Here is a 576,716-nt window from a genome sequence, read left to right on the forward strand (position 1 = left end):
CACTACACTAAGCACCTTAGAAAAACAGTTTTGAATCATATCTGTCCACATGCAAAGCTCTGGGAAGGAAGGAGGCAAATACCCATAAAAACCTGACACCAAAACACTTCAAATGCCGACAAAGACCTTTCAAAAAGTGCCTGGACTACAAAGGCTAGGAGATTATAAAACATTAAACATAACTGTGTATCTGACACCCAGTTTGTGATAATATATGGAATAACTAGATAGTTTTAACCTCTATGGCTAACCCCATTTCTAAATTCATAGAGACAAAGAGCTAGCACTGCTGTATTAACAACCAAAATCAATATATATATATATATATTTTTTTTTTTGAGGGTTCTTTAGGGGAGTACATAGTTAAGTCATTACAAAGAAACACTTGATGGGGTAGGGTGATGAGGTGAGTGTCAGAGATACTAAAGAGACACTTAATAAGTTGTGATTAATTTACTCTGAATAATGCATCAAAGTGAGGACATTTTCAAAGCATCATTTGGATTAAATTACTTACCATCCCAAGGCTCATCTCCCTAACTAGAAAGTGTGGTTCTGTGAGCCCATCTTTTCCAGGAAATGTTTAGTCATTAACATATATCTCTCCCAGCCAGTGCTCTAGCAATCAAGTTAAGGTGCTGCATGAGGAGCTCGTGCCTTTGCTTCATTGTCTTCTATCTCTATAGCTGTTAAGATGTGTACCAGTCAGAATAGGATAGATTTATGCTGTGGCAACAACAAAAAATTTCAGCAGCTTAAAACAATAGAGTATTTCTTGTTCATGACACAGGTACATCATGAGAAGGACAATATTCATCAAAGTCACCGAGGGACTAGGCTGACAGAGGCTTCATCTCAACATGCTTCCAAGATCACAGGGATAGGGAAAAGAAAGCATGGAAAGCCACATGCTGGGCCTGGATGCTTCTGCCTGGAAATTACCCATCAGGCTACTCATATTTCATTGGTCAAGGCAAGTCACCTTGCCATCCCTGAGTTTAAAAGGGGGAACATGTACAATTTTCCTGCAGAGAAGTGCCCTGAATACTTGGGGACAATAATACAGGCTATCATCAAAAGGAATACCTGAAAATTAGCAGAATACCCATCTAAAAGCAGCTTAAACAATCAAGAAGTTATTCTCTCCCATAATAAGTTTGGAGGTGGAACAGGGCTGAAGTCAGTAAATTCGGCAGCTCAAGTGTGTCTTCAAGGACCCATTTTATTTCCATCCTTTTACTTTGCCTCCTTAGGGTCTCAGCAATATTTCCTCTCATGGTCACAAGATGGTTGCAGCCATACCAGGCATCACAAACAAACCAAAAACAGCCGAAGAAGAATAGAGGTGTTTCCCATACATCCAGTATTATTGAGAAAATCGTTTATCCAGAATGCCAGGTTTACTTCCCCAGAGGTCCCGCTGGCCAGAATTAAATCATGTGGCCATGACTCAACCAATCACTGGCAAGATGAATGAGAACACTATGATGGGCCCACACCTCCTGGGGCAAGAAATGACCTACCTTCCCATTGCACAAACAACTCTGGTTTCTATAAGAAATATGCCATTGTGCATAAGCAATCAGGAAAATGTAACTGGTTTCACCAATTATGGTAAGCTCCTTTATTCAGAGTGTAAATAAAGATAGATCACAAGGTCCCTTCAAGAAAAGTCTTCATTTGTGCTTACGTAATTACTCACAGTGGAGTAACTATGAGCAAATAAAGCAAGCAAAACAGGCATTTAATAGGAGAGGATCACTTACCTAAGGGTCAGGGAAAGAAGAAACTACTTTGGATTGATATTACATCCGTCTCAAAAGAGTTGACCAAAAGAATTCACCACTCCCTTCTTTGTGCCCCCCACTGTAGTCTAAACAGCGTTCTCATTTCACCCACCATACTTACTGCCTTTATCTCTATACCTGGCTGTCTCCACCTGCGAGACGGTAAGCTCCTTGGTCTGCTTCATCTTTTTATTCCTGGGCATGATAAAAACAATTATGGCTAAAATCAACTGCTCGCTTACCATTTTCCAGACCCCATTTTCAGTTCTCAATGACTTAACTCATGTAATACAACAATCCTCTAAGGCATGTATTATTATTATTATCTGTGTTTTATAGATAAGAGGTGGAGGGTCAAACGGTTAAGTCACTTGACCAAATGTGCACAAACAACTATTAAGTGTGAGAGTTGGATTTCAAACGCAGTCAGCCTAACTGGATTATGCCGAGCACATTTACCCAGCAAATGGATAAACTTAATATGCTTTAATATGTAATAGGAAGCTGATATATAATGAGTGTGGCACATAGTAGGTACAGAAGTATTCCTAGAAGGAATGGAGGGAGGGAGAAAAGAAGAGGGGGAGGGAATAGAAAGTCAATGAATAAACACAACTAATGCTCTCTTTCTCTCTCCTGAGTGTTTCTACCTTCTCTTTATTATTTCCATGGGTAATGTTGCTTCTGACAACTGCACAATAACAACTGTTATCTAGGGTAGGAGATATTGTTAGTGTTTCCAAGTATTAAAATTTCTAAAAGGGAAGGTTTTAAATGTAACATCATTATAGAATAACAAGGTCTTTCTCCTGCCCAACAATTGTTTTGAAACAATGTGTCTTGTGTAAAGTAGTTTCCCTCAAACTGAAACATTTTTTAAGAATTCAGACTCTTCCTTTTTCCTCTAATTGTGTGCTACTTGAAATGGCAAGGCCAGGCAGGGATGCCAATTCTGATATCATGGATCATATGATTTATTTTTTAAAAATCAATGCGAGGCCATAAGCAAATCAAGGAAAAGGTCACTGCCAGTTGATGAAAACAGTACTTCAACAGCCCCTCCACCAGCAACATGTTACATTGGAGTAGACAGACAATCTCCTGCAAACACTAAAAGCACTATTTTTCTTCTTGCTTTCAGCACCATTGGCACGGGAATATGTTTGTTCCCAACAGCCATATGAATTAACATATCAGACCTAATATCTTCAGACCATAAACTTCCTACTCTAATTTTAATGAGCAAAATAACACCATAGTGAAAGTGAAGCATAGGTCTTTCGCCACAAGTATCTTTTGTGTTCTTATTCCTAAAGGGTGTCCAAGTTTCTATTATTTATTTTGTTGTTTTGATCCTATCCAGAGAGCTAATTTCAAAAAGTGTCTCTTGGGTCTAGCCTTGAACTCAAACTTCACAAGTCTCTGGGTATACTCAAATGTTTGGTTTGTTTGTTCTTCAATATCAGATTACTTTCATTTCTTTCAGTTATTGAGATTTTTCCAGGTGCCCTCTTCAATTTCAACAGATCCAAAAATGAATTCATTGAATTCTCCCCAATCTGGCTTTCTCCCCCTGTATTCTCCCTCTTGGTTGACAGCACTATCATCCACTCTCTGATTCAACCTAACACCTTAGCCACCTTCATTCAAGTAGCTGTCAAGTCCCATCATCCAATCTCTAGATTCATCCTTTCCTTTCCTTTCCTACATCCAGTACCCTAAGTCAGTCCCTCCTTATCTTGTCCTAGAATATTGCAGTGACACACTAACTGGTTTCCCTTCTTTGTCTGTTACCCTTCCAACCCATCTTTGATCATTCAATTCAATTATTTTCCTGAGAGAAGTGTATCATATTTCTCCCATGCTCAAAACTCTACAAGGACTCATTATTGTCCCCCCAAATCCCAAACTCTTTAATGACATTCAAGACTCTTTTCTTAGCCCCACCCTACCTTAGCAGCCTCATCTCTTATCACTTCCATTACCATCATTATCCCTGCACATGTAGGTATTTTCCTCAGATTTATCATGCTGTTTCTCAATTCCATCTCTCTGGCAAAATCCAAACTACCCTTTAAGACCTAGCTTGAATATTCCTTCTTTTTTGGAAACTTCCTTGATTTCCACTCAGAATTAATTACTCCTTGCCTGCCTTCAAACCATGTTGTGTATACTCTTATTATGCCCCTTGTCTTAGGTCAGCTTCCCAAAAGTGGACCTTAAGGCAAGAAATGTGCAGAGAAGTGTTTTGTTAAGGAAATACTCCCAGAAGAAACTGGCAAGTAAACAAGGGAAGTAGAATAAGGAAGGGAAAGAGACTAAGCAAGGGTGAGAATTTAGGCAAAGTGCCACACAGAGTAGCTCAGCCTGATCCCCTAGGGAAGCTCTGGATATCAACTTACGCCCTGCTCTAAGGTTAGGGAGCTGGGCTTTCTTCTGCCTCACCGAGCAGCCACTGGCTGAGCAGCCACTGGCTGGAGACTCAGCTCCCGTGTCCTTGCAGTTTCAGCATATGTCAACAAAGTGGCTCCCGTAGCCCAAGGGCAGCTGCTGAAGGAGAAGCGTAGGTGCAGGCCCTGAAAGACAGCACATCAGAGCTGAGGGGGGACACCCAGAAAAGGTAAAGGGGACCAAAGAGGACATGCAGCAGGAGGCAGACAGTGCCAGCCACACTCCTTAGGAGGGTGCGCCCGTGTTCCACCTGATGATCATGGTTGTTATTCACACCACTGCCCTGACTAGCCACTAGTGTGCCCCTTGGGGACAAACCCTTTCTTACTCAACCTTGTATCCCAACAGCAGGTAGGCTACCTCTTTGTACCTGGTACCTTGATTTGAGTTGAATAATCCTTTCCTAGGTCTTGGGCCATTTTTGCTGCTATTAATCTTTTTTTCCCCCCCTAGCTGGTTTCAGCTCAATAATAAAAGAGAGGGCTTCTGGGAGTTCAAAACCCCTCACCTTTTCACCTCTCACTTTTCTTCCTTAGGCAACAACTTGCTCAGCACATCTCTTCCTGAATTCCAAGACAGGCTGCTTGTTCTGTTCAGTCAAGACTGCCAACCTAAGAAACATTTTCAAAGATCACAGTCAACGTCATTGCCAAGAGAAGAAGTTCTTGGCATACAAAGAACCTGGTTCAATATGAGATGCCAGATGGTGATTTCAACTTCAGCTAAATTCCTGCTGAAAAGTGTTTGAACTGCAGATGAGAAAAGCTTCTATGACAAATTTCCAAGCGTTAGAAGCTTTAGAGGAAAATGGCAAGTGTTAATACATCCCCTTCCCCCTACCAACCACATGTGCACATACCACAACTACTGCCGCATCTGGCAAAGATGCATTTGCTTTTTAAGAAGACTGTAGACCCTGATTTAATTTTTCTGATTTTAAGGGGTAGTCACCAAGTCATTAGAAAGCAAGAACTATTTGATTATATGCAGTGTTTTTTCAAAGGGTGTGTCCCCTTAGCATCTGCTATGAGCTGTTTTTGGTTTCTAGAGATAACTCTTCTCTACCAGAAACTCCATTGTTAAACTATTTGATAATCAGTGTGTTTCCTCTGCCTAAATATCTTCAAGTTACACGGGATATATCTGAAGCACAAGCTCTGCTCAGATGCCCTTAGATCCCTTTCACTGGTTCACGACATCCACGCCCCTGCTTCGTGGGCTTTCCTCCGTAATGACTCACTCCCACGATCTTCTTCAGAGGATGCCCTTGGACTAGAATCTTCCCTGTCTGCACAGAGAACTGGAAGTGCCTGGTAGTTTCTTGCAGCCCTGGGATGACTTACTGGTGCAGGAGATTGAGAACCTTTTCTCAGGTCAAGACACATTCTGAGGCATAATTGATGCTACAGATCTCTACTCACGATCTGGCTGAGGCTGGGATTTTGCCCAAAATTTCACCCTTCATTCACTTCTTCCCCTTCCTAGTCTGCCCCATGCCTCCACACCCCTCTCTACACCTGCACCTTGCAGGTTTCTCTTGGAAGTACTTCTTTAATAAATCCTTTGCCCATAAAGCCCATCTACTCAGCTCAGGGTCTGATTCTGGGGAACGGACATAAACTTCAGTGCAATGACAAAATGCAAGGTATTTCATCCTAACAGAGAGAAAGGGAATTCCTTTTGAGGTAACACATATGTGCAAACCTACTTCATCAGTAGTGGTCCTAGAAAGAAACGGTATAAACTCAAATGAGGTATTTCGAGGGTTAAGAAAGGGACTATTTACAAAGGCATGGTCAGGTGCAGAGAAGCCAGGAGGAGAGTGCCTGCCTGAAAGCTGGTAATGGGCCTGTCAGGCCTCAGGGACAAGAAGAGGAAGTGGTTCTGAGAAATGGAGATGGAGTTGTATGAGAGGGCACTGGGACAGGAGCTGTGGTTTTACCTCTGAGGGATTTAGCAAGCCTACAAGGACCCTACAGGGAGCAAACTGTGACCGCACTCTCCTTCCTCCTTCCAACTTTTTGCCAGGGGCCCCATCAGTTGAACAGGGTACAAGGGATGTCATTGATATAGTGCATCTAGTTTGGCCTCCTAGGGCATAGAGCAAGTGGAGAAAGAGAGAGGATCTGGAGGAGCAAACAGAAACTAATACCTACCTACATACCTCTATAGGTACAGTCCAACTTGTTCTTGGCTTTAGCCTATGACCAGATATTCATAAAAAAGCACTAATGTTGCTTTCTGCTGATCTTGTTTCCTTCTATCTTATTTGTACTTTGGGGGACCTAAAGACAGGCTGTATGATGTGAATGATCTCTTTTCTACGGGAGTGCCAAATATCTGGAAAGCACTTGCCTGCTCAACCCATGAAATCCAGAAGGCACATGTTCAGGAGAGCCACAATAATCAAGAGCTGGACAAAACACATTCTCATTAAAGTCTGAGTATGGCATCTGGGCATCAAACCCAAAGCCTCTGAGTCCCCAAACCCAAGCCTCTGAGATGGAATTTTATGTAAATAGAAATAAGACTCACAGAGCCCACTATTGTAAGATATATTAGCACTTTGACCTCAGTATTTTGGTGCAAGGAGGTCTAAATTATATCCTTAGAGAACCATACCAATGCTTTCTCAGTTCAAAACAAAATGTAAATCAAAGATCTTTCTGTTGGTTTTTATAATGCCCTATAGAATTGCTTTCTCATCGGTCTAGGTGCAAAGATGCCCTCATTATTCAATTTACTCCCAAATGTCCTCATTATTGGAAGCAATACTCTCTTCCTATTGGCCTCATTTTCTGTGTTTGAAATGGTCATTTTCCCTGCTTTCAGCTTTGGCTTGGTTACAAATACAAAGCACTGCAAAATGGGCAGTGTCAAGGAAAAAAGGTTACTCAGTTATTTCAAGGCTTTGGACATTAATCATGGAAAACAACATGGGTCCTCAGGTCCCAGCAGAAGCTGAGGCAGGTGGCATGGAGGATGGGGAAGCACCTCTCCCACGCATCCCTAGACAAAGTCAAAGCGCAGCAGGTCTGCCTTCTTGGCCTCCAGCTCTCTGCCGGGTGGCCAGACCAGCTGAGTAGAAGACAGGCTGGCTATGGTGCAAACATTAACCTATGTCATTTCCAAGCATTGGAAAACATATTTTGGGCTGTCTTCTCCTGAAATTTAACTTAAAAATTATTTTAAGGGTCCAAAGCTTTTGGAGGGTGGCAGCTTATTTTTAAATGTTTTTAAAGCTTGTTCTCACTCTGAGGCAACTATTTGCACGCCCCATGCACCTTCACAGGAGGCCATGCTGGGGTGGGGTGGGGAGGACCCAGGCCTAGGAATCTGATCCGTGTGCTCTTGAGCAAAGCACCAAACCTTTCTGAACCCTGGTTCATTTCAGCAATAAGAGAATTGGACTTGAGGAACTCCTTGTTCTAGCACTGTACTGTCCATTACTGTAGACACTAACCATACACAGCTAGTCTGAATCGAGGTGTGTTGCAAATGTAAAATGCATACGAGATGTCAAAGACCAAATGCAAAAAGGAATGTAAATTAGTTCACTAATAATCTTTATATTGCTTACATATTGGGGTATATTGGGCTTAATAAAATATATGCAAATATTAATTTCACTTTTTAAAAAACTTTTAAAATGTGGCTACAGATTTCGTTTCATATTGACTAAGTGCTTAAGAGTGTGTGAGGAGAAGGAATATCGAGATGCTTCTTAAACTGAAATGTCCTCCCCTACTTTGCACTATAGTGGCAATCTTTTGGCACTTATAGCCTTTATGATAGTATATTTCCAGATTCCAGCATCATTAAAAGGAAAGACTGATCCAAAGGAAAGATCAGTCCTCTCTCCCTAGCTGCCCATGCACATACAACATTGCTTCTCCACGCAAGTGCCAAGTATCTGGAAAGCATGCCAATCCCTCAACCCCTGAGATCCAGAAGGCACATACTTAATAACCTCTTCCTGCCATGCTTTAAGTACTGGACCAATAAAGAACAGTAGACAGAGACAAGGTACCCCATTATGCCCCACGACTGACGATCCAGGCAGAGAGAGAGGCAGAGGGAAGATTCACAGGCACACATGAGCAGAGCAGAGGGACGCATGGGCTGGCTGGGGAGGTTGGGGATCTCTATATTTACATAGAAAAAGAATGGCTTTGAATGCCAGGAAGGGGTTTTAGGATCTGATATGAAAGCAGTGGGCAGAATGACTGATGAAATCCCTGTTTTAGGGAAACCTTCGTTCTCTTCCCTGCCATCTATGTCATCCCACAATGGAAGGCCTGATTAGAATCCAATGGCACCCAACTTTATTCCCTTACTCTCTCATGTTTGCATACTTTTTTTAAGATTTATTTTTTATTTATTTCTCTCCCCTTCCCCCCTCCCCCAACCTGGTTGTCTGCTCTCTGTGTCCATTCGCTGTATGTTCTTCTGGGACTACTTCTATCCTTATCAGAGGCACCGGGAATCTGTGTTTCTTTTTGTTGCATCATCTTGTTGTGTCAGCTCTCAGTGTGTGTGGTGCCATTCTTGGGCAGGCTGAACTTTCTTTTGCACTGGGTGGTTCTCTTTACAGGGCACACTCCTTGCACGTGGGGCTCCCCTACGCAAGGGACACCCCTGCGTGGCAGGGCACTCCTTGTGCGCATCAGCACTGCTCATGGGCCAGCTCCACACGGGTCAAGAAGGCCCCGGGTTTGAACCACGGACCTCCCATGTGGTAGACGGATACCCTAACCACTGGGCCAAGTCCGCTTCCCATGTTTGCATATTTTTGCTTCCCCAAGGGATGATGCTGGATTCTTCAACAACAAGAAACAAGGTTTTGTTTTCTTTCAACATCTTATAGCTGCTGGAACAATACGAAGCACAGAGTAGGTTAGGGGAAGTCCAAAATCAAGGCGTCAGCAAGGCCATGCTTTGTCCTCAAAGACTGTGGCATTTGGGGGCTGGCTGCCGCTGATCTCTGGGGCCTCTTTACCATGGGGTCACGCCCACAGGAGCAGATTTCTGGGGGACATAATTCAACCTACCACAGGGTCCTATAGATGTCTGGAACCCAAATTTCCTTTCCCCTTCCTCCTTCCTCCGCTGATCTTACTCAGGGCCTAGGAAAGCACATGATGTCCCCTTCCTTAACCCAAACTGTCCCCAGGCTAGACCATAACTGAAACCTGCTTTGACCTGTGACTCACTTCCTGATGCATCTCCACGATTTACCTGAACACCGATCTGCTTAGTTCAAATGGTCAGAGAAATAAGAAAGACGACGTCTGTCAAAGAGGCTTAGAAGGAGCTGAGGGTTGCTATGGAAGTAACAGAAGAGATGTGCGATAATGTGTGAGAAAAAACATACCAAACTGTGATCCTGAAACAGGTGGTGGTGGGGGGACAGGGAACCAAAGGGGCACTGCAGACTGAGTCATTACAAGTTTGGTTAGTGCTGTAGCCCCTTTTTGATCAGAAAAAAAAAGATAACCCTGCAGAGCCCAGGAAATTTACAAAGCCTGAATTTTCTCTTTTCTTTTTTTTTTTTTTGTGTGTTGTTGTTGTTCTGACTCTAAACTGACAGATAATTACAAAGTTACTTTGGGAAGAAACAAAAAGGAGCTGTCTCTTCTCTGGATTATTCTTTAATTAACTTTTTAGGGCTTGTAACCATCTGACAAAGTCCATCCAATACTGTGAAATGTAGCAAAAAGCTACACAAAAAATGTCATGTATGAGTACTTTAAGGTTTCTGAATCCCTGAACAAGGCTCTCTGTAAACTAAGAGCTAAAATCAGAAGCAGATATACTACAACAGATAAAAGTGATCATTGGTTTTAGACAAACATTTACATTTCAGTTTTTCTTATAATGCATCTAATATAGAGTTTGGCTGCTATTTCTGTTGTTATTTTAATTTTTGTTTAGCTAAAAAAGCTCAAGTGATGAAGTAATAAGTGAAATCTCTTTCTTCCAATACCTCTGGCCTGGACCAAGCCTAACCATTTGTCCTATGCAACCTAAATTGCAAGCACACTGTGCTAAAAGGAATGACCAGCTTTGGTAGAATTACCCTTGCAAAGCCAAACCACAAAACAGCCATGCTCCACATTTTCCCCACCTTTGTAGTAAGGCTGGATAGTGTGTGTAAATCCAGTTTCTAGTCCTAGCACTAATGCCACAATCCTCTCCTCTCGAAAAAACCATATCTTTGTGTTTTTCAAAGTATGCCATCCTGGCCAATTCTGATCTTCCTCCATAAGAAGTGACTGCTAACTTCAACACCCCATGTCCCCCAAGAATCACTGCTTTAAATAATGTGCAATTCCACCCTCAAGGATTCTTTGAGTTTAAAAGGGATATTTGGAAAGATAACCTGTAGGATAAGGCACTCTGAGACATTTCCTAGCTTCTCAAAACACATCACTTGATTTTCTCAATTCTAAGGATGTTTTATTTCTTGGGCAAAAACCTAAAAAATCCAAACTGTATGTACTGAGTTCCTGTGCAATTCACAGAGTGGCCATGATGGACAAGTAACAGTAATACTTGACATTTATTGAACTCATTTATTGAACATTTATTGAGCCAGGAATTGTGCTAAGCATTTGACATGGGTCAGTTCCTTGGATCTTTACACTAGTCCTTTGGGGTGGGGTACTAGTATCATCACCAAGGCTTAGGAACTGAAAAGTTTAAGACAAAATGGATACTTCTTCTTACCTCCTGAGACAGTTGGCTGCAATGGTGGTTTGGAGCTGTATGTATCCCAGAAAAACATGTTCTTAAACTTAATCCATTCCTGTGGGTATGGATTCATTTTAAGTAGGATCTTAAGGTATGGTCCGACTCAGTCAGGATGGGTCTTAATCCTACTACTGGAGTCCTTTATAAATGGAATGAAATTCAAACAGATGGAGAAAAAACCACAGGGAGCAGACAGAAGCTAAAATTTAATAGAACAGGGAGGAGAATGGAGAGGCTAGGAGAGGTTGCCATGTGCACTGCCATGTGACAGAGGAGCCAAAGACCAAGGACCACTGACAGCTAGCCCCTGAAAGCCAGTCTTTTGGGAAGAAAAAGCATTGTCTTGATGACTCCTAGATTTGAACTTTGTTTTATCCTCAAAACAGTGAACTAATATATTCTCATTGTGTAAGCCAACACATTACATGGTATTTGCTTCAGCAGCCAAGGAAACCAAAACAGCTGCTTTAGTCGCCAATGAATATTATTCTCTTATTTATAAGATGACACCTATGTAAGTATTTTGGTAATGGGTTCGCTATCTTGTTGATGAACTGTGTGTGTGTGAGTGATATAGTTATTATTGGACTGAACAGCCCTGCATAAATGAGTTACTGTGCCTGTGCATGTGTGTGTTTACTGTGGAGTGTTAAAAAGAGAGGAATATGCATCAACAAGCACACTGTGATGAAGAGAGTATGGGTTTTAAAATAGGGCTATCCTACTTTTTTAGAAAAACTTTTCTATTCTGAGATGATTGTAGAGTCACAGAAAGTGGCACGAAAGGATACATAGAAATCCTGTATACCCTTCAGTTTTCCCAATGATTATATCTGGCATAACTGTAGTACACTACCACTGTCACAACTGACCTTAAAACAATTCACTGAACTTAACAGATTTCACCAGGTTTACATGCACTCATTTGTTGATGTATATTTAGCACTATGCAATTTTATCACATGTGTGATCTGCTTTTAAATCTCCACTCTCCCAAGCGCTAGCTGTGTGGCCCTGAGCAAGTTCCTTAACTTCTCTGAGTTTCGGTTTCCTCATTTGCAAAATGGAGGTAAAAATGTCTGCCTCCTAAAGGCGGTGTGAGAATTAGGAGATAATTTCCAGCACACCGGCTAATGGCAGATTCTCAATAATGCTGTTCCTTCCTGTCTCCTTGTTCTTCCAATAATTAGGGAGTTTTTTCCCCCAGACTTGTGAGTTATAATAAATAGGCTGGCTCCTTTTTCAAGTGCAACACATATAAGCCTGCAGCTCAAAAAGAGAACTCCAGATGTTTCCTTCAGCCCACAGCCACCCGCTCCTCTAGGCCTGGACTTGGGATCCAGTTTGCCTTGAGATCGCAAGTGTAGGATGGGGAAGTGAGAAAGTTGAGACCTTGGGGACCTGTCGGGGTATGGGCAGGAGGAGGCGGTAAATAAGCAGCAACCGTCGGCCCAGAAACACCAACTCCAAGGAGTTTGCGTCCCGTGTGGCGGGTGACTGAGTGTCAGATGCTCGCGCAGAAGCCTGCCCAGGGGTTGGGAGCCGGTGAGGCGGTGGGGGGGGGGGGGGGGGCCGATGCGGAAACTAGCCTGGAACCGGTAGCGGGGTCGCATCGCTCGGGGGGCTTAGAGTCAAGCCGAGGGGCCCTTCGGCCTCCTGAACTCTACTTCCCCTGACGGCCAGTGGTGCCCGAGGGCTGGGAAATCGAGGGCGGCCCGGGGTAAGAGAGGCACGTGAATCCCCACGTTGAAGTCCCACTGGCTCGGAGCGGGGATCTTTCCTCCCCGCAAAGTCCTGGCGGGCCTGGTGTTTCTGGGTGCGGGGTGCGTGCGGACGCGTTTGGAGGAAAAGGGAGGAGGCGGGCAGCTGGGGGGCAGCCGGGGCGGCCTCACCCGACGACGACCTCGGCGCCAGGCCGCCTCCCACCCGCCCCACAGCCCTGACGTTTCCAAGTTCAAATCGGAGGCGGCCGCCCGGCGTCACGCGGCAACCGAGCGGGGGCGCGCGCCTCGGGGCTCCAGCCGGGCGAGCCATCCCCGCGGCCCGGGGCGCTGCGCTTTCCCCCGGCAGGGGTGTGTGTGGAGAGCCCCGCCGGCACCCGGGAGGGCCCCCGCGCGCCCGCCGCGGCGGCCGGGGCGGCGCGAGCCGCGGGGGAGGAGCCGCACCCGGGCCGCGTCGCCCTGGCTCCTCCCCGCGCGGGCCCGGCGCTTCCTCCCCCGCGGCCAGAGCTCCGGGAGGCCGCGGTCGAGCCGGGAGCCGAGCGCGCTGGGCGCGGCTGTCCCGCTGCTGCCGCCGCGCCCCAAGGGAGCCCGCGGTCAGGATGCCCGCGGCGGGGCCGGGCGCCTGAGCCCCGGGACGCGGTAAGCGAGGGCGCGCCTTCCGGGATCCCTGGGGGCGCCCCGAGGCCTCGGGCTGCCCCCGCGCCGTCAGCGAGGCCCTGAGCGCCGGGGGAGCTCCCGGGCACCGGCGGGGGCTTAGCTGCGGGGGCCTGGTGCCCGGGCGGGCGCTGTCCCCGCGCGGGACGCAGGGGCCAGCCGGGAGGAAGCGGGGTACCTGGTGGCCGGGGCGCTCGCGGGGGCCGAGGCGGGGAGGGGGCGGCCTCGGAGGCGGGAGGAGGGGCCGGCGGCGCGGGCGCGGGGCGGGCCGGCGGGGGCGGGAGGCTGCGCGCGGCTGCCCGCGGCCCCCGAGAGCCGCGCTTTTGTACGCGCTGGCCCCTTACATATGGAAATGACGCTCGCGCGTCCTTTTGAAGGACGCCCGCCCGGAACCCGGGCGCCGGCTGCGAAGTATTGTCGCGCTTCTCGAGCCCTAACAAAGCGTCCTCCGTGGTTTTGCAGAGCGCTGGAGGCAGGCGGCCGGCTGTGCGGGCGCTCCGGAGAGGCCGACAGAAGGTAGGCGAGGGCGGCGGGGGCCGAGAGAGCGTGCTGCCGGGTGACACAATGGACTATCTGCGGTTCCTGGCGGTGGCAAGGAGCGGGTCGGTCGGGGACGCATCGCAGGTGGCCAGGGACCCGGGAGGCGCGCGCGCCCTGCGGCCGCACCTCAGCTCCCCGCCTGGCAGCTCCGCCGGCCCCGCGGCTCCAGCCCTCAATCCCGAGCTGAAAGCGGCGACTGTGTGTTGGTCCAGGAGCGGACTTGGGTCCGGGAGGGAGCAGAACGGGTGGTGGTTCTTTTGGTTTGTGCCACCCACGCAGCCTTGTGATTGAGAAGCTCCTGGAAAGAAACCTGACCGGGGCGCCCCAGCCTGCTCTGAGCAGCGGCGAGCTGTTTGGAGCACTTAAAGCGGCGATTTTAGGTGCGTGGGATCAGTGCACAGAGACACACCTTCCCAGTGCAATTGCTGAGGAAGAGGAAAGAATGACATTCTAGGCTATTTCCTAAAAGCTCTGGCTGCCACGCCGGAGGAATGGATGCGTGGAGTGTCGCCAGGGGCTGATGAGCTTCTGCGGCTTCCCTGACGAAAGGACAAAGCTAAGGGCTCTTCCAGCTAAAGGGGCAGGCGGGCAGAGAGAGAGGCCGGCGTTATTTCTGGCCTCAGTCCTGATAGACCCGGTTAGCTGGAAGGCTTGTCCTACCATGTACCCTGTTTCTAGGCAACTTCGCTATTATAAGATCGTCTGCTCTCTTCGCTTAACTGTGAGAGCTCCCCTCTTGGTGCTGAGGAATTCCTGGGATGGGATGACCATACAACTCAACTCCTGAATGTATTAAGTCAAAGCAGAGTGGTGGTGGTCTTTTGTGACTGACTTGGTAGCTTTTAGGATGAGACTCTTAATGGATGAAGCTCCTGGGATCGTGGAAGATTTCTCGGTAGGGTTTCCTGATCAAGTTAACCAAAATGTGTAACAGTTTCCTGAGGCCTGACAATCTGCAAGGAAATGTATTTTTTCCTGTGTCAGCTAAATTTTATCTTGAATCTTCTCTAGGGAACGGTACATGGTGGCCGACCTGGAGTGTTGGTAGTATTTGCTCTGGAGTTGAAGGAGGTTGCGGAAATTCCCTGACTGAGGGTCCAAGTGGTATTGCAGGCTGGCAGTAGAGGAGTTTGTTGTGATCTCTTCAGCTGTTGTCAGGGTCCTTGGGGAGGCAAAGTGAACTCCTGTGGAGTTTGTTTGCAGATCTGTTTGTTCATTTTCACCTGCTCTCTGATGGTTCTTTAGAGAGAAGCTTTCTGAACTGCAGTGTAGATTAGGGCAGGACTTACAGATGTTCCGAATGGGCCGGATGGCAGCAAAGATATTGACAGTGCAGGAAAAAAGGTTTTTACAGGAGGCAACAGAGGATCAGCGGTCATTGGCACAGTCTCCATCAAAATGTCAAAGATCGGTCACTTTAATAGGCATGTGCTCAGAACGGCTTGAGTTTCTTTTCTCTGTGTCATTTTTCATTTTAGATATGTATTGACCCTGAATATCAAAAGATGTTAACTCTCACAGAGGAAGAGAATAGGCCTTCAATGAATTCTGAGCAGCCAGTCATAATTTAATAGGCAGGCAATATTCTTATCGTGAGTCAAATGTTGTTCAAATAAATTGTTTTAAATGTCACTGCAAATTACTTTCTAAATCTAAACCAACATTTCACCAATCTTGATGCTTCCGTTTTCTTACGTTGATAAAGGGTTGTCAAGTTTAGCCAGAGCATTTTAGAAGAATTCAAACAGCGTTAAACCTTTTCAGAAGATGTATATTTTATGATGCCAATTCATTCATAAGCTAATAAATAATATGGTTTGAATTTTGGCTACTGAACTTGCATCTCTTGGGCAGGGGCTTGTGGAGAGATTTAACAGAAGCTTTCAAACAGATATTTTTATTCTATTTATAAATAAAGCAGAATTTACCAAAAAAAAAAAAAAAGGGGGGGATTACACAAGTAAAACTTGGCCTAAAATCAGAACGTTTCTTTATTGCAATTTATATCAGCAATTGATCATCCATTCTGGCTTTTGGATGGAAAAAAAATTACAAAGCATCTATAGCAGGGGTTTGTAATCAGGGGCCTGTGAAAAAATTTCAGGGGGGTCCATGAACTTGAATTGAAAAAAATCAATTTATTATCTTTATTTTTCTCTGATCCTCCGATGTTGAGTATCATAAAACTATCTGCTGCTACATTCTGAGAAGGGGTCTGCGGTTTTCACCTGATTGCCAGAGGGGTCCATGGAACAAAGAAGGTTAAGAACCCCTGATCTGTACCTTCATTCTCACTGAACAAATAAAGTTGGAAAAATATTGTTTATCGATGTAAGAAGAGACGCTCTTTTCTTATACCTGAGGGAAATGCACTCATAGCAGCAGGCATCTTAAATTGAGTAAAAATGGCTTTAGAAGTGAGAGTTATTAGGAGCAGTCCCTTTGAGAAAAAAATATCAAACCCACAGCTCTGTTTTCTGCTTCTCTAATTTTACTTAGTAGCTAAGTACAGGTTTTTGAATCTACATTGTACTAAGTTAATGATTTTATTCCCCTACCTACCCTGAGTAAACTACTTGATTGGGGAATCCACCTAATTATTAGGTTTAACAAAGCATGTGTTTGTGACATTCAGAGTACTAAAATTTTAAAAGTTATTTATATTTTAGAATAAAGGCTAGTAGAATACTCAGTTAAATTTTCTAACTAGCAAAGGTTATTTTCCTTAAGATTCATTTAATATGACTTTTTTTTTTTCCCCTGTGTAGGGAATTTCAGCTCTCAGGTTCTATTTTTATACCAATATTTTATTCATGGTGAATACTCTTGTGCTTTGTTCAGCTAGAAGTGAGGTGCTATCTGAGCAGAGAGGAGCCTACCTGACAGTACTCAATTTGCCAAGCAGCAGTAGTTTTTGGCAGAAATAGTCTCCTAAATAAACATGTAAATGGGGTCTAGTGCTTTATATGTTAAGCATTTGCTAAAATTGAATTTATTCTCATCACTACTTCTTATTTTATTGAAATTAGTCCAAAATGGTAAGCCTAGAAGTCTTTGCAGCAGATTTAAAGTGTTTGCAGAAAGAGAAGGAAAAGAAACATTTTTATTTGATCACTGGCATTATTAGGCTCTGACTTGCCAAATGCTGAAAGCTAAAGGCGTGACTAAAAAGCTTTGCCAGAGCAGGGTTTACCCATTTTCATCACTTCAGTTATAAATAGCTAAATTAGTCACTTGGTGGTCACTGCCTGGTCTGTGGACCCCCGACAGCTACGTCTGCACACAGGTCCGAAAACATCTATTGTGATGCCCTCGCAAGGAGAGCGGCTGAGCTGAGAGGCACATCCAGACATTCCGTGTAGCTGTTCAGCTGCTGGACCATCTGGAGGGGAAATAAAAGGCCTGGGCTAGGAGCTCTGGCATTGTGCTCATGTATTATTTGGTTTTCCCTTGCCAGACTTTGTCCCCTTTTCACTCTGGCCCAGAACAGACGCCCACTTTGGACTGGGGTGCCATTCTCACCCGCTCCTTTCTATACCTTCGATGCTGGAAAGTTCGTAAGTTCGTGCATCCACATTCATGCTGGCTTTATGTTGGTGACTTCATTACTCCAGCTGCACCTACACCTATTTCTTTTACAGTCCCAGGTGGCTCTGTGATTTCATCAGCCGGGGACTGGCGAGTGGTGCACAGTAACACAGATCTGTAATGGACCTCCTTTCAGGGTTTGCAGCATTTTGGCAGCCTCATTTTGAGTTATTTGGAAGGAAAATGCTCTGAATAGTTCTCATTATGGGTAGTTATTGGGTGGCAAATGTTTTGATTAATGGCTCTTTGCATCTGCCTCCTATTTAACCATCCCTAGGTAGTACTCCAAAATATTGCCCACACTGGCTTTTTTATTCCAAAGGAGTCATAAAGGCTCCTGAAAATGAGGTTGTGGAGGTAGCTGGTAAGGACAGGCCCAGGTCTGTGACAGGCATTATAAAACTGGAATTGTCCTTCACAGTTTGAAGGAGTATTTATCACACCAGCACCCAATTTATTTAACCACTGAGAAGGTCTCCTGCCAGTGCTCATTAGCCTTTTAGTCTGAAAAGAATAGAATTGTACCAATTTGACATAAATAAATATATATTTTGGGGAAGTAACTTAATGATGATCAATTTCTGGGCTGTATCCATTGATGAAGATATGGGATTCCTCATGGTCGCTTTTATATAAAAATGTATTTCTTCCATGCCCTAAGTCCCAAGGCTCCTTAAGGAAAAAGAGAATACCTGTTCTATCTTTATATCCCTAGTGTCTCGTAGGCTGTAACTATTCAATAAACAGATCAAGGAAAGTAGAGAGGAAAGAAGATGGATAGACCACCTCCCCCCTCATCTCTCCTTCCAACTTGGAAGGATTTACAGCCCTAAAACATTCCATAGCGATTTCTGGTATTAAGTACTCTTCTGCTGGGTGACACACAAAGGTGTTTTTAAAAAACAAATTAGATAACACATAAGTGATTTGTTGATAATGTAATTTCAACTGTCCCATTTGTGTGTTCTATGTACATACCAAGGTTTAGGAATAGTACAATTTAGAGTTGGAAAAACCAAAGTTTGACTCTTACCTTTGCCCCCATATTAGTACCCTTGGACAAATTGCTTAATTCTGATAGGTCCCAATGTCCACATTTCATATAGGAATGTGATAATATCTACTTCAAAGAATTGGGAGCATTAAATGAGACAATATATGTAAAGTTTTCAGCGTAGATCAGACTCGTTGTAAATACTCAGAAGTAAAAAATTATTTCTTCTGGACTCCAAACTACTTTTCAGCCTTTCTGCCTTTGTTTGACATTAAATTTACCAACAATCTGCCTTTAAAGACCTATAAAGCACTGAATATTAACTGCTGCTATTGTAATTGAATGATACAATTTTATTTTTCATATACATAATACATTCCCCATCTGCTGTCACTCTCTGCATGATGGCATTTCACATCTCCTGCTGCCTCTAAGGTAGATCTGTGGCTGAAAGACTTAAGATAGCCTGTTCAGATTACCCCTGCTTTGTAAACCACAGGTCTTTTATGGTTGTTTTCTCAATTCCCCTCCTGAATCATCTTTCTCTGGAATTAGCCATTCTGGTCTGGTTGCTGTATTGAGCCCCCAGAACAGCCTTTCCAGATGGGTATTGTTACTCTGGTTCTCTAAATGAGAGGATTTGTTGGAAAACTTTTAGTACAGATTCTCCTCCAAGGTTACATCCCATACCAAAAAGATGCAGCTTAAGTTTGTGCTCCATTGACCTTATTACCTAACTTCTTGAGTTAAACTTCAGCTAGCTCTGTACAGTACATTTTAGCAGTTGATGTTGACTTTCTTCTGTTGTTTGGTTTTTATCTAAAACTGAAAATGCCTTTGAAAGGGGCTGGGGGGTGGGGCAAGTGAAGGGGTTTGTGTAAGAAATAGGAATTACAAAGTTTTCATGCGCTCATTTCTTTAGCTTTCATTCAGGGGAAGTTTCCTCTCAAGGAGTATCTCTGCATTTATTTACTCCATGATGTTTACTGAGTACCTGGTGTGAGGAGTGGAATGCACTATGCATTTGGGGGAAGACATAAAAGAAATAGAAGGTATGAACATTGCCCTTAAAGACATTTCCACCAAGTGGGAAGGAAAAAAAATTCTTGCACATAAAATTACTGGTGAACATTTGGGGAATAATATAAACCCACAGAAGTGCTTCTGTGTGCCAGAAGAGTACTGACAACTTATCACCATGCATAGCATCTTCTGGATGCTTCACTGTGAGCATGTTTCACAGAGGTGGGGCTTTGTTTTTCTTGTCAGTCAAAAGAATGTTTTCTTAAGCACGGTGTATTGGGAGGGAAGGAGGACATGAACTTAAGAGATAAAAATGGAAAGCTGCTATAAAATCAAAGAAGTTTGATTTAATTAAGATCCAGTAACTCAGCAGAGTTGCGACACCTACTCTCTAGTTCGTTGGACTTATCCAGGTCAGTTAGCAAGGAGGTGAGGATGGTCAGCCACCACACCAAGGAACCAAGAGAATCTACAACTGCAAGCAGGAGAATCCCATCCATCAGCCATGTGGGACCTAAGGCCCCTCTCAATTTAGAGGTGGAGTGGGCATCACCATCCCAGAGTACTCAGGATGGAGGAATAAAATATGTATTAGAGTGGACTTCCTGGTATTCTACTATAGAATTACTGTGACTCTAGCAAAGGAAGAAATTATATCATCGATGTGGAGACAGTGGCCACGGGAGTTGCTGAGGGCAGGGAGAGGGAAGAAGAGGTGTGATTTGGGGGCATTTTTGGGACTTAGAGTTGTCCTGAATGATATTGCAGGGACAGATGCAGGACATATTATATCCTGCCATAATCCCCTAAATGGACTGGGAGAGAGTGTAAACTCTCATTGTAAACCAAAATCCATGCTGTGTAGCAATGCTCCAAAATGTATTCACCAAATGCGATGAATGTACCACCGAAAAAAAAAAAACAAGAAAAAAACCAAAACCAATGGTGGATTTTGTAGTGCTTCCCCAAGGCTGTGGGCATAGCCCAGCCATTTGTCTTGGCCTGGTGGCAAAGATTCTGGCTGCATGGAAAAACCCTGTGGTTATAACCCTATTGATGATATGTTAACCAGTAATCCTTTTTTTCAGAATTAAAAAAAGCATCAGAGACTGATATCTTAAGAACCTGGGATGAGCAAACAATTGGGACAAGCTACAAAGTCCTGGATGTCTATCAAATTCTTAAATGATGTTTAGTTGAGAAAAAAAAAAAATTGTACCCTCTGCTGTATTGGTAAAGTACAGAGTTTTCTCATATTAAAAAATAAACAAAAAACAAAACTTTTGCTTGGAGGAAAAAAATAATAAAAGATCCAGTGACTTCCTGAAGGATGGTGCAGGATAGCTTACCAAATTCAAAGCAGTAAGATCGGAACTTCTCAGTATGTTGTGATATTATCACCCTTTTTCATGTGGTTTAGATGGAAAAGTCTCCACCTCTTGAGCATGATTTAAAAAAAGGGAAGTGTTTGAATTCTTTCACTTTTGAATTTTTTTTTTTTTTAGTATGCAAAATCAAGCGAAAGCAGTGTAGTCTGGCTTTTATGAAGTTGTTCAGATAACAGCCTAGTGGCTTGGAAAACTTATGGAGAGTAAGCCTGAAAACTGTGGCAACACTGAAAAGTCCAGAGCATCTTGGGGGTTCTCAGCAGGTCTTGGTTGACAATTAACTGTTGACTTGAATGAAGTGAATCTCATTAGCCAGACTTTGGCCTTGTCTGAATTCCTAATTCTTTGGCTTTGCTTAGCACCTTGGTGTTTGTTTTCTGATGCTTCAATGTTTACATAGCACTTTCAAGATATTTTGAAAACATTTACATGGTGATTAGTTAACCCAACAGACCAACCCTGGGAAAGCAGCCAGAGCCAGCAGCCCCTTAGTAATAGAAACACTGATAATTAAAAGACACCTGTCCAAGACCAGGAGCCTGGACCAAAACTTTGCCACTTCACTTTAATGAGTGACCCTAGTAAAAATCCAAACTACATGGCAGAGCTGTTCGGATTCATCTGAATTTGCCTAGTTCTGCTAAAAACTTTAGGAAAGATTGTGGTTCTTTGGTTTTACATGTTTTGAACTGTTGTCTAAGGGAAGAAATGAAATGCAGCCTAGAGCAACGTGATCATTTTGTTCTAGAAGCCCAGAGTTTACATGTTTCCCATCTTGCAATGATCTACCCTGTGGAGCATCACCTCTAGGTTAGAGGGTTTTCTGACCCAGGGTTTGTTTTCGTTAAAGGTGCAGCTTTTATAGTCAAGGGGCTATTCTGAGAGGCTTGTTTCAGATAGTGAGCTCACCATCTCAAGGGCATATGTCGTGACTGGCGTCCATTGCATCATGGTGAAGGTACTGCCACATGTGCAAATTTCAGGCTTTCACTGAAAGTCCTAACACATTAAAATGAATTCTTGTACAAGGAAAAAAAAAACAGATTTCACTTTAAAAATAGAATGTGCAATCTCTGGAGTCATATGATATTTTTAGCAAAAAAAGATTCTAAGAGTTATTGATGACTCCCATGTTTTTCCAGATCCTAGGAAGGTTGGCAAAATGAATGGCCTGAGGCTGGGGTGGGTCTGAGAGATGGAAACAGATTAACCAGCCTTAAAGCCCTGGGCCAGTCTGTGGCTCATTCAAACCTTACCTGCTGAAGGGTTGGAGTAGTGTTTTTCCTTTCTCTAGGCAACTAAGCATTACCTAAAACTCTCTGGGACTAAAGCGATCTTCAGGGAATACTGTTCCTGTCACACCTCATGTAATTGCACCAAGGAAGCTAATTGAGTTGCTTTTTGAGGAGCTTGTTTCAAAGGTGTTGGGTCTCACGTAAACAGCGAGGTGGCTTTGTATCAGACGTGCTCATCCAGTGCCTCTCGCTGCAGCCTTCCCGTCTGTTATGGGTGGTGTCTATGCTGAACCAAGTGGAACTAAACAGGTTGGCCAGGCCGGCAGATGGTGACATCTGGGCTCACCAACTTGAATGGAAGCCCTGGCAGGGCACGGTTGGCACCAACACTTCGTTCATTTGAATGGTCTAGAGGTCACAATGGTCCTTCACCTCTCCTAAGGCCTGGGCCAGGTGAGCTGACGGAGAGCACTGCTCTCAGTCTTGAATTTGAAGGACTGGCCACCCAGGGCCAGGCAGAAGAGGAAGGTGTCGTTCTGCCTCCTGGGAGCCAGGTTTTCACAGACTCCCTCATTCTGGTAACATTATCCTCACTTGTGGCTCACCCTGTGGACCCCCCTGGTGTGTGTATATAGGGGGCTCCGCTGACCAGGGAGGGGTGCGGGCCAGCTGGTGGCCTCCTGTGGGATGTGCAGTGTTTCAGTGTTGCCTGCTGGACCTCACAAGGATCCTGACCAGGGGACCTGGGGCAGGCAGGGCGTTCCTAAGGAGCTGGCAGGGGACTGGGCCGAGTGCTGAGGGGTGCCGCGGTAGCATCCGAGGGCCTGCCACAACCTGTCCTTGTCTCTGTCCTGCACAGGTGAGCGCTGTGGGCTATGGGATGGATGAGGTGGAGCAGGACCAGCATGAGGCCCGACTCAAGGAGCTGTTTGACAGTTTTGACACGACGGGCACTGGGTCCCTGGGACAGGAGGAACTCACAGACCTTTGCCACATGTTGAGCTTGGAGGAGGTGACCCCAGTGCTGCAACAGACGCTGCTTCAGGACAACCTCTTGGGCAGGGTAAGGTCTGGGGAAGAATGCAGAGTCAGTGGGAGCTGGGTGTGGTTTCTTTTGGGGCGCTGGGGGTGGGGCAAACCACACGTGTTGCAACTTGTTTCTGCCTTCCTGGCTGTGCATGCCCTTTGCTGTTAACCTGAAAAAGAAAAAGTGATGTGGGCCTGAAACAACAGTGCCCTTTGCTCAGGTGATAGGGGCCTCCTTCTCTCTGGGCTCTGGAATCACAAACGTGCACAGAGCTTCTTAGATGAAAGGGGGCAACAAGAGGAGGTTTTCCAACTTTTTTCTGAGAGTGAAGAAGAAGAGAAGCCTGAAATCTGTAACGGGATTTCTCTTGTTCTTTGTACATCATTTTATCATCTCCACCTTCATCATTGGGAGGGAAGGGTGAGGGCAGGTGAGACTTCCATTAAAGAGAAGGTAGGTGCAGTAAGAAAACTGCCATTCAAAGGAAGAACAGGTTTCTGTTATGACTTTTACTCCCAAGAAATCTGTGCCTTGTGTGGATTGTTTCTGGGATAAAGCATGAATTAAACCTTCCCCCTAGGAAATAAGGGGAGGATAAAGAAGCATAGCACAGGTTTGTTTGAAACCCAGCATGGCCTTGCCTCCAGCAGAAATGTGTACATGTGATAGTGTTAATTTCTATGTTTGACAACAAATAGTTATGTTCTCTCTGTAGATCAAGTTGCAGACATGAGGAAGAGATGAGTAGGGGTCGTTTTGTTCTCTTGCTGAAAGTGGGGAGGATGTTAGCTCTGCATTGACCTGAGAGTACCTGCAGTTCTCCTATTGGAATTAATAGCACGATTTGTATGGCTTTGGTTTGAGTCTCTTGCTTTTGGTTCCTGGAATGGATGAGGGGAAAAATATTTTTTGAGCTCTGTTGCTATCTTTGCTGACACTTTTGTAGACAGTGGTTTTTAACATATGGTATAAATTGAGGAAGCAGTCATGATGTTTAACTTTATCTCAGTGCCTGAACTTCCTTTTTTTTTTTTTTTTTAAATTTTATTTCATTTTCCCTGTTTCCTAGCTGACAAGTTGATGAGCAGCCTCAGATACAGTAGGATATATTGGCTTTCTGTAACCTGAGATACACAGGAGTAGTTATCATCCTGAAATTAATACCCACAGGTTGATCTCCTCAGGGGCTTGCCACCGTGAATGTGGTACTAACACTTAAAGGAAAGAAGAGGAATTCTTTTCAAAAACTGGGGCCACACTTGGTCATTTTTTTTGGAGGATAAGCTACTTGTGAATACGTGGGGTCCCTATAAAATTCTGAAAATCTTGCTTTGAGAGCAGTAAAAATGGGAACTTTGAGGATGGAACCGCCTTACCATGTCATGCATTTGTCTGTTTTTGCATTCTGACTTCATCCCAGACGCTGCAGGGAGAGAAAGAGTGGGGCGTTTCCCAACATGATCTCAGGCGTTTCAGTGTCTGAAGAATAGTATCAAAGGGTGGCTCTGGTTTAATCCTTATTAAAGCCTGAGAAGACATAATACAACTTACGGTTTCCTTGGGAAGTTGTCTTAGAGTCAGTGTAAATTTGGAATCCTCTGCTGTAAACAGACTGCACCTTAGCAGCAGGTTAACAGTCTCCTCTCCATCTGTTACACATTTTCATTTTCAGCAGACTAAAACCGGGGAACAGTTATCGATTGATTTGTTAATGACTTGACAAAACCAGCCTGCTTTTTATATTTGTCACTTGCCTGTGAATAATGAATACGTAAGTGGTCCATGGCTTGCTATTTACTTTGTGAACCAGTGATAAAAGTTAAATAGACGTGTGCATATTGATTTCATGTGGGAGGTCTCTGGTGGTTGTCTTGAGAGCAGGGTTGGCATGAATTAATACACTACTGTTAAATTTGCATTTTTTATGAAACAGACATTCTCCTCAGATTATCACATAAACTTGGCCATATGCTGTTGTGTTGCTCTATATGGTCTTTAATTTTAAATTATAAGGATAAAATTCCTTAGGATTCAGTAGGATTCTTGATATATTGAGTAGAGAGTCATAAATTTTATAATTATAAATTGTTTTTAATGCCAGTCATCTGTCTTATCTTTAGAAGGTCTTTATTTATAGAAAAGGGTTTGTAAATAATAAAGAGAAAGAACAGGTAGTATGACAAACCTAAATATTCATTGAGTTATTTCATGTTAGCCTTATGGTATGAGTGAACTTACTCATATTTATGTTCTTTTTTAATGCTTTTTTAAAAAATTAATTAATTTATTTCTCTCCCCTTCCCCCCACCCTGGTTGTCTGTTCTTTGTGTCTATTCTCTGTGTCTATTTGCTGCGTCGTCTTTGTCTGCTTCTGTTGTTGTCAGCGGCACGGATACTTGTGTTTCTTTTTGTTGCGTCATCTTGCTATGTCAACTCTACATGTGTGTGGCACCATTCCTGGGCAGGCTGCACTTTCTTTCATGCTGGGTGGCTCTCCTTACGGGGCGCACTCCTTGCGCGTGGGGCTCCCCTACGCAGGGACACCCCTGCGTGGCAGGGCACTCCTTGTGCACATCAGCACTGCGATGGGCCAGCTCCACATGGGTCAAGGAGGCCCGGAGTTTGAACCGCGGACCTCCCATCTGGTCAACGGACGCCCTAACCACTGGGCCAAGTCTGCCGCCATATTTATGTTTTTTAAAGTCAAATTTTCCATTTAATTGGCTTTTATGCATTAGTATCCATCAGCTTCCTGGATGCTTGGTTTATGGCTTCAATTTTTACTTTCAAGAGTACAATTTTTAAACAAAACAAAGCCTCCAGGTTTTACCTCCTTTGGAATTAGGCTAAATTAATCATTTTTTTCTTGAAAAAGAAATAAGGTAAAAAGCATTGTCCCCCTCAACCAAGAATATGAATATTGTCTATTAATTTTTTTCTGATAAAATACACATTTATTAGAATCTTAGCAGCAGCAGCATTTCCAGTTGCTTTTTAAATCACAGTTGTCTGTTAATTTTTTATGTTAAAATCAATCTTTTTTTTTTTTTAAAGATTTATTTTTATTTATTTAATTCCTCTCCCCTCCCCCCGGTTGTCTGTTTTCTGTGTCTTTTTGCTGCGTCTTGTTTCTTGTTTCTTTGTCCGCTTCTGTTGTCGTCAGCGGCACGGGAAGTGTGGGCGGCGCCATTCCTGGGCAGGCTGCTCCCTCCTTCGCGCTGGGCGGCTCTCCTTATGGGTGCACTCCTTGCGCGTGGGGTTCCCCTACGCGGGGGACACCCTGCGTGGCGCGGCACTCCTTGCGCGCATCAGCACTGCGCATGGGCCAGCTCCACACGGGTCAAGGAGGCCGGGGGCTTGAACCGCCGGCCTCCCATGTGGTAGACGGACGCCCTAACCACTGGGCCAAAGTCCGTTTCCCAAAATCAATCTTTAATAACTTTTCTTTAAAGCCTTATTTTTAGGGGGCTGTTGTAAGGGGAAGTAACTTAAATCAATATGCCATTTTTGTGCATTTTACTAGTAGGCCATTTTCTTCCCAAAATATGTTGTGAGGCATCTGTCTGATTTTGCTTTATAACTTGAAGTTATAATCCCATGAGCATGTCATTACTATACAAGTGTTTGAAATGCCTGAAGATTGTAGACCCCTGATGTGGAGGAAAGAGGACACTGCTGATGTGTTTCCTACTTAGTTATTAAAAGAGCTCCATATCTCTGTCATCAGTTAGGAACCTCTCAGGTGGGGGGGCCTCAAAACATTGCAGAGCTTATAGTCTAGTCAGGAATGGGTGCCATACCTGCAGGTGAAAATAGTCCTGGGAGCAAATATAGGAATTTAAGAAAGGGAACCACGTTAACCCTTTTACTGACCCAAGTTTGCATCCAAGCACCCCATATCAATTTTAAGTGCTTCCGGTTTTCTGTGTCTTTTAAACAAAGTGTTTCCATATGGCTCTCTATCTCTTTTATTAGAAATCAGCACGTAAGGGACATAATTACCATGATTTTGTTGAGGCGTTTCGTTATATCCAGTGTTTAAAGTGTGCTTTCCTTTCATATGGAATACACCAACTTTGAGACAAAACAGCCCCCAGAGGTTCTACATTTTCACTCTTACATGCTGAAATAGGAATCTGGATGCTGAAGTAGCCCATGTCTGTGGCACACTTTAGAATCAGAACAAGCCTTCTGGCAGCAGAGCTCACCATTGCCTTTCAAAGAGTCCCAAAGGTTGCTTGGACTTTGGTCATCAAAGACACTTTGAAATTTTTAGTATTAAAATTTGATAGCTGGCCCTGGATGGTGCTTCAGAGGTAATCACCGGACATTGTAAATCCTCACAGGGCCCACTGGATGGAATGGAGGAGAGTATGGGCCATGATGTGAACCATTGTCTGTGAGGTGCAGAGGTGCCCAAAGATGTACTTACCAAATCCAATGGATGTGTCATGATGATGGGAACGAGTGTTGTTGGGGGGGGGAGAGGGGGGGTGGGGGGGTGGGGTTGAATGGGACCTCACATATATATTTTTAATGTAATATTATTACAAAGTCAATAAAAAAAAATTTGATAGCTGTAAAATTTGTATAATTAAGCTCAAGCTTTCAAACCTTTCATTTTAAGGTGTTTGGGGTTCTTTTCATGTCATAATTCATTTCATTCGTGGATTTTTGTTTGTTTCCACATCATTAAATCTCAAGTTTTTTTTCTCTTATACATATTTTAATCGTTTGAGAGTAGATCAAAAACAGATAAATACTTTTTGGCCATGATTATTTGGATGTGTTCTCTAAGTACCATATCATACCTGAACATCAAATAATACCTGTTTATAACCAACCTGTGATTGTGTTCCTATTTCATATAGTTGTTCTGAGGCCCTTTGATTATGTTGGAGGGGATGGTGGGAATACTTCTCATTGTGTCTCTCAAATGTCTGTACCTTTGCTTATCCTCCTATTTAACCTCCATAGTTTAGCCTGTTATTGTGAGAGTTATTTTTCTGATTCCCAGTTTGGTCTGTTGTTTTTTTTTAAGTAACTTCAAAAGAAATAAAATAATAGACAAAAGGCAGCTTAGCAAATTATGGAAGCATTACTTTAAAAATTCTGTCCAGGCACATTTATCCTGTTTAATCCTAAAAACAAACTCTAGTTTTTTATCTGTGTTTGGAAAGATACATAAATGAGTACAGATAGGTTAAATGACATGGCCAAAGTCTCCTTGTTAATAAAAAAAAATGAGGGAAAAAATGCTTGCTCAAATTCCTGTCTCATAAAACTAAATCTCCTGTTCTTTTTTTTACCTTTAGCATTGATTTAGTACTTTCATCATTGCTACAAAAATGTTACAACATTACTATAATATTACTGTAACTATAGTCTATAATTTACATTAGTTGTATTTTCCCATGTATTACCATATTCTTAACACCCTGTAATAGAAAAACATTCTTGTATTTACATTACAGTCCTCATCTACCCCAAAATCACTATGCTGTACAGTCCCTAGGTTATCCTCTAGCTGTCTTTCAGTTAACATTACCCTGTATTGGTCTTGTGACTCGGTGTAAACCTCCCTTCCTCTACAAAAATCTCATTTGGGTTTGGTTTGAACTCCTAAGGGTCTGTGGTTTCCCATTTATAGACAAAGAGAACTTCTGATGACACTTGCTCAATTAATAGTTTCTTGTCAAACTCCCAGCAAAATTTATTTTGATTTGGTATGTTGTAAATTCTTGAACTCTCAGTGCTATTTCATGTGACAGGAAGCAAGGGCATAGGGGAAAGTTGTTGGGAAAATCCTGTACTCAACCAGAAGTAGGAGCAAGTGCTAAATGACCGTTTTCTTCTCCCTACTTCATTTCAGTGATGACTGTCTCAGGAGTGCTCATTAGATGTCTCAGATAGTCCACCAATATTTTTATGATGGCTTCTTGTCCGGATGGAGGGGACTTAGTGTTTCTCAGTGTCCATCACAGATTTTAGACTTCAGAGTTCATCTTTATGATGGAGAAATCCAGAATATGGAAAGATACAGTTGCTTGTCCAAGGTCAGACAACTTATTTGAGGCAGTTCCAGGTTGGAATCTTGGGCTTCCCACTCCTGCACCTGAAGGCATGTCTCCACAGCCTCCTCACCTTCCAAATATACAAAAATGAGTCTCACCCTCCTCCCTACCTGCCCCCACCAGCCGAGACAGGAAACTGTTAGAGCACAATCTTGAAGTCAGATCTTTATTCAAGTACTAGCTCTTGCCATTTTAAAATTTGACTTTGAGCATGTTGTCTTAAGAACTCTTCACCTTGGCTTCTTCATCTGTATAGTGGGAAAAATAATGCCCAATAATACATTACTGGTTGTGCTCAGTGTTGGCTGAGCATGTACTAAGGCTTTGCATAATAGAGCCGGGCACACAGTTTTCCATTGTGCTTTATCTCTATATGCTCCTCTCCTTCTTCCCCTGCATGTCCGGAGTGGGTCTTTGATAAATGGTCTCTTCTCAGTAATGATTTTCTGAGAAAGCCCATTAGAGTGGAGTTCAGATTTGTTAGAAGCTCTCTTTTGTGTTTGTGATTTGCATCCATCTCCATCTGTAGGCACTTTAGGTCTGGAAAACCTACCTTTTTAAAATGGCCTTTACCTCTTTCTACATCATCTGCAGTGAGTGACTACTAAGGTGCAGTAACCTGAACGCTTCATTTACAATAAAGCATTTCATAACTGTGTCTTTCATTATGTAACTACATTTCCTTGTGGGCCCTTTCTCTTTCCGTAGTGCTATAAACATTAATTTCTGGCATTTTGACCTCAAAGTCCATATTTCTATTCCCATTTCAAATAAGACTCTATATTTTTAGTTTTCAGTGATTTTTAATCAGTTTTCCTTTGTGTTATTAGATACAAACCTACTAGGTTTGATGACAGTCCCTTGATAACAAGCTTTGATAATGAAGGTTATTACTAGGTACAAACCTACTGGGTTTGATGACAGTGACACAGGGCCTTGTCTTGTTTAATGTGTTCACCCTGTTGAGCACTGTCGTGAGTGCTCTCATCTTGGTTCTCTTTGAAGAACTGCCTGAACACACTTGGAAACTGTATGGATTTGATCTCCATGCTTGCACAATTTTATGCAATGTTAGGTTCCTTATTCTACTTCCTGTTGCAGATTTCTTGTAGTTTGCAGTAGCACTAGTTTCTTGTGTAGTGCTTAAATTCCATTTTCAGAAAGGTGAACTGTGTTTCTGAAAAAGGATTCATGTGAAATATGGCGAGGAAAAGTGATGAGGTGAATTCTATTGAGTGGCAGTGACACGTGACAAACAATATCAGACTTGACTGGTCTTCCTGCTAATTTCGTTTAAATGTCATGTGTGTTTTTAGTCAGTCATGTAATTTTCCCATTGCTGCAAATGGCCCTTTGAGGCATGCAAGATATAGGAACGATTGTAAAATGAATGGCAGCAATTATTATTCAAATGAGGAGGTACTAGCTAGATAGGTGCAGCTCAGAAGCTTGTTACTGTGAGATTTAATTGCCTTGCATGTTTGTGAAGATTTTAAAATTTTAACATGATGCGATAGTAAAGTTGCCATGTAGCAGAAAAATAGTACTTAAAAATCCCAGTAACTCAACTCAGCCGGTGGATGTACATTTCTTCACAATAGAGGGCAGTTATTAACATTTCCATTCTGGGTTGCCTCCTAAGGGGCGTCTCCGCCACATCGGTATTCATGAGCATTGATGGAAAATAGCAGCCACCTGCCTTCAGGACAGAACTATCTTCTGAAGGATGTGGAATTTACTGCTATTTACAGCCAAGGGTGGTGTCCACAAGACCTTGCAAGAAGGAAAATAAAGATCAATTTAGGACTTAATTCTACTCCAATTGTTTTGATCAGCTGGCCAGGTTTTTGTTTTTGTTTGTGTTTTTTGCAGGGGTCAAAGGGATTTACTAGAGAGATTTTGTTGGTTTATGAAGAATGACGACACATCCTCTGAGTAATTATGTTTAGTGTATTTTGGAACTTTTTTTCCCCCTAAATGTGACTGATTTAGCACTTTCATTTTGGAAACCTTTAACCTCTGCCTGTATCTTGGACAGAATTGAAATTCACAGAACTGTCCCTATTTTCCTGCCTGCAAGTAAGCTAAGCTCTTTGAGGATACTTAAGCCATATTCTGCCTTGCAGTTTTTTACTAACAGACTTCCTCTCTTCATCCTATTCTACCCTCCCACTCTTTAGAATCTAGAGTGAGTTGATCAATTCTTTGAGGGCAGAGGTGATGTACCATCTTGACCTTGTAGCCCCTGAAGCCCCAGTGTCCTACTTTCACCAGATGGGAACCTTTCACGTAGCGGCTTTCTATAAAGTTGATGATTTGACTTGGAACAGCAGAGGAAGTTCCCTGAGAGCAAAAGTAAAGCGAACCCCAGCAGGCTGGGCTGCTGAGCTTTAGTGAGTCCAGTTAGAAGGCCTGGGTTTTCCCGTGACCCCCTTCACCTCCAAGACATGCGACCTTGGCAAGGTGCCTTCCCTGAGCCCCCCTCTCCTTCCTTCTAAGGGAGGTACCTGCCTTATGTGCATGTTATGAGATTCAAATGGCAAATGTATAGGAGAGAATAAATCTACAATAATGCCCCATTTATTAGCATTACCCAGGACCCACATTAATAGTTTTCTAATAAATGAATCTCTTACCCCTTTTATTGACAAACTGAAAAGAAGGGGTCAAATCATAGGTGACTGGATTTTTTTTTTACGTTTTTGCCTTAATGAGAGTATATTAAACAGTCAAGCTATTCTTGATTATTTAAAATCTTGATCTATCCGTTACTTTTTTGTATCATAACAGAATTATATCCTCAGGATTTATTTAATAGGGCACATGCCCCAACAGTAAATGACTCCTGTTAGGTTTTTGAAGCACATATGTCTTCTTTTATAATTTTAAAAATGGTTTTTAATACTTTTTTTAAAGTATAAAAAATTTTATATTTTATTTTTGTTGGGGAAGGTGATTATGTCTTTCCTCAAATCTAATATATCAGGAGTTACTTCCTTTTACCTGTGAAAAGGAATGAAGTTCTGATCCATGAAACAACACAGATGAACCTTGAAAGACCACATGTTGAGTGAAATAAGCCAGACACATAAGGACAAACATTGTATGATCTTACTGGTATGAAAGAATTAGAATAAGCAAATTCATTGAGACAGAAACTAGAATACAGCTCACCAGGGGTTGGTGTGTGGGTAGGGATGGGAAGTTTATACAAAAGTACAGAGTTTCTTTTGGGGTGATGGAAAAGTTTTGATAATGGGTGGTAGTGACAGTAGCACAACGTTGTGAATGTAATTAACAACACTGAATTATATATTTGAATGTGGTTAAAAGGGGAAATTTTAGGTTTATATATATTGACTAGATTTAAAAATTTAAAAACAAATATAGAATTGTACAACACAAACAGTGGACCCTAATATAAACCATGGACTACAGTTAACAGTACAATTATAATAATATAATAATATTCTTTCATTTATAACAAATGTACTACACTAATGCAAGATGTTAATAATAGAGGAGGGATAAGGGCACTCTATTTTCTGTATGCTTTTTCTATAACCTACAACTTCTCTCTAAAAAAAAAAAGGTTACTTTTTGTACTCATTTTGGAGAGTGTTCCCTCCATTTTGTGTGTGTAAGAACGTATATATATAACAGAAAATGTACCATTTCAGCCATTTTTAAGTGTACTCTTCAGTGGCAATAATTATATTACAGTGCTGTGCTACCATCATCACTACTTCTGTCTTTTTTTTTCCTCCCCCCTCCCTCCATTGTCAGCTCTCTGCATCCATTTGCTGTGTGTTCTTTGGTGTCTGCTTGTATTCTCATTGGGTGGCTCTGGGAACGATCCTGGGACCTTTCAGAGTGGGAGAGAGCTGATCATTCTCTTGTGCCACCTTAGCTCCCTGGTCTTCTGCGTCTCTTCTGTGTCTCTTTTTGTTGCCTCATCTTGCTGCGCCAGCTTTCCACGTGGGCGAGCACTCCAGGCAGGCCAGCTCTCCACGCAGGCCAGCACTCTGTGTGGGCCAGCTTGCCACACGGGCCAGTTTGCCTTCACCAGGAGGCCCTGGGTATCATATTCTGGACCTCATATATAGAAGACAGGAGCCCAATTGCTTGAGCCACATCTGCTTCCCACTACCCCTGTCTTTTATTTGCTTCTTCTAACCAGTAAGGGATTGGGATAATGAAGCTTATAATATGCCAGATAGAGTATGAATAACTTGGTCATGAGTTAGGTCTGTGGCATTTTGCTGTGACGAGAGTACCTGGGCTTTGTGTTACATCTGTCAGATTTGACCTCACTTGTGTTTGTTTCCTGAGTGTCTCTGTGCTCCAGATAACTGAGGTTTTGAAAGAAGCAACCTCCATAGAAATGGAGTTTTACTAGCTCAACATTTTGTGCATTTATTATATCCTAATGAAGGAATACATGGCTTCCTGGAAAGCCTTAGAAGTGGAAGTAGATATCTTTCTCATTTTTCAGAGAAAGTAAAATTGAACGGCACCAAAAAAAAAAAAAATTGAGTTGCACAAAAGAGCCCTAGGTGACCTTCATGGCTGACACTGGATTTACTATGTCAGGACCAAATTCAGGGGAAGGGCTCTTTCCAGTTACCTCTATCAAAACACATACCTTTATACTTTCAGAAGACCTGATGGAAACCCACAAAGTCAAATAAAATGGATTCGACATTCTCAAGGCAAGTGCCTCCCTTTTGAAACAGGAGCTTCCTCTGTTCAGTTCTTAAGGGGAAACTTAGGTTGCATTCAGATCCCTTCCATTATTTTCCTGAGAGAGAGGATAAATTCAGGGTTGAGGTTTATAAACACAGCAAACTGGATCAGTTTCCCCGATGCTGGAGAAGGCAGGCACCTGGCCCTCCATGCTGCCACCCCCTTGACGCCCGCTGGAGTCGCTTGGTTTCCTCCATGACTAACGAGTTGCTTTGCTGAAACCATGGCCCTGCTTCTCTGTGGAAGTGGTGGGAGCAATCACCCACGTTGGCTATGAACTACTCCTTGCTGGGTAACTGTTAAGTTAAGGACTCCGGGACATAATTCTCATTTTGGCCCACTAATATCCCTAGGAGGAGGTAGTATTATATACATAACATAAAATGCATGCAGTGCTCTTAGCACAGTACTGGCCTGTCTCACCATAGTATTTCCCAAGAGTAGGAGCTCCCTGATGGCAGGGATTTTTGTCAGTTTCATTTACCATTCTATCACCAGGACCTAGGACAATGCCTAGCACATAGCAGGTACTCAATAAATATTTGTTGCATGGATAATAAATATCAGTTGTTAGTTACCCCTGTTTTTATAGATGAGCTAACTTGGAGAGATCTAGTACTTTAGCTAAATCACAAGCAGGAAGTAAGAGGGGGAGCCATGATTAGAACCTGGATCCAGAGCTGGCTCCTAACCCCTCTACTGCCATCCCTGAGAAGGATTGACTCCTGTAGGAATTAGTAGATGCCTGTCAAGTGCCATCTGGGAAGGGCCTTTGGGCACGTGATGTCTGTGCACTGGCGGGGATGGCTGTGCCAATGTGAGCAGGAGCTGGGATGTCACAACCCTAAAGCCCATCTCAGACTCGAGGACAATAACAGGACCTGCCATCTCTTTCTCCCCCGGCTTTTCAGTGAATTGTCAGCTGTGAAAGCTAATTAGCACTGCTTACATTTCAACAATCCTTTAAGCCTTTCATTGATTGTATGCCCTGGCCCTATAGCAGATGCCCTGCCTCTGGGACAGACTTCTGCTCTGGCTCTGTATATTATGTTGATTTTTAAAGTTTACACAATCTAAAAGGAAGATGATTTTGAAAAGTAACTTCAATTAATCAAAACTAATGTGGGAGAGAAATCATAGATGTTTTGGGAGAGTGTGCTAAATTGCAGCATATGTAATTTTAGGACATGAATCTTAATGGATTCCTCTCCTTTGCTTTGATTTGCATGGATAAGACATAAAAGGATTTTTTCTTCCATTGTTAATATAACTAATTAGGTTTGCTACTTTTCTGAATTTAGTTTGGAAGTGGTTTATATTTGTCACCTATATTTAAGCTTGTAGACAGTGTTCTAGAATGACTTCCAAGGAGACCTATGGCAGTGCAAATTATGTATTTGCCAACTTTGTATTTAGGTATGTACTTAGAATACTGTGTAAATAGAATTAAGATGAGAAAAAATACTCTCTCCTGTCGCATGGTAAGATCACAAAACTTTTAAGTTTATGGAATAGTATACTTGGCCATAAACAAAAATGCTTTGCTCTTTTAGCAAAAGGAATATCTCAGTTCTGACCAAGTATTTAAATAAACATAGCCAAAGTAATTTTATTTTTAAGATTTCAGGAAAATGCCTTCCAACATTCTTTTATCTTTTGTGTCTGCAATTGATTTTTGCTTGTTGATAAAATCATAAAGATTTTGAAGGGGCCTTGGGAAATAAATATTACATACCTGCCCCAGGCAAAGCTATATTCAATTCATCCTCAAAAGATAGCTTACTCCCTTCTAGAATATCTTAAGAGATGAAAGCATCCTTGATGCACTGTTTCAGTGGTTCATTTACTTGGGAAGTGTGTCTTAATTCCTCACCTAACATCTTTCTCTTCTAGTCTTATTCAGAAAAACAAAAGGAGCTGAGTTCAAAACGTATGTATTGTCTGTATTTACAAAAAGGATTTTGCTGTATAGCTTTTCCCCTCTGGGGTTGATATTAGTGTTTATGACACTGAGGTGTCAAAAAATTATCTACCCATTTTTCCCTTCTGTGCTTTAGAGAAATAACGAAAAAAGAAAACAAAAACAGGTTATAACTCACTTCGATGTGACAATAATTCTTGTGCACCTTATGGCTGGAGCTGCATGTTTAAATTTCTTTTTAACTGTTCATTTTCAGGTGCATTTTGACCAATTTAAAGAAGCATTAATACTTATCTTGTCTAGAACTCTGTCAAATGAAGAACACTTTCAAGAACCAGGTAAGAACACTGACTTTTCTTTTTTATGTTTCTCTGTGAAAGTTTTCCAGGGAAGAATTTGGGGACCTTGAAGCATGTCTGTGAAAGATTTTGGGTCATCTCCCTTTCACAGACTGAATAGTTATTCTCAGTGACTTTTCTTTGGCTATCGTCATAGAAGGCTTGCAGATGTTGAGCAATAAAATGAGACTTCCCTAATACAGAAGCGTGTCATAGAAGAAATAATTGGGTTGTTCCTAGGCAATGTGTCAGATGGTGTGGCAATAACTCATTCTTCGAATAAGTGGAGTGCAGCTTAATGGTGCTGCCTTCATCTTCAGTCCTATGTGAGCTAAATGAGATTTGGGGATGTCAGGGAAGGATGTGATTTGGGGAAATGCCTGAAAGGAAAGAGGTGGACAATCTTGAGATAATTTTATTTATTCCTAGTGAGAGGATATCCCTCTGTTATAGACATTATCTCATTATAATTGTCTCAAGTGACAGTGCCTTGAGGACCAAACGTTCATTTTTGTATTTCCAGTGCCCAGCAGACGACTTAGCACATAGTAAATATTCAATGAATCTTATGAAATAAAAGACTTAATGTTGTACTTCATTGATTTTTTTTAAAGATTTATTATTATTATTATTTATTTTCTCCCCTTCCCTGTCCCTCCCTACCCCCCCATTGTCTGCTCTCTCTGTCCATTCGCTGTGTGTTCTTCCGTGTCCGCTTGTATTCTTGTCAGCGGCACCTGGAATCTGTTTTGTTGCGTCATCTTACTGAGTCAGCTCTCCGTGCATGTGGCGCCTCTCCTGGGCAGGCTGCACTTTTTTCGTGCTGGGTGGCTATCCTTACTGGGTGCACTCCTTGTGCGTGGGGCTCCCCTACACGGGGGACACCCCTGCGTGGCACGGCACTCCTTGTGCGCATCAGCACTGTGCGTGGGCCAGCTCATCACATGGGTTAGGAGGCCCTGGGTTTGAACCCTGGACCTCCTATGTGGTAGGCGGACACCCTATCCGTTGGGCCAAATCCATTTCCCTCATTGATTTTTTTTAAGGCACTCTCAAATATAAGATATGATGTTACTTTACATTTCTCTAAAAAGAAAAATTTTTGCCAGTTATTAAGGTAAAATGTCCTGGATTATAAGACACATCCTGATTTCAGAGTTCAAAATTGGCAGGGGGGTGAGGTGGGGAAAGGTGTGGAGGTGATGAATATTTAAGGGGATGTGGAAATTTATATTTTAGTATAGTCTAATTTTATCAGATCGGTAGTTGTCAGGGGCTGGAAGTAGAGTGAACTATGAAGGGGCATGAGGGAATTTTGCAGGTGATGAAACTATTTTATGTCCTGATTGTGGTTGTGGTCACGCAATTGTATTAGTTTGTCCAACCTGTAGAAGTATGTACTAAAAGGGTGAGATATACGGTATGTAAATTATATTTCAATAAACTCAACTTTCAAAAAAAGAGTACACCAGAAAATATAGTCTGGTTTTGAGCCTGAGGAGAAATCATTAACATTTTGTACTACAAGGAGTCATTCAATGTGACCTATTTAGAGGGAGCACAGATGGGAACTCATTTCTTATCCTGGCTGGTGATCTAATTCTTCCTCTGAGCTTCTCAGATGCTCCAGATTGTGCCATGTGGATGAACATTGCATTTAGCAGTGTTGGGGATTCTGGACTGAGTCTCCCCCCTTCTGCTAATGGCAACCACCTCTAGGAAGGGGAGTCTCAACTCTGAGGCTTGACACAGCTCTCTGGAAGCCCCCAGGGAGCCCCAGAGGGTTGTTAATTGAGTTCTCAACATATTCTATCCTAAAAGTACAATTTATATAAGTGACCATTGCTGGGAAATGGACTTTTGTTCTAATAGGTTTTCATTTTATTGGTGTTTTTACTTTTTTTTTTTAGGTTGTCTGTTATCTTGATAAGAATAGCATGAGATCTGAGGACCCTGCATAGAGCTTTGGTGGTATCACCACTAGGGTACATTTTAGTTGACATAGCATAGGTAATATAAGCTTAAGTTCAGTATTCTTCTGTGGACTGATACGTGTGTTTGGAAGTGGGCAGTCCTGTCCTTAGTCCACATGATCCCTTTACTGCCATTTCTTCAAGACATTTACTATCACCTGCCAGAAAATTGTCATTATAAATATGCAGATTTATGATGACCACAAATGTGAACAGTGCCCCCTAGATTTGTGCAGTGTTGGGATCTAAACAGTAGGATGGTAGACAGTGGCTGCTGTATTAGTCAGTCAAAGGGGTGCTGATGCAAAATACCAGAAATTGGTTGCTTTTTATAAAGGGTATTTATTTGGGGTAGGAGCTTACAGATACCAGGCCATAAAGCATAAGTTACTCCCTCACCAAAGTCTGTTTCCACATGTTGGAGCAAGATGGCTGCCGGTATCTGCAAGGGTTCAGGCTTCCTGGGTTCCTCTGGACTCAGCTCCTCTGTTTTCTCCACAAGGTCAACTGTAGACTATCAGGTGAACAGCTCTGTCTCTCTCCCTGGGGCTCCAGCTTCAGCATCAAACTCCAACATCAAAACTCCAACATTAAAAACCCTCCAACTCTGTTCTTTGCCATGCCTTTTGTCCACCAAGGGGTGGGGACTCAACGCCCTAATGACATGGCCCAATCAAAGCCCCAGTCATAACTCAATCACACCCAGGTATAGGCCAGATTACAAACATAGTCCAGTATCTATATTTGGAATTCATAACCATATCAAATTGCTTGGTACAGTCAGAAAATAAAAGTTTATAAATCTAGCTCCACATGCTAGCTTCATAGTCATGGGTGTGCATTACTGCTGTGCTGGTAGAGAGTGCCATTTGGACAAGTCTTCCAGGGCCACTCACAGAAGGGATTGTTATAATTTTGCTGGACCTTTCATCCTTATTTCTGGAACTGCCCCAAGCTAGTATAATGAGGCAGTGGAGTACTTTTCAATAACAGTTGCTTCTAGAATTTACATGCCTGGCAGGGTAAAATCTAGGACCGTGTTGACCTGAGCCTTAAGAGTATGTGCAACAGTGAGTCAGGCCTTCCTCCCACATTCCCCGCTTCATTCCCGAGCATCTGTGTCTTTTCTTTTTTGTCTCTCTCTCCTTGGCCCCTCCAGTTGTTCATGGGGATCATAAATACTTTCTACCCCCACCCACTCTAAAATGTGACCCCGCCCGCACAGGCTGTCTGACTTGGCTGGCAAGAGACAGAAGAACAGGCAGAACTCAAAAAGTCTCTCAAGAGGCCACTGAGTTCACCCCTTTACAGAAATAACCATTCCTTAAATCATAGACCATGGCGTTTTAGAGCTGGAGAGAATGCTGTGGGGTTTTTAAATTTGTTTTTTAATCAATGAGCAAATTGAGGCCCAAAGAGGAAAGTAACAGATAGGATAGTGGCAGAGGAAGATGGGAATCGAAAAGGCTTTCACTTGAGGATTTTAGCCCTTAAGTGGATGAGCTGGGGGTAAGCTCTGGTCTTGGTCAGTGCAGCCTGGCCTAGAGACTCTAACAAGTGGCCAGAGGCAGCAGGAAGGGGTAGGTTTCACCTGATGGTGTGGGATATGAATGCTGGTATCCTCAGCTTTGTTTGGCTGCTCAGTACTAACTTTGTCTTTACCACAAGGGGCCAGGTCTGTGATATTTTTGTGGAGGGCAGCAGGGGTCTTAGGATTTTTAGAAGTTAAAAATATCAGATGTCATTCCAGACTGTAATATAGAAAAGCCAGCTTGATATGGTGAAAAGACCCTAGAGCCAGGAGTCAGGCCTGTCCAAGTGGGTGACCTCTTACTCGTCACCTCAAATGCAAAGTTAGTTGTGCTGGAAAATACTTTAGATCACCTTAAGCTCCAAGATTTGACTGTCTGAGAGACATTGTCCAAAACTATGAAAAAAGCTGACCTTGTATTTCTGTAAGATTTTACCTACCATAAATTGATCCATAAAGTTTTGTTTCCTAAGGATGAATGCCCAGCATATTTCATATTTTCCTATTCTTCTAATTTAAAAAGCAGCTGTATATAAGTAACATGAAAAACAAAGCTCTAATGGGATTTGACCAAAGGTTGAATTAAGTCAATTATTTCCCTAGCCTTGGGCTCTGACATTTATATCTTCTCTGGGACATGGTTTCTTTATTCTTAAAATTAGGAAATGTGAACAGCTTACTTTCAGCATCCTTTTTATCTCTGATATTCATGGTTTTGCGACTATTGAGTTTTTTCCCCTGAAAAGCAAAATTAATAATAATACAATGAAAAATACAGAAATTGAGATAAGGGCAGAAAAAAGGATTGGGCATGCCTTGTAAATTCCAAACTGATTAGCATTGCCAGTGGCATACCTCCCTCAGATCAACATGTACAATTTAATTTTTAAATTATTTTTCTGGAGTAAGAGAGAGACAATTTAATTATTAGTTATTTCTTCAGTTTGTTGTGGTTTTGCATTATAGGATTTTTTGTAATGGAAATGCTGGCGCAGGCTCCAAGCTACATGGCATCAACATGCCGTCTGGATCCACTCTCCAGAGATTTTGTCCTCGTTTGATTCATCTTGCATTAGGTTTCTGTTCTGTAGTAGATGTTAGCATAATGCAGGAAACCCTTTCTTGCCCCAATCTGGTTCACACAAAAGGTCTTTCCTTTGTTTATCCATGAAGAAAATCTTCAATTTGGAAAAGCCAAATCATCAGAAAAATTGACTAGACATTTTTTTGGTGCAAATGATTGTTGTTTTTTTCTACATCCAGGAACCAACCTAATTTTAATTATTTTTTTTATACTTTGAAAAAACCGTAAATATAATAAGCAGATCATTTCATTCACTTAGCAGATGTGCATTGAAGCAGGTCCAGTGATTGGGCATTGGGTTAGACCCTGATTGCAGCGACACTCTCATCAGAGGTCTGGGTTCCAAGAGACACAATCTGCATTAGGAGGTTTTATTCACAGATAGCTCAAGAGGCTTATTTTGCTCTTCTGTCTTTAGAGATAAGAACCTAATCCCCTTGGGCCCTATTGTCTTTGTGATATTAACAGTGAAGGCCAGGAAATTTCTTCAAAAGAGAAAAACAAAAACAAACCACTACTACCACAAACAACAGCAAAAGAGAGTGTAAGGAGTGTGTTTAAATGGTCATGGAGAATTGGGGGCGCCCATACCCCTATTGGTGGTCATGTAAAATGATAGAACTTTTCTGGAATTACATAAAACAGTAGGTATCAGGAACTATAAACATCTGTATGGCCAACCTATACCACTATCAGATTTTATGCTACACATATAATTATGGGTATGCATAAAGATGTGTGTGTAAGGATAGCCATTTAAAATTTTGTGGATATATAAAATAGTGCATATATAAATATACATAAGCTGGAGTAAAACATACAGTGCGTAAGCATGCATACTTAAATCATGTGTAAGTATATTACAGTATATTGGTTAGGGATGTGATGGTGTATCTTTGCAATTGAAGACTCAGCAGTTTTTAAACTGTGGTATAGAAGAATGTTTATTATTATAATTTTACTGAGAGCAAAATGGCCATCTTTTAAAAACCTATGTATAGGTTGTCGAATCGGAATGACAGAGCGAGGCACTACAGGGCTCTGTCCTCTCACAGAGGCTCTGAACAACCAGCAAGAACTGGCAGAAACATCCTTCTCAAAGTTCCAGAAAACGGTTAAAGGACTGCAGTAACAGGGCAAGTGCCAAATCAAGAAAAAGGCAACGTGAAAGTGGTAGGATCTGGTGGTGCCCCAGCTGGCCCCACCCTCATCCCTCACCTGCTCGGCTTGGATCCCACCCATATTCCCAGTGTGGTCCCTGGTCTCTGTTCTGGAGAGAGCAGAGTAACCCTCATGCATATACTGGGAGCATGTAAGTCTGGCCCAGTCTGTCTGGTGGTGGCCTGAGGGACTTGCCATCTCAGAACTTGCCCTGCATGTAGGAGACAGCTCACTAAGCTCTCCTATAGACTGCTGTGGTAGAGCAGAAAAGTAGTTGCCTGGGCAAGGGATTGCTGGCTGTAGGACATATGGTACAGTACATATGGTAGATATGCCTGGACTGTGAAACAAGTGTTTTCTAGGGAAGAGGGCACATTTGTATCCATGTAAATGGGAAAATTGTATATGCACAAAGAATCAGGGATGCCCTAACAGGGTTGGCCTGGAGCTATTCTCTAAACTGGGTTATATGGATAAGCCCTGGAGGAAAGGTCAATTGGCAAAGACTGGGAAATGTGTTTTGTTTCCTTTTTTTGTTTGTTTGTTTGTTCATTCAAGGAAAGCTCTATCATAACACTAGCTGGAGACACAATTTTTTTTTTTTAAAGATTTATTTATGTCTCTCCCCCCCACCCCCCACCCCCCACCCCGGTTGTCTGTTCTCTGTGTCTATTTGCTGCGTCGTCTTTGTCCGCTTCTGTTGTTGTCAGTGGCACCAGGAATCTGTGTTTCTTTTTGTTGCATCATCTTGTTGTGTCAGCTCTCCGTGTGTGTGGCACCATTCCTGGACAGGCTGCACTTTCTTTCACGCTGGGCGGTTCTCTTTACGGGGCGCACTCCTTGCGCCTGGGGCTCCCCTGCGTGGGGACACCCCTGCGTGGCACGGTACTCCTTACACGCATCAGCACTGTGCGTGGGCCAGCTGCACACGAGTCAAGGAGGCCCAGGGTTTGAACCGCAGACCTCCCATGTGGTAGACGGACGCCCTAACCACTGGGCCAAGTCCGCTTCCCTGGATATACGCTTAAGGAACAGATATCTCAGAGTCTAAATTCCAGCAGTAATACTTTAAAATATCAAAATGTCCATGTTTCAACAAAAGATTACAAAACATACAAAGAAATAGGAAATGGTGGCCTAGACAAAGAAAATTAAAGCATTAGAAACCATCCATGATGAGGACCAGACCTGGGACATACCAGAAAAGGACTTTTAAAAAATATACCAGGGGGGAGCAGATGTAGCTCAGTGGTTGAGTGCTTGCTTCCCATGTATGAGGTCCTGGGTTCAATGTTCCACAGTATGCTCAAAGAGGTAAAGGAAAACACGGACAAAGAACTAAAGGAAATCAGGAAAACAATAGATGAACACAAAGAGAATACCAATAAGGAGATGGTAATTATGAAAAAGAACCAAACAAAACTAAAGACCACAGTAATAGATATTAAAAATTCCCTTAAGAGAGGAGTTTCGTGAGAGTACACAAGGATGGATATAAAACATGTAATATTACACCCAAAACATATAGGGGACGACAGACTAATAATGTAAACCATAATGTAAAACATAGGATAACTAAAAATTTAGAAAACTGTATATCCTAAAGTATGGACCACAATGTAAGCACAGATGTCATCTTGTTTGAAAGCTATTGTCTCAGTCTGTACATCAGTTTAAGTAAATATGATAATGAATAAGTTATAAGAATATCGCTGTGGAAGGGAAAAGGTTTTATGGTGGATGTGTGGGAGTACTGTATATTGTATATATGAATTACTGTGATCTAAGGCTCTTGTGAAGAGAAGCTCAATAATTAGGAAAAAAGAAAAAGAAAAAGATAGGATGTAGAATTTTTCCAAATCAATACGTATTCTATATCTAACCTTTAAACCCATCGCTATATTCCATTTTACTAGTAAGGGATCCTGACATTATATTGGGCTTCACTTTTCAGGAAGTTTTGGATCACAGAGTGGTTCAACAATGGCAGTGGAGGAATATTGGTATAGGATGTTATTGACAGGTGATATATGGTTGACAGGGAGTTATACAGGGCATATGTCCAGGGTGCATGGTAATGTTTGGATATACTCATAGTGGCAACAATTAAAAACAACAGCTGGGGGGGTACTGGGTTCCTGGCCAGGGGTACTCTGTCGTGGTCCCTAGGGGAGCAGCGGCAGTCCCCCAGGTGTAATGGTAAGGACCAGGAAGGAATGAGGGTCCAACAGTGAGCCCCTGATACTAATGACTATGCTTGTGAGCCTATATGCCTGAAATAAGAACAAGGCCTAGAGCAGCACTGTGCCTAGGAGTTTCCTCCTGACAGCCTTCAGGTTACTCAAATGTGGCCACTCTCGAAGCCAAACTCAGCATGTAAATGCAATGCCTTCCCCCCAGCGTGGGACATGACACCCAGGGATGAGCCTCCCTGGCACTGAGGGATCACTACCAAGTACCAGCTGATGATGCAACTAGAAAATGACCTTGAATTAAAGGTTCAACACGGACCAGCAGAATATCCCTGTCTACATATAATAACAGGAGTTTAAAATGCTGTTTGACTTAATGTAAGGGGGAAATGGAAAGAAGAAATGAGTTTATATGGCTATGAGTCTCTAAAAAAGAGTCTGGAGGTTGTCAGAAGGATTGCCCTTATGCACACCTGAGCAGAGTCTCAGAGACAGATAAAGTAGATACAACCCCAGGTATTGGTTCTTTTGAGGGCTAAAGAGACCCACAGGTTCTATGGTCATGGCAGATGGGGTTCACTGCCATGTCAGTTGGCCCTTCTTTGGAGCTGGTGTTTCTGCATGATGGAGCTGGACACAGATGGGATCTCTTTTCACAAGACTTTCATGCTACTTTACTGAAATTGTAGTCGGTGCTGGGGTTTAAGATATATCTAGGGGATTTGAATCTCTGGACTGACAATATGATAGCCAGGCCCTGAGCCTCAACAGACTTCAACTCCTACACTCTGATTTATTGGACTTACTCCACTCAGCTAACATGGAGTTGAAGAAATGTCGACCACCACACCATGGAGCCTAGAGTGCCTACAACTGAAAGCAGGAGGATTGCATCCAGTATCCATGTGGAATCTAAGCCTCCTTTTGACATAGATGTGCAATGGACACAACCAGTCCAAGGTCCACAGAGAAGATGTGGCATTGGTGTGGGAAAAGTGGCCATGGTGGCTGCTGGGTGCGGGGAATGGGAGGAAGAGATGAGATGCGGAGGCATTTTCGGGACTTGGAGTTGTCCTGGGTGGTGCTTCAGGGACAATAACCGGACATTGTAGATCCTCCCAGGGCCCACTGGATGGAACGTGGCAGAGTATGGGCTATGATGTGGACCATTGACCATGAGGAGCAGCGATGCCCAGAGATATACTTACCAAATGCAATGGCTATGTCATGATGATGGGAGAGAGTGTTGCTGTGGGGGGAGTGGTGGGGTGGGGGCGGTGGGGTTGAATGGGACCTCATATTTTTTTAATGTAATATTTTTAAAAAATGAATAAAAAAATTAAAAAAAAAAATTCCCTACAAGGGTTCCACAGCAGACTGGAGCTGACACAAAAAGAATCAGTGACATTGAAGACAATTGAAATGTCCGGTCTAAAGAGCAGAAAGAAGAAAGAATGGAAAAAAGTGAACAGAGCATGAGGAACCTGTGGGATACCATCAAGCATTCAGATCCATACATTGTAGAAGTCCCAGAAGGAGAAGGAAGAGAGGAAGTGGTAGAATACTCAAAGAATTAATGGTGAAATCTTCCCAAATTTAATGAAAGACATACATATATACAAATCCAAGTTGCTAAACCAACTCCAAACAGGATAAACTCTAATAGACTTATACCATGACATACTATAATCAAACTGTTGAATGCCAAGATAGAGAATTCTGAGATCTCCAAGAGAGAAGCAATGTGTCACATACAAAGGACCCTCAATAAGAGTAAGTGCTGATTTCTCATCAAAATCATGGAGACATGAAGGCAGGGGATGGCATATTAGTGCTGAAAGCAAAAGCTGCCAATCAAGAATTTTATTTCTGGAAAAACTGTCTTTCAAAAATGAGGAAACAAGACATCCACAGATAAACAAAAGCGGAAGGAGTTTGTCACCATTAGACTGACCCTACAAGAGATGCTAAAGAGAGTTCTGCAGGTTGAAAGGAAAGGTCAACAGACCATAAATCGAAGCTGCATGAAGAAATAAAGCTCTCTGGTAGCGGTAATGACGGGTAAATATAAATGCCAGCACTACTGTATATATGGTTCATAACTCCACTTTTTACTTCCTAACAGGATCCAAAAGGAAAATGCATAAAATGTAATGATGGTAGTTTTGGTCTCGTAATGTATAAATATGTAATCTGTGATAACTACATAAAGGTGGGGGGCCAAGGGATATTGAAGTTAAGCAAATGAGATTATTACAGATTTAGGATGTTAAATTCAAACCCCATGGTAACTACAAAGAAAATATCAGAGAATATGCATGCTCACAGAGACAAGAGTATAGGTTGCCAGGGATGGTGGTTGGGGGAGCAGGGAGAGCAAGGGGATTGGGAAATTAATGCAAAATGAGTACAGGTTTCTGTTAGGGGAAATGGAAAAGGTTTAGTAATGGAAGATTGTGAATCTGTCACAACATTGTGAATGTTATTAATCCCTCTGTATGGTATGCTTGGGAGAGGTTGAAATTGGAAAGCTTATGTTGTATATATGTTCCCACAATTTGAAAAAAAGAGCAACTAAAGAGACTAACAGTTAAAGACAATACATGATCCTGGATGTGATCTAGCAAGGAAGGAGAGAAGGCTCAAAAGGACATTATTGGGACATGTGAAAAAGTTGGAATATTGACTGTAAACTTTATATCAATGTTAAATTTTTTTAACTCAATTACACTTAAGATGGGTGCATAAGTGAATAATGTTTTTGCTGTTATGAAATGTGCACAGCAGTATTAAGTGTTCAAGGAACAGGAGTACGCAACCTACTCTCATTCAGACATTCAGAAAATGGATTGATAAATAGATGGATAGAAGAGATTGATAGATCGATGGATAGATAGAATTATACAGCAGAGATGGCAAAATGTCAAAATTGGTGGATCTGGTTATCTAGAAGGAAAGGGGTATGTTGGAGTTCTCTGTATGGCCTTAGTATTATTTTTGTGTAACTGTCCTCTAAGTTTGAAAGTATTTCAAAATAATAAAGTTTAAATAAAACAAAATATATGTACATATGCAAAATATTGTTTTTACTTAAAATTAAATGAATAGAACTGTGATGAGAATTTTGATGAAGGAAAGAGTTTACTAGGGGGTTGTGCAAATATGTTACGTTTATTTCAACTCCAGCCAGTGTACAAGAAGGTTTCCCAATGGGGGTGGGGTGGGGAGGTATGGGAGGGTGGGTAATGAATATAATAGTTTTCTACAGGAAGTCTTTGAGAATTAGTGTGCTCCTCTCACACTAGCCCAGTGAAGGGAAAGGAGCTGGACAAGGAAGAAAAAATTGGGACAAGAATGAGATCAGGGTAACTCCAATTTCTGAGATGATAGACTGGATAACATCATTATGAATTTGTCACCAATCTTACCCACTACTGAAAAAAAAAGAAGAAGAAAAAAACACAAAAAACCAAGGTTGAGGAAACTTCCTGAGGGACTGATCACTTTGTTTCTCCCAGGCTCCATGCTAGGCGTCTCTCCCCGGCTGGGTGGTAGCCCCACAGGAGTAGGTTGGAAGGGCCGGGTGATGGGCTGAAGGTCCCCGTGTGTGCTTGTGGGGCAGGAGCTGCCAGGCAGGGTACAGGGAGCTCTTGTCTGAGATCCGCACACCCACTCTGCAGAGCTCATATTGTTTTTTTCCCCTCTTGATGAGGAAACCAAGCCTTAGAAAGCTTGAATATTCCTGACCCTGACAACAACTGAGGGTCCAGGTCATGTTCTTTTGATTCCAAAGCCCAGGCTGTTTCCATGAAGCTGTGCTGCCCAGGAAAGTGTTACAGTCTACCTGGGTAAGTAACTACATAAAATACTTCTGGGAGAATCTGAACGTGGTCATCATTAAATTGGGAGCTGTAGAAAGTACAAGTTGCACTAAACTCATAGGAGAAAGGGCTCCATAAACATGTTAAACATGTGCCAAGAGGTTACTTGAAAGAAATTAGTTTGGACCTGAGAGGATACAACATGCATCTCTGCCTTCTTCAGTGACTTGAGATGCAGGGCCTACTAACAAGGATTGGCCAGCTGATTCTCCCTAACAAGACTTGGAAAATAATCATAAAATGATTATCAACCAGAAATTTTTTTTTCTGTTGACTCAACTTTAGCTTCTTTAGGGCTTAGATTGACCAGTCAACCCTGGGAGCTGCCATATCACACTTGTCCACCGTCTTCAGCACCTTTGGGGGTGCTAGCCTTCTCCCCTAGGTCTCCCTCCCAGGCAGGGCTGATCAGAGGCACCCCTGTTAGCTTTGTGCCCAGAAGCTCCTGTGTTCCACCAAGAGGCATCGTTCAGAGACTGGTAAGAACTGATGTGGACACTGTTCCTAAAATTCTGTCACAAATAGGACCCAAAAGCCCAAACTGAACATCTGAATCTTGTGTGGAATTTCCAGAAGAGAGGAATAGTGGGGGGGCATGGTGCTAGTGACCCCTGGAAGCCAGCCGCCTTGGCCAGGGCTGTCTGCACACAGAGGCTGGATGCTGCTGCTGGCAGAAGGTTTCCTGTCAGAGCAGGAGCACACTGGGAAGCAAAAGGAATGGCCGGCCATGCACAGTGCTGATGCACACAAGGAGTGCTGTGCCATGTAGGGGTGTCCCCCGTGTAGGGGAGCCCCATGTGCAAGGAGTGCACCCCATAAGGAGAGCCGCCCCACGGAAAAAAAGTGCAGCCTGCCCAAGAATGGCGCCACACACACGCACACACGGAGAACTGATGCAGCAAGATGACACAACAGAAAGAGACACAGATTCCTGGTGCCACTGACAAGAAGAGAAGCAGACACAGAAGAACACACAGTGAATGGACACAGAGAGCAGACAACTGGCGGGCAGGGAGGGGAAGAGAAATAAATAAAAAAACCTTAAAAAAAAAAAGGAATGGCCAGGGGAGCAGATGTGGCTTGAGCAGTTGAGCTCCTGCCTCCCACACAAGAGGTCCCTGGTGTAGTTCCTGGTGCCTCCTAAAAAAGTAACCCGAAACAAACAACAAGCAAAACAAATGATAAAACCAACTCAGGGAAGCCGATGTGGCTCAGTGGTTGAGTGCCAGCTTCCCACATACGAGGTTCTGGGTTCAATCCAAAAGCCAAAAATCTTTGGTGTCTTTTTTTTAACTTTTTAAAAATTATTTTTAAAATATGTTTTTATTACAGAAATAGTGAACTTACAAAACAATTCTACACACATGTAGAATTCCCGTGCAATGCCTCTTCACCAACACACCACACTGTTGTCGAACATTTGTTACCAAATATGAGATAATATCAGATAATGAGATAATTACCACTAACTTTGGTCCATAGTGTACATTTGTCATATTTTTTCCATATCCCCCTATCATTAACATAGTACATCTTTGGCATTGATGCAAGAATATTACAGTATTGCTGTTAGCTATAGTCCATAGGTTACATTACTTGTATTTTCCCCATGCTTCTCCACATTCCCATAAACTCCGCATTAGTGACATACACCCGTTTTAGATCACAGAGGATTTTCTTACATTTGTACTATTAACCACAATTCTTACCCATCTCTGGATTCACTCTGTTATTCAGTTCCTAGATTTTTCTCTAGCTTTCTGTCAGTTGACATTTATACCTCTGAGGTCTTTTTGATGTTATTCATTTTTTCTTGGTGGCTCTTCTTCCCAACTCCTCCCCCAGACTTCCTCCTTCCCCCCATGGCCTCTACCCCTTCCTCTCCTCCTAAGTCGATCCCCATCTCTTGACCCTTTCTCCTCCCTTTTTTGGTCTCTCCATCTCTGCCTATCTCCTGTTCCCTCCCCCCCGCCCCCGTCTCTTGGTCTCAGTCTCTCTCTCCATCTCTATTTCCCTCCTGGCCTCCTGGTCTCTGTCAGTTTTTCTCTAGGTCTCTTAGTCTCTAGATCTCTTTCTCTCTCCGTTTCCCCTTCAATTCTTTCTCACCCTTTCTTAGTCAGAATAGCTGGTGTATGGGTCTGCACTCTAACTGGAATTCCTCCATGTGTGATGGTGTGTTCAGAATAGGCAAGAAAGTGAGGCCGTGCACTGTTGGTGTGGGTCTGTGCGGTGTTGGGGGGCGATGCTGTGTTGGAGTGGGGCCATGTAGTGGGGGTGCTGTGCAGTGTCGGGGTGGGACTGGGCAAGGCTCATTTGCTACGGGTCTGCCTTCTGCCAAGAAAGCTCCCTGGAGGCGCTTGTTTCGAGTTTTGCACATGCTTCGTTTTCGACCCCTTCCTGTCTTCAAATGGATGTCAGGAATTCTGTGAGCCTGGCAGAAATGTAGTCTGGAGGGCCTCCGACAGGCATTACCGCTCTGTAGTGGTCCTTTGGAGGGTAGTGGTGATTTATCAGGCTGAATAAATGGTCAGGAAAGGGAGTAGAAAGCAAGGAGCAGTTCAAAAGTACCATAAGGGTGGGACTTTCTTTATCATCCTTTGAAGTGTCCTCAGGTCGTTTTGGGAACAAGGAAATTTGAATTAATGTTAAAGTATCTGATCCCTCAACAGGTATAATACATTGCTTTGCCCATGGCAGGTGTTCAGTAAACAGCTTTCAGTGAACCTGCCTGACACTGGGGTGCATCTCTGACAATCTCCTCTCACTTCCCATGTATGAGCTCTGAATGCCGCTTCACTCCACACCCTAAGCTTGTGTTTTTGCAAAGATAGAATTTGATGGAATATATCGTGTTTAGGCTTTTGGGTAACTCTTTCAGCTTTCTCCGGGCTCCTCATTGCTTTGCCTTTTTGCCATCCATCTTGTGGATTTAGGAGAGCTGAGAGTCCCCCATGGCTACCACACAGGGGTTTGTGGTCATTTTTAGGAAGGAGTAAAAAGCAGACTCTGCACAGCTCAGTTGAGAGTTGGGGAAGCTGCGTTTCCACCATCCACACTGCTGTTGGAAAGGGAGCTGGGAGAGCTATGGGATAGGTGGGCATTGGGTATTTCTGTGCCCACAGCTGGCTAGTCTCTTCAGAGTGCCCATTCGCCCTGACATTGTATTTCAGTTTTCCTTTTATTATAAGTACAAGACCTTCTGGTCAAAATTCATTTGCATGGTGGCTCACTCTAGTGCTGGAACCTTAGCACCATTCTGGAACTATTTTTTTTCTTTTTTTAAAAAAATAAACCAGATGTGGAGCTAAGAGTGTGGTGTCTGAGCATCAACTTTGCTTTACTTCTAGGGCAAGAAGGAATAACTTTTTTTCTTCTTCTTCTTTTGAACTCCTTTAGGGGAATATTATCCATCTCTTCTGTAGACAAGACTGTTTGGTGCTTCCACCTTACTCTTTAACAGTCTTTAGGAGATTGAATCAAGGTTTCTGTATGGTCCCCTGCTCGGAACCAAGCGTTTTGTTTATGGACAAAACATCGACCCCCTAGACTTGGTCAGGTGGGACTTCTAGAAAGCCACCTTGCTATGACTGCTGTATCTCAGAGTAGACTCCCCAGGGCTGGAGTCCAGGACTCCTCTAGGCTCATCTGCTTTCCTTCAAAGCCCATTTTAATTTTTCTGTAGTGATGCTAAATAGGAGAAATGGAAAATGGGAAAGAAGGGGGAAAGACTCAGAAACTTGACAACTTAGGGAAGGAGAATCATAAATATACTTTCAAGGAAATAAAACATTGAAGGCAGGTGGTTCTTCATACCTTATCCACCTGGCATTTCATGTTCCTCCTTGGGGCTCATGACTGGAACCGTTATTTTCACCTATGTTAAAAAGCTATATGATGTAAATAATTTTACTTCTAAATTAACCGAATAACCCCGTATTATTTAGCATTGACAAAATTGCTCCAGAATGGAACCCTGAAATGTGTAAGCTACATCTGGATGTGCTGATAAGGTAAATAAGCTTTGCCGTAGGACCTGCAGTTTTGCACATCTGCTGAAGGACATGATAAGTCGGGCTGAGGCACTCATTAGTTTAACTGTGTAAGCGTATCTTAAAATCCCCACTGTGACCTCCCATTTGGGGATCTGATGCTGTGACCTCTAAAACCTTGAGTGAGATTGATATCGGAATCATAGACTTTTCAAATACTCAACAAAACAGTGGCTGATGACCGTGGATGTCCTCTCTGGCCCTTTACACCTTTACATCCTCCTTCTTCACCATCTGCTCATGTAAGTTCAATGAGGCTAAAAGGTGACTGTTTTTAAATGGTGTGGTTAATCTAATGCCTTATTAGTCATTCATGCATGGTTAGGAAGATTCAGGAATGAGGAAACCATAAAACCCCATGCTTCCTTTTTGCATGTGCTAATATCTTTATTCCAAAAAGATAATACCATTTAATAGATTGCTCTAGAAATTGACTTTGTGATGAATGCACATTCTGTGAACGATATTAACTTAAAGACTGCTCAAAATTGGTTATCAATGGCATTTAGAAGGAGAGAAGACACCCTAAGAGATTTCACCTTATCCCAATTCAGGTGTCGGGGTTGGCAGCAAAAGCATGACCCACAAAGGCTCTTGAGAGAAATACAGAGCAAAGTCAGCATCCCGAGTGGGCATCGGTTCCCCCTAGCCAGTGGGCCTCAACCTGGGGCCGCCGCAGGGAGATGCTTTACACACAGCACCCCTCTCTTGTGTTTGTGTGCCATGGTGAGGGAACCCCACTTCCACCCTGTCAGGGACAGATAAACCACCAGGGAGTGCGCTGGATGCCCACCCCAGTCAGACCATTCCGGTGAATCTCCCTCTGCTCGGGGCAGTAGGGGAAGGAACGTACTGGCGATGCCCTTGTGTATCCAGGATGGTGTTTCATCCTGCCAGGCTGACACACCTGTCCTGAGCACAGGATGTATTTGTGGGCCCCAGGGAACGTTGCAGGCTCTGCAGTAGGAAGGTACTCCACCAGTTAGCATGCAGCAAAAAAGTTTTCATTAAAAGCATTGTAGTTACTATAGTTCCTGGCAATGCAAAAATAAGGAAAGAAACCAAAAACCCAGAGGGTCCTTCATGGTCCGCTGTCAATTACCTTTCCTTGCTTAGAAAAAAGAATGTTTTAAACCACCGCTGTTCCATTACATGTGTGGGGGGTATTTAGTAGTAAATAACTAGATAACCATTTTGTACACTGGTGGGCATTGGATCACAGTGTATTTTTTCAGAGAGGGGCTTTCACACTTTTCTCCCCTGAAAAAGTACAGCATGTGCGATAAACTCCTTTGCCCCTGCCATCCCCAGACCATGATTGTGTTCTCACCCAGTGAAAATCCCACATTCTATTTTCTGGGGTTAGAAGTTTCGCTTTTAATCTTTTCTAAGCTTCCAGAGTCACTAAGAGTGTATCTTGAGATCTTCCACTAAAACTTAAGAATATGCAGTAAATTAAGGATGGTTCTGCATTGCCTCTTGTCTGACTAGCATCTGTGGGTGTCAGCTGCCAACAAGTAGCTCGGGTGTCTGGGTCGCTCCTGAATACTCACAAGTTGACACACTCTCTTCTGATAAAAGGTACCTTCAAATATGCATGCGGTTTTCAATATAAGTGTTGTATGCTTAAATGCTTCCTGTAGGAGAATCCTTTAACCTAATCCAATAACTTGGCTTCCACTCTTAAAAAACTGGATATAAATATCGCTAGAAACTGCGTAGCTAGCATAAATACTTCACTCTGAGCTTTGCTGAGCATTTTCAGAATGCTTCTGGCCACATTTGTGAATATAGTGAAATCTGAGCTTTCGCCAAAGGAAGGAGGTTTGGGAGAGAGGGGGCTGTTAGTTAAACATGGTCACCCAGTCCTCCCTCCCAGGGAAGCGAGAAAGGAATGGCTGGTCCCTAACGTGGTTTCAGTGGTGATAAGGAAGGGTTCGTCCTTTTAGTGCATCTCTGGTCAGCCACCCTCATTTTGATGATCTGTGTACAACCCTCATCCAGAAGTCTACATGTCCGAGTTCAGGCACATCTCATTAAGACTGTTATGTTCAACTGAAACACGTATTGTCTTCTCTAGAGAGACAGTATGTCTGGACAGTGAGACGACTGAGATCAAAGCATCACCAGTCATTTGTATTTTAATGGAATATTTTATTCTCCTAATAACATGGAAGGAGCTAAAAATTTGTATCTAGGATGACATTTGAATAGAGTGAAGTATTTATTTTATTGCTTTAAAGCTAGCCACTGTAGAGAAAGCGTAGTCAGTAGTTGTAGTGGTGCTGATGGCAGTGGCAGTGCTGATGGCAGTGGCGGTGGTGTGATGGCAGTGACGTGGTGATGGCAGTGACGGCGGTGATGGCTGAAACGGTGGTGGTGATGGTGGTGGCAAATGCTGAACCAAAGACGCTTTATGTCAGAATGCTGACATCCTATTAGTCATCAAGAGATAACTCTTCCCTTCTGCACACTCCTTTTTGTTTTGTACAACACTGAAGTTCATGAACAGAGAGAAAAGCAGAATGCACCATTTTCCCATTTATTATTTTATTCTTCAGCTTCCTAATTTTATGATGAGATCTTGAGGCCAGGTTTCATATAAAGGATTAACTCTTATGAATTGATTAGAATCCATCAAATTCTATCACTCTGTTTGTCTGATAGATCAGAAAGTGGGATGGTTGACAATGGAGTCATTCAGGTAAGAAGGGGCATGCTTCACACTAATTCTGGTTGTGTGGATACTGACTTTACAGTGCTCATGTGATGTTGGTTTTAGCATCATTTTCCAAGACTTCCCCCAAGGTTTCTCTTTGGTGATGTGATCTCTCTCCCTCTCTCTTGCTTTCTTTTACCCTCTCTGCATAATGCCAATTTAATAAACAGAAGCACAAATATGACCCTTTGCTTTGTCCTGATCTGAATTCTGCAATTTTTGAGCCAAGCCCCTCCATGATGCCTTTGCCTCTCTCCCATTATATGCAGATCTATACTCGAGAGTCTGTAAATCTTTGAGATAGAAGCTGCACTGCGCCTGACCTGATGGCTCATACACGCCCACTCCCACCACAACTGGCAAGTGGTGGGGGGTTATTTTGGGACAGGTATAAGAGGCTGTGTCTGGCAGCTGTGAGTGTCAGTTAAGGGCTGAGATTGTCATATAATGTGGCCTCAACTCTTGTCTCCTTGCCCAGGCTGCTCACCAGAAGCTCAGCCCAAATATGTTAGGGGTGGTAAGCGTTATGGACGAAGGTCCTTACCTGAGTTTCAAGAATCAGTGGAGGAGTTTGCAGAGGTGACAGTGATAGAGCCTCACGATGAAGAAGCGCGGCCTTCACACACCCCAGCTCATGACTGCAATGAGGTAAGACTGGACAGGCGCACTCTCCTTGGTCACATGTGTGGATACCCACCTCCCTGTGGTGCAGAGACGAGAAAGTACAGGGAGGTTTATGGGATGCGATGGACTTTTCTCAGGTCCCAAGTACTTGCTATAATATTATTACTTTTCTTTTGGACATGTATGCCTGATCTTTCTGTTGTTTGAGTGTATTTATCTCTGTGTCAGTTTTTGGAGATCTCGTATCTGTGCACAGGCTTTGGGTTTATTGTATTTTGAATTCAGTTGTTTTCATGAGATCTTGCTGAGATCTGCTTCTTCTTACCCTTCTTGGGAAGAGCTCTCTCTCCTCCATGGCACTGTCATTTTTACTTATGCATAATCCTAACCAACTACTGACCCCACCCCCATACTATTACAGTGTCCATGGCAGTTTGAAAATGAAGGCACACACAGGACATTTTGAAAGCCTGCACTTTGTCTTTTGTGGTGGGGCAAAGCTTTAAATTTAGGTTCTTGCCTTAAGATACTGAGCATGGGTGGCACTGGTTCTCTCCAGCATTCGGAGATTCGCCTACCTCCCTCATTTCCATTTCTCCCACTCCACACATGGCCATAATCTTCTAATAAAGGAGAGACAGTAACATTTTCTTTATTCTTTCTTTATGGCTCATTCACCAGCATCCCATTTATAGAACATGATTGAAAGTGCCATGCTGAGCAAGCTCTCAATATTTCTTACAAATCCCAGCTTATTAGACTGGGGGCTGCAAATATTTCAGATAGTAATTTAAATTGGAAAAAGACAGAGTGCCTCAAATTTCTTACAGTGTCTCAGGTTGTGGGTTGATCAGGGTGTGTGTGTGTGTGTGTGTGTGTGTGGTCGCTGCTGTCTAACTCCCATGCTCAGCTCACTGAAGCTAGCTCCCAGTGCTGTCCCTGCAGTCAGACATCTAGCATCCTCAACTTTCCAGAACAGCCACGAGCCCAAAGGTAACTGGATCGATCCCAAGACTTGAGCAGAAAGGGAACTGGTAAGTAAGTACTGAAAATTAGAACAACACATGGCTGGCTTGCTCATCAGGAGAAGTTTGCACTTATTTTTTTACAGAAAAGTGGTATAAGAGCAGTGTGTGGGTGGAAGTGAGCATGAAAACAAATGGCCATAAGAAGGAGGAAAATGCTGCCTAAAGCACCACACACTGCCGCTTCAGGCAGTCTGGGGCAGTTTCAGTGAGCGTCCAGTACCTACCTTGGGTCCCAAGAAGGAATGCCTATATGCACGTGCACAAAAAATTTCACATTTTGAATTTCAGGGAGGTAATTTGCATTTTTCAGTTAGTTCAGTGTAATATTTATCTTGCTGTCAGGATAGAGTATCATTTTATTACATAAAATCTGTTTCATAACCCTGACTAGTGTTGAGTGCATTTGAGACACTTCTCTATGAAAACTGATTAAAATATGTTTAGACACTTCAGGGGGTATGTTTTTGTTATCTGGAAGATACTTGTAAGTCTGATACCTCATTTCTCCAACCATTTTCAATATCCAGGGCATTATATGTGGTGCTAACAAATTAAATGATCACTTATTTATTTTAATTTCTTTTTTATTATGGTAATAAGTATATAACATAAAATTTTCCAATTTAGACATTTTAAGTGTACAATTCAATGACATTAATTATATTTACAGTATTTTGCTACCATCACTATCACCCATTACCAAAATTTTTTTCATTACCCAAAACAGAAACTCTGTAGATTAAAGCAATAATTACTTTCTTTTGGATACTATAGTTTCTAGTCACCACATGCTCAGAAAGTTCTTGGGCAAAGCTGACTTTGTTACATTTTTCTTGTAACTTTTTTTTTCTTCTAATTTCCACTCCCCCCCTTCCCCCCAGTTGTCTGTTCTCTTTGTCCATTTTGCTGTGTTTTGTCCGCTTCTGTTGTCATCAGCGGCACAGGAATCTGTGTTTCTTTTGGTTGCGTCATCTTGTTGTGTCCGCTCTCCGTGTGTGCGGCACCGTTCCTGGGCAGGCTGAACTTTCTTTCGCCCTGGGCGGCTCTCCTTACGGGGCGCACTCCTTGCGCGTGGGGCTCCCCTGCATGGGGGACACCCCTGCGTGGCAGGGCACTCCTTGCGCGCATCAGCACTGTGCATGGGCCAGCTCCACACGGGTCAAGGAGGCCCAGGGTTTGAACTGCGGACCTCTCATGTGGTAGACAGACACCCTAACCCCTGGGCCACGTCCACTTCCCTTATAACTTGTTTTTATCTACTGACTCCCAGTGAGACTTAACTGTTTAAAAAGTGAGACTTTGGTTTCAGGTATAAATAAAGGTAAGAGTTGAGACCTGGGAAGCAGATGTGGCTCAAGCGTTTGGACACCCATCTACCATATAGGAGGTCCAGGGTTCAATGCCTGGGGCCTCCTGGTGGGGGCAAGCTGGCCCACGTGGACTGCTGGCCTGCACAGAGAGTGCGTGCAGCAAGATGGTGCAATGGGAAGAGACAGAGGAGAGACAATGGGGGGCACAGCGGATCAGGGAGCTGGGGTGGCGCAGGAGAATGATCGCCTCTCTCCCACTCTGGAGGGTCCCAGGATCAGTTCCCAGAGCCACCTGGTGGGAGTGTAAACAGACACGGAGGAGCATATAGTGGGTGGACACAGAAAGCAGATGACGGGGGACAGATGATGGGGGGAGAGAAATAATAAGTAAGTCTTTAATAAAAACAGAGTTGAGACCTGACTCTGGGCAAAATCTTGCTGTTGATATCATGAAAAGGGTATGTTGAGATAACCATTTCAGCCCTGATGTTCTACAGCTTTCCTTAACTCCTCCAGAATGTCTAGATAGAACCTCTTCCCACTCTGTTCAGAAACTTTACTGTTCAACCACCCACTGTCAACAGAACTGCAATAGAGTCCTGCAGAGGATTGTCTATTTCTGTTCTCCCCGAGGATTCCTACTTTGTTAGTCTGTTATATCCCACCCCAGAAAACCTACAGAAGTACCATATAACTCCTTTATACCCTATATGTATGTATGTATACGTGTGTGTATTATGAAAATGGACTTAAACCAAAGCTCATCCAATGGCTCTCTTGCCTGAAAATGAAGAGTTTTGTAAGCCGAATTGAGCCTGTCAATTTTTCAAATTGATACACATCTTTCAAAAGTTAATAACATTTTCTTTGTGATGGTTTCGATATTCCTGTTGGCAATAAAAAGGGCAAATCCCACCTTTTGTGCAGGAGCCATGGTGGCAGCCCTCCCTGCTGCTCCGTGGATGGGTACTGTCTGGGGTGTCATTTTGTCGGTGTGCAGGTCTTGTGGCAAACCCTTTGGTCAAGATAGGACTTCTGTCCCCTTGCCTGTTTCCTTAGCAGCCTCAGCCATTTAGGGCTGCTCAGTTGGCAAACAGCACTTCACGTGCCGGGCAGCATGGGCTTGTCGAGAAACCCTCCTACTGCAGCTGTCCAGGCCTCGTTGGGTGCCACATGAGCTTCCCTATTCTGGAGGAGAGGAGTGTACTCTGCTCCCCAGCTGGGCGGTGTGGGCATGAGAAAATAGGCAATGACGTGGAGTTCAGAAGGAGTTCACAATCTGTCAGAAGTTCTATATCATACTGTTAGTTTCTCCCCCCTCCCCGCCTTTGCTTGTCAGGGTCCCATTTGTCTTCTACCCTTGGGTGTTAAGAACCAATTCTGTGGGCGTGTGGTTTGTTGGTGGTGGCTCACACTTCAGCTCAGTGCCCCCAGGCAAGACTGAAGGAGGGACTGGGCTGGGTCTCCCCGTGTGGCTCTTTTCATGACTAGTCAGATGGGGAGCTGGCGGCTGACCTTCTGAGTTTCAATTGCGAGTTTGCTGTGGATTCCTGGATCTTGGCTTTAGGGGAATGTGGGATTCCTGCTGTCCTGGACTCCAGTTTCTTCTGCTCACAGACGTGACTGATTTTTCCTAAAGTGATGTGGAGTTTCTTTTTACGAAGACATTAAGAGTACCTGAGTCTGTTGTTGGAAGTCAAACAGATGAGAAGTACGCTTGTTGCCACAAACTGGAGCCTAATTATCCCTCTAGGAGGAATTAAATAATCATTTTATTTGAGGACTTGGTAGGCAGTGGAATGGAAGTGTGTCGCAAGCAACATTAAAAGCTCCCCCCCAGCGTGGCTCCCTGTCCTCTATGAACGAATCCTGTAGTCATCTGAAGAGCTAGAATAAGAATTCCTCCCCACTTTCCCTCTAGGGTTATTCCTTAGTAGGGAAGGAAGCTCCGTGGATTGACAAAAGTTCATTCCTAGGCTCCTGGGTTAGTGGTTCATGTTGTTTTTATTTCGTCCTTGTTTGGGAGGCCCACTTCTATAAATATAACTAAAATAATAGGCATTTCCTAGCAGTCTTAATTGACTGCAGCCTATCTGGAATTTATACCCTTCTTCTTGCACTCAAGAAAACACTGAAATGTAGGCAGGTGAGCGAGGGCGATGCTATTATAGAAATACTTTAAAAAGCAACAAAATTTATTTTTAATGTAATCCCATGTCAAGCTTCAGGCTTCATTTCTCACCAGCAAGGGGAGCTCATCTTGTGACCAAGCACCGGGCACTGTTGCTATGGGCTGCGGTGGGCGGGAGCGCACGTGGTTACTATGAGGTAACAAATGCCCTCTAACCTAGTCCCTTGGAATAAAATGTGTAACAATCAACCTTGTTATGAAGTAGTTTTGCTTTTGTTTTTGTTTCTGTCATGTTCGACTTTTGTTTCAGTTCATATATGTTAAAGCCCTAACATAAACTATAAGCATTTTAGTAGTCTCATCCTACTGTCACTCCCAGTGGTTTTCTCTGGCAATTTAATTCTTTCACACAGAAATCTAACCTAGCTGTTGAGCACGTCTCCTGCACCAACTTTAGTTTACAAGGCAGTAAAGCCATTCTGTAGGGAGAGAACAATGTCACACTAAAATGTGTATTTCAGAAATTCATTTGGAAACACTGAAGCGGAATGTGGTTATTCACAGGAGATAGGTAGAGTCCACTGTCAGACTGAAATGTGCATTCACCTTTCCAATTTCGTGTGTTATCTAGCAATGGATCCCTTGGGAGTCTGACCTCTCATCTAGGGTAGTATTGGGGGAAAAAAAGGTGTTTTTTCTTTTTTCTTGGGATCTTTTCCACCCATGGCAAGTCAGTTAGACATTCTATTCTGAATTAATCCACTGTAACAAAGGGCACATTCTGGATTCAACCTAATGTTTGATTGATGAGAAAGTTTGGGTGGTGGCGGTTCTTGCTTTGCTTAGTGAATAAACAAGTGAGATTTTAGGCTCAGAGAAGTAAGTTTCCCCCCTTTTTATGTAATGGCTGCTGAACTGACCTTGAATTTTATGCTTATGGGTTTTTTTTGGGCGGGGAGCAGTTCTCAAGCCTCTCCTCTGTTACTCAGATCTGGTCGGATAGATTATACAATCAATTCAATTGGGGCAAGGCCACTTTGCTTTCTGCCCTCGTTGCAAACAGGGGACACCTTGTTAACTGTTTTCCTCTACAGGGAATAAATTGGGTTTAGTAAGATTCTTATCAAGAACAGGGGACTTTAAACACTTATTTCTTCAACTCTAAACAATAGTAGTGTAAACCAAAACTGTTGGCTTTCACATTGCAGTTTGAGAATATGAGAGAAAAGTTAAAGCCTATTGTTATGTTAGCTCAAGAATAGACAAGCAAATCAAGTCTTTGTGTTGGGACTTTGGGGGTAGAGAGATGAGTGGTGGTGATTGTTTAAAAGCTTAAAAAAATCAGAAAACTTACTACAAATCAAAGTTTTTCAAGAAGTGTAACTGCCTTATCTCCACTTACGTTCATTTTCATGTATGTATTACTTGACAGTTAAACTTTGTGAATTACTCATTTGCATTGTATAGAGTCAATATTTAATTCTAGAGCAAACTTTTTAATAATTGAAAGTTCTACTAAGACCTTTTGTCATTGAAATGTACCTATCTTCTTGTTACTTCCCTTTCGCTTTTTGTACCAATCTCTGATTTTGAAAAAGAAAGCAATTTCATTACCATTGCCATTTGTTTCCATCAATTGATATGACGTCATCAGGACGAGTTTTTTTTTTCCAGTGGAATTCCACTTTTTTTCCTTTATATATATATATATTTTTAAGATTTATTTATTTTTCTCCCATTCCTTGCCCCCCCCCCCCAGTTGTGTGTACTGTGTCCATTTGCTATGTGTTCTTCTGTGTCTGCTTGTATTCTTGTCGGCGGCACCGGGAGTCTGTGTCTCTTTTTTGTTGTGTCATCTTGCTGCATCAGCTCTCCATGTGTGCGGCGCCACTCCTGGGCAGACTGCACTTTTTTCGTGCTGGGCAGCTCTCCTTGCAGGGCACACTCCTTGTGCATGGGGCTCCCCTACACAGGGGACACCCCCGCATGGCACAGCACTCCTTGCGCGCATTACCACTGCGTGTGGGCCAGCTCATCACACAGGTCAGGAGGCCCTGGGTTTGAACCCTGGACCTCCCATGTGGTAGGCAGATGCCCCATCCATTGGGCCAAATCTGCTTCCCTTTTAAATTTCTTAAGTCTTATTAGGTCATCTGGCTATTTCCAGAAATGACACATTCATTCAAGATGTAATTTTAGATCACTTTTAAGTGATATAAAGAAGCCCTGTCAAATTAATAAGATAACTCTGATTCTATCACAGATGATTTCAGACTTTCAGGCTTTTGTATCCTAGTAAATCTCCCTGATTTGATCCAGAGGGAGATTTGCTGGGAGTCCACCCTCCACTCCATCTTCTTCCTGGCCATCAATCTCTGGTAGTGTCAGGAAGTAAACCAGAAAATAAAACAGATAACTAATCAAAAATCAAGTTAATTTTAATGATAGTAGTAACATTTTCCAATGTTAACATTAAATATTTTCCAAGTAGAAAAGCAGTAATATACTAGTTTAATCAACAGATATCCATCGAGAAACCAATAAGCAGGACACCATGAGCAGATGCATTTTTTAAAATCCCTTTCCTTTGAGGACTTTAAAATCCAGTGAACCAAAGCCAGGTGCCAGCCTTTGGTAGAAGAGGCTTAAAGCCCAGCCTCTTAAATTCAGCGTTTCCTCACCCAGCAGTACCAAAGGCTTCTTAGCAGGGTAGCAGGACTCATCTAAACGTGTGTGCACCTAAAAATCATAATGAATTGCTATCATCCCCAGCACTTGTAGCCTTTAATTGCTTTCAAAGAAGAAGGAACTGATTTGCATTCTAGTCATGACAGCAGCCGTGGAGTCTCGGAGCAGCTTGCCCCTGGATTCGGAATGGAGCTTTTTTCTTTCCAGGTCAGGCAGCCAGGCCTTCCATTGCCGTGAGGGTGGAATAGCCGGGAAATGAACCGCAGTCCACGGAAGTTTGTCCCCTCAGAGGCAGCAGGCAGCCCTGCGGGGCACACTTTGCTTCCTATACTGGGCTCAGAGCTATGAGTGAAATAGACCATGGATACATTGTTTTTTAAAGTACTGAAGTTTTCTGTTTCATGTGGATGTGAGTGTATTTTAACACAAAAGTTTTGATCTAAGCATTTTCCTTAAACTGGTTTCTGTTTTTCTTCAGAGACTTTCTTGCTTAGCAAAGCGTACTGCTCTTTCAAAATGGACAGTACAGCTCAGTTTGTTGGAGGGATCTTTTTTCCCCATAAATTTCCTTCCTCTTCTCTCCAGCTTGCAAGGCTTTTCCCCCTTTCAAAAAAAAAAAAATCTGCTTCAGGGTCTGAGGCCACCGAAGTCACTTCAGCAACCTCTGCTGGGAAAGAACGACCCCGGTGTGTACCCCCAGAATCATTTTAATTAGCTGTACATTCTTCGAGGCACAAAGGTCTGCGCTGGAGCAGATGGCCGGTGGGGGCGGAGGCTGCGCTATTGTGGCAGGGGCCCCGCCACGCCCGCGGGCCGCAGGTGCTGGCCCCGGCGCCAGGCTGCAAGCCCGGGACCCGAGGGGCTCTGGCCATCTGCTCTGTAGTCCAGCGAAGCAGATGTCCCTGCAAAGAACGCATTCCCGAAAGTGGTGCTGCCCCAGGCCCGACGTGGGCAGGACCCCCGTCCAGCTGTAGGACAACTGGAGCACAGACCACCGGCCGCTGTGGCCGGCCTGGCATTTGGGGCCACCAGTTTGGGGCCGGGCAGCCTCTGCCCCTCTCCTCTCCGCTCTCACTGGTAATGAGGAACCGGGGACACCTGCCCTGCTCCTAAATTGTATCAGAAGTTGATTCCTTCATCACAACCACCAGTGCTCAAAGCTGTGGTTTTTAAGGAGTCTCTTCCAGGTTTGTTCTTAAAACGGACATTGGTCTGTCTGTCCTCTCTTCTGCCCGGTCCTCGTTTTGAACACCCAAGTGGTAGGAAGAGTCATTGTAATTTTTAGTTAACAAACACTTAGCACGTAGTTTGTGGCGGGCCCTATTGCAAGTGCTTTACAAATATTAAACACACCCTGGGAGGTAGGCAGTGTTATTATTATTCAGGTACCCATGGGGAAACTGAGGCATGCAGAAATGAGGAAATTTGCCTCAGGTCGCACAGACAGTAAGTGGTGCAGCTGAAATTGACTTCAGGGAGTCGGGCTCCAGAATCCAGACCCTTCACCACATCATTGTTCTGGCTGAAGTAACAGCTCGCAGTCCCTAAGCGCCAGCCCTGGGCCCCACTGCATGGAAGGCACATCGTCCCCACTGTGCCCATGAGGCTCACGGGAAGTGGCAGTCTCCCTGCAAAGCCCTGGTGCTTTTAATCACTCTGCCTCCAGAGTCTGGAGTCAGAGTGCTGAAGCCCCGTAGATTGAACTGATTTCTTTAGTTTGTCACTATCCATTCTTCCTCCAGTAAGAGGCTACTTAAAGATTTCAAGAGAAAAATTAAAATTTCTTTCTCACGATTGAAGTTTTGGAACCCGTTCCAGCAATTGTTCTTCCTCTCCCCTCCCCCTCTTTTCTAAAGGTTTGCCCGATTATCTCTCTTTCAGTGCTCCTGGTCGCTCTGTGTCTAGAGGCCGCCTGCCAGGCTTTCACTATGCTGGCTAAACCAGCAGCAATTAAGCGACCCTGTTCCAGAATGATGCCGCCTCTTATTGGTGTCACAGAACCCGAGCCAAGTGATCTAATCCCCCTGATCTTCTCCCCATTCCCTTGCTTTTTAATTGGAACTACTGCTCCGGGCAGTCAGAATGAAAATAAATGAGCTGTGAATAAACTGAATATTCCCTTCCCGGACCACCCCTCCCCACCCCGTTTCAATTTAAGAACCTGCATTCAGGTGCCTTGTGCTTGCTTCCCTGTTATTACAGGAACGGATCCTTGGAGGAGACTGGGGAGAAGCACAGTACCTATCTGGGCAGTAAACTCCATCTGAAATTGAGGTGGTCTTGGGATGAAAATGTCATCATTAGCGTGAACTTGCTCTTGGTTGCAGAGTGCTGGTCCCAGCTGGGGCCTGGCTGCTTACAAATTGTCACTGGAGAAATGCTCGGGAAATTGTTACCCCCGGAGATTTTTAAAGCATGGTTATCTCTTACCCCGCCACCCCTGCTTGTGTGGGTGCTACCTGGGATTTAGAAGGCTGTGCCATGCGTGATGCATGGGTCAGGCTGACTTGAGACTGCCTCTTTGGGATGGTCTCAGTCCCCAATGCAGGTCTCAGGCGAGTGTCCCTGGTCTGTCTACACTCTGCTAAGCTTTGGAGGCCTTGGCACTGGCAAGGTTCACCCACCGCGGCAACACCTAGGCTTTCCACCAAGCCGTCTCCATCTGAGCCTTCGCTCAGGAGGATGTTGCAGACATTGCAGCATGGGACATACCAAAGGGAGAGAACAACCCCCTTCCCCTCCCCCAGGTCACGAGGAAATTAATGTATTGAAGGGAGGTGGGCAAAAGAAAGATCGAAAGGTGGAGCTCTTTATATTGCATAAGCAACATTTACAACAGTAAAAGAAAATTGTTTTTCCTAGCCCCTCAATCAAAATGTATCCCTTTTATTATCTCTTTCCTTCCAGCCTTTGTTTAGTTGTATAAATATTTGCCAGTGGTGCCAGCAGTATTCATAGTGTAGATAAGCGTTTTTGTTATTGTCTTTCATTTAACATTTCCTAAGATGTTTTTCCATGTTCCTTAATGATTTTATAATTATACTTTTAATGACTACATTGTAATGTATCATTATACTTTATGCCCCATTGTTGACTATTTCAATTGTTTTCAATGTTTTACTATTAAGAAAGTGCTACAATGTCTGAATTTATGTATATAGCCTGTTTTCTTTCTTTGACTTTATTGCCTTTGGAAATAAAGTGAAGTTACTGAATAGAATATGAACATTTTTATGGCTTTTGATACATAAAGCCAGTTTCTTTACTAAAAAGGCATGTTCATTCACAGTGATACCAGTAATACATGATCAGTCCTATTTTAAACCATAACCTTGATGATAGTAGGAGTGGTATTTTAAATACTTTGCTAATTTGCAAATTTAATGGGAAGAAAATTACTTCTTGGTTCTAATTTATACACTTCATTCATTTCTGTTGAGATGAACCTTCCCCCATATTTATGTTGCCTTTTAGATAGATTGTGTTCTTTGCATATCTGCCAGAGACTTGGTATCTTTCTTATATATTTATATGAATGACTCATATCTCCCCAGGCGTACCCAGATTAATGCTTTAAATTTAAGCATGGTAATGAAAAAAAAACTTCAATTAGGAAGTTAAAATGTTTCATAAACACATATTCAATAAAATTAAAATTTTATAGTGCTTATGTGTCAGACACAATTCTAAGCACTTTACTGCAGCTTTATGAAATATGTACTACTTTATTCCCATTCTGTAGATGGAAAAAGTGAAGCAAAAGAGGTTAAAAACCTCCTCAGGCCCAACTTAGGTAAGTAAGCCAGAATTCATAGCCAGTCTGGCTGCAAATCTGTGCTATAACCTCCACACAATCTCTGTCACTTAAGGGTGAGAACTAGGGGTAAGAATACTGTCCTGGGAGTAAAATCAGGAATATGTACAGTCCATAAGACCCATGAGAAAATGGAAATAGTGTATTGGAGCTTCTTGTTTCTTTGACTTTAATTGTTCACTGCTTTATACGAATTGAGGATTGAGTAAGCAAGTATAAGAAATAAACTTTCATATAGCATGGTACATGCTATGCTGCTTTATGAATTGTTACCAAGGATTTTTTTGAAGTTATATGTTTATGTTAAATTTTTATAACTATTTGCAGCAGCTGGGCCTCTCCTTAGTGTTTGTGTCCCATGATACATATTCTCCTGCCATTTCTGCCATCATTTTTTGCTGTTAAAAATTGTCCCCTGCTTCTAATTTTGTAGGTTTTATATTGATGAATCAGTCATAGATGATAAAAAATCATTTTACTTGTTTTAAATTGTTTTAGTGTTTAATTTTAATATGTTTCCAACTTAAATGCTGAATAGTAAATTTTCACAACTTTGGTTAACAAAGTAGTATGGTCATTTAAATTGTTTGCTCTGTTGGATGAGTAAATAAATGTGGAGGGACAGACAGTGAGGTGTTACTGATTTAATTTTTAAAAAATAATAAAACAGTTAAATTGATCACAGGAACAACAGTGTGAGAGAATCCATGGAGCACTGTTAATTCTACCCTGCCCTCCCCATCCCCACTGTTCCCCATACAGCTGCAGTTTAGAGACTATGTCTTTATGCAGCAGTGTGAGCTGAGTGAACTGATAAAACTGTAATCACAAACACATAAGCAAAAAGAAATCACACTGTACCCTAATCCGTTTTCTATAGATAACACATATATTAATGACTGTTGTACTCTGAGTGGGTTGTATTGAACTGACCTATCTTGAATGTTTTCTGAGTGTCTTTTGGTGTCTTGTGTGTGACAAGAAAATCCATCTCAGTATGGCCGTTTTGGAGTTTCAATTTAGTGTGGCAAAATTTGGTGAACTCCCTGGATTGGTGCTGTCTTCAGTATCTTTCTAATTAAAATGTAGACCTGTGAAATCATGGTAGATGATTGTTTCTCATTTTAAGATGAGAAAACAAATGTCAGTGAGTGTGGAGGTGTGGAGAACAAAGCTGAGGTGTTTGGGTTGCCTGAAAGAACAACTCATGTCAAGTTGAACAAACTACTATAAGACAACGTTTAAACTACTTAAGAATTTTAGGTGGCACGCTCTTCCCCAAAACACACTAGCTCATTCTTGCCTCTGTGCTTCAGCAAATCATTGCTCCCTTCTTTTCACAGCTTGTCCTCCAGGTCTCAGTGTAGCCATTGTTTCTTCCAGGAAGACTTTACCGTCCTAGCAGTGTACAGTGCACTCTACTTCCTGTTGTCTGGACTGAATGTCTTCATTAGCATGTGAACGTCTTGACGGCAGGAACCTTGTTTGTCCTGTTCACAGCCGTATTCCCAGGACCTAGTACTGTGCCTTGCACAAAAGTGAGCACTCATTAAACATATATTAAAGAACAAATTCACAAATGCATGTGTACAAACCTCTGTGAGTTGATGGATTCTCAGTATTTGCTTTAGGCTTGGTTTTATTGGTCGTGCTAGGCTTTGCTGTTGAATAAGTGACTTACAAATGTGAGGGGCCAGTCCTTGGTGAGATCCTGCAGAAAACTGTGGTGATCTCAGGAGTCTCAGCCGGTTTGGCTGGTAGGTTGAGAAGAACCCACCTGGATGAAAGCACTGATGTGTCTGGGATATCACGTTCTGAAGATGACTTCACAGCCCAAGCAATCTGCAATAGTTCTTCTTGAATAAGCTCTTAAGCATCTTTTTCTCTTGTCTTTTTTTAGCACTGGAAGACTCAGCGCAGTGAGGAGTATGAAGCAGAAGGTAAGATACATTTACTTAAGATACGTCTGTGTTGGGGCCTGCCAAAGATGGAAGGAACACCGCTCCCAGGGCACGGTCCACACCTGGCCTTGGGAGCGGTGTTCCTTCCATCTTTGGCAGGCCCCAACACAGACGTATCTTAAGCCATCCTCCTAACCGCCTTGCACCCTGGGGCCAGCTGGGAATTGATGTTTCAAACAGCAACTGAAAAATCGTTCTCAATCGATAGCTCATAGTTTTAAAATCCTAACATTTAACACTGTAAGAGGTGGCAACCCATTTAAGGGTTAATCACTCTCTTCTATAGACTTTCAGATTAATTTGTCAAGAGGACTAAACTAGATAGGAACCTATTAAAATATATCTCATCCTCCCTTGACAAGTTTTAGGTGCCTCCAAGTGGCATCAGAACAGTTTGGTCGTCTGGCCACCAGATGGCAGTGTGGTTCAGCTAACAGAGTCTTGCCCTGGTTTAACTGTTCTGTTAATTGCAGCGTGTTTCCTGGGTCTCGAACCTGGAAAGACATAGCAATAATGGACTTAATTTCTGTTGCTACATGCTAGAGGTAGCATTAAATGCTCTTCTCAACCCTCCAAGATTCTTCCAGGCATGTGAAAAGTCCAATAATTCTGTAAAGTGAAGACTTCACAGAATCTCTAATATGTAAGTGGAAGATTTAAGTAGAAGTGGGAACTTTAAATAGAGGATAAATAAGCAGTTTTAATTTTTAAATAAGTAGTTTGATCCTTAAATCTTTAAATAGAATTTACCCTTAATATATAGATAATTAGGAAAATGCAGTTTGCAATGATTTATTCTTTCAAGGTGTGGGTTGTTTGGTTTATATAGGTTGGAATATTTGTATGTATAAAGATTTGGAAGCAGGATAATCTTCAGACTTTTATCATGAAATTGTTTCCTTCTCACTTTCCACCAGGAAGAAAATGGCACTAATTCACTCTGATAGCTATAGTTGAGGCAGGGCTTATAAAGCTCTCAGCCAGCTTTCTTTGATGATCATCCTAAAGCCTCAAATTTGTGCATTTTTTTCAGTTGGAGTAAAATAAGCCTAGACCCTTGTGCGGCATTGCATGAAAGATGATATTTCTTAAACAGATATTACTGCCAGTGAGCAAAAAGCTGCCAATTTTGCATTAGTTGTAGCCTAAGAAACAATGGTTCCACTTCATTTGAACTTCGAGATCAAATCAAAATGGAATTGACACTTATAGTCTTTTTCTTATAATATTTTCAAAAAGCACATTTTTCTTTGAGGTTGGACTGGCTCTGTCTTTGGAATTCCTTTGGGCCAACACAATATATGCCTTTGTTTCAGGCCAGTTACGATTTTGGAACCCAGATGATCTGAACGCCTCTCAAACTGGGCCTTCCCCTCCCCAAGATTGGATAGAAGAGAAACTGCAGGAGGTTTGTGAAGATTTGGGGATCACCCGCGATGGCCACCTGAATCGAAAGAAGCTGATCTCCATCTGCGAGCAGTACGGTTTGCAGAATGTGGATGGAGAGGTAAACCCTGCAGCATACTTTTATTCAGGGAGTAATAATCATGCTAATGGCTCAACTGGCCACAGGTGAGGAAGAGCCTGGTAACCTCCTGCAAGCCTGTTAGAGGGATTTTTTTTCTTTTTTCCCCCAGGCAGTCAGCAATGAGGATTCTGTCTTTGAGGAACTCATGTTGTGTCATGGAAAAGAAAAAAATGGCAATAGCTGTCACTTACTGTGCCCATAGGATGTGTCCCTCACTGTGCTGAGCACGGTCGCCTGCGTGAAACCAGCAGGCACTAGCTCAGGCAGTCCTGATGCCTGAGATATTTGTGGAGGTGACGCTCACAGAGCGAAAGCTGGGAAAGGCGTGGAGGTGTAGGATCAGCAGGGAGTTCACTAGAGTTGAATGGGGGCAATTTTTTTGAGGGCCTGGCTAACGATAGAAAATCTCAATATCATCTCTGGTTCTTAAGCAGCGTGAGCAGCATAGGAAAATCTCGCTGAGGATGAACTCAGCGTTTACAGGGCACGATGGTGTGAAGGGAGCCTTGGGTGAGGTAGGCGAGCTGGGCACCAGCCTAATATTCCGGTCGTGAGGAAATGGAAAAGGGTAGGTTGGTAGTTTTGAAAATATGAAGAAGTGTCTGAAGAAGCCCCTAAAAGTCTCTGGTGAAACTCTTGAGCCTGACATTTTCTGAAAAATCGAGGGGTGGGGCGGGACTGGCAGGACGCGGTGCATGAATAGCTGTGAAACATAAGAATGTAAATAATCCCATGATATATGCCTTTCAAAAAGCTGGAAATAAGGACTCGAGAAAGTTAGAGGTTAGAAGAGTGGAGCCTTGGGAATCTTTGATCATAATGATATTTAAAACCATGCTGGCTGCTTGCTCAGGGTCTAAGTGGGGCTGTTTTCCAGAACAAGGAAGACTTTATCATCATCAACTTCCAAGTAGCCTGGCTTGCAGAAGTTTTGTTTCTTTCCCCCTGTATAAGAGACCATTATATACCTTTGATTACCTTTTTAATGACTCAGTGATTATTTTTCAGTGGTGGTTGTTGAGTCATAAATTAAATTCATCCTCCTAAATTATAAATGAGTGAAGTATGCAGAGTCTTGGGTCATTTTGCCAAGAAATAGTGCACAAACTTGGATTATTTATCTGGAAACAATTCTTGGAACAGAAACTGTAGCCATTTGTGGGGAGTTGTATTTTCTTCTGTGCTGGAGTTTCCAAAACATGGGATATGAAGTAGCACATTTAGTTATTTTCCTTTGGTCTGAGGATGAGTATAAAGGATTGCTTATTAAATATTAGATTTTACCTCATTTTTTTTCCTCCAAAAAAAAATTTTTTTAAATACTACAGACTCTAGCCTGAGGAAGAGCTGAAAGTTCAAAATGATCTCATCAGCTAAAACTTGGAATCCTAGAATTTTACAACTGAACGCCATTTTAGATTTTGCCACCCCCTCACTTTACAGATAAAGAAATCTCCTTGCCACTTTCATGAAGGGGATCCAGGTTCACCATCTTGTGGCTATAACTAGTATTCTCCTTTCCAGAAGAGAGGACCACAGTACAGCAGGAAAGACAAATTAGGGCCCTGGAAGCTAAATCCAGTTAAAGTCTATTTATTCAGACCATTCAAAGTTTTTAGAAATTGAGCTTCTTGCTATACGTTTTTAAAATTCAGAAGATTTTTCTAATACAGCAGGTAATTTGACTCCTGTTGGCAGGTAGTGAGAAGCAGCTAGCTTCTGTGGTCAGGGAGTGTACTCGTGCTCCGTTCACCAGAACTTTCTGCTTTCTAGAGCAGTGAATCCATCCTGCTGCTCTCACTTGCATCACCTTGCTGCCCTTTCTGGGCATTTGGGTTTGTGACCCCTATTCTGTGCATTATTTCCCAGCTTATCCATTGAGAAACCAAACATCCAGATACCTGGCTATTGTATATATCACGAGGGTTGTGAGAATCTCCTCAAAGTTCTAGATGAGACTCCTGCACAGACTGCAGTGGATACCTCAGTTGCCCAATTAATCAGCATTCTTTCAGCTCAACCCTGCCCATCCACTGTCTTCTGAATCCATGTACTTTCCCTGCCCACTTCCCCATCTGAAATAACTGGCAGGACTCACCTGTTCCCCCAACTTTGAATGGATGAGGTGATTGCTGTTTAGGTAATCTAGAAGCCATGCATTGATTTGGTCAAGGTCACAAGGCCAAGCAGTGTGGATCTAAGATTATACTCCAGAGATTGCCATATTAACCTCAGTCATTGCACCTGGATTTTATTGTACCTTCTGGTCTCATGGCCCTGAAAGCCCATTTCTCTAAGAAAGTATTCTCTTGGTTGATAAAAATACATCAAAGAGGCTAAGGGATTTTAGAAACCTCAGAATATTTTTGAGTATTACGCAAAAGACCGTTCCTTTGGCTTGATCATAAGATTCTCTGTTAGGAACGGTTGCTTCTTCCAAAGACTTCCACTCTTTAAAATGGTTTTCTTACAATGTAAACTATAATCCATGCTTAGTGGCAATGCCCCAAAAATGTGTTCATCGATTATAGCAAATGTACCACACTAATGAAGGATGTTGTTAATGTGGGAAAATGTGCCAGGGGTAGGGAGTGGGGCATATGGGAATCCGCCATATTTTTCATATAACATTTATGTAATCTAAGTATCTTTAAAAACATATTAAAAAGTATATTATTTTTAAAAAATGGTTTTCTTGTCTCAGAATATCCAAAAATACTCTTCAAAAGAAGCAGTATAAACGCAAGAACAGAGAGAGATGTTTTCTACTAGATGTGAATTGGAAAATTATTTGAGATAAAAGAAATGCCTCAAGCACTTAAATGAAGGAGAAAAATCAACAATTGTGACGTGACAGGAATCCTACCAATAGTCCAGATTTATGTAATTAATATTGAAAACTTGAGACTGTGTGACAGTAAATTTAGGCATATTTTTCAATGAGCCCATTGGTAGGTTCTAGTGCAGGGGCTCTTAACCTTTTTTGTTTCACGGACCCCTTTGCCAGTCAGGTGAAAACCATGGACTCATTACTAAGTCCACACTCTACTGTGTATTATTTAATTAATATATCACACCCACACCAACATGTCCCCACAACAATAATGTTTTGTTTTTTTTTTAATTTCATTTCAAGCTGAGGGAACTCTGGTTAAGAACCCTGCTCTAATGCAACAAGAGTAAGCTTGTTGCTTATCCCATCCCCTTGCTACTATCACCTGGGAGCTTATTAGAAGTCCGGAGTCTCAGGTTCCATCCCTAGACTTAACTGTATCAGTCTGCCTTTTACAGATCCCTAGGGGATTTGGTTCATACACTAGTGGCTCTTCCTAGAGGAAAATGTAACTTCCGAAACAAAGGAGTCTGCCTGCTGTAGGAAGTCTTTGCCTTGGTTACTGTCAGAGGATGCAAATAGCCAGTCAAAATTCCCTTCTCATTACATCTCTTGAAACCTCTCTATTGCATAGATGCAAAATCTTTCTCTTCCAATCTTCATTTCTCCTGTGATAAAGCACTAAAGCAAATAAAAACCCAACACAAAAAGTGTTATTCTTAGTAAGGTTCTAAATCTCATGTCATGGGTTTCACACTCAAAACTCTTAGATCATTGCAATCTGTCCCAGGACAATTTTGCTCTGCTGGCATACCAATTTCAGAAATTCAAATAAGCAAATTATCACTTATATCACCATAGTATAAAGGCTTAATGAGTGTCTAATTTCTAGTCTTACAAAACTGGAAAGCTATATCTTTCTGTTTTTAAAATATTTTTTTTTAATTTATAAGAATAATGCCTAACAGCCTTAAAGATTTGCCTTTCCTAGGAGTGTGAGTAAAAGAGAAAACAGTTCCATGCTAAATTGCATAAGAGTATGAAGACACAGAAAATGGATGTTTATTCAGTTTGTATGAGGGGAGGACACGTCATTACTAGAAAGAGAAATTAATTCAGTGAAATGAGAATGTAGGGGCATAACTGTCTCTCTGGAGTCCCTGGCATCAAGAAGGTGCTGGTTCCTATTGGCCCGATCGGGCTTTGTGTTATTTCAAGGGCAGGATTTAATAGGTGGTCACCCTTTTCTAGATGCTTGAGGATGTCTTCCATAACCTTGATCCTGACGGTACAATGAGTGTAGAAGATTTTTTCTATGGTTTGTTCAAAACTGGAAAATCCCTTACACCATCAGCATCTACTCCATACAGACAATTAAAAAGGCACCTCTCAATGCAGGTAAGACATAAGGAGGATGTAGTTCCTTAGTGGGTAGAAATTCGATTCCATTTGAATATTTTTTAATGAATTAATTTGTTGTCTGAAGAAAAATACAAAGGAGAGAGAGAGAGAGAAGCAAAAAAGAAGAATAAGAAAGACAGACTAAACCATTGGGAAGGAAAAGGTGGTTGGAGAAATAACCATAAATTGCAGAGTGGGAAGTCTACTAATTATACCTCTTCATGTCAGCTTTGGGTCGGAAGAAACTTGATGTTAAGTTAAGATACATCTCATTTATGTCAAAGGACTCTACTAGACCAATTGTGGTTTTTGTGGGGTGTGGGGGTCCATTTCATTCCTTTATTTTAGATCACTTGGGGAATGAGGTGTGGGAAGGGCTCACCTCTGCCTGGCTTTGAGAGGACTCAGGTTCTGCAGAAGCATATGCAGAGTGGGGACCTTTGGGGGACTGGGAGGTAAAGGGCCATGGCTACCAGGGCTACATAGTACACATGGGTGTGGGCAGATGAGTGCCACCCTTCAGACCCCATGTCCAGGCCAGCAGGCCCATGGCCACCCATTGTGCTTTGGCTAGGGCCCTATACCCATAAGATCAAGCCTCCCACGCAGACATGGTCTAAGGCCCTAGCCCCTGCTACAGAAGCCAGGAGGGGGTCTATCCGGAGGATCTGGACAGTGGGCGGCCCATCCTGCGCTCCCTGATCAGATCGGTTTTTGATAAGCTTTGTTTTCTTGGTCCATTTGAGAAAGGGAGATCAAAGGGGCTTCTTTTTCTAGCAGTATAAATTAGAGAAATATGCCCCATCAGGGTCACATCTAACCAACTTCAATCTTGATCAACATCTCATTAAAATGCCTGGAGTCAAGATGAGCTGCTCAATTCTTTATTCTTGCAGTCTTTCGATGAGAGTGGACGACGTACCACCACCCCATCAGTGATGACAAGTACCATTGGCTTCCGGGTCTTCTCCTGCCTGGATGATGGGCTGGGTTACGCCTCTGTAGAGAGAATACTTGACACCTGGCAAGAAGATGGCATTGAGAACAGCCAGGAGATCCTGAAGGTACGACAGCTAAAATGGTAGCAAAGAGACAAATGGGGGAAGGATCCAAACATTCTGCTTTCTTTTCAATCTTTTTAAGTTGACTTGTTTCCACTCAATTATTTTCTTCTTCACAAGATCTTCAGAGAAGAGCCAAGTTTTACCAGCCCCTTTAACCAGGAGTCTATAAACCAAGTTTATAATGCCCAAATTATTGACAGGAGAAATGTTCTTCAATGATCTCTGGTTGCCAGATGCTGTTTTTTAAAAAACATGAAATAAACATGTTATCGTTTCCTTAGAATTTAGTTATGCTCTAGATTGATGGGTGTTCCTAAGCAATCACTAAAGAAATTCAGTCATCTAATTTCTAGACCATAAATTCAGTTCTCTGAGTTTGTATAACCTTCACCTTTTCTGCTCTTGGAGTATAGAGCACTTGTCTTCAACTTATGCTGATTCTGATTTCTAGGCATTAGATTTCAGCCTTGATGGAAATGTCAACCTGACAGAATTGACACTGGCTCTTGAAAATGAACTTCTGGTCACCAAGAACAGTATTCACCAGGCAGCTCTGGCCAGTTTTAAAGCTGAGATCCGACATTTGCTGTGAGTTGAGCAGAGGGCTCACCTGCTCTTTTCCAGTTCCTATTTGTCTCGCAAGTCATGTAGAGGCCTGCGACAAACCTCTTCCCTGCTCTATACAGATGTGGCTAATTTTCTGTCCTCTAAATACTGCCTAATTCTCCCTTAAATCATAGGAAAATGAGGTAGAACTAGATTTGCATGTTGGCTTTTGACAGGAGCTGCGGAATGCTTTTCCCTTTTGTTTTGGGAGGGTTTTGGTTGTCTTGGTTTTATTTTTGTATTGAAATGAGCCGAATAAGCGCTTTTTTTGGTCTGCTTGTTGCTTAGAAACAGTCCTCCTTTAGCTCAGTTTATTTCTGATTGTAGGGAACGAGTCGATCAAGTGGTCAGAGAAAAAGAGAAGCTACGGTCAGATCTGGACAAGGCTGAGAAGCTCAAGTCTCTGATGGCCTCAGAGGTGGACGACCACCATGCAGCGATAGAGCGGCGAAATGAGTACAACCTCAGGTGTGCTGCTTGGGCAAGGTCCTTCCTTTCCCACCTCCCTGGCGGAGGGACTCTGCCCACCTGTTTAGCCACACCTGATGAGAGTGATTTAGGTGTGGACAAGTCTAAAGGAAAGCAAGGCCCACGAGATACTTTTTCAAGATGCCTCCATCTCTGTGGCTGTTTCCATTTTCTAGTGGAGCTTCAGAGACCTGTAAGGGATTCATTGGCAGTTTGTCTGTCTTTCCTCCCCACAGGAAACTGGATGAAGAGTACAAGGAGCGCATAGCAGTCCTTAAGAATGAACTCCGGAAGGAGAGAGAGCAAATCCTGCAGCAGGTGGGCAAGCAGCGTTTGGAACTTGAGCAGGAAATTGAAAAGGCAAAAACAGAGGAGAACTACATCCGGGACCGCCTTGCCCTCTCTCAGAAGGTAATAATCCTATTCGTTCTGTGGTCTCTCTCCCTCCTGGGGACACCACGTGGGAAACGGCAGCTCTGTAAGAGGACAGATCTGCCTGGGCTCAGTCTAGGGATTCCCTGAAGTTTGTCCAGCTGGCCATGACCCAGAGTCCGCAGGGCATCTGGTAGGATTTGGATTTCAGGGGTATCCAGGCACTAGCTTGCCAACAGCTTGAGTCTTCTTTCCTGCTGAAGTTGCGCCAGGTCCTCAGGGCTGTTTGGCACCTGGTTGATGCTGTCACTGTTCCCCACAATTGCTGTTCCAGGTCTCTGTGGCACCCCTTAGATCTTCCTTTCCTACCCCCTTATTCTCAGTTGCCTCCTGCCACACAGAGGCCATCAGCTTTGCTTCTCTCTGCCTCTAGATTGCATCCTCATGCAGCCTCCCTTTCTTTCCTGCTGTCTCAGTAGAGGAAGCGGTCTTTCTCTTTCTTGGATTCTGGCACCAAATAATATGGTATATAACCTAGAGTTTGAAGGTGGGGGCTCTGAAGGCAGACTGCCTGGTTCAAATATGGGCACCACCACTTATTGTAAAATGTGGTCTAGTTACCCAAGCCTGTTTCCTTAATATGCAAAATGGACACATAATAATGCCTGCCCCATAGGGCTGATGTGGGGAATAAGAGAGACAATACACACACACATATGCAGTGTTGGGAAGGTAGTAGTACATATGAGAAACTTGCTATGTTTTGCTATTCTGAAAGGTTCCTGAAACTCCACACATCAACAACTGAGGGAATTCGCTCTCCCTAACTACCCAACTGCTTCCTCTTCTGAATTTTCCCCCAATCTACATCCTTACCATGTGCTGTCAGTCTGAAAAGCTAACTCCTCTGTCCTGCTCACACCTCACTGCTCATCAGTCTCTAAGTCCTCTTGATGCTCAGAAATGCCTCTCAGGTTTACTCCTTCCTCTTGGTGACCAAGGCCTCAGAAGAGGTTCAGAATTCATGCTGATTTCTCAACTGACTAATGTGCATCCTGACCATTCCCTTCTTCTGTTTTTCCATCTTTTCAACCTCCATCTAGCTACCAGAGTTCCTTCCTCAAGATCAGTCACAGTTGTGCCAGTGGTAGTAGCCTTTGTCAAAAGTCTAAATGAGCTTGCACTGAGAGCGCAGTCTACCTCAGCTCCTGCCAGCAACTCCCAGTGACATGACACGGCCCCAACCCCAGCGCATCTTCCACCCGCGCCCTCAGCTCCTCAGCTCCTCAGCTCCTCAGCAGGCAGGACACCTTTAGGCTCCTTCACTGCATTCTTGAGCACTGCTACCAAATTAACCACCTTTTTATTCCCCTTACACTTGAACTTTTTTCCTGCTGGAGGAGAGTACGTTTCCACCTGCCTTCTAGAGAGTTGTGTCCATAGCTCCCTCTTGCACCTGATTGTGTGTTCTCCTTGGTCAGTCACGATATCGGATTTGTCTGTTCCAGAGCACCAGCCCAGTGCCGGTGCACAGAGTGTCCTTATCCTTATCATTTGACACCTAAATTTACATCTACTTTGAAAGATTAGAGTTGTAGAATTGGCATTCTACATTCTTTTTCACTCCAAATTGCCGTGTGAGGGTGTGAACTAGAATGTATTTAGAATATACTGACTTTATATTCTTTTGGCAAAATGTCCTTTGAAAATAATGTTCTTCCAGTCAGCCCTTAACTTTGGAGTAGAAAATATGTCAAAGCAATGGCATGTCTGTGTGGTTTTAGATATTTATTTTAACAAATGTGAATGGAAATCATTCCAAGAAGTACAATTTGTGAAGACCCTTTTAATTTTTAATTTTTATTTTTTAAAGATTTATTTTTTTTATTTATTTCTCTCCCCTCTCCACAGTTGTCTGCTCTCTGTCCATTCGCTGTATGTTCTTTTGTGACCACTTCCATCCTTACCAGCGGCACCGGGAATCTGTGTTTCTTTTTGTTGCATCATCTTGAGTCAGCTCTCCATGTGTGCAGTGCCATTCCTGGGCAGGCTGGGCGGCTCTCCTTACAGGGCACACTCCTTGTGCGTGGGCTCCCCTGTGCGGGGGACACCCCTGCATGGCAGGACACTCCTTGCACACATCAGCACTGAGCATGGGCCAGCTCCACACAGGTCAAGGAGGCCCGGGGCTGGAACCGCGGATCTCCCATGTGGTAGGCGGACGCCCTATCCATTGGGCCAAGTCCGTTTCCCATGTGAAGACCGTTTTTAAATGAAAAAAGAAAACTTGTGGACTCCTAGTGAATGTATTTTATTATAATAAATACATACAAATTATGAACAACTTATATATGTAGCTTTAACAGCTTCAAAATCAAATAAATTTGTAAATTAAACATAAACCAAAATATCCTATCACTAAATGAAAACTGACTTTAGAGTTATTCTACTTTTTATAGTTTTTCTAAGTTCTCATTTGCTGTCACCTGAACAAGACACAAGGTATTTCATAACCAGTTTTCTTTTCATTTGACAGTATACTAAGAATGTTGTGCAATATTCTTAAATATTCTTCCAGAGTGCTGTCCAATGCAAATATAGTGCAAGCCACATATGTAATTTCAAATGTGTGATCACATTAAGAATGTAAAAAGAAATAGGTGAAATTAATTTCAAATCATTTTATCTAATCCACTGATCTCAACACATTATTATTTTCACATGTAATCCATATACAAAAATTATTAATGAGATATTTTACATTTTTTGTACTAACTCTTCTAAATCTGGCAGCATTTTACACTTACAGTGTATTTCCATTGGTACTAGACATATTTTAAGTGCTCAGTATGGTTGCTGGTGGCAGCTATATTGGACAGCAAAAGTTTTACAGGATCAGAAAAAAGGGCAGGTTTTGGGGTTATAAAATAGATATCAATTTTTATATTTACCTTGTCTCCTCTAACCTCTAGAAACTGTTCAAGAAGGGCACATTTATGCCTCATTATAACAATTTACTTATTTTAAAATCTATGCCTCATTGATTTCCCAAAATTTCTTCAGGAAAACAGTCGTCTAGAAAATGAGCTTCTGGAAAATGCAGAGAAACTGGCAGAGTATGAGAATTTGACAAATAAACTACAGCGAAATTTGGAAAATGTGTTAGCAGAAAAGGTAAATCTGTTTAAATCTGATTTCCTGATATGCAGCCCAAAGTGTCGCTTGCTCAAAAGAGCAGAAGCAATGTCACCAAGAAAATTCCCGTTTAGGAATTTGTTAAATGGCCAAAGGAAGTTGGAACTTTTGCAGGATGTAATTTAGTGCACTGGTTGCAATGGAAAACATCGCATGACACTGCGAATGATCCCTCCTTGGTTGAATACATCACTCTAGTATGTTCTCCCCTGCGTTCATTTGATGGGTTTTGTGCATAAGGGTCACATTGGGTGAACATCAGAGACTGGGGCCTTTGGCATGCTATCGATCACAGAAGGACCTTTGGGAAAAATGACAGCTTTGACCTTTTCCTTTTCTAGTTTGGTGACCTTGACCCCAGCAGTGCTGAATTCTTTCTGCAAGAAGAGAGGCTGACACAGATGAGAAATGAGTATGAGCAGCAGTGCAGGGTAAGTGACCGAAGAGAACTCAGTAAATGGAAAAAGACCAAGGTTCAGTTGTGGCTCTACCATTTACTAGCTGTGTGGCCTTAAGCAAGTCACTTAATCTGCATGTACCTTGCTTCCTCATCTATAAGATGACAAATATATGAGTACCCCCTGAATAGAATTGTTGGGAAGGTTCAATAGTAAAAATTTCTAAAGGGCTTAGAACAGTGCCAGGGACATAATAAGCCCTTACACACATGTTAACTATTAATATTATTGTTCAATATCCTGTACTAGGAGGGAATCACACAAACTACATTTAAGTCTGCTTCATCCAGGTCAGAGCTATTAATGCTTAGAGGAAAATGTGGTTTTATTCAAGTGGAGGAATTTGTGGTCATGTTGATATGCTTTTTCCAGAATTAACTTTTCCTGATTGATCACTGCAGACCTAATCCGGTGTAATTTGCTTTGGTCCTTTGTTGGTTTTTGTTTGTTTCTGAATCAATTCCTTAAGTTTAGTTACAAAATGCAAATGAAGCAGAAACCACTCCAGTCTTTAGGTGGTAAATCATTCCCAGTTCCTACCAAGAGACACAATAACATCCTTGTAAATAATTTTTTAAAGTAACTTCCCTAAGTTTAGGCATTTGGGTTTTTTTTTTCCTTAAACCATAAACACTTTATTTTAATAAGATAAGTATAACTGAGTTCTGTTTTAGATGAAAATTGTACTTGTGTCGAGATGAGGAAAACATTCACCTTTTTATGCAGCTGCTCACAGCCTGCCTGCTCAGCAAATAGACGTTCACATTGAGAGAAAAGAAACAAAACATTTGTGCCACTTTTACAATTGAGTTTAGCTCTAATTAGGTAGAAATGTTTTCTTTAAACGTCTTTAATTTGGGTTGTCCTTTTATTATTGAGTTGTTACATATTCTAGATACTTATCAGATGACTCGCAAAAATTTTCTCCCATTCTGTGGGTTGTCTATTTACTTTCTCAGCCAAGTCCCTGAAAGCACAGAAGTTTTCAATTTTGATGATGTCCAAATTATCTATTTTTTTCTTTGCTGCTTGTGCTTTTGGTGTCATATCTAAGCTGTGTTGGTTTTCAACCCCAGGTGTTACAAGACCAAGTGGATGAACTGCAGTCTGAGCTGGAAGAATATCGTGCGCAGGGCAAAGTGTTCAGGCTCCCCTGGAAGAACTCACTGTCAGAAGAGCTTGATGTTACCAGTGGTGGCATTGAGCCTGACCAGGGTAAAAATACTCAGACACCACCTTTTCAGATTCTTTGCCTTTGACCTTTGTTTTTAGAACTATGCTTGAATGTAAGATTGCAAAATTTTGGCAACCAAAGAACATAAACTTTGGCAATACCATTTTCTTAAGCTGTTTCACTTGTGGCCTGGTTTTCAGTTTGTCCTTGAAGTCTTTATGAGACTACTCCCATCTGATTTTGATATGCATCAACAAAGGAATGGGATGATCAAACCATAAGGGTATTTGCTTTGTTACATATATATATATATAAAACTGGCCACAAAACTGAGAATACAGGCCTTTGGAATATTAGAATTTAGACACTGCGTGATTGCCAAATCTTGCCTTTCCAAAAGAGTGCCTAACTGGTATGAAGATGATTTTTCCAGTTGGGCCAGTCGGAAACCACAGAATTCATAACTGGTTTTCTTATGCTGGCTGTGCATAAGAATGTCTTCATTGCCTCTGCAAAATAACAAATAAGATAAATAAGAGTTGGTTATTCATGCATTTGAAGAAAACGTGGCAAGAACAGAAGGCAGGGTTGTTTGGGAACCCTCCTACATTAACCATCAGCTTTTTCCTCCTTCCTGGTATTTCCTGGGGGGATATTGAATTTGAGTTTGAGAAACCCTAATTAGGGCTAACCAATTTTTTGGTTACAAATAGTTTTTTCCACTGCTACTTGGGGCAGGAGTACAGGTTCTTGCAAGGATTGTTTTTTGCCCTCTTCACCTGGTTACTCGAATAAATGAGGGATCATGGGGTGGGGCTTAAGACCTTTCCTCTGGTTCTTGGCTCACTTATTGTCGTCTAAGGTTGGAGTCCTACTGATGATATGACTCATTACAGCAACCTTTCTGGGCTTTTCTAGAAAGACCAAGTGTTGGGGTGCCCTTCATGGTCACAAGAGTCTATACCATCTTGGGGTGGCTCACAGCCCAGGTGTCACTTCTCAGATGGGGATATGCCAAGGATATATGTAGAGAAAGTCCGAGCAAGACCATTAGCCCTACCTATTGGACCTACACCCAAGAAAAGGCCCTTTTTCCTTTCTGTCTGTGTCCCTCCACAGAGTTTGGGTCCTCTTGCCTTGACAGATCTCTGTAGTATTACACATAATCTTTTTGTCTGTGGACTAGCTCAGCCCCCAACCTATGCTTCACATTTTCAACCAATGTTCTTTTCAGTCATACTCATGAACAGTTACAGAGGTGAATTTAAAATGGATGAGTTGAGAATTTTTCACAAAATTGTGTATGTCTGGGGTACTAACCTATGCCCTACTTTATCTTAGCTGATAAATTAAGATGGGGTACCACTCCCACCCCAGGAAATTCCTATTACAATACCTGGTCTTCTGTAAAGTTGCATAATAGTTTGGATTATCTTGCCCCATGAAGTTAACTCCTCAAGGCATAGCAACAAGTATGTGGCCATTCATTCCCCTAGGACATTGCCTCTCTGCTAATTTGTTACTCAACATTTGTTGGACAGATGAATGGCTGTTTGGTTTGCCCAAACTACCTTATGCTGTGGCATTTTCAATGGGAGGAGGTCACCTTCGAGTAGCAGTTTCCAAACTTACCCCTCCTGCTGTTCACAAAGAGGGATTCTGATAAGGTTTGGTGCACTGCCTATATGTGGAAGGTCTGTTTGCCTTCTTTTATTTTTGTTTGCCCTAATGCTTGAAAACAGAAAAGACTTCTCTTAGCTTCTCTTGTTTCCTAGTAGATTGTATTGAGGTCTTTTTAGGCTGAAATTTTTTCCTTAGTTAAATTGGGATGGACCTCCTCAGATGCCAGATTGTTTTATTGAAAGAATCTGCCCCAGGGTCATTGGGTCCCATGTGCTTTCAGGGCTTGGTTCTGAAGAATGCAATCCATTGAATATGAGTATTGAGGCAGAGTTGGTCATTGAACAGATGAAGGAACAACATCACAGGGACCTATGTCATCTAAGATTGGAGCTCGAAGATAAAGTAAGTCCTTTCTGCTGATCCAGTTCTCTCATTTCTTTGAGCTTGGACAAGTTTTTGCCTGTAGGACCTTCCCAATTCTCTTTTCTCCTATGCATCTCCTCTTGTGTCTGGGGTTACCTGGACCATACTTCCTCAGGCTGGTTTCATAGGTCAAGTACAAGGCCTTTTCCTCCTGGCAGAGTTTCTCCAAAATATAGTGTGTTCAGCTCTGGCCATCATGGAATTTGAAGATTGAAGGCCATAATATTATTTCCAACTCGCTAAAAATCATCTTAATATTCAAACCTGTACCTAAATAGATATTAAATTCAAACCTCTAACCCAAAAATATAGCATTATCAACTAAATTAGGTACAAGTTTTGAAAGATTTTCAAAACCTTTCACCATGTGGCTTCAACTTATATTTCCAGTTTTCCTCTTTCACCATTCCTTTGAGTTACATAAGCTTTACTTATGCTTTTATTCTACCTCTCTCTGCAACTTGAAAGGCTACTTGCCCCTCATAGTTTTTATCAAATGCTGCCTCTTCCATGAGGTCATTCCTATATCTCCCTAACCAAATGTAACTTTTCCTTCCATTGAATCCCCATTTACATTGTAGCTCTTTTTCCTATACCTTTTGTACTTTATATTCTGCCTTGTATTATACTTGTTTATATTTGTCATAACATAGTGGACTTGCCAAAGCCCACTCTCGGTACCAAAATCTGTCATAGTTCATAGAAACAAAACTAACAGGAGAGATATTTGTAAATATTATGAGATTTATTATAGGAATCATTCATGTGACCATGGGGACTGGCAAGTCCAAACTCCATAGGGCAAGTGGTGATGACGGTGTCAATGAATTCCCCAGGAGAAGCTGGCTTGAGTAAAGAAAAAAAAAATTTCTTTAGACCGCTGAAATGATCATTTCTCCCTTTAAGGCCTTCAAAAATTGGATGAGACTTCTTTCATTGTTGAAGTCATTCTCCTTTGTTGATTATATATGTAATCAGCCATAGAAACAATCAACTGACTAATGATTTAAATTAATAAAATACCCTCACAGTAACAATCTGGTCAGGATTTGCTTGACCAAACAACTGGACATCATAATTTAGCTCAGTTGGCACATGAACTTAACCATCACACCATGTCCTTGATGGCAGGAACTGTGTCGTAACCAACTTTGTGCTCTTATGAGACCTGAAGAGTACCTGATAGGTATTCAATAAATATTTGAATTTCATTAAGTATGTTAAGACCCTAAGTTTCAGTTGGAAAGGATGTGTGGGAAGACAAATGGTCTGTGTAAAAGTCTACTCAGTTCTTAATAGAATTATTCAGAAACTAATAAAATTCAACCAAATTAAAAGTAAACCATGCTTGACTTAAATATATGTTAGAGTGTTTTTGAATTAAGTTAACATAAAACAAAATGGAAAAACCAAAGAATGTCTTGTAGGAAGAAAGGTCCTTGCTGTCCCCAACACTTTCCTTTCTTCAGCTTTCAGTTAAATAACATCGTGGTGGTTTCACTTTCTGATTTCAGGTGTGCCATTATGAAAAGCAGCTAGATGAAACCAGGAGCACTTGTGAAAAGGAGCAAGAGAACATGAAGCAAAAGTATGAGAATGAAATGCATACTTTGGGAAAACAAATAAGTGACCTTAAAAATGAAATAGCAGGACTTCAGGGGCAGGCAGTGGTGCACAAGGAGGCACAGCAAGAGACTATGCGCAGGCATGAGGAGGAGAAGAATCAACTGCAAGTGAATTTTGATGAGGAACAGACTCGTTTGCAGGAAAGGCTGAGTCTAGAACATGAGATGGAGCTCAAGGCTAGGCTAGAGCAGTTGACGGAAAGCTTTAACCAAGAAAGGGAAGAACTCACTCAAAATGGCAGCTGGACAGAAGAGAAGGTGAGAGACTTGACTCAGGAACTAGAGCAATTTCACCAGGAGCAGCTGAAAAGCCTGGTGGAGAAGCACACTCTTGAGAAAGAGGAGTTGCGGAAAGAACTCTTAGAAAAACACCAAAGGGAACTTCAAGAGGAAAGGTAAGAAAACGAGGGGAAATGGAGCAACCTGGGGTGCTGTCATTCGGGGCCACCAGAAGTTCAGGTCACTTAAGGAGACTTTGCAAAATCAGGAGGCCTGATAGCCCATTGACTGACTAGATGCTTTTAAAATTTCTCAACTTGTTTGCCTTTGTTTAGTCATAAGCCTACCCTGGGGCAGTTGGAACTGGTTTTTTTTGTTTTTTGTTTTGTTTTTTAAAGCGGAAAAAAAAAACCAAATAGGGATATATTTCTTGTATCAAGACTTATTATAAGGCTTCAGGTGAAGGTAAGTTTATTCCAAATGTGGTTCCTTCCTGGGTCAGTCCTGTTTTCTATAAAGCCTATTTTTAAGCTGGGTTCTGGGAAAAGTTACATTTCCTCCCAGAGTTATGAAACAGTACTTTGTGCTGACATTCCTGATGTGAAATCTCAGATATATTTGAGGGCTTAACACCTTGATTAACTGAGTGCTATCTGTTTGAGTAAGAAGCAAAAAACAGAATGAATTTGTTAATACATGTGCTTTATCTGACTAATGTATTACAAAGCATGCTTAATTAAATGAAAGAATTTTATATATTTCTCAAGATATGGGTTAAATTAATATGCATTTGATCAATGTGAAATGTCAGTTAAAGTCTTTGGTTAAAAATCCAGTATACACATATTTCCAGGAGTATGCTGGAAGATTTGGTTTCTAAATTTTCCCCCTAAATGCAGAGGGGTAAGTATGTCTTTTAAATTAATTATGGCTGCCAGTCCCAGCTCTCAGAAATAAGATCCCTTCCAGTATAAATGAATCACACAGGAATGTGTGAAGATCATTTTTAGAAAGTATTTTAACTGTTGCCTTGGCAGCCTCTTCTATGCATGGGAAAATGTTTTTTTGTTTGCTCCTGGAGTTGACAGCCATTTCAGTAATGCTGTATGTTGACCACATTTAGGGAAAAAATGGAAACTGAGTGTAATAGAAGAGCCTCTCAGATAGAAGCCCAGTTTCAGGCTGACTGTCAGAAAGTCACCGAAGGATGTGAAGATGCCCTGCGAAATCTGGAAGGGCACTACCACCAAGAACTGAAGGACCTCCTGGAACAACAACGGGAAGAGAAATCCCAGTGGGAGTTTGAAAAGGATGAGCTCACCCAAGAGTGTGCAGAGGCCCAGGAACAGCTTAAAGAGACTCTTCAAAGAGAGAAAGCAACTTCTCTGGTTCTGACTCAGGAGCGAGAGATGCTGGAGAAAACGTACAAAGAACATCTGAACAGTCTGGTAGCTGAGAGAGAGCAGCTCCTCAAAGACCTGGAAGAGCTAAGAAATGTGTCTGAAAGGCAGCAAAGCCTGCTGTCCAGCCAGATACTTGAGCTGAAGAGCAATCACAATAGAGAGCTGAAGGACCGTGAGCAGGTCCTGTGCCAGGCAGGGGCCTTGGAGCTTCTGGCTAGCCAGCAGCTTGAGAAGCTGGAAATGGAGCATGAGCAGGAAAGGCAGGAAATGATGTCCAAGCTTCTGGCCATGGAAAGCATCCACAAAGTGACCTGTGAAAAAGCAGATCGGGAGAGAACAGAGATGGGCACAGAAATCTCCAGGCTTCGGAATAAAATAAAGGATATGCAGCAGGTGGCATCTCCTCTTTCTAGGCTTCAGAGTGGCTGCCAGGCACTACAGAGGGAGGAGATAGAAGGAGATGGCGCCATGTCCCTGCTTCAGCAAGGGGAGCAGCTTTTGGAAGAAAATGGAGATGTCCTCCTAAGCCTGCAGAGAGCTCATGAACGAGCAGTGAAGGAAAATGTGAAAATGGCTAATGAAATTTCTAGGTTGCAGAAGAGGCTGCAAAAATTAGAGCCAGGGTCAGTAATGTCTTCTTGTTTAGATGAGCCAACTACTGAGGTTTTTGGAAATTGCGTGGAACAAGCAGAGCCATTTTTACTGCAAAACAGAATGACACAAGTTGAGGATATGATCATAGAGCATGTTCTGAGTGACCTGCAAGACGATGAGGTCCAGGATCTGGGGAGTACAGGCTTGAGCTCTGCTCAAAGGCAGGAGGCCAAAATAGAGGAGTCTGAACCATCAGTGGAAAGTTTTTCCGAGCTTGAGAATAGTGAAGAGACCAGGGCTGAAACCTGGGACCTAAGAAATCAGATTATTCAGCTTCGGGAACAACTAACGGTCTTACATGCAGACTGTGATCGAGCTTCTGAAAAGAAACAAGACCTACTTTTTGATATTTCTGTGCTAAAAAAGAAGCTAAAGATGCTTGAGCAAATCCCGGAGGTCTCTCCCAAGTATAAGCTGTTATATGAAGATGCTAGTAAAGAAAATTACTGTCTCCAGGAAGAGCTGAAAGTGATGGAGACACGTTACGATGAAGCTCTGAAAAATAACAAAGAACTCGCTTTGGAAGTGTTCAGATTGCAGGATGATCTAAAGAAAGTTGAGGGAGTGACTGAAACATTTGTTAGCCTGGAAAAGAGTTATGATGAGGTCAAAAGAGAAAATGAGGAGCTGAATGATCTGGTTTTGGGACTTCAAGGAAAAATTGAGAGGCTTCAGGAAAGATTACTTCGGCAGTGTGACTGTTTCTCATCATGGGAATCCCATTTGGATAACCTGGGAGTCAAAACTGATGAAAAAGTCCTTGAACTAAATCAGATACTGGAAGAGTGTGCACCAAAGTTTATGAATGTACACCGTATGATTGAAGAACATAAACAAGAAAACCCGTCTCCTGAACCAGAGAATGCACAGCTCCTGGAAAAAGTTAAAGTCCGTGAAGTTACTTGGTTACAAGGAGTGATTCAGACACATCAAGAAAAGCCAAGAGTACAGAACCAGGTTAGACTGGAAGAAAATACAGTCCTCCTAGGCCTTCAAGAACAACATTTTCAGCGTCAGGCCACAATAGCAGAGTTAGAACTGGAGAAAAAAAAACTACAGGAGCTGACTAGAAAGCTAAGAGAGAGAGTCACGACCTTAGTTAAACAAAAAGATATACCTTCTCAAGGAGAAAAGGAGGAAGAGCTAAAGGCAATGATGCATGACTTGCAAAGCACGTGCAGTGAGATGCAGCGTAAAGTTGAACTACTGAGGTAATGTATGTGCCTTTGCGGAATTCCACAGAGCACCTCACCAAATCTAACCTCTTCTGCTTGCTGTGCCTAGAGAAACTAACCTGCTAGTCTTCAAGAAGAGAGCAGCACTCTAGACTTCCCTCTGCTTCTGTGTTGTATTAACAAATAGAATAACCTTGTCTCAGAGCCACTCCTTTCCTCTAGAGGAAATAAATGTTGTTAATATGGGATGTGAAAGTTGATTAGGGCGAGTGTTTGCTGTTTAACCATATGCATCATCAGTGTATGTCAAGTCTTTAACTTACTTCTTTGGATAGTTTTGTTTGTTTTTTTGTTTGGGTTTATTTTGCTGTTACCTTCTTTTTTTTAAAAAAAGATTTATTTATCACCCCCCATCTTATTTTGATGAACCATATTGTATGAGAATGAATGCTTTTTATGTAGTATTAACTCAGTAGATAAGAACTCTCCTCTTATACTAATATAGGAAACATTTTTTGTTTTGTGGCTTATCGTTTTTTACTTACTATACTTGAAATATAAGCTGTTATCATATAAGCAGTGGAGATTTATTTTAGAATATATACTTTTATTGGAGTCACCAGATTCTAGAAAAAAGGCTTAAAGAATAAATATAAAAATGAAACAAAATTTCAACCACTGCTCACTTGACTCTATAAAATGTGATTGCATTAGTCTTCTAGCAAATTTGGTTGGGGAGAAAAAAACATTTGTAAAATGTCACATCATGTCTGAAATATCTTAATGATATAAAACATAAGAATTTAATTCTGAATGTAGTTTTCTACTTCTTGGTTCAGACCATTTTTATTTCTAAAAAATCAGAATATGATGAGATGAAAATGAGCACAAAGTAAACATTAGTATACATATTTCAGTATGGCCCTTTGATTTGTGTGGTGAATTTTCTCTAGGTGCCCTGGAGTCTAAACCTGAAGCTAACACAGTTTAGTACTATGGCTTATGTCTATTCAGAGCAGGAAGGACTTGAGAGTGAGATAAATTAAGTCATTTGCTCAAAGCAGCATGTTTGCCATTGGAAAAATAAGCAACCAGAGTGGGCACTGATTCTTGATTCCTATCTCCATGCTCAAATTGCTCAGCTACACCTTCCTAATATCTTTCAGTAAAATTCTTACTTCCTAAATGTAATGAGTCAATATGTCAAAATCTGCTTTCCAAATACTAAGAGACTTCTTACTTAGATTTTTCTTTTTAACTGGCATGGAATATTTTATTGGAAGTCACTATACAGTATTTTCCAAAGATGCCATATGATGGCCTTGTAACTTTTTTGTTTTAAATTTCTTTACTTCAGATACGAATCTGAGAAGCTTCGAGAGGAAAATTCTATTTTGAGAAATGAAATGACTACTTTAAGTGAAGAAGATAGCACTTCTAACCTGAAATTAGGGAAATTAAATGGAGCTCAGGAAGAAATGTGGTAAAACATGCACTTGAACTTTCTGAAGACATTTTTGCAAGAACTAAAACTATTTTATTTTGCTTCAACTTCTAAAGCCTAACTTTTAAATCATGTTTGCATTGTCCATTTAGGCAAAAAATAGAAGCTGTAAAAAAGGAAAAAGCTGAAGTTCAGAAGATGGTTGAAAATTTAAAGAAACAGGTAAGTAGCTATTTAATGGTTCCTAATGTTTCTTCATTCTGAAATTTTCTATTTTTTTTTGAAATTTACATAACATGCTACTAGAATAACATATAGCTAATCATAATAAGGTAATATAACTCCTGTGTTTGAAAATGGAAACTCATTTCATGCTACCTGTAAACTAGACTCCCAGCTTTTGGGAAACTATGTATTATACTATTTCTAGATGCGAAATACAAGCTTTATAATTAAACTATACCTGGAAAAGACTAGCTTTATCCCTCATGTAGTTTGGAGGAAGAGTAGAAAGCGCATAGCCTTAGGAGTAAGATAGCTCAAGGGCTAATCTCCCTGCTTGGCTGTATTGAGATTTGATAAATATTTTCTCCTTCATTCAGTAAATGTTAGCTCCTTCTGCTTTCCTCACCATAATTAAAAGCAGAAACTTACAAAATTTCATAGGTATAGAATGCCAATTAATCAGTATATCATTTGACATAGAATTGTTGTTTATTCAGATAGTTTGTGGCATTTAACACCCAATTTATATAATCTCACAACCTAAAATTTTGTAGGGAAAGACCCTTTAGAATCTGTCCAAAACAGTCAAAGGACATACTGGGAAAAGATTATTTTCATTACTTGAAATAGACAAGATGTTTACATACAAAATATATTTTGTACTCTTGCAAATAAATGGCAAAACCCAATTGGAAAAAAAATGAGCTATCTATATGAAATCAGGTCACAGAAAGAAAAAAAAACATTTGAAAATATGGCTAGCATTAGTAATTAGAGAAGTACAAATTAAATCTGTTTCTATTTTTGACTTGTCAAATGAACAGAAATTAAAGAAAGATTGGCATTGAAGTATTAGCAAGGGTGTGAAAAAATGATTATACTCATGCCTTGTTGATAGGATTTTAAGTTGGTTAGCATTGTAGGGGAAACAGTTTGGGAATATCTACCAAAACTGTAATGTATACGCATAACTTCTGAACTAGCAATCCCACTTTCAAGAAATGATCCTAAAAACAAAATGCTACCCTGTGTAAATGAATTTTCCAAAAAGATCTTTGTTTCTTTATAGTTAAAATCAAAAAATGATAATCAACCTACGTGTCTATTAATTTGGGGATGGATAAATGCATTACCGATGTCTTGATAACCTAGAATACCTTACAGTCATTAAAAAGAATATCATGTGGCGGTTTCTGAAGACACTGACCTAAAAATATGAGAAGCTGTAAGATATGATAACTGGGAAAAGCAGGGTGCCCAAACATGAAATGATCCAAATTTTTGCTGAAAAGAGAAATAAAAGAATCTATATGTGTATATGGGTTTTTTGTATGTACATAGGTAATACTCTGGAGGGATACATATCCAGCTGTGAACAATGGGTGCATCTGTGGGTGGAATTGTACTGAGTGTCTTTCACTTCTTCATACACTTCCAAATTGATTGAATTTGTAATCTTGAGCTTGTATTATTATTATTTCAGTTTTTAGTATACACACACATATATAAACTTTGTCTATATAGAAAAGGAAAAACAATTTGTCTCTAAATCTGTTTTTTTTTAGCAGAAGTAGGGTAGGCAGTTGTTAAATTTTCTTTCAATTTTAATTAGATTTCAGAATTAAAAGCCAAAAACCAACAGTTGGATTTGGAAAATATAGAACTTAGCCAGAAAAATTCTCAAAATCAGGAAGAATTACAAGTACTTAATCATCGCCTGGCGGAAATACAGTGCCAGAAGAAAAAAGAGCCACAGCCCAGTATACAGGAGGAATGGGAACAAGAAAAGTCTAATCTGAAAGAAGAACTGGAACACTGTAAAGTGCAGGTATGGTCCGGAGCTACCTGTCTTGTTTTCTTTTTGAATAAATCCCAAGAAATCAAAGACATGTTTGTATTAAATTTCTTATATATAAAGCCTTAATAATTAAAACAGTATAGTATTGGTATGTAAATAGACAAACCAGTAGAATAGAAAGAAGGCTTCTCAAATCACTGGGATGAAACTGAACTTTTTAATAAAGGATGCTGGGTAACAATTTGGAAATAGCTACAATTAGATCCATATCTCATATCATAGGCAAGAATAAATTCCAAATGGATTAGGAATCTGAAAAAAACAACTGTACAAGACTACAAGAAAATATGGGTGAATTCCTCTTTAACCTTGGTATGGAGAAAGACTATGACTCAAAAATTAGAGGCAATAAAAGAGCAATTAAATTTTTAAAAATTTTGCCAAATGAAAAAAAACCATCACCAAAGTTAAAATATTGTGACAAAGTGGGGAAAATGTTCACAACATATATAACAGATGTAGGGACACTATATAGAGAAATCTTAAAAATTGAGAAACATAAAACCAAAAATCTGATCTCAAATGGAAAAAAACAAATGAACAAATCATTCACCCAAAAAAGAGATTTAAATGGCTCTCAAATCTATGGAAAAACATTTAAAATCACTTGTAATTAAAGAAATGCAAATTAAAATAATATATACCATTTCTCACCTATGAGACTGACAAAAACATCAAGATATGACAATATTTTCTGTTGGCAAAGCTATGGGGAAACAGGCACATTTATGTTTATACATTGCTGGTGGGAATACATGCTGGTATAATCTTCTGGAGGGAAATTTGGCAAATAACTAGCAAAATTACATATGTACTTAACCTTCTGCCCCATAATCCCAATTCTAGGAATCTATCCTGAAGGTACTTCTCCAACAATAGGAAAATTCACACGCACAAGGTTATTCATTGCAATGCTGTTTATAATTGTAAGATATTGGAAGCAACCTAGATGCCCAGATATAGAAGAATGATTGAATAAACTATGCTATATCAACACCATGGAGTAGTACTGTGCAGCAGCTAAAAAAAAAGGGAAAGTTTGCTATTGATATAAAGTTATTTTCAGGATACCTGTTAATTGAGAAAAGCAAAGCATTAAAGAGTAAAGTATTCCTCCCTCTGTGTCAGAAAGAAGGAGATATAAGAAAATGCACATGTATCTATTCATTTGTCCAAGGGAATACAGGAACAACCAATCAGAAACTAAAAAGAAATTGGTTACCTCTTGGAAATAGGTGGGAAGGGCAGTGGCATTGGGGTAGATGGGACGAGAAGGGAAGCGACAGTTTTGTGTATAGCTTTTCTTGTAGCTCTGGCTCTCAAACATAGTAATGTTTCATAATTCCCAAAGTAAACGATTAAAAACAACCAAGATGTGGGGGATGGGGGAAAATGCCAAAGTAGAATACAAACACTAGCTATATGATAAATGGATAGCAATTTGAGCAAGAAAATAAATAATGATAGTGTAAAATAAATGTAATTATAAAATAAATGCAGAATAAAATAAGTCCACTGATAAAAAAAATCGATTAAATAAATGGGAAGAAATGACAGCTGTTTCTTAGAGCAGAATTCCAATTAATATGCAGAAAGAAAGAAATAGAAAATCATCTTCAGGCAAACACTACAGTAATAATGAAGACAAAATCTACTGGTGGCTGCTAAAACTAATAGACAAAATTTGAAGATCAACAGGATTCACATAGTCTCAAAGTATCTTACTCAAGATGTTTATTGACTACAAAGAGAAGGATAGTAAATTTACAGTGGAGAAACCTGTAAGGGAGTCTTTTACAACATGGCTTTGGTTAGTTCCTTTGAGTATAAAGATAAATGGTTTTAAGACCGTGTATATTGTGAATTTGTTTTAGTTTTTCTGTAAAATTGCCTTAGTGAACTAGTAAGTTTTGCCCAGTCTTAATGAATATGTCTGTCATTTGACTTTAGTTTTTCCTCTTAGTCCTCCAGTCTAGTGTCTTCTCTGGAGGTAGAACTTTCTGAAGTTAAAATACAGACCCATATTATGGAACAGGAAAACCTCCTTCTCAAAGATGAACTGGAGAAAATGAAACAGGTAAGGCTGTGTGCTGCTTAGCAAGTGTCATGGAACATTATGGACCTGATGGTCTGTTTTGGGGGTTTAGTTTTTAGCCACCAAATGTCCTTTTTACTGAGCCCTGTCAACTAGCTTATTATTTAGTGAAGTTGAGTACTGGAAGTACAAATCTGTTTTTTAAGGGTTCACATTACTAATTCTAAAGTCATGTTCTAGGTTCTAGATGTTGTTACTATAAAAGAATCACATCAGTTTACTCTAGATGTTGTCACTATAAGTAAACCACTTCAGTTTAAGCAATTTGTTCTTTCTCCCAGCCAGGTGATAAAATAATATAAGTTTAACAAGAAGTTAGCTTTCTTGCTCATAACTTTCATAATGCTCTTCACTCAGATTTGTGAGGCTGGTTCCTTTTCTGCCTTTTTTCTTATAGCAAGTTTAAAAGCATAAAAGTAGATTCTAGGCATTATCAGGTATGCAGCCCCCTTAGGAATTTGGCTTTAAGGAGCCTGTTGTAAAGTTTCAAACAAAGGCTTAATTTTAGGTACTAAAAAAAAGAGTTTTCCTTAAAGTTATATCTTGGACATTCTCTTTATTTTTATTAACTACTTTTCAGTTAGTACAGGAATCTTTCCATTCAAGCAATATGAATCTATGCTAGAAGAATTTAGTTCTGATTTTTTTGCTTCACTGGAGATTTCTTTAATACCATGATATCCTTAGACTGTAAAATTTTGTTCTTACATCTCTTCAGCCTATAAGCCAAAAGGTATCTTTCCCTGAATTTTGAAACATTCAAAGTTTGTACCTCCTAATGTTACACTTGTGTCAATCTCTTATTGACTCATATAAGTCTTGTTATCCTATATATTAAAAGACTCTTAGTATTTGTGTCTCTTATAATTTCTATTACAGTCCTGGTGTCCAATATGTGCTTTATAAGGAACTTTTCAAGTCAAATACTGCTTTGCAATATGTATCTATTCTACCATATCTAGAGAAGCTATCGTCCCAGTATAAATATGCCAGAATGCCAGAAATTAAAACTCATAAGGCCCTTCATTGGTGTTATAAATATCCTAAAGCTGTTTTTAGCAAATTTATCTTCATTAACTTGGGCATTCTTTTTTCCCACCACCTTTTGAAACTCAATTTGTTATTTAAACTTTAAGATGATAATGATGACTTCCAAATCCATAGCATGAAAAATGCATGCTCTATGACTTTGCTAAGGTGGAGAACAGAAGGAAAGGGGCAGAGCTGGAAGTAGAATAGCATGATAAAAATGTGCATTTTTATTGCACATTTTTATAGAGATATTAGTATAAACAGTGAGAAGAAAAAAGTGAGCCCTGTCTGCCTTTTGTGGGAAGTTGTTTCATCTGGCTTCTGGACTCTTTTTGATCACAAGGGTAGGATAATGTCAGCGCAGTGTTGCTGATGTACAGTTTGGAACTAGAAAACATGTACCATTCTGTGGGACATAAAGATTTATAGTTCACAAAATGCTTTTATGTGTATCGTTATAGCACTGAAGCCACATGACTGATGGCAAACATTCAAAATGGTATCAAGTTTGTAGTGTAGTGGGAAAAAGAGAAGGTCCTTTAAGAAACCAGTGCCCAACTACTTTAAAATCCCTTTTTCCTATGCCTTTCTGACTTTTTCAGATTTGTAAGGCAGCTGGATTTGTTGCTAGTTGAAAACAAGATTCAACCCTTAAGGTCTCTAAATCTAAATGTGAAAGAACTTCAGGTAGGAAGTAGAAAGATGGCCATAAAACCATAATGATTAAGAATTGAAAATTTGGGGAAAAAAGGTGGGGAGGGCGGGGCAGAGCAGATGTAGCTCAGTGGTTGAACACCTGCTTTGCATGTACGAGGTCCCAGGTTCAATCCCTGGTACCTTCTAAACCAAGTAAAATGGAAGAAAATAAAAGAGCTTCTTATAAACTATGGGATGCAGGTAAAAAGTGTAAGAAACAGCCTCTAAAGAAGTGGTACTTGGTTTGGAGAGGGCTCCAACAGCTGGCAATGTCTGGGGACATCTTTGGATTTCACAATTGGGAGGGAGGTGCTACTGGCATCTACTGGGTAAAGTCCAGGAATGCTACTAAACAACCTACGATGGGTTAGGCAGCACCCACACAAAGAATTACCCAGCCCAAAATGTCAGTAGTGCCAAGGCTGTTGCTGGAAAAGAACAAAAACCAGATTTTGGTTTGCTTCGATTCCATAAAGTGCTCGGGGGGACAAAGCCAGGGTGTCCACATCAGCAACATTTTACTGACCAGTCAATTTAGTCATCTTTCAAAGGGAAGAGAGCATGGGACAAGCTGAAAAAAAAAACACCAATTGTTTTATCTTTGAACTTGCCTGTGTGTTAATGCATTATGTAGTTCATACAAATTTTATATTTTTTACTAAGAATTGTAAAAAAAGATTTTCTAGTTTAAAAAAGCTTGAGGGTTGGGGAGCAGGTATAGCTCAAGTGGTTGAGAGCCTGTTTCCCATGTACAAGGTCCTGGGTTCAATCCTCGGTACCTCCTTAAAAAAAAAAAAAAAAAAGAGGGCTCCTTTTCTGTCCTGCTTGCTTCTTGCCATTTGCTGTGCGAGTCCACACCTGCTTCCCAGCACACCTTGTCCCATCCCATGCAAAATTGAAGAAACCAAGGATCTGCTCACAGCCAGGCAAAAGGATGCCAGATCTGTCAAGGCTGAGAAAACTAAGGATAATGGAAAGTTTCAAGTTTGATACATCAGATACCTTTATACAGATAAAGAAAAGGCAGAGAAACTGAAGCAGTCCCTGTCCTCAAGTTTGGCAGTGAAGGAGCTAAAAGGAACCAGACGTGCTGATTTGAACTATTAAAATTTTAAAAATTAAAAAAAGCATAAGGAAGATGTATTACATTATATGTTATATGTAAGTTGACAGTAGCATGACCGTATGTTATTTATTTTTCCCTAAAGGTAAAACAGAAAGCTAGAACCATTTTTTGACGATATCTGTCTGATTGAGTCTGAGTAGGCATTTAGGAGCTGAGGGAAGTCAGCAAAGAATATTTTATTCAAGTTAATTATAGTCCCCTAGGGTTTATATGTCCTCTGAAGTATCTCAAGATAGGGAAATTGCAGCAGCCATGTAAACACCCTGTTTATAAATACCTCCTTATAAATACAGCCATGAGATGTGATGGAAGGTCTTATTTGTTTATCTCCTACAGCTGCACAGATGTCCTGATCTCTCTGACTTCCAGCAAAAAATTTCTAGTGTTCTAAGCTACAATGAAAAACTGCTGAAAGAAAAGGAAGCTCTAAGTGAAGAATTAAATAGCTGTATTGATAAGGTAATACAAGTAACAAGCCTCGGTGCCATCGTTGTACGTCGTGAGCCATAATGAGCATTTCTCTAGGGACAGAGAACACGAACCTCCCGTGGTAGCCTAATTGTTCTGACATTTCTCAGAACAGCATTCCAGCTGGCATTCTGGTATCGTAGGTCTCTGTGACCCTGGGGTTTCTGAAGCCATGATGTGACAGGAGTCTGAATTAATTGTTTAATAATTTCATTATTAAAAATAATATGTAACTTTTGTTTCATATTAATATGAAGTGCTATTTAACATATGTAATGCAACTGTGTATATCACATGCTGCAAAAATAATACAAATGTTACTGTATTTAATCATTTGAAGTCTATTTCCTAGATGAGCTTTTTTTTTTCCTATCATATTTTCCCTAGCAGATCCAAAACCACTGCTTTTTTCCCACCTGCCTTAATGGGCATTATGTATTTTCCTACTATGGTACATGCTTGAGATTTCTAATTGCCTTCCAGCCCACCATCCCCCACTCTCAAAATATGACACAGTGAGAAGGAAAAATGGAAATTCCAAAAAGAAGGAACTTCTCAAAATTAGAGGTAAAACAGGGAGTCAGGAAAATATCTCTCCTTTTTTTTACCTTGCCCTGCCTCCCCACATAACTAGATGGTACTGGATCTCGAAAACAGGAGCTGAAGTATATAAATTGAGGCAAGGTATCTTTACAAAACTGCCTTCTTACCTCTTTTTACTTCTTGAAACAGTTGGCAAAAGCAAGTCTTTTAGAGCACAGAATTGCTGCTATGAAGCAAGAACATAAGTCTTGGGAGCACCAGAGTGAAAGCTTAAAGTCACAGCTAGTGGCTTCACAGGAAAAGGTATGTGAACAATTTTTATTTCACTCACAGTTATTATTTTCCTGTATCTTTCAACAGAAATGCTATTTGAAAAGAAAGGGCTCAGAATGAAAATGCATTTAATTTAACTGATATTTGATAAACAATTACAGTATGGTCAAATAATTTGTGCAATATTTCCTCCAAAGTTCACTAAGTACGAGATTACATATTTATGAAAGGTTGAGACTAGTGTATAAAAATGGCTCCTCATTCCTAATTTAGAAATAAAGTGCTCTAAGGCAGATTTTATGTTCTATTATAGTTAAAGATCTCTATCAACATACCTTTTACAAATCTAAATTTTTAAAAATTGAAATAAATTTGATACCAGATATTAATGTGGAGGAAAGTTCTACAAGTACATATTTTTATTTTCAACGAAGAGGTCTTTACAAACTATCACCATAGGCTAAGACACAATTTTACAAAATTTACTAAAACTACCTTCTGTGATGCCAGTTGCTACTCACAATTTTGTAAGTTTTCATTTAGTAATCTACCAGATGACTATATCAGCAATATCTTGCTTGAAGCTTAGTTCATCATTGTCCTAAGTATAATTTAATATCCAAAGAATATACATAATATCTTGAGTTTTCACTGAGCTATTGAAGAGAGTAGCATAAAGTAATTAGAAAAAGAAGATACCTTGGAGTTTTCTTATCCACTCTCATTTATTTCTGAACATGCTAGAGATGAAACCATGGAGCATTTGTTTAGGAATGAAAGACTGTTCTCATGATGCAGGTTCAGCATTTAGAAGATACTCTGCAGAATATGAACCTGCAAATGTCCCGGATTAAATCTGACCTACGAGTGACTCAGCAGGAAAAGGAGGCTTTAAAACAAGAAGTGATGTCCTTGCATAAGCAACTTCAGAATGCTGGTGACAAGGTAATTTCTTTTCTTTTTTATTGAGGTATAACTTACAAACAATAAAGAGCACTAATTTTAAGTGTGTAACGTGATCATTTATATCAGTATATATTCACAAGTATATGTTATATGTTACATACGTGTGTATGTCTGTGTGTGTAACTATCCTTAGATCAAGAGGTAGAACCTGGGAAACGGACTTGGCCCAGTGGTTAGGGTGTCTGTCTACCACATGGGAGGTCCGCGGTTCAAACCCCGGGCCTCCTTGACCCGTGTGGAGCTGGCCCATGCGCAGTACTGATGTGCGCAAGGAGTGCCCTGCCATGCAGGGGTGTCCCCCGTGTAGGGGAGCCCCATGCGCGAGGAGTGCGTCCGTAAGGAGAGCCGCCCAGCGTGAAAGAAAGTGCAACCTGCCCAGGAATGGTGCCGCCCACACTTCCGGTGCCGCTCACAACAGAAGCGGACAACGAAACAAGACGCAGCAAATAGACACAGAGAACAGACAACGGGGGGGGGGGGAGTTAAATAAATAAATAAATCTTTAAAAAAAAAAAAGAGGTAGAACCTTTCTGGCCCCCACCAGCTCTTGTGCCCCCTCCAGTTGCCCCCAGGAAAACCACTTTTCTGCCCTCTGCGACCATAGGTTAGGGATGCCTATTTTTGAGCTTCATGTAAATGAAACCATAGTGACAAGAGAATTTTTGTACGGAGCCAGACAGATGAGTTGAGAGTTGCGTCTTCCAGTAATAAAACTAAAACATATTCCTCATTGAGCAATTGTATATAAAAGCACTTGTGTGAACCCCGCCCTCAAAAGTTAACAGTCAAGAATAATATTGTGAGAAATTAATCTAGGACCACACACACAAAGTAGAGCTGAAGAGGAAAACTGTGACTTAAAACAGTAATACTACATTCTAGGAAATAATCCATTGTTACCAAATGGGTTATTACTAAAATGCTAGGAAGTCCAGGGAGAGCTGGTGAAAGTGTTAGCTGGCAGACTATTATGGTGGTGTTGCAGAAAGTGTCACTGTGTCTCCTTTAATATATCATAATGCTGCTTAATCTGTTCCCAAGTAAATTAAGAGCAATGCCAGCCTTGAGGTAGATGTTAATATTCTACCCTATGATAAAAGTAAACATTCAGCCATTTTATGTCGTGGTGATTTTTTTTTAAACTGTGATTTGCTTTTAGTAAGATAGTTATTTCTGTTTTCAAAATTACTTCTGTATTTGCTTTTTTCTCAAGATGAGGTTGTACCTTTTTTTTTTCATATCTTGACTTAAAAGGCATGAGGCTTAATTAGCTATATTAGCTTTTTCATTTTTCTAAGCATTTTTAGGATCCAGAATTTTACTGTAGTAGCTTAAAAGTGTATTCTTGAATTCAGGCCTACATTAAATGAGCAGTATGTTCTTTTGATTCTGAAAAAAGGGTAAGATTGCACATGTGAAACTGAAAGCAGGGTTCAGCTTGTGAAAGCTTTCAAGTTGACAGCATATTTCAGAATTCCCACTGTGTCCTCTGTTAGCCATAATGGGAGTTATCTAGGTTCAAAGCATAACCTCCTGAGAATGAGGCCATTTTTAATATTTATATATATTCGAATCTTCTATGGAACTGGGGCTTGCCTTCCAATTATCACAGCTATTAGACTTGACAGGGCTGTTTTGCCAAAGTCCATTTTAAGCAGAGAATTTTCCAAATTTCCAAACCTCTTTTTACCAAACTCCAGGAACATGGTTTTATTTATATTTACAAACGCACACTCCCATTAGAAACGAAAGGTTAAGGTTGAAAGTTGCTTATGAAGAATTTTTGTCATTAGGTAAATATGACACATTTCTCAAAACAGAAATGACCATTGGCTTGTTTTTAAGGCTTTACTTTGCAATTCTCTCTTAAGAACCGGGCCCCAGAAATAGTCACTCATCCATCAGGGTTCCACAACCAGCAGAAAAGGCTATCTTGGGACAAGCTGGATCATCTGAAGAATGAGGAGCAACAGCTTCTTTGGCAGGAGAATGAAAGGCTCCAAACCGTGGTGCAGAATACCAAAGCAGAGCTCGCTCACTGCCAAGAGAAGGTAACTTGAAAAGTTGCACGTGGTGGCACGTGTCTCAAAATGGTTAGTTTATGGTTAGTTTGACACGAACATGAATATTTGATATGATTGAAATGGTTCTAGGGTATGGATTTCAATATTCTGCCATGGCAGACTTATTTTAAGAATTATAATTTATCATTTACTTGCATGTAATTTTAACCTGATATCTTCATACTTTTTTTCACTTTGTATAAGTAGTTTATTTTTTAAAATCTGTGATTTTTAATCCTCATGCCCAAACATAGACTCATAGAAATTATGTTAACCATATATTCCTCATGAAAATTAATTAGCCTAGATTGGTAACACAAATGGCAAAACGAGACTCAGAGCCTATTCATCTAACTCCTTGTATGAGGAAAAGGTGACCATTTTAAAGCATTTCAAGGTTGGAATGGTTTTCAAAGGTCATCTTTCCCAACACCAGACTGATACTTAAATTCTCTTCACCTCTGCCAAGTGGTCAACTATGTTTAATTTATGCTTAAACACCTCTTTTGAGGAGTAACTCTAACTCTGAAGAGGCGCAAATACTTGTTCAGAACACCTCCTCTGTGCTGGAAACTCTGCTCTTTGAAGCTGCAGTAATGAATACAGGCATGCTCCCTGTGCTTATGGGACTTAGTTGATGCAAATCCATCAGTTCAGGTATGAACAGTCCAATACAGAGTAGATAGGACTTTCTCCTCATTCACTCTCTAAAAGTTATGCTCATGTCCAAGCAAAAGTGCCTAGGACTAGGGGAACAGATGTGGCGTAAGCAGTTGGGCACCTGCCTCTGACATGGGAGGTCCTGGATTCAGTTTCCCTTGCCTCCTAAAGAAAATGAGGAAGACACCGAGCTGACATGACAGGCTGGCACAATAAGTAGACACAATGAGAGCCACAACAAGCAGGGAGTGGACATAACTCAAGCGATTGGGTGCTTGCCTTCTACATGGAAGGTCCCAGGTTTGGTTCCTGGTGCCTTCTGAAAGGAGGATGAGCAGATACAGAGAACTCACAACAAATAGAGACAGAGAGCAGATAGTGCTAACTTGAGGGGTAGGGGGAAGAATAAATAAATAAAACCTTATTTTAAAAAGGTGCCTAGGACTGTGTCTGCTTTCTTGGCACATCATTTATTAACTCCTGGAAGTTTGTTTTGTATACAAGCCAGAAGTCTTCTTTTCTGTATCTTGTCCTTACGGTGTTGGGTTTTTAACCCAATTATACTACAAATATATTGGTCTAGAAAGGGTCTTTTGAAATACAGAAAATCTAGACTTCCAGAACTGGTAGATTTGGATAGGAGAAAAATAGGTTTTTAATACATCAGAACCCAAGTGCTGAATAAAAAGTTTTCTGTTTGTGGCTGCGTGATTAGATGAGTATTTCTTCCTTTCACATTTGTTCTCATTAGGTCCATCAGCTGGAATCCAACCTTCTTCCCCCCAAGAACCAAAAACATCTAAATCCATCAGGTACTGTAAAACCCCCGGAGCAAGAGAAATTGAGCTTAAAGAGAGAATGTGAACAGTTTCAGAAAGAACGATCTCCTACTAATAGGAAGGTGAGCGTTTAAGTGTGTATCCATGCATCTGTATTCTGACGATAATGTGTCCTTCAGTGTATGTTTCTTCCCATGCATGTTTCTAAGGATGTGTGATCAATGGAATCATTGATTATATTGTAATCAGTGGCATATTTTGGTTCTTTCTTGTATCTATTTATGTTTTTGTAATCTCATCAAAACTGTATTAGAGTTCCATTTGATTGTGTAATGATTGAAAAGAGACAGTTTAAGCTTTCCTAAAGAAGACAGTTAATATCTTTGTTATAAGCCTTTATAAGTTAGCAGGTTTACAAGATTTTATAAGTTAGCAAAATATATATAGCCAAAATATTAAGAATATTATAATATATTCTGTATTAGTTACCCATTGCTGTGTGAAAAATAATAAAACATTTTACTTACTGTTTGTGTGGGTGAGGAACTCAATTCTGACTCCAGGATGCTCATGAGGTTGCAGCCCGGATTTTGACCAGGGCTGCAGTTACCTGAAGGCTTCACTGGGGCAGGAGGACACAGCTCATTCAAGGCTGTTAACAGGGAACATGTGTTCCTTGCTTGCCATTTGCTGGAGGCCTCAGGTTCCCACCACCCGGGCCTCTGCTCACTACGTGGCAGCCTCAGAGCCAGTGATGTAGGAGAAAGAGAGAGAGAGAGACTCTGACCAACCGAGGCAGAAGCTGTGGTACCTTTTATAACCTAATGTCAGACATGTCATACCACCACCTCTGTTGTATTCGATTAGTCACACAGACTAATCCTGGTGTAGTGTGGGAGAGAACTATTCAGGGTGAGAATACCAGGAGGGGCTATCGTGTGGACCGTCTTGGGAGCTGGCCACCACAGGATCAGACCTGTGTAGTGCAGCTCAGTTTGCTCTCTGTACTTTGTCCCATGAAGTTAGAGTCTAGACCAATGTTACTCTGGAAGTTGTTGTTGCTACTTGTTGTTCTTTTTTTAAACTAAAACTCAGATTTATCTTCATTACTCTTCTTAAAATTATGGATTGCTTAAAAATCTGAGAGGAATGATAAAGAATAATACTTTTATAATAAATTCATAAATGTTAAAAAGTAAAATGTCTGGAATCTATCATGGCCATAGGCAATGAGAAGGTTGGTTGTGCTTTAAAGCTCAGCCTTTTAATTTTGTAAACAGTTCAGTAAGAGAGACTTGTATCTACCTGCTTACTAAAGGAAGGTCTTAGAGTACGTTTTAAAATAACAATGAATGAAAAATATGCCTAGAGAGACTGTACTCTGTGTGACAGTTCTTGCTACTCTCAGTTCTTTAAAAAAAAAACAAAACAACTTTTTAGTTTGGAATAATTTCAAATTTTCAGGATAGTTGCTAAAATAATACAAAAATCTGTACAGAGAACTCCAGTATACTCCTACAAAGATATTTATATTTACCACCTTCGAACATTTTGCCATTTTGTTGTATTATTTTATCTATTATACTTACGTATTTTCTAAATATTTGAGAGTAAGTTGCATGTATCATGCTCCTTGAATACTTAATACTTCCATGTATATTTCCTAAGAACAGGGATAGTCACTTATGTAACCACCTTAAATAAGTTTTCAAGTTCAAGAAATTTGACATTGAGATAAAGCTTAACAGTCTATTTTCCAATATTTTCAGTTGTCCCAAAAATGTGATTTGGGGCATTTTCTCCTCCATCATTAAATCCTAATAGATAAATCAATGCAGCAAAGCACAACCAGCATTTTTTTAAATTAATGAAAAGTACTAGGAAATATCAGAGTACATGACTCATAGTGAGAATAAGTATTATTTCATGAAATTTTTCTTTCAGTGATACATACTCAGAAAATGTATATCTTATAGTGGAGACATCAGATTTTGAAAGCCAGCTGCCTTAAGGAACTGTTCTGTGTAAGGAGGAGTGATTTAACTAGGTTACTTAAATATAAGCAAATCACGAAATTGCATTGTTTGTTGTTTTCCATTACTGATTTAAGTCCGTGTTCCTCCAAGAGTTTAGATTTCTGACTAGCATAAATTTGTTAAAATAAAGCAGGCAATTTAGTTGTTTTTATTTTGAATTTTTTTGTTTTCTAACAGATCAGTCAGATGAATTCCCTTGAACGAGAATTAGAAACAATTCATTTGGAAAATGAAGGTCTGAAAAAGAAACAAGTAAAACTGGATGAGCAGCTAATGGAGGTAAGTTTCTGGCTATGAAGAATATTTTAATCGATGAATTAGCTATTTGTTGGGAGTAACTAGACATGACATTGGATTCCTATTGTGAAAAAAAGTAAAAATCTAATTACAGTGTCAAGCTGAATTTTTTGGTCTGTCTTACCAAGTTGATGGACACTTTTGTTTACACAATCGTAAGAATCCATACTACTTTTCAGAAGAAAGAAGAATGCTATTTATCCTTAAATGCAAGTCTGCACCTTGACCCAATTCAGGTGGCAGGGACTCAGAATGATACACCAAGGGACCCAGGGCTCTCACGACCCCTGTAGCCGTAACAGTTTCCTGAAATCACCTATATTGCTGTGTTTTGCAGATATGATTGTTCTCTAACAATCTCTTAATTAAGGAAATCCAAGCAGGGAATTTGAGAGGATTTGCATTTAAAAGTTACTTCATTTGTAGCTCAGCACTGCCTCGGAATTCCATAAATGTAAAATGGCACATTCAATAAATATAAAAATGGATGTGTAAAACTTGTCAGCTTGGACATTGGGGTTTTTTTTTTTTTAGATATATTTTTATGTACTTTCAAAATGACATTGGGTTTTAAATCTACTAGATTGCTTTTTTTTTTTTTAAACTGGGCACAATTATAGGATATAAAATAAATTATGTACAAATCATCCTTAATAAATAAAAATGTCATTGAAATACTTTGGGTAGATGAAACTAGTTCAGGTAGTAATTAATCCAATATTTAGTGAACTGTGAGGTTTATATAAAGTAAAGAAGCATAGGTAGAAAAAGCTTTTTTGTGCTTTTAAAAATACTATGTATACATATATTTTTAAGCCAAGATAATAGAAAGGAAGAGAGATTTAAATATTTTCTCTTATGAAGCTAGACACATTCAAAAGTAATTTTAAATAGACACTTGGTTTTAAATGTGAAATATGTGTAAACATATTGTATTGATGTTTACACGACTGCTGAAGTTTCTGCCACTTTTAGGTTCTCTGATTTATTCACTAATGGGGAGATTAGTATAACTGCATTTACTGAAATCTAAACCATTTCTTTCTTTGACAGCATATAATAAATGTATTTAAAACCTTGAATTGCAGGCTGTATTTTGATAAATTTATGCTTTTCTGATAAGGTAGTTATATACTCTAATGAATAAGATATCTGAAGGTAAACCCAATATGTCTAGTACCAAACTGAAAAGTAACTGAGTATACTCAGTCTCTGTTAGATCCTCTCCAAACCCTCTGGCATCAGGCCCATTCTTCTCCCACTTGCCCTAACTGGCCTCAGAAGCCCCCTTCTCTCCCAGCTCCCCTCTACATTGTCAGCCGTCATAAGCAATTTCCCCTCGTTATTTTTCTCCCTGACCTAGCTGTAAATATTTGCTAATGGGTGAGGGAAATTGAGTGTTCTTGGCACTGAAGCTGTGTAACTACGAAAAAAGCATGGCTTTTGAATTTGAATACGGAAAAGAACATCTTGTATGCTATTTACTCTAATGAAGCTTTCACTAGGAAATAAGATGGAACCATCAACTCTGTATAGATTTATAAAAATTGGCTTTTTATTTTATATCTATAACATAGGCCAATTTTGGGGATCCACAGTGGTTTTCACACCTTTTGTTTGTGTGTGTGTGTTCCAGCTCACCTGAGGGATAAGGTACATTCTCCCTCTGGCAGGGAGTCTCACGTGCTTGATATGAGAGATTGTGGGCAGGCAGGGAGATGTTCCTACAACAGAATCTTGGGCATCAGGGCATTTGAGAAAAGTTTTCCAACTGATTTAATCTAATATATGTACTCTCTTGTGGGGAGTGGTCTCTCCTCAGCTCTGTGTACCAGTTTAAAAGTCACTGATCTAATGTAACATTTACCCCCACTGTAGCTAAAGATTCCAAATCACTGGGCTAGAAAGTGGAAGAGTTAGAGCTAGAATCTGGCTCTCACTTTATGGCGTTTTCAATTATACGAAGCAATGTTCTATAAATAAATCATTTTGAACATTTAAAAAAAATGATTTCAGACTATGTCTGCAGTTCTCCAGTCTGCTGTGTACCTCTGTGACAGCAAACAGCTCGGATACTTGAAGAGCAGAAGTGTCCCATAGTTTATATTCTGCAATTCCAAGTGCCAAGGGATTTAACACGAGGTCTGTTCCATACTGGACCTGGAATCGTCTAAGTAATTACATTGAGAAGGCTGGAGGTTAAAGGTGGCAAACTCACAGACGAGCCAAATAATAGTAGGTGAGGAAGCAGTTGCAGAATTAGAATTGTGAGATATATTTGTCTGCAAATTTATATGCAAAGAAATATAAATGTTGGGTCCTCCACAAGCTCTTTGTGAGTAGAGCACACATAGTCATGTATATATTATATCAAATTGCTACTGTTCTTTCTCTTTTTATAACTCATACTTTTCTTTCTCTTTTTATAACTCCTGTAATTTTCTTTTGTTTGTTTTTGTTTTGTCTGTGGCTAACCTGTACCTAGAACTCAGTGGTTGGAACTAGCAGAGAAGGGTGCAGTTCTCTGCCTGAGATAGTGTGTGAAGGTAGAACATTCTCTTACAATGAACTTTCATAGCATGGAGACATCTCATTAAACTCCTTGTTCATGTAATCATTTCCACTGCCTCTAACAGTTAATAAGTACTTAAGGTAAGAGCCAGTATTCATTTTCATTTTGCTTTAACTATGGAATATGTCTCTATTTACATTTACATCAGGATTTTCCTCAGTATTTAAAATATTGTATGTGAAGAAAATTATTCCTCTGCTATAAAATCATAGGATCATAATTCTCCATCTCCTTTATTCCTGAAAATAAACTGGTGGGTTTTCTAAATCTACAACTAGCAACATTTCAAAATGGATAAGGGCTCATCTCAGAAATTTAGAGTTAAGGAAATGGATAGTGGCTCTGCAGTTTCACAGTAGCATTTCATTTTAGTTGTGTCTTAAAGAATCTTTTTTCTCCTTCTCCCTAGCCTGGGAGTGCTTCATCTTGACTTTCATACTTGGCCATGTTTGGTGCATGTCTTCCATTGAGCCCTGTGACTGCTGAACATGTAGGCAGAAGAAAGATAGCGTGCTTCACTGGGCAAAATGAAGGCATTCTCCTCCTTTTCCTCACCCTGACTTTGATTGGCATGTTGATACACATACATTTCCTCATTGTCTTGAACAAATATTTCTATTCTGTGTACACCATTTCCCAAATGTTCTGGGATATCACTTTATGCCCCAGATTTGCCCGTCCTATTGTTTGGTTAGTTTAAGGTTATAACTACACGTTAATAATAAAACTAAAGTGTGTTGAAATATTTTTAAATGTGAGACAAGAGATACTTTGAAAAAAATTGCTAACTTGGCATTAGAAAATATGCTGTCATTGAATATATCTGCTTTTAAGAATCTTTAATGGCAAGTGCAAATCCCAAACGCATAAAAGGCATAACAGCTTTCTCTGCTGATTTCCTTACTCCAACTCCTGTAAAAAAAAAAGTGGGTAGGGGGTAGTCTAATTAAATGTTTTTATATATAAAACAAAGTAGAATTAAGACATTTTATATACACCATATCCATCATGCCCATATAGTTACTTGAGAGTAAAGTGCTATTTTTAAGACTTAACCTTTGAAGGCGGCCTGCTTCTCCTTTAATTATAGTATCTCCTAAGCAAAACGACTCTTCCATTTACATCTTACTCAGGCTCATGTGCTGCCTGATTTCCAAGTTATCAGTGGGTATGAGCTCACAGGCATTGTTACTCTCTGTTGACACTTTCAAGGGTAGGTCTGTGATCGAAGGCCCTGCGCTGACCAAGGCTTTGCCATTATCCTCCAGATACAGCACCTGAGGTCCACTGTGATGCTTAGCCCGTCCCCTCACACTTGGGATCTGCAGCTGCTCCAGCAGCAAGCCTGTCCAGTGGTGCCCAGGGAGCAGTTTCTGCAGCTTCAACACCAGCTGCTGCAGGCTGAAAGAATAAACCAGCGCCTGCAGGAGGAACTTGAAAACAGGACTTCGGAAACCAATACGCCACAGGTATGAAGTGAATTTTTTCTCCATTAGGAAATGCAGATCATCTAACTGATAAGCTGCCTGTTTAATTTTACCTGTTTACTTGGAAATTCAGAGGTAGGGATAGAGAATTTAAGTCTTCTGTCAGACAGTTACACCTTACTTCACTTGTATCACAATATTACAAATCCACAGAAACAGCAGTACTATGTGTATTTTTATTTTTATTTTCTCAGTTCTAGTTTTGAGCTCTCAGCCTCTAAGCTTGGTAACTAAGTGTTCTGGGTCTCCCTTTTCACATTTGTAAGTAATTATGACATATCAAGATCACTTGAGCCAGTGAACAAATTGGCCCAACATTATTATCTGACACTAAAAATACTACAAAATTCAAGCATAACTGTGGGATATGCAGTACTCACAAGCATTTGGGGTTTTTCTGTGCCAGGTGGGTATAGCCTGCAGAATTCCATTGAATTCACAACTGGGGATCATTCACATAAAGTAGAATGTGCAGTCAGGAAAATATTTGTGTTGAAACAGTTCATTTAACTTATTCTTTTTAATGAGTTAGTTTGAAAAACTCTATTTTTAAGAAAATATAAAGATCTTATTCATCCCTTTCCTTTGAATTAGTATTATCCCTGCTCATTACCAAACACAATCTTATATTACTAGGTTTTCAAATAGTTATTTTTCTTTAGTGCTTCATTTATAATCATCATTTTTTCAGAAGTATCTTGCCCGATTAATTTATTTGTGTTTAGGAATTAAGAAATAAAGGGTACTTCTTAGTTTATGAAATTCTAAATAAATTCTTTCTGATTTGAAGACTCCTCTGTTTTCAAATACCTTGCCTCCCAGCTAACATTTGATAGGAATTTCCCAGCTTTTTTTCTGTAATCTCCTCAAAGTGACTTTGCAAATTGACATTTGCATTTTAATTATGCCCTGGTGTGGTTCTGTTTTCCTCTCCCACTACTATATATCTATTCTTTGTCATGATGTACCTCCATTACCTATTCTTCCTGACAAACTTAAAAAATTTTTTGTTTTAAAATCCACATTTTTGGAAGCATTACCTATTCTTCCTGACAAACTTAAAAAATTTTTTGTTTTAAAATCCACATTTTTGGAAGCTTTTTCTATGCTGTATCAACTTCTAAATACTAAAATTAAATTCTCCAATTAAAATTGTGATGGCGGGATGTTGGAAGGATGCTTCAACTTTATATAACTGAGTTATAAAACCTTCACCTCAATTTTTAGTGGATATTCTAAACCAATTGATTTGTCTTGAATTCTATCCATTGCTCTCTCTTCCCAACCCACCAACCAATGTTTAAAAATAAAAATATCCTTCTACTGCAATTACTTTAGGGCTAGAGTGACAAAAAATATTGAGATATTTAGACTAAAAAAAATTGAGATGGCAGGGTAGACTGCTTTTGCAGTTCCCAGTCACTGAGCTGACGACTTTTAAGAATACAGAACATTATTAGAATCTGCACGCTGTGTGTGTGTGGAGTGGTGTGATTTCTTCTGCCTTTGTGTTGCTCTGCTTGCTTTTGTTATGTTAAAGTGTGTGCTTCTAAATATTGTTTGCTTTATAAATGTGTGCGTTTAGACCCCCCCCAAAAAAGCATAATCTTGACATCAGGGTGAAGTGTACCACTTGCCTTCTTTCTCTAGGCCTTGCTACCGGAGCAGCGAGCAGTGCATGCAGATTCCTACAGAAGGATTGGGCACCTGTGAAAACTGGGCTGCTATTGATGGCATTTCTTACCATGGCAGATACTCAAATGCACACGCCCGCACATGCATACACACCACACAAATAGAGAAACATAAGCTGAGAAATGTTTGAGAATCAAGTGCTCTTTTAAGTTATTATTATTATTGCTGTTTTAAGCCTTTGCAGTATTATGTCTCTTATTTATTTATGTAGAAATGACAGGTTTTGTGAATCAAATTCACAAATTTCAGCTTGTTACAAATCATTTTATTTATACCATTTAAAGAGTGTGGATTTGAGATTCTTGAAAGGATGTAGTCTATATATTTTCTCATTCCATATGTTGTAACTATTTTTAACAAAAGGTACTACTTTTATATATGGAATTTGAAGAAAATCAGGGTTATTTATACTGTTTTGTATAAGATGTATAATACTTTTTGACAAGAAAAGGGACAATTTTGATGAAACAATAAAATGAATTTTAAATATATCACTGCCTTTTGTTTTTCCTCTTCCTCCCATTCTTTGCTATAATCTATGTTCTTCTGATTCATTATTTGTCATTATGGGGTTTTTATTTTATTTTATTTTATTTTTTTTAGTCAAGTGTAAATCAGGAATTTTTCATTTATGTTTGAGTTCTAAAAAGCCACTCTGTCTTTTAAAATACAGGATTTTTGAAACACTAGATGTTCTCAAGGTCTGATTTCTTCACATTTATTTTCTGCATTAACTCTTGCCTGCTAAAATTTTTGTTTTGGAATAGTCACATGATTTAGTTTCTTTTATGATTCAGTACATGCTATTATTTAACATCCAAACATGTTGCCTTTTGACTCATGTTTGGTCATTTTGCTTGCTTTTTAAAGGGTGCCTTTTCAGGAATACTTTTAAAGGCAGATTATGCCATCAACCATTAACATCTGAGTTTTTCTTAAACATTGGAAGAACCCTTTGAACTCTGAAATTCCTTATGTGAGCATTTTAGGGTGGGCAGTCAGTTGCACTCTAAGCTGTCTCTAAGTCCCTCTGCTCTCCAAAAGGCATGTACTCCTTAATCCATCACTGTTGTGTGAGAAGAGGAGGAAGGAAAGGCTGAGGTTCTTTTCCTGCCCTATTGTTTAATCTAGAAGCTGTTTGCAGGGAGAAGATCCTTAATTTTAAATCTGTTCTGATGACAAACCCATCCTCCAAACCAGATGTTTGCTTAACATTGACAAGTCAAACTGGGAAATAGATGTTTAGAATAATTGTCAGGAAGAGGCTGATTGTTATGAAGAAAGAAACACTAACACCCTTGCAGTCGTTTCAAGGAAAAACAGAGACATGTATTGCAAGCCAACTGGGCATTGTTAGGCAATCCTGAATCAACTCAGGTTTTTTTTGTTATTGGGAGGCTCACAGTATTGCAAAGCCAAAGCCTGCATGGAAGGGTGATAACCGTCCTTTAATTCACTTCTGATACCCATTTTACTTGAAGAAGTGGAAACAGGTGTTAAATTATGGGTTTTAAGAATTTTACTTTATAATCAGGGGAAGATGGTAACACAGGTAAGATTCTTTTTACTTTTTTACCTTTGAGTCTTTTTCTAATAGGGCTACTTTTCTAACATGCAACCCATGCAATGCTCAGAATCGCATTTCATCAGAAATCCATTCTTCCTGTTACAAAGGCAAAGCATCTACTGTCCTTTCTTTAGGCATCTTGTGGGGAAAATTAACCAGTAGTGGAGCTGTTTTCAGTGTGGCATACTTTTCTAAATAATATACTTTTTTCCTTCCTTACAGGGAAACCAGGAACAACTGGTTACTGTCATGGAGGAACGAATGATGGAAGTTGAACAGAAATTGAAACTGGTGAAAAGGCTTCTTCAGGAGAAAGTGAATCAGCTCAAAGAACAAGTGAGGCTCCCTGGTCATCTCCGCCTGCCCACCCCACATTCCAGTTTTAATTCCAGTTTTACATTCCTTTATTGCCATTAACTTATTAATTTTTTTTGTTGTCTAATAAAGGCAAATTCTACTGTAAATGTCTAGAAGAATTTCAATTCTCTCTCCCCTTCCCCTACCCCAAACATAAATTCTGTATTCTACGTCATTTTTTTTTTCAAAGCTCTTTTAAGGTATATGTTTTTCTACAATTAAAAATTGTATGTTTGCTAACAATGACGCACATGAAACTAAAGCATTTCTAATGAGATTCAGTGGCTCAAATTTAATATCTATAGATTTTTTTTCCCCAAGTCAAGACAAGTTTCTATTTAAATAAAGAGAAAAATGATATTCATAAAAAATTGGAGGTGGGGCTTATTAAATGGAACTTTAACTTTCCTGTTCCCAATAGCATATGACAACTTCAAGAAGTATCTTATTCCTATAAGAATGTGCTTAGAATCAGAATTTGAACTCAAAATTCCAGGACCACTAATTGCTGGTGGCAAGTGTGGTCTCAGAGTTTAGAAAATAGCTGCAAGTCCACTGGAGAGACATGCAAGGAGGACAACTCCTGGGAGAGTTTTATGAATTCTTCAGAAACTGAGATTGAGAAAGACTGGTGGGAAAGGAGGTCAAAATTGCCCAACCTGATTTTCCAGGTACCTAAAACCTAAGAACACTCCTGGAGGAGGGTCTGAATGCAGAGCTGGACAGGCTCCCTCTTTGCCCCATAAGTGAAGATGCAGAGTGGAGAGAAGAATGTCCTGCTCAGTAAGCATTTATCAATTCAATCCTTTAGTCATTTATTCAGCACTTAGTTACTATTTTCCTGTTCTAGGTGATAGAGATAGAGCAGTGGGTTAAATGAAGTTCCTGCCCATATAGAGTGTACATTCTGGTACATCTTCAAGGTACCAAGCATTTGGCCAGATGATACGTTCAAAAATAAAGAAAATGGGGTCCACCCTATTTTCAGTAGAGGGGAACAGAGAAAGGAGATACTTAATTCAACCCAAGGGTTTAAAGAAAGCTTCCTTAAAGCTTCTTAAACTGAGTGGTAAGGGTTAAGTAAGATTTGGACAGATAAAGAAATGTGGGAAAGGCATTCCAGGCTGTGGGAACATCATGGAGTTACGACAACATATGGGCATAGACCAATACTTTGGCTCACCAGTTGATATTGTCTTGGGAGAGGCAGGAGAAGAGACTGGACAGGAAGGCAGGAATAGGGTAGTAGAGGCCTTGTGTGCTGAGCCAAGGAATTTGGATTTTATTCTGTAGGTGATGCAGAGTCATCGAAGTATTTTTGATGAGAGGGAAGGAAGGAGGAAGAAAGAAAAATTGGGTTAGCGAGCGTTCAATAGAGAATAACCAGATTCTGAAGTGTTAGTATGTTATACATGCAAGTTATCTAGGTTCTGAGTTTCAGAGTGTTATAATCCTTATCATTGTCCTTTGAAACACTAATAAATTAATTCACTGCTCTTTAGCTGTCTTTATTCCCTTAAATCTTTATACGTTTAGATGCCCTGCTTGAATTGGGTATAAAAGTGAGCAGTTAAAGATGTCCAATGGGGGAAGGAAGGATTGGAAGATATTAACAGAAGCAATTTATCCCAAGGCCACTGGCAAGTCTTCTTTCCCCAACCTAGATTATATATTCTAACAATAAAGATTAGAATATACCTTCTAACTAAGGCACTGTGCAAAAAAGGGAGAATTAATTTATTTAGGTGGGACAAATTTTTCCTTTTTTTGGCCCCACGGATAAAATCTGTTCTTTTTATTAGCAACGTCCACAAACGTATTGTGCAAAGAAAAACTTGGAAACAGTAGATTTGCTTCACTTGTATCTCTGATGCCAGGTCTGATGTTACAACAGTATTGTAAATAAAAGAATATAATTGATAGAAGCCGTTTGCCTTTATAAACAGCTGTCTTTATTTCAGATCTTAAGTTTAACAGATTTAGTCAAGATGTTTCTGGTTCTATTTCTAGCTCTGCAAGAATACTAAATCAGATGCAATGGTGAAGGATTTGTATATTGAAAATGCCCAGTTGTTGAAAGCCCTGGAAGTGACTGAACAGCGACAGAAAACAGCAGAGAAGAAAAATTACCTCCTAGAAGAGAAGATTGCCAGCCTTAGTAATATAGTCAGGAATCTGACACCAGCACCATTGACTTCTCCACCTCCGCTGAGGTCATAGCCAAACCAAAGGATATAGTCATTTTTGTGCACTTTACTGAAAGGGATGGAATATTTTAGTAGGTTCTATCAATTCTTTTAATTTATTTATTTTTACCTGTATTGGCTTAAAATTAAGCCTAACCTAAAACTGTCAGCAACAGAATTGCAGTCTCCATTCATCGCAGTTAGTTTTCCCAAATAGATCTTTATAGGGATGTTGAATGAATATTCACTTATTTCACTCTATTTAAATTACTCCCAAACTTTTAATTTAAAAAAAATTATAAAAGCCACCAAAAAGAAAACAATTCAAGAGCCTTAAAACCCCAGTTTTGAATGAGTTTTTAAAAATCACTATTATGTACAAATTTGTGTAAATTTCAGATATTTTAAGTGTGAGATCTGATTAGAATGGCTGTTTTGAATTTTATTTATTTTAAAACTGAATTTAGATATTCCTTCACATTTAAATACTGAAAAAGTCATTCTGTTTCTAATAGACTTTGTTCTTTGAATTAATTAATTTATTGGTAGACTTTATTTGATAAGGAAACTGTGCTAAGTAACCACTACAGTCAAAAAATCCCAAGTCCATATAACTCTACCTTCTAATGCCTATGACAGTATTACCACTCTTGAATATTATACATATAAAGCTGATTTACTCAGCTGTACTATTAACTAATTTTCAAGCCTCACTTTTTTTAATAAGATTTATTTATCCCCACTCTCCCCTTGCAGATTGCTTGCTGTCTATGCTCTTTGCCCATTTACTGCACGTTCTTCCATGTCTGCTTGTCTCTCTTTGTTGCATCATCTTGCTACAACAGCTCTTCACAGGTGCAGGCCCGTCAGCTCTCTGTGGGCACAGGCCAGCCTGCCTTCACAAAGAGGCCCTGGGATGCGAACCCAGGGCTTCCCATATGGTAGACGGGAGCCCAATCCATTGAGTCACAGCCGCTTCACTTTCTTTAAACAGGCTTTTTTTTTTTTTTTTGGCTCTTAGAAATGGGAGCTTGTCTTCTAAGAAATGGATAAAACCACATTCTTAAAACATTTGAACTATAAGAAAACACTGAAACTTTGGAGTAAACAACAAATCTTGGAAGAGAGGTAAACAAACTCCATGTGGGGTTTTCCTCTCTCTCAAGTCTTAGGAGTCCATGAACTTATATTTGGGGTTATAAGAACTCAGGGAACAATATTTTAAACTGTCTTCCTGAACTACTGTAGGGCCTCTTTAAGAATTTGAAATGTACAAACCATGTGATATTATTTATTTGTCTTATATATTTACAACCATAGTAGAATTTTTATCTCTATGTTTTAAGTATAGAGATAAAAAGGTCTTGATTTTAGAGTGAAAATTTCTTCTAACTTATGGGAGAGTTTTTTTTTGTTTTTTGTTATTTGTTTAATATAGGTCAAAATTTCTACACTTCTTACTCCTCTATACCTCAAATCTGATAAGAATTTCTTACTGTGATAAGCGTTGGCATGCCCTTTGAGGTAAAGGAGTGCCAAGTAGGACTTTCCATTCAGTCTCAAAATCAGGACTTTATAAAATAGCAGACATTTTAAATTGGATAACATTTTTTCCCCAAGTAATATCTCCACTTCTAGCCTATTTCAGCCAGCAGTCAATAGAGAACTTGCTAGATGCAGAATACTAACAGAGCTCATCAAAGCTACATACTTGATTTTGTGGGAGATTAATTAAATCAGAAACATTCACATGGATGTATTCCAGGAAGACTCTGACCTTCTATTTACAAGAAATACAACAGCAAAAGCGAGTGCTGCTTTATGACAGGTACATAAGATGAAACAAACTGCCTAAGAAGTCCTATAAAGTCAGAAACTCAATCCCAACAAAATAATTTCCATCAAGGAGCCTCAGGGTTCCTGGGGGCCTAACTATCCCATGGATCCTTGCTGTCAACCCAAGAGTCCTCATACCAGAGCCCTGATAAGGCCTGGTCATTTGTGGGACTGGGGTTCTTGCTGGTGAAACAGACCTTTTAAGTTTTGGACAGCTCTTATTATCAGAATGTCTTGGTTTCCTCTTGGAAAGAATTCATTGTAATCCTTCCTTATAATTATGCATCAAAATATTTGACATCTGCTATCATGCCTTCCCCGAATCTTTTCTCCAGTGTAAACATGCCTAGTAAACTCAACTACTTGTATAGTATTGGCTTTAACAGAGAGTCTTTTTCATTTAAAACTATGGCTAGGCCTAGGCTGCGGTTAAAACTAAGCATATATGGTGTAGTTACATATATACTTCAAGTTACTCAAGGTTACTGCTGTTGGAACTAAACACCAAGCATATTTCTCAGATAGTTGGTTTAGTATGTAACCATGTTTGGTTTTTTGTTTGGTTTTTTGTTTTGGTTATTTTTTACATATTGAAAGTGTGGGTTAGTTTTTGTTTACTTCCTATAAAGTTGTATTTATGTGTATATAAAATGCTGTACAATGAATATAAATATGACTTTCTGGAAAGTTTTAGACAGCGTTTAGAATTCCTTTATGCAAAAGCAAAATGCTGCTCAAATGAAAGTTAATTACAATATCTAGGTGCTTAATTTCCTCCTTTTCTTCATCTACAGGATTGGGAAAAAGGGTGATCAAAAAATAACTATTAAAAAAATATAGAGACCTTAAGTTTATACTTTTGTGCAGCAGTTTATTTTTGTAGACTTAAGAGTGGGAATTTAACTGACAATTTATTAAATTGCTTACAGCTTTTAAAAAACCTTTTAAAGAGATTAAATTGCTAAAATTAAATGTTTAGTTTTTGCTTTCAGACTTTAACACTCTTTAAAATCATATGGTATATTTTATTTTATAGGCAGTTAATAAGATGCTTGTTTATAAAAAGCACTGGTTTTTAAACTTTCTTTTGACTTCTTTAAAATAGTCCTGGAAGATGGGATCTTCATTTCAAGGAAAGGGAATCAAATTTGCCCTTGTGATAATGATGCATTACACTAATAAAGGAAAATGTGTGTAGTAAAACCTACATTGTTCTATTTTTCTTCTGATTTTAGAAGCCTGAACTAAGAAACTCAAATTTGTGAAAGGAGAGAAGTAGAAAGGGAGGGATAAAAGCAGCAACACTATTTTGTTTTTCTAAAACTCTTATTAAATCCAGATTTCAGAAATTGTCCCAAGTGTGAATCCTTCCCAGAAGCTTCAAATGCATTGCTTATGTATATAATCCTTAGCATTTTTACATAAATAGATTACAAAGTCAGAGGCTTTCAAGGTGTGGGAGGGAAACTTACATGACTGGTATTTCAATAATGCATCAGTACCCAGGGCAGGTATTAGTGCAGACTTCAGGTTTTAACATGTGGAAAATGATTTTTGGCTTTTGGATTCCTTTTTCTTTTTTGCTGAGCAAAAGAAAAAAGGTATTGTTATTGTTCTTATTGGCATCTTAAAGGTATTCCCAGTCATGGCAAGACTAAGAGCTTTATAATACTATTAAGCAAGTCCTGTTTTGAGTGGATTACCTGTAATGACTCATTGGAATGATATAATTGTACAAGTAATGCCAAGTACCAAGTCAATGCTTAATAAACCTACTCCGTCCATATTTAAAACTGAATCTTTATATCGTGTTTGTACCTATTTGACCATTTCCTCCTAATAGTTTTGGTATAATGGCATATATATAGCTGTTTAATAATAATCACCAAAGTTAGCTTTTTTGCTTTTCAGCGTTTTTGAACTCCACAAAGTTAAATTAATTCTTATTTGGGGAGACATCATCACAGCATGATTTAAGAGAGTATTGGTTTTGCGAAGGAAAACCTGAGGTGAAGAGAGCCTGAGTTCATCTAAAGCCACCTAGAATTCTATTAAGAAAAAAATAGTGATGTGTATATACTTTCATTGGCTTTGTATATTTCATCTTAACTGTTCTATCCTAGAAAGATTTTAATGTAAGCTTCAAATGTAAATAAACAGTTTTGCAAATATGCCTGTTTTCTATACAACCTGAACTTTTTAAAAACAGTTTCAGTATGTTTATCTTTGGTCTTTAGAGAGGAAGCATCAAAATATTGCAGTAAACACATTCTACAAATGCATCATCTCAGTCCCACTCCAGACTTACTGAATCCAAATCTGCATTTTTAAAAGGTCCTGTCAAAGGACTGATGACTTTCAGACAAGCCAGTTTGGAGTCCCTGTACTCTATGATGGTTCATATTTAACCCGAGGAGAGGTCTGCTTGGAATTTGGGGCATCTCAGAGTTGACTTTATTTCACTTTGCCTTCTTTATGGGTGGCTCAAACTGCCTAATTGAGCTGCTCATAAATGATGAGATATATGGAATCAGGGACACAAAAAGTTAACATGAAAGCATATTATGTTAATTTGCTGAATACCAGGATGTAGAATGGAAATGTGGGGCAAAATTAGTCCCATTTCACAAGACCTCTTTTATTTTCGAAGTTTTTATACAAACCACATTTTGCCTTTATGAGACAGGAACTATTATCCCCATTTAAAGATAAGAAAACTAAAGCTTAGTCAAGTTGTGACTTATTCAAGGTCATGCAGCCAGCTATGTAAGGACTCAGGACTCAAGACCCAGGTATGTTTGCATTAATAAGTTGAAACACTCATATCAATTCCTACTCCTGGCACATGACATTTAATCAGTGCTGATTGAATACCTACCTTGTACACTACATTATAAAGAGAAATACAAAACATTCCTGCTTTTGTGTTTATGAGCTGATTGGGGTAAAGGAGTAAGATTTATACACCAAAGAATTATTAGAAAAAATATACCCATAAGAAGACAATCGAGTTTTGTTGTAGTCAGTACTCTGGCCACTGAGATTGGGGGAAAGATTAATATCCTCAGGTATTTTAATGTAGAAAGTAAGGTTTTTAATCTAGCGCTAAGTGTAATTCTGCATTTCATTAGGATTAGTGTATCATGTTTGTTTTATGGTCTCATTCATTTTATGTACAAATGTCATATTTTCTCTCTAATGCATACCTAATGTCCCTTTTCCCCCGTAATAGTTAAATTTTGTCCGAAAGATGAGAATTGTGACTTAACTGATGTAATATAGTCTGCTGATTGAAATGCTAAATAAATTTGACCCAGAGAAAACAGGGCATAAGGCAAATCACAAAAATGCCTTTAAAAAAAAAAAGGTTTATTTATTTATTTCCCCTTCCCCCCCCCCCCCCCCGTTGTCTGTTCTCTGTGTCTATTTGCTGCGTCTTCTTTGTCCGCTTCTGTTGTTGTAAGTGGCACGGGAATCTGTGTCTCTCTTTGTTGTGCCATCTTGTGTCAACGCTCTGTGTGTGCGGCACCATTCCTGGGCAGGCTGCACTTTTTCTTTCACTCTGGGCAGCTCTCCTTACGGGGCACACTCCTTGCACATGGGGCTCCCCTACATGGGGGACACCCCTGCGTGGCAGGGCACTCCTTGCACGCATCAGCACTGCCCATGGGCCAGCTCCACACGGGTCAAGGAGGTCCCAGGTTTGAACCACGGACCTCCCATGTGGTAGACGGACGCCCTAACCACTGGGCCAAGTCCGCCGCCCACAAAAATGCTTTTTATGCACTGCTTGGTTTTCCCTCATTTGAAGATCAGGTAAAATTGCCCGTTTTGACAAAGAGATATGTATTTTTAAAATTAAAACTCCAGAACGGAGAACTATAAAACTGAATCTGTGAAATATTGTAGAGTAGGCAACCATATAAAATAGAACCAGATACCCTTATGTTAAAATAGTATTTAATTTTCCAAAATGATTACAAGGGATATGCTTTACTGTTAAGGCAAAGTAGACAAATCTTTTAATAGCCATTACAGATGATCATTTACCAATCATTTTTCTTTGCTGTTTGGAAGCCTACCTGTCTTCACACTCTCATGCATTAAATGAGCACCAACCCTGTGCCAGGTTCTAAGATACCACCCAGTATTAAAATGCTATGGACAAAAAAAGGGACTATTCTTCAAAAGTGTCATCATAGGAAGGTAAAGAAAAACTGTGGAAATGTCCTAATTAGAGACTAAATAGACATGATGACTAAATGCAATGCTTTACCACACTAATGAAAGAAGTTGATATAGGAAGAGTGGGGGGATGGGGGTAGTGGGGTGTATGGGAACCTCTTATATTTTTAAATGTAACATTGCGTGTGATCTATGTATCTTTTTTTAAAAAAAGAAATAAATGCAATACTTAATTCTAAACTGAATTCTATGTTGGAGAGGCAAAACAGGATATTATCGAGTCAGTTGAAACAATTGGAATATGGATGGTAGATTTAGAAAACAGTATTGTGTAAATGTTAAATTTACTGAAGTTGGTTAAGTACTGTGATTATTATGTAAGAGTATATTCTTAGGAAATCCTGAAGTATTTAGGAGTAAAGAGGCATGATGTATACAACTTAAATGATTCTGAAAAAAACAATTATTTGCAGAGAGAACAAATGATAAAGCAATAGAACAAAATATTAAAGATAGGTAATTCCAGATAAAGGATATGAAAGTGTTATTTGAATTGTTATTTTTCTGTAAGTTTGTAATTATTTCCAAATAAAACTTACAACAGTGTTATGGGTAAAAAATTAATAAGTTTGGTGCTAGGCAGCTAACTTTAAGCTTCTGTTTCTCACAGCATCTCCGAAGAGTAGGTGGTACTCCAGTGGTTAAAGAGGAGGTAGCTGACTAAAACCATTTATGGTGACCCATCCACAAGCCTATGTTCTAGTGTGAAAAGTAAAGCACAATCAGACAGATTTCTCATATTTCCCTGGGAATTTGGAAAATAGGAAAACACGGGAAGATTGAGACAGTTGGCAGAAGTAAAAGACAAAAGTATCAAAAGGGGTTTATATGGTTCCTAATAAGGAAACAAATTACACATGTACAAAAATGGCAGTCATAAAGGGCCAGAGGGGAGGATTCAGGATATTTCCAGTAAGCAGTACACCCTTCTCTATCTCTACATTTGATAATGTTTTATTTTTCTCAGGGTAAAAGACACACTCATCCACCTCCACAAACCCTTTTATTCTCCTGCTACCTTAGGAAGAATTTGAGTCAAAGAAACAAACCTATTCTAGTTTAAGTAAATGGGAGTTTTCTGTTGAATCGGGCTTGTTTCATGGAGCCAAAGGGCAGGAAATGTAGATAAACTTCATTAGGAATGAAAACAAGGACCCTTGGTGCTCTTGCTTGAACTCTCAATCTCCTACCTCCATCCAGTCCTTATCACTATCCCTCTGACCCTAACTATCTGTCTTTCTCATCACTCGGTCTATTGTTTCTACTTCATTGCATCTATTTAAGGGGTTTTTGGTTTTTTCCTCTTTATATCACTTTTCCATTCAAGTGCCTAATAGGGCCCAACAATTATTCCTAAATTCCAATTCCAAATTCTTAGGAAGTGATGGAGCAGGCAGGCATTTTTCCATAATCCAACCAACTATGACCAGCAAGGATCAGGGTCCTTGGGTATGAGTTTCAGGTGGCCACCATGTAAGAGAGTACTCTTAACAGAGGAGTTCGGGAGGATAGGGAAGGAGATTTGGACACAAATCCTTAAAGACGTGTTGACAGTGGGTAAAAGTGGCTTTAAAGATAGGTTTCCAAAGATATATTTTCCTGTTTACTCACATTTTTATGGAAGGGTAATGCCCGTTCAAAAATAAGCACCATTTAAAAACACTGTCAAGTGAAAAATGTTGCTCATTTTAATGCCGTTGCTTATATTCCTTCTTTCGTCCTTGCTCCCTTGTACATCTAGTCCTGATTCCTACATATTCTCTGGACAGCACATGTAGACATCATTAGAGTACAGTCAAGTCACATCGGGTATATTGAATGCCATCTATCATATCCTCAACTGGCACAATTTATTTAAAATATGACTAGTGAAGGCAAACATTAAAGGTCTTTTAATATAATTAATGAAAATTTAGTTTTTGCATTAAGACCACGCATAAATTTAAAAATGCTATTTTTTTGGCTTTTAAAAAAATTTGTCTTTTTTTTTTAAATATTCAAAAAACATGAGGTCCCCATATATCTCCCACCCCCCTAAAAAAATGCTATTGAACTTTTTCAAAATACCTTCTCTTACCCTCAAAGTCTGGTTTAGTCCTCCTCCTATGTGCTCACAAAACACAGTGCTTTCCCAGGAGAAGCATGTACTGTGCTGTAATTGCCCAAGACTTGTCTGATCTCTTCCAAGATCATTCAGAACAAGACCAGAAATCTTGGTGGCTTATTCACCATGGTATTCCCAGTTCTCAGCTCATTGCTTGAAACAAAATCGATGCTCAATTAAGAATAGAGTATGGATTAGAGTGGACTTACTGATATTCTATTCATGGACTATTGTGATTAGTAATCGAAGAAAATGTGGCATTGGTGTGGAGAAAGTGGCCATGGTGGCTGCTGGGGGTAGGGAATGGGAGGAAGAGATGAGATGTGGGGGCTTTTTCGGGACTTGGAGTTGTCCTGGGTGGTGCTGCAGGGACAGTTAGCGGACACTGTATGTCCTCCCATGGCCCACTGGGGGGAATGTGGGAGAGTGAGGGCTATGGTGTGGACCATTGACCATGAGGTGCAGCGGTGCTCAGAGATGTATTCACCAAATGCAATGAATGTCTCATGATGACGGAGGAGGTTGTTGTTATGGGGGGAGGAGTGGGGTGAGGGGGGTGGGGCGTATATGGGGACCTCATATTTTTTTAATGTAATATTAAAAAAATAAAGACAAAAAATTTAAAAAAAAATTCATTATGTGGACAGAAGAAAGTGTATCTTTCTATTTTGGGCTTGACATCCTGTAATGGTAATAATCTTTAGCAGTGTGGTATGCTTAGTGATTTATGTAGATGATTTAATAGTTTTCTTCTCAGTCTTCTCTTTAGTCTTTATTAAAAGAGTAATGCTTGAAAAATATCAAAGAAGTGAAAACTTTTCTAAATTTAAGGAGAGATTAACTTTCAGCATGATAAAAATCAAGTGCTATAATTCAGCATTTGAATTAATACATTTTTCTTTCATGCTTATAAATTACAATCAAATAACTGAATATAATCAGTACAAGCTCATGATATTTATTCAGATGAATGGCTTGTAAAGACAATGCAACATTGTCTTTTTCTTTTCTTTTCTAAAAGGAAAAAAAAAAGGACAAAGTTCCAGTGATTTTTTCTTTAATGGAGAAGCTTTGTCTAGCTTGTGTGAAATATATTGCAATTATTTCCTTTCTTTGCTATTCAATAAATTGCAATATTCTCATTTTTCCAGTGGAAGCAAAATACATAGAGACTGCTTCATGTTCCAGTTGCATAGGTGGACCTCTGCCCCTGGACATGATTTAAATGTCATCCTACAATAAAATTTCACACACCTGCTTGAACCTAATGATTCTACGATGCAAAACTAAATTGCTTCCCACCTCCTCTTCTTTCTATCAATTCTTCCGCTCATAAGACATGCAATTTTTTAAAAAAATTATTTATTTCTCTCCCCTTCCCCGCCCCTTCCCCCCACCCCCGTTGTCTGCTGTGTCCACTCACTGTGCGTTCTTCTGTGTCCGCTTGCACCCTCGGCAGCACCAGATATCTGTGTCTCTTTTTTGTTGTGTCATCTTGCTGCAACAGCTCTCCATGTGTGCAGGGCCACGCCTGGGTGGGCTGTGCCTTTTTTCATGCTGGGTCGTTCTCCTTGCGGGGCACACTCCTTGCATGTGGGGCACCCCCACATGGGGACACGCATGTGGCATGGCACTCCTTGCGCATGGCAGCTCTGCACATGGGCCAGCTCACCACATGGGTCAGGAGGCCCTGGGTATCAAACGGTGGACACTCCCATATAATAGACGGACACTCTATCAGTTGAGCCATGTCCGCTTCCCCAGACATGCAATTTTAAATGTAGGTAATATAAGGACCAATGCCTCTTCAGAACAGTCCATTAAAAATTTCCCCAAGAAGCTGATGTGGCTCAGTGGTTGTGTGCCTGCTTCCTGCATGAGGTCCAGGGTTCAATCTCCAGCCCCAGTAACTATAAAAAAAAAAAAATTTCCCCTGAAGATTAGTCAACCAAAAGGATGCTGATGCAAAATACCAGAAATTGGTTGACTTTTATAAAGGGTGTTTATCTGGGATAGGAGCTTACAGATACCAGGCCATAAGCATAAGTTACATCCCTCACCAAAGTCTATTTTCACATGTAGGAGCAAGATGGCTGCCGATGTCTGCCAGGGTTCATGCTTCCTGGGTTCCTCTCTTCCCAGGTCCTGCTTTTCTCTGGGCTCAGGTCCTCTATTTTCTCCACAAAGCCATCTGTAGACTATGAGGCACTCTAGGCTTTGCCTCTCTCTCTACAGGGTCAGCTGTAGACTATCAGGCAAATGGCCTTGTCTCTCTCCCTGGGGCTTCTGTCGTGTCTAAGGAGCTATCTCTTTTCCTCTGTGTTCTTCTCCTGGCTCAGGTCCTCTATTCCTGGGGCTTGCTTCTCTTTCCTCTGCGAGCTTAGTTCCCAGGGCTCCAGCTTAATGCTTCAGCATCAAACTCCAACATCAAAAACCCCTCAACTCTGTCCTTTGCCTCACCCTAATGACATGGCCCAATCAAAGCCCTAATCATAACTTAATCACGCCCAGGTACAGACTAAATTACAAACATAATCCAACATCTATTTTCAGAATTCATAACCATATCAAATTGCTACATCCCCCAAGATGAAAAGTAAATGCATTTTTCTGAATTCAAAGATGATAGATCCATACAAAGAATATCTTGGCAATGTTTCTTAATAAGCACTAAAAGAAAGTAAAAATTAACTAAAGTCTTAACACACAGTGGTAACTATTATTAGCATTTCAGTGAACTCTCTTTCAGACATCATTTTATACCTACATAAGCACACACATGCACACATTCACAATGTTATGTTAATGATAAGCATATATGGACACACATATATACATACCTACACATATTGTTTGCTCCACAACTTTCATACGTAGGAAGTGTCACGTTATTTTTCCTAACCAGTGTAAATCTGGTAAGTACATCACTCAGAGGATACACATTTCTTTGTGCTTTCTTTGCTCCTTACTGCCTGGAGTGCAGATGATCCTTGGAGATGAGGGACACATCCTCCAGATGACCAAATGGAGCACTGGAAAAGAGCCTGCATCTCTGGCAAATTTGTGTCACTGCCATGTAAGTCCTGAATTAACTCCCTCTGGGTTTCTTTACCTGAAAAGAATAAACTTTTAGTTTTTTAAGTCACAATTATTTTGGATTTTCTTGTCACACAAGACTACAGAGTTGGATGGCTATTGGGAGAGAGATGGAATGGTGGTCCTGGTCTTCCTACTTGAACCTAGAGAAGATTCAAGCAGCAAGCCACTCTGGGAAAGATGGGGAAGAAAGGTAGAGTTCAGTTCTGTAGTTTGTTTCCTGGCAAGAACTGTGACGCTTTTAGATTTAAAGTTGATATATACACCTGGGGAAGGACAAAGTGAAGGAATCTAGAGAAGGGAGAGAGCCATCAGCAGGCTGCAGTGTTGGGACCTACCTAATTAAATGCAGGAGTTTTGTTTTTATATTCATGTCAGTGTGACAACTCCTGGATTTCACTTTTCAAAGTGTACTAAATTGGCTCACTTTGATGCTGAAATGACTGATCTTACTCTCATTGAGCTATAGAGAAAACTGAAAAAGGAGGCAAGTGGTATGGGCGAGATGACCTGCTGACATGATTACTCCCAAGAATTACAGTGGCAGCCTGAAATAGGATCTTTAGAAGAGAATCCATGAGTGTTTTGCCCATAGGCAGCATTTGATCAGGACATGGGCAACCAGCAGTTTTCTACAGATTTTCTCACTCACCTAGCTGCAATCATTCTCAATGGAACCTGTAACCAAGAGGAGCCTAAAACAAGGGGTGGACTACATTAGAGAGCATCTTTGAAGATTTCCATTGAAAAGATCACTTAAACATCTACATATTTTCTAGGAGTATGAAGTCTATCAAAAAATAATTAGTGTTTCTATTATTATTAGAAAAGTTGTAGGTTTACAGAAAAATCATGCAGAAAATAGTATTTCCATATACCACCCCGCCCATTTTTTTAAAAAGATTTTTATTTATTTATTTATGTTTATTTCTCTCTCCTCCCCCCCCCCACCCCAGTTGTCTGTTCTCTGTGTCTATTTGCTGAGTCTTCTTTGTCCGCTTCTATTGTTGACAGCGGCACAGGAATCTGTGTTTCTTTTTGTTGCATCATCTTGTTGTGTCAGCTCTCCGTGTGTGCGGCGCCATTCCTGGGCAGGCTGCACTTTCTTTTGCGCTGGGTGGCTCTCCTTACGGGGCGCACTCCTTGCACGTGGGGCTCCCCTATGCAGGAACACCTCTGCATTGCACGGCACTCCTTGCGCGCATCAGCACTGCGCATGGGCCCGCAGCACACGGGTCAAGGAGGCCTGGGGTTTGAACCGCAGACCTCCCACGTGGTAGGCGGATGCCCTAACCACTGGGCCAAGTCCACTTCCCCACCCCCCCATTATTAACACTGCATTTGTGTGGTGCCTTCATTACAATTGATGAAACAATATCATTAATAACTGTATAGTCCATAATTTACATTAAGATTCACTATATTGTACAGTCCTATTTTTAAATTTATTTCAGTATCATTATCTAAGATTAAGTTTTCATACATTCTTTTCTCTACTTAAATCTCTACTACCCCCATTCATCTTCCTTACTTTCAACTACTATTAATAGCTTAATTCTCTGAAAAATTAGAAGGAGTCCTAAGAGAACTATCTTATTCACCCAACACCAACTCTACCAACCCCCCTGCATCTCTACCAATAATTTACAATGAATAAACTCTCCCTGTTTCCTAGGCCTTTGTGCACTAGGTCCTGCCCCATCTCACCTTCTCAAGGACTTTTTCCTGCAAGTATTCCTTTTTCTCTTGCATTACCAGCTATCCTTTCTCTATGTTCCCATTTTCCTTTCTTTGTGATTCTTCAATGGTCCCTGGGAGAAATTAATTCCATTCACCAGTTCTATTACCATGAAACGTATTTGTCTTTCACAAGAAAGTAACAGCTAGCTATTAGAAAGTAACAGCTAGCTATTCATTTATGTTAGGATTCCACCCAATTCTACATTTTTTTTTTCCAGCACAAAGACCTCTTTTCTTGACAGAGAAGATTAAAGCAAAATAGGAAGAGAGTCTTCTTTTCCTTCTGTGATTATGATACCATCATTTGCAGTGGGTCTGTTTCTCTTTCAAGTGCCTGATTTCTCACATTTGTAAAAGTCCTTTGATTGTCAGCATTTGTGTAAGTCTGAGCTCATTTTGGCATTCTTCTTCTTGGCACTATTTTTACAGACCTATGGCATATTCAGATATTCTTCCTTGATTATATTCTATCTTTTCACCTTTTATAAAGTTCTTTTAAAATCTGAGTCATTGGGGAACTCCCCGTTTAGTTATACAGGACTTAACTAACTTCTCTCTTACTTCCCTTGAGATAATTTGTATTTGTACATTCAGATTTTGAGAATTTTCAGTCCCTTCTGATTCAACCTTCCTTCCAAGGTCTCATACCATGTAATCCTGTCTTTTCTTTTAATTTTGTGGAATGTACTTCTTACAGTTTTGGAAATACATTTGTCCCTGTCTAGTTTTTCCCTCCCTATTAGAAGTCCAATTCTACCATGGGTAAGTTTCCCCAAGGATACCATCACTGACTTTTGCCAACAACCCCTCTTTGTTGCATGGAATTCAATCGAGACTAGCAGTTTCCTGAGTTGTTGCTTCTGTACACTGGGAGATAAAATTATAAACAAAATAATAAATAAATATATCAAAACTGGTGAACATTTACTTTGATCATCTAACATGGGTAAACATTATTGGTGTCATCATATTATTTTAATTTTCAGAAAACATTGTGGCATAAATGTTTATTTTTTCAGATGAAGAAATGGAGTTTCAAAGAAATTAAATGATGCTAAATAATATATTCAGTCACCCTATACTTATTTGATTATATGACCACCTCATGTGTGATTTATTTATAGCAGAAGCTGGAAATACAGAGATGAGCAAGACAAAGTCTTTGTTTCAATGATTTTCCAATAGTATAGAAGACACAAACAAATTGGCAGAAGATAGTTTTACCAGAATCTAATGTATTGAGAGAAGAGGATGAGTGGGTCCCCAGAGGAATATTGGGATATATTTATTAGAATTTATGCTAGCTCACGAAACAGTAGGTGTCTACTATAACTTTGATAATTGGAGGAGTATCACAAAATAAGGGCATATTGAAGAGAAGAACACGGTGACTAGAATAAAAGCACCAGAAAACTTTATCACTGTAAAGGCAAAATAAAGGACTTGTCTGGTACTCAGTTTTTTTGTTTTTTTTTAAAGATTTATTTATTTATTATTTATTTCTCTCCTCCTCACTCCCCCCCCCCCCCCCCCCCCCGCCCCAGAGTTGTCTTTTCTCTGTGTCTATTTGCTGGGTGTTCTTCTTTGTCCACTTCTGTTGCTGTCAGCAGCACGGGAATCTGTTTCTTTTTGTTGCGTCCTCTTGTTTCTCTCTGTGTGTGAGGCGCCATTCCTGGGCAGGCTGAACTTTCTTTTGCACTGGGCAGCTCTCCGCACTGGGCAACTCTCCTTACGGGGCTCACTCCTTGCACATGGCGCTCCCCTACGCAGGGGACACCTCTGCGTGGCAAAGCACTCTTTACATGCATCAGCACTGAACGTGGGCCAGCTGCACACGGGGTTTGAACCTCGGACCTCCCATGTGGTAGACGGACGTCCTAACCACTGGGCCAAGTCCACTTCCCAGGTACTCAGTTTTTTAATACAAGAGGATATAGAGATACAATTAGTTGCAGCACAGTGGTTAGATTCAGAGAAACCTAGGTGTGAGAAAAATCTGATCTCAAATTCTGGCTGTGCCACCTACTTCCTGTGTAGGTTAATATTCAAACTCTCTGAACTTTATTTGCTGTATTTGTAAAATGGGGATAATACCACTGATCACATGGGACTCATGGGGTCAAATTGAGATGTTCTTTATGTAAAGCAGAGTACCTGCCAAATAAATGGTAAATATATACCAGCAGTTTTCAAAGTATAGTCCACAGAACCTAGGAGTCCTGAAGACCCATTTTCAGAGGGTCCAAGAAGTCAAAAGACTTCATAACAATATGGTATTTATCTTTTTTCACCACACTGACATTTACTGATGGTGCAAAAGCAATGGAGGGTAACACTGCTGGCCTTTTAGCATGAGTCGAAGCAGTGGCACCAAATTATACTAATAGCCATGTTTTTCTCCACCATAAACCTCAGTTAAACAAACAAAACAAAACAAGCCAAAATCATGAATTTCCTTAATCTTTGATTAAGCCATAAAAATTGTCAGTTTTATACAATCATGACCCTTCCATATCCATCTTTTCAATATTCAATAAAATAGAATATTACATTAAATGATATAGAAAGTACATAAAAAGAACTTCTGCTTCATACCAAAGTATCTTGATTGCCCTAAGGAAAAGCACGTATGTGATTCTTTGAGGGCAATGAATTATCTGCACTTTCATGGAATATACCATTTTTTCCCTGGAAGAATGATGAACAGAAAAACTATGGTTTTTAGACTTCAATATCTGGACAACCTTTTCTTAAAAATGAACAAAGCCTATAATTTTAAGAACTGACTATATTTATTGTCAATGATTAAATTCAAACTTTCAAGAGAAAATTAAAATTTTGAAAACTTCTTTGCTACTGTGATCTTGACAACTTCCAATACTGAAAGACATTTTGGGTGAAATCAATGGTGGTGTTAATTAATATTTCTAAACATTACATATAATTATATGTATCAGCATTTGGAAAATCTGTATAATCAAGTAACCAATATTTTCCAGATGACCAATGCATAATGTCATAACAACCATGCCTGGATAAAATAACCATTCAATGTTCAGGCTAAATCAATCGATTTTAATGTAACAGAGTACAGAAAGTTCACTAATACGGTTTCAGATTCCACATTGCAACCTACCTTTTAGAAACCACTACTTGCTTAATTTAGTATCAATGACGAACATACACCATAATCTTAAAAATAAATTAAGATACATTCCCCTTCTCCAACTATTTACCTGTGTAAGGCCACGTTTTCTTCATATATTTCAAAATAGTATTCAAAACATATTGATTGCAGAGCAATTTCATTCACATGTTCTATTATCATAAAATGTATTTGTCTTTCACAAGAAAGGAACAGCTATTCTTTATTAAAGAGATTTCCTTATACCTCTTCTAACTAAATAATACTTGTTTGGAAAATAAGGTTGTTTTTTTTCAAAAAATTATTTATATTAATATGTAATGTTTTTAATATTCTTAATTAATATTTTTAAATTTTTCTCATTTTTAAATTCTAAATAGTTATTATTGATAGATATACTCCATATAAGCAAAGGCACTTTGAGGTCCTCAGTAATTCTCAGGAGTGCAAAGGGGTACTGAGACCAAAAAATTTGAGAGCTATTACTACATATTATACAAAGTTAGCCTATGGACAAGTCCAATTTTTGTCAACTTACTGTTATTCCACCCATTTTTCACAAAAGAATATGTTTTTGTGGTATCATAAACCACAAATCCCATTCATTTTTCAGTAGCCAGAGGAAAACACCTTACATACATGGGAGCAAAGATAAAAATGAGAGCAGATTTCTCATCAGAAAGAATGCAATCAAGAAGATGCTGAAATAATATTTATGAAGTAGTGAAAGAAAATAAAACTGCCACCTAGAATTCTTTACTGAATAAAATATTTTTCAAAAACGAAGGTGAAGGAAAGCGGCTGTGGCTCAATCAGCTGTGCTCCCGTCCATATGGGAGGCCCTGGGTTTGCATCCCGGGCTTCCTTGTGAAGGCAGGCTCGCCCGCAGGCTGCGGAGTGCCGCTGGCCGGCAAGCGCCCAGAGTGCCACCCGGCCTACAAGCGCAGCAGAGAGCTGACTCAGCAAGGTGATACAACAAACAAAAAAGGGAGACAAGCAAAAACACAGAAGAGTGCGCAGCGAATGGACACAGAGAGCAGACAGCAAGCAAGGCACAAGGGGGGTGGAATTAAAAAACCAAAACAAAGGTGAAAGAAAGACTTTTTTTTCTTTATTAGAGAAGTTGTGGGTTTACAGAACAATCATGATGCATAAAATACAGGATTCTCAAATACCACCCCAAAAACAACCACCTGCGTTAGTGTGGAATATTTGTTAAAATTGATGATAGCATATTTTTATAATTGTACTATTTGTTAAAGTCCATGGTTTAATTTAGGACTCACTGTTTATGTGGGTTTTTAAAAAAATTTTATTCTGTTACCACATAAACAATCTGACATTTCCCCATTTTAATCATATTCACATATATATTTCAGTGCTGTTAATTGCATTTACAATGTTATGCTACCATCACCACCATCCATTAACAAAACATTTCCATCATTCCACATAGGAACCCTATTTTAAGCCCTGATTTCCCATTTTCTAGCCTACCCTGTCCCCTAGTAATCTATGTTCTAGATTCTGACTCTATGAATTTGCTAATTCTAATTGTTTCAAATCAGTGAGATCATACATTATTTTTCCTTTTGTGCCTGGCTTATTTCATTCAACATCATGTCTTCCAGTTTCATCCATGTTATCACAGTATCAGGACTCATTCCTTTTTACAGACAATAATATTCCATTGCTATGCATTTACCATATTTTCTTATCCATTCCTCTGTTGGTGGACATTTGAGTTGTTTCCATCTTTTAGCAATTGTGAATAATGATGCTATGAGCATCCATATGCAAATATCCATTTGAATCCCTGCATTCAATTCTTTTGGGTATGTACCTAGTAGTGGGATTACTGGGTCACACAGTAGTTCTACATTTAGCTTTCCAAGGAACCGCCAAACTGTCTTTCACAGCTGCTGCACCGTTTTACTTTGCCACCAGCAATGAATGAGACACTATTTCTCCACATCCTCTCCAACATTTGTTATTTTCTGCTTTTTAAAATTAATTAATTAATTTATTAACAGCCTTTCTAATGGGTGTGAAATGGTATCTCATTGTGGTTTGTTTTTTTTTTTTTTTAAAGATTTATTTTTATTTATTTAATTCCCCTCCCCTCCCCTGGTTTTCTGTTTTCTGTGTCTTTTTGCTGCGTCTTGTTTCTTTGTCCGCTTCTGTTGTCGTCAGCGGCACGGGAAGTGTGGGCGGCGCCATTCCTCGGCAGGCTGCTCCCTCCTTCGCGCTGGGCGGCTCTCCTTATGGGTGCACTCCTTGCGCGTGGGGTTCCCCTACGCGGGGGACACCCTTGCGTGGCACGGCACTCCTTGAGCGCATCAGCACTGCCCATGGGCCAGCTCCACACGGGTCAAGGAGGCCCGGGGCTTGAACCGCGGACCCCCGATGTGGTAGACGGGCGCCCCAACCACTGGGCCAAAGTCCGTTTCCCCTCATTGTGGTTTTGACTTGCATTTCCTTGATGACTAATGATGTTGAGCATCTTTTTATATGCTTTCTGGCCATTCGTGTATTTCTTCTTGGAGAGATGTCTGTTCAAGTCCTTTGCCCATGTTTTAATTGGGTCGTTTGTCTTTTTTGTTGTTAAGATGAAGGATTCCTTCATATATCCCAGATATTAAACCTTTATCAGATATGTGGTTTCCAAATATTTTCTCCCATTGTGTGGCTGCCATTTTTACTTTCATGATAAAGACCTATGAGGAACAAAAGTTTTTAATTTTCATGAGTTCCCATTTATCTATTTTTTCCTTTTATTGCTTGTCATTTCAGTGTAAAGTCTAAGAAATCCATGCCTATTACTTCCCTATGTTTTCTTCTAGGAGTTTGTTAGTTCTAACTCTTATATTTAGGTCTTTAATCCATTTTGAATTGGTTTTTGTGTATGGTGTGAGATATGGACCCTCCTTGTTTTTTGTGTTTGTTTTTTTTTTTGCAAATGGAGACCAGTTTTCCTAGCACCATTCGTCGAAGAGAATATTCTTTCCCAATTTAGTGGTCTTTGCCACCTTGTCATAAGTCAGTTGGCCATAAATGTGAGGTTGATTTCTGAGCTCTAAATTTGATTCCATTTGTCTCTATGTCTGTCCTTCTGCCATACCATGCTGTTTTGTTTTTATTTATTTCTCTCCCCTTCCCTCCCCCTCACCCCAGTTGTCTGCTCTCTGTGTCCATTCACTGCGTGTTCTTCCGTGTCTGCTTCCATTGTTGTATTGTTGTCAGCAGCACCAGGAATCTGTGTCTATTCTTGTTGCGTCATCTTGCTATGTCAGCTCTCCATGTGTGAGGCCACCACTCCTGGGCAGGCTGAACTTTCTTTCACGCTGGGCAGCTCTCTTTATGGGGTGCACTCCTTGTGCGTGGGGCTCCCCTACACGGGGGACACCCCTGCGTGGCACGGCACTCCCCGTGCAACATCAGCACTGCACGTGGGCCAGCTCCACATGGGTCAAGGAGCCTTGAACCTTGGACCTACCATGTGGTAGGCGGATGCCCTATCTTTTAGGTCAAGTCCGCTTCCCCCATGGTGTTTTGATTACCTTGCATTTGTAATAAGTTTTAAGATCAGGAATGGCGAATCCTCCAACTTCATCTTTTTCAAGATGTCTTTAGCTATTAGGGGCCCCTAACCCTTCCATATGAATTTGGTAATTGGCTTTTCCATTTCTGCAAAGAAGGTTCTTTGAATTTTGATTGGGATTGTATGGATTTTATGAATTGCTTTGCGTAGAATTGACATCTTAAAGATGTTTAGTCTTCCAATACATGAACACAGACTATCCTTCCATTTATTCAGGTCTTCTTTAATTTTTTTCGCAAGGTTTTGTGGTTTTCTGTGTACAAGTCCTTTATATCCTTGGCTAGATTTATTTCTAGATATTTGATTCTTTTAGCTGCTATTGTGAATGGAATTTTTTTCTTGTTTTTTTCTTTGTTCATTGCTTATGAATAGAAACACTACTGATTTTGGTGTGTTGCTCTTATACCTTGCCACTTTGCTGAATTAATTTATTAACTCGAGGAGCTTTGTTGTGAATTTTCAGGATTTTCTGTATATAGGATCATATCACCTGCAAATAGGGAAGTTTTACTTCTTTCTGTCCAATTTGTCTATCTTTATTTCTTTTTCTTTTCTAATTACTCTGCCTAGATCTCCCAGTACAAGGTTCAATAACAGTGATGACAGTGGGCATCCTTGTCTTATTCCTGACTTTGAGGGAAAGCTTTCAGACTTTCACCATTAAATAGGGTGTTCACTGTAGGCTTTTCATATATACCCTTTATCACAGCGCACGTTTCCTCTATTCCTAGTGTTCGAAGTGTTTTTTGTCAAGAAAGTGTGCCGTATTTTGTAAAAAGCCTTTTCTGCATCAGTTGAGATGATCATGGGTTTTTTCCTCTTTGTTCTGTTGATGTGCTGTGTGACATTAATTGATTTTCTTATGTTGAACCCACCTTGCATATCAGGGATAAATTCCCCTTGATCATGGTGCATAATTCTTTTAATATGCTATTGGATGCAGTTTGCTAGTATTTTGTTGAGGATCTTTGCATCTATATTCATTATTGGTCTGTAGTCTTTTTCTCTTATGGCATCTTTAACCAACTTTTATATGAGGATGATGTTGGCTTCATAGAATGAAGTAGGGAGTGCTCTTTCCTCTTCAATTTTTTGGAAGAGTTTGGGCATAATTGCAGTTAAGACTTCATAGAATGTTTGGTAGAATTCCCCTGTGAAACCATCTGGTCCTGGGCTTTACTTTATTGGGCGGTTTGTAGTGAACTGATTCCATCACTTTAGTAGTAACTGGTTTGTTGAGATCTTCTGTTTCTTCTTTTTTTTAAGACTTATTTTTTAAATTTATTTCTCCCTCCACCCCCTCTTTGTTTGCACTTGCTGTCTGCTTTCTGTCTGCTCATCTTTAAAAAAAAAAAAGATGTAATTTATTTCTCCCTACCCCTGCTGTTTTTCACTGGTTGCATGTTCATCTTCCTTGTTTTTTTTTTTTGTCATTGTCAATCCCTCTTTTTTTTTAGATTTATTTTTATTTATTTCTCCATCCCCACCCCCACCTCCATTCCCCTGTTGTCTGCTCTCTCTGTCCATTCCCCATGTGTTCTTGTATTCTCAGTAGGTGGCTCTGGGAACTGATCCTGGGACCTTCTGGAGTGGGAGAGAGTCTATTACTCTCTTATCCACCTTAAGTCCCTGTTCTGCTGCATCTTCTTATTTTTCTCTCTTCTGTGTCTCTTGTTGACTCATCTTGCCACGCCAGTTCTTCATGTCGGCCGGTACTCCCACACAGAGTAGCTTTTCCACGCTGGGTGGCATTCCCAAACAGGGTAGCAATCTTGCATTGAGTGGTATCATGTGGGCTGTCTCTCTGTGTGGGCCAACTCACTGCGTGGGCCAGCTTGCCCTCACTGGGAGGCCCTGGGCATCAAAACCTGGACCTCCTGTGTGGTAGACAGGAACCCAATTGGTTGAGCCACATCCATTTCCCTCTTCCTTGCTTTTTTAGGAGACACCAGGAGGCTTGAGCCACCTCCACTCCTTGCTTTGTTGTGTCTCTCATTAGGTTTTTCCTCCCCACATCTCTTGTTACATTATCTTGTTGCATCAGCTTGCTATGCCTGCATATCATATCAGCTCACTGTCTTCTTTTAGGAGGCACTGGGTGTGGGGAGCCACCCAATGTGAAACCTCTTTACAGCCTCCTACAACATGGCGGATTTCACAACTACTACAGCCCTGCCCCGCCACTTCCTTCTTCTTCTTCTTCTTTGTTTCTTTGTTCTCCCCTTCCCATCACAACTCTGGTAACCACAGCAGCAAGCATGCGCAAGGCGCGAAACTCTGCAGACCCGGCGCGAACTTTCAGCCAATCCCCTCCTTGGACGCCTGCTACCCGCAAGACCAGCCTATCACCCATGGACATGCTCCCTTCCCTCACTATAAATTCCAATGCCCTACCCCCAATAAATGAGGCTTGATCAGAATCCTGTCTTGCCTCCATTCTTCTCATCTTCTGCCCACTCTTCCCCCTAACTTCTTCCCCACAGGCCCCTTGACTCTGCCCCCGCTGGATCGGGACAACTGGGAACTTCTGCTCCCTGCTTTGTTGTATCTCTCATTATGTTTTTCCTCCTTGTGTCTCTTGTTGTGTCAGCTTGCTGTACCTCCCTGTTACGCCAGCTTGCTGTCTTCTTTAGGAGGCACCAGGATCCAAACCAGTGGCCTCCCATGTAGTAGGCAGGAGCCCAGTCACCTGAGCCACATTCTCTTTCCTCATCTTTTTAGGAGGAACTGGGAACCAAGTCCAGGACCTCCTATATGGGAGGGAGGTGCACAATCACATACACTCCCTCCTTTTTGCATCTCTCATTGTGTTTCCTTGTTGTGTCTTGTTGTTGGGTCATCTTGTTGCATCAGCTCGCCGTGCCAGTCCCTTGTGTTAGCTCACTGTCTTGCTTGTCTTCTTTAGGAGGCACCAGGCACCAAACCCAGGAACTCCCATGTGGTAGCAGGCTCCCAACTGCTGGAGACACTCTGCTTCCCTCTCCTTGAGTCAATGTAGGTAGTTTGTGTGTCCCTCAGAATTTATTAATTTCATTTAGGTTATACTGGCATACATCTTATTGTCCTTTTCATTTCAGCAGTGTCAGTAGTACTGTCCCCTCTTTGTTTCTGATTTTCATTATTTGTATCCCCCTTTTTTTCAGTCTAGCTAAAGGTTTGTCAATTTTATTGATCTTTTCAAAGAACAAACTTTGGTTTTATTGACTCTCTCTACTGTTTTGTTCTTGTTGTTTGTTTTCTATTTCATTTTTCTCTGCTCTAATCTTTGTTATTTCCTTCCATTCTGATTTGAAGTTTTTCTTCTTTTTTTAATATAAAAATTTAGAGCTATAAGGAAGTGGACTTGGCCGGGTGGTTAGGGCATCTGTCTACCACATGGGAGAGCCGCAGTTCAAACCCCGGGCCTCCTTGACCCATGTGGAGGTGGCCCACGTGCAACACTGATGCGCGCGAGGAGTGCCCTGCCGTGCAGGGGTGTCCCCCACATAGGGGAGCCCCACGCGCAAGGAGTGCACCCCGTAAGGAGAGCCACCCAGCGCGATGGAAAGTTCAGCCTGCCCAGGAATGGTGCCGGACACACGGAGAGCTGATACAGCAAGATGATGCAACAAAAAGAAACACAGGTTCCCGTGCCGCTGACAACAACAGAAGCAGACAAAGAACACGCAGCAAATGGACACAGAGAACAGACAGCTGGGGTGGGGGGAGGGTAAGGGAGAGAAATAAATAAATAAAATAAATCTTTAAAAAAAAAAAGAAATTTAGAGCTATAAATTTCCCTATTAGCACTACCTTCACTGCAACCTATAAGTTTTTTTTTTAATCTTTTTTTTTACTATCTTTTTTAAAAAAGATACATAGATCACACACAAAAAAATCCCATAAGTTTTGGTATATTGTATTTTTATTTTCATTTGCCTCAAGATGTTTCCTAATTTCACTTCTAGTTTCCTCTTGAGTCCATTTGTTGTTTAAGAGTATATTGTTTAATTTCCACATATTTGTGAATTTTCCCCTTCTCCCTCTGTTGCTGCTTTCTAGCTTCATTCGGTTGTGGCCAGAGAATATAGAGTATATGATTTCATTATTTTTTAATTTATTGAGACTTGTATTGTGACCCAACATAATGGTCTCTGTTGGAGAATAATCCATGTGCACTTGAGAAGAATGTGTATTCTGGTTTTGTTAGGTGGAGTGTGCTATATATGTCTGTTGGGTCTAGTTGATTTAGTGTATTATTCAAATCTTCTACTTCCTTATTGATCTTCTGATTGGATGTTCTATCCATTATTGAGAGTGGTCTGTTAAAGTCTCCCTCTATTAATATAGAATCATCAATTTCTCTCTTCAAATATGTCAATATTTTGTGTCATATATTTGGGACCCTGATGTTAGGAGCATATATATTTATAATTATTACATCTTCTGGTTGAATTGCCTCCTTTATCTGTATATAATGACCATTTTTGTCCCTCAAAATGGTTTGTTTGTTTGTTTTTAGGTATCAGGGCATGGGATTGAATCCAGGACCTCACATGTGGGAAGCTGGTGCTCAACCACTAAGCTACATTGACTTCCCTGAGTTGAGTTGTTGTTTTTTTTCATTTGTTTTTGTTTTTTCAGGAGGTACTGTGAATCAAACCTGGGACCTCCCATGTGGGAGGTGGGCACTTAAATTCCTGAGCCACATCTGCTCCCTCCTGTAACTGTTTTTTACTTAAAGTCCATTTTATCTGATATTAGTATAGCCTCCCCAGCTCTCTTTTGGTTACTCTTTGCACGGTATATATAATTCCCATCCTTTCAATTTCAAATCACTCATATCTTTTAATTTAAGATGAAGGAAGCAGATGTGGCTCAAGCAAGTGGGCTCCCATTTACCATATGGGAGGTCCAAGGTTTGATTCATAGGGCCTCCTGGTGAAGGCAAGCTGGCCCATGCAGGAGTTGTGGCCCATGTGACAAGCTGGCCTGACCAGAGAGCTGGCACAGCAAGATGATGCAACAAAAAGAGACACAGAGAAGGGGCAATAAGAGACACAACAGACCAGGGAGCTGAGGTGGTGCAAGAGATGGAGCCCCTCTCTCCCACTCCAGAAGGTCCTGGGATCAGTTCTCAGTGCCACCTAAAGAGAAGACAAGCAGACACAGAAGAATGCACAGAGAATGGACACTGAAAGCAGATGACGGGGGGGGGGGGGGATAAATAAATCTTAAAAAAAAACTTTAAAAAATTTAAGGTGAGTCTCTTATAGACAGTGTATAGTTGGGATGTGCTTTTAAAATCCATTCTGCCAGTCTCTTCCTCTTGACTGGGGAATTTAATCCATTTACATTTAAAGTCACTAATAATAATACAGGTTTTTCACCTACCATTTTGCTATTTAGCATTTTTAATCTTACATTTTTCATCTCTCACTTGCATTAAAGCCTACTTTTATATTTATTTGCTTTTTTGAGTTGTAATATGTTGAGTGCCTTCTCGTTTCTATATGGATATATTTTTCAGCTATTTTCTTTGTTGTTACCAGGGAGTTAAAATTTAGTATTCTACATATATAACAATTATGTTTGATTTGATACCAAGTTAAATTCAATAGCATGCACATAAAATTTCCTATATCCCTCTGTCCCCCCTACCATTTTTTTGTACTTATTATCACTTATATTTTTAGACATTGTTATGTCCAAAAACCTAGTTTTATCATTACTTCATGCATGTGCATTTTCACACCTGTAGGAGGTAAGAAATGGAGTAACATACCAAACAATACACTACAGTAATATTGGCATTTATAATTACCCAAAAGTTTACCTTTACTACAGGTCTTTATTTCTCTGTGCTGCTTTGAACCACTGTCTCCTTTGATTTCAGTTTGAAGAACTCCCTTTAGCATTGCTTGTAGGGCCAGTCTGGTGGTAGTAAACTACCTGGCTTTTGTTTATCTGAGAATGTCATATTTACACCCTCACTTTTTGTGTGGTTGTTTTGCTTGTTTGTTTGTTTGGCTGTCAAATGATTCTTCATGAAACATTTTCCTTTGTAGTTCTTAACTAGGTGGGCATTCCACTGCACCACTGTTGATATCATCTCTGATCCATATTGCAGCCCACAGATTGGGCAGTCCCCATTATCTATTTTTTTTTAAGGAGGTACCAGGGATTGAACTGAGGATCTTGTACATGGGAAGCAGGTGCTCAATCACTGAGCTATATCCGCTCCCCAATGATCTACACCAATGAGTGTTGGTGCTTTGTTTGTTTGTTTGTTTTTAGGTCCAGGAATTGAACCCAGGACCTAGTATATGGAAAGCAGGAACTCAACCACTTGAGCTACTTCTGCTCCCTCTCCCTCATTTTTAAGAGAAAGTAGCAGTTTGATATAATTGATGAATTCCAAAAGGAAATATTGAATTATTTGTATAAACTTGCCTTTTCCTGTGGGCATATTAGATTACATTTGATTCAGAGGTTTACATGATTAAATAATGATCAAGGTTTTGATTGGGCCATGTCAGTAAGATGTTGCATCCCTGCCCCCTTGGTGGGCAGGGACTCACAGAGAAAATGACATGGTAGAAGAGTTAGTTGGAGTTTTTTAGCTGAGCCCAGGAAGTGAACACACAGGAAAGAACATTGAGAAATAGAGACAGCTCCTTACACATGGCAGAAGCTCTGGAGAGAGAGACAGAGCTGTTCACCTGATAGTCTATAGATGATCTTGTGGAGAGAGGCAAAGCTTAGAGAGCCTCATAGTCTACAGCTGATCTTGTGGAGAAAACAGAGGAGTGGATCCCAGAGAGAAATGAATCCCTGTAAGAGAGGAACTCAGGAAGCCCAAGTTCTGGCAATTGTCAGCAGCCATCTTGATCCAACACATGGCAAAAGACTTTGGTGAGGGAAGTAACTTATGCTTTAAAGCCTGGTAACTAAGCTTCTACCCCAAATAAATACCTTTTATAAAAGCCTACAGATTTCTGGTATTTTGTACCAGCACCCCTTTGGCTAACTAATAGAGAGTCTCTCCAGAAATAAAATTCTTGGGTGGCAGTTGTTTTCTTTCAGTCCCTTTAAGTATTTCAACCCACTGCCTGCTTGCCTCCATGGTTTCTGATGAGAAATCAGTGCTCAATCTAGTGTGATGCCCTTGAATATGACATGTTTTTCTCTTGCGACTTTCAGAACTCTATCCTTGTCCTTTGCATTTGATAGTGTAATCAATATAAGGCAGGGTATATTTTCCTTCATGTTTATTGTATTTGGTGTTCTCTGACCTTCTTGGATGTACATATTCATATTTTCCCCTAAGTTTGGGAAGTTCTTTGTCTTTATTTCTTTGACTATCTGCCCCTTCCTTTCTTTTCCTTCTGGGACTCCCATAATGTGTATATTGATGCACTTGATGGTGTCTCATACATGTCTTAGGCTATTTTTGCATTTAATATTTATTTTTTTCTTTCTGTTCCCCAGCCTGACTCATTTCAAGTATCTTATCTTCAAGTTCCCTGGGTTCTTTCTTCTGCCAGCTCCAATCTGCTCTTGAAACCCTTCTGGGAATTTTTCATTTTAGTGATTGTGACCTTCAAATGCAAGAGTCTGTTTGGTTCCTTTTTAAAATTTCTATTTCATTACTTAGACTCTCATATTGCTCATTAATTTTTTTCCTGATATACTTTAGTTTTTTCACTGTACATTCCTTCATCTCCTTTAGCATTTTTACAATCACTTTTTAAAGGCTGTTTGGTATACCCTCATTCTCATCTTCATGTTTTCTGTATTTTTATCCTCTTCCTTTGGATAGACCATCATTTCCCTGTTTCTTTGTTGATCTCATACTCTTTTGTGGACACTATACATTTTAGTATTTTTAAATTGTAACTGTAGGATTTATTCCCCGAGATGTCTCTTTCTTGGTTCTGTCACCAGTTGGGGATGAGACAGAGATTTTCTTGAGCTTCAGCACTCTCATCAGGAACATCTGCCTAAGGTAAATGCAGTGTGCAGGGTTTTCTCTGCCTCTCTAGTCCTCTGTCTTGCCCTGGGCTTTTGTTTGTTAGTTATTTTGGAGTTCTCCTGTTTACATGAATTTGGTTGTCCAATCTGTTTTCCAGAAGACAGACCACCCCTTCCTGGGTGTTTGAAGCTGGTAGGCTTTTGTCCCAGACTGTCTGCCTCTATAGTCTTTTTACACTCCTTTACTCCTTTTGTTGTCTCAAACTGCTTTTATGTACAGGGCAAATTCTGGGAGGATAGTCACCCCAGAGAAGATTTTCCAAGATCAGTCTTTCCCAGGCAAAACAGGGCCAGGGACTCATGAAGGGGATACTGTCTCCAAAGTGCCCTGGTGAGGTGCTCAGGAAGGGTGCCAAAAGCTTCTCCAATGGCTTCCCAAAGCTGAACTTTCTTGGCCTGCCCAACAAATGCAGCCCTTCAGCTAACTGTCCCCTACGCTCCTATGACAATTGGAATTTTGTGAATTCCAGAAAAAGATTATGTTTTAAAATTAATCCATTCTTGGGACTGTGGGACTTTTTGATTGCATTAAATTCAGTTAAGAGGTCTTTGATTAGATTACTTGATAAATCACTTTAGGGCTTTTAATTGAACTACGTCAGTGATATGTGAGCCAGCTTGCATCTCTGACCTCTTGCTGGATCTGATATAGAGACACATAGGAAAAGGGAACTCTACCATTTTTGATTCTGCCATGTGAGAAAGGACTCAAGGATCACTATCAGCCAAAGCTTAAGCACAAAGCCCCCAAGGGGGGTGGGCACATGGAGCAACTCAAGGTTGAAAAGATGAACTCTGAAGCTGGGCTCTGGGAGATGATGAGCTCTGAGGGGAGGGCAAAGACCTCAGCAGAGATTGCCCACCATCTTGTGTGGCAGTATGCCAGGATCACTAGCAGCTGACTTTGGTTAGAAAGCATTTTTGATGGTGCCTTGATTTGGACATTTAATGGCCTTGGAACTATAAGATTTTCCCTAGTAAAATTCCCATTATAAAAGCCAACACATTTCTGGTATTTTACATTGGCTGCCCTTTGGCAAACTAAGACAAAATTTGGTACCAGGAGAGTGGGACTTGTGCTGCTTGCAGGTACCAAAATTCTTGGAATGACTTTATAGATAGGTAAGGGATATTTTCTGGAAGAATTTTGAGATGCTTTATAGAAATGGCCTAGATTGCCGTGAAGAGACAAGTGATAAAAACATGAATGCTAAAGATAGTTCTGATAAGCCATAGATGGAAATAGAATTTCAAAATGGTGAAGTCGGACATTTAGCCGAGGAGGTTTCCAAAGTAAATGTGGGAAAAGTAGCCTGGCTTCTCCTTGCAGCTTATAGCAAAATGTGAGAGGGAAGAAATAAGCTGAGAATTGAATTGCTGGCCACAAAGAAACCAGAAAATGATGGTTTGAGAAATTCCAAGATTCAGGAAAACAAGTCCCCAGAGGATAGCGCCCCATGTGAAACTTAATTAAACTTGGAATTAGCCAGCCATTTTCTTGCAAGTCAGGATTGGGAATGCAGTTGTTCAGGAAAGACTTGTGGAAATTCTTACTGTCTGATGGCTTGGACCCCTGTTTCCTGCATGCTAAACCAAAAAGCTTTTTGCAAGATCTGTATGAACAAAACCACTGTAAACCTAGACTAAAAAGTACAGAAAAGGTAGACACTGAAGGAGAAACCACTTCAAGGGAAAAACCATGGAATCTGAAGTCTGGACTTGAGACATCTTCTTCAGCCAGGAGAGAGGCCCCGCCCATGTGTATAGAAAGGGTGAGTTTGCCCCAGCATTTGAAGAGTGTTGTTCAGGGAGAATTTGCCTGTCCCAGGCTACAGGTGGAGCATATGCCCTAGTGGCTGGGGAGTTAGGTCACTACCTCACTGTTCTGAGGGGACTTGGGCCTGTATGTCAGAGATTAGGAAAAATGTTGCCACCACCCCTCTGTACTAAGGGGTTGAGGCTGTCCCCCAGAGATTGGGGAAATTGTGGCTGTCCCACCAATGTTCTTGGAGGGAAAGGTCTAGACCTCAACTGCCACCCAGGTGCTTGATGAGTGTGGTACCAAGAAGATGGCTGCTGGACCAGACTTTGGAAGGGGTGGGCCCCTATGAGGCCCTGAAAAAGAAGAAACCATCATTCAGAGATAACTCTCAGTCTTTGAAATCTATCGAAGTATGCCCTGCTGGTTTTTGGAACTATGTGGGACCTGTGATGACTGTTTTCCTTCCCATGTTCCTTACGGTATGTATTATTCTATGACTGTCCCTCTTTTGCATATTGGAAGCGGTGGTGTATACGACTGTACTTTTTCTCCCCCCAACCCTTCCAGATCTTTCCCCCATCCCAAACGGTAGCAACATTCCTGAATAATTAAAACTACAAACCACTATAACTCGTGACTGATCAAAAGCTCTTGTTCTAAAGTGCTTAACCTGTTTTTCTGCAAGCCTGCCAAGATATGTTTTCCCCAAACTGCCTAATCACCCCAACCTCAATACAGTTTTCCACCAACATATAACTTCTGCCTTGCTGAAAATGTGTTCCTTTAGGATCTGTTTCCTGTAAAAGTCACATGCATTCCCCATGTGTCTTGATAATTGTTGTCAAGTCATGCACCTTCTGGTTCTTGAGCAACACACTGCATTTCTTGGAAAGCAGCTCTCCCCACCCCCACTCCAGCTGCACAGACTTGTCCCATAAAAGACCTCTCTTCTCTGGCCATGAGTGCAGATGTCAAGCCTGGAAAGCACGTCTCTCCTCAGTGACGAGGACTAGGTCACAGCTAGGCTCAGGACCATCTCATTCTCTGGCCACCGAAGATGAGGCCCCAGATAAGTTCCTATAAATAAATGCTCATTTTCCATCAAGCTGGACTTGACCTAGTCTTTCTTTAGTCTGACATATCCTTCCCAGTTTGGTGGGAAGCTAGCATTTTATACCGTCTCCCTGCTACCCTTGGGACAGAAACAGATAACTTGTTTCCTAACTTTCACAGGTCTAGAGCCTGAGGGGAATTTTTGACCCAAGATTGATTGCCTTTCTATAACTGCTTTTTACGAGATTTTTTACTTAGCTCTGCTACTGAAATGATTTAAGATTTTTGGAATATTGTGATGTAATGAATGTATTTTGCATATGGAATGAATATATCTTTGGGGGATTTTGTTTTGTTTTTTTCTTTGTGTCGGCAAGAGAGTTTATTCTCTCATTTTGTTAGAATTTATCTTTTAGTAACTTACTAGGAAAGGATTTATGAGAAGTAAACTTTCTGAACCTTCCATGCCTCAAAATGTCTTTATTCTCCTCTTTTAATTGACATTTTGGATGGATATGATATTGTAAACTGAAACTCATTTTCTCCCATATATTTGAAGGCATCGCTTCATCATCTTATAGCATTCCCTGTTGCTGATGAAAAATCTGACACCGGCCTGATTCTTATTCCTTTATAATTTGTGTTTTCACTGGAAGCTTTTAGGATCCTCCCTTTATCCCTGATGTTCTGAAATTTTGCAATGATACCTTGAGACACAGATCTTTTTTCATTAATTCTGAGGGGCACTTGGGATGCCCTTTTAATTGAGAAAGTCCTTTCCTTCATCTCTGAAAAACTATCTTGCATTAGTTTTTGATGATTTCTTCTCAATTTTGATGCCCTTTTAATTGAGAAAGTCCTTTCCTTCATCTCTGAAAAACTATCTTGCATTAGTTTTTGATGATTTCTTCTCAATTTTCTCTATTACTTCTTTCTGGAACTTTTATTTGCAGGATACTAGGCCTCTTGGATACAGTCTATTTCTTTCATCTTTTCTCTCCTATTTCTGATTGCCAACTTTTATTCTTTTCTCTGGGTGATTTACTTAACTTTATCTTCTTAACTTTCTACTGAAAGTTTTATTTTAGCAACCCCTATTTTTAATTTCCAAGAGCTCTTTATTTTTTCTGATTGTTTCTTTTTAATAGTATCTTCTTGTTGCTTTATGGATGCAATATCTCTTTTGAATCTCTATATAGTAGTAAATGTTAAAATACTTGTCTATACTCCGAATTAACTGTTTTCTTTGGGGTCTATTTTTCTGCCTGTTTATCTTGATTTCTCTCATGTTGCAAATATTCCTCAAATTTCTAGTGATCCTTGGTTGTATATTCATATTTAAGAATGACACATTTAAAAATCACTTAGGAGTGCTATATGAGGAGCCAGAGTTTGTTGCTAGGCAGACTTCCCTACAAGATGTGTTAGCTGTTCTGTAACAGAACCTCCAAATGGTCCAATTGTCAAGGTACTTGCTCTAGAGTCATTCAAACTGCTCCAGAAAAGAATCCTAAAATCCCTTTTCTGAGATAAATGCCTAGCTGCCTGAAATTCTATGTATAGGAATGGAAACTTGCCTTTCAATTAAAGCCTATTTTCAGCTTCACATTTCCTTCCTCTCTTTCTTAATAAAACTGAGTAATTCTAAGTCCCAAGCCTCTCCTGGGTCCTTGACTTTATATGTTTCACAAGTATTTTAGGCTGTAGCTTCCTCTCTCCTGTTTCCTCAGTTCTCTCCATCCCTTTCTTCTTGCCTGAATTCCATTATTCTCTGTCTTCTAGAAATTCCTTAATGTCTTTCCTACTGATGGCCCATCTTGTGTTCTTGTAATTGTTGCAAGTTATTCCTCCTTTATTATTTTATTGTCAATTAAATGGAGTCCCAGGAGGGAGAAGACATTTATGTATGTGACCAGGCTCCAGTTGGAAGAGAACATTTCCAGTTTTTCCTTAGTCCTTTTTACTCTGGCTCTATTGTAGAAATTTTACTTAAACTGCTGTCTTGCAAATATTTCAAACAAATGTATTTTTTACTCTCTCCTCATAAATCATGTTTGCCTTACACCCTACCTAAGGCTAAAGCTTATTGCCCCAGAGAAAAGGTCCAGCAGAGCCTTGAACACAGCAGCCCACAAATAAGAGACAATACAGAGGAAGTTTCCACAAGACATGAAATGTAAATAGAAGTGTTTTTGGCAGGGAAAGAAGGACCTGCATGAGAACCCTGGATAAATTTTTAATGAGTTCTCAAAAAAAAATTACTATATAGTATAGAATTACCATATGACTCAGCAACCCTCATGTCTAGGTATATATCCCAAAGAATCAGAAGTAGGGACTGGAACAGGTACTTGCACACTGATGTTCATAGCAGCATTATTCACAATTACCAAAAGGTGAAAGCCACCCAAGTGTCCACCAACCAATGAATGGATAAACAAAATGTGGTATATACACACAGTGGAGTATTATTCAGCTGTAAAAAGAAATGTTCTGATGCATATGACAATATGGATGAACCTCAAAGATATCGAGTAACCTCAAAGATATCGAGTAAAATAAGCCAGACACATAAGGACAATTATTATATGATCTGACTTACATGAAATAAGCAGAATAGGCAAATTCATGAAGTGAAAACTAGAATACAGGTTACCAGAGGTTGGGAAGGGCTAGGAAATGGGGACTTAATATTTATTTGGAAAAAAATTGGAAAATTAAAAAAAATTAATTCATAATTACAATATAATGTGTCTATCAATTGCAATGAATGTACCACACTAATGAAAGATATTGCTATTGTGGGAAAATTAGGTATAGGGAGCAGTGCATATTGGAAATCCCTTATATATTCTCTGTAACATTTATGTAACCTAAGTATCATTTAAAATAATTAAAAAACGAAGAGACAAAAAAAAAAAAGAATAGGAAAGATCACAGGGAAGTTATTGAAACCTATGTTCTGCTTGTATATTTTACCATGACAATCTATTTCATGAATAAAAAATATTAATTAAAAAATTTAACTGGTAAGGAATTTCTATTTGGGGATGGAAATGTTTTGGCAATGGACGATGGTGATGGAGGCACAACTTTGTGAATGAATATAAGCAACATGACTGAATTGTGTATTTGAAAATGGATAAAATAGGAGATTTTAGGTTGTATGTAAGTTACCAGAAAAACCCAAAGAACTACAATACAAAGAGTGAACCCCTAAAGTAAACTATGGGTTATAGTTAATAGTATAATTATAATAATAATGTTTCATCAATTGTAACAAAGTCACCACACTAATACAAAATGTTAATAACAGGGAAAACTGTGTGTGAGAGGGGACAGATGGGAACTCTGTACTTTCTGCATAATTTTTCTGTAAACTTACAAATGTTCAAATAAATATCAATTGGCTAGGGCAAAAAATCTTACAATAAGCCAAGTAAAAATTGATAATTACAAAGAATTAAAGTTGAAAGTTGTTGAAGACAAGGCTCCAAATTTTGGAATGAATATAAAAGTTTATAGGGCCAGAGAGGCCTAGATACATAAAGGTCTCCCAACAACTGAAGTCAAAGGCTGGCATTGCCAAGAATAAAAGACTCATTTTGGCTAGCTGTCAGCGTTTCAGAAGACCTCTAAATCCTGGCAATAAATGTATATAGGTATACAAGTTAAATTCAGGGGCACCAAATATTCCAGCTTGACTCCTTTTGATCAGATAGTAATTCTCTACATTATTTGGGGGGAATGACTCATTAGACACTAGAGGACTTTGGGAATCCAATATCATTGCTAATGTTAAGCATTTGTATTGTCACACATCCTTATCTTTTATATATCTTTCATAGGGAATAACTGAAGCTTCTTCCTAAAAAGGCACTCAGGAATTTACCTTGCCAGATTTTAATAAAACCTTGGGGACTTGAAAAGCTATAGATTTTAGCACAGTTATTACCTCTTCCCGAGACAGATTTAGATGGTAGGTATTGTTATATGACCAAGAAGAGTGGTTTGGAAAGCAAGAAGTTCCTTTCTTTCTTTTTTTTTTTTTTTTTTTAAGAGGTTTTACATTCAGGGCTCATTTCCATTTGGTTCTTTCTTGGAAAACGGTTCTTTCTTGGAAAACCCTTCCTTCATTGGATAGTTAGCCCCTTTAAGTTTTACATGTTTCTAGCAAGAGAAAGTCAAAACAGTGCAAGGACTTAGGCTCTCTTAGAAAAGTAACAATCTAGTATGACCTTTTATTTTTATGCTAATGAAGATTTTTATATAAGGCAAATATTTTAATATTTTCTTTAATGGTTTTTAAGTGAAAACATAATAAAGATTTTTCTTAAGGAAAATCACCTATATGCTTATTATCCTACTAGGGTAACTACTTTTATTTTTGCATATTTCCTTCTGCCCATATAGCACAAAACTTTTAGGGCTGAAAGAAACTTTGGAAATGAACTAGTTCAATTTCTTCATTTTCATGTTGAGAAAACGAAGATCAGAGTGCTATGAAAAGTTATACCATAGTGCCTCCTCTAAAAGATTTTTAATGCTGTATTAATAAAAATAGTTTTTAACTCACTAATTGTCTATTTTTTCCAATGAGAATGCAAATGCAAGGGGAAAAAAATCTCTCTACTATGTAATACAATATTAGTGTTGTCAAAGGCAGTGTTTGGAGAATTATAGCTGCAAGATCTGGATTCCTTAATTAAAAATTCCCAGAACTCCAGGAATTTCTGAAAAACATACGAATTCAAAGTCTCTGGATTCAAAGTTCAAATATTTGCTATGCATTGCTATTGCTGATGCTGCCTGCAGATTGTTGATTCTGGAATGCACACTCCTTGATAAAAAAACAAATTATAGGTCTTAAAGAGAGCACCTAATTGAGGCTTTCTCCCTGCTGTAATTCAAGAATTGAAATAGCACTGAAAAAGGGAGTACTTTGTAGGCAACGTGGATGGCTTTCTGAAACAACTGTATTAGAAACAGCCTGAACTAATGTTAGTGGGATTCTTAACATGTTGAAGCAGAAAAAGGCACAAAATGGGAATAGAAAATAGTTCTGATACTCATCTGCCATTAACCAGGACTGTGATCTGAGGCAAAATATTTAATTTTTCTAGTTTTATTTCTGCATCTATAAAATCAGGTTAGCATAGGTAATCTCAGAATTCTTTTCCAGAAAAGTATCCTGTACTTCATTCAGACTCTGGGAAAACCCCAGGAGAAAGAGTTGACTTTATTAACAAGGTCCTAATATCCTTTTGATCTCTTATACTTCTGAGGCAAGCCCAGTTCAGGTACCTAGCTCTTTTTGGCACCCTCTTCCCCCTTCACATCCAATCTGAAACAAAACCTTACTGTTTTCTCATTTAGGTTTCATCACTCTTTCATTTCCGTCCACATAGCCAATATGGTAGTACCAGTCCTTACATCCGAACAACAGGAACAAATAACTACTTTTCAAATATTCCTGTAAAAGTAATTGCTTCTTTTGAGCTCCATTCTAGTGTTAAAATTTATGTACCCATGGGAGTAATCCTTGATTTCTTTCCCCCTCATCCTCCACATTCAATCTGTCAGCAAATCCTGTTGGCTCTGACTTTAAAAGATGCCCAAATTCTGGCCATTTATCATTTCCACTCTATTACTCTGGTCCAAGCCAGTAATAGTTTCTGACTGGTATCCGCTCTTTTGTTCTTGTCCCCATTCAATCTATTCTCAACAGTATCCAAAGTGATCCTATTAAAACGTTAGGTCAGATCAAGTTACATCTCTGCTCAAAGTTAAGGACCTATAAGTCCCTCCCTTTTTCCCTTACCCATTGTTACCTCTCTAATTTCTTACCCACCATCATTCCCCTCCCTCTTTTGCTACACAGACCTCCTCACTGTTCCTTTAGTCAGCCAGGAACATGGCTACTTGCAGTGACTTTACACTTTCTGTGCACTTGGCTGTTCTACCTGGAACATTCTCACTCAAGATAGTTGCAAGGCCAATTTCCTCATGTCTCTTAACTTCAATGTTACATTCTCATGAAGACTTCTCTAGTCACGCTATCACTCTGTCTAAAATTGCAAACACGCTCATCTTATTTCCACTTCAGCTCTTATTGTTAACATAGTATGTTTTACTTTTGCTCCTCCTTTACTGTGTCTTTCCCACCAGGGTAGGGATTTTTGACTGCTTTGTCCATTGATGTATCCCAAGGACCTAGAAGAGTGCCTCACTAAATATTTGTTGGTTTATTGAATGAATAATGGGACATCAGTACTAAGGGGGCATAATAACATCGTGCAAAGATAAAGACACTAGATAAAATGCCTTTGTTTTTTTCATAGCAAAACAAAATTTGACCACCTTCCTAATCATTTGTAGTAGAAAATTCGTATCTTTTGTTATGACATACATTTTGGATCTCTTGTGAGATAAGTTTTAGATCTCAGATAAAGAATTCTCCACAATTAAAGGCCTAATTTAGCTACTAGGGGATAGATCCTATCTTATTTTCCAAATGTTACCCTGTGCCTTTGGCAGTTTCTGGTTATAGAGAAGAAAGTAGTGTCTATTATTTCAGACTGAAAATTTCAGATCCTGACCTCTAAGCGTTCAAAGCCCTCAAAATTCTAAGACTGAAATAGTTAACTCCAAGAGGAAATATGTGACTATTAAAGAATGATAGTTATGAGAAAATAACTATAATATGCTATCGTCAAAATTATCTCAAGTATGAGAAAATCATTTTATTTTTTTGTCTTATTTTTAAAAAAACATTTACTCCCATTTTGTTCCCCTACATTAAAAGGATAAACTCCCTAGCACGCAATGATCAATTTCTATTTGTTTAATTAGTCTTGAACCGATTAATGTTTTCAATTTAAAGGAGGCATCTGTATTACCCAGGGTAGCGCTCACTCGGGGTTTGTGGTCCTTCAACTCTATCCATATTCTGCGTTATCGAGGACCTGAATTAACTAGCCCCGAACACTTGAGGGACTTCATTCAAGGACGACTGTGGCAACGCATCTGGGGGTGGGGTGGCGTCGTTAAAGCTTTCCTCCAAGGCCTGAGGGAAAAAATCTGTTCCTCAGAACTGGAGAGGGGGCTGCACTGCGTGGGCACACGTCAGCCACCACGCACGCTTTGGCCGACTTCGTCCTCTAGTCCCTTCCAGTCCGCGGGATCTGAGGATGCAAATACAAGGGGAAAAAAATATCTCTATTATGTAACTCAGTATTAGCTGAACGCCTGAAGACAGCGGGCCCTCCTCCGGCGAGGGGAGCCAGCGGGTTAACCGAGGCTCTGGTGCGGGCGTCCTGGGAGCCGCCCCGGGAACTGGGGTGGGGTGGGGGAGGGGCGGCGGTTGCGCAGCGCCGGGTTTCCCAGAATTCCCAGCGGCCGTGGGGAAAGTTTACAGGACGTAGGCGGCGGTGGTGGCGACGGCGGTACCCGTAGCGGTCATCTGGCGGCCCGCGGCGGACCATGGCCCTGGCCCGGCTTCCCTGGCCTTTCCTCACGGCGTTCTCGGGCAACGTCGCGGAACGGGCAGACTTCCGGGCGGGAACTGATATGCAGCTGAGCAGCGGCCGGCGCGCTTAGCGCCCCGAACATGCGGCAATCCCTGCAGGCGACCCCGGGCTGCGGAGAGGCGGCGGCGGCGGCGGCGGCGGCGGCTCGGGTGGGAAGGAGGCGGCGGCGTCGGCGGAGGTGGCGTCGGAGACGGCCGGGACCCAGCGCGGAAGTCTAAGGAGGCTGTTTGGCTCGGCCTCGGGGTTCGTCTAGAAGGATGCTGTCCCGAAAGAAAACCAAAAACGAAGTGTCCAAGCCGGCCGAGGTGCAGGGGAAGTATGTGAAGAAGGAGACGTCGCCTCTGCTGCGGAGTGAGTGTCGGGCGGGGCGCATCCACACCTGGCCCGGCGGGCTGCGAGACCCGGGCCAGGGCGCCCCACGTGTCTCGTTAGAACCCCGCAGGTCTCTCTGCGGCTTCTCCTTGTTGGCCTCAGTGTTTCCTGTTTTCTTGTGCGTGAAGTGTTCTTCGTTTGAAAGCCGTGAAAGGATAAAAAGCATGAAACTTTGGTTTTGTTTTGCTTTTTTCCTCTTTAGGAGGAGCCCCCTAAAAATAGCAACTCCCCGCCGTGGTAGAGTTTGGTTTTGATTCCGGAAGAAAGACACACTTTGGGAAATACTTAAATTTTGGTACCCTGATGCTATAGAAGTGTAAAAGTGGTTAGACTGGGAAACATTCTACGTCGAGATGTGCCTTGTGTTTGCAAACATTGTGGGTTTCACTCATTGGTGCTTGAAGTTGTGCAAACTCTGAGGCAGAATTCCTTAGCCCTGTTGCTGGATGCAGAGATGAGGAGGTGAAAAGCAGACGGTCTTTATTGTAGCCGCTAACCAAAGCCTCATCGCTCTTAGATCTCAAAGCAGAGGAGCTAACAAAAATCATTCGTATTTGGCTGTTTGAGCTGTGCTTTAATAAAAGACTCCTTTCAAACTCCAAAAAAGGGAAAGTAGCTTAAAATGATTCCTATCATGTTTTAGGGAAATTACCAGAAAGTATTTTTTAAACTTTAATAGGATGTATTTCCCGTTTTCTTCTCAGTTTAAGTATTTGGCTCTGATTTTTGAACGGAGTCTTTTGAATTTTTAATTCTTGCTTGCTTGTTCCGGATATTTGTGAGTGAAGGCGCTAATATTTTGGTGTTCATTTTGTGTGCTGAGCCCCTTGTCTTGGAAGGTCCTAGTAACCTTGTGACTTAGGCATTACCTAATTATATAATTGGGAAAGTTGTTCATAGAGGTTCCTAGTACTTGCTTAGGGTCACGTAGAAAGGGGTGGAAAGCGTATTTTCGCTTTAAAACCACATCGTGAGCCTACTCGATTTATTGTAACCTTGTAATGCTTTCTGATAGAACAAAATTAATTAGATGGGCTACATCAATGACCAGAAACTTGATTGTAAAACCTTTTTTAAAAGCTTGCTTTTTCAGTACACATGCTCTTAAGTTTTTGGCTAAGTTTTTAAATGATAGCTTGCATTTGCTGCAGATGGTTTACCCAACATTTCGTGAAGTGGTGAAGTAGGTTTGCCACACACACCTTTTTGTTTTTGTTTTAGTTTCATGAAGTGTTGAGCTTTACTTATTCAGGCAATTTGTTTCTGTCTGAAGCCTATTAATATGAATGCCCTCTAATAAGTTTTCATAGTGGTCTCCAAATCTAGTTTTTTTTTCATGTGTTGAAGATATTGCTTTCTAACTAGGAATGTCTAAACTATTTTAAAATTCTTTATTAAAAGTACTATATCTTGAAAGCCATTGTTTAACTGTTATCTTCTGTTTTGAATTATAGTTGTTTGTTCTTGAAGGAGCCATAAGTTCAGAAGGGTGAATTTGAACTGATTCAACATGTGTGTACTTCTTTGAAATGAGCTTTTTTAAAAATCTTAATACCTAAAATTTTGGCTTTCCAGATTTGGGTTACTCTCCTAGGTAATTCAAGAGTAGGAAAACTGGGTTAATAAGTCAAAATCTTTTTTTAAAGGAATCCATCTTTACATGTTTGGAAGTAGTAGTATTATGTTCTGTTTTATCTTAGAAATTATGTATGTTCGAAGAAGGAATTTTAGCAGTTCCTAAAATGAAGTGAAAAACACCAAAACGAACTATATATCTTATGTAAATGTTGCTGGTAATTATTTATAGTTAGGTGTTTCCTATTTTGCAAATTTATTCTTGAATTATTTTGTTCAATATGTATTTCATATTAAAGTTTATTGGCATTTTGCCGTATTTTGTATGGCAGTTGCGGAATACATTTCATTCTGGCTGAGCTTTCGTATAGCACATTCATACAAAGTATTGATTCATTTGGGTGGGAAAATATTAATCAACCTTAATTTTAAAGTACCAAGCACTGTCTTAAATGAAAATTTAAAATTATGTTTTCTGAAGTTCATTGAAATTTTGCATTTTGGGGGTGATAGATGTATGCTAACTACTTTTGAAAAATACATTTATTACTTGTTGAGATAACTTTATTCTTTGTTTTATTATAGATCTCATGCCTTCATTTATCCGGCACGGTCCAACAATTCCAAGACGAACTGATATCTGTCTTCCAGATTCAAGCCCTAATGCCTTTTCAGCTTCTGGAGATGGAGTAGTTTCAAGAAACCAGAGTTTCCTTAGAACTCCAATTCAAAGAACACCTCATGAAATAATAAGAAGAGAAAGCAACAGATTATCTGCGCCCTCGTATCTTGCCAGGAGTCTAGCAGATGTCCCTAGGGAATATGGCTCTTCTCAGTCATTTTTAACTGAAGTTAATTTTGCTGTTGAAAATGGAGACTCTGGTTCCCGATATTACTATTCAGATAATTTTTTTGATGGTCAAAGAAGGCGGCCACTTGGAGATCGTGTACGTGAAGACTGCAGATATTATGAATACAGTCACGATCTCTTCCAAAGAATACCACAGAATCAGGGGAGGCATGCTTCAGGTGACTTTAAATTATAAATACTACATTAGTTTGTATTTAGATTTATGGGCAGTTCAATTAAAAAGGTGCTCTTTTCTGAGTTTTTCTTGAGAAAGCAACAGATACTCCTAGTGAAGTAAGTAAGCCAGGTGGTAAATAGTTTTATTAACCCACATTGGGTGAAAGAATTCTCATGTCTATTTATTGTATTAACTAATGTTATATAAACTTGGTGCTTATCTCAAGGCTATCTAGACCATTAACACTGTGAGCCTTGGCAACCCAGAGAATTTAATGTCTGTAGTTGGATTGAATTTAGTTTAGATTCAGTAGAATTGAAAGGTTAGGAATTCAGAGAAACAACTTAAACATGGGAATGAAAAGGAGGTTAGGAATAATTGGGAATGTGAGGTGATACCTTACCATGGGCAACCACATCCTTGCTTAGGCTTGTGAGGATTACATGATATAACTAACCATGAATAACTACATTTTTACTTAGAACCTGTACTCTTTCTCTTAAAACTTTTAGTAGCTCAGTAATTATTTTCCAGACTTGATCAGAAAGACTTATGGTCAAATGTTTTATCATGTGTTGAGCTTATCTTTTGTTCTTTATGGAATGGGCAATAAATATTAGCCATATAATTAAGAAAAAAAATCTGCTCTCCATATCTGCTGACATGAGGATGCTTCTATAAGGAGTAGAAGAGAGATGAGAAATGCACAGTTATACTTTATGCCTAAAGTGCTGAATTACACTAGATGACTGAGGCAAGCTGAAAGTGAAACTTTATTGTCTGATTGTTTTTTGCAAGTAAATTGTAGACCTTGAATTTTGGTGGGATAAAAAAACAAATCATGAGACAAATTTGCCTTATAGCCTGTGTTAACATCAAATCAGCTGACTTATAACAATTTGGAGTACAAATATTTGATGGTAGAAAACATGTTTATTTAGTATTATTTTTATGTCTCACATTTTCCCTGGTTCCCTTGTTCTCTGCCCTCTAGTACCTTATTTAGGAAAACAAAATTAATGTATGCAAAATAATAGAATAACTGTTAAAATTTGTATTACTGACTGAGAGCAATACAGAGTCACAGGTCAGGGTTGGTTGGATGCTTAGAGAATGATTCTTGGAAGATGTAGTACTTGAACTGGGCTTTGAACTTGGATTTTATATTACCAAAGGCAAAAGAAGAACATTTTAGATGGAAATTTGCAATAGCACAGTGAAGGCAGAGAAAAGAGGATTGCAGGTACCAGTGGCAGTGAAGAGAAAAGGACAGATCTGTGGTGGTTTTGAAGGAAAAATGATACTTAATTATGGGTTGAAAAAGTAAATCATTAAAATTTTGAAAATTGGGTAATAGTGTAGAATAGTTGGTAAGAGTAGCTTATTTTGTGAAAGCTGATATTGAGTTTCATTGGGGCACTGAAATTGAGAATTTTCTTAAGCGTGTAGAAGTACCTAATGAGCATGGGTGAGTACCTTTTTGTGTTTTAAGAAGTAGATTAAAGAATTAAGACAATTGCATATTTGACTATATTGGTTATTTCTAATATTGTGCAGTTTTAAAATCCAGAAGTAATTAGTTATCCAACTAAATAGTTTCCAAAAGTTCATTTATATTTTCTTCTAGAGTAATACCTGCTTATAATAGGACATCTGCAAAATGCAGAAGAGCAAAGCTAAATTACCCATCATACCAGAAATTCTTAATATTTTCATTATTTCCTTCATCTTTTTTATGCCTCTTTTTTTACATTGTTATAATTGTCTGTGTACAGTTTTGTACATCTACTTCTGCAGTGAGTTTCTTAATGTTATACACTTTTTATGAGTAGTTTTAATGACTCCCTAATTTTCCATTTGTTGGATGTCTCGTGGTTAATATTTTAAGTAAATTCAGCCTTCTCGAGGTTAATGAGGATCCAGCTTAAGCTGGGAACATTTGGAAAAGGGAGAAATGGGGCAGATCTGAATTGATGGAACTTGGCCTCTAATGGGGTTTGATTGATGAGAGACAGGGAAGAGTCAGATAGGATTAACATAGCACTTGGCTGTGTAGGTACTCATTAAATAAATGGTTGAATGAGTGAAGAAATTCAGAGGTTTCAAGTCTGGAGACTTAAGACAGTTTTGGTAACTTGGAGGGACCAGAATTACTAGCTTAAAACAATCTTTTTTACTGTTAATAACCATGATTTATTAGGTTTGTGTGTGTGTGTGTGTGTGTGTGTGTGTGTGCTCACCTCTCCCATGTGTATTTATATTGCAGATATCACTGATTGATCATGATACTTTTTCTTCATGAGTTTTAAGTGTATGAGTTTGAAGGATAAATAATACTAAGTCAAGATTGTTGTTTTAATATTCTGACTCATAAAACATCATTGCAGAAGTGCTTTTAAGACCTAAATCTCTACTGATAATCTCTTAGGAGCAATCTGACATTATTTTTGTAAGTTTAAAGAAAAACTTTAAAACAATCATGATTTAGAAATAAAATACAAGTAAATTGGATACTTTTTCAAATTTAAGAATGCCATTAAAAATAAGATTTGCATTTATTACAGCAGCGATACTTGCTCAAGAAAATTCATTTAATAACAATTTATATCAGATCAATATAAATTTTATCTAAAAAAAGTTTTACCTTCGAGAAAAAAGTATTTCTTTGAAGGTCTTTTTTATGTGGCAGGGAAAGATTGATAATTGATTATTAACTGTACATAAAAGCCTAGCAATGCTCTTTTCCAGAAGGAAAAATCTGAATATGAGATAATAGCTGGAAATTTCTTGAAAAGACTTGAAACTTCCTATCGTTTTCAAGAATTCTGCTAATTAGGGTTGAAGGAATTTGAGTGAATAGAAAGGAGAAAGTAAGTTTGTGTGAGGGTAGAAGTGTGCTATAGAAAGATTTATTTTCCCTAGAATTAAATTTTGATTGCCGTTACTAATGTCATACACATAAAAAGGAATGGAAGAAAATGATTTTCTAGTGACTTCTTAAAGACAGTAGTAATTCCTGCTTAGCTTATTGCTTAGCTTTTCAGGAAATGCCTTATCTCAAGGGTTAACTTCAACTTATTGTATTTAGCTGAAGCACAAAAACAAGTTGCACAATATCTTAAAGGGTTTTAGGGCTTAGCAAATTCTAGGTTTAGCTGTGAGATATGACCTTTAACATTTTTTGGTCAACATACCAATCAGGCATTTTACTGAATGTGCCAAAGGAAGGAATCCTACTGTTAACAGGAAGTCTTTAGTTAGAATACTAAAGGCAGATGGAGTTCCTTTGTTTTGCAGTTAAATGTTTTTTTTTAGTTCTTTGCAGTTATAAGAAACTTTAAAACTATTTTATTTTGAAAGATACTAAAGAAATCAAATAGTAAAAACTAAATTGAAAAATGTCAGGCTTTACCAAAAAATTACTGCATTTATATTTATTACAGCAAATACATAAATAATGTATCTCTTGAGAGGGGTTATGTAATTATTAGAGAAATAACTTTATCTGTAATTGCAAAGGAGGAGGAGGAGGGAAGGCAGTTGCCTTGGTTCAATACGTAGATCTCTTTATCAACATCTTGATTATATAGCATGGGCTATACTGTTCAATACCTGTTACTATGAATAAGGTTGTAGAATGTCAGTAGACTTCCTGGTTCCATTTTCTTCCTTGTAGGCACTATAAAATTAGGACTCCTAAGTGTAGATCTCATAGACTTGTATGAGATATCTAGTGAAAGCTTGGTAGAAAGAAAATAATCCTTTATCCATGTCTTTGTGAAATCATTTTTTAGCTTGTGAATGCTTTTCTTTATTTTTAAGTATATATATATATATATATATATATTTTTTTTTTTTTTTTAAAGATTTAAACATGCTCCCTCCCCCATGTCTGTTCTCTCTGTCCATTCGCTGTTTGTTCTTCTGTGTCTACTTATATTCTCATTAGGTGTCTCCGGGAACGGATCCTAGGACCTTCTGGAGTGGGAGAGAGGTTATCATTCTCTTGAACCACCTCACCTCCCTGATCTGCTGCTTCTCTTATTGTCTCTCCTCTCTGTCTCTTTTTGTTGCATCATCTTGCTGCGCCAGCTCCCCACATGGACCAGCTTGCCTTCACCAGGAGGCTCTGGGCATTGAACCCTGGACCTCCTATATGGTAGACGGAAGCCCAATTGCTTGAGCCACATCTGCTTTCCTATTTTATATTAATGAAAGGTGTTTGTGCAATTAATTTCTGCAGATGGAACCTGTTTTGAGGAATGCCATTCATCCTATTCTGGGATTAAACTAAATTATGAAAAACTCACTTTTTCCTTAGAGCCCAGATACTGAAATTCTCAATTTTCTACATTCATGTAGTTTAAAATTGGTAGATTGTTTTTCCTTTTATTAGTGGCAGTCATATTTTTCTTAGAAGAATTATAGTTGATCTTTCATTGCTAAGATCACATGGTTAGGGAAGCAGACTTGGCCCAATGGATAGGGCGTCCGCCTACCACATGGGAGGGCCGCAGTTCAAACCCTGGGCCTCCTTGACCCGTGTGGCGCTGGCCCATGTGCAGTACTGATGCGCGCAAGGAGTGCTGTGCCACGCAGGGGTGTCCCCCGCGTAGGGGAACCCCACGTGCAAGGAGTACGCCATGTAAGGAGAGCTGCCCAGGGCGAAAGAAAGTAACAGCCTGCCCAAGAGTGGTGCCGCACACACAGAGAGCTGACGCAACAAGAGAAACACAGATTCCCGTGCTGCTGATAAGGGTAGAAGCGGTCATAGAAGTACACAAAGGGAATGGACACAGAGAGCAGACAACTGGGCAGGGAGGGAAGGGGAGAGAAATAAATACAAAATAAATCTTAAAAAAAAAAGATTACCTGGTTAGTAATAAGCTTGCCATTTGAATTTATACCATCTTTGGGACTTCTGGAAAATAATTTACTTGATACTTTGTTTCCTCATTTGTTAATTGGTAGGGATAATACTATGTCTTAGAGCTGTTCTGAGTATGAAATAGGACATATGGAGAAGGCCAGAGACAGTATGCACCCAAAACTGTTAGTGCTGATAACTTTTGTGAGAGTGTTATTGCTTCCTGTTTTTTCCAGATTTGGCATGTTTGGTTATTGAAGTTTCAGTTTTTTCGTTGAACTTGTACTGGAGATATGTATGGTGTGTGAGAGCTTGACATAGTTGTTTGTTGTTGTTTTGTTTTTTATTAGTGATAATGTTTTAATGTTTCAGACCAGTGGTTTCCAGTAGTTTTGTACTGACATTCATCTCTTAATACATTTTATAAAATTATCCTAAACAAAAGTTAAAATAACTTTTGAAAGTGCATGTGACACTTTCAGGAATTGTGGGGACAATCACATGAATTTAAATAAATTATTTATAGGTGTCTTTAAAAAGGTTGGGAATCATGGTTTTACACAGACTTTGTAAAGTTGATGAGCCTATTTGGAACTTTGGGGACTTCATAGCTTATTTATGAAATTGTCAAGGTTTAGTTCCTGGAGATGAGAGTTCTTACAGAGAGGTCTTTGTGCTTGCTTATTCTGAACAGTAATTTAAAATTTATCATAGTTCAAGTCTGGTTTTTGGCACCTAATATTCTTTAAATGTAGGCCTAAATGTAAGTTTAGCCATGTTCAGTATATGAAAATCTGGATTTTCTAAACAGATGAATAAAATTGTCACAAATTTTAGTATTCTTTAAGCATAAAGAGTAAAGTTTTAAATTAACTCAAATAGTTTTTGTTTTTTAATTATGCTGTATTTAGAAGTCTATATTATGTATATCCAGGGGACCATCATCCAGCCACAAGGTTATGGTTCTTATACATAACTCCATATGAATACATAGAATTCACCCGTAATTTTGTTCTTGTTGTTGTTGTTGTTATTATAACATTGCTGTTCTTGGTTGTGGCAAGTAGTACAACATTTTTAATTTGATGGAGGTATTAAAGGATAGAAAGCCATTGCATGCTTCACAGTATGAATTTAAAATTATTTGCTGTGTGCATGTTACATTGGCTTCTTTTCTGTTTAAATATTTTCTCTTTTAAATTGCTTAGGCTGTGCTGCAAAAACAGTAAGTTGCAATTTGAGTGAAGCCAGGTCAGTTTCTTCAAAAGGCTTGGTAGCTTTGTTCTGTTGTACAGTTACCATCTTTTTAAAGAAATATATGCCTTTTTTTCCCAAAGAATACTGAGCAAGTGTGATTTAAAAGAATTTTTTTTGCATTCTTTCTAATATTTTCCTTTTTGGCCAGAATAAATCACAGGTACTGTTGTATATACCCCTATCGAGTCAGTTCCAGAGATAAGTAATGACTGCTTTCTCCTTTTGTAATGTGAAGATTGATCATGGCTTGAAATGTAAGCCTGATTCATCCATCATGAAGTTCTCTTTCAGCCTTTTACCTATTGTTTTTGGCAGCTATTAATGATAATTGGTTAGATCCAAAGTTTCATTAGATATTACAAATAGCAGCAGTGCTCTAATTGTATCATTTCTTTTTTTTTTTTATTAGTTTGAAATTCTTTAATGAAGACCTTTCCTTATTATTTTTTTGTGGTTCATATGGGAAAGAAAGGATAATGGCTGTATCTTTCCCTTTATTTATTATTTTTCAGAGTAGTGAATTGGTACCTTAGCCACCATCAAAGGTAACCAGTGAGTTTTACTTTTAGTATCGTAATGAACTCATGGGTTTTGTTTTGTTTAAACTAAACTCTAGCTTTATTTGGATTTCATCATTTGTTTTATTACTGTCTATTTTGTTCCAGAGTTATCACATTGCATTTAGTTTTCATGTTTCCTTAGTCTCTTTTGGTTTATGACAATTTCTCTGTCTTTCCTTGTTTTTATCACCCTGACAGTTTTGAGGAAGTAATTTGTAATGACCCTTAGTTTGAATTTTGTCTAATGTTTTTCTCATGATTAGACTGATGTTATTGGTTTTTTAATATCAGGGAGGTTCAGTTTACTTATCATAAAGCAAAAGATACATGCTATCAATATGACTTTAGTGGTGATGTTAATTTCTATCGCTTGGTTAAGATGTGTTAGGTTTCTATACTGTAAAGTTAGTATTTTCCCTTTTCCAAAGTCTGTTCTTTGGAAAGGATTCACTAAGTCTGATTTACACTCGCAATGATGTCGGCAGGTCTATCTCTCTATGTTCTGGAGATCTCTACCTCCATCATCACCACCATCCATTACCAAAACTTTTTCATCACCCTAACCAGAAACTCTGTTTCCAGTAATCAGTAACTCCCCATACCCACCCCCTCCCAGCCCCTGGTACCTGTAATCTGCTTGCTTTCTCTAAGAACTTTGTGTTCTGGTTATTTCTTATAAGTGAAATAGTAAAATATAATCCTTTTGTGTCTCACTTATTTCACTCAACATGATGTCTTCAAGATTCATCCATGGTACAGCATGTATTAGACTTCATTCGTTTTCATGGCTGAAAAATATTCCATTGTATGTATATATCATATTTTGTTTGTCCATTCATCTGTTGATGAATGTGGGTGCTTCCACCTTAACCACTGTTGGGATCAGTGCTGCTATGAACACTGGTGTGCAAATATCTGTGAAAGTCTCTGGTTTTAATTCTTTGGGATATATAACTAGAAGGGGGATTGCCAGGTCTTGTGGTAATGCTCTGTTCAACTGCTTGAGCCACATCTGCTCCTTCTTTGTAGTTTTTATTTGATTTGCATTTCTGTGACGGCTGATTATCCTTAGGTTGCGGATGGTAAGCACCCTTCCACATGCTTATTGACATTGTATATCTTTGGAGGAATGTCTTAGGTCTAATCAGACCCTTTTGCCATTTTTTAGTTGGGTGGTTTGTCTTTTGGTTGTTGAGTTGTAGGAATTCTTTATATATTCTGGATATTAAATCCTTATTAGATATATGATTTCAAAATAATTTTTCCCATTCTTTAGTTTGTCTTTTTACTTTCTTAATCATATACTTTGAAGTACAAAATTTTTTATTTTGATGAAGTCCCATTTACCTGTTTTTTTCTTTTTTTGCCCTTGTTTTTATTTTAGGGTGTTATATCTAAAAAATCTCTGCCAAATCTGAGGTCACTAAGGTTTTCCCTTATGTTTTCTCCTACGAGTTTTATGGTTTTAGCTCTTATGGGTAGATCTTGATTTATTTTGACTTTTTCTATTGTGTGAAGCAGGGGTCCAACTTTTTTCTTTTGCATGTGGATATTCAGTTTTCCTAGCACCGTTTGTTGAAGAGACTATTCTTTCCCCATTTAATATACTTGGTACCCTTGTTGAAAATCAACTGGCTACAGATGAGTGGTTTATTTCTAGATTCTCTAGATCTGTATGTCTGTCTGTATGCCAGTAGCACACTGTTTTGATTACTGTGCCATTATAAGTTTTTTTTTTAAAAAAGATTTATTTATTTATTTAATTCCCCCCCCCCCCCCCCCCCCCGGTTGTCTGTTCTTGGTGTCTATTTGCTGCGTCTTGTTTCTTTGTCCGCTTCTGTTGTCGTCAGCGGCATGGGAAGTGTGGGTGGCGCCATTTCTGGGCAGGCTGCTCTTTCTTTTTCACGCTGGGCGGCTCTCCTCACGGGCGCACTCCTTGCGCGTGGGGGCCACGCGGGGGACACCCTTGCGTGGCACGGCACTCCTTGCGCGCATGAGCGCTGCGCCTGGCCAGCTCCACACGGGTCAAGGAGGCCCGGGGTTTGAACCGCGGACCTCCCATATGGTAGACGGACGCCCTAACCACTGGGCCAAAGTCCGTTTCCCTATAAGTTTTGATAATAGGAAGTATGAGACCTCCAACTTTGTACTTCTTTTTCAAGATTGATTTGGTTATTTGGGGCCCCTTACTATTCCAGAAGAATTTGAGAGTTGACTTTTCCATTTCTGCAAAAACAAAAACAAAAAAGCTACTGGAATTTTGATAGGGATTGCCTTGAAGCTGTAAATCACTTTGGGTAATATTTACATCTTGAATATTTCTAATCCATATACATGGGATGTCTTGTCATTAATACTTGGTCATCTTTTATTTCTTTTAGTGTTGTTTGAAGTTTTCAGTGCACAAGTCTTCCAGCTCCTTGGTTAAATTTATTCCTAGATACTTTTTTCTTTTACATGCAATTATAAAAGGAATTATTTAGAAACACAACTGAATATTGTGTGTTAATCTTGTACACTGCAATTTTACTGAATCTGTTTATTAGCTCTCTTTATTTTCTTGATTCTTTGGCATTTTCTGTGTACAGGATCATGTCATCTACAGGTTTTTACTTTTTGCTTTTATATTTTTACTTTTTTCATTTGAAATCTTGATTCATAATAATAATTACATAACTAGTTTTTTGCTGTATCTATATTACATAACTGGTTTCAAAAATAATATCAATATACTAACATATGATTATGAGTAGAACTAAGATATCTTTTTATCTTTAGGATGTCTACCAGTAGGAATGTACAGTTATTGTTTTTAAAATTCACTTTGAATAATTTTTCTCATTGTGGTTAAACCATCAGCTTGATGTACGTTTAGATTCATTGTTTTCACATTTTAGGGATGGCTTTTTAAAATTTTGATTTAATATTGTTTCGTAATTACATAGGACACTTAAATGGTTCCAAATATCAAAACTATAAAAAAAACTTTTAGAGAATTACTTCCATTCCTGCCCTCTCCACCCTGTTCCATTCCTCCTCCTCTGGATAACCATTTCTATTTTCTTTAATTTTTATTAATTTAGTTGTATCCTTTCATTACTACATTTTATGAAAATCAATACTAAGACACAAACACATATTTACAGGTGTGTACACATATATGTTCATATTCTCTCTCTTTTCACATATATTATATTTAGTTATTTATTGCTGTATGAGAAATTGTCCCCAAACTTAGTGTCTTAAAATAACAAACATTTATTTTATTACTATGTCAATTTCTGTCAGTCGGGAATCTACTAGGTGGGTCTGACTGAGGATCAGAAGCCGTGAAGTTTAAGTCCAGAATTAGCCCCCTAGGGCTGCAGTTACCTGAGGACTCTGCTGGGATTGGAAGATCCCCTTCTGTGCACACTCAAGTGACTCTTAGAAGGAAGCTTCTGTTCTTTGCTGCCTGTTGACTAGAAAGCTGATTTCCTTACACATGGACTTCTCACATTGCATCTGGCTTTCCCCAGAAAAAGTGATCCAAGAGAGAGCAAGTGAGCAGGACCAGGATAGAAGCTGCAGTCTTTTTTAAAAATCTGATCTCAGAAGGCACATGTTATCTTTCTGCTGTAAACTGATGGTCTCACAGAGACAGGGGTGTCCTGCAGTATTTTCGCCAGTGTACTTTTTTTTTCTCAATATTTTATTTATTACCTGCCCTCGTTGTTTGTGCTCACTGTCTGTTCTCTGTGTCTGTTCATTTTGTGCTCTCTGTGTCTGCTTGTCTTTTTTTTTTTTTTTGGAGGCACCGGAACCAAATCTGGTACCTTCCATGTGGGAGGGAGGTGCCCAATCACTTGAGCCACCTCTACTCCATGCTTGTTGTGTCTCATTGTGTTTCTTCATTGCGTCATCTTGCTGCATCATCTTATTGCGTCAGCTCACCATGCCAACCTGTCACGCCAGCTCACTGTCTTGCTCATCTTGAGGAGGCACCAAGAGCCAAAACTGGGGCCTCCCTTGTGGTAGGCAGGCGCCCAGTGGCTTGAACCACATCCCCTTCCTACCCGTGTACTTTCATGTATATGCAGTTTCTTAAACCACCTGCCAGTAGCCTGCATTTATCCATCAAATTATATATCCTTATTTTAGAATCTCAATCAGAGTTTGAATCAAAGCATTCACCTTAATTTTAAGATTTCTTCTGAATTACTTTTTGTTACTGGCATTTATGTATATGTAGCAATATGATTAGCAAGCACACTGCTAACCTAGGCAAGGGATCCTGACTTTAGCATATTTAGGATTGCCAGTATTATATCAAAATGTTTGAAGAATTTCTTGGTTGTTTCTTCTCTCTAACCATTCTTTTTTTTTTTAAGATTTATTTTATTTATTTCTCCTTGTTTGAACTTGCTGTGTGCTATGTCTTTAGAAGGCACGAGGAACTGAAACCCAAACCTCTCATATGGGAGGGAGGTACCTAATCACTTGAGCCACCTCCTTCCCTTTTTTATTGTGTCTCTCGTTTTTTCTTCTTGTGTCTCTTATGTCAGCTTGCCATGCCTACCTATAGTGTCAGCTTGCTGTCTTGCTCATTTTCTTTAGGAGGCACTGGGAACCTCTGCTCCCTGCTTTGTTGTGTCTCTCATTATGTTTTTCTTCTGTGTCTCTTGTTGTATCAGCATGCTGTGCCTGCCTGTTACACCAGCTTGCTTTTAGGAGTCACCAGGAAACAAATCACGGACCTCCCGTGTGGTAGGAGGGAGCTCAGTCACCAGAGCCACATCCACTTCCCTGTTGCCATTCCTTACAGTTAAACTTGGTGTTTTCATTTTTGCCTTAGCTTCTAGCCAACCATGATTTAAACATCTCTTCTTCAAAATCAGCAGGAAACTTTCAATAAATAGATGTGTTGCCTGTAATGTAATCCACATTTGAATGGTAACCCAATCTTCATTTTGAATATTGTGATTTACTCTATATTTGGCAATGTGTAGAGCCTTGTGTGTGACTGACAGTCTCTACTTCCTCCATGCCTCTGCCTTACTTACTTAAATGCTTTCTACTGAGCTATCCATGATATTGAAGAAATGCTAGTACATGGGCTGAATTAGATTGCCATCAGTTTTGATGGTGCATAGCAAGCATCAGAAAAGAGACAGATAATTCACTAGAAAATTGGATAATCCTAAAAGTTCTGTATTTGAGTTGTAGCAGATTATTTTTCTTAATGGCTCATTGAAAATTTGAGTAGATGGAATTAGTTTGACTTGAGTACATCTTGTGCTCTGATGTTACTTTTTTGTTCTGAATTTGAGTTTTCAAACAAGAGCTGGCAAATTTTGAACTATTTATTACATTATATTGTCTGAGAGGCAACAGTCTAGTCTGAGAGGCTTTTCCATCTTAGTCTTCATAAGTGTTTGTGCAATTATTTGGGTATTTTAATTGTATTTTGGCCTTATTTTAAAAAAATAGAGAAATGGATGTGGCTCAGGAAGCTAGGTGCCTGCCTACCACATGGGAGGTCCCGGGTTCCGTTTCCAGTGCCTCCTAATGAAGATGAGCAAGACAGCGAGCTCACATGATGGGCTGACGTGGTGAGCTGATGCAACAACATGATGCAGTAAGATGATGCAGTGAAGAGACACAGCAAGGAAACAATAAGACACAGCAAGCAGGGAGCGGAGGTGGTGCAAACAATTGGATGACTCTCCCACATGGGAGGTCCTGGGTTCAGTTCTGGTGCCTCCAAAATACAAAAGACCAACAGAAAGCAGACAGTGAGTGTAAACAATGGGGATGTAGGGTGTCGGAAATAAATAAAATCTTAAAAAAAAAATACTGGAAAATGAAAGTGTTAATACTAATGATAAGTGAACCTCCCAGACTTGAAACGATAGAGTACAGACAATAAAGTATTAGAACTTTAATTAAACATTTGGACTCATAGTAGTTCACTTTATGTTCAGTTATGAAAGAAGAAGAACTGAACTGAAGAATCTGTCATTGACACTGTATGTGTCATCATTGTGTCCAGAAGACTTACTTATTTTGAGCTATGTGGGCATAGCAAGCCAGTAGTATAACAGGTAGATACAGTGGTTAACTTTCACACATCTTAGTTTGAACATATTCTCATGAATTTATTATATACTAAAGTAAGAAATTTATTGAAGTTGAATTCAGTTTCAACATGGAAATTAATGTCTTCTTCAGGCACCAATTGCTCAGCAGAGAAATATGGTCAGAAAGTATACCAGGTGGGAAATTCAATATTTCCTAAGCGAGAAAACTGAAGTGATGTGAAATTTTGCAGATAATATTAATGTAACAACTTCTGACGTTTGATGTTTTTTACCTTTTCAAAGATGTTTTATATAATTGTATATTAACATATTTCTAATAGTAAGAAACTTGGTAATGCAGACCATCTGAACTTTTCCCCCCCTTTCAGTACAAAATTTTTTAATCAGAAAATCTGTTGACTGTGATATTGTAAATAAAAGATGATAAACGACCAAAAAAATTAAATAATAAAACTTGCATGGTAAAGTGCTACAAAGAAAAAGTAGGACCAAGGATAGGGAGATTTGGGGAGACAGTAGATTGTAGTAAGTGTAAAGTAAGTCTCATTATGGCATTTGAGAAGAGACTTTGAAAGGGTTCAAGGAATGAACCAAGCAGCTCTCTGAAGGAAGAGTGTTCTAGGTCGAGTAAACAGCCAATGCCTACCTTGTTAGAGAACAGTGAGGAGGTCATTGTAGCTGGAAACAGAGTGAACTAGGAGTACAGGGTAGGTTAGACATGGAATGGAGGTCTGATCATCATAGAGGCTTATATCAGTTATCTCTTGATAAAATAATGAGAAAAACTTTCTGAGCTTGGCCTGTATCACTAACAGGCCAAGCTTGTTATATAAATAAAGGTTTGTGATATAAATAAAGGTTTCTTGTTTTAAACCTTTGAGTTTTGGGGTTGTTATTTTCTATGAACTCTTCTTGACTGAGAGTAAAAGTACACAACAAGTTATTTTTTTCCCGAGTAGTATAAATTTAACTTTGTTTTTAAGGTACACAGTTGTATGAGAGTTTTTAAAAAAGATTTATTTATTCTTCCATACACACCCCTTATTTGCTCTCACTGTCTCCTCTCTGTATCTGTTCATTGTTTGCTTTCTGTGTCTGCTCATCTTTTTTTAGAAAGCATTGGGAACCAAACCCTGGACCTCCCTTATGGTAGGCAGGTGCCCAGTTGATTGAGCCACATCAGCTTCCCTATGAGTTTTTTTTTTTTTTTTTTTTCCAGGAGAAGTAGACAGCTTTATTGGCAGAAGCAGGGGAGCCAGGGCGCGCGGGCTTATGCGCGATCTGCGAGCGAGTCCCCCTATGAGTTTTAATATATGTATAGATTTGTGTTTTGTCAGTACAGTTAGTATATAGAACATTTCCAAAACTTCAAAATTTACCCATGCCGCTCCTTTGTTGTCAGCAGCTACCCCCTCCCCCAGTTCCTGGGGACCACTATTCTCTTTTGCCTTTGTTAAGAATCTCATAAAAGGAATCGTGTAATATGGTCTTTTGAGATTGGCTTCTTCCATGTAGCATAATATAATGCCTTTGAGATTTATTATGTTGTTGAAAGCTCCTTTTTTTTCCCCCCAATACCTGAACTGTGGATTGAACCCAGGACCTCATTTGAGGGAAGCCAAACCACTGAGCCATACCAGCTCCCTCCTTTTTATTTGAGTAGTAGTCTACTGTATGTTTGTGCCATGGTTTATTTATCCATTCTGTTGAAGTGTATCTATTTTTTTTTTTTTCCATTTTGGGGCAATTACGAATAAAGCTGCTGTAACCATTAACTTGCAGGTTTTTTATGGGAAGATGAATTTTCATTTCTCTAGGGTAAATTGTTGGGAGTGGGGTTGCTGTGTCATATGGAAGGTACATGTCTAACTTTTATAAGAAAGTACTAAACTTTTTCAAAGTGGCTGTAACATTTTGCAGTTCCACCAGCAATGTATGAGAGTTCCAGTTGTTTCCCATCCCCATCAGAACTCACGTTGTCAGGATTTTGCTTGTTTTTTGTTTTTTGGGGGATTTTTCTTAGCCATTCCCAGGTATGAGTAGTAACATCTCATTGTGGTTTTAATTTGCATTTCCCTGATGGCTAATATGATGCTGAACATTTTTTTCATGTGTTCATTTGCCATCTATATATTGTCTTTGGTAAATTGCCTGTTCTAGTCTTTTGTCCATTGAAAATATTTTTTTGGAGTAGTTTTCTGAGTTTTGAGAATTCTCTGTATATTCTGGCTAATACCCCTTTGTTTAATATGTGGTTTGCAGATATTTTCTCCCAGGCTGTAGCTTGACTTTAACAGTGTCTTTTGCAGAGCAAAAATTTTTAATTTTGAGGAAGTTAAATTTATTAACTTTTTCCTTTATGATCTGCACTAAATGGTGCCATAGTTTTATGTTTTACATTTAGATATATGATCCATTTTCAGTTTTTGTAGAAGGTGTGAGATATAGTTGTCATTGATTGTTTTGCATATGACTGTCCATTCGTTCCAGTTCCACTTGTTGAAAAGCTATCCTTTCTCCATTGAATTATCTTTTCACTTGTGTAAAAAGTAAATTGACCATTATTTGTGCGTGTATTTCTGTACTTTGTATTCTATTCTATTCTGTTGATCTCTTGTCTATCGTTTTGCCAGTACTACACTGTCTTGATTACTGTAGCTCTATACTAAGTCTTAAAAGCAGGTAGTGTGAGTCTTCCAACTTTGTTCTTCCTTTTTAAAATTGTTTTGGCTACTCTAGTTCCTTTGCCTTTACATTTTAGTCTGCTTGTGTATCTGTTTGTACCTACCAAAGATGATGTTGGAGTTTTGATTGGATTACCTTAAACCTAAAGGTCATTTTTTTTTTTTAAAAAGATTTATTTATTTATTTAATTTCCCCCCCTCCCCTGGTTGTCTGTTCTTGGTGTCTATTTGCTGCGTCTTGTTTCTCTGTCCGCTTCTGTTGTCGTCAGCGGCACGGGAAGTGTGGGCGGCGCCATTCCTGGGCAGGCTGCTCTTTCTTTTCACGCTGGGCGGCTCTCCTCACTGGCGCACTCCTTGCGCGTGGGGCTTCCCCACGCGGGGGACACCCTTGCGTGGCACGGCACTCCTTGCGCGCATCAGCACTGCGCATGAGCCAGCTCCACACGGGTCAGGGAGGCCCGGGGTTTGAACCGCGGACCTCCCATATGGTAGACGGACGCCCTAACCACTGGGCCAAAGTCCGTTTCCCAACCTAAAGGTCATTTTGGGGTGAATTGTCTTCTTAACTATGTTGAATCTTCCAATCTACTAACGAGGTGGGTCTTCTTTCATTTCTTTCATCAGCATTTTGTAATTTTAGCACACAGATCCTCTGAATGTTTTGTTAGATTTATATGTAAACAGTTGATTTTTTGGAGCTATTATAAATGCTATTTCAGTAATTTGTTTCCATTTGGCTGTTAGTATATAGATACTTGATTTTTGTATGTTGCCCTTCTTCCCTGCTTCTTGATCATCTCAATAGTTCTAGGACACAGCCAGATTATTTTTAAGAAATTATAAACCCAGAGTAGTTTTACATGTTAATTTTTACTTTTTTATCAAAATTGTAATTCTTGTGGAATGAGGTGAATTTTCTTTTCCTCCCTTTTCCTTTAGCAGAATATGTACCTAAATAGTTAAATACTATATAGCCTAGTGTTATAGACATCAACCAAAAGAAAACTAATTTCAAAGTCTAATTATTCCCCCATTTTGTAATTAAATAATAGAAATACTGCCTAGGTTTTGTGGAAAACTTTATTCATAATGACATAATCATGTTTTTTGTTTTGTTTTTAAGAATACAATCAGAATAGTTAATTTTGTTACTGTTTCTCAGCTAGCATATTTTTAAACTGAATAATTGCTCTATTTCTTCTCTCATTTTCTCTAAGGTATTGGGAGAGTTGCTGCTACATCTTTAGGAAATTTAACTAACCATGGTTCTGAAGATTTACCCCTTCCCCCTGGATGGTCTGTGGATTGGACAATGAGAGGGAGAAAATATTATATAGATCATAATACAAATACAACTCATTGGAGCCATCCTCTTGAGCGAGAAGGCCTTCCTCCAGGATGGGAGCGTGTTGAGTCATCAGAATTTGGAACCTATTATGTAGATCACATAAATAAGAAGGCTCAGTACAGGCATCCCTGTGCACCTAGGTAGAGTATACTTTTATTTTTAACTTTTTGTTTTTAGATTGTCTAATGTTAGATTTGGGATTCATACATTTTCATCAAAAAGAAAGGCATCTTGAAGCTTGAGATTTGAACATCTTATTTTTCAAAGTTTCAAAGTTTTTTTAGTTTCTCTGGACTTATACTTAGTGAATGACTTTTAATAATTTTTAAAAGTACTTTTCTCTCTAAACCTCAAAATAGGATCAATATTCTTATAAAATACTTTAATATGCCAGGTTTTTGTTGTTTATACCCAGAAACTGAAAAAGTAAAATAAAAACATCTGTCTGTTCACATTTAAATTCTATAAATAATACAGACCTATCTCCCAATAGGTCAAAATATACTTTCAAATTATAACATTCAATTTCAGACATGATTTTATGTTCTCCTCTTTACTGTTGCCATGGACAGTGGAATGTGCCTTATCTCAGTAAATGTAGTCAGTGATCATTTGGGCTATTTTGATTGAGGCTGGGCTAATCAGTGGATTTAGTTTGTGGCCAAACTTTTTATGTCTAATACTGTAGCCACATGCCACATACGGCTATTGAGCACTTGAACTGTGATTAATCCAAATTTTGGAGATGTGCTATGAATGTAAGATGCACACTGGATTTCAAAATACAAAAAAAGTTAGTGTAGCTTAGTAACAAAATTGTAAATATTTCAAATTAATATTTGAACTTCAAGAACTGAACCATAAGATTATAAGTGGGTAAAATGTTATCACATGTTTATAGATGTTGCTTAGTATCATCTGGCATAAAACTGAACTTTAGTTAAGAGCAGACATTTGTGTTTTTTAAAACCATTAAAATTATCTATTTTTATTTATTACCTAGATGTTGCTTTAATCAGTTTACATAGTTGGATTTACTGTTTCAACTTTGAAAAGTAGTTTTTTTCCAGTGATTCTAGTTAATGTCACTAAGTATTTATCAAATGACTTAGGTTATCCCTTCAGAAGAACCAAACCTGTTGTTAAGGTTTGCTGTCCTGGGTAGCAGAAGCCTTTTTCATCTAGACAACCAGATTTGAGAGTATATTGAATTTACTTTTCTGTTTGTCATTATTAACCTTATATTATTACAGAATTTTTACAGTTTACAAAGAATTTTCACAGCTAATTCAAGTCTCTTAGTAACCTGTATGCGTTAAACAGAGAATAAACACCTTCCCTGAGCTCACGTAGACAGTATTAATAGTTTGAGTATCTAGATTATGCCATTCCTTATATAGGCATACTTTGTTTTATTATGCTTTACTTTATTGTCCTTCACAGATATTGCATTTTTGTTTGTTTGTTCTTACAAATTGAAGTTTTATGACAAGACTGAGTAGAGCAAAATTTTGGGGCACCATTTTTCCAACAGCATTTGCTGACTTTATGTCACATTTTAATTAAGGTATGAATATAGACTTAAGTTCTTATAGACTTAATGCTGTTGAACACTTAATAGACTACAGTTTATGCAAACATAACTTTTATATACTCTGGGAAACCAAAAATTTGTGTGCCTCACTGTATTGCAATATTTGAATATCTCCAAGGTATGCCTGTACAAAACTCCTGACTTATATTAACTTATTTAATCCTGAGAACAACCATTTGTGGTACAAATTTCTTCAGTTTTACAAATAAGGAAGCTGAGGCTTAGAGAAGTAAAGTAATTTTGCCTAGAGTCATACAGCTAATAAGCGACCAAACTGATATTAAAATCCAGGCTGGTGGGAAGCAGATTTGGCTCCGCAGATAGAGCATCCGCCTACCACATGGGAGGTCCAGGGTTCAAACCCAGGCCCTCCTGACCTGTGTGATGAACTGGCCCATGCACAGTGCTGATGCACGCAAGGAGTGCCATGCCATACAGGGATGCCCCCCGCGTAGGGGAGTCCCACGCACAAGGAGTGCACCCCATAAGAAGAGCCGCCCAGCGTGAAAACAGTGCAGCCTGCCCAGGAGTGGCACCGTACACACAAAGAGCTGACACAGCAAGATGACGCAACAAATGAAACACAGATTCCTGGTGCCGCTGACAAGAATACAAGTGGACACAGAAGAACACACAGCGAATGGACAGAGAGCAGACAATGAGGGGGAAGGGGAGAGAAATAAATAAAAATAAATGTTTTTAAAAAAGATGAAGATTAAATTCAGTGCAGTTTGTACATTGATCTTTAAATTCTTAAACCACAGTCTAAACTTTTTTTAATCCCAGTTTAGTATTGCAGTGACCTTTTCAGATTTACACATAAATCTTTAGTTTTAGGGATAGACCCCTTCTAGTGTTGTCTGTAAGTCTGGAATGGACCATTGTTCAGTGCTTTCCTTAGCACTTTCCATTTAACAGCATTCCACTTTTGCTGTTTCCGTCCTCTGCCCAACATACACAGGCTATTAGAAGTCATTAAAACCATGGTCTTCTGGCATTTTAAGATTCATTATGATTTAAAGTAGATTCTGTGCTTGCTTCGGCAGCCCATATACTAAAGTAGGTTCTGATCAACTCTGACTCTCATATGCTCTCTCAAGGTGGTCAAAGCAGAAAGGAAATATTACAGTTATTATGACTATTTCAAACACAATACCCACCTCTACAACATTGCCTCTCTCTTTTTTAGTCTACAAGAGGAGGGAAACATTCATTCTCTTTTTTTTGAACTTTTATTATTTATTTTTATTCCCCCCCCCCAATTGTCTGTTCTCTGTGTCCATTCGCTGTGTGTTCTGTGTGCACTTGCATTCTTGTCAGTGTAACTGGGAATCTGTGTCTCTTTTTGTTGGATCATCTTGCTGTGTCAGCTCTCCTTGTGTGTGGTGCCGCTCCTGGGCAGGCTGCACTTTTTTCACACGAGGCGGCTCTCCTTGCAGGGCGCACTCCTTGCGCGGGGGACACCCTGCGTGGCACGGTACGCCTTGCACTCATCAGTACTGCATGTGGGCCAGCTCACCATACAGGTCAGGAGGCCCTGGGTTTGAACCCTGGACCTCCTATATGGTAGGTGGACGCTCTATCAGTTGAGCCAAATCCGTTTCCCCATTCTCCTTTTAAAAGAGAAATAATCAACATTTCCATTGTGAATGTACTAATTATTAGCTGAACTTTATAATACTAGTTTTAAGCTTTTGTGGTAAAGGTTAGAATTTAGCTCTTTTCTTTAAAGCTATCCTTGAAAAAGAGTAAATACCAGCCAGAAGAAATCTTGTAATATGTAAAGGTTTAGTTTCAGCTTATATCCATTACTAGGGACCTACCAGTTTTTAAGAGAAGATGGATTTTACTTTCCTACAGTGTGGTAAACAAAACCAGAACATTTATCATAGGAAGTTATCTTTTAGGTGGTGGAAGGGAGTCATTTGGGACAGGAGGCCCACTGAAAGAAGCTTAAGTTTTATTTGTTATTTATAATTTCTCATTTAGATTTAGGGCCTTTATCCTAGTAAATGTCAATTATTTCTTCTTAGTGTACCTCGGTATGATCAACCTCCTCCTGTCACATACCAGCCACAACAAACTGAAAGAAATCAGTCCCTTCTGGTACCTGCAAATCCATATCATACTGCAGAAATTCCTGACTGGCTTCAGGTTTATGCCCGAGCCCCTGTGAAGTAAGTGAATTTACAGCAGAAAATTTTGTGGAGGGGTCAGTGGAGGACTAAATGGATTCTCTGGGTTGCTTAATTCAAGCAGTGCTATCTTTTTTTCTCTCTTAATAATGTTGAACTTCTAATATTTTATTTGAAGAAAGGGTATCACAACTTAAAAAGTTTGAGAATCATTGGTTAAAAATATTAGTTCTGCAAATACTGATTGCCTTTTGATTTTTTTGTTTGTACCCTGTGTTATATTAGGGTTCTCATTGGGGAAGATAAACTTGTAAATAAGAGAAAGAATATATTTGATAAAAGCTGTTATATAGGTAATTCTTAGGTCCATAGGAGAAGGAAAGCAGGACACAAAGGTGTTTAAGGAAGTACATCCTTCCCTCTGTTCTTCGCAATCTATAATTTCACAACTATGATCTGTGCTTGATGGAGAGAGACAAGATCTTTGAGGGTTGCAGTCTAAAAGCATCAGATCTTTTTTACTTTTTTAAGTCAAATTTTAAGACTTGGCAATGTAACTGAAAAAGTTTTTAATTATAGTTATTCTGCAAGGTATAAATAATGCTTGTCAAAAGTTTGGTTTTAGTTTATCTGAAATTAGATAAACATTTATCCGTGGAAGTATACCATAGTCTGAGCAAACCCACAGAAGCCTCTTTATTGCTTAATATTTATGTAGTATATGAACAGCATAAGCAATGGTGGCAGGTAGCGTTTTCTTGCCCCTTTCCTCCCTTCTGCCCTTAGTACCACCTGACCTATTACTGTATATAGCCTAGTAATACATATCCTATATATGTGTGCTGATCCTAAATCATATGTGTAGTTAAAGCCTGGAAGAATATGTGTTCAATTATTAGCCTTGGTTATTTCCAGAAGGGGTTGGATAAGATTGAGGAGGGTTATTCTTTCTATTTTATGTTTTTTTCTACTCTATTGTCATTGTTAAAAATAATGCTTTCCTTTTGGGGGAAAAAGTTCTTAAATGGAACTCCTCATTTCTTATGTAAAGAAGTAGACTCAAAGATTATAGTCCCTTCCAACTCTGGTTCTATAAGCTAACTATAAAATTTATAGAAACTAGCAACTTAGTCTTACTCAAATAGGTTAGAATTCCCCGAGAATGGGCAAGATTGTAAAAAGAGAGCAAGTACTTCTTTATTGTTTAAAAACTTAAACAAGAGGTCTGTAGCCAGATTTTGTTTAGGTTTTTGACCAAGCCACAAGAAATGAATTTCAAGAGCAAACTACATTGATTAGTCCAGTAATTTATTAAGGTAGGGAGGGAAGAGAAATGGGAGAGAAAATAACAGATCATGGGTCCCAGGTAGAGAGGAAAAGGCTGAAAAGTGATAAAGAGGGCTGATTTACAGAAAACAATTCCCCGTTATAGATTATAAATGCCCAGGTTTTACTTGCGGGTGTGTTGTTCACCAGGGTGGGCAGGTGGGGGGAGAGGTAAGGAGAGAGAGTTGAGAGCAAGGTGCAGAAGGCAGGAACAGGCACACAGACAGGGCTGGACGGCTGGTTTGCTTTCCCGCTTGCCTTTTGAACCATTAATTATTCTGCCCTTTTGCTAATGGCATGGGAGGAGTTCCAGCTATTTGCTGTTTTGATTGATTAATCACCCTACCCATCAGTCCCCTGGGAGGGCCCAGTGATAAGGCCCCTGGAGATATCCAGGGCTTCTCCTGGCTTCTTATGAGGGTCTTCCAGCAACCATCTTGGGGGTAGTACTGAAGAACACATGTTAATGGCGGGGTTTTTCTGTCAGGTTCCAGATCCATCTCGATTCCCTATCTAGCCTGCTTCAGGTCTGGGAATATTTTGCTTTGTTGTTGATCCTAAGTTTATGCCTCTGAAGAAGGATGGGAATGCTTAATATTTTTCTGTCACAAAGGATGAGCTGTCAGCTGTGAATTAGATAATGGAGAAACAATTACTTATGTCATCAAAAAGTGATATTTTAGTCAGAAAATTAGCTTCTTTCTTCCTTTTGCTTTCCAAACAATTGAGAAGCTTCTAACTTCCTGAAATTTTTCAATTTCATCTCTGGCAGTAACTAACCAATACAATATTTGGATACTGCCAGCCAGCACTTGATTTAGAAACAGATAGTTTAAAGAAATTTTAAAAAAATAATAAAGTTATGTTTCTAGGACTGTTTATAAAAATGGTATAACTGTAATCAAGTTGAACTATAATAGATCATCTTTACTTTTTTTTTTCCCCCTTGACTTTCTTACCCCATCCTATCCTCTCCCCAGTTCCCAACAGTATTGTCATAAGGGCTTTTTTATTTCTATAGCCTGACATCCTCAGTGTCTCCATTGATCTAGCTCTGGGTGTAGGTGGAGAGGAAGTAAGAGAGTGGGCACACTGATGGGGAGGAGTTGGGGTGGGGTAAGTGGGGGATTTAGACTTTGTTATGTTACCTGGAGCTGGAGATAGCAGTGCCTTTTCCCCTTAAGGCAGCATCCTCTGGGGCCTGGATAGGTATTTTTAGTAACCTCATAGCAACTGTTATTTGCATATATATGGGTCATTTTTAAGTAGTGTTTGAAGAGAATATACCCTAGAGAAAATAGAGTAAAAAGATGCTATGAACATGGGCTACTGGATTGGTTTACAGCCTATTTTCTGACTGATTAAACTGTGTTTAGAGAGTATAAATGCCTAAAAGTTAAACTCGAGAAAGCATATTGCTTGGCTAGTTAGGTAGGAAGAATTAAGAGTTGCATACTTTTTTTTTAAAAGGCCATATTGAGATTATAGACAGAAGCAGCAGGGATAAAGAGTTTGGAATGGAAATAGGTACATTTCATACTTTTTTTTTGCATCTATTTTTCACTGGAGTGATTTTTCTTCTTCCCAAAGCATGAGCTCTTATTATTCTGATTTTGTGACTTCCCATTCTTGATGCTAAATTCTGTGATTGGGAAGTAAGAAAATTGTGTGAAGCTTTTTTCCTTTTCCTTTTTTAAAAATTTGACTGCTAGTAAAGAATAACATTTATGTCTTGCAAGTAAGTATGACATTTACCATCTTATTTCTTTCTTTTTCTTTGTCAGAATGTATACAAATGATAAATGAGTTCAACATTCTTACATCCTGAATTACTAGACATTTCTGAATACCCCTGAGCTACGGAATTCAGATTCCAGGGGAATTAAGGTTTTTGTTAGGAATTATTAATTGGTTCAAATAAGTAAAAAAAAAAAATTCACACTGATGGCTTCTAAAATTTTTATTTTTTTCAAACTGTCAACTGGAAAAAATGTGGAGATTGTGTTTTCAGAGCTGGGAAACTAAAAGAGGCTAAAACATGAATGATAGAGGTTCTAGGAAACAGCTATTTAGCTGTTTCTTCATGGATGCTCCTTGAGTGTGATCTCTCCAGTTTAGGTCGGCAAGTGGTTGAAGTTTGCCACTAAAAAAGAATATAAACCAGGTATCAATTAGTAAATTTGCAGTGCTTATTACTTAATTAAATAAGTAAAATTTGGAGTCCAAGAAATTATGCTTACCTGTGGTTTGCATATTTTACTCCTAGTGTTCCTGGTACACATAATAAAGTTGGACAGAAATGTATGTCAAAGTGACAAACACTATATGTGGCTCATACTAGGTGCTCAGTGTGTGTTTTCTGTTTCCCTTATTTTAAACCTGTTTTTACATTAGACAGATGATCCTTTTAGAATAAGAGGGTAAAGGACTCACCAAACACCAAAAGACTATTGTGAGGGAATATTTTAAATAATTATTAAAAATGAATCTACTGGAGTTTGCAACGAAAACTTCCTGCTACGTTTGCACTGCAATGTGATTTGAGAATCAATATTGCTCTAGTTCAAGTTCTTTGTCTAGTTTTAGTGTATATTAACATTCCAAACCACTACTCTAAAGCACCTTGGTCCATAATTCTCTGCCTTTCTGAACTTTTAATCACTAAACAATTGCAAGAGATATATAGCCACTAAATACTGGAAGAGATATATAGTCTCTGTAGAGTTCAGTTTTTTCATCTGTAAAATGAGAAAATTGGATTAGAGTGCTGTCTCAAGGTCTTTTTCAATTCATAGTACAAATTAATGATTTAATAGTTGGTTGCCTACTTCCATCTTAGCATGTGATCCACTTACCATTGAAGGACTAAAGGCCTTCTGACATATACACATATAACCTTATATGATTCCTTTCCCACATTATGGCATCTCCTACAGTCTCCTTATTCTTTCACTTTGTGTACAATCTCTCTAGTTTAGAGAGATAAATTTATTTTTTCCTTTCTGTTTTGAATTTTTCTGTGTATGTGTGTGTATGTGTGTTTTTTTTTAATACTGTGTACCCAGTCTCAGGACTACTCAGCCCATATTTGATGATTCCTCCTCATTCCTCCCTAATCTGTTTGATTCCTTGTTTGTTGTACTGAGCATTCCAACTCAAAAGGCTCTACCAATTGTGATGATAACAATGAACAACTTTGCCCATTTTTTTTGTGCACTATGATTTGTAAGCACAATGTGGTCTTAAGTTCCTGACAGTTAACTGCTCTATGAATAGCACAGAATGCAATCTTTAGAAATGACAGAACCATGGTATTTTGAAATCTGTGTTCATGTTTGTCTACCATTAATATTAGAGTGATATTTAGGATTAGAAGAAAGAGGTATGTATTCTTTAACTTAAATTGAAATGAAAGAGTATCAGAAGTTTTCTCCTCTATCTAAAAAATAGTATACTCTATTTAAATATTAATAATAGTTATTTTTAATTAAGGTTTATGCTTCGTTAAGTTATAGTAAAGTTGATACTTATGAAAATAGGCCAGTTTATTGAATAAATACATGTTTGTGTATGTGTTGTGAACTCAAGTATGACTGTGTTTTAAAACAGATATGACCACATTCTGAAGTGGGAACTCTTCCAGCTGGCTGACCTGGATACATACCAGGGAATGCTAAAGTTGCTGTTTATGAAAGAACTGGAACAGATTGTTAAAATGTATGAAGCTTACAGACAGGCCCTTCTCACAGAGCTGGAAAACCGCAAACAGAGACAGCAGTGGTATGCCCAGCAACATGGCAAGAATTTTTAAGTTAATTTTTTAAAATAGAAATTTAAATTTTATAATGGCTTTAAAATATTTTCACAGGTTTAAAAAAGAAACTGCAAATAATTACTTTTGTTAGTAAAGGCAGCTTTTTGGGAATTATAAAACTAATTTTACATGTATTTTGGCATTAGAAACATTCTTTTATTGAACAAAAAATATAAGTTTATCATTCTAAGAGCCAACATTGCAAACACTTGCAATGCTGTGTGTTAGGAAACTGCTTTGAATATCTTTGCAGACAAATGCCGCAAGAAATGTCATTAAAACTGTTGTTAAATATGAAATGAAAGAACACTTGGTAATCTCTTACAGTAGCAGTACCTTTTTTCCTTTTTTTTAAGGAGGTACCTGGGATTGAACTCAGGACCTCGTATATGGGAAGTGGGTGCTCAACAACTGAGCCACATCTGCTCCCCAATGAGAGTTGGCTTTTTCGCTTGTTTGTTTTTAGTAGGTACTGGGGACCTCATACATGGGAAGCCTGTGATCAGCTGCATGAGCTGCATCTGCTTCCCAGTACCTTTCTTTTAAAAAAAAAAAAAGAAAGATAATCTATGCATTATCTAAAGATGTTTGCTGCTTTAGTTGAAATATTGTCTGGAATGGAATGGTTCAAGTAATTTTATGGTATAGTTCAAAACATAAAATAGGATTTGGGACCTATATTGTAATGGATTCCTGTATTATAATGTATCGTTCCCCACACACACACACATACACTGCCAAATATAAACATTTTAAAGTGCATCAAGAAGGTGCTTTTTGGTATAAAAGGGTGAAGGGCCTGTAATCTTTTAAGACTAAATTTAAGCATAAGGCCTCAGATTGTGTGGGGAAGGTATGTGTGGTGCTCAAAAGTTGATAATATCACTTCCTTGGTTTCAGCCAGGGCTCTTACTGCACTGAGCATGGCACTGATGAAACAGTGGAGGGCTCCTGACAGCACAACATACTGCCATTCTGACAGACTGGGTTAAGCTACCAAAAATGACAATCAGGGATTCAAAAAGAAATCTTGGTCATTAAACTGATTTTGCTTTACTTTTCTATGTTTCTCTCCTCTAAGAGTTTGTCGCAGAATTTTAAAACTGTGTTTGTTCTCCCAGTTTTTTTCCTTTTGGATTAAGAGTTGTCCAGATGTTGCTCATAGTTAGAACAAAACATTTAGTTGCAGACAAATTTTTTGGCATTTCTAGCCTGTAAATCTCTTGAATAGTGAATTTCAACATTAGTCAAGTTTGCTCTTCAGTTACATTTACGTGTGTTGTAAATATGTAAATATATATTTCAGTTTAGGCAATCATCTTCAGAAATACAGTGCACTCCTGTTTAGATGTCAATGAGTTTGAATTGTTGACAAAATGTTGAAAATGTTATGTTTGACTTTTATGTAACAAGTTTATTAAATATATTTTTGTGAAAGCTAAATGTTTGGTGTTTGAGTCTGTGTTTTAGATATAGTGCTATAAATATTTGATTTTTCTGTTCATAAAGCCTATAGACAAAGGAAGCAATATAATCAAAGGGGTATTAAAAATGAAGAAAATAATAGCTAGAGGAATTTTATCACTGGGAAAAATACCTTGCTGGCCTTGTGATTTAAGATATGAGCTTTTTATCTTATGAATTCAAACACTCTTCCATCTTATTCTTTCCTGTGTTACTCCTTATTTTATTATATTGCCATTTCATTCAATTTAAGGTTTAGATATTTCTAAGAAAGAAATTTTTATGTTTGGCATCTCCCAGAAAAGAGGTGTTATTTCTTTTCCATTGCCACACTTACTTTTTTTCTTCTAAGAAGTCTGATCAATGAAACTCAACTAAAGATTTTAGTCATTAGAGATACAATATATAATCACTTGTTTAAAAGAAGTAGAAGGTACCTAAAGAGGAGTTTATTAGCATAAATGGAAACTTAAAATTTGTAATGGTGTCAATATTAAGAGAAATGCATTTTGAATTTGGAGAAACCACAATTGTATGGCAGTGCCTCCCAGACATTTCCAAATTCAGTAATAAGCATTTGTTTTTAATCTTAGCAACCAAAGTAAACTTTAATTATAGTTAACATGTTAAAAGAATAAACTTATGAAGCATACATTTTTTTGTGTACCAAATGAAAAAATATACAATGCAATGAAACTTAAATACACAAACAGAATAAATTTTTTTGTGCATTTTTGATCACGAGGTGCTATATTAAATCATAGTATAAAGAGGCAATATAGTTTTTAACAAGGCAAATAAAAAGCTTCTCTTAAATGTATTTAAAAATATCCTAGAGCTCAAGGTTTATGTAGGATGATACAGAGTGAACCAGGCTTGCTGGGTCATGATGGTATGCTTTAACAAATGACTATGAGAAGTAATTTTAAAAGTTCTTCTGTAGAAATTAAGTGAGCATATCCAAATGTGGAGTAATATCACTACATGGTTTAATTATAACCCAGCAGTAGTATTTAATAAATTTACACAGAACACATAAACTGTCATCATAGACAAATACTTTAAATTATAACAGCATATTTTAAAGACAAAATCTGGAAACTGTACATGTTAACAAAATAATATAACCATGCACACATACATCTGCTTATTAAACACTGAAGTAAAAGTTAACTAAACCGTTATGCAGTTTTCAGAGGTGTTTGGTACTTTACTCTGTTCTTATGGAAGCACTTTGAATGTTTGCATGGAAACATGAAACAATATTTAACTGACAACTGGTCATGCACCTATATGTTTTTAAGTTTGGATTACATTTTCTTCTTTTCTGATTCTTCCGTAGATTCTGACTTTGGTGCAGGAAAAGCATGATGATATAGGTGTCTGTGGGTTGCTGCTGCACTGTAAAGCTTGTATAAAGCCTAGAAATACAAGAATCTACATTATAAAACATTTTATTAAACACCCAGATGTACAAGTTTTCCTCTTTAGAGTAGTTTGTGGTATTGTATAAAATTTAGCATACTAAATTTGGAATCTTTACATCATTAATCCTTTCTAAAATATAAATTAATAACTAGTTTCTTAGAACTCTCCAGTATACATTAATGCTTTTGTGGATTGAACTTAATGGTAAATGTTTTATTCTCAGACTGTTTCCTTTTACCTTGCATACTTCTCAGAGCAGAGCTTCCCAACCAGTATGCCCCAAAGATGTGTTGAGAATTCATACTGTGAATATTATTACTTGTAGAGGAATTATAGGAGCTCATAATTTGATTTCCAACAGCTATTTTATTATACATAACTAGCCATCTGCTTTCAGGGCATCCAGTTAGATTTTCCAGAATGGGACCATTTTTATTTTCCGTTATTTCCTGATGTAGTCACGAAGCCAAGCAACTATATTGCCATTCCCTCTCACTTTGCACACTCTCTTGTCTCATTTCTATTAATTTATATCTTACAAAACAAAAACCTTATTCAGAAACATTACCTTAGCCTTTCCTTATTAAACCTACCACTGTGATTGTCCTTTACCTGTTTGAATCACACAAATTTTTACTAACTGACTAGTGCTTTTTAGAAATGTCCATAAATATTGTTACATACTTTTTGTTTCTCCTCAAGTAGTGTCTAAGATTCATCTCCTCTGGATTTTTACCCATAGTGAACACTCTGTTCTAAGACTGACTTGATTTTGTTCTTGGGTATGTAAAGTCTTTAAATGATTTTAAAAATTGGATAAAAGCTTGATATCCCTGCTATAATTAAAAAGTAATCTATTCCCAGGAATCTCATTATTTTATTATTTGTGAGCCTCTATGATTATTTTCCTTTTTTTTAGGTTAAAGCATTAAATCTGAATGACACCAATTTTAGTGTCATTAAAGTTTAGTGTCATTAGTTCTAGAAATGCATATTGGTGCAATACGGTATGGTCCTAGTTTTGTTATATTTTGATTCTGACACATTCAGTTTAATTTCTTTTCTCTTAAAAATAGAGATTATTTTTCAAAGTTTGAGTTACAAAATTGAATTTTTTTTACCTTATAAACTAAGAATATCTGAAATTTCTGTAAAATAACTCCTTACTGACTTATAAACATTAAGTTTATCATTAGTATTTGATTAGAGGACATGATCCAGTTACATATGACAGTAGAAACTGAAGAAATAATTTATGTGCCATCTCTACAGTTAAGGTCAACTTTGATTCTTGAAGATAATGACTTAAATGATTGTTTCACATGCAGATCAAATCATATATGATATATGTAATAAATACTATTTTAAAACCATGTTAAAAATTCACAATTAAATCCTTAATTGTTGGAAGAAACTAGGAGCTCCAGAGATTTTTTAAATCTACATTCAGACATTCTTTAATGACTAGTTGATTTATAATGTTTACAAATACATAGCTTTTAATTAAAATTTTAACTTACCTCGTTTGTACTTCCCTGTGGCAAAGGCATTTAAAAAAGAAAAAAAAATATATATATATATCCTGCTTCATTGATAGCATTATGAAATTCAGTTTTATTTACAGTATTAATTTGTGGGCATTTAAAAACACATAGTCCTGCAGGTTCTTCCGTGTGGATCACATATTTTATCAGAATTATTTGAAACGCTCAATTCTGTATTATAGGTTTCAGCACCGTTATCTAGGAGGTCTTTGGGATTTGATACTGTGACTCAGAGGATCCACTTTCTTTTTCCATAGCACTATTATTAGTTTATCCTAACCTGATTCTCCATAGGTACAAGGTAGATCCATTAGTTAAAATTCTATTATAAAGAACATATGTAAGTACACTTTTAATGCTTGGAGAATTATAACTACTAACTACCTGCAGATTATAAAAGTTTGCAAAAGTTTATGAAGAATCTCAACTTTTGTTTTACTAAATTTTCATGAGATAACTGAAGACACTTAAAGAATGATATAGTGAGTTGATCATTGTCCTAAATTTGCCTATAATTGTGTCCTGTGTCCATAATCTGTTACTTGAACAGTGGACCACTATAGCCTTGACTCCCTAGGATTATGGCTAATTGAACCAGAAAGGACACCTAATCTATGAGCAGCAGATCCAGAAGTTGACCAACTGGCTCACTCTATGGCTTGGTGCAAAAATCTATCTTAACTAGAGACAACCTGAAGTAATCAGATGTTACTTTTAGGAGTTTATACTAAAAGACATGATGATACAATGATTTATGATAGTGGTCTATATATGTTTCTACCCAAAGCCAGTGCTAGTCAAGTTGTAGATTGTACTTATGAAGTAATGTTAACATGTTGAATTATAATTGGCTAGATAAAAACTATCTCAACTGTGTTTTCTCATATTTCTTTTAATAGCTTTAACATTTTTAGGATAATTAGAGAATGTAAAAACACTACTGAATTGGTGTATTTTTGGGAAATGTTAACTGGAAAACAATTGAATAAGACTTCATATATTTATTATAGTTAGATGTTTGTGTCATGTCATCTCGACAGAATGTAAAGTCTTTGAAGAATGGGACCAAGTGATGTTGATCTGTATATTCACAACACCTAACAAGTTCCTGGTATAGAGTTGGCATTCAAATGCCTGCTGAATTTAGTTGGAAAGAATTAAGTGTTCCTACCTGGTCCCACAAGGCTGCAGCCACCTGGTCTATTACAGCTCCCAGCTCTCGGTATTCTCCAGAGTACCGGATGTATGCCCAGGTGCACAAGGTGATAAGGGTCAGTCCCATTATCATATTGCATAGGCTAGCTATGATGTCCAAACCAATGAATCCAGTCACACCAGCAATCACATATGTGATAAAGATGACAACAAACAGTGTGGCTGGGGTACGAGCTGCATGGAAGATATTTTTGCTATCATTGTGCTTGATATACTGGATGTAAAGTTCATCTATTTCACTCTCCAACTGCTGCAGGTAACGCCGACTAAATTCTTCCCCACCCATCTTCTTCACCCCTCGGAATAGCTTCACAGATTCTTCTTTAAGCTCCAGGTGTTTGGTCTGCAGATCATTCGGGGCCAAAAATGGCTTGTCACCACCACAGATCTGTGTCAGATTGAGAAATATTTGCTTATGCAATACAGAATGAAATTATAAAAAATTTTCACTTAGCTAGTTGAGTTTGTTAGAACATGTAAATAATCAGAAGGAAGCTGCATATTTGTTTTGTCAATCCACAACTTTCCACCCTCCATATCTATAAAGAATGACTGTAAGTGGGACTAGTATTTTATAGGTGTCATATATAGGCATTCTTAATTTTTTTTTCTCTTTTTGACATGAAATAATATCTATGACTTAATCCAAGTTCCTAAAGATGAAAAGGCATGATTGAAATTGAAGTACAAGCTGAGTTCATTCACAGAATGAATCCAAGTTCCTCTAGGAAATTTATGGTAACTATACTGAAGTAACTGTTGACCAGTGAAGTTTAATTTAAATCAGTGAGCAATGCTATAAAATTTTTAAAGTAAAATACTGAAATATATTTTCTTTGGTTGTGTCACTATTTTTTTGTTTGAATGGAATCCATCAAGTATTTTCTTACAGAGACTAAGTGGAAGCATATTACATGTTCTTGGACCACCTTTTCACTTTTTAAAAGATATTTTAAGGGGAATCTTAGTTCACCATATCATTCATTTTGGTTTTTTGAGGTTTAACTCTATAGAGTATAATCTCATTCTGATTACCTTTTATGTCATAAACCCATTCTGTATGCTATATTTCCTTTGATTCTAAGACTCCCATCAATTTTAGATTACCTTTGATTTTCTAATATTTTCATGAAAAAAAAAAAAAAACCTGGCTCGCTCTCTCGAGAGGGGCCTGCACCAAATCTTGGTGTGCATTTCTGTCTTTCTCATTTCTCAGCAAGCACTGTTCTTTCCCTCATTTCCTAAATAAATTCTTTTTACTGGCAAAAACAAAAACCTATCAAAATAGTAGATATACACAATAATTATAAGGTGCATCCTAATTTGGAATGATAAAAAGAGGAAATGGAATGTATAGAAGTGTTGACCCTTGAGGTTTAATTTATTTTTTCCTAAATGTTTTATCTTGAAGATAGACTGGAATTCTGGAATGCAGGGAAGTGTAGTGGTGAGAGTAGCATAGTTATATTAACCATATATATCTTATAAATAGTGGGATCATTAGTCCCCCCCCAAAGAAAGTGAATTAGGAATATAAATAGAATGCATTTTAAATGCTTTTTAAAATTCTGCCTGCATAGTGTTTTCCTTTTTATTTTGTTTTAAAGATATTTTGGGAATACAATAAAACTAAATGTGATAAACATAGGCTAAGAAAGTATAAGGCAAAACTTTGTGTATAAAGTTCAAATTGGAAGAAAAATAAGAATGAACTCATTGGAGATACACTGACTATTTAAAACATCATTTAAACATTTCATTCTTACCTCTTCCATTTTTTTATTATATGTATCCTTGGCAGTTGCCACGGCTGCTAAGTTGTTAGCTTCTGCTGTGGCCTTTGGACAAAGTACAAAATACGTAAATGAAATTCATATTTATTAAAATTCCACAAACAGTTCTCATTTCAAAATGAGCATCATGTGCAACAGATGTGAAAAAAAAAACCACATAATTTGAAATGGCTGAAGTATTAACATATATTTAAAAAAAATAGTAAAGTTAAAATTTCAGAGTGCATAAAACATGGAATTTATTCAGTAAACCATAGCTCTAAAGTGAATTTTCATTTGAAAGATTTTAAAATGAAAAATACTTGAAGCCTTTCACTAAATGTAAAAAAAAATCTGTAAACCTAAATACATGGGAAATACTATATAGTACATGTTATATTTTACTAATATATAAAAATTACATCCAATCATAAGAACTGCTCCTGATATAACAATGTATCATTGATGATGTAAAGAAACTTATTAGGGGAGTTGGTGTAGCCCAGTTAGCTGAGTTCCAGCTTCCCATGTACGAGGTCCTGGGTTCAGTCCCCAGTGCCTCCTAAAAAAGAAAAAAAAGAATTATTAACTTAAAAAATATGTAAGGAAAAAAATTAGTTTCTTTCTTTAAAAAGTTTTACTGTGGTCACATATACAACATAACATTTCCCATTTTTACCACTTTCTAGTGTGCAATTCAATGGTGTTAACAATTACAATGTTGTGCTACCCTCACCACCCTCCATTACCAAAATACTTCCTCCACCCCAAATAGTAACTCTGTACCCATTAAGCACTAACTCCCCAAGCCCACTTTCATCTTTTTTTAATGTTTACCTTTGGAACCACTTGCTTAAAACCTCGACCTGCTTTTTCTGTACTTCTTGCTACATGTTTGAATCTAAATCACAGTGTGAGTCTGTTTTATAAACAAATTCAGTACAAAGAGAGTGAGAACTCTGGCATAAAGGATTCATATTATAGCACAAATACAGTTGCTATTATTTGTATGTAAAAAAATGGTTAGATGAACACATAAATGAGTAAAATAAATAGGAAAATAATCTTCCAATAAATCATTCTGTTCAACATTATTTGTAACTTCTGATAACCAGATTGGAGCATCCATGAGTACAAACATGAAAATTTAGCTTTAGTGAAAAGTTTGTTTTAAAAACTTCATGACTCCTAATTAATATATACCTGTAGCATGGATTTTGGATGTGGTAATTCTTCACCTTGATAAATCTTTATATAAGCCTTGGGGAAAAAAAAGACCAGGTTCAAACAAATTCCATTCAGTATTCCTTTAATTCTGTTAAATTGCATTCTAAGGTCTTGACTATTTAAACAAGTATTTTCAGGAACCAATAATGATTTCTCTCCCTCCCCACCCTCTTACTTTAATTCCCTTCTGCTTTAGTTCATGTTGTTCTCCTTTCTGAAATGCCTTTTCACACATCTCCATCTGTCCATCCTACCTTTCTTAAGTACTCAACTCAGTGCCACCTCCTTTAAAACTTTCTCAGATCCTTCTGCTGGGACAACCTGGCTGATAACATAAGCTTTATGGAACAGATTTGTATAAGGGTCCTGAATCTCCTAAAAATTTTATAAACTTCTCCACAGTGTTGTGCACAATAAGAATTCAAATTCTGGATAAATAGATAACATGTCATTGTAGAGAGTGATGAAGGTAAGTAGATCACACAGAAAGCATATGATGGCATTTTAAGTAAAACATCAATTTTAAAAATGTGTATTTTAGTCCTTGGAGCATCAATCCACAAATTAGGTTACTGAATTCTCCCCTATATATGATGCAGTTTGGTAAAAAATTGTTATATTAGGTACCTCTGGTTTTTCCATCTGAGGTAAACAGGTAAAAGCAAATACAAGTAATTCCACTTCAAATTGATGCAAAGACTAGGAAACATGGAAGAATATTCTCCAGTAAGAAGCCAAAATTTAGCCCCTTTGGGAAAATCTTCAGAGTGAAGGGAAAAATTAGTATACATCATGACTGAGGACTACATGGTATGGGCCCTGGGAAAAACCCAGAATAAAAACTTTCCCAGCTTTTGGGTACATTCCTTTTTTAAAAAATATTTCCCCCAAAATAAAAGGGGACAGAAAAGTTATCTCTTTAGGGGTTTCCTCAAAAATTAATTTCAGAAAGTAAAGTTATCTTGGAAGTCTCACAATTTTTAGCATTTTTATACCTCACAATTTTAGCATTTTCATACCTTTGCCCACATATTACAGAGTCCACAAAATTTTTTCATGTAGGAACTGCATTCCAATACATGTCAAATCTAGTACTCACAAATGCTCTAGAAATGAGAGTAATACCTTGAAGTACTCCACCAGGCCTCGGCAGGTGATTTTATTTCCATTGATCTCTTTAATATCTAGGCTTTCAGGACTAAGTAGCCAAGGAATCAGTATTTTCAAGTTTTTGATGAACTCATCATCTATTTCTACAAGTAAAAGCAAATTCATTGTTATTTTTAAAATCCCATGCAGTCTTCCATGCCATAGAATAAACATCCTTTGATTTCCTCCATTTGATAATGCCAATGATAATGCCATCATTCACTTTCCCATCATTTAAACAACTGAAACCCACTCTTTTCAGAGTAGATGATTCTCCTTGTCCAAATTTCCACTGCTGTTCTGTCATCTCCATTCCAATTACATATTTATCTTGTCTTCCATCTATAAAGTAGCTTTCTTGCTATTAAATGTTATATAAGAGTTTTATAACTCATTCATGTAACCATTTCATGAATCTGATACTTTAAGTCTTGTTTGTGGTTATATTATAAATGAGGAAAAGGCTAGATATTACTAATGCATTCCCTACAGAAAATGTATCCAAAAATTACTCTGTGTCTAGTATGTCAGCATTATGAGAAGTGTTTAGAATGGGGTGAGCTGTGGTAACCAGGACTCCAGAGTTCAAAAAAATAGTGGTGATGATGCTACTTCTAATGGTGGAACTCAGTAAAGCAAAATAGCAACAACAACAACAAAAGGCCAGAGAGGTCTGATCAGTGGTTTAAGTTTTTTACCTATCATATTTGGTATAAATTGATTATATATAGCCCATGTTACAGCATTAGGTTCAAGCTTAGTATTACAGGCTTAAAGTAACATGGAAAAGAGGCCTTCAGAAAAGTGTTTGGAACACAGTGGTGATTTCTTAAATCATTATTTTAAACAAAAGAATATACATAATATATGTAAAAAGCATGATATATCCCATGATTTGGTTTCTAAGTAAGTTGCAGTAACTGCCTTGGTAATTTTTAAAATCTGAATTTCAGTAGAGTACTTTTCAGGGTTGGTGATTTTCAAGGTATTAAGATCTTAAATTGTGTTTACATTTTTCCTGCTTGTTGTTATAGCCATTATATACACTAAAATACCAGTTTACCATAGAGTTCAGTTTCCCCATTTGCTAATTTTATGACATGCATTAGACATGCTGCTGGAAATTCTTCAAACTTGTTTCAGGTTTGTACCATTTTTAATTTTAGTGTCCATGTTTTATGGTATTTATATAGGCTTTAAAAAAAAAAAAGATTTATTTTGTATTTATTATTCTCCCCTTCCCCTCCCCTCACTGTCTGCTCTCTGTGTCCATTCCCTGTGTGTTCTGTGTCTGCTTGTATTCTTGTCAGTGGCACCAGGAATCTGTGTCTCTTTTGTTGTGTCATCTTGCTGCGTCAACTCTGTGTGTGTGTGGTGCCACTCTTGGGAAGGCTGCACTTTTGTTTTTGCGTGGGGCAGCTCTCCTTATGGGGCGCACTCCCTGTGTGTGGGGCTCCCCTACGTGGGGGACACCCCCGCGTAGCACAGTACTCCTTGCACGCATCAGCACTTTGTGTGGGCCAGTTCACCACACAGGTCAGGAGGCACTGGGTTTGAACCCTGGACCTCCTATGTGGTAGGTGAACGCTCTATCAGTTGAGCCAAATCTGCTTCCCTTTTATAGGCTTTTATTCAGATTAATTTTGCTGCCTGTATTGTACAACTTTTTACTGCTACTTTTGCTTTGTGAACTATGTATGTATTCAAAGATATTTATTATTGAAATTTGTTTTTTAGTTGTTAGTATTCACTGAACTATTTCTTTTTACATTACCAGATTCCTGTGTTGTGTTTCGTTGACTGCTATGTATCTGCTGCATTCACTGATACCATTAAGTTTCTTTTTCACTATATAATTTTATACATTTGTTAGGGTAAGTAGAATATAGCTGTATATTCAGAACATTGAATTCTTCCTGAATTTCTGTATAAAACAAACTATTACATAAAAAATTCTCCCTATAAAACCACTTTAAAAATCACTTTGAAAATATGCAATAAAAAATTTCCCCCCATTGGGGATGTCCCCAACTCCCTCCTCCCCTCAAAAAAGGGTATATTCATTTCTCATTTCCTGGTCTTGTTGCTGTGAACCCATTTGTAAATAGGACCTTTGAAGATGTTATTAAAGATGTGCCCAGACTGAATGGAGTGGGCCCTAATCCAATATGGCTGAAGTCCTTACAAGCAAAGGAAATTGCACACAGAAAGAGAAGTCACGGGTTGAAGCCAGAGGCCAGAAATCAGAGGCCTCGGAGGAGAAAGAAGACATCACTATGTGACAGAAAAATGAAAAACCAAGATCACTGGCAGCCAGCCCCAGAACACCACAGTCTTAAAGGAGAAAGGATGGTTTTTACTGATACCTCGATTTAGCCTCAAAACCATGAGCCAATAAATTCCCATTGTTTCAGCCAACCCATTGTATGATATTTGTTTTAGCAGCCAGGAAACTTAAAAGTACCCATAAATTTCCTTATAAAATTGGGATGTATCTTATATACCTACAAATGTGGTAATTATTAAAGTAACCAGCATATAACCACATAAACTGTATTAAAATTGTGTTCTCAAAAAATTATTTGCTTCCATATACTTAGCATTAGTCATAATCTAACTTTGTTCTCAGTGGGACCAATGCCAGGTATTCCAATTTTGGATTCAGAAAAAAATGACAATGTATTCATAACAGATACAATTAGTGAGCTCTTGCCACCAAGAACACAGTAAATACATGACCCAGAGTATCTGCAGACCAGTTCGGATCAATATACAGAAGCATGCTCCCATCTCAGGGTCTCTGCACTTATTCTTGCCCCTGCGTGGAGTGCTCCTCCCCAAGACTCAGTCGTCTACTTCAGGTCTTTGCTCATAGTAACTCAGTGATGTTCTCTCTGCTCACCCTTTTTAAAAATTATAACCCCCTTCCCCCTCTAGGCCCTATCCTTGTTCCTTGCCTCATTTTTCTCCAAAAGACTTATCACTACCTAATTAATATACTCTGTTGTACTTATCATTGACTGTCTCTTCCTACTATACTGGAAGCTACATGAGGACAGGGATTTTTATATTTTGTTCACTGCTGTTTTCCTGACATGTGGAACAGGGCCTGGCACACAACAGTCACTCAAATTTTGACTGAATAAATGTTATATTAAAGATTTAAAGATACAGATATCTTGTGAAATAGCATACTAGTAAAGTAAGTCCCTATGACACATGAATAAGGCACTTACACAATATCCATATCTAGTGTCTAGACTACCTGTTTTGGAAGGAAAACATGACTTAAGAAGTAAGTGAGGGAGTGGATGTAGCGTAAGTGGTTGAGCAACTGCTTCCCATGTATGAGGTTCTGGGTTCAATCCCCAATACCTCCTTAAAAAAATGATGCTTCAGGGCTGCTTAGTGATACTAGTGGGTAGCAGTTTCCTACTCACAGACAATGTCATCTATGTTCTTAGATGAGGACTAAATACAAATTGGAAAAGAAGCTAAGCTATTCGATTATGTATCTGAGGCTGTACCATCCTTATTGGGTGTTTTTGTATTTGAAAAAATCTGACCTCTTTTAGGCTGATCAAATGGCATGTATAATTGGATGGTGTTTATCTTAAAGTACATAGAGAAAGGATGGTTAGTAGAGAAACTTGCTGAAGAACTCAAGTTTATAAGATATAACTATTCATTTTTCAAAGTCTGCTATTTGGAAATCTCATTGGTATCCAAAAGTGGTTATCAAGATGTATTGGTCATAGTAGATAAAGCAATTTGGGAACTATTAAAGGCATAGTATTAGGTCAAAGCAATGCCTGGTCCCTGAATTGATTTCTTGTACTGTAATAAAATTATATAAAGAAAGCCCCAGGGACTTCTTATAGGAAAAAACAAAAAATAAACCATGCCCTATTTATATTCTTACTCCCTCTTAAGTTTCCTCTTGATACCTTTTGAAATTTGAAATTCCTACCAAGGCAGCCAACCCAGATAGCCCATCAGGCCTTAGTTCATTACATTTAACCTAATACAAAATAAAGCCCATGTGCCCTAAACCCACTGTTATAAAATGGACAATCCTTTGCCCAGTCACGAAGAGTCAAACTAACTTCCTTTTCATGTCTATAAAAATCATTTGCCATCCCTAGATGCTCAGAGCTGCTTCCATTTTTGCAAGTGATCTGACTTCTTTGCTACAACTAAACTTCTGGTATCCTGAATAAAATGCTGTCATCTGCAAACTTGACTTTTAACTATCGAAAATACTTTAATGTAGTCTAGTAAGCAAGAAAACAAAATGACCAGAAAGCCTGCCTTGATTAAGACTTCATATCATTCTTTTAGGGTCATTTCAGGGAAGAACTTGATGGCAGAAATCTACTCCAAATTAGTCAAGGTGCACATACCAACTTCAGTTACAAGCACAAATCTGTTTTGGTTATTTGCAACACAAAGTTTAAAAACACCATGATTTTTTTGCAGCAGATCTGAAATTATCCCAGGAATCGATGGAATCCAAGGAAGTAGCCTAAATATCACACACAAGCAATCAAACAGAGAAGTGCATGTTAAAGATGTTCTGAACTAGATATTCTGAACTGATTTTTAAAAAATCATTTGACATCTCAATTCATGTTCAACAACAAGATTGAGAATTGCCTCTACTGCTTTCACTCATATTTAGAAGGGTAACTGGTTTTTTTCTTTTTTCTTTTTATTTATTTCTCTCCCCTTCCCCACCCCCCTGCCCCCAGTTGTCTGCTCTCTGTGCCCATTCACTGTGTGTTCTTCTGTGTCCGCTTGTATTCTTGTTAGCGGCACCCAGAATCTGTGTCTCTTTTTGTTGCATCATCTTGCTGTGTTAGCTCTCTCTGTGTGCGGCAGCACTCCTGGGCAGGCTGCACTTTTTTCATACCAGGCGGCTCTCCTAACAGGGTGCACTCCTTGTGCGTGGGGCTCCCTTGCACGGGGGACATCCCTGCGTGGCACTTGCACACATCAGCACTGCAGGTGGGCCAGCTCATCACATGGGTCAAGAGGCCCTGGGTTTGGACCTCCCATGTGATAGGCAGCTGCTCTATCCGTCGAGCCAAATCTGCTTCCTGAAGGGTAACTGTAATACTAACAAACTTTGACCAAGTGCAGCTGTTTAATAAGTAGGTATGGATGATTATTCAAGATGATGTTCTGTTTTCTTCAATAATTTTTGTCATAAAACACTAGGATTCTGGGACACTAGGCCAAAGTGGATTATCTGTCACAATAAGTTAGGACATGATGCATGCTGTATAAGAACTCCAATGGCACTGAATATAATAACCAAGGAAGGTATTGTCTCAGGATTACCTTACTCTTGCAAGGAATCAGAAACACCTTTTTAAAAATAATCACCTTGCTATGGCATTTGGCTATGCTTTCTTGAATCTAACTGGAGCTTCCTTAGCAGCTCTGCCACTTACGATATGCTTACCTGATAGTTTTACTTACAGTAAAATAAAACAGATAAACCTCAAAATAGGATAAATCCCTTAATTAAGATTGTGTTGGCTATGCTAAAAGAGGTATTCAGTAGGCAGTCAGTTAAATAAAAAGTGGCCGAATGAATGTGATTCAATACTTTTGATCCTTTTGATTGCCTATGTGGAAAACTATTAAATTAATAGCAATTAAATGTAATCATAGTATTGTAAGTTTTAAATAACACTGGATATAGTAAAATAAAGAATAATTGCAACATGAGATCATGAATAAATATTAATTATAACAATTACTATCGCTAATGAGATCAAAAGGTTATGTGCACAGTATCAAGAGGTCTTCGTGCTCACTAGTGGGTTTGAATTCATGAGGGGTCAGTGAAACTACCGGTCTTGGCATCCATGCATTAATATGTGCTTACTGCTATCTTTTCTGCTGTATAAAAGCAAGATAATTTAAAACATACATACGAGCAATGTTGATGATTGAGAAATTTGGGACTTTATTTATGATACTAATTGCCAAAATTAAATAAGGTATCAGAGTAAAGGATATTGGATACAGGGAAAAAATAATACTTTTGCTTTTCAAATCTGCCAGTTTCTATAAAATTGGCTACAAGTTATGCTGTCCTTTTTTTCTTTTTTAAGTAATTTTAAATCCTTTTTAAACTATGCTGAAAGACTTGTTAGGTCACTGTCTTACTCCTGGCAAAATGCAGAAAATTAAGTATTTGCTACAGTAAATTAAATATCAGAATTCCAGAGCCTACTTCTAGACTTGCTTTGGAATCATAAACATTAGTCAGGTCTCCACTGAAAAAATAATTACATACCATTAATATATGCTTCTAGAAAAAAACATGCTAGTGATTTTTGTTGTTTTTTTTTAAAGAAACTACTCTTCATCCAGAAGATTTCATTTTTAGTGAAGTCTTTAGTAGCAGTTTGAGAGCCTGGTTTCAGTACTATGTGTGTTTTTTTTTTTTTCATTCCCTTCATAACTTAACATTCCCAATAGACAGACATCTATTTTTTCCCTTTTAACATAAATAATAAAAATAAAGACATTAAGGAACATTTCTCTGTACACAGAGGTGAGTAGGAAGCTCTGTGATTGAGGGTTACTGCCTCCCAGGTGAATGTAGAATTAGCCTATTTTCTCATTCAATGTACACAATTCAGCATCCACAGTATGCCACTGCTCACAAAGGAGGCTTTCCAGCACCAGCCCAGGATTTCTCCTGACAATTTCTAATCATCAATCTCACATCAGTAGGTAAATGATACTAGCAGCCCTAGGCTCAGTGGATAAAATGACATTTTCATATTCAGACTAAATAATGCAAATCTATTCATTAAAAGACAAACCTTTCAACTTTCCATCAAAGTTTGGATTGGTGGCGACTTTTAAGCCAGGATGAGGTAGCAGAAAACAGGAAATTTTGGTGAAACAGGAATGGATGTGTTTTCGAACATTCTGTAGTTCTTCATGCTGGTTCCCTGAGACCTGCAGTAAATCATTCTGAAGTTGAAACTACTTTCAACATAAACTGGATTCCAAAGGAATTCTTTGGCATCTTATATTTGCTATGTCTGTCTGGTACCACAATGATAAAAATGACATGATGGGCTGCTACTAAAGAAAGAATAAAGTTGTGGGTGAATTTGCCCACATAGTTATATTCAAGTATCACATACACATGGCATAATTATTACAATTAACAAGTGTTTACCTATACACTAACTCAGATAGATATTCCAATTTTTTATTACAAATTAATGGGGTTTTATTCTAGCTAGTTCCTACATACTCAAATTTTCTTTAATTCATAATACTCCTAGACATAAACAGGTCAAAAGATATTCCTACCTTCTTTCAAGAAATGCTAAAGACAACCTCTTGTCACCATCTAAATACTCAAAAGGCATCTGAATAATTGGGTGTTTACTTGTAAGCTAAATCTCACCTTCCTGCCTCCTTTTTTACATACATTTCACAATTTCTCGAATAGACAAACTATTCTAAAAGTAAACATAAAGCAAAAGAGGTAAGCTCAGAGATCCACAATTATTAAGGAAAATTTTTTAAATTTTTTTTCTCATTTTTGAGCAGGTACTTTATTTGTGTGAGATCTGTTAAATGTAAACAAAGCTGAATGATCATGACATAATAGCAAGTGGAAGCCTTTCTAATTTTGCCTTGTGAACTATTAGCAAAATGTTCCAAGGTAACAGTGGGGATTTCAAAATTAGGCATTTCTGTTAAATTGCCTTTTAAACCTCTACTAAATAAAAAACATGAAATCTATATATTTTCACTATTGGTATTGAACTAATTTAATTCTTCAAAGTAAAAGTTTTATCTTTAGAAATAAATAATTGTTTTATAGATATCTACAAAAAATTTTTAACTATCAAAATTATTGATAATATTTTAAATTGTAACTTAAGGTATTTTTAAATATCAGTCTTAGTTTATTTATACAAATGCAATGAGGGTCAAATGAGATTGTGGCTATTGAATATTCAGCAAATCATTCAACAAAAATAATAAATTCTAGATTACCATTGGTGAAATTTCATGCATCTAAGTATCTAACAAACCTTGAGGCGTTTCTCCAAGAATTTGGCACCACCATCAGCTCCATATGAAAATTCATATGGAAAACTCCAGTCTCGAACAAGAAATATCAGACTCTAAAAAAAATATGAAGAAAGGATTGATAAGGGGACCTTAAGGTTCCTTCCTCTGCCTTTTATTAAAACAAACTAAAATGATATTATTGGCATTTGAATATTGTTCTTTATGACATTTTGGAATTAAAAAGTCAACATAAACCCTTAGAAGCTTTTTAAGCAGTTTCTTCCCATGACATCATCCTATATAGTTACACTGAGCGTGAACAGAAGACTGCCCACAAACTGCCAAGATGAACACACCCCACTGAGAGATGAGAGACAGATAGCCCTAAAAATGGCTGAACAGTGCTGTGTAGCTATAATTGGATTTTGTGTAAAATGTGTTCCTATGAGTCCTTCTTTTTGATGATGGATAAATGTTGGCATAAGATATAAGTTCAGCCCTGCTTAATAAAAATACTACATATACATGCTCATAATAAAAATTCAAGCCATGTAGCAAAGTCCAGGAAAAAATTTTTAAAATGCACCCCAAATCCTATCTCCTTGGTTAGCATTTGGAGCCATCATCCAGTCATCTCCTAGGTAGAAATATACAAATGGAGGACTGGAAGGAAGGAAAAAGGAGAAAAATAACTTTATATAAAAAATGGGATCATTTTATATGTGGCATTTTAAATAAAAGTATTAAAACATTAAATTAAAATATACTTGACTACAACAGACTAAAAGTGAACAGATGGATAATCCATGCCGAGTGGCAATGCTCCAAAATGTGTTCATTAATGATAATGAATGTACTACACTAATGAAAGAATTGTTAATGTGAAGAAAAGTGGGAGATGTGGGGAATGGGGCATATGGGAATCCCTTATATTTTTTATGTAACATTTTATGTAATCTAAGCATCTTTTTAAAATAAATTAAAAAAACATTTTTTTAAAAAGTAAACAGATGGCACTTAGGCTGTACTGAATTTTAGATAAACAATTTTCACCATAAGAGGTTCTAATAGATTCCTTTGGAATTATGAAAAATATTTTGGAAAACATTGAGGTTGGAGTCGTGTTTGTTTATATTTTTTATTGAAATGTAGTCTACATACAAAAAACTTCCTTCCTTTCTTCCTTCCTCCCTCCCTCCCTCCCTCCCTTCCTCACTCCTTTTCCCACCCTCTTATCAATCTATCTATCTATCTATCTATCTATCTATCTATCTATCTATCTATCTATCATCTATCTACCTACCTATCCCTGCCTTATAAACATTTGAGAATAGGTTGCATACATCATACTCCTTTAACTCAATACTCCCATGTATATTTTTCCAAGAAGAGAATATTCACTTATGTAAACCTTAAGTACAGTTATGGAGTTCAAGAAATTTGCCATTGATACAAGGCATATAGTCTATATTCCACCTTTTTTGATTGTCCTAATAATGTCCTTTTAGGCATTTTCTCCTACATTATTAGATCCAGTCCAGGATCATGTATTGTATTTAATTACCATTGCCTTTTTTGTTGCTCTTTTTGTGTGTGTGAAAACATATAAACAACATAAATTTTCCCATCTCAACCACTTCCAAATATACCATTCAGTGGGATTAGTCACATTCATAATGTTGTGTTGCCCTCGTTACCATCCATTACCAGAACTTTTGCATCCCCCTGAACAAAAACCCTAAACCCATTGTGCATTAACTCCCCATTTCCCCTAACCCCTGTCCCTGATAACTTGCTCACTACTTTATGTCTCTGTGTTTGATATTCCAGCTATTTCATGTAATGGAATCATACAGTATCTGCCCCTTTGTGTCTGACTTATTTCACTCAGCATGATGTCTTCAGTTCTTTTTCAAGGCTAATGTTTCATTGTATATATATACCGAAATTTGTTTACGCATTCATCTGCTGATGGAGATTTGGGTTGCTTCCACCTTTTTACTATTGTGAATAATGTTCTATGAGCACTGGTGTACAAATATCTGTGTGAGTCCTTGTTTTCAATTCTTCTGGGTATATACCTAGAAGTGGGGTTTTGGGGTCATATGGTAGTTCTACATTTAACTTTTTTCCACAGTCGCTACATTATTTCACATTCCCACTAACATCTTATGAGGGATCCTATCTCTGCATTCTTGCCAACACCCATTATTTTCTTTAAGAATAGCCATTCTGGTGGGTGTGAAGTGGTATCTCATTGTGATCTTGATTTGCATTTCCCTAAGGGCTGATGATGTTGAGTATCTTTTTATATGTTTATTGGCCATTTGTACACCCTTTTTGGAGAAATAAAGGTCTTGGTCCATTTTTAAATTGGGTTGTTTCTCTTTTTTACTGTTTAATTGTGGACATTCTTTATATATCCTGGATATTATACCTTTCTCAGATATATGGTTTCCAAATATTTCTTCCCATTCTCTTGGTTATCTTTTCACTTTCATGATAATGTCCTTAGATGTACCAAAGAGTTTAATTTTGATAGAGTCTTGTTTTTCTTTTTTTTTCTCATGCCTTCAATATACAGTCTAAGAATCCACTGCCTAATACAAGGTCCTGATGATGTTTCCCTGTGTTTTGCTCTAAGAGTTTTAAAATTTTAGCTTTTATATTCAGGCCATTCATCCATTTTGAGTTAGTTTTTGTATATGGTCTGATAAATAGTCCACTTTCATTCTTTTGCATTGGATTTCCCAGTACCATTTGTTGAATGGTTCCCAATTGAGTGTACTCAACTTCCTTGTCAAAAATCAGTTGGCCATAGCTGTGTGGATTTATTTCTGTGGTCTCAATTCTATTCCTTTGGTCTATATGTCTGTTCTTATGGCAATACCACACTGTTTTGATTACTGTAACTTTGTAATAAATGAAATAGGGAAGTGTGAGTCTTCCAACTTTGTTGTTCTTTATCAATATATTTTTTTCATATGAATTTTGATGATTAGTTTTTCCATTTCTGCAAACAAGAGTGCTGGAATATTGTTTGGGATTGTGTTAAATCTGTAAATACTTTTGGGTAGCATTGATATCTTAATGATATTAACTATTCTAATTTTTTTAAAAAGATTTATTTTATTATTTATTTCTCTCCCTTTCCCCCTGCCTCCCACCCCAGTTGTCTTTTCTCTGTGTTCATTTGCTGCATGTTCTTCTTTGTCCGCTTCTGTTGTCAGCGGTGTGGGAATTTGTGTTTCTTTTTGTTGCGTCATCTTGTTGCATCAGCTCTCCGTGTGTGTGGCGCCATTCTTGGGCAGGCTCCTTGCGCGTGGGGCTCCCCTAAGCGGGGGAGCACCCCTGAGTGGCACGGCACTCCTTGTGCGCATCAGCACTGTGCATGGGCCAGCTCCACACAGGTCAAGGAGGCCCAGGGTTTGAAACGCAGACCTCCTGTGTGGTAGGCGGATGCCCCATCCACTGAGTGAAGTCCACTTCCCTTAACTATTCTAATTTATGAGCTGGAATATCTTTACATTTATTTAGGTCTTCTTTAATTTCTTTCAGTAATGATTTGTAGTTTTCTGTGTACAAGTTCTTTACACCTATTTAATTTCTACATAGTTTATTCTTTTAGATGCTATTATAAATGGAAATTTTTCTTGATTTCCTTTTCAGATTGTTCTTTAATGGCATATAGAAACACCACTGATTTTTGTGTCTTGCTCTTGTACGCCATCACTTTGCTAAATTCATTTATTAGCTCTAGTAGCTATCTTGATGGGTTTTCAAGACTTTCTGTATATAGTAGATTGTCAACTGTGCATTGAGATAGTTTTACTATTTCCTTTCTTATTTGGGTGCCTTTTACTTCTTTTTCTTGCCTATTGCTCTGGCTTGCTTGCAGTACAATGTTGAATAGCAGTGTGAAAACAGGCATCTTTGTCTTCTTCCTGATCTTAGGGAAAGCTTTCAGTTTTCACCATTGAATACGATGTTAGCTTTGTGGTTTTCATATATGACTTTCATCATGTTGAGGAAGTTCCCTTCTATTCCTAGTTTTTTGTTTTTATCAAGAAAAGGTGATGGATTTTCTCGGATAGCTTTTCTGCATTGATTGAGATGATCATGTGATTTCTCCCCTCAGTAGTCGTGTTTTTTAAATGCATGTATCACCTTTACCTCCTTTCTCCATGAGAAAAGTAGCATACTTACTTACTCTTACCACTCTTCCCTTTCATCTGTTATTTTGTTAAATCATGATACAACACCAACAACAGTTTGACAATAAATATTTAAAATGTGATGAACATTGAAAAATATCATAAGTATATGTGAAAATTGTAAGATAATTTATAAATGTGCTACTGCTAAGTGCTTCCATATCATCCTGTACTCCTCCTATTATAGCACTTATCATACTAGAATTTAATGGGCTACTTTCAGTTGTAAGTAATAAAATAAGACATTTATGGGAAGCATATGTGACTCAGGCAACTGAGCTCCCACCTATCACATGGGAGGTTCATGGTTCAGTTCCAGTGCCTCCTAATGAAGATAGTGAGCTGGCATGACAGGCAGGCACAGCAAGCTGATACAAGATGATGCAAAAAGAAACACAAGAAGAAAACATAATGCAAGACACAAAGCAGGAAGCAGAGGTTCCTGGTGCCTCCTAAAGAAAATGAGCAAGACAGCGAGCTAATATAACAGGCAGATGCAGCAAGCTGTTGCAACAAGATGACACAACTTGAGACACAAGAAGAAAAAACATAATGAGAGACACAACAAAGCAGGGAATGGAAGTGGCTCAAGGGATTAGGTGCCTCCCTCCCACAATGAAGGTCCCGGGTTCAGTTTCTGGTGCCTCCTAAAGACACAAGTGCAAACAATGAGGGGGTGGGGAGAAATAAATAAAATAAATCTTAACCAAAAAAAAAAAAAAAAGATGTTTACTAGCTTAGACTGGAAAAGAGAGAATTTATTATTGGCTCAACAACTGGAAAGGTCAATGGTGTGACTAATTTCAGTAAGATTCAGGGCATTAAGTGATGTCAAGATTCTCACATCATGATAACATGGGTAGATTACAACTAATGTAATTTATGGACGAAAGTTAGCAGTAATAGTGTACTATTTTTGTAGCAATGGCAAAGAAGATATTATATCAATTCTAAGGGACAGAAATAGTGGGGCATAAGGGAGTATGGGATTTTTCCATTTGGAGTAATGAAAACATTCTAAAATTGACTAAGGTGAGGACAGCACAACTCTTTGAAAATGAGAGCCACTAAGTGAACATGTTGAATGGACTGTACAAAGCATGGGACTGTATAACATAGGGAATCCAGTGGTGGAAGATCAACTATGGTAAACAAGAAATATGAGATCATTCTCTCATGAACTATAAAAAATATACAATTCTAATATGGATGTTAATGATTGGGTGGGTTGGGGGAAAAATACACCAAATATAAGATACAGTACAGTTAGTAGTAATTTTTTAAAAAATTTATTGAGTATATCACTCATACATAAACATACATAAATAATAAGTGTATAATAATAGTTGTGAACTTACAAAATAAACATATATAACATCATACAGGACTCTCATAACTCACACTACCACCAATAACTTGCATTGTTGTTAAACCTTTTTAACTAATGATTAAAAAGCATTGTCAAAATAAGTGGTAATATTTTTACAATGCTCTTTCATAGTTCGTAACAAATGTTTCACAACAATGCAAGGTGTTAGTGGGATGTATGGGAGCCCTGTATGATGACATGCATATTTGCTTTGTAAGTTCACAACTTTTACTATACATTTATTGTTTATGTATATGCATGTATGAATGCTGTGCTTCAATAAAATTTTATTTTTAAAAAAAGACTCTGTGGGAGTGGATGTGGCTCACTTATTTGAGTGCCTGCCTCCCACATGGGAAGTCCCAGGTTTGGTTCCTGGTGCTTCCTAAAAAAAAAAGCAACAACAAACAAACAGAAGAAAAAGCCAACTCAGGGGAGCCAATGTGGCTCAGTGGTTGAGCACCAGCCTCTCACAAAGTTCCAGGTTCAATCCCCTGTCCCAGTAATTGGTTAAAAAAAGACCTTTCTGACTGGCTCTTTCTACATTATGGTCAAGATGAGACACAGATTCACATTCTACTAGCTTAGCAGCACCAGTGGAAATCAGTTTTTCATGATAGCTATATCAGGAAATTTCCAGAGATTGGCCCACTTTTGATAGTGTGCCCAGTCCTGAAAAATTCACTACAGTCAGAGTAATGGGATGGTCTGATTTGGCGCCTTCATGAAAGGGGATGGCTGGCATCAGCTTCATCGGAACCGAAGAGCATAGATTGTCCATTAAAAAGAGGAATTCTATTGCCAGAAGAAAGGGCAAACTGGAGACTAGAGAGAAAACAAAAAAACACAAAAAACAATAGATACCCACTCCAGTACTCTAATGGTATGGCTTGTTAATTATAATTATAGACTGTAAGACTTCTGAGGGCAAACACTGACTCTTTCATGTTCATGACAGTTCTCAGGAGCTTGACAATGCCTGCACAGAATCAGTGCTTAATATGAACATGTTGAATAAATCATTTCCTAATTTTTTAATTATCAATTTTACTATGTTGAGGTTTAAAACATTTACATTCTGTCCAGAAGTCATAATACTTTCAGTTGTTTGATTTTAGTGGAATATCTGATTGGATTCAGTGCTTATCACAAATACTTTCATTGCACTTCTCCATACCTGAGTTTTTATTTGGATTCAGATCTTTGGCTGAATTTTGTCAAATAGTTTTTCAAGAAAAGATAGGGTTACTATATTTCCTGAGTTCTCAGATTCTTGAGAATATCATTCATTGGTTTTATAGCAAACAAATTAGTTGGATATGAAATGCGTGGCTGACACTTTCTCTCAAAATTTTGCAAGTTATCAGTCATCGGTCTTTTCCCATTGAATGTAATTAAGAAGAATTCTATGTGAATTCTTTGTCCTTGAAAGTTCAATAACTTTACTAGATATATTATGTTGACTGTACTATATTGTTTTTTCCTAGGGACATAGTAGGAAGATTCAAATTTTATTTGAGGAAAGTTTTTTTCTATCATCTCTTTAAATATAATCTGCCTATTATATTTGGTTTTTTATTTTTTTAAAGATACTTAGATTATACAAATACCATATAAAAAATATAGGGGTGGGGAGGCGGCTGTGGCTCAATCAGTTTTGCTCCCCTCTACCATATCGGAGGCCCTGGGTTTGGTTCCCGGGGCATCCTTGTGAGGGCAGGCTTGCCCACATGCTGCAGACAGCTGCGGGCCCGGCTGGCAAGCACCAGAGTGCCACCCAGCCCATGGGGGAGGTGGAGATCTGACTTAGCAAGGTGACGCAACAAAAAGAGAGACAAGCAAAATCACAGAAGAGCACATAGCAAATGGACACAGAGAGCAGAAAGAAAGCAAGCTGCAAGGGGGGGTAGGAGGGGAAGTAAAAATAAATACAGACACAGAAGAACGCACAGCGATTAGACACAGAGAGCAGACAGCACGCAAAAAGCCACAAGGGGGGGGGGTGGATAAAAAATATAGAGAGAATTCTCATATGCCCCACTCCCCACACTTCCCATATTTTCCCACATTAACACCACCCTTCAGTAGTAAGGTATATTCATTGCAATTGATCAACGCATTTTGGAGCATTGCCACTAAGTGTGGATTAAAGTTTACATCGTAGTTTACTTTCTCTCCCACCCAATTCTATAGGTTATGGCAAGATGTATAACAGTCTGTATCTGTTGTTGCATTGTCATTCAGGACCATTCATAAGTCACCAATCCCCAGTGTTCACATGCTCCCTGCCTGTTACATTTGTTCTATCTTTTCTTCAGAAGTTCTCATTATGAATATACAGTATACAGGAGGGTGTGAATCCAGGTTTTGTGGAGCCTGAAGCTTATATTATCAGTGGAAGTCCTCTTTAAGAAAAAGAACACTAAATTAGGCTAGAATGTGAGTATTTATTTAGAATGAAAAAAATAATTACAAATCTTAAAAAGCTGACACGTAAAAACACACACAACAAACCGGGAAAATAACTTCGAATAGACCTTTATAATACTTTTTCCTCTACAGTTTTTGGATGCAAATGCTTTGATCACCTCTTCATATGATGATTTTGAAGTATTTTCTGTTAGGAAGCTAATTCAGTCTTTCCTCTACAAAAGCCAGTTCTTTAAAATTATTGAGGGTTTAGAAATGTTTCAGCTTCACAACTTAAAACTGGTAATGTAATATAAATTTTTATGATCATTGTCAAATTTGGGTTATACTCCAACAATTTTCTTTCATATACTAATTAAAAGATTTCAGAACATACTGTAAGTTTTCTTCTGCAGTGACAAATATTAAATATTCTTAGCAGTTTGTCATTTACATCCTCATTATTGTAGTATATCATGAGTTTTATTGTTCTCTTTGCTAATGGTAGTATTTCATGTCAACTCCTTAGATGGATTCTAAAACTGACTGTGACTACTCCAATACTACCCAACATGAGAGGAAGTAAGAATGGCAAGAGAAAGCAATTGTAACTGATTGCATGGGTTTTGTTTTTTTTTTTTTTTTTTATAGTACCAGGACAGGAATTGAGCCCAGGACCTCGTATGTGGGAAGCCGGTTCTCAACCACTGAGTCACATCGGCTCTAATGAGTTGGTTTTTTCATTTGTTTTTCCTATTGTTTATTTGTTTTTAGGAGGTACAGGGGGACTGAACCTGGGACCTCCCATGTGGGAAGCAGGCGCTCAACTGCTTGAGCCACATCCGCTCCCACTGTTGAATGTAAATATCTTAGTTTTGCAAATTTTACAAAAATAATGACCTCACAGGGTCTTAAAGGAGTTCCATGTATGTCAGAAATCATGAATCTTAAATTTCAATAGATTCATGATCAATCTGCCTCTGGTGATGTATCTTCTACATTTCTTCCATATTTGTTATCTTCTCTATAATAATTTATGTATCTCTTTTGTCTTTTCCATTTTGTTTTGCATGTTTTCTTGAGCCTGCCTCCTCTGATCTCCCATGATTGAGTTTTCAATCATTTTACTATATTTTGTCACTTCTAATATGCCTTGGATCTACACAATGTTAAGTTTTCCTCTTCTGTTTCTTAACCATACAAAGAAATTTTTATCTTCTACTACTGTCTTGTCTTTTTTTTTTTTAAGGAGAGCTCATGTTTTCTGTTTTTCTTTGAGAGTATACTAGGCCATCTGTTTGAAATCTTGGTCCATTTTTAAACTGATTCCTCTAGCAATGAATGTTCTTCATCTCCACTACCCGCCCCCCCTTTTCTAATGTCAATTTCCTCTTTCCCTTTTTATTTTTCAGTGTCTACACTTAAGTTCTTTATTCATTTCCAATTATTACTCAACCTTATTTTGAATTTGTCCAGTCTTTTGTAAGGTAATAATTTGGGATGAGACAAAGAGGAGAACAAAGTACGATACTTTGAAATCCTATTTTGATTTTCTATTTCTAATTTCATTTACAAGATTTATTTCCTTTGTGTTGTACATATTTTTCACGGTTTTTAGAGTTCAAGGGGACAGTACATCTTTCAACAAATTTCTATAAGTCACAGGCTTTCTGTATTGCTTTCTATACTCTTCCTCATCTCCTTCCTCCATACTCTGCTTTACTTCCAGCAATATCTTCATTAGGCTGAAGAAAATACCAATGCATAGCATGAGTTTGCCTTCACCTTTTCCATGGTATTGCATTGTCAACCTGTCTTTCTCCAGCAATATTTTCTACTTCTCATGTGATTGCTCCACATCTTAGGGTTCTAATAAAATAATTTTTGGATGAACATTTTAGGATCGTTATATCCATTCATAGGTCGATCAGTAAGTCTAAGGTGGCTCACTACTCTTCCTATTCCCAGTCTGGACTGTTCTATTCTTGCAGGTATGCTTTTTTTTTTTTTTTTTTTTTTTTTTTAGCTACTCCTTCTTCTTTTCTTTTCTTTTTGTTTGCTTTTCTCATGAAAAAATTAAACATGTCCAATCTAGAAATTTTAGAAAATTACAGGTAAGCAAACATAAGGAAATAAAAACCACTCTTTCCAAGGGTCAATCCTGATCTCATTTTTATTTATAGTCTTCTAACCACTTTTCAATGAGGTATGCTTGTGTATGTGTGTCTCTGTGAGCATGTTTGTGAAAACACTGGAGCAAAACAACTGAAAAAGAGCTCTGTATCTTGGTGATTACATATATTGAAAGGGTTGGAGAAAAATAAAATGCCATTTAGCTTAAGAACTTGTGAATTATCTGGAAATCAAGTAGATTTCAGGAGTGGAAGTATCGTTGGTCATTTTTTAATATCTAAGTTCACACAGATTTCTCCTATGAATATCTTCTATTTTTAAAGAGGCAATTGTACAAAGTCTCCTATTTTCCACATAGGATATATTCTTTGTTTCAATCAACTCTTAGTACAGGGGCAACTAGGACAACACCATTTCCCTAGACAAAGAATATGGGATCATTCCATTTTGTTTATATATATATATACACACATATATTTCTCTATAAATTTTTAGTCATAGTTTCTTCCACATCTCCAATAACATATTTTAAATCTGTCTCTAAGTTCTAGTCATTTCTCATTTTCACATAAATTCATACATCCAGGCTGAGCCTGATGAGATCCAGGGACTCCTCTACAGTGTTGGTAGTTTGTTGGTCCATGACATGTTGGTCCATGTCATTCTCCATGTTTCAAACCCTGCACCCTTTCTCTCCTCCTCAAGAAATGTATACTTTTTAATTTTACAAAAATGGGACCATCCTGTGAATATCATTTTGTGGTCCGCTTTTATTTCTCTTGAGAATAGATTAAGAATGCTCTACATATCAAAATCTAGTTTTATATATCTTTTTTCTTCTACTTTGAGAGCCAGTACAGTATGGTTATTAAGAACACATTTAGAAGGTGCTTAGATCCCATGGGGCAGATGGATGAAACTGTTTTGCTTATCGTTATAGATACTCTTTGGTTTTTGGTATAGGTGTTGTCTGTTATCATCCTTTTCTGTTAGCTGTCCTAGGAGAGTTTAAGCACCCTCTTAATCAGAAGCAGAGTAGGCATCACCATCCCCAAATCCTCAACTTTGACAAATGAACAAACATAAGGCGGGAATGCAACTATGGACTAAAGTAGACTTATTCTAGTAATGGAAGAACTTTTAACATTGATATAAAGACAGTGGTCACCAGAGGTTCTAAGGGGAGGAAGAGGGAAAAGAGGTGTAACATGGGTATTTTTGGGACATTGGAATTGTTCTGCATGGTATTGCAATGTCGGATACAGGCCATTATACATTTTGTAAAAACCTATAAAATTTAGTGGTGCAAAGTATAAACCATAATGTTAACTATGGATCATGGTAAGTAATAATGCTTCACTATGCATACGTCAATTGTAACAAATGTACCAAACTAATGAAAGTTGTTGTTAATGGGGTAAAATGTGGGAGGAGGAGGGAGTGGGGTATATGGAAATGCCTATATTTTTGATATAACATTTATATAATCTAAAGCTTCTTTAAAAAGAAAAGAAAAAAGAGAACACATTTAACTGTGGAATCAGATAGCCAAGGTTAAATTCTTGGCCATGCGATGGTCCATTGTATGCCAGGGCAAATTTCTCAACCATCTGTTGTCTCTGTTTCTTCATCTGTAAAATAGGGTTGCTAATGATAACTACCTCACAGAAGTACTAAATAAGATGATACATTGAAGGCATTTATAACTGTGCCTAGCATGTAGTTAGTTCTGTTAGCTATTAAGTTTTATTTTAATGGCCACCTAATATTATAGAGCAAGGATTAAGCATAACTAATTTTGCTAGTCTCCTATTGCTGTATATATATTTAGGTGTTTTCTAGTTTTCTACTATTATAAGCAATGCATTCACAAACATACTTGAAGCTGAATATTTGCTTGCACCCAGAAAGATTTTATCAGGGATCATGCTTCCCAAATTTGAACAATGATTAGAATTATATGGAAGGCTTTTCAAAGTACAGAATTCTGGTACACTACTCCAGACATATTGAAAGCAAAATAATAGTAGCTTTCATTTATTAAGTGCCTAATATATTGTAATCACAGTACTAGAGATTCTATATATGATGTTTCATGCATACCCACAACAACCCCAAGACATAGGTTATCATTTATTATGCCCTTCAGAGGAGAGATAAAAATCACACCTCCACTCCCGCTTCAGACATTAAGTAACTTGCCCCGAAGTCACAAAGCCAAGAGATGCAAGAGCTAGCATTCAAACCTAGTACTGACTTCAAAATCTATGCTCCTCTGTCACAAAGGTAAGTATAAAACATGTAACTAACAATTTCATGAAAAATATCTAAAAGCTGATTTAAACAGGTTTTCATAAATTAGATACTTCAGATTTCAGCTTCTGAAAAAATGTAGGAAATTTAAGAGAAGTAAAAGTGATTTTTATGAAATTAGATACCATTAATATTTCTAAACATTTATATGTTCTAAGTTTCTAATGGAATCTTTGTCTTGCCCACTGTTTTAGTTTCTTGGCTGCTAAAACATATACCATACAACAGATTAATTTAAACAATGGGAATTTATTGGCTCACAGTTTTGAGCCTATGAGAAATTCAAAATTGAGGTGTCAGCAAGGCAATGCTTTCTTCCTCTATGGCATTCTGGGACTAGCTGCTGTGATCCTTGGTGCTTGGCTTTTCTGTCACATAAGTGTGCATATGTTGGTCTCTCCTGGCTTCTCTTTCCATCTGCCTCTTACTCTACCTCTAATGTACTCCAGTAATCCAGATTAAAGCCCAACCTGATTCAGTGGGTCCACATCTTAACTGAAGTAACATCTTGAAGAAATCTTATTTACAATGGGTCCACACCCACTACAAAATGGACCAAGACCAAGAACATGTTCAAACTGGGATATACAATTCAATCCACCACACCCATTACAAATGAGGTATCTCTTTTAAGTATCTTAATCTACAGATCCTTCCTCCCTTTCTTTCTTTTCCTTACAATTTTATTGTTGAAGAACCTGGGAATTTGGCCTGTGGAGTTTCCCATAACCTGGATCTTGTTGGTTACATATTTATAGGACACTTCGACATGCTCCTTTGTCCTTTGTATTTCCTGCTAATTGGCAGCTGGATATACAAGCTTGATTTGACTCAGATTTTATTCCTTTGGCAAGGCTATAGGAAATGGAGTGTTCTTTCACCAAGAGGCACATAGTGCATGATTATCTCTCCTTTTAAGAAGTTACTAGCTGTTGTTGCTTAATGCTTAGATCTGTTAATTCACTGGTGGTTGCAAAATGACTTATCAATTCTTTTTTCACTTAGTAGTTGGAATACTTTTATTTTTTTATTTTTTGAATACTCTTATAAAGAGAATATCTACTATTTGATTATCTAATGATATGGTTCATATAGAAAGAGAGGATAGGGGAGTGGATGTAGCTCAGTGGGTGAGCGCTGGCTTCCCATGTACGAGACCTGGGTTCAATCCCTGGTACCTCTTAATGTAAAAAGAAAGAAAGAAAGAAAGAATAAATCCTTGATTCTTTTTTTTTCCTCCATATTTACCAGGGCTTTTTGTTTGTTGGTTGTTTGATTGGTTGGTTTTGTTTTGTTTTGTTATTTAGATACAGGGGCCAGGGATCAAACCCAGGACCTCATAAGTGAGAAGTTGACACTCAACCACTGAGCCACATCAGCTTCCCTGAGTTGATTTTTTCACTTTGTTTTTGCTTGTTGTTTGTTTTGTTTTATCAGGAGGCACTGGAAACCAAACCTGGGACCTCCCATGTGGGTGGCAGGTGCTCAACTGATTGAGCCACATCTGCTCCCTGTTTTTACCAGTTTTAAGACAATAAATTGCTTCTTTATATTCCCAGAAGGTGATAATTAGGCATTATTTTAAATATCATTGTGAATTTATAGATTTAAGCATATTTGATGGGTTTTAGTAGGTTAAAATTATTCTTCTTAATTAAATTGATCTTGTACATTATTGGCCAATGGGAGCCTCTTTAAGTTGGCTTCTGAGTCCTTCTGACATGACCATAGTGGGTATAACAAGTTGTTCCAAGCTCATTTCCCGCTCCAGACTTAGAATCAAGCATTTCTTTAAGAGGCATTCGTTTATTTTAGTGGAAAGATGGTACTTGAAGACACAGTCTGGGGTGTGCTACTAAGTGGTCATTGTTTTTAGGTCTTTTCAGTGGGCAGAGCTAAGATAAAAATATATATACATGATACAATATTTCATGAATTCATATTGACATTTCCAATTAATTCAAAACTACAGAGTTTTTACTTAACTTCTATATTACATTTGTATCTCCTTTCTTCATCAAGAATCTTGGTTTTTTAGGCACAGAGGATGACTGAATTAGAATATCCCATAAATTACTATTTGTTTTTATGCTACATTACATACCTAACGGCCTCAGAATGGCAATACCAATACTACCAGCAACTACTAAAAACATTTAATGAAAGTATTAAAAACATTTCTTTGGCATATGCTCTCATCTTTCTTTCTTTATTGTAGATTGATTTACATTATGATGCTTTCTACCATTTTAACCTTCATTTAGTCTTAGTTCTACAAGAAAATGTATTATGCTCATGATTAGCCCTAAGGTCAATATCTCTCTAGTCACTTTGGTTATCTGGTGTTCATTCTCTAGTAGATTTCTCACTAAAGGATCATGGAAAAAACATTTTTAGCATTCGTGCATGTTAGTAACAGCTTGTGCTCTGTATAATTGAAAGTCAATTTTGCCTGACATAAAATCCTTGGCTTACATTCCTTGAACAAGGACACATCTTAATTTGTGATTATGAACATCTCTTGTTTCACAGAGATGAAGCCCTTTCTTCTACCCTACATCCCACCATTTTTATTTTGTTGATTCTTGTGAGGAAAGTAGAGATTTTTGTGGTGAGGAGAATAAAAAATACTTATAATAAATCTCTTTAAATAAAGGCCCAGTTCCAACACTTTTGTCAAAAGAAAATATAAAAATTTATATTTAAGTCACTTCTGCCTAAAACGTGTACTTTGAAAACAGAGGTTAGCTTGGAAGCTAGTTTTGCAAAATAGAGGTTAATGAACCAGAATAAAAGAAACCAAGTATGTGGATTTGGCTATATTTGCAAATTTCTTGGTAGAATTTACTCTCATTTCTTGCTCCTTTCCATGAGGCATCTTTCAAAGTTGACATAATGAGGATCATGTGTAGAAAAGAAGCAAATATGAAACTTTATTTTTTTCAAATTAGCAATCTAGGTAGTAATCATAATATTAATGCCAGTGTTCAAACTCCCAAATTCCTGGTCTGGTGCCCTTATACAATGATGTGCTGGTAAACTGGTTCTCCAGGCCCTCAAAAAACCATGGTTTGCAGCATTTCCCAATTTCTGTGATGTAAATACTCCCACCACTGATTTCAAGCTACTAACAGTTCAGTAAATCACTTGTCTAATTCCTGAATCTTTAATAATTAGCTCTCATTGATTGAGAGCTATAGCTATAGCATTACTCACTGCCCCCACCCCATCCTAATATAATTTGTATGTCTTACATTTATCAAGTATGGAATTTTATGAATTTCAGTCCTTATTTAAAAATCCATCAGTTTTTCTAAGTGCTGAAATTTGATTTATCAAAAAATATAGGTAAAGGTAAGAATCAAGAATAGCAGTTAGCCTAATTTGCTCAGATAGCAACATTTGAAGTCATAAATACTTTAAGAATTAAATTCAATCAGGCAACTTGGGCAAATAATGGATCTGTCTATGCATATCCTGAAAATGCATATATTTTTTAAAAGTTCATGAGAACTGTAAAACTTTTGTTAACTTCCCTTGAAGACTATCTCCTCAGGAAATTATTCAAAAGGAGTGTTAAAGTACCACTATGAGTAATAGTGAAAAAATGAAAACAATACAAACACTTAGCAATTGGGAATGGCTATATAAACTATGGCATATTAATATGGCCTTTAATATTATATGTATGTGGAATATATTGATATCTGTGTTGATTATGTCAGTACAAAGAGTTTATATGAAATAATGTTATTTGAAAAATAATGCTAGGCCATCTTGGACCCTGGCGGTGCACGTAGGGTTTCGGGAAGAACTGCCCGACCAGCACTGAGGTCTCTTGTCTTAGATTTGATTCTACAGCAAAACAGTTCTCCAAATTTCACATAATTGAGTCTCAAGTAAAACTCAAGTTTCCTGATGTCCTAATCCTGTGTACACAGATAGAGGGAGATGAAAGCTGAGACACTTATGCATCGGTTTGCCAACAAATGTTACATAGGATACCCAGTAATTCCCATCTTGTTTTCAATGCTCCAGATCTGTAATAAAAGTGCACCCTGCTCCCCCCCCATCAGATCTTGAAGATTTGAAATTTTCTACAATTTGGAAAAATGTTCCTATTGGAAAAAATCACTTTATGTTCATGGTTATTGTATCATTGGGATGCTTTTTGTTTTTGTTTTGTTTGAAACTATAAAATATGGCAAGGTTAATGATTTTGGTTAATTAAATAAATTTAAATGGTAATGTAAGTTCAAGTAAAAAAAAAAAAAAAGGAAAAATAATGCTAAATTTATGTGCACATCCATTATAGATGTGTGAAAATACTTCCAGGAAAAGACTGATAGTTCTAGAGCTAGTAAATAACTATACTGGTTTTTAACTGTTTAATCCATCAGTTTTATAGCTATGATAGAAATTAAACACCAGAACTGGTTTTATTTTTGTTTGTTTTTTTTAGGAGGTACTGGGGTTTGAACCCAGGACCTTTTATATGGAGAGCAGGTACTCAACCACTGAGCTATATCCTCTCCCCCAGAACAAGTTTTAAACCATCCAACAACTCACTTCAATCAATATCCCATTGAAAGTCAACAAATCAGTGGCAGCCTCATATCTTAAAAGCCAGTCAATTAGTGGAAGATTCATTTCAGAAAATTCACTAAGGCTAATGTTAATCCATTTCTTACCTTTATAAACAACACCAAAATATGCTTCTCTTTCAACAACAAAAAACACTTCTATGATTGTGAACCAATTGTTATCTCTGTAACCCATGCAACCCTCCAAAAACCTCTTCTATAAATCCCTACATAAGCTCAGCAGTTTGCTCTGCTTAAAGAGACTAAGCCTTACCAGTATAGCTCTTCTTTACTTAATTAAGCAATAAATTTAGCTTTGGTTTTTATATCAAATTTTGAGTGATGGTTTCATTCTTTGACAATTCTGCAAGTCCCACTGAGATACCCGCACTCTGGCAGCATTCTCTGTGACCCACAGACAAATAGATACACTCTCCTTGTTCCTTGGTCCCGAATTTCTTTTTTTTTTTTTTTAAAGATTTTTTTATTTACTTAATTTCCCCCCCTCCCCTGGTTGTCTGTTCTTGGTGTCTATTTGCTGCGTCTTGTTTCTTTGTCCACTTCTGTTGTCGTCAGCGGCACGGGAAGTGTGGGCGGCGCCATTCCTGGGCAGGCTGCTCTTTCCTTTCACGCTGGGCGGCTTTCCTCACGGGCGCACTCCTTGCGCATGGGGCTCTCCCACCCGGGGGACACCCTTGCGTGGCACGGCACTCCTTGCGCGCATCAGCACTGCGCATGGGCCAGCTCCACACGGGTCGAGGAGGCCCGGGGTTTGAACCGCGGACCTCCCATATGGTAGACGGACGCCCTAACCACTGGGCCAAAGTCCGTTTCCCTCTTTTTTTTTTTTTAAGATTTATTTATTTATTTTTCTCCCCTTTCCCCCCACCCCGGTTGTCTGTTCTCTGTGTCTATTTGCTGCGTCTTTTTTTTTTTTTTTGTCTGCTTCTCTTGTTGTCAGTGGCATGGGAATCTGTGTTTCTTTTGGTTGCGTCATCTTGTCGCGTCAGCTCTCCTTGCCAGCGGCGCCATTCCTGGGCAGGCTGCACTTTCTTTCGCGCTGGGCAGCTCTCCTCATGGGGCGCACTCCCCACACGTGGGGCTCCCTTAAGCGGCATGGCACTCCTTGCATGCATCAGCACTGTGCTTGGGCCAGCTCCACACGGGTCAAGGAGGCCTGGGGTTTGAACTGCGGACCTCCCATGTGGTAGGCAGACACCCTAGCCATTGGGCCAAGTTCGCTTTTCTCCTTGGAGACTTTTGCCCAAAGACATTCTTTAGTCAAGGTTATCCCCTGTGTAGGGGAGCGCCACATGCAAGGAGTGCGCCCTGTAAGGAGAGCTGCCCAGTGCGAAAGAAAGTGCAGGCTGCCCAAGAATGGCGCCACACACATGGGGAGCTGACACAACAAGATGATATAACAAAAAGAAACAAAGATTCCCGGTGCCACTGATAAGGATAAAAGCAGTCACAGGAGAACACACAGCGAATGGACACAGAAAGCAGACAACTGGAGGGTAGGAAGGGGAGAGGAAAAAAAAAAGTCTCCAAGGACATGGGCAGGAAAATTAATCCTTTCTAACCCATGATAAATCTTTATTTTTTATACCTATATAAAAAGATTAGTCCTGTGCCTTGATCTAATAGCCAAGGTTTATCCTCCTATCCTCAGAACAGTTGAAGCTTTGGCTAATTATTTGAAGTATCTACAGATCTGATTAGGATCATCTTTAAATCTGATGGTTCCGCATGTAGTATAGTTTCCTAACCAAAAATGCCCAATATTTTTTGGTTAGTCTTAACAAATGAAATACTTTTGTGACAGTTTGAAGTTCTTTTCTGAATCCCAGAAAAGGTTATGATTTTTAAACTACCATTCCTGCTGGTGTGGGGCCCTTTGATTGCGTTAAATTCAGTTATGGGGTCTTTGATTAGATCACTTTAGGGCTTTTGATTGGACTACATCAGTAGTCATGTATAAACTGAGAACTGAAAGCAAAAACACACAAAAGAGGAAGAGAGACACACAGAAAAGGGAGTGCTGCCATTTTGACCAAGCCATGTGAGATAGATGACTCCAGGTTCACCTACAGTTGCAGAAAGACAGAGAAGCTCCAAGAGACTCAAGAAGTTGAGGTCCAGGGAGAGATGCCTCATCGCCCATAGGGGAGCGCCAAAAGAAAATAGAGACTGGCAGAATCGCCATCTTGCCTCACCACAAGAATGTTAGTGCCTACTTTTGATGAGAAAGCTCTCTGATGATTTGGACATTTTTTCAGCCTAGGAACTATAAGTTTTTACCCCAAGTAAATCCCCTTTATAAAAGCAAATCCATTTCTGGTATTTTTGCATTGTCAGCCTTTGGCAAACTAAGACAAATGTTATTTATATATTTATTTTTATACTGCCATCTACCAGTGTAACAGTTTAAATTCAGCAAATCTATTACCCTTACCCACTTGAAGGAGAACATCATGATTGTGTTTCTGCAATTCAAGAAGGGATCATGGGAAGGGGACTTGGCCCAATGAATAGGGCATTTGCCTACCACATGGGAGGTCCGCGGTTCAAACCCCAGGGCTCCTTAACCCGTGTGGAGCTGGCCCATGCGCAGTGCTGATGCGTGCAAGGAGTGCCATGCCACGCAGGGGTGTCCCCTGCATAGTGGAGCCTCACGGGCAAGGAGTGCACCCAGTAAGGAGAGCCACCCAGCGCGAAAGAAAGTGCAGCCTGCCCAAGAATGGCACTGCATACATGGAGAGCTGTCACAAGATGATGTAACAAAAAGTGCTGTTGATAAGGATAAAAGCAGTCACAGAAGAACACACAGTGAATGGACACACAGAGCAGACAACTGGGGGGTGGGAAGGGGAGAACAATAAATTTAAAAAAAAAAAAAGAAGGGACCATGCTCAGTACAAATATTTTGGACATTCACACCAATTTATGACTTAATACTGTTTGTTTATTGGTCTTATCTTGAAGATATAAAGAGACAATTCTAGATCAGATATGTAGTGGCTTCAACAGACCTTAAATTCAGATTCTTCAAATTCTGAGTACAATTAGTTTACTTATATGAAAACTATATACAATCCCAAAGATATGTACAATACCACTTTTAGCAAACATTGATTGAATTTCTGCAGTTTGTAAAGTATTAATAGATGCTCTAGATTTAGATCAACTACAAAGCTCCTGTTTTTAAGGCATTTCTAATATAGAGAGATGGGACGTGCCCATGAAAAACTAAGACCACAAGATATACCTCAATAAGTGGTTAGCATTAAGAGAGGGTAGAGAGGCACTAAAGGATATTAAGTACAAGGATTTTAACCCTATGGCCTGGGTTGGAGGCCAGCTCTGTAACCAAAAGAGCTGTATAACCATGGGCAAGTTAATTAACAACTCAAGCCTCAGTTTCCTTATCAGTTAAAAAGGAATAAAAAAGGAGAAATAAAACATTACTTATTCCATAGAACTATAATTTACAATTTGAGTAGTGTAACAAATACATAGCACAATGCCTAGCACAAAAGAAGTGCTCAATAAATTATTATTATGTAGCTCATTTAGATATTTCACGTACTCAAATGCGGTCTATACCACTGACCTAATTCTACATAGCCAGATGAATACTAATTCTAATTCATACAACTCTCAGATCTCCTAAATTGCTCTCTGGGAAGAACATTGGGTAGTGCAGCTTTCTCAGATAACTGGTCTTTTCCTCAACCCTAACATATTTTTTCCTTTAAATTTGAACCCAATCAAGCAGACAAAATCCTTTTATTTCTAAGTAAGGTCATGCATTTCTCTGATATTACTTGAAAGTTACAGTCTTCACAGATATTTGACCTGGAATGTTTTGTTTCTGAATAGTTCAAATCACTATCAAAGGATTCTGCAAATGAACATTCTTAAATCATGGGAATAGAGAGTTTTAAAAATATAATTATGTTATATAGGATAAAAATATCCTAATTTTCCTTATATAGGCCCAATTTGAAGGAGAAATTGTAAGAAACAGAAGGCTTAAACAAATATAATAGTATACTATTATATGCTTCTTCTATTATTGTTTTCTCAGCAACCTTCAGTTTAACCTTAAAACTGGCATGGACTGATTCACTCATTAATAATTATATCTCCACCAAAAGGGATACAAAGAATTGTGTTTTTATTTTTATCCCACAAAAACAGAGTTCAAATCTATTCCTAAGATCTAAAAAAAGGTTAATAAAAATGCTATGGGAGATAATTATGGTAAGATGGCGTCAGATTAAGTAGGCAGTGCTCAACTCTCTAAAAAAAAAACCACGGAGAAAGGGCCGAAAGCTGGTCATAGGACCTGCTTTGGGGGTCAGCATACCAGAACAGTACTTCACAACTCCCAGGATGGTGAGGGACAGTGCAATGAAGAACCCAAAACAACAAACGTGAATTATCAAACCCCCACAGCACTGGGAAAGGCTCCCTTCCCTAACCCCCAAGATAGTAAGTGGGGGGTAAAACCCCTGGCTCACTGCAGCTGACCGAGAGGGGATGAGACATCTTCCTCCATGTCAGCTGTTATAAAGGAAAAGGGAGGTGAATAGGGGGCTTTACTTCAGTGAATTCGGCCAGCAGAGCCCACTTTTGAATCTCAGCCCTGACCAAACCAAAACATTGCAAATGTGTTGCAATGTGGAGATTGCAACACATTCGTGGAAAGGTGTGTCAATAAGCGCCATATACTGGCAAGTCTGGAAATTGCATGGACAAAAACTGCTTTTGGTTCTCTCTGTACCCTAACTCCTATGAGAAACTCTGTGCCTCATTAGTGAGTCCCTGGCACAATTTTTATAACTTCAGCTGAGCAACTTTAAAGACTTAGAATAAGTTGAACCAAATATAAAAGAAGAGCTGTGGGAAAAAAATTGGCAAGAGAGAAATTGGCCATCAGGGTAAATTCACCAACATATTCATATGCCTAGACATCAGCAAAAAATTACAAGCCATACTAGGAAACAGGAAAAGATGGCCCAACCAAAGGAACAAACCAAATATTCTGAAGAGATACAGGGTTTAAGACAACGAATCAATGATAATCACAAAACTCTCCTAAATCAATTTAAAGAAATGAAAGAAAATACAAATAAAGAGAGAAAGGATATTAGGAAGAGCTGGGTGAGCATAAAGAACAATTTCAAAGCCTGCAAAGAAAAGTAACAGACCTTATGGGAATGAAAGACATGATAATGAGATTAAAAATACATTAGAGGGCAAGAGAGCCCTTCTGTGAGCTAAAGTGGATTTATGTCACTATTGCAGGGTGATGGGAATATGGAGAAGCATGGGAAAATACAATTGGTGTGATCTATGAACTGTGGTTAACAGCAATACTGTAATATTCTTGCATCAATGCCAAAGATGTACTGTGTTAATATTAACAGGAGTATGGAAAAAGTGTGCCAAATGTATGCTATGGACCATAATGCTATTATCTCATAATCTGTAACAAATATTCCATCATGGCGTGGTGTGTTGGTGAAGGGGTATTGTCTGGGAATTCTACACATGTGCATGATTGTTTTGTAAGTTCACAAATTCTGTAATAATATATTTTTAAAATATATTTTAGAGGCACATAAGAGCAGATTTGAATTGCTAGAAGACAGAATTAGTGATTTCAAAGAGAGAACATCTGAACTGGAAAAGACAGGAGAACAGAAAGAGAAGAGAATGGGAAAAAATGGAACAAGGCCTCAGGGAATTGAATGACAATGTGAAGCACACAAACATATGCATTACTGGTATTCCAGAAGAAGAAGAGAATGGAAAAGGGGCAGAAAGAATATTTGAGGAAAAAATGACCAGAAACTTCCCAACCCTTATGAAAGACATAAATATCATATCCAAGAAGGACAACTCAGCCCAAACAGAATAAATCAGAATAGACCTACCCTGAGACACCAGGTATTCAGAATGACAAATATCAGAAATAAAGAGAAGATACTGAAAGTAGCAAGAGGAAAGCAAAGCATCACATACAAGTGAACCTCAATAAAATTAAATGTTAACCTCTAATCAGAAACCATCGAGGCCAGAAGTGGTATGATGTATTTAAGTTACTGAAAGAAAAAAAAAACTGCTAGCCAAGCATTCTGTATCCAGCAAAGCTGTCCTTCAAAAATGACAGTGAGTTCAAAGTCTTCATAGACAGACAAAAAAACTGAGAGACTATGTTACCAAAAGAGCAGACTTACAAGAGATACTAAAGGGAGTGCTGCAGCCTGAAAGGAGAAAAACAAGGATGAGAGACTTGGAGAAGAGTGTAGAAATGAAAGTTATTAGGAAGGGTAAATTAAAGGGTAAAAAGACTGACAATAGTAAGATATGACAACAGAAATCCAAAGGATAAAATGGATGAAGTAAGTAATGCCTTTTCAGTAATAACATTGAATGTTAATAGCTTGAACTCCCCAATCAAAAGACATAGACTGGTAAAATAGATTAAAAAAATATGGGCCATCTATATGCTGTCTACAAGAAACTAATCTTAAATGTTAGGACACTACCAGGTTAAAAGAAAGGGTAGAAAAAGATATTCCCTGCAAATAGTAACCAAAAAAGAACTGGAGTAGTGATATTAATATTGGACAAAATAGATTTCAAATGCAAAATTATTTCAAGGAATAACAAAAGTCATTATACATTAATAAAAGAGGCAGTTCACCAAGAACAAATAACTACCTTAAATATTTATGCATCTAACCTGAGTGGTCCAAGATACATGAGGCACACACCAGCAAAGCTGGACAGAGAAATATATGTCTCTATAATAACAGTTGGAAGACTTCAATATACTACTCTCAGTATTGGTTAGAGCATCTAGACAGAGGATAAATAAAGAAACAGAGAGCTCAATTAATATGATAAATGAACTAGACCTAACAGACATCTATAGAACATTGCATTCCAAAACAGCAAAATATACATTCTTCTAGTACTAATGGATCCTTCTTCAAGACAGATGATATGTTGGGTCACAAGACAAGTCTCAATAAATTTAAAGATTGAAATTATATAAAACACTTTATTTGATCATAACAGAATGAAGTTGGAAATCAATAATGGTTGGAAAAGAGGAAAATTCATAAATAAATGGAGATTAAATAACACACTCTTCAATAATCAGTGGGTCAAAGAAGAAATTGCAAGAGAATTCAGTAAATATGTTGAGATGAATGAAAATGAGAGCACAACATATCAAAACATATGGGACACCACAAAGGCAGTGCTCAGAGGGAAATATATAGCCCTCAATGTTTACACTAAAAAGAAAGAAAGAAAGAAAGAGCTAAAATTGAAGCTCTAACTGCACATCTAGAAGAACTAGAAAAAGAAGAGCAAACTAATCCCAAACTAAGACAAAGGAAAGAAATAGTAAAGATCAGAGTAGAAATAAATGAAATTGAGAACCAAAAAAACAATAGACTCAACAAAACCAAAAGTTGGTTCTTTGAGAAGATCAACAAAATCGATAAACCCTTAACTAGACAGACAATTAAAAAAGGAGAGAAGATGCAAATAAAATCAGAAATGAGAGGAGGGACATTACCACTGACCCTGCAGACATGAGTGATCATAAGAGGATAATATGTACATGTGTATGCCAAAAAACTAGAAAATGTAGAAGAGATGGACAAATTCTTAGAAATGCACAAACCACCTACACTGACCCTAGAATAGAGGTTCTAGGAGTCCACATACACCCAAGGGTTCCATGGAAAGATTCCAGGGCATCTGTGAACCTGAACTGAAAAATTCAAAGAAACATTGGTCTTGCGGAGACGTGTTGGTTCGGGTGTGATATATTTATTAAATAATACGCTGTGGACTTTGTAAGGGGTCCATGGTTTTCACCTGACTGGCAAAGGCATCCATGGAACAAACAAGGTTAAGAACCCCTGCCCTAGAAGAAACAGAAGACCTCAACAAACAAATCACAAGTGAAGAGATTGAAACAGTCATCAAAAACCTCCCAAAGATGAAAAGCCTGGGACTGGATGGCTTCACAGGTGAATTCTTTTAATCATTCAAAGATGATCTAATACCAATCTTGCTCAAGCTCTTCCAAAAAATTGAACAGGTAAGAACAGTACCAAACTCATTCTATGAAGTCTACATCACCCTAATACCAAAACCAAGTAAAGAAACTACAAAAAAAGAAATTTACAGACCAATTATCTCTATTGAATATAGATGCAAAAATTATCAACAAAATGCTTGCAAACTGAATCCAAAAGCATATTAAAAGAATTATACACCACAATCAAGTGGGCTTTATCCCAGGTATGCAAGTGTAGCTCAACACAAGAAAACCATATTGATAAATCGAAGAAGAAAAATCTTATGATCCTTTTGAGTGATGCTGAAAAGGCATTTGACAAAATACAGCACACTTTCTTTTTTATTTTTTAAAGATTTATTTATTTATTTATTTCTCTCCCCTCCCCCCCGCCCCAGTTGTCTGTTCTCTGTGTCTATTTGCTGTGTCTTCTTTGTCCGCTTCTGTTGTTGTCAGTGGCACAGGAATCTGTGTCTCTTTTGTTGCATCATTTTGTTGTGTCAGCGCTCCGTATGGGCGGCGCCATTCTTAGGCTGCACTTTCTTTCACGCTGGGCGGCTCTCCTTACAGGGCGCACTCCTTGCGCATGGGGCTCCCCTACATGGGGGACACCCCTGCGTGGCACGGCACTCCTTGCACGCATCAGCACTGCGCATGGGCCAGATGCACACAGGTCAAGGAGGCCCAGGGTTTGAACCGTGGACCTCCCATTTGGTAGACAGACGCCCTAACCACTGGGCCAAGTCCGCTTCCCCAGCACACTTTTTTGATAAAAACACTCCAGATGATAGGAACAGAAGGAAGCTTTCTCAATATGGTAAAGAGCACATATGAAAACTCTGCAGCCAGCATTGTACTCAATGGTGAAAGTTTTCCCGTTGAGATAAGGAACAAGAACAAGATGCCCACTGTCACCATTATTATTCAATATTGTGCTAGAAGTTCTAGCTAGAGCAATTAGGCTAGATAAAGAAATAAAAGGCGCTCAAGTAGGAAAGGAGGAAGTAAAATTTTCACTATTGGCTAATGATATTATCCTATATCTAGAAAATAATGAAAAATCCAAAACAAAGTTACTAGAATAGTTGAGTTCAGCAAAGTGGCAGGATACAAGATTAATAAGAAAAATCAATAACATTTCTATAAATGATGTGCAGTTTGAGGAAGAAGTCAGGAAAAAATTCCATTTATAATAGCAACTGAAAGAATAAAATATTTAGGAATAAACCTAACCAAGGACATATAAGACTTGTTTTCAGAAAACTACAAAACTTCGCTAAAAGATACCAAAGAATTGAATAAATGGAAGGACATTCCATGTTTATGGATTGGAAGACTAAATATTGTTAAGTATCAATTCTACCCAAACTGATTTACAGATTCAATGCAATCTCAATAAAAATTCCAACAGCCTTTTTTACAGAAATGGAAAAGCCAATCATCATATTTATTTGGAAGGGTAAGAGGCCCTGGTTAGCCAAAAATGTCTTTAAAAATAATGGAGTTAGAAGACTCTCACTTCCTGACTTCAAAGCATATTACTTAGCTACAGTGATAAAAACAGCATGGTACTGGCATAAAGACAGATTGACCAATGGAACTAAATAGAGAACTCAGAAATAGGCCCTCACATCTACAGTCAAGTGATTTTTGACAAGGCTGTTAAGCTCACCCAGCTGGGCCAGAACAGTCTATTCAGCAAATGGTGCTGGGAGAACTTGATAGCCATATCCAAAAGAAAGAAAGAGAGCCCCTATGTTATGCCTTAAACAAAAATTAACTAGAAATTTATCAAGGACCTAAATATAAAAGCAACAACCATAAAACTCCTATAAGAAAATGTAAGAAAACATCTTCAAGATCTTGTGATAGGCAGTAGTTTCTTAAACCTTACACCCAAAGCATGAGCAACAAAAGAAAAAATAGATAAATGGGACCTAAACACTTTTGGACCTCAAAGGACTTTGTCAAAAGGGTAAAAAGGCAGCCAAGTCAATGGGAGAAAATATTTGGCAATCACATATCCTAGAAGGGTTTAATACCTATGATATATAAAGAGATCATACAACTCAACAATACAAAGACAAACTACCTGATTAAAAAATGTGCAAAAGACTTGAAAAGATAATTGTCCAAAGAAGAAATACAAATGACAAAGAAACACATGAAAAAATGTTCAACATCACTAGTGATTAGGGAAATGCAAATCAAAACTAAGGTGAGATATCAAGTCACACCTATTAGACTGGTCGCTATTAAAAAGTCAAAACCTAAATGTTGGAGAGGATATAGAGAGATAGGAACACTTATTCACTGTGGTGGGAATGTACAATGGTACAGTCACTGTGGAGGACTGTTGAGCAGTTCCTAAGGAAATTGAATATAGCTCTGTCATGTGACCTGGCAATACCATTGCTAGGTATATACACAGAAGAACTGAGAGCAGTGACGTGAATAGATAACTGCACACCGATATTCACAATAGCCAAAAGTTGGAAACAACCCAGGTGTCCACCAACTGATGAATGAATAAACAAATATACGCATGATGGAATATTATGCAGGGGTAAGAAGAAATAAAGTCGTGAAGCATATTGACAACATGGATGAGCATGATAGACATTATATTAAGTGAAACATGCCAGAAGCAAAAGGACAAATACTGTAAGAGTTATTTTGAACAAAATATATTATGTAAACTCATGGAATTAATAATTAGAATACAGGTCAACAGAAAATAGAATGAGAGTAGAGAGTGGAAAGCTGATGTTTAATCTGTGCAGAATTGGTTAAAATGTTATTTGTGAATCTTTGGAATTGAATGGAAATAGAGAGTGCATATTATGCTGTTTGTGACGAGTGGTGCTATTATATAGGTATGACAGTAGTTGAAAGGGAAAGCCTAAGGACATATATATTACTAGAAGGAAAGCTAAAAAATTAACACAGGACTATATAACATAATTAAACCTCATGTAAAATACAAATATGGGTGATATTGCTTATATAAGACTGTTTTTACAAAATATAAATACAAATAAACTAGAGAGAAGGAAACAAAATTAGCAGCTATGTACAGCAGGGGAAGCAAAGAGACTGAGAGGTGATGAGTTTAGTTTGGTTGGTTGGTTGGTTGGGTTTTATTTATTATTATTATTATTATTGGAATAAATAAAATGCTCTAAAAATCACTGCAGTGATTAATGCACAATTATGTGATTATATTGAACACCACTGATTGCACAGTTTGGATGAATTGTACGCCTCATTAATATGCATCAATAAAACTGATCGTATGCCTCATTAATATGCATCAATAACTGCCTACAGGGCAGTTAGTAAACACCCAGAGCTATCTGGACTAGTTGAAGCACCTGTTTGGGGGCTCCAGGAGGCCTGAAGAGCATCTAGTAATAACATCCTTGAAGGAATGGAAGGAGACTGCCCATCTGCAGAGGAACTTGTAAGTAGAGTGCTTCACACCATGGAGACCAGTGCCCATCCTCCACTGGAGGCACAAGCTGCCTTGGGAGCTGTTCCATGGCTGGAATTGAAAACTCCACTTCCCAAAAACGGGAGAGAAAAAGACAGTTGGGCACCAATTTCAGCTACCGATGAGTAAATTCAGCAGGCTAAAGTACAGTCCTGCAAACAGCTGAAGTTTGAGCCTGTCCAAGTCAGAAAGCATCTGGTAGCTGCCATCTTAACCCTACATCTGGCACGAGGGGAAGAGAGGTGGACTGAAAATCACAGTGCTGGTGGGGACTGGCTTCTTTCCATCCATATCAGATTGCAGCTCTAGCCTAGGCCCCAGTGCTACCTCCAGCAGGGATGAAGCTGCAGGGACTTGAACCAGCCTCTCTGGGAAATTACTGGCCAAGCTGCAGAGGCCAGTGATTATCTTACTCTGGCAGCACAAGCCACCCCAGGAGCTATTCTGTGGCTGGACTTGGAAGCTCCATTTCCCAAAAATAGGGTAGGAGGAAACAGTTGGCTGCTGATTTCAGCTGCTGATTGGTAGACTTGGCTGGCTAAGATATAACCCTGGGAACAGCTGGGGTGTGAATCTGCCCAAGTTGGAAAGAGGCTGGTGGCTGCCATTTTGGCTCCACCCCCAGCTTGAGGGTAAACCAGGCTGACCAAAAATCACAGTGATGGTTGGAACCAGTTTCTTCCACCCAGATCACCCTGAGCCCTAGACTAGGCTTCAGCCCTGGCTCTAACAGGGAGGAGGCTGGCAGGCCCTGTACCAGCCTATCCAGGTAACTGCAGGTAACTTTGGCTGGCACAGACCGAAAATTGGAAGTCTACCTGGGCAACTGCAGTCATCTTGGACCTGCACTGCATAGATTGCTGCCCACATCTGCAGCTCCATCCCCCCACCCCCACCCCCAGGCAGGGGGAAAGGGGTGTGAAGCTTCATTAGTCTCTCTGGGCAACTACAGTCTAGGCCTGCCAACTTGGATTATTCCACACAGCTGTGACTCTCTCCCTACCCCTGGCAAAGGAGAAAGATGGAAGAAGCTTCACTGGTCTCTGGTGCAATGAGGGCAGCTTGAGCCTCCACAACTTATAGCACCAACTACATGCTTGGCTCCTACTGAACAACCAGCAAGGGAGAAAGGGCAGGAAGCCCTACACTAACGAGAAAAACTGCACCCAGAATAAATACTCTAGTAATCCAGATGCCAAGAGACCAACAAAAAATTACAATCCACACCAAGAAACAGGAAGCTATGGCCCAGTTACAGGAACAAGATAAGCCTCCAGATGGCATAAGGGAGTTGAGACAACTAATTATAGATGTTCAAACAAATCTCCCTAACAAATTCAGTGAGATGTCTAAAAACATTAAGGATATTAAGAATACACTGGATAAGCACAAACGAGAATTTGAAAGCATACATAGAAAAATTGTAGATCTTATGGGAATGAAGGGTGAAATAAATGAAATTTTAAAAACATTGGAATCATGTAATAGCAGATTTAAGGAGGCAGAAAAAGTATTGGTGAGCTTGAAGAAATGGCCTCTGAAAGTGAACATACAAAAGAACGGATGAGATAAAGAACAGAAAAAATTGAACAAGGTCTCAGGAACTAAATGATAGCAAAATGCATGCAAACATCTGTGTCATACATATTCTAGAAGGAGAAGAGAAGAGAAAAGGGGCAGAAAGAATATTTGAAGAAATAATGGTAGAAAACTTCCCAACCCTATTGAAGGACATAGATATCCATGTCCAAGAAGCACAACGTATTCCCATCCAAAACAATCCAAATAGACCAACTCTGAGACACATACTTATCAGAATGTCAAATGCCAAAGACAGAGAGAATTCTGAGAACAGCAACAGAAAAGCAATGCATAACATATAAGAGATACCCAATAAGATTAAGTGCTGATTTCTCACCAGAAACCATGGAGGCAAGAACACAGTGCTCTGATATATTTAAGATCCTACAAGAGAAAAATTTCCAGCCAAGAATCTTATATCCAACAAGACTGTCTTCCAAAAATGAGGGTGAAATTAGAATATTTACAGGTAAACAGAAACTGAGAGAATTTCTAAGCAAGAGACCAGATTTTCAGGAAACACTAAAGGGTGTGCTAGAGCCTAAAAGGAAAGACAGGAGAGAGGGGTTTAGAAGAGAGTCTAGAAATGAAGATGATATCAATAAAAGTAACTACAATTGTAAAAAGAGTGGTGAAAATAAAATATGACAGATAAAACTCAAATAGTCAGGAATAAACTTAACCAATGATGTGAAGCACTTGTATTCAGAAAACTGCAACTCAATGTTAAAAGAAATTTTAAAAAGGCTTAAATTACTGGAAGAACATTCCATGCTCATGGATTGGAAGACTAAGTATCATTAAGATGTCAATTCTACTCAAATTGATATATGGATTCAATGCAATTCTGATAAAAATTCCACCAGCATTTTAAAAAAAAATTGAAAACATGATCATCAAATTTATTTGGAAGGTTAAGGGGTCCTGAATAGCCAGAAACATCATAAAAAGGAAAAGCAAACTGTCATTTCCAGACTTTAAATCATATTACCTAGCTATAGTGGTAAAAACAGCATGGTACTGGCATAGAGATAGACACATGGACTAATGGAACCAAATTGATGGTTCAGAAACAGACCCTCACATGTATGGTCAAGTGATTTTTTACTAGCCTGTCAAACCCACACAGCTCAGGCAGAACAATCCATTCAACAAATGGTGCTAACAGGATTGGATATCCATAACCGAAAGAAGGAAAGAGGACTCCTATCTCAGACCTTATCCAAAAATTAACTCAAAATGGATCAAAACTCTAAAAATAAAAGCAAGAACCATAAAACTTCTAGAAGAAATAATAGGAAAATTTCTTCAAGACCTGGGGGTAGGTGGTGGATTCTTAAAGGAGATAAGTGGATGACTGAGATGGACTACTGATGTTTAATATATGTAGAAGCTTTAAGTAGTTTTACTGTAAAACTGTGGAAACGTATAGAGTGGATGATAACACATGCTGAAAATGGTAGTCTAGGGATGTAAATGCCAACTGACAGAATGCTAGAGAATAATCTAGAACTGAATAGCACAGTAAACCAAGCAGTGGATGAGAATTGTGGTTGATGGTACAGATGCAAGAATTTCCTTTGTGAGCTAGAGCAAATGTCCATCACTACTGTAGGGTGTTGAAAATGTGGAGAAGCATGGGAAAAATACAGCTGGAGTGACCTATGGACTGTGGTTAGTAGTAATAATATAATATTCTTGCATCTATGTGAAAGATGTACTGTGTTGGTAATGAGGCAGTATGGAAAATGTGAGCCAAATGTACACTATGGACATGGTAACAATCAGATGATATTATCTTATCTGTAGCAAATGTTCCACGACAGTGTGGTATGCTGACGGAGGGGTGTTGTTTTGGAATTCTGCACATGTGCATGACTGCTTTATAAGTTTACAACTTCTGTCATAAAAATATATTTTAAAAAATAATAATAAGGTGGGTTAGGGGAAAAACACACCAAATGTAGGATAAGAACTATGATTAGTAGTAAGATTTTGAGAATATTGTTTCATAATTTGTAACAAATATCCAACAACAATGCAAGGTGTTAGTGGAGGGTCGATGTATGGGACCCCTGTATGATGTTATGCATGCTTGCTTTGTAAGTTCACAACTTTTACTATACATGTAATTGTTTATGTATGTTCATATATAAATGATATAAAGATGATAATAATAGGGTTGGTGGAAAAATACTTTGGTTAGTAGTAATATTTTGACAGTGCTCTTTTATCAATAGTTAAAAAGGTTTGACAACAATGCAAGTTATTGGTGGTAGTGTGAGTTATGAGAGTCCTGTATGATGTTATGTTTGTTTTGTAAGTTCACAACTCTTATTATACACTTAATATTTATGTATGTTTATGTAGGAGTGATATATGCCAATAAACTAATTTTTAAAAATGCTATGGGAGAAAATTGGGATGAATTAACTAACCCAGGAGGAGAAGCATTTGATACTGAGAAGATGAAAGAAAGAAGAATAAATGAAAGCAGTACTAAATACATGCCGAAGAATGAAATCAGGCTCATAAGAGAAGGAAATTCAAGTTTGTTTGCAAAAAACATTTTAGGGTTTATGCTTATTTTCTTATAATGGCCAAACCCGACTTTACTAGTCACCTAGTAAATTCACCCCATCTCTCTACAACCAGAACCTCCCCTGCCTTAAGATGCTCTCTGCCAAAGTGTTTCCAGTTGTTAAATCAATCCTCAAATTTTATGTGTTTGTGAATGTCCTGAAGAGTGCAAAGTCCCTGATTCTAACTCTAGGGATTCTGATTCAGTAGAACTCAGGAATGGCTCAGAAATCTAACCTTTAAATAAGTTCTCCATGTGATTCCAATTCTGAGTGCTTTAGGTGGTCTGAGGATAACTACTTTAAGAAACCTTACTCTATATTACCAAGGCTGCAAATATCACAAACCCCCTTCTCTACTCTGTTGGCCACACAGCCTAAGTCAGGGGTTCTTAATACAAGGTTTGAATTTAAATTTAAAAAATCATTATTCTTGTGGGGACATGTTGGTGCAGGTGTGATATATTTGTTAAATACTACACAGTATAGTGTGGACTTAGTAAGGGGTTCATGGTTTCACCTGACTGGCAAAGGTGTCCATGGAACAAGAAAAGTTAAGAGCCCCTGACCTAAATACTGTTAGCGCTTCCCATCCATTTTAAGACTCCAATGCCTCAAAGAGGTCAGGACTATCTGGACATATTCAGGACTCTAGAAATGGCGTACCTAGGTGTAGGACTATTGTGACTAGTATTTAAGTTTTCTATAGATTAAATAGGCTTTTGTTGACAGGCCTAGAACATAGTATGACACCATATAAAAATGTCATTTGGAAATATACTGAGTTCTAAAAATTAACTCAAGTGAATCTTGAAAGTATAATACGTTAGTAAACTGAGATATGTTTCCATTTCTTTGTAGCCTATATAGATAGAGGCATGAATGATAGTAAATTCTGTTATTAGCTCAGATGCAATAAAGTTAATGCTTTCCCTACACAACAGAACAACTGAAAACCCTTTCCACCACCATATCCCAGCAGAAGTGCATGAAGATGAGTTACAAGCACACATAGAGAAAGACGCATAGCCGCATAAATGGAAAATGAGCCATTCCTGGGGTAATAACAAGTAACTGATGGCAGACCATTTAGAAGAGTATTAGGGGAAGACAGCTTTGCTTGGCACTGAAAAACAATCTATATTTAAAGTGAACCTTGAATAATGTTTGAAAACTCTGAAAAATTTCCACAGTTAGTAAAAAATACATCCGCAAGGATGTAATCATCCCAAGCAGTGTGGGATGATTATACAAATGACTAAGGACATATAATGCTTTGCAGTCCAAAATAGAGACAAATCACCTGGCAAGATATTTTCACTAGGTTCTTAGAGCAAACTGGAAATTATTATCCAAAGTCCTTGTATAAAATAAGTACATGTAGATATTAAGTACAATCATGTTTAAGTTAATGGAAAAGTATGGAGATAGTCTCTGGTAAACCTTTTGAAATCCTAAGATTTTTTAAAAAGCCAAGTTAAAGAAACTAGCTATTATTTATAGAATAGATATATTGATGAGGTAGCTCCTGCTGGATTATTATACTTAAGATTTAAGAGCTCACTGTGAGCACAGCAAGTGAGAAAATAAGTAATGTCACTTGGAAAATACTGTATTATGTCTTATAAATTATACTTCCATAAGTGTAGTTTAAAGCCGGCATGTACAGGCTTGCAAAAAGACTCATTAAAATTTGAGGAATTTTGCAAGTGAGTTGACATCTTGCTGGTAGTTTGAAATTGGCCATGGTGGAAGTATTTACAACACAGAAATCAGCAAATTCTACAGATGAGGTCCTCCTGCTCTTCCTTCCCCGGTCAGCTGTAAATGTTTACCTGCAATCCACTGGCTAAACTTTACACTTCAATAATGCTTTTAAATTAAATTCACTTGGGGAGTAGATGTGGCTCAAGCGATTGTGTGCCTGCTTCCCACATGGGGGCTCCTGGATTTCATCTCTGGTGCTTCCTAAAAACAAAAGTAAAAAAATGAACCAACCAATCAGGGGAACAAATGTGACTCAGTGGTTGAGTGCTGGCTTTCCATACAAGAGATCCTGGGTTCATATCCCTTCCCCTAGTACCTCAAAAAAAGAATTTAAAAAATTAACTTTGAGTTCCTTTTTAAAAACTTCGTTTTTAAATATATCTCCATCTTTTTGTTGGCTTAATTAGAGCTTGATATAAATTGGCATTTGATTTAAGAATCAGATTAGGGAAATGGATGTGGCTTAACAAGTTGGGCTCCCGTCTACCATATATGATGTCCAGGGTTCAATGTCCAGGGCCTCCTGGTGAGGGCAAGCTGGCCCACACAGTGAGCTGGACCACGCAGAGTGCCAGCCCACGCAGGAATGCCACCCGGCACAGGAGTGCCACCCTGTGTGGGAATGCTGCCCGCACAGGAAAGCTGCCCCACGCAGGAGTGCTGGCTGATGCGAAGAGCTGGCACAGCAAGATGATGAAACAAGATAAGACACAGAGGAGAAAAATAAGACATAGCTGAACAGGGAGTCGAGGTGGCTCAAGAGAGTAATGGTCTCTCTTCCACTCCAGAAAGTCCCATGATGGGTTCGTGGAACTGCCTAATGAGAATACAAGCAGACACGGAAGAACACACAGCGAATGGACACAGAGAGCAGACAATGGGGGGAATGAGGGGGGGGGGGAGAGAAATAAAAATAAATAACTCTTTAAAAAAAAAGAAATTAATCTATTAATTCAGTTATTCATTTCCTTAGCTAATTGCTCTCACTTTTGCTGCCAGGGATAAATCTTGTTTATTATTTATAATTTTGCTCTGGTTCAGTTAATAATTCTTCTGTTTGAAATTTGTTGACTTTTTAGTTTTAGTACATTTAGTTTTAGTACAAAATCATTATTTTAAATTTTATTACCCTTCACCTTACTATCTCAGGTATTGTCCAAATCTCCCCACAATTTTATCCAGTGAATAAAGTTGTTATCTTCTCAGATAAAAGTAGAGGGCAGCAGAGGTCAGTGACCTTCAACTTCTGACTTAAACTTTCATTTAAAAGCTAGTTTACGTTCAAATTTTTTTCTATGCTATTTCTAATTTAAATGAGTTATTTTGCTGATATCTTAAAAGTTCTGAGATTTGAGTATATTTGCATTTTATGTTTTTAATTTTTTGTTTTGAATTTGGTTGCTATAATTTCAAATATTAAATGGCTTTGGGTGCCACTTTGCTACTTAATGAGTTCCTCATTTCAATTTCAGATACTTAGATTTACAAGTCTAAACTTGTTTAAGAGTTGCTGTATGAGTGACATCACTTACTTGTATACTTGAAAATAGTTAAAATGGGAAATTTTATGCTTTATATATGTTAACAGAAAAAAATTAAAACCCATAGAACAACACAGAGTGAATCCTAATGTAAACTGTGGACTATAGTTAATAATTTACTAATAATATTGGCTCACTGATTATAACAAAGGTACAACACTAATGCACAATGTTAATAGGGAAAACTGCGTGTGTGAGGGGGGTTATATGGGAACTCTGTACTCTGCATGATTTTTCTATAAACCTGCAACTGCTCTAAGTTTTTTTAAAAAGTCTCAGTCAAAACTTTTCCTTTTCACTGACATTTCATAATGCCAACATTTTACCAACAAGTGATAATCTTCTAAAGAAGGGGTTCTTAACCTGGGGTCTGTGAGCTTGAATTGAAAATTAAAAAAAACATTATCCTTGTGAGGACGTGTTGGTGAGGGTGATATATTTATTAAATAATACACAGTATCGCGTGGACTTAGTAAGGGGTGGACTTAGTAAGGGGTCTGTGGTTTTCACCTGACTGGCGAAGGGGTCCATGGAACAAAAAAGATAAAGAACTCCTGTGACGTAAAGTTTTTTCCTATTGTTTGTTTTCAGCTAATTTGTATTTTTACACCAAAGGCAGTAACTAAATTTATTTTTGAGCAGTGGTTGGTCTCTTGGCTTTAATATGTCTGGTAAAGTATAAGGAACAGTGACACCTGCTGGTAAGACCTAAAGTTCCTTTTCAGAATTTACATTGGCGTTCCCCAGTTTTGCCCTTGGGTCCTGAGGGTAACAAAATCAGAAAAGATAAAAATCAAAGCAATAGCCTAATTACCACACAACACTTCACATATCAACCTAACTAATGATTGAAAAAACAAAAGAAAACCACATCTTGTAGAAAGTATAAACTATACAGCCGGGACTGGTAAGCCAGGACCGGATTTATTCTTCCTCACCTCCTTCCCTCAACTTCTTCCCCAGACCTCGGGGGAGAGATTCATATTCCTTCATTCATAGCATACCATCCTCTAGCCATGAAAGGACCATCCCTTCTTTACTTTATCATATTTTTCCCACATTCCCACTCCCTATTCTCCACTGTCTGCTCTCATCCATGTCCACTCTAATATATATTATTTTATGTATGTACAGTATTTTAAAAATCATAAATAGTATGTTATAGATCTCATACTTTTTTCTCTACTTAATTCAGCATAAATTTTAACACTCTATTCATGCCATTGCATATAATTTCAGTTCATTGCTTGGATGCTATGCCTAGAGTTGGATATCGAAATTACCTAAAACTTAACTACTACCGCTATATCAATTCTACAATAGTTATCTTTTTACATTTTCCCTGCTCCATAGAATGTCTGCTCCAGTCTGTACTTTCACCAACAGGACGTAAGTGTCCCCATTTACCTAATCCTAGCTATCATTTAGTATTACCCAACTTTCTACTTCTTGCTTACCTAATGAGTGCAAAGTGGTTTCACATTGCTGTTTTAACTTTTATGATTACGCAGTATTTATAAAAACATTCAGATCTTGGCATTTTCAAATTTCTATTGTGATTTAGACTTTGACCCATGAATTATTTTGAGGTATGTATTTAAATTTCTAAAATATGTTTTAAGTTAGCCTTTTCTTATTAATATCTAACCATGGTTCTGTAATCATAGAATGAGGCCAGTATGAGTTCAATCCTTTGAAATCTGTGGAAACCTGCTTTGTGACACTGTCTTTGGGAAATTTTTGTAAATGTTTCTACTGTACTTAAGAGTAACATACGTTCTCTATTTCTAAGGACAGTTTTCTATACATGTCCAATAAAGCAAGCTTGTTAATTCTATGAGTTGTATCTTCTCTGTCTTTACCAATTTTCTGATTGCTTGACTTATCAATAGTTAAGAGATCTGTGTTTCAGTGGATTTATCAATTTCTCCTTGTGGCTCTATCAATTTTTCCTTTATATATTTTGAGGCTATTTGTCAGAATGTTACATCTTCCCATTGAAGGAAAATAAAGAAAACTTCTTTATTCTAAATAATTCATTTTGACTTGATGTTTCATATTACTGTAACTACTTTAGTTTTCTTTCACTTAGTGTGTTCCTCATATATATTTTCCCATCCTTTTATTTTCAAATAAAACATTCTTATATTTTAATATGTTCTTATAAATAGCACATAACTGGATTTTTAATATTTATGCAAATTGACAATCTCTTTTACCTGGTGATTTTAATCTATATTTATTGAAATTTTTAATATATTTGGGATTATATTTACCACCTTGCTTTGTACTTTCTTTTTGTCCCTCTTTTCCTTTGTTTCTTTTTTCTTGTCTTCATTTATAGAGGTATTTGCTTATTTGTTTTTTTCTTATTTTATTTCCCCCTGCTCTACTCCTCTGGATGTTATATATTCTAGTTCTAAGTAGTAACTCTTCAAATTATATAAACCACATTTGATTTGAAAAGTCTAGTTAATTTTATCACTCCAACTGAGAGTGGTAAACTTATATGTTGTTTTTATACAGTATTTGGTCTTTTTTAAACCAAACAAATTAGAAATTATTATTTAATACATAGACAACATTTGTTTAGATTTGCTTATACATTTACCAAATTTTATTCATGATTTCTTATTGAATTAAGAAATGACCTTTTATCTCTAGTAATGCTTTTTCTTTAAAGTTTACTTCATTTCATATTAATATAGCTACATTAGCTTTCTTTTCATTGGTGTTTACATAATATATTTTTCAATCCTCTTACTTTTATCTTTCCATATTTTAGATTTTAATTTTGTCCCAAGTAAAAATCATCATATTATAGAAGCATTTAATTAATTTACACTTAAAATAATTACTGTTATATTTGGATTTATGTTTATCATACACTAAATATCTTCTTTTTGTGCATCCACACGCTATGTTCCTTTTTCTCCTTGTCATTTTTTTGTGTTTAAGCAAGTTTTTAATATTATTTTATTTTTCTTTTCTCTTACATTATAACTTACCATTTTACTATTCTTTTAATATTACTTTAGAAATTATAATATATGTTCTTGATTTATTGACGTTTAATATTAAAATTATCCTCTTCACAGAAAATACACTTTAATTCCATTTAAACCCCCTCTTGACTTTTATGATGTTTTGTGTATTTTAATCTATATACACATAAACATATTAAATCCAAGAAAAAGTATCATAATTGTTTTATACAGTGGATGTTCATTTAGATTAACACATTTACCATTTTCATTGCTGTTCTTCCTTCTTGAGTCTCTAATCTTCCATCTAGAATAATTTTCCTTAGGTCTAAAGAATATCCTTTCCACTATTTCCTTTAGTGCAGTTCTGCTGGTAACAAATTCTCTTAGATTTTGTTGGCCTTATATGTTCTTTTAATTTAGTTAAAGGACACTTTTACTGGGTATAAAATTCCACATTGGCAGTTATTTCCTTTTAACAATTTAAAGATGTGATTAGCATCGACTGCTTATGTCAGTCTAATTCTTCCTTTCAAAATAATCTACCTTTTTCTTTAGCTGCTTATAAGATTTTTCTCTTTGTCTAAAGTTTTCAATATCTTATTATAATTTTCCCAGTAGTGGATTTCTTTCTATTTTACCTGCATGGGCTCATCAGGTTCCCGAATCTGTGGCTTTCATTTTAAAGGTTCTCATCACTTTAGTCTTCATTTCTTCTTCTGACCCATTCTTGTCTATTGGGACTTCACTATCTTGTATAGTAGACCTTCTCACTCTATATTTTATGTCTTTTGACCCTCCATTTTTAGTTCTGGATATTTTTCTGACCTATCTTCTAGTTCATAATTTCTTTCCTTAGCTGAGTGTAAAATGCTGTTAAACCCATCCATTGAGTTCTTAATTTCAGGTATTATATTTCTCAGTTCTATAATTTCCATATGGTTCACTTTTATAGTTACCAGTTTTCTGCTGAAATTCATAATCATTTCTTTTTTTCTCCTTGCAAATAGTAAGAATAACTAATTAAAACTCTAATAATTACATTTTCTGGATCTCTTTTGAGTCTATTGCTTTTTTTTTTTTTCTGTATTTTCTGCTGGTTTTTATTCATTTAGTCATTTACCTGGTTATTTTTTATACTATGCTAGAAACTGGCACAAAAATGTTATAGAAATCATTTAAGTGCTAAGATTATTTTATCTTCCACTAAGGAAGATAAGGAAACTTATACTGGCTTTGGTTAGGAGCATGGGGGCAGTGGTAATTCTGGACACCTGGAATCATTCATAAACAATCATTGATTATTTAAATAAAATTTTAAGAATTGATGTGATTCAAAGCTAAGCTATAGTTCCTATAAGGGCTTTGTATTTCCTGTTCATCCTTTCTCCCAGGTTGCAAAGCAAGAAGGGTTATCCAGGGCCATCCCCTACTTATATGACCTAAACTCCAATTCTATCCCTCTAGTTTCAGGAAACTGTCAACAGTGCCATTCAACTTTTCAGCTGCTCACTCCAGAGTTATGAAATACCCCTAGACTAAAAGCAGTCCTAAACTCTGAGATCACATAACTAGGCCTTCATCCTCCCTTGGATCTCAACAATTTTTTTACTATCTTGTTAATACTCTTATACTTTCAAACAAGTTTTAATTTCTTTCAAGGTTTTATGATTGTTGTCAGGAAGAACTTTAATCTAAATGATTTAATCTACTATTACTGGAAGCATAGGTATTCATTCCTTATTTCTTTAAGAATATTTAATATGCTCCTATCGTAGCCAACCTCTGTGATGGCCCTTTCAGATCCCTGACTCCTGACAGACACATCCTTATTAATCCTCTCCCATTTTATGCTATGGTTAGTCTGAATGACCAACAGAATGTGGCACAAGGGATAGTATGTCAATTCTGAGATTAGATTATAAAAAACTGCATTTTCTCTCTTCCTCTCTCTTGCAGTTGGATTCCTTGCTTTGGGAAAGCCTGTTGTGGGCAGCCAGTGGAAAGGCCCATGTAGCAAGGAATTGAAGCCTCCTAAAAAGAGCCATGTGAGTGAGCCTAAAAGTAGATACTCCAGCTCTAGACAAGTCTTTAGAGAATGTCCGCTTGAATGATATATTGAGTACAATCTCATAAGAGACCCTGAGTCAAAACCATTCAGGCTAAACTACTCCCAAATTCCTGACCCTCAAAAACTGTGTGACACAATAAATGTTTGTGCTTCGGAGTAATTTGTTATGCTGTAATAGATAACTGATATGGTTCGTTTTGATTTATTTGGCATCTGATTCTATGGTAGGCTGAATTATGTACCCCAGAAAAACAAACAAACATGTTCTTAATCTTAATGCCATTCCTGTGAGTATGAACCCAGTATAATTAGGACCTTTTGAATATGTTACTTTTAGCTAAGGTATGGCCAATTCAATCAGGATGGACCTTAATCCTATTACTGAAGGCCTTATAGAGAGAGAGTCAATGGGGTGGTACTGTAAGCAGGAAGTCAGTGGAACCCAGAAGAGAAAGGAGAGGATATCACCATGTGACAAAAAGCCAAGGAACCCAAGGATTGCTGGCCAGTCAGAAAGCTACCAACCCCAGGAGTATGCAAGCCTTCTAGCCTCGAAACTGTGAGATAATAAATTCTGTTATTCAAGCCAACCCATTGTATGGTTCTTGTCATAGAAGCCTGTGAAACTAAGACAGATCCACTAATTCTACTTTGCCTTTTATCAATTGCTCAGATTCCTTGCGTATTCACATTCCCCTAAGGGGAATGAGCTGTCTTTGCTGGTGATATGTACATGGGGGGAAGGGCCAAGTTCTAGGGCTTAGCTTGGGTCCCTGTGGTAAGCTTAGGTTGAAGAAGTTGTGCCTCAGGTGGCCAATATTTGGTGTTTAAATCTGGTTCTCTTTCAGGTACTGTTTTCAAGGTCTGTTTCACTTAGTTATAATCTCCTCACCCTTGCTGTATAAAGATAAGGAGGGGTAGAAGAGAACAATAAGGGCCAGACAGTTTACTTATGATACCCAATTCAAGTTCATATATTATCCTGATGTTGTTCTTCTGTTGCCAGTGGGGGTTAGCTGATTGCTGTTCTTCTGATACCAATGGCAATGGTCCACTCAGATTAATGTGTAAGAAATGGGCACCTCCCAAAAACTCCCCTGCCCTGTCTCTCATGCTTGGCCTGCTTTTGCTATGACTGGCAACAAGTTTCCATTGCCCCAGGAGTCTTTGTTTTTAGCTTTTATGTTTGACAAATTCATCAGTTTTCTTCTGGCTTCTGTGAAATATCTAGGGCTGTGTTCAGAGGATAAAAGCTTATGCTTTTTCAGGAACTAGAATGTATTATTCATGCTTTTATATCCCCATTTCTATATCCTCCTTGCATCAAAAAGCATTAAATAAGGAAAAAGAGACAGAAATACGAACCTCTTAACTAATTAGTATACCTGGTTATAGTCTTCAGGAAAATCTAAAAAGAATTCACCATTATTTTACCTCCACTCACCTGAAATGGCTTCAGGAATGTTTCCTCCATTGCCAGTCTGCCATACTCAGTGAAAAGCTAGAAGGTAAATCATACACACACACACACGCGCGTGCGCGCGTGCACACATACGCACACATACAAAACAGAAAAGAAAAGTTCAGTCTCTGCAAAGTTTTACTTCTTGCATTTCTTCCATTTTTTTCTTACTGAAACATAGTACGATGTTATTAAGATTACATTTAATCATTTTAAGGAAATAAGTTATACAAATAAATCAGAGTACAGTAATTAGAAATTAAATATTTAAGGAGATAGGGTACATTTTAAAAATAAAGTTTCAATTTTAAAGCTAATAGCTTTTATGTCTAAAATGTGGGACAATTATTTGTGGGGGAGATGGGTGAAAAGGAAACATATGTTAAATGACCTTCCAAAATATAACTTGCATAGATTAGCCCAGAGATCCATAAACTATGTACAAGATTTGTTACCTAAGATTTAAGGCATGGTGGTTAGGTATAGATATTTGACTTAAAAGTGGAGAATTTAATACATGGCCTTTTCTTATTTCTTATTGCTCCCAATTGAGATCATGAGGCACCATGATTTGAGATTTTGGTATTACCAGGAATGTAAGGTTCCGGAGAACGTTCACCTGATGGGGAAACTGTAACAAGGCTTCTGCTGAGTTTCATGTAGGCTGGCTGAGTGGGTTTCCCTGTATGTATGCAGGAAATGCCACTTCAGACACAAGACTAACAAGCCACAGTGCCTTCTCAGAGTTGGGGAAGAATGCTGACACAGAGGATTCACATCCCTGTCCCTTTAGAATAGCTCCCACATCACCACACCTCCTCAAATGGGACTTATGGGAGTCTAGACAGCAAATGGTAAAACTAGGGGGAGTGTATATGGCTCAAGGGTTGAGTGCCTGCCTCCCACATTGGAAAGGTCCTGGGTTCAGTTCCTAGTGCCTCCTTAAAAAACAAAATAAAACTAAACAAAACTATACTTGGCATCTGATTAGAATGATTAAATAAAAGTCTGAAACATCATGTTTAAAAGGCAGCAGATCAAGGGATAAGACACTTTCATTAGAACCATTTTCTAACATAATTTGAACTCACAATCTCTTCTAAGGAAGATTGAAGTGTTGTCATTTACAGGAAGATTTTTTTATATGACCTCAAAAAAAGATGACTAACTCACTAGTAAGTCCAAAATCAGTCCTTTTTAAAGAAACCACTAAATTGGTATTGAAATGGTGCCATGTCATTAACTCAGAAAATAGTTTTCTGGGCTGCTGTACATGCCTGAACAAGAAATTTTCTAATGAGAAACATTTAATAATTATTCAGTTTATTGCCTATTTTTCATAAATGGCCAATATGGTATATTAGAAATGTATTTAGGAGCAATGTTAGATGTGAACCCAACTAACATTTACAATGTCATATATTACTATTCAACCCTTACCCTACTCCATCATCCTTTATTATCTGTTAAACTAGCACATTTTGCTATGTGCCTCAGATTGTCAAGATAAAATAATACATTGAAAGTGAAATTTTCTTTAAAATATATAGATAGACACTACCAGAGAAATAATTGTATTTTTGCTGCATAACCAAAAATAGCATGGATTGAAAAAGAGCAGATTATTACAGGGATGTGAACTACCTATAGAAAATATCCAATCTTTTACTTCTTTGAGATTTAAATAGTGCTGAAAATGTGGAAGGAGCACTGAGTCCAGTCAGATGACTCGGGTTTTTCTTCCCATTTTACCACTAAATAACTTATGAGTTTTATAAGTCATTTATTTCCTTTAGTCTCAATTTTTTTATCTATAAAATATAAATGATAAATTAGGCAGTCACTGAGGTCTCTTTCAGATCTAAAGTAAAATTCTATGAGTTATCATCAGGTAGCACTTTGAAGTTTTTAGTTTAAAAGTAGTTTACAGGAAAAATCTGGCATTTATCATATTAAGTGATGGCTATATCATACTAACAATAACTAAATCTCTGACTTGAATTCAGCTTCATATTTTTGTTAGTTTGTTTGTTTTAAAGATTTATTTATTTATTTATTTATTCTATTTATTTCTCTCCCCTTCCCCACCCCCGTTGTCTGCTCTCTGTGTCCATTTGCTGTGTGTTCTTCTGTGTCTGCTTTCATTCTTGTCAGTGGCACTGGGAATCTGTGTCTCTTTTTGTTGCATCATCTTGCTGTGTCAGCTCTTCATGTGTGCAGTGCCACCCCTGGGCAGACTGCACTTTTTTTTCATGCTGGTCGGCTCTCCTAGCAGGGTGCACTCTGCACGTGGGGCTTCCCTATGCGAGGGACACCCCTGCATGGCACTCCTTGTGCACATCAGCAATGCGCGTGGGCCAACTCACCACATGGGTTAGGAAGCCCTGGGTTTGAACCCTGGACCTTCTATATTGTAGACAGATGCTCTATCAATTGAGCCAAATCTGCTTCCCCAGCTTCATGTTTTGGGTCATTTTTTAACTGAAGTTTCTTTCTCCACTCTGCTGTGCCATTTATTTTTACACATAGGGCACACAAAGAAAGTAACTTTACAGAAACTATGGAATTTGAAAAATGAATTAGAATGAATATAACCACAGAGAGCCTGAAAAAAAGTCTGGAAATAGGACTTCCTTCATTTGATTGTGTTCTCAACCCTTTTGAATTTTTTTTTTTTTACCAGAGCAGAAGGCAGTCCAACAAAATTCTCAAGTTCTGCTATACATATTCAAAAGATTACCAGATATACAAAAATGAGTATAAATATTATTACCTGTAGATGCTGAAGATCATCCTCCTGGACATTTTGAGATAAGTTATATACCTTTATTGAGATAAAGCCAAAATGAGAAAACAACATCACTCCAAGCACATATTTTGTCATTGTCTATTCTAAATATCAATTGTCACACAAGCAAACTCTCTTACATACATTCTTATTTAATGTTACTTATAAGACCTTTAGTGGGGAGTAAAGGAAGTTTGAGAGACAATAAACAATGTACAATAATCATAAAATTGGTCCAGAAATACAACAGCCTCCTGCTCTTGAAATAGGATATTAAAATTATTTTATGAACTGAATTTTAAAATGCATCAATAAAATAATCATTCTTCCAAGCACACCAAAATAATAGCAATCTAAATCTGAACAATCCATATGGAAAAGTTTCTTTTGAAAAATTAAGCTGACTTTTTCACAATTGATTATTTTATTTATGTCTATAGAAAGTTCTATCATAGAAAAATTTGGTTCTGAATATTATGCTCATATCCTTTTACATATGCATTACTACTTCATTAACAGATCACAGCATAAAGGGGACATTTTTTTACCTTGTTTAAAAATTAATTTTATTTACACATACTCTGTATCCACTGGACACTTTATTGATATATATACCAAACATATACAAACAGTATACTTTGTGTACTTATTTAAATAACAGATTATTTCTCAAATAACAATAAAAAATAGTCAATACTAAAGACAGATTTTTCACTGAAAATATTCTATGCCATCAGATCAAGTAAAAATAATAAATATTAAAAAGGCAAAGTCAATCTGGTTTTAATAGGCTTGTACAAACTGCTTATCCCATTGGTTATGAAGAAATTAGATACTGTTAGTATTTTAAAGGCACCTTTATTTAAGAAGAATATTTTTTAAAGGTTAGTGAATCATAGGTTATCATGATGACTTTTACTTTAAAGCCCTTTAGGAAAAAAATATTCAACCTTTCCTTCCTTCATCTGTCCACCCTCCCAGGGTTGTTCTAACCACATAGACTCTGCAACTTATGATGGCTTCATTTTTAGTTCACTAGTCCTATTCTCTCTACTCACTTTATCCCTATCTCCTTACTTAAACCTTGTTTTACATCCAGAATCCTGTGCCTTTGCTGCCTTTTTAAGCTACCTTACCTTTTTCTATTGATTTTTTCTATTTCTCGGCTACTCTCTGTTCTTGCTCTCTCCAGTGATTAAAAAATATCTAAAAACCATCTTAAAATCTTTTATACTATGTGTGTTCTATGGTTATGGTAAAATCCCAAGGATTTTCAGGACAATTTAGAGAGTCTACAATAACCTCAAAAACATTATGAAAACAAAAATAAAGAAAAAACAATACTTGAAAAAGAAAGAAAAAAGGATAGGAAAGGGAGATTTTTAAAAATCATAGAAAATAATTTTCTTTCCTAAAGGTTTATTAAGGTATTTTTAAAAGCTGTGAACACACAGAAATGTTTTTATATTTAGAAACATTTCCTCTGGCTATGTCAAACAACATTTTGCATTTATAAATCGTGTTTCATCAAATATAACTTAAAATAGGTGGTGCCAATGTATCTGATGTAAGTTTTAATATTACTGAGTTTATTGTAGACTTTAAACAGAAAAAAAAATACTGAAAAGATAATTTTACCATATCTGACTACTGAGGGCAATTTGAAAACTGATCAATAATTAGACTACAGTAACAAAAACGATACTACTCTTATAGAAATCACAAGAACTGGTATGCTAATTGAGCCAAATAATATATGTGATTTACCATTGTTGTTTGTTCCACTACCACATGTTCACAGAAACACACATATTCATAATTTCAATTTAAGAAACATCCACAAAAACTGATTTATTTTATTCCATACCTGAATTGAGCTGATCATTGTGCTAAGGGCAAATACTGTGGCCGAATCTCTCAAAGTTGACTGACTGTCAAAGGTTCCCTGAGTATCCATCAATAACACTGCAACCTACAGACAAGTAGAGTACATTGCTGATATTTTATACAACATGATAATGTGAGGCAGTAGAGTTACTACAATGCTAACACCACAAGAACCATTACAAAAATACTTAGTATGTATTTTCTCACATATGCCACAAGTGCCACAGAAAGTCAAATTATTAACTAGGTGTTTACTACTGTAATGATTAATTTTCATTGGCAATACAACGTAACAGAAACTTAATATAGAGATTGAAAGAAAGTAAAGATGTTAATGTGAAGATCTGCTGCGCTTTTGGCCTTATGATTTCACCTAGCCTGATCACTAGAAAGGGAAAGAGGGGGGGTTGCAACAGAAGGCTAACCCACCTTCTTTAACCTTTATGTCAAAGTGTGAAAAGTAATTTTTATAAAAACATTTGAAAGGATCTTGAAAAATGGTAATTGTTACAAGTGAAACTCAATTTTATTTAAGAAGTTAACAACATACCTTTTTACCATCAGGTTTATTGATAAGGAAAACTTCACTCCATATCTGGATGCCTGTGGTCTCTCGTTCAGACCCACCTCTCCATGAAAAACCGGTCAAAGGTTCATTGCAATCTCCAACCCAATCAGCTGATTCCTATAAATTAATAAAGTCTATGATGTAGAACTCTCCCACTCTAGTCAGAAGGAAAAAACATATGTACATCTTTTGCATACCTTACATAATCATCCAAAAATAATTACAGAGGAGCAACCATCTGCCACATTTTGTACTAGGTCCTGAGTATGTAAAGATGAAAAGATGTCATTCCAGACCAGAAAAAGTTCGTAGCCTAACAGGGAGATAGATATACTAACAAATCATTATGATGCCATGACAAATGGGAGTGTATGTAAGGCATAAATGGAAACAGGAAAAGAAATACCTAATTCTTGGCCAGGCAAGACTTCATGGGCAAGGTGGTATTTGAGCTAAGATCTGAAGGATGTTTATGAATTTTCCAGGTAAGCAAACAGGGAGGGCCTTCCAGAAAGAAAGAAACAAAGATATGAGAGAGTATATGTCAATTGATATGCAAATGATTTGGTCATGCTTAAGCCTCAAAATGGGGGTATAGGGGCATAAGTAACAACAGTACAAGAGGCTGGGCAGATAGCTAGATGAAAATTCTAGTAAGGTGCCTAAGGAAGCCAGATTTTCTCCTTCAGGCAATGGGGAGTTATGTAGATGAAGAGAAGGAATATCATCATAGCTATGAGTAGTAAGATTCTACAAGCAGTGAAGGGCTATTGTAGGGAAGGAAGGTGAAAGCCAGAACAAAAGTGGGACTATTATTATGGTCAAAAATAGGATTGAGGGATTGAATCAGAGCCAGGCAGTGAGGTGGGGTACTGATACGAGTAGACTTTGGGAAGCCAAAGAAGAGAGAAGAGAAGGAACTGTCAGTTGTATGAAGACTGGAGAAAGATCAAGTAAGAGAAGGACTGGAGAGTATCACTTAAGATTTAGTAATTAGGTCATTGGTGACCTTGTTTAATAGTGGTTATACTTACTTTGATATTTTGTAGAGATAATATGTTATTAGTATTTGGAAGACCTCATTAAATAATCTTCAAATCTAAAACCTCATACAAACTAAAAAGTAAACAACTTTACTAATTCAGAGAAATTTGGGTGCATACTTCTCAAATTAGTAAGAACTCTATATTAATATGGAAACTTTAAGAGGACTAGTATAAAAGAAAATTTTATTTAGTTATATTTGTCCTGTTTGAGAGCATTTTAGGCTCTTATAAAGAGATCAGTTTGGGTTCTTTCATGAAATGGCTCCATTATCTGTTCCCATCTACTCAATTTTATTTCCTTTTGATCTCCAATGCATAATTTCCACTCTAGGGAAGAAGGTTGAACCTATGTTTATTGAATATATCATACTCATTCCAACTGGCACAACTTTTCTCCTGTTCCTCTTAACCTAGAATGCCCCTTCTTTTTCCCTTTTCTGATCCAGATCTTGTACATATTCAAGGTTCATCCTGAGCCCCAATAACTCTCTGAAGCTTTTTCTGATAATTCCTACCTATACAGGTATGCCGTTCCCCAAACTTCTAATGTTACTGACATTCAGAAACATAAGGATTAGCATTTAATGATGCTCTAAATATTTCATGCATCTTAAGTCTGTCTCCTCAGCCAAACCATTAGATATCTAACTGCAGAATCTATGTCTTCTTAAGTTTCTGCCATAGTGCCTAGTACAGTGTAGCAGTAATACTAACTGATGTAATAATTGAAATTAGTCTAACAAATATTGCCTGGAAAAAAATCACAGAGCATGTACTACAATGAATAACTGGTAATGTGATAGTTTGAAGCTATATATACCCTAGTAAAACATGTTCTTAAATCTAATCCATTCCTGTGGGGGTAAACTCACTGTAAGTAGGACCTTTTGATGAGGCTACTCCAGTTAAGCTGTGACCCACCTCATTCCGGATGGGTCTTAATTCTCTTACTAAAGTCCTTAATAAGAGAATGAAATTCAGACGAAGAGAAAGTCATAGAAACAAGAAGCTAAAAGCAGGAAATGGATGTAGCTAAACTAATTGGGCTCCCATCTACCACATAGGAGGTCCAGGTTCAATGCCTAGGGCCTCCTGGTGAAGGCACGCTGGCCCACATGGTGAACTGGCCCATGCAGAGTGCTGGCTCACGTGGGAATGCCACCCAGTGCAGGAAGGCTGCCCTGCACAGGAGTGCCAGCTGTTGTGGAGAGTTGGTGCAGCCAGATGATACAATAAGAGACACAGAGGAGAGAAAATAAGAAGATATGATAGAACAGGGAGTTGTGGTAGCATAAGAGAGTAATTACCTCTCTCCCACTCTGGAGGGTCCCAGGATCAGTTCCTGGAGCCGCCTAATGAGAATACAAGCAGACACAGAAGAACACACAGCAAATGGACACAGAGAGCAGACAATGGGGGGAATGGGGGGCATGGGGGGGGTGGAGAAATAAATAAAAATAATAAATTTTTTTTTAAAAAAGCTATGAAACCAGGATGAGAAGGGAGAGAAGGGAGAGACCCAGTAGATGCCACCATTTGCCGTGCCATGTGTCAGAGGAGCCAAGGGTTGTCAGCAGCAGGTCTTCAGGAAGTGAACATTGCCTTGATGTTGCCCTGATTTGGACATTTTCTCAGTTTCAAAACTGTAAGCTAATAAATTTCCTTTGTTTATACCCAACCCTTTTCATGGTATTTGCTTTAAGCAGTCTAGGAAACTAAAACAGGTGATGATCAGGAATTAGCATAATGATATATTATTGTAACATCAACTCAGGTTAATGACCTACTTGAGACCTTTATAAAAAACAATAAGCCTGAGAAATGATTTTGAAAGACAAGGAAAATATCCACAAATAGTTATTTTGGCAAACGCCTTCAACCCTGCCATGGCTGAGCTGATCTAGAAGAAACTACAGGGAGAAGTGGAGAAATATCAACAGCTACAGAAGGACTTTAGTAAGTCCATGTCAGGGTGGCAGAAGCTAGAGGCACAGCTAATAGAAAATAATGTCATGAAAGAGGATCGGCCCTGCTGGATCCAACGTGGTCTTTAAGCTCCTGGGTCCTATGTTGGTCTAATTGGAGCTGAGGGAGGCCCACGCCACATGGGGAAGAGGCTGAAGTATATTACAGGAGAAATTAAATGATACAAATCCCAGCTCTAGGACCTCTAACGGCAGTCATAGCGACAGAGGGAGATGCTTGTTTAGCTGCAGCAGGAGTTCCAGTGTGCCCAGGCAGCAAAGACAGGGGCTCCTGTGAACACCTGACCTTGTGGTAGCAGGGAGGGAAAGGGAGGGAATGAGGCAGCTCTAGGGTCTATACTGTAGCTAATATAATACGAAAACACCTGGGGAAAAAAAAACCATTTACCTGTGTTAACTAGCACAAAATTTAGCTCGTTTCATTCATTCAGGCATGCAATCATTCATTTATTCAAAAATTATTCACTGATTACTATGTACCGGGGACTTTGCTAGGTATCAAAAAGTTTAATAACAGTTTTCCTGCTATAAAGAATATAGATTGTCACATATTAAATCCAATTTTGCCATTCTAGTATGAATTATAATTATATATGCAGAAATGAAAGCATAATTTGGTCTAAATAAAGTCAATGAATGATACATGCTATTATGCAAGGAACAGCAAAACAAATGTTCATAGCCTTTCCTCCTTTTTGAATGCTGTACTAGGTGCTGAAAAAGAAAAAGAAAAACGAGACAAATCTGGTACACTTTAATCTTAGCAAATGCTATTTACCAGAAGCAACATGACAAGTGTTACTAAGTATTTTATTCTAACATTTACATAACACTTAAAACTATGAATATGACTAAAACTGTATAATCTCAAAAAGTAGAAAGCACATTGATTTTTACTCATTCACTTTTTCCACCGGTGTTAAGTAGCATACAATGTTTGCATGCTAGATATACGAGGTGGTAAGAGTTTTGTTTGCTTTCAAAGCTGGAATTATTTTGTTAGTTCTGTTGTCTGAACAGAACTTGTCTGAACTGAAGTTAAAGATAGACGATGTTAGTGAAATTGTTCAAAACTACCTCAAACATAAAGGATCAATCCAAGATAGGTAGTTATGGCATAAATAAATAATATAAAGTTTCTTTGTGTAGTGTGTCTTTTCTGCCTCAACAACTATATTTAATTAGAATCATTTTGAATAAAAGAGGAGAAAAATACTGCTATGCTCTCCATTCTCAGTCTTTGTTTCCCAACTCTAATTTCTTATATATCCTTCTGTTTTTGGTTCATCCTAGATCCCTCAAAGTCTCATTTCTGTATCACACCTTTGTCTCAAATGTTATAACATTGTCATTTGCCTCTGAGGGTGGGATAAGGGTGGGGACTGACTGAGAAAGGATAAGAGGGAACTTTCTGGGGTAATGGTAATGTTCTATATCTTGATAGTTGTTAGAACTACACACATATATGCATTTTTCAAGTATCAGTGAATGTACACTTAAGATTTATATATTTCATCACATGTAAATTTTATCTTAAAGAAAAATCTATAAGATAATAATGAAATATATTTTTGAAGTATGTAGGAGGAAATATACTGATGCCTACAATTTACTTTGACATGCATCAAAAATAAGATGGCTTGATGGATGGAGAGAGGGATGAATAGATGGAGCCGTATGTGACAGAGCAAGAATGTTAATGTTAATGGTAGAATCTAAGTGGGAGTAACCAAGTGTTCACTGAAAAATCCTTTGAACTTAGCTGTAAGCTTGAAAATGTTCTTAATAAAATGTTTGAAGACAGTGACTTCAATAAAAAAGTTATGATAAAAGTTGTTTGACGTTTTAAACACTGTAAGATATAAGTATCATATCACTATGATGTGTCTATTTTGAAAAAATTTTTAAAAAATAAGTACTAAGGGAAATACAGCAAAGCACTGTGGTTAGGAAGGATATATCTTTTTTTCTTTTTAAGATTTATTTATTTATTCTTCATTTATTTCTCTCCCCTTCCCCACCCTTCCCCCCTTTCCCCCCAGCTGTCTGCTTTCTGTGTCCATTTGCTGTGTGTTCTGTGTCTGCTTGGATTCTTGTCAATGGCACCAGGAATCTGAGTCTCGTTTTGTTGCATCACCTTGCTGCATCAGCCCTCTGCATGTGCAGCGCCACTCCTGGGCAGGCTGCACTTTTTTGCACTGGGCAACTCTCCTTGGAGGTGTACTCTTTGCATGTGGGGTTGCCCTAGGTAGGGGACACCCCTGTGTGGCACGGCACTCCTTGCGCGCATCAGCACTGTGCATGGGCTAGCTCATCACATGGGTCAGGAGGCCCTGGGTTTGAACCCTGGACCTCCCATGTGGTAGGTGGACACTCTATCCATTGAGCCAAATCCACTTCCCAATCATAGCATTTTTAACTGGTTTATATTTAGAGTAAATAGAAATGGAAATATTAAACACAAGCAAATAAAAATACAATGTGATAGAAGCACAGAAACAAGAAAACTTTTGAAAGCACCTTTTACATACCTGGTTGTACATGTATCTTAACATGAAGTCCATCAGAAATGATTTTCCTTTTCTAAATGCTCCAGCAACAGATACAGCAACAACCTCCTTATCTCTGACAGCCTCTGAGAGAAGGATCCGATTTAGTGCAGTTTCATCCAACTCAAAGGAATGGTCATCTTTGACAATGAGGACTTGGACTGGTCCGGCCTTTTTCACTGGCTCCTCCTCTTCTGAGCTCCACTCGTACGTCTTTTCTGAAAACCCACCTGTTGAACAAAGTGGTAACTGGGTTCAGCTGATATGATTGAATCAAAGAGAATTTTCCATTTCAAGTAAGCTCTAAGTCAGTGCAGAGATCTCTCCTTATGAGTGAGAAACAAAATCAAAGCAAAAGACTTCACTTTTGGAGCTGAGGAATCAAATGGCCTTAGTTCATACTTTCTTCATCCTCTAGAAATAAGCTTAGTTATTTACATGAAGGATCCTTGCAGCACTCCTTAAAGCTGAATATACATAGGATGAAATACATGGAGGGCTCAGAATTAGAGTCTTGAGGTTGGAATAAACCTCTAAAGTCAACTAGTTTGTCTTCCTCCAATGCAGGAATCCCATCCAGAAGATCCTACACTTTCAGTCGTCTAAAACTGGACTTTGTAGTAATGGAAGTTATAGATAATTAAATTGAGTAGGACCATATTTCAGAGGCCCTTCACATCCATGGCAAAGAGATCTGGACATAACTTAATAAAAATTAAGAAACTTTTGAAGGTTACCCTGTGTACAGATCTTACATAAAAGCTGTATTACCTTGGAAAATTATTAACCTCGCTAAGCCTCAGTTTCTTTATCTTTAAAATGGAAAAGACTAATAGTACCTATTTTATAGAGTTGTAAGGACTAAGTGAGTTAGTATATGTCAAGTTCTGAGAACAATGGTTGCCACATAATAAACTCAAAAAAGTTAGCTCTCTCATTATCATTATCATTATCATCATCATTACCACCATTACTTTGGGATTATAGACTGAACTGAGTATTCCTAGAAGGAGTTTCTGCCTATTTTCTATATTAATGTGTGTGTGTTTCAGGGTTTTCAATTTAATTGGTAGAGATGCTATTTTTAACAGAGGTCAACTTTTAAACTCATGTATAATATAAAAGAATTTTAGAAGTGGACCTTGGCATTTGTGGTAAATTACAAAAACAGCTTCTATGTGTCACTGCTTGTATCCATTGCCTTTGCAATGTAATTTTGTAGAGTCCTCCCACTTTGACTGTGAGGTCAACCATTTGACATGTAGTATCAGACATGACACAATCAGAGGCTTGAAAAAGCATTTACGTGTTTCCATTTTGCTCTTTCACTTCTGCCATACACCATCAGAACACACCCAGATTAGGCTGCTGCAGGATGAGGGGCACTTGGAGCAGAGGCAAACTGCTCCAACTGTCCCAGCCAAGGTGACACCCAGCCATGTGAGGGACCCACCAAGTTCAGGAGAGTTGCCTAACAACCATCTCAACATGTGGTCAATAAATTCTTATTGTTTTATGTGCCTGAGATTTTATAATAGGTAATAAATAACAGATACATCATTCAACTTCTTTTAGAAAGGTAGTAGTATAGTGTAGTGGTTAAAAGCCCAGGCTCTGAAACAAGGTTGCTGGGATTCCAATCCTGGCTTCACCATTTCTTAGCTGAGTAACTTTAGGCAAGTTGTTTAACTTTACGGCACCTACCTCATAAGGTTGCTATGAATTAATATATGTATTTAAAGCACTTAAAACAGTGCCTGGCACATAGTAAATGCTATTAATATTATTGTAGATGAGGAAACTAAAGTCAAACATGTAACTGACCTTGCCCAAAAGAAGGAAATGGAAATTCTGTATCAGGTAGTCTACCGTGGATGCTTTCTTGTGTTAATTATTTAAGCCTTTTAATATTCTAGCAAGGTAGCTTTTATTATCTGTATTTTTGACAAATGAAGAAAGTAAGAATTTGAGAGATTAAGTAACTTTCCCAAGATCACACCACTAGGAAGTGATAGATTCAGGTTCACATAGATAGTAACTGTCAGCCAGAGTCTAGATCCCAGGTTTCTAAACTTCATTCCAGACCTTTCTACTATAATATTCTACCTCTTTAGCAATAATCAAAATAACTCTTGGACAAAACATCAAGTGGGCTCATTTGCTTTGTATCAGAAGAACTGAAACTCAAAACATATACTAATTAATCAGATATCTTGGGAAGCGGACTTGGCCCAATGGTTAGGACGTCCCTCTACCACATGGGAGGTCAGAGGTTCAAACCCCGGGCTTCCTTAACCCATGTGGAGGTGGCCTATGCTCAGTGCTGATGCGCGCAAGGAGTGCCCGGCCACGCAGAGGTGTCCCCCACGTAGGGGAGCCCCACCCGCAAGGAGTGCACCCCGTAAGGAGAGCCGCCCAGCGCAAAAGAAAGTGCAGCCTGCCCAGGAATGGTGCCGCCCACACGGAGAGCTGACACACAAGATGATGCAATGAAAAGAAACACAGATTCCCGTGCTGCTGACAACAAAAGAAGCAGAAAAGAAGAACACGTAGCAAATAGACACAGAGAACAGACAACTGGGGTGGGGCGGGGGCGGGGAACAACAGGGAGATAAATAAATAAATAAATAAATCTTTTTTTAAAAAAATCAGATATCTGACCAAGTCTCAAATTAACCCTTAGTTATATTACTTTTGAAATAAATGGAGTTCTTAACCTTTTAGTTAAATTTTTAAAAATCTATTTAAATAGATATTCTTCAGGATTTCTTTTTGATAAGGAGTCTCATAACTAGAGAAAAACAAGGCAATTACATTTCAGCATACTTTTAAATACATCTTCAGATTGCACTGACATATGTATATCACATTCATATCCTATCTATATTGTTCATATATAAGATGTTATTGAAATATTGCAAATCTGATATATAATTTTAGTTTTTTATTAGTAGAGACAGAAACACACTGATACTTCCTGAACAATAGTACAAAACATCTGGAAATAATGGATCATTGCCTATAGCCATAAATCAGAGTTTTTCTCTCTATAAAGTTAAGAAAAATTAATTTTATATCCAAAATATGTTAGCCTTTGTTTAAATAGCAGGTTCACAATTAACAATATATATGAAGTTGTGAAAAGTACTTCTCTATTATTCCAGCACTACATTGCTCCCCTTTCTGAGGACAGCAAATACACATTTTCTTTGATGAAGTTCCTTGACCATGCTATTGTCATGATCTGAGTGTACAACTGTGAATCAGGGACCCAGACTAGCCACAATATTTTGATAGAAAACAACTTTGGAGCAGAAAAACTAAATCACAACTTTCTACTGACAAAAATAATTCTATAAGAGGGTAGCAAATCTTATACATATGTAAGAGGTCCTTCTTTTTGTCTTTTTCTTTTTTTAACAAATCAATTTTATTGATACATATTAATAAAGCATACAATTCATCCAAAATGTACAATCAATGGCATTTAGTATAATCACATAGTTGTTCATTCATCACTTCAATCATTAGTAGCACATTTTCATTTTGATAATAAAAATAATGAACAAAAACCAGTCAAACAAGATAATTCACCTCTCAGTCTCTCTATTTGCCCTGCTGTATATAGCTGCTAGTTCTGGCTATTCTTGCACAATTATTTATTTATTAAGCAGTTTTATTGAGATATATTCCCTTACCATACAGTCTATCTAAAGTGTATAATCAATAGTTTTTAGCATAATCACAATGTTGTGCATTCGTCATCACAAAAAACTTTAGAATTAGTTCATTATTCCAAAAAGAAAACTCCACACCCCTTAGCATGCCATCACTAACCCTACATAACCACTAATCAAATTTCATCTTTATAAATTGATTTATATTTACATTTTATATAAAGAGAACCATACAATATGTTACACAATATATTTAGTACATATTAACACAATCATACAGTATTTATCCTTTTGTGTCTGGCTTGCTTCACTCAATATAATGTCCTCCAGGTTCATCCATGTTGTCATATGCTTTACTACTTAATTTCTTCTGACAGCTACATAATATTCCATCGTGTGAATATACCACAGTTTGTTTATCCATTCATCGGTTGATGGATACCTGGGTTGTTTCCAACTTTGGGCAATAGTGAATAGAGCTGTGATGAACATCGGTGTGCAGATATCTATTCGTGTCACTGCTGTCAGTTCTTTTGGGTATATACCCAGTACTGGTTGCAGGGTCACGTGGCAAATCTATAGTCAACTTCTTTAGGAACTGCCAAACAGTCCTTCACAGTGGCTGTACCATTCTGCATTACCACCAACAGTGAATAAGAGTTCCTATCTCTCCACATCCTCTCCAGCACCTGTAGTTCTCTGTCTTTTTAATACTGGCCATTCTGATGGGTGCGAAATGATATCTCATTGTAGTTTTAATTTGCATCTCCCTAATTAGCGGCATTGAACATTTTTTCATGTGTTTTTATTTGCCATTTGTATTTCTCCTTTGGACAAATATTCAGGTCTTTTGTCCATTTTAAAATTGGGTCATTAATCTTTTTATTGTTGAGTTATAACATCCATGGATAGTAAACCCTTATCAGACACATGATTTCCAAATATTTTCTCCCATTGATTAGGCTGCCTTTTCACCCTTTTGACAAAGTCGTGTAAGGTACAAAAGTGTTGAATTTTCAGGACGTCCCATTTACTAATTTTTCTTTTGCTACACATGCTTTGGGAGTAAGGTCCAAATAACCACCACCTATCACAAGTTCTTTAAGATGTTTCCCTATATTGTCTTGTAGTAGTTTTATGGTTCTGTTTTAGTTTTAGTTTTAGATCTTTGATCCATTTTGAGTTGATTCTCAAAATGTATAGCGAGTGAGATAGGGGTTGCAGGAGGTCCTCTTGGGAATGTATGAAGGAATGGAATTTCTGGGTTGTAAGTTTTTCAGACATTCAGCTTTACAATGATACAAAATTGTTTCTCGAAGTGGTTGTACCAATATTTCACTCCCTCACCCCACAGACACTTATCAGAAATCCTATTGATCTATATCCTTTCCAACATATGGTTTGGTCGGACTTCTTAAGTTTTGTCAATTGTATAGGTATAAAATGGTATCTCACTGTGGTCTTTCTGTGTGTGTGTGTGTGCATGCACTCTCTGTGTCTACTCATCTTCTCTTTAGGAGGCACTAGGGCACTAGGAACCAAACCCAGGACCTCCCATGTGGAAGAGAGGCACTCAGTCACCTGAGCCACCTCAGCTCCCTGGTTTGTTGTGTCTCTCATTGTCTTTTCCCTTCGTGTCTCTTTTGTTATGTCATCTTGTTGTGTCAGCCTGCCGTGCCAGTTCACCTTCTCCAGGAGGCATCGGGAACCGAATCCAGGGCCTCTCTTGTAGGTAGAAGCCCAATTACTTGAGCAACATCTGCTTCCCTCACTGTAGTCTTGATGTACGTTTCTCTAATTGCTTATGAGGTGAATACATGCCCATTACCCAGTTTTTTATCAGGCTACTTGTTTTTTTCTTATTGATTTATGGTAGTTCTTTATTTAGAATGCTAGCCCTTTGTTAGTTATAAGAATGGCAAAATCTTCTAGTTTAGAGCTTGCCTTTTCACTTGTTTATGCTATTATTAATGAAGAGTAATACTTAATTCTGTGTGCGTGTTTGAGATACCAGGACTGGGGATTGAACCCTGGACCTCATATGTGGGAAGCCGGTGCTCAACTACTGAGCAACATCAGCTCCCCTGCGTTGGTTATTTCATTTGTTTGCTTGTTGTCTGTTTTTTGGTGGCACTGGGAACTGTACCCCAGTACTTCCCATGTGGGCACTCAACCGCTTTAGTCATATCCGCTCCCCATAATTCTTTTAATGTAAAAGATTTGTATCAGTATTTTCTTTTATGATTAGTACTCTTTGGGTCATGATTATGAAATTATTACCTACACAAGATCAGAAAGATATTTATATATATATACACATAATTCTAAGTCTTAAAAGTTTTGCTTTTGATATTTAAGCTCTTAATTCATTAAGAGCTAATATTTGTATATGATGATAGAATAATTTATTTTCTATGTGAGTAACAAAATTTTTCAGCATTCTATTAATCAAATCTTCTTTCCTCAAGTGGTCTGTCATGTGATCATTGTAATAAATAAGGATTTTATATACATATATATGATGTTGTTTCTGAGCTCTCAATTCTAATGCATTCATCAATTTGTCAATCTCAGCACCAATACTTCATTATCTTAGTCAAAATAACTTTATAAAAAGTAATTATAGGGAAGCAGACTTGGCCCAGTGGATGGGGCATCTGTCTGCCACATGGGAGGTCCGCAGTTCAGGCCCCTGGCCTCCTTGACCTGTGTGGGGCTGGCCTGCGCCTGGTGCTGGCATAGGTAGTGCCTGTGCCACACGGGGATGCCCCCGCGATGGGGAGCCCCGCGTGCGGGGGCGGGGTGTGCCCCGTGGGGAGGGCCTCCCAGCGCGAGGGAGGGTTCCGCCTGCCCGGGAGTGGTGCCCCGCGCGGGGGTGGGGACGCAGATTCCCATGCCAGGATTCCGGTGTCGCTGACAGCAACCGAGGCCGCGGCAAAGGACAGGAGCGCGCAGCGGGTGGATGCAGGGAGCAGACAACGGGGGTGGGGGGGAATAAATAGAATAAATCTTAAAAAAAAAAGTAATTATATACAGCAGGGCAGGACCCTCATTCTTCTAATTACTATTGGTCTTGACTATTTTTACCTTTTCCATATAAAAATTAGAATTAGTATGTTAACTGAATCTTTATTGAAATTGTGTTAAGTCTCCTAGTCCATAAACGTGGAATATCTCTCCACCTATTTAGGTCTTTAATCTTCGTTAGTAAAGTTTTTATAATTTGCAGTTCTGGAAGAGGAGGTTTGATAGATTTATTCCTATGAACATTGTAGTTTTTGTTGCTAACTATAATTGGTATATTTGTTGCATTATTGTTGTTTTAATTATGTTTTCTAGTTGTTTGCTGTTTAGGTAAAGAACTGTAATTGACTTTGATGAATTGAAACTTTTGCTAAACTCTATTATTTCCTGGAAATTTTGTATAGATGCTTTCGGGTTTTTAAATGAAGAAATAGAAATATAACCTAGAAATAATGACCTTTTTTTTTTATCTTTCTAATCCTTTCAAATCCTTGTTATTTATTTTCTTTTTCTTGTCTGATTGGACTGCCTATACAATGTTGAATAGAAGTGGTGATAGTATACACAACTTCTTGATTTTAAAAAGGGTTACCCGGGGAACAGATGTGGCTTAAGTGGTTGGGCACCTGCTTCACATAGGGGTTGTCACAGGTTCAATACCCTGGTGCCTCCTAAAAAAACAAACAAACAAAAAACAAGCAAACAAAAGAAAAACCCAGTTTAAGGGAGCCAATGTGGATCAGGGGTTGAGTACCGGCTTCCCACATGTAAGGTTCCAGGTTCAACCCTCAGCCCTAGCACTTAAAAAAAAAAAAGTTTTTCCAATATTTTCTTTTTTGGGGTCATATTTGTTTTTTTTTATTTGCTTTGGCAAATACACTTATCAAATTAAGGAAGTTTCATTTTATTTCTTGTTTACTACTAATTTTTTAAAAAAATCAAAAATGGGTAGTGAACTTTATCAAATGTCTTTTCTGCATCTATTGAGATGATATGTTCTTTTTCCTTTCATCTGTTAATGCAGTGAGTAATATACCTTTCCATTTTTATATGGACCTAATATTTTCAGAATATAGTATCTTATTTATATATTATTGGATCCAGTTTGCTAAAATTTTGTTCTGCCCTGAATTGTGCATCTATATTCATAAATGAGTTGAGTCTATGATTTTCCTTTCTCATTCTGTCCTTGGCTGATTTTATTACAAAGTTATATATGCTTTACACAATGAGTTAGCAAATTCTTCCTTTTCTATCTTCAGGAGAAGTTTATAATAAAAAATTGGAGTGGAAAGTTATTTGAAACTTGATAGAACTCTCCTGTAAAACTTTCTGGGCTTGGTTTTTTTCTTCATGAGATGATTAATTGCTACCTCAGTTTCTTTAATATTTATGACACTGGTGATTGTTAGTAGTAATAAGTTTTATATTTCTTCTTGAGAAGGTTGGTACGCTCGATTTTTTTCTAGGAATTTTTCCTGTTGTCTAAAATTTCAGACAAAAAATCAGTAAAGATAGAGAAGCTTTGAACAACATCATTAGGCAACCTGACCCATCATACATTTAATAACTGCAGAACCATGCATTATTTTTAGGTTAATGTGGAACTTTACTAAATAGAGCAGATACTGTTCATAAATCAGATCTCAAAAACTTTGAAGTACTTAAACAATGCTAAATATGTTCTCTTACTATGGAGGAACTAAACTAGAAATGAATAACAGGAAGATATTTAGAAAAGTCTCAAATTTTTAGAAATTAAGCAATAAATTTCTGAATAATGTATGCATCAAAGAAGAAAAATCACAGTGGAAATTAAAATGCTATGAACTAAATGCTAATGAAAATATGGCATATAAAAAACTTGCTTAGAGAAAATTTACACCTCGAAATGTAGAGAAGTTTTAAAAATCATAACCTAACACCCAACACAAATTACCAATAACATGTAAAAAAGTGTATACCAGGAAGTGGACTTCGCCCAATGGCTAGGGCATCCGCCTACCACATGGGAGGTCCACGGTTCAAACTCTGGGCCTCCTTGACCTGTGTGGAGCTGGCTCATGCACAGTGCTGATGCACGCAAGTGCCGTGCCACGCAGGGGTGTCCCCCCACGTAAGGGAGCCCCACGCTCAAGGAATGTGCCCCGTAAGGAGAGCCGCCCAGTGCAAAAGAAAGTGCAGCCTGCCCAAGAATGGCGCCGCATACACAGGGAGAGCTGACACAGCAAGATGATGCAACAAAAAGAAACACAGATTCCTGGTTCTGCTGATAAGGATAGAAGAGGTCACAGAAGAGCACACACCGAATGGACACAGCAGACAAGGGGGACGAGGGGAAGGGGGGGAGGTGCATTGAGTGGGGGAAGGGGAGAGAAATAAATAAAAAATAAATCTTTAAAAAAAAAGTGTATATCACTACAGATCCCACAGATATTTAAAGGATAATATGACTATATTAGGAACAATTTTATGCTAGTAAGTTTGATAACTTTGATGACATGGACAAATTCAAAGAAGAAACACCACTTATAAAAATGACACAAGAAGAAACAGAAAATACAAAAGTTTTTATATCATAAAATAAATTAACTTAATAATTTAAAACCTTCATGCACAGAAAAGTCCAGGCTCAGTTGGCTTCTCCAGTGAATTCCTCCAAACATTTAGGGAAAAATAATATCAACCTTACAAATCTTAAAAACAAAAACTGAGGAACCATTCTCAAACTTGTCCTATGAGGTCAGAATAACTCTGATACCAAAAACTGACAAGGAAAGTATAAAAAAGGAAAATTACAGGCCAGTATGTTTTACAAAGATACACTCAAAAGTCCTAATCAAAATATAGCAAATCATATCCATAGATACATAGGAAACACAATACATCACAACCAAATTATAAGAATTCACTTTATTATTATTATATATACTTTTAATATTCAAATAATTTCAAACTAACAGGACAGATGCAAAAATAATACAAAACACACAAAGAATCCACATAGGTACCCAATCACCAACTTTTAATATTTTGTCACATTTGCTATTTCATTATACATTATCTATCTATCTATCTTTTTTCCATCCATCACTATTAATACATTTGAGAGTAGGTAGAAAACATTATTTTCCTTGAACACTTAATATTTCCTTGTATATTTGCTAAGAACGAAGACAAATTTAACTTTCTAACAAAACTTTCATTCTTATATGCCATTGCTAACAATGCCATTTTGAGAAATTTCTCCTCCTTTATAAGATCCAGTCCAGTATTATGCATTGCATTTAGCTGTTATTCTCTTTAGTCTTTCTTTTTTAAAAAAGCAATTTTATTGAGATATATTCACATCCATTCGATCCATCTAAACATTGTATTAGTTTGCCAAAGGGGTGCTGATGCAAAATGCCAGATATCTGCTGGTTTTTATAAAGGGTATTTATTTGCAGTAGGAACTTACAGATATTAGGCCATAAAGCATAAGTTACTTCCCTCACCAAAGTCTATTTTCACATGCTGGAGCAGATGGCTGCCAACATCCGTGTGGCTTCAGGCTTTGTGGGTTCCTCTGGGCTCAGCTCCTCTGTTTTCTCCCAAGGTCAGCTGTAGACTATCAGGTGGATGGCTCTATCTCTCTACCTGGAGTTTCTTCCCTGTCTAAGGAGCTGTCTATATTTCTCTGTGTTCTTCTTCTTGCTCAGGTCCTCTCTTCCTGAGGCTTGCTTTTCTTTCCTCTGTGAGCTTACTTCCTGGGGCTCCAGCTTAAGGCTTCAGCATCAAACTCCAACATCAAAAACCCTCAGCTCTGTCCTTTGCCATGCCTTTTATCTGGGCCCTAATGATGGGGCCCAGTCAAAAGCCCTAATCATAACTTAATCACACCCAGTTACAGACCAGATTACAAACATAAACCAGTATCTATTTTTGGAATTCATAACCATATCAAACTGCTACAAGTGTACATTCAATGGCTTTTGGTATAATTACAGAGTTGTGCATTTATCACCAAAATCAATTTTAGAGCATTCTTATTATTACAAAAATTTAAAAACCTTACCCTTAGCAGTTACTTCTCAATCCCTCTATCCTTCCCCAGCCATACAGAACTGCTATTCTAATTCCATATCTGTAAATGTATTTGTATTTACAAATTATCTAGTACTTTGTGTCTGGTTTCCTTCACCTAGAGTAATTTTTTAATTTTACAATTGATGGAAAAATATTAATATATTACTATTTACTACAGTCCATCATTTGCTTTAGGTGTTTTTTTGCACATATACCATCTTATTATTATTATTATAGTTATTTTGTCTTTATTTATTTACCACCTTATTACTGATATCCTGTAATGTTAATGTACATTTGTTCTAACTCATAGAAGAACATCCTTACATTTGTACTATTGACCACACTCATCCACAACAGGGTTCTCTATGGTATACAGTCCCATATTTCATCCTCTAGCTTTCCTTCTAGTGACATACACAACCCTTTATTTCACCTTTCAACCACAACCACACCCACACATCAGTACTGTTAATTACACTCACTATAATGAGCTACCATCACCTCCATCCATTTCCAAACATTTATAATCAACCTTATTACAAATTCTGCACAAATTAAGCATTGGCTTCCCATTCTCTACCTTCATTCTATCTTCTAGTGACCTAAAGTCTACCTATTAACCTCATGAGTTTGCTTATTATATTTTGTTCATAATACTGAAAACTTAGAATATTTGTCTTTTTATGTCTGGCTTGCTTCACTCAACCTAATTCTCTCACGGTTCATCCATGTTGTCATATGTTTCACAACTTCATTTCTTCTCACAACTGAATAATATTCCATTATATGTATAAACCACAATTTGTTTATCCATTCATTGGTTGATAGACATCTGAGCTGTTTCCATCTTTTGACAATTGTGAATAATGCTACTATGAACATCAATAGCAGATGTCTGTTCATGTCCCTGCTGTCATTTTTTCTAGGTATATACCCATAATGGTATTGCCAGATCACTAGGCAGATCAATATTCAACTTCCTTAGGAACTGCCAAATGGACTTCCACAGTCGCTGTGCCATTCTACAGTTCCACCAACAGTGGATAACTGTTCCTATTTCTCTCCAACACTTGTAGTTTATGGTTTTTTCAATAGTAGCCATTCTAATAGGTGTGATACAGGAATTCACTTTTAGCTTAACATTCAAAAGGCAATTAATGTAATTCACAACATTAAATAGAAGAGAAAAACCATGTCATTATTTCAATCAATGCATAAAAATGTATATGAAAATGCTGCACCCATTCCTGATTTTTAAAAAAAATCCTCATAGCAAACTAAGAAAGAAGAGAAATTCCTTTACTCAATAAAGGGTATTGATAAAAACCCTATGGCTAATATTATACTAATTGGTGAAATATTGAAGGAGTTCCCCTGAAATAGGAATCAGACATTGATATCCACTATCACTACTTCTAATCAACATTGTACTATAAGTTCTAGCCAGTGCAATAAGGCAACAAAAAGAAACAAAAAGAATAAGAATCATAAAACAAAAAATCAAATATCACTATCCAAAAGAATATAGAATGGACTTGATTTAGCTCAGTGGAAGAATTCCTGCCTTGCACAAAAGAATATGGAGATAATGAGGGGATTATCCAGGTTGCTGGATATAGAGTTGATTTTTTAAGTCCGTTTTATTTTTACATACTTGCAGTAAACAATTACAAAATGAAATTAAAAAAAAACACTCAGACTTACACAGTGAATTGATTTTTTTCCATCAATTGATTTTCTGGTAACAGTTTTATTGAGATATAAACAACATGCCATATAATCACTTATTTAAAGTGAAAACCCATTCAGTGGTGTTTGTTATACTCAGAGTTGCGTCCCATCACCACAATTCATTTTATTTTAGAACATTTCATCACTTCTCTAAAATATCCCATACTGTTTACTAGTTGCCCCCATTTTCCTATCTATCCCCAGGCCTAGGCAAACACTAATCTACTAGAGCTTTCCCTATTCTAGGTATTTCATATAAATGGAATCATATAATATGTAATTTTTTGTGACTGACTTTTTTCATTCAGCTTACTCTTTTCAAGGTTTATCCATATTGTAGCAGATATCAATACTTTATTCCTTTTTAATGGCTAAACAATATTCCATTGTGTATATACAGCAATTTTATTTATCCATTCATCAATCGAAGGGCATTTGGGTTGTTTCAACTTTTTACCTACTATAAATAATTCTGTTAAAAACATCTGTCACCTCTCTCCTACTCTGGAAGGTCCTAGGATTGGTTCCTGGAGCCACGAGAATACAAGCAGACACAGAAGAACACACAGTGAATGGACACAGAGAGCAGACAATGGGGGGAACAGGGGAAACAGGGGAGGGGAGAAATAAATAAAATCAAATTAAATTTTTAAAAAAGAACATTTGTATACAAGTTTTTGCATAAATACATGTTTTCATTTCTTTTGGGTGGTCAGTTGATCTGACTATATATATACTATTACATAAAGGCAATTCAATGGAGAATCGATTGTCTTTTCAACAAATGATGCTGAATCGCTTGGCTAGCTATACACGAAAAGTAAACCTTGATCCAAATGTTACAATATATATAAATATTAACTCAAAATAGATCTAAAGGCAAGCCTAAAACTATAAAACGCTTGGAAGAAAACATGAAAGAAAATCTTTGTGACTTGGATTAGGCAACAATTTCTTAGATAAATTGTCAAAAGTATGATCCATAAAAGAAAAAAAACAATAAATTCGACATCACCAAAATTATAACACATGCTCTTCAAAAGACACTGTTAAGAGAATGAAAAGACAAGCAACATGTGGGAGAAAATATTTACAAATTACCTATCTGATAAAGGACTTGTATCAAGAATTTGTGAAGAACCTCAAAACTCAATTTTAATTAAGCAACCCAATAGAAAAATAAGCAAATGGTTTGGACTGACACTCCACCAAAGAAAATATATGGATGGAAAATAACTACAGGAAAAGATGTTCAACATTATTAGTTATTAGGGAATGCAATTAAACCATCACAAGGGGAGCAGATGTAGCTCAAACAGTTGAACATCTCCTTCCCATATGGGAGGTCCTGGGTTTAAGTGCCTAAAAAAACAAAACAAAGGCAAGGGAAGCAGCTGTGGCTCAATCAGATGAGCTCCCGTCTACCATATGGGAGGCCCTCAGTTTGCATCCCAGGGTCTCCTTGTGAAGGCAGGCTTGGCTGCAGGTGCCCTGGAGAGCTGACTCAGCAAAGGTGATGCAACAAAAGAAGGGAGACAAGCAAGAACACAGAAGAGATGGCAGTAAATGAACACAGAGAGCAGACAGCAAGCAAGCTGCAAGGGGAGGAAGGGAAAATAAATACAGATACAGAAGAATGTACAGTGAAAATGGACACAGAGAGCAGACAGCATGCAAAAAAAAAGTCACAAGGTGGGGACAAAAAAAACAAAGGCAAACAAATGAAAAAAACAATTCAGGGGAGCTCATATGGCTCAATGGTTGAGCGCCGGCTTCCCACTTATGAGGTCCTGGATTCAATCCCCGACCCCGGTGCCTCAAAACAATACAAAACAAAACAAAAAAACTCTTAATAAATTTCTAGTGGTAATGAAAAAATGCCACAGCCACTTTGAAAAACAGTTTGGCAGTTTCTCATAAAGGTGAATATACACTTACAATATAAATAAGATCCAGAAATAGCTCTTCTAGGAGTTTACCCCCAATAAAATGAAAACTCATGTTTGCACAAAAGCCTACACCGAGATGTTAATAGCAGTTTTAGGGAAGTGGATTTGGCCCAACAGATAGGGCATCTACCTACCACATGGAAGGTCCAAGGTTCAAACCCACGGCCTCCTGATCTGTGTGATGAGCTGGCCCATGTGCAGTGCTGATGCGCGCAAGGAGTGCCCTGCCACACAGGGGTGCCCCCTGAGTAAGGGAGCCTCACGCGCAAGGAGTGCACCCCACAAGCAGAGCCACCCAGCATGAAAAAAGTGCAGCCTGCCCAGGAATGGCAGGGCACACATGGAGAGCTGACACAGCAAGATGATGCAACAAAAAGAGATACAGATTTTGGGTGCTGCTGACAAGAATACAAGCGAACACAAGAACACACAGCGATGGGAAACAGACTTTGGCCCAGTGGTTAGGGCGTCCGTCTACCATATGGGAGGTCCGCGGTTCAAACCCCGGGCCTCCTCGACCCGTGTGGAGCTGGCCATGCGCAGTGCTGATGCGCGCAAGGAGTGCCGTGCCACGCAAGGGTGTCCCCCGCGTGGGGGAGCCCCCACGCGCAAGGAGTGCGCCCGTGAGGAAAGCCGCCCAGCGTGAAAAGAAAGTGCAGCCTGCCCAGGAATGGCGCCGCCCACACTTCCTGTGCCGCTGACGACAACAGAAGCAGACAAAGAAACAAGACGCAACAAATAGACACCAAGAACAGACAACCAGGGGAGGGGGGGAAATTAAATAAATAAATAAATCTTAAAAAAAAAAAAAAAAAAAAAAGAACACACAGCGAATGGACACAGAGCAGACAACTGGGGGGGGGGTGCAGGGAAGGGGAGAGAAATAAATAAAAATAAATCCTTTTTTAAAAAAATTAGCAGTTTTATTCATATTTGTCCCAAAATGGAAATAATCCAATGTCTCTCAACTGGAAAATGAATAAATCAACATATCATTATATGGTACATCCATATAATGGAATATCATCCAGCAATAAAAAAAAAAAAGGCATGAATTACTGATTCATGCATCAACATGGATGAATCTCAGATAAATTATTCTAATTGAAAGGAGCCATTTATATTAAATGTCCAGAATAGATAGTTCAATAGAGACAAAAAGTAGATTAGTGGTTACCAGATGCCGGGGATGGGAGTCAGGGTTGACTACAAAGGAATATGAGGAAATTATTTGGGGTATGGAACTGTTACATGTCTTGATTGTGGTAGTTACGACACAACTGTATAAATTTGTCAAAAGTCACAGAATTGTACACAAAAAGGATGAATTTTCCTGAGTGTGTATAATTATCTTAATTTTTAAAGATGAAAAACTCAAGATACAAAACAGTGAGCACAGCATGGTATCATTGTTTAAAATGAGTGTGGAAATGTGTTTGGCATATTTGAGGATTAGCAGGGGGTACAGTATGGAAAGAACAGAGAGGAACAGGAGAGAGTTGCAGGAGATGAGAATAGAAGAGTTATGAGGGTCCAAATAAGGGAAAGTAGGACAGAAAAAATTAGGGCAGATTGAATATTGGGGTGAGAGAAAGGGAAAATACTTTTCTGTGGGTGTACATGATTAGCCTTTCCCACTCCACCTTTGTATGTCTAATGTGGATGAGGTAGATAACTCTGAACTTTTAGTTTGTGTTCAAGGCCCTTGAAGAGTTACATATGGAATTAATGAAGAAGAGAGAGCCATCACCCAGAGACTCTCTATTAAGTGTGACTTAAGTATAGTATAAATTAAAATAAATATCTGAGCTATGATGTAAAGTAATGAGATAGCTTATGGGAGGAAAGTCCCACTACAATATAGGCAAAATACCATATAAAATATTCATTTTATAAGGTAATCTTTAAAATACAGAAATAATTTTTGTGATGTAATTAAATAATAGAATTAATGACCAAAAGATTTGATGAGATCTTTATAAATATGTAGCCAATAGTTTGTATTTTACCTAAAGTTAAGAGAGACTTTCTATCTGAAACCTATAGTCAACTATACTCATATTTACAGTAATCAACATTCATATATAAAACTATTTAGAAAAGCTATGATCCAAAAGCCCATCAATTGATGAATGTATAAATAAAATGTGGTATACCTATATAATGGAATACTGTATTATTCAGCAGTAAAAATGAATGCTGTACTGATACATGCTATAACATGGAAGAACCTTGGAACCACTATATTCAGTGAAAGAAGTCAGTCACACAGGACCACATTTTATATGATTCCATTTATATGAAATGTCCAGAATAGGCACATCTATAGAAATAGAAAGCATATTAGTGATAGTCTAGGCCTTGGGGGTGGGGAAGGGGAAGTGAGTGGATTGAGGGTTGATGGCTAAGGGATACAGGGTTTCTTTTAGGAATCATGAAAATATTCTAAAATTGATTGTGGTGATGGAAGTACTACTCTTTGAACATATTAAAAGCCACTGAATTGTACGCTTTAAATGAGTGAATTGTATGACATGTAAATCATATCTCAAAAGAGCAGCAAACAAAATATTCAGAAAAACGTCAATTGCTTTGGAAAAGGCAGCGTTCATTCCACACACGGAGGTGGTGATGCTGGCTCATCCATCCCCACCACAGAGCAGGTCACAGAAGTAGTCCAGACTCTGGCCCAGCTCCCAATTGGAGACCCCAAAAGAAGTGAAATTTGAAACCAAAATTGAAAACATAGACTAAAAATATCTGAAGAGCAGAGCCTATGTTACTCCTCTTTGTATTTCTTGGAAATCTTATAATAGAGGCTTACACACAATGGGTGTTCAATAAATGTTTGTTTACATGAATTTAACAAAAAATAACATTGAAAAGGTATTGGAATGCAAAGTATTAAGAAAAAACATAATGCATTTGCTTCATTATCTGTAATGACATATACTCTAAGCAAGAATAAGTACTATCCTTACTAACCTAAGATGAAAGATATTCGAAAAATCCTTTGTAATGCATAAGTTTCCTGGGCACAGATTTCTATCTTCTTAAATATTTTTTGCTAAACTAAACTTAGTTTCAATTCACTGAGCACTATGTAAATCTTAAAAGGGAGAAGGGAGGGAATTAGGCCAGAAACAAACCAGATGGGAATTAGTATTTTACTGTGGATGATACAAATGGATGGTTCACAAGGAGAGACCCAACTATATAAATAATTTCCCTTTATTTTATCTCTTTTAACACTATATAAGTGCTTTGGAGGACTTTTTCATTCAATGGGGTATTCTTTTTTTTTTTTTTTAAAGATTTATTTATTTAATTCCCACCCCCGGTTGTCTGTTCTCTGTGTCTATTTGCTACATCTTGTTTCTTTATCTGCTTCTGTTGTCAGTCAGCAGCACAGGAAGTGTGGGCGGCGCCATTCCTGGGCAGGCTGCCCTTTCTTTCGTGCTGGGTGGCTCTCCTTACGGGGCTTATTCCTTGCAGGTGGGGCTCCCCTACGCGGGGGACACCCCTGCGTGGCAGGGCACTCCTTGCATGGTGCGGCACTCCTTGCGCGCATCAGCACTGCTCATGGGCCAGCTCCACACGGGTCAAGGAGGCCCTGGGTTTGAACCGTGGACCTCCCATGTGGTAGACGGACACCCTAACCACTGGGCCAAGTCCGTTTCCCTCAATGGGGTATTCTAAATCACTGGAAGCTGGCTGCTCAGCTACTGAGATTAGAGATACAGAAAGGGAATATAAAAAAATTTAGAATGGGGAGCATAATCATTTTAATATACTGGAAATGCTATGGGAATGCTTTTCTAATTTTCTTCCTTATAAATTTTGTATACAATCTATACTCCATTTTCCAGTAAAATTAAACCAAGCAAGTAGACAAACTCTGAGTATATCTGAACCATTTTAGAGAAAAGAGAGTACCTAGGGAACTGTCTCTTGGCAACTAAAATGAAAAAGAAATATTACTTTTTCTTAAACTATTAAGTAGAACCTGAAAAGAATGACAGAGAAAACACCTGTCTGAATGAACAACCAAGTGTAACTGTGAAAATTAATAGGAAATGGGAGTTTCTACAGAAAGGGACAAAATGGAGTTAACGTGGGGAAAATCAAAATATTAATTCATAAAAATGAATCTTAAGACTGTCAAGCAAGACTAGACATATGAGTTACATTGAAATGATTATACATACTAGATCTCAAAACCCTACCATACAGACCCTCAGATAATTCTGCCGCTAATGATATTTTTGAGAAAGAGGGTTAAAAGGAATAATGCAGGTCCTGGAACTGATTTTTCGAATATCTTTCATCTTAGATTAGTAAGGATAGTACTTATTCTTACTTAGAGTATTTGTAGCTACAGATAATGAATCAAATGCATGATGTTTTTCCTTAATATTTTGCATTCCAATACAATTTCAGTGTTATTTTTTGTTAAATTCATGTAAACAAACATTTATTGAACACCCATTGTGTGTAAGCCTCTATTATAAGGTTTCTAAGAAATACAAAGATGAGTAACATAGGCTCTGCTCTTCAGATATTTTTAGTCTATGTTTTCAATTTTGGTTTCAAATTTCACTTCTTTTGGGGTCTCCAATTGGGATAAATGAGTAAATCATTTAAGAGTCTTTTTATTTTTATTGGATACAAAATTGGATTCCACATCCCATTGAATGGGGGCCTCTAGAAAAACAATACAATTATTATTAGGGCACTGGCAATGCTAAAAAAAATTACATCAATATAAAAAAATAAGTAATTGATACCAAAGAAGAAATACGAATAGTTAAGAGATATATGGGGACATGTTCAGTCTTACTAGCAATTTAAAAATGCAAATTAAAAAGGAGCTAACATTTTACCATAATAACTGGCAAAGGCTACAAAATATAAATATTCTCAGTATTGGAACCTTGTAATACATTGAAAAATATACATATTCTTTTATGAAACAATTCCATTTGCAGGAATTTATCCTAAGGATATTGTCAGACTGTGTACATGTATTGATCTAAATCTATACAAAGGTTCATTACAGGATTATTTATACAGTGACAAAATGGAAACTATCTAAATGCCTAACAGTAAGATATTGTAAATAAATTACGGTGCAGGTTTACCGTGCAAAATATGCAGACATTTGAAGCCATGTTGTAGAAAAATACCTAATCATATGAAAACATATTCACATATTTTAAGTGAAAAAAGCAGATGTGAAGTGTGGCAGTTTGATATTATTTATGAATTCCATAAAGAGATATTTGATTATGATTATAAAATGATCCGTCCCTCTGGGTTGATAACTCTTTGATTGTATTAGATTTAGCCGAGTTGTCTGATTAAATTATGTTAAGATTAGAGCTTTGATTCAACCACATCATTAGAGTGCAATTCAGTGTTGAGTTCCTCCCCCGCTTAGTGGGCTGATAAAACAGACTCTCACACACAGGAAAACACAGAAAAAGACATGGTAGCAGAAAGAACTTAGTTTTGATGCTGGAGCCCGGAGAAGAGAGATGAGACTAAGAATTTATAGGTGACTTCGTGAAGAGAACAGAGCAGCTGAGTCCAGAAAGAAACGAGCTCTGGAAAGAGACAAGCTTCATGTCAGCCTACAGCTGAGATGAGAAGAAGCTGGGACCATGGAGTCATAAGAGGAAAGAGGAAGGCTGAACCCTTGCAGATATCACCCGCCAACTTGCGTCAACACATGGCAACAGACTTTGGGTAAGAAAGCATCTCTTATGGTACCTTGAGTTGGACTCTTTAGGGCCTTGTAACTGTGAGCTTCTACCCCAGATAAAAACCCTTTATAAAAGCCAACAGAGTTCTGGTACTTTGTATCAGTACCAGAATTATACAGGAAGTATAATTCCCAACAAGGAAAACAAATAAATGTAAGTGTATTTATAGTCACTGAATGTGGTAGGTTGAATTATGTACCCTAACAAACACATATTGTTAATCTTAATTGAGTCCCTGTGGGTATGAATCCATTGTAAAAGGGATCTCTTGGAGATGTTATTTTTAGTTGAGGTGTGGCCCAACTGAATGAGGGTGGCCAGTTTACTGGAGACTTTATAAAGATAAGCAGGAAGTCACAGAAGGGAGACAGGAGAGGACATTGCCATACGATGAGAAGCAGAGCTCAAAGCCAAGAAATTCCAAGGACTGCTACCAGCCAGCATCAGTCTTTGGGGAGAAAGCAAGTCTTGCTGATATCTTGATTTTGTACCTCTTCTACTCTCAAAACTGTGAGCCAATAAATTTCTGTTGTTTAAGTGACCCTATTGTGTGGAATTTGTCATATCAGCCTGGCAAACTAAGATGATGAAGAAAGTCAGTTTTAGAAATACTTGGTTTCTAAGGAATTGTCTAGTCCTTAAATCATCGTTAAGTAATCTATTCTGAAAATGGGTGGTTACTCTGTTCATGCTCAAGCTTATCTCCACCATTCCAAGCTCTTCTCCATATTGCAAGGACCAGAAGTGTGGAAATTACTGTACTACAATTTGTACATTTCCTTTTTAGCTTGCCAATAAAAGGCACTTATGACATTGCAAGGTAGAATAAAGGAAAAGCCTTTATTGTCTTTTGACAGAATGAATAGATACATGAAAGAATAGCAGGCATAATGTTTGCAGCACACCGACAAAGGGACAAAACTATACCAGTTAATGGACAGTAGCAATACTTTGGCAAGATGGTCAGGTATTTAGAAGTATATGGGCAGAGAGACAGACTTTTGAAATGCTACAGAGGAGGGTCTCAATAATCAGGTAAACAAGGGAAACGGACTTGGCCCAGTGGTTAGGGCGTCCATCTACCACATGGAAGGTCTGCGGTTCAAACCCTGGGCTTCCTTGACCCATGTGGAGCTGGCCCATGCACAGTGCTGATGTGCACAAGGAGTTCCCTGCCATGCGGGTGTGCGCAAGGAGTGCACCCCGCAAGGAGTGCGCCCCATAAGGAGAGCCGCCCAGCGCGAAAGAAAGTGCAGCCTGCCCAGGAATGACACACACGGAGAGCTGACACAGCAAGATGACGCAAAAAAAAAGAGACATAGATTCCCATGCCGCTGACAACAACAGAAGCGGACAAAGAACAGGCAGCAAATAGACACAGAGAACAGACAACTGGGGCAGGAGGAGGGAAGGGGAAAGAAATAAATAAAATAAATAAATCTTTAAAATAAATAAATAAATAACCAGGTAAACAAGATGACTCATTCTGTGGATGTCAGACAGCCTCCTCTAGCCACCCCAAATACCTGTTTAGTGGGCCCATGAAATCAACCAGATAAATGTGACACATCTTTATTAATAAGACAAAGTAGACGTTGGAGCAAAAATCATTACTCAAGATAAAGAAGCTTACTACATAAAAATAAAAGGTTCAGTTCATCAGGAAGATATAATAATTCCACATTTGTATGCACATATGACCTAGCTCAAAAGTATATAAAAGAAAAAAGAAAAAAATGTATAAAAGCAAAGTTCGACAGAACATCAAAAAGAAGTTGAAAAATCCACTACCACATGATAGACTTTTTAAAACATATCTCTCTCAGAATTTAAAAATATCTATCATACATAAGTGTGTGGTACATCAAGCAGTCTAAAACTCATGGTAGGGAAGATATAAACAATATATTTAATAAGTTTGACCTAATGGACAAATATAGCACACTGCATCAAAAATTAGAGCATAAAATGCTTTTCAAGCCTACATGGAATATTTATAAATTTTAAAAATGTACAGGATATAAAGCAAGTTTCAACAAAGTTCAAAGCCTGGATATTCTAAGCATGAGTTGCCCAATATGATAGGTACTAGTCATGTATGGTAATTAAAGTTTAAATTAATTAAAGTGAAAAAAATTAAGAATTTGGTTCCTCAGGCACACTAGCCACAATTCAAAGTGCTCATTAGCCATCTACTATATTATGTCCACCTTACTGGACAGTGCAGATATAACATTTCCATCATCAAAGAAAGTGATGCTGCTATACAACATATACTCTGACCAAAACGTAATCAAATATGAAATCAGTTATAAAAATATAACTTATAAAAATACATACTTTCTATATATTCATAGAGAAAGGGAGAAATCATTCTGGTCATTTAGGATACTTAAAACTAAATGAGAATGACTCTACTACATATTAACATATATAGAATACAGCAAATTGTTTTTTAGAAAAAATCTATAGACAAATGCATATATTAGAAAATGAAGAAATCCGAAAATTAATGAGCTTAATAGCCAACTTTTAAAATTAGAAATAGAATAAAGAATAAACTCACACCTACACAATAACCAACAAAATATTAAATTCCTATCCTGGGGAGTCCTGCTACATTCTTTAATAGAGTAGCAAGAATCTCTAGAGTAAGAGGCAATGCCCAGTGAAAGAGGACAGACCAAAACAGTTTGTAAGCTTGAGCTTATAAACCTTAGTCTTGTAAAATTGAAACTTAGCCTAGTAATATCTATTGCCCAAAAGTTGCCTTCTGAAAATCTCCTTGTTACTCAAATGTAGGCTCTCTCTAAGCCAAACTTGGCATAAAAGCTTACTGCCTTCCCCCCTGGATTTGAACATGACTCCCGGGGATGGATCTCCCTGGCACTGACGGATTATTACCAAGCACAAACTAGCAGTGTATTTGGAAAAAGCCCTGAAAGGGGGAAATATTAAATACAAATGAGATTTCAAAGTGAGTAGGGAGGTCATTCCAGAGATTACACTTATGCATATTTTAGGAGGAACTCACTGACTACCACAGTACACAAAGCCTCAAGCAGGGGTGCTCTTGAGGGCCCTAGAAACACATGGACACTATTGTCAAGGCAGACAACCCCAGGAAATAAAAACCCCATTGGTGGGCTTTACCATGGAATATATGTTAACCTATCTTCCCAGTGTATTAGAGTTAGACTTATTTATAATTTCCCTACACATAATTCTTCTGCCACTTTTATTTGAACTATAATTAGTACTGTATCTGTTAAATAAATGTCCTAGAGACTTAAATCTTTGGTCTGTTCATACATCGGTGGAGCCCTGAATCTCAGTAGTGCTGCAGCTAACACCTACTCTCTAGTTCATCAGGCTCGCCAAGGACAACTAACAAAATGATGATGATGGACAATGCCCATCCCCTAAACGGAGAGTATCTACAATAGCAAGCAAGACAGTTCCATATCTGTTGCATGGAATCTAAGCCCCATCTCAATCCCAAGCAGAGCGGGAGCCACCATCCCCAAACACTCAAAACTGAGGAATTAACAAACATAATGGGTGAATGCAACAATGCACCAAAGTAGACTTATTATTATTCTAGTAAGGGAAAAACTTGTAACACTAATACAAAGACAGTGATCATCAGAGGTTCTGAGGGGAGGGAGAGAGAATAGGTGGAACATGGGGGAATTTTGGGGGAACTGGAATTGTTCTGCATGATATTGCAATGACAGTTACAGGTCATTAGACATTTTGTCAAAACCTATAAAATTATTCGGTGCAAAGTGCAAACCATAATGTAAACCATAGACCATGGTAGTAGCAATGCTTCAATATTTGTTCATTAATTGTTTCAACTTTTATTGTTTATGAGCATAAACAATAAAAGATAAAACAAAGAATATACAAATAAACCTAAGCAGAGAAAATAACAGAAAATTAAGAACTTTATGCCAATTTGATAAAATGGACAGATACCGAGAAAAGTTTAAATTAGCAAAACTAACCCAAGAAGAAATAGAAAGCCTTAATTGTTCCATAACCAATACAGACATTGACTCAAGAGTTCAAAATCATCCTATAAAGAAAACAGTGATCCAGATGGTTTGATAGACTATTTTCCCAAACTAGATCATTCTAATTTACCTAAACTTTTTCAGAAAATTAAAGGAATTAGTTCCCACTCATTTTATAAAGCTATATGACCTTGGTACCAAAATTAGACAGGGAATGTGTTAGTTGTAAGGAAATTTAGTTGTAAGCAGGCTTGCAGAAATAATAAATAAAAGATTAGCAGACAAATGCAGCAATGTATAAAGAAAGATAATTCAGCATTACTAGCTTGGGTTTATTCCAAGAATGAAAAATCATCTGAACATAGAAGATCTGTTAATGTAATTAAACGTATTAACAGATTAAAGAACTGTATGATTATTTCAACAAATGCAGAAAATATTCATTAGAAATCATTAATAAGTGATGATTAGAAAAAAACAACTATTAGGAATAAAGGCGAACATTCTTATCTGATGAAATAAGACAAGAAATGAAATAAAAGATAAGATTCAAAAGGAATGAACAAAGCCAAAGCTGTCATTATTGTAGATGATGTTTCCTTACACTGAAAATCCTGAAAAAAAACCAAAACACCATTTATTAGAATTAGTAGGGAACCAATGTGGTTCAGTGGCTGAAAGCCAGCTCTCTGCATATGAGATCCCAGGTTCAATCGCTGGTCCTGGTACCTCAAAAAAAAAAACAAAAAAAAAACAGTATTAACAGGAGAGTTTAGTAATGTTGCTTGATTTAAGATAAATTTGTAAAAATCGACTGCATTTTTATATTCTATTAATAACATTAGAAAAAAATAATAGGGAAAATCATGGCAACAGAAATGTAAGGAACCTAGGTATAAATCTAACAAAAAAATGTGCAAACTATTCAAGGAGAATTTTTCAAACTATAGAAAGGCGTCAAAAAAATGAGGCCTAAATAAATAAATGACTATATCATGTACATGAATAGGAATATTCAATACAGTAAGTTTCTTGATTTTCTCAAATTAATCTATAGATTGGATGCAATTTCACTTTAAAATTTACCAACAGGCTTTTTCAAAGATCTTGGCAATCAGATTCTAAAATTTTATAGAAGAGCAAAACTGTAAGAATAAAGAATAGTTCAACTTATTTCTAAAGAACACAATGAGAAAAATTTGCCTATCATGTATAAAGACATGCAACTACAGTCATTAAAACTGAGTAACATTGTCACAGGGATAGAAAAATAGCACTGCACTCGAATAGGGAGCCCAGAAACAGACTTACACATATTTAGAAATAATATATGATATTTAGAGATCAATGGGGAAAGGATAGATTAGTCAATAATGGGTCTGGGACACCTGGTTATCCACATGGGAAAAAAAATTAAAAGGGATTTCTACATCACCCTATCCATAAAAATAAATTCTAAATGGATTCAGAACGTAAAATGAAGTACAAAACTGTAAAACCCAATAGTATATCAGAATATTTTATAACTTTGAGGTAGGGTATGAGTTTCTTAAGATACAAAGAGTACATTCTGTGATGAAAAATATTGATCAAATAGACTACATTTATATATGAAACTTCTGTTTATTAAAATATACCATAAAGAGAGCAAAGTCATGTCATAAATTGGCAACATACATCTGTTTCACAAATAACCAACGAAGGACTTATATCCAAAATATGCAAAGAATTCATTAAGAAAAGATAGCCAAAGGGCAAATAGGCAAAGAGAAGGAAATAGGAAATTACAAATAAATACATGAAAATATGTTCTCCTTCACTAGTAATCAGAAAAATGCAGATTTAAAATATGAGTTATCATTTCGCACCTATTATAATACTACGTGTGGGTGAGGACGATGAGTGAACAAAATACTTTGTGGAAAAATGTATATTCTAAATTCCTCTTACATAGTTTTTTAAAAATAGAAATCTATATAATGGATTACATTAAGAATATACACAGTAAAACTATAAAATTGACCAGGGAAATGAGAAACACCGAATTTAAAAAGTGTTTACTTTTGGAGGTGGGTAAGGAAGGGTTACCATTAAGGAAAGACACATAAGGAGTGCCAAAATATTGGTAAAGTTCTATCTCTTCACCTGTGGTGGGGACACAGGAGTTCATCATTATTCCTTTTTAAACAGAACATACATGTTTTTGTTTCTTTGTTTGTTTTTTAGACAAGGGAGTAAAGAGTTTATTAAGAAACTAAGAAACAAGAAAAAAGCAGAGTGAGGGCTGAGCTACAGGTTGAGGACATGTGTGGGGTCCCAAGTTAGGCCTTCTAAAGAACTTTCCTCCTCCCCTTTCTTAATATTGGGGGGAGGGGCAGCTGTTTGCTGTTCTGATTGGTTACCGTACATATTACCTCTTAGGGGACCAATGATGAGGTCTTTTGTCTGGAGTTACTGGGATCAATGCAGAGGTCTGCTCAGAGTTACATCCTGGGCTTCCCTTTGATCTTAGAAAGAGTTCCAAATGGGACCTTGTGACCAGGTCTAGGCCAGGTCTTTCTGGCTTTGCTCTTAGTAGCAGCTTTCCCTCAGGGGTTTCGCTGGAGGGGTGTTACAGGGCCATGTTCTCTGCTGGTTCCCAGCTGAACATATATATTTTATGTGCTCTCTTGTATACATTTCATAAATATTTTTATGTAGAAGAGGAAAGGCCTCCAAATTTAAAGATACCTACAGTTTAGCCACTGGTTCTAAAGATAACAAAGTTTGCAGAGATTGAAATGGAGCAAAGTTGCAATCTAGAAGTCATCATGACAGTTTAAGTAGATGCTATATATTAAAAATATATATCCATAGAAAAAATGTATTTGGAAAAAGATGAAGGGAAGGCAAATTAAACAGAAACAAAAACAGGGGAGGGAAGTCTGCAAAGGAACCACATATATGACAGAGTAGAAATTTCATTTAGAGGAAGAGGGACATTTAGATAATGCAGTAAGTGAAAAGGGACAACTAATCTCACATCAAGAAAAACAGAATACTGCCCATTAAGAAAGAATATCAAGAGGTAACTCTACTATACTCAATTTTGTTTTTACTCTTTCCTCAGAAAAACAAAAATAGAAACAGAAAAAGTAATTTAGGTAGAGGATGTAGCTCAAGTGGTTGAGCACCTGCCTCCCACATGGGAGGTCATTGGTTCAGTCCCTGGTGCTTCCTAAAAACAAACAAACAAAAACAATAAGCAAAGAAATGAAAGAAACAAAATGAAATGGCCAACTTGAGAGAGCCAATGTGGCTCAGTAGTTAAGTGCCAGCTTCCCACATACCAGGTCCTGCATTCAATACCTGAGCCCCAGCACCTCAAAAAACAACAAAACAAAACAAAAAAACCTTTTCAACAAATGGACACTTCCTACACTTACTGTGAAGCTAAGACAGATTTAAAAATTTTAAAAGGCAGGCTAAGCTGCCAGTTTAGTACAAAAATTATTTCTCTAAAGCAATGCTAAACTGTCAGTTTCTATTACATGATAGAAAACTCAAATTACCATGTGGTATCCCAACTTTTTAAGCAACTTCAATGAACAAGAACGAAAAAGTGTGTATCTGTATGTGGGGAAAGCAATTTTGCTTTGTCTCTCAGAGTACATAAGTCCTAACCCAGCTAAGAAAGACCTTGCTTTCTGGGCTACTCTCTCTGATACTCATCTGTCCCCTTTATTTTCCACACTAGCACATTCTTTGCCTACTTTTCTAGTCCAAGACTATCAAGTTTACAGAGCATTGATTTCTCATACCAGGTTAATCCAAGATAGGCTTGTTGCTACATCTTTTGGCATATTGTTCCAGTTCTTTGTCCTCATCTCATGAACAGTAGAGGCAAATAGCACTGAATTTAAGTCTTAGATCTGTAACTTATAAATTATGATATCTCTTGCAAGTTACTTATGCTCTCTGAGTCTCAGATTCCTCATATATTAAAATATGGATAGCAATGCCTACCTTTGAAGAGTTGATTATTAAATGCTTAAGTTTATTCAAACTTCTAGTTAAGTGTAGATTTAGGCACAGCACTCAGGACTGGTGGGATTCTCAGTTCCACTAACAGTGCAACTGCTTTGCAGTTGTATCTCTGGGTATTAACCTCAAACATTGTTCCCACCCCTTGTGGTCACCAGAGATTTTCTCCTTCCTAGCTTCTATGGTTCCTGCAGGATCTAGTCTCTGGCCACTCAGATAAAACCAATGTCTGTTAAATGGCCTTAAAATGTACTTATCTGATTTTAGGCCACTGTACAGATGTTGCAAATATCTTTCTTTTCCTTTTCTTGTGAATCACTACATTTTCTAATTCTGGCTAGTCTAACTTTGCCTTCTGCCCTTTTCTTTATAGCTTGCTGAAAAATATTTACTTACCTAAATGATAAAGTCAGTTTACCATCATTTTCTACGATATGCTTTGAACTTTTTCTCATCAGAGGCCTCTGGTTTCTAAGAGAACCTATTTTCTCCATCACCCTCACAACCCACATTATTCTCTTAAAAAAAGATTCCAGGGAATCAGATTTGGCTCAACAGATAGAGTGTCGCCTACCACATGGGAGGGCCAGGGTTCAAACCCAGGGCCTCCTGATCCGTGTGGAGCTGGCCCACACGCAGTTCTGATGCGTGCAAGGAGTCCCATGCCACGCAGGGGTGTCCCCCGCACAGGGGAGCCCCATGCGCAAGGAGTGCGCCCTGCAAGAAGATCTGCTCAGTGTAAAAAAGGTGCAGCCTGCCCAGGAGTGGTGCCACTCACACGGAGAGCTGACGCAAAAAGATGATGCAACAAAAAGAGACATAGATTCTTCGTGCTGCTGACAAGAATACAAGCGGACACAGAAGAACACAAAGCGAATGGACACAGAGAGTGGACAACTGCCGGGGGGAGGGCAGGGAAGGGGAGAGAAATAAATAATTAAAAATTAAAAATTAAAAATTAAAAAAAAAAAAAGATTCCAAAACTTTGTTATAGAAAATGAATTAGGAAAAAAATCCAGGTTCAAATCCCAGTTCTCTAATTTACTAAATATGCAACTTTGCCAAATCAAAAACTTGAAACTCAAGTTTTTCAAAATAGGGAATAATATGTCCTGCAACTTAAAATGGTGAAGATCAAACATAGTAATACAGGTGAATGTGCCTTGAAAACTGTAATATTATCCAGTCAACAATGAGGTTGTATAGCGTAGAAGTGAAGATAAAAGAATCTTAAGTCAAGGCGGTAGATTTGGCCCAGTGGTTAGGGCACCCGTCTACCATATGGGTGGAGCTGGCCCATGTGCAGTGCTGATGCGCGCAAGGAGTGCCCTGCCACGCAGGGGTGTTCCCTGCGTAGGGGAGCCCCACGCGCAAGGAGTGTGCCCCGTAAGAAGAGCCACCCAAGGCGAAAGAAAGTGCAGCCTGCCCAGGAATGGTGCCGCACACATGGAGAGCTGACACAACAAGATGACACAACAAAAAGAAACACAGATTCCCGTGCAGCTGACAACAGAAGCAGACAAAGAAGACAACACAGCAAATAGACACAGAGAACAGACAACCGGAGTGGGGGGGGACAGAAATAAATAAATCTTTAGGAAAATAAAAAAGAATCTTAAGTCAAACTGTCAGAATTTGAATCCTGGCTCTATCATTTATTAGCTCTACAATTTAATATGTAAAATTAGAATAATTGTACCTATCTCATATGATGTTAGCTCAATTCTGCTAGTTATTACTAAACACTTGATAAGCATTGTACTAGGTGCTGGTGATAAAATGGAATCAAGACAGACATGGCTAACATCTCTGCCAGAACTCCTACTCCGTTTACATTTTCTAAGTCATTTATATCACATATACTTTGCGGCAAAGAAAAATCTGAGTATTAAAGCCATTTCCTCAGAACATCAAGATAGGACTTTAAAATTACACTCTTTCTTTTTGGTGGCAATTGCCAGTGAACACATAGGACTTTAGCATTTCTTTTCCTAATACATCACTTGAGTTAAAAGATTCCTGATGACGTTTGGATAAATTATCTGGGACATATTTCCATCAAATATAAATAATCTAGATAGTGTTTCTCCAAGTAACATTCAAAGACCACCTACTTCTGAATCATCTAAAATATTAAATAAAGGGCAGGTTTTCCTGGGCCCCATTTCAGATCTATTGATTCAGAAGCCCTGATGGAAGATGCAGGAATATGCATTTCTAATAAACTTCCAATATAACTTTTATGCAAATCCCATTTGAGAACAACTATCCTAAGAGAAAAGAAAAAAAAAATCCACTCCATAAGAAATTTGTAACCAGATTATTCTCAGGACTTTCAGAATTAATTTCTACAAGCAATCTATATAGTTCTTTAAATCTAAATATAAGGGAAGCAGACGTGGCTCAACTGATGGAGCGTCTGCCTACCATATGGAGGGTCCAGGGTTCTATACCCAGGGCCTCCTGACCCATGTGATGAGCTGGCCCATGCACAGTGCTGCTGCAGGCAAGGAGTGCCATGCCACGCAGGGGTGCCCCTGCATAGGGGAGGCCCACATGCAGGGAGTGTGCCCCACAAAGAAAGCCATCCTGCATGAAAAAAGTACAGCCCACCCAGGAGTGGCACCGCACACACAGTGCTGATGCAGCGCGATGATGTAACAAACAAGAGATGCAGTTTCCCAGTGCCACCTGATAATGCAAGGTGGATGCAGAAGAACACACAGTGAATGGACACAGAGAACAGACAATGGGGGGAAGGGAAGAGAAATAAATAAAATAAAATCTTTTTAAAAAATCTAAATATAAAGCAAAAGATGGGTAGTGGTGCTATTTTGAGATAATAAAACTGAGCTCAGAAAGGTTAAGTGACTTCTGCAAGGTAAATTAATCAGTGATGGATCTAGGCCTGAAACTTAGATATGTCTGTTTCAAAGCCACAAGTGTGCTTTTCATGGTCATTGGTTTGGAAGTGTTTGAAGGTAGGTATCAAGTCCACATCTTTGAAACTGCAAAATCCCCACTACATTGTCCATGCAATAAAAAGCATTTTACAGATATTGACTGAGCTGACCTCTAGCTATATAGTAGTAATGAAACCAGACATGATCTTTGTCACCCAGGGCTAACAGGCTAATGGAGGAAAGTAGTGTTTAAAAAAAAAAAAAAGACTCATATAAAATAACAATCCACAGAGATCAAGACCAAATCTGATTTGAACATAGGCACCAGAACTGAGTTCAAAAATTCCTATTCTAGAGGCCAAAGAATTAGAAAGGAGATACTCTGAAAATGCTTACCCAAATTTCAGAAGAAGTAAGGAAAACGTTTTATTGCCATAGCCACATCTACTAAAACTGGGATTCAGTGGTTTCAGAAAATGCAACTCTTTCTCTTAAGCTCAGACAACTAACGACATACCTTCCTGCTCCAACTCTCCACATCCACCATAAACCTTGATGATATCTCAGCATGGTCTTTTGATAATAGTAACTCAAAATGACCAATTAAAATGTAAACTTACGCCTCATGATCAGATGCACAGTTATAGAAGAGATCTCATTGACAGATGGAAGAGAATAAAGCAGCTCCAAACACCTAATTCAGCAGGTGCAAACTTTCCAAACAGTAATTCAATGCTAATGAACTAAACATTTTTCTACCTATCAAGCAACAAAGGTTTGAGCCCCACTTTGGTCCAGATAATATAATGCCCAGGAGGGCCTTAGATCCTAAGATGCTGGTGAGTTTAGCACTGTTACTGAAAGAAACCGAGAACTGAAGGCGGAGAAAGACAGTCAACCTGCCCACACTGAACCAGTTCTGGAGCAGCAGAGCAGGCGGGGCTGCGATTTCTCCTGCATCACTGCGCTGGCTCGCTTCTCTTCGCCTGCGTGAGCGCCGCCTACCCACTCGCGGCGTGAACTCACGGGGCCTAGACTCCCCTTCCCCCTCCCCTCGGCCTGGTGCTGAATCACGAGCCCAGTATCTCCAAAAGGTAAAATCAGAGAACAAAGCCGCCCTTAGGACTGGTCTGAATGGGGTACCAGGTCGGGTGGGGCAGAAGTCTGGAAACCACAACTTGGCTCTCCTTACCAAATTCCCCACGCAATCCCCAAATTAAAATGAATACTACAGCACTCAGAAACTCCCAAGCGGGTGCCGCCTTTGCCGATTGCTCCGGACCGCAGCGCTCTCCTCTCTGCTAGCATGCTCCGCCTCATTGTTCCAGCGCGCAGCCCGCCCACCGGGAGCCCGCGCCCACCGGGAGCCTGCGCCCTGCGGGGCGGGCGAGCTCAGCTCCGGAGAAAAAGGGGGCGAGGGTGAGGGTGAGCGTGGGGGTGGAGGGATGGTCCGCCAGCTCTAGAGCCCTGACTCCGTGCCCTGGGTAATAACAGCTCCCTTCCCACCCTCATCATCTTTTCTTCCAAGCTATCCCGAAAGGGGAACCCGAATCCTCCGAAGGAGATTGGTGGGTGCTGTCCAAATGCTGGGAGACGGGCTGCGGGTGGGGGGAGAAGAACCTGGAGGCTCCGGCCTGCACTAAACTGCAGTCATCTTAGGCAGAGAGATTCTGGTTATGCGGGTGCCGCTCGGCCATGGTTCCTCCGGCCCAACAGAAAGCAGCTCGGCAACAGCCCGTCTCCCAGCCCTGGACGCTGGCGCCGAGCAGCCTTAGCCCTCCCTGTCTCCAGAAGCAGAAAGCAGAGGGCCAGTCCCCCGTGCAGGCTATAGAAGTTACAATTTGCTACTCACACCAACTGTTTCTGTCCCTGCGGTTCTTGGCCATGGTGGTCCGGGGACTGGCGGTGGTGAGGCGCTGTCACTGCGCTCGCTGTCTTCTCCCCGGCCGCAGGTTGCTGGCGGTGGAAGACTGTGCCCGCGCTGGGCGCAGTTCCCTCAGACTCAGGATGTTGCTGTGGCGCTGGTGGGAAGGAGTGGGGAGGAAAAGGGAGGAGAAAGCGGATGAACCAAGCTCAGCATCACAAGCCCGAGTTCACACAAATACCAGCGTCACACCCTCCCTACCTCAGCCCACCCGCAGAGAGTGAAGACAGTGACAGACGATGTACTGCAACATTTTTAGTGGAAAACATACATACAAACAAACAGCACCCCCTCTTACACACACTCTCAAAGAATTTAACAGCATTATCTAGTCACAGAAACATATAAAACAACATTCTGCATTATTCTGGATATTCAAATACCGGTTTCCTAGAATTATGCATGCTGCAACATTTATATAGCCAAAGATGTTAATATAATCGTCATTAATCTACCAGGCACCACTTTTTTTTTCATTTCAAAATCAAGGTCATGCTAGTAAAGAGTCATGTAATTTTGTATTTGTATAGTGACCATGACTGTCTTTTAGGACTAGGATAGCAAAATTTAAATCAAGAAGATCAAGATAAATGAAAGCTGGAGATTCACCATAATCTTTAATTCAATGTCTAATGGGAAAATTTTTCCACAAGATTTGCAGCCAATAGCAAATATTTAGAGTAAAATCACACATAGTTTGGGTGGGCCTTGGCAGGCACAAAAGTTGCAGACAATTTTGAATGAAGAGTAAAAAGCAATAAATAATTTTAATATATGTGCTTAATTTCTCCCTTTCCACTGGCTTCTTCCTCTGTGCCTACAAACTTAGTAGTTGTTTTTAGTATCCTAGAAATATTGTTCCTCTATGCTACTTGACCCTCAAGATACTATCATCCCATTCCTCACCTTCTCATTGACAGTTTTCTCCATTTGATTGGGGCCCGCAGACTCTACTGATCAGTTCCCCCAGGCAATCACTGCTGGCCTCTTAATTACCAGGTCCATGGTCTCTGCTTAGTCCTCATCCTAAACAATGCCTCGTTCTACACTCTTTTTTTTTTTTTAATTTTATTTATTTATTTATTTATTTATTTAATTTCCCCCCCTCCCCTGGTTGTCTGTTCTTGGTGTCTATTTGCTGCGTCTTGTTTCTTTGTCCGCTTCTGTTTCTTTGTCCGCTTCTGTTGTCGTCAGCTGCACTTTCTTTTCACGCTGGGCGGCTCTCCTCACGGGTGCACTCCTTGCGCGTGGGGCTCCCCCACGCCGGGGGGACACCCCTGCGTGGCACGGCACTCCTTGCGTGCATCAGCACTGCACATGGCCAGCTCCACACGGGTCGAGGAGGCCCGGGGTTTGAACCGCGGACCTCCCATGTGGTAGACGGACGCCCTAACCACTGGGCCAAAGTCCGTTTCCCTCGTTCTACACTCTTGCAATGTTATTTATTCCAAAGGAACCACACATGACCTCTCTGCTAATGTTTCCCAAATCTGTACTTCTAGCCTTAGGCTCTCTTAAGGAGGGAGAATAATCATTCTTGAGCTGGATTTATAACTTTCTGAAGTTGTTTCCACTTTGTTTTCTCACTGGCACTTCAAAATCAACATATCCAAAACCCAAACCAACTCACTCACCCACCACTGCCAAATCTTATGCAAACACATTTCAGTTAATGGTTCTAGTGACCTCAAAATTTTGAAAAGCATTATTGAAAATTGTATTATGGTTTTAAATGGGGCTGTGTTCACTAGAGCTGCATTCTCAGTCAATAATGAAGCAATATAGGAAAAGAGATTTCATCCCTGTGAAATTGATAGACTAAAAAGAAATGTGCTCTGCTATTTTTCTTTTATTTCTTTACTATAATTCTCAATTCACATTTCCAGATGATCTCATTTAAAAACAGTACAGTAGATTCCACAAAAAACTATTTAAAGACACAATTCAGTATCTATTCCTAGTCAGAAAAGAAATTAATTTTTAAAAATCTCTTTCCCTTTGTAAGAAATAAGTAATCTGCAAGGTAATACTCTGAGACTGTGTGAATATCCATCCAAGAACCTTTCACCAGTGGTTTTAGCACTCGTTGGTATGCTTGCCTGGATCAGTTTTACATTGGTGATTTTTAAATGATGATTTTTATAATTATATCACTTATTTTATATTTATTAGCTGGCATTGTATCCCTACCTTTTGTTTATCACTATGAATTTGTGGAAACTAAAAAAAAAAAAATGATTGTGTTATTAGCTATTAAGATTGTTATTGTTTCTGATGCTTATATATTGTCCTAAATTTGGCTGATGGGAGCCAAATCAGCTCTTGTGCCCTTGTCTTGTCCCTATTTGTCTTTGAACACTTCCTTGTTTTCTGGTATAAGAAAGTGTTTCAGGTTTCTCTTGTACTTTCCCTGCTTCAGAAGTAGAATTAGCCATATCTTCCTGAAGCTCTGGCTCTTTTTAATGAGAAAAGGAATCTAGAAACCAAGATCTGGGTGGTCATCCCTAGCTGGAGTGTCACTGTTCCTAGATACTTTTAAAGGACATTGCTAGAAAACAATTTTAAAAAATGAGTTTAATCTATTCTGAAGAAATACCTCCAACAGTATGAAAATACATATGAACAAGGTTATTTATTGCAGCATTGTTTGTAATTGCAAAATACTGTATATATGATGTAATGCACTGAGGATACCACATCACTTTTGATTGGTCAGGATTTGCCAGATAAACCAAACCAAATGGATATACATGTGTGTGTGTATATATGTGTATGTATATATATAAATATATATATACACACATACATGCATAGAGAGAGATTTACTCTAGAGAAATTCTTGTACATATGTACCAACAAACATGTCAAGAATGTTTAGAATGTCATTGATCTGAAAGGCCTCAGATGTCCATCAACTATATATTGGATAAATATTGGTGATAGTTATTAAACATAAAATGAAATGCTATAAAGGATGAACAACAATTCCATACATCAACAAAAATGAATCTTGCATTCTGTATTCCTTTGACTTTGGGGATTAATTTCATGTTTAAAATATCTTTTTAAAATTAAATTAACAGGGAAACGGACTTGGCCCAGTGGTTAGGGCATCCGTCTACCACATGGGAGGTCCGCGGTTCAAACCCGGGCCTCCTTGACCCTTGTGGAGCTGGCCCATGCGCAGTGCTGATGCGTGCAAGGAGTGCCGCCCCACGCAGGGGTGTCCCCCACATAGGGGAGACCCACGCCAAGGAGTGCGCCCCTAAGGAGAGCCGCCCAGCGCGAAAGAAAGTGCAGCCTGCCCAGGAATGGCGCCGCCCACACTTCCCGTGCTGCTGATAACAACAGAAGGGGACAAAGAAACAAGATGCAGCAAATAGACACAGAGAACAGACAACCGGTGGAGGGGAGGAATTAAAATAAATAAATAAATCTTAAAAAAAAAAAAAATTTAAATTAACATAGAAAGTTAAGTATAGAATTACCATATGGCCTGGCAATCCCATTTCTATGTATATATCTAAAAGAATTGAAAGCAGGGACGAAAATAGATATTTGCATGATGTTCACAGTGGCATTATTCACAATTGCCAAAAGGTGGAAGCAACCCAAGTGTCTATCTATAGACAAATAGATAAACATTGTGTGTGGTATGCACATACAATGCAGTATTATTTGGCTGTAAAAAGGGATGAAGTTCTGATAATACCAATAGATGAACCCTGAAGACATCATGTTGTGTGAAATAAGCCAGATACAAAAGGACAAATACTATATGATCTTACATGAAAAAGCAGAGTATGCAAATTCATAAAGTTAGAAACTAGAAAAAGGTTATCAGAAGCCAGGTGAGAAAGGGGAATGGGGATTTAATGTTTAATTGGTATGCAGTTTCTGTTTGGAGTGATGGAAAAGTTTTGGCAAGGATGATGATGATAGAAGCATAATTTTAAAAAAATAGTTAACACTATTGAATTGTATATTTGAAAAGGGAGATAAAAGGAAATTTTAGATGGTGATGTCCACTCCTAGTGTGGACTTAGTGGTATTCTACTATAGAATTATTGTGACTCTAGCAATGGAAGAAATTACATTGTTGGTGTGGAGACAATGGCCACAGAAGTTGCTGAAGACAGGTAGGGGGAAAAAAGAGGTATGATATTGGGCATTTTCAGGACTTGGTGTTGTCCTCAATGATACTGCAGGGACAGATGCAGGATATTATATATCCTGCCATAACCCACTGAATGGACTGGGAGAGAGTATAAACTACAACATAACTATAATTCATGCTGTGTAGCAATGCTCCAAAATGTACTCATCAAATGCAATGAATGTGCCACACTAACGAAAGAAGTTGTGCATGTGGGAGGAGTGGGGGATGTGGGGAATGGGGTATATGGGAACCTCTTATATTTTTTAATGTAACATTTTGTGTGATCTATGTATCTTTAAAAAATAATAATAAAAAAAAATTTTAAAAAGGAAATTTTAGGTTGTACATAAGTTACCACACAAAAAACCATAGAACAATGTAACAAAGAGTGAACCCTATTCTAAACAGTGGTCCAATGTTAATAGAATAATTATAATGATGCTGTTTCATCAATTGTAACAAAAGTACCACACTAATGTAAAATGTTAATAATAAGGAAAATATTGCCCATGAGAAAGGAGTACATAGGAATTCTTTACTTTCTGTATGATTTTTCTGTAAACCTAGAACTCCTCTAACAAAAAAAAAATTAAATTAACAAGGATAAGGATAGGAAAAAAGCCCTAAAATTGAACATAAGCCAAACTAACAATGATTAGCTATACTTCAAACTGCAGGAATAAAAATAGAACACAGTACTTTGATTTTACACCCTCAGTCTAAAGACAAAAAGAACTGCAAAAAATCTTGAACTCTCCCTTAGAAATTTTTTTCTCTTGGTAACAGCTTTATTGAGATATAATTCACATACAATTAATCAAAGTATACAATTTTATGGTCTTTTTTGTATTCACAGAGTTATGTAACCGTTACCACAATCAATTTTAGAACATGTCACAACCCCAAAGAGAAACCCAGTACCCTTTCTCTATCCCTCTAATCTCCCCCATCCTCCTCGCCCCCCACCATCAGCCTTAGGCAACTGCTTTGTCTCTATAGATTTGCCCATTCTAGATATTTCATATAAATGGAATCATAGAATACATGGCCTTTTGTGTCTAGTTCCTTTCACTTAGCATATTTTCAAGATTTATCCATGTTGTAGCATGAATCAGTACTTTATTCTTTTTCATGACCAAATAACATTCCATTTATGGACGTACCACAGTTTGTTTATCCATTCATCAGTTGATTTTTCCACCTTTTGGGTTATTCCACCTTTGACTATAATGAATAATGCTGCTATGAATATTCATGTATAAGTTTTTGCATGGATATATTCTTTCATTTCTCTTGAATATATATCTAGGGTTGGAACTGCTGGGTCAAATGGTAACTCTATGTTTAACATTTTCAGTTTCCACCAGATTATTTTCCCAAGTGGCTACACCACCATTTTACATTCCCAACATTAATGTATGAGGATTCCAACTACTTCATATCCTCATCGACACTTGTTATTCTTCCTTTTTCATTATAGCCATCCTAGTCAGTGAGAAGAGGTATCTCATTGTAGTTTTAATTGGCATTTTCTTAATAACTGATGACATTGAGCATCTTTTGTGTGCTTATTGGCCATCTGTACATTTTCTTTGGAGAAATATTATTCAGATCCTTTATCCATTTTTAATTGGGTTATTTGTATTTTTATTACTGAGTTGTAAGAGTTCTTTAGGTATTCTGGATACCAGTTCCTATCAGATAAAAGATGTTTTAGTTTCCTAGACTGCTCAAAGCAAATACCATGAAATGGGTCATGTTAAAAAATGCTCATAGTGTTGAAACAAGGAAAATGTCCAAGGGAAACGGACTTTGGCCCAGTGGTTAGGGTGTCCGTCTACCACATGGGAGGTCCGCGGTTCAAACCCCGGACCTCCTTGACCCGTGTGGAGCTGGCCCATGCCCAGTGCTGATGCGCACAAGGAGTGCTGTGCCACACAGGGATATCCCCTGCGTAGGGTTGCCCCACGCGCAAGGAGTGCACCCGTATGGAGAGCCGCCCAGCGCGAAACAAAGTGCAGCCTGCCCAGGAATGGCGCCGCCCACACTTCCCGTGCTGCTGATAACAACAGAAGGGGACAAAGAAACAAGATGCAGCAAATAGACACAGAGAACAGACAACCGGTGGAGGGGAGGAATTAAAATAAATAAATAAATCTTAAAAAAAAAAAAAATTTAAATTAACATAGAAAGTTAAGTATAGAATTACCATATGGCCTGGCAATCCCATTTCTATGTATATATCTAAAAGAATTGAAAGCAGGGACGAAAATAGATATTTGCATGATGTTCACAGTGGCATTATTCACAATTGCCAAAAGGTGGAAGCAACCCAAGTGTCTATCTATAGACAAATAGATAAACATTGTGTGTGGTATGCACATACAATGCAGTATTATTTGGCTGTAAAAAGGGATGAAGTTCTGATAATACCAATAGATGAACCCTGAAGACATCATGTTGTGTGAAATAAGCCAGATACAAAAGGACAAATACTATATGATCTTACATGAAAAAGCAGAGTATGCAAATTCATAAAGTTAGAAACTAGAAAAAGGTTATCAGAAGCCAGGTGAGAAAGGGGAATGGGGATTTAATGTTTAATTGGTATGCAGTTTCTGTTTGGAGTGATGGAAAAGTTTTGGCAAGGATGATGATGATAGAAGCATAATTTTAAAAAAATAGTTAACACTATTGAATTGTATATTTGAAAAGGGAGATAAAAGGAAATTTTAGATGGTGATGTCCACTCCTAGTGTGGACTTAGTGGTATTCTACTATAGAATTATTGTGACTCTAGCAATGGAAGAAATTACATTGTTGGTGTGGAGACAATGGCCACAGAAGTTGCTGAAGACAGGTAGGGGGAAAAAAGAGGTATGATATTGGGCATTTTCAGGACTTGGTGTTGTCCTCAATGATACTGCAGGGACAGATGCAGGATATTATATATCCTGCCATAACCCACTGAATGGACTGGGAGAGAGTATAAACTACAACATAACTATAATTCATGCTGTGTAGCAATGCTCCAAAATGTACTCATCAAATGCAATGAATGTGCCACACTAACGAAAGAAGTTGTGCATGTGGGAGGAGTGGGGGATGTGGGGAATGGGGTATATGGGAACCTCTTATATTTTTTAATGTAACATTTTGTGTGATCTATGTATCTTTAAAAAATAATAATAAAAAAAAATTTTAAAAAGGAAATTTTAGGTTGTACATAAGTTACCACACAAAAAACCATAGAACAATGTAACAAAGAGTGAACCCTATTCTAAACAGTGGTCCAATGTTAATAGAATAATTATAATGATGCTGTTTCATCAATTGTAACAAAAGTACCACACTAATGTAAAATGTTAATAATAAGGAAAATATTGCCCATGAGAAAGGAGTACATAGGAATTCTTTACTTTCTGTATGATTTTTCTGTAAACCTAGAACTCCTCTAACAAAAAAAAAATTAAATTAACAAGGATAAGGATAGGAAAAAAGCCCTAAAATTGAACATAAGCCAAACTAACAATGATTAGCTATACTTCAAACTGCAGGAATAAAAATAGAACACAGTACTTTGATTTTACACCCTCAGTCTAAAGACAAAAAGAACTGCAAAAAATCTTGAACTCTCCCTTAGAAATTTTTTTCTCTTGGTAACAGCTTTATTGAGATATAATTCACATACAATTAATCAAAGTATACAATTTTATGGTCTTTTTTGTATTCACAGAGTTATGTAACCGTTACCACAATCAATTTTAGAACATGTCACAACCCCAAAGAGAAACCCAGTACCCTTTCTCTATCCCTCTAATCTCCCCCATCCTCCTCGCCCCCCACCATCAGCCTTAGGCAACTGCTTTGTCTCTATAGATTTGCCCATTCTAGATATTTCATATAAATGGAATCATAGAATACATGGCCTTTTGTGTCTAGTTCCTTTCACTTAGCATATTTTCAAGATTTATCCATGTTGTAGCATGAATCAGTACTTTATTCTTTTTCATGACCAAATAACATTCCATTTATGGACGTACCACAGTTTGTTTATCCATTCATCAGTTGATTTTTCCACCTTTTGGGTTATTCCACCTTTGACTATAATGAATAATGCTGCTATGAATATTCATGTATAAGTTTTTGCATGGATATATTCTTTCATTTCTCTTGAATATATATCTAGGGTTGGAACTGCTGGGTCAAATGGTAACTCTATGTTTAACATTTTCAGTTTCCACCAGATTATTTTCCCAAGTGGCTACACCACCATTTTACATTCCCAACATTAATGTATGAGGATTCCAACTACTTCATATCCTCATCGACACTTGTTATTCTTCCTTTTTCATTATAGCCATCCTAGTCAGTGAGAAGAGGTATCTCATTGTAGTTTTAATTGGCATTTTCTTAATAACTGATGACATTGAGCATCTTTTGTGTGCTTATTGGCCATCTGTACATTTTCTTTGGAGAAATATTATTCAGATCCTTTATCCATTTTTAATTGGGTTATTTGTATTTTTATTACTGAGTTGTAAGAGTTCTTTAGGTATTCTGGATACCAGTTCCTATCAGATAAAAGATGTTTTAGTTTCCTAGACTGCTCAAAGCAAATACCATGAAATGGGTCATGTTAAAAAATGCTCATAGTGTTGAAACAAGGAAAATGTCCAAGGGAAACGGACTTTGGCCCAGTGGTTAGGGTGTCCGTCTACCACATGGGAGGTCCGCGGTTCAAACCCGGGACCTCCTTGACCCGTGTGGAGCTGGCCCATGCCCAGTGCTGATGCGCACAAGGAGTGCTGTGCCACACAGGGATATCCCCTGCGTAGGGTTGCCCCACGCGCAAGGAGTGCACCCGTATGGAGAGCCGCCCAGCGCGAAACAAAGTGCAGCCTGCCCAGGAATGGCGCCGCCCACACTTCCCGTGCTGCTGATGATAACAGAAGCGGACAAAGAAACAAGACGCAGCAAAAAGACACAGAGAACAAACAACCAGGGGAGGGGAGGGGAATTAAATAAATAAATAAATCTTAAAAAAAAAAAATGTCCAAAAAAATGTATTGTCAAGGCAATGCTTTCTTCCTGAAGACAGGCTGCCAACAATCCTCTGTCAAATGGCAAGGGACATAGTGGTGTTTGCTGGTCTCTCCCTTCTCTTTTGGGTTTCACTGATTTCAGTTTCTTGCTTCCACAGCTTTCTTTCTCTCATGTTTGAATTCATTCCATTGATAAAGGACTCCAGTAAGAGAATTAAGCTCCATCCTGATTAAGGTGGGTCACACTTTAACTGAAGTAACTTTATGAAAAGGTCTACTCAAAATGAGTTCACACCCATAGGAATATATTAACTTTAAGAACCCATTTTTCTGGAATACATACAGTTCCAAACCATCACAAATGAGTTGCAAATATTTTCACTCCTTATGTCAATTGTCTTTTCTTTTTTTGGCAATGCCCTTTAATGCACAAAACTTTTTCATTTTGATGAAATCTAATTTATCCATTTTTTCTTGTGGTGTCATATCTGAAAATCCATTACCAAATCCAAGGTCATGAAGATTTACTCCTATGTTTTCTTCTAAGAATTTTAGATATTTAGGTCTTATAGTTAGGCTTTTATTTCATTTTTAATTAATTTTTGTATATGGTGTGTGGTAGGGTATGACTGTGCTTTATTCATCTCTGTTCCTGGACACCTAAAACAAAGTCTGGCACTTAGTAACCCATAACTTCTGTGAGATGCTCTGAGGCTACTCAAGTTCATTTTTTTAAATGCAGATATCCAGTTATCCTGGCACCACTTGTTAAAAACACTGTTCTTACCGCCATCAGATGACCTTGGCATACTTATTGAAAACCAGTTGAAATTATTGATGGGAATTGCAGGAAGATGGCATTGGAGTAGGGAGGTAGGGCTCAACTCTCTCACAAAAACAATGGAGAAAGGGCCAAAAGCTGTCTGAGGGCCCTGCTTTGGGGGTCAGCAGACCAGGACAGTGCTGCACAACTCCCAGGAGGATGCAGCACAGAGAGACAAAGAACTCGAAACAACAAATGAGAGTTACCAAACCTCCATGGCAGCCAGGAAGAGCTTCATCCCCCACCCTCAAGACATTATGTCATTAAGCTTGATAAAACCTCTGGCTCACTGCAACTGAGAAGTAAACATTTGTCTTCCTCCCTGTCAGCTGTTACAATGGAAGAGGGAGGGTGAGTCAGAGGGCTCCTCTTCAGTGAATTCAGCCAGCAGAACCCACTTTGAGTCTCAGCTCTGGCCAGACCAGAAACACTGGAAAGCGAAGTTTGAAGGAAACACCTCCTTGGAAAGGGTCATTGATGAGCACCATCTGCTTGCCAATCAGGAAATTGCACTGAGAAAACTTCTTTTAGGTCTCTCTTAAGTTCCCTGGGAGAAAATCTGGGCCCCATTAGTGAGCCCCTAAACCAATTTTGATAACTGAGGCTGGGCAATTTGAAAGACTTAGAATAAATTGAAACAAAAATCAAAGAAATGCTGTGGGAAAAAACATTAGGCAAGACAGAGAAATGGACCATCAGAGTAAATTCACCAACATATTCAGATGCGTAGACAGCAGCAAAAAATTACAAGCCATATTAGATAATAGGGTATTAGATAATAATTAGATAATAATCAAAGGAACAAACCAAATATCCTGAAGAGATACAGGATTTAAAACACCTAAATCAATGATAATTACATAACTCTCCTAAACCAATTCAAAGAATTGAAAGAAAATACGACTAAAGATATAAATGATATTAGGAAGTCACTGGGTGAGCATAAAGAACAATTTGAAAGCCTGCAGAGAAAAGTAAGAGAGCTTATAGGAATGAAAGGCACAATGGATGAGATTAGGAATACATGAGAGGCACATAACAGCAGATTTGAATTGCTAGAAGACAGAATTATTGATCTAAAGGACAGAACATCTGAACTGGAAAAGACAGGAGAACAAAAAGAGAAAAGAATGGAAAAAAATGGAACAGGGCCTCAGGGAACTGAATGACAACACAAAACACACAAACATAGGTGTTTTCAGTGACCCAGCAGAAGAGAATGGAAAAGGGGCAGAAAGAATATTTGAGGAAAGAATGACCAGAAATTTCCCAACCCTTATGAAAGACATAAATATCATATCCAAGAAGGACTACTCAGTCCAAACAGAATAAATCAGAAAAGACGTACCGTGAGACACCAGCTATTCAGAATGACAAATATCAGAAATAAAGAGAAGATACTGAAAGTAGCAAGAGAAAAGCAAAGCATCACATACAAGGGAACCTCAATAAAATTAAGTGTTGACCTCTCATTAGAAACCATTGAGGCCAGAAGAAAGTGGTATGATGTATATAAGTTACTAAAAGAGAAAAACTGCTAGCCAAGCATTCTGTATCCAGCAAAGCTGTCCTTCAAAAATGAGGGTAAATTCAAAGTCTTCATAGACAAAAAAAACTAAGAGAATATGTTACCAAAAGACCAGAATTACAAGAAATACTAAATGGAGTGCTGCAGCCTGAAAGGAAAAAAACAAGGCTGAGAGACTTGGAGAAGAATATAGAAATGAAGGTTATTAGGAAGGGTAAATTAAAGGGTAAAAAGATTGACATTAGTAAGATAGGACAACAGAAAGTCAAAAGGACAAAATGGATGAAGTAAATAATGCCTTTACAGTAGTAACACTGAATGTTAATGATTGGAACTCCTCCCACATGGGAGGTCCCTGGTTCAGTTCCCTGTGCCTCCTGAAAAAACAAAAACAAACAACTACCAAAGCAAATGAAAACCAACTCGTGGAAGCTGATGCGGCTCAGTGCAGGCTTCCCATATACAAGGTCCTGTGTTCAATCCCCAACCCCAGGTACCTAAAAAAAAAAAAAGACATAAGTCTTAATTAATTCTATTTAATTGATAGAATTAAAAAATATGGGCCATCTATATGCTGTCTACAAGAGACTCACCTCAGTTGTAAGGACACAACCAGGTTAAAAGTGAAACATTGAGAAAAAAGTATTCCAAGTAAATAGTAACCAAAAAAGAGGTGGAGTAGTAATACTCATATTGGACAAAAAAGATTTTAAATGAAAAACTCTTACAAGGGATGAAGAAGGTTATATATATATTTAAAAAGGAGCAATTCACCAGGAAGAAGTAACTATAATAAATATTTATGGGCAGTGGACTTGGCCCAATGGTTAGGGCGTCCGTCTACCACATGGGAGGTCCGTGGTTCAAACCCCGGGACCTCCTTGACCCATGTGGAGCTGGCCCACACGCAGTGCTGATGTGCTCAAGGAGTGCCCTGTCACTCAGGGGTGTCCCCCGCGTAGGGGAGCCCCATGCGCAAGGAGTACGCCCCATAGGGAGAGCCGCCCAACGCGAAAGAAAGTTCAGTCTGCCCAGGAATGGCACCACACACACAGAGAGCTGACACAGCAAGATGACACAGCAAAAAGAAACACAGATTCCTGTGCCACTGACAACAACAGAAGCGAACAAAGAACACACAGCAAATAGACACAGAGTACAGACAACCAGCATGGGGGGGGCGGAAGGGAGAGAAATAAAAATAAATAAATAAATCTTTAAAAAAATAAATATTTATGCACCTAACCTGGGTGCCCCAAGATACATGAGGCACACATTGGCAAAACTGAAGGGAGAAATAGCTCAACAATAATAGTTGGAGACTTCAATACACCAGTCTTAGTATTGGACCGAACATCTGGACAGAGTATAAATAAAGAAACAGAGAACTCAATGTAATAAATGAACTAGTACTAACAGACATTTACAGAGCATTGCAGGATATACATTCTCTTCAAGTGCTCATGGATCCTTCTCCAGGATAGACCATATCCTGGGTCACAAGACAGGTCTCAATACGTTTTAACAGATTGAAGTTATACAAAACACATTCATTGATCATAATGGAATGAAGCTGGAAACCAATAATGGATGGAAAAAGAGAAAATTTTATAAATACTTGGAGAAAATCAATTGACTATAGATATGCAGGTTTATTACTAGATTCTCAATTCCATTCCACTGATCTATATGTCTATCTTATGCCAGTACCATGCTATTACTTTTGCTTTGAAGTGAGTTTTGAAACTGAAAGTGAGAAACCTCCAACTTGCTCTTTTTTCAAGATTGTTTTGGCTATTCTGGGTCCCTTGAGTTTCTATATGAATTTTAGGATGAGCTTGTCAATTTCTTCAAAGAAGTCAGGTAGGATTTTCATAGGAATTGCATTGACTCTGTGGATCAATTTGGGGACTATTCCCATCTAAATAGTATTAAATATTCTGATTCATGAATATGGGATGCCTTTCCATTTGTTTGCATTTTCTTTACTTTGTTTCAACAATATTTTGTAGTTTTCAGTGTACAAGTCCTGCACATCTTTTTGTTAATTTTATTCCTAAATTGGTTTTTTTATGCTATTGTAAATGGAACTGTTTTCTTAATTTCATTTTAGTATTGCCCATTGCATGTTTATAGCAATACAATTGATTTTTCAACCTTGAAGTAGGTTTGCTTTGACAGTGGTATGGGTGTAGAAATTCTAAAATAACCTTTGTGTATCACTGAAATGAGTAAATATATTGATGATGCTCTCCCCTTTGGAGCAGGGAGGTAAAAATATGGAATAGAGAGAGGTTAGGAAGAATCATGGGTATTGGACTGGAATTGGAAGAACAATATAAACATCATTTAAAAAAATACATATATATATATTTAGAAATAAGATGCATATGTGTACATATGTATATATGTGAATTTTTGCCTAGTTCACTTAAAAAATCTAGAAGCAATCAAACTTTAGTAGGAAAAGCACATCTAGCACACAGATCTTGGTTTCTAATTCCATTCACCATTTGAAGGAACTGTGGTTCATAAGGGAAATGGTTGATTCCACGGCTAGGGCAGGGAAAATGCAAGATACTTAAAACAGCTTCCTCTGTCAAAAAAAGATTAGTCAGCCAAAGGGGTGCTGATGCAAAATACCAAAAATTGGTTGGTTTTTATAAAGAGTATTTATTTGGGGTAGGAGTTTACAGTTACCAGGTCATAAAGCATAAGTTACTTCCTTTACCAAAGTCTATTTCCACATGTTGGAGCAAGATGGCTGCTGACGTCTGTGAGGTTTCAGGCTTTCTGGGTTTCTCTGGACTCAGCGCCTCTGTTTCCTCCACAAGGTCAGCTGTAGACTATGAGGCTCTCTAGGTTTCACCTCTTTCCACAAGGTCACCTGTACACTATCAGGCAAATGGCTTTGTCCCTTTCTTCAGGGCTCCAGCTTAAGACTTCAGCATCAAACTCCAACATCAGAAAACCCCCAACTCTGTTCTTTGCCATGCCTTTTATCTGTGAGTCCTTACCCCTTGGTGAATGGGAACTCAATGCCCTAATCATAACTCAGTCATGCCCAGGTACAGATCAGATTATAAGCATAATCCAATACCTATTTTTGGAATTCATAACCATGTCAAACTGCTACACATGTAAAAAGGACACAGCAACCAATTTAAAGAGACTTTCCACTGACCAAATCTAAGACAACTTCAGTTTCAACATAAATAATGAGAGTAATGGATTATAAACCACTAAATAAAGTAAGAATCTACAAGTCCATACTGATGACTGATAGATACCTAGCTAGCTAGCTGAGAGGGAAGAGAAAGCTCATACTTAAAAAAGAATATCTACTAACAAATTGAGAAGTAATAATGGAGTGAAAATGTGCCATACTGCAGCTATGATAGTAATAATTAATTAATCATGGTGCTAAAATTAGTAGCACAAATTTTATGAAGAACATGAGAGTTACATTCTCAAAGAATCTACCCCCAAATTACTTATTTATTATGTAGTAAATTTGCAGGGCAGAAACCAAGCATTCACCATCTTAAGTAAACAAAGTTAATATTAGCAATATAGGGACAACCCAACATCATCTGCCTCCTGAAGTGATAAACTGAGAAGGATACAACCTTCCACTGATGTATTCCTGGCAAAAAAGCATAATGTGAATCTAAACCTGAAGAAACACCTGACTCTCTACAAAATAATTTGACTTGTGCTCTTTAAATCAATGACATGAAAGTCAGTCTGAAGAACTGGTTCATAATAAAGAAGACTAAGATGTGACAATTAAGTGCAATCTGTGATTCAGCATTAGATACTAATTGGTGAAATCTGAATATATAATATGGATTAAACAATACTATTGTATATATATTAAATTTACCAATTTTGATAATTATATTATAGTTACATAAAAGAATGTTATTAAGGTAAAAGGGAATGATATATTTATATATATATACATACACACACACGGATATATATATTAAAGAAAGTAAAATTAATGAAACAAATATGGCAAACATTAATGATTAATGAATCTGGGTGAAAGGTATATGAAAGTTCCTTGAAATAACCTTGTAATTTTTTTGTAAGTTTGATATCATTTAAATTAACAAGAATTTTTAAAAAACAGATATTGAACCAAAGAAGCAACTCATAAAATAAAACTCAATATGATTTCATGTATATAAAGCTTTAAACTTTCAAAATTAAATAATGTATTGTCTAGGAATATCTGTATAGGTGATTAAAATATTTTTTAAAACCATGAGAATGAACTTTACAGTTATGTTTAATACACATTTTATATAATCTGTATTTCATAATTCAAAAGGCCTTATGGTAAAATTACAGCTATATTAAATTAAATTAACTAAAGAGAACATTAATAAAGTCCACTTATGCCAGGGATGTTAGATGAACAGTTACATTATCACACTGCTGATGAAATTTTAATTTAATTCAGTCTTTCTGGAGAGCCATTGGCAAAACAATCTTCTTTCTTTCCTTCCTTTCTTCTTCTCTCCTTCCCTCTTTCAACAAGTATTTGAATGAATGAGCATTAACTATCTACAAAGCACTATTCTTGTTGCTGGGAATACAACAGTGGACAAAACATACAAAAATTCCTACCACGATAGAATTTACACTGTAGTAAGGAGAAACAGCCAGAAAAAAATAATTAAACATATATAATATGTAGATGGTGATAACTGCTATGTATAAAGGAAGTAAGAGGGAATAAAGAGTATCTTTGGGGGACTGCAATTAAAATGTGTATGTGTGTGTCTATAAAACTAAAATAAACAGTTTTTTAAAAATTCGATTATACATGACTAATCATATAATTAAATATGTGACTGAGTATATTATTGAGGGATCTTCAGAGAAACAGACCAACAGGAAGTGTGTGTGTGTGTATATAAAGAGATTATTTTAAAGAGTTGGCTCACACGACTGTGGGAAATGGCATGTCCAAAATCTATAGGGCAGGTTGGCAGGCAGGGAACTCAAACAAGAGTTGATGTAGTAGCTTTGGATCTTGATGCACAATTTCTGGGTATTGAACCCTGGACCCTCCCATATGGTAGGTGGACACTCTTATCAGTTGAGCCACATCTGCTTTCCTCTTAAAAGTCTTAAGTGATTGGATGACGTTCATCCACATGATCAAGGAAGTCTCCGTTACTTAAAGCCAACTAATTGTAGATGCTAAGCACATCTACAAAATATCTTCGCAGCAAAGTGTAGGCTAGTGCTTGACCAAACTACTGGACACCATAGCCTACCCAAATTGACACATAAAATTAACCATCAGCGAAAATAAACATGGAGTAAAATGCTTAATTAATTTATTGGCAGTACTTCTGGGAAAATTAGAGAGATGCAGGACTAACTTCTCTCCAAGAAAAATAACTAGAGGACAGGCAGAAATTGCCTGGGAAACTGTTCTAGAGCAAAGACAGCAGGGGAAGGCTAGACACCACCCAGGAGAGAGAGGGCCAAAGAAAAAGAAAAAGACTCTTGATAGGAAAAACCTGTGAGTAGAAGTTGCAGCTGTACTGCTGGCCCCTATCTCTCTCCTCCCCCTCCCTTGGAGCAGATAGGCTTGAGCCCTCTACCCCCTGGCCAGCAGCTTCAGAGAGAGCCACAGGGGTTCACTTCCCCAAAAGTGCAGAGAGAGGGACACAGCCTAAGGCTGATTCAGCATTTGGCCAACAAATTTGATCTGCTGCATCCCATGAGCCCTTCCTGGCTGGGTATGGCTGTACATTGTTTGCCTTGGGAGCCAGCAGGGGACTAAAGAGATATGATCCTCCCAAACACCCTCCCTACTGACCAGTACTAGTTGTGGAAGATACAGAGGGGAGCGGAATTATTTCCTACTTGGGAAAAGGGTGGGAGCTGCTGGCAAAGGTAAGAGAACAGCTAAGAAACTTTGATTTGCAAGGTTCCAAATAGCCCTGAGGTAGGATCCTCTGTCACATTGGTCTGGTTGGGGTTACAAGGAATACACTCTGACTGGGGTTTGATCAGAGAGTTTGGCTGAAAAGTGCCAATTGCTGGCATATGAAGAAGTACATGCAAGGATAATAAGAGTAAATGAATAAAAGAGGCTTTTTGGGGACCTTTACAGCCACTCTGCCCAAGGTCCTTGGAAGCTGGTCTGCAACTCCTTGCTGGGTCCAGGGTCTGGACTTCAGCAACTAAACTGGGTCAATTATAAAGAACTAAAACAGTTTGAACTAAGATTCAAAGAACAACAGTAGTACACAGCCTCCCATCACTAAATCCCTATGCAAGAAAAAGAAAGTGAGCATCAGAGTAAACTCACCATCATAATCAGATGCCCAGACATTAATAAAATATTACAAACTATACTAAGAAAAAGGAAAATATGGCTCAAGCAAAGGAACATATCAAAACCCCAAATGAGACACAGGATTTGAGGCAACTAATTTTTGAGGCACAAACAAATCTCCTAAATCAAATTAATGAGTTGAAAGACAATATAGCTAAAGAGATAAAGGACATCAAGAAGACACTGAATGAGCACAAAGAAGAATTTGAGAACCTGAATAGAAAAATAACAGCTTATGAGACAGAAAGACACAACAGGTGAGATTAAAAACACATTAGAAATGAAAAGAGAAAAACAAAAACAAAAACAAAACACATTAGAGGGACATGGATATGGCTCGAGCAACTGGGCACCTACCTACCATATGCGAGGTCCTGGGTTTGGTTCCCAGTGCCTCCTAAAGAAGATGAGCAAGACAGGGAGCTAACGCAACAAGATGATGCAATTAAGAGATTCAACAAGGAAAACACACAATGAGAGACACAACAAGCAGAGGGCAGAGGTGGCTCAAGCCATTAGATGCCTCCATCCTACATGGGAGCTCCTGGGTTTGGTTTGTGGTACCCCCTAAAAGAAAAGATAAGCACAAAACAAACAGACACAGAGAGTAGACAGCAAGTGCAAACAATGGGGGGTAGGGGGATAAATAAATAAAGCTTTTAAAAAAACCACATTAGAAACAAAAAACAAGAAACAAACAAAAACACATTAGAGGTATTAAAAAAAGACTCAAAATCATAGAAGAAAGAATAAGTGATGTAGATGACAGAATAACTGAAATTGAAGAGAGAGAACAGAGAGAAAGTAATGGAAAAAATTGAGCAGAGGCTCAGGAAATTGAATACTAACACAAAGCACAATAACATATGTGTCATGGGAGGTCCAGAAGAAGGTAAGGGAAAAGAGGCAGAAAGAGTATTTGAGAAAATAATGGCCCCAAATTTCCCAACTCTCATGAAAGAAATTAATTTACATGTCCAAGAAGCGCAGCATACTCCAATCAGAATAAATGTGAATAGACCTACTCTAAGATACATACTACTCAGATTGTCAAACGTCAAAGATAAAGAGAACATTCTGAGAGCAGCAAAGGGGAAGCAAACCATCACGTACAAGGGATGGCCACTAAGATTTAGTGGAGATTTCTCATCAGAAACCACGGAAGTGAGAAGACAGTGGTATGATAGAATTAGGATACTGAAGCAGGAAAAACTGCCAGCCAAGAATTCTTTATCCAGCAAAACGGTCCTTCAAATGTGAAGGTGAGCTTAAAACATTCACAAACCAAAAGAAACTAAAAGAGTTCATTAAAAAAGAATCCACCTTTGCTGGAAATATTAAAGGAAGCCTTAGAGCCTGAAAGAAAAGACAGGAGAGCAAGGCTTGGAGGAGAGCATAGAAGAAGGAATAATAGAAGGGTTAAACAAAAGAGTAAAAAGAGATGAAAATAAGATATATAACATATGAAAAACAATGAATAAAATGGTGGTAGTAAGTTATACATTTACAGTAATATCATTGGATGTGAATGGATTAAACAACACAATCAAAAGATATAGGCTGGAAAGCAGATTTTGCTCAAGCAATTGGGCTCCCACCTATCATATCGGAGGTCCATGGTTTGATTCCCAGTGCCTCCTAAAGAAGACAGTAAGCTGGCGTGACGGGCAGGCATGGCAACCTTACATAACAAGATGAGACATGAGACACAAGAAGAAAAACATAATGAGAGACACAACAAAGCAGGGAGCAGAGGTTCCCAGTGCCTCCTAAAGAGGACAAGCAGGATGGTGAGCTGGTGTGATGGGGAGGTGTGGCAAACTGGCCTGACAAGGTGAGGCAACAAGAGACACAAAAGGAAAAACATAATGAAAGACACAAGAAAGCAGGGAATAGAGGTGGCTTAAGTGATTAGGCTCTTCCCTCCTATATCAGAGGTCCCAGGTTCCATTCCTGGTGCCTCCAAAAGGAGCAAAGAAGACAGACAGCAAGTACAAATAATGAGGGGGTGAGGAGATAAAATAAATAAAATAAAACTTAAAAAAAAAAAAGATTTAGGTCAACAGAATGGATAAAAATACATGAGCCATCCATATGCTGCTTACAAGGTATTTACCTTATACTCAGGGATACAAACCAGCTGAAAGTGAAAGATTGGAAAAGATACTTTACACAAATACTAACCAAAAAAATAGCAGGGGTAGTGGTACTAATAGACAAAACAGACTTTAAATTTAAAAAAAGTTATAAGAAATACAGAAGGCCATTATATATTAATGAAAGGGATACTCCACTAGGTAGAATTTAACAGTCATAAATATCTACTCACCTTACCAGGGTGCCTGAAAATACATGAGACAAACTCTGGAAAAACCGAGGGAGAAACAGACTTAACAATAATTGTTGGAGACTTCAACACACCACTCACATCATTAGATAGAACAACTAGACAGAAGATCAACAAGGAAACAGAGAACTTGAACAATATGATAAATGAGTTAGACCTAACAGACATACACAGAATTTTGCCCCCAAATTCAGCAAATTATACATTCTTCTCAAGTGCCCATGGATCTTTCTCCAGGATAGACCAAATGTTATGTCAAAATGCAACTCTCAATAAATATAAAAAGATTGAAATTATACAAAGCACCTTCTTAGATCTTAATGAAATGAAACTGGAAATCAATAATAGACAGGAAAGAGGTAAATTTGCAAATGTGTGGAGGCTAAACAACACACTCCTAAATAATCAGTGGGTTAAAGAATATATTGCAACTGAAATCAGTAAATATACTGGATGAATGAAAAAGAGAACACAACTTATGAAAACATATGGGATACAGGGAAGGCAGTCTTGAGAGGGAAATTTATAGCCCTAAACAACTGTATTAAAATAGAAGAAAGTGCTAAAATCAAAGATCTAACTGAACAACTGGAGAAACAAGAAAAAGAACAGCAAACCATTTCCAAAGCAAGTAGAAGGAAAGAAATAATAAAGATTAGAGCAGAAATAAATGAAATTGAGAAGAGCAAAAACAATGAAAAAACAGAGAAAATCAACAAAACCAAAAGTTGGTTCTTTGAGAAGATCAATAAAATTGACAAACCCCTAGCGATACTAACAAAAAAAGAAAAAAGAAAGAGAAGATGCAAATAAATACAATTAGAAAAGAAAGGATGGAAGTTAGACTGGCCCCACAGAAATGAAAAGGATCATAAGAGGATATTATGAGAAACTGTGTGTCAACAAACTAGACAACCTAGATGAAATGGACAAATTCCTAGAAATGCACTACACTGATGTTACAAGAAATACAAGAACTTAACAAACCAATCACATTTAAAGAGATTGAAGGAGGAGTGGGCTGGGAGGGGTGGGGGGTATATGGGGACCTCATATTTTTTTAATGTAACATTTAAAAGAAAATAAAGAAGGTGAAAAAAAAAGTAAAATAAATAAATATTCCGATTCCTGGGTACTACCCTAGACTTCCTGAATCAAATTCTGTGGGGAAGAAGGCTGAGCATACAGATTTTAATAAACTTTACGTGATTTCAGAACAAATAAATAAAATAAAGAGGTTGAATCAGTCATCCAAAATATCCCAACAAAGATAAGTTCAGGCCAGATGGCTTCACAGATGAATTCTACTAAGCATTTTGAAAAGAACTAATACTAATCCTGTTTATACTCGTACAAAAAATTGAAGAAGGAAAATGACCCAAAACATTTTATGAAGCCAACATTACCCTAATACCAAAGCCAAATAAAGACATTACTAGAAAATAAAATTACAGACTAATCTTTCTAATGAATACAGATGCAAAAATTCTCAACAACATACTTGCAAATAGAATCCAACAGCATATCAAAAGATGTATACATCAGGACCAAATGGGATTTATTCCTGGTATGCAAGGCTGGTTCAACATAAGAAAATCAATGAATGTAATACACCACATTAACAAATTGAAGGGAAAAAAACCCACATGATCATCTCCATCGATTAAAAAAAGGCATTCAACAAAACCCAGCATCTTTCTTGATAAAAATACTTCAAAAGATATGAATAGAAGGAAAATTCCTTAATATAATAAAAGGCATATATGAAAAACCCACAACTAGCATCATACTCAATGGGGAAAGGTTGAAAGCTATTCCTCTAAGGTCAGGAACAAGAAAAGATGCCCACTGTCACCATTGTTATTCAGTATTGTACTAGGAGTTCTAGCTAGTGCACCTGAATAGTCAAAAACATTCTAAAAAAGAGGAGTGACATGAGAGGAATTTCACTGCCTGATCTCAAGACATACTACAAATTTACAGCGGGCAAAACAGCATGGCACTTGCGTAAAGATAGACACATCGATCAGTGGAATAGAATTAAGAGTCCAGAAATGAGCCCTCTCCCCTACAGCCAACTGATTTTTGACAAACTTTCCAAGTCCATGTTGACAGGACAAAACAATCTTTTCAACAAATGGTGCTGGAAGTATTGGATATTCATAACCAAAAGAATGAAAGAAGACTCCTATCTCATTCTCTATGCAAGAATCAATTCAAAATAGATCAAAGACCTAAATATAAAAGGCAGGCCCATAAAACTATTAATACTAGAAGAAAATGTAGGGAAACATCTTTAAAGACCTTGTGATAGGTAGTGATTTCTTGGACCTTATACCCAAAGCACGTGCAACAACAACAACAAAAAAGATAAATGGGACCTCCTCAAAACTAAACACTTTTGCATCTCACAGGACTTTGTCAAAAGGGTAAAAAGAGAGCTGACTCAATGGGAGAAAACATTTGAAAATCATAGTCCAATAAAGGTTTAATATCCATGATATATAGTTATGCTACAACTCAATGATAAAAAGATAAATGACCTGATCAAAAAATGGGCAAAAAACTTGAATAGACATTTGTCCAAAGAAGAAATACAAATGGCAAAAAAAAACCCCAAACACATGAAAACATATTCAACATCACTAGTGATTAGGGAAATGTAAATCAAAACTACAAGACATCATCATTTCATACCTATCAGAATGGCAACTATCAAAAAGACAGAGAAATACAAGTGTTGGAGAGGATGTGGAGAGATAGGAACATTTATACACTGTTGGTGGGAAATGAAGCCATAAAGCATATGACAACATGAATGAAACTGGAGGACGTTATGTTGAATGAAGCAAGCCATACTCTCTTGGTCATGGAATTACTAACTAGAATATGGGTCATCAGAAAATTAGAGAATGGATAGCTAAGGATTTACGTGAGCAGAATTGGTAAAAATGATGTGTGTTCATCTTTGGAACTGAATAGAAAAGGTGAAAGGCCTACATAATGTTTTAATTAGCAGTACTATTATCCACGTGGGTATGAAAGTAGTTTAACGTGAAACTCTAAGGTCATATATATTACTAAAAGGAAAGCTAAAAATGTTAACATGGAACTGTATAGCATAGTAAAACCTCATGTGAAATACGGGCAAAATTGCATATATAACACCATTTTTTCATTGACACTAACCAAATGTATGTTAATACTACAAGATGTTGATATCAGACCAAAAAAATACAATATGTGGAGAGAAACTAGACACAAAGTACTACATATCGTATGATTCCATTTATATAAAATGTAAATATAAATCAATTTATAAAGATGAAAATAGATTAGTAGTTAGATAGGGCTAGGAAAGGAATTCTAACATAACAAACTCAAGGCCCTTCCTTTATGGCACATACCGCTTAGTGTTAGGTATTAGAAAAACTAGGAAACTCTCTCCTTCCTGTTAGTACACATTTTACTTGACCTCATCAAGATCACTCAATCATTCACTTTTTCTCCCAGTCTACATCTTCTCTTCATTTCCATTATCTCTAATATGGAAAAACTGAAAATGTAAATGTACAACATTACTGAGCTTTCAAGTTTAGAAGAAATATGATGGGTATGCTTGATGTCTACTTCTGTTGTACACAAGAAACAGAACATATTTTCATGTTTGCATGAATAAATAAAAGTAATTTATGAATCATTTATCTTTAAATACATAAGTCTTGCCATATTTTACAAGTCATCTTATTATTCATAAACAAAATGTTCCATCTTGATTTAGTGAAATTCTTTCAGATGAAAGTGATAGAAACCCCTGTGAACTGCTAAATCACTAATCAAGCATATTATGTCATAAAAATAAATCTAAGTTGGTTAATTTAGTAATTAAGTTATTTTATCAAGGACATAAATTCTTTCCATTTTCTACACTGCCACCCCATGTGTTGGCTTCTGTTCTCAGGAACAAGTTTTATGGTTGTAAGATGGTTTATAACAGCTCTGAGCATCAGACTCTCAGACAACATTATGAAAGGCAGAGGATATAACCTACCCTTGGCTGCCCTTTAAGATTGAGGAAAACTTTCCCTAAAGCGCCAAGACTTTTCTCTTATCTCATTGGAAAGAACTGCATACATACACTTCTCATCCTCTTTTTTATTGTTGGATTACCAACATTAGCTTAATAGGAAAGAATATCCATGCAAGACTGTATATAAAAAGGAAAATTTGTTTCTATCCTAATGAAAGAGTACAATATGCTAGTTAAAATGTAAACTATCTGTTCCTATCCTACTTTCCCTGTTCAGTTCCATCTGAGCCTATCTGATAAATGCTCTAATGTGGCTTTATCAAGACAAACTGTGTACTAAATAAATTAGTCAAGGCATCATTGGAAAGAACTCCTACAGTCTCAAAACTTCCATGGCAGTTGAGCAGAGAAATATTTTTCCACAGTGAGAAATTGTTTGGGGTAATAAAGTGGAGAAATGACAGTAGACCAAGCAATATATAACAGAAGAAATTCTATTGGGTAAATGTATACCCTAATTCAGAATTAATTACAAATTGTGATGATCAAGCTAGACCATCTATCTGAGAGTGATAGGAGGAAGAAACCACAGGCACACCCTTTTTCCTGGTTATAGAAGAAAAAGACCTGAAATTAACAGAGCAAAGAGGATTGGACATCTCTTCTCTTCTAAATAACTCTCCTATCAACACTTTTTCCACTTGAAGTAGGGATTCCTTGAACTTAGATGTGAAAAAAATTATATCTTTATTTTAATAATTTCTAACTGAAAGTTAGCATTTCCTTCCATAATGTCCTCCAGGTTCATCCATGTTGTCATATGATTTATGACTTCATTTCTTCTTACAGCTGCGTAATATTCTATCATGTGAATATATCAGTTTGTTTTATCCATTCATCATTTGATGGACACCTGGGCTGTTTCCAACTTTTGGCAATCGTGAATAATGCTACAATGAACATCGGTATGCAGGTGTCTGTTTGTTTCATTGCTCTCCATTCTGGGTATATACCCAGTGGTATTGCAGGGTCACATGTTATTGCAGGGTCACGTGACAAACCTATATTCAACTTCCTTAGGAACTGTTAAACAGTCCTCCACGGTGGCTGTACCATTCTACATTCATACCAATAGAGAATAAGTGTTCATATCTCTCCATATCCTTTCCAACACTTGTAGGCCTCGAGTTTTTGGTACCTGAAATTCTGACAGTTGTGAAATGGTATCTCATAGTTTTGATTTGCATTTCCCTAATCACTATTGTTGATGAACATTTTTTCATGTTTTTTTTGCCATTTGTATTTCTTCTTTGGACAAATGTCTATTCAAGTCTTTTGTCCATTTTTAAAATCAGTCATTCTTGGACATCTTTGTCTTGTTATCCGTCTTAGAGGGAAAGCTTTCAACCTTTCCCCATTGAGTATGATATTGGCTGTGAGTTTTTCATATATGCGTTTTATCATATTGAGGAATTTTCCTCCTATTCCTATCTTTCAAAGTGTTCTTATCAAGAAAGGATGCTGGATTTTGTAAAATGCCTTTTCTGCATCAATTGAGATGATATGTGTTTTTTTTCTTCAGTTTGCTAATATGTTGTATTATGTTGATTGATTTTCTTATGTTGAACCAGCCTTGCATACCAGGAAAAATCCCACTGGTCATGATATATAAATTAGGTAGAACAACTAGACAGAAGATCAACAAGGCAACAGAGAACTTGAACAATATGATAAACAAGTTAGACCTAACAGACATATACAGAACATTGAACCAAGCTCAGCAGGTTATACATTTTTCTCAAGTGCCCATGGATTCTCCAGGATAGACCATGTTATGTCACAATGCAGCTCTCAATAAATATACCCAAAAAGATTGAAATTATACAAAGAATCTTCTCAGATCTTAATGGAATGAAACTGGAAATTAATAATAGGGAAAAGGTAAATTCGAAAATGTGTGGGGGGCTAAACAACATATTCCTATATAATCAATGGATCAAAGAAGAAATTGCAAGTGAAATCAGTAAATATATTAAGACAAAGGAAAATGAGAACACAACTTATCAAAACTATGGGATATGGTGAAGGAAGTCTAGAGAGGGACATCTATAACCCTACATGCCTATATTTAAAAAGAAGAACTAAAATAAAAGATTTAATTGAACAACTGGGAATCTAGAAAAGAACAGCAAACCATTCCCAAAGCAAGTAGAAGGAAAGAAATAATAAAGATTAGAGCAGAAATAAATGATATTGAGAACAACAACAAAAGCAATAGAGAAAATCAACAAAACCAAAAGCTGGTTCTTGGAGAATATCAATAAAATTGACAAATTCCTAGCTATACTAATAAAGAAAAAAACAAAAACAAAAACAAAAGAAGATGCAAATAAATACAATCAGGAATGAAAGGATGAAAGTTAGGACTGACCCCATAGAAATAAAAAGGATCATAAGAAGATAGATATTAGAGAAACTGTATGCCAACAAACTGGATAACCTAGATGAAATGGATAAATTCCTAGAAATGCACAAACAACCTATACTAACACTACAAGAAATACAAGAATTTAACACACCTATCACATTAAATCACATTGAATTGTCATTAAAAAATCTCCCAGCAAAAAAAAGTCCAGGACCAGATGGCTTCACGGTGAATTCTACCAAGCATTTTGAAAAGAATTAACACCAATCCTGTTTAAAATTTTCCAAAAAATTGAAGAGGAAGGAAAATTGTTCAAAACATTTCATGAAGCCAATATCGCCCTAATACCAAAGCCAGAAAAAGACACTACAAGAAAATAAAATTACAGATCAATCTCTCTAATCAATATAGATGCAAAAATTCTCAACAAAATACTTGCATATTGAACACAACAGCATATCAAAAGATATCCTTAATACCTGTTAGGATAAAAAAGTAAAAAGACAAGATTACCTTAGCTATTATTGGAATTTTGAATTTTCAATATAAACTTTAGATTAAGTTTGTCAAATTTTTCCCCCTAAAATTCCTGCTGTGACCTTGACTAAGATTGCATCAAATCTATATTTCCATATGGGAATAATTGACAGCTTTAAAATACGAAAATTTCCAGTCCATAGACATAGTACATCCCTCCTTTTAAAATTTCCCTCAGAAATATTTTGAAGTTTCTGTGTAGGAGTCTTATACATCTTTCATTACATTTATTTTCAGTAGTTGAGATACTCCCATGCTTACATAAATGGTGTTTCTTTTTTCATTTTTTTCTAATTTTTGTTCCTAGTATATAAAAATTACTTTATGTTGATCTTGAATTGAGTGACCTTTCTAAAAGCACTTAATTCTAATAGTTTCTTTATTGACTCATTTGCTTTTCTACATTTACAATCATTTTATCTTTATAGCATTTTAAAAACTTTGTTGTGCTGACTAGGACCTTAACAATGGTGATAAAATAGTCATAGTGGGCATTGTTGTCTCAATTTTCACCTGAAGAAGTTTTCAATAATTTACCATTTAATGTGATATTCATTATGGATTTTTCATATATAGTGTACATCAGGTTAAGAACATTATAATACCTTTTATTAAAATAATGAAATTAATTGACTTCTAAATGTTATGCCAACCTTGCCTTCCTGGAATAAATCATGCTTATTCATGATGCATTATTTTTTTTACATATCACTGGAATTGATGCTTTATCTGGGATTGAAAATATATATATTTGTTCATGCAATTGGCCTATAATTTTATTTCTTTGTAATGTTCTTATCAGGTTTTGGTATCAAGGTTGTACTGGCCACATACAAGTGTTCTTTCTATTCACTGGAAGAATTTGTATAATATTAGTATTATTTCTTTCATAAATTGTTGACAGAAATTACCAGTGAATGTATTTTTACCTGAAATTTTTGTGGCCATGGAACTATTGTATTCTTCTGAAGACAAAATGTCTATTTTACCTCTGGCTGTTTATGTATGTGTGGGTGTGTGTGTATCTTTGGTTTCCTTTTATAATAGGCTTAGATGTATTTTTCTGAGAACTTACGAGGTTTGAGTTTCATAGAGCTTCATGGTTTTATAGTTAGATTTGGAAAATTCTTATTAGCTTTGAAATTTTTTTATCAATATTTCTTCAAATGTTGCTTCTGCTCAAATTTTTTGTGTTCTCTCTTTATGAGACACCCTTTCCCTCAGAGTTCTTCAAGTTCTGCCTCGACTAGTTGTTCTCCAATGCCTTTAAAGAGTTTTTTGAGCATGTATTGCCCATTGTTTGTAAAACACCAATATAAGATACATGTCAGGTGAAAATTGGAAGTCATTTGAACTTCTGTGTTTATACCCCAAACCATCAGAAAAGTTTGGTACACATAAGTGTCTTGTGTTAGTGGTTTTGAGAGAAATCAAGGAAAAAAGGCTGAATTACTTATCATGTTAGTGAAGGACAAAGACAAGAGAATATTCCAAAGATATGAGATTAGAATAAATTACAGATTTAGAGAAAGCAAGTAACTTAGAACCTTTAATAGCAATGAAAACTTCTGTCTCTGGTACACAGAAAACACTGTAGTGAAAGAATTGACCTACCTCCTGAATTCAGGAAAGAGAACATTAGCTAAAATTGTCTAAATCTTAAGGAACACGGTAACGTTAGTTGGTATCTGGGTTACTTGGCTTATTTCTCCTATATGAGTTTAAGTTCCTTTATGGCACAGATGAGTTCATGTTTATACCTACAGTGCCTAGAACAGTGAATGTAGGGAGTAGGAATGCAATAAATATCTTCTTGTTGACAGTTTACTTGTTAACAGTTTAGTCATTAAGAAAGGCAAGTACAACTAGAAGACATATATTTAGATATTCATGTTTATGACTCCAATGAATTGAAACTCCTCAATAAACCAGTTAAATAATAGAGGTTTGAATTATCTAGAAAGCACTGAAGTCTTGAGACAGGAGACCCAGGTCTTAACTCTGGATTTGCCACTTAGTAGGTATGCAGTCTTAGGAAGGATTAAATGTATAATGTGTAAACCAAAAAACTATATTGAAACATACAAAGTATTATTATTATAGAGAAAATGAGCCTACCAGGCCAACTATTGCTACAAATCACCAAAGTTTTTTATCTACTCATTTATAATTATACTTATATTAGAGAAGTTGTAGCTTTACAGGAAAATCATGCAGAAAATACAGTTCCCATGTATCTCCCCCCCCAACACACACACAGACAGTTTTCCATATTATTAACACTTTGCATTTGTATGGTACCTTGGTTACAATTGATGAAGAATATTATCGTTATACTATTAACTATAAGCCATAGTTTACATTAGGGTTCACTGTGTTGTACAGTCCTTTGGTTTTTAAAAAGGAATTTTATTCTAGTAATATTTCCCCTCTTAATCACATTTAAATATATAATTCAGTACTGTTAATTACATGTACAATGCTATGCTGCCATTACTACCATCCATTTCCAAAACTCTTCCATCACCCAAACAGAGCCTCTGTACCAATTAAACATTAATTCCCCATTCTCTACCTCATCCTGGCCTGATAACCCATATTCTAGTTTAAAACTCTATGAATTTGCTTACCCTAATTATTTCATATCAGTGAAATCATACAATATTTGTCCTTTTGTATCTGGCTTATTTTACTCAACATGATGTACTCAAGGTTCATCCACATTGCTGCATGTATCTAACTTCATTTCTTTTTGTGGCTGAATATTCCATTGTATGTATATACCACAATTTATCTATTCATCTACTAATGGACACTTGGACTGCTTCCTTTTCGGCAATTGTGAATAATGCCACTATGAACATTGGTATGCAAATATCTGTTCAGGTCCCTGATTTCAATTCTTTTGGGTATATACTCAGAAGTGAAATTGCTGGCTCATACAGCTATTTTATACTTAGCTTTCTGAAGAATCACCAAACTGTTTCCCACAGTGACAGCACCATTTTAAATTCCCGCTAACAATGAATGAGTGTTCCCATTTCTCCACATCTTCTCCAACACTTGTTAATTTTCTGTTTGAGCTTTTTTAATAGTAGCCATTATAGTGATAGGAAATGGTATCTCACTGTGGTTTTGATTTACATTTCCCTAATTGATAATGATGTTGAGAATCTTCTCATGTGCTTTCTTGCACATGAAATTTTATATTCTTTTTGGAGAAATGTTTATTGAAGTCTTTTGTCATTTTTAATTTGTTTGTTTCCTTTATTTGTTGTTGAGCTGTAGAATTTATTTATTTATTCTGGGTATTATACCTTTGTTGGATATGTGTTTTCCAAATATGTTCTCCAATCTGTAGGTTGTCTTTTTCCTTTCATGATGAAGTCACACTTATCTATTTTTTTTCTTTAGTTGCTTGTGCTTTTGGTGTAATGTCTAAGAAACCATTACCTAACATAAGGTCCTGAAGATGCTTCCCTATATTTTCTTCTAGGAGTTTTGTAGTTTGGGTTCTTATAGTTAGGTCTTTGGTCCATTTTGAGTTAATTTTTGTATTTGGTGTGAGGTAGGGGTCCATCTTTACTCCTTTGTGTTTGTATTTCCAATTCTTCCAGCATCATTTGTTGATGAGGCTATTCTTTCCCAATTAAATAGACTTGGTACCTTTGTCCAAAATCATTGGCCATTGATGTAAGGGTTTAATTCTGAACTCTCAATTCAATTCCATTTGTCTATATGTCTGTTGTTATGCCAGTACCATTCTTGTTGTTGTTGTTGTTTTTCCCCATCTGGTTGTGTCATTGTCTTTTTGGTGCATTGCTTCACCATAAGAGGGACTTGCACCTCTCTGCACAGGTCTGGGATGCCTTTTTTTTAACTCGGAGGTCCTGGGAATTGAACGCAGGTCCTCCATATGGTAAATGGTAGCTCAATTGCTTGAGCCACAGCTGCTTCCCATCATGCTGTTTTGATCACTGTAGCTTTGTAATAAGTTTTAAAATTGGGACAGGCGGTTCCTCCAACTTCATTCTTCTTTTCCAAGATGGTTTTGACTATTTTGCATGCCCTACACTTCTATTTAATTTGATGATTGGCTTTTCCATTTCTGCAAAGAAAGCTGTTGGAATTTTGATTGGGATTGTGTTGACTCTATACATTGATTTGGGTAGAATTGACATCTTGACAATTAGTCTTCCAATCCATGAATAGAGAATATCTTTTCATTTATTTAGGTTTGATTTATTTTAGCAATGTCTTTTGGTTTTATGGTACAAGTCCTTTACATCCTTGGTTATATTTATTTCTAGAATTTTTTTTTCTTGATTTATTTTTCAGGTAGCTTATTAGTATAACTAGTTGTCTTTGTTTGCCCTGGGTTGCTGATGCAAAGTGCCAGAAATGGATTGGCTTTTATACTGGGAATTTTATTTGGGACAAAATCTTACAGTTCCGAGGCTGTGAAATATCCAAATCAAAGCATCATCAAAGATGCTTTCTCACTAAAGTCAGCTACTGTTGATCCTGGTATTCTGCCACTTGGTGAAGATGGTGGCCAATCTCTGCCTTGGTCCCTGTCTTCCCTTCCAGAACCTACCATCACCAAGAGGCATAGGACTTGTTTCTTTCCAGGGCCTCCTCTCTGTCTCTGCTGCTCCACTTTCTTCCTGAGTTCAGCTGTGGGCTATCATGCATATGGCTGTCTCTTCAGCCTTGTGCTGCTCCATAGGCCCAGACTCTTGGGGGCTTCCTGCTTAAGCTTTTGCTAGCGATTGAGTCCTCATTCACACAGCAGAGTCAAAAAGAGCAACTTCCTTTCTCTGTGTGTCTGTCTCCACTTATATAAAACTCCAGTAAGAGGGTGGAGACTCAACTTGAATCACACCTCACTGACATATTCCAAACAAAAGGGCCCCACATCCATAGAAATGGATTAGGTAAAAAATATAACCTTTTTCTTTTTGGGATTCATAAAATAATATCAAACTGTCACACTAGTATATAGACACACCATTAATTTTTCCACGTTGATCTTGTACCCTGCCACTTTGCTGAACTTGTTTATTATCTCTAGTAGCTTTGTTGTGGATATTTCAGGGTTTTCTATATCTAGGATCATGTCATCTGCAAATATGGAATTCCAGCTCAGAAAGTAATTTTGAGGGTCTGTTTTCTGAGACTACTTCTACATCCTATAATTGTATCAATCAGCATTCTGGCAAGAAATAGATGGCACAGAAAGATAATTTAATGAAAACTATAAAAATGAAGACAGGGTTAAGGAACCAGCAAGGAATAGTGAAGAACCCTGGAACTAATAACATCAAGAAATCATTGTCATTCTTGCCCTGAAGGAGCAAGAAAAAGGAGAGATTACTGGAATCCTGTGAGAGCTATAGTTGTAAGTAAGGTCACCAGCGAGGAACCATGGCCTTTGGTAGTAAAACTCAGTATTGCCAACAGAGCTTACCTGGGGGAATACATACACTTATGTCTCCTTCTCCCGCCCTCAAGCCATCTTGTCAGTAGCTCACACCTGAGGGCTTTATTTTATTATTTTTTTAAAGATTTATTTATTTATTAAACCCCCCCCCCCCCCGGTTGTCTGTTCTCTGTGTCTGTTTGCTGCGTCTTATTTCTTTGTCCGCTTCTGTTGTCATCAGCGGCAAGGGAAGTGTAGGCGGCGCCATTCCTGGGCAGGCTGCACTTTCTTTTGCGCTGGGCAGCTCTCCTTATGCATGCACTCCTTGCGCGTGGGGCTCCCCTACACGAGGGACACCACTGCGTGGCGCGGCACTCCTTGTGCACATCAGCACTGCGCATGGGCCAGCTCCACGGGTCAAGGAGGCCCGGGGTTTGAACCACGGACCTCCCATGTGGTAGACAGACGCCCTAACCACTGGGCCAAGTCTGTTTCCCACACCTGAGGGTTTTATTAGCCATTTTGTATTGGACAGTAAATTGTGAACCTTACCAATGTAGAATTTTTAAATTTTATGTCCCAATTTCCCCCCTAGATTGCATTAAGAAATTAATGTAGTTTAATCACAACCAATTTACTTTCTAGGTTAACTAAGTTATATGAAGAGGTGATAATTTTTCTTTGAAACTTACAAATACAATCTGCATATATATGACTCAGAATAATTTAATGGGCTAACTTGAATATACAATATATTCTAATGTCTTTATTTTAAATTTTAAGAAATGGTTCTTTACAAGACCAGAATAACCCACAGGCCATGAGGTTGGTTTTTCCTTTTTTTTTTTTCTTTTGTTTAAACAAACATCCACCCTGATGTTTCAACAAATAAGGCAAATGCCATGAATGTGAAAGCTGAAATTTGCATTATACTACATTTAGAACCTAAGGGATGTGAATTAGTCAGAAGTGGTATTCATTCTAATGAAACAATCAAGTAACATTAAGACAAGTTAGTTTGCAGCATCAAAACTGTCCATTTAGGTTTATTTCTTGATTGTCAGAGGTCCCATGTTGTCTCCTGACTCTTCATTGTGTTTTGTGTGAGGCCATCACAGAGTAGGAACTTTTTGGATCTCCAGCAATGGTAGTACACAGCTTTATTTTCCCAAATCCTCCATGTCGAAAGTATGTACTACCTTGGGGTTGTCTTTCTTGATGTGAAAGTGCGTGCTATGATGATCTTGAACATAAAATCTTTTGTAAACTAGAGAACCAATTGCAGCTGTTTCAGCAGCAAAGGTAACTGCTGCGATCCATTCAACGCTTATGCTGGAATTGGAAGTCAGATAGAGGGCTGGCGAGCATAACTGGAATAAAGGTGCCCAATTAAAAAAAAAATTCAGGCGGCAGACTTGGCCCAGTGGTTAGGGTGTCCATCTACCACATGGGAGGTCCGCGGTTCAAATCCCGGGCCTCTTTGACCCATGTGGAGTTGGCCCATGTGCAGTGCTGATGCGCGCAAGGAGTGCCCTGCCATGCTGGGGTGTCCCCGCGCAGGGGAGTCCCACGTGCAAGGAGTGCACCCTGTAAGGATAGCCGCCCAGCACGAAAGAAAGTGCAGCCTGCCCTGGAATGGTGCCGCACACACGGAGAGCTGACACAAAGATGATGCAACAAAAGAAACACAGATTCCCGTGCTGCTGACAACAACAGAAGCGGACAAAGAAGATGCAGCAAACAGACACAGAGAACAGACAACCGGGGGTGGGTGTGTGTGTGTGGGGGAGAGAAATAAATAAATCTTAAAAAAAATTTTAGTTCTGGCTACAGTTAGAATTTAAATTAGGGAAGCTGATTTGGCTCAACAGATGGAGCATCTGCCTACCACCCAGGAGGTCCAGGGGTTCAAACCCAGGGCCTCCTGACCCATATGGTGAGCTGGCCCATGCACAGTGCTGATGTGCTCTAGGAGTGCCCTGCCACACAGGGGTGTGCCCTGCATAGGGGAGCCCCATGTGCAAGGAGTGCTCCCCGTATGGAAAACCGCCCTGCGCAAAAAAAGTGCAGCCTGTCCAGGTGTGGCGCCGCACACATGGAGAGCTGACGCAGCAAGATGACCCAACAAAAAGAGACACAGATTCCCGGTGCCACTCACAAGGATACAAGTGGACACAGAAGAACATACAGCGAATGGAAACAGAGAACAGACAAGTGGGGGCGGGGAGAGGGGAGGGGGAAGAAGGGAAGAGAAATAAATAAATAAATCGTAAAAAAAAAAGAATTTAAATGAGAGGCCACAAATTACAATTAGCATTTTATTAAGGAACTTTAAAAGAAGGGAACAACAGTACAAAACAGAACAACAAACCATTATAGCTCGTAATAAAGATGAGGGTAAAAACTGGAAAATATTTACATGTCAGATATCATGAAAACACTAAGAATATACAATAATCAGGTTGGGATGAAGGGCCTATCTTGTCATATTTATTCTTATTCCATACTTTGGCATTATAAAATTGGGTAGTTTGTAAGAAACTCTTGTTTCTTACTATTGCTCACTTATAACCTTGAAACTATGTAGCTAATTGTTTAGGATATAAAACCAAATTTAATCATTGTATATATGACTTAGGGAAATTGAATTTGAATTTCTTTACCAACTATGAATATTTAACCCACCAGCTAAGACTTCACTGATCTTGTTATAATTAATTCAACCAGTATTTCAATTCCTTAGGATTCCTTGCATCAATTGTGGAACAAATAAAATAATGATTATAGCAGACACATTTTTTAACCTCACATAGAATCTTGACTTTTTCTGTGCTGTCCACCTCAATGTTGATGGTCAAAATATACAGATCTACCTTTATTAGCAGCATAAAATATCTGTACTCCTTGAGAGTCTTGTTGAAGCCTACGACCTCAAACTTTTTATTGCCTAATTCATATCAAATGCTGTATTTCAAGAATAACATACCTGAGGGATTTTCAGAGGATAGCTATCCTTATTTCAAACTGGGCATTCATGAGTTTCCACTTTATGAAGGAATGTGAGGTAAATTTTTCTGAAGTCACAGCATCAGGAAAAGACATACTTCTCTATTAATTGGCTTTTTTTTTTAACCTCAAAAACACTATAAAACCCTCTGCTTTGGCCAATTAGTTGCATTGTTATGGTATCCTGTTTCCTCTCCTTAATTTCTTGTCAGTTTCCTCATATATTTATTTTTAATTTGTGTCATGATTTGTGTTTTATGTATGCTGCCTCAAATTCTTTGTGGAATGATGCAGGTATAAATAATTAAAAATAAATAAATCTTTAAGCTATAGAAAGGATCAGTGCTTACAGGATCAGAGGGAAAAAATGAATCTTTAACAGTAAACAAGTACTAGGATACTAATAGAACATTTGAAAAGATTTTGAATCATTGAAGCCAAAAGTATGTGCCCACCAAAACGAATGCCAAGAAGCTTTCAAAGAAAGAACTGTTCAACAATTTTTTTTTCAATGCAGTAAACACATAGGCTTTGTCCATGGAGTATGTAAGTCTGGGCTTACTTATGTTCCCCAAATAAATGCCCTTTGTGCATGGATCACAAGAAAATACATATAGCCCTGTCCTGGTAAGGTGTGAATTTAAGTTCTATATGATACAGTTGATTACAATTATTAACAATAAGAATACATTACCCCCAGACCAAATGGCTGCTCAAAGCCACATGCCAACCTCTACAATTTGCTCTTTTGTGACTTTCCAGCTACAAAATGCAGTGGCAATTCTTATTTGGCTTTTCTTTTCAAGACCACTACTGGGCTTTAGAGATAATTTTGCCAGTATACATAAATCTGGCACTTTTATTTCCACCTTAACAACAAGACTGGAACTGAAAGCGCAAAACAGCTTGTGAAATATCAGCCAAATTATTTCCCGGAATTCCTGTTTAGATACTCCGTACATTGTTATTATTTTTAAATCTCTCAAAACTCTCATTCTAAAGGTAAAGAGCTTCATGAACAATTTCTTGGGAGTCACATGAAAACCTTATCCTCTTCAAGTTGCAGATGAGGACAATGAGATATTGCCAAATATGTCTCAGATCACATTCCTGGGGGAAGGGAAAGAGCCAGATCGAGGCTGTGATCCCTGACTTTGTTATAGCTTCTGCAGAACTCCAAATCCCACTAAAGGTGCAACATTCACGGTGAGGCACCGCGTACCCAACAGGGACAGACCACCGAGACTTCGTAGGATTTTAAACTTAGAAATGTCTCGGAAAAACTCAGTAAAAGACAGGTTGTGCAGGTATGCAGGACAGCCTTAAACAACTACCACTGGGAATGGTTTGCAAAACAGGAATGTGCAGTAAGGTGTGCCACAGCTTAGCAAAACTGGCATTCCCCCAACTCCTGCCCTCGTGCCCCACTGCCGGGTAATTTCTAGCTCAGTGTCTTCAACGTATCCTTTCCGTGTTGAACCTGAGGGCTGCTTCCCTTTCGCCTTCTACCCGTCATCCCTAAGTTTACCTGATAAATCTGGGGGCGGTTGGCGGAGGCCCGTCAGCCCACGAACGCCCAGGGAGATCCCTAATCTCGGAGAGTGGGCAGCGGAGCGGTGGCCAGGAAAAAGCGCCCCGGGATTGGGAGCGCGGAGGCGCCGCAGCGGCCCGGCCGGAAAGGTGTTGTACCCGGCTAAGGCCTCAGGGCGGCACTCTGGTCCCGCGGTCGGCTAGCTCGGGCGGGCCGCTCGGCGCGAACCACGCTGGCTGGGAACGTGTCTCCCGGTGACGCAGCCCCGGGTGGGGAACGTGGTGCGGCGGCAGCGGCGGTGACGGTACGCGCCTCCGCCGCCTGCGAGAGGACGCGCGGTGCGACGGGCGGGCGGCGGCGGCGCAAGACCCGGGGCGGCCGGCGGGAGTGGGGTAGGAGGGCGCGGGCGCCGGCGAAGAAGGTCTGGTCTGAGGCTCTGCGCTCAACAAAGAGCTGGGCCGCCCCCTCAGGTACGCAGCCGGCCTGGGGCTCCAGCGGGGCGGGAGGCCGGACCCGGCGGTTCGCGGCGCCTGGGAAGCAGGAAAGGCCGCGGCCGGAACGGAGCTGAGGGGCGCTGGGGACTCTTCCAGGCCCGTGTCTTCCCTGGGTCCCACTGGGGCGGAAGGGAAGGGGCCTGGGCCTTGGAGGCATGGGCCGCTCGGGGTCACTGCCCGCGCCGCCGACCCGCTTTCGCTCGTCTCTCGTGCAGGCGGAGCTGCGGGCAGAGGCTCCATGTTGGGAAGCGGAGCCGTTCGTCCTCGTTAGCGGGAATTGGGGCACCCGGGGTAGAGCCGGCGGGGCCCGGACCCTGCGAAGATGGAGGCCCCGCTGCGGCCCGCCGGGGACATCCTGAGGCGAAACCCGCAGCAGGACTTCGAGCTTGTCCAGAGGGTCGGTAGCGGCACCTACGGGGACGTCTATAAGGTGAGGCGGGCGGAATCCCGGACCGGAACCTCCTTCCTTTTTTTTTTTTTTTTTTTTTTTGCGGTCGACTAGGTCCCAGAGCAGGGCCACTTTCTGGCAAAGCATGGGGAGAAGGAAGGATGCTTTTATTCTTGCATTTTAGAGATGAAGCGGCCCGGGTCCCATTTACTCCGTTCAGAGCACCCTCGATTCATTGCTTGCTGTCAGCAGGCAGAACTAACCACACCTTTGCAGTCCTCTTTTGTACTTTTTTTTTTGTCTGTGGGTTTATTCATGATATTGAAGGGAGTTTGAGTCTGTTTATGGAGTAATACTTAGGATGTTGTCGTGTTAGCATGGAAAAATACTTAACGAAAGATAGTAGATAGGAAAGAATGTTGACTCGGAGATATTTTCTTTTTTAAAAAAAAAACTTAAAAATCTATGAGCTTGATTGAAACAACTACATACAAAACTTTTTATTTAAATTTTAACTGGGAGCAGTCTAATACTAGGTCACAGTGACGCGTGTACAAACATTATCCCGTGTAGGAAGATGCTTTTCTTGGTTTAATTATTTGTATCTGATTGATGATAAAAAGAAGATATAAAATTGCTGATTTTTTTTTCTTCATTAGTAGTTCCTCTCTTTGTGATTTGTAACATCCCATAACCAAGAGTGGGTGAGAGCTGGTGCCTTTTTGTGTTATTTGAGACACATGATGAGGGTGAGTTACTCACAGTTTAGGATTAAAAAAAAAAAAAAGTCATACAGAAGCAAACCCAGTTCCTTAAATCCATAGAGTTCTTGAAGGATGGAAAGGAAAGAGATTGTTTGAGATTGCCTCAGGCTTTTGTTCTCTGTTCTAAAAAGGGAGCTTTGATGCAACTCATGCGTTTTAAGGGAATTTTTCTTTGCCGTTTGTAACAGTTTTGTTTATTGGATTTAAGAATGATATAGATCAATATTCCATTATTCTAAACAACCAAACAGCGTTCTTGCACGCGGCTGAAATGGTTTTGTTTTCCTGTGGGTAATTAACCTAGTAGACTGGCCTGGGGTGTGTTGGTTCTTTTAGCACAAGTGGTAGTAGGAAGGAAAAAATGCCTTCTTTCTTCTACTTTCCTGTTTGTAATTTCATCCCTATTAAAAGTAAACAATTCAAGATAGTGTTATGACAGCTTCTAGCACTGTTTGATTCTACTGAAATGGACTTTAACTGGATGGACTTTTTACTCCTTTAGCAGACTATAAGTCCTCTGTATTAGGCACTGTACTAGATACTGGAGTTTAAATGTTCCAGCTCTTGCCTTCTGGATACCTTTGAATTCAAAGTGGATAATTATCACAGAATCCTCTTCTCCTTTGTTGGGAATTAGAGGTGGTTAACTCTTGTTTATCCAAGGGTTTGGGGAATTTTTTTTTTTTAATTGAAATTCCTATTTGCCTTCTAAATCCCATTTTTAGTTATCTTTGTCTTATGATTCACTGTGTATCAAGTTGATTTAGTTCATGTTAATAACATAATAGTGAAAATTCTCTCTCTACCGAAATATTCCATGAGGGCAGGGATTTTTCTGTTTTGTACACTACTTTACCTCTAACAGTGCCTAGAATTATGTCTAATATAGAGCAAGTACTTCCTCAAAATTTGATGAATGAATGAATGATTATCAGTAATTATCAGTATCACCTAGCTCTCTGACCATATGCTCTTGACAGCATAGCCCTAAATTAACATTTACTACTCTTTGTATTTCTATATGTCTATGATTAAATCTGCATATACATTTTCCTCGAAAATTTCAATTATTTACGATCTCTGGAAATGTATTTCTGGAAAACTATTTCGTAGTATATCCATTATCAATGATCTTAGTCCTGTAGAATTTTGCAATTCATATTTATACCTTACTTTACATAAAAACAAGTTACATTCAGCCTGTAGTGCTGATGTTTTAAATTAAGCTCAGGGCAATTAGAGTTATTTTGGTATTTATTACTGTATTTCTAAAGAGCTGAAATCCTAGAAAGTTTTAGAGGTTTTTCAATCGGTGATATAAATTAATAAAATAATTACAGTGAAGAACTATGAAGGTAAATTAATCACTGTTCTAGTTGGATGGTATCCTCACTTTATTTACACCTGGGTGCCTAATGAAACAGAACCTTCAAAAGGACTAAAACATTGAGATTCTTTTGTGAATTATTTTTCTGTTCTTAAAAAAACCTGCAGATCTTCTGTGAAGCTTCACTTTTTCCTGAGAACCCCCAAAAGCGGAGAGTTCAGTATTACATTGGCTGTTTCCCGGTTGACTGAGGAGGACGGATATAAAGATTCTTTTAGATAAGTGGGCTAAATCGTTGAGGGTGAGAGCAGGAAATGGTAGAAGGGAACAAAAGCATAAAAGAACAAAGGAATGTAGTGGATGATGGATGAGGAAAACTTCAGCTAGGGAAATTTTATTTGATTACTGTAAATTTTTAAATTTGCTAACAGGAAGGTTGTCTTGTATCTCTACTGCCTACTGTTCCTCAGTAATCTGAAACAATCGAAGTGTCATACAGTTCACTGTCAACATTAGTGCAAGATAGTGTAGTCATTATTCAAATATTTGTACCAAAATTGTTTCCAGCCTAGATACCAGAGAAGTATGATATATTTAGCTCCAGAAAGACAGTGACAAGTCTCCTGCTTATTATTGTACAGTAGCAGACACATAAGTGCTCAATAAGTATTTGTTGAATGACATTACTTGTAGAAAATTACTTGGAGATTAACATTGTTAATAATTTAGTATAATTTCAGGCTCTTTTCTAACTTTTTTATAAACCTTTATGTTTATTATGGGATTATGATGTATCTCTTTTTACATTTGACTGAATGGCCAGCATTTTCCAGGGCAATTAATTATTCTTCAAAAATACCATTTTTAAAAAGTCTGTTGAATGAATCTTCATTTAGTTAATCATTCTAAATTTCATATGTGCTATTTCTCATTTAAAAATTTTTTTGCAATTATAAATATTGGTATGATTTTTGTAGAAATCTTTATCATATAGTCTTATTTCCTTGGGTTCTTCTGGATGCTGTGTGAACTAGGTCTTTTATAGTGAGTCTCTCCTTTATATGTGCCCTCCCCTTTTTTCCTGCCCAAGCTAAGAGTCATAATTTTCAAATGGCTTTAGGCACTTCAGTGCATATCCCAGGATCCTATTGTGTAGAGGCAAAACCTGATACAGCACAACACTTCTGTAAGTGTTCATTAATTCAGGAAATGTGCTAACTATGTGTAAGAGTATGGGGATGCAAACATGAGAAAAAGAAAAAGTACACCATAAATGAGCAATGTATGATTATGCAGGAAAACAGACATGTACACACTCAATTTGGTAAGTATCATAGTAGAAGAGAAGCCATATGGAATCAAAAAGGAAGAAATGCCCAGTTCTGTCTTTATTGGGAATGGGGGATAAGAAGAAAGAAAGGAGAGGGAACTGTGACTTGGACCAGGGAAGATTCACAGAGTTGGGAACATTAACTGGATTTTAAGAGGATGCAGATGGTTTCCAGAAGAACAAGATGGAGAAAGATATTCCAGGCTTTAGGAATAGTATGTGCATGGACATGATGAGTTTTGAGGGGTTTCCATTTGCATTCCAGATTCAGTATGACCAAGCCTGGCAGAAATATCATAGATAGAGAACACAGGCTATATTCTGACAAAAAAGGGCCAGATAATGGACCTTGTATGTCATGTCACTGAATATGGACATTTTCCTGTAGACTTAAGAAATACTTTAGGATGGACTCTCTGGTGATATAGAGGATAGATTGGATAAAGTGACTGGAAATATAGACCTACTTTTAAGTAATCCATTTAGAGTTTTTTCAAGCCTAAATTTAGACATTGGTACAGGAAATAAATGGAAGGGATGGATTTGAGACATGTTTAGCAGATGATCAAAAATACTTAAAAGATGGGGGGTGGTGAGGTAGGGAAGGTAATTAATAGCATTTAGAATTTCTTTTCTTGGGTGACTGACTATATTGGTTTGAGTTAGGAAACACCAAATTTGTAGGTTTTGAATCTTGTGTTTGATTTTGGAGATATGGTATGGCATAGGTAGATGTTTCTGTCAGGTAGCCAGAAATGTACCTCTGGCCTTGGTAGATCTGAAGTGGGAATACAGGTTTGGGGGTCATCACCACTTTATGGAATGGTAGCTGTGAAGTATAGGTGAGGTCCCTCAAGGAGAGTTTGTAGGAGAGTTGAGGATAGGCTATGATGGTCTTGGGGAGGGGGTGGCAGAAGAAAAAAAATAGATTGAAGGTGTCTGAGAATAAATAGAGAGTTATGGGGAAGTTCTTATCATAGAAACCAAGAGTTCATCTCTATTATATCCTGCCTCCATTTCTTTTTTTTTTTAAACTCTCTACTCTGGTTGCAATGAAGAGAATAATTGATCTTCCAAAAAGTATAAATCGAAAGTTTTGTGTCACTTTCGCTTTTTTCCCCTTGTCCTTAGAATAAAGTCTTTAGAATAACTTACTTTTTAAGGCCCTATCTGTCCCAATTCTAGCCATACTGAACCTCTTTCAGTGCCTCATATGCATTCTACTCTATGTCCTTCACGTTTTTGCAGATACTATTTTTGTTTCCTAGAATATTCTGTCTCTTGCCCTTCATCTGCCTATCTGCTCTTTGGGTCTTTGTTTAAGCATTGCATCTTCAGAGAGGACTTTATTTTTGTCCCTTAGATTAGGTATTTTTTTGTTTTAAGATTTATTTTTTATTTATCCCTCCCCCCCCCCATCTGCTCTCTGTGTCCATTTGCCATGTGTTCTTCTGTGTCTGCTTGTATTCTCATTAGGTGGCTATGAGAACCAATCCTGGGACCTTCTGGAGTGGGAGAGAGGTGATCATTCTCTTGCTTCACCTCAGCTCCCTGATCGGCTACATCTCTTATTATCTCTTCTCTGTGTCTCTTTTTATCACACCATCTTGCTGCGTCAGTGCTCCATGTGGGCCAGCTCTCCTCTCCTGTGTGGGGCAGTACTTTGCGCAGGCCAGAACTCCATATGGGCGGGCTCGCCACATGAACCAGCTTTACCTTCACCAGGAGGTCCTGAGCATCGAACCCTGGACCTCCTATATGGTAGACTGGAGCCCAGTTGCTTGAGCCACATCCACTTCCCAGATTAGGTCTTATCTATCTGTTTTCTTAGCTCTTTGTACCATTCTTGTCATGATACCCCTCACTTAATATTGTTGCTAGAAAAATCAGGGCCTACTGAATGAGTTAAGCTACATAGTTCCTGGCACACAGTATATGCTCAATAAATGTCAAGGAGTAATCAACATAATGGCCTTGAAAGTAAGAAAGGGAAAGGGCTAATTAAGAGCAGAAGAGTCAAGTGTGAATGGTTAGTGAGGAAGTAGAGGGAATTTAGGCTACTCCTTGAAACAACTTAGTTGTGAAGGGAAAAAGAAATGAGGCACATTAATATTTATTTCCCTATTTTTCTTTTTTTTCCTTCCTTTGGAACTGAATGATTACAGCTTTAAATTACCATGCCAAGTGGCCAAGAGGTTTGCTGAGTTTAGAGAAGAAATTTCAAGGAATTTGTTAGCGAAGGATAGCTAGAGAAAGAATTTGAGAGGAATTGATCATTTAGAAAGAGATAAAAGGCAGAAATTTAGGGTGACTTGACAGGAACTGGGGTAAAGCCTCCTTTCCCCTCTCTCGTTCATCCTTTTTCTTATATCTGAAGTAGAGTCACTTGTATTGATTCCCAGGCCCAGTTGTTCCCCTGTGAACTTGATTAGAGTGAGACATATTCTTTTTTTTTAAAGATTAAAATAAAAATTTATTTCTCTCCCCTCCCCCCCGCCATTTGTCTGCTTTCTGTGTCCATTCGCTGTGTGTTCTGTGTCCACTTGTATTCTTGTCAGCAGCTCCAGGAATCTGTATCTCTTTTTGTTGCGTCATCTTGCTGCATCAGTTCTCTTTGTGTACTGTGCCACTTCTGGGCAGGCTGCACTTTTTTCGCACGGGGCGGCTCTCATTATGGGGCGCGCTCCTTGCCCATGGGTCTCCCCTACGTGGGGGACACCCCTGTGTGGCACGACACTCCTTGCGTGCATCAGCTCTGCACATGGGCCAGCTCACCACATGGGTCAGGAGGCCCTGGGTTTGAACTCTGGACCTCCCATGTGGTAGGCAGACACTCTGTCAGTTGGGCCAAATCCACTTACCCTAGGGGGAGACATATTGATGAATGGGGAGCGGAGATGGAGAAGTGGGATGACAGGGAACAAAGGAGTAGTCAGTATTCAACAATTTTTGTTGTTGATGTGAGGTACTGGGGCTTGAACCCAGGACCTCATATGTGGGAAGCCAGTGCTCAACCACCGAGTCACTGAGTTGGTTTTTTTGTTTGTTTTGCTTGGTTTTTTGTTTTTTAAGAGGCACTAGGACTCGAACCTGGGCCCTCCCATGTGGGAAGCAGGGGCTCAACCACTTGAGACATACCCACTCCCCAACAAACAATTAGAGAGGGCCTCTTAAGGGCCAGACACAGTTTTTTTTTGTTTTGTTTTTTTAAAGATTTATTTATGTATTTATTTCTCTCCCCTTCCCCCCCACCCCGGTTGTCTGTTCTCTGTGTCTATTTGCTGCATCTTCTTTGTCCGCTTCTGTTGTTGTCAGCGGCACAGGAATCTATGTTTTCTTTCTGTTGTGTCATCTTGTTGTGTCAGCTCTCTGTGTGTGCGGCACCACTCCTGAGCAGGCTGCACTTTCTTTCGCACTGGGCGGCTCTCCTTACAGGGTGCACTCCTTGCGCGTGGGGCTTCCCTACGCGGGGACACTGCTGCGTGGCAGGGCACTCCTTGCGTGCATCAGCACTGTGCATGGGCCAGCTCCACACGGCAGACACAGTTTTGGGGCCTTGGGATACATCTGTGTCTCATCCTTGGAACAAAGACTCCTGTCCTTGCAGAACTTGTGTTCTAGTGGAGGAAAGAAAAACAATAAATGTAACAATAAATAAATATATCATGTAATTTATTAGAAAAACAACTGAAGATATGGAGAAAAGAAAAGCTTGAACATTAAGGGGGACCAGGAATATCAGGGTGGGATAGGGGAGGCAGGTTGGGGAATTATATAAATATGGTCGGGTAGGCCTCGTTGAGGAGGTTAGATTTGAGCAAAGACTTACTTGAAGGAGGTGAGGGAGTTAGCCAAGTAGATATCTGGGTAATCAGAGAAAGTCTTAACTATCTCTCTATCTGATTGAATCACCTGAACTTGTCTCTGCAGCTAAATTGTGAACTTGGGTCCAGGAATTAGAACTTAGGCACAAACGTTGTCAAAGCTCATTGACTGATGCAGGACTACAGATCATTGTGGCTTTTAATTAGTTACAGCATTTGGGTGTGGGCTCCTGATTCCTGTGTCATTTTTTAAAGTATGGTTTTTGGTTGAGATGCCTAATTGGCCCTAAATCTGAAGGTGCTATGGAATGAATGTATAGGTTGCTTGTTGTTTCTCTGACATTTGGTATCATAATATCACATGCTTTATTATTTCTTTGATGTATGATAGTTTGTGTGGATATACTGTCCTTTCTGGGACTCAGTTGTCTCCCATTAAGACTTCATGTTAGGTGTGTGAGAGAGGGAATAACTTGGAAAAATAGGTTAACAACAGAATATAAGAGATAAAGGAATGTGCTTCAAAAATCTTGTTTTATATTTTTATATATATATTTTATTTTCTTATTTTATATTTTATATTTGACTAATGGATATCTAATTAAAATTTGTTTAATTAGATATTAGGTTAAGTAGCATAAGGTTACTGTGGAAATAAAACGTGTTTTATTAGCACTAAGTGTTAATAGTAACTCTTAACACTTAGTGCTACTATCGTGGATTTTTACTATTTTATAAGTCATCTGGTTAAATTCTTATTTAATATTTATATTTCTTACTGTTTGTGACTGCCTGTAAAAAAAACAAAACAAAACGTGGTTCTGATAGTAGATATGAAACTCTGGACCATAACTGGGGACAAATTATTTTAAAACTCCTTTCTACTTTCATACGAATGTTTTGAAAGTACTTTCAACTAAGTGAAGCTAGGTATAAAACAATCACTGGTGCAGATTTATAAATGGTATTTCCAAAGTTGACTTGCGTAGATACAGCCTCAATCTTGGGTTGATAATTTATATAATATTCTAGTTCTTATTTACATAAGCTCAGCATTTTCACTTTAACCAGTTTCCAGTGTTTTTGATGAAACCAAATGGGATAGAATGCAAGTTGACTAAGAGATTTTTTTTTTACTTTTGCTTTCAAAATTTAAAAAGGTTTCACTTCTAAATTTTAAATTATGGTTACAGACCAAATTCACAGGAAGAGAAATATGAAGCCTATTAACAAGTGATACTTGTGTTTTTGGGGCTTCATTGTCAGTTCAAGAACTTAGTCCAAGATTAGATAAATTGGAGCAGGCACTTGCACTTGGCCGTATTGGATTGCTTTGAGTATTTGTATGTTTTATGGTGTTATTAGAAAGCTATTGCACTCCAGTTATTTGAATTACTATTTAAGTTAAAGAGAGTGCATACCTCCCCAAAAATGGCAAGATGAGTTTAGGCCTATTGTAACTCTGTTAAACCTCATCAATTCTTGCAGAGATTTTTGAAAAGATTATGTGGGAAGCCAGGCTGGGTCTATCTTTGGAGGTGTTTGGGCCCATGGTGAGTCATACCAGCTCCCACCTTCCAACATTTTTATAAAAATGAAATTGGATTAAAGTGACTAAGTGACTAATGTTTTTATAGCCCCTTCACAGTCAGTATGTTACTTGTTTCTCATAACAATACTATGAGATAGATGGGGACAGATGATATTATTGTCTTCATTTTGGAAGAAATTTTAGAAGATTTACAAGAAAATTTCTTCTCCAGGAAGAAATTTATTGTTTACCCTCGATCTTACTGTTAATACATGGCACTGTGAGGACTTGAATCCAGATCTTGTGACTCCACAGTCTTTGTTTTTTTCTGCTTTATTATGCTGCCATTAGAGGCAGAGGACCAAATCTTTTAATTCACCACAGTATGCTCAGGACTTAACACATGGACTAAAACGTAGTAAGCTCTGTTCAGACTGTGACCAGATGGTCAGATGAAGCTTCGCAGCCTCACTCCTCTGCTAAGTGGTAAGCAATTTTATGGACAGATTGTATGGGCACCTCAGCTTCAGGTCTCAGCACCAGTTTTCAGAGGCACATCTTCCTGGTTTCCTGGACCCTGTTCATAACTCACGTTTGCTAGCCCAGGCTTGATTTGCCTTTACTATTGGATGTCCTTGCTGATAGCCACCCTACCATGCAGAAAACTAAAAGCAAAAATTTCTTTTTCTTGGTTGTTGGACAACCTTCCTGCTGTGCTTTTCCTGCCCTCATTTTGTTGGGACTTTAGATTTGTAGTTATTGTTACCTAGATTAATGGAGTCCTTTAGACTAGGTTCTATAATGCCATATAAATGAAAATAAACAGAATGCTAAATATTTCAGACAGCATAGCCTTTTGTAGCACTAGATAGTTAATTCTGTTTGCCTCTGTCTAATTGAAGGTGAACAGGTCTGCCTGAGAATGACTATCTTTGTCTCATGAACTACTATTTTTCATGCACATGTACCCCCTTTTTTTGGGTACTCTTTGCAAATCAGAAAGAATCCAGTGTGCGCTTACCTTAATATATTTTAAAAGATGACTTTTGGTGAATTATTAATAACTTTTGCATTTTAAGCTTTTTAGCTCATATTTGTAGTAGGTGGTAGAGATGTTTGAGTCCCTGATCCTAGAATTATTTCTTCGGTGACATAGATCCATGGGTAGGACTTGCCTTCCTATCTTTGCTTCTTGCTTTTTCTTCAGCAGAGATAGTCTTCTTTTTATTTTTAAAATATCTTTTTAAGTAATGCATGTTCATTGGAAAACTATGATACAGGAAAAAGTGAAAAATTACCTTTATCTCCCCAAGAGGTATTGTTTTGTATGTCTTTTGTAACTTGTTTCATTCATATTGACATCTACATCAATCACATATTCTTATTTGATGATGTCATTTTTTTCATTAAAAATATATATAAAATTTTTTTCATATCAGTAAACATATGCATCACTTTAATATTTCCGTTTTGTTTCTTTATATAGTTGTACAAATTTTAACAGTTGTTGAGCAAGCATATTGTTGCCGGCATTTCTCTATTTATAAACAACGCTGTGATCAATATCTTTGAACTAATTCTTTGCACACATCCGTAATTTTTTCTTTAATTTCTAGAATTAAATTTCCTAAGTAATTTTAAAATTTCAGTTTTGGCATTATTCTCCAAAAGCAGTTGCACCTATAAATAGTGGTTGAGAGTTTACATCTTCCCTGTCTCTTTTAATATAAGCCGACATCCTTCCCCTTCCTTCCACTTCCTTCGCCATCAGACCCCTAGATACTATAGTTCAGTTTACTCTTCTGGAAGGCACTCCCCTTTTAATAAAACCAGTTTGTTTTAGGAAAGGGTTAGGAAAGTCTTTTCAGAGACAAGTCTGTATCTCATATACTGGGGAGAAGGCTTTAGTGTGTCCTGAGATACAGGTCATGCAGACAGATGGTCAGTCTCCTAATGGGAGATGCCTCAGGCTCTGAGTTTGTCTGCCTGATAGTGGGGGAAGGAAATCTTGCAGCACAGCCTTTTTTCGTGGCACAGGAGCTTCAATCCAGACCTGTGTGAGACTTGCTTAAAGAAATCAGTTTGGTAATAACTCACTCTACAAAAATTAAGGACCTTGGGAGCTGGATATATGTCACAGTACATATACCCCCTCCTCCTTGATAAATTGTCATTTAACCTCTTATTTAAAAGGAATCTATTATGTTTAGAAGCTGTGGGTTCTCTTTTTAGCGTTTTAATTGCTAAATTAAGTAAACTTTCCTTTATTGGTCTAAAATCCATCTCATTGAAATTCATCCAGGGCAGGTATAAATATTTTATTCATCTTTGTCTTTCCTTGCTGTCTCCTCTCCAGTACTACTACCCTCATGCCTAAAGTGCCTGATGTATCAGAGGTGCTCAGTGAATAAATGTTTAATTAATGGATGACTACTCTTTATTTTAGATTTTTATGTGAAGAGTGTGCTATAAGTGCTCCCCTTTCCATATTTTGTTACCAAATTTTGATGATATTATTGGAACTGGTTTCCTTGGTATTTATGCAACAATTTTTTTGTCTTTTTTTAAAAAATGTAACAATTTTTATGGTATGTAACATATGTAAGTGTGTATAACCTCCTTTTTTTCCAAAAGGATGTGTACAAAAAGTAAAATGAAGCCTTTACTTTGCTCTAGTCAGAGGATAAAATATTACATTCAGTGTTGGATATAAAACTTTTAACATATATATATATATTTTTTTTTTTTTTAAAGATTTATTTATTTATTTAATTTTCCCCCCTCCCCTGGTTGTCTGTTCTTGGTGTCTATTTGCTGTGTCTTGTTTCTTTGTCCGCTTCTGTTGTCGTCAGCGGCACGGGAAGTGTGGGCGGCGCCATTCTTGGGCAGGCTGCTCTTTCTTTTCGTGCTGGGAGGCTTTCCTCATGGGCGCACTCCTTGCGCGTGGGGCTCCCCCATGCGGGGGACACCCTTGCGTGGCACGGCACTCCTTGTGCGCATCAGCGCTGCGCATGGCCAGCTCCACACGGGTCAAGGAGGCCCGGGGTTTGAACCGCGGACCTCCCATGTGGTAGACGGACGCCCTAACCACTGGGCCAAAGTCCGTTTCCCACATATATTTTTAAAGTTAAGAAATAATCATAACTATGGATATTTGAAAAAAGTTACCTGTAATATCACAAATTGTAACATAATGATATAACCATTAACATTTTTGTGGGACATCAAACTTTTGAACATATAGTCAAAGTAAATAGTAAGCAGGATAGTGGGAAGTGTCTGAAGTCGATATGAGAGGTCAAAGAAATTAAAGTCAGCCATAGGTACAAAGAAATATATTCTGTATTTTATCTGAGCAGGTTTACAGTTGGAACCTAGGCACCTGCATAATAATGTTGAAATATAAATGGTTTAATTAGGAAGATGAGCATTTAAAAATTTGGGTGCATCTGGAAAACTCAGGGTAGCTTTTTACTATGAATTAAAAATCTAAGGAGTGTTGAAGTTAAAATACTTCTGTGGTAGTAAATTGACTTGGAAGTAGGAATTAAGGGATTAAAGGGGAACTACATTGACAATGAGAATACAAACTTAACTGGAAACGTTCTTTTATGATTTTATGATGACATTGATTCTATTTGTCAGGAGTTTATCTTTTTCCACTTAGTAATTTCAGTTCTTAATTAATAAGAGTTCAGTAAGAGCTATACTACCCTATAATATTTTATTAGACTTCTGGGTGTTTAGTATATTCTCTTAAGTGAATTGTAAAGTGTACTAAAGGCTTACTGAAATGAATAGGAATCTAAAGGTGTTTAGATCCTTTTTTGTATAGGTGCTGTGTTTTTAAAAACACATAATGCAGATACTTCAAATTTTTGTCTGTTAAAGTTGTAAAAAAAAAAAAGTCTTGAGCATATCACATTTAACTTGGAGAGAAATATTGCTTTCTAAAAACCCAGTATTATGTATGACTCTTGGATTATAGTGTGAAATTGTATAGTTAAGTTTCTGCAAGATCTCTGTAATAAATTGAATCTGTAAAGTCTCTGTTTAGAAGATATTTTTTTCTGAAAGCCTCTTTGCCTTTTATTATAAAAGAGCCTGGTACGACTTTCTGTCTCAAAAGTCCAGCTGGAAAATTACAGAGTATGAAGTTGCCCAACGGTTCTTTATTTGTAGAGAACATAACTGTGTCTTCAGAATGGAGACTGACATTTAAGTAGTTAGTTATCCAATATGTTTTATATTCTTTTCTTTATTTTTTATTTCTATATTTACATACATGGTATTTTGGCTTCTGCATGGTATAGCTGAAATTTTTAAAATGCCATCTTTATTTTTATGTGGTTCTGTGATTGTTCAAATCCTCCTTGATGTGTTTCTTTCTGAGCACCTCTGAATCTCTGAAAAAAAAATCAAGTTGTCTTTGGTCCGTGTGTCTTGAGTTTGGTTCTGTTAAATTGAAGCACCATATTTATCTTGATTCTAAACATAAAAATTGTTTTATAAATGTGTTCAAAAGTATATGTGTTGGGGAGCGGATATGACTCAAGCTGTTGAGCGCCTTCCTCCTATATGGGAGGCCCTGGATTTGATTTCCAGTGCCTCCTGAAAAAACAAAAACAACAAACAAAACAAACAAAAAACCAACTCAAGTAAGCTGATGTGGCGCAGTGGTTGAGTGCCAGCTTCCCAGGTATAAGGTCCCGACCCCCAGTACCTTAAAAAAAAAAGTGTATGTTTTTAAGAACCCACCTAATTGAAAGTCTGGGAGGATATACTCTAAGCTACTAACAGTTACCATGTGGGAAGATTAGGAAGGAGAGGGACTGTCATTATTTATTTAAGTACTTTATGTTATTTGAATTTTTAAAATAACAAAATATTTTATGGTAATTTTTTACAAATAAAAATTTTTTCTCTGAAGTGTTTAATTTATTGTAATTAAAAAATAAAAATGAATCAACATAAATGAAAAGAAGACCATTTTAAAAGAGCATATTGTCAGTTTCATAACTCTTCCTAGTTATAGAGGATTTATTTTCTTTTGTTATTTTTGAAGAAAAGATAGTAATAAATTTCTGTCAATCATATTTATCCATTCAACAAATTTATGTGACATCTCCCATATGATGAGTGCTAAGACAAAACACCTAATCCAACTTTGGGATTTCAGACAGGATATCCTGCAGTAGGTGATAATTAAACTGAATCTTGAAGGACAAGTCCCATTTAACCGGGAAAAGGAGATGGGGAGGATGGAAGTAGAAGGAGAATATACCAGAATGAGGGTGGTGTTTTCAAACTAGAGACCTAGTCATTTGCTTCTGACTAATCTAATTGAAACCAGAATTGTTCCAGACTCAAAGAGGAGCATATTAAGATCTTTTCACATTTTTGGTACTTGTTTGATAATATGTAATTGGAAAGTATAGACTTTTTTTGGATTCTTGTAAATTGCAGAATGCCTTGCCCTCATTCCTGTTCTACTTGAAAAACTGGAATAATGAATAGCCTGAAGATATTTTGTTATTAGAGATGCAAGCATTTATCTGTCACATGAGTTAAATATTATATTCTTTACCTGTACTTTAGAACCTTGAATGGGTCTGTATATCTTCATAATCTTCATAGTAAAGTTTTACTTTTTAAAAGTGTTAAGTGTTTTCTTAAACTGCCTCTAATAGTACCTATATTAGCTTGGTGCAAAAGGAATTGCAGTTTCAGACCATAAATTTTAAACCATTATAACTAGACTCAAACACATCTTTATTTATCAAAATAGGAACCATTACAATCAACACATTTTGCCCATAAGAATAAGTTTGTTTATTCCTGTAGCTTGAAAATCCATGCTTGGGGATTCGATGACTCTTGGAAAGCATTTTTTGCATCCTTCTGGTTGTGAAAGCATTTTCCCTGCAAAAAGTTGTTGAGATGCTTAAGAAATGGTAGTCAGTTGGCCAGAGGTTAGGTGAACATGGCAGATGAAGCAAAACTTCATAACCCAATTCCTTCAACTTTGGAGCATTGGCTGTGTGATTTGTGGTCGGGTGTTGTGGAGAATTGTGCCCTTTCTTTTGACCAATGCCGGCTGCAGGCGTTGCAGTTTTTGGTGCATCTCATTGATTTGCTGAGCATACTTCTCAGATGTAATAGTTTTTCTCTGGGATTCAGAAAGCTGTAGTGGTTCAAAACAGCAGCAGAACACCAAACAGTGACCGTGACCTTTATTTGGTGCATGTTTGGCCTTGGGAAGTACTTTGGGGCTTCTTCTCGGTCCACCACTGAGTTGGTAGTTGGTGGTTGTTGTATAAAATCCACTTTTTATTGCACGTCACAATCCAATTGAGAAGTGGTTCATTGTTGCGTAGAATACAAGAAGATGACACTTGAAAACCACAATTTTTTTGGCTCAGGCACCCACTTATCAAGCCTTTTCACCTTTCCAGTTTGTTTCAAATGCTGAATGACAGTAGAATAGTCAACCTTGAGTTCTTTGGCAACTTCTTATGTAGTAATAAGAGGATCAGCTTCAGTGCTTGCTCTCAATTGGTTGTTGTGAACTTCAATGGCTGGCCCCTATGTTCCTCATCTTCAAGGCTCTTGTCTCCTTTTGCAAAACTTCTTGAACTACCACTGTACTGACATTCATATATACCTATATGGCCAAATGCGTTAGGTTGGGAGTTGTCTCCACTGCTTTCGACCCACTTTGAACCAATAAGAAAATCACTCGAATTTGCTTTTTGTCTAATATCATTTCCATAGTCAAAAATAAATATAAAATAGCAAGTTTATTTTAGCAAAAAAATAAAGTGAGAAATGCACATTAAAATGATGTATAACATAACCACATTTATTTAAGAATATTCCAATATCAAATGGCAAATTTCACAATACAAAACTGCAATTACTTTTGCACCAACCTAGTATTATTTTCTTAGGCCATGTCTTGTCCCTTATACTTAAATCTTTCTTCCCATTGTATAAACTTCCATTCTATGTCCATAGATGCTTTTCTGTTTTCTGTAGGATTTTGGTGAGATTTTTAAAATGATCACTTTAGGGACTAGAAAAAGAGGAACAGTAGTGGAAAAGAAGTGGATATTTTTGCTAGATTATGATATGAGGGTTGAAAAAAAATTAATTGTCTTGTTATTTGATCTTTATCCCAATCCTAAAAGTTGTATTTTAAATATAATGGAACTTTTTTTCAGAATACTTAAAATAATCAATAATATAAACCTTGGATCAAATTTAGCTCCAAAATTTTTCTTTGGACTTTAAATTTCTCATTGTTACAATGTATTGCATTAAGTATCATAATAGGGAATAATTTAATGAAAAAGATTAGTGTATTACTTTCATATTGAACATCTGTATTTGAGTTTTACCATTGAGATCTGTGAAATATTATGCAATGAATACTTTTCTCTAGTACTTATTGCATTTAAAGAAGGGGAAATAATGACACTGAGACACCAACAAGAGGGTTCTCTTATACCAAAAGTTTTCATTGACATCTGAAACCTCCACATCAGAATTCAGTTCCTGAGTTCTGGCTTCCCTACCATCATATGGACCTTGGGCAAGTCATTTAACTTACTGAGCCGTCTTTCAGTGTTTAAATAAATAGAATTAAAAAGGTATATGAACGTTCTTGCAAACTGTACAGCATTAAAATATAATTGTCATTATTATGGAATTTGTCTTCCAACACACATTTTATAATCCACTGGAGATCAGTTACCAATGCTTATTCTTTAAACCTCTGGCCATGTTTTCTCTTGACCAGAGTCTCACTAGCATTTGAAAGGTTGAGTTGTGGGCGGCCTAAATCTATAGGTGTGTGTATATATATATATATATATGTGTGTGTGTGTGTATCTTTCTGTATCCCAAGGGAGATTAAAAAGCTGAAAAAACCTGAGGCTTTGTAAGGATTTCATTGTCTCAGGACAAGAAAATGAGAGTAGGAATGGTGTGAGACTTCTAGCTGATCTCTGTTCCTGTTTTTCTGAAAGTGATCGTGGTTGGCGGGAGTGGTAGCCTCGGTGATAGGGTCTTAACATTGTCTATTCTCTTTTCCTGAGACTTTCCTTAACTCTGTTCACCATAATAGTTGATGAAAATGTTAATTTCTCATCACAAAGTATTTGAGACTTCTGCTGTAGAAATTAAAGTATCCCTTCTATGGCTCTTTTTGCCTACATTTTTTGACTTTCTCTTCCTTGCCCATTTTCTCATCTTCTTTCCTCTGTTAATGTGATTTAGCTAATCTCATAAATTAGAGTGATCATAAATACTTCCTATTTTATTATATGCTTCTTATTTTTCAAGGCTATAAGTATGAAAGTTGACATTTGAATCTGATATAGTAAGTGAATGATGTTGTAAATTATTCATTTAGATTTCTACATATGGTGTGCTATAGGGTGCAGTGAAGAACACCTACATTAACTGTGAGAATATAGTGGCACAACACTTTTAAACTGTTTTATCAGTATGTTAGTTTGCTAGGCTGCGGAAATGCAATGTGCCAGAAATGGGTTATCTTTTACAATAGGGATTTATTATCTTAAAAGTTTACAGTTTCAAGGCTGAGAAAAATGTCCACATCAAGGCATTATCAGGCGATATTTTCATTCCCAAAGACTGGTTTCTAGAGATGCTGAACTCTTCTGTCATTATGGCAAGGAATATGGCAGTCTACTGGGCTCTCCCTTCTCTTCCAGGTTTCATTGCTTTCAATTTCTGGCTTCTGGGGCTTTCTCAGGTTCTGTGGGTTCCTCTCTGTGTTCATCCCATTATAAAGGACTCCAGTAAGAGGATTAAGATCCACCCCTGCCATGCCTTAATTGATGTAACCTAATCAAAAGGCCCTTAACTGAAGTAACCTATTCAAAAGGTCCCACCCACAATAGGTTCACACCAACAGGAATGGATCAATTTTAAGAATATAATCTGGGATCCATGCAGTCTTAAACTATCACACGCAATATGTGTGATAAGTTTATATTCATATCCTTTGACCTAGTAATTCTATATCTGAGAATTTATTCGAAAGAAATACCTTAAGTAATGAAAAGACTATGTGTAACATCCCATCCTTAATATCTGGCATGAGGCATTTGAACCAGTCATAAAAAATGATGTATGGCACAGGAAAGTATGTAATTTAAAAAGCAGATTAGGGAAGTGGCTGTGGCTCAAGTAATTGAGCTCTCATGTACCATATGGAGGACCTGGGTTTGATCCCCGGGACCTCCTGGTTAAAATATATATATATATATAAAGCAGAGTAAAAATTTTGCTCCCATAATAGATCTTGGCAGATATAGATCTAACATCCAAGATGGATGAGAATGTAAATTTGCACAGTTTTTTGAGTGTAATATGGCAATATATCCATTTGAATTTGTATGCCTTTTAACCTAACAATTATATGTCTAGGATTTGCCTTATTTATAAAATCTGTGTTAAAATGTTTGCAGTGATATTATTTGTTGTGTAGTAATTATAATAAGTTTGCCCATCATATTTTGATAAATGTTAAATAGTTCCTCTTCTAGGAATTTATCGGATCAAGGCTGTGTGTAGACATAAAGCAAAGATATATTTATTCCTCTTTCTTTAATTGCCAAATAATATAAAAATCCTATAAGTCCAACAACATTGGATTGGTTAAATAAACTATATACCCAATCTGAAAAGTTAGGCATTACTACAAATAGTGTTGTAGAAGACTGTACTGTCATCATTGTCTTCTACACACACACAGGGAAGATAGAAGCATATACACTAAAATGTTTAGTATTTTTCTCTAGGTAGTAAGATACTGATGATACTTTTTTAGTTTTCCTTTTATAACCTAGGATTATGTTTGTAATATAAGTTAGAGCCATGACTTTTTAAAAAAATTTATTTAAAAAAACAAAACAAAACCCAAATATAAAGAAAAGACTTGAAGTACCCCGACATGTTAAAAACAGTAGCTGTTTTTGAGTGGTAGGACTAAATGTGATTTTTCTTTTTTTTTTTTTTTTTTTAGTTTTGTTTCTTTTCTATGTTTTTCTTATTGGGGAAGCTGTGGCTTAACAGAACAATCATGCATAAAATACAGTAGTCCCATATACCACCCTATTATTAATAAATTGCATTGATGTGGAACACTTGTTACAATTGGTGATGGCACATTTTTATCATTGTGTACTCCATATTTTTCTTTAATGAAATAATGAATATTTTTATTATTGGAAGTAAAGATTTTTTTTTAGCTTTGTTAAAAGCATCATTGATGAGCACCTAATTAACATAGTACCAAGAAATTTTTGTAAAATTAACAAACTTTTAAAAATTTCATTTCTGTTTCCATTTTTAGGCCAGAAATGTACATACAGGAGAGTTGGCTGCAGTAAAAATTATCAAATTGGAACCTGGTATGTATTATTAAAACCCTCAAGATGACTTTTGGATAATTTTTTGGTACGGTTCATAAATAAATGACTTAAAGGCAGTTTCCATATATCTTTCCTTATTTCCAAAAGACATCTTTATATGTGCTGTCAGGGCAGTAGAATATCTTCAGTTTGTTTATATTAAATTCCATAAGAGGTTGTTCAAGTTTCATTTGCTGTGATAGGTTTGTTGCTAAATAATATTTGAAACGTACACATTCAGAAATTGGAAGAGTCATTGAGTGGCAATGTTAATTTCCTTTTTTAGATTATAGTGAAATATTAGAACCTGAGTTTTAGCCTTAATGAGATTTGCTTATGGAAATTTTCAGTAATTTTTTTTTCAGGAGCAGGGGGAGGACAGATTTGTTTGGGTGGTTAAGAATCTGTGAATTCCAGAGAGATAAAGTAGGAATAATGGTTGACTTATATAAATTTGGTTATTTGTTCTTAGCCTAATCCTAATGGTTTATTTTATTAACATCTCAGCGTGGCAGAAGACTGTTTTAAAATATACTGAATAATTTGCTCCGAGAATAAGACAGCTATAATGCAGGGGTTCTTAACAAGGGGACAATGAGCTTGAATTTAGTTTAAAAAATATTATTCTTGTGGAGATGTGTTGGTGCAGGTGTGACATATTTATTAAATAATACACAGTATAGTGTGAACTTAGTCAGGGGTCCGTGGTTTTCACCTGACTGGCAAAGGGTCTGTGGAACAAAAAAAAAGTTAAGAACCACTGCTATAAAGCCTGAAAATATTTTATAATTTTATTATCCTGAAAGTTGCTACTGAGACCAGCACTAGTTTTTGACCCGATGGATATTTGCCTATTTGGTGGTGTATTCATTTGCTTGGTCATTAATTTAGACATGCAGAGTAATTGTGTATCCATAGTTATATCAAACAGTTTCTTAATTTGAGCAGTTAAAATTTTTGGCATTTCAAATACATTATCTTGATCATTATGTATGATTCATTAGAGAGATGGTATTACTGAGGTGTTTTATGCTGGTAAACTTTAAGAATATGCTTACAGGTATGACACAGTATCCTTTTTTCAGATAGAAACTGTTATAATGCATTTTCAGAGTCCTCTTATTAAATTAAGCTCCACAATTAAGTATAGAATGATCTCTAAAATGTCACTAACACAAACAGAAGGGAATGTAACAGAACTATGCAAGCATTTGCCTCTACTAGAGGAGTCATTTCAACAAAATTAAAGTTAAGTTTAAGGGATGGTTTACTGATATTCTATTCATGATCTATTGTGATTAGTAATCGAAGAAAATGTGGCATTGGTGTGGAGAAAGTGGCTGTGGTGGCTGCTGTGTGTGGGGAATGGGAGGAAGAGATGAGATGTGGAGGCGTTTTCAGGACTCGGAGTTGTCCTGGGTGATGCTGCAGGGACAGTTACCGGACATTGTATGTCCTCCCATGACCCACTGGATGGAACGTGGGAGTGTGGGCTATGATGTGGACCATTGACCATTGAGGTACAGCGGTGCTCTGAGATGTATTCACCAAATCCAATTAATGTCTCATGGTGATGGAGGAGATTGTTGCTGTGGTGAGAGAAGTGGGGTAAAGGGGGTGGGAGGTATATGGGGACCTAATATTTTTTGAATGTAATATTAAAAAAATAAAGACAAAAAAAAAGGGATGGTTATGGTCAAGATAATGGGCTGGGATCTTAGAAGGAGTGTTGTCTATTCCTTCTCTGCCTTCACTGAGTGCACTGGGCTTGGACTTAACTGGCTTAATGGTAAGACTTCCTTTTTATTATAGTCCATATAATGAATTAATTAGTATTTTAAAAAATCTTACAGTTCTGAGTTCTCAAGTTGTATTTTGGAATTAACGTTGGGTGGTAATTCAGTAAAAAAAGGAAAAATATATTGTGTATGTGATATTAGTTAACATATACAGATCAGTTGCTGGAACTGTAAATTAAGAGCCTTTGAAAAATTGGAATTTCTCATGCCTTGCTTTGTGAAAGCTACTGGTTTTAATGTTAGAGGACACTCATATATAAACATTGAGTAATATTTAAACTCTTCCCTAAAATTAGCATAACAGTAAATGCTTGAGATGTTATTTCAGTGTTTGAGCCTCTTCTTATGTTTTGCCCTAATTTTTATCAGATATTTGTCTTTTATTATTGATTTTTAAATGCTTTCTGCATTTTGAGAAAGTGACTCTACATATGTTTTAAAAAGTTTTCTTCAATTAGTGTTCTGTATTTACTCTCTGTTTTTGATACTTTTCCATGTGAAAGTATTTTTTTGTCTTAGATAAATTTACCAGTCCTTCTTTCTCTTTTCTTGTCTCCCCTATACTTAGGCTTTTTCTACTAGACAATTATAAATATTTTACTGTAATTCCCTATATTTTCCCTCCCTCCCCGCCCCCCAACATTTAAATGTTTGTTCTGTCAGGACCTATTTTGTCCCAGAGGGGTGAAGGATTGCTTTTCAAAACCATGTACTACAGATTCTGTCTCTTACCCACTGGTTTGAAAAACCTTGGTTTTCATAAACTAAATTTCCTTGTTAAGCATGGGTTTTGTATTCTATTCCACCTCCCCACCCCAATTCAGTACTATCTTGTTTCTGATAACTATACTTTTTCATTGCATGTCATAATCTTCATTGCTTTACTTTTTCAGATATGTTTCCTTAATGTTCTCATAATTTATATTCAGGAGACCTTTAAAATCATTTTTATCAAAGAGGGAAAAAGGACCACTGTGAGATTAATATGGAAAGATTTGTTTGGCATTTTGACAATAGTGAAGTTTTTTTTTTTCTTATTTAGGCCTTTAGAAAAGCTTTATAAATTTTTTCCTAATAAATCTTTGTAGTTATGGTGTTTCTTGCTATTGTGAATGGGATGTTTCTTTTTCTTGTACTCTTTCTGGTTGATAATTGTTCAGATTTATGAAAGTCATTTAAGAATTCATGTTGTTTTTGATAGTTTCAGACTTTTAAATTATTTTTGTAACTGTAATCGTAAACATGATAATTTTGGCTCTGGCTTTTCTAATTTTGGGATAATGCTTCTAATGTTTAATCATTAAGCATGATGCTTGGGTGTTGGTGGTGGGTCATATTTTTGTTATTTATTGTTATTTATTGGACTTACGCATCAGGGATATAAATGTTGAATTCTATCAAATAGTTTTAATATCTGTCATAATGTCATGCTTTTTTATTTTTATTTATGAACATAATGAACTTTATTAATGGATTTCTAAATACTGAAACATTCTTAGATTTCTACTATAAACTTTGCTTAGCCATAGTATAATTTTTTAAAAATGCCCTGATAATTGCTAAGAATTAATTTTACATTCATATTCATAAGTGTTAATGGCCAATAATTATCTTTTTGGTGTCAGTGTTATCCTATCTTTGTAAACAAATAAAAAATGGGACACTTTATACAGCATAAGAACTATTTTAAGGGCTCACTTCTGAAATTCAGGCCTTTTTTTAAAAAATACAGTTCCTTAGCAGATTTTTCCAGTTCTTCTGTAGTTATTATTCTGTGTTTTCTGTTTCTTCTGGAATTGAGTTTGGATTTTTTGTATTCTCCCAGAAAAGCATTTGTTTGCAGTATAAGTATACCCATACATTTTGTGTCTCTAGTTTCTCATTATGGTTTTCTTGATATTTTGCAATTTAGGTTTTGATTTCTACTCTGGTTTAATAGTTGTTTATGAGAGTGTTTTCCTTTCTAAGTGGTTGGTCAGTGAGCTAAACTATGCACACACACACATAGACTTGTTCTGTGTACACTAACATGTGGTCAACTTTTAAAAGTATCCCATGAATATTTAAAATAGAACATGTGCTCTATTTGCAGGTGTAGAATTCGATATATCTGTTAGATGAGCCTTATTACTGTTATTTAGATGATCTATATCTATATTGTCATTTGCTCAGTCTCATAAGGTCTGACAACAGTGATCATCTTCTGCTATAGTTATTCCGTCCCCTTCTCCTGGATTTGTGGTCGTTTTTGCTTACTGTGTTTGTATTATGGCAGCTAACTCATAAAAGTTAATGGTTTTGTTAAATCTTCATTTATTCATTCATTAACATATTTATTGAGTACCTTATATATGCCAGGCTTTGTTCTAGAGTGTAGAAATATATAAGAAATTAAAAAAGCAAACCCTTTGTTCTCATGGAACTTGAATTCTAGAGGCGGAGGCAGGACCAAGAAATAAATAAATATATCTCATGCATCAGTCACTCTTACTGGCCAGTGGCTTCAGTCTTTCCTTTACTATTGTGTCTTGTATCCTTCATCCATAAACAAACATTCACTCTCTTAATCCTCTTTGATGCCCGTATTATCTTGAATATAACTTTGTCAAGCTCTTCTTTTTGTTCATTTTTATGTGACATGACAAAAGGATAGACCAAAAGGATACCTAAGCCTGTTGATTTAGTTGAATCTTTTCTGGGTCATTGGTGGTTTCTTATGTAAAAAGTTATATTTGAGTTTTATTTTATAACCCAGTCTCAGGTTCTCTCCTTTTAGTAGGTGTTTATTTGATCTTCTGTTCTTTTTTTTTAATGTTTCCTTTAAAGCTTTAAAAAAAATTATGGTTAGGGAATTATTTTTACTGTTGATGGTTTAAAAGATACACAGTCTAATTCTTTCAGAGGATGGCTTATAAGGCTTTGAATATTATACTTAAATTTATGTTTTTGCTTTATCAACTTATGGCATAAAACCTCAGCCACTGTCTTTCTAGGTTGCAAGATGTTGAAATTTGCATGTTTATTTATACTCATGCCTGTTCTCACAGTCTTCAGATGTTTGCTTGTTTTTTGGGGGACTTTTAACACCTGAACTTTATAATTACACTGTAGTATGAATGTGAGTGTTAGTCTGTGTGTCTTATATTTTAAGAATTATAGTATTTCTAATCTATTTGTAAATGTAGTTACCAGTTACTTAGATTTTGTTCCATATTTAAAAGATTCAGAACTCACCATTGGTCTTTTCATGCCATTCTGACTTTTTAAAATATATGTATATATATATTTTAAAAGATATTTAGATTACATAAAAGTTACATAAAAATTAGGGGATTCCCATATGCCCCAGTCACTATACCTCCCACATTTCCCCACATTAACAGCATCCTTCTTTAGGGTGGTACATTCATTACAACTCACGAACACATTTTGGATCATAGCCAGTAAGCATGAATTATAGTTTACATTGTAGTTTACACTTTCTCCTGCACAATTTTGTAAGTTATGGCAAGATATATAATCGCCTGTATCTGTCATGCAGTGTCCCTCAGGACAATTCCTAACTCCTGAAAATGTCCCCATATTACACCTAATTTTCCCTCTCCCTGCCCTCAGAACCTCCATTGGCCACTGCCTCCACATCAGTGATATAAGTTCTTAACAATGCTAGAATGACAGTAAGTCTGTAGTAGAATACCAATAAGTCTACTTTAGTCCATAGTTCATTCCCCAATCCTGAGGATTCTGGGATGGTGATGCCCTCTCCACCTCTAATTCAGAGGGAGCTTTGATCCCATAGGGCAGATGGATGGGACTTTTGCTTGGAATTGTAGACTCTCTCAGTTTCTTGGGATGATTGTTGTCTATCATCATCTCCTTGTTGTCCTGGGTGATTCCAGTGAACTGGAGAGGAGGTGTTGCAACTCCATTAAGATTCAGGGCCCAGCTGGTAAAAGGACAGCCCAAAGATTTAAGTCTCTTGGGCATACACCTATCACCTCTAGTACTAATTATAGGTTCAAATAGAAGGATCAGAAGAGCCATGTTTTGGGAAACCACAACCCAGTCCTACTTGGGGAGCATAAATTCCAAAGTAGGGTCCACTGGCAAGTACCAAACTTCTGAGCTCTCTGCCCTGACTATACTGTCTGGATGTCTCCAGAGCCCTCAGGAGCTTTGAGGTAGGATATTCTTTGGCAGTCAGTGAGATCCTGCTGAGACTTGTATAAGTGTAACCTCTTTTATGACCTCCCGACTCACTTTGAATTCCCTAACCATATAAACTCATTTGTCTTTACCTTTAATCCCTTTTTGGTCAAGGTCTTTCTCCAGTTGCATTGCTAGTTGGTGCTTTATAGTAATCCCTTGGTGATTACTTTAAATTTTTTGTATTTTATTATTTTTAAAACTATCATTTCATTTTCTTTTTGATTGTATTTGGTTATTTTGTTGGCCTCATTTTTGAAGAAATTTTGTGTCACAGAAGGGTTATAGGTATGACAGGGGAGGATCATTGGTACAGGGTATCAGTGATGGGGGATACATGAGAGGAAGTTCACCTGGGGCATACATATAAGGCATATAAATGTGTCCAAGTATTCATGGGCATTGTCACAATGGATGGAGATTCACACAATAACTGAAAGAACATTGAGTTCCCATCCTGGGGAGCTCTGCCATGTACTGTATTTGAACAGCAAGAATCCCCTGAGTAGAGGGGCAATGATTAGTGAAGGAGAATAGTCCATTGGCAGGCCCATGATATTGATGACTATACTTATGAGCCTTTACTTTTGAAATTGAAATTTAGCCTAGTATTATAGGGTGTCTAAGAGTTACCTCCTGAACGCCTCTTGTTGCTCAAATGTGACTTCTCTCTAAGCCAAACTCAGCATTACCTTCCCCCCAGCATGGGACATTCTGACTTACGTATTTTGTTTCAGCTGTTGATAAGATGGATCTCAAATAGATTTTCCTATAAATACAGGAATAATATAATTTGAATTCACAAATTGATTTTTCTTCCCAAACCTGTTTTTTTCTCTATCTTCCCCATTTTGCCAAGCAGTGGCTCAAGCAAAAATCCTTGATTTCTCTTTTATTTATACTCCAGTGTCAGTCTGACAGCAAGTTCCTTCAACTCTGCTTTTACTAAATATCCTGATTCCATCAGCTTCTCCTTAATACCACTTCCCAGGTCTCCCTGTTTCCTCCCCTACACCCCTCATTCCCCACAATCCAGTTTCCACAAAGCCAATAGAGTAGTCTTTCAAAATCATAAATCATATCATAGCACTCTCCTGCTTAAGACCATTTCGAAGCTCCATATCTTCTTAGGATAATATCCATACATTCAGTTTTGCTTTTAAAAACCTACATGGTCTAATCCTCTGAGTGCATCAAGAGCCTCTTTCCCTACCCTGTCTCAGCTTTCTATTTAAGTAAACAACATTAAACTAGCCCTTCCATTCTGCCTGAAGTGCTATTTCATGATCTTTGTTCAGAAGCTTCTCGATGTTCAGATTTCAGTTTAAATGTCATATCCTCAGGGACCATTCTTGACTACCTAAAGTAACCACTCAGGCCCTTGTTTTAGTTCTCTACTTAGCATGTGACTGATAATTTTCTTGTTTATTGTCTGACTCTTCAGAATGTAAGATCCATGTGAATCGGAATCTTCTGTCTTAACTGCTGTATATCAGCACTTAAAGCAGTGTAGGAACATAGTGGACTCTTAATAAATAAAATTTGTACAAATGAATATCGTGAATGTCTTTTTGTTGCCTTTGTATGAGAATGATTACTTGACAGAATATAGAATTAATGCATCATACAGTTTTCTTTCCTTATCCTAAAAAAATCTATAGACATTTTCTTTTTTGAATATTGTTGGCAAGAACTATAAACCTGGCCTAATACTATTTATTCCTTTGAAGGTGACTTGGTGCTTCTGGCTAGTAGTAGCAGAAGCTGGCAATTCTTTGTTAAGTCTTTGAACTTAGTAATTTCAACAGAATATGTCTTGGTTTTAATAAAGTTCTACAGATTTTTCTTTCCTAAAACAGAGTGACCTTTTTTCTTCATTTGCAGTTTTGCTTTTTTCTGTTTCAAGGAAGTTTCTTTTACCATTCTTGGGTTTTTTCTTTATTTCATTACTTTAGAAATACTAATTGTTTACTTTAGTTCTCCATTATATGTACTCCTTATTTTTGTTCACTCTAGTCAGATCTATCTTTCTTTATCTTTTCTCTGTGTTATGTGCGATTTCTTTTTTCATTTACCTTAGTGACTATTTGTCTCCAATATTGGTCCTTGTTGTTTTTAATGCTTTTATTTTTCCTCAGGTTCCCCCCCCCCTTAATTCCACTAGCAGTTTTTTCAATTTCATTTTATTGCCCTATTCTTTTTTCTTTTAATTTCCCTGAAATTTGAAGCACTATTGTGTAAAATTTTTGTTCAAAATGAAATTTCCATGCCTTCTGCCTCCTATTTTTATTTATTTTTTGAGGGGATCCATGTCAAGTTAATCATGCTTACTTGTTTTTGACCAAATTCTGTCTGAACCGTATTACACAGCCCCAATTCCTGTGGTGGACTCTCTTTGGTTTCCTTCTGCTTGGTCTTGGCATTATTAGAATTCCTTCTTCAAAGCTTACTTTTTTTTTTTAAAGATTTATTATTTATTTATATATCCCCCCCCCCCTTGCAGCGTCCATTCGCTATGTGTTTTTTGTCTGCTTATCTCCCTTTGTTGCATCATCTTGCTGTGCCTACTCTCTGTGGGTGTGGACCATTAGCTCTCCCGGGGTACAGGCCAGCTTGCCTTTGCAAGGAGGTCCTGGGATGTGAACCCAGGGCCTCCCATATGGCAGACTGGAGCCCAATTGATTGAGCCACAGCTGCTTCCCATTCATTTTCTTTTTAATTCTTTTTTTAGACTGGAGAATATGAGTGAGTCTTTATGCTTGGTTCAGATTATTCAGGTACCTGCGTAATACTTCTATAAGTAGTATGAGTTTGAAACTCTCCTAGCTTTAGTGCTGATGGCATATTCTTTATTCTTCTTTTTTTTTTTAAGTTTTAGGGTATTTTCGTTATGTCCACCATGCTTCCTAGAAATACTTGTATGTGTACTTTTTAAAATCCCATTTTCCCTCTGCAGTTTTGATTTTGGGTGATCATTTTTATCCTTTGCAAACTCACTCAAAAGTTTTTCTGTTCTGGTAGATTTCTTATGATAGATTGGTCTGGCTTAAATGAGGACCTTAATGAAAGCCAGCCCGGGAATTGGAGCAGGTTTACATCACATTCAGAAAGCAGACATTTACTATATTTCACCAATTCTAAGATGCATATTTTCTCCACATTTTAAAATTTCTGAATTGGGATTTGTCTCATAATAGATGGTGTGTTCATAGTTTAATTGGCAGATTTTTTTCTTAGTATTTCATAAGTGGTATGTTAAATGTTTGTGTCTTAAATAAGTGATGTGTTGAAAATAAAGTATTTTGCATTTGCTCACAATGTGGTAATGCTTGTTTTTAATTCTAGGACTATTTTCAATCCAAAAATGAAAACATGCTCAAAGTTAACCAACCAACCCATCTATTTATTTATTTATTTATTTATTTATTTTTAATTGTCTTTTTTAAGATACATAGATCACAAAAAATGTTACATTAAAAAATACAAGAGGTTCCCACATACCCTACCCCCCACCCCACCCCACCAACCCATTTTTAAAGTAACTATAAATATTGAGTGAATTTAGACTCCCAGCTTTATTTATGGCTTCAAAATCAACATAGTAAGAAATTTAATATTAGAGAAAATTAGTGCCATGACAACTATCACTCTAATATTGGTGTTCTTGTTTTGATATTTATCACAATTCATTTTTATTGTAGCTTGGTTCCTTTTTTGTTTCTTTTGGTTTTGGTTTGGTTTAAGTAGTATAACTTATTACTTGGATGTCACAATAACATTGCATATCTTATCTAATCTGTGATGTTCAGAAATTTAAGCTTTAAAATTTAAAACAATAAAAATAGGGGCATGGGAAATAAAACAAGGTTTTCTTATACTTTAAATATATTTTTTCTTTTTAACGAATAGTTTCTTTTTATCTGTGCTTTAGAATTTGAGGAATTTATCTTCTGTTTGTGGCAGTGATTTTATTAATTTGTGTGGTTTGATAGGTTTTATTTGTAGGGTTTGGTCTTTTTCCCCCCTTTAAAAAAAATGTTTCTGTATGTAGACCATAGATTTTTTATCATGGTGTTCTTAGCGTTGTGAATAAAAACCCGAAGTAGCTTGTTTTTTTTCACATTTTTGGAACAAATTTAAGGGAATATTTAAGTCAAAAATATGATCGTATGCTAATGAATTTTGCCAACTTTGAGTTCAGAAACTTTATGAGTACACCAGCTGTATTTCAGAAATGAATTCTTAACTGTACTTAGGTCAGAAGTTAACCAATTTTTAAAAAATCTTTTAAGAAAGAGTTTTATGTAGAAAATTTGTCATTAACTTATGGTTTTTTTTGTATTTTTTAAATTAGGAACTTTAGAAAACAATAAATTTTAAAAATTACATTTTCATTACAGAAGTTGTAAACTACAAAATAATCATGCACATATGTCGAATTTCCATAAAACAACCCTTCACCAACATACCACACGACACTGTTGTGGAACATTTATTACAAATTATTAGATAATATGATCAGACTAAGTATGGTCCATAGCATCCATTTGGCATGTTTTTTCCGTACCCCCTATTAGTAATATAGTACATCTTTGGCATTGATGAAAGAATATTACAGTATTGTTGTTAACTATAGTCGGTAGGTTACATTAATTGTATTTTTCCCATGCTTCTCCACATTCCTACCACCCTGCAATAGTGACGAACATCTGTTCTAGTTCACAGAAGGACATTCTTGCATTTTGATTATTATCCACAATTCTTATCCATCTCTGGGTTCACTGTGTTATTCATTCCCTAGATTATTCTCCAGCTTTCTGTCAATTGACATTTACATCCCTCGACTACCCTTTTCAGCCACAGTCCTGTTTATAAACCAGCTGCTACTCATTGTAATGTGTTAATGTCAACTCTATCCATTTCCACACTTTTACAGTCAAATTAATTACAACTTCTACATATATTAAGCATCAGTACTCCTTCATGGCCCTCCCCTTATCTCCTAATAACCTATACTCTAGGTTTTAACTCTATTTAACTTTATTCTTTGTATTTGTTCATATTAGTGAGACCATGCAATATTTGTCCTTTTGTGTTTGGCACAATGTCTTCAAGATTCATCTATATTATCATATGTGTTCCAATTTCATTTCTTCTTACTGCAGGCTAGTGTACCATATGGATATACCACATTTTGTTTATCCATTCATAGGTTGATGGACACTTGGGTTGTTTCCATCTTTTGGCAATTATGAATAATGCCACTATGAACATTGATATGCAGATGTCTGTTTGTGACACAATGTCAGTTCTTCTCAATATATTCTCCCCACCTTCTGTGCCTGAGGTGGCTCCCTATCTGTCTGCTCATTGTTCTTATTGTCTGCTCGTTGTTTTTTGCTCATTGTCTGCTTGTTGTCTGTCTGTTTTTTTTTCTTTAGGAGGCACTGGGAACCAAACCCAGGACCTCCCATTTGGGAGGCAGGTGATCAATTGCTTGAACCACATCTGTTCCTCTTGATATAGTCTTTTTTAAAAAATTTCCACCCTCGCCTTGCGGCTTGCTTGCTTTCTGCTCTCTGTGTCCATTCGCTGCGTGCCCTTCTGTGTTTTTGCTTGTCTCCCTTTGTTGTTGTTGTTGTTGTTGTTGTTGCATCACCTTGCTGAGTCAGCTCTCTGCGATGTTTGTGGGCCTGACAGCGCTCCACAGCACTTGGGGGTCGGGTGGCTCTTGACAGTTTGCGGGCGAGCCTGCCCTCACAAGGAAGCCCCGGGACGTGAACCCAGGGCCTCCCATGTGGTAGATGGGAGCCCAACTGATTGAGCCACAGCCGCTTCCCCCCTTGATATATTCTTAATGGAAGAATTGCTGGATCATATAGCAGTTCTATATTTTGCTTCCTGAAGAACCTTCAAACCATCTTCCACAGATGCTGCACCATTTAAAATACCAACAGTGAAGGAGTGTTACTATTTTTCCACATCCTCTCCCACACTTACTGTTTTCTGTTGTTGTTGTTTTTTAATAATGGCCATTCTCTGTGGTGTGAGATGACATTCCATTGTTGTTTTGATTTGCATTTCCCTAATAGTGATATGGAACATTTTTTCATGTGCTCTTTGACCATTTGTATTTCCTCTTTGGAGAAATGTTTGTTTAAGTCTTTTGCCCATTTTTAGATTGGATTGCTTGCTCTTTTATTATTGAGTTGTATGATCTCTTTATGTGAATGGAAATCAAACCCTTACTGGATACGTGGTTTCCAAATATTTTCTCTCATTCAGTCAGCTGCCATTTCACCTTTTTGAAGAAGTTCTTTGAATCACAGAATTTTTTAAGAGGTCCCATTTATCCATGTTTTCTTTCATTGCTTGTGCTTTCTTCGTAAGGTTTAAGTGTGCACCACCTACTAACAGTTCTTAAAGATGTTTTCCTACATTTTCTACTAGAAGCTTTATAGTTCTAGCTTTTATATTTAGGTCTTTGATCCATTTTGAGTTAATTTTTGTATAAGATGTGAGATACAGGTCTTTTCTTTCTTTGGGATTTGGATATCCAGTTCTTCCAGCCCCATCTATTGAATAGACTGTTCTGCCCCAGGTGGGTGGGTTTCACAGGCTTGTCAAAAATTACTTGACCATAGATATGAGGGTCTGTTTGGGTTCCTTTGGTCAAACTGTCTGTCTTCATGCTGGTACCATGTTGTTTTTACCACTGTAGCTACATAATATTTAAAGTCCAGAAGTGAGGGTTCTCCAACTTTTCTTTTTCTTTTTAAGATGTTTCTGGCTGAGGGGCCCCGTACCCTTACAAATAAATTTGACAATTGTGTTTTCCATTTGTTTAAAAATGCTCATGGAATTTTGGGGGGTGGGGGTTGCATTGAATCTGTATGTCAATTTGGGTAGAATTGACATCTTAAAGACATTTAGTCTTCCAATCCATGAGCATGGAATGTTCATCCAATTATTTAGGTCTTTTAAAATTTCTTTTAGCAGTGCATTGTAGTTTTCTGAATAAATGTGCTTTTCATTCTTGGTTAAGTTTATTTCTAAATATTTGATTCTTTTAGTTGCTGTTGTAAATGGAATTTTTTTCCTTACTTCTTCCTCAGTTTGCACATTACTAGTGTTATAGAAACACCACCAATTTTTGCGTACTGATCTTGTATCCTTAACAATCTATTGAAATCATTTATTAACTCTAGCAGCTTTGTTGTAGACTTTTCGGTACTTTCTAGATACAGGATCATATCATCTGTGAATAGCGAAAGTTTTACTTCTTCCTTATCAATTTGGATGCCTTTTTTTTCCTTCTTCTTCTTGCCTGATGGCTTTAGCTAGAATCTCTAGCACTATATTGAACAACAGTTGTGACAGTGGACATCCCTGTCTTATCCCTGATTTCAACGGGAAAGCTTTCAGTCTTTCAACATTGAGTAGTGTTAGCTGTGGGTTTTTCATATGTGGCCTTTGTCATGCTGAAAAAGTTACCTTCAATTTCTATGTTTTGTAGATTTTTATCAAGAAAGGATGCTGTATTTTGTCACATGCCTTTTTTTGTGTCAATTGAAAGGATCATGTGATTTTTCTTCTTTGATTTATTAATGTGGTGTATTACACTGATTGATGTCTTGTGTTGAACTACCCTTGCACTCCTGGTGTAAAGCCCACCTGATCATGATCAATAATTCTTCTAATGTATTGTTGAATTCCATTAGCAAGTATTTTGTTGAGGATTTTTACGTCTGTATTCACCGGAGAAATGGGGTTATAATTTTCTGTTTTTGTAGTATCTTTATCTGGCTTTGGTATTAGGCTGATTTGGGCTTCATAAAATGAGCTTGGTAGCATTCCTTTTTGTTCAGTTTTTTGGAAGAGCTTAAGTAAGATTGGTATTAAATCTTTGAATGCTTGGTAGAAGTCATCTGTGAAACCATCTGTCTCAGGCTTTTCATTTTGGGGAGTTTGATGACTGTTCCAGTCTCTTGTGATTGGTCTGTTGAGGTCTTCTGTTTCTTCTAGGGTCAGTATAGGTTGTTCATGTGCTTCTAGGAATTTTTCCATTTTTCTACATTGTCTAGTTTGTTGACTTACAGTTATTCATAGTATCCTTTTATAATCTCTCATTTCTGTGGGGTCAGTAGTAATGTCCCCATTTTCAGTTTTTATTTTATTATTTGCGTCTTGTCTTTTTTTTTCTTTGTCAGTCTAGCTAAGGGTTTGTTGATTTTGTTAATCTTCTTGAAGAACCAACTTTCAGTTTTGTTTAATTCTCTCTATTGTTTTTGTTGTCTATTTCATTTATCTCTGCTTTCATCTTTGTTATTTCTTCTACTTGCTTTGGGAATAGTTTGCTGTTCTTTTTCTAGTTCCTCCAGCTGTGTAGATAGGTCATTGATTTCAGCTTTTTTTTTTTTTCCCCAATGTAAGCGCTGGGATATAAATTTCCTTCTCAGCATTGCCTTCACTGCATCCCATAGGTTTCTGATATGTTGTGTTCCCATTGTTGTTCATCTCAAGATATATACTGATTTCTCTCACAGTTTCTTATTTGACTCCTGATTTGAGTATGTTGTTTATTCTCCATATGTTTATGAATTTTCCCTTTTTCTGCCTGTTGTTGATTTCCAACTTTATTCTATTATGAAGAGAAAGTGCTTTGTATAATTTTGATCTTGTTGAATTTATTGAGATCTTCTTTTTGACCTAACTTATGGTCTATCCTAGAGAAATCTTTTTTGAATGCTTGATCCCTGAGCACTTGAAAAATTGTATATTCCCCTGTTTTGGAGTGCAGTGTTCTGTATATGTCTATTAAGTTTAGTCTATTTATCATGTTATTCAAGCCCTCTGATTCTTTATTGATCCTCTGCCCATATGTTCTCTCCAATGCTGAGAGTGGTGTATTGAAGTCTTCAGCTGTTATTATAGAGATATCTATTTCTCCCTTCAGTTTTGCCACTGTTTGCCACATGTACCTTGGGACATTCCTGTTAGGGACATATACTTTTATGATTATTATGTCTTTCTGATGAATTGTCTCTTTTATTAATAGATAGTATCTTCCTTGTCTCAATAACAGTTTTGCTTTTAAAGTCTATTTCATCCAATAAATCTATAGCTACTCTAGCTTTTTTGTTGTTGTTGTTACTGGATGCAGGGAATATCTTTTTCCAGCCTTTCACTTTCAATCTATTGGTATCCTTGGGTCTAAGGTGAGTCTCCAGTGGACAGCATATAGATGGCTCATATTTTCTTATTCATTCTTCCAGTCTCTCTTTTGATTGGGGAGTTTTAGCCATTAACATTCAATATTATTACTGTAAAGGCAGTTCTTATTTCACCCATTTTGACCTTTGGGTTTTATCTGTCATATTTTATTTTCATCACTCTTTTTACACTTTTAGTTAATTTTACTGATCTCTTCATTTCTAGACTCTCTTCTAAGCCTCTCTCTCCTGTCTTTTCAGGCAATAGCACTCCCTTTAGTATTTCCTACAACGCTAATCTCTTGATTACAAACTCTCTCAGTTTCTGTTTATCTGCAAGTATTCTAAACTCACCCTCATTTTTGAAAGACAATCTTGCTGGATATAAGGTTCTTAGCTGGCAGATTTTTCTCATGCAGTATCTTAAACATATCACTGCCTTCTTGGCTCCATGGTTTTTGATGAGAAGTGGTCACTTAATCCTATTGGATTTCCCTTATATATTATGCGTTGCTTTTCTTTTGCTGCTCTCAGAATTGTCTTTGGCATTTGACATTCTGGTTATTATGTGTCTTGGAGTTGGTCTATTCATATTTATTCAGGTTGGAATATGTTGTGCTTCTTGGACACAGATGTCTATGTCCATCAATAGGGTTGGAAACTTTTTTACCATTATCTCTTCAGATACTTCTCTTACCCCTTTCCCTGATCTTCTCCTTCTGGGACACTCATGACACACATGTTTGTTTGTCTCTTCCCATTATTTAGTTCCCTGAGACCCTGTTCAATTTTTTCCATTCTTTTTTTCATCTGTTCTTTTGTTCACTTTTGGAGGCCATATCTTCTTCAAGTTCACCAATCCTTCTGCCTCCTCAAATCTGCTGTTATATTCCTCCGGTGTTGCTGTTTTTTTCTTAAAAGATTTATCTTTTATTTCTCTCCCCTTCCCCGCCTGCCCCCCCACCAGTTGTCTGCTCTCTGTGTCCATTTGGTGCGTGTTCTTCTGTATCCTACTGTATTTTTGTCAGTGGCACCCAGAATCCATGTCTCTTTTTGTTGTATCATCTTGCTGCGTCACCTCTCTGTACGTGCGGTGCCATTCCTGGGCAGGCTGTACTTTTTCATGCTGGGCAGCTCTCCTTACGGGCCACACTCCTTGCGCATGGGGCTCCCCTGTGTGGCACGGCACTCCCTGCACACATCAGCACTGTGCGTGGGCCAGCTCATCACATGGGTCAGGAGGCCCTGGGTTTGAACCTTGGACCTCCCACGTGGTAGGCGGATGCCCCATCTGTTGGGCCAAATCCTCTTCCCTGTTTTTTTAAAGGAGTCATTGGACCTGAACTTGGGACCTCCCATGTGAGTAGCAGGTGCTCAACCACTTGAGCCACATCCGCTCCCCTTCCCAGTGTATGTTTAATTTCATTTATTGTACCTTTCATTCCCATAAGATCTATTATTTTTCTATGTACACTTTCAAATTCTTCTTTGTGCTCACCCAGTGTCGTCTTAATATACTTAATCTCTCTAGCCATCTCATTGAATTTATTTAGAAGACTTATTTGAACATCTGTGACTAGTCTCAATTCCTTTATGTCTTCTGAAGGCTTATCTTATTCCTTTGACTGGGCCATATCTTCCTGTTTCTTTGTATGGATTGTAAGTTTTTGTTGGTATCTTGGAGTCTGGCTTACTAGGTGTCTTTATTCTGGGTGCTGTTTCTCTCTTTAGTTTAGGGCTTTCTTGCCCTTTCTCCCTTGCTGGTTGTATAGTAGGAACTGAGGATATAGCTGGTACTGTAAAGTGTGGAGGCTGAAGCTGCCCTCATTACCCCAGGAATTGATGAAGCTTCTCCCGCCTTACTCCTCTGTCAGGAATAGGGACAGAGCTGCAGCCATGTATAATAAACCAAGTCATGTAGGCCAAGACTGTCTGTACTTGCCTGCGGAGACTGATCAGCTTCACACCCCTTCCTCTGCTGTCTGAGATGGGGTGGGGCTGCAGATGTGGGCAGGAACCTATGCCAGGGGGTCCAAAATGACCGCAGTTGCCCAGGTAGACTGACATAGCACTGGCCCCCCTCCCGCCCTGGGAGGATAGGGGATTGGACCCTCCAGAGTGCCCAGCAACTTAATCTCTGTGGGCTAAATGTGCCTGCTGTTGTCCTGAGAGGCAGAGGGAATACTGTCCCTTCTGCCCTTTAGGTGGTAGGGATGAAACCCCAAGTGCCCAACAGTTCAGTCCATGCAGGCTGAGAATGCCTATGGTTGCCCAGAGAGGCTGAGGAAATACCAGTCCCCTCCTATCCTCTGGGCAGGGATGGAGCAATAGGTGTTCTACTGTTCAGTTTGTGTGAACTGAAAGCACCTGTAGTTACCCAGAGAGGCTGAGGAAACATAGCTCTCCTCCTATCCTACAGGGTTGGAGGGGTGGAGATAGAACTGAAGTTGCTCAACAAACCAGTTTGTACAGGCTGAAAGCACTTGCAGTTGCCCAGAGAGGCTGAGGAAACACAACTCCCCTCCTATCCTTTTGGGATCGGGAATATCCAAGTATCCAATCTGTGAGGGTCGAAAGCACCTGCAGTTGCCCAGAGAGACTGAAGAAACACCAGGCCCCTCCTATCCTATGAGGTTGGAGGGGTAAAGATGGAATCAAAGGCACTCAATAAACCAGTTCATGTGGGCCAAAAGTACCTGCAATTGATAAGAGAGGCTAAGGAAACATACCTCCTCTCCTGTCCTACTGGGGTGTAGGGAGCTCCAGGTAACCAACTATTCAGTCTGTGCCAGCCCAAAGTGCCTGTAGTTACCTAGTAGGTGCTGGTGCACGTCACCCCAGCTTCTTCCCTGCCGGAAGTGGGCCAGAGGCTATTCTAGGGCTGTGATCCGAACTGGGTGGAAAGAAGCTGGTTCCTACCTTCACTGTGATTTTCAATCATCCCTGCTTCTCCTCATGCCAGGGGTGGAGTTAAAATGGCAGCTACTGACCTCTTTCTGACTTGGACAGGTTCAAACTTAAGCTGTTCTTAGGATTATACTTTAACCAGCCGAATTCTAATCAGTAGCTGAAGTCGGTGGCTGATTCTCTCCCCGCCCCCCCCCCCCCTTTTTTGGGAAAGGGCGCTTTCAACTCAAGCCACGGAATTGTTCCTGAGGTGGCTTGTGCCACCAATGTCGGATGGGCACTGGCCTCTATGGCATGGAGTGCTCTACTCACACAACTTTACTGCAGATGGGCAATCTGCTCCTTCCATTCTTTCAACGATGTTGCAGAATGCTCTTCTGGTCTCCTGACCTCCCCCCCCCCCCCCACACACACACAGGTACTTTTAATAGCTCTGGGTGATTGCTGTCTAGTAGGCCAAGCTGACTCTTGGAGATCTTTACTGAGACACCATCTTGCCCCGCACCTCAGAAGTTAACTAATTTTTTTAAAAAGTTTGCACTGAAGCTGGTACAATACAAAAATACTTCCTTATGGATTTAACAGATGAGTTGGCTTAGAATTGTATTAGGCATGAAGAGGTAATTATTTGACGATATGACTTAGAAAAAGACATGTCTAGTACAACATAAACAAGACTTTTATATAAAGGAAATCATACCTATAACTTAATAATCCTCACCTTACCCTCTGCATTAGCTCGTTAAAGTTTATAGTAATTTTTAATCATTTAATTTTATTTTTAAAACCTTTTTATTTTGAAATATTTTCAAACTTTCAGGACAGTTAGGAAAACAATCCAAACTCATAAAGTGAACTCCAATATATCCCTTACCCCCTAATACCCAGATCCACCATTTTTACATTTTGCCACATTTTCCTTATCATTGTATCTATCCATCCATCTATTATTCTGTTTTCTGAATACTTCAATGTAGATTGTATACATCATACCTCTTAAACACTTAATACTGTCATGTCCATTTCCTAAGAACAAGGATATCCACCTGTGTAACCACCTTAAGTAGAGTTATGTTCAAGAAATTTAACACCGATTTAAAGCTATAGTCGTATTCTAATTTTTGTGCCCCAGTAATTTCCTTTTAAGCCTTTTCTCATCATTCTTAGATTGCATCCAGTATCATGTAATTGCGTTTAATTGTCATATCTCTTTACTTTATCTTTCTTCCTTTTTTAAAATTTGGAGATATATGTATAACATTGACCTTCCCATCCCAACAAGCATACCATTCAATGGGATTCATCACATTCACAATGTTGCATATCCTCCCCACCATCTATTCCTAGAACTTTCCTTTCACCCCAAACAGACACCCTACACTCATTTTGTATTATTTCCCCATTGCATCTGCCTCTCACCTATGGCAACCTGTACTCTAATTTCTGTCTCTGAGCTTGCATAGTCTCTGAATTTTCTTTGTTTTTACCATGGGGATTATATATAACAACTAAATCTGTAACAACCTCATTTGCTTTTATACCAATTTAACTTCAGTAATATACACAAATTATATTCCTACACCCTACACCCTTCCATTCCCCCACCTTTATGTAGTTCTTGTCCCAATTACGTTTGTACCTTGTGAGTCCAAATCTGCTGATTTATCATTGCATTTTATACATTTGTGTTTTAGATCCTGTAGAAGGTAAAAAGTTGAATTACAAGCAAAAATATAAGAGTACTGGCATTTATATTTATCCATATTGTTACCCTCACAGGTGATCTTTATTTCTTCATGTGTCTTCATTCTGTTCCTTATTGTCCTTTCCTTCCAACCTTCAGAACGCTCTGTAGCATCTCATGTAGGGCCAGTATAGTGGTAACACACTTACTCAGCTTTTGTTTATCTGTGAATGTCTTAATCTCTCCCTTAGTTTTGAAAGAAAGTTTTGCCAGAGATAGAATTCTTAGTTGGCAATTTTTTGCTTTTAGCACTTTAAATATGTCATCCCACTGCCTTCTTGCCTCCATGCTTTCTGATGAGAAATTTGCATTTAATCTTATTGAGTATCCCTTGTGTGTAACACATTCTCTTGCGGCTTTCAGACTTCTTATCCCAGGCAGCATGACTTGACTGTTCTAGTATTCTGTAGTGGAACTCTGTGAACTGCTTTCTGTATGAAGAGTGAGTTATAGGAGCCCCTCAGACCACTGCCAGACAGATTGGGCCAGGCAAACATTCTCTCAGTATATGCACAAGGGTTACTCTACTCTCTCCAGATCCAGGGCCAGGAATCCAAACTGTGGGTGCATGCTGCTTCTGTATTATCAGGTGATGGGTTGGGGTGGAGCCAGCTGTGGTGCCAGGAGATCCTACTTTAAAGTAGCCTTTTGTTTTTTATTCAGTGCTTGTCCTGTTACTGCAGTCCTTTATCTGATTTGTGGAGGTTTGAGAAAGATGTTCCTGTCAGTTCTTGCTGGTTGTTCAAAGCTCCTGTAGGGGGGAGGAGCCCTGATGTGTCCCTAGTTTATAGTAATTTAGAGTCCTAAATTTTGAGATTTACTGACTTGCCCCTGGCAAGTTAATTTTATAATGGTAATATAGTTAGAATTTTACTGAAATGGTTTGCTTTTGATGTTTTTCCTAAGACTCATAAATAAGGCTAACGTGAGCCTTAGAATTAAGAATAATAATATGTTGACACGGACAGTTGGGTTTTTTAATTAGCCACAAAAATAATGGTAAAAGTAAATGAATTCAGCATTCCTTCTTATTGCCCTATATTCTTGTTGCCTTTTTTATATACAGGCAAATGATTATTTTCAGAAATGACAACTATTTCCATATCTTATTTTCATAGTAGGTAGTTAGTTATTAAATGTCACTAATACAAATTGTGCCATTCAAATACAGTTTGACTTACCAGTGATTAACATTGAAAATAAACAATACTGGTGTTACCACTTGAGTTTTAGTTGTATTTTCCATCTCTTTGGTCAGACATTAGAACTGCCCAAGAAAAGCAAGAAGACAGATGGTGCATGCCGCTATGTTTTCCTGTCTTGTGTGTGAATTTTAGCCTACCCTCTCATTTTACTCACGCTTAATTTGCTCAGTAAAATAGTTTGTAGCTAGTGACAGCAGGAGCCAAGATCCATGGAAAAACTGATCATCAGAATTCTACTTTCCTTTTACTTATTTCCTTTCCCTTCATTACCCTTCTTTTATGGTGAAACTAGAAGATAGTATTTTAAAGTCCCTCACTTTATAGTTTGTTAAATTCTTTGAGCCTTGTTTACAGGGGTGGGATTTAATAAAATCATTGCTGAGTGATTCATACAATATGCTTTTGTTTGTTTGCTTGTTTTTTAAAATGCTAAATTTGAAATATTTATGAAATAGTCCAGTATTTTTAAATAAAATAAGTTGAATTTATTTCTTTAGTTTACACAGTTTTCAAAATATGTAGCAATCTTTAAAGATCTTTGAATGGGTGTTTAATACTTTCCTCAGGTTTGCTTTATAGTATCTTAACCTGTCTTTTGGTCATACGAACAGAGAAAGTAATTTTTTTTAAAAAAGGCAAGATGTGTACAAAAATTTAAACACCCATTAATTTGTCCCATCAGTGTTTTTGAAAGAAATTCCAAAGCAGGTGATTTGGCCAAATAGGACAAATGTCAGCCATTCTGATTAAGTGGTTTCTTCCTGCTTTTATGCTTTTATTTTTATTGAAAAATCTAACAGTCTTGATTTTTTAAAAAATCTGTTAGGTAAAATACTGGTATACTATCTTAAGTATTTGGAAAATTCAAGTCTGAATTAGTAGAAAATGTTCAAGGGTGCATATGCACACCAAAAATATTATTTTTATTAATTAATTAATTTAAAAGATTTATTTATTTCTCTTCCCTTCTCCCCCCTCCCCCAGTTGTCTGCTCTCTGTGTCCATTCCCTGTGTGTTCTTCTATGACCGCTTCTATCCTTATCAGCGACACCGGGAATCTGTTTCTTTTTGTTGCGTCATCTTGTTGTGTCAGCTCTCCGTGTGTGCGGTGCCATTCTTGGGCAGGCTGCACTTTCTTTTGCTCTGGGCGGCTCTCCTTACGGGGCGCACTCCTTGTGCATGGGGCTTCCCTATGCGGGGGACACCACTGTGTGGCACGGCACTCCTTGCATGCATCAGCACTGCGCATGGGCCCACACGGGCCCACACGGGCCAAGGAGGCCTGGGATTTGAACCGCAGACCTCCCATGTGGTAGGCGGATGCCCTATCCATTGGGCCAAGTCCGCTTCCCTTAGTTTATTTTTTGAGATACTGGGGACTGGGGATTGAACCTGGGACCTCATATGTGGGGAGCTGGCACTCAACCACTGAGCCACATTGACTCCCCTGAGTTTTTTTCATTTGTTTGGTTTGTTGTTTGCTTTTTTGTTTTTTCAGGAAGCACCAAGAACTGAACCTGGGACCTCCCATGTGGGAGGTAGGTGCTCAGTTGCTCGAGCCACATCTGCTTCCACTTTTATTGGTTTTTAAATAATAAACACAGAAAACTAATAAAGGCTAAATAAGAATTTTGTGACATTTAATAGGTAAAAAAACCCCACTTGTAGTGCTAGGTACTGTGTTTCAAGTAGATTTCAAGTAAATCCCAATTTGCCTTTTTCCTTAAATAAATTTTTATTGAATTTTATCATTCATATATGCACATATATAAACAGGAAGTGTACCGTAAAATTTGTAAATTTATAAAACAAACATGCGTTTCATTATAAAAGGCTCCCATACATCTTCTTACCATCAACACCCTGCATTGTTGTGAAACGTTTGTCACAAACTATGAAAGAGCAGTGTCAAAATATTGCTACTAACTATAGACCGTTTCTTACATTTGGTGTATTTTCCTCCACCCACCCAATTATTAACCCCTATATTAGTGTTATTGTTTATGAGAAAACTTTCTCGTATTTGTCCTGTTAACCATAGTCTATCACCTACCACTGGATTCCCTGTGTTATACATTCTCATGCTTTGTACAATCCATTCAAAAGTGTACACTCAGTGGTTCTCATTTTCATCACAGAGTTGTGCTGTCATCACCTCAGTCAATTTTAGAAGGTTTTCATTACTCCACAAGGAAAAATCCCATATTCCCTTATCCCTCTCCCCATTGTCCTTTACTATTGAAATGATATCTTCTTGCCATTGCAGCAAAATATTACAAGAGTACTGTTAGCTATCATCCATAACTTATATTAGTTGTAGTTTTCCCGTGTATCACCATATTCTTAGCACTTTGTAAAAGAAGAACATTCTTATAGTTATAATATTAACCACAATCTTCATCCATCACCAAAATCACTGTTATACATTCCCTAGATTATTCTTTAGTTTCCTTTCAGTTGTCATTTACACCCACAGACTACCCCTTTCAGCCACAGTCACATTTATAAATCAGTAGTTATATTCACTGTAATGTGTTCCCATCAACTCTATTTCCATTCTTTTACAATTAACCTTATTAATAATGCTACATATATTAAGCACCAGCTCCCATTCTCACCCCACATTCTACTTCCTAGTAAACTATCTCTAGAATTTACCCCTGTGAGTTTACTCATTATGTTTAGTTAATATTAGTGAGACCATACACTGTTTGTCCTTTTGTGTCTGGCTTATTTCCCTCAACATAATATCCTCTAGGTTCATCCAGGTTGTCATATACATCCCGATTTCATTTCTTCTTACAGCTAAGTAGTATTTTATTGTATGTATATACCACATTTTGTTTATCCATTCATCGGTTGATGGACACTTGGGCTAGTTCCATATTTTAGCAATTGTGAATAATGCTGCTATGAACATCAACGTGTAGATGTCATTCCTTGCTTTCAGGTCTTCTGAATATATTACCAGTAAGAGGATTGCTGGATCGTATAGAAGTTCTAGATTCAGCTTCTTGAAGTACTGCGAAACGGTCTTCCACGGAGGTTGTACTATTCTACATTCCCACCAACAGTGAAAGGAGTATTCCTATTTCTCCATACCCTTTCCAGCTCTTGTAGTTTTCTGTTTTTTTAATGGCAGTTCTATAAGGTGTGAAATGGTATTTCATTGTTTTAATTTGCATTTCCCTAATAGCTCATGATGTTAAGCATTTTTTCATGTGCTTTTTGGCCATTAGTATTTCCTCTTTGGATAAATGTATATAAAGTTGAAATAAAGATACATTTTCATTACTATGTATTTAAAAAGGTGAACTTTACAGTCAGAATCTAATGTAGTATTCAATCTCAGGTTGTAAATTAGTAAATTTAATAGGTATTTTCTCTCTAGGTAAATTTCTAGAATTTAAGAGAGGCATCCCAAAGAAGAAATGACCGTTCTGTCTATTAACATTCTACAACAGTCTTGTTCAATGGAAAAGAATCTTATTTCCTTATTACCAGCTAAAACAATCAAATTAACTAGATTGCCATCATCTTGTCACTGTATTTTTTTCTTGGACGTGTAAAAATTATCTGATGAGTGATTCAGCATTGGATTACTTAGTTTTCTGAAAATAATATTGCTAATTTGCTGGCTGTACATTGAGCTACCACTATAATCATTTTTCCCATTTGTCTATCTTTAACATTGATTCATTGCATAGACTTTAGAAATACATTTATTCTTACTAGCGTAGAAATATTTTGCCATTGCTGTTTATTGCAATATTAATTAAAAAATATAATTTTCGCATTGTAATTTTGCTGTAAGGTATATCAAAATTTTTAGGTTACAGGGTATTTTAAGTATATATTTAAAATGACTATTTTTTTTTAACCTGACTATCGACCTACAGGAAAATGATTAAATAAATTAGACTGTATTCATAAAATTTTTAATGATTATTAAGGACATCAGCAATGCATACAAAATAAAAAGTAAAAATAGCAGGCTGTGAAACTGTAGAATGTGAGCCCAATTTGTATATCTAGTGGAGGGAACCCCATAATTATATAATTATAGGACTGGAAGAAATAGCAAAATACTAACACTGGATTCTTTGAATGATGGGATTATGGGTAGTTTTTTATTTTGCTCTTTAAATATTTCCTACATTGATTTAATTTTCCAGAATAGGAATGTTAATGTGATATAATAATAAAGACTAAAACAGAAGTTACTTCTAACCTTAAAAAAGATAGCTTCCATTTTTGATGCCCATGTAGGACCTGGCATGTTTCTAATAGTTTTCTGTGAATATTTATCAATACTCAGAGGATTTAAATAGGAAACATATAATTCAGAGCATCATGATTAATAATTTTAATATATGAACAGTGAACTAAAAATGCTTGAAGTACATATGAAAAGTTGTCATTTGATGAAATAACAAATGAGAATCTTGCTTAGTAGTATACTTTTTTGGTGGAAATATTAAAATATGTTAACTTCTTGAAAGGTCAGTATAAATATTTGAGATTATTTTGCTGATATTTGTTAAAGCTTATAGACTTTTCCAAAGCATTGTCACAAAAATGGAACAGACTTTAGGGGTTTAAGAGGCAGAATATATTTTGGGCTTTTAAGACAAACTGGGTTCTAAAGAGACTCAATCATTTAGCCAGTTTACCTAATATTTCTATGCTTCTGGGTCCTAATCTGAAAAATAAGGCTTATATAATATCTGCCCGACTTGACTGTTATGAGGATTCAATAAGAATGTGTTTGAAGTACTTAGAAAAGTGTCTGGCACATGGTAGATGCTTAATAAAATGGGCTATTGTTTTAATTGTTAGCTATTCCAATCATTTTAACATTCTCAGATTTCTTGAGTGAATATTTTTTAAAAAGAAAAATTAACAGAAAGTTTTGGATTCAGATAAATTTAAAAAAAACCAAACCTTTAAGGTTATAATATTCTGAAATGCAGTTTGGCAAATGCTCATGGATGTGACCATAGGTAAATCATTTGTTCTTTCTCAGCATTAATTATTTTGTATATAAAATTAGAAATTATACCAGAGTAGTTTTGTTGAGCTAAAGTCACCAGTGGACCTTTTTAAAAACCATTCTTAACACCTTCTTTGCTGCCAGCCTGGCTTAAGCCCCTTCAACTTTTGGATGACTTAGTGATCTCCTTTACACATAAAAACCAATATTAAAAGTATTTGTAGTTGCTCCAACAGGAGCTTTAAATCTGCAAAAAATCTTTTCCTAAAAATTACAAAATCCTGAGGAAAGAAATAAAAACTAAATACATGGCGAGGCATACCATGTTCATAGATTGGAAAACTCTGTAAAGTTTACTGACATCTAGTAAAGATGTCAGTTCTTCACAAACTGATTTTTAGGTTTAATCCATACTATAGAATATTACTCAGCAATAAAAAACTAAAAAATTATTGATATTTGCAGTAACTTGGATGGATCTCTCAAGGGTGTTATTTTGAGTGAAAAAAAGCCTGTCTGAAATGATTACCTACTTATATTTCCGATTTATGTAACATTCTTGCAATGGCAAAATTATAGAAATGAAGAATAGATTAATGGTTGGCAGGGGTTAGGGAGGTGGTTATGGCTATAAAAAGGTAGCATGAGGGATTCTTGTGATGGAGCTGTTCTGTATCTTGACTTTGGTTTTTACATGAATTTACACATATTGCATTGGTTAAACATATACATAGATGAATGCGTATAAAACTTGTGAAATCTGAATAAGGGTGGTGGATTGTATTGTTGACAGTCTACTTTTGACGTTGTATTATAATTATGCAAGATGTTTTTCTTAAGGGAAACTGGATGAAGGGTAGACAGGATCTCTTTGTGTTATTTCTTACAATTGCATGTCAATCTACAATTATCTCAAAATAAAATTTTTAAAAAGATTTTATTTGTATGAAAGCATGCTTTGCTCCACTCCCTGAGATCTGATTTAGCAGGCCTGAGTTGGGACCTACACATCTGTATTTTCTAAAAGTCTATAGATAATTAATAATGCACAGCCCCAGTTAAGGTGAGATAGCGAGGCTCTTAAGGATATTTTAAAGGTGACTCTTCAGTACTTACAAAGGCTTTAAATGTTGTTGGTACTCTCCTGTATGTATGTTGGTCTGATTTAACTTTAGGACTTTGGACTTTTCCTTTTTTCTTTTTTTTTTTAGTAGATGTAACACTAATTGCTCTTAAATCTATCGTCATAATTAGGGTTGTTTTTTTGCCTCGTTTACAAAATAAAGATAGGAAAGAATGAAATTTTCCTGGAGTAAATAACAGGGAATTAGATGACAGGAAAATGAGGAAGAAGATTAATGAAAATAATTGTGTTTGTGAAAAGAAAGATTGCCTGATAAGAAATTAACTTTCAGTGAAAGAAAAGCTTTATATATATATGGATCATTCACCACCATCACCACTCTAGAAGGGGTATAAGAGGAAGTAAAATGAAAGAAACTTAAAATATTTTTGAAAAATTGAGGAATTGTGTATATCAGTAGCCACACATTGAAGTTTTCTATGACAGCTTTGTTGTTCACAACAAAGATTGGGGGTGCATAATCTTGGAAGAGAGGTGGTTACCTCAATATAAAATGCTATTGTTATCAGGCTGTTTACAAACAGGTACTTATCTAAACAAAATTCCTTAAAACCGTGTTTCTAAAACTTGCTAGTTCATAAGAATCCTTTGAAGATTTTGAATTCTTGAGTTGAGGGTGAGCCTCGGAATCTCTTATTAATAGGTGATTTTTAAGAAAGGGAAACAGTAGTTTACAGCATCCCATTTAGAATTTGAATGGAGTAAAATTAGCAAGTCTAATGCATAGCTCAGTAGTTTTATGTAATAGTTGATAATATTAATAAAAAAGTAATTTTAGTTCTAGGGAATTTGCTTTCATATTACTTATGAAATAAGTAACATTTTTTACTTTATTTTTCATTTCTAGAATTTAAACGTTAACAACTATAGAATAAAAGCATTGATTAGACCTCCCTTTCTAATTACGTGAGAAGCTAATTACCCTAATTAACACTACTGCCAAAAAACAAAAACGATGGATTAAAATTGTTTAATCTGTTAAAATATACCAGTGCAGTACAAATAATAACAGATATTTATATAGTACTTAGAGTGTACCATGCACTTGGTCTTAAACATCTTTGAAATATTAACATAATTCTTAGCATAACCTCTGCAGTATTCTTATTCTCATTTGCAGATTAGAAAACTAAAGGGAGCTGAGGTGGCACAAGAGAATGATTGCCTCTTTTCCACTCTGGAAAGTCCCAAGATTGGTTCCCGGAGCTGCTTAATAATAATACAAGCAGTCACAGAAGAACGCACAGAGCCGTGGACAATGGACACAGAGAGCAGACAGTGGAGAGATGGGGGAGAAATAAATAAATAAAAATCTTTAAAGAAAGAAAGAAAACTAACATGCTTGATGAGTAACTTGAAAGAAAGTAAAAAATAATCAGGATAAAACCTAACAGATAAGCAGGGCATTGAAGCCAGTGTAGATCTTTTTTTAAAAATTTTACTGTGGTAAAATATATATAACAAAGTTTTCCATTTTAACTATTTTTAAGTGTACAATGCAGAGGCATTAATTATATTCATAGTGATGTCTAACCGTCACCACCATCCGTTATCAAAACTTTGTCATCACCACAAATAGAAAGTCTGTACCCATTAAGCAATAATTCCTCATTTCCCCTTCCCCCTACCCCCTGATAATCTCTAATCTGTTTCTATGAATCAGCCTTACTCTATATACCTCATATAAATGGAATTATAAAATACTTGTCCTTTTGTATCTGGTTTATTTAACATAGTATAGTGTTTTCGAGGTTCCTCCATGTTGTTGCATGTATCAGAACTCCATTCCTTTTTATGACCAAATAATATTCGATTGTATATATATACTACATTTTGTTTATTCATCTGTTAATGGGCACTTGGGTTGTTTCTACCTTTTGGCATTCTGAACAATTCTACTATGAACATTGTTGTACAAATATCTGTTTGAGTCCCTATTTTCAATTATTTGGGATATATACCTAGGAGTAAAATTGTAGGGTCATATGGCAATTCTGTGTTTAACTCTTTGAGGAGCTGCCATTCTGCGTTTAACTTTTTGAGGAACTGTTTTCCATAGTGGCTGAACCACTTTACATTCCCACTAGCAATGCATGAGGAGTCCAATTTCTCTACATCCTTACCAACACTTATTTCCTGTTGTTTTTATTTGTTTGTTTTTGCTAGCCATCCTAGTAGGTGTGAAATGGAATCTTTCCTTAATGACTAATAATGTTGAGCATCTTTGCATGTGCCTATTGGCCATTTGTATGTTTTCTTTGGAGAAATGTCCATTCTATTCCTTGATCCATATTTTAATTGGGTTGTTTGTCTTTTTGTTGTTTTCATGGGATTCAGGCTTAAATCTTGAGGACAATTTTTGAACCAAATAAAATTACACTCTGCTTTTCACAGCTTAAGTGACTTATCCTAAGTGAAGAGTCACCACACTGCAAAAAGCTGGGACTTCAAAACTCTTTTTTTAGAGGTAAACTAGAAATAAACATACCTATTTCCCAACCAGGGACTACAAGAAAAATTGCCCATCCGGAACTGGAGTCACACTATCTGAATGGCTTTTAAAAACCTCAGATTTTAAATTACAGTTTATAGTGCCCCCCAGCCTTCTAACCTAAGGAATTGCAGTATCTCAACTTTAATCCAAGTTTCAATGAATTTTGACAGATAAAGTCCTAAAAATATGAGCTCAAAGTCAAAGCTCATAAAAGATTCATTGAATTAATGTATCTTATGCCAGAGGAAGCAGCAGAATAGTCCCATGAAGACATCAGATTTTGGAATTGTCATCAACTCTCTGTAATATGATTAGACAAATTGAAGAATAGTTCAAAAATATAAATAAGAAGCAGTGATCTATTAAAGGAGATTAAGATTTTAAAAATGATTAAATTAGTCTCCTAGACTTGAAAGATAATTAAAATTTCAAATCCAATAGGTTCAGCAAGTTAAACGCAGCTGAAGAGAGAATGAAGAAACTACAAAATATAGCATTGAAAAGTAAAGAGATGAAAAATATGAATGATTTTACATTTGTGGTGGAAGGTAGACTGAGGTCGTCTAACATCTAATCAAAGTTTTAGAAAAAAAGAATAAAATTTAGCAAAGACAGTATTTGAAGCATTTACATTGAAAAAATTTCCCAAACTGTTTGAAAACACCTAAGATTCAAGAATTGCAACTAGAATAAATATTTTAAAAATGCACATGTGGCTATATCATAGTGAAACTACTGGATGCTAAAAACAAAGATGAGATATTTAAATCAACCAGAGAAGAAAGACATTAACTACAAAAGGACTGTTAAAACTAACACTGACTTTACCAAAATGATGAAGGAAGATGACAGTGAATACTTTAAAGCTCTGAAAGAAAGGGACTGTAATTCTAAAATTATATACCCAATGAAAATAGTTATCATGAGCAAAGGAAAAATTAAAGACATTTTTAGACAGAAATTGAGTGTTTGGTACCAGTAGACCCTCACTAAAGGAAATTTTAGATGACAAACATCAAGTAGAAGAATTGTGATCCTGGATGATAAGTCTTGGGTGCCAAAAGAAGAGAAGAGCAAAGAAAGTGATAAATATGAATAAATTTTTGAAAAGAAAACATAACTTTATAAAATAATGGTGATGATGTTTTGTGAGGTTAAAAAAAAAAACAAACTAAAATTCTGGCCAACAACAACATGCAAAAGAATCCACAAGAAGGCAAGAAAGGACAAAAGAGAAACATACAAGTTGGGAACAATAGGGAAACGGACTTTGGCCCAGTCGTTAGGGCGTCCGTCTACCACATGGGAGGTCCGCGGTTCAAGCCCCGGGCCTCCTTGACCTGTGTGGAGCTGGCCCATGCGCAGTGCTGATGTGCGCAAGGAGTGCCGTGCTACACAGGGGTGTCCCCCGTGTAGGGGAGCCCCACACGCAAGGAATGCACCCATAAGGAGAGCCGCCCAGCCCGAAGGAGGGAGCAGCCTGCCGAGGAATGGCGCTGTCCACACTTCCCGTGCCGCTGGCGACAACAGAAGCAGACAAAGAAACAAGACGCAGCAAAAAGACACAGAAAACAGACAACCGGGGGAGGGGAGGGGAATTAAATAAATAAAAATAAATCTTTAAAAAAAAAAAAAGTTGGGAACAATAGAAATCACACAATAAGAGGTAGATGTGTATCCAGATATGCCAGTAATCACTAGAAAAGTGAAAGGTCCTAAATGCTCTAATTGAAAGAAAAGACCATTAGACTAGATTATAATAAAGAAAACCCAACTATAGGCTCTTTCTAATAGCCACCAAAGAAACCTGGTATAGCTCTAGCAATATTAGCCAAATAGTCTTTAAGGCAAAAGCTTTATTAGAGGTAAAGAGGGTTACCTCTATTTGATACTATTTGAACTTATTTGATAAAGTTCCGTTTGCCAGGAAAGATATATCAATTTTCTTTAAAATTTGCACTTCATAACAACTATTGATATAAATACATACTAAAAAGTAACAAAAATATAAGGAGACATGGAATAATCCTCTATGTAATGGGTGATTTTAAACATACCTTCAGTAATTGATGAAGCAGCAAAAAAAGTAGTAAGGATACAGTTAGTAAACTTGATTTATTGGACAAATGTAGTGCAATACTCCCCCCAAATGCAGAATACACATTGTTTCTGCACATGTGGAACTTTTACAAAGTGGACCAAATCTTTCTCCAAGCCTGTGTTACCTCTGAATTTTTCACTATGTGGGTTTATTGTTGACACAAATTCTTGTTTTTAATTACTTGCAACCCAGAGACCCTTAACTAATATGTTAAATATAAAAAACAGCCTAAATATTCATCATGAGGGGAATGATTAATTAAACTATAAGGCCATTCACATAATGAATTCTGCTGTAGTTAAAAGGATGAGTGTGGTGCAAGGGGAAGGAATAAGAGGAAACAGAAGGAAAATATATTTAAGAGGCAGAGTTTCTCAGACTGCTAGATGTTTGCACTGAATTAGAATGCAGAAATCAGGGGTGGGAAGCGGATTTGGCTCAACTGTAGAGTGTCCGCCTACCACATGGGAGGCCCAGGGTTCAAACCCAGGGCCTCCTGACCCTTGTGGAGAGCTGGCACACGCGCAGTACTGATGCGTGCAAGGTAGGTTATAGGATTTTCTTAATGATAAGATACAGGGTGTGATCATATGAATGTGTTGCTGAAGTAGGATGAAGGATGAGGTCATTGAAGGAGAGGCTTTCAAGGAACTAAGCAGCCAGGTTGTTGAAAGGATCATCTACATGTATAGTGAAGCCATCAACAAGTGGTATTGGAGAAAGGGACAAGAGCTAAAGTCATCTGCAAAATGAGGAGGAATGATCTGGAGGTTAGTAGATGAGAACAACAAGGATGTTGGGTATTAAGTGATACAATCTAATGACGTAAGATTCCAAATTGGGAGGTTTTAAAGAGGAAGGAGGAAGAAGAGAAAGCAGCAAAGAACAGTAAGGAGAACTTTTACCCACTGGTAGGTTGAATTATGTACCCCCAGAAAAGCAGATTCTTAATCTTAATTCATTCCTGTGGCTGTGAACACAATGTAAATAGGATTTTTTAGAAAGTTGCTTTTGGTTAAGGTTTGGCCAACTGAATTGGAATGGGTCTTCTGTTACTGGAGGCCTTACAGAGTAGGCTACGGAGAGAAAGCCACAGTGAGATGATAAAAGCTGAAGAGGAAGGAGAGGACTTTATCATGTGCATTGCCATGTGACAGAAAAGCCCAGGACCCATAGATTTCCCACAGCCAGTTCAAGAACACCACAGTTTTTGGGGAAAAAGTATCACCTTGCTGACACCTTATTTTGGACTTCTCCTAGGCTGGAAACTGGGAGCCAATAAATTCTCATTATGTAAGCCAAATCATTTTATGGTATTTGTGACTACAACCTGGAAACTAACACATCAAACCTGTGTTGTAAGATCTAGAGAGAAAAAAAAAATGCTACTACTTGAGAAACTGTAGAGGAATTGTCCTCAGGCGAGAACCCGTTTTTTGTGTGAACCGTAAGATTAAGGAAGTTATTCCAAGAAGAACTGATTGATGATGAGCCATGTATTCCAGAAGGAACAGTGGAAGTTACAGGACTTTGAAAGGGAATATCAGGGCAGAATAGAGGATGTAAAACTCTATCAGGATTAGAGATGAAAGGTGACCTGGGAGTCTGTGGTTTCTTGTAATGAATAACATAACAGTTTTACCGTGTTCATTGGGGTTACTCCTCCAAAGTTGATGGTGGGGGCAAGGGTGGATTCCTGGGACTGTCTCATTATTTTTTGATGATGGGAGTAGAAGGCATTGAGGAGGTGTGGTCTTAATCCCAGTGCAGGGGTTCCCTCTTGACTTCCACTGTAAGTAGGACATGATGTGTGCATGTGCTGTCTTGACCTCAGTTCTTTCTTTTCCTTTTTTTCCCCCAAGATAGAAATATGTATGTTTATATTATATATATTTAATCATAGAAGTGATTTTATACCAACTTAGAAAGGATTTAGTTCATTTTGTTGCTTGACACATAATTTTACATCTAAAACTGTTAGAATCTCTGGAAGAAAAAAACAGGAATTAAAGGAACATGGTCAAATTCTGATAGAAATTCACCTATGAGACTTCAGATCTGTCCCCAAACTCTGATTCTGCCCTTAATATAAAGTACATAGAGTATGTACCCTATTCTGCACTCTTGCTCCTGCCATCCCTTAGCCTGGATATCTCTCCCTTCCTTCGTCTTTTGTTTTAAAATTTTTAAAATTAAATTGTTTAATAAAATCAATTTTATTAATACAAATTAATAAATCATAAACCCATCCAAAGTGTACAGTCAACGGTATTTGATATAACCATATAGCTATAGATTATTCATCACTTCAATAATTATAGAGCATTTTCATTATTCTAATAATATAATAAAAAACAAGGCAAAAAACCTCATCACCTCTCGATCTCTATGCTTCACATGCCATACATAGCTTCTGCTCTATTTCTCTCTAGTTTATTTGTACTTACATTCTGTAGAAACAGTCTTATGTATGCAATATCACACTTATTTGTATTTCACATGAAGTTCACTATGTTATACAGTCCCATGTTAATTTTTTTAGCTTTTCTTTTAGTAATATATGTCCTTAGTCTTTCCCCTTCAACCACTGTCGTACCCATATAATAGCTCTGCGAGTTGCAAACATTTTGATGTGCTTTACCATTTATATTCATTTCCAAAATTTTACAAATAACCTTTTACTGATTATGCACAGATTAAACCTCAGCTTTGCATTTTCTACCTTCATTCTGTTTTCTGGCAACCTATATTCTAATTCTTAAGTCTGTAAGTCTACACAATATATATAATTCCTCATAGTGCAATCATACAGTATTTGCCCTTCTATGTCTGGCTTGTTTCACTCACAATAATGTCCTACCGGTTCTTCCATATTGTCATAAGCCTCACAAATTCATTTCTTCTTACAACTGCATAATATTCCATCATGTGTATACACCACAATTTGTTTATCCATTCATCAGTTGATGGACACTTGGGTTGTTTCCATGTTTTGGAAGTTGTGAATAGTGCCACTGTGAACATTGGTGTGCAGGTATCTGTTTGTGTCCCTGCTCTTAGTTCCCCTTTTTTTTTCTTCTCTATTTTTTTTTAAATGTTACATAAAAAAAATGAGGTCCCCGTATACCCCCACCTGCCTCAAGCACTTAGTTCCCTTGATTATATACCTAGTAGTTGTATTGCAGGGTCACATAGCAAATCTATATTGAACATTCTTAGGAACTGCCAAACAGTCCTCCACAGTCACTGTACCTTTCTGCATTCCTACCAACAGTAAATAAGTGTTACTATCTTTCTACATCATCTCCAACACTTGTAGTTTCCTGACTTTTTAGGCCATTCCAGTAGATGTGAAATGATATCTCATTGTAGTTTTGATTTGTATTTCCCTAATTGCTACTGGTGTTGCATATTTTCTCATGGTTTTTTAATTTTTTCCCATTCGTATTTCTTCATTGGATAAATGTCTATTCAAGTTTTTTGCCCATTTAAAAATTTGGTAGTTTGTCTTTATTGTTGAGTTGCAGTATTTCTTTATATGTCATGGATATTAAACCCTTGTCGGATATGTGATTGCCAAATATTTTCTCCCATTGAGTTAGCTACCTTTTGACCCTTTTGACAAAGTTCTTTGAGGTGCAAAAGTGTTTAATTTTGAGAAGACCCCATTTACTATATATTGTTCATGCTTTGGGTGTAAGATTTAAGAAACTCACCTGCCACAAGATCTTGAAGATGTTTTCCTACATTTTCTTCTAGGAGTTTTATGGTTGTTGCTTTTATATTTAGGTCCTTGATCCATTGTAAGTTAATTTTTGCATAAGGTGTGAGATAGGAGTCCTTTTTTTCTTCCTTTCGGATATGGCTATCCAGTTCTCCCAGCATCATTTGTTCAATAGACTGTTTGTCCCAGGTCGGAAGGCTTCACATCATGGTCCGTTGATGTAATGGTCTATTTCTGAGTTCTCAGTTTGGTTCCATTGATCAAACTGTCTGTCTTTATGTGAATACCATGCTGTTTCTCCTGACCATAATATGCCTTATAGTCAGGAAGTATAGTCCAACTTCACTCTTCCTTTTAAAGACATTTTTGGCTATTTGGGGCCCCTAACCCTTCCAAAGAAATTTGATAATTGGCTTCTCCATTTCTGCAAAAAATGACTGTTGGGATTGTTCTTTCTTTTTTTTTTTTTTAATCGGGATTGCTTTCAGTCTGTAAATCGGTTTGGGTAGAGTTGACTTCTTAATATTTTGTCTTCCAGTCCATAAACACGAAACATCCTTCCATATATTTAAGTTTTCTTCAGTTTCTTTTAGCAGTGTTTTGTAGTTTTCTGAATATAGGTCCTTTATGTCCTTGTTTATGTTTATTCCTAAATATTTGGTTCTTTTAGTCACTATTATAAATGGAGTTTTTTTCCTGATTTCCTCAGATTGTTCATCAAAAGTGTATAGAAATGGTATTGATGTTTGCATTTTTATCTTGTGTATCACCACTTTGTTGAACTCAGTTATTAGTTCTAATAGCTTTGTTTTGGACTTTTCAGGATTTTCTGAATAGATAAAGATATAGGATCATGTCATCAGTGAATAGTGAAATTTTGCTTCTGCCTTTCCTATTTGGGTGCCTTTGATTTCTTTATGTAGCCTAATTGCTCTAGCTAGAACTTCTAGCACAGTATTGAATAACAGTGATGACAGTAAACATTCGTGTATTGTTACTGAACTCAGCAGAAAATCCTTCAGTCTTTTACCATTGAGTACAGTGTAAGCTGTAGTTCTTTCATATATGCATTTTCCCATATTGAGAAAGCTTCCTTCTATTCCTATCTTTTAGAGTTTGTTTTTTTTTAATTAAGAAAAGGATGCTATATTTTGTCACATGCCTTTTCTGCATCAAGATGATCTTGTGATTTTTCTTCTTCAATTTATCAGTATGGTTTCACACTGATTGATTTTCTTGTATTGAACCACCTCTATATCCCTGGGATAATACCCACTTTATTGCAATGTATAATTCTCTTAATGTGCTTTTGGATACGGTTTGCTAGGATTTTTGCATCTATATTCACTTGAGATATTGGTCTGTAATTTTCTTTTTTCATGGTATCTTTATCTGATTTTGGTATTAGGGTGATGTTGGCGTCATAGAATGAGTTTGGTAGTGTTCTTTCCTGTTCAGTTTTTTAGAAGTGCTTGGGTAACACTGGTATTAGATAGTCTTTGAATGATTGGTAGAATTCACCTGTGAAGCCATCAGGCCTGGGCTTTTCATCTTTGGCGTGTTTTTGATGACCGTTTCAATGTCTTTGCTTGCGATTGGTTTGTTGAGATCTTCTTTTTCTTCTAGGGTCAGTGTAGGTTGTTTATATTCTTCTAGGAATTTGTCCATTGGTCTAGTTTTTTAATGTTCAGTTGTTCTTGGTCTCCTCTTATGATCACTCTTTTATTTCTGGAAGTTCAGTGATAGTGTCCCCCCTCTCATCTCTGGTTTTACTTATTTTCATCTTCTCTCTTCTTTCCCTTGTCAGTCTTTCTATGGGCTTGTTGATTTTTATTTTCTCAAAGAAACAACTTTTGATTTTGTTGATTCTTTGTGTGTGTGTGTGGTGGTTCTCAGTTTCATTTATTTCTGCTCTGATCTCTACTATTTCTGTCCTTCGGCTTGGTTTGGGATTAATTTGCTCTTCTTTTTCTGGTGTCTCCAGGTGTGTAGTTAGGTCTTCAATATTAGCTCTTCTTTTTTAATGTAAGCATTGAGGGCTATAAATTTCCCTCTCAGTACTGCCTTTGCAGTGTCCCATATGTTTTGATATGCTGTGTTCCCATTTTCATTCATCCCAATGTATTTACTGAATTTTCTTGCAATTTCTTCTTTGACCCACTGTATTTGAGTGGGTTTTTTTTTTTAAGATTTATTTATTTCTCTTCCCTTCCCCCCACACCCCGGTTGTCTGTTCTCTGTGTCTATTTGCTGCATCTTCTTCTTTGTCCACTTCTGTTGTTGTCAGTGGCATGGGAATCTTTGTTTCTTTTTGCTGCATCATCTTGTGTCAGCTCTCTATATGGGCGGCACCATTCTTGGGCAGGCTGGACTTTCTTTCACGCTGGATGGCTCTCCTTACAGTGTGCACTCCTTGGGCATGGGGCTCCCCTACACGGGGGATCCCCTGCATGGCAGGACATTCCTTGCGTGCATCAGTACTGCTCATGAGCCAGCTCCACACGGGTCAAGGAGGCCCGGGGTTTGAACTGCGGACCTCCCATGTGGTAGACTGATGCCCTAATCACTGGGCCAAGTCCGCTGCCCAAGAGTGTATTGTTTAATTTCCACATATATGGAAGCGGACTTGGCCCAATGGGCAGAGGAGAGAAATAAATAAATCCTTAAAAAAAATTTCCATATATATAAATTTCCCCTTTTTCCATGCATTATTGATTTCTAAGATCATTCCATTCTCATCAGAGAAAGTGTTTTGTATAATTTAAGGCTTTTAAAATTTATTGAGGTATGTCTTATGACCCAGTATATGGTATATATCATGGAGAAAGATCCCTGAGCACGTGAAAAGACTGTATATCTTGCTGTTTTGGGGTGTAATGCTCTATAAATGTATGTGAGGTCTAGTTCAATTTATCATATTATTCAAGCTGTTTCTTTATTCTCTGTCCAGATGTTCTGTCCAATACTGAGAGTGGTATATTGAAGTCCCCAAATGTTATTGTAGAGACATCTATTTCTCCCTTCCATTTGCCAGTGTGTGCCTCATTTATCTTGGCACACACAGGTTAGTTGCATGAATATTTATTATAGTTATTTCTTCTTGGTGCTTTGCCCTTTTTATTAATGTACAGTGACCTTTTTCAGCACTTACAACAGTTTTGCACTTAAAATCTATTTTGTCTGATGCAATTATTGCTACTCCAGCTCTTTTTTGGTTACTGTTTGCATGGAATATCTTTTTCCAACCTTTCACTTTTAACCTGGTTGTGTCCTTATGTCAGAGGTGAGTCTCTTGTAGACAGAATATACATGGCTCATATTTTTTTTTTCCATTCTGTCATTCTATGCCTTTTGATTGGGAGTTCAAGCCATTAACTTTCAGTGTCATTTGTAAGGGCTTTGTTTACTTAATCCATTTTATCCTTTGACTTTCCATTGTCATTTCTGTTGTCATATTTTATATTGTCTTTTTTCTCTTTAGTTTACCCTTCCTAATAATCTTCATTTCTACGCTCTTCTCCAAGTCTCTCACTTGTTTTTTTCCTTCAGGCTACAGCACCCTTTAGTATCTCTTGTAATTCTAGTTTTTGGTAGCATATTGTTTGTCCATGAAAACTTTGAACTGACCCTCATTTTGGAAGGACAGATTTTCTGGGTACAGAATTTTTGGGTGGCATTTTTTTTCTCTTTCAGTACCTTAAATATATATACCACTTTCTTCTTGCTACCATGATTTTTGATAAGAGGTTGGCAGTCAGTCTTACTGAGGTTCCCTTGTATGTGATGCTTCGCCTTTCTCTTGCTGCTTTCAGAATCCTGTCTCTGATATTTGTCATTCTGATTTGTAGGTGTTTTGGAGTAGGTCTCTTCAGATTTATTCTGTTTGGGCTTAGTTGTCCTTCTTGGATATTGATACTTATATCTTTCATAAAGGCTGGTAAGTTTTCAGTTATATTTTCCTCACATATTCTTTCTGTCCCCTTTTTAATTCTTTTCTCCATCTGGGTCGCTGATAACGCCTGTATTTGTGCATTTTGCATTGAATTCCCTAAGACCCTGTTCCATTTTTCCATTCTTTCCTCTTTTTGTTCTTCTGTATTTTTACGTTCAGATGTTCCGTCTTCGAAATCATTAATTCTGTCTTTCAGCAGTTCAAATCTGCTCTTTTGTACTGCTAATGTATTTTTAATCTCATCCATTGTGTCTTTCATTCCCACGAGCTCTGTTAACTTTTCTTTTCAGGGTTTCAGTTTGTTCTTTATGTTCACCCAGTGTTGGCTTCTTATCTTTTGCCTCTTTAGTCATATTTTCTCACATTCTTGAATTGATTTAGAAGATTTGTGTGATTATCATTGGTAATTGTTTTAAATCTAGTATCTTGTCAGGATATTTGGTTTGTTCTTTGGCTTGGCCATCTCTTCCTGTTTCCTACTATGACTTGTAATTTTTGCTAATGTCCAGGTATCTGAATACGTTGCTGTATTTACTCTGATGATCAATTTCTCTCTCTTACCTAGTGTTTTTTATTTTGACAGCTCTTTTTTTTTTTTTTATTCCATCCCCAGCCCCCCCCCCTTGTTGTTTGCATTTGCTGTTTGCTCTGTGTTTATCTTCTTTTTAGGAAGCCCTGGGAACCAAACCCAGGACCTCCTATGTGAGAGGGAGGCACCCAAACACTTGAACCACTTCTGCCCTCTGCTCATTGTGTCTCTCTGTGTTTCATCGCTGTATCTTTTCTTTACATCACCTCAGTACTTTGCTGTACTAGCCCATCATGTCAGCTCACTGTCTTGCTCATCTTCTTAGGTGGCACTGGGGGTCTGTTCCTGGACCTCCTGTGTGGTAGACAGGCGCCCAACTACTTGAACCATATCTGCTCCCCCCATGGCTCTTCTTTGATTTTTGGTTCAAAAAAACCTTTAAAATTTAAATCTGAGTCTTTAAAATTGCCCAGCTTAAGACATCAGAATTGGGCTAGTGACTCGATAATGGGGCAGAGTTTTTTTCCGAGGAATTGGGGCTAAAAAGACCAAAAAGCAAGTTTTATCCTTGCAGGTTCCTGGCCAGCCAGCAGATGGTTGATGTTGGTGAACCCTTTCCTGGAGGTGTTTCTTTCAATCCCTTTTCCATGTATCTAGTTGGGCCAGAGCTGAGATTCAAAGCAGGCTCTGCTGTCCAAATTCACTGAAGAGAAACTACTCTCTGCGCTCTGATGGCTGCTCCCTTTTCCCTTTTATAACAGTTGACAGGAAGCAAGATGTATATTCCTCTTTTAGACAGCGGCTATGAGCCAGGGGTTTTATCCAACTTCACGTCTTGAGGTTGGGGGATCAATCCCTTCCCTGCTGCCGTGGGCATTTAGTAACTCATGTTTGTTGTTTTGAATTCTTCATCTCTCTGTCCTTCCTCCTGGGGGTTGTGCGGCAGTGTCCTGGTCTGCTAACCCCCAAAGCAGGTCCCTCTGACAGCTTTTGGCCCTTCCTCCGTTGTGTTTATGAGAGAGTTGAGATGAACCCTTCCTATCTACTTCGATGCCATCTTCCCAGAACTCCTCTAAATTAGTTTTTTATAAACACTTTCTCCTTCTCTCCTCCTCGTTTTCCCGTAACCTCTAATCTGCTTTCTACCTCTGCAAATTTGCTGTTGCTAGTTGTCTTACATAAATGATACTATATAATATTTGTCCTTATGTGGCTTGCTTATTTTACTGATCATATTTTCAAGGTCTTCCATGTGCAGAGTGGATCATAATGTCCAGTAATATTTCATTGTGTTTATGTACTAAATTTTGTTTTTCCATTTACTTGTTGATGACATTTGGGTTCTTTCAGTCTTTGGGCTATTGTGAATAATGCTGTTATAAACATTCGTGTGCAAGTATGTGTTTGGTACCCAGTTTTCACTTTCTTTGGGGGTGTATACCCAGAAGTGGAAACATTGAGTCATACAGTAATTCTATATTTAATTATTTGAAGAACTGCCATATTGCTTTCCACAGTGCCTACACCATTTTACATTCCCACCAGCAATGTACATGGGCTCCTATTCTCATCTTTTCCAATACTTGTTGTATTCCATTTTTTAAATAATAACTATCCTGTGGGTGTGTAGCGGTATCTCATTGTGATTTTAATTTGCACTTCCCTACTGGTTAGTTTTGATCGTATTAGTAATGTTTATTTTTTGGACTGAGAAATGGGTATCCATATGTTTGTTATATTTTTCCCTCCACATATTATTATATGTCTGAAATGGTTTGTCTTTAAAAATTGCCTAGGGGAGCAGATGTAGCTCAATGGTTGCTTGCCTGCTTATCACGTACGAGGTCCGGAATTTAATCCCTGGTACCTCCTTTTTTTAAAAAAAAAAAAAAAAAAGCCTTGCTATGAAATGATGGGGGAAGAGAGAATTCCAGATTGTCAGAAAACTGTAGGCAAGTTGAAGGAGCCCTAAGAGATGATAGGTTTAATTAACTAGCTGTACAGGAAGAAGCCTACTAGGACATTTTCTACCAGCCACTCGAAATTAGTGGCCTTGCCCCATACTTTCTGCCTCTGCTACTCCAAGGCTGACATAGAATGATGAGATTAAACATTTCTTGGCTTAAAATTAGCCTGCATTTTCAGGGACATCCACAGCTTGAGGCTGTGTACGCTGGAGCATTTATCATACAAAAAAGCTCTGTCTGTTGATAAGAAGAGTAAGTTGGCTATTCATGTTTTTGTTTTGTTTTGTTTCTGCTTTGCTTTAGCAGAGCAAAGCACCGAACAAAGTAAGCCCTATATAGCTCTCTAATTTAGGAATCAGAGTAGATCACTTAATAGGCAGCATCATTTTGACCTCATAATAACTTCTGAGCACTCTCAATGCCATTTTAGATATGTGCTTTCATTCAGAATAACCTTATGATTACATTTCCTTTAAAAAAAAAAAAAAACAAACCTCATTCTGGGCCCTTGTTTTATTTTTGCTGTGTTGTCAAAGTGACCCCTGTAGTTTTAAGGGAAGAAAAATTCAAACCACTACAGAGTGGTGTGATATGGAAAATAAATTCTGCTGACCACATGTTCTTATTCCTACTTAGAGGTAACCACTATTTTTTGTCTTTCCTTCAGATATTTTCTGCTTGGCAAACTTTTCCCTCTCCCTTCCCTCAACAAGTGATGAACATCTTTCCATGTCAGCATGTATTACTGGAATTTGTTCTTGTTAATGGTTGCAGATTAATCCATTATATAGTTGTACCATAATTTAATTCTCTTATGTACATTTAGATTATTTCTGTTTTTTTCTCCGATTGAAATCAAAGCTACAGTGAACATCTTTGTATGTATTGTTTGGTATATGCATTGATCGGTTTCGGAAAAGGATCTGTTTTTATTTCCACATGTAGGATTTTAAAGTGTTTCTCAATAATATTTAAATTGATTATTATCAGTCTGATAGGTTTTAAGAAATAGACAAGCATCCTTGTACAAATCTGTTGAAATTGTTATGTCCTTTACTATAAAGTATCTGTACTCTTAATGGCCTGCTTTTGAAAATGTGTATGAGAGAGGGATTGTGAAGTAGTTTTTGAAAGTTGATTTTGAAATCCCAAGTATCCTCTTCATCTCAGGGTTATCTCTTAATATTTTATGGGGCGAATTGGAAATGTCCTTTCTAGAATACTAGTCAAATGATGGTAGAAATTAGTAGATGCAGTGCAGAAGAATCCCTTCTTAAGAATTATGGGATAATTCAGAGGTTGGGAATGTGACACTGGTAACAGCTCAGAGATCTATTATGTTTGCTGCTTCTTGATCTAAAATCCGTAAGTTTGATGTCATAAAAACCTATCCCAGCTTTTGACTGTATTCCCTAGAAATCAGCATTTCTTTCTGGATTTTATGCTTTTATTTTCCTTGTTTTTATTTTTTCTATTTTTCAGCCCATACTGTGTTGTCAATCTAATCATAGGACATACCTCAGTAAGGGGTGGAATAACAGAGCTAATTGTTCCCTTTTTGCTGCACAGGGGGGACACAGTAGTAAGTACTTTTTCAGAGGCCTGGGAATTCTCCAGACTCTAAGAAACTCCCATTCTAGTCACCAGTATCATATTTCTTTACCTGGTATAGTTTTAAAATCAGTTTAGATTACTATCCAGCAACTCCACAGATAACTCACTGACCTTAGCTGAGGACTTCATAATGAAGCTTTCTGCCTTGGGTCAGTCATTCTGGAAATTAGCATTGACAGTTCTTGCTGCAATTTGTCCAGTGCTTTTTGAAACAGCTGTATAACTCTTCCATACTTTGGCTCATTCTTCAAGCCCTTTAAATTGCTTCTAGGTAAGTAGCTATTCACCTAATTAAAGGTATTGGTTTAATTAATTACCTCAGTATTTTTTTTAAACATTAATATTTTTCCTTCTCCCCCTCCCCTGCCCCTCCGTTTTTGCTCTCTGTCCATTCACTCTGTGGTCTTCTGTATCTGTTTCTCCTTTTTTGTCTTCTTGTCTTTCTCCTCTAGGATTCACTGGGATTCAATCCTGGGGACCTCTGATGAGAGAGGTTCCCTGTCAATTGTGCCACCTCAGTTCTCTGCTGTGCTTCACCTTGACTCTCCCCTTCATCTCTCTTTTGTTGCATCATCATCTTGCTGCGTGACTCACTTGCAAGGGCACTGGCTCGCCACACAGGCACTTGGTTCACCACATGGGCACTCATATGGGCACTCGGCTCACCATATGGGCACTTGGCTCGCCAGGCAGGCATGCTTTCTCTTTTTCTTTTACACTAGGGGGCCCCAGGGGTCCTCCCATATGGTAGGTGGAGGCCTTATCACTTGAGCCACCTTCCCAATTACTTCAGTATTAATTTTCATGATCTACTGCCATATTATTGTAAGGCAGTATGTGATGACTATTACTGTCTTTCATCCTGCTACAACCAAGTTTTTAATGCCTAGTGCCCCTCTCTTTGTTTTTTAAATCTGAGCATCTGTTGCTTTCTATCATTTCCTAAGTACTACATTTTTTAGTATCCAAAATTGCAAGAAACTTTTAAGAGAATTTTGAACCCAAGTGTAACCCAAGGGCTAAAAAAATGTACAGCAAATACCAGCCCCCAAAGTGATCCTGTTGTAGAATTTGAGAGAGGTTCAATTATTTGCATATAGAGAGACCAGGACTCAGGAATGATTTTGAGAAGGAAAAATGGTGGTGTATTGACGGCCAGCGGGACTCGGGAGCTTTCTGTTTCAATCCCGAGCCCTGAACAAGATTTTTGAGTCCCTTTTATACAGAGAGGAAAGGCCAAATGGTCCTTTTGATTCAGTTCTCAATAGGCTTGAATTAGCATATATATCTTCCACATCTTAGGTAAGCTTGTAGCATGGACTTCAGGCATTCTAGATAAGCTTTTAGCATATTTTGTTTGCATTTCCCCTGAATACTTAAAGTTTATAGACCTTGCATTGTTAAACTGTTTCCTGGGACTAGAGTCCTTGCCATGGTCACCAAGGGCAGGACTGCAGTGTTTTATCATTGCACACCCACAAGTCACAGATAGTTTAGGTTATCTCTTAAGAGACAAAGAGCCTCCCACTCATAGCCCATATCAATCCCAGATATTAGGGTTGTATCTTTATTGAGTAGCATTTTTTTTTTTGTGGTAGATTGCCTACTCCAGTAAAATATTACAATTTAGGTTGCAGTGGAGCAGTGTGCAGGAAGTGGTTTAGGCATAAGGGGCAGAAGTAGAATTTGTCTAGAAGAAAATTTGGCCTTCAGGGCCTTGCAGTGCTTGCTGCTGCTGCTACCACTTCTGTCGGCTGAACATTATCCTTGAAGCATTCTGGTGGAGGCTGCATCCATGGCTCACTCTGGTGGTCACTGAACATGCTAAACTTGAACCCTAGCACAGTGATTTTTCAAAAATAAGAAAAACAAACCCTCAGTATCAATCATACCATACTGTGTAGAACCCAGAGTGCTGTAACTAATATCTGCCCTTTTCAGATCATCTTTACAGCTACCTCCCAGGGTCCAGACCAGATTTAGGATCACTAAATCATGACTGGTAACCAGTGTATGCCATCTCACAGGCACAGAGCTACCATCTCTCCTTGCTCCCCTTGATTCCGCCTTCTGGCTGAATGGGGTCACTCATTTTTCCTTGGACACGCAAGCTCAGTACACATGTGCACATGCATACAAACAGCATCTTGATAAAATGATGGGTGGGCTAGAATCTAGTCAGTTTTTTGGGAATTAGCATGTGTAAAGAATAAGTTTTAATGCTATAGTGGAAAAGGCTCAGGTGGGAGGAGTGAGTGAGATAAAAGAAACAGTGTTCTGCTTCCTGTGAATGGAAAAACAAAGCAGTGCTTTTCCTTTACACCTGGGTGGGCAGGCTTTATAGTGTAACCTTCAGAGGATACTGGCTGTGTTCTGCCTAAATTGTTAAAGGAGGTCTGTCATCTATTGATGACAAAAATATCTTTATTGGCAGACCATTAAAAAATAAAATTTTAATTTTAAAAAGTTGCCATTGTTAACTTATGTTTAAGGTATATGTAACCATTTATGCTATACTTGTCTTCACAGTTTACAAATAAAAGTCGAATTCTTTTTAAAGCTTTAACCAGACTTATATTCAATTAGAAGATTGTATCCTTATTTCATTTACCTAACCCTCTAAGAGTAACACTAAATCCTGTAACTGTATTAGCAGTTAGCACTAGCATGAAGTGACTGCATATATGTATACACCATATCAGTAATGGTATTTATGGCAAGGCAAAAGTATCTCAAACCTTATTTTGGTTCTGAATTGAAAGTTGGAAATATAAAGAGGAAAGTATCTCTTACCTGAGTGAGGATTTGTTTTTTATCTCAAGCCTAATTTCTGAATTTTTTTTTCTCGACCCATGTATTTTTCTAAGATGACTTTCAATTAGAGCCAGAGACTTATCTGGACACCACTGATTTTAAACTGAACTTGCTTTACAAAAGGCTCTTGTAAAGCCATGTCAAATGAAAAATATCTTTTAATGATATCCTAATAAAGAACACTTATATTTGTATCTTTCTAAGTCTCCATATATGCCAGCATTAGCAATACTGCTCTTGTATGTATTCTGTGTCAGTCATTGTACTAAACATACTATGCTCCTTTTTTTTTTTTAAGATTTATTTTCTTTCCTCTCCCCCCCGCCATTGTCTGCTCTCTGTGTCCATTCGCTGTGCGTTCTTCTGCACCCACTTGTATTATCAGGTGATACTGGGAAACTGCATCTCTTTCTTTGTTGTATCATCTTGCTGCATCAGCTCTCCATGTATGCAGCACCCCTCTTGGGCAGGCTGTATTTTTTTTTCACATGGGACAGGTCTCCTTGCAGGGCACACTCCTTGTGCATGGGGCTCCCCTGTGCGGGGCACCCCTGTGTGGCATGGTACTCCTTGCGTATGACAGCACTGTGCATGGGCTGGCTCACCATACAGGTCAGGAGGCCCTGGGTTTGGAACGCTGAATATGTTAGGCAGACACTCTCTCAGTTGAGCCATGTCTGCTTCCCATACTATGCACTTTACCTCTTTCTTACAACATTCTAAATTGAGGAGATTGAATAATCAGAAACCTTGGAGCATAAGAGTCTGTTCCAGGGAAGCGGATGTGGCTCAAGTGATAGGACTTCTGCGTACCATATGGGAGGACCTGGGTTTGATTCCTGGGGCCTCCTGGTAAAAAAAAGAGAGAGAGAGGAGGCATGCCTGTGTGGTGAGCTAAGTGCCCACATGGGTGCCCGCACAGCAAACTAAGTGCCTGCATGGTGAGCTGAGTGCCCACATGGTGAGCTGAGTGCCTGCGCCATGAGCCAGTGCCTGCACAAGTGAGTCACGCAGCAAGATGATGATGCAACAAAAGACAAAGGGGAGAATCAAGGTGAAGTGCAGCAGAAACCAGAAACTGAGGTGGCACAGGTGACAGGGAACTTTTTTCTACATCAGAGGTCCCCAGGATTGAATCCTGGTGAATCCTAGAGGAGAAAGACGGGAAGAGAAGACAAAAAGAGAAACAGATACAGAAGATCACACAGTGAATGGACACAGACAGCAAAAACAGCCGAGTGTGGGGAGCAGATGGGGCTGGGGGCAAGCCTGTTACAAAAATGGTCCACAGTTTGATGTTACTAAAATGTAGTTAATGTTAAGGAAAGTGGTATATAAGGAAGCTAAATAGGTAGAATTAAGCCAGAAGCTACTTAACATATGAAACTGTGGCTCAGAGAGGTTAATAAATTGCCTAAGGTTACATAGTAAAAGGCTGAGCTATGACTGAATGCAGATGTGTCTAATCAAGAGCTCAAGCTCTTCTTTATTACACCACCTTTACATAATACACATGCAGTCACTTCATCAAGTCTGAAATAAATCTACTCTTTCCATGCAAAATGGAGTGTGATGGGGACAATACCATTTTACACAATATTACCATACTAACCATAATGCTCTTAACTGGTGTTTTCTTTTAATACAATTTTTCTAGCTAAACAGCTCAAACAAATTTGTAATAGACAAATTAGATAGTACAGATCAAAAAGAAGAAAGCAAAATTACTTCTAATTTTCATCCAGGCATAACCATTTTATCTTGAGATCTTTTTTTTTCTGTGTACACATATGTATATACATAATATACATAAAATTTATTTTTCACTTACTACATCATGAACATCTTTTCATATCAAAACATGTCTTTAACTAGATTATACTTTATATAACCATTTTTATCACCAAACTATACTGTAGTGAATATCTGTCTCCTTAAGAAAAAAAAATGTTAAGTGAAGTTATGGGTTTAATGATTTTGTAAATTTTTATGGTTTTTTGCTTTACAGGAAGACTGTACCAGTTTGCCCTTCATCGAAGTATTGAGAATGCTTAATTTGTCACCTCTATCTAATATTTATTATAGAGTTTTCTTTCCTTCTTCCTATATATAGAGAGATTTTGAGTAAACTGATGACCAGTTACTATCATTTTGTTTTTCAGGAGATGATTTTTCTTTGATTCAACAAGAAATATTTATGGTTAAAGAATGTAAACATTGCAACATTGTTGCCTACTTTGGGAGCTATCTCAGGTAAAAAAATGAAAAGTAAAAATTGCTCTCTCCGTGTTTTACGTTCTCTTTGTTACTACCCTTCTACTATTTTCATGTAAGTGTTGTTATATACATAAATTTTTTTTAATTTATTTTTTATTTATTCTCTCCCCTCCCCAAAGTGTCTGCTCTCTGTGTCCATTCATTGTGTGTTCTTCTGTGACCGCTTCTATCCTTATCAGCGGCACCAGGAATCTGTGTCTCTTTTTGTTGCGTCATCTTGTTGTGTCAGCTCTCCGTGTGTGCAGCGCCATTCCTGGGTAGGCTGCGCTTTCTTTTGCGCTGGGCAGCTCTCCTTACGGGGTGCATTCCTTGCGCGTGGAGCTCCCCTATGCGGGGGGCACCCCTGCCTGGCACGTGACTCCTTGCGTGCATCAGCACTGTGCATGAACCAGCTCCACACAGGTCAAGGAGGCCCAGGGTTTGAATCCCAGACCTCCCATGTGGTAGGCGGACGCCCTATCCATTGAACCAAGTCTGCTTCCCTAAATTTTTAAATTATATTGTCCTATTCTCCAAAGTTCTAAAAATTTATAGGATTTGCTTGTCTCACCAGTTGTCACTATGTTTTTGTGTTAAAAATGTATAGAGATATTTTAAATTTGGACTATTTAGCTCTTTTTATATTATATTTTATATTAATGACACCTCCATTGTCAGTTGTACCTTTCTGAAAACTTTAATGAAATATTACAAATGAATACTAGCAAGTATTTTAACCTAGAAAATTTTGTTCATATTCTAAACCATTTGCGATGGGAACAAAACCAAAATTAATGTATTTTTGTATAGCTTGAAGAGAGAGTTTTTCTATAGCCAGGGCAATTTCCATCACACTCTACAATTCATCCTAAACCTTGGTATACTGAAGAATGAGAGCCTTCAGAGTATTTCAGTGATTGAGAATTGCTAACTAATATAATTTTCTTTCTCTTTCCTCTAAGTCGGGAGAAACTGTGGATTTGTATGGAATATTGTGGTGGTGGATCGCTTCAAGATATTTACCATGGTACTGTAAATTTGACTTTATACTTCAGTACTTTGACTTTGATGATTATTGTTTGACATTTCCAGTTAACCAGGGAATAGTAACAGGAACTCTGTATATTTATTGTTTTATATTCTTATGTTTTGCTCCCCAAGTACTGCTTAACAGAAATTTAAATTTTATTTTATTTGGTGATTCAATTAAATTTGCCTGATCCCTGAGCTAAGAAAACCAGGAGTATATATATGTAGAGTCCCAATTTTACTTTTTAGATACAGTCTTACATAGGTTCTAGATTGGTGTTGTACATACAAATAAAATTGCCTTAAACTTCCTTGTAAATAAGAATTGAAATGAATAACCCAAATAAAGGGAATTATATATGACTGTCTTAATAATAACGTAACCTGCTAACCAGGAAAGCAGTTTAGTTGTTACTAAATTTTTATTAAAAATTTATAGAAATCATTTTAAATTTGGATTATTTTATTTAGCATTGTTAATTTGTGCAGTTTTCTGAGTTGAATTTATTGTTTCCTTTATTTTTAGAATTTATGAGACTAAGCATGGAAAAACAATTTTTTTCCCCTTTTTCTTATTTAACTTGGAAAACAAGGGATCATAAAACTCCCATGACAAATTTTCATTATTTATTTTGTTATTAAGAATTGCGAGAAAATATCTTTAAGCATTTCTGTGCTGAAATATTTATGTTGGAGCCTTACCAAATTTCATTCATGCAGTTTACAAATGAAGCCACAGTAGGTGTTTAAACAGAAGTGCTATTCCAGTTTAGATAGTGTTTTGTAAGCTGTGGAGATCAAATTTTTAAATGTCAGTCAATGACACAGTGACTAAATAAACTACACTCCACCCATGATATGGAATATTATGGCGTTCTTAAAAACGATGAAGTAGCTACATACATTTTGACCTGGATATTTATCCCCAAGGATTGTTTTTATATGGAAAAAGTGAATCATGAAAGAAAATGCATAGCATAATTGATCACACTTCAGTTTTTTAAAAACTACTTTTATAAGTATACATATTAATATAACTGTATAGAAAAATGAAAGGACATATACCAAACTGGTAAGTCATTATCTCTAGGGGAGAAGTGGGTTTAGGAGTAAAATTTTGGATTATTAGAATAAAAATGTATTGATGTATTATTTAATTATAAATTAATAAATATCTATTTTTGCCACAACAGATATGCATAACAAAAAAGTTCTGATTGATTCCTAAGCTCCAACCACTGCTTCTTTTTATTAAAAATATTATTTACCTCCACATAAATACTGCAAAAATACATAAAATATTACAATTTAGACTAAGGGTTCTTAACAAGGGAGTGAGCTTGAATTGAAATTCAAAAAAATATTCTTGTGGGGATGTGTTGTTGTGGGTGTGAATATTTATTAAACAATACATAGTATAGTGTGGACTCCAGCATCAAAACTCCAACATCAGTGGTTTTTACCTGACTGGCAAAGAAGTCTGAGGAACAAAAAAATGTTAAGAACCCCTGATTTAGACTGTATCTTAAGAGTTTTTAAACAAAAACTAATCCTCCTTCAAAAAAATAGTTTGATTTCCTATTCCTTAGTGTTTTCTTTTCATATATCTTATGCCATACTAGAATTTCCCAGTAAAAGATTTTACCCGAAATAGGCATCTTTATTTAACTTAGAATGGTTTTTCAAAATTGAGGATTTTTACCCTAGCTTAAAGGAAAACTCTGTTCTTTTATTTTATCCTGTTTTTATTTTAAGGAATTATTGGTAGAAAACAACTTTATGCCACTGGATTTAAAATCTTCATGATTTCATGAAGAACTATGATGTTTTATTTGAAGGGTTTTTCATTCAATAATTATAATTTCTTTCTACTCATACTTTTATACAATAAGAACTACTAAGAACATGGGTAAAAACTATGTTACTTGCATTTTTTTTTTTTATTTAAGGAATTGTTTTGAGACACAAATTTTATTTCATGAGATTTCTACTTCCTACTTTTAAAACTATTTATTGAATTCAATTGATTCTAAGAAGTATCCATCCCTGTAAATAGAATGCCAGATTGCATAGTAATAAAGTCGCTTCCCTTCTTCTTTTTTTTAATTTTTTAATTTTTAAAGATTCATTTTTATTTATTTCTCTCCCCTTTCCCCTCCCCACCCCAGTTGTCTGTTCTGTGTGTCCATTTGCTGTGTGTTCTTCTGTGTCCGCTTCCATTCTTGTCAGTGGCACCGGGAATCTGTGTCTCTTTTCGTTGTGTCATCTTGCTGGTCAACTCTCTGTGTGTGCAGCGCCACTCCTGGGCAGGCTGAAATTTCTTTCACTCTGGGCGGCTCTCCTTATGGGGTGCACTCCTTGCACATGGGGCTCCCCTACACAGGGGACACCCCTGCGTGGCACGGCACTCCTTGTGCACATCAGCACTGCGCGTGGGCCAGCTGTGCGCGTGGGCCAGCTCCACATGGGTCAAGGAGGCTGTGATTTTGAACTGTGGACCTATGTGGTAGGTGGGCACTCTTAACCATTGAGCCAAGTCTGCTTCCCCACTTCCCTTCTTTTACTACTACTCTATCAAGTTATAAGCATCAAAAATTTATGTTTCTCAGTAGGTTGAGAGTGTATGCAGTAAAATGCTTATCTAAGTAAAAATTACATGAACTGAAGTACTTAATTTGGTTTCACTGTCCACAAACACCACCCAGGATTTCATATAGTCTCTCATGGTATTGGAAGACATTTCAGGTCTCTGGTACATGAGCATTTTACGTTTAATAATAGAAGGGAGAAGTGACCTGGCAACTTTAAAAATTTTTAGATAAGGTAATGGATTAAGCCTCCCTGTATTGCTAGGCATGCTATAAAGAACTATACTAAAGAAATATTATCTTGTCCTTTAAAATAAATAGTATGATGCCTTTAGGATATTTCAGCAATGAATGTATTTTTTATTCTGTTTTGCTGTAGAAGTATAATTAATTATATGTTTATCTGATTTGTTGGCTTTTTCTTTGATAAATTGTTTAGGATTGAGATCAGGTCTACTTCTTTCTATAGAACTTCCTGTGCTGCCTAGCGTTGTTACGTACATAATAGATGCTTAATGTTTTCACTGTCCAAAGTTGTTATGGGTTAAATCTTAATTTTTAAAGTACATTTTTTTCAAAGTCTCAATATTACTTTTTGTATGTTTGTTTCTTGATTATTAAAATAGTATATGATCATAGCCGGAAGTAAAGCTATTCAAGGATATACATAGAAGACATTTTATAATAATTTTTTTAAAGATTTATTGTTTTAAATTTATTTATCCATCCCCCCCTCCCCCATTTTCTGCTTTCTTTCTGTGTCCATTCGCTGTGTGTTCTTCTTTGTCTGCTTGTATTCTTGTCAGTGGCCTGGGGAATCTGTCTTTTTTGTTGCATAATCTTGCTGCATCAGCTCTCCGTGTATGCGACGCCGCTCCTGGGCAGGCTGCACTTTTTTCGCATTGGGCGGCTCTTCTTACGGGGCACACTCCTGGCGTGTGGGGCTCCCCTACACAGGGGACACCCTGCGTGGTACTGCAGTCCTTACGCGCATCAGCACTGCATGTGGGCCAGCTCATCACACGGGTCAGGAGGCCCTGGGTTTGAACCCTGGACCTCCCATGTGGTAGGCGGACACTCTACCCATTGAGCCAAATCCACTTCCATAATAATTTTTAGTTTTAATGTTATGTCCAAATGTATAACAATGTGATCCCTTTTTTTTTGTCTTTCTAGTTACTGGACCTTTGTCAGAACTGCAAATAGCCTATGTATGCAGAGAAACTTTACAGGTACTAACATTTGCTTATGAAGATAGAAAATAATTCTAGATTAACAATTGAAAACTATAAAATGGTGGTCTGCAAAAAGTAAAAGAGTAAACCAAATGATTTCTCTCTTAGTCTCATTATAATTCTGTAAGCCTAGTTATTTCTTTTGTGAATTAATAGACAAGAATTCATTTAAGCTGATCCTGGTAAATACAGTGGTTATTTGTGGTGTTTTACTTTGTAATGCTTGGCCCTCAATTGCTACAAAGCTAAGGAAAATTATAGGTGTGAGGTAGTTTTTTCTCAATTTTAACAAATTGTCTAAGATTTTCTCTTCGAATTTTATGAACTCCAATCTTCTGTTCAAGTTTTACGGCAATAAAAGGACTCTCTCTGCAGAAAACATGAGTTCTTTTACCATTTCTCCTGAAATGAGGAGGAATTAGCACAGTGACAGCCCAGAGTGTGATATGGAGATTCTTCTATGTGAGATTAGTAATTGTCATTGATAGCAGAATCCCTTTATATAATTTTTTTAAGCGTTTATTTGACAGAGATTTCTTTACTTCATTATAGGAGGGCCTGGTATAGGTTTTTGTTTTTGTTTTTTTATTTATTCAGCAGTTTTATTGGGATACATTTACATACCATACAATCTATCTAAAGTATATAATCTGTGACTTTTAGTATAATCACAATGTTGTGCATTCGTCACCACTGTATTAGTCAGCCATAGGGGTGCTGATGCACAATACCAGAAATTGATTGGTTTTTATAAAGGGTATTTATTTGGGGTAGGAGCTTACAGATACCAGGCCATAAAGCATAAGTTACTTCCCTCACCAAAGTCTATTTGGAGCAAGATGGCTGCCGACGTCTGCGAGAGTTCAGGCTTCCCTCCTGGGTTCCTAAGTTCCTGGGGCTTGCTTTGCTTTCCTCTGCCTGCTGACTTCTCAGGGCTCCAGCTTAAGGTTTCAGCGTCAAACTCCAACATCAGAAACCCTCAACTCTGTTCTTTGCCATGCCTTTTATATGTGAGCCTTAACCCCCCAAGGGGTGGGGACTCAACGCCCTAATCATAACTCAGTCATGCCCAGGTATATATCAGATTATAAACATAATCCAATATTTCTTTTGGAATTCATCAATAATATCAAACTGCTGCAACCACAAAAAAATTTTAGAACTATTTCTGAACTCCCAAAAAGAAAAACTCCACACTCCTTAGCGTGCCTTCCCCAGCTCTACATGACCACTAATCAAAGTCCCCAACAGTAACTGTACCATTCTACATTCTTACCAACAATGAAAGAGTGTTCCTATCTCTCCACATCCTCTCTAACTCTTGTAGTTCTCGGTCTTTTTAATGGTGTCCATTCTGATAGATGTGAAATATCTTGTGGTAATTTTGATTTGCAATTCCCTAATCATTAGTGATGTTGAACATTTTTTCATGTGTTGTTTTTTTTTTTTCCATTTGTATTTCTTCTTTGAACAAATGTCTATTCAAGTCTTTTGTACATTTTTAAATTGGGTCATTTTTCATTTTATTGTTGAGTTTTAGCATCTCTTGATATATTGTAGATATTAAACCCTTATTGGGCACGTGTTTTCCAAATACTTTGTCCTATTGAATTGGCTGCCATTTCACCTTTTTGACAAAGTCCTGTGAGGTGCAAAAGTGTTTAATTTATCTATGTCTTCTTTTGTTGCTTCTTTTGTTGTGTGATTTTGGTGTAAGGTCCAAGAAATCACCACCTACCACAGGTCTTTAAGATGTTTCCCCACATTTTCTTCTAGTTTTCTATGATCCTGGCTTTTTATATTTAGGTCTTTGATATACTTTGTGTTGATTCTTGTATTGGACTCTTGTATTTTTATATTTAGGTCTTTGATATACTTTGTGTTGATTCTTGTATTGGAGTGAGATAGGGGTCCTTTTTCATTTCTTTGGTTATAGATATCCTGTTCTCCCAGCACCATTTGTTGAAGAGACAGTTTTTTCCCATTAACATGGAGTTGGTAGGTTCGTCAAAAATCAGTTGGCCATAGAGGTTAGGGTTTATTTCTAGACTCTAACTTCTGTTCCACTGAAAGATGTGTCTATCTTTTTGCATGTCCCATGCTATTTTGACCACTGTAGCTTTGTAATATGTATTCCGTAAGTTTTGATAAGTTGTGTTCTTGTTTTCATTTATCTCAATATATTTACTGATTACACCTGCAGTTTCTTCTTTGACCCACTGATTATTTATGAGTGTGTTGTTTAGCCTCCATTCACACATTTGCAAATTTACCTCTTTCCTGTCTATTATTGACTTCCAGTTTCATTCTATTTTGATCTGAGAAGGTTCTTTGTATAATTCCAGTCTTGATATATTTATTGAGAGCTGCATTGTGACCTAACATGTGCTCTATCCTGGAGAAAGATCCATGAACACTTGAATATATAACCCTCAGAGTTTGGGTGCAACATTTTGTATATGTCACTTAGGTCTGACTCATTTATCATATTGTTCAAGGTCTCTGTTTCCTTGTTGATCTTCTATCTAGTTGCAGAAATGTCTGTTTTTCCCTTCACTGTTGCAGAGTTTGCCTCATGTGTTTTTGGGCACCCTGGTTAGGTGCATCGATATTTATGAGTTATATCTTCCTGGTGGATTGTTCCTTTTATTAATATATAATTGCCTTCTGTATCTTTTAAAACTTTTTCGCATTTCAAGTCTGTTTTGTCTGATATTAGTATAGCTACCTTTGCTCTCTTTTTTTGGTTATTGTTTGTATGGAGTATCGTTTTCCAACCTTTCACTTTCAGCCCGGTAAACGGTGCATCTCTTATAAGTAGCATATGGATGGCTCATGTTTTTTTTATCCTTTCTGTCAGCCTTTGTCTTTTGAGTTTAATCCATTCACATTCAGTATTACTGTAAGTGCATTTTTTTACTTCTACCATTTTATTCTTTGGCGTTCATATGTCATATCTTATTTTTGTCTCTTTTTTCTCTTTTGGTTATCCTTTCTACTGTTCTTTTTTATATACTGTCCTCCAGGCCTCTCTCCTGTCTTTTTCTTTCAAGCTCTAAAGGTTTCCTTTAATATTTCCTTCAAAGGTGGATTATTTTTAAAGACTCTCTTAGTTTCTCTTTGTGAGTATTTTACACTCACCCTCATATTTGAAGGACAGTTTTGCTGGATAAAGAATTCTTGACTGGCAGTTTTTCTCTTTCAGTATCCTCATTGTATCATACTAATGTCTTCTTGCATCCATGGTTTCTGATGAGAAATCACAACTAAGTCTTACTGGCCATCCCTTGTATGTGATGATTTGCTTCTCCCTTGCTGCTTACAGAGTTTTCTCTTTATCTTTGATGTTTGACATTCTGAGTAGTATGTGTCTTGGAGTAGTTGTCTTTGGATTTATTCTGTTTAGGATACACTACGCTTCTTGGACATGTAACTTCATTTCTTTTGTGAGAGTTGGGAAATTTTCAGCTATTATTTTCTTAGATATTCTTTTCTGCCCCTTTTCCCTTCTCTTTCTGGAACTCCTAACACATTTATGGTGTGGCATTTTGTGTTGTAATTCAGTTCCCTAAGCCCCTGTTCAATTTTTTCCATTCTTTTCTCTCTCTGTTATTTTCTGTCTTCAGTTTCAGCTCTTTTGTCTTTGGTATCACTTATTCTTTCTTCTGTCATTTTGAGCATCCTTTTGTATGCCTCTAATGTGGTTTTGTTTTTTTTTTAAAGACTTATTTATGGGAAGCGGACTTGGCCCAGTGGATAGGGTGTCTGCCTACCACGTGGGAGGTACACGGTTCAAACCCCAGGCCTCCTTGACCCGTGTGGAGCTGGCCCATGTGCAGTGCTGATGCGTGCAAGGAGTGCCCTGCCATGCAGGGTGTCCCCTGCATAGGGGAGCCCCACGCACAAGGAGTGCACCCTGTAAGGAGAGCAGCCCAGCACGAAAGAAAGTTCATCCTGCCCAAGAATGGCGCCGCACACACAGAGAGTGACACAACAAGATGATACAACAAAAAGAAACAGATTCCCAGTGCAGCTGAAAGGATAGAAGCGGTCACAGAAGCACACACAACGAATGGACACAGAGAGCAGACTTTGGCGGGGAGGGGGATAAATGAAAAATAAATCTTTAAAAAAAAAAAGATTTATTTCTCTCCCCTTCTCCCCCTTCCCCCGTTGTCTGCTCTCTGTGTCTGTTCACTGTGTGTGTTCGTCTGTGTCCACTTGGATACTTGTCAACGGCACCAGAAATCTGTGTCTCTTTTTGTTGCATCATCTTGCTGCATCAACTGCTGCCACTTCTGGGCAGGCTGTACTTTTTTTGTGTGGGAGGGCTCTCCTTTATGGGGTGCCACACATGGATCAGCTCACCACATGGATCAGGAGGCTCTGGATTTGAACTCTGGGCCTCCCATGTGGTAGGTGAACGTTCTATCAGTTGAGCCAAATCTGCTTCCCTCTAATGTGTTTTTGATCTCTCCTGTCATGTCTTTCATTCCTATGGACTCTATTTTTTGTGTGTTCAGGTTTTCACATTCTTCTTTGTACTCACTTAAGATCTTCTTGATATTGTGTATCTCTTTAGCCACATTGTCTTTCAGCTCATTAATTTGATATTGGAAATTTGTGTGCATCTCATTAATTGGTTGTCGCAACTCCTGTATCTCTTCTGGGGCTTTGAGATATTCCTTTTCTTGGACCATGTCTTTCATTTTCTTAGTATGGCTCATAATTTTTTCCAGATGTCTAGTCATCTGATTAGATGGAGTTTACTCAGATGCTCAAATTCTTTTTCGTAGGGATGTAGTGGCAGGAGTTTCTGTGTTACTGCTGTTCTTTGATTCTCATTACATCCTGAGTCCTTAGGATTGTCCCTATTAGTTGCTAAAAACTGGACTCTGGACCCAGTAATGGGTTGCAGACCGTCTTCCTAGGGCCTTGGGGAGGGAGGATATAAAAGCTAGAAAAAAACTTTCTTATTTACTTTTAATTTCTTCACATACACTTCTTTGGTCAGCCAGCAGATGGCGCTCTTTGGCAGCCCTCTCTGTTCAGTATGTTTGCTGCAAAACGGACTGGATCTTTGTGACAGAGGCTTCTACCTGGAGGCTAAGAGCCTTGTAATGCAAAATTTTTCAGAGACGGTTCTCCTACCTTTGCTGGCAGCACCCTACTTTTTCCCGGGTAGGAAGTAATACTACTTCCTTCTATGTCCTCAACAACCAGCCCTTGTCAGTAGAGAGGGAGATTGAAAGGGTTGGATCTCTTTAGTCCCTTCCTGGCTCCCTAGGCAAACAATGGCACAGCCTTCCAGATTGGAAGGGCTCAGCTAGTGGGACACAGCATACAAATTTGTGGGTCAAAAGCTGAGTCAGCCTTAGGCTGTGTCCCTCTCTCTTCCCTTCCTGAGGAGATATGTCCACAGAAATCCGTCCTGGTTAGTAGAGAGGGAGATCGAGAGGATCGGATCTCTTTAGGATCTTTTTAGTCCTGTGCAGGCTCTCAGGGCAAACAATGGCACAGCCCTACTGGCCCATCAGGGCTCCTGGGCAGGAAGCAGATGTCGTCAAGTGGTAAAGCCTCCGCCTACAATATGAGGGAACCCAGGTTTGATCCCTGGGACCTCCTGGTGAAAAAGAAGAAGAGAAAGTGTGCCTGTGCGGTGAGCCAGTGCCCACGCATGAGCCGGGTGCCCACATGAGTGCCCACGTGGTGAGCTGAGTGCCCATGTGAGTGCCTGCGTGGTGAGCCAGTGCCCATGCAAATGAGTCACACAGCAAGATGATGATGCAACAAAAGAGAGACTAAGGGGAGGTGCTATTGACAAGGAAACTCTCCACATCAGAGGTCCCCAGGATCTAATCCCTCTGAATCCTAGAGGAGACAGATGAGAAGAGAAGACAAAAAAGAGAAATAGATACAGAATATCACACAACGAATGAACACAGACAGCAAAAACAGCAGGGCAGGGGAGGGAGAGGGGAAAAAATAAATACATCTAAAAAAACAGTACTATGGGGGGTGGAAAGGGCTCCTGGGACACAGCAGACCAAATTTGTGGGTCAAAAACTGTGGTCTGCCTTAGGCTGTGTCCCTCTCTCTTCTCTTTCCTGGGGAGGTAGATCCCTGGAAACCCCTTTGTCTATAGCCACTGGCCCAGCAGCCTGAGAATTCAAGTGTCTTTGGTGTGGGGGAGGGTGCTTGCAGTAGGTGCTTGCAGTAGCAGCTGCAGTTTGTAACTCACAGTTTTGCAGGTGCAATTCTTTTCCTTTGTCCCTCTTTTGGGCAGTGTCCAGCCTTCCCCTTGTGTCCTAAACTCTAGAAGATTTTCCCCAGGCCATTTCCGCCTGTCCTCTAAGTATTTTTCTGAGAGGAAAGAGAGTTCTGTGTCTTTCTGTTCTGCCATCATCCCGGAAGTCCTGGTAGAGTTTTAGTATACTATAATGGGTTGTAGATCTTCAACAGTGATACACAGTATGCAGTATTTCCCCCAGTTTATTTAACCACAGAGTCCTTTTTTACCCCTACAGACCACCATTTTTTCCCTACCAGAGCATCCGTTAGGACTGGTATTCTGTGAATAACATTTTGGGAAACAAATTAATTGATTCCTGTAAGTGAAGAATGAAAAAGCTCATTGTTCATGATTTTTAGAAATACCATATGTAATAATGGCAATTTTTTAAAAAGTCTGACTCATATTGCTTATATTACCTTAACCTGTCAGTCAGTAATAAATAACCTTATTTTCAGTGCCCTGAAAGACTACTCATAAAGAAAATTAGCAATAAAACAGTTGTTTTTATATTTTAAGGCTTAAAATTGGGACGAGGGAGTTAGTAATAGTGATTGTATTTTTATTTTGATAATTCACCAATCAATTGTTGATTGATGATTGTATTAGTCAGGGTTGTCTAGGGAAACAGAATCAACAAGAGATATCTGTCAATAGTATGTGATGTTGTAAGAGTCTCTCACATGACCATGGGGATGCACAAGTCCAGATTCCACAGGCAGGCTGCAACCAGGGACTCCAATGAAAGTCCAGTGAAGGTTCTTCACAAGTTCCGTGAGATGTTGGCTGTCCAAAGACAAGCTGGGAAATTCTCACTCAATGCTGGAATCACTTCCCCTTTTAAGACATTCAACTGATTGGATAAAGTATCACCCATTGCTGATGGCAGTCTCCCTCAGTGATGTAATTGTAATCAGCTATCTATGATTTACCACTGCAGGAAAGTCAGTGGTGACTAAAGTCCATAAATGCCCTTTTATTACAGTTAGTCCAGTGCTTGCTTGACCAAACAGCTGGGCACAATTACCTGGCCGAGTTGACACAATAGCCTAACCATCACAATGATTTTCTGTAATTTGTTTAGAAGTGAAACTGATGCTTTATATGTTGCTCTTTCATATTTTAAGAACAGGGAAAGTGACATGATTTAGGAGAAAGCTCTAGTCAGCTCAAAAAAATTACTTTCCACATACTTTAGAAGATATACTAAAATTATTGTGAGACAAATTAAAGTAAAATTTGCTGTCTCAATCAATATTTATATTTCTATGATAGTCATATAATACAGAAATCTACCTTTTTTATAGCTACATATAATGCAAACCTAGCCATAGATCTATAGCAGAAAACTGTTGACAATGAATTTTCTTTATATTTCAGTCTCCAAAGTTCATTTCTTCTTTAAGTAATGGACAGAAAACAGAATGGAAGTTTATATATGTAGTTCTGTATTCTGGCCCTGGTATATTACCTTAATCTCTTCTGTGGCTCTAATTCTCCATGTATAAAATGAAGCTTTGAAGGAATGGGCTTCAAGATTAGTTTCAGGGAAGTGGATGTGACTCAAGTGATTAGGCTCCTGTATACCATGTAGGAGGACCAGAGTTCAATTCCTGGGGCCTCCTGGTAAAGGCAAGCTGGCCCGAGGAGCAAGGTGGCCCACGTGGAGTGCTGGCACAGCAAGATGACACAACAAAAAGAGACAGAAGAAAAACAGTAAGTAGACACAACAGACCAGAAAGCTGAGGTGGTGCAAGATATTGAGTGCCTCTCTCCCACTCTGGAAGGTCCTAGGATTGGCCTCTTAAAGAGAAGACAAGCAGACACAGAACACACAGTGATTGGACACAGAGAGCAGACAGCAAGCCCAAAACAAGAGGGGGGAGAGAGAAATAAATAAATAAATAAATCTTTGAAAAAAGATTAGTTCCAACTGTGAAAATTTCTCTTATGCTGGCAGACTTACACTCCTGAGCAGGATGAAGTAACAGGGAAACGATTTTACCATGCTACCCCAAACTAGGCAAAATTTATGAACAGTGGTTATCAATAAACTTGACATCAGGTAACAAAGGCCAGTGATCCCTAAGAGATAGGAAACAAACTAGGGAAGCCTTATAATTGCCACTGTTTATGGCCTTAGGAAAGTTTCCAGGCCTTGGCACAGGAAGTAAAAACTCGGGCAGAGTCCAGAGAGACCAAACCAACTAGTGTTTTCAAGACACACTTTAGAGAAGAGTACTACATCAGAAGAAAATGTCAGAGATCTGTGGAGGGCCCTGTCAAGTATTCAGCAGAATACTGATTAGTGCATATGCATGAGGAAACTACCAACGGCCTGGGAAAAACCATCTTAAGAACTTAGAGCTAACACAGTCATTAACATTGTAAAAAATAGTGCCTGTTTTCCACCAGCTAGACTGTAAAACATCACACTTTATAGGTAATTAAGTAAAGTACTTAAAAGGGTCTTGCCTTAGTAATGGGGAGCCCAAGATTATGTACTATACATTACTCTGGTCTTGGCTAGATCTAAAAGGATCAAACTGTTTACAAGTAACTTATCTGAATTTTAAGATTACTAATATAAAAATTTTTAAATACCCAGCATCAAAAAAAAAATTAAAAATATGTGGCTTCCAATCAAAGATTTCCAGCCATTCAAAAAGGCATAATAAAGCAAAACAGGACTTCTGATGGACCAAGGAGGTGGCTCCAGAATGCTGATCCCCCACAGAGTATTTGAACAACTAGCAAAAACTGGCAGACTGTCTCTCTCAAAACTCCAGAAAATAGTTAAAGGGTTGCAATAACTGGGCAAATGCTGAATTAGGAAACACAACTTTACAAACAATAGGAGAAGCTCATGGCACCCTTGCTGGCCCATCCCTTTCCTTGGAGTGATGCAGAGCCAGCCTACATTCCCATTGTGGGTCCCTGCCCTGTTCCAGAGGAAGCAGAACAACACCTATATGCATACTGGAAAACCTGTATTTCGGTGCCACTCTGTCAGGTACCAGATGAACAGACTGAACTGAGACACTCATCTCTAGATTGCCATCTGAGAAGTTGCACTGCAGGCAGAAGCAGCTTGCAGACACCTAAACCAGTGTAAGAAACTAATTAATTAAAATGGCCTGGGACAAGGGATTACCTGCTTTAAGTCATACAGTAGAGCATTAGAGAAGAGGAGAAAATTTATTTCATAGAGAGTAGAGGGGACATTGAAATTCTTGTAATCAGGGGAATTTCTAAGGCCATGAGCAAGCACAAACCCAGAACAAGATTCAGACTCAGAAAAGACAGAAAGGTATCTATACTTTACATTCACCTTGGGCTGATCATCTTGATAGGATGGCTAAATTTTAAAGGAGAGCACTAGCCAATGCAGAGCTAATTTCTAAAAATTTTTGTGTGTATATGCTGGTTTGTTTGCTTTTCTCAGTTCCTAGCTACTCAAGGAAATCTCTGTCATATCACTAGCTGGATACAGACTTAACAAACTGATACCTCAGGGACTAAGTTACAAAGTTAACACTTAAAGTATTAAAATGTACAATGTGCAACAAAAGATTACAGGACAAAGAAACAGGAAGTAATAGCCCATCCAAAGGAACAAAATAAAATTCCAGAAACCATCAACAAGAAGAACAGACTTTGAATATATCAAAGACTTAAAAAAAATGATTCTCAGTATGCTCAAAGAGATAAAGTACAGATTTAAAAAGAAAAAAAAGACACTACCGAGAAAACAATGAATCAACAATAAAAGATCCTCAGTAAAGAGAAGTTTTACTGGAGTTGAAGACCACAAAAACTGAAATGAAAAATTTACTAGAGGATTTCAACAGCAGATTGGATGGAACTGGCTGAAAAAGAATCAGTGAACTCAAAGATAATTGAAATGATTCAGTCTGAGTAGCAGAAAGAAAAAATTTTTGAATGAAAAAAGTGAACAGAGCTGTAGCAGTTTGGTATCGATATGAATTCCAAAAATAGATGTTGGATTATGCTTGTAATCTGATCTGTACCTGCGCATGATTGAGTTATGATTAGTCCCCCACCAAGGGGTGGCGGCTCACAGATAAAAGGCATGGCAAAGAACAGAGTTGAGGGTTTCTGATGTTGGAATTTTGTTGCTGGAGTTTAATGCTAGTCTTAAGCTGGAGCCCCAAGGAAAGAGACAGAGCCATTTGCCTGATCATCTACAACTGACCTTGTGGAGGAAACAGAGGCGCTGAGCCCAGAGTAACCCAGGAAGCCTGAACCCTTGCAGATGTCAGCAGCCATCTTGCTCCAACACATGGAAATAGATTTTGGTAACTTAAGCTTTATGACCTGATGACTGTAAGCTCCTACCCCCAATAAATACCCTTTATAATGCCCAGCAGATTTCTGGTATCTTGCATCAGCACCCCTTTGGCTGACTAATACAAAAGAGCCCAAAAACCTGTAGAACACCATTAGCCATACCAATGTATGTATTATGGGAATCCCAGAAAGAAAAGAAAGAGGCAAAAGATATAGTCAAAGAAAAAGTGGCAGAAAACTTCCCAAACTTAACAGAAGACATGAATATGCATACTCAAGAAGAGCAACAAAACCTAAACAGGATTAAACTGAAGAAAACCATGCCTAGACAAAGAGCGGTCAAATTGTCAAATGCCATGGACAAGGAGTTCCAAAGAGTGAAAGAGAAAAACGTCGTTTTACGTTCAAGTGAGTCCCTGTAAGATTAAGCATAGATTTCTCCTTAGACCCAAGGAAGCAAGAAGGCAATAGGAAAAAATACTTAAAGTGTTTAAAGAAAACAATTACCAACCAAAAACATTATATCCAGTCAGACTTACTTGCAAAAATGAGGGAGAAATGAAAATATTCACAGATAAATAAAAATTGAAAGAGTTTCTCACCAGTACACCTAAGGGAATCCTTTAGGCTGAAAGGAGAAGTACTAGATAGTAGATCAAAGCAGCATAAAATAAAGTAACTCTAGTAAAGGTAACTGTATGGGTAATTTAAATGCCAGTACTATTTTATTTTTTTATATGTAACTACATTTTATACTTCATACAGGTTATAAAATGCAAATGCATAAGAAATAATGATAAGTCTGGTTTTGGACTTAAAATGTATAAAGATAAAACTTGTAACAAGAACAACAAAAAGGTGGAGGCACGGAGGGGTATAGGTATGTGTATGCTATTGAGGTTAAGTTGGTAACATATTGTGGTGGTTAGGCTAATGTATCAACTCAGCTGGGTAATTGGGCCCAGTTGTTTGGTCAAGCAAGCACTGGGCTAATTGTAATATAAGGACCTTTACTACGTAGATAGCCAATTGTATCTGCATCACCCAGGGAGATTACCATCAGCAATGAGTGATGCTTTATCCAGTCAGTTGAATGCTTTAAAAGGGGAAATGATTTCAACATTCAGAGAGAATTTCCCAGCTTTTCTTTGGACAGTCAGTGTCTCCTGGAAACTCATTAAGGACCTTCATTGTACTTTCATTGGAGCCCCCAGTTTGCAGCCTGTCTGCGGACCCTGGACTTATACATCCCCACAGCCATGTGAGAGACTTCTGTGAATTCTCATACTGTTTACAGATATGTCCTGTTGATTTTGTTTCCCTAGAGAACCCTGACTAATACACATATCAAGCATGGTTGCTATAGATTTAGGGTGTTAAATTTCAACCCAATGTAACCACACAAAAAAAAAAATACATGAAAAATATATTCAGAAGGAAATGAGAAGGGACTCAAAATGGTACAATATTAAAAAGTCATGTAAATATAAAAATATACATTAACAGAAAGTTGAGGGACAAAAAAGGTTATAAGACTTACAAAGACCAAGTAGCAAAATGTCAAAAGAAAAATCCTACTTCATCATTAGTTATTAGAAATGTAAATGGATTAAACACTCTGGTCAAAGGCAGAGATTGGTAGATAGGCAAAAAAGCATGACCCAACGTTATGCTGTTTACAAGAAACTCACCTTAAATTCAGAGACACAAGTAGATTGAGAGTAAAAGATGAAAAAATATATATGTCATACAACTAGTAACCAAAAGTGAGCAGGATAGCTACACTAATATCAGATAAAATAGACTTTAAATTAAAAAAAAAAAAACACTTTAGGGAGTGGATGTGGCTCCAGCCATTGGGTGCCTTCCTCTCACATGGAAGGTCTCAGGTTTGGTTCTTAGTGCCTCCTAAAAAAGCAGGACGAGCACAACAGCGAGTGCAAACATCAAGGTGTTGGTAGTGGGGAGAAATAAATAAAATAAATCTTTTAAAAAACAACATTATAAGGAACAAAAAAAGTCACTATATACTGAAAAGGAGACAATTCAATAAGAAGACATAGCAGTCATAAATATATGTACACCTAACACCAAAGCCTGAAAATATATGAAGTAAATATTGATAGATTTGAGGGGAGATATAGACGGCTCTACATTGATAATAGGAGCCTTCAGTATGCCACTCTCAATGGACTGAACATTTAGACAGAATATCAGTAATGAAATAGAAGACTTGCATGATACCATAAACCAACCAGACCTAACAAATAGAGTGCTTCACCCAACAGCAACAGAATATACACTCTTCGCTAGTGCGCATAGATCATTCTCCAGGATGGGCCATATGTTAGGTCGCAAAGCAAGTCTCAATAAATTAAAAAATATTGAAATCATATGTCTTCTCTGACCACAATGGAATGAAGTTAGATACCAATATAACAGAGAAAGAACTGGAAAAATTCACAAATGTCTGGAAAGTAAACAATGTACTCATAAACAGCCAAAGGATCAAAGAAGAAATCACAAGATAGTGATGGTGATGGATGTCCTCAAGATGGCATCTGAACAAATGTACATTAATGTTATATGATGTTAATATCAGGCAAAAATAAAACCAAAGCAGACTATGGGCAATAGTGTATAACAATACATTAATAATCTTATTTAAAGGGTAAAAAAAGAAAAAACAATGTAGTCATTTAAGACATCCCTGGGAATATTTCCCTCAGAGACAACTAAGTAAAAGGGCAAGTTCCATTTCCTTGGAACTAACTGTACAGACTGGAGAAAGACTTCACAAATGCTGAATGGAAGGGAAAAAAGAGCCCACCAAAAAGGAAAGTAGATAATCTGCATTTCAGACTTGCTAGTCCAGACCCTTCCTCCACACTCAGTCCTTCAAAGCATAAGAGTCACAGAAAGGCAGCACTCCAGCCTGGGCAATTCCTGCTGTGGTTGCAGACCACAAAGTCACTAACAGCAGCGACTTAGGGCTCCATTTACATTCAACCATAAGGACCCAACACCACATAAACCCAGGATGTGGACCTGTGGTCAGGAGCACGTACATACAAAATGGTTCCCATGAAACAGGAGACCAGCAGCAGAAATGATGTCAGCGTATATACCCAATCTGCTTTCTAATTGCTAGTGCAATTAGAAATTTAGAAATTAGAAAAAAAAAAGGAATTTATTAACAGTGACCCCATCTGGCTCCCTGGGGCATGATACCCTAACATGGAAGTTACCTGAGGCAGAAAATCCACAGAAAAAGAGGAAAACTGAACTGCCTCTTTGAATGACTGGCAATCATGTAAGATAGGGCAGACACCCAAGACTGAAAGCTGTAGGGGAAAATGGGCACTGAATGTGGGTGAGAGCAACTGAGCAAATCATATCCTCTAGGAAGGAATGTTGGCACAAAAACAGTCCAGGAGAAACAGCACAGCATGTCCCAGGCAAGAGATGGGTACATAAGACCTGAGAAAATCTGAATAAATAAGTCTGTTGTAAAGGTTTAGTGTAAGCTGGACCAAGTGTTGAAGAACCTTAACATACACTAACACACAGCCAATCTGCAGTAAAATCTTAGGCAAGATGGAGACACTGGCTTTCAAAGTTAGCACATCAAAATAATCAAATCCCATTCATTAGCAAAAAATCACTAGGTATGCTAAGAAACAGGAATATATGATTCATTCAAGGGAATAAAGGCTTCAGAAAAAACACTGACATTGGAACAACTAATCATAGAAGTTCAAACAAATTTCCTAAATTCAAGGAGTTGAAGGAAAATATGGGTAGAAATAACCTAAATATGTGTACAGAGCTAAAGAGTATTAAGACGTTGTGTGAACAAAGAAAAGAATTAGAAAGCTTAAAAAATAACAGATCCTATGGAGATGAAAAACACAATAATGGAGGTTGAAAATACATTAGAGGAAAGCGGACTTGGCCCAAGGGATAGGGCATCCGCCTACCACATGGGAAGTCCGCGGTTCAAACCCCAGGCCTCCTTGACCCGTGTGGAGCTGGCCCATGCACAGTGCTGGTGTGCGCAAGAAGTGCTCTGCCACGCAGGGGTGTCCCTCGCATAGGGGAGCCCCACTCACAAGGAGTGTGCCCCGTAAGGAGAGCCGCCCAGCATGAAAGAAAATACAGCCTGCCCAAGAATGATACCACACACACGGAGCACTGACACAACAAGATGATGCAACAAAAAGAAACACAGATTCCTGGTGCCACTGATAAGGATAGAAGCAGTCAAAGAAGAACACACAGCAAATGGACAGAGCCGAGAACTGAGGGGGTGGGGAGGGGAGAAAAATAAATAAATAAATCTTTAAAAAAAAAAATACATTAGAGCTATGCAGCATTAGATTCCAACAGACTGAAGAAAGAAGCAGCAAGCTAGAAGACAGGATGATCAAAATAATGCAGTCAGAACAGATAGGGAAAAGACTAGAAAGAAATTATCAGAGCCTGAGGAACCTGTGGAACATAAAGTGAACTAACATATATGTCATGGGAATCCCAGAAAGAAAAGAAAAGGGAAAGGGGGCGGAGAGAATATTTGAGGAAATAATGGCTGAAAATCTCCCAACTCTTATGAAAGACAAATATACATCAAATATACATGTCCAAGAAGTGCTACATATGTCAAATAGGTAAATCCTAATAGCCTTCTCCAAAACACATACTGATCAATATGTCAATGGCTAAGATAAAGAGAGAATTCTGAAGGCTGCAAGAAAAGAGCAATTTGTCACATAACAGACTTAGTGTCGATTCCTCATAAAAAACCATGGAGGCAAAAAGGCAGTGGTATTACTGAAAAAAAGAAAAACTGACTCTATCCAGGAAAACTGTTCTTCAAAAATGAGTGAGAATTGAAAACATACGCGGATAAGCAAAAATTGAGAGTTCATCATCAAAAGACCTGCCCCATAAGAAATGACTGGAGAGAGTGGCTTAGAGTAGCATAAAGAGGTGAAGACCTTCAGCAAAGGCAGCTATGTGGATAAATTCAAGACTCAATAGTACTGTATCTCCAGTATAACTTTTTATTGCCTATCAGGTAGAATACAATGAGATAAGAACCCTATTTCCTGTAATAGTTACATAAAATGTAAAGAGGTAAGGTGACAAAAACAACTTTAAGAGGGGAAACAGAGGGATGTGGTAGCAGAGTATGTGTATGCTATTAATATAAATTGGTGTTGTTTTAAACTAGTAGGTTATAGAGTTGGGTACTTTAATACAAACCGCAATGTAACCACAATGAAAGTATTTTTAAAATATACAGAAACAAAAATGAGAAAAGGATCAATCAGTTATATCACAAAAGGTCAACTGTATAGAAAAGGAAGCTGCAATAAAGGAAAAGAGACAAAAAAGATAAGACATTTTTTTAAAAGCACAAAATAACTAAGGTAAGTCCAGCCATATCAGTAATAATATTGAATTTTTTTAAAGATTTTTTTTTAAGATTTATTTTTTATTTATTTCTCTCCCCTTCACCTGCCCCCCGCCCCACCCAGTTGTCTGTTCTTCGTGTCCATTCGCTGTGTGTTCCTCTGTGACCACTTCCATCCTTATCAGCAGCACCGGGAATCTGTGTTTCTTTTTTGTTGCGTCATCTTGCTGTGTCAGCTCTCCGTGTGTGCGGCGCCATTCCTGGGCACACAGCACTTGCTTTCACGCTTGGTGGCTCTCCTTACGATGGGATGCACTCCCTGCACGTGGGGCTCCCCCACGTAGAGGAACACCCCTGCGTGGCATGGCACTCCCTGTGCGCATCAACACTGTGCATGGGCCAGCTCCACACGGGTCAAGGAGGCCCACGGTCTTAACCGCTGACCTCCCATGTGGTAGGCAGATGCCCAGTCCATTGGGCCAAGTCCGCTTCCCTAAGATTTATTTTATTTCTCTCTCCACTCCTCACTCTTTGTGCTCACTGTGTCTGTTCATTTTGTGCTCATCTGCCTTTTTATTTTTTTTATTTTTTTTTAAGATTTATTTATTTCTCTCCCTGCCCCCCCACCCCTGCCCCAGTTGTCTGCTCTCTGTGTCCATTTGCTGTGTGTTCTTCTGTGTCCACTTCTATTCTTATCAGCAGCACTGGGAATCTGTGTCTCTTTTTGTTGTGTCATCTTGCTGCGTCAGCTCTCCCTATGTGTGGCTGCCACTCCTGGGCAGGCTGAACTTTATTTCACGGCTCTCCTTACGGGGCACACTCCTTCCGCATGGGGCTCCCCTATATGGGGGACACCCCCACGTGGCAGGGCAATCCTTGCACGCATCAGCACTGCGCGTGGGCCAGCTCCACACGGGTCAAGGAGGCCCTGGGTTTGAACCATGGACCTCCCATGTGGTAGGCGGACCCTCTACCCATTGCACCAAGTCCGCTTCCCTCATCTTCCTTTTAGAAGACACTGGGTACCAAACTGAGGACCTCCCATGATGAATGGAGGTGCCTAATCATTTGAGCCACCTCCACTCCTTTTTTGAGTCTCTCATTATATTTTACTCCTTGTATCTCTGTTGTGTCATCTTGTTGTGTCAATTCGCTGTGCCATCCTGTCATGTCAGCTCGCTGTCTTGCTCTTCTTTTCTTAGAAGGCACCACGTACCAAACCTGGGACATCCCATGTGGTAGGCAGGAGCTCAATTGCAGAGCCACATCCTCTTCCCACATTGCATTTTTTTTAAAGATTTATTTATTTTATTTTTTGTTGATTTATTCCCCCCCCCCTTACGTCTTGCTTGCTGTCTGCTCTCTGTGTCCATTCGCTGCACGTTCCTCTGTGTCTGCTTGTCTTCCTTTGTTGCGTTATCTTGCTGTACCAGCTCTCTGTGGGTGTAGGCCATCAGTTCTCCATGGGTGTGGGCTGTCAGCTTTCCACGGGCGCGGGCCAGCTTACCTTCACAGAGAGGCCTCAGGGTGTGAACCCAGGGCCTCCCATATGGTAGACAGGAGACCAATGGATTGAGCCACAGCGCTTCTCCCCACATTGAATTTTAATGGATTAAACTCACCAGTCAAAAAACATAGATTGGCAGAATGTATGAAAAAGCATGATCCAACTATGTGTTGTTTAAAAGAGACTCATCGTAAACCCAGAGGTTGAAAGTGAAAGAATGGACAAAAATAGTAACCAGAAGACAACTGGTGTAGCTATCCTAATGTTAGATAAAAATATTCAAAACTACAAGAGATGATTTTCAGTGGGAAAAAAAAAACAGTTTGTCAAATCCAACCCGGAGAGGGAGGATTGTAGAAATCTCCAGGAATCAGTTCCTCCACCAGAACATCTAAGGTATTGGCAGGAACTGAGTCAACCATTCTATATGGTGTCTAATAAAACACTATGTAGCATCCTGGGAAGAATACAGAGAAGGGATTAATAAACTGTGGTATTTATCAGTGAATTTCACCCTCCTTGCATCAGGTACCATCCCCAATCCCCAAACTCTGTGGCAGACAGCCCTGTGGTGTCCAGCCCAGGTTCCTGGTACTGCTTGCTTATGCCAGGTGAACTATAAAGACCTAGTCCTTCAAAATTGGAGGCTGTGTCATCTGGTTGCTGACCACTGCTTTGGATCAACTTCTTTAGGTTGATGAGGGGCTAGCTCTGAGGGTAGTCATTCTTCTAACTCCTCAGGCAAAAGCAGCAGAGGAGTCTTAAAAAGGCAATATCTATTTTAAGCCCCTCTTCTATGCCCATTCCCTATTTGAGAATAAAACTAGTTTGTAAAAGTCATATATCAACAGCTGTAGCCCTGAATTATAACAGCAGCAGCAACAATACAATAAAACAAACTAGTAATCCCAAAGCAGTATGAGAACTTGATTTCTATAGTTTCTAATAGTATATTGCTTAGAATATCTAGTTCTCAACAAAAAAATTACAAATTGCAGAAAGAAAAAAAAGCATGACCCATTCACAGGATAAAAGTATTTGCCAGAACATCCCTAAGGAATCTCAGACATTGGAACTATTAGTCAAAGACTTTAAGTCACCTGTCTTTATGTTTGGTGAGCTAAAGGAATCCATATACAAAGAATTAAAGAAAATTAGTAAATTATTGTTTGGTAAAATAAAGGGATGGAAATTATAAAATGGATACAATCATAAATTTTGGGGATTCAGAGGCAGTAGATGAATTCAACAGCAAATTTAAACAGAAGGATCAGTAAACTTGAATATAAGACAATTCAAATTATCTACTGTTAGCAACAGAAAAGAAAAATAATGAAGAAAAATGAACAGAACCTAAGGGACCTATGGGATACCATCAAGCTTACTAATCTAAGCATCTTTGGCATCTCAGAAGGACAAGAAAGAGAAAAGGAGGCAGAATAAGTATTTGAGGAAATGATGACTGACAATTCCCAAATCTGATGAAAGGCATGAATATACACATCCAGGAAGCTCAGTAAACTCCAAGCAGGATAGACTAAGAGATCTACACCAAGATACATTATAGGAAAAATTTCAAAATCCAAAGATGAGAGGATTTTGAAAACAGCAAGAAAGAAGCAACTTGTCACATATGAGAGATCGCCAATAAGCTTAACAGTGATTTTTCATCATAAACCAGAGAGATCATAATTCAGTGAGGTATCATATTTAAAGTCCTTAAAGAAAAAAACATGTCAACCAAGATTGCTGTATTCTACAAAATTACCATTCAAAAATGAAGGAGAAATGAAGACAGTTACAAATAAATAGAAATTGAGATTTCATTCCCAGAAGACCTGTACATGAAATGCTAAAGTAAGTCCTTCAATCCAAAATAAAAGGACATAAAGGAAATAAAGATAGTAACTCAAAGCCATAAGAAGAAATAAACAACATTGGTATGGGTAAATATATAATCTTTGTATTATTATACTTTGGTTTTTTAACATTTTTCACCCCTTCTAAGACTTAACAGGCAAACGTGTAAAATAAAATCTTAAGTCTTTGTTAATGGGCATATAAAGGTGTAATCAGAGGCAATAACAATATAAAGATGGGATGGAGATATACAGGAGTAGAGTTTTTATACCATAGAAACTATGTTGTTACTAGTTTAAGATGTTGATTGTAATTGCAAAGGTGACTCCTAAGAAAATATTTTAAAAATAAAGTGGTACCTTGGTAGTCAATAATTGGTTCTAAGAGGTGCTACAAATACCAAAAATGATGAATACCAAACAAATTTTTCCCTTAAGGAATAATGTAAATAAATGTATTCCCAAACCAAAGACAATGCACATTTCTAAGGCAGTATTTTAAAAGATAGGGTTGTCATTACTTTACATGAGAAATAAACCTAAAAATTATTAAATATTTAGATTAACTAAAATAAAAATTTCCCTTGTATTGAGAAGAGTCCATGGCCTAATGGGATGCTGGGAGGAGAGTGGTGAGGAGGAAAGGTTAGATGGAGTATTGCTTGGAAGGAGAGTTCCCCTGCAGCACAACATCGGGCACTTACTCCTCAGGTGTTTTTTCTCTTTTCCACCTTTTTTCAACTTGCACCACACACACTTTGTCACTTTCACTGAAAACTTATCCAATGAGAACTGCTTCTGTCTTCTTTTCAAAATTCCTTGAAAGTGTGAAATTGTTTGGTCATTCAATAAATTCACATTTCTGCTTGTCAGAGCTTTGTCCGGATGGTGCTTCGCAAAGTTTTGAACTTCTGCCCATTTTGCACATATTTCTGTTATTAAGGTACTGGGGACATCCTCCCTTATCTCCTCCTCACCTGAAAAATGGATCTCATCACAGTTAAAAACTTGGTGGGGAATAAAACACTCAGCCTCTACATAGTCTTGAAATTCACTGAAGAATTCATCAGCAGTCTTTTTATTAGCACTTGCTGCCTTGCCATGTCTCACGTCACTATGGATACGGGTCCTCTTTTTTTAAATGATCAGACCAGCTGTTCCTGGCCTTATAAGTTCGACACTGTCACTGTCATCGCTCAGTTCGGGTTTGATTTTTCAAAAGATTGGTAGGTAACACTCTTGCTTTTTCACATGTCAAGGCTTCTGATACATTGTTGCAGTGCCTGCTATCTGCTTCTTGTTCACCCAAATTAATAACAGCTTTTCAACTTGTTTGAGCAACATCAACCTTTTTTATCACTTCTTTACTCTTAATGATGGTGGAGACGGTTCTAGGCATACTGTATTCCCTAGCAAGATCAGTAATGCAAATACCATTCTCGTATTTACCTATTATTTCTCTTTTTTTTTGCTCAGTGGTGCTGCAAGTAATTTTCTTTTCTTCTCAATGCAGTCGCTGCTCATTTTTTTAGGACCCATGATGAAGGAAAAAAAATGCAAAAATACACAGAATGACCTCAGAAGCTAGGGTAAGACTGCAGTGGGATGTGCACAGGGCAAGAGCTACCATGTGCCTAACACATGACCCTTTGTTTCAGCTGAAAAGTGTAGCAAGTCTTGAGGCAACCAACATCAACAAGTTCTAGCTTGCATGTCCAGTACCAAACAAATTACTGGGACAAAATGTTTGCGTTAAAATGCATCAAGTACCAAATTTGATGAGTTACAAAGTGGTTGAGTACCAAAGTCTGACTGTATAGCAAAAAGAAAAGGAAATCAAAATGGCATAGTACAAAAAAGCAATAAATACCAAAAAAAAGTCAGCAATGAAGTATTGCAATGGATTTTTAGATTTTACATCAAAAGCACAAGCAATAAAATAAAAAATTAATGTACTTCATCAAAATTGAAAGCTTTGTTACTATGGAGGATATTATGAAGAAAGTGACATTGTGAAGAAAGTGAACCAAACAACCCATAGAATGGAAGAAAATACTTGGAAACCATATGTTTTGGTTTTCTAGACTGTTCAAAGAAATACCATGAAATGATTTGACTTAAGCAGTGGTAATTTATTCACTTACAGTTTTGAGGCCAAGAACTTGTCCACATCAAGGCATCATCAAGGTAATACTTTCTTCCTGAAGACTGGTTACCAGCCATCCTTTGCTCCTCTGCCACATGGCAAGAAGCCACATGGTAGCATCTGCTGGTTTCTCCCTTCTTTTCCAGGTTTAATTTTCAGTTTCTTGCTTCCATAGTTTTCTCCTTTCTCTCTCTGTATTCATTCCATTTATAAAGGACACAGTAAGAGAATTAAGACCCATCCTGAATGAGGTGGGTCATACCTTAACCGATGTAGCCTCATCAAAAGGTCCTACTTACAGTGGGTCCACACCCACAAAAAATTACTTAAATTTAGGAACATGTCTTTCTGGGGTACATGTAGCTTCAAACCACCACACCATATCTCTAATAAGGGTTTAACATTCAGAATATATGACAGACTCTTAAAACTCAGCAACAAAAAACCCAATTTTTAAAAATGGATCTGGATTTGAATAAACATTTTTCCAAAAATGATCATTCACATGGCTAATGTATGAAAAGATCCTTATACTATTAGCCATTAACAATGTAAATTAAGGGAGAGTAACGGGACTGAGACTGTGACTCACCAGCTCAACACTGCCTTCCCATCAGTGCCTCCTCTAGCCATGTCCAAGGAGAAGCCCAAGGAGGGAGTAAAAACAAAAAGACCGTGTCAATATAAAAGTAGCCAGGCAGGATGTCAGTCATCAAGTTACACTCCGTGGAGCACTCTTATGAAGACATTCTGCAAAAGACAGGACTTACCAATGAGGCAGATTAGATTCAGGTTTGATGGGCAACCAATTAATAGAACAGATACCCCAGCACAACCGGAGATGGAGGATAAGGACAGCAGGACATGTTCCATCAGCTTAAGTGGAGGAGACACCATCAGTGATTTCCAGCAGCAGACTGGATTCAATGCATGAGGCCATTAGCCTCTTGGGGCATGGCATCTAGAAGCACCATTGCCACACCATGTCATCTGTCCTTGCATTTGCTTTTAAATGGTAAACACATAAACATGCTAATCTCAAAGGAATCTGCTGAAACTTGAGGGCAGTCACCGAAATTATTTTTCTGATGTGCTGTGTGCAATTCAAAACTGTATCTGCGGGGATTAATCTACAACTTAAATTGGGCCAACAAGATTTGTTTGTTTAGGTAAAATCAGTTGCCAGATTTTTGGTTTGTTTTTGTTTTCATTTTTTCTCCTCTTGCAGTTTTTTCCCTTCAAACTTGTGACCTCAATGTCTACTTCTAGTCTGCAGGTGGAGATCTTATTCCCAGGTGCTGCAATTCTTCAACCCACCCCACCCAACCCCATCTCCGCTTTTTCTAATCATGTGGCTGACTCAGGTTCACTGCAGTGGGGATACTTCTGTTGGACAAATTTTAGGGGAATGATGGAGATGGAAGGCAAAATTTTACTTTATTATTAAAATGCCAAATATTGCAAATTTTAAGTTTCATTAGAATATGGTAAAGTTGAAGGGAAAATAATGGAGTGCTTCTTAAAAGGTAAAAGAAGAAAAATAACCAATTGAGAGGTGATGAGTTTTGTTTTTTTGTTTCTTATTTATTTATTATTATTACTAGAATAATGCAAATGTTCTAAAAATGAAGTAAATGCACAACTATGTGATTTTACCAGATGCCATTGATTGTACATTTTGGATGGATCTGTGCTTTATTAATAGTAATGTATCAATAAAATTGATTTGTAAAAAAACTAATTTAAAAAGAAAAAAGTCCTTCAATAATATGGCCCTGAACATTCCCTACTCCTTGATGCTTAGGAGCCCCACCACCACTGCTCAGTACATTGGGCAACAGCTGGCATGACTGAATTGGCTTTCCCTTTTTTTTTTTTTTAATATGGAAGAAAACAGTGACCAGAGTTCCCATTTGGTAATAGTATCGTGGTTTCAGATTTCTTCTTCTATTTGCCTCTAATGAGTAATTATGGTCTATATGTTAAAAAGTAAGATTAAGTATTGCTTACAGTTATATCATTGTGTAAAAGGCCACTTCAAAGTGCGGTTGAAAACAAGACCTGTGGGAGAATGACTTGATACTACTCTCCAGGGTCTCACCAACCTTTGTTCTGCTGCTTTCCAAAGACCTTTGTCAGTACAATGATTTCAGTTCTTTGAAATATTTTGGGATCTTTGCCAATTAAAATTTTCCATAGTTCTGTCTTTTGTCCTTCAGTCAGGATTCTTTGCTACCTGATGACCAGTGTCTACCTTTTCTGTAGTCACTTGAATGGTTGGACCACAACTGATCAAACTGATCATCTCTTGCACACTTGATATTTTGCTGAAAATATCCTCATTGCCTTGGCATTTTGCTATACAGGGCTAGGATGGGACTTTTTGTTGGCTTTATTGTGTTTATTCACCAATTTTTACATTATTTGTTGTCCTTTACTACTGTAAACAGTAAATGTAGTTTGGTATTCTATCAGAAGATGTAAATTAAAACAATAAGATACCACTTCACACCCACTGGGATAGCTTATTATTTAAAAACTCAAAAATAGTTAAATGTTGATTTGGATGAAGAGAAATAGGAACTCTCATACATTGTTGATGGGATTGTGAAATGTTGCGATCACTGTGGAAAACAGTTTGACAATTTCTCAGAAAGTTAAACATAGAATTATTATATGACCAGGCAGTTACTCATAGATAAATACCCAAGAGAAAGTAAGCATATTCACATGAATACTTATATAGCAACATGATTTGTAATAGTCAAAGGTGAGACAACTCAAAATATTCAGAAACTAATGAATGGACTTTTAAAAATGTGATGTATCTGTGCAATAGATTATCATTTGCCATAAAAAGACGTCAAGTACTAGTACGTGTTACAACCTGCATGAACCTTGAAGGCATCATATTGAGTAAAATAAGCCAGACACAAAAAGGGCAAATATTGTATGATTTCTCCTTTGATATACTTAGAGTGAGAAAATTCACAGAAAGCAGAATAGTGGTTACCAGGATTGGGGTTGGAGTGGGATGTTATTATTAAATGAGTATGAGTTTTGATTTCTGATGATGAAAATTGTCTGGAAATAGTGGTATAAATTATAGTTTTGTTAGGGTACTTAATGTCAAAGAACTGTCCCCTTAAAATGGTTAAGATTATTATTGTTATGTATAATTTACCACAATTTTAAAAAATTAAATATTTGTAAAGAAACAAAAATAGCTCAGACACTGATACAGATGTTAGAATTAGCAGAAAAGGACATTGAAACAATTAGAATAATTATATTCAGGATGTTCAACAAATTAAGTAGAGACATGTTAAAAAACAAAATGCCCAATCAGACTTTTAGAGATGAAAACCATAGAGTTTCATGGAGGAACACTGCATAGGATTAACAGTAAGTTGGCTATGACAAAAGAAAGAATTAATGAACTTAAAGACAGAGTAGTGAAAAGTATCCAAAATAAAGTCACACACCAAAAAAAAAAAAAAGAATTTTAAAAAGTGAAAAGGTCATCATTAAGCTGTGGGACAAATAAAGTGATCTACTATGTGTGAAATTGGTGTTTCTGAAGTAAAGGTGAGAAAAGGGAGATAGAAACAATGTTTGGAAAAATAATAGCTGAAAAGTTTCCAGATTTGATGAAAACTATAAATCCATAGATCCAAAGAGCTCAGTGGATCCCGGGCATAAGAAAGGTGCATAAAACCACAGTAAAGCATAGCATAATCAAATTGTTCATTTGATAAAGAGAATCTTAAACATAGCCAGAGCAAAAAGACATCATATATGAAAGATGAAAGGTAACAATGATAGCAAATTTCTAAATGTGATGAGGAAATTTTTTTGTGCTGTAGAAATAGGATATTTTAATAAAATATTTCTGCCTTTTACCAGAAAATGAATTAGAAATCTTTTCAGATATAATAAGCATTGATTAATTTAAGAACAAAAAATACCTGTCTTGGTCCTCCCCCCTTTATAATTTATTATTTATAATAATAAATTCTTATTTGTAATTAAATAAGAATTTAATTACAAAATGTACAGTTTTGCTAATCCATACTTTTTTTTTTTTTAACTTCAGGGTCTTGCTTATTTGCATACTAAAGGCAAAATGCATAGAGATATCAAAGTAAGTTTATTTGTTATATTTACATTGCTAATTTAATTTGAAGAAATTTTATGATGCTAATTTTTATTGTTTGTGTTTTAGGGTGCAAATATTTTATTGACCGACCACGGTGATGTAAAATTAGGTATGTTATTTCAAGTTCCTAAAATTCTTTCCAAAGAATTTAAAATTTTATATGAGAATTATCACTGTATAAGTAAAATATGCATTTAATATTTAATACCATGAGCCACAATAATGTTCATTTTTTGATCCAGTAATTCTACTACCGAGATTGTATATGGAAATTAAGTTTAAAGAATGAAAATCCATATTCACTGAGGTAATAAAGCATTATTTACAATAGAAAATAAAATGCAGTCATAGATCTAGCAAATTGAAAAATTGTTAAACTGTGAAAAATTCACTTTTAGCATTTTATTCAGTCATCAAAGTTAATAGTTATGAACTATATGTAAGAAGAAAATCCTCTAGTGTGTTAAATGGCCGAAACCTGAACTGTATGAGTATTTAGTCTTTTATAACCATGTTTAACAACATCAATAAAATAGTTACACATAGGGAAAAAATTATTTTTTTTTTCCTAAAAGCACTAAAATGCTTGCTTAGTTGTGTAAGGATAAAAGGAATCCAGGTGGGTGTCTTTACCATGTGTTTTGTTGTTGCTTGTTTTTCCAAATTAACTTGAATGTGTTTGTAATAAAAATATTTTTAATAACTTTGTTCTTAATAAAGTGCTTCCATGCTAGTAAAATATCAATAAACTCTTTTCTTTTAATGATTATATCTTGAGCCAAGCAAGAGGAGATTTAGGTATTCAATTTGTACTAGCATTCATATCTGATTTATTATTAGTGCCGTGGCTAAAAGAGAAACTTAGAAATGTTTGTTTTATTGAAAACTAAAATTTTTGTGTTTTTTTCCCCACCAGCTGACTTTGGTGTGGCTGCAAAAATAACAGCTACCATTGCAAAGAGAAAATCTTTCATTGGCACCCCTTATTGGTAAGACATTACCAATAATCAACTGAATTTGGTACATTATCTTTTCTTCACAATTAGTAATCAGCTTTGATACCTGGTTAATACAAGTGATTCAGTGACTGGACATCAGGAGACTTGTACACTTCTTGATTAGATTAGGGAAATTGGATACTCATTTTCATTATTTAACTTACCCTGTATTGTTTTTTGTTTTTGTTTTTTAAGATTTATGTATTTATTTATTTATTTCTCTCCCCTTCCCCCCCACCCCAGTTATCGGTTCTCTGTGTCTATTCGCTGTGTCTTCTTTCTTTGTCTGCTTCTGTTGTTGTCAGTGGCACGGGAATCTGTGTTTCTTTTTGTTTTGTTTTGTCATCTTGTGTCAGCTCTCCGTGTGTGCGGCACCATTCCTGGGCAGGCTGCACTTTCTTTCGCTCTGGGTGCACTCCTTGCACGTGGGGCTCCCTTACATGGGGTACACCCCTGCGTGGCAGGGCACTCCTTGCACGCATCAGCACTGTGTTTGAGCCAGCTGCACACGGGTCAAGGAGGCCCTGGGTTTGAACCACAGACCTCCCATGTGGTAGACAGACACCCTAACCACTGGGCCAAGTCCGCCGCCTACCCTGTATTGTGAAGTGCTAATAATTCCTACTGTCCCTGGAATCTTCTTTTGAGAGGACTTATAAGGCATGAGATTCTCAAAAGAAAGACTCATGTCTCATAATTTTCTTAACCTTTCTTCTGTTGTTGCTTCTGGTTTAATTTAGGACTTTATAGTTGTTAAAACTCATGCATCCTAACCTACCATTAGTCTGTACCAGCCACCCCTCCTCCAAATGCTTACTACCAATTACTGATAAAGTAATCTTTTTTAAAAAATGCTTGGATTATTGACAGACAAATCATTGAAATACAATAGCAAGCCTAGTAGTAAACCTTAATATGTAAAATAATTTAATAAATGTTATTAAAAATGACACATAAAAATTTACTTGAAAGATTAGAATTTTTAATAAGCAGTATTTGGGTGACTTATTATTTGGAAAGAAATTTAAAATAACTCCATCTCTCATACCTAATGAAAATAATTTGCATATTAAAATCTTAAATATGAAAGGGAAACCACTCTCTGTGGTTGCTGAAGAGATGGTCAGAGGAGTACCCTCTGCGCAGCTTCTATCTATTCTGCGGTGGGATGCACCTTCTCCAGAGGACATCAGTGCAAACCTGAATAAGAAAAAACATTTTTTCTTCCAAAGCCATGGCCTATCAGTTATATAGAAATACCATTTTGGGACAGTGTTCAGGAGGGCCTAGATGAATACATACAGTCTCAGTAGGTCACCCCCCCCCCCCAACTTGCCCTTCAAGTTCTACTTTGGTTTTAATAGACTGTAAATTCAGAGAGTCAAGATCAGAGTCAGTTTTAGGGGCTCTCTAAATAACTACAGATACTACAAAATGTGTGGACTTTCTTATTGAATGATGTTGAATTCAAAGAGATGACTGAGCTTACTAATGTGGATAAAGTGATAATAAAAAATACCAGCTCTAGTACTACAGAATGAATAGGAAAAAAATTGGCTTTTTTATGCCATCTTCTGTTATTATTCTTCACTTTTGAAGAGAAGCATAGAAGACACTTTTTAATTTATTCTAGCAATGCAGAAATAACTATACTCAGCTCTACTATAAGGGAATTCCAGGAGCTTATAACTCTCTAGCCTCTTAATTACCTTATTATACAGCATGAAGAAACAACTTTTTTTAAATGACAAGTTGTCAAACATTCTTTAATATACTTTTTTTTTTTAAGATTAATTTTTTATTTATTTCTCTCCCCTTCCCCCCCACCCCACCCCAGTTGTCTGTTCTCTATGTCCATTTGCTGCGTGTTCTTCTTTTTGTCCGTTTCTGTTGTTGTCAACGGCTTGGGAATCTGTGTTTCTTTTTTGTTGCATCATCTTGCCGTGTCAGCTCTCCCTGTGTGTGGTGCCATTCTTGGGCAGCCTGCACTTTCTTTCGCGCAGGGCGGCTCTCCTTACCAGGCACACTCCTTGCGTGTGGGGCTCCCCTGTGCTGGGGACACCCCTGCATGGCAGGGCACTCCTTGCGCACATCAGCACTGCATGTTGGCCAGCTGCACACGGGTCAAGGAGGCCTGGGGTCTGAACCACGGACCTCCCGTGTGGGAGACAGATTCCCTATCCACTGGGCCAAGTCTGCTTCCCGAATAAAATACTCATTTTAAAACTCAAAAAAAGAAAAGAAAAGAAAAGAAAAGAAAGAAACCAAAAGAACCTGCTTTCAGAAGTAAGAAAGCCTTTTTTGGTATGAAACTTTAAAGGGGAGGGAGCAGGTATGGTTCAGGGATTTGAGTGCCTGCCTCCCATGTATGAGATCCTAGGTTCAATCCCCAGTACCTCCTAAAAATAAATAAATAAATAAACAAGAAATAAGCTTTAAAAGAAATGATTGATAGATTTAACTAATGAAAATTTAAAACTTACATATGTTCATCAGCTTAAATGAAATTAAAAGGGAGGTAACAAACCAAGAAATGTTGGCAAAAAATATGACAAACTAGATTCAGTATCTTTAATATATAATTAGTTCTTACAAATTAATAAAAGTCTCATTAGAGGCAGCTAGTTCTTAAAATAATACATAGAGGTTGTCATAAAATATGAAAAGTGTTTATATTCAATGAACAAAAGAATAATGAAATTCTTTTCTATAAAATTGAAGGAAGTTTGGAATCATGGGTTATACTGCTATCATTATTATTTGTACAATAGTAGTGAAAGTGGAAATAGGTAGAACAATTTTGAAGGATAATTTGGCCATAATATTTCAAAAACTCCAAGGAAAGTTTATGCCCTTTAGTTAAAGTAATTTCACTTGTCATAATTTACATCAGAGGAGCATACAGATTTGAATATAAAGAGCTTAATCACAGTATTTTAATAAAAATGAGAGAAGATATTAATGTGCAACAGGAATTAAATTATGTACATTCAGTAGAATATATGCTGCTGTTAAAATTCATGTTATAAAAGGTGATTAAATGGTCAGGGATATGTCCATGATATACTGTTAATCAAAAAAGCAATCTAAAAGGTAGCAAATGTAATATAGTACCACTTTTATAAAAAATGTGTGTGTGGTGTTTAAATAAAAATTGTCGGTGAAAGCATGAAACAGCTTCTCTCTGGTTGCCTTGTTTTCTTCCGTATATATTTTATATACATATGTTCCAGAGTCTCTTCAGAAGAGAACAGAAAAATGCCCCAGTAAATAACATTTGCATACAAGTTAAAAGAAAGCATACTTGTGTTAGAATTACATATAGAATTTTTCCTTATTGCATACCTATTTCCCTCTTTAGTCTCTCTTTGTGACTGTCCTCCCTGTGAACACTTTTCTCTAGTCAAAATTGCCTGGTTTTGTACCCTGACTATCCCAGATATAATATTACTACTATTGCTTTGTTGGTTATTTCCCTAGGATATCCTTCTTTATTTATCTTAAGTCCTGCCCATTCTTAAGGGTAGCACACACTCTGCCTTTCTTTAACCAAGGCACACTGACCAATAACAGCTCTCCTTACCACTGAGCTAGCAAGTGTTTGGCAGGCCTGATCTGCTTAGCACTCTCATTGTTATCTGATTCCAAAGGATATGATGTATGTCACTCATTTACTTTCCTGGCTCCAGCTCATCCTCTTTCCTCCATGAAACTTGCCTTCAATTATCTTTTTTTTTTAAGTTAAGGACTTCTTTTTATTTTATTTTATTTTATTTTCCTTTCCCCTCCACCCATACTGCAGTTTTTGCTGTCTTTGTCCATTTGCTGTGATCTTCTGTATCTGTTTCTCTTTTTTTTTTTTTTTTAAAGATTTATTTATTTATTTTAATTTCCCCCCCTCCCCTGGTTGTCTGTTCTTGGTGTCTATTTGCTGCGTCTTGTTTCTTTGTCTGCTTTTGTTTCTTCGTCCGCTTCTGTTGTCTTCAGCAGCACAGGAAGTGTGGGTGGCGCCATTCCTGGGCAGGCTGCACTTTCTTTTCACGCTGGGCGACTTTCCTCACGGGCGCACTCCTTGTGCGTGGGGGCTCCCCCACACGGGGGACACCCTTGCGTGGCACAGCACTCCTTGCGCGCATCAGCACTGCGCATGGCCAGCTCCACACGGGTCAAGGAGGCCCGGGGTTTGAACTGCGGACCTCCCATATGGTAGACGGACGCCCTAACCACTGGGCCAAAGTCCGTTTTCCCTGTTTCTCTTTTTTTTGTCTTCTCATCTTTCTCCTCTGGGATTCACCAGGATTCGATCCTGGGGACCTCTAATGTGGAGAGAGGTTCCCTGTCAGTTGCACCACCTCACTTCCTGGTCTCTGCTGTGCTTCACCTTGACTCTCCCCTTCATCTCTCTTTTGTTGTGTCATCATCTTGCTGCATAACTCATTTGCGTGGGCACTGGTTCACTGCGCGGGCACTTGTCTCACCACGCGGGCCCTCGTGTGAGCACTCAGCTCAGCGCGTGGGTACTCGGCTCACCACATGGGAAACTTGGCTCACTGCATGAGCACTCGGCTCACCATGCGGACTCTGGGCTTGCTGTGCCGGCACACTTTGTCCTCTTCTTTTTCACCATCGAACCCAGGTCCTCCCATATGGTAGGCGGAGGCCTTATCACTTGAGCCACATCTGCTTCCAAACCTTCAGTTATCTTCCTCCATGGTCATCATCTTCTTTTTACTCCTATATCCATTATTAAGTGTATAGCTTTTGCATATTGCATATATAGCTATATGTTGGCATATATATATGTATACTTGTTAGCCACACTGAAGTTCAGAGACAATGTGTTATAACTTTGTAACTTAAGTGCATGTATAATAAAAGCAACTTAATTTTCAAAATAGTGGACATTAAAAAAATTACACATTTCCCTAAGTAATATTATCTACTCATTATAACTTTTAAGTGTCATCATGATACACCACTGACATCCAAATATCTAACTCTACTACTCAATTGACCTTCAGTCTTCTATATATTCAATAGTTGTTTGATAGTAGCTCTGCTTAGATACCTACAAACATTTTATACTTAAAATAGACTCTTTTTTATACAAAACCCCACTTGATACTACTGCTCTGGAATAACTTTTTTTTTTAAGCTTTATTTTTTATTTGTTTCTCTCCCCTTCCCTGCCCTGACATTGTCTGCTCTCTGTGTCCATTCACTTTGTGTTCTGTGTCCGCGTGTGTTCTTCTCTGTCTGCTTGTATTCTTGTCAGCAGCACCGGAAATCTGTGTCTCTTTCTCTTTTTGTTGCGTCATCTTTCTGTGTCAGCTTTCTGTGTGTGTGCGCGGCACCACTCCTGGGCAGGCTGCGCTTTTTTCACGCGGGGCGACTCTCCTTACCAGGCACACTCCTTGTACATGAGGCTCCCCTTTGCGGGGACACCCCTGTGTAGCATGGCACTCCTTGCGTGCATCAGCACTGCATGTGGGCCAGCTCACCACATGGGTCAGGAGGCCCTGGGTTTGAACCTTGGACCTCCCATGTAGTAGGCAGATGCTCTATCATTTGAACCAAATCCGCTTCCCACAGGACTCTTAAATCAACCCCTTTCATTCTAACTCTCCTGCCACTTCAAAAAGTCCTTTATCCTTTTTTTCCCTGGTCTTTTGAAATGGTCCTCTAACTCATCTGCCTAACTTTGATATCTTCTCTTCTCACACCATCGTAAGTTTTAGATCAAGTTTATACCCATAATTAAATCTTTCAGTAGACCTCATCATTTTCACAGTAAAGTCTAAACTCCCTTGTAAGGTCAATAAATCATTCATCATCTAGCCCCTACATCATTTTCCAAACACTTTTTAGACCCTCTCAAATCATCTGTGGTGAAAGACCTGTTTTTTCTTTCATTTCCTGTTTATCACAGACTGCTAACGTTTGTAAAAGAAAAAAATTAATTACTAGGGAAATGGTCATGCATTTGGATGACAGTAAATGCTTACTCTTAATTTTTGTACTCATCATAATTTGATAAGTTTGTAGCCCCATATCAGTTTACAAATCACACATCAGGTCACACTGTCCTACCAGCCTCCAGGTGTTCCGTGCTATCCCCTATCTCCATGCCTTTGCATTGTTTCCTCTTCCTGAAATATCTAGGCTTTATAACCCCCTTAGCTCCATGCTAATTCATCAAGTCCTCAGTTCAGTCCCCCATTTTTGGAAACTTTTCCCTCACCTTCATGGGTTTTAGATGTTCTTTTCTTTTCCCATATTATAAAGCAAGATTCACAAAACAGAAACTAAACAGAGATAAAAATTTGCCCCAAACGATCAAAATTCAGAGGAAAGAACTCAAGGTTTTAAAATAATGAGTTTTAAAAGAACGTGTGTACATGCACATTATATTTATTATGTTGTCTTTCCCTAGTAAATGTCTCCCAGCCTCCTTCCCTCTAATATCATCACTCCCAAGCACACATAGATAAAACAGCCACTGTTTGGGCCATTTTGCATCCAGTGCAGCTCAATAAGGCATAGTGACCCAGAGCCTGTAAGTGTGTTTGGGTATGGTGGTCAAAGCATACATTTCTTTTCCTTTTTCTCTATCTTTTTCCCCTCACTGCACCACCCCAGTGTTGATATTCCACCATTACTAGTTAAGTACTGCTTGTATGTAGTTCTGTTATACTATGAGCCATACTATATTGTCACCATTATTGTTATTGTTACTGCTACTGTTTATTTTAGTCAGCCAAAGGGGTGCCGATGCAAAATACCAGATATCTGTTGGCTTTATTTATTTGGGTTAGAAACTTATAGGTACCAGGCCCCAAAGAGTCCAACTCAGGGTACCATAAGAGGTACTTTCTCACCCAAAGTCTGTTGCCACCTGTTGACACAAGATGGTGGGCGATGTCCGTGAGAGTTCAGCCTTCCTCCTTCCTCTTAAGGCTCAGTGGTCCCAGCTTCTTCCTATTTCAGCTTATGCTGGCATAAGGTTTGTCTCTGTTTCCAGGCTCAGCTGCTCTGTTCTTGCCACAAGGCCAGCTGTGAACTTTCAGGCAAGCAACTTGGCTCTCTCCCCAGGGCTCCAGCATCAAAACTCAACTCGGTGTTTGCCGTGTATTTACTTCCATGTGAGAATTTGTTTTATCCCCACCAAAGGGGTGGAAACTCAACCCTGCAGGCCTTAATGGCATGGTGGAATCAAAGCCCTCATCTTGATTTAATAAAGTAAAAGTGAAACCTCTGAATCTAATACAATCTAATATGCCCAGAGGAACAGACCAGATTACAAACATAATGCAATATCTATGTTTGGAATTAATAAATATCAGACTGCTACTTTGTCTCTCTTACTGGTCTGTGGGAATGGTTTTCATCTTATCTTTCCATCATTAGAAATGGGCAGGGTCCTAGGCATTTAGTAAGCCTTAATAAATATCTGTGAATAGAAGTATTTGTTGTTGAAATGTATGCCTATATAATCATGTAAAGCTCCACCAAAATTATTAGATGTATGTAAAATCTAAATATGTATTTTTGTGTCCTTTTAATTTCATTTTATCAAATAATTCAACTGTAAAATACTGATAATGGGAATTATCAATTGTTCCTATTAATTTCTCAATAATTTATGAACAAATAGGAGTTTATTATCCTTTAGAATTACTCAAGTGCCAAGAGTTGGTATCTTTTAGCTTTTACAATTTCAACAATTAAAAATCCACATGAGAACCAGGGAACCTCACCTCCTAACAGTTGGTAAGGCCAAACATGTCCCAGAAACCTGTTATTACCCTTCTGGCTTAGATTTTAGGACCATGCGTCAGCCTGCTAGCTTTCACAAGGTAAAGAAGCAGGCAGATGTCCCCAGTGAATGGAATCTACCACCAAAAAAGTAGAGGTCCATATATTGTGGGGGGAAGGGGAGAAGATAAACATTTTAAAAAGATATCCAAACCCCTACTATTCAGTTCCCAGACTTTGGATTACAAACTGGCACCCCTTTTGAAGTTTGTCATTTCTGTCTCCTGATAAGAGATTTTTAAGGTAGGGAGGAGAATGACTGATGTGGTAAAGATTTATTTATTTATTTTTCCCTGCCCCCACATTTGCATTTGGTGTGTCTGTTTCCTGTATGCTGGTCTTCTCTTTCTAGGAGGTACTCTGGGAACCAAACCTGGGAACCTCCCATGTTGAAGGGAGGTTCTAATCACCTGCGCCACCTCCACTCCCTGCTTTGTTGCATCTCTCATTATGTTTTCTCGCTGTCTTATGGTTATGTCATCTGTCATCTTGTGCATCTTCTCCAGGAGGCACTGGGAACCGAACTTAGACTTCCCATGTGGTAGACGGGAACTCATTCACCTGAACCACATCTGCTTCCCCTTAATCTGTATTTAGATGTCATAAAACTTATAGTTGAAATGGATAGATTCACAGACCCAAGTTATTCCAGTCCTACTTAAAAATTTTCTAATAACTGAATTGAGTATCTGTGTTTAAATTAAAATTAAATAAAATTTAAAGTTCAGTTCCTTAGTCACACATTTCAAGTGCTCATTGGCCATGTGTGGCTTGTGGCTGTTTTGGAGAGTGCAGCTGTCTAGAGGCTGTGCCGGGAACCACCATGACATTTTGCTGTAACTATGCCCAATTGCCCCTTTTCCTGAGTAGTCTCTTTCCATCTTCTTCTTGTGAGCTTTCCCTAATCTTGGCACTTCATTGTCATGTTCATCATCAATATTTCAAATGAAACAGAAGATAAACTCACTTCTGAGCCTTCCCCCTTTCATTTGCCTCTCAGGTCTCTTCTTTACTCTCATTTTCCCTTCAGTGTCCTCTTGGATTCAGAGGGACAGGAACTTCCTCCCTTTAAGACCAAATCTGTGGGAGTGGATGTAGCTCGGGGGGTTGGGTGTCTGCATCCTATCTGTGAGGTCCCAGGTTGGATCACTGGTACTCCCTAAAAAAACAAACAAGAAAACCAGCTCTCACTGGGAGTGGTTGCAGCTTAGTGGTGCATGTGTGAGATCCTGAATTCAATTCCCAATACCTCCTTTAAAAACAAAGATCATATTTTAAATGTGAAAGAAAATTCTAGGTGTAGCTCTCTCCTTTTGATTTCTTACAAATCATCCTTCTTTCTCTCTCATCTACCCACACTAACTAAAGAAGGACTGGAGGCACCATTTTTTAACTTGATCAAGCAAATGGGATTTGGCATAAAAACTATTCCAGCTAATTATTTTCCCCCAGGATTGTATGATACACAACCCTCTCTCTTCCTAAATTTTCTTATCTATCAGGCAGAGCCAATAGGGAAAACCTTCATCTTCCTTTAGCTTTATAATGTTTTTCATCTTTCCCCAAGTTGATATGTCAGGTCTGTGTAATTTCGGGGTATTTGAAATATTAATGATGATCATGAAGTTGAAATGTCAAGATTAGGCAACGCTCACAAGGAGAAGATGGAAAGAGACTACTCTTTTTAATGCATGTTAAACCATTAAAACAAAAAGAATCTTATTCCCCACTATACTATCACCTTGTTCTTCTAAATATAAAATTATACTATGGTAGTGAATATGCCTTTTCAAAATACACATCACTTGTGTACAGCCTTACTAGAAATGCTGATTATAACCTCTCTCCCTTGGGAAACATATCTTGTTATCAGCTCTTGCCTTTCCGATTCCTGGAAAAATATTTCTTTAGAGATGCTTGGTCTAGTCATTTTAACACCCTTTGAGTGTCTACAGTTTCCTTCAATAATTTTATCTTTGTCCCTTTCACCCAATATAAGAAGCATTATTTATAAGTACATACTTTTTTCTTGGTTGAAATATTGTTCTGACTAAATAGATTTCTATTGTCTAATTTTTCTTCGTTCAACTATAAAAAGTATGTGATTATAACAAGACGTAGCAAATTTCATATCATTTAAAAAAATAAAAAACGTTAAAGTTCATTGATCCCTTTTAGGATGGCCCCAGAAGTTGCAGCAGTGGAGAAGAATGGTGGCTACAACCAACTTTGTGATATCTGGGCAGTAGGAATAACAGCAATTGAACTTGGAGAACTTCAGCCACCTATGTTTGATCTTCATCCAATGAGGTGTTCTCATTATTTACAATTATGTAGTAATTAATTAATTTGGGGGGGATAGTTTTAAATACTGATATTCCAAGCTCATTTTCAAGTGTGTCAAAATATTTAAAGGCTCCATAACTATATGATAATAAATTTTCTTTAATTTAAAAAAAAAAGGTGTATATCAGAGATAATCACATCTATAATCTGCCCTCTGGTGTTAGTATTCCTAAAACAACATAGAGCAAGTTATCTGTTCTCTCTGAAGCTTTTCCATGGAAGAAACTTCTCTTTATAAGCATACTAGTGTACCATAGTTAATCATCATTAAAAGGTCTTTTTTGAATCTTTACATTCATTCCTTTACCACTTGAACTTTTTTATTGTCCTAATTGGAATTATAAACAAACGATAGACCAAATGACAATGTTTTAATATTTTCGTTTGCTTTTGTTTCTTTTTTGCTTTGTCTGGGTATAATGAAAAGGTACCTATGCTTAGTGAAATTGTCATTTACATTTTAGAATATATTAGAAAAAAATTTGAGGGCCTTTGAAAAGATTTTTAATATTTTCAATTAAATATATTGTAAAATTTGAACTTTTACATTAAATAGTGGTATAAAATTTAAAACAAGATGAATAGAATGGGAAAATAATGATAGACAAGGGATTAATATCTACTACATAATAGATATTATATAGTATATAATACATATACTACATATATTTATAATATATAATATATATTATGCTACATATATGTATTATATATGTATAATATATAATATTAATATATATAATATATTCCACTCAACGAATAGGTAAAAGGTAGATTGTTGAGGAGCAAGTGTTATACACTAAAGAACCATGTGGGAAAACTATTAGACTTCACAGATGGCTAAAAATGTATAAATTAAAAGATAACTACTTTTAACTCAAATGCTAAGAACAGACCTTTAGGAAAATAATTTAATGTTACCTGTTAAGGGCAATACAAAAGTTTCAGTGACTCTACTGCTTGGAAATTATACTTAGGGAGTAATCCAAGAAAAGATAAAGTTAAGAATTGCCCATTTGAGGATGACGGGAAATCTCAATATCCAATAGTAGGTAAATTATTGAATTTTAGAGGTAAGGGACAGCTGTTATGTATACACCAAAGCAACGTTAAAAATTGATTATTAGTGAAAAAAGTAGAACACAGTATTACATAAAGTAATTATAATTGTTAAGCATTTTGATACAGACTTAAAAGGAGAGAAGAAAATTTTAAACAGTTAATATCTTAGGATGGTGGGTATATAGGTCTTTTTTTTTAGTTTAATTTTCTTTTGTTTATGAATATTTCATAATTTTTAAAAAGATGAAATATTTGTGGTATTAAAAAAAAAGGACTGCTTAGATACCTGGAAGCGATTTTGTAGGAAATACTCAAATAGGGCGTTTTAAAACTTTATTCTTACATTCTCTATCTTTATGACCACATGATCCATGGGAAATGAATTAAAATATGAATTCATAGACAAAGTTCTTTTACAGAACTTATGTATCATTCATGAAATATATAGGAGAATATGTGAAATTGTTGTCCAAAAAGGGAAAGAGATCAGTAAATGGGTGTAGTCTGACAGTATAAACAAGTAATTATATATCAATATTCAGTTAAACATACAGCCTTATGTTAGAATAGTAACATCATATCTGTGTGTTAAAGATATACAGTTTTATAGACATCTCCTTAAGATACACTAATATATACGTAAAGGTATTGTAATAAAAATCCTCTAACATTGGTAGCTTTTTCTTGTGAATAAGGGCTTGTCTGAAATTTAAAGAACATCTCTATAGTCGAGAAGTTTTCCATAGGCTGTCCAAAATATAAAAGTTTAAATTTCCATATTCCATGCCAGTTTTCATCAGTTCCTCAATAGGTAGTAATTCTGTATAAATTCATTACATAATATTAATTCTTTATCATATGTTGTAGTAAAAGTATTTTGACATCGCTCTTATTTTAACTGAATTTTTTTTCAGGGCCCTCTTCTTAATGTCAAAAAGTAATTTTCAACCTCCAAAACTAAAGGACAAAACAAAATGGTAAGTTAAAGAATATAAAATGGTGAGTTAAAGAATATACAAGTTTAGAGAATTTTTCCCTTAGAAGGGAGACAGGTTCAGTTCCCTTATTTTATACATGATGAAACTAAAACTGAGAGGCATATTAAGCAATTTGTCCACAGTTGCACAGCAGTTTGCATTGCAAAACTATGGCAAGGATATCTAGGTTTGTCTTCTGGTCTATTGATCCTTTCAAATCCATTGCTGCCTCTTATAAAACTTAATCATTTTCTTAGCTTTTGGGCACCTGGGGTAAGAGATATGGTGAGAAAAGGATTTGAAAAGGGATATATTAGAATTTTGAACATTTGCCTGTTTTTGTCCTATATTCCTTTACTTTCATTAATTATATACTGATTTTCATGAAGGTAAGGTAAAAAGGTTTCCCAGATACCATGACACTTAAAAAGTCAGTCCCTTTAGATTTTTCCTTTCATAATATTCCTGAAAGAGTATTACTTCCATCTTATCTTGTCTTCCTCATACAAAGTAAAGCACTTTGTTTGTCCTTATAGACCATAAGACTGTCTTTAATTAGATAATAAAAATTATTATTCTGGTAACGTCTTCCCCTTACATTTAATAAAATAAACTATGCAAATAAAAATTTCAATATAGATTGTATAGATTTCTTAGGTGTCCATAAATCCCCACAATTCTATGTCTGTTCATTTTTCTGGAGAGAAAGTCCAAAGCTTATTTGATTCTGAGTGGTTCCTTCCCCCCAAAGGGTCCTAAACTACTGTATTAGGTTTCTTTAGCCTGCATATGCATAGCAGTATGTAGGAGCCAGGCCATTCTAGTGATGAGGCCAGGAGTGAAAGGCAAATCACACTGTGGAAGTAAAGGAGTTTTTATCCCACTATTAGCTGTATTTTGTGTTGTCAATAGTTTCTTCCTATTCCTGTACTCTAAGTTCCAACACTTCTTGAACTGGGAGACTTTGATTTATAAATTAACAGATTCCTGAGCAGTTATTACCATTGGAGAATCTTTGCCAGTCTAAGTTCCTATCTGACTCCATGCTCTCTCTGCCACAAGCCGCTGAGTAAGCCCACCAAAAACAATGCAGTGATTTAATTTCTCTACAGAAAACTGCTATATGGTTGCTATCAATGCTGATTACTTAGAATAATCTCTAGTTCTTATCCATTCCCTCCTCCAATGGAATCTTGGGAATGGTGAAAATACCCCTTAGCCATTAATTAACAATCAAAACCTGATGCGTTTTGTTTTTTTTTAAGATTTATTTATTTTTATTTCTCTCCCCTTCCCCCCTGCCCTGGTTGTCTGTTTTCTGTGTCTTTTTGCTACATCTTCTTCTTTGTTCGCTTCTGTTGTTGTTGTTTTTTATGTTTTCTTTTTTTTGTCTTTATTTTTTTAATATTACATTTTAAAAAATGAGGTCCCCATACCCCCTCACCCCACTCCTCCCCCATAGCAACAATCTCCTCCATCATCATGAGACATTCATTGCATTTGGTGAATACATCAAACTTGATTCGTTTTGGTTAATTTTGTGTATTTTCCCTTTCCCTACTTCATAAATAGAGGTGGCAGGAAAACACTCTTTTTGCTAAAATTGCTCTCTTCTCATTGACCTCTTACCTAAGAAATTCAATTACCTTTTTAGGAGTTAAACAGTCTCTTAAACTACCCATTCTACTTCCATGCCTTCCAACTTTTTATTACAATTAAATAAATAATTTAAATTAGGCAATGAGAAAAGGTCATTTTGATTCCTAAGTGATACCTAGAATACAGGATTATATATCATATAAATGACACAGCCTGTGCATATCTAATTTTTAGTGTAATTTTTAAATATTGTATGTTATTATTTTGTTAATTATGTTTTGCTTAAGTAATGAAATTGATACATTGTTTCCAAGGAATATATTATACTTGGGGTATAGTTTTTTCATTTATAGTCTATAGGCCTATGAGGGTTGAGAAAAAAAATCTTATATTTCAGACTTTCTAACTGCTTGTAAGTTAATTTTATTTAGTAACATAAAAAAACTAATGTTAGTGAAAAATTTTTGTACATGTCTCTTTATTTGAAGGTCATCAACATTCCATAATTTTGTCAAAATAGCACTAACCAAAAACCCCAAAAAAAGACCAACTGCTGAAAGACTTCTGACTGTAAGTTATTGAAATTATAGGGGGATTTCCTGAAGTCAGGCCGTAATTAGATATATCACTAGAACAAAAGTATTTAAGTTTTTTCATATATGTTCATGTTATTAGTGTTAATGATCTCTTAAATCAAGGGTTAGCAAACGTTTTGTAAAGGGCCAGATATTAAATATTTTAGGCTTTGTGGGCCATACAGTCTGTCACAGCTACTCATTTGAACCATTTCAGTAGGAAAGCAGGCCACAGTACATATGAATGAGTATGGTTGTGTTCCAACAAAACTTTATTTACAAAATGAGACAATGCACCAGATTTTTCCCATTGGCCATAGTTTGCCAACCCCTGCCATAAAGGAAAGTTTTTAAAATGTTGCTGCCATCTAAAATTAATTGCCTTTCTTGGCTTCTTAGGTAAATTTACAGGATGCTCTATGTGTGTGTGTAGCACTTTTATGTTACAAAAGGTCAATTAGCACAGCAACCGAAGAAAGACTTTTATTGAAATATCAAAATAATTATATATGTCTGTACATTAACATAATTTTAGTGTGTTAAATATAGTAGAATACACATTTTTTTCCTTATGGACTCTACCACAGTATTCATTTTGTAGCAGTATAATGACATACATAATGAATGTCATTTGTTTTGCCAAGGTTGTAATTTTACCTTTAACTTTCCTTAGAGAAATTATTCCTGTTCAAAATTTATCCTACAAAGGCTCTTTAGTTATATAATTAATTCTGGGTTCTCTGATTAATATTTTTACTAATACATTCTCTGATTTATTTATATTAATATATTTCGTATACTTGACTGTGTATTAGTTACTGAATAAAAAAAGAGCAAATAACATGTTCTATAAGCCATAGACAAAAAAGGCATACTCATGAAATTTGTTCTCTTTTGCTTTTTACTTAGCATTCTTTTGTTGGACAGCCAGGTCTCTCTAGGGCCCTAGCAGTTGAACTGTTGGACAGAGTTAACAATCCAGACAACCATCCACATTACATTGAAGGAGATGACGATGACTTTGAGGTAAGGAAATATTTGTAGTCTAATATTTTTAACAAATAATTGTAGCCTTAGTATTTGTTTTTTAATTCATGCTTTTGGTTAAAATGGGTTTGGCTATAAAGATTAACAGTGTAACTACACTTATCCTGCATATTGTTACCTGGTTGTTTTCTTTTTCATAGTAATTACTAACACTGAGTACTGATTGTGTGCCAAATAATTTCCATGTTAATTCATCTAATATTTGAAATACTCCTTTGCATTGGGTGCTATTAATATCCTCATTTTACAAATGAAGAAACGAGAGAAAAAGAGTGGTAATAATTTAGCCCAAGGTCACATGACTAGTAAGTAGTAGAGCCAGGATTCGAAAACTGATTATCATTTGCAGGTTTGAAATTGATAACTAACATTTTGATCCCTTAAAGATTAAAAAACTATTAGACATTAAAGATAAAATTGTGTATTACAACCAATCCTCTTTTATTCCACACACTATTTTTTTTTTAGGAGGCACCAGGGATTGAACCCAGGACCTCGTACATGGGAAGCAGGCACTCAGCCACTGAGCTACACCTGCTCCCTTCCTCACATCAATTTTGGTGGGCTTCCCATATCCACTCTGCCTTCCCAGTTCTCTATTTCTTCTTAATATCACCATATTTTTCAGTCCTTCGTATGTAAAACTTTTTGCCAGGTAGTTGGAGACACTGTGGTAAATTAGAATGACACTGTCCCTACCTTCATAAAGATTATGATCTCAAAGGAAAATGTAGGCTTCTATAGAGACATATTAGGGATAGGAAACTTATTTAAGCTGAAACCTGAAAGATGAATTAGAATTTGAGGAAGAGAATAGATGTAAGTGTTCTGAGCAGAGGGAAGAATAGCATGCTTGAAAGCCAGAGAGAGAGGTGATATGCTTGATAAACTGAAGAAAAGCTAGTCTGGCTAAAGTAGAAAACAAGGAAGGAAGTGTTGGGAGACCAGGTTATAGAGCTAGACAGTGGTCACGACAAACCATGTTAAAAATATTGGATTTTAGCCCAAGGTCAGTGGGCAGCCATTAAAGAGTAAGGGAATCGCATAATCCAGTATGCATTTTTTAAAGCTTTCTGTGACTTCAGAATGGTGATTTCATTACTGAGAAATCTGTTAAGAGAATACTATGGTTGTCCAGGATAGAGAAAATTGTTTTTTTGACTAAGGTTATAGAGTAAGGATGGATAAGAATAGACTAATTCAAGAATTTTACAAGAGCATCGGTGATTAGATGAAGGCATGAGGGAGAAGGAGAAAGATGAGTCAGGTTTTTATATGGTAATTTTGATGTTCCCCATGTCTTCCAAGTGGAGAAGTCTTGTAAGGAGTTGGATATATGGATTATAGCTTGTAGAAAAATTTGGACTGAGATAAAGATTTGAGAGTCCTTGGCATACAGATGTAGTTGATACCTTAAGGAATAAGTGTGGTCACACAGGGAAGTGTGTAGAAGGAGAAAATAAGAGGGCCTAGGACTGAACCCTGAGATTTCTCCTAAAATTTAAGGATTAAATAGACAAAGAACTAGCAAAGGTGATTGATAAGGAGCATTGAAATAAAGGAGAGTTTCAATAAGAATACTTCCTAGAAGTTAAGTTAAAGTAGTCTTTAGATTTAAGTGGCGTTTGATGACTTTAACAAGGGTAATTTTCAGTTAGAGGAGCAGCTTGATTAGAGTGATTAGAAGGTAAGTATAGTAATTCATTTATTAAATTTAGTTTGAAGGGGAAGGTTAGGATAGAGCTAGAAGAGGAGTTAAAGAGAGGATTTATTTATTTTTTGGTAGTAACAAAAACTTTGAACAGGTTTAAATGCTTATTAATAGGATCTAGTAGACAGTAATAGAAGATTTAAGAGAGGCAAGATAAATAAGTGAAGTTCTGAGAAGAAAGGAGAGGCTGGGGTCTAGAGTAAGATGAGGGATTTGATCTTAGGTAAAACTAGGGATACTTCTTCCCTTACATCAGAAAGGATGACTGTCAGTATACCTAGGAGTTAAGTACTATATGATGACTTCTGTTTTCTATATGAAATAAGTGGCAGATTCATCTCCTAAAAATGAAAGTAAATGGGTAGGTTTGAATAATGTAGAGAATGCATGAAATAGTAATTGAGGAGAACGGATGGGTTAAATGACTAGAGAAGTATTTGTGGGCAAAGCTGAGGGCTCAGATAAGTTTTCAGTGTGTTTTTCTAGCAGTGATTGATAGCCCTGATATAAATGCAGAGATAACAGGTTGAATTCATCCAGGGTTGGCATTTTGCCATCCAGTGTACTGAAAAACGATGGAGCAAGGGGAATTTAGGATATTGGTGAGAGATTTCTTGAAATTATGGGCCACTGGATCTAAACTGAATAGGGAGAAAAAAATGAAGGAGAAATGCTAATGAAGCATGAAAAAGTAATGGATCAATGGACTTGAAATTTCCATTGGGAACATAAAATAAGTTTTATGGGAGTAATTGAGAGCAAGCTCAAAGGATCAGAAGACTGGTGTATAGCATGAATTTGTGGTATCAGAGCTCCTGACAGAATGGGAAAATGTATTTAAAGGTTAGGTTAGAAAACGTAAGTCCAGAACAATGGCTGGTTTATCCACCTGGGCTTTTGAAGTCCCTTGGTTTGTTAATGGGTCTTGAAGTAGAGGAAAAAAAAACAAAAACATATGAGCCACTGTCTGAGTCATCACTGAATGAGGGTGAGTCATCACAAATTTGGTAGAGGTTGATTGAGCTGAAGGCGTAGTTACAAAGTAGCAGGAGCTAAGTATATAAGCCTCTCACTTGGCTTGCTATTATATTCTTATTTGATCTGCCTGCATCCAATATTTCTTCTCCCTTCCATACTGTCTTACACACCTATCAGATCATTCTTAAAGTCTGACTCTAGTGATTCTATTCCCTTGCTGTAAAATCTCGAAAATTTCCTTTTGGCCAAGAAAATAAAGTTAAGAGCCCTTGCCTAGCATTCAGAGCCCTTCATGATCTGTCTCACCCCCAGTCTGTCTACTCAGCTTCATCATTTCTTCATCTAATCTTCACTGTGGTCAAATAAAAACTTACCCCCACTCCCGATAAACATTCCACAAGTTTTTTCTTGCATGCATCACTTTGTTCATACTCTTTCTGCTATCTAGAATGCTTTTCACATATTCCTACATATCCAGTCTTACTTGTCCTTGAAGGCCTCAGATCAGATTGTATCCCCTGCTAGACCTTCTATACCCCTGCAGATGGAAGTCATTTCTTCTTCCTGTGGGCATTAATAGTAATCCATTTCTTTTCTTAATAACACCATATTCTTTCTTGAAAGTATTTGCCTATGTGTCTCATCTTTCTATATCATAAGCTTTTTTAGGACAGGATCTGTATCTTATCTTTGAACCTCTTCAATATTTTAAACAGTATAAACATAGAATAAGTGAATAAATTTTTAAATTATCATAGTGTTCATTTTGTTTTATGTTTATCATATACACTAGTAGTCATATTTGTCAAAAAATGAACGCTTAATTAAAAAGAGAAAGTTTGACTTGTTTTATCATTGAAATTTTTAAAAGTGTGTGTATTATGCTTATATTCACAGCCCCATGCAATCATTCGTCATACCATTAGATCTACAAACAGGAATGCCAGAGCTGAACGGACAGCTTCAGAAATAAATTGTATGTATTTAGTATACATTTTCAATTGATGGTTGTGGAGGTTGCTCTGGTTGTTCTTGTAATTTTTATAGAATAATTATATCTTAGATACTTTAATATATCAGAATACCTCAAAAATAGATGTTGCTTTTCTGGTTTAAATGGAATTCCTTTGGTTTGTAATTTTTAAATGGTTGTTATTTTCCAATTATAAAAGCAGTACATGTCCATTGCAGAAAAGGTATAAGAGAAAAAAGAGAAATTTAATATTGTCCCTTATCATATCTCCCAAGACAACTCATAGTTAATATTTTGCTGAATTTCCTTCATATGTTTTTCCATGTATATTTTCACATGACTGAATTTATTTATAAAATTTCGTTCAATGTAATCAGAATATTTTCCATATATGAGCTTAATTAGCCTTTTTAACCAGCATGTTTAATGGTTGCATCTTGTTTCATTGGGTTGATAAAGTATAGCTAAACAGTTCTCTATTGTTGGACATTTGGATTTGTTTCAGTTTTTTAATTCAGACTAACACTAAGGTAAATCTTCTCTAAAACAAATATTTGAAAGAAGAAATTGATTTTTTATTTGTAAACTAATCATTGACATAGACAAAATTTTTGTGTCAACAGTATTTGTCACTTTGGCCACATGAATTTGAAAGAACAGATTTGAAAAGTTTTAGTTACAGGTTTATTTACTTAAATACACACTTGTTTCAAAAGAGATTTAAAGTGTTTTACAGTAAAATAAGATATATGACTAACAAAAATAAAAACTATAAACCACATAGGAGGAGATAATTCATTAAGTGTTGGGGCTAGAGTTATTGCAGATGGAGCATTTTGTTTAGGTCTCAGTTTCCCTGAACTCAGATGTTGATAGCTTTCTAGATACTGCTCTGAAATTCTAGGTGAATGGAGAGTTAGAATGTCCTTCTCATGTCAGTTGTTTTAATTAGGACTTTTCATGGTTAAGCCAGTAATTCATGATAGAGTTTCTTTGTGGGTACCCAGATTGCTGATACCTTCTTCTACAGTCTGACGTGAACTCTTTGTACCTCAAATACCAGACAAAAAATGCACACTGTAGCAATAATTGTGTTCTTTTTCATTACAATATAATATTCCATTGTGTGAATATACCGTAATTTATCCATGCTTATGTTGATGAACATTTTATTTGCTTCCAGTTTTTGGCTATTGGTTGAGACCTTTTATTTTATTTTTTCCTTTATTTTTTTTTAAATGTTATGTTCAAAAAATATGAGCTTCCCATATACTCCCCACTCCCCTTGCTTATGTATTTTTAGTGGATATAAATAATAATTATTATCTCAATCCAATCAGTCTAAAACCAGCAAGGGTGAACATGTAGTGCAACAAAGTCATGTCTTCCTTGTCAAAGGGCACCATGGGGTATCCCATTAAACAAAGGGAAAGAAGAGTTGTCATAGGATTTAGAAAGAGTGGAGTTCAGATAAAATTTAAGTGATGGCTTAAAGCAAAGTAGAAATGTTTATAAAAGAGTCAGCATCATTTCTATACTGCAAAGTAGACCCAGACCCTGTTTTCCTTGGAAACTACATAACTAAAATACATGTAGACTGTTGTGTTCAGAAACCCCTTTATTTGAGGCTCTGCATCTGCATTGGAAATAGAAGCTGCTTCTATGTCAGGGTCTTAATTTCCTTTGGCTGTCACAATAAAGAACCACAACTGGGTGGCTTAAAACAACAGAAATGTGTTGTCTCACAGTTCTGGAGACTAGAAGTCTAAATCATGGTATCAGCAGGGCCATGCTTCCTCTGAAGTCTGCAGGGTCTGGGGGTGGGTTGCTAACAATCTGTGGCATTCTTTGATTTATGACATAACTAAATCTCTGCTTGTGTGACATAGCTGTCTTCTCTCTCCAGGTCCAAATTTCCTCACCTCATAAGGACACCAGTCATATTGGATTAGGATCCATTCTCAATTTAACTAATAACACCTTTAAAGAGCTTATTTCCAAATAGGATCACACTCATGAAACCAGAGATTAGGACATGAACATATCTTTTGGGGAGATACATCTCAATCCTTAATAGTCTGTGACTTAGATCTTCCTTCCAGACAGGAGTGGGTTGGTTTATTCTAATTAATATCATTTCATACAACCAAATTTCTAATAGTTTATGAGTTTTAGAGAATGTTTTAGTTTGCCAAAGGGCTGTCAATGCAAAGTACCAAAAATGGGTTAGCTTTTATAAAAAGGATTTTTTGGGGTAAAAGCTTATAGTTCCAAGGCCATGAACAGTCTCAATTGAGGCAGCATAAGAGCTGCTTTCTCACCAAAGTCAGCTGCTCTTGATCTTGTTGTCGGGGCATGTGGCAAAGCAACGTGGCCACTCATCTCTGCTGAGGCCTCTGCCTTTCTGCAGCTTTCGGTAAACCTGGCATAGGACTTGTCTCTTACCTGGCCTCCTCTCTCAGCCTCGGCAGCTCCACTTTCTTCCTGAGATCAGCTGCAAGCTATCAGGCATATGGTTTATCTCTTCCTGGGCCTCAACTCTTTGAGCCTCTTGGGAGCTTCTCTCCTTGTAGCACAGCTATAGGTGAAAGTGGGAGTTTTTTCTTTCTCATGTGGCAGGATCAACTATGGCAGTTTCCTTTTCCATCTGTGTCTCTCTCCTTTTTATCTGACCCAGCAAGAGGGCGGGACTCAACCTAAGTTATATCTCACTGACTTAGTCCAGTTGAAGGGGTCTCACATGCACAAGAAGAGACTAGTTTAAAAACATAGTCTTTCTCTTTTTGGATTCCATAAAATAATCTCAAATTGCCATAGGGAGTAAGGTTTCTCTCAGTAAGAAAACAGCCTTACCTCAGAGAGGGGGTCATTATATGATACTTTACATATGCTGCATATCCTTAGGAGAAACATTGTTTCTTGTTAATTTTGCAGTTATATTTGTGTTTGTCTTCACTGTCTCCTGTCTGATGAATGGCAAGAAGTTTTGTTTTTTTTTTAACTTTGAGTCTGACTCAGATATGGGGATAGTACCTAAATTACCTTTTTTTCCCGTTGTTTGCCATCTTAAAAGTCAATTAGTGGGTTGAGTCCAGTTACCTAGAAAACCAACTAGTTATAAGGAATTGACACAGAAGAAAGATGGGAAGCATCCATAAAGTGGGTACAAGCCCAACAGTTGGTTATATGATTTCAGCTCTCTCATAAGTAGATTATAAACAGGTGTTGGACCGTACCAAGGACTAAGGCTGCAAAGAGCGATATTAAGAATAGAACTCTGTAGGTATCATAATTAAGAGCTAACGTGTCAGAAATTTAAAACCTTCAACTGGCAAAAAGGAGCAGCCATTTAGCTAAGAAAATGACAAAAGCGGGCCTATTGAAATATAACTTACTGGTTCAGGTCATCTGTGGATCTTAGGCAGTAATACACTTTGTGCAGTCATCAGCTTAATCTAGCAGTCTCCTCAGTAAAAGCTGTCTTCTTTTTGCTCTCTACTTCTGAAGGATTCCTTGTATTCCTCAGTTTGAGGAACAATCTTCTAGTGATTTAAAGTTATCTTATTTCTCTATAATCGAGAGACGTGGATACAAGGATTAATACTCTGTTTTATCATTGTAATAATTTTAACAGTTCCTAGTAAGAATCTATATCCTGAGGTTGGGGAACAGTTTTCCAGAAGGTAGTCTCTGCATTTAAAATCATGAAAAGATTGTTCCAGAGGAAACGTTTCTCAGACCTGTTTAAATATGAAACTATATATTATATGAGTCTCAGCTATATTAGTCAGTAATAATGTAGACTGGAGTTGGGGGCAGTATTTGCAGAGGTATAGGATGCTTAGTTTTTTGTTCATTGGGAGAGAGTTGATGGGCCCCTAGGGAATTTACCCCATTGTCATTAAGGCAATAAAAGCAATACTAGGCTGAGGAATTCTAAGACTTTATGAAAATTTAGCCGACTTAAGTTTGGAAATTCCATTTGTCCTTTTTGTCTTCACCTGAAGACTGTAAGTGATAAAGGCAATGGAGATTTTGAGTAAGATGTAATGTCTTACAAATGTCCTTAGTAAGAGTTCTGGGGAAATGAGTGGTTCCATCACTAGAGAAGTAATTAGGAATTTCCTGGGTATGAAACACAAAGTCACACAACTTTTTTTGCCATGGTTAAAGTTGAGGTGTTTTGATAAGCTTTGAGCCATCCTAAAAATAGACAATAATAACCAAACAAAAGTCTTTGTTGACAGAAAAACTGTTTATAAAAAATTATCTGAGGTATGACATAATCCATATATTCATCTATATTAGCATTTCTTAAACTGCAGGTTACAGAACCCAATTCATGACATCAGTTTAGTGGGCCATAACTAGGGATTTTAAAAAAAGGACAAACTAGAAAATATTCAAGTGCATCAATAAGTACTGCAAAGTAAAACTTGTATTTTTTTACTTTCAGAATTTGACTGTGATGTGCCTAGATGCATCTTTTTTCCTGTTCTATTTTTGGGTCATAGAGCTTCTTAAAGAGTTGTGGACTGATATTTTTTCATTAAGTTTGGAAAAATTTTTGCCACTATTTCTTGAAATATCCATTCTTATGCTGATGAACATTTGAAATATTTTTTTCTGCCGCAATACCTTCTCTCTTTCTGGGATTCCAGTCCCATGTTAGACCACTTGATATTATCTCACAGGTCACTAAGGTTCTGTTCTCCTGCTCCCTTATATACATATATGTGGCTTTCTTTTTCCTTCTCTGTACTTAGATACTATTGCCCTGACTTCAAATTCATTGGTCTTTTTCTTCTTCAGTGTGCTGTTAAGCCCATCCAGTGAATTTTAGTTCAGATATTGTATTTTTCAGATCTAGACTTTTCCATGTATTTTTTCCCATATATATATGTAATCTGTATTTCTCTACTGAGATTTTCTCTATTCTTTAATCCTACAAATTTATGAAACTTAATTTCTCTAGGAATTTTTTTAAAGTTTTAAAATTTGCTAGATATATAATTCTTGTTATTGAAAAGTGATATTTTATTTCTTGTCCATACAACTCATATCTTGTCAGTATTTCTAGTTATGACAAAACAAGCTTTATCTTATCCCTTTCTCAAAAAAGTGAAGTGGTTCTTCATGAATTATATTAGTAGCTCTTGAATTAGGATGTATTTAATTATTGCAAAAAATAAGTCATTAATGACCAAGGGCTTTTTATTTAGATTGTTAACAAAAAGTTGGTAATATATCTTATGGGATATCTTCTAAGCTTTTATTGAAAATACTATGATTTACTATTTTTGGTTAATGTGACAAATTATTTCAATACTTTGTATTGTTTTACAAATCTTTCAGGGGTAAGGAAACACTGGATCCTATTTGAAAAGAAATTAGTCCTTGAATATTTGAAGTCATTCAGATTAGGTCAAATAAAATACACATTTAGCATAATATTATATTAGACTCCTGAATACAATTGTAATGTTTAATTTGACAAAAATCATTTGTTCTTTTAATTTATAGTTAATTTTTCTTGGTTTATTTCTGCCATGAAGTTGTAGCTTAAATTAGTCTCAAAAGAGTTTGCAGCCTAGATAGAGAAAATCCTTATTTTTTCCCTTAGGTGTCTGCTTTTAATTAATTTTTAAAAATCTCTTTTACACAAAAAGTGCTATTTAATTTCTTGACTATTTAATTTCATCTGAGAGTAAAGTAGAGATGTTAGGAAGATCCAAGATTGTTACTGTCTTTTGGTAAGCATAAGGAAAGAGACACTCTTATGGTATTAAAAAAATAAGAGATTTTGTCGTCCTTTGCATCTTCTCTTCTCTCCTTTCCCTGGCCACCACAATAAGCAAACTTCCCATTACATTTCTGAGATTAACCCTTCTTGAAGATACTGAGTTTTAAAATATTTATTATATATTTTGCAGTTGACAAATTACAGTTTGAACCTCCTTTGAGAAAAGAAACAGAAGCACGGGATGAAATGGTAGGAATTATGACTTTTAAAGCCACACATTGAAATTTGAGAACACTTACAGTTGAGTGTACTTTGACTAGCGTGTAAAGTAATATACTCTTTTTTTTTTCTTTAAGATTTTATTTATTTCTTCCCCCACCATCCCCCATTCCCCCTTTTAACTCCTCTCTGTGTCCATTCGCTGTGTGTTCTTCTGTATCTTCTTGTGTTCTCATTAGGCGGCTCCGGGAACCAATCCTGGGACCTTCTGGAGTGGGAGAGAGATGACTACTCTCTCACGCCACCTCAACTCCCTGTTCTGCTACGTCTTCTTATTTTCTCTCCTCTGTGTCTCCTGTTGCATCATCTTGCTGCAACAGCTCTCTTCATTACCCGGCTTTCCCACGCTGGGCGGCATTCCCACACAGGGCAGCACACCTACATGGAGCGGCATTCCCGTGTGGGCTGGCACTCCGTGTCGGCCAGCTTGCTGTGTGGGACAGCTTGCCTTCACCAGGAGGCCCTGGGCATCAAACCCTGGACCTCCTTTATGGTAGACAGGAGCCCAATTGGTTGAGCCACATCCGTTTCCCAGTAATATACTGTTTCCAGCATTAATTTTGATAATGTATTTCACACATTAAAGTGTTTTAAAGTTTTAAAAAGCTTATAGTTAGGGAAGCAGATGTGGCTCAGGAAGTTGGGCACCTTCCGACCACATGGAAGGTCCTGGGTTTAGTTCCCAGTGCCTCTCAAGACAGTGAGCTGATCCAAAAGACTGGTGCAGTGAACTAACACAGCCAGATGACGCAACGAGATGATGCAATGAGGAGACACAATGACAATGAATGAATAAGCAGGGAGCAGAGGTGGTTCAAGTAATTAGCTCCTCCCTCTCACATGAGAGGTTCTGGGTTTGGTTCCTGGTACCTCCAAAAAAAAGATGAACAAATACATAGAGTAGACAGCGAGCACAAACAAGAGTGGGAGGAGGTAAAATAAATAAAAAAAATAACTCTTTAAAAAATAAAAAGCTTGTGGTTAGGTGTATTTTGATGAGGTACTAAGTATTAGACTGTTTCAACCATTTTTACTTCTGATGAGTCTTTTGAAGGAGTTACATAAGTTACTAAAAATGTAGAATGTGACACTCAGCTTTAGCTCTCAACACCATTTTTCTTATCAGTTCATTTAGGTTTGTAGTAAACTACATTTTTTTCTTTTTCTATTTTTTGTTTCTTAAACTATACATTCTTGAATTACCTTACTGGTTTTTAAAAGTATTTTATTTGTTAACATAGTTCTTTTTAACCTTTACTCTAATTTTGATACTATTTAGTTAACTATTACCTTATTTAAAAGAAAAGACGTAATAGATAAAGCAAGATATTGCCAGAGACAGCCTAGGTAGATTGTATGCCTCAATCATAGTATTTTGTTTTATGCATTTTTAAATAATAGATTCCTAATACTATTAATATTTTGTTTTAAAATGTAAATTTAGCAGATAATTTACTCTACCAGATTTATTAGTTAAGAATCTTTGCTGTATTCCTAGTTTACTATTGAAGCTATCTTAATATCTAATTTATTTGTAAGCTTTAGTGAAAGTATAGTTTCTAGAGTGTCTTTTGTTAATGAATCTTTTCTTCCTTAATGTTTGAAATTAGTGCTCTTCTTACTATATATATTGCTGTATAGTAAATCTTCAGTTTCCATTCTAGTAGGAAAAAGTAGTAGTACTAATAAATTAATGATAATTTAATATGTTTACTTCTCTATGCTATTGGAGTAGTGATGCAAGTAATTCAAAGGTTTTTTTTTCTCTCTTTTGCATTAGATTATACTAGCATGTTGGTAAAGAGGGCTTGTCACATTTGAGGCTATATTTAGTATGTTTATGGAATTTCTTAAGTTAAAGTCAACTGATAACGAGTCATTGACCTAAATATGTCAAATGACAGAGTAAAGCTAGCTGGAGATTTGAAAATTGGTTGAATGAAAAGATGATTAACAATCATGTCCCTGGATTATTTCCTTGAATCAAATAAAATGGTTAATATCTATTATGAGGTAACATATTAAACTATATTTTTTATCCTCCCAGGGAGTTTCATCAGGCCCAAATTTTGCATTGCAGTGGAATCCTTTCGTTGATGGTACAAATACTGGCAAGTAAGTTGTTTTCTTAACAATATTTGACTTGATTATATAAGAACAGTGTGAGGGGGCTGAAGTATTCTAATTAGCTTTAATTTTTACTCTTAAAAAAATTTTACTATGCTTTTTGTCAAGATAAGACTTTTGACTGTTTTATTAACAAAAAGCATCATGTATCGATTAGGGTTTTTATTGTTTTTTAAATCAGAATATTCTTTGTAATGTTAATATATTAAATGATCAGGTACACAATGTTGTAGAAAAAAATACTATAGCAGAAGACGAAGTGCCCCAATTTTATCTGTCCAGTATAGTTACTTCATCTATCTAGACCTGTCTTCCCTCAGTAATTAAGAGAGCGGGCTGTCCTAGATAGGTTGTTCCAAACCTTTTTGTGCATTGAAGTTGCCTAGAGAGTTCTTTGGAAACACAGATTCCTGGGTCCCCGTTTTATGCCTGTAAAAATCTGGAGTCAGCAATTATGGCATATGGGCCAGATCTGGTGTATTAGTCAGGGTTATCTAGGGAAACAGAATCAACAGGAGATATCTATAAATAGTGGAAGATTTCAATCTAGTTTTTAATATATATTATATCTTTCTAAAGGTTTTATACTTGCATCATGATCTACTTGTCTTTTATATCCTCTATTCAGATTTTAGTGTACATTTAATAGCATCCCTGTATTTTGTATTGTGGTCATTCATCACCAACAAAATTGCATTATTCTTTTGTATTAGATCAACCTCAAAACGTGCAGTACCACCTCCTCTACCTCCTAAGGTGAGCTATGTAAGAATTTGACATTTTCTAAATGATTGTATTAAGTTTGTTCAAAAGTCTCTGAAGTATATCTTACCTGAGTACAGTTTTCTTCTGAGGGGGTGGGGTGAAAGGTCAAAGATATAAAATGTATTTTAAAAGAAAATTTCATGAGAAAATACAGTACTTTTCATAGCTACTAGAAAGGGCAAAGAAATAGGTTATTGGTCATTTGAGAAAGTAACTGTTTAGAAGGGAGCTAAAGAGGTTATTTATTACCTTTATACAATTTGACATTTCAGTAGACTCGTGTTTCATTAAGTCTTTTTATTTTGCTTTTATATAGTTATTAAATATTTTTTACATCATTTACATGTTTATCAGTTTTGGGTTAAGGCGGATTAAAAAATCATATGACAAGTTTATAGTTGTATTGGGACAGTAACTTACTTCTAGCTTACTTTGCTTACTTAGCACAGTGAATAGAAATAAAGAGAAAAAAGGAAAGAGGTATAGCCCCTGCCCCTAAGGTCTTTGCTGCCTAATGATAACTGTTTTATTTTTTTAATCCAAATTTATTAAAGTACTTTTTTGTCTTATTAATAGCCAAGGATAAACAGCTACCCTGAAGATAAATTCCCAGATGAAGAAAAATCAACCATAAAACGTTGCCCTGATTCAGAAAACAGAGCTCCCCAAGTTCTCAGAAGACAGAGTAGCCCAAGTTGTGTTCCTGCAGCAGAGACTTCCTCTATTGGTATGACTAGCAGTATCATCAGCCCTGGAGTGCATACGACTAGATACTGTGAACTGGGTAAATAAAACAAAGTGAACTCTGAAAAGAAAGTTATTTTGTTGCTATCCTTTTTAAGGAATATCTTCTCTCTTTAGCCAGTCCTATAGCTTTTTAAAGATTTTGTGACGGTCCTTTAATTCCACATGGATGGATGGTTATAAAAAGATTGAATTCAATTCAACCCTCTTTTGATCCCTTTCTAAATGTTATAGGATCTAGAAAGATTAATGGAATTCCTGCCCACTAGAAGTTCAGCATCCATAGTAGAAGTATACCAATACATATACAATATTAGACAAGACAGATTGTAAGTGTCTCCTGCAATAATTAACTGTATATAATTGAAAATCAGAGATTTCTGAGGAAATAAAGATAGGGAACAAAGAACATGGACTTATTGCAGGGTATTAAAGGGGTTGGTCAGTCTTCAGTAGGTAGAGCCAACACTGAAAGGCATTCTTGGAGAACAGGAAAGAATGAGCAAATGCACTAAAGTAGGAAAATCTGAATTGTATTTGAAGTACAGTCTAGTATAGCTGAAATGTGAACTTCTGAAGGATGTATCCTGGGAGACAGGACTAAAAAGGTAAGATGAAGTTCAATTATCCAAAGCCTTGAATATTAGCATCAAGTAAGTCAAATTTTATTTTTCTTACAATTTGGAAATGTAGTTGTTATTTTCATGGATTAAAACCACTGCTAAAGAAGCAATGCTGTGTCCACATAATCTACAGAAAGGCATCAAAATAAATTAGCTCATCTAATAATAAAGAATATTCCCCAATAAAGGATTACCCAAGTGGAATCCAAGTAGTAGGGAAAGGGAAATTATTTTGCAAGAAAAGTAGACTTATTTGTATGGTCATTCAAGTTTTACCCATGATTCTCTTTAGGAAATGGTGATGGTGTTTCAAAATTGATCAGTGAAAATACAGAAGGATCAGCACAAGCACCACAGTTACCACGAAAAAAGGACAAGCGAGACTTCCCTGTAAGTATAATAGGCATTTGGCAATTAGTTGTAACTAATATAGTATTTATCATGTAAGGGGAATAGTTGCTTAATTCCAGAATTTCAATAACTGAACGTCTAAATTTATGAAGATTTTTTTAAGACTTAGAAGGACTAATAGTATTAAAATTATTTTTCCCTCTAGAAACAAGTCATAAATGGCCTTCCACCTACCCCAAAAGTACTGGTAAGAAATATTTTTATGTGAACCATTTGCAGCTTTTTCTCACTTTAGAAGCAGCGTAAGTTTATTTACTGTTAGTATCTTGAGCCATTGAAAAGAAAGCTATGATAAAATTCAAAGTACAACAATGGTTGGTCTTACAGCATAACTTATTAGATGCATTTAAATAAACTGTGGGTCAGGTGATAGACCCTAATTTGAATGAGTTGGTTAGAATTTAGAAAATATTTCACTTTTTATAGATGATGACAATTGGGTTCTCAGGTTGGCCCACAAAGGCCAACTTAATTTTAATATGATAATATTAATAATACTGTGTCATCTTCAGTATGTGGGTTAAATATCTTTATCACTTCTGAAGCCATTTTCAAATTGAATTACACACAATGAAAAGGAATAGGAAAACTTGTTAATGCCTGTTCTCTGGACCTTGAATGGAACCCATCTTTAAGGTGATTCTGCCAATCATGTGAATAGGGTGTTGTAAATTGTACTTTTTTATTTAGTAACAGTCTAATATATAATACAAATACTCTTTTTGTCTTATATCACTATTTCAAAGTTGTACTGCAGTTATAATCACTATACTGTTATTGAATAAAATAATTCTTTGTGTCACATTATTAAATGTTAGCCCTAATGAAAAGTTGAATAGTTGGTTTGCTGCCCATTTTTATACAGCCTAGAATGTATTATTGAATGTAGTATGTACTAAACATAACGTTTAGTTCCAAGAATGTATTATTGAAGTATGTAGATGTTTTGGTTTGTTTGCCCCTAAACAGTGGAGTACAGAAGGAAAGAATATGAAATTCCCTTGGGAGGAAGGATTAATTAAATTGTATCAAAATATAATTTTGATATCAATTTTTTATCAAAATAGAAATTTTGCTTTGGGATGAAACCATAAGTACATGCAAAGAAAAATAATTTTGGCATTTCATAATAATCTTAGCTGTTTTTAAGAATATGTAAAGTTATCTAATAAAATAAGTCAAATTTATCTTTTTATAAATAAGATGGGAGCATGTTTTTCCAAAGTTTTCGATGGCTGCCCTTTGAAAATTAACTGTGCAACATCCTGGATACATCCTGATACAAAAGGTAATAAATATTTCTGAACTTGTATGTGCATCTCCAATGAAATCTTTATTATGGGAAAAGATCTTTATGATCAATGACCTGAGGTTGTTTACTTTAAAAATATGACTTTAGAGAAGGGTGTAGGTACCTGCAGTAACTTAAAAATATAAGCAAGGGTTTTAGTTTAAAGGCATTGGAATATAGAATGCAGAGTAATTGTTCCTGAATAAAGGAGACTAAAGAGACATCACAATTGGTTGCAACCATAATTTTGAATTTGGATTTCTTTTACTTATAAAGGATATTGCTTGGGCAATTGATAATTTCAATCAGTAAGGTCTATAGATTAGATAATAGTTTTGTTTAGGTGTTAATTTCCTGAGTTTTATCATTTTACTTTGGTTATGTGACTTTTTTTTTTTTAAAGAAACACACTGAAATATTTAGGAGATAAAGGGTCATCATTCCTGTAAACTTGACATAAATGGTTCAGAAAAATAAATAATATGTGTATGAAGAGAGTAGTAAAGGTAGTAGATGTTAGTATTTGTGAAAGCTATGTGAGGAATATTCAGAAATTCTTTCTACTATTGCAACTTTTCTGTTACATCTGAAATGATGTCAAAGTAACAAAATTTACTTTTAAAATTTTTCACTATATTTTTTTAAATGAGGAAGCATAATGTACAGAGGAAAAATTTAGAATCAAGTAGTCTAGGTTTAATTTTAGCTCTGTCATTACTTTGTGACTTGGGAAACATACTTAACACTTCTGACTCTCAATGCAATCATTTGTATTATGAGTTCTCTCAGTACTTACCTTGTTACACAGAAAGAAGGAGCCTATTTGAGTATCCAATAATTAGCGAACAGAGATTAGGTAGTAGAGCAGGGGTTCTTAACAAGGGGTCTGTGAGCTTGAACTGAAATTCATAAAAACGTTATTCTTGTGGGGATGTGTTGGTGCAGGTGTGATATATTTATTAAATAATACACAGTATAGCATGGACTTAGTAAGGTATCGGTGGTTTTCACCTGACTGGCAAAGGGGTGTGTGGAATAAAAAAGGTTAAGAAGAACCCCTGCAGTAGAGTGTGTTAAGGGAGTATTTGTTTCCCCTTCCGCACAAGAGTAAAGATAAGACATGCAATGATCTCTTTTAAATGCCCCTATTTGAAAGTATAAACTAAGAAAAAATACTTTTAGCAGTAAGGAGCTGCTTTAATTTTTTGTTTGTAATTTTTTATTTTTATGCAATTTCAAACTTACAGAAAATTTATAAAAATAGTACAAGAAAATCCTGTATATCCTTTTCTCAGATTCACCAGTTGTTTCTATTTTACCCCATTTTGTTTTATCATTCTCTTTCCATCTATCTATACATAGATTTTTTCTGAATCACTTCAGAGTGATTGTAAACATCATTGTTCTTTGTCTCTAATACTTCAGTGTGTAATGTGTAGCAACAGAAATGATCTCCTACATAACCACAGTACAGTGCTTGCTTCGGCAGCATATATATCCTTAAAAAATTGGAATGATACGTAAATATGGTACAGTTATAAAGATTAGGAAATTTATCATTGATAGAAAACAATTTTCTAATCCACAATCCATATTCAAGTTTTATTAATTATCTCAATAATGTCCTTTGTAGTCACTGTTCTCCTGTTTTCCCCCAGTCCAATATCCAATTCAGGATCATCACATGTTGCATTTAGTTACCATGTTGCTTTAGTCTCCTTTAATCTTGAACTGCTCCCCAGCCTTTATCTTTCTTGATCTTGAAAATTTTGAAGCCACTTATTTTGTAGAATGCCTCATGCTTAGACTAGGTTATGCATTTTTGGCAGGAACAACACAGAAGTATTAATGTTCCCTTCTCGGTGCATCATTTTGAAAGGCACATGTTATCAGTTTGCCCATCTACTGATGACGTTAGCATTGATCAGTTGGCTGAGGTGCTTGCTAGCTTTCTCTACTGCAAAGTTACTATTTTTCCTTTTCTAATTAATAGTTAATGTAGAGATACACTAAGGACTTTCCCTTCTCTATTCATTTATATATTTATATCAGTTTGAACTTAGGAATTCTTATTTTATTCAGTGAGCTATAATCCAGTACTATTATTTCATTGCTTACATTTTGTTCCATATTTTTCTACCAGGAAGAGCTCCTGTGTTCTTTTGTTTGCTGTGCCCTTGTCATTTTTTGAGTACTTCCTTGAGTACTTTCTGACATAACAAGATTTCTACACTCATCTTATACTTTCCTTGCCCCAGCACTGAAATCAGTCTTTTCTCCAAGGATGGTTTCTTTTAGTGGAAAATAATTTATAATTTCCATTTTCAACAGAGCATTTGAGGTATCTTTCAAAAACACATAACTGTAATGAAAAATATTGATATGAAAATTATGTTGAGGGGAAGTATCAGATAGTAAGATAAAGCAAGAGCAAGTTAGTCTAACAATATATCTGCTTTTGAAAAATAAGAAAAGAATTGGGCAGAAAGGTAAAGAAGGTGGCATGAATTTTAGAAAATAATTTTTCTTTGGATGGGTAGGTAGATATCTAACTTTTAATACCATTAAGCATAAAGCCATTATTTCAGTGAATGATTTTGGAAATAATCATATATTGTGATAATTTATCTTAACTATTTTAGATCAGTACATTATATTTGGAACCGAAGATGGTATTTACACTTTGAATCTCAATGAGCTACATGAGGCAACAATGGAACAGGTAATCAGCAATTCTAACTCCAGAATTTAGTTTAGATAAATTGGCTAGAAGGAATATCTTAATTTTAAGTTAATTTGCATGGACCCAGTTTTAATTTTCATGCTTAAATATCTAAATATACAAAATTTTAATCATTACATGTTCATGTTGAACATAACTTTTTCCAAAGGTTTTGGTAATTCACTGAATGATAGAAAATTGTTATTTTCATACTATATCAGAATGTTGGGATTGGAGTTAAGAGACAAAGGAATAAAAATTGGAGGGTTTAATTAGCTTCATTTTTTTTCCTTCAGTTATTTCCACGGAAGTGTACTTGGCTATATGTTATCAATAATACTTTAATGTCATTATCAGGTATGTATACTATGAGGAAGAATAAACCATAGATAAGCAGAGAAATGTAGTTTTAATATACACTGTTTTTAAATGCTATTTGTAATTTTGGGTAACTATAACCTCGTATAGTAATTCAGGCTTTCCAGTATGGGCTTTCTGGTATTATATGTACCCACCCAGATGGAAAGGACACTGTGTTTAGCTAGGGCAGCACTTCCCAAATCCACCCAGTATCTAAAAACCTGAAGAATATCACACTTGATTACTGCCTGGGGCCATCCCCTTCCACTGAGCCATCTCCACCATCACTACTACCATTCCTGCCGTCCACTGAGAATTACTAAGTTAAAGGGAAAGAATCAGAGGATTGGCTGCTTCCGTTCTGTGATCTTGACCAAGAATCTTACCCTTTCTAAACCTCAGTTTTCTTAATTGTAAAATGAGGATGATGGTAACAATAACAGCTGCATGAGGATTAAATGAGATGATTTCCAAGAGTGCTTAGTACACTGTGAAGTCTTATATAGATGTGTGCTATCGGAATTCATGTTGTTCTGGACCACATATTAACCATTAGACTGATTCTTTAAAGTCTTCTAAAGAATTGGGTTCCAGAGCAACATATTCTAGTTTTTTCTGTTTTTCTTTTTGGTTGTTGTGGTTGGTTCGTTGGTTGATTGGTATTTTAGGTATTAGTTGTTTGTTTTTTAATTCTTTCCTTCCAAAAAATATTGTTTTATATTTTAGATATAAGTGGCTACCTAGAGATTTGCTGTTTGCTTTTGTTCTGATAGTAGAGTACAAAATATTCATTATTTCTCTCTGCCCCTTAATAAATCATTAATGCTTTCAGTTGTTAAAATACCACTAAACTCTTTCTCCACTTAGAATAATTATTTTTCAGTTCTTTTTTGTAGTGCCCTCTCATTCTCTGTATCTCATCAGAAGCGTGATGATTATATCCTAGTTCTTAATTACAGTACTGTCAGGCTTTCCAGTATGAGATTTCCAGTATGGAGTCTACCTTTTCAACTGTTTATACTGTAAAGCATCATTGCTAATAAACAGGAAGATATAATAGATTATTATGAACTCTAGTCTAATTTAAGAAATGTCATTTAATTTTGTAATTTTAAATGTGCATGTGTGTATCAGACGTGAAGACTCCCCACTAACCATTGCCTAGCAGATATTCTTAAGGAATTTCTGTATTTGAGCTAGTGACACTGTTCATGAAGAGCATATTATTTGATTGTACATAAATGGCTTCTAAAGAGCTGGGACCCTCAAAAGAATACTTAATCTTTTTTTATTTCAATTATGTTTGCCCCATTTTTTTTTTACTTTTTTTAGTAAAATAATATGTTTAATTACTATTATGAATAGTTCATAATTTTAACAGTTTTGAATTATATACAACTAAAATCACTTTTCTTTAAATCTCTTCCTTTTATCCCTACTCAAACCTATTATTAGAAATAATCTTTAAAAAACTAAGGGGAAATAGGGGAGTTAGCCTGTTAATTAGTTCTTCCTGTACTCTAATTAAGAAGACCTGTAAAAATGGAAGGAGGTAAGTAGCACAGCTCAACAGAAGAGAATTTTGTTCTCCTTTAGGGTCTGCATTTGTGTGTGTGCACACATGAACAAGTATGTATGTTTGGCTGCCTATGTATATAAAGGAAGTAGAGAGAACGGTGGGATAGTTTGCTAGAATGTTTGTAGTCTGTGAAAATATAGAGACTCACGTTAAGGACAAGACACTATATGTAGGGAAGCGGATGTGGCTCAAATGATTGAGCTCCCGCCTGCCACATGGGAGGTCCCAGGTTTGGTTCCTGGTGCTTCCTAAAGATGAGCAAGACAGCAAGCTGACGCAAGAGGCTGGCGTGGTGAGCTGACGCAATAAGATGACGCAACAAGAGATACACAGAGGAAAACATAATGAGAGACCCAACAAAACAGGAAGTGGAAGTAGCTCAAGCAATTAGGCAACTCCATCCCACATGGGAGTTCCCGGGTTCGGTTCCCAGTGCCTCCTAAAAGGTAGACCCAGCAAGTGCAAATAATGGGGATGTGGGGGAATAAATAAATAAAATACATTTTCAAACAAAAATAGACACTGTATATGTATGTTGTCTAATAATAAAAGGCTAATGTTTGTTTTGTTATATTACCACTCTCTATATATAGTAAGGCATCATAAGAAGATATTTACCATGTATCCCCTGTTTAACACAACTATGTTTTTGAGTATATGAAAATTGGTACCCTATTATGCTTGTATTATGGCTTATAATGTTGACTTATTTTGATTTTCGTAATCAGTCTGTTATATTTAAGACTTTCCTTTATAATGAGCTATATAATCCAAGGTAATTTGTATCACTATTAATAAATAGCTCTATCTAAGAAAAGTAATGATAATAAAGCTTTTAAAGAATTTTCCATGTTAAACTAAAGAATCACATGTGTCATTGTAGTTCAGTCCCTGACATAAGAATTTATGTAATAATAGTTAACCATTTCTTTTTCTAAGCTGGCATTATTAAGGTTTATGTATCACCTATTAAAGTTGTCAGACATACCTAATTTATATATTATGAAACAAAATTGTCTACTCTCTTGAAAAATCATTTTACCTATTATCATCTTTCAAAATGTTATTAACTGGTTTTCTGTTTTGCTTTGTTTTTTTGCATGTGTTTTTCTGTTTTTCTTGGTTTTTTGAACATTTCTGGACTCCTCATCTTAGAAGGTAATTATGTTTTCTTTTATTTGAAAATTGTATTCCTCTACTGTAACTTATTCTTTTAAAAGTAACATGTTTCTCTTTTATAGGAAAAACTTTTCAGCTCTACTCTCATAATCTTATAGCTTTGTTTGAACAAGCCAAAAAACCAGGACTAGCTGCCCATATTCAAACTCATAGGTTTCCAGACCGCATACTACCAAGGTACACAGAATATTATTTTATTTCTACTGGGGATGAGGGAATTAGTGTTTGTGTTAAAACCTCCAAATTTTTTGTCCAATAAAAAACATTGTCTTAATTTTGAAAAAATAGATTATAGTGAAGTATATGTCATCTCTAGAGTACAAAAGATTAATGGTTCCTAAACCTGACCATGAGAATCACTTGTGGAAGTTTTTTTAATGCAGATTACTGGGCCCCAAGCCAGTCCTATAAAATCAGATACTCTGGGGTCAGAGTTTGAGTGATTTTTTTTTTAGTTCCTTAGGTGATTCTGATGTACCTGATTTATGGATCGTTATCTGTGAACCACTATACTACAGTACATTAATATTTGTCTTATCTTTTCAGAAAGTTTGCTTTAACAACAAAGATTCCTGATACAAAAGGCTGCCATAAATGTTGTATAGGTGAGTAAATGCTGTTTTTCAAACTGGATGGCTAGAACTTTTAATATCTTTCAAATTATATGAAAATGATAAAGAATTAAATATGAAGTAGGGTAGGATTTTATATTTGTTTTTAGGGGTTAAGGGGCCATGTCAAACAATGTATACAGAGGGAAGTAGATATGGCTCAAGTGATTAGGCCTCTGCCTACCATATGGGAGGACCCAGGTTTGATCCCTGGCACCTCCTGGTGAAAAAGAAGAGAAAGCATGCCAGAGTGGCGAGCCAGTGCCCACACAGTGAGCCAAGTGCTCGTGCAGATGCAGTGAACCAAGTGCCCATGTGGTGAGCTGAGTGCCCACGCAAGTGCCTGTGTGGTGAGCCAAGCACCCACATGGTGAACTGAGTGCCTGTGCGGTGAGCCAGCACCCGTGCAGTGAGTCAAGTTCCTATGCATGCGCCCTCATGGCGAGCTGAGTGCCCACACGGTGAGCCGAGTGCCTGCATGAGTTCCAGCGTGGTGAGCCAGTGTTGGTTCGGCAAACCAACACCCACATGATGAGCTAGTGCCCACGCATGTGAGTCACACAGGAAGATGATGGCACAAGAGTGACGAAGGGGAAAGGCAAAGTGAAGCAGAGCAGAGACCAGGAACTGAGGTGGTGCAAGTGACAGGGAACTTTTCTCCATGTCAGAGGTCCCCAGGATCAAATCCCGGTTAATCCTAGAGGAGAAAGACGAGAAGAGAAGACAAAAAAGGAGAAATAGATTCAGAAGATCACACAGCAAATGGACACAAACAGCAGGGAGGGGGAAGGGAAGGGAAAGAAAAAATAAAAATAAATTTAGGAACTAAAAAAAAAAAGAATGTGTAGAGGGACACAGGATAAAAATGCCTGAAGACAATAGCCTTAATGTTTTCTCAGAACATAGAGTTCCTAAAGCTTTTTAACCATTGTCTCTGAGGCTTTATCTCCCCTAAATCCTAACTTTCATTTATTCAATGCTTCCATTAACCAGTTACTTATTAGTGCTTTTATTCTACCTTTCTATCCTTTATTTTAATATTCAGTGGCCTTACCCATTGATCATCATGCTACATAATAGTTCCACAGAATAGTTTATACCCTGTAGAACAAAAACATTTAAAAGCATACCTCCTAAAATTATGTGATTTTTTTTTTTTCCTAGGGAAAACCAGGTCCATACCTGTATCAGATTCCCAAGGTCTAGGAACCAAAAAAGATATAGAAGCTTACAATCCAAGATATGAACTCATAAACGAGGGAATACTTATTGTAAATACTATTCTTATAATCAGTGTATATTATTGTTCATGGGTGTCAAGTTGGAGAGAAGGAAAGATCAATATGAGATTTTGTACATTTAAGCCAAGAAAGTTATATCTTTAGTAAGATGTAAAATGGTTATTTTCACCTGTATTAAGTAGACAGAGGTAAACTATAAACTACTCTACCAAAAATGAGATTATAGACTTTAATCACTTAGATCTTCTTGTTAGGATTCACACTTATAGTCAATTTACTTAAGAAGCGGCTCTTTGAATTGTATACTGGTTAGGTATTTTGGTGCTTACAGTAATGTTCTTGTAAAAAAGTTACTGTGTTTAAGAATGTAGTATATAAAAGGTATTTAGAAATAATATGTATATAATTTAAAATTGAGTTAAACTTCTATTCTTTAATTCGAATAAGAGAATACAATTGAATAAGAAATAGTCATATTTCCTGATGATGGACATACACAATATAAAGAGGTAATATGAGACAAAAACAACATAAAGAGGAGAAATAAAGGGATATGGGAGGAGAGAGTATCTATGCAGTGAAGTTAAATTGGTATCATTTCAGATTAGAAGGGTATAAACATAGGTTGTATAATACAAACCCCAGATTAACCACAAATAAGGTATTTTAAAAATATACAGAAACAGAAATGAGTAAGGGATCAGACAGATACAGCACAAATGATCAGCTCTCTTGAAAAGGATCATGCAGTAAAGGAAAAGAGAGACAAAAAAGATATCAGGCCTAGAAAAACCAAAGTGAAAAATGGCTGAACCAAGCACTGCCTTTACAGTAATAGTACTGAATGTTAATAGGTTAAACTCCCCAGTCAAAAGACTCAGATTGGTAGGTGATGTCAACATGGCAATGTAAACATCCCTTGAAAAAGCCTCCCCAGAGATTTCATGAATAAAAGGACAAATTCCACTTACTTTGAACTCTAGAGGATGATAGAGATGAGACTTTATCCACAAATGCTGAAAAAGAAACAGAAAAATCTGAGATAGGAGAAGTCTATCCTGGACCAATGGTCAGTTCTCATTTCCACTCCCCATTAGTCCAGCATGACTCAGGAGCCACACAGTGGCAGCACAGCCCCAGAACCCTCTCACTGCAGAGACTATTGTGACCAATCCAATTTCAGTCAACTGGATTCTCTGAAGGCAAAATGGACTTTTCTGAAGCGACTTGACTTTCTAAATTGAATGCATCTGCCTCCCCAGGGAGGAATTCCCTAATGGGGAAGATACTGGAGGCAGGCAAGAAAGCCCTCACAGAGGGGAAGGTAGGGGGAGGGGGGGACACTGAACTGTTGTAAGAGAGGATAGGTCCCAGAACTGAAAAGTATAAGGAAACAGAGTACTAAGTGACAGAATTTAAACAAATCATAGGTGCTGGGGAGAAAAGACTTCTCAAAAACACAATAGAACAGATTTAAGATTTCCAGAGAAGAAATAGAGCAAAGGAAGTTTTCTCCAGGAGGTGAAAAAACTGCACAAGAAAGTACAATCTTAAAAATTATACCACATATCCAGGGCAAGAATCAGAAGAAGAACAGCTGAGAAAATCCAAACAGTTAAACACTGGCTACTCTATAGCTCTAAAAGAAATTAGACCAAGCATCAAAGAAGTGCCTTAGGACAAAGCCATTCAACAATAAAACCCTAGACAAGAGGGAAAAACAGACCTTCAGAGTTAATCCATCAATAGAATCAGATACCTAGACATCAGCAAACAATCACAGATCATACTAAGAAACAAAAAGATATGGCTTAGAACTATTGTGACTCTACCAGTGGAAGAAATTGTATCATTGATGTGCCAGCGGTGGTCATGGGAGTTGCTGAGGGCAGGGAGAGGGAAGAAGAAGTGTGATATGGTGACATTTTTGGGACTTGGAGTTGTCCTGAATGATATTGCAGGGACAGATGCAGGACATTATATATCCTGCTGTAACCCACTGAATGGACTGGGAGAAAGTGTAAACTACAATGTAAACTATAATCCATGTGGTGTAGCAGTGCTACACCTCAAAATGTATTCATGAAATGCAGTGAATGTCCAACACTGATGAAAGAGGTTGTTGATGTCAGAGGAGTGTGGGGCGGGGGGAATGGGTATATGGGAACCTTTTATATTTTTTAATTAACATTTTGTGTGATCTATATACCTTTTTTTAAAACAGACAGTAAAAAATATAAAAATTTTAAAAAAGATATGGCTTAGTTAAGGGAACAAATTAAAATCTCAGAGGAGACTCAGAAGTTGGAACAATTAATCAAAGATGTTCAAACCTCCTAAATCAATTCAAGGAGTTGAAGGAAAATATGCATAATGAGATAAAGGATATTAAAAAGAAATATGTGAACTTAAAAAAGAATTTTAAAGTATAAAAGAAGCATAAATTATGGGGATGAAAGGCACAATAGTAGAGGTTCAAAATATACTAGAGGCATATAACAGCAGATTTCAAAAGGCAGGAGAAGGAATCAGGGAGACAGAAGGCAGGACAATCAAAATCCCACAGTCAGAAGAACAGATAGAGAAAAGAATAGAAAAAACTGAGCAGTGTCTCAGGGATTTGAGTGACAATACAAAGCACATAAACATATGTATTATGGATGTTACAGAAGGAAAAGAGAAGTGAAAAGGGACAGAAAAAATATTTGAGGAAATAATGGCTTAGAACTTCTCCAACTCTTATGAAAGACATAAATAAATGTCCAGGAAGTACCACTTACTCCAAACAGGATAAATCCTAAAGACCTACCCCAAGACACTACTAATCAGAATGTCAAATTCCAAGGATAAAGAGAGAATTTTGAAAGCAACATGAGAATAGTGATTCATCACATACAAAAGACCCTCAATAAGACTAAATGCTGATTTCTCATCAGAAACTGTGGAGGCAAGAAGGCAGTGGTATGATATATTTAAGATACTGGAAGAGGAAAACTTCCAGTCCCAAATTCTTTATCTGGCAAAAGTTTCTGTACAATATGAGAGAGAATTTATAGTATTCACAGATTAACAGAAACTGAGAATTCATCAACGAGACTGGTCCGACAAGACTTACTAATGGCGGGAAGCAGATTTGGCCCAATGGATAGGGTGACCACCTACCACATGGGAGGTCCAAGATCAAACCCAGGGCCTCCTGACCTGTGAGGTGAGCTGGCCCATGCGCAGTACTTATGCACGCAAGGAGTCCCGTGCCACACAGGTGTCCCCCATGTAGGGGAGCCCCATGTGCAAGGAGTGCGCCCCACAAGGAGAGCTGCCCAGTGTGAAAAAAGTACAGCCTGCCCAGGAATGGTGCCACACACATGGAGAGCTGATGCAGCAAGATGATGCCACAAAGAGACACAGATTCTGGGTGCCGCTGACAAGAATGCAAGCAAACACAGAAGAACACACAGTGAATGGACACAGAGAGCAGACAATGGGGGGGGGAGGGGAGAGAAATAAAAAGTCTTAAAAAAAAAAGAATTACTAATGGGAGGTTAAAAGGGAAAGACAGGAGAAGAGTATCTTGGAGTAGTGTGAAGAAATGAAGATCATCAGTAAGGGTAAATAAAAAGATAAATGCAAAATCCAATTGTACTGTATCCTAAATATGCAACTCTTTAATTCATAAAAGAATCAGAGCACAATTGAACAAGAAAAAGGCATATTTCATGATAACAGTCATGTAATATACAAAGTGGTAAAGTGGGGATAAAAACAACATAAAGGGGAACAGAGGGAAATGGGAACAGAGAACATTTATGCTATTGAAGGTAAGTTGATACCTTTTCAAATTATTAGGTTATAGATGTAGTTGTGTAATATAAACTCTAGGGTAACCACAAAGAAAGTATTTTAAAAATATAAATAGGGAAGTGGACTTGGCCCAGTGGTTAGGGCATCCGTCTACCACATGGGAGGTCCGCGGTTCAAACTCCGGGCTTCCTTGACCCATGTGTAGCTGGGCCATGCACAGTGCTGATGTGCATAAGGAGGGCCATGCCATGCAGGGGTGTCCCCTGCATAGGGGAGCCCCACGTGCAAGGAGTGTGCCCCGCCCAGCACAAAAGAAAGTGCAGCCTGCCCAAGAGTGGCGCTGCACACACAGAGATCTGACACAACAAGATGATGCAACAAAAAGAAACACAGATTCCCGGTGCCGCTGATAAGGATAGAAGCAGTCACAGAAGAAAACACAGTGAATGGACACAGAGAGCAGACAACTGGGGGGGAGGGGGAGGGAGGGGAGAGAAATAAATAAAAAATAAATCTTTTTTTTTTTAAATGAAGATGCAAATAAAATCAGAAATAAGAGGGACATTACTACTTACCCCACAGAAATAAAAAGTATCATAAGAGGATACTATGAACAATTGTATGCCAACAAATTAGATAACCTAGATTTAATGGACAAATTCCTAGAGACAAACGAAACACTCTCCACTGACTCTATAGGAAATAGAAGACCTCAACTGGCCAATTACAAGCAGAGACTGAATCAGTCATCAAAAACCTCCCAATAAAGAAAAGCCCAGGACTAGGTGGTCTGACAGGTGAATTCTACCATTCATTCAAGGAAGAATCAGTACCAATTATGTTCAAACTCTTCCAAAAAATTGAAGAAAAGGGAACACTCCCTAATTCATTCTATGAGGCCAACATCATCCCAATACCAAAGGTAGATAAAAATATGACAAGAAAATTACAGACCAGTTTCTCTTATGAATATAGATGCAAAAGTACCTAATAAAACATTTGCAAATCAAATCCAACAGCACATTAAACAAATTATGTACCATGGTCAAGTAGGTTTTATCCCAGGTATGTAAGGGTGGTTCATCATAAGAAAATCACATCTCCTAAACGAAGGAGGGAAAAAAACACATGACTATCTCAATTGATGCAGAAAAGGCATTTGACAAAACTCTGCATCCTTGCTTGATAAAAACACTTAGAAAAATAGGAATAGAAGGAAACTTCCTCAATATGATATAGGGCCTATGTGAAAACTTCAGCGCTAATATCATACTCAGTGATGTAAGACTTAAAGCTTTATTCTAAAATCTGGAACAAGACAAAGATGCCCACTGTCACCACTGTTAATTAACAGTACTGGAAGTTCTAGCCAGAGCAGTTATGCCAGAGAAAGGAATAAAAGGAATCCAAATTGGAAGGGAAAAAGAAAGCTTTCAGTATTTGCAGATGACATAATCTTATATATAGAAAGTCCCCAAAAATTGACAACAGAGCTACTAGAGTCAATAAAAGACTTCAGAAAAGTGGCGTGGTACAAGATCAATGTGCAAAAATCAGTAGTGGTTTTTTTCCCCACAGTGAATTGTGATGGAGGCTGGTCCATGGAAGGACCCTTGATATTGATGACTATGCTTATGAGCCTTTGCTCTTGAAATTGAAACTTAGCCTAATGACGTAGGATGCCTAAGAGTTACCTATTGGAGCCTCCTTGTTCCTCAAATGTGGCCTCTCTGTAAGCCAAACTCAGCATATAAAGGCAATAACTTCCCCCTAGCATGGGGCATGACTCCTGGGGATGAGCCTCCCTGGCACTGAGTGATTGCTACCAAGTACCAATAAGTAATGCATCTGAGGGAAAAAAAAGAGAGAGAGACCTTGACCAAAATGAGGAAAAGTTAAAGACAAATGAGTTTGTTTGGCTGAGAGACTTAAAAGTAAGTTGGGAGGTCATACCAGAGGTAGTACTTATGCACATCTCAACAGAATCTCATTGACAGCCAAACTAGATACTACCCCAAATAGCAAAGCTGCTCAGGGATATGGATACATCCAGGCACTATAGTCAGGGCAGATAGCTCAAGAATTTGGCCTCTTGCCAGCGGGCCCTAATTTGGTATTTATGCTTCCCATTGTGACAGAGTTAGACTCAGCAGTAGTTTCCCTTTGTGTGACTCTTTCTGTCCTTCTATTTAAACCTATAATTAGTACTAGAGTTGTTAGATTTATGTCCGAGAGACTTAAATCTTTGGGCTGTCCATGTGCCAGCTGAGCCCTGAATCTCAAAGGAATTGCAGCACCTACTCTCCAGTTCAATGGAGTCACCCAGGACAACTAACAGGGAGGAGGTGATGGACAGACAACATAACAAGGAACCGAGAGTGTCTACAGCTGCAAGAAAGAGAGTCCTATCCATCTGATGTGTGGGATCAAAGGCCCCCTCATTTAATGGTGGAGTGGGCATCACCATCCCAGAATCCTCAGGACTGGGAAATGAACTATGGTCTAAAATAAACTTATTAGTATTCTACTATAGATTTACTGAGATTCTAGCAATGGAAGAAATACCATTGTTGTGGACGCACTGACCCATGAATGTTCTGGGGTTAGGGAGAAGGAAAAACAGGTGTAATAGGGGGGCATTTTCAGGACTTGGAAATCACCCTTAATGACAACACAACAACAGATACAGGCTATTATATATCCAGCCATAACCTACAGACTCAAATGGGGGAAAGTGTAAACTACAATGTAAACTATAATCCATGCTTAGTGGCAATGCTCCAAAATGTGTTTATCAATTGCAGTGAATGTACTCCACTGATGAAAGATTTGCTAATATGGGAAAATGTGGGAGGTGTGGGGAGCGGAGCATATGGGAATCCCCTGTATATTCTCTTTAACATGTAATCAAAGTATCTTTTAAAAAAATAAGGAAGCTTTAGATTACATAAATGTTACATCAAAAATAGGTCCCCACACACCCTTTTCCCCATCAACAAACATCTTTCATTAGTGTGGTACATTTGTTAAAATTGTACGTGTTGAAGCATTGCTCCTAACCATGGTCTATAGTTTACGCTATGGTTTACAACTTTGCACTGCACAATTTTATAGGTTTTGACAAAATGTAAAATGGCTTGTATCCATCATTGCGAAATCATGCAGAACAATTCCAGTGTCCCAAAAATGCCCCATGTTACACCCACTCTTCCCTCTCCCTCCTCTCAGTACCTCCTGTGACTACTGTCTTTATATCAAAGTTACAAGTTCTTCCATTATTAGAATAATAATAAGTCTACTTTAGCCCATGGTTGCATTTCCCCCTTATGTTTGTTCGTTCTCTCAATCCTGAGGATTTGGGAATGGTGATGCTCTCTCCTTCCAGTTGAGAGAGAGCCCTGATCCCATGGGGCAGTCCTGCCTACAGTTATAGATACTGTCTGTTTCTTGGGATGGGCCTTTTCCTTCATCATCCTTTTGTTGGTTGTTCTGTGCGAGCCCAATGTACTGGAGAGTAGGTGTTGGCTGCAACTCTGCTGAGATTCAGGGCACATGAATAGCCAGATGATTCAAGTCTATGGGACACACACTCAATTGTGTACAGTGCTAATCATAGATTGAAATAAGAGGGACAGAAGAACCATGTGTGGGAACATTATAAATGAGTCTAACTCTGATACATTGGGAAGGTAGGTTATCATATATTCCAAAGTAAGGCTCACCAACAGAATGCTGATTTCCTGGGGTTGTCTGCCCTGCCTGTAGTGTCTAGATGTCTCTAGAGCTGTCAGGAGCACCTCTGCTTGAGGCATTGTTTACTGTGGCAGTCAGTGAGTTCCTTCTGAGACATGCATAAGTGTAACCTCCAGCATGACCTCCCAACTCATTTTGAAATCTCTTAGCCATAAAAACTCATTTGTATTTAGTATTTCCCCCTTGAGGTCAAGGTATTTTTCCAAATGCATCACTAGTTGGCACTTGGTAATAATCCCCCTGTGCCAGGGAGGCTCATCCCTGGGAGTCATGTCCCATACCAGGGAGGTGGGGTGAGGTAGCGAACCCTTACATTGAGTTTGGCTTTGAGAGAGGCCACATTTGTGCAACAAGGAGGCTTTCAGGAGGTAACTCTTTGGCAATATGTATTTTAGGCTAAGTTTCAATTTCACAAGAACAAGGCTTGTTAAGTATCTCCATCAATGTCAAGGTCCTGGTGTATTGGTCTGTACCCTTCGCTAGGCAGTAGTGTTTCTGTACAATAATAATGAGCAAGCTAAGGAGGGAAAAAAAGTTAAATTTTCAATAGCAACTAAATATCAAAGATCTAGGGATAACTTTAAGGATGTAAAGGACTTGAACACAGAAAACTACAAAATATTGTTAAAAGAAATTAAACATGTTGAAAAAGAATGAAGTTGGAGGACTCACACTTTCTGATTTTAAAGCATATTACAAAGTTACACTGGTCTAACAGCATAGTACCAGCACAAGGATAAACCAGTGATAGTTCAGAAATTGACTCCTCACCTAGGGTCAGTTGAATTTCTTTTTTTCCCCCTCCTTTGTGGCTTGCTTGCTGTCTGTTCTCCGTGTTCATTCACTGTGCATTCTTCTGTGTCTGCTTTTCTCCCTTTGTTGTGTCATCTTGCTTTGCCAGCTCTTTGCAGGTGCTGGCTGTCAGCTTTCCACGGGCTTAGGCTGTCAGCTCTCCACGGGCCAGCTTGCCTTCACAAGGAGGCCCCGGGATGCAAACCCAGGGCTTCCCATATGGTAGATGGGAGCCCAATCAACTGAGCCACAGTGGCTTCCTGCCAGTTGATTTTTGACAAGGCAAGAGCCAGGACTATAAAACTAGAAGAAAATGCAGGGAAACATCTTTAGGATCTTGTGTTAGGTCGTGGTTTCTTAGACTTTACACAAGTGACAAAAGAAAAAATAGATATATGGTACCTTCTCGAAATTAAAAATTTTTGTGCATCAAAGGACTTTACCCAAAAGAAGGGTTTAATCTCTGGGATATAAAAAGAAATCTTACAGCTCAGCAATGAAAAGACAAGCAACCCACTTTTTAAAAATGGGCAAATAAAATACAATCAAAAAGAAAAAATAGATATTTAAAAAGGGCAAAATCCTGAATATACATTTCTTCAAAGATACACAAATCGCCAAAAAGCAAATGAAAACATGCTCAACATCATTAACTATTAAGGAAATGCAAATCAAAGCCACAACAAGATACCATTTCACACCCCCTAGAAAATCTTCTATTAAAAAAACACAATTACAAGTATTGGAGAGAATGTGGAGAATTAGGAACACTCATTCATTGCTGGGAATGTGAAATGGTGCAGCCATTGTGAAAGACAGTTTGGCAGTTTCTCAGAACTCTAAGTATAAAATTATCATATGATTTGCCAATCCTACTTCTAGCTATACATGCAAAAAAATTGAAGGCAGGGACTCAAACAGATATTTACACACTGGTGTTTATAGCAGCATTATTTACAGTTGCCAAAAGATGCAAGCAATTGAAGTGACATCAACTGCTGAATGAATAAGTAAAATGTTGTATATACATACAATGGAATATTCCCCATAAAAAGGAGTGAAGTTGTGAATCATTCAACAACATGGATAAACTTTGTAGACATGTTGTGTGAAATAAGCCAGACACAAAAGGACACATCTTGTATGATCTCACTCATGAAGTAATTAGAATAAGAAAACCCAGAGTCAGAATCTGAAATATAATTTACCATGGGCCAGGTTGGTGGTAGAAAAAGGGGAATTTGGGAAACAGACTTGGCCCAGTGGTTAGGGCGTCCGTCTACCACATGGGAGGTCCGTGGTTCAAACCCCGGGTCTCCTTGACCCGTGTGCAGCTGGCCCACGCGCAGCGCTGATGCATGCAAGGAGTGCCCTGCCACGCAGGGGTGTCCCCTGCATAGGGGAGCCCCACGCGCAAGGAGTGCGCCCCTAAGGAGAGCCGCCCAGTGCGAAAGAAAGTGCAGCCTGCCCAGGAATGGCGCCGCCCACACTTCCCTTGCCGCCGAGGACAACAGAGACAACAGAGACAACAGAAGCGGACAAAGAAACAAGATGCAGCAAATAGACACAGAGAACAGACAACCGGGGGAGGGGGGGAATTAAATAAATAAATAAATCTTTAAAAAAACTAAAAAGAAAAAGGGGAATTAATGCTTGAGTTATACAGAGTTTCTATTTGGGCTGATGGTGATGTTTTGGTAATGAGTAGTGGTGATGGTTGCACACCATTGTAAATGTAATTAACAGCACTGAATATGGTTAAAAGGGGAAATTTTAGGTTGTATATATGTTACTAGAATAAAAATTTTAAATAAAAAACCGTTAGATGGTACAACACAATGATCCCTATTCTAAGTGATCGACTATAGTTAATAGTACAATTTTAGACATGTTCTTTTCTGAATTGTAACAAATATACCATACTAATGCAAGGTGTTAATAATAGGGTGGTATATGATAAGTATGTAATTTACGCATGACTTTTCTATAAACCTGTAACCTCTCTTTTAAAAAGATAATAGGTTTAAGCAAGTTAAAAGTTAAGACTAAAAGGAAGAGTGAAAATTAAGTTAAAAGGAAAGAGTAAAGAGCTATAAGAAGAAGACTTCTTTCTTTACTTTCTGCCTACTCTTTTCATGCTTGTGAACAGAAACAATTTTTCCTCTATCAGATAATAATATTTTGGTATTGATGCCAGGGCACATTTCATTGTTTATTCCCTCCCATTAGCACTGCATTTATAAAGAAAGCTAAGTTAGCTTTTAGGTGAGTATAGCTCAGTTCTTGTTTTTAACTAAATATATTTTTATATAAAGTTATTCAGTATATTGGGTCTTCGTGTTTGTTTCTTTTCTTTCCAGTCAGAAATCCTTACACAGGACATAAATACCTCTGTGGAGCTTTACAGTCTGGAATTGTTTTACTTCAGTGGTATGAGCCAATGCAAAAATTTATGTTGATAAAGGTATATATTACTTATGTTTGTATTTTTCTTTTTTAGGAAACACTAGTTTATAACTATAGCTAAAATTATAAGATTCTGTTACAATCTAGCATCAGCACATTTATAGTTATTTATAAGTATATATTTGATTCAGAGATTACTGTGTTTTTAGTCAGATTTCCTCTTTAACTAAAGCTACTTAATAAAGTTTCAGAAGCATCACAGCTATGAAGATTAATATGGCAAATTTTGACACTCATTTTTATAGAACATTCTTATGATCATCTATGAAATAGTCCTTATTAGAATTAGATAAATCAAGAAAATAGAAGCCTTTCTGTTAACTTTATTCAACAACAGTATGAATGGGGAGGTTGTTTCTGAATTGTGGTTCTGTCATTTATTTTTTGCAGCACTTTGATTTTCCTTTGCCAAGTCCTTTGAATGTATTTGAAATGCTGGTAATACCAGAACAAGAATATCCCATGGTCTGTGTAGCTATTAGCAAGGGCACTGAATCAAATCAGGTTGTTCAGTTTGAGACAATCAACTTGAACTCTGCGTCTTCATGGTTTACAGAAATTGGTGCAGGTAAGTGTTTTTTTACCTTGTTAGAATACTGAAGGTTTTGCTTATAAAAGTAGCAGAACAAGTTCAGCCAGTGGGATTCTTTTAAATAAAGGTTTAGTACATACTTTCCCAGTGAGCCTAGAGAATCATTTGTTCCCTTGTTTTATGAATCTATATTTGCCATAGGTAATTTGATACAAGTTATTTTACCAAAGGAAATTTTAATGATTCCTGATTTTTTTTTTTAAGATTTATTTATTTCCCTAAGGAACAAACAGTTCATTGATTCTCTAGATCTGGATTCTTCATCATGAAGGTCCACAAACACTCTCCTGAAATTTTTTATATATATATATAATTTTATATATATATATATAATTTTACTTTTATGTTCAAATGTATGTTTTTCAAGGGAGAGGAATCCATGGGCTTCCCAAAGAGATATCCTTATTAAGCATTGCTCTAAATAATCTAACATCAGTTCTTGGCTTCACCCAGACCGTTCAAAAGAGCTGAGTGCCTACAATGAATTGTTTTACCAAAAATGTTTTGCAAAAGAGGGTGGGAAGAATGGGGAGTTAATGATTAATAATTAGGATACAGAGTTTCTTTTTGGGATGAAAAGTTTGGTAATGGATGTGGCAATTGTAGCACAACATTGTAAATGTAATTAATGCCACTGAATTTTACACTTAAAAAGTTAAAATGGCACATTTTGTTATATATATTTTATCACAATAAAATTTGTAAAATGTTGTCACATCTGTTAGCATATGTTAAAGAAGCATCCCTGTGAGTATCAGCAACCTGATGAGTGTTGCTTCCTGCAAAAAGGATATTAATATTTTTCATTATGGTACTTGGTATCCTCTTTATAAAGGATCACAACACACCCTGTGTGCCCACACACATACCAGTTTCTCTCTGATCCTGGTATCATTGATCCTTTTTTTTTTTTGAAGATTTATTTTATTTCTCTCCCCTTGCCCTTCGTTGTCTGTTCTCTGTGTCCATTCACTGTGTGTTCTGCATCTGCTTGCATTATCTGGCGGCACTGGGAAACCGTGTCTCTTTTTTGTTGCGTCATCTTGCTACGTCAGCTCTCTGTGTCTGTGGCGCCACTCCTGGGCAGGCTGCGCTTTTTTCACACGGGGCGGCTCTCCTTGTGGAGTGCACTCCTTGTGCGTGGGCACCCCCGTGTAGGGTGCATGGCATGACATGCATGGCATGACACTCCTTGAACGCGGCAGCACTATGTGTGGACCAGCTTACCATATAGGTCAGGAGGCCCTGGGGATCAAATCCTGGACCCTCCATATGATAGATGGATGCTCTATCAGTTGAGACACATCCACTTCCTTCATTAATCCTTTTACGTTTTCTGAATCACTCGTTTATTTTTATCTCAAGGACTCTGTGACTTGCCTAACTGATCTTGTTTCCATCTTCCCATTTGCTATTTCCTTTAAAGAAGAGAGAAAATCTAGACATTGTATAGTGGGCATCTTACTTTCTTCACCATGTTTATCCTTTACTTTATCTTTGTAACTCATCTTTCTAGAACTAGCTGAGATATTAATTAAATTTAATAATGAACTTTTCTCAGCTCTCCTAACCATACTTAGGACTTAAGTTTGTTCTCCTAATTTGACTTACGTATATTTGTTGAAAAGATAACTGCCATTAAAAATATAATTTGTGTCAGATTTCAAAGATTAGTTTTTAAATGGTAGCAAAAGTGAGGATATGTGTTTAATTTTTCTAAGCTCTAATCCTTTCAAGCATGTTACATAACTATAACTTTGTTTTTCTCCCCTAAGGCAGTCAACAGTTAGATTCCATTCACGTAACACAATTGGAGAGAGACACAGTTTTAGTGTGTTTAGACAGTAAGTACTATATTAAAGTTTATTCAGAATAGACTATTTGATTTAATGATTCTTTTAATGGAATTGATTCTGTTAAACTATAATTCAAGATTTTTACTTTACCACCTTAAGTGGCCTTGTTTTATTGAAGAAAAACCTAACTCAGTTACAGATAAAGTAATTAATTGATCTGTTTGTCAGTATGAGCCTCTGTAATATTTTTCTTTATGTTTCACCTACCTGGAAACATATCCATACAGTTTATCATAATCTCAGAGTAAAATTCTGTATAAAATTATTCCATCTCGTACCCCATAATTAATGAAAAAATAAAAGATTATATATACTAAAATAACTTAAATAGTCATGTAATATGAACTTTTGGAATGTTGTCAGAATGAGATTCTAATGTACTTACAAATTTGCACTTAGGGATTTGACACCGCTGCTCCTACTTGTAGTTCTTTGGATGTAGGAGAGATATTATTGATAGAAGTGTGCTGGACTATGAAAAATAGAGAAGCAGAAAAACTTGAGCAACAGAGATAGTATCTTGACTTTGCAAATGAAGCATTCTGGTTCTTAAAATCTACTTTATGTTCTTGCGTTGCATCCTATAAGGTGAAATTTACCTAGACTTGGGAATATATGTGAAACTTGATAGTATTTGCTGTAATCAGACCATCAATTGCTGGACCTGACCATAGGTGTTCAAGAGTACTTTAAAAAATTGTTCTATTACTGATTTTGCCTGTATTTCTATCCTAATTTCTAGTCTGATGAATTCCCTAGTGAATTTACTTTGTAGACTCATAAAGATCAGCTAATATTCTAGATGAGTAGACCAAACCTCATAGTTGCCTTCTTATCTAATGTCTCTCCTTTAGGTATTTTGGCACTTTGAATGAGAAGATTGGACTATTAATAGGTTACCCTTAATTGAATTTGATAAATTATTATTTTATCCAAACAACTAGAAGTTTCAGTACTTACTAATCAAATAATCATATAATTAGAATTTATTTGAATAATACTGAGCCTTTGACATTAAGTTCCTAAATATCTTCTGAGTAATCAAAGAAAAAAATTATGCTTGATTTTCATTTTGGTAATTAATTTTTTTATCAATATCTTCAAATTTTTTTGGCTAGGCCTTCCATTTCCAGTTACTCAAGATAAATGGAAAGTTGACTTTCTGGAGTTTTTTCTTTTTTAAGGGGGCAGAGAAAAGCTTCAAAAATGGGTTGTTGTCAGGTGTAACATTTATAATTCAGTTTTAATAAGCAGCAATGGAGATTGACCCATAAATCACAAATCAGATCAGAAATTAATGCAGAGAGACAGTATCTTCCAAGTCAGAGCTAAGATAGTAAAATTAGAAAATCGAATGAACTAAAGGAAACTAGAATTATGGTTTACTCCTCATGCTAGAGTTTACTTCTAGAGAAATTATGAACTTTAAAGTACTATTTCTTGTCCCCATGTACATTTATAGAATAGCACTCATGTTAAAGTTATGTTACTTATCATATATTATGTAATTTGTAAAGGAAAAGATCAACTCTTATTGCTAAATATTTGGGCACCAAGGCCACCAGTTTTAAAGAACTGTACTTTAAAAGAATGAGAATATGTGTTCCATGTATGCAATATAAAGAAGAATCTAGCAGCAGAATTGCCATTTATCAAAGGAGGGCACTCTTATAATATACCTTATTATAAGTCAATTTTTCAAAGGCCATACTTGAATCAAGACCAATAGTTGAACTTTATTAAGATTATTGTTTGATATCTATGTAAAATCCATATATCACATTACATTTAGCTTAGATTTGTCTATTTTTTTTTTTTAAGAATTTGTAAAAATTGTAAATTTACAAGGAAAACTAAAATCAAGCAAGAAATTGGCTTCTGAGCTAAGTTTTGATTTTCGCATCGAGTCTGTAGGTGAGTCTCCTTTTCTTATTACTGAGTTTGGAATACTTGTTTCTTTGATGTTGCTATTCATGCTGTACTTTGGTTTGTCTAGACCAGAGCCCTCTAATAGAAGTTCTGTGATGATAGAAATGTTCCATGCTTATGCTTTTCAATATAATAGCCATTAACCACGTGAAACTATTCAGTACTTAAATGTGGCTAGTGCTGCATTTTTTTTTAATCCATACCCCCCACACACATTGTTTTTGTACTTGCTGTCTGCTTTTTGTGTCCATTCACTGTGTGTTCTTCGTCTGCTTGTCTTCTCTTTAGGCAGCACCAGGAACCAATTCTGGGACCTTCCGGAGCGTGAAAGGGGTGCTCAATCTCTTGTGCCACCTTAGCTCCCTGGTCTACTGCATCTTTTATTGTCTCCCCTCTGGGTCTCTTATTGTTGTGTCATCTTGCTGTGCCAACTTCCTGCATTGGCCAGCACTCCATGGGGGCCAGCTCTTCACTCAGGCCAGCTTGCCTTCTCCAGGAGGCCCCAGGAATCAAACCCTGGACCTCCTATATGGTAGATGGGAGCCCATTCGCTTGAGCCACATCCACTTCCCTAGTGCTGCATTTTAATCTTTAACTGTTTTTCAATTTTAGTTTAAATAGCCATATGTGTCTAGTAACTACCATATTGGACAGTGCAGATCTAGACCACATACTAAATTCTAAATCCTTTGTTGTAGTTTTCTGAATATTTAAAACTTGGAATCATTTTTTAAATTTCTGTTTATTATTCCCTTTGCTGCATCAAGTGAATTATACTTCTCCCAGTTCTTTCCAAATCATGAAGGTATTTGTGTGATATGATTAACAGTGTTAGATATGCTATATTTCTTTGCATGTGGGATTCTGGTTGGTGTGTGATGATGGTTATTGCTTTTAGATCTATACAAATATATACATAAATAGTTTCCCACAGGAGTTGAGGCTAATATGCCATTTTAATTTGCTTCATAGTCAGTAAGTATTTTACTCTGAAATAGTCGATGATTTTATGATAAAAAAGATTATTACATTAATCACTATTTCCATCCTCATTATAAGTTATTAAGTACTTTTCCCAGAAGTAATAGAACTTATGAAAAAAATATATTGGCTGGAAACATTTTAATCAGTGTATTATATGATTCTAGCACAAATCCAAGTAAGGAATTAAAATAAAGTTGGCAGTTTTTATTTGGACCATGAAAAACATGGATTTTATAATTAAATGTATATACTATTAAGAAACATTTTTCCCACTAGTTTGAAAATCTTTTAATTTTTAATAGATTGATAAAAGTTTTTCAACTGATGTTTTGTCTTATCACAAAGTGTATTCATACAACATCTTAAATAAAAAGAAATTTCTTATACTTAGGAAATTTAATTTATTGAAGCAGAAAATCTAAACTTTCTGTAGATGCCAAGACAAAAGGGATTTTAAAACAGTTTCTGCTTTTATTCTTTTTCTGTTGCTGGATATCACATGCCAGTTTCTAAGATTTAATATTTTTTGAAGAGATACTGACATATAGAGCCTTAGTTCCTCTTCATTGTTTCTCAGACACCCTGGTATCTGAACTGTTTCATATGTGCCAAATTATTTAGGCAATTTTAATTGTTAAACAGAAGTTTTTTCCTCTTAGGCTACCCTCCCTCCTTGTTAGTCACCCTTGAAATACTTGGAAGTATCATTCTGGATAGAAGAGTCCCTTTAAGCCACCTCTCAAAAAAATAAAACCAGTAACTGGATTTATTTGTTGCAGCTAGTGAAACTCATGTGATTTGTCTTTGTAAAACATTTTTATTTGTATTGAGCTAACATGTTTCCTGAACACTCTCATATTACCTTTTTACAAAGAGTCAATATTCTAGTAAGAAATATAAGTGATAAAGTTCCATTACTTTCTCCTAACACCTTTATTTATATTTTTCTGATTCTGTTTAATTATCTAGATAATTTAGTCTCTAATACCTACATTATAATTATTGATTAAATACTAAGAATTTTATATAAGAAATGGCTGAAAGATTGTAAGTATTGAATATGTGGTTAAATTTTGGACTGTGGGGCAGGTTTCTTTTTTTTTTTTAAGTACTTTGTAATAGGAAAATATGTACATAAGTAAAAGATGATTCCTTATTAGGTTCTTTTGAATACGTGATGCTATTTAAATAAATAAACATGTTTTTTTAATCCAAAATCACAATTATGTAAGTTTTTATGATTTTCACCCACTTTTAAAAAAAAGAGAGGTGCAGCATCTGAAAGAAAAATTAAAATGCTGATATCCATGTATCAGAAGTTAGCCCATGTTTAAATGAATGCATAACCCTGCCTCAATAAATTACTTGCACTCAGACATGGCTAGATCACGAAAATGTTGGAAACTGATGGCCTAGACAGTGGAAGTTGGCATAAGCACACAAACAACCTTATGTTATCTATTATTTATTAAAATAGTTAAGGACAATTTATAGTGCTTTATTTTAATTTCAGTTCTCCCTTTTTTTTTTTTTAGTATGCCTTCAAGATAGTGTGTTGGCTTTCTGGAAACATGGAATGCAGGGTAAAAGCTTCAAGTCAGATGAGGTAATGTTTCTCAAAATATCCTCCAGTGATTCTCACTAAAGATTTTAAATATTGACCCATGCATTTTTTTTCCTGTGAAGCTATATTATCATATTTATTGCCCTTAATGCTATAAACTGGTAAAGCAAAAAAGTCAGTATTTTCCCTTCAAATGTGTTCACTTCTGTTTTGTATTTTAATATTCTCAGTGGCCACAAGGAATTGCAAAATAGGAATTTACAGTTTCATTCCCTCAATTTGTAAATGTTTGCTAAGCTTGCTGAACATAAATACAAATGATTCACTTCTAAATTAAATAAGGCTTTTCCATAATCTACAATTGTGTAGTTCTTTTTTAGTATTATATTTAAACTTCTAATTTAATATATATTGGATGACAACACTAAGGAAATATAAGAATATTCATTTAGTAAATATTTGTTGCATACCAACTACATGCAAGACATTAGATTACTGTGAGACATGATGTATAATTATAAGTAATGTCTAACCATTATATAACACCTACTATATCCCAAGCACTCTACATATAGTAGCTCATTTATGGCTCAGAACAATCCTATGAGATTGGTACTATTCATATTCCCAGTTATATAGGCATAGAGTGATTAAGTAAGTTTACCAGAGTTTACTGGATGTAAACGGTGTCTCTAAATTACTTCTAGCAGACGTAATCAGGATACATTTCATGCAGGAGATGGGATTTGGGCTCGACCTTGAGAGATGAATCCTAATAATTAGAGATAATGCTAACAGAGACAATTTCCCATTTGTGTGAGTACCTGTGTAATTCTGGTACACCTCACCTATTTGTGAACTAACAGCTCAAAACTTCATCTATTTGAATCTACCTTTAGGTTTATCCACACCCTTATTTATATATAAATGAGTATCTCCTCCTTATATGAATGCAGACTTAGAATGTTTCCAGGAGAAACTTTGATAAGTCACCTGCCTTTAAATATGTCATTTCAACTAGTTACTGACCTATAAAACTAAATGTCATCAGGTCACTGCATTTGAGGACACTTCTAGTCCTATATATTACTGCAATTAGAATAATTGTCCTTTAAGTGCTGTTTTCATTGTGTTGCTCTGTGGTTAGAAATTTACAGAAGATTCCAGCATTCATCAAATCAAATACAAATTCTCTCTCTTCACTACCAATTTTTAACTCATCTGGCATGCTTCTTTGTGTATGCTTATGTTCTCCTCCTTCAACTTGGGCCTAGCTGAAGTCTTAACCTATTTCATAAAGTATTATTTAGCTACCCCAATTAATAATGCTTGGAATATCTCTGAATTTATAACTCTGGAAATCACCTCCACATAGTATAGCACTTCATTTGTTTTCTGATTTATGTTTAATTTTATCTCCCCAGCTAGACTGTATATTCCTTAATATCAGACTATTTTTAGACATATGTCTACATTGTCTTAGATTAGGTTCCTCTAAAAGCAGACCCTCAGACAAGGATTCAAGTACAGTTAAGTTTATTTGGGAGTAGATTCCAGAAAACAAGTAATGGAGTGAGTAATGTAAAATGAGAAGGAGAAAAAAGTCATTAAAGAATACATTAACATATTGGTTCCTACTATAGTCAACCAGAGCTTAATACCATAAGAATTACTGAGGAACAATGTGAAACACACCTTGGAATTAATTTACTTAAAGATGGGAACACTTTATGTACCAACTACTGTCCCATATTGATTAAGATTTGTCCCCAGGGTTATAAACTCCCTACACTTAGGGACTGCATTTGTACATGGTTAAGCACCTGCTGCTTTGGAGAAAACAGTAGAGGGACACAGCATTGTACGTGTAATGTGAGAGACTGATGCATGGGAGTATCTGCCACAGCTCTGCTAAAATCGGGTGGGCCTAGTATTCAGTGCAGGGCATCTCAAGCATCCAAGCTACGATGTAAAGAGATAGTGGCTCTACCGTCAAACAATGCTATATTCAAATCTTGGATCTACCAAGGTTTACCAATTATATGACCTTGAGCAAGTTACTTAACCTCTCTGAGCCTTAGTTTCTTTTTCAACACTACGGGAATTATAATACATACCCCAAAGGGTTCTTCTAAGGCAGGTGCCTGACCCATGTCAGATGTTCCATAAGTGTTGGTTGGTTTCTAATAGACAGAAAAACTTATTGAAATTGATTACATTTCTGGAATTGTCTATCAAAAAAATACTCATTCTGTTTAATAAATACTATATCCAAATAATTTTTAAATTATTATTTAAGCAACATAGGGACTAAGCTATTACTGTTATTTCTTTCTTTCTTAGGTTACCCAGGAAATTTCAGATGAAACAAGAGTTTTCCGCTTATTAGGATCAGACAGGTAATAGTTTGGAAACTATTTTGCTAAACTATTTTGAATTACCAAACAAATTAAAAAATTGTCTCTTAAATATAGTCAGCCACAGTATTTAAAAATAAGAACTCTTAGAGGGCTCAGCAATTTTGAAGAAATTTCCCAGCAACTTTCTTGAGAGAAAATAGTCAATTAAGCAATCTTTTGTCAGTTTGATGATAGTGATTCTAAAGACAGTTATAGTCAACCAGGACAAAATGTGATAATATAGGTGTTTATGTTCCTAGTACCATTACAGATATTTTAGGTCCCCTTGTTTTCATCATTTCTTTCTGGTTTTTTACCTTCTATTAACTATTGCTATATAAAATCCAAAGGAATTTGGATATGCACCTCTTGAAATACTTTTTTTTTTTTAAGTTAATAGATCACACAAAATTAACATGTCTTTATATCAGAAAATGTTCAACTCAGTTTCTGAGATCAATCTAAATTAAACAGGATTATGTGGTCTCTTTGTGATCAAAATGAAAGACAAGTTCAAAAATTGTGCCATCTTCTGAAAAAAACTTAGTAGTTTTTGTTTCCCCAAGGCTATATTGTCTACTTCTATAATACCCATTCCTTCTTTTTCCACCAAAAGTTGTTACTGCAGTAAAATTGACTGTAGTGGTGTGCATAGTCCTGAAGCAAGAATTGAGAACCTCTGGTCAGTCTAGTCACAAAATCATAGATTAAATATTACACAATTAAAGGCAGGGGGAAAGAGGTGGAGTTACGGCTCCATAAAATTTTTAGAAAGATTTTTGTGAGAAGAAAAACGGTTTTTTGGGAAATGATGTCTACCTTCATAGAAAAGAGAAAATCCACAAAGCATGACAACTTAGTAACTAGTCCAGAAAAAAAAAGGAAGGGAAAAAAAAAAAAAGAATTTGAGTACCCGATAAAGGATTCTAGAACCAGAATGGGAGGCTCTTTGCTTCTGCAGTAGGTAGAATTATGGATCGTTCAGTGATCCTGTTGATGCCAGCACTTTCATGATACATAGTAGGAGAGAATTCTGTTTGATAGAGAGTGAATCTGTAAGTATTTGAAGCCATATCTCTTACTTACTTGTTGCTTTCTGCCCCCTGCTCTCACAGTTTTCTCCCTCACTCTTCCCCATTTTATATTGTCTCTCCATTCTCTACCACTCTATGCCCTAAAAACTACATTTCTCAGACCATTGTCTTGTTCTGATTATCTTAACCAAAATTTTTGTTTTATCTTAATTTTTAAAGTGGCTTAAAGTTTGTTTTTTATTGTTTAAATATAGATGTTGGGGGGGACACTAAATATGTCAAAATATTAAGTTATTCCCATTTTTCTGTAATACATAATATGAAATATGTTACTTTATTGTTTTCAGTACACACAGCCTTTTTAAAATAATTTAATGCTTTTTTTAATGCTTCTTTTTTTCATATACCTTAAAGAATAATTTAGATTGGTCTCTTCGCCACTTCCCTCCAATTTGAGTAAATTCCTAAAGCATGAGTACACCTTTTGTTGGCATATATGTATGAGCAAATAGTTTTGGAATGAGATTATTAGACTGTCCTGAATTGTTTTCATATTTTATGTTCCTAAATTCATTAATTCTTGATCAGTTGTGTTTTTAAGCTATAAAATGTAAAGCTGAATTTGTTTATCCATGATCTTTTAATCTTATAAGAATACGAACACTGATATATTTGAAGCATGCAATATGTTTTTAAACAAACCTTTTGTTTTGGTTTAATTGCAGGGTTGTCGTTTTGGAAAGTAGACCAACAGAAAATCCTACTGCACACAGCAATCTCTACATCTTGGCTGGACATGAAAATAGTTACTAAAACAACAAAAATCCATATGAAAGCAAAAATATTTCAAGGAAATTGATTACAAAATGCATTATGATTAGCTTTAACTGTTATGGGTTATATCTCAATGATTTGTACTTTAGGATAAAATACAATATTTTCTGTAGCTGGAAACAGCTATTCTATTTCTTGCCACTGTGTGGTGGTTATATCAAGTTTGCTTAATAAAAGCTACAAGACAAATAGTCCTCTATTTAGTTTCAAGTAACAGTCTTTTTAAAAAGAATATTTGTAACAAGGGTGCCATGATGTTTTTAGGTAACAACTCCTGTAGTTATCTTCAGAGATAAATTTGGTGACAGTTTTCTCATTTTTTACCATGTCTCAGTCCTTCTTAATGAACAAATTTAATTAAGAAATTATCAAATAAGCCTCTCATTTTTACATCAGCCATTCTGTATGTTTCTGTAAAATAGAATATTTAATCCTTATTTATTAATCTCTTGCTGGAGTGGTGTATTGTATCTAACTTTTAGAAAAGGAGGGTTGCAGTGCAGCTTAAATTTTTTATAATGTATAAACAGTTTGTTTACCTTTTAGGAGTAGTTTTTTGAGGAGTGTAATTGGAGGTTCAGTACATACATGCAATTTTATTTAACAAGTATTTTGTAATACAGTTTCATGCAGAATTGCCTTACGAGGGAGTTTGTGTTTTCAACTACGAATAATTGTAAGGTGTCATGCAAAAAATACTGATGATGGTTGAAATATTGTCAGAAGGGTTGTATATGTCTATATATGTAGTCTTGACAAGCAGTACAATATACCTGTGATTTTTTTTTACATTAGGGATAATGCATAAGAAATTAATCTTCATATATATTATCACCCCTAGTGCAAGGGGAAAAGTATTTAACTGCCCATGATATGTATTCTACTTATACTTTTCCACTGGGGATAATTGTAAAGCAACTACACATGTAATCTTAAGATTTTCACATATGTAGTTATTCATTTTGAGTAGCTTTAAGAAAAAAATCTTTAAATGAAATTGAATTCCTGATGGGATAGTCTAAAAATTATAAAAACCAGTATTCTAAAAGTAAGAAAGAATGGGGCCATGTTTTAGTTTGTTTTTCTTTTGCTATTGTTAGTGTTCAAAATTAAAACATCTCATTGATACATGTTGTTTTAATGCATTTATTCAGCAGAATTAGCATTAAGTTGATGAACAAAGAGTTAACAATAGTAAACTACATATTTATTCTGACCATTTCTTGAGAGGAAAACAGTATAACTAACTCATTCAATCTTTAGCAATTCCGTAAAATAGAAATCATCAACTCTACTTTTCACAAGGGGAAATAAGAGTTTTGCAAGGTTAATAGACTTACCCAGTGTACACAGCAAATTAGTGGTTGAGCCAGACCTTGAGTCTACTGACTCTGTTCTTTTCACTATGTAATATACAATGAAATGTACAAATGCAATATAAAGTATTTGTAAAAAATGAATATATGATACAATTTCAGTAAGTGTTTGGTTGTTTACTTTGGGCATGTTAAATGGAACCTCTGGACTGAAGGACACTAGATGATATAAATGGCTGGTGGGTGGACCATACTCAAAACAGAGAACATTTCCATACTGGTTAGGAAAGCCTGTAACCACCTCCTTTTATTGAATCCTGACAGCAGGTCTTCATCCTGACAATATTGGGACAGTTTTCTGAAATCTGAACCATTGCTGGTGGAAAGACCTAATAACCTTCTGACAGAGGTGTTGGGCTTAAGTGCCTTGCTAGATGTTTTTAGTCTGCTAAGCTATCAAAATGCAATATACCAGATATGGGTTGTCTTTTACAGTGGGGATTTATTAGCTTACAAGCTTACAGTTCTGAGGCTGAGGAAAATGTCCAAATCAAGGCATCAGCAGGCAATGCCTTTTCCCCAAAGATCAGCTGTCAGTGATCCTGAACTCCTCTGTCACATGGCAAGGCACATGGCAGTGTCTGCTGGTCTCTCCCTTCTCTTCTGGGTTTCCTTGCTTCAGTGTCTTGCTTCCGAGGCTTTCTCTCCATGTGAATTTCATTTTTTTATAAAAGGACTCCAGCAAGAGGATTAAGATCCACCCTGAGTTACACCTCAACTGAAGAAACCTAATCTAAAGGTGATAGTTACTAAAGGTTTACACACCCACAGGAATGAATTAACTTTTTTTTAAGATTTATTTTCTTTTCCCCTTTTCCTTCCCCTCCCCCCACCTTACTGTTTTTGCTGTCTGTGTCCATTTGCTGTCTCATCTTCTGTATCTATTTCTCTTATTTTGTCTTCTCATCTTTCTCCTCTAGGATTCACCGGGATTCAATATTGGGGACCTCTGATGTGGAGAGAGGTTCCCTTTCAGCTGTGCCACCTCAGTTCCTGGTTTCTGCTGTGCTTCACCTTGACTCTCCCCTTAGTCTATCTTTTGTTACATCATCATCTTGCTGCATGACTCACTTGCGCAAGTACTCGCTGTGTGGGCACTTGATTCGCCACATGGGCACCTGGCTCACCATGCGGGCAATGGCTCACTGCGCAGGCATGCTTTCGCCGCTTCTTTTCCACCAAAAGTCCCCAGGGATCAAACCCAGGTCCTCCCATATGGTAGGCAGAAGCCCTATCACTTGAGCCACATCAGCTTCCCTGGATTAACTTTAAGAACATAATTTTCTGGGTTCTATCCAGCTTCAAACCTTCAAACTATATGTTCTGCAGTGAAAGTCATAGTCAGCATACCTACCACCCCTTAATTCCAAGTTTACAGTCAGTCTTCTAGTCGTCCTATGCTATTAAAAATGAGCAAACGAGTTATAAGACATCTGAGGAAAGATTCCAACATGAAAAAGAAAACAGGAAAACCACTTAGAAGAAACAGACTGTGTAGGGTGAAGGTAATAAGAGGAAAAAAAAACTTAAAAGATGTTGCAACCATGAATCAAGAATAGGGGACATGGGAAGCAGACTTGGCCCAACAGATAGGGTATCCACCTACCACATGGGAGGTCCGCGGTTCAAACCCTGGGCCTCCTTGACCCGTGTGCAGCTGGCCCGTGCACAATGCTGATGCGTGCAAAGAGTGCTGTGCCACGCAGGGGTGTCCCCCACATAGGGGAGACCCACGCCCAAGGAGTACACCCCATAAGGAGAGCCACCCAGTGTGAAAGAAAGTGCAGCCTGCCCAAGAATGGTGCCGCACATACAGAGAGCTGACGCAACAAAAACAGATTCTTGGTGCCACTGGTAAGGATAGAAGTGGTCACAGAAGAACACACAGCAAATGGACAGAGAGAGCAGACAACTTGGGGGGGAGTGGGGAGAGAGAAATACATAAATCTTTAATTAAAAAAAAGAACAGGGGACAAAGAGCAGATCTCCTATGTTTCCATAAAAATTGGGCAGATCAAATTGCAAGGAATAACAATCAAAAAAACTTGAGGGAAACCGACTTTGGCCCAGTGGTTAGGGCGTCGGTCTACCACATGGGAGGTCCGCGGTTCAAGCCCCGGGCCTCCTTGACCCGTGTGGAGCTGGCCCATGCGCAGTGCTGATGCGCGCAAGGAGTGCCGTGCTACACAGGGGTGTCCCCCGCGTAGAGGAGCCCCACGCGCAAGGAGTGCACCCATAAGGAGAGCCGCCCAGCGCGAAGGAGGGAGCAGCCTGCCGAGGAATGGCGCCGCCCACACTTCCCCTGCCGCTGACGACAACAGAAGCGGACAAAGAAACAAGACGCAGCAAAAAGACACAGAAAACAGACAACCGGGGGAGGGGAGGGGAATTAAATAAATGAAAATAAATCTTTAAAAAAAAAAAAAAAAAAAAAAAACTTGAGTCTTCAATAGAGGCAATGCCTTCAAAATTCTAAAATAAAGTTCCACCAAATTCTGTATCCAACTAAACTATCAATGATCAGGATAAAATGAAAACCCTTTTAGTCATACAAGGTCTCCGTTTACTTCCCATATACCCTTTCTCAAGAAGCTACAAGAGGATACGCTTCATAAAAAGGGCATAAACCTAGCAAATAAATACATAGGATGCAGATAATGTGATTCAGCACACAGGAGAGATGAAGGAAATTGTCAGGTGATGGTGGTGAGATATTCAAGGATGACCACTGTACACAAGGCATAGAGAACATAATTGAAGCAAATCAGAAGCTCCTGGAGTGATTTTTTTCAGAATGATTAACAAAATGCAGCTCAGTGTCTTAAGAGTTAGGCAACTAACAAAAAAGAGTTTCTTTCTAAAACAGAGACAAGAATAAGGGTACAGCTTATTTGAGACACCCCAGAAAACAGGAGTGAGGAGTTTGTGAAATTGAGACTGAGAAAAGTCAATCTAAGAGTTCTTTATCAAGGTTATTGCTGTGTAGACAGTGGGAGCTTGATGCCACAAATCCTCTTAAGGAGCTATGTAATACCTCCCACAGTTGTCTCCTGAAAGACAGCTGCCTGGAACATTTCCCCACAGAACTTCAAACCCCCACTGGTTGAGAGTTACACATAGGCCAAAGAGCCTTCTCAGAGTCAGAGAAGACTGAGGCAGAAATGTGATAGTCTGAGATGAGTCTGAGCTCACAAACTGCTCCCTCTGCAGATGGAATCAGTTGGGCAGAGGGTTCAATTGCTGATGATACTGATTCTTTTTTTTTTTTTTTTTTTTAATATTTATTTATTATTATTTTTTTTTTTAATTACATTAAAAAAGATACTGATTCTTAAGCATATACTTATCTAAGATTGTAATCTAACCAAATAAAAACTGCTTAACTCCAACTTAGGAAGCATCCTGGAAAAAAAACGGTAAACTGACCAGTGGTTGGTAGTCATAATCATGTTAATATAAAAAATCAAAATTGCAACATAATTATATTGGAAGAGAACATGGTATCGTGGAAGAGAAGTAGAAAAGTGACCTAAATCCTCCATCTTTCATGAAAGTGGGAGACCTACAAATACCTACAAGTGAAAAGAAGTAGCTTATTTTGTGGCATGGATTTAAAGAATTGGAAAAGTTTTTGAGGAGGGAGAAAGAGGGAATTAAGACTTTGATTATGTGTATGCATATGTTTGATTTTTTTTTAAGAAAAATTTAATGTTATGTAAATACATGAACTATATGACAAACAGTTATGAGCAAATACACAACAGGTCTAGCTCCTTATAGTACCTTACATACAGTAGGCATGGAATAAACATTCACTCATTATAGTTAATGTGTGCATAACATGCAAGGACACAAATGTAACTGGAAAAACCAATGCCGGGTTAAGTAAATCCAGAAGATCTTGTAGTGGAAGCAAAGGGTTTTCATCAAACTACATTTTTTTGGCTAAGCTTCTTCCTGTCCTGCCTTCTCTTCCACTACTACTCCAAACAGACTCTTGGTCACTGGCACATAGAACCATAAGCATTCCAGTTTCTTTGCTTGACTCATACTGCCTCTCCCACTCTCCCATCTGAAATTCTACCTTTTCTCCAAAAATTTAAATCATTTACTTCACTCAAGGCACTAGGTTCCACCTACAGCACCTCTGACTGCTTAAGGCAAACTATTTTTGGTATTTCAGAATATGTATGGTACAGAGAGATTATACATTTCAGTGTAACACTCTGTTGCCACTTACCAGCTGAACCACTTAGCACTTAACATTTAACTTAGACAACTTTCTCAACCTGTCTAAGCCCCCATCTGTTGGTTGGAAATAATGACCACTTCATATGGTTGTTAGGATTGTGAGATAATGTGCATAAAATCCCTTGCTTATGTTAATCACTGACATTTTTTTAAAGTTGGCTCCTTTATTTTTCACAATGAAGCTCAGTAGGAGCATACAGTGTGCATTTTCATTCTTTGGTTGTTTGTTTCAGGATGTCACATTGGTAGACAATAAATTCTATTTTTTTTCAAGGGCCTTATATGATTTTTCATTATAAAAATAACCAGTATTTTGTATTTATTAAAATAAGAAAGAATGAAAAAAGTAGTTGTCTGTGATTTCACAACCAAAAGTTAACTAGTATTAACATTTTTGTTGTTTGTTACTCCTGTGATTTTTCTTATGTTATTTTTATATAGTTTTATCATGCCTTATATAAAATTTCTTAACATTTTCCTTGGAAGAGATCTAAACAAGAAATGAAGGTTCAGTAACTTACAACCATATTTACTGGGCTCCCTACTATATGATATTTGCAAACTTGCAATACTTAGACTGCAACTTGAGCTTTGAAATAGTTTTGCAGTCTACAAAAGGACCCTAAATGTCCTGGCCAGGAGGTTTTCTACAGCCAGCAATTTGAATAAGAGCACTTATCCAATGTCAAGTGAGTTCCAAAGGTTCAAGAAACTTCCTCAATGACCATAACAAGGGATCGTTCCTGGTTTTACTGAGAATTGCAGATTGTTCCAAATAGGTCTTAATTAGGAGAAAAGCAAGAAACAATAACTGAGAATCTGCTATGTTCATAACATTGGGAATGAGTAAAATATTCTCATTCTAAGCACTTGTTATTCATCAGATTAGATGTCCTAGTCAATAAGAAATCTAAGGGGGAAAAAAGGATTTGATAAGGAACAAAACTGTCATTATTTGCAGATAAACCAGTAAAAATTATAGAAAAGCAATTAGATATCCTGTGGATGTAAAATATCAACTGTCTATAAACCGGCCTGAAATAAATAGAAAAAGAATACCATTTGTAAAATAGAAAACTATCAAATGCCTAAGAATAAATATAAAAAACAAGAGATTTCTATACTTTTAAAACTACAAAACATCACTAAAAGAAGTTGAAGATCCAAATAGATTGTGATGATGTCATGCGTATTAGCCAGAGAGGTGCTGTTGCAGAATACCAGAAATCTATTGGCTTTTATAAATGGGTGTTTATTTGGGGTAGAAGCTTACAGTTACCAGGCCATAAAGGGTGAGTTACTTCCCTCACCAAAGTCTGTTGCCATGTGTTGGAACAAGATGGCTGTGAACATTTGCAAGAGTTCAGGCTTCCTGGGTTATTCCTTTCCCTGCGCTTGTTTCTCTCCAGGCTCAGCTGCTCTGCTCTCTCCACAAAGCAGCTGTAAACTATCAAGCAAACGGCTCTTCTCTTTTCCTGGGGTCCTCTGCCGTATCTAACGGAGACTTCTCTTTTTCCTCACGTATCTGCTTCTCTGTGTGCTTGCTTCACAAGCTCAAGGATCAAAACTTGAAACTCCCTTCTTTGTGGTGCAGTTTCTCTGTTAGTCCCTGCCCACCAAATGTATATATATTTCCACCTAACAATGTTCAACTCTTCTGCGTACAACCAGAATTCCCTACAGAATAGGGTGCAAGTTCTTGGGTAATATTAACTCTTAAATTTGACATTCTCAAATATTATAACATGAAACTGATATAACGTCATATGATAAGGGAATAGGTTGGGGAGGAAGGCATTCATTTTCTCTACATATACAATCAATCATAACAATTAGCAAGACTAACTCCTAGTGTTGTATGGAAGACAGAATTTGAAAATGGCAAGCCTTGGCATTTAGCTTAAGAACTTTCCAAAGTAAACCTGGAGAATGTGACTTGGCTTCTGCTTGCAGCTTATAGCAGAATGCTAGACAAGAGTGATACTGAGGCCTCAACTATCAGGAACAAAGAAACTGATTCTGGAAATTCCAAGCCTCTGGAAACCAAGCTCCCAGAAGAAAGTGCCCCATTGGAGGACTTAACTAAACTTGGAACTTGTAAATCAGGATTGAAGATGCAGTTATGTCAAAAAGACTTGAGGGAAGCAGCTGTGGCTCAATCCATTGGGCCACAGGACATCTACCATATGGGAGGCCCTGGCTTCACGTCCCAGGGCCTCCTTGTGAAGGCAAGCTGGCCCATGCCCAAGGAGAGCTGATGGCCCATACTCGCAGAGAGCTGGCACAGCAAGATGATGCAACAAAGGGAGAAAAGCAGAAGAATGTGCAGTGAATGGACAAAGGGGAGACAGTAAGCAAACCACAAGGGGGGGGGGGTGGGATATAAATAAATAATAAATCTTAAAAAAAAAAAAAGACTTGTGGCAAGTCTTACTGTCTGATGTCTTGGACCCCTGCTTCCTGCATGCTAAAGCAACAGACTTTTTGAGAGAGCTGTATGAACAAAAACTACTGTCAGCATGGAATAAAAGGGACATGGAAAGGAGAGATGAACTTCCCCTGACCAAGGTTGACTTGGCTACAGCCACTGCTGGGTGCCCAATCTGCCAGCAACAGAGACCCACACTCGGCCCCCAATATGGCACCATTCCTTGAGGTGACCAGCCTGCTACCTGGTCATATAATAAGGGAAAAGGTTGTTGAAGAAAACAAATTTGTTTTTTGTACATAAACAATCATATTCATAACAAAAAAAGGAAGAAAGATTCATGACGATTACAGTCCTAGTTTCTGTAAATGGTTGAAGTTCATATTTATCACTACCTTCTTCCACTACCCATTCCATGTTGCTGAACCCATGCATAACCTCCATCCCTACCTCCATAGCCACTTTGTTCATGAGCCCATTGGGCAATGACAGGAGTGGCCGGGGAAAGAGGCTGAGCATTACCCACAGAGTGGGTTATCTTATCAACTTGATTAAAATCTTTCTCTGCTGAAGTCACTCTCTGGTGAGCATTCATGTGGGACACAAATATTTTCATGTTTTTGGTTCACTCAGGACTATCCACATACCTCATCCCGCAGACCTTTTTGTCAACATGTTCCTTCCAAGTCCCTGACCATCCAGCCAAACCATTGGCGACAGCCCATGTATCAGTGTACAAATGCACCTCTGACCATTTCCTCTTCCAAGGAAAGTGAACAACCAAGAGCAATGCTTGAAGTTCTGCCTACTGGGAGAATTTGCCGTCACCACTAACCTTCAGGGGTGTCCACTTCCGGGTGATACCAGCATATCGTGCAGAACCATCTGTAAACCAGGCCCAAATTTTTTCTTCCTCAGTCAACTAATTGTAAGGAACTCCCCAAGAGGCCAAAGCTGTGGGCTGGGAAAGAGACGGTAGCATGACAGGGGTGGTGACCATGGGCATTTGGGCTACTTACTTATGTAACTTACTTGTACCTTCAGGAACTGCTGAGGCCCTATCTCATATATACCACTTCCACTTTATTATGGTGTGCTACTGTGTACGCCCAACTTTATAGTTTGGTGGGTTAGATAATACCCTGTTCATGATGGTAACTTGATGGCCCCATGATTAAGCATTCAGTCCCTACTGAGGCCCAGTAGCAGGCCAAAAGCTGTTTCTCAAAAGAATAGTTATCTGCAAGGATGACAGGGCTTTGCTCCAAAATCCTAAGGCTCTGCATTGTGATTCTTCTATAAGGGCCTACCAAAGGCTCCAGATAGCATCTCTATTTGCCACTGAAACTTCAAGCACCATTGAATCTGCTAGCTTATATACCCAAGTGATAGTGCAGCTGCTCAGCAGTCTGGACCTGTTGCAGAGTCTCCTCTTATTATGATCCCCAATGAAAACTAGCAGCTTTTCTGATCTCTTGGTAAATGGGCTTATTACTGGATTTCATTTAGGTTCTTTGACTATGCTGGAGAAATTAATTTCAAGAACACATCAGGTGAATTAGGCCAGTAATTTATTCAGGTAGGGAGGGAAGAGAAATGGGAGAAAATAAAGACCAGGGGTCCCAGGTAGAGAGGAAGGGGTGAAAAAGGATAAAGAGGGCTTATTTACAAGCTACAATTCCCCATTATAGATATAAATGCCCAGGTTTACTTGCATGGCCTTGTAGCAGAGGAAAAATGGCGAGAGCGGTGCACAGAGGGCAGGAACAGGTCCAGAGGCAAGAGAGCAGGATGAGCAAACTCAGGCCCAGTGCCACTTTTTAAACTGCTAATAATTCCACCCCTTTGCTAATGGCAGAAGAGGAGTTCTAGCTTTTCGCCACTTTGATTGCTTATTTCCCCCATCAATCTCCCAGGAGGGCCCAATGATAAAGTCCTTGGGGAAATATCTGGGGCTACACCTGGTTCTGGAGGAAGTCTTCTTCTGAGTGGCAGAATCTTGGCAGAGGGTCTTCCAGCAGCCATCTTGGGGTTGCTGATGTCCAAGTGGATGTCTTGCCAGGTTCCAGATCTATCTATTTTTTTTTTATTTTAAAGATTTATTTATTTATTTAATTCCCCCCCTCCCCTGGTTGTCTGTTCTTGGTGTCTATTTGCTGCGTCTTGTTTCTTTGTCGGCTTCTGTTGTCGTCAGCGGCACGGGAAGTGTGGGCGGCGCCATTCCTGGGCAGGCTGCTTTTTCTTTTCACGCTGGGCGGCTTTCCTCACGGGCACACTCCTTGCGCGTGGGGCTCCCCTACGCAGGGGACACCCCTGTGTAGCAGGGCACTCCTTGCACGCATCAGCGCTGCGCATGACCAGCTCCACACGGGTCAAGGAGGCCCGGGGTTTGAACCGCGGACCTCCCATATGGTAGACAGACGCCCTAACCACTGGGCCAAAGTCCGTTTCCCCAGATCTATCTATTGATTCCCTATCTTACTAGCCTGCTTCAGGCTGGAGAAACACACCCAATTGAGGAATGTGTTTTCTCCAAAATCTAAAGAGACCAATGAAGCATTGTGCCTCTTTTTTGGCCATAGGAGGGGCCAGATGCAACAGCTTATCCTTCACTGTAGAAGGGATATCTTGACATGCCCCACACCACTGGATACTGAGGTGGAAGTCCCCCGTATTTTTGTTGGATTTATCTCCCATCCTCTCTCATGCAAATGCCTTACCAGTAAGTCTAGAGTCTTTGCTATTTCTTGCTCCCTAGGTCCTATCAACATGATATCATCAATATAATGGACCAGTGTGATGTCTTGTGGGAGGGAGGAAGAGACAATCAAGGTCCCTGTGGACAATGTTATGGCATAGGGCTGGAGAGTTGACATACCCCTGAGGCAGGACAGTGAAGGTATACTGCTGGCCTTGCCAGCTGAAAACAAACTTTCTGGTGGTCCTTACTAGGGGCAATTGAGAAAAAAGCATTTGCCAGATAAATAGCTGCATACCAGGTACCAGGGGATATGCTGATTTGTTCAAGCAATGATACCACTGGGACAGCAGCTGCATTTAGAGTCACCACCTGGATAAGTTTACAATAATCTACTGTCATCCTCCAAGATCCATCTGTTTTTTGCACAGACCAAATAGGAGAGTTGGATGGTGATGTGGCGGGAATCACCACGCCTGCATCCTTCAGATCCTTGACGGTGGCACTAATCTCTGCAGTCCCTCCAGGAATCCAGTATTGCTTTTGATTTATTATTTTGCTAGGTAGGGGCACTTTTAGTGACTTCCACTTGGCCTTTCCAACCGTAATAGCCCTCACTCCACAAGTCAGGGATCCAATGTGGAGATTCTGTCAGTTACTGATTATGTCTATTCCAGTTATGCATTCTGGAACTGGGGAAATGACCACAGAATGGGCCTGGGGACCCACTGGACCCACTGTAAGATGGACCTGAGCTAAAACTCAATCACCTGGCCTCCATAAGCCCTCACTCTGACCGGTGGACCACAGTGACATTTTGGGTCTCCTGGAATTAATGTCACTTTTGAGCCAGGGTCTAATAATCCCTGAAATGTCTGATCTTTTCCTTTTCCCCAATGCAGTTACTGTATTAGTCAGCCAAAGGGGTGCTGATGCAAAATACCAGAAATCTGTTGGCTTTTATAAAGGATAATTATTTGGGGATAGGAGCTTACAGTTACCAGGCCATAAAGCATAAGCTACTTCCCTCACCAAAGTCTATTTTCCTGTGTTGGGGCAAGATGGCTGCTGACATCTGAGAGGTTTCAGACTTCCTTGGTTCCACTGGGCTCAGCTCCTCTGTTTTCTCCACAAGGTCAGCTGTAGACTATCAGGCAAACAGCTCTGTCTCTCCTTGGGGCTCCAGCTTCAGCATCAAACTCCAAAATCAAAACTCCAACATTAAAAGCCCTCCAAATATCTCCTTTGCCATGCCTTTTATCTGTGAGTCTCTACCCGCCAAGGGGTGGGGATTCAACGCCCTAAAGAAGTGGCCCAATTAAAGCCCCAATCATAACTCAATTATGCCCAGGTACAAACCAGATTACAAACATAATCCAGTATCTATTTTTGGAATTCTTAACCATATCAAACTGCTGCAGTTACTCTGGTAAAATGCCATAGGTCTCCTTGGGGAAATGTGGAAGGAAGACTAACAGTATAAATTTTTGGCAGTTTAACAGGATCCTTTCCCGAGGAGACCTGGCCTTCTCCTCATTCAAGGAACTCAGGGTCTGTAAACTGTCTGAAGTCTGGGAATCGATTAAGGGGCCATGATTCTTTGCATCTGTGTTTTGAATTAGGGACTGCAGAGATTAGTACCACCATCAAGGATCTGAAGTTAGGGTTTGAGTTAGGGTTTAGGTCAAGTAGCTCACTTGACCTAGAACTCTTCTGTTTATACAGATCCAGAAGAAATTTAGTAGACCGCCCATCTATTTCACTTCTAGTTTCCCCATGATGTATTAGCCAATGCCATAACTATGTGATTCAGACTATTTTGAGTGCTGCTTTGAATCTGCCTTTCATTGCAGTAGCCACCGCCACCTTATCTTTGGTGATTAACTGCTGATACTTGACTTTTACCCGACCGAGATCTGATCATCCCCATAATGTTTAAGGATTCTAATTCCATCACAGCCCTCCCTACAGTAATATCTGGATTACATAAAAGAGCAACCTCAGAGCTCTTCAGGGAAGATGGAGTTAGTCTTACAAATTTTTTTTCATAGTCCTGGCTAAAGGTGTGTCCTCTGGACATTCGTGGGGTGGGTGGGCAGGTCTCAAATTGTAAATCCATTGTAGCATTCCAATCTCTCTAAGCCTTTGAATTCCCTTTTCTACTGAATACCAGGGCAAATTGGGCATCTCAACCTTAGACATGCTAGGCCATCTTTTGGTCTACGTTTCCAGTCAGCCACCCAAACAAACTGTTAGAGCCCTTTCTAACCTGTCAAGCTACAGCATTAAATCCAGAATTTCTGCTTAGTGGGCCCATATCAATAAATTCTACTGGATCCAACTTTATATTCCTTCCACCATTATCCCATATCCTAGTATCCATTCCCACACATATTCTCTTGATTTCTGTCTGTATAAGTTGGAAAACTCATGCAGCTCTTTCAGAGTATAATATACTTTCTCATGGGTCACACTTTGTATTTCACCTTTGGGGGCTTGTTGTGATTTTAATCTAGTGATAGGTCTCATAGACAAGAGGGGTGGTAGGGGTGGGTAAGGAGAAGGATTAGAAATGTCTTACAAACTACTGACCTCAGGGCATTCCTTTGCATTTTCTTTAGTGAGACAGGAATAATCTCTTCAGGCAGGGGTTGGAAGGCAGATTCCTCAGGGCAAACTGGAGGCTGGACAGTGTATGCTGGAGTTTGGCTGGTACCTGCCTCAGGGCTGGGAGGAGGTCCAGACTTCCTGGGGCAGGCCAGAGGCTGGGCAGTGCAGACTTCAGTTTGACTGGTACTTACCTTAGAGCTAGGAGGAGGTCTGGACTCCCTGGGGGCAGGCTGGAGGCTGGGTGATACGAGGTTTACAAGGTTTACAAGGTGTGGTCTCTACAGAGCAGGCCATCCCAGCTTTATCTGGTAAAGTCTCAGCAGAATTTAGAGTACCAATATCTTCACCAATATTATCGTCATCTCATATGTCTCCATCCCAATCCTCTGGGTTCCACTCCTTTCCAATCAATGCCTTCTCTTTAACTGCAGAAACCCTGCTGGGTTGAGACGTTAGTTTCCTTTGTAACTCTGCTACTTGTACAATGAGAATCTGAGTTTGGTTCTCAATTATCTCAAGCCTGTGGCTACAGGAGACAAGATTTTCTTTCAGTGCATACCTAGAAACTTTTACATCATTCATGTGGCTTTTAAGTTGCAAATTTGAAAACTTTAGCTCATCTCTTTCTTTTGTAACTGTATCCAGAGTATCTAGGAGGAGCCAGCCAACATTATTTTTGACTCCACAAAACTCTGCTAAAGTGTTGAAAACACTCTCACCCAGATCCTTGCTTCTTATAAGTGTGGAAATAGGGGAATCCAGTGATGATATTGTGCATATCTTTTTTGCCAGCTCTACCATGGACTGTTAGCAGCCTCTTCATTATTGGAAAGGGAGTTGTCAGTACGCTTGAGTCCAATTAGAGTAGAGAGCTAATTGCAAAACTCTCAGAACCACCCCAAATATCCCATGTTTAAGACTGTGTTCCTCAAGAACCACTCCTGGTACATATTAGTCAGGGTTCTCTAGGGAAACAGAGTCAGCAGGAGATAACCGTCAATAGTATGGGATTTTATAAGAATCTCTCACGTGACTGTGGGGATGCACAAGTCCAGGTTCAGCAGGCAGGCTGCAAACCAGTGGCTCTGATGAAAGTCAATAAAGGCCCTTGATGAGTTTCTGGAGACGAGCTGGGAAATTCTCTCTGAATGCTGAAATCACTTCCCCTTTTAAGGCATTCAACTAATTGGATAAAGTGTCACTCATTGTTGACAGCAATCTCCCTGATTGATGTAGATGTAATCAGCTATCTATGCAGTAAACTCAGGGGTAATATGAATAAGATGGACAAAAATAAGCATTGGTGAGATCATGAAGAAACTAGGGTTCTCATACTTTCCTAGTGGAAATATTAAAATGGTGCCACCATTTAGAAAATGATTGACAATATCTTAAAATGTTAACCATAGATTCATGACCCAGCAATTCCACTTTGAGGTATCTGCCCAGCAATTCCACTCCTAAGTATCTACCCAAGAGAAAAACATTTCCACACAAGGACTTGAACACAAATGTTTATAGCAGCATTATTTATAATAGCCAAAAGCTGGAAGCAACCCAAATATCAATCAGCCAGTAAATGGATAAACAAAATGTGGCATACCCATGCAATGGAATACTATTTGGCAATAAATAGGAACAAAACAGTGATATATGCTACAACTTGGGTGACCCTCAAAAACATTATGCTAAGTGAAAGAAGTCAGACAAAAGACCACATATTGTAATAATTCCATTTATATGACATGTCTAGAAAAGACAAATCTATAAAGACAGGTTATATTAGTGGTTGCACAGGGCAAGCTTTGATAATGAGTGACTACAAATGGTCAAGAAGTTTCTTTTTGAGATGAGGGAAATGTTCTAAAATTAGATTGTGATTACTGTTGCACAACTCTATAAATTTACTAAAAATCATTGAATTGTACACTTAAAATGATTGAATTTTATGTTATATAAAATATTCCTCGATAAAGCTATTGTGAAAGAGCAGGTCAGTAAACACTTGACAAGGTATTCAACTTCATTAGTTACCAAGAAAATTTAATACCTCTACAAAATAAAATCACAATGCAATACTATTACACACCCACCCCAATGGCTAAAATGACAAAGGACAATATGAAGTGTAGGTGAGGATATAGAACAACTGGAACTCTCATACATTGTTGGTAGAAGTATAAACTGGTACAATCACTTTGGAAACTAAAGTTGACTATACACAAATCCTGTGTCTCAGCAATTCCAAAAGACATGTACCAAAATACATATTCACCAATAGATATATAGAGGCTATTAATAACAGTACATATATAAAGATATATACTAGATTGTTCATAGCATTATTCATGCTTACTAAAACTGGAAACATCTTTAATGTCCATCTACAGTAGAAAGGAAAATAAATTGTGATATATTCACAACTCAAAATACTGCAGAACAATAAAAAAGGATATTCTTCTACCCACAGTAATATGGAATTGTGACCTAAAAATACCCAGACATTTAGAGTACACTGTACAATTCCATTTATATGAAGTTCAAAAACAAATTATGGTGTTAGAAATCAGGACAGTGGTTACCTTTGAGGAAGAGTGAGGGAGTAATGATTGAGACAGGGCATGAAGGGATGCTTTTGGGGTGCTGGAAATGTTCCATTTCATATCACTTTGTATTAACTCAGCAAAGTGTACATTTATGATTTATGAATTTTTTGTATGTACTCCATATTTCAATTAAAAAACCACTTCTTTAAAATAAACTCTGCCAAGAAGTGTATTGACGGGGGCAGAGGCAACTATTATCTCATTGACTTTTCACATTAACCCTGTGTTGTGGGTAGTGAAGTTCCTACTTTATAAATGAGAAAACCAAAAAAGTTAATTTGCACAGATTGGGTTCTCCAGACACAGATATCAAGATGGAATGAGAAGTTCAAGTGCTTTATTGGAGGAAAGACCTGTGAGGAATAATAGGGAGAAGAAGTAGGAGTGGGCAGATTTGACACATGTGAAATGAGAAGGGGAAGAATTCAATAGAAAGAGACTCAGTTTGCAGTGCAGCTCTAAGAACACCTTGGCCAGGTCAGTGAAGAGCCCCACAGCAAAGAGTGCCCACCAAAAGAACCCCATGTAGAAAAGAATGACTCAGCTTTCCAACCCACTCAGTCACTGACCAGCAGCAGCCCAGGGAAAGCTTGCGCAAGGCTGAGATGAATTTGAAGTTTAATTTTTGCAACAGGTTCTGTCTTGAAGGGAGATCTGATTGATCCACATCCACAATTGGCACAATCACACATTAAGTTAGGTGGAAAGTTGGGTATCATTCCCAGCCCCAGTTGTTTATCTTACTCCACGCAATACTTTTATGACTGCTTAAACCAACATCTACCAAGTGTAACTCAACTATCTAAGAAAACCACTAACTAATCCATCTCTAGAGGAAACAGTGTTTGGAAACATAAAGATGTGAATTAAGGGCATTCAGAGCAGAGGAAATTGTATCAGAATTAAATATAATTGAGGGTTAATCTCATCTATCAGGGTTCTTTGGTTGTAAGAACAGAAATCAATTAAAGAAAAGATGAAGAACTGGGCTCAGAGAGGATCCAGGCAGAAAGCAGAGCCCTGTGTCCTTCCATTCAAGATTTGGGAAGTGAATGTGGCTCAAACAATTGGGCTCCCATCTACCATATAGGAGATGCAGGGTTCAATGCCCAGGGCCTCCTGGAAGGCAAGCTGGCCCATGTGGTGAGCTGGCCCACACGGAATGCTGGCCTGTGTGAAGCACTGGCTTGCACAGAGTACTGCCTCACGAAGGAGTGCTGGTCCACGCAGAGAGCTGGCGCAGCAAGATGAGGCAACAAAAAGAGACAGAGAGGAGAGATAATAAGAGATGAAAGCGACACGATGAAAGAGGTTGTTGATGTGAGAAGAATGGAGTGAGGGGGGTGGGGGATATATGGGAACCTCTTATATATTTTTTTTTTATTTGATTTTTTAACATTTATTTTTTTATTTCTCTTCCCCTCCCCGCTCCCTGCCCCAGTTGTCTGTTCTCTGTGTCTATTTGTTGCGTGTTCTTCTTTGTCTGCTTCTATTGTTGTCAGCGGCATGGGAATCTGTGTTATCTTTTTTGAAAAATAACATTTTTTGTGATCTATGTGTCTTCAAAAAATACAATTAAAAAATTGATGAGGGTGGGGGGTGGGGAGTGGGGTATATAGGAACCTCTTGTATTTTTTAATGTAATGTCTTGTGTGATCTATTAACTTTAAAAAATGATAATTAAAAAATGAAAATAAGTAAAATTTTTTAAAAAGAGAGACGCAGCAGATCAGAGAGCTGAAGTGGCACAAGAGAATGATAGCCTATCTCCCACTCCAGAAGGTCCCAGGATCAGTTCCCAGAACCACCTAATGAGAACACAAGCAGACAAAGAAGAATGGGCACAGAGAGTAGACAAGAGGGGGGTGGGGGTGGGGGAGATAAATAAATCTTTAACCAAAAAAAAAAAAAAAGATTCAGTTTCCTGGTGAAGATAATCTGCTTGGCCTACCTTTAGTTACATGGGGGCAGTACCTTGAAAAATAATCCCACCAAGACAGATGCTGAAAGAAGAAGGAATGGATGCTGGGCTGCTAAAAGCAAACAGATGTCCTTCTCTAGCTATAAACCACCATTTGGTGAAGCTTTTAAAAAAGCAAACAAAAACATCACATGTGAGAGAAATTGTTAATGTCATTATGATCTTCAACCACAAGTTATCTCCTCAGTAATTTTGGTAAGTGTAAAATTTAGCACTCTTCCAAACCTGTCCTTTAATTTTGGGTATATGATTGCATTCTGGTCATGTTTCTCAAATCTAAGTCCTCCTGGATTAGTTACTTCACTGTCATTATCTTTTGATGACTAAAGGACACAAGAGAATCCAATCAATGACCTAGATCTATAATTGTGCACCTACCAGGGCATCTCAGCCATTTAACTTGTAAGTTGTTTTATATAGAGTTCTGACCCTGTGTCAAGCTTTAGAATGTTTAGTTATTTCTTGGTTTGTGGTTTCTGAAAACCAATGTCCACGGAAATTCTTTAAAGCCCAGTATCAAAGTCTCCTTCCCCAGAATCCCACAACCTCTAGTGCATCCTTTTTTAAAGCCCTCATTACTTATACATAATAGGCTGTTATTTCTCTTCTCTCTTAAGGACAAGGAACAGTAACATCCCCGGTAGTTCCTAACAGTTCCTAACACACAGCAGGTTTTTAATAAACATATTAAACTACAATAGCATCATTATTGCTTGTCAGTAAATGGACTACCTCATTCATGGGTATAATTCTAAAACAATTTTTCTTGAACTCTTAGAGTTTATAAAACCATAGATAAATTGAAAATACCTGGGAGTTTTCTGAAAATAAGGAACATATTGTACGTAAATTATTTTAAAATTATGCATTATCTGTCAGTATTTCAAAGTTGAGGCAACAAAACAAAAACCACACTAGGTATTTTAATAGAAGGGAGCTGACACAGGAATTGTTACAGATATTAGAGGACTGATAGAACAAAAATGGGACACCAAGGTAACTCAAGAGAGGATAACTGCAGGAAGCAGTTACTATCCATTAGGGTGGGAAAACAAAAAAGCAGAGACACTGGAATTACTAGAACTTGGGATCCCAGAGAAGACCCACAGAATTGGTCCTCCGACCTCTGCCGGGGGCTGTTTCCAGATGCCACTGACTCCTCAGGAGCTGACAGGAAGGGCCCTATGAAGCTGGGGCGCAGAGGTGAGGAGAGGGAGCTGCCAGACTGCTGCCAGTTCCTCCTAGGGGCGGAAGAGCTGAAAGAGACTGGAGTTAGAGGGAACTGCCACTGTTAAGGAACAGCAAGAAACAGGAAAGAAGATTTTTTCTGCTCCTTCTATCCATTTTCCTCCTAGTGCCTCCATTTGGTGGCACCTAATTGGAAGTCAGCTGTCAGCGGATTCTAGGAAATACAGTTTGCACAGTTGCAGCCCCAGCATTATAGAACAGAATATAGACAGGTTAGTTTGGAGCTGAAAGATATTAAATCAGTAAATAACACAATATTTTGGGGGGCAATATTTGAACTAGATTGTTAAGGAGACTAGTAACCACTTTAAATGTGCCACATAGAACAAATGCAAATGGAAAAACATTCACCTGTTAAATTATACCTGTGTCGTTTTCCCTTGACAATTTATATTCTTAGGGTTGTAATTTCAAAGGTACTAAATGGAGGTATAATTGTTTTGCATACATTTGACTGTGGCCCTTCATGTAAACAAATGCCTCTTTTTTTTGAAGTTAGGCCGGTAAAAAGAATTTATTGGGTGAAGGGGAAGGGCGGGGAACAGAGCTTACTGAGAAATGGGAGAGAAGGACAGAACTACACACAGAGACATTGCCTCATCCATAGTAGGTGCTTGAAGGTCTATGCTGAATTAAGCTGGATGTTGGAAGGCCAGCTCAAAGACGGATGTGCTATAGGCTCACAGACAGCCGACAACAGAGGGGAGAGAAATAAATAAAAAATAAATCTTTTTTTTTTTTAAAATAACATAATACCACACACTTAGTATGTGCTTCTATTACAACTTAACACGTTGAATTTTATAATACTTATTTAGGTATCTGACTGCCCTTCTGGAACTGATGCCCAAGAACAAGGACTGTGTCTTAATTCAATTTCGTGTCTGCAGTATGTTACAGGAAATTGTTACTCAATAATTAATTAATTTCTATAATTTTTGTTATCATTGAGTACAAGCAGGGACAAAAAAGTCTTTTCCTCACATATTTATACCTTAACTGTGAGACTTGTTTTTGGGACTAGTCCAAAAAGGTGTCATTTAAAGCATCTATTCTTATGATTTCTGAACATTTCTCTTGGGAATAAATCAGGGAAATGAATAGCAGTGAGTGAACAACGCAATAAAGCCCTTGCCTAGTGGCAAGGGTGGGTTCCATCAGTGCCAGAACCGCCTTTTTTGTTCAACAAATTTTAATTAGGTGCCTACTATGTGCCCGACGGTATTTTTTTTAATCTTTTCTTTGTACAGATACAAGATCACAAAAATATTTCATTAAAAATTTTAAGAGGGAAGCAGATTTGGCTCAATGGATAGAGAATCCACGTACCACATGGGAGGTCCAGAGTTCAAACCCATGTGGTGAAGCTGGCCCACCCGCAGTGCTGATGCATGCAAGGAATGCTGTGCCATATAGGGGTGCCCCCTGCGTAGGGGAGCCCCATGTGCAAGGAGTGTACCCCATCAGGAGAGCCGCCCTGCGTGACAAAAGTACAGCCTGCCCAGGAGTACGGCCGCACACACGGAGAGCTGATGCAGCAAGATAACGCAACAAAGAAAGAAACACAGATTTCCGGTGCCACTGACAAGAATACAAGTGGACACAGAAGAACACACAGCAAATGGACACAGAAAGCAGACAAATGGGTGGGGGAGGAAAGGAGAGAAATAAATTTAAAAATAAAAAATCTTAAAAAAAAAATTATAAGAGGTTCCCATATACCCCATACCTCCTCTCCTCCCACATCAACAACTTCTTTCATTAGTGTGGTACCAACAGTATGTTTTAAGACTATTTCTATCACACACTTAGGCAAAATGAAGCTATGGCCCTCATAGTAGAGCAAATGTAAGGCGCAAAGTAGATTTTAAAACCAAAGAGCAGACTCTAGAAAGGAAAGTACACTTCAATGACCAGTGTGAGTGAGTCTTAGATCCCTCCTGTCCATCTCAGGAAAGTACTTCAAGGTGGTGTAAGTAACCTACTGGCCTTAATTTTTCTGTCGATTATTGTGCTAATGTTTTTACTGACTTCCATAAAAGTTGCCAAGCTGTAATGGAAATAACTGCCCTTTCACCTTGGCCCCTTCATGTAGACCCTGGCATGGACTACAATGGTATCCCTTTCTTCTCCCCAAGAGTTCTTTGCACTCCTTCAAGGACCCAGGCCGTATAGCAGAGTGGGTCTTCAGAGCTCAGTGGTGGTGCAGCAGCTCACCTTTCTTTCAACACGAGGGAAGAGGTCGAGAGCGGGTAACCAATTGTTCAGATCATGGAGTTAGTGATAAGGAGATGGGTGGGATTTTAACACAGACCTCTTAGTGTCCAGGTGAGTGCTTTCCAGTATGTGATGTGGCCTTGTGGTAATACGTAATTTATAGCATAAAATTGCACACCATTTTTACATATTTGCATTTTCTAAAGACCAGAAAGTAAACTAAAGTAATAAAGGATATTAGGGGTCTTAGAGCTCTTTTGAGGCCCCTAAAATTGTATCATCTGTCTACACTAACCCCCTTACCATATCAGGTGGCAGCTCGCAGATTACATTTTCTTGAGAGAAGGATAACATTATTGACACCTACTATGTGCCAGGCACTGCTAGACATGTTACGTATGGGATCTCCTTTCATTTTCAAAACAAAGCAATGAAGTATCTATTATTATCACTATCTATAAACAGGGTGGAAAAGTACCGTAGATATTTCTCATGCTTTGTGGCTGTCTTTGAACACCTTTCCGATGTTAGGGAATTTCCCACAATAAGAATCTGGGGGAAGCGGACTTGGCCCAGTGGATAGGGCGTCCGTCTACCACATGGGAGGTCTGCGGTTCAAACCCCAGGCCTCCTTGACCCGTGTGGAGCTGGCCATGCGCAGTGCTGATGCGAGCAAGGAGTGCCCTGCCACACAGGGGTGTCCCCCGCGTAGGGGAACCCCACGCGCAAGGAGTGCGCCCCATAAGGAGAGCCGCCCAGCATGGAAGAAAGTGCAGCCTGCCCAGGAATGGTGCTGCACACACGGAGAGCTGATGCAGCAGGATGACGCAACAAAAAGAAACACAGATTCCCGTGCTGCTGACAACAACAGAAGCGGACAAAGAAGAACACCCAAACACAGAGAACAGACAACTTGGGGATGGGGGGCAAGGGGAGAGCAATAAATAAAAACTTAAAAAAAAAAAAAAAAGAATCTGGGCTTCCCAAGGGAGAAACTCAAACTCCCTTTCCCAGCAGCTAGGGCACAGAGTCTCCAACCAGACTGGTTCATGCAAGGCTTCGATTGGGAAGAGAGCAGCATGAGAAAGCGTGGGTCACCCTGAATCCATTTCTTCTGGCTCAGGTGGACAAGGGGCGGCTGGCATTCAGGAGCAAGGCTGAGGGAGAGTCTCGTGAAGAGCATGCAGGGCTTTGGCAGTGCCCCCTGCAGCGGTGGCAGTGGCGCGGAGGTCCGGCTGAGGTTGTCCTGCGCAGTGGATTTTGTCTTCTTGCTGCAGTGTAGCCTCCAGATTTGACAAGCTATTTCATAGTCTTTAATAAATTCCTTTCTGCTCAAACCAGCCGAAGTGGCTTCTGTGGTTGGTAACCAAGGTCCCAGACTAATACATGAAATGATTCCCCCAGCTTCTTACGTCGAGAAAGGTCAGAACCCAGACACAAAGCCAGTTCTTGGGGCTCTTGGGCCTTAGCTCTTCCTCCACACAGGCCGTCTCTTAAAGAGTGCCCATGAGCTACAGCGTGGTGTGGGAGAAAGAGCTCCACTCCGGCAGTGGGAAGCCCTGGGTGCTAATTCCAGGTCTTCCTCTCCTGGCTGAGTGACTTTGGACAAGTTCAGGTCCACTTACCTTTTCTCATAGGCAGAATGAGGAGATTCACTAAGCTCCCTTCCATCCATCTCTAGCATCATCCTTTCTTTGAATCCTTGAGCCTTTGTTTTATTATAATGATGAAATTACAGACACAGAGAGGGGATGGTTTCAACGAGAAGGCATTCAGAGCTACTCGTGAATCTAGCCCCCTGGCGTGTTAATTATAACTCTGAGGGACTAAAAAGATTGCTTCCTTGTTTGGTACGCCGTAAGTGAATCTAAAAATCTACATATGTTTTCAGTAAATTATGGAATACATAGTAGTAGTAGATGAAATTTCCACCTGAATGGAAAATAGTAAAAAGAGATTATTACTATCATGATGACAATCACAATAACAGCTAACCTGAATATAGCACTCATTTAACTCATACAATAACTTCAAGAGATAGCTAATTTCAAGGTTTCAGATTAAAGAATGAAGCATAAGGAGACTAAATAACTTGCCCAAGTTCTCACAGATTGTTAAGAGCAGAGATAAATTTGATCTCAGCCGGGCAGTCTGCTCCAAAGTCCTTGCTCTTATTGAAAAAGTCAGAGCAGATGATACAGCAGAAAAATAAATATGTTGCTGTTTAAGATGAAGGATTTCTTATTATTTGTGGGGAATGTTGCATACATTTTCAAAGAACCTACACATGATTCATTTTTATTGATTTATTTATAATTAATTTTTTTCCTTTTTTTTCTTCTGTGGACTCATTTAGATGCCTCACAATTGTCAACATTTGACAGTGAGCCATTCCTGTGAAAGCTATTTACAATAATAGGATTTCCTCCTGTGGCTCTAACTATAATCTTCATTCAATTCTTGGCATGCATACAGATTAAAGACCATCTTTTGAAACTATTTAGATTTTTTGGAGTAATAGATGCCTCAAAAATTCAGTGGTTGTCATGGAAAATGTATCTAGGGTGCCAGAGGGTTCTGTTTGTACAAGTAGACACCAATGGATAAGCATCACAAAGTTTCCACAAGGGAGGGGAAAGTTGATGGTATTAACTTTATCTTTTTTAATGGATGCATCTCTGAAATGGTTATGAAAAGAAATCTTGTAGTGAATTATTAAAGTAAGGAATATTTTTAAAATGCAAATATTTCATACTCCTTGCCCACCTCCCCTCCTCCTATGTGTCACACACACAAATTTTTTTTAAATAAAATTTATCTATTTATTTCTCTCCCCTCCCCTCCCCCCCTCCTCCTCCCCCCTCCAGTTGTCTGCTCTCTGTGTGCATTCACTGTGTGTTCTCCTCTATCTGCTTCTATTCTTGTCAGGGCCCAGGAATCTGTGTCGCTTTTGTTGTTGTTGTTGTTGCGTTATCTTGCTGAATCAGCTCTCCGTGTGTGCAGTGCCACTCCCGGACAGGCTGCACTCTTTCACACTGGGCCGCTCTCCTTACAGGGCACAGTCCTTGCATGTGGTGCTCCCCTATGTGGGGGACCCCTTGGCACGGCACTCCTTGTGCATCAGCACTGCGCGGGCCAGCTCATCACGCAGGTCAGGAGGCCCTGGGTTTGACCTGCAGTCCTCCCATGTGGTAGGCGGACGCTCTATCCATTGAGCCAAGTCCGCTTCCCACGAATATTTGTTTTACAACTTAGTTTTCTTTTTTTCTTTTAAAGATTTATTTATTTATGTAATTCCACCCCCCCCCCCCCCCCGGGTTGTCTGTTCTTGGTGTCCACTTGTTGCGTCTTGTTTCTTTGTCCGCTTCTGTTGTCCTCAGCGGCACAGGAAGTGTGGGCGGCGCCATTCCTGGGCAGGCTGCACCCTCTTTTCACGCTGGCTGGCTCTCCTCACGAGCGCACTCCTTGCGCGTGGGGCTCCCCCACGCGGGGGACACCCCTGCGTGGCACAGCACTCCTTGCGCGCATCAGCACTGCGCATGGCCAGCTCCACACGGGTCAAGGAGGCCCGGGGTTTGAACCGCGGACCCCCCACATGGTAGACGGACGCCCTAACCACTGGGCCAAAGTCCGTCTCCCATACAACTTAGTTTTCTTAAAGCAGGTTTATATTTCTTTAACCACATAATTAGAGCTAGCTAATTTGAAGCTACAGTATGGTACAGCAGAATGGAAAGAACACAACTCAGAAGCGAGACCCAGGTTCTAGGCCTGTTTGTTGCTACAGATTCAGTTTTTGTTGTGTGCGTGTTTTGGTTTTGACTCTGAAAGTCCTTCAACTTTTCTGTATCTGTTTCCTAAAATGCCAGATATGCCCTCTCTCCTGCACAGACCCTTGTGTACTAATTTGAAAACATAAAGGCCAATGTTATCACCAGCCTTCCAAGAGCTCCTGTGTGGAAGAAAGCCTCTGAAGAACGTGTTCTGCATGTCGACGGAGTGTGATCTTGGGAAAGTCACTTCTTCATCTCTAGTGCCCAGTGTGGTGCGTGACGTTTTGTCAGCTCTCAGTCAATGTCTGCTTTCCAGACAGCTCTGTGTCACAGCTTTAAGCTGAAGTTCAAAGGGTATTAGTGCTCTTTCCTATGTAGTCAATCTCGTAAATTTACCTTTTGAAAGGCTTTTCCCTAGAACAGATCGATTCTAAAATTATAATAGCACAGACATGCCTTATGATTTAGTACAGTTAGCAATCAACTGTCCAGAGTGGCAAATAGATGGTCACCTTGAGGTTGTGAGACTTGTTTCCTGAAGAAGGACCATCATAGACCTTGACTTACCAGCTGGTAGAACAGGGCTAGACCCACAAACCCTCCAGGTTTTAGTGGCTGTATCGCTGAGTTCTTGTCTTAGTTTCTTAGGGCTGCTATGAACAAATTACCACAAACTGGGAGGCTTCAAACAGCAGGAATGTACCTCACAGTTCTGGAGGCTGGAAGTCTGAAATCAAGGGGCTCCACGTACAACCCGTGGGGAGACTTCTCCTGGCCTCCTCTAGCCTCTAGTGCCACCGGTCACCCTCGGGCTCCTCGGCTGTAGACGTCCCACTGCCTCATCCATCCTCACGTGGCCGTCTCCGTAGTGAACGTCTGCTGTCTCCTCTCTCTCCATAAAGACACCAGTCATGTTGGATTGGAGCCCACCCTAATCCAGTTTGGCCTGATTTCAACTAATCACATTTTCAAAGACCTGTTTCCAAATGGGGTCCCATTCATGGGACTGGGTGTTGAGACTTGAACATATCTCGAATCGATCTTATTGGGAGCCACAATTCAACCCATAACAACTCTCATGGCATCTGAATTCACTGGGAGGTTGTTTTAAAATCTGGAAGTACAAAGATGTGTTCAGGATGTTAAAGGAAGACTCAGAAACAAAGAAATCTTTTAGAAAGAAGAGATGTTTCAGAAGGATTAGCTTGCAACGTGTAAAGTACAGTAAATATTTAAAGGAGAAAAAAAAATACAAGGGGAGCGGGCAAAACTCAGTGGTTGAATGTCAGCTTTGCAGGTATAGGGTCCCAAGTTCAATCCCTGGCATCTCCTTAACAATAAAAACAAAACAAAAATCACACAGAACAACTAAGATGATGTTGCCTAGGGGTAAAAATGCTTTATTGTTGGCTGGGCTGCATGTAAAGTCAAGATGACAGGCTTTTAAAAAAATTGCTTTGCCAATTAACATTAACATCCCTAGACTACCCCCTTCAGCCACAATCAAATTTATAAACAGCAATGTTAGTTATACTCACAAGAGTATAACTTAGGATAATCCACGGACTGTATACTATAGTCATTTTGGTGGTAGATGAGAATTGTGGTTAATAATACAAATACAAGAATGTTTTTCTACCATAAGGTGTTAAGAATATAGTGATAGATGGGAAAAATACAGCTAATGTAACTTATAGAGTATAGTTAACAGTAATATATTTTTGTAGAAAAGGCAAAGAAGGTATAATATCAAATGCTAAAGGTAAAAAAATATAGGATTTAGTTTTATGATATGTGAATATGATCAAGCATTTTTTTCTTTTTTTTTCATTAACTTTTTTTCATGTTGTTTGACCAGTCTGCACTCATATATTCATCTTTTGGAACACTGGAGAAACAGGTGAGTTTGTCTTTGGGATTGGATAGGTAATTGTGCCTGGTCAGAATTTTTTAAAGTAATGTTCCCATGGTTTGTTGTTTTTTATTTTATTTTATTTTTTGATATTTATTTATTTATTTAATTTTGAGGTACCGGGGCCTGAGGATTGAACCCAAGCCCTTGTATGTGGGAAACCAGTGCTCAGCCACTGAGCCACATCGGCTCCCCTTGAGCTGGTTTTTTGTTTGCGTTGTTTGTTGTTTGCTTGTTTGCTTTTTAGGAGGTACCGGGAACCAAACTTGGGACCTCCCTTGTGGGAAGCAGGTGCTCAACTGCTTGAGTCACATTTGCTCCCCTATTTTATTTTTTGAAGTTGAAATAAATTTTATTAAAAAATTGATTTTCCATCTTTACATTGGTTCACCATTCTTTACTATCTCTAGATAAAGGGGAAAGTTATTTACATGCCTAGTTTGTTAACATTTTAGCAGTAACTGGTTGGGAAGAACTTGGTTGATAGCCGACTTCTCTTCAGATTGTTATATATCAGGATTGGACCAGCAGGTCTGTCCCATCGTCAGCTCTCTTGACTAACAGAGGTCCTCTTTCAAGGTGTTCTTGGTTGTTCTAACTCCATTCACCCCCATCAGAGTGTGGGCTTTGGAAATAGGTGGAGTTGGACTGGAAACCTGTCTTCAGCCCTGCACAACTTTGCCTACATTGGCCAACCTCACAGAGACTCATCGTCTTTAAATTGGGGCTGTTATTAATTCCAACCATGTTGAATTGTTGTGAAAATTAGAGATGATGTGGCTATTGAGCCAAGACATAATAAGTACCCTTAAATGGTAATTATTAACTATTTTCTGTATGTGCCTTGGAAACAATTTCCCTTCCAAATCCACTTAAAGCAGGGAAAGTAAATTCAAGCATTTCCTCACACTGCCGTGTAGGGTCATTTTATGATCATAGTGACTCAACTCCCTTTCCTTACAGGAAATATAATTTAAAAAAAACACACACAAAACACCACTTCACGCACTGCTCTTGGGTTCAGCACTTAGATGAGAGGTCAGCGTTCCGCCCAATCACATGGAGATTTATTCTCCGGGATGGTCAAGTGGTGCACATATGAAGGTGCTGAGCTACTGTGGAAAGGAAGCATAATGTTAAGACTCATCTTCCTTTTGAAAAAGGAGGGTGCTACATTGTAAATCCAAAGTATCTGGGGCAAACTCCCAATGTCCTATATATTATTTCAAAAATCCTGACCACCACCACTATGTTTTAAATAGTGTTAGCATAATAGTTGCATTCCCATTCTGGCTCCTATTTACTAGCTCTGTGTCCTAGACATGTTATCGATCCTAAGACTCAGTTTCCTCATCTAAAACCTTGTTATAATATAATGTCTATCTCAGGGTTGTTTTGAGGATCATGTATACAATACCCTTAGCATAATGCCTGTCATGAAGTAAGAACTCATTAGTTATTGTGGTTGCTGTTGTTTAGCCGGTAGTAATTGACTTGCACATGCTCAAATACCTGTAAGAAGCAAAAATCCTGATTATTTTTAAGATACGTAGGTTATATAAATGTTACATAAAAAATATAGGGGATTCCCATATGCCTTGCTCCCTACACCTCCCACTTTCCCCACATTAACAACATCCTTCATTAGTGTGGTACATTCATTGCAACTGATGAACACATTTTGAAGCACTGCCACTAAGCATGGGTTGAAGTTTACATTGTAGTTTATACTCTCTCCCACCCAATTCTGTAGGTTATAGCAAGATATATAAACGGCCTGTATCTGTTGTTGCAATGTCATTCAGGACAATTCCCAAGTCCTGAAAATGTTCTCATATTACACCTGTTTTTCTTCTCTCTACCCTCAGAACCTCCAGTGGCCACTGCCTCCGCAGCATTGACGTAAGTTCTTCCATTGCTAGAATAATAATAAGTATATAGTAGAATAACCAGTGAGTCTACTCTAGTCCATCATTCATTCCCCAATCCTGAGGATTCTTTGATGGTGATGCCCACTTCACCACTAATTGAGAGGGGGCTTAGATCCCATGGGGCAGATGAATGGGACTCTCTTGCTTACAGATAGATGTAAACTTTCTTGGTTCTTGGTATGGTAGTTGTCCATCATCACCTCATTAGTTGTCCTGATCTTTTGATTTCAAATCCCAGACTCTGGGTTACTATGTTTCGCTCTAATGAATGTTTATTGTTTCCTCAAGTGATTAAAATACCACAATAATCAATGCTAAGGGTCAAATAGGGTGGTATAAGGGGATATGGGATTTTTCCTTTTGGATTAATGGAAACTTTCTGAAATGGACTGAGCTGATGACAGCCCAACTCTGTGATGAAACTGAGAACCGCTGAGGGTACACTTTGGATAGACTGAACAAGGCATGGAATCGTATAACACAGTGAACCCTGAGTGAATATGGACTGTCATTAACAGTACAAACGAGAATGTTCTCTCATGAACTATAACAGACAATACTAATGGTGTTAATAATAGGTAATTATGGGAAAAATACACCAAATAGAAGCTATAGACTACAGATTGCAGTAATATTATGTTCTTTTCATTTGTAACAAATGTGTCACAACAATGAAAGTTGTTGGTGGTGAGGCGATGTATGGGAATCCTATATGGTATGCATGATTGTTTTGTAAACTCACAACTTCTCAAATTAAAAAAGTAACAAAAATGCCACAGTTATCATGGACACTGAAGTATTTTCTCTTATTAATTATGCAGAGTTGCAAATAAGAGATCACTAAGTGGAAAATAATAATGATGTTTCACTGTTCTTTACCCTTGCTTGAGAAAAAGAACCCTAAGATCAGAATTTTTCTCACCTTCCCAAGAGCTATACTTACCAGGAGTTAAAACTCTTTGAGATCAAACCAATTTCATACCTACCATCTGAAAGGACTACCTGTGATTTGATTGTATAGAGGCCATAGTATATTTTCTGCTTTGTGCTAAATGATGACATCAACTGTTTCTCTCCCTTTCAAAGTTGTTCTCAAATATTTTGCTCCAAGTTCCTCTAAACAAAATAACTGTGCCATTGCTAGTCATGCTGACTTTTTGGTTCGCTGCCTGTCTAGGTATGAATAAGTGATTTACTTGCTCCCTACTTGGACTAGCACTGGACTTGGCACAGTTCCAGGATCCTTGGGTACTGAACCCTATAGAGTCAGCAAAGTTAATTTTCCAGATGAACTTTATCCTGGTATGAACTTCAAACATACTTCCTGGTTTAAAAATGATCAAAAAGAAATATCCATCAGCATAGATCTTATTTTGGGCCATAAAGCAAACTTTAAGACATTTCAAAGAATTGAAATTGTACAATGTGAGTTCTCTGACAACAGTGGAGTGAAACTAGAAATCAACAACAGAAAGAAAGGTATCTGGAAAATTCCAAATAGTTTGAAATGAAACAACACACTTCAAAATAACCCAAGGGTCAATTTGGAGGTCACAAGGAAAATGAGAATATATTTCTAATTGAATGAAAATAAAAAATACAACATATCAAGATTTGTGGAATTCATTTAAAGTAGTGCTTAGAAGAAAATTTATGGCATTAAAAGCTTGTATTACAAATGAAGAAAGATCAAAAACATATTACCTAAATTTCCACCTTTAAGATACTAGAAAAAGAAGAGCAAATTATACTCAAAACAAGCAGAAGGAAGAGAATAATAAAGATAAGAGATGAAATCAATGAATGAAAAATAGAAAAACAATAGAGAAAATCAGAAGCAAAAGCTAGTTTTTTAAAAAGATCAATAAAGTTGATAAACTTCTAGCAAACTGATCAGGAAAAAAAGGAGTAAGGAGAATTACCAGTATCAATAATGAAATCCTATAGATACTACAGACATTAAAATGATAATAATATTATATTATGAACAGTTAAATGCCCATAAATTCAACAACCTAGATGAAATAGACAAATTACATGAAAGATACATACTATTAAAGATCACTCAAGAAGAAACAGATATCCTTAATAGACTATGTTTATTTAAAGAAATTGAATTCATAACTAAAAAACCTTTGACAAAGAAAATGCCAGGCTCAGATGGCTTCATTAGCAAATTCTACAAAACATTTAAAGAATAAATAAGACTAATCTAATGTAAACTCCTCAGAAAATACAAGAGAAGGAAACACTTTCCAACTCATTTTATGAGACCAGCAAAACCAGATGAAGCTATTACAAGAGAAGAAAGCTATAAATAAAGATCTCTCAGAAACATGAATGTAAAAATCCTAAATAAAATATTAGCAAATTGAATCCAGCAATATATCAAAATGGTAGAACACCATAACCAAGTTGAGCTTATCCCAGGAATGCAAGGTTGGTTCAGTCTTTGAAGAGCAATCAATGTAATTCACTGTATCAACAGACTAAATAAGAAAAACCATATGATCCCTTGATAGAGAAAAGTATTTGACAAAATTCAATACCCATTCACTATTAAACAAAAACAAATCAAATCAGCAAATCAGGAATTAATAAGAATGTTTTCAACCTGATAAAGTGTATCTGTTAGTTTTATGTTGCTGCATAACCAATTACACCAAAACTTATGTTTCAAACCTTTATTTTCTACAGTTTCTGGAAGTTAGGAATCTGGTACATCTTAGATAGATATCTCTGGCTTAAGATCTCTCACAGGGTTGAAATTATGTTGTCTGCTGGTGCTATAGTCTCATCTGAAGGCTCACAGGGGGCAGGAGGAGAGAAAATCCACATTTAAGCTCACTCACATGGTTGTGGGCAGGATCCAGTTCCTTACACTCTTGGACTAAAGCCCTCAGTTCTTCTCTGGTTTTGGACTCCTTCAATTCCTTGTCATAGGGCAGCTCACAACATGGCATTTGAGCAAGAGAGCAAAAGAGACCTCCAATCTAGAAGTCACAGTTTTTTTATAACCAAATCTTAGAAGTGATATCCCATCATTTTTGCCATATTCTATTCATTAGAAACAAGTCACTGTGCCAAGCTAATCCCCAAGGGGAGAGGATTAAACAAGAACATGAATACCAGGAGGTAGGAATCCTTAGAATCCATCTTAGAGACTGCCTGTCTACAGTTAGTGTCATGCTTAATGGTACAAGATGGAATTCTTTTCTTTTAAGACTGGGAATAAGACAAGGATGTCTCATCACTCCTATTAATATCATACTAGAGATCCTAACCACTGCAACAAGGCAGGAAAAAGAAATAAAAGGCAATCTGGTGGGGTGTGGATGTAGCTCAGTGGTTGAATGCCTGCCTCCCATGTATGAGGTCCCAGGTTCAATCCCCAGTACCTCCTGAAAAACAAAAAACAAGAAGGCAATCTAGTTAGGGAGAACTAAAACCTCCCCTATTTGCAGATGACATGATTGTTCACACGGAAAATCCCAAAGAATTTACAATTCATAAATGAGAACTCAAAAGTGAGAAGACATACAGGTGGCAAATAAGCATATGAAAAATTGCTGAGACCCACTTCATTTATCCAAACAGATTTAAAAATACATAATAAAATACAACCTATAAAAAATTGCTGAGGGTGATCTATGAATCTTTTAAAAATAAATAAAAAATACATTAAAAAAAGAACAAAAGAAAAATTGCTGAACATTAGCCACTGGGGAAATGTAAATGAAAACCACATGAAACCTTTACACACCTATTAGAATGGTTAAAATTCAAAGAACTGACAATACCAAGTACTGGCAGGAATGCACAGAAATAAAAATTCTTGTGCACTGCTGGTGGAAATGCAAAATGGTGCAGCCACTGTGGAAAACATTTTGGCAGTTACTTACAATAGCATACACTTCTCATATGACCCAGCAGTCTTCTTCCTATGTAATTTCCCAAGAGAAATAAAAACATGTTCACACAAAAGGCCATGATTTATAATTGCCCCAAATTGGAAATAACTCAAATGTTTTTCAACTAGGAATGGATGAACAAACCATGGTACATCCATACAACAGAATGCTACTCTGCAATAAAAGGAATGAACTACTGAGAAACACAACAGCATGAATTACTCAAAGGCATTAAAGAAGTGAAAGAAACCAGAGTCAAAAGACACATAATGTATATTTTCATTTATATGACATTCTGGAAAAGGCAAAACTACAGAGACAGAAAACAGATCAGTGGTTACCATTTGCAAACAATTTCTTGGAGGTTCACAGACCAATTCTAGCCCACCCATGAACTCCACCTACATACTATTCAGTTTTCAAGGTAGCTGTGAACTCCCCTTCGTCTAACTTCAGCAATTCCTGAACCCTACCCAGAATTATTTAGTAGAATGCTGCTGGACACAGGCTTGGTCTCTGTTTCACAGTGTGTTGATTCTTTCTCCTTAGATATTGCTTCCGGGCCAAACATCCACATAATCAGTGCTGAGGATACGGAATGGGATGAATTTCGGTGCTGAGCGTGTGGAATGGGATGAACCATAGTGTTAAGGCAATCTGCCTGGTGGCAAATTGCCTTATTGTGTGATTTCTACAGTACCCACAACTTCCCACCCTTGAACTCAGACACAAGAGAGTAGAAAACCACTTGGGAGAAGTATGGGAATAAGAAAACTAAAACAGTTAAGGTAGTCCCTGTAAGCCTCGGCCCCTGCATGGGAAGACCCCATTGCTGTGGAGGTCAATGTGGGAGTCAAGGCCACCATCACAACACACCATCACCACGTTAGTAGAGGGAAGTGCTGACTTTAGTTTCAGTTATCATACCCTCCTCTTCCCTTTCCCCCCTTCTCCCGTCTTCCCTCTCATTCATTCATTCGTTCATTCTTCCAAGCATTGGACGCTACAGCATTGGATCAGGACAGACATGGTAAGCTGCCCTTTAGAAATTAAAGTCTAGCAGGACAGTAGGGTGATCACAGTTGTAACAAAATGTGGAAAGGGATATGCTTGGGAAGTACAGATTGCACGGGAGCGGCTCTAGCACAGGCACCTTTCTCAGTAGCTGCGTTTTTCACGACCTGTGGGCGTTCGCAGGCCTCTCCCGGCAGTGGGATGTGCCGAGGGACCCGTTCTCACTCTCAGAAGAGCTTTCCCGGGCCCCAGAGCGGCCCACCAGGGCCCTTCCTCGTGGCGAGGACCGACCCCGCCCGGGCGGGAATCTGGGGTGCGGCGCCCCGCCCAGGCCGGCCCGGGGCGGGGGCCGGTTCCCGTAGGGACGTAGACCCGGCGGGCGCCCCGCCGAGCCGCGGGAGAGACGGCGAGGCGCGAGCGAGGCGGGCCCGGCGGCCGCGGCGCCGTGAGTCCTGGGCCGGGGAGGAGGCGCGGGCCGGGGCCCTGCGGGCCGGGCCGCCACGTGGCGCCGCTCGAGGCCGCGCGGCGGGCGGGCCTGGCGGCTGCGGGTCCGCGCACGGCGCGGCGGGAGCCCGGGCGGCGCGGGCGCGGGCGCGGGCGGCGGGCGGCGGGCGGCGGGCGGCGGGCGGCGGGCGGGAGAGGCGGCCCCGCTCCCCGCGCCCGCGGAGGGGCCCGGGGGCGCCGGGCGGTGTCTTCTTGCCGCAGGGAAATGAGACCCGAAATTAGAACCGGGGAAGCCTTCCCCGCGGTCCGCAGCTCATGTGTCTTAGATCGGATGGACTCTAACGTTAAAAAGATTATCTTACAGCCCGGTGCGTTTTAGGGCGAGGCTTACGTTTTAACTTGCGGGTGCAAAGGCGATTGCCCCTGGGTGGCGCCGCCGCGAGGGGCGCGCGGGCCCCGCTGCTCCACCAGCGCCCCTGCTCGGTGCCAGGTCCTCCAAGGCTCGTCTTGGGTGCGGCTCTAGTGCAGCCTGACGCCAGCATCGTGTAAGCGACGGTTTCAAACTATGTGAAGATCCATTTTAAGAAGATTTATTCCTTTGCGATGGAGAAGTATGAAAAAATTGGGAAAATTGGCGAAGGATCCTATGGAGTTGTTTTTAAATGCAGAAACAGGGACACGGGTCAGATTGTGGCCATCAAGAGGTTTCTGGAATCAGAGGATGACCCAGTCATAAAGAAAATCGCCCTTCGGGAAATCCGCATGCTCAAGGTAACTGATTCTCTAAAGTGAATTTTCAGGGCTTAAAAAAAAAAAAAAAAAAAAAGTGAATTGTGTTCTGTTAAATGAACTCCTTGACAAGGGGTTACATCTCCTTCCTTTACGGACCTTCGTCCTCAGTGACACAAATGGAACATCCGGGCACCAGTTACTCATTATATAATGAACTAGGAAGCAGAGAGGTAAAAAAGGGAAAGTGAGGAGTGCCGAAGTAGGGTATTCACCTTCTATATGCCGAGGGATATTTATTTTCCTTCCCAGTAGCTTTTCTTCCACATCACTTACAGATCTGGATTTTCAAGAGCCATCACACCTTATTATTACAGGGACTTAAGTTTGCTAGCATTTGTGATTTTTAAGCTTATAGACTGTTTTCTATTGATGTCTCAGTCCGTTAAGAGAATTAATCATTCACCTGTTTTTGAACTCCTAGAACGCTGACAGATTTTCATTACAGTTCACATTTATCTACTTCTGAACATCATAGCATCTTGTCTCTAAAAGAAGAGTTCTTAGAGAAGTGAAATCAAATGATCACTTTTAAAATATTTATCAGTTACCCCTAGGTGAACACAATATCAGAGGTGAAAAAAAGTTATTACAAGCTGAAAATTTTTTTCCCTAATGGAAAAAATTTCTGTGAAGATGAAATCCAAATAGTCATGTAGAATGTGATACGCAATGAATACAGGAGGGGTTAGCTTTTTTCAGTTCTGACCTATGTGTTCTGAACTATATGACATGGGAAGAACACTTTAAGGAGTAAGAGATGAGCGAAACATCCAGAGTATTTGCACTTATCCTTGCTTCTCTGTTTTCTCCAGCCTTCTCTAAAAGCCTTCTCTTTCCTCCTGAATTTAAGTGTGTGGGGTCATTTCTGGATAAGGACCCTGAATGGGAAGTAGCAGACTTTGGATAAATTAAAATGGGTGGATAATAGGAAAAATTACTCTAGTTGAGTTTGGAATGTTCTTTACTAGCCAGGGTGTTACCTATTCTGGGAAGATACCTGCAAAACCCCCCAGTGAAATGCTCACCTGGGAAGGAGTAAGACCAGCAGTGTCTGCCCATCCCACCCCTGTACCACTCTCCCTTCACCCAGTCTACACACGAGTCTATCACCGTTTCTCTTGGGCTAATGGGAGTTTTTCACCTCTTCAGATCTTCCCTAGCAAAGGATTAATTTACTCCAAAGAAAAGAAAATCTGTTTGTATCAGAGAGATACTCTTTTCTGGTTGTGAAGGTCACCTGTGAATGAATCTTTCAAACCTCTCACTGCTCTTCAGCAATACTATGTTTACAGGTATTTCCCTGAAATAACTGAATTCCTCCAAGATGGGATCCTTACCTTTTTTACTTTATTTATTATTTTTAAAAAGATTTATTGTATTTACTTATTTCTCTCCACCCCTTTGATGTTTTGCATTTGCTGTGTCCTGGTCCTCTTTTCACAAGGCACCGGGGACCGAACCCAGGACCTTGGATGTGGGAGGGAGGCACCCAATCACCTGAGCCACCTCTGTTCCCTGCTTTTTATTGTGTATCTCATTGTGTTTTCATCGTGTCTCTTGTTGAAATCTTGTTGCATCAGCTCATCACTCCTGCCCATTGTGCCAGCTCACTATCTTCTTTAGGAGGCCCCAGGAACCTCTGCTCTCTGCCTTATTGTGTCTCTCATTATGTTTTTCTTCTTGTCTCTTGTTGTGTCAGCTTGCTGTGCCTGCCCATCACACCAGCTTGCTGTCTTCTTTAGGAAGCACCAGGAACCAAACCAGGGACTTCACATGTGGTAGGCAGGAGCCCGATTGCTTGAGCCACATCTGCTTACTGGATGCTTACCTCTTTTTTTTTTTTTTTTTCCTCTCCCTCTCCCCGCCCCCAGTTGTCTGCTTTCTGTGTCCATTCACTGCGTGTTCTTCTGTGACCATTTCTATCCTTATCAGCGGCACTGGGAATCCGTGTTTCTTTTTGTTGCATCATCTTGTTGTGTCAGCTCTCTGTGTGTGCAGCACCATTCCTGGGCCAGCTGCACTTTCTTTCGCGCTGGGCGGCTCTCCTTACGGGGCGCACTCCTTGCGCGTGGGGCTCCCCTATACGGGGGACACCCCTGCATGGCACGGCACTCCTTGCGAACATCAGCACTGCGCATGGGCCAGCTCCACACGGGTGAAGGAGGCCCAGGGTTTGAACCACGGACCTCCCATGTGGTAGGCAGATGCCCTATCCGTTGGGCCAAGTTCGCTTCCCAGATCCTTACCTCTTAGTTTCTGTATCCCCAAAGCACACTACTTGGCACATAGTAAGCCTCCAGTAAATGTTATTGTTTGGATTGAAATGGATTGAAAAAAATGTTAAAATAAGTTCTTAGGAAATGGAAGTGTTGCTAAAAAAACCAGGACATCAAATGTGTTCTCTTGAATACCTGAATGTTGGTATGCTCTAAAGTTGTGTGCCAGAAGCTTGATTTCACAGCACAGAGCACCCCATTCTCCACGCTCATGTGTATTTAGACACCCCTAGTCTATTTAAGGTGATAGGATTAGATTGCTGGTAGAATCTGTCCCTTTAAGCTCTAAATTTTCAGAATTCTGTGATTTTCCTAACACATAATAGGTACATAATAATTTGTTGAATGAACAAATATGTTTTCAAAAAGCCATATTTTCTCTATTTACTGAGCATATACCTATAAGAGTCCTGAATTGTGCCTAAAATATTGTTTATACAAACTTTTCCATTCTTTCAGAATCTTAATTTCATGGAAGTGAATTTCTGCTTGGCTCTCAGTCCCAAAACAGGGCTCTTAGTTAGCTGGTAGGGCCTGTATCATTCACTTGTCCTCCAAGCCTGGTAAGAACTCTCTAGATGCTTGTTGAATAATGGAAATAAATTGTTTGGAGGTGCAGCTGAGCTAGACCTTGGAGGGTTTAGAGGGAGACTCAAAGTGAGAAAGAAGGCATTCAGGGCAGACAGGCTATCCTAGGAAAAGGCCTGTAAATGGAAAGCACAACATGGTGAGGAGACACAGGTAATAACCCCAAAGTCTCGGCTGCGATGCCTATTTGGTGCTGAGGCCAGTGCAAGAAGGCAAAGGAGTAGGAGTGTGAGGGACTTCTGGAATATAGGTCTGGCTCTGGAATGGAAGCAGTGAGCACAAAGCCACCCCTTGGTTCCTGGTGGCTCATGGGTTTGGAGGCTAACTCCAGGGGACGTGTTGCAGTCTCTGAGAACAGGAAGCCGTCAGGTCTACGCAGGTATTTGAGGGCCTCATCCGAGCTGGAATTCAAGGTGGGCTCCTGTGTCCACAGGAAAGAGGAATACTCAGCTCAGAAGCACAATTAGGTGGACCCAGGGAAAGGTTGTAGCTCAGAGGCTCAGCAGGTTCCCCGGGTTTTCCTCAGGGTACCCCTCATGGAACTGGGGCTCTTAGTGACCTCTGCTAAGGTCGGGAAAAACTCAGGAACTAGGAGCTGAGGCTGAAGGTGCCTCTGAGCTTAGCCAAGTAAGGGACGGCAGGCAGGGACCCACCCCGAATGCCCCCATTATGGTCAAGAGAGCAGGAAAATAGGAAAGGGAGGTTGAGGCCTGACATAGAAAACTTTGGATGCCAGGCTGAGTGTGGCTTTCTCCTGAAAAGAAGGGAACATCATCAAAGATTTTTTTTTTTAATTAAAAAAGTGTCTTTTGCAGATTTTTGAATTTCATGGATCAGTAAAATTTCAAAAACATATATTCTTTACAGATTGACATAGGATGGTCAGCATTTTTAAAAACTAACCACCAACTATTGTCACCATCACTTCATTAAAAAAAGGACAATTTACCATCCTGCAGTTAGCCCTTCAATGTTTTAATTTTTGAGTTGTATTTTTTGTGTTACATAATTAGACCTAAAAACAAAATAAATGATTGCTCCAGTTAAAATCAAAGTTAGTATCCTCTACTTCAAGAACAAATTAAATACCATTCTAGTGACAGTAATAAAATTATACTGCTATACCTGAGCTCAAAGCAACTATCCTGCCCTTTCCCAAACTCATTATCCATTGTGAAGAAATGGAAAGAATTCAGGCCTTTCAGTCAGTATTTTTGATGAGATACCTGAGCAAAAGATAGTTGACCTTTGTCCATTTGACAAGTGTTTACAGAACTCCTGCCCTGTGCCACATATTGTTCTTGGCCCATGTCCTCCCAAAATTTGCACCTTGGTAAGCAGAGTCCGATAGTAAGCAAACAGTTATGTGTCAAATGGTAAAAATTAAGGCAGGGTAAAGGGGGAAAAGGGCAATTCGGGGGAGAGCTTGCTTCTTTGTATTGTGTGGTTAGGAAAAGGCTTCTGATGACATTGAACAAAGGCCAGAATAAAATGCAGGAGTGACTTATGCAGCTCTTCAGGGAACATCATTCTAGGTAGAGGGAACAGCAAGTACAACGGCCTCAAGTCAGGATCAGGTAATGTGTTTTAGTGTGCTCTGGTGTTCTTGAAGGAACAAACAGGTGAGTGTTGCTGAGGCAGAGGAAGTGAAGGGAAGGGTCATATTAGATCAGGTTAAACAGATAAGGGAGATCAGACAGAAGAGCCTAGTGTCTCATGGTAAAGATGGTAGATTTTGTTCTCAGAGAGTTGGGAGCCAGGGAGGATTTTGAGGAGAGGGGCACCTTGACATGGCTTACATTCTAAAAACATTCCTCTAGTTATTGGTTGTTCTAGCTTGATGAGTGGAGACATGAGATGAATTACGAACCTGCTGGAATAATCCTGGTGTGAGGTGATAGGCTTAGGTCAGAGTGGTTGCAGTGGAGAGGGTGAGAGGTGGCTAAATGCTTGGTTTATTCTAAGAGCAGCACGTAGGAGTCTGATGGTTGGAGGAGGAATCAAACATGACTCCAAGGTTTTTTCCCTGAGCAAGTAGAAGGATAAAGGCATCATTCACGATGATAGGAAGACTCAGAGTTAAATTTGGAAAAAAAGGACTTGAGTCCTATTGTGGTCATGTTTAGTTTGCGATGTAAATTATACACATCTAAGGAAATGCGTAAAGTGGGCGGTTTAATTCAAATCAGAGTGGGGGAGCCCAGATTGGAGATGTGAATTGGGGCGACATCAGCCTATTGGTGGTATTTAAAGCCATGAAACTGTGTGAGGGCTCCGTTAGAGACGGTTCTCCATTAGAGATCCGTGGAGAGATAAAAGTCAAGGACCCTGGAGCACTCCAGCATTTGGAGGAACTAGCAAGGGAATCAAGAAGGGGTGACCTGTGAGGCAGGAAAATCCAGGGAGCAATGTGCTTAAATCTTAGTGGCAAAAATGTTTCAAGAATGAGCAAATGATTAGTGGTGTCAGTGGTCAAGTGAGATGAGAATTTAGAATTTGTCAAGTCTTTGAAAATATGAAGGTCATTGGAGATCTTGACAAGATGATGTCAGTGAGTGGTAATGAAAGCTTTATCAGACAGGGTTCAAGAGAGAACGAGAAGAGCAGAAGCAGAGATGGTAACCTACGCAACTCTTTTGAGGAGTTTTATTATAAAAAGGAAGCCGAGAAGTGGAACATTAGCTGCTTGGGAGGAATCAAGGGAGGTTTTGGGGTTTTGTTTTTTAATATGGAAAAATAAGTGATTTTTATGTACTAACGGGAGCAATCTGGTAGAGAGAAAACTTGATTGGGGGTGGGGGAAATTGCTGGAGACATGGTCTCAACATACTAATCTGGATCATGACCAAAATATATACAATCACATAAGAGGCCAATTCGTGGACTATCTAGAAAATTCTGTGCCCCTTTATTTGGAGTGTTTCTGAATTCTTCACATCCACCACTATATTTAGTCCTTAGACCTCAGCTCGGTTCAAGCCACAGGTGTAGAATTTCTTCCACCAGGATATTTTATGCATTTTGATTTGCCCATGACCCATGAACCCTACAGGAAAGAATCGAACTCCTAAACATATATCAGAAATTTGGAGTTGGGGTAGTCATGACAGAAACCAGAGTACAGAGACAAGCTCCCTGGAAGAAAAGTCACCTTAAATCAAGTCTGTTATGGTGATGGGAAGGAGCACTGACTCTGCATAAAGCAGGTGGATGTGCTTGAACCCAACCTGTCCCCACTGAGGATCACATGTCTGTGCCCAGGAAGGAAAGGGCTATGTGGTTCAAAACAAAATAAAACAAACACAAACCAAACAACCCATAGTAGCTGTGTTGCTATGGTCCAAAGCCTCTCTGCTGCTAAACCTCTTTTTGTGGAATGAAAATGATTGAGCTATTAGAAGGGGAAGGAAAGGATTCTAAGCAGCTGTGGGAGAAAGAGTAGATGGTCCCAGAGGAGTTGGAGGTCAAGGACAGTTTGTTGCCACTATGGAGTGCCAGTGCAGACCTTTGCCACGTGGTGGATGGTACAGGGGGCTTTAGAGTAGATCAGAACAGCTTCAGTCAAGGGCTGAGAGCAGCAGCTCATATATTATCTGTCACAACCTTTCCTCCAGAAGACTAGAAAAACTAGAGAGACAAGCTAGGAGAAGGAATCAAATATTGCCATTTGGGAGGTAGGGCCTGGTGACCCGGTAAGTAAACTGGGGCAAACTGCCAAGCATCGTTACCTAGGATTCACATATTGCATTTAAAACAACTTTGGAAGGTAGGTATTGTTATCCCTGTTTTACAAATGGGTTTAGGATGGTTAATGATTTGTTAAGGCCTCCTGGTTAGTAAGCTGGAATGCAGACACACTTTTGTCTGGCCCCAAGTCCATGCCCTGCTGCTCCCACACATCAGAACCATCATATTACACCAAACACCACACTCTAAAATCTCCCAGTGACTGGGGTCTTTAGAATTTACCCTGCCCTTGCACCCAGGAGGGGCCTAGCTCTAAGATCCATGCCTTTCATGGAAACCTGGGTGCCGATTCTTGCTGGAATGGCATTTCTTTCCAAATCTCGTTGCATAACCCCATAGATTATTTTAGAAAGTAAAAAGTAAGGCCACTCCTTAACGGAAGGTGTTGTCGCTTTGCCAACAACAATTATGAAAATAAATGTGGGGGAATTTTCCATCAATTTAGGGCATTCATTCTCAGCAGAATTAATACCCCTCCCAAGAGGGCAAAAATTGGTTCTTGCAGAGGCAGGAAATCTTACTCTTTTTATGTCTAAAGCACAGATGTATGTACAGTGCATATGCATTCACACAGTATACCTGTGTTATTAAAATTCACAGGTAGGAGATTAGGGAAAAAGTGTCTAAAAAGGCCCTTGGGGGGCAAAAATGAAAAAAAGATGCATGAGAGGTGTGAGCTGGGTAAGAATGTTGAGTATATACTATGTGCCAGAGACAAGATTCTATTGATTTTAATCAATTATGGATACTAATAACCTGAGAATGTTTTGAGCATCCTCTTTTCCATTACTCTTTCCTCACTTTCAATAGCCTTTTTAAAATTTTTTAAAAATTTTGTCTTTATTTATTTTTTAATGTTACATTAAAAAAATGTGAGGTCCCCATATACCCCCCACCCCACTCGTCCCACTCCTCCCCCCATAACAACACCCTCCTCCATCATCATGGGGCATTCATTGCACTTGGTGATTACATCTCTGAGCATTGCTGCACCTCATAGTCAATGGTCTTGGCTTTTGATAGTGACGTTGAGTTGTGAGTGAATAGAGACAGGAACCACAGTTCCCAACTCTTGAAAAAAGCCTCAGTGAGAGATTCTGCAACATCTTTAAGAAGTTAGTCCTGCTGTTGCTGATAGGGCCATTTCTAGGTCTCAGGTTGTTTCATTAGCTTGTTAAAATGGATTTAAGAACTTCTTTCTCTAAATGGTTTTAGCCATGTCCGACAATCTCTGTTATGGATTATATGGGATTACAAACTCAAATATCTGTGGGGATCACACAGCGAAGCAGCCTGAGTGTAGGACAAGAGGCAAGGAGAGATTGGGGCAACGTGGAGACTTGATGTCTCATCTGAAGTGCGTGGCTCCTCCTCAGGGCCACAGACTGCAATCCCAGGAGGCTGTAGAGTCAGGATCTTTAAAAGCCAGAAATCACAATTTTATGTCAGTTCTTCAGGGTCTTTTCTCATAACTTTATTTTGAAAATTAAAAAATATATATAAAAGCTGAAAGAATTCCTGCATACTCTTAGCTAGATTCATTTACCAACTGTTAGAATTTTGCTGCCTTTCCTCCTAGCCCCCTCTTTTTCCTCCTCTCTTCCTTCCTCCCTCCCCCTGCCACCATGTTTTTGGTTGAACCAATTGAGGGTAGGTTGCAGACATTATGACATTTCTCCTTAAGTATTCAACATCAATCTCCTAGAACAAAGACATTCGTCAACATAACCATAATACGTTTTCCACACTCAAAATTTATCACGGATGCAATACTATAATATACAGTCCATGTTCAAATTTCTCACTGCCCCATAATAGTTATATAATATATGCACATACACACACACACCTATGACCTATATAAATATGTATGTTATATTTTAAATCTAATCGGTGACCACACATTACTTTTACTTGTCACACATCTCTAGTCTCCTTTAATCTAGAACAGTTCCCTGCCTTTTAGTTCTTTTTTGTCTTTCATGATTTTCATGATATTGGCATTTTTGAGGAGTCCAGGACAATTGTTTCCAGAATATCTCTCAACTTAGATAGTTTTGCTTTTCCACATGTTTTGATACAGGTTCAGTGTTTTCATCAAGAGCACACACAGGTGAGGCTCAGTTCATTGCCATAGTTCCCATGAGGAGGTACCTGGTGTAGTTTGTTCTGTAACTGGTGCTAAAAAATTTAATATCTTTTTTTTTTTTTTTTTAAAGATTTATTTATTTATTTAAATCCCCCCCTCCCTTGGTTGTCTGTTCTTGGTGTCTATTTGCTGCGTCTTGTTTCTTTGTCCTCTTCTGTTGTCGTCAGCGGCACAGGAAGTGTGGGCGGCGCCATTCCTGGGCAGGCTGCACTTTCTTTTCACGCTGGGCGGCTTTTCTCACGGGTGCACTCCTTGCGTGTGGGGCTCCCCCACGCGGGGGACACCCTTGCGTGGCACGGCACTCCTTGCGCGCATCAGCACTGCGCATGGCCAGCTCCACACGGGTCAAGGAGGCCTGGGGTTTGAACCGCGGACCTCCCATATGGTAGACGGACACCCTAACCACTGGGCCAAAGTCCGTATGGGTCTGCCATAGCTCTCATTTGTAAATAACCATTTTCCCCTTTACAATTAATAAATAATCTGTGGGGTGATACTTTGAAACTGTATGAGTACTTCTTTCCCAAACAGCTTTCACACAACGGTTTTCATCCATTGATGATCCTTGCCTGGATCAGTTGCAGTAAGAGTTATTGTAAAATGATGATTTCCTATAATTCTGTCTACAGTCATTTATCAACACTGTTCTGTAAAAGGGAGCTTTTCTTCACTTCCTATAGTCACCTTTTAGTAGCACGATCAATTCATGGATTTTTTAAAAAAATTCAACATATTATAAACCCTCACTGTCATTATTCCTTTTGATTCTCAAATCATCCCACATTTGTCCATTTGGAGTTCCTGCAAGGCAGCTCCTGTGTTCTGACAGATATCCATCCTTTGAGCATTTCTTTACTTTGTGGCACAACAAAATGTTTTAAGCTTATCTTATCTTTTCCTGCAAACAGTCCTGTAATTGGCCATTTCTCCAAGGAGTCCTGGTACCTTTTAGTAAGAATGAAATTTCCTGACTTTTAAATGTTAACAAGTAAGTTTTTAAAAATTTAAACACGATTCAGTCCAAACAAAACACATCTGCACACAACAGTTTTAAGCCTCTGTATTTTACAACTTTCATTTTATACAGATGGTTTCATTAGAGACTAGCAGAGATGTGGCTGTTGATGTTCATTACTAATCTGTAGAGAGATGCTGGGAGTTTATATAACGTGGTTGTCAATGGCATGGAAGACAAAGCAGGGCATTCCTTTGCCCATAATGATAGAGACTGAACACATTCGCCTTATCATCATCTCTTGGTATTTGTTCAACAAGTGCAGACCTGTTAAATTTCTTTCTTTTTTTTTTTTTTTTAAGATAATATGCTAACTGCAAATAGTAACAGACTGTTTTGTTTATTGAAGAATTTTTTGGCTTAGCTCACAATGTGTTTATCTAGAAAGATTGTGTTCCTGCTGTGTAGTGAACTACTAAGTAATAAAGCTGCCAAGCAAATACTTCAAGAACAAAAGAAACAGAAATCAGCAAACTGACATATTACCTTCTGATGGACACCCAGTGTGTACCTCTTCTGAGTACATAGCACTATGTACTAAAAGCCCATATACATGTCCTACCATGCATCTTAAACTTCAGGAAATAAAATGTGGGGCAGGAGGAGGCAGGATAAAGTAATTTTATGATTCACATTGAAAAAATAGTAATTACTTTATTGACTTTTTTGCCACTTAAATTATTGTTATTTCCAGTAAATGAAATTTCTAAATAGCAGCCTATATTACCTACTGTTGTTCTAAAACCTACAAACCATACTAGAAGGTATATAGAATGGAAAAATTTTTAAATGGGCCAAGCTTGTGTCCTTTCACTTTACATTTTTTTCTTGTTTTAATTCACCTTTTTATTTAGCAGGATTAATGGTTTGGGCACAAATCTGCTTTCAAAGGGCATATTTTCTTGCTAATTGTTAACTTTCTTTATGGCTTATTAACTTTAAAAGCCCTTTAATAAAAATACTGTTGGGTAAAATTGCCTGGTTGAAAATCTTTGAACTCCACCTTTCTTTTTGTTGGAATAGTGACAGGTAAGAGTTTCTAAACCAACAGATGCTTTCAAGCACCCATTAAAACAAATAATTTACTTTATAACTCTCAGAATGTTCCTGCATTAATATATGTGTTGAATGGGTAAATATTAATTGAAAGTTGGAGGAATGGGTATTCTAAATATTAGTTGTCTGTGTTAATTTTCATTTTGGCCATGTTTGTCTAATACTATTACTTCTTTCATAGTACTTTTCACATATTTGATTAGTCACTAAAATGCATTGTACACTGTGAGCCTCGTTGGCCTATGCTGGGCCTTGGGAGGAAATGGACTCAGATCAGGTCTCTCTGGCTGGAGACCAGCCTGGCACATTCTTTTCTCCCCATGTGGTCTGCAGGGAACCTAAACTAAACAAACCTCCGGCACCCAACCTCTTCGCCTTATGAGTCCAGCTCTTTCAATACTACATTTTCCTTCTCCAGCCATCCCAGCACCAAGACATTAGCCAGGGTGACTTCTTGAGGGTTCTTGGCATTTGGAGAAAATGCTGAATCAAGGCGGCTTCCCTTCATCAAAAGAGTCTTGTTACAGAAGGATTTCTCACCAACAGAGTGGACTGAGGAACATTTCCCCGCCAATGGTGATCATAGTAAAAATCTAGATAGCTTCTTAAATTCTAGTAAAGAGTATCTTCCCCAAAGCTGATTCTATCAACTAGCTCTTTGAAGCTAACTTCAAAATAGTTATCTTGGTGTTACAATATAGTGCAGGGACTTATGCAATTATTTTTAAGCTATTTGTATGATAAAGTAATATGTGCTGGTGTAAAATTGAAAAAGCTTGAAGATACAGAAGAATGTAAAGGGAAAAGGAAGTCTTCCTCACCCTTCACTCCCCAATCCCATTGCCCCCCAAGCAGCCACAGTTTCTCATGAATCCTTCCAGAAGATTCCTGTGCTTGAACGAGAACATATATTTCTCTTTTTTTTTAAAAAAAAAAGATACAAACATTATACTATATACTATCTTGTAATTTCCTTTTTATACCTAATATATCTCAGATATCTTTCCAAGTCAACAATATAGACATGCCTCACTCTTTTTAACAGTTTGGAATAGCTCATCATTTGAGTGTACTATAAAGTTCTAGAATTTATTTAACTAATTACCTGTTGACTGACATTGATGTTTTTCCAATGACCAACCATGTACACATAAATCTTAGCACATGGGAGAGCATCTTGGGGAGAGGAAGCATGATGTCCACAAGTGGAGTGCTTGGAATGAAGATGAGAGAGGTCAATCCCACTTCCACTCCTGGTTCCCAACTCATGGATTCTAGCTATTGGGGACACAGCAGCATGTGTTAACTGCTGGATCAATGCATATACCATGCCTGGAGGACAAGACTGTAACCTCAAAGGGTTATTAGGCTGAAATATAAAGAACCAGTGGATCTCATGGCCATGTACTAATTATCATGCCTCCTTTGCTGTAAAATGGGCATCTTGGTCAGATGTCATGTGACTTTCCATGTCAGTAAAACAGATGTTCTGTAAGCCCTTGGATTATGGTGCAAGGCAGGAAAGGTAAAACCTGTATTTAGATTAAGTATCAATTTCAGTGAAGACAAATAGCTGCCCCCTTCATATAACAGCTGGTCTCCTTAAATGAGAATGCATATTAAGGCTCAGCATCCATTCTCTTTTAACTCTATTTTGAAATAATTTCAAATGTATAGGATAATTACCAAAAAACTACATACCCCATACAGAGAACTGCAACATACCCTCACCCTCTACCTGATAACCAGATCTACCAATTTTAACATACTTCCACCTTTGCTGTATTATTTTTACTATCTATCTGTCATCTTTTTATCCGTCTATTTTCTGGACATTTGAGAGCAGGTTGCACATATCATAATCCTTGAACACAATACTTCCATGTACATTTCCTGCAAATAAGGATATTCACCTATGTGTAGTTATCAAGTTCTAGAAATTTAACATTTTATAAAGCTTACAGTCTATATTCCAAATTTTTATGCCCCAGTAATTTCCTTTTAAGTCTTTTCTCTTCATTCTTAAATCACATCCCATATCATGTATTTCATTTAATTGTCATTATCTCTTTAGTTTACCTTCCTTTTTTAAAATTCAGAAACATATATACAACATAGATCTTCCCATCCCAACAAGCATACCATTCAGTGGGATTAGTTACATTCACAATGTTGCATATCCTCCCCACCATCCATTCCTAGAACTTTCCCTTCACCCCAAACAGAAACCCTGCACTCATTTTGTATTAACTCCCCATTATACCTGCCCCTCACCCCTGGCAACCTGAATTCTACTTTCTTTCTCTACGAGTTCACATATTCTCTCATTTTCTTGTGTGGTTACCATGGTGCTTAAATTTAGCATCCTAAATCTGTAATAATATATTTGCTTTGATAACAACTGAACTTCAATTCATACAAAATGTATGTTCTTATACTCTTCTATCCCCCCACCTTTATGTAGGTCTTGTCACATATTACATATTTATACATTGAGAGTCAAAAATCATTGATTTATTATTTCATTTTATGTGTTTGTCTTTTAGATCCTATAGGAAGTAAAAAAGTGGAGTTACAAATAAAAAATTCAATAGTTCTTACCCATGCCATTATCTTTACTGGAGATCTTTATTCCTTCATATGGTTTCAGTCAATTGTCTAGCATCCTTACCTTTCAACCTGCAAGAACTCCTTTCAGCATTTCTGTAGTGCTAGTCTATTGGTAATGAACTCCCTAAGCCTTTTTGTATCTGGGAATGCTTCAAATGTCTCCCTCATTTTTAAAAAAAGATTTATTTATTTCTCTTCTCCCCTTGTTTTGTGCTCACTGTTTGCTCCCTGTGTCTGTTCTTGTGTGCATGTATTCTTTTTTGGAGGCACTGGAAACTGAACCCAGGAATTTCCATGTGGAAGGGAGGCATCCAATTACTTGAGCCACCTCCACTCCCTGCTTGTTGTGCCTTTCATTGTGTTACCTCATCGTGTCTCTTTATTGTATCATCTTGTTGCATTGTCTTGTTGTGTCTGCTTGCTCTGCCAGCCCGTTGTGTCAGCTGGCTGTCTTGCTTGTCTTCTTTAGGAGGCACTGGGAACCAAACCTGGACCTCCCATGTGGTAGGTGGGTACCCAGCTACTTGAGCCATATCCACTTCCCTTTCTCCCTAATTTTTAAAAAAATATTTCTTTTATTTTATTTATTCTCCCGTCCCCCTCCCCCATCACTTGCACTCACTGTCTGCTCTCTGTGTCCATTTGCTGTACATTCTTCTGTGTCTGTTTGTCTTCTGTTCGGGTCTTCTCTTTGGAACTGATCCTGGGATCTCCAACATGGGAGAGAGGCACTCTATCACTTGAGCCACCTCAGCTCCCTGGTTGTGTCACTCATTGTCTTTCCTCTCTGGATCTTTTTTCTTGCATCATCCTGTTGCATTAGCTTGCGGTGCGGGCCAGTCTTCATGGTACAGGCCAGCTCACTGCAGCACAGGCCAACTCACCTTCACCAGGAGGCCCCAGGAACCAAACCTGAGACCCCCCCATATGGTAGACAGAGCCCAATCACTTGAGCCACATCCACTTCCCTCTTCTCATTTTTGAAAGATAGTTTTGTCAGTTATAGAATTCTTGGTTGGCAACTTATTGCTTTTAGCACTTTACATATGTCTTTCTACTGCCTTCTTGTCTCTCTGATTTCTGATGAGAAATCAGCGTGTAATCTTATCAAGGTATCCTTGTATGTAACAGGTTGCTTCTCTCTTGAGACTTTCAGAATTGTCTCTTTATCTTTGTCATTCAACAGTTTCATTATAACATGGTGCAATGTGGGTCTTCTGGGATTTATCTTCTTTGGAGTTCATTGAACATCTTGGATGTTTATATTCATATCTTTTGTTAAATTTGGGAAGTTTCAGCCATTGTTGCTTTGAATATCCTCTCTGCCCTTTCTCTTTCTTCCTTTTCTGAGATCCCTACAATTTGTATATTGGTACACTTGATAATATCCCACAAGTTCCTCAGGCTCACTTCTTTTCATTCTTTCCTCTTTCTGCTCCTCAGACTGATTCATTTGTCTTATCTTCAAGTTCACTGATTCTTTCTTATGCCCTCTGGGTAATTTAAAAATTTCTGTTACTATGGTCTTCAATTCTGTTTGGTTCCTTTTTCTTTTTCATAATTTCCATCCTCTATTGATTTTCTTTTTAGGTTCATCTGTCATTTTCTGATTTTCTTTAGTTCTTTATCCATGTTTTCCTTTAGCTCTTTGATCATTTTTAGGACCATTTTTAAAGTTTTTGTCTGGAATGTCCATGGTCTGATCCTCCTCAGAGATGGGTTCTAAGGGTTACTCTGCTCCCTCCAGAACCAGGGCCAACCATCGTACTAAGAGCATGAGCTGGCTCTGCTCTAAGCTGGTGTGGGGTTGGGAAAGGGCCAAGGGAGGAAGCAGACTTGGCCCAGTGGTCCGTCTACCACATGGGAGGTCCACAGTTCAAACCCCGGGCCTCCTTGACCCGTGTGGAGCTGGCCCATGCGCAGTGCTGATGCACGCAGGGAGTGCCCTGCCACACAGGGGTGTCCCCGCGTAGGGGAGTCCCACGTGCAAAGAGTGCACCCTGTAAGGAGAGCCGCCCAGCGCAAAGGAAAGTGCAGCCTGCCCAGGAATGGCGCCACACACACGGAGAGCTGACACAACAAGATGATGCAACAAAAAGAAACACAGATTCCCAGTGCCGCTGATAAGGATAGAAGCCGTCAGAGAAGAACACACACAGCGAATGGACACAGAAAGCAGACAACTGGGGGGAAAGGGGAGAGAAATAAATAAAAAATATTTTTAAAAAAACAACAAAGAAAGGGCCAAGGGAATGGAGGTGACTCAAGTGATTAGGTGCCTTCCTCCCATATTGGAGATTCCTTATTTGGTTCCCGGTGCCTCCCAGGAAGGAAGGAAGAAAGGGAGGGAGGAAGGGAGGAGAGAGAAAGGACCAACCAGGGTGTCTAGAGATCCTACCACTTTTCATTAGCCTTTTTCTTGATTTAATGCTCACTCTGTTACTGCAATCCTTTAACTGTTTTCTGGGGCTTTGAGAAAGGTGTTTCTGCCAATTCTTGTTGGTTGTTCATAGCTTCTATGGGGGGTGGAGCCTTGAAGCTTCTCACTCGATTGTCTTGGTTGGGGTGGACCTCAGCATCCATTTCTGCTGCTGGCATGATGAATACTCGGCAGCAATAGTAGCTAGATCAGTTTTGGAAAGGGGGAGATATTGCTGTTTGGCCATGTAAAACTCCATCCCTGTAACTTTGGCTACTCTGTTCATGGATCAATTGTCCAAGCATTGGGGTGGCCAAGGACAGAGCAGGTTGATACTCACTAGTTAAGACAACCTCTCCACCTGATTGCTGAATGATTCCAGTGTATGCTCTCTGGTGGGTATTAATATGAGGTCTAGAGATCTTCTTACTTTGTGTCCATTCCCACAGGTATGATGTATACCTCTTTTCCCATGTCCTTCCTGATCTCTAATCTTTCAGGGTCGCTCCTTCCAGGCTCCTGACCGACCAGACAGGCTATTTGCAACTACCCAGATGTCCATCTAAGTCTGAGTTTCCTTCTCCCTCCATCTAAAGTGAACTATCAAATGCACTGCCTGAAGTTCCGCTCAATGGGAGGATTCCTTTTCACCATTATGCTCCCTCCATCTAAAGTGAATTATCAAATGCACTGCCTGAAGTTCCGCTCAATGGGAGGATTCCTTTTCACCATTATACTTCAAGGCCTCTACTGAGTAGGGATATAGTATGGTGGCAGTCCATTTTCAGCTAGTGCCAATGTTATGAGCTGACCCATCTGTGAGCTGAGATTTTTCTCTTTCATTACTTGCAAACTAAAAATTGAACCATACATTTAAGTTGAGGGAAAGGCAACAATACAAGAAGAGAGATGACAAAGGAAAATGGATCTTCATGTAAATTGCTTGTTCTTTCTGAACCTGGTATAGCCTGATCCTGAATGTAAAGTTTTCCTAGTACAATGGATTGCTGCAGTGTCCATTCTCCTTCTGACAGTGGATCTCAATCATCTGCTCACAATGTGCAGCTCTGGGTCACATGTTCACCTGATGTCCATTGTCAAGTGTTCAGTCTCCTGTGGCCCACTGGCACCCCAAGAGCTGGACACCATTTAGTGTTATTGGGCCTGCTGAGTCATATGGCCTGAGTGGTAGGGCAGGTTTAACACGCAGCAGAGTCTTCTTTTGCTCTGAATCCAACTCAAAACTGGCAGCTCTCCAAATCCTCTGGTTAAATTAGACAGAGCAGTATTACCTACGATTACATATGCCACCTCCAAAATTAAAAAAGACCAACCAAGCGGAATGTCTCTTTTTTAGTGTTAGGAAATTCCAGGGGCAACAATCTGTCTGATACTTTGAAGGTATATTACTTTCCTAGGTAACAAATCACCACAAATAGTGTTGCTAAAACAACAGAAACATATTCTCTCACAATTTCTTTTCTTTGGAGCCTAGAAGTCCGAAGTCAAGTGATCAACAGGATGGATCCTAATGGAAGCACTGAGGGAAAAACTGCCATGCCTCTCTCTTACCTTCTGGTAGTTGCTGGTTATCCTTAGTATTCCTTGGTTTATAGACATATCACTCCAGTCTCTGCCTTATCTTTACTTGGACTTCTTCCCTGTGTGCCCTCTGTGTTTCTCTTTTAAAGACACCAGTTATTGGATTTAGGACCCATCCTAATCCAAGATGATCTCATCTTAACCTAACTAATTACATATGCAAAACCCTATTTCCACATAGGAAATTCTGAGTTTCCCAGTGTACATGAATTTTGGGTAACCCTATTCAACCCACTACAGAGAGAGTGTCTCAGCATGCCCAGGCCCTAGAACATCACCCACATGCCATGCTCCAGAAGATGTTCTCCTACCCTCTGCTGCATGTGTTTTAATTGCATATCCAAAGTACTTGCCATTTCCTGCTCGTTAGGAGGGCCAGTTAGCACAAAGTCATCAATACTGTGAACCAGCATGATGTTCTGTGGATTGTCAAGACAATCAAGCTTCCTGTGAACTATTTTGTGACAGAGCAAGAGAGTTAATATAGCACTTGGGCAAGATAGTGAATGTCTTCTGCTCTCCATTCCACAAGATGTGAACTGTTTTTGATCCTACTTACTGATGGGGATTGGAAAGAACTAAGTCCAGATAATAGCACCTGTCCAGTGCCAAAGGCTGTGCAGCTCTGTTCCAGAGAAGATACCACATCTGGCCTAGCAGCTGTAATTGGAGCTGTGATTTGGTTGAGTTAATGGTATTCTACCAGGTGAATTAAATAGGGACAGCATGAGGGCCATCACACTGTATCCTTTAAGTCTTTAATGGTGATACTAATCTCTGCAGTTTCTCCTGGGATGTGGTTTTGCACCTAAATTACCATCTTGGCCAGGGCTTGGCAGGGGGGGCAGTTTCGGGGACTTCTACTTGGCCCTTCTACCTTATTGTCTCTTCCTTCACAGTTCAGGAAACTAACGTGGAGGCCGTTCAGTGTATCCATCGCAATTACGCCTTTGGGAATCAAAGGAAGATCCATGGACCTAATAGACCCAATGTGAGGCAGTACTATCTAACCTTGGATTCCTAGGTCTCAGTGCCAGTTCAGACCTTGTAACTATATTTTGAATATTTCCTTTTCCCCAGTTACTCTAGTAAAAGACCACAGATCCCTTTGGAGAAGATTAAGGAATACTTGTTGTGGCATTGCAGGATTCTTCTTCCAGGGGTCTAATCAATAGCATTTGTCTGTGAACTGATTTAGATCCAGCAACTGGGTGGGGAATTGCGATTTTCCATTGGAGTAGCCAACATCAACCTTCTGCTTACCAGTTTTCTATTTCTTCTGATAATACAAGTCAAGTAAAAAACTATCCAGCTGCCCCTTTTTCTTACCATTGTGAATTCCTATCTGTGCAATAGCACAGGTTTCTGGGAACTAAGACATCCTGGATTTGCTTGGTCTCTGCCACACTTGAATCTTACCACTTCCGGTGGAACCAGATAACCTCATTCCATGGTGGCATCACCAGCCTACTGAGGGCTACCCTGCCCACTCCAGCCTACAGAGGACAGCTACCAGTGAGCTTCTTAAAGATGCCAGTGATCTCCTCACCTGTGCCTTCCTTACTGCTTTAGTGGAGGGAGTATCCTCTGAGCCATCCAAGAAAACATAATCAGGTGATGCATCCATTCTAATAATTCCACCTCTTTGAGTTCCCAGATCCCTTCCTCAATACACTGACAAAGCAGTTCCAACATCTCCACCTTATCTATTAAAAGCCATCATTGCGCTCAGCCTTCAATGAGCCATTCCAGCAACATATTTAAGACTGTCTCCAGGTGTCTGTTCAGATTTAAGTCCCAAGTCTTGGGACAGTGCACCCATATCAATGAATTTTCCCCTATCCAGCCTTATATTTCACCACTGCCATGGTCCAACACCCTCAAGATTCCTGCTGATATATATGGCCAAGGTCTTATAATTCTTTGAGTACAGTTATTTCCTCCTGGAGTAGGAACTATATTGCCCTGCTCAGACATTGCTACAACCTGATCCTAGTTATAGGTCTGTATGTCCTGGAAGAAGGTGGAGATGGAATCTAAGGAGGACAAGAATTTTCTGGAAGGCACCTGCCTCAACTATGGTGTTTTAGTCTGCCAAAGAGGTGCTGGTGCAAAGTACCAGAAATCTGTTGGCTTTTATAAAGGGCATTTATTTGTGGTAAAACCTTAGTTACAAGGCCTTAATGAGTCCAGCCCAAGGTTGCTCTCTCACAAAACCAGTTGCCACAGTTGACATAAGATGGTTACTGATCTCTGCCTGGTTCTCCTTCCTGGGCTTCCCCTCTCTCCTGGCACAGGGCTCGTGTCTTTCTGGGCTTTCTATATCAGCTGCAAACAATGAGGCAAGTGGCTTATTGCTCCCCAGGGCCCCAGGATCAAAAATGACAGAGCTCTCTTTCTTCCTGTGTGTCCTCTTGAATGAATGTCCATTTACATCGGCCCACCAAGGGGGTGGGGACTCAACCTGTGTCACGCCCTGACATGGTTGAATCAAAAGCTCTGAATTAATTTTATCAAATAAACTTAATCCTTTGAATTTAATACAATCAAAGGGTATCACGCCCAGAGGAATAGATTAGCATATCTTTCTCTTTTTTAGATTCATAAATAATATCAAACTGCACATGTGGTATTTGCAGGGTCTCCATGTACAGGAAGCATCTCACCTTTGACAGGGTAGTAGAAGCTACTTCTCACAGCCCAGAGGATTCAGGAAATTTGAAGGCTCAAGATTTTCTGGTTCATTCCCCAAATGTCTCTATCCCAGATTTCAAGATTCCATTCTTTTCTTGCCTTAGCCCTGACCTTGACACAAGAGACCTGTTGTAACTCTTTGTAACTCTGCTACTCTTCAAGTTAAGTCCTGAGGCTAATTTTCAGCACAGTCTCTCCTGTGGCTGGCAGGAGATAAATGTCTCTCTCTTTTTTAACAAATCAATTTTATTGCTACATATTAATAAAGCATAAATCCATCCAAAGTGCACAATCATTGCTATTTGGTATAACCACATAGTTGTGCATCCATCGCTTCAATAATTTATTAGAACATTTTCATTATTCTAATAATAATAATAATAAGCCAACAAAAAAACTCATCACCTTCTCAGTCTCTCTATGCTTACCTTGCTATGTATAGCTGCTGTTCTGTTTCCATCTCTCTAGTTTATTAATATTTATATTTTGTAAAAATAGTCTCATATATGCAATATTACCCATATTTGAATTTCACATGAGGTTTCACCATGTTATACATCCCTTGTTACTGTAAACCACTGTCATACCCACGTAGTAGGACTAGTTACAAACACTATGATGTGCCTTCACCATTTCTTTTCAGATAAATGTCTCTTTAAATACTTCCAGAGAAGGCTAATGACTCCCACAGTGTGCCTTCAGTTGCTAGGTGGCTAACCTGCACCTGTCATTTCCTCTTTTCTGTTTTTAATGATTCTAAAGCTGTTAACAAAAGCCAGCTCACTCCATAATCCCCATAATTATCACTCATACTCCATGCTGCTCATGTTGCTTATGCCACTGCTGTTGCTTTAGCCAATGCTTCACCTTCCACTGAAAACCACCACTGATGAAAGTTGCTCTGCTATAGCACACCAAGAATTCCTCCCACCCCACTTACCGCCAGCAGCGGGGTCCTTATTGCCATCTGATTGGTAATTGATCCAATACCAGAATCCCATCCTGAAGATCTGCTATCTAGGGCCATTTCTGGTACTAACTCTTTCAGGTCACCTCTCAGAAAGTAAAGTCTGAGACCAGGGACTGTGGGTTAGTATTTTATTTTGGGACTTGATGCCAGGGAACAGAATAGGGGAAGGTAAAGAGGAAAAGCTAATGCAAGGGGCAATGGGAGCTCATCCTACTGGATCTCTCCAGGGGCGCTGTGGAATATACCTCCGAATTATCCACTGAGAAACAGAAGAGAGGCGCATTTACCCACAACTTCCTGTCCCCTTGGTTCAAGGATTCGCCCGCACCCCTTGAGATACTAACTCATGTAATTGCAGAACAATTCCCACCAGCATCCCATACCTTGCATGCGAGAGGCCCTGGGGCAGAAAACAAAAGATAGATGGTGCAGTTGAGGGGACATGCTGTCAAGAGTGCATCTGCACAAAACTGGTTGGCGCAGCAAAGGTTAAATTAAAAGATGGCCAAGGGGAGCAGATGTAGCTCAGTGGCTAAGTGCCTGCTTCCCATATACAAGGTCCTGGGTTCAATCCCCAGTAACCTCCAAAAAAAAAAAAAAAAAGAGATGGGCCGAAATAATAATGTGAAGTGGTGGGACACAGAGGTCACTAAAACACTAGTCTCTGTCCTGTTCCTCAAACATTTCAGGCAGGATCCCAAATAGGAACCTTTGGAATGGTATCTAGTATTTCTTTATTTATTTTGCTCAAATTTTCCCAGCTTTGGCCATTGGGAGCTTTTTCAGTAGGTTCCTGTGTCCCTTTGAAATATCCCTGTCAATGTAGTGTTAGGAGGTTTTGGGTTTTTATTGTTTCTTTTTTGAGAACTTCCTACTCTCTGGCACTACAATATGCTCCAGGCTTACCTTGTGTATCTTTCCTTACCACATCCTAGATTGAGTCATTTCTCCAAAGAGCCCTGGATACTTATTTTAGAGAATATTAGACAAAGATCAGGCAACTGGGTGTGCTCACTATTACTGGGTATGATTGCTTCTAGATTCTCTCAGCTGACAGAGCAAGGAAATATATGTGTATATACATGTCTATACTTATTTCCATATATAAACGTCTTTATCTATATCTGTATTAAGCTAATACAGGTTTGTACTGCTGTCTCTAACTCTAATCCATCATTACATAGACCATTGTACCTACTCCCTTTGCTTATCTGTAAACTTCTGTTCCAACGTTTGTTGAAAAGACATCTTGGTTGCTTCCAGTTTTTGGTGATTATGAATAAAGCTACTATAAACATTTGTGTGCAGATTTTTGTGTGGGCATAATTTTTAAATCAGTTGGGTAAATACCTAGAAGCATGACTGCTTGATCTATGCGAAGACCAGGTTTAGCTTTGTAAGAAACTGCCAAACTGTGTTCCAAAGTGACTTTACCATTTTACATTCCCACCAACAATGAATGAGAGTTCCTGTTGCTCCATATCCTTGACAGCATTTGGCATTGTCGCTTTTATTTTTATTTTATTTGGATTTTAGCCACACTAATAGGTGTGTAGTATGGTATCTTGTTGTTTTAATTTGCAATCACCTCATGACAAAAGACGTTGTGGGGAAGCGGACTTGGCCCAATGGATAGGGCTTCCACCTTCCACGTGGGAGGTCCACGGTTCAAACCCTGGGCCTCCTTGACCCGTGTGGAGCTGGCCCATGCACAGTGCTGATGCGTGCAAGGAGTGCCGTGCCACACAGGGGTGTCCCCTGCATAAGGGAGCCCCACGCTCAAGGAGTGCTCCCCATAAGGAGAGCTGCCTAGCGCAAAAGAAAGTTCAGCCTGCCCAAGAATGGCTCCGCACACATAGAGAGCTGACACAAGATGACACAACAAAAAGAAACACAGATTCCTGGTGCCGCTGATAAGAATAGAAGCGGTCACAGAAGAACACACAGCAAATGGACACAAAGAACAGACAAATGGCGGATGGGAAGGGAGAGAAATAAATAAAAATAAATAAATCTTAAAAAAAAAGATGTTGTGCACCTTTCATATACTTCTTTGGTATCTGTATATCAGAAAAGCTGTCTGTTCAAAACTTTTGTCCATTTTTAAATTGCGGTGTGTATATTTTTTCTGTGCAATTGCTAGTAAGTTCCCCTAATTGTTGTATCAATTTGCTCTCTGACCTTCATGTGTGAGAAGACCCTTGTCAGTTCTAGATGTTACCAATCTTTTAAACGTTTGTATACCTGTCAGGAAAAAAGGTAGCATCAATTTCCTGCTCTAATTTGCCTTTTTCTTACTACCAGTGAGATTGGGTATCATTTCATCACTCACATCATTTGTATTTCCTTTTCTATGTCTCACCTATTTATTTCTTTTGCCCATTTTCCATTGGGTTGTCTTTTTCTTAACAAATGCTTGACCTAAGTTTTTTTGTATTAGGAAGGATATTATTTGCCAAAACTTTAAAAAATATTTCACCAATTATTTATCTTTTGACGTTGTTTATAGTGTCTTTTGCCAAAGCAACATTAGTTTATTCTTATGTAGCTAAATTTTTCTATCTTGCCTATTTAGCTTCTGGATCTCCTGTATGGTTTAGGATATTCTCCCCTATCCAACAGTTTAACAAAGGTTCTCCTAATTTTTTTCTAGTAAATATATTGTTTTATATTTAAAAGTTAATAGGAAGGTGGGTGTGGCTCAAGTGGTGGAGCTTCTGCCTGCCATGTGCGAGGGCCTGGGTTTGGTCCCTGGGGCCTCCTGGTGGAGAGGAGGGGAGAGGGTGTGCCAGTGCCTGCGCGAGTGCCCTTGTGGTGAGTGTGAGTGCCCGCACGGTGATCCAGTGCCCACGCCGGTGCCCGGTGATGAGTACAAATGCCTGTGCGGTGATCCAGTGGCTGCGTGAGTGCCTGTGTGGTGGGCTGGTGCCCGCACGGGTGGGTCGTGCAGCAAGATGATGACACAACAAAGGAAGAATAGAGGAGGGTCGGGGTGGGGCGCAGCAGGGACCAGGAACTGATATGGTGCCATTGGTGGGGAACCTCTCTCTACATCAGGAGTCTCCAGGATCAAGTCCTGGTGAATCCTGAGGGGAGAGAATGAGCAGAGAGGACAACACAGCAACAAGGGCAGTGGGGTGGGAGGAGGGGAAGGGAGAAAAATAAGTAGGTAAATCTTTAAAAAAAAAAAAATTAAGATACCTGTATTTTCTTCTTGTATATGGGGTTGTGAGATATGGTTCTAACTTTCCCAAAGGTTAGCCAGTTTTCCCAAAACCATTATTAAATAAACCACAATTTTTGCAACTATCTTGAAGTGCTATCTTTGTCATATGTTAATTCACCTTGGATCTAATTATAGGCACCATACTGCTTCTGTCTGTACATTTCATTTTTTTCCTCAAAGATCTATGTTATTTATTTCTCTGCACCCCCATCATTGTTTATGCTTACTGTCTGCTCTCCGTGTCTGTTTGTTGTGTGCTCTCTGTGTCTGCTTGTCTTCTTTTTTGGAGGCACCAGGAACAAATCCTGGGATCTCCCATGTAGGAGGGAGGCACCCAAGTGCTTGAGCCACCTCTGCTCCCTGCTTGTTGTGTCTCTCATTGTGTTTCCTCACTGTGTCTCCTCGTGGCGTCATATCATGGCATCCTCTCATTGTGTCATCTTGTTGCATCATCTTGTTGTATCAACTTGCTGCACCAGCCCATCACATCAGCTCGCTGTCTTGCTTGTCTTCTTTAGGAGGCACTGGGAACCGAACCCAAGTCCTCCCATATGGTAGGTGGGAGTTCAATTGCTTGAGCCACATCTGTTTACTCCAGCAATTTATTGATACAGAAATGAATAGACAGGGAAGTGGATGTGGCTTAAGCAGAAGTGGCCCACCTACTACATGGGAGGTCCTGGTTCTGTTCCTGGTGCCTCCTGGAGAAGATGAGCAAGGCAGCCAGCTGGCATGATGGGTTGGCACAGTGAGCTGATGCAACAAGTTGACACAACAAGGAAACACAGAGAGACAACAAAGCGGGGAGTCAAGCTGGCTCAAGTGATTGAGCACCTCTCTCTAACAAGGGAGGTCCTAGGTTTGGTTCTTGGAGCCTCCTAAAGAAAAAAAGAGCAGACACAGAGAACTCACAGGGAATGGACACAGCAGACAGTGAATGCAAACAATGGGGGTGGGGGGAAGAATAAATTTAAAATAAATTTCTGGGCTACTGATGATGATTATGATGATAAAGATTTCAGAAGCTTTATTAAAAGTTTTACCATCTGGTAAGATAAGTTGCCCCTACTGTATTTTGTTTTATCTTGGTTTATTTTCCTTAGCTATTTTTAGACAGTTATAGTTTTATATGAACTTTTAAGTTATCTCTCTAGTTCCAAAAAATCTCTTTCAGATTTTGATCGTGATTGCATTTACATCTATATTTATTTATTAATTTATTTATTGAAGTATATTATACATAAACATACATAAACAATAAGTGTAATAATAGTTGTGAACTTACAAAACAAACATATATAACACCGTACAGGACTCTCATAACTCACCCTGCCACCAATAAATTGCATTGTTGTTAAACCTTTTTAACTAATGATTATAGAGCATTGTCAAAATATTCCCCCAACCCACGCTATTATCCTATTATTATTATCTTTATATCATTTATATATGAACATAACATATATAAACAAGTGTACAGTAAAAGTTGTGAATTTACAAAACAAACATACATATCATCATACACGGGTCCCATACATCAACCCTCCACCAACCCCTTGCATTGTTGTGAGATGTTTGTTACAAATTATGAAAGAATATTATCGAAATCTTACTACTAATTATAATACTTCTCTTACTTTTGGTGTGTTTTTCCCCCAACCCATCCTATTATTATTTTTTAATACATTTTTTATGACAGAAGTTATAAACTTATAAAACAATCATGTGTATCTACAAAATTCCCAAATAACACCCCTCCATCAACACACCACACCACACTGTGGTATAATATTTGCTACATATAAGATAATATCATCTTATTGTTACCATGTCCATAGTGTACATTTGGCTCACATTTTCCAAACTGCCTCCTTATCAACTCAGGACGTCTTTGGCATAGATACAAGAATATATTATTACTGCTAACTACAGTCCATAGATCACTCCAGCTCTATTTTCCCTATACTTCTCCACATTCCCAACACCCTGCAGTAGTGATGTACATTTGCTCTAGCGCAAAAAGGACACTCTTGCACCTGTACCATCAACCACAATTCTCATCCACCTCTTGGTTTACTGTGCCATTCAAATAGTAGATTATTCTCTAGCATTCTGTCAATTGGCATTTACAAAGCTAGGCTACCATTTTCAGCCACATCCCCATTTATAAACTAGTTGTTACTCACTATGTGTTACATCCACTCTATACATTTCCATACTTTTACAGTAAAGCTAATTAAAACTTCTACATACATTTTTAAAATTTTTATTTTAGTATTTTTTAAAGACTTATTTTTTATTAATTTCTCTCCCCTTCCCCCCTCCAATCCCCGTTGTCCTCTTTGTCTATTTGCTGTGTCTTCTTTGTCCGCTTCTGTTGTTATCAGTGGCATGTGAATCTGTGTTCCTTTTTGTTACGTCATTTTGTTGTGTCAGCTCTCCGTGTGTGCGGCACCATTCCTGGGCAGGCTGCACTTTCTTTCCCGCTGGGTGGCTCTCTTTACAGGGTGCACTCCTTGCACGTGGGGCTCCTCTTCATGGGGGACATCCCTGTGTGGCACAGCACTCCTTGCGTGCATTAGCACTGCGCATGGGCCAGCTCCACACAGGTCAAGGAGGCCCAGGGTTTGAACCGTGGACCTCCCATGTGGTAGGCAGATGCCCTAACCACTGGGCCAGTTCCGCCGCCTAATATGATTTAAAGTCTGGAGATGAGGGTTTGCCTTTCCTTTTTATGATGTTTCTGGCTATTCAGGACCCCTTACCCTTCCAAATAAATTTGATAATTGTGTTTTCAATTTTTTTTAATGCTAGTGGAATTTTTATCAGGATTGCATTGAATCTGTATATTAATTCGAGTAGAATTGACATCTTAATTTAGTCTTCCAATCCGTGAGCATGGAATGTTCTTCCAGTTTTTTAGGCCTTTATTTATTTCTTTTAACATTGAGTTGCAGTTTTCTGAATACAAGTGCTTTACGTAGTTGTTAAGTTTATTCCTGACTATTTGAGTTTTATCTGTCATATTTTATTTTGACCACTCTTTTGACATTTTTAGTTACTTTTATTGATATAGTTTTCATTTCTAGACTCTCTTCCAGGCCTCTCTCTCCTGTCTTTCATTTTCAGGCTCTAGCAGACCCTTTAGAATTTCCTGATCAACTGGTCTCTTGCTTAGAAATTCTCTCGATTTCTGTTTATATGTGAATATTCTTATCTTGCCCTCATTTTTGAAAGACAGTCTCACTGGATATAAGATTCTTGGCTGAAAATTTTTCTCTTGTAGTATCTTAAATCTTCTTTCTTCCATGGTTTCTGGTGAGAAATCAGCACTTAATCTTATTGGGTATCCCTTATATGTTATGCATTGCTTTTCTCTTGCTGTTCTCAGAATTCTCTGTTGTTGGCATTTGACATTCTGATGAGTATGTGTCTTGGAGTTGGTCTATTTGGATTTTTCAGATGGGAGTACGTTGTGCTTCTTGCACATGGATATCTATGTCCTTCAATAAGGTTGGGAAATTTCTTACCATTATTTCTTTAAAAATTCCTTCTGCCTCTTTTCCCTTCTCTTCTCCTTCTGGGACACCCATGACACATATGTTTGCATACATGTTTGCTGTCATTTATTTCCCTGAGACTTTGTTCAATTTTTTCCATTCTTTTCTTCATCTGTTCTTTTGTATGACTTTCAGAGGTCATTTCTTCAGGCTCACCAATCCTTTCTTCTCCCTCCCCAAATCTGCTATTATATGATTCCCATGTTTTTTTAATTGCAACTTTTTCATTCCCATAAGATCTGCTATTTTTCTGTGTATGCTTTCACATTCTTCTTTGTGCTCCTCCAGTGTCTTTTAATATCCTTAATCTCTTTAGCCATCTCATTGAATTTATTAAGGAGATTTGTTTGAACATCTATGATGAGTTGTCCCAATTTCTTTATGTCATCTGGAGGCTTATCTTGTTTCTTTAACTGGGCCATAACTTCCTGTTTCTTGGTATGGATTATAATTTTTTGTTGGTGTCTTGGCATCTGGATGACTAGAGGATTTATTCTGGATGCAGCTTTTCTCTTTGGTTTAGGGCTTCCTGCCCTTTCTCCCCTGCTGGTTGTGCAGTAGGAGGCAAGGTTGTAATTGATGCTATAAGCTGTGGAGGCTCTAGCTGCCTTCATTGCACCAGGAACCAGTGAAGCTTCTCTCAACTTTCTCCTTTGCCAGGGGTAAGGACAGATTCAGAGCTCTGTGGAATAATCCAAGTCATGCAGGCCGAGACTGTAGTTGCCCACAGATACTGATGAAGCTTCATGCCCCTTTCTTCCCTGTGGGGCGGGAATGCAGCTGCAAGTGTAGGCAGCAGGTCCAAGATGACTGCTGTTGCCCCAGTAGACTTCCGATTTTCAGTCTGTGCCAGCCAAAGTTACCTGCAGTTACCTGGATAGGCTGGTGCAGGGCCCATCAGCCTCCTCCCTGCCAGAGGGGGGGCTGAAGACTAGTCTAGGGCTGCAGGCTGCTCTGGGTGAAAGAAACTGGTTCCTACCATCATTGTGATTTTTGATCAGCCTGGGCTTCCCCACAGGCTAGGGACAGGGTCAAAAAGGCAGCCACCAGACTTGGGCAGATTCGCACCCCATCTGTTCTCAGGATTATATCTTAGTCAGCCAAGCCTACCAAGCAGTAGCCGAAATTGGCAGCCAACCCTCTCCTCCTCCCCTGTTTTTGGGAAATGGAGCTTCCATTTCCAGCCACAGAATAGTTCCTGGGGCAGCTTGTGCTGCCAGAGTAGGACAATCACCGGCCTCCGTGGCTTGACCGGTAATTTCCGGGAGAGGCTGGCACAGGTCCCTGTAGCTTCCTCCCTGCTGGAGGTGGCACTGGGACCTAGGCTAGAGCTGCATCTGATCTGGATAGAAAGAAGCCGGTTCCCACCAGCGCTGTGATTTTTAGTCCGCCTGCTTCCCCTCATGCCAGGCATGGAGTTAAGATGGTGGCTCCAGGCCTCTTTCTCACTTGGACAGGCTCAAACTTAAACTCTTCTGAGGATTATACTGTAGCTTGCTGAATTTACTCATCAGTAGCTGAAGTTGATGCCCAACCGTCTCTTCCTCCCTTGTTTTTGGGAAGTGGAGCTTTCAATTCCAGCCGCAGAACAGCTCCTGAGGCGACATGTGCCTCCAGCGGAGGATGGGCACTGGCCTCTGTGGCGTGGAGTGCTCTACTTATGAGTCTTCCCTGCAGACGGGCAGTCTTCTCCTTCTATTCCTTCAAGGATGTTGCAGGATGCTCTTCTGGCCTCCTGGAGCCTCAAAACAGGTACTTCAGCCAGGGCCAGGTAGCTCTGGGTGTTAGTAAACTGCCCTGTAGCAGGAGCTGACTCTAGGAGCTCCTTATTCTGCCACCATCTTGCTGGTTGTCCTACATCTATATTTATTTTTAGAAGAATTGATCTTTTTATGATATGAATTCTGATAGCATCATTTTTTCAGGATCATGCCTATACTTCTAAAGTCCTTTAGTGAGGTAAAGGCAAACTTTAGAGCTTTGTAGACCAAAAGCAAAATTGGGTCCTGCTGCAATTATCCCATACGTTGAGTTGCATGATTTAGGTGAGAGGGTTAAACTGGTGGGGAGGAAGAATGAGAGGAAATATGAACCTGGGCTCTTTCTCTGCTTCTTATTTTGGCCAGCTCTAGACCTTGATCAGTCTCAAAACCTTGAGAATGTCATAAAACATTAGTCTGGGAAGCCCTGGGAAGTAACCAGGATTATTATAAAGGAGGACACCGTTTTTACCCATTCTGGGTGAATGATAACTGATAAAGGATTTCTGTGAAGATGTGTCAAGTTTAAACATTTTTATTTTATTTTAAGAGGTACCAGGGATTGAACCCGGGACCTGGTATTTGAGAAGCAGGTGCTCAACCACTAAGCTACACATGCTCCTAAGGTCAAACATTTAAAGGCTCATAAAAAACACTGTACTGGAACATTCCCATTTGTCCTTTTGGTATATACCACAGTTTTGAGAGAAGCAGAATTTTTTTAAAATTGGAAACAGGAAATGACCATTGAGTAAAGAGTCTGCTGTTTTCCCCCAAACCACAATTTAGATAAATATCCCCCATCATCTGCAGAACTAGACCAGAGAATCCTTGAAATCTGAGGGATAAGAGATATAATTTCTATATAGTGGTCAGTCTAGAAACATGCAACCCTTAGAGTAGGGGTCATAAACCCAAAACACAAGGCAGATGTGTGAGAAATGTTTCATTTCCACAAATATACTTTTTCTTATTTGCTTATTTTTCTTATTTGCCTTGAAATTCTCTCAATTGGCAATACATTTTCTTACTTTTGAGAGAAACACAAGTATATGAACTATTCCATGTTTAATGCAAGAGTGAGGTTAAAGGGCAACTCTCGCTTGGCCTCAGTGTCACATAGTGATAGGAGTAGGTGGGAACCGTGAGGAACTGTGCACAGGCCTCGTGTAAAGTGGATCTGCTTCTCCACCCTAGCTCACTATTGCCACAGAGACTGCAGACCCAATGTTTTTTGATCATCAACATTTTCAAGAGAAGCTTGGTAACCAGGTTTTTAGAATATCATTTCCTAATCTTGAAGTGTTGGCATCTAATTCAAAATTCTTCAAAATGTCCTGGGCTGAACAGGTGAAATAATTGGCCTTAGACCAATGTAGGGCCTGAGCTTATGGGAGTGGATAGGTGGCCAATGAAGACAGGGCCGATGAAGAGGTGGCAGAAGTTGCTTGAGAAAGGTATGTAGCATTCTCAGCTCTGCAGAGGAAACCAAGTAGACCTCAGGTGAAGTTCAATCAATGAAACAGAGACCTTTTTAATTAATGTCAGAGATAATGTTCCACTTAGCAACATAATGTGAAACACCAATATTCAAAACACAAAGAGAAAATAAAAGGGAGATCAAAATAGAATAGCAGTAGCAAAGGCGGAAACATTTTACATGAGAAACCAAATCTGAGTTTGAGCAGAGCCGTGCTTCTAGATGTAGTGTAACTGAAGGACAGCAGTGACTGGCCTTTAAGGACCACTGAGACTTGCAAGTTTGGGCTAGAACAAATCAGAATGCTGAGGAGTAAGGTCAAGTCTGAGGTTTTGGCCTCACATAACTGTAAACAGGATGGAATTATACTTAAGCACTGAACTACATCTCTGTAATAAATATGGTATAATTTTATGTGTTCTAGATATTAAAATTACTGATTTGTGCAATAAACATGTTGAGCAAGCCTGAAAACTGTTCATGCATCATATTGTTTGATTCTTCTCATTTAATTCCTTCGTATGTGCCTTCAAGAAGTTCACTTCGTATTGAAGTGAACAATATGGAGCCATGATCGATAGCTCCAGGCTGCCGACTGCAAATATGGTTTGGGACCAGAGGTTGTGTCCTCTGATCTCTGCCTCCAAGGTCAGAAAAAGGGGTAAGGTGGTTTGAGATACTGAACCCCCACCCAGTCTCACTCCTGGTCTCACCACTGCACAGATGCTGCTTCTAGCAAGATCACATGCCGCCCGCCTGGGGAAGTTCACTGCGTGCCTCTCGGCTTCTCCCCTCTTGACCTTTCAGCAGCAGCATCTGTCACCGCCGACCACTTCCTCCTTCCATCACGCGCGTGCCCTTGGCATCACACTCCGCTGCCTTCTCTCTTATCTCTGGGGGCTGCCTTTCCTTTCTCCTCCGCTGCTTCCTCCTCATCCACTGCGCACATGGGGGTTCGAGTTGCTTGAGCCCCTTCCCACGCCCTCTTGCCTTCTTACTCTTACTCTTCCTGGGCAATCGCATCTATCCATGGCTTCCGTTCCACACGTAGACTTCCTGGCTTTTCACTTCAGCTCAAATTCCAGTTGACTTGACACTCCAATTTGGTATCTCAGACTCCATGTTCCAAAAACAAGAGTTTCTTCCACCAAAACCCGTTCCTCCTTTCACTCCACCATCCATCCAGTTGTACAAACCTTTGTGTCATTCTTGACACCTCCCATTCTCGCATCCCTCACATCCAGTCTACCACTACATCCTGACTATGCTAACAACAAAATATATCTCAAATGGGTGACTTTTCCTCCATCTCCCTTGCCACTGCCCAGATCCAGGCCACCGTGATCTTCTCTCTACCCACAGGCTCTTTGCTGCTCTCCTCTCATCCATTTTTGTATATTCCAAACCAGTCAGACCCTGCAGCCAGAGTGAGCTTCCAAAATCCCAAGTCATATTGTATATTGCATCTTGCTAAAAAATTCTCCAGTGGCTCCCCATTGCTCTTTTTTAGCAAGTTTTTTTTATTGTCTTTTTTAAAAAGATATATAGATCACACAAAGTGTTACATTAAAAATTATAAGAGTTTATTCCCATTGCTCTTAGGATGAAGTCTAATCATCTAAGCATGACCCACAAGGGGCCTGTAGGCCCTGCCTTCTGTCACTGGACTCAGTTCCACGTGCTTGACCCTCAGGCCACACCTGTCTTCCAAGACTTTAAATGTCCTGCTATATAGGTTGAATTGCTTTTTTCCAAAAGATATTTTGATGTCCTAACCCCAATACCTGTAAATATGACCTTTTTTGGAAACAGGGTCTTTGCAGATGTTATTAGTTAACATGAGGTCATACTGGAGCAGGATGGACCGTAAATCCAATGACGTGTCCTTCTCAGGAAATATGCAGACACAGTGATACACTCACAGGGAAGACGGTCATGTGACAACAGAGGCAGAGATTGGAGTGATGCAGCTATAAGCCAAGGAATGTCAAGGATTGATGGTGTGATGGTTTGAAGCTATATGTACCTGAGGAAAGCATATATTTATTTTTTTTTCTTTTTTGTCTTTATTTTTTTAATGTTACATTAAAAAAATATGAAGTCCCCATATACCCCCTCCCCCTTACTCCACTCCTCCCATAACAACAAACTCCTCCATCATCATGGGACCTTCATTGCACTTGATGAATACATCTCTGAGTACCGCTGCACCACATGGTCAATGGTCCACATTATACACTCTCCCCCAGTCCACCCAGTGGGCCATGGGAGGACATACAGTGTCCAGTAACTGTCCCTGCAGTACCACCCAGGACAACTCCAAGTCCTGAAAATGCCCCCACATCACATCTCTTCTTCCCACTCCCTACCCTCAGCAGCTACCATGGCCATTTTCTCCACATCAATGCTACATTTTCTTCGATTACTAATCACAATAGTTCATGAATAGAATATCAGTAAGTCCACTCTAATCCATACTCTATTCCTCCATCCTGTGGACCCTGGAATGGTTATGTCCACTCCACATCTATATCAAGAGGGGGATTAGATTCCACATGGATGATAGATGCAATTCTTCTGCTTTCAGTTGTAGGCACTCTTGGCTCTCTGGTGTGGTGGTTGATCTTCTTCACCTCTGTGTTAGTTGATTGGGCTAGGTCCAATAAACCAGAGCATAGGAGTGAGAAAAGCATATATTTAAAGTTAATCCATTTCTATGGGTGTGGACTTGTTGTAAGTAGGATCTTTTGGTGAATAGGTCCTTAAGTTGTGACCCACCGTCATTCAGGGTGGGTCTTAATTTCTTCCTGGAGTCCTTTATAAGAGAATGAAATTCAGACAAAGAGAGAGGAAGCCATGGAGGCAAGAAGCTGAAATTAATGAAACCTGGAAGAAGAGAGACCAGCAGAAACCACCATGTGTCAGAGGAGTCTAGGACTGCCGGCAGCCGGTCTTCAGGAAGGAAGCATTGTCTTGATGATGCCTAGATTTGGACATTTTCATGGTTTCAAAACTGTAAGCACGAAAGCTAATAAATTCCCATAGTTAAAGCAACACATTTTATGGTATCTGCTTTTGGCAGCAAAGTAAACTAGAACAGCCGGCAACCACCAGAAGCTTGGATGAGATGAGAAATGATAAACTTAGAACCTCTTGAGGGAGCTTGGCCTGCAGAAACTGTGAGAAAATAAATTCCTCTTGTTTTAAACTACCCTGTTTGCGGTAATTAGTTGCAGAAGCTACGGGAAATTAAGACATGGCCTAAGTGCCCTCCTGCCTGCAGCCTTAGCATTAGCCAGTCCCTCTGCCTGGAAACCTGCCCTCCCTCCACGTCCCTGGTCCTGACTCACTCAGCTGAAGGTCACTTCCTTGGAGACAGTCTCTCTGAGGCAGGTTTTTCTTGTATAAGGAGGACTTAATGGCACATATTTGTTTAATGCCTGAGTCCTCGGTCTGATTCACCAGTGTGTCTCTAGTTCCTGGAACAGTGCCTGCTGCAGACTAGGTGTTCTATATCTATCTGTCTATCAATCATCCATCCATCCATCCATCCGTCCATCCACCCATCCATCCATCTCTATCATCTATTATCTCTCTCTCTCTCTTTTCTCCGCATTTGAGTGTAGTTTGTATACATCATACTCCTTGAACCCTTACTATTTCCATGTATATTTCTGTTTTTTTTTAAAGATTTATTTATTTTATTTATTTCTCTCCCCTTCTCCCCTCCACCCCAGTTGTCGGTTCTCTGTGACTATTTGCTGCGTGTTCTTTGTCCGCTTCTGTTGTTGTCAGCAGTACGGGAATCTGTGTTTCTTTTTGTTGCGTCATCTTGTTGTGTCAGCTCTCTGTGTGTGTGGCGCCATTCTTGGGCAGGCTGAACTTTTCTTTCACGCTGGGCAGCTCTCCTTATGGGGCACACTCCTTGCGTGTAGGGCTCCCCTATGCGGGGGACACCCCTGCATGGCACGGCACTCCTTGAGCACATCAGCACTGCACGTGGGCCAGCTCTGCACGGGTCAAGGAGGCCCAGGGTTTGAACCGCGGACCTCCTATGTGGTAGATGGATGCCTAACCACTGGGCCAAGTCCGCTTCCCTATATTTCCTAAGAACAAAGATATTCACTTACGTAACTATCTTAAGTACAGCTATCAAGTTCAAGAAATTTAACATTGATATATAGCTTACGGTCTATATTACAATTTTTTCAAAGGTCCCAATAATATCCTTTTGGTCCTATTATCCTCCATTATTAAATCTAGTCCAGGATCCAAGAGACAATAATTGTTATTGTGTCTTAAGTCTCCCATTTTCTTTAAATTGTAGAAAACATATATACAATATTAAATTTCCCATCTCAGTCATGCCCATACAATTTGGTGACTCACATTCACAATGTTGTGTTACCCTCACTACATCCATTATCAAAACTTTTCCATAACCCCAAACTGAAACTCTGTACCCATTATGCAGTAACTCTGTATTCATCCTTCCCTTATCCCTGGTAACCTGTAATCTACTTTCTCTCCTTATAAATTTGCATATTCTTGTTATTTCATGTAAGTGGAGTCATACATGAATTTGATGATTAGCTTTTACATTTCTGTGAAGAAGCCTGTGAAATTTTAATTGGGATTGTGTTAAATATGTGCATTGCTTTGGGCAGTATTGACATCTTAATGATATTTAGTCTTTCTATTCATTAGCATGGAATAAGTTCTCTAATTTCTTTCAGTAATCTTGTTGAATTTATATCCTTTAAATCCTTTGTTAAATTTTTTACTAGATATTTTGTCCTGTTAGTTGCTGTTGTGAATGGAATTGTTTTCTTGGTTTTCTTTTTAGATCATTCCTTGCTGGTGTATAAAAACACCGCTGATATTTTGTTCCTGTATATTGTTCCTGTATATTGTTCCTGTATGCAACCACTTTGCTGAATTCATTTATTAACTATAGTAGCTTTCTTGGATTTTCTATATATAGGATCATATCATTGGAAAATAGGGATAGTTTTAACTATTTTTTCAATTTGGATGCCTTTTATTTATTTTCCCTGCCTAATTGCTCTGGCTAGCATTCCAGTACAATGTTGACTAGCAATGGTGACAGTGGGTATCCTTGTCTTCTTCTGATATGAGAGGGCAGTTTTTCACTGTTGGTTATGATTCTGTAGATACTTGCTGAATCAATGAATGAAGCCAAGATAGGAACTGGCTTTATAAGAGAGTTATGCCAGACCAGATAGATATCTGCTGCTCTAGAGTGTTTTCCGATCACCAAGAATCTGAACACCTGAGAGAGAATTTAACATTTATTTTAAAATATTTATAATTTAATATTTTAACTGCCAGTTAGATTTAGTCATAGTCATCTATTTTTCTAAATTTAAATTACCCTGGAGAAAAGATTGGCAAGTAAGTTATATATTTGCAATATTATGAACACTATCCTATGGGAGCAGATAGGAGAGATGGCAGTTTAATGTGTATATGTTTGTGATAACTTCCTGTGTTGCTGTAGGCATTGTAAGTTGTCCTTGAATGAAGCAATTTAACAATATACATCACAGGCCTTAAATGTTTATTTCCTTTTTGAAGCTGGCCATGGTGTGGTAACAAGTATGCTCATACTCTTTGCAGAAGGGTAAATATGTAGAATCCTTTTGGAAAGAATATGACCATATCCATTTAGAGCCATAAAGTCCTGTTTCTGGGGTTCAGAAAGTGCCCAGCTAATTTTGGTTCATCCTCAGGTCTTACCTAATGGTCACTTCCTCAAGAATATCTTCCTTGGCCCACCCCCACCCTCAAACCAGGATCAGTTCCTCCTGCATTTCCTCGTGGATCCTTTAGCTTGCTTTTTGTAACATTTGACATATCTGTAGTTACTTGTTCAACATTGTCTGCCCTCCTGAATTCTAAGCGCCATAAGAGTAGGGGTAGTCGTGTGGAGCTGGCCCATGCGCAGTGCTGATGCGCGCAAGGAGTGCCGTGCCACGCAGGGGTGTCCCCCGCATAGGGGAGCCCCACGCGCAAGGAGTGCGCCCGTGAGGAGAGCCGCCCAGCGTGAAAAGAAAGTGCAGCCTGCCCAGGAATGGCGCCGCCCACACTTCCCCTGCCGCTGACGACAACAGAAGCGGACAAAGAAACAAGACGCAGCAAATAGACACAGAGAACAGACAACCAGGGGAGGGGGGGGGGAAATTAAATAAATAAATAAATCTTTAAAAAAAAAAAAAAAAGTAGGGGTAGTATTTGCTTTATTTGTCTTTATATCCTTAGGGCTAGCCCAGTGCCTTGTGCATATTAAGATAAATAATAATTGTTGAATAAAATGAATAAAGAAAATCATCTTAAATAAAAATAGACAACACAATATCAACAGTTAACCTTCATGGAGAACTTGATAAGTGCTTGTCCCTGTTGTACCTGCTTTTTATATACATAAAATTTTATTGAAGTATGTCATACATACATTCGTAGACATGAACAGCAAGTGTATAGTAAAAGTTGTGAACTTCCAAAGCAAACATGCAGGGAAACGAGTGTGGGATATGGGAGGCCCCAGGCCCTCCTGATGAAGGCAAGCTGGCCCCCACAACGGAGGCCAGACAGCTGGTGCAGCATGATGATGCAACAAAAAGAGAGATGCAGAGAAGAAACAGTGAGAAACGCAGCAAACCAGGGAGATGAGGTGGCTCAGGCAATTGAGTGCCCCTCTCCCACACCAGAGGTCCTGGGATTGGATCCCAGTGCCTCCTAAGGAGAAAGACAAGAAGAAAAGCAAGAGACATGGAAGAACACGCAGCAAACGGACACACAGAGCAGATGGCAAATGTTAACAAGGGGGAAAACAACGAGGGGGTGGGAAGAAATAATTAAATAAATAAAATCTTCAAAACAAACATACATATCATCATACAGGGCTCCCATACATCACCCACCACCAGCACCTTGCATTGTTGTGAAACATTTGTTACAAACCATGAACTGACTATAGCCCATATCTTACATTTGGTATATTTTTTCCCCAACCCACCAGATTATTAATACCCTGTATTAGTATTATATATTAATACCTTGTATTAGTATTATATATTTATTATTGTTCATGAGGGAATATTCTCATATGTGTTCTATTAACTACAGTTCTTTTCCCACCAGTAGATTCCCTGTGTTATACAGTCCCGTGTACATGCTTCTTGTGTAATTTTTATAGCAACTCTTGAGCTTCCTGTTCTTACTGATGGAAAACTGAGTCCTAGAGAAGTTAATCTTAAGTCATTTATCAAAACCTTATTTATAATAGCTGAAAATTGGAAATAACCTGAATGTAATGTGAATAGAATGTCATGCAGTTGTTAGAATCTAGGTTTTTGAAAGGTATATAGTATTGCAGATATCCCCTGCTTGGGATCCAAAGCTTTTAGTTCTTTTAGTTCGAGCCAGCTGTGTCAGGCTGGGGCAGGGGAGGCTGGACAGAGAAAGTGACATCTGGAAGATGGAGTGTTTCAGACAGGGAACATGGTGAACAAGTCTGAAATGAGAGGGCATATGAGCCTTCAAGGAAGTGAAAGAAATTCAGTGTGTCTGGGAGGAAGTTATAAGAATTGAGGCTGGAGAGGCAAGGAAAGGCAAAAGCCAGAAGACTTTTTTTATCCTGCAGCAGCAGTGCCCCGCAGTGATCACTGCAGATTTGGGCACAGCAAGTTGGAGGTGTCAGTCTTGGCATCCAGTGGACGTGGCGGGATTTCTTTCAGTAGAATGGATATATTTGTACTTTTGCCCAAAAAAGTTGGCTAGAAGGGAAGCAGACTTGGCCCAGTGGTTAGGGTGCCCGCCTACCACATGGGAGGTCCGCGGTTCAAACCCCAGGCCTCCTTGACTCGTGTGGAGCTGGCCCATGCGCAGTGCAGATGCGCGCAAGGAGTGCCCTGCCATGCAGGGGTGTCTGCTGCGTAGGGGAGCCCCACACACAAGGAGTGCGCCCTGAGAGCCGCCCAGTGCAAAACAAAGTGCAGCTTGCCCAGGAATGGAGCCGCATACACGGAGAGCTGACACAACAAGATGATGCAACAAAAAGAGACACAGATTCCCGTGCCGCTGACAACAACAGAATCGGACAAAGAACACAGAGCAAATGGACACAGAGAACAGACAACTGGGTGGGAGTGGGGGGGAGGGGAGAGAAATAAATTAAAAAATAAATCTTAAAAAAAAAAAGCTGGCTGGAGACATAAGTGAGGAGTAGATATGGAATGCAGAAACTAAAAATTCTAAGACTCAAGGTCTTGGCCTCAATATTACATCCTTGTAAACAGTGTGAAAATGACAGTAAAGCCTAAGGGCAGTGATTTCTCAAAGCCTGAAACAAAACCTCTGCTTTCCACCAGTTCTGTCATAAAGCTGCTATTTAGCTATTTCAGTTTGGTGTTTTACTTTATGTTTGAGACATCCCGGCCAATGCGATTCATTGGTTGAAGACAGTAGTTAGTTCTATCCCTATGTCTTGAAAATATTAGCTCATGCTAAAAGTTTTCAGGCATGGTAACAGCGAGGTTTTATAATGTGGTATGCCTCCCTTGTGAGGCCCAAATGTGACTAATGGGCTTTAGAAGATCTTGGGCTTTTATTCTTGTTTCATGGAATTCAATGTCTGAAGACAGAATTTTTCATTTCAAAGATACAGAGGGACTTTACAAAGAAAATGAGAAAACATCTCTAGCATCTCCCTTTCTGGCTGTCTCTCTTCTGACGACATCTCTGCTCCAATGTGCAGTCCAAGAACTTCAATTTTTCTCCTACCTTCTATCACAGAGTGCCTGCTTGTCTGTGATTAATCCCTCTGGCTACACATTAGAATCGCTTGGGGAGTTTCGGAAAAAACAAATGAACAAATGTCTGTCCCCGCCTGAGAACAATGCAGGATCTCTGGGAATGGGGCCTGAGCATCTGTATTTTTCAAAAGCTCCCCTGGTGATTCTAATAGAGTTGAGAACTGTATCAGTTACCTATTACTTTGTAACAAAACTCCCTCAAATGTAATAGCTTAAAACAACAACAAATTATTGCTCAGAAATCTAAGGGTTGGCTGGGTGTTTCTTCAGCTGGTCTTGCCTGGGCTCACTCATGCAGCCAAGTCTGGCTGGAGAGTTCGTTGGGGGCTGGACTCAACTTGTCTCTCCACATGGTCTTTCATTCTGAGCTTCTTCAGGGCATGAGGGTCTCCAGGCAGTGAGTGGTCTGAGAGAGCAAAAGAGGAAGTTGCAAAGCTTCCTAAGGCCTAGTATTGGAAGTCAAGTAGCATTACTGCTGCCTCATTCTATTGGTCAAAGCAAATCATAAGACCAACCTAGATTCAGGACTTGGAGAAACAGGCTCCACCTTTTGATGGGAGGAGTTGCAAAGTCACATTGCAAAGAAGGGAGTGAAGGAGTTGTAATAGCCATCTTTGTAGGCAATCCACCATGAGAAACACGGCTCCATGGCCAACTTCCTTTCACGTCTCACTTGAGACTGTCCATTAACTTACATCCCCTCTGTGTACCCTAAAAAGGAACTTGGGGGAAGCAGATATGGCTCAAGTGATAGGGCCTCTGCCTACCATATGAGAGGACCCAGGTTCGATCTCTGGGACCTCCTTGGTGAAAAAAAAGAAGAGAAAGTATGCCTTGCAGTGAACCAGAGCCCACATGGTGAGCTGAGTGTCCACATGGTGAGCTGAGTGCCCGCACTGTGAGCCGAGTGTCCACGTAAGTGCCCACGCAGCAAACCGAGTGCCTGCATGGTGAGCTGAGTGCCTGTGCAAGTGTCCATGTGGTGAGTCAGTGCTTGTGTGGTGAGCCAGTGCCCACATAGCAAGCTGAGTGCCTGTGCAGTGAGCCAAGTGCCCATGCAGTGAGCCAGTGCCAGTGCAAGCGAGTCACTCAGCAAGATAATGACGCATCAAAGGAGAAACAAAGGGGAGAGTCAAGGTGAAGCACAGTAGAGACCAGGAACTTAGGTGGTGCAATTGACAGGGAACCTCTCTCCATATCAGAAGTTCCCAGAACTGAATCCCAGTGAATCCTAGAGGAGAAAGATGAGAAGACAAAAAGAGAAATAGATACAGAAGATCACACAGATAAGGGACACAGACAGCAAAAACAGTAGGGTAGGGGAGAGGGAGGGGAAGAAAAAAATAAAAAGCTATCTTTGAAAAATAAAAGGGACTTGGGAAGATTCAGTTTCCTTCCTCTTCCTCATTCATATTCCTCATTCCTTTCAAAGAGAGCACCTTTTGCCCTAAAGGTTTATGTGCTCTGTACTGTTCAGATCTGGCAGTCTCTGTTTTTCCAAAAATTATTTTCAGTTGTCAAGTAATATTTTCATCTGAACTACTTTCTATGAATTAAAATACTACTCTTTCACTAAAACTTTCAACATGAGAAGACAATGTTGTTTCTTGATGGAAAAAAAGTCAATATTGAAAAGCAAAACGATTGTAAAATTTTTACAGAAAATTGACCTTGAAAATTAAATTACAGAAAATTTGATAGTGGCACTATCAAAGAATATCTGAAAAAAGAGGAAACAATGGACCAACTGTTAAAATTCTATAGCAATTGGCGGCGGACTTGGCCCAGTGGTTAGGGCATCTGTCTACCACATAAGAGGTCCGCGGTTCAACCCCGGGCCTCCTTGACCTGTGTGCAGCTGGCCCATGCACAGTTCTGATGCGCGCAAGGAGTGCCCTGCCACGCAGGGGTGTCCCCCACATAGGGGAGCCCCACGCGCAAGGAGTGTGCTCCGTAAGGAGAGCCGCCCAGGGCAAAAGAGAGCGCAGCCTGCCCAGGAATGGTGCGGCACACATGGAGAGCTGACACAACAAGATGATGCAACAAAAAAGAAACACAGATTCCCGTGCCGCTGACAACAGAGGTGGACAAAGAAGATGCAGCAAATAGACACGGAGAACAGACAACCGGGGCGGGGTGGGGTGGAGGGGAAGGGGAGAGAAATAAATAAATAAATCTTTAAAAAAGAATTCTACAGCAATAAATAAACACACATTAATGATAATCAATTAGATTGCTGGAACAAGAATGGATACCGGGAAGCGGACTTGGCCCAGTGGTTAGGGCATCCGTCTACCACATGGGAGGTCTGCAGTTCAAACCCAGGCCTCCTTGACCTGTGTGGAGCTGGCCCACGCACAGTGCTGATGCGCTCAAGGAGTGCCGTGCCATGCAGGGGTGTCCCCGCCTAGGGGAGCCCCATGCATCGGGAGTGCGCCCTGTAAGGAGAGCCGCCCAGCGCGACAGAAAGTGCAGCCTGCCCAAGAATGGCGCCGCACACACGGAGAGCTGACACAACAAGATGACGCAACAAAAAGAAACACAGATTCCTGTGCCGCTGACAACAGGAGTGGACAAAGAAGATGCAGCAAATAGACACAGAGAACAAACAACTGGGATGGGGGGTAATGGGAGAGAAATAAATAAGTAAATAAATCTTAAAAAAAAAAAAAAAAAAGAATGGATATCACAGAAAAGAAACTCAGGATTGATGTAATTTCCTGTGAATTGTTTCCTCCCTAAGCACAAGTTTCTTATTTCCTTTGCAGGAAAAAAGGCCAGCACCTGGTTATAGTGTTTCTGACAGGATCATATAAGGAAGGGGTCAAGAAGCTATATACAAGATTCATCTCTGTCAAAGCCAACATACATTCATCCATGCCCCTTTTCTCTTGACACATATCTTTGAACACGTCAGATCAGAGACCCTTCCTCATTTTCTCATTTAAAAATATTTTATCAGCCTATGATTTACTCATTCACCCAAAAATAATTATGGAATGTTTGTTGTGTCCAAGGCTCGGTGCTACAGATACAGCACATAATTTTTAGTAAATAAAGAGAACACATACCTTGACATCACGGTTCTTACATTTTCTTGAAGATGAGACATTAATTAATTGAACAATAATTACTAAGTAAGAATTGCGTTAAATTCTCTAAAAGGAAATTGCTACTAGAGTATTAACAGGGACACCAAACCAGTCTGGGGAGATCAGAGGAGATTCCTTAGGAAGGAGCATTTGACCGGAGTCTTCAAGGGTGAAGGGTATTAACTAAAAAATGCACCCTTCCTCTTTCATTCTCTTTTCTTTTCTAGACTTCTCGTATCTCTCTTTTCCTTTACCAACCATCAGGTTATAATCATTTTTCCCTTACAAGCTATGAACAAATTGCTTGTAAAGAGAGGTAAGATAATATTGTTTATAGCCTCCTTCAGTCCAGACAAATAGCTTTCTTTTTATTGGATCAAAATGAGAGAAAGCTGTTTCTCATAACTCGAATTTAGCACTTTGCTTTTTGTGTTTTCAGCAACTCAAGCATCCCAACCTGGTCAACCTCCTTGAAGTCTTCAGGAGGAAGCGAAAGCTTCACTTGGTGTTTGAGTACTGTGACCACACAGTTCTCCATGAATTGGACAAATACCAAAAGGGGTGAGTGATCAGTCCCTTAATTTCTGCAGGAGGAAATTTAAAGCTAAAACAAACCAAAACCCAAAAAAAAAACCACCATTATTTGTGAGGAAAAATTAGCAATGACTTTCTTTAAGATTAGCAAGGACATTCAGTGTTTGTACAACATGCTTTGCAAGCTGGGGTAGACAGCCAACAAATTACCAAACATGTTGGGGAAAGATAAATAATAATTTTCATGAAGAAAACAGCAGCAGCATTAGTAGGTTAAACTTGATTTCTTTAGTGCATTATCTCTGCATAGAGGCTATCTCAGTCTCTAAGAACAAAATGGAGGAATATTAGTTACTCCATGCCTGAGTAGGAAACCGTAATAATTTGGAGATTGAAAGAAAAAGTCCAAAGGCAATGGCTAATGGAAAGTTTAAGGCTAAAGCAAAGGTGATGTTTCATCTGAAGCAACGCGGATGTACAGTCTACTGTTTTGATCAGGACTTCTTTGGTTGTGAGTGACAAAAACCCAACAGAAGCAAGTATAGATGTAAAAGGAAGCTGTTGGTGGTTTTAAATGGGAAGGACAGGGATGAGTCTGGGGGCTCAGTTGATCTTACCATGTGTCTCTCTCTAGCATATGCAACACTTTCCTGTGCATTGGAAAAAGGCTGGGTGAGGAGAAAGAGCCTTTGAAAAAAAAAGGAATTCCTTTCCCTGGTTGAGGATAGTGTGTCTTACCATGTTTCTGTAGCATATGCAGTACTTTCCTGTGCACTGGAAAAAGACTCGGTGAGGAGAAAGAGTTTTTGAAGAAAAAAGAATTCCTGGTGGCAGACTTGGCCCAATGGTTGGGGCGTCCGTCTACCACATGGGAGGTCCGCGGTTCAAACCCCGGGCCTCCTTGACCCATGTGCAGCTGGCCCATGCACAGTGCTGATGCGCGTGGGGCGCAGGGGTGTCCCCGCGTGGGGTAGCCCCACGCGCAAGGAGTACGCCCCGTAGAGAGAGCCACCCAGTGCGAGCTTGAAAGAGGGTGCAGCCTGCCCAGGAATGGCGCCGCACGCGCAGAGGGCTGACACAATAGGATGACGCAACAAAGGGAGACATAGATTCCCCTGCCTCTGATAAGGATAGAAGCAGTCACAGAAGAACACAGCACTAAACAACTTAGATTGAATCTGTCTATTTGGAGCCCCACCCTCTCTTTCTGCTATAAATGAGCACAAGGACCATAAATACCCAGCTTTGAATTCTGTAAATGTTTATTGGGGTCTTAAAGTACTGTCTCCACCATGTCCACTGAGACATCTTCCTTCAGGAAGGTGAAGCAACCCCTCCTGGGTTCCCTCTCAGTTTCCTGTAGGGACGTTTTATCTGAGGATCCATCAGTGATACTCCTGGATTCAGCGAATTAATTAATGAAAAATCGACGGATAGGTGATAGATAAAAGAATTCACATTAGGTGTGTAACTGTGATTCTACTGAAAGGCAAGAACATAACCAACTTACTACCAGAGCAAATTTTTCTGCTTTAATGATGATGTATGTAAAGAAGCTTTGTGGTTTGCCTAGTTCTATGCATATTTATGTGAAAGGACCTGGAGGTTTGTATCAGCATCTCATATAAGTTTACAGGAAATTTTTGATGGATTAAATTCCATTTTAATCTGAGCTATAATTTTGAGTGACAGACCTTTAATATCCAGAACCTGAAGATGTGGAGTTTGTGATTCTCCTGAATTAAAGGACTGAGTCAATGGTCATAGGTTATGGTTATCATATTCAGAAAATATTTATTGAGGCTAATATGACTTTTTTCCCCAGCCATCTGGTAAACATATATATTGAACAGAAGACAAATCAAAATCAAGAGGAAAAACTAGGATGACAGGCTGGTGCCCATCTTGATGGATATTTCTGTTGTTTTATGTTTTAATAGCACATACACAGTGCCTTAGACATGAGGCTGTGCTAGGCTAAGAGGAGAGAGCATTGATTTGGAAATGGTGTCTTTATAATAAAGACTCTTCTGGAGAAATATATTGGATTGCTACTGTTTTGCAATGTTTGGACTTGGAGACATCAGACATGAGGGACCACACTTACCTTTAAATATGTGATTAGGGAAGTGGACTTGGCCCAGCGGTTAGGGTGTCCGTACCACATGAGAGGTCTGCGGTTCAAACCCCAGGCCTCCTTAACCCATGTGGAGCTGGCCCATGCGCAGTGCTGATGTGCGCAAGGAGTGCCCTGCCACGCTGGGGTGTCCCCCGCGTAGGGGAGCCCCACGCGCAAGGAGTGTGCCCCCTAAGGAGAGCTGCCTAGTGTGAAAGAAAGTGCAGCCTGCCCAGGAATGGCGCTGCACACACGGAGAGCTGACACAAAAAAAAGAAACACAGATTCCTGTGCCACTGACAACAACAGAAGCAGACAAAGAAGAAGACGCAGCAAATAGACACAGAGAACAGACAACCGGGGGGAGGAGGGGAAGGGGAGAGAAATAAATAAATAAATCTTTTTAAAAATTAAAAAAATAAATATGTGATTAAAGCCCAATTGCCCCAGCCATCTAGGGATTGCAGCCCCATGCCCTTCTACCATTCCTCTACAAAAATGATAGAAGGAAAGGAGGATGAGAGATGAACCTCTCTGGGATGACTTGAAGGAGGAGGAAAGTCAGTGTACCACGAATCATATGACACCCTTATGGCGCTCTGGCCACATCTCCTGCCAGGGTGTCTCTTGCCTGGAAGGAGGGAAATGGGGACCTGGGAGATGTAGTTTCATAGGATCACACAATAGGCAAGCTTCAGCAGGATACAAAAACACTTTCCAAATTGGTGGTCAAATGCTTCCACCATGGACAGCCACTTTGGTGTTTGAATTATCCCTCAACTAATTTCTCTGACTTAGAAAGCCATGTGGGACGTCTGCCTCAACCGAGTTGCAGCTGTGACTGCTCAGAAAGATAGTATTAGGGTCACACTGTCAAGAGAATATCAGAGAACACTCCTGCTAATAGAGGTTGGCAGCAATTCTCAGAAAGCGGAATAGATGAAGTTATCAAGGAAAGAAGAGCTGCTGGAGTAATAGTGCATTAATGGACAGTGATCAGAAAGATGTTTGAATGTCAGTAATTGTCCCTGACTTGCGCATTTTTTTCACATTACATGTTTGTCCTATCTCCCTGATTCCTAGTTTCCTGTCACTTTTCCATATTAAAAATGTCCCCTGTGCAAAACACCTAACCCTTCTCTTTTAGTTTCTGCTTGGCAATTTCCTGCATGATGAATTAACCCAATAGGCATTATTTTTTTAATGTGCAGAGAGCTTTGTAAAGTAATTCAGAGATGAACAAAACACAGATCTACATCTTTTTTTTTTTTTAACCTCCCCCCTTGTTGTTTGTGCTCACTGTCTGCTCTCTGTGTCCATTCACTGTATGTTCTTTCTGTGTCTGCATGTCTTTTTTCTTCTTCTCTTTCTCTTTAGGAGGCACCAGGAACCGATCCCGGGACCTCCAGTGTGGGAGAGAGTCACACAATTGCTTGAGCCACCTCATCTCCCTGGTCTGTTGCGTCTCTCACTGTCTCTCCTCTGCGTCTCCTTTTGTTGTGTCATCTTGCTCTGCCGGCTCTCTGGGGCACAGGCTGCCAGCTCTCCACAGCGTGGGCCAGCTTGTCTTCACCAAAAGGCCCTGGGAATCAAACCGGGGGCCTCCCATATGGTAGATGGGAGCCCAATTGCTTGAGACACAGCCATTTCTCCTACATCTTCACAGAGTAAATAAAATAAGGTAAAAGGTGATACTTCGAGAGAAAAAAAAAATCAAAGAAGTTCAGAGAAAGTCATTCGTTATTCAGTGGGATGATCAAAGAAGGTTTCCTACAGGAAGTGGCCTTTGAAAGTTGAAAGGTTGAGAAGATTTAGAGAAACCGAGCTGGGGAGAAGGATATCCTATTTTCTTCTTCTTTTACTCTGTTCTGGGGAGCCCCACCTTGGGGGCAATATGAGAGTGCCCTGGGGAGGGGGCTTTTAGATCAGAGCCCATCTCGGCTCACAGTCTCACTGCAGTGACTGGAGGCTGAGGCTCTTGTAGCAACTCTTTCAAACCTTGGCCAACGCCTTGCTCTGCCAAGTGGTGGTGGTTACATATGATCTACCATTACCTCCAGGCAAATGGGATTAAAGTGGCTCGTGGTTTGTTAGTGACCACGGCATAGGCTTTTCATGTTCCAGAATGTTAACTTACAAAGCCAGAGAGAGCAGAGGACAGAGATCTCTGTTCTCAAAGTCACTGATACAGTGTTCAAGGGTGAAAACATTTAGTTTGCTATTTGTTCTTTTGACAGCTTGTAAGTGATACCTCAATTAAACTTATTAGTACAATTTACTCAGGGTTATGTGGCACTATGGAGATTACTATGGAGATGTTGAATGGCGTTTGATTAATTATGCTAAGTGACTTGAGGAACACTGATTAGTGGGGATCAAAAACAATCGAGTTAGTTCTTTTGGGTTGTCTAGTTTGGGCAGAAGAGTAACAGACCAAGGGGTGATTAGGGTTTTGAAAACAGTTATTTTTTTGTTTGTTTTTTTTAAGATTTATTCTTAGCCAGATCAGATCCATTTATTTTGAAGTTTTAGAATTTGTTTGATTGTTTTAAAAAATAATTTATTTCCCATTTTACTGATTTGGCAATTCTCCAACCTACTTTAAATGCTATTTCAAATTTTTACTTGTCATCATTATGGAGTAAACGTCCTAAACTGTGTCAAGCAAAGACTTTGAAATTCACAGAAAAAAACTTTTTTTCATTAAGATTTTTTGTTGAAGTATACCACTCATACATGAAAATACATAAACAATAACTGTATAGTAAAAGTTGTGAACTTACAAAACATCAAATATGCGTATTATCATACAGGCTGTCCACACATCACCCCACCACCAACACGTTGCATTACTGTGAAACATTTGTTACAAACTATGAAAAAATGTCATCAAAATATTACTACAGGGAAACGGACTTTGGCCCAGTGGTTAGGGCGTCCGTCTACCACATGGGAGGTCCGCGGTTCAAGCCCCGGGCCTCCCTGACCCGTGTGGAGCTGGCCCGTGCGCAGTGCTGATGCGCACAAGGAGTGCCGTGCCCCACAGGGGTGTCCCCCGCGTAGGGGAACCCCACACGCAAGGAGTGCGCCCGTGAGGAGAGCCGCCCAGCGCGAAGGAGGGAGCAGCCTGCCCAGGAATGGCGCCGCCCACACTTCCCATGCCGCTGACGACAACAGAAGCGGACAAAGAAACAAGACGCAGCAAAAAGACACAGAAAACAGACAACTGGGGGAGGGGAGGGGAATTAAATAAATAAAAAAAATAAATCTTTAAAAAAAAAAAAGAAAATATTACTACAAACTATAGCCAATATCTTACATTTGGTGTATTTTCCCCAAATCCATTTAATTATTAACACCCTTATTAGTATTACATATTTGCTATAGTTCGTGAGAGAATGTTTTCTTATTTGTTCTGTTAACCACAGTCCATCTTCCACCACTGGATTTCCTGTTTTATACAGTCCCATGCCTTGTACAGTCCATTCAAAATGTATACTCAGACTCTCATTTTCATTACAGAATTGTCCTGTCATCTTTGAGAAGGTTTTCATTACTCCAAAAGAAAAAATCTAATACCCTCTTATACTTCCCTATAGTTTCTTAGAACTGATATAGTATCTTTTTTGTAGTTGCTGCAAAAATATTTCAATATTACTGTTAACTATTGTCCATAAGTTACATCAGTTGTAATTTTCTCTTGTATCACCACATTTTGAACAGTTTGTAAAATAACATAATTATATTTGTACTATTAACCACAATCTTCATCCACCATGAAAGCACTATGTTATACAGTCCCTAGATTATTTTCTAGCTTCCTCAGTTGACATTTATGTTCACAGCCTACCCCCTTTCAGCCACAATGACGTTTATAAATCAACAGTGTTAGTTATACTCACTATAATGTGTTATCATCGACTATATTCATTTCCATACTTTTACAATAACCTTTATTAAAAATTCTACACACATTAAGCATCAACTCTCATTCTCCCACCCACATTTCTATCTCCTAGTAACCTATACTGTAGAGTTTACCTCTGTGAGTTTACTCATCGTATTTAATTCAGTTAGTGAGACCATGCAATATTTGTCCTTTTGTGTCTGGCTTATTTCTGTCAACATAATGTCCTCAAGTTTCATCCGTGTTGTCACATGCATCCCGGTTTCTTTTCTTCTTATAAATGAATAGTATTCCATTGTATGTATATACCACATTTTGTTTATCCATTCATCAATTGATGGGCACTTGGGCTGTTAACATATTTTAGCAGTTGAAGAATGCTACTATGACCATTGGTGTGCAAATGTCAGTCTGCATCCTTGCTTTCAGTTCTTCTGAATATATTCCTAGTAACAGGATTGCTGGATCATACAGCAGTTCTCTATGCAGCTTCTTAGGTACTGCCAAACTGTCTTCCACAGAGACTGCACCATTCTACATTCCCACCAGCAGTGAACGAGTGTTCCTATTTCTCCACATCCTCTCCAGCTCTTGTAGTTTTCTGTTTTGTTTTGTTATTAATAATGGCTATCCTATAAGACATGAAGTAGTATCTCATTATAGTTTTGATCTGCATTTCCCTAATAGCTAGTTATGTTGAAATTTTTTCACGTGCTTGTTGCCCGTTTGTATTTGGAAAAATGTCTATTCTAGTCTTTCACCCATTTTTACATTGAATTTTTTGTCTTTTTAGCATTGAATTGTATGATCTCTTTGTATCACATGGATATCAAACCCTTATTGGATATGTGGTTTCTAAATATTTTCTCCCATTGAGTTGGCTGCCTTTTTACTTTCCTGACAAAGTTTTTGAAGAACAAAAGTGTTTAAATTTGAGGAGGTCCCATTTATCCATTTTTTTTCTTTCATTGCTCATGCTTTGAGTGTGAGGTTTAAGTAACTACTGCCACACAAGATCTTGAAGAATGTTTTCCCACATTTTCTCATGAAAAACTTTTTAAGATTTAAAGTTCCCTACCAAAAATGCTTTTATAGCTTCTCAGAGCATACAGGTGTGGTAAAAATTCCTAGCCTGGAATACAAGCTCTCCCGTTTCCCTCCAGTTTGCCACATAACACAATACCCAGCCATACTGAATCATTTGCATTTGGGGCTTTGGTTCATGCTTTCTAACCTGCCTCGCAAACTTCTACTTGTCCTTCGGATACCACTCAAATACTATCTCTGTTATAATGCCTAAGTTAGCATTCTTAGCGTGAGCGAGGAGTTCCTTCCTCTGGGCTCCATAATGTCTTTTGGAATTATTTATATTCACGTCCCATTTGCCCAGTAAACTGTAAAATCCACAAGGGCAAGAGCTTTGTCTTCATCTGTGAAACCCTAGTATCTTCTAGCTTAATGCCTGACGCCTGGTATAATACAATATTTGTGGAGTAACTAAATTATCAAACCAATAAATTGAAACTTACAAAATTATTTCAAAGAAGAATAATCATAACAATATTTCAATTAACTTTATTTTGAAATAGTTACTTTGATTTTAAAATTGTAAAACCTAATATTGCCAAAAAAAAATTTATGGGGAGTGGATGTGGTTCAAGCAATTGGGCACCTGCCTCCCACATGGGAGTTCCTGGGTTCAGTTCCCAGTTCTTCCTAAAGAAGACGAGCAGATGCTGCAACAAGCAGACTCTGTGGAGCCCGCAAGGAGGAGATGCTGCAAGGAGCAGACACTATAAGGATCAGACACTACAACCAGCAGATGCTGCAACCAGCAGACAACACAAACAGCAGGGAGCAGAAGTGACTCCCACATGGGAGGTCTCAGGTTCAGTTCCCTCCTAAAGACAAGCAGACAATGAGCAGACAGATGAAGGAGCCCTCTCGGGGGGAGGGGGAGAATAAAATCAATCTGTCAATAAATACACGTAAAAAAAAAAAAAAAGAAATTATGAGTATACCACTGGAGCACCCTGTCCAAAGGGCAGCTTGTTAATATATATTAAAAGCCTTAGGGAAGTGGATTTAGCTCAACTGACGGAGCATCTGGCTAGTAAGGATTGTTACAGATATTTTTGTTTTGTTTGTTTGTTTGTTTTTCCTGCTCTAATCCATATGTTATTCCTCCATCCTGTGGACCCTGGGATGGTGGTGTCCACTTCACTCTAAATCGAGGGAGGGTTTAGATTCCATGTGGCTGATGGATGCAATTCTCCTGCTTGCAGGTGTAGGCACTCTGGTTCCCTGGTGTGGTGGCTGACCATTTTTACTTCCCTGTTAGCTGACCTGGGTAAGTCCAACAAACCGGAGAGTAGGTGCTGCTGCTCTGCTGAGGCTCAGGGCCCAGCTGGCTCATAGACAGTCCAGAGATTCAAGTCTCCAGAGTATAATTACTTGAATTTTTATATTTTCTCCATGCCCCATTTATTTCTATGGCAGTATTTTGATTATGAAAAACAATTCTTGCCCAATCAGACTCAAAGTCTTATCTCTTCTAGACTTTGAACCCAAAATGTACAGTAATTCATCTCCTTCTTCTGTTTGTAACTTTTTGTACGACTTTGGAAGGCTTTTGGAGGAGATCTAACTTCATATTGCCACTAAGAAACAAGTTTATGCCACAGACACATCTACTCCAGTCACTTCTGAATATGTATCCATTAAAATCCCCAGAGCTGTGCTCATTTTGTTTATATTTGCTCACAAGCATTTACCTACCACCCATTTTCCATAGGACTTAATACCTATTACTCAGTAAATTATAGTTTTCTCCTCTGTCAGCATTTCGTAATCAACTAGTTTATTTTTCTGCTTATCTATAAGTGCAGCAAGACACAATAGTTCATCAATTCCTTACTGTACATATTCTATTACCAGTTCCTATTCTGACTCTAATTTTGTTTTGATGAAAGAACATCTGGTGAGTAAATGGTTTTACCACAAGGTTTCAGTTCCTGGCAATGAAATTCCAGAAGAACATAAAACTATTGTTAGCTGTAAAAATATTTTTCAAACAATACAGAAACACAGTAATAAGTAAAACAGTTTGAGAAATTCTTTTCCAGTTAAATTTTTTCTGTGTATATATTTAAATAAATTACATTGTTTTGTTTCGTTTTGTTCATGTGTTCTGGACTGTCTCTCTATCCATACATATCTACTTTATATATTTTAAATGGCTCTATGGAGTTCCCCTATATGGATATATTATGATTTACTCATTCAATCCCCTTTGATATTTAGATTATTTCCTGTTTTTCTCTTTTACTAACAATGCTAGAGTGAACAACCCCTTGTGTAAATATTTCTGTAGGATAAATTCCCAAGAACATATTCTTTTTATGGGAGCTTGGCCAGACCTCGCCCCCATCTTTGTTGTAGCCTTGTGTAGAAAAGAACTCTTGGTGAATGGTGACTGACCTCTCGTAATGTCACAAATATTAGAAAAGCAACAGTGGAAAGGATGGCATCTGTATTGAGAATGCTGGAAAGGGATCCACGTTCTTTCTTGTCTCTCCCATCTCTCATATTTCTAAAGAATTTTTTAGAAATCACTTTGACCTTTCATATAGTCATTGTTTATGTTTCTCTCTGTTCATTTCAACTTTGTTATATGACATTAGACTACACTAAACTCAAATACTTGGATATGAGAGACAGAAGATATGAGCAAGTTATTTTATGAAATGAATACTTAATGTATTGGAACAGAGATATGCAAAATAACCTTAAACAGATAGAATGATGCTAGGCTTGTTAGATTTGACTGAATGCATGTATTTTATCTACTGATAAGACCCTCCCAATGTGGAAATGGATGCAATTAACCTATTTCAGCTTAATGACAAATTGTCTACCTTCCCTCATCCTGATTCTTTGCTCACCAAACAACATTCTAATTATAACTTGGCTTTTTTTATGGAATGGCCTGCAAAGAGAGCATGAGCTAGAACTCAGAATTTGAACATGGACAAATAAATTGACCTTGTGGTTTTAATATATCAGGCTAGTAAATTTGCTTAATGTTCATCTTCCCCTTTGAAATGGATACCCTCTTGGCATGCTGACAAAATTACCACATGCATGCAAGTCTGGAGACCAGGGTAAAAGCAGCTGGCTCCTCGGCTGCTTTTCCAAATGAAGCACCACATCCTCTGTGTTGTTTTGACTGACATGACTGTTTTTCCCTTCAATTCTATACCTTCACGCAACGTTTTTTGTATGTATGTTTATATATGCTGCAATATAAGCTTTAGGTCTATTATTAATAAATATAAAATATTACATTTAATATCCGTTGTTAAATATTGAGGCTTTTTTTCAATATTTGGATTATAAATAATTCTGCTATAAAATTTTTCCTACAAATAGATTTTTTTTTCTTTTGGACTATTTCTTTAGGAGAAATTCTCAAAATGGGATGATCAGATCATCAGGTTTGCCAAACTGAACCAATTTACCTTTCCACCAATAATGTGGATATATGTTGTTGTTTTTTATTCCCTATGGTTTGCCACCTTGAGTTCTAATATTAAAATATTTGATGGGCGAATTCTATCTAGCATATAAAGAATAAATAATGCCAATCCTGCACAAACTCTTGCATAAAATCTAGGAGGAGGGAACATTTCCTAAATCATTTTTTTGAGGCCACTATAACCCTCATATCCAAACCAAGAAAAGAAAGTGACAAACAAATATCCTGCATTAATTTAGGTGCAAAAAATCCTTAGCAAAATATTAGCAAATCAAATCCAGCAATATAATGTAATATAAAAAGGATGAGAGAGCGTATGTGACTCAAGCGGTTAGTAACTGCTTCCCAAATGGGAGGTCCTGAGTTTGGTCCCTGGTGCCTCCTGAAAAAACAAAGAGTAAACAACAAGCAAACAAATGAAAAAGCAACTGAAAAACCAACTCAAAGGAGCCGATGTGGCTCAGTGGTTGAGCACTGACTTCCCACATGTGAGGTCCCAGGTTCAATCCCCAGCCTCCTGGCAAACAAAGAATGGTGTATTAGTCAGCCAAAGGGGTGCTGATGCAAAATACCAGAAATCAGTTGCTTTTTATAAAGGGTATTTATTTGGGGTAGAAGTTTACATTTACCAGGCCGTAAAGCATAAGTTACTGCCCTCACCAAAGCCTTTTGCCACATGTTGGAGTAAGATGTCTGCCGATATCTGCCAGGGTTCAAGCTTCTTGGTTTCCTTTCTTCCCAGGGTTTATTTCTCTCTGGGCTCAGCTCCTCTGTTTTCTCCATAAGGTTGAGTTTAGGCTGTGAGGCTCTCTAGGCTTTGAATCTCTCCACAAGGCCAGCTGTGGACTATCAGGTGACCGTCTCTGTCTCTCTTGGGGCCTTTTCTCTTTCCTCATGACCTAGCTCCTCTGTGTGCTTACTTACCTGGTCTCCAGCTCAACACTACAGCATCAAAAACTCCAACTCTGTCCTTTGCCATCTTTTATCTGTGAGTCCCCACCCACCAAGGGACGGGGACTCAACATCCTACTGACATGGCCCAATCAAAGCCCTAATCATAATTTAATCATGCCCAGGTACAGACCAGTTTACAAACATAATCCAACATCTATTTTTGGAATTCATGAACCATATCAAACTGCTACAGATGGTATACTGTTATTTCTTAATTTATTGATATTTTGGGGAATTATCTATAGACTTACTTTCTACTATGATAGATGAGGATTTAGTACTCTTATACCATTATCTCTTCTTCTTGCCTTCACATCCCCCCAAATAGTTATATTAAAATTTTTATTCATTCAACATTCACTGTTCCTACTATTCGGACTACATAAATATTACTTATAGGCAAGCATTATACTATACTATGGTCATTTCATTTTGTACTTTGTTTTTCCTCAACTTAATACATGCTTTGTTTTTAAAATTTGCTTAATATATATTTTTTTAAGATTTATTTTTTTATTTATTTCTCTCCCCTCCCCCCCCCTCCATTGTCTGCTGTCTGTGTCCATTTGCTGTGTGTTCTTCTGTGTCCACTTGTATTCTTGTCAGTGGCACCAGAAATCTGCATCTCTTTTTTGTTGCATCATCTTGCTGCATCAGCTCTCCATGTGTGCAGTGCCACTCCTGAGCAGGCTGTGCTTTTTTTGTGCGGGGCAGCTCTCCTTGCAAGGTGTAGTCCTTGCTCATGGGGCTCCCCTACACGGGGGACACCCTGCATGGCAGGGCCCTCCTTGCATGCACCAGCACTGCGCATGGGCCAGCTTACCACATGGGTCAGGAGGCTTTGGATTTGAACCCTGGACCTCTCATGTGGTAGACAGACGCTCTTATCAGTTGAGCCAAATCTGCTTCCCTTAATATTCTTTTATTGCTAATTTTTCCCACTCTTTTTATAGCATCTCAATATACTTTCCACAAGGATAATGTATCAGGATTCTCTAGGGAAATATATATATATATATATATTTTTTTATACAGACTATATATATATATATACACACACACACACATAAACACACACATACAGAGCACACACACACGTGTGTGTGTGTGTGTGTGTGTGTATATATACACACAGAGTGAGAGATGTATTATAGGAATTGTCTTGTGCAACCATGGGATTGGAAGTCTGAATTCCATAGGGCATGTTGCAAGCTGGAAATTTTTTAAAAGATAATTCTGAAATCCAGGACATCCAATCTCTGTAGGGTAGACTGCAAGCTGGGAAGTCTGATAACAATGAACTTGAATTCCCCAGGAGAAATGAGCTGGCTAAAGAAGAGGCAGAAATTTTTCTTTCTGACTTCTGAAATCCTCACTTCTCCCTTTAGGACCTACTGTTTAGATAATGACACTCCTCTCACTATTGAGGCAATTTCCTTTGTTGATTGTAGATGCAATCAACTGACTAATTATGTAAATTCATCTATGAAATGCCCTCATAGTAACAATATAAAGCCCTTGTTTTCTTTCTTTTTTTTTTTTTTTAAGATTTATTTATTTCTCTCCCCTTCCCCCCCACCCCGGTTGTCTGTTCTCTGTGTATATTTGCTGTGTCTTCTTTGTCCGCTTCTCTTGTCAGCGGCACAGGAATCTGTGTTTCTTTTGTTGCGTCATCTTGCTGTGTCAGCGCTCCGTGTGTGCGGCGCCATTCCTGGGCAGGCTGCACTTTCTTTCGTGCTGGGCGGCTCTCCTTACGGGGCACACTCCTTGCGTGTGGGCTCCCCTACGCAGGGGACACCCCTGCGTGTCAGGGCACTCCTTGCACTCATCAGCACTGCGCGTGGGCCAGCTCCACACAGGTCAAGGAGGCCCGGGGTTTGAACCGCGGACCTCCCATGTCGTAGACGGACGCCCTAACCACTGGGCCAA

The 576,716-nt window shown here is 38.3% G+C and overlaps 5 protein-coding genes across 12 annotated transcripts in view; 4 read left to right on the top strand and 1 right to left on the bottom strand.

Moving 5' to 3' along the window:
- Nucleotides 1-13,215: 13,215 nt before the first annotated feature.
- Nucleotides 13,216-119,039, top strand: NIN (ninein). 4 transcript variants are annotated; one of them, XM_058293440.1, is made up of 31 exons: nucleotides 13,222-13,351; nucleotides 13,829-13,882; nucleotides 22,994-23,197; nucleotides 36,159-36,240; nucleotides 55,309-55,478; nucleotides 68,326-68,365; nucleotides 69,703-69,893; nucleotides 73,999-74,145; nucleotides 75,045-75,212; nucleotides 75,664-75,800; nucleotides 76,146-76,286; nucleotides 76,523-76,697; nucleotides 79,722-79,832; nucleotides 80,195-80,284; nucleotides 81,388-81,526; nucleotides 83,389-83,510; nucleotides 85,046-85,551; nucleotides 86,499-88,643; nucleotides 89,965-90,090; nucleotides 90,204-90,273; nucleotides 91,889-92,104; nucleotides 94,098-94,211; nucleotides 97,420-97,542; nucleotides 98,284-98,397; nucleotides 99,166-99,312; nucleotides 101,205-101,384; nucleotides 102,808-102,957; nucleotides 105,049-105,150; nucleotides 109,009-109,209; nucleotides 112,712-112,825; nucleotides 114,857-119,039. In XM_058293440.1, exons 3-31 carry the CDS (start codon nucleotides 23,015-23,017, stop codon nucleotides 115,064-115,066), a joined length of 6,414 nt encoding a protein of 2,137 aa, XP_058149423.1. In that variant the 5' UTR covers nucleotides 13,222-13,351; nucleotides 13,829-13,882; nucleotides 22,994-23,014; the 3' UTR covers nucleotides 115,067-119,039. The 4 variants fall into 4 exon arrangements, with proteins under 4 accessions (XP_071070037.1, XP_058149423.1, XP_058149424.1 ...); XM_071213936.1 differs by lacking the exon at nucleotides 55,309-55,478 and having other exon boundaries at nucleotides 13,216-13,351; XM_058293441.1 differs by lacking the exon at nucleotides 114,857-119,039 and having other exon boundaries at nucleotides 110,878-112,953.
- A 34,235-nt stretch (nucleotides 119,040-153,274) lies between these two features.
- Nucleotides 153,275-183,239, top strand: SAV1 (salvador family WW domain containing protein 1). The gene is made up of 5 exons (XM_058293447.2): nucleotides 153,275-153,507; nucleotides 155,689-156,132; nucleotides 172,797-173,067; nucleotides 176,555-176,698; nucleotides 181,592-183,239. Exons 1-5 carry the CDS (start codon nucleotides 153,414-153,416, stop codon nucleotides 181,791-181,793), a joined length of 1,155 nt encoding a protein of 384 aa, XP_058149430.1. The 5' UTR covers nucleotides 153,275-153,413; the 3' UTR covers nucleotides 181,794-183,239.
- A 583-nt stretch (nucleotides 183,240-183,822) lies between these two features.
- Nucleotides 183,823-323,685, bottom strand: ATL1 (atlastin GTPase 1). 3 transcript variants are annotated; one of them, XM_058293446.1, is made up of 14 exons: nucleotides 323,398-323,685; nucleotides 286,106-286,274; nucleotides 253,074-253,321; nucleotides 247,494-247,628; nucleotides 246,924-247,028; nucleotides 245,042-245,092; nucleotides 242,251-242,307; nucleotides 199,677-199,769; nucleotides 198,441-198,579; nucleotides 191,572-191,699; nucleotides 190,423-190,479; nucleotides 189,214-189,285; nucleotides 187,404-187,835; nucleotides 183,823-184,681 (listed from the first exon to the last, which is right to left on the bottom strand). In XM_058293446.1, the coding sequence occupies exons 2-14, from the start codon at nucleotides 286,137-286,139 to the stop codon at nucleotides 184,571-184,573; spliced, it is 1,662 nt and encodes a 553-aa protein (XP_058149429.1). In that variant the 5' UTR covers nucleotides 286,140-286,274; nucleotides 323,398-323,685; the 3' UTR covers nucleotides 183,823-184,570. The 3 variants fall into 3 exon arrangements, with proteins under 3 accessions (XP_058149429.1, XP_004454168.1, XP_004454167.1); XM_004454110.3 differs by lacking the exon at nucleotides 323,398-323,685 and adding an exon at nucleotides 186,209-186,223 and having other exon boundaries at nucleotides 184,489-184,681; nucleotides 286,106-286,390; XM_004454111.3 differs by lacking the exon at nucleotides 323,398-323,685 and having other exon boundaries at nucleotides 286,106-286,390.
- Nucleotides 323,686-323,716: 31 nt separating this feature from the next.
- Nucleotides 323,717-484,657, top strand: MAP4K5 (mitogen-activated protein kinase kinase kinase kinase 5). 2 transcript variants are annotated; one of them, XM_058293444.2, is made up of 32 exons: nucleotides 323,717-323,870; nucleotides 324,110-324,324; nucleotides 343,446-343,503; nucleotides 392,071-392,161; nucleotides 393,127-393,191; nucleotides 396,958-397,013; nucleotides 422,644-422,691; nucleotides 422,773-422,815; nucleotides 423,623-423,695; nucleotides 433,698-433,829; nucleotides 435,842-435,904; nucleotides 437,992-438,073; nucleotides 438,988-439,104; nucleotides 442,712-442,790; nucleotides 448,721-448,779; nucleotides 450,857-450,924; nucleotides 451,650-451,692; nucleotides 452,278-452,485; nucleotides 453,361-453,458; nucleotides 453,625-453,666; nucleotides 454,683-454,767; nucleotides 457,413-457,492; nucleotides 457,789-457,849; nucleotides 460,673-460,787; nucleotides 461,157-461,215; nucleotides 473,169-473,272; nucleotides 473,665-473,842; nucleotides 475,642-475,710; nucleotides 477,544-477,636; nucleotides 480,171-480,241; nucleotides 482,543-482,598; nucleotides 484,358-484,657. In XM_058293444.2, the coding sequence occupies exons 2-32, from the start codon at nucleotides 324,217-324,219 to the stop codon at nucleotides 484,443-484,445; spliced, it is 2,592 nt and encodes an 863-aa protein (XP_058149427.1). In that variant the 5' UTR covers nucleotides 323,717-323,870; nucleotides 324,110-324,216; the 3' UTR covers nucleotides 484,446-484,657. The 2 variants fall into 2 exon arrangements, with proteins under 2 accessions (XP_058149427.1, XP_058149428.1); XM_058293445.2 differs by having other exon boundaries at nucleotides 452,278-452,428.
- A 34,104-nt stretch (nucleotides 484,658-518,761) lies between these two features.
- CDKL1 (cyclin dependent kinase like 1) overlaps nucleotides 518,762-576,716 on the top strand; it is a 93,679-nt gene continuing 35,724 nt past the window's right edge. The window contains exons 1-3 of one of the 2 annotated variants that reach the window (XM_071213937.1): nucleotides 518,762-518,867; nucleotides 519,357-519,637; nucleotides 563,179-563,300. In XM_071213937.1, coding sequence (XP_071070038.1) covers nucleotides 519,470-519,637; nucleotides 563,179-563,300 — 290 coding nt within the window. In that variant the 5' untranslated portion in view covers nucleotides 518,762-518,867; nucleotides 519,357-519,469. Of the gene's footprint in view, nucleotides 518,868-519,052; nucleotides 519,638-563,178; nucleotides 563,301-576,716 lie in introns of those variants that run through there. The other variant, XM_058293448.2, reaches the window with a different exon arrangement.

Source organism: Dasypus novemcinctus, chromosome 3, assembly GCF_030445035.2.
Source record: "Dasypus novemcinctus isolate mDasNov1 chromosome 3, mDasNov1.1.hap2, whole genome shotgun sequence".
Classification (NCBI taxonomy): domain Eukaryota; kingdom Metazoa; phylum Chordata; class Mammalia; order Cingulata; family Dasypodidae; genus Dasypus; species Dasypus novemcinctus.

Excerpts from the sequence above, each read along its gene's own strand:
- NIN (XM_058293440.1), top strand. The coding sequence starts at position 23,015 with ATGGATGAGGTGGAGCAGGACCAGCATGAGGCCCGACTCAAGGAGCTG. Across the intron at positions 75,213-75,663 it reads ACAGCCAGGAGATCCTGAAG|GCATTAGATTTCAGCCTTGA; the intron begins GTACGACAGCTA and ends TCTGATTTCTAG. Across the intron at positions 94,212-97,419 it reads AACTGGAGAAAATGAAACAG|CTGCACAGATGTCCTGATCT; the intron begins GTAAGGCTGTGT and ends TATCTCCTACAG.
- SAV1 (XM_058293447.2), top strand. The coding sequence starts at position 153,414 with ATGCTGTCCCGAAAGAAAACCAAAAACGAAGTGTCCAAGCCGGCCGAG. Across the intron at positions 156,133-172,796 it reads TCAGGGGAGGCATGCTTCAG|GTATTGGGAGAGTTGCTGCT; the intron begins GTGACTTTAAAT and ends ATTTTCTCTAAG. Across the intron at positions 176,699-181,591 it reads TATGCCCGAGCCCCTGTGAA|ATATGACCACATTCTGAAGT; the intron begins GTAAGTGAATTT and ends GTTTTAAAACAG.
- ATL1 (XM_004454110.3), bottom strand. The coding sequence starts at position 286,139 with ATGGCCAAGAACCGCAGGGACAGAAACAGTTGGT. Across the intron at positions 247,029-247,493 it reads ATAAACCTGATGGTAAAAAG|GTTGCAGTGTTATTGATGGA; the intron begins GTATGTTGTTAA and ends ACTTGTCTGTAG. Across the intron at positions 189,286-190,422 it reads ATCCAAAATCCATGCTACAG|GCCACAGCAGAAGCTAACAA; the intron begins GTATATATTAAT and ends CTTTGTCCAAAG.
- MAP4K5 (XM_058293444.2), top strand. The coding sequence starts at position 324,217 with ATGGAGGCCCCGCTGCGGCCCGCCGGGGACATCCTGAGGCGAAACCCG. Across the intron at positions 422,816-423,622 it reads CCACGGTGATGTAAAATTAG|CTGACTTTGGTGTGGCTGCA; the intron begins GTATGTTATTTC and ends TTTCCCCACCAG. Across the intron at positions 473,273-473,664 it reads AAAAATTTATGTTGATAAAG|CACTTTGATTTTCCTTTGCC; the intron begins GTATATATTACT and ends TATTTTTTGCAG.